This window comes from Pipra filicauda, unplaced genomic scaffold (genome assembly GCF_003945595.2).
Source record: "Pipra filicauda isolate LSUMZ 115617 unplaced genomic scaffold, ASM394559v2 scaffold36_size6622888_pilon, whole genome shotgun sequence".
NCBI classification, from domain to species: Eukaryota; Metazoa; Chordata; class Aves; order Passeriformes; family Pipridae; genus Pipra; species Pipra filicauda.
In genome coordinates, this window is record NW_024104498.1 from 4127703 (window position 1) to 4615660 (window position 487958).

Below are 487958 nucleotides of genomic sequence, written 5' to 3' on the forward strand. Positions count from 1 at the left end.
GATGGGGTGTTTCCAACCCCCTCCCCATGGCTGCCACCCCAGGACGGTGGGAGGAGGCAGTGGGGATTTCAGGGACCTCTTTCCATCTGCTGGGGCAAGGGTAGGGAAAGGTGGGGGGTGGAATTTAGCTGCTTTTTTGGCTGGCGAGGAGCAGCAGAGCATCTCGGCCACTCTCCAATCTGCTTTCAGCCCAAAGGAAGCCTGAGGCCAGGGTGAGGGGCTCTCCACCCACCCCGCAGCAGGCTGCTAATATTTTATTTAAAATATCTTTAGGAAGCGGAGGCCCGTGATGTATCGGATATATTGAGAAAATGCTAATGTGTAATAGCGTGTGTCAGGGGCCTCGTTCATCACCCCGCGCCGCCTTCTGGGGGATCCATATCTAATTAACAGTAATGAATGAGGGAGCCCACCTAATGACAGCCCGCCAGTTTGTTATGGAAATGAGGCAATCCCATTAGGCAAAACACTTAATTAAACAAACTGCTCGGAGTGTAGGCCAGTGCAGGATGGGCACAGGCCCTTTGGGGAACAAGAGAGGCCCTAGTACCCAGCCCCCCACATGCCAGGTCAGGGGCACAGAGGCTGCTGCAGCCCCTTAGAGCTGGGTCCCCATGGCCAACTCCAGCAGCAGCGGGTTGGGAAAGCTGAGGGGGACCCACTGGGGGGGGTCCCAGCTGGGGAGGAGGCAGCAGGGCAGTTCACATCCCCCTCTCATCTTTCCAGGACGTCAATGGGCACAGAGGCCAAACACAGATTTCCAATCAAACGTGTGTACTTGGCTCCTGCTCTATTGACACTGAAGCAAGAAGGGCTCAAGGTTAATTCCTTATCAATACCCTATTGTCAGCTCATTCATCACTTGGCAGGGGCTGCCCAAGCTCTCCCTGCCCCAGCCCCCAAGGGTTTGGGAGGGTGACTGAAGGAGGTCGTGCACACCTCTGCCCACCCAGCCTGTCCCTGGCTGGTGGTGCTGGGGTGGGCTTGCAGCCATGTGAGGAGGCAGAAATGAGGGGATGAGGAGTCAAGTTCAAAGGGAAGTTGATGTCAGGCAGGCAGAGCAAGCACCTGGACAGTGAGCCCCTGCCTCCCTTGCCTGAGAGCAGGAGCTGTGTGTAGGGTGAGCTGGAGAAGGGGGCTTGGCAGAGGGGGCTGCTCAGGTAGTAGCTGTGGCCCCCATTTGTGCTGTCCTGTTTCCTAACTGTCCCCTAAGTCCCCAGCCCTGTGTGCTGGGGAGTCTTGCCAGCCTTTTCAGAAGAGCAGGACTAAGCTCATCTTCCCCAGGGCTTGGGGACTACAGGGAACCCAAGGGAGTGCCACAGTCACAATATGTGGAGTTTCCAGAGCTGGGCCACGGTCTGCTAATCACAGTATCACAGAGTCACTTAAAAACCAGATAGCCTTCCCTGGGTGATGAAAAGGGAAATGGTGTGACCTGTCCTGCCAGGGCAGGAAGGGCAGTAAAGCTGTTTTTGCTGTTAGACTGTTTGTTTCAACATTCAGTTAAAACTGCAAAATAGGATCTAGTACAAATCCCAGGCAGCTCTAGGGATAGACACTGTCCTGTATTAACTCATGATCTCTCCTTATTTTTGCTGGAGTTAGTTCCTGCTGGTCTTTCTCCCTTGCCCCAAGAGCAGACTTTTCGCAGGAGACGCTCTCAGGCATGCAGAAGCGCTGGGCTGAGTCCTGTTGGGGTCTTCTTGTTGGGATCTTCTCCGCTGCCTCCCAGACTAGAAATCCCTCCACGCAGGAAAGAGGGGGCCTGCTGCCACCTCGTGGAGGCTGTTCCCACCCGGCACGGAGCTCCCACGGAGGTCGGCACAGCCGCCCTCTGCCAGCTCCTCCTCCATCACCTCCGCCGGCGATGGAGACCAGCCTCACACCTCCCTCCTTCTCCTTCTAGGAAGATGCACACGGGGTTGGGTCGTTTGGTTCCATCTCAGGCCGTTCACACTTTGCCATCACTGGCAGAGCTTCACCCATAATCCTGGAACATCCCAACACGCGCCGAGATGGGACCTCAGCCCACACACTTTTAATAGAACATCTTTGTGAGGTGTGGGCACAGGTCTGTCTTCACCCAGGGGCCTGGTTTGAATTACTTGTGCTGCAAGATGCTCCCACCTCCAAAATCTGCCCCCTGGCTGGGCTGGATCCTGTTCCTGGCCTGCCCAGTTCCCCAACACAGCCTCTCCCAGTGCCCTGGGGCACCCTGGCTGCACAGGCACCTTCCCACCCCTGTGAGCAGCAGCTGAGCACCCTCCAGCCTGGACACATGACCACTAAGTGGCTTTTTTTCTTTTTCAAAACCTTCCTGTAACATCATCACTGCCTGGGGAGAGAAGCCAGCACAGGGGAGCAAGCCAGGAGCCAGCTCTCTCACAGAAAACACCCTCAAATTGATTTTGTTGCTGAGGGAAAGTTAGTTTTGTTTTTCCACAGCAGTGGCAGCCAGCCCCTGGGCATCCTTCCCTCCCACCACTGCTGGTGTTTCACCCACACTGCTTCACAGTCTGCACAGGAGGGCTGGGCTGCAGGGAAAAAAGCTCTGGGCCACATCCCACTCCCTACCCACGAGGCAAGCCCAGGGACGCTGCATTTTTCCTCCCAAAGAAGAGATCTGCAGTACCCCTCCTCCCCACAGCTCGTGTCAGAGATTTACCTGGATTTGCCAAGATATCACAACCTTTGGGCTTTCAGTGTTGAGGCTGAAGCTCTTTAGGAGCACCGGCTGCGCCAAACCGTGACAGTTTAGCAAGGATTAAGGGTCTGAGGCTGGGTTTTTGTAAATCCAGTAGCGCTTGGATCAGTTCTCGGCCGTGTGCCTTCGGGCTCCAAGTTATTAACCTTCTGTTTCAAATAACAAGCCACAGGCATATGGAGGGCAAGAAGGTGGGGGCACACGCAGCACAGGAAAGCAGAGGACAACGTATCACACAGTGCATGTCACGCACTGCTCACAATCGGAATTAAAACTTTTGCTGGGACTCAGAAAACAAGACCCACCTGGAACGCTGGTGCTGTAAATCACTGGCTTGCCCGAGACCATCCTGCTCCCACAGAGAGGTGCGTACACAAATTACCCCCGAATTTCGGGTCACTTTTGCAGCAGTGGAAAAGGCCTGTGAGAAGGTTCCTGTTTGCAAAACCCAGGGCAGCTCTGGCTGCAGAGCTCCATCAGGCAGCACCCACTCCCTGCTTCCTGCCCTGGAAAGTGGGGGAAGTAGGGCAGAGCTGGACTGAGCTGGGGAAGTGGCAATCCCATGTGGGGAGGTGAAGGTGGGGATGGAAGGTGTAGCTGACATGTGAGGCTCTCCCCAGAGGAAGCTTTGCCACCCTGTCACACAAGGTCAGAGGGTTTACCTCCAGCTCCTGCCAGCCACGTTCTGCAACAGCCCAAGTCCTTAAACAGGAGAAGTTCAACAACACCCACAGCAATAAACAGGAACAGCAGATTCCCAGGAACAAACATATTAATTCAGAGGCGCATATTATGGAGTGTTTAACTGTTCTGTAAATACCAAACCCATAGAAACCAGCGTGAGGGCAAGTGCTAGTTAAATAGCCTTTATCACCTCTGCTCCCTAGGAGTGTTCACAGTTCCACAGTTCCACAGGGGCCTGCTTTAAAAAGGTGGAGACTGCTGATGGGCTTTCTGGGGATAGGGGACCATGCCTGGACTTTACAGGTCCAAACCCTAGGAACAAGAATTTCTCCATGAAAAGGGGAAGGCTGAAGGTTCTTACACAGTGTAGCCCTCACAGCCCATCATCACAGTGGAAGCTGAAACTGGGATCACACCTATGGAAGATAGGATCCCAAGCAACAAGGACTCCTGTGCCTGAAGACAGCTTTCACTTAAAAAAAAAAATCAAAGACAAACCAGGCCATCAGCCCCTTCTCAGTTAATCCTCACCTATTTTATACACCCCAGTCCTCCCTCTAAAACCACGCCCAACACGGGGTTATTCTGCTGTAAATGAGGGTTGCCACACTAGTCTGCCCAAAACAGCTGTGCTGGTCACCACTGGCCACTCACCCTGCGCTTCTGTGAGGTGTTACAGTTCTTGTTTTAAACTTCCAAATTTTTGTAGCGCCTCCCAGGGGACCTCCCCCTCTGTGTTTGGATCCAGAACAGCAAGTGTTTTGTAATTGTGGATGACAGCACCCCAAGGGTGGGCAAGACCAGCACTGCAGCCCACAGGCAGCAACCACCAGTAAAAACCCTCATGTCTTTCACGTGCCAACCTCTCGAGGGCAGCTCCCTGTTCAAACAGGCCCATGTCACAGCCCTCCAGAGCCTCCTCCTGGCAATTTAAAGTTGGCTAATTCTGTTCACCATGTTATTAACTTGCTGGCAATGCTGTGACATAGCATAAACATATTAGCAGGCTCTCCTCTGTCTTTATCCCCGCTTCTCCCCCAAATAAACAACAAAACCTAAAACCAAACATGGCTGAATTTCAGTGCAACAAGCCACTTTTCCACTAGGTGGAAGGAATTAATTTCTTCTACACACTGCATGGACTGCAAAGATTGATCATGTGAATAGAATAAATCATAGCTCCAAGAAACAGTTCCATTTTCCTCTGCGGTTCCACCTTTCCATTTCAGAGGTCTGGCACAGCTGTAACCCAAAAGTTTCCCTGCATATCCAGATGCACAATACAGGCTGCTCAAAGACACCCAATAACAAAGAAGCAGTTCTCCAAGAAAGCAAAACTACTCAGTGGAACACACAAACAAAACACAAGACACATTCAAAAACATTAAGTTAAACCTTTGGGTTGAAGAACACAAAAGTTACCACAAACATTTGAGCTCCCACCCAGGATCAGAGCTTTGACTGTTCTATCTCAGCTATTTAATGAAACCAGGTGACAGGCTGCTCATAATGCCCTGCACACACCTTTTCCAGATCTTACACTTGGTTTCTGGGCCTGATCTCCATCAAGGAGCACAACAACAGTTGGGATGCATTCAGTGGAGCAAAAAGTCTGCAGACTGAGGTTCTCTTTGCTCACTGGAATTAAAAGAAATGGCAGAGAGAAAAAAGAGCAAACAACAAAGACATGAAAGAGCTGTATTGTTAAATCAGTACAAGCCATAGGACATGCACATTGGACATCAGGGACAAGGAGACAACATGGAAAGCAGAGAACAAGAAGAGACAGGAAGAGACAAATAACAGTGTGAAATTCTGGTCTGTGACACCTTGGTAAAGTACATCAACATGAACCATGACTGGATTTCACCTTCAGTACTATAAATTACTCCATATCTACTTTCTGCTATAATGTGGTCGGTCCAAAGACCAGGCTGGAGGCTTCCAGACTTGTAGACAGTGGGGGGGGGAAAGAACAGAACCAAACCCAACCAAACAAGAAGTCTCTACTTTCCTCCCTTCAAAGACACAAAGGTAAAGGGGGTGACAATTTCCCTTACGAGCTGAGCAAAGCAAACAGCGAAGGTCACTGCAGCTCTAGGGAGGTGAGCCCCGCACACAGTCAGACAGGAAGGTCACGCAGAGGCTGCTGTAGTAGGTGGGGTACACCCGCATGTGGCTGACGTGGGGCGAGTCCGAGAAGTCCACGGCTTTCACGGGGACACCGAGCTGCTGCCTGGTGTCAGCCATGTGCTTCACCTCGCTGGCCTTGATGATGGCATCGGCCTGGGAGTAGAGGTACAGCTCGGGCCAGCGCGAGGGCGCCTTCAGCAGGGCGTCGTAGTGGCTCTCGTGGACGAAGCGGGTCAGGGGGTACAGCAGCACCCGCAGCACGACGGCTCCAGTGGCAAAGGTGAGCAGGAGGAAATACTTGAGCAGCACGTTCATGGAGACCAAGACAATTGACAGGGCTCGAAGGGCTCCTACCAAGTTTCTTCTGCCAGGGGTGCTGTCGAAAATGGTGCCTGCTACTCTGAGGTTCTGGAACGGCTTGTGGGTGCGGAGCGCCTCGATGATGTAACGGTACAGCATGACACCACCATTGCTGAAAACATGGAAAAGAACCGGTCTGTCTTCAACCCTGTAGTGAAAGAGTAGCTCCAGGAGTCGCCTGGCTGGGGTCTGGAGCGATTTGATGCCAAAGCTCTCAGAGAAGAATATCATCCTCCATGGAGCCGTGTAGCGAATGACAGTGCACCCCTAAGAAGAACAGAAAGAGACCCCAAACACATTTAGGCTGTGCTGTAAATTACATGATGTAGGCAAGCATCAGTACAAAGAATGCAAAAATTTGGGACAGGTTTCCAACAGAAGCCACAGGGCCAGAAGAAAGTCTTTAGAGTCAGCAGCAAGGCACTGATATGAACAGGATTACATTAATCACAACATTACATAATCATAACACTGTTATGAAAAGGTCTCTGAGGAGGCAGAAGCCTGGCTTTGCTGATGTCTGAGATCCTTTCAAATCTTGCACTAATGGCACAGCCCCTGAGGACACTGCCACCCACTTACATGAGTGTTAGTCCTCACTCAGGAGGAGAAAACCATCTCTCTGATTCACAGACCTTCAGTATCAGCCATTTTGGTAAGAATGTGGTGCACATCCAGCTCATGACATTGAAACAAATACAAGAAGGAGGAGGAATTTCGTCCTCTCCTTGGGTAGCACTTGTTTGCAGCTGTCTCTGAGACTCACCCACAGCCACCACTGACAGGATTTTTGTAAACCTTCCTGAAACGTTCCAGCTGTGCAAAAGAAGAGATCTGGCTCAGAGACTCAGAACTCCTGAGCAGCTGCCTTTACACTGAAAGCCTTGCACAGCAAACAGGATCATGGAGGATTTTCTAAATAGAACAGATGGAACCACATCTATAAATGCTTTAGATCTTTTCTGTCACCTAAGCTCACTGACATTACACACTGACAAACACAAGGTGAAGCCACCCAGACAGCCCTCTCTCCCAGAGCTCCCTAAGCAGTGCAGAAGGAAGAGGAGAATACCAAGTTCTTAAATCAAAGTCTTCTCAACCATCTTGCCATGGTTACTGTCACTACCTCTTAGGGAGCTACGAAAACCCTTTCTCTCCTTTCCCCTTTCTATGACCTTTCTGATCTTCCAAGAAGTTGTCATGCTGCCCTGAAATGTACTTCTCATCTGCTCTGCAGCATCTCTTAGTCATAGCAGCCACTTAACAATTAACTCTTCACTAGATCGAGCCAATTAATGACTCCTGCACTCCACACATCAACAACAGACTTGTTAATGTACAAACTTTACCACCTATAGCTGAAACAGATTTGGATAGATACAGGATTCCTTGTATGCTGATCAAGAAAAAAAAAAAAACTAGTGTTTCACTGGGTCCTCACACTATGAGATGGGGTCATTCCAGTAAAATACAGCATTAGAAAGGAAAATATCAAAACTTAGGGAACTGGCAGTAGGATGGACCTCCCTAGTTCAAATACCAGGAGCTCCTAGTGAGAAGCTATGACTATCACAGGATGGCTGTTTCAGAGGCAGGATAAAATTAATTTAGATTACAACATTTACATGAATCATTTTCACAGGAAGGAAGAGCCAAAGGGGCGACAGATGCCGATGTGCTCTGTCAGTGCCCAGCCTTGCCAAGCCTGTGCTGTGGCCTAACAGCAAGCAGTAAATGCAGGATATTTCCCTGCATGTTTACCTGCCTGGAAAACTAACACAGTTCACGTCATTCCTGAATAATCTCACAACTTTAAAAGCCTTAAAATACTTCAGTGATTCACAGAGCAGCTGAAAGTTTCTCCAAGGAAGTATTTTTGTCTCAGCTGCTCACAGGAAGGTGACATCAGCAGCCGTTAGATAACACTGCCTGGACTCCGGGAGATAAGGAGCTTTCAACGACAGGAGAACTCGCCACTCCCTCCCCATGACTCTGCAGATCGAGAGAGGCTTCAGAGCAACTTTACCAACACGCAGAAAAGAGGCAGTGCCACAAAAACACAGACAAGCTACTCACCTTCTGGCTGTAGATTGCGCTGTATTTGGCCAGGTATTTGTCCTGGCAGCCCGCCCAGCCCAGCAGGATCACCACAGGCTGGCGCTCTGCGTGCCCTCTCTCCGCGCTGCTTTCTGAAACTAAACACAAGTTTTAACATAACGCCCCTCCAGTCTGCCCGAGCCGGAGCTCACGGCAGACTGCCTGGCCAATGCAGTTTAAATGCAATGTGGGAGCACGCATTAGCTCGATCTGCCCGCTGGCCGCGACCGCGGCCTCGGCCCGGTGTCCCCGGGGGCCCTGCTCGGCAGGACAGCGCCGCTTCAGCCCCCGCAGCTCCCACCGCTCCCCAGTGACGCACAGCCAGCGCCGAGCAGATCCCTACGGGGAGGCGAAAGCCCTCCTCCCGGGGGCACCACGGGCTGTCGTGCCCCGCTGTTCCGCGGGGGAAAGCGAAGCGTCCTGCCCTGCCCTGCCCTCACTGCCACACACCTGCTACGGCACCCCCCCTCAGGGTCCCCCCAAGCCCGCGCCCCCCGGGGTTCCCCCAGTCCCTGCTGTCCCTGGTGTCCCGGTCCCGCTCGCCCCGCACCGCGGTCCTGGTCCTGTCCCGGTCCCGGTCCCGGCTGCAGCTCCACCACGGCCGCCTCCAGCCCGTGGGCGCCCATGGCCGCGCTCGCCGCGCCCCCGCCGCCGCTTCCGCCCTCGCCGGAAGCCCCGCCCACACCCTCTCCGCAGCCAATGGGAAGGGAAAGTGCCCGCCCCACCTCCCCGCTGGCCTTGCCCCATCCCCGCCCCCCACTTCCTTAGCAACGCGCCCTTAGCGCCGGGCCTGGCGCCCCGCCCACTGAGCGCCCATTGGGCCGCGGGCGGGACAGAAGGGCGGCGATTGGTGCGGCCGCGTGTCAGTTATTGTGCGAGGTAACCGCCCCCCGGGGATGGAGGGCAGTGAGGGGCTGCGGGGCCGGGATGGGGGGAATGGTTGGGCCTGGAGTGGGGGGGATCACACTCAGGGGGACTGGGAATAGAGTGTAGGGGCTGAGCGGCGCTGTGGGCCTGAGCTGGGCATTTGAGTCAGGAGGGGCGACGCAGGGGCTGGGCAAGGGCGTCAGGGAGCGTGTGAGGGCCCGACGTGGGGTTTGGGGTGTGAGGGAGCGCAGGGCCTGTGGTTGGGCTGGATCGGGCCTGTGGGATGGTGGGCTGGGGCGGGGAATGCTGGGGCTGCCATGGGTCAGGCGGGGCAGGGGCGGGATGGAAGCAGGGGCAGGGCAGCGGGGTGAGGCCGTGCGGGGCTGCGTTTGGGGCTGTGGCTGCATCAGCAGTGGGGCTGGGGGCCAGGACGGACAGTGAGAGAGGGGCCGGCGGGACTGTGGGGTGGTAGGGGCTGGGTACAGTGGGGTGCGCTGAGGAAGGTGCATTGTGCGTGAGGAGGGTGGTGGGGGACTTGAGGTGTGCCAGGAGAGGGTGAAACCTGCAGGGGAAACAGAAGCTCTAAGTTCTGCTTGAGGCTGGGCACAACCTCGATGTTGCAACACCAAATCACTGTCACTCTATCGTTCCACGAGTCCAAGGCGATCAGTCGCTGGCACCTCGCACTTGGACTGAGGCTGACGCAGCATCAGCCTGCCTTTTGATCTCAAACTGATGATTTAGCAGCACTCTGGATGTAAAGAACTGCTGAATTGCCAGGGCCAGTTCCTAAATCACTGGTGTTTTTCTTGGCAGGAATAAAGCCCTGCCCTGACCCAGCCTTGTTTTGATTATTAGGTCCAATGGACTGGGTGGCAGCCCAGCACTGTGGAGAGCAGAGTTTGAAGCCAACAAACAGGAGTTACGTGCTGATGCTAGCACTGACAATCGACTCAGGCAAGCCATTTAACTTCCCTGTGTCTGTATGTTCCCATATGTAAAATGATCATAATAACAATATTAATGCACATTTTCAGGGTACTTTGCAATGTTGGCTTAAAGACTACTGTGTCAGCAGATGCTGTGATTATAGCAGCCAGAGTAACCACTGTATCCTCTGAAGCCCCATGTCATCACTGTTTCAAACTCCTCTTTTTTTCCATTGATCCATAGGCAAGCCCTTTGTATCACTAAAATCCTCACGTCCAGAGGCTGGTGCTGGTATTTCTGAAGAGTGGGAGGGTTACTGCAGCTTTATAATAAAAATGGGATAGCAGTACACCACCAGCATCTTAAACATAAATACAGAAATGTTAATTTAGAATCAATTTTGGGATGTTTCAGACTGTAAAGTTCTTTTAACTAGATCTCTGTTGAGGACAGAGGAGCACTTTATGGGACTGTAAATTTCATGCAAACAGTCTCTGTGAAATACAGATTCCCCCCACACATGAGCTGTTCCCTCAATATCAATCATATGCCTTGTAAGTAATGTTTCACAAATATTCTGTAAATCACAGGAAAATGCTTGCAATAATGTGAAATATGACTTTCACTTGACTGTTTCAGCCGAGGCCCCTAACAGGCCATTCTCCTGTCAGCACTAACATTTGTTATGGCTAATAACATTTTCAATCACAACTATTTTGGGAAAATGGATTTATTTTAAACCTGCTTCCCCTCAAAGGAGGTCCTGAAAACGCCCTGCCAAGGACACAGACTCCTTACAGAGCACAGACCGTAAATTCCCAAATGAAATTTCATCTCATCCTAATTCTTAAACATTGTTCCTTAAAGACTTTGTTTGTTTGTTCGTTTGTTTTCAGGTTCTGAGATACATGTTCACCTCTTAGTCACTGTTTTCAGTCTGGCTCTGATAATAGGAATAAAAAGTTACTTTTGAGCAAGTATCTTGGGGATATTCTGGAACTGCTTTGGAATTTTGCTCCAGATTCCAGGAGAAAGGACTTAAGAATTTTGTAGCTAGGGAATTGGTTATCTTGGTGATTTGTATTACATTGAAAGAAACTCCTTGTTCTGAAATCCAAAGATTGTGTGTCGTTCTAACTTTTTTTCTCCTAAACCACACTTAAACCTAAAATGGTGCTTTTCTTGGGCAGGAAGTCCAAGAAGTGCATTAGACAAGGTGAGAACTCCTTTCTTATCCTTAGGCATGTTGATAGAGATTGGTGGAGGACAAGGCACCTGTGTCAATGCAGCTGTTTGCAACCTTATCCCTCCTTCTGTATCTGTGTGTGGACACAGATCCTGGTGTCTAATTCCTTGGGACTGGTCAGTGTCCTCCAGCCAAACACATACACAGCGCTGGGATTGCCACCTACCTGAGCAAATGGAGAACTTGATCCCTGGCATTTCACCTCCCTACAAAGTACACCTTCACATGTGTCAAGCTGGCATAGGGGTTATCTTACTGAGCCAAAAGTGTGCCAAAGAAATTTGGCAAGATGTGGGTTGCTTTATTTAACACCTGTGTGAAGGGATGGAAGGAAGTGCTGACACAGGATGTTTCTGGGGTTTCTGCCTTCTTGCCTATAGCTCTTATCATTTTAGCTTTTCTTAGATTGTTTAAAAACATGCCTGGAAAATTAGACAGGAAAAAACCTGAGCAAATGTCTGTCACATCAAAGGGTGACGAAGCACTCTTCCACTGCCAAGGCCAGGCACATATTCCTGGGGTGGATGTGGGCCCAGCCCAGATGACTGTCACTCCAGCACGTGAGTGAGGGCTGCACTGCTTTGCTAAGAGGCATTTATAGCCCCCTTGACCCTGTCACTCCCCATAAATCCATACCTATTTCTGCTCTCATTTCACCCTATTTATTCCCTGGCAGGTCAGATACAAGATGCAGTGTTCATATCATGAGGCTAGTGAGAAACCAGGGCTGGAGTAATGGGAAACATCAAAATGACTTTATTAACAGAGCAGAGAAGAGAGCTCCTGTGGTGAAACCACCTGCCCCAGAAAATAATCTCAAGTCTGTCACAGATTCATTGTGCAGCTTCAGACATACCGGGAACTCTCCTTTTGCCTCAGTTTTCCTATCTATGACATGAGTATAAGGGAAAATGAGATTAAATTAATGGTTAGTAAGAGCTTTAGTATTATTTGCCAGAGATTTTAAATGTGATTTTGATAGTAATTCCTTAGTACGGCCTTCCTCTATCTTCACAGCCCTTTTTAAACTTCTTTCTTATTTTTCTCTAGGCAGAAGAGATCCTGACTTCTGTCAAAAAGCAAGAAGCCATCAGGAAGCTCATGGTTTTCTTGCATGAATGGGATAGTGCCCACAAAGTTGCTCGAAGCTGCATCCTGGACAGTTTCATTAAAAGCAAGGCAGAACAAGAGCTGGAGCTGGAGTTCTCCCAGGGAGCCAGTTTGTTCCTGGCTCACCTAACAGCATGGCTCAGGATGGCATATCTGTTTCTTCAGACAGCTGGAGGTGCTGTGTGGTAGTGAGATGGAGAAGAGGGGCAAGTTCTCTACGAAAAATTAGTTTAAAGAATAAGCTCTGCGTGGAGACATTCATATCCAACCATGTTCTGCAGGTCTGAAAAACAACCTGGCTATCTAAAGATGAAACTGAAGGGAAAGCCATGTGACCTGTCTCTGAGGAATGTAGAATTAGTGTTTTTCTTGCACTGGGCTGAGCGTGCTGCCTCTGCCTGCCTGTGAGAGGAAGATCCCTGCTCTCTTGCAAGAGACAGTACCCAGTTCAGACCTCCATCTGCTGCAGCGAGGCAGGAGGTGATGGCTCCCAGGAGCACGGCCTGCTGGCAGAGGAAGATGGGCTCCAAGGTAGGAGATGCTTCTGGCTTTGTTCCCTCTATCCTTGAAGCCACAGATACCTTAATGAATTTCTGGAGATCGGAGGTGTCTCGATTCCCCTGGAAATACCGGGGCTGTACCACCTGAAAGAAGAGGACAAAAGGGAGTCTGTAAAGCTGCTGCCACTCACTGCAGATGCTGGTAGGGAGTATAAGGAGCTCATTTGCAAAAGCTACAGTAGGCAGCATCCATCTATATAGGAATTGTTTTAATTCAGGCAAGGATGTTCTCCCTGACCTCTGACCCCCGGGGTTCCTTGCTGCGCTGAGCCACTCCCACCCCTCCACCTGCAGATGGCAGATCACTGCAGCGCTGGTCTGGCTGGAAGGAGTTCAGAGTCTCAGCTATTGCTGAGTGCCTGCATTTCATCCCCTCTCATTTTTTAACAAGCTCACTTTCTTCACAGTCATATTGGCACAATATTGCTGCCCTGCTGGCTGCAATTCCTCCCGTTAAAACCACAAAACAGTTTCTATTCTTACCTGCAGCATTCACCTACTGCAAACTTTCCCAGAGTTCCCCTCTGGGGTGGGAGGGTTTTGCAGTTTGTATCTTGGAAAGAGCATTACAACATTTTTTTTCCCCGTTTTTTTCTCCTTGCCAGTGGAAACCAAACCCTGTTAGTTCTGTAGTTGGAGGATGTTGTCAGAGGCCATGGGGTGATACATGCTGTCACAGCTTCCTCCAAGAGAGACGAAGCAGCAGGATCAGCAGCAGGAACCTTAGCAGCTCTGTTTGGCATTCCAGCGCCAGACTCTGCTTCCGTAAACACGCGCAGAAGGGCCTTCCTTGGCCACCTAAACCAGCTGAGAATTTTGCCAGCTGGTTTTCCAGTTTATGGCATGGTTCCTGACAAGGGCAGAGAATTTTTTCCTGGCTCTTTGAGCCACACTCCAAGTGGGATGTGATACTGGGTTCTCTTGGGGTAGCAGTGAAACTGCTGAGGTGGGTGACTTATTCTCCTCCAGGCACATGAGTTGGCATCTCTTTCTCTGCAGAGGTACCAGACCTCGCCAAGTTCTTGGCCTCTTCCAACAAAGCAGAGGGTCAAGAAGACACACAGGTTCTGCTGGACTCTTCAGGCCATGGCAATCCCAAGTACCAGAACCAGGTCTGCCTTGTACCTGTGCTGCTCTGTACCTCTCCACAGGCCCAGCACGGGCTCTGCCGATGCTCAGGGTCGTGCAGGTGAGTACTGAGCCTTGTGGGGAGAAATGGGAAGTGTTTGCATCTGTGCCAATCCTTCCTGCCCAGACAGGAGCTGTGTGCGTCTCCCTGGCACTGGGGCTGCACTGAGCAGTCCCGGTGCCTGGAAGGGAACTGCCTGGAGAACTGTGTTAAGGCTGTCCCTGTCACTCTGCCCTTTCTCCCCAGGACACGGTGGGAGAGGTGCCCTGTGCCCTCGACGAGCCCGTGCTGGGCGTGCTGCGCTCTGTGCACCTGGATTAGGAAAGCAGGATCTGTGTACCCACCTTGGGCACTCTGGGGCAGGCCGTGGCTGGCCTGGGCAAGTGTGGCGGGGGTGAAGGGCGAGCTCAGGAGCTCCCGGCCACGTATCCCCAAAACCCTCCCGCCGGAGCGCGCGGCCTCATTAGTATTCATTCATTTGCATACCCAGGGTGCACCGCGCCCGGTACCGCAGCCCCGGTAAAACCTTTCGGTGCCGCCGCTCTCCGGAGCCGCTGGTCCCGGTGCGGGGCCGGGCCAGTCCCTGCCGGGTGAACGGGCCGGGGAAGCGGAGGGTGGAACCGGGGGGGTCGCGGGGTCGCCATGAGCTGTAGAGAGGCAGCTGGGACTACGTGTGTGCAGGGGGGCAATTTACGGCATACTCTGGTTTCTCTTCAGATCGTATAAATCTTTCGCCTTTTACTAAAGATTTCCGTGGAGAGGAACAAGTACGAGTGTCGAATAATTTTTTGAGGCTCCATTTCGGTGGAGCTAACCCTGTTCTGGTTAAAAATAGAAAAACAAATAGCGGTAGAGAATTGTAATAGATCTGGACTCATTTCGTAGGGTTGTAGCGCAGACAAGGACAGTTATTACCCTTTCCAGCGGTAGGAGCGGTGTCTGCCGCGGGGTCGGTTCCGCGCTGGTGCTCACCCTGACCCCGGTACTCAGTCCCTCCGCAGCACCCGTGCCCCGGCCGGGCACCCTCATCACCCCTGTCCCATTAGAACATGGGCGAGCGACCGGGGGGGCTCGGGCGGTGCAGCGCAGCGGCTGCGTGCCGGCCGTTCGGGCTCCGGGAGAAGCGGCCAGGCGGGAACCTGCCCCGCTCTCCGGGCGCTCCAGCCCCGCCCGGGCCCCCGCTCCGGCGCTGTTGGCGCGACCCGGGAGGATCCCGGAGGAGCCCAGTCGTTACCGCGACCCCCCTCCCTTCGGTCTGTGGCAGAGGCGTACGGCGGCCTCTCCCGGAGCCGGCTTTCAGCCTCTGCGCCGCGCTGCCGAGGAAACCGTGCGACCGCAGCCGGGCTCCTCCAGCATCCCCGGGCTCCTCCAGCATCCCCGTCCGCTTCCCCTCGCTGTCCCCGCCGGGCCCAGCCCGCCCCAGCAGCAGGCCTCCCCAGCACGGCGCGATCAGCATAGCCGGGGGGCAGTGCGGGCAGCGCCGGGCCGGTCCCGCCGACAGCCGCCCCTCCGAGCCGCGGCCGGGGCTGGGGCTGGCAGGGGTGTGGAAGGGGCGAGGAGCTGGGGCCGGGCTGGGGGAGGCGACGGGGGAGGGGAGGGAGGGTCGCCGTGTCCTCTGGGGCAGCGTCAGGGAGGGGGTGCATGTGCGGGAAACATGATCTATGTGCTCTGGTTTCTCTTCAGATCGTATAAATCTTTCGCCTTTTACTAAAGATTTCCGTGGAGAGGAACAAGTACGAGTGTCAAGAAATTTTTTGAGGCTCCATTTCGATGGAGCTGCCCCTATTTTGGTTAAAAACAGAGAGAGCTCATTTAAATATCTTTCACACACGCGTTCAGCGTGGTGAGAGTGATTGTCGGGTTACAAAGTTGCGATGCGGAGCCGCGGAGGAAATGATCCCTCGCGATTCGTACCGTGGGGAGAAGGGATCTGCTCCAGGACTGGGGCTGGTGCCCACGGAGCTCACCCACACCTCTCCGCCCTCGCCTCCTCCTCCTCCTCCTCTTCCTCATTAGCGCCTCCTCGTTACCGGTGATTTGCATACCCAGGGTGCCCCGCGGCCCCGCCGGTGTCCGGCGCTGCGGCCGCTGCCCCGCCCGGGCTGTCGGGGCCGCCCGGTGTGTGCGCCCCGCGGGGCCGGGCCGGGCCGGGGCTGCGGGACCGGGAGCGCCGGGCGGGCCCGTGTCACCCTGAGGTGTGGGGCGTGGGGCAGGCGGCGGCAGCGTCGGGGAGGGAGGGAGGGGTATACTCTGGTTTCTCTTCAGATCGTATAAATCTTTCGCCTTTTACTAAAGATTTCCGTGGAGAGGAACAAGTACGAGTGTCGAATAATTTTTTGAGGCTCCATTTCGGTGGAGCTATCCCTACATGTGTAAAAAATAGAGCTCTAAATGCGAAAGATATAGATAGGCGCGATGTGGGACGACCGCGCAGTGCATCCGTCACTGGGTGGTGTCATATCTGTCCATTCATGTATCTCTCACCTTGCTCAGGTCCTGGTTCGTTATTGACCCCTCCCAGGAGGAAAGCGTTTGCCTGCTGCGACGAGGCTGCCGAAGGTACAATAGCTCACCACAATAGCTCACCGCGGTCCCCAAGCACACAGCTATCTGTGACCAGGCAGGACGACCAGCAGGGTGTTTCTCTCAGGGTCCCTTATCTTCTGCAGGGCTCACCCTGGCTGCCACAAAAGTCATTGGGTGAGACACTGGAGAAAAATTTACAGGACCGTGAAAGGGACCTTCACGTAGCTTCCTTTGGGTAGGAAAGGACTGGGACATGTTCCTCCCAGAGAGGGTTCACCCCTTTTTCTGGCACTGCTCCCTGGCTGAGTACCCTGGCTGTGCCAACTCTCCAGCACAAAGCTGCTCAAGGGTGGGTGTGTTCAGGAATGGGGCAGAGTCGCTGCCTGCAGGTAGTATTGCTCAGATGCTCCCTGCTACTGACACTGGAGCTGGCTTGAAATTTTATTTACAGGGAGATGTGAAGTCTGCTCTGGCCTTGCGTGCTGTCACCTCCTATGGCTGGGCCTAGAAGCAATCTAGGTCCCACACAGGGCTGAATGGTGCTGCATTGCTCGTGGCCCCTGTATTCTCCACATACCTGTGAAACACCCTTTTTTGACATCGGCCACCCATTAGAAAACCTAGTGTCCACAACTGACTGCAGAATACTTAAGGAAAGTCAGCCCTTTATGCTAAAATCGGTTCATTCAGTATGAATTTCCCATAGTGTCCACAAGATAGTGCTGTCAGAACACTTTTCCTGCAAAAGCAGATGACAGAAAACTCTTAGTGGGTAGGGAGACATTCGTGGAGAGTCTTCCAGTCTATGCAGAAGTAACAGTGGTGGTGTTTGAATCCTGTGTTCTTTTTGGTCACACAAGAAACTTGCCAGACTTTAATAAACACTAGGAAGCTCTTGCCAATCATTAAACGGTGATTGCTAATCCATGCACAGCCAAACATTTCCTGTTTATTTTGGGACTCTTCTTCCTATCTGTTGGTGCCACTAGGGCTGGACACAGCATTTTCAATTAGGGTTGCACCAAGAGGCCCAGACTCCATTTGTTGTGTGCTTCTTCCCCCATCCAGGGTAGGGGGATGATGGCCTAGAAATCAGGTCTCTGGCTCCTGCATTAGATATACAGATTAGTAAACAGTATTAAGTCCAGGGTGGGGAGGTAGAACAAACAAGGGGCAATACTTTGTTTCTTGCACCCAGGTATCACGGAGAAGGGCTGGGTAATCCAAAAGCAGTAACACCTGAAGCAGAACAGGACCATCTTTCTTTTGTCCAGACTTAGCAGGGCATAACAGCCCTTTTACTCTGGATGTGCCATATGAGTATGATGCAGGCAGAGCCCAGATCCAAGTCAGCTTTGACCATTCAGAAACTTTCAGAGTGCTCAGCCCCACACTGCCCCCAGTACCTAAACTGCTCATCACAAAGTTCCCCAGCTGTGGAGAAGGATCGTGTTGGGGTTGAGGGATTCCTTCTTTAGCTGCTTATGACTACTGCTTGCCCACATCCCACAAAGATCTTTTGCTGTCTTTTCCAGGCCCGTCCTGAAACCTGGCACACAAAAATGGATCCAGTCCAGACTGAATAACTGGCCTCCCCTCTAGTCAGCATCCCCAGAGACATGGCAAGGATGCAGTCCAGAGAAGGTGAGTGCAGAGCTGGATGCACTGTCACTGAAATTACACCCTTAACTTTCAGAGGGAGAAGACAGCTCAAAGAGGGAATAATAGTAGAAGGCTCCCCTTGTGATCTGATGCTTGCATAGCTGCATCCAATGTTGCTGAACCTAGAGCCTACAGGCCTGTTTTGTTCTTTCCAAGACAACCCCTGGTCTGAGCTGAACAAATAGGAAAGAGCAGGCAGCAGCACATGTCTCACACCTATCTCCCCAACCTGCTCTTTCCCAGAGGACAGGGTGTATACACCCACCAGTACCCAGACTGCACACATGGGCCAGGGCCCAGCTTTGCATTTCTGCCCTTAAATACAGATTTTGGGGGGCTACTGAACATCTTTGTGTATTTTATGTGGCATAAAATGGGAAACATATGAAGAAATATAAGATAAGATCCTGTGGCTATCTTCAAAACTTACATAAGCTCCAGTGGTACAAACAAGTCTCACAGGGCCCTTCCTACTTACCTGATAAAATAGCTGAGCCACTCACTATATAGGAGGATAGGTACCCTCTAAACTAGCTTCCCCCATGTTAGGCAAGTTCTACCCAGCAAGATCTCAAAATTAAGAGACAAAACTTATTTCAAGTGATTTTTATGTAAACATTACAAGTATAAAGACTTTGGAAAAAAACTTCATCCAAGAAATCAGCCTCTCTATACAACCAGCCAGTCTTTAGGGCTGTTAGACTTTACCAAAATCAGCAAGAAATATATTTTATAGGACAGAAGATAATTAAATCCAAGAACATTTATTTATTCAACTTCTTAAAATACTAAGTTTTACAATCACATAGTCCATTTTGTTTCTAGAAAAGCAAAACTTGCAACACTTTTGCAGTGCTTCAAGCACATCTGGAAAGGTTATGTACTATACATGTGTATTTAGTTCTATTAGGGGACACCATTGTCACCAGCAAAAGGCCAGATGCCAGGCATCTCTCAGGCAGAGACTGCAGACCCTCAGGCTTCCTCCCCAAGCCTTGTAGTGAGTGCATTTTAGCACTTTGCTGAGTCCCCTGATACAGGCCATGGAGAAAAAGGCTGCCGTGTTCACTGCCCTTGGGCACACGTGACCTGCAGACACTCTACCACATTTAAAACGACTGACACAAACCACTGACAGACATGCAAGACAAGACAAGTGTGTGAAAGATTGCTTGTGAACCAGATTTTGCTGTAATGACTAAGGCCTCTGCCTTCTTATCTGCTTGCTAGCTTGCTCCTCCAGTTGCATGGCAGCCCCCAGGGCATCCAGTGTTTCTGTAAAGGAAGATAGGAGTGACAGGGTGACTGACCTGGAAGCTGAGTTTCCCAGCCCAGCTATCCCTCTCAGCAGAGCTGAGAGCTATGCAGAAGGACTGGGTGCTCAAACCCCCCCAGGTATGCTGGGGTTACTTTCAGGTCTTTGGAAAAGCATTAGTGACAGTGCTAGTCAGAGACAGGCACTCACATACCTCTAACGCTGAGGAAATTTCTTGAGCCGTCCTCTACGAAGTACTTAGCTCTGCTCACAAAGGTCTCGAGATCATAGTCGGGTTTCTCTGTGATTCCCAGGAGGTAGTCAACTTCGCTCATCATTGTCATCATTCTCTATATTTACAGGGATAACAGTGATGAGAAGTTGACTTTCTGGAAATTCAATTAGTTGCTTCACATCTGGCACTCCAGCCAACAGAGCTGAGCTTCTGCAGAGCAGGAGCAGTCAGTGCTCATTAGCAACAAGTAGAAGTTGCTAGTTGGAGAGGAAGAGGATCCAGCAGGCCAAAAAGCACTGAAACACCCCAGTTTAACCAGTTGGGCAGGAAACCAGAGGAAAAAGTTAGTGGTGAGGAAAAAGGAACACCACTGTACATTACAGCCTAGAGCCTCCCCAGCAGCACTTGGCTCAGACATGTAGAAGGCGGCCTGGGCTGGGCTTGCCACTTCCACATACCTGTCTCAGTTCTCTAAGCTGTTCTACAACCTTCTCCTCCCGTTCACTAACTTGAGTCATAGCCTCCCGATACTTGAACATGTGGGGAGAGAGATCTTCCTCCTCATCCTTGGAGAACTGAAAGAAACAGCACACGTAAGAACAGCAAGTTGTTCCCAGCTTTGAGTTCTCTTCAGCCCACTGCACACACGTACACTGTATTGAAGACCCAAGCCTTCTCCACCAGTCTCCATTTCCTCAGTCTCCATCTGATTCTGCATGTCACTACCTCCATCATGAGGGCTGAGCTCTTTCACTCTGCAACAAGAAGATTTGTCACTCAAATTCTTCTTCCAGCAGTTTCTCAGCTACAGCATCACAAAGCAGCTGCTCCAATCAGTCAGTGCTCAGCAAGAGACATTCAGCTGCACTTAAAACACTGCACATTACCACCCCCCGAACAAGCTCACGTGGGCAGATACCCCCAAAGACTATGAGAAGGAAAGCCAAGAGACATTTGCATTAAGGAAAAACTTTCCTGTCCAACCATCCACTCTGGCAGTCACACACCACTTGAGCTCGGACTGAAGCCCCTTCACAGCAGGTGGTACATACACCTTGTACACAGTCCCTCAGGTCAGAGTGTGTGCCAGTGTGCTATAGCAAATATACTGTGAAGGTTGCTCTCTTAGATTCTTAAGTACATTAGATTCATAAGTAAGTTAAGCCTGTTATTGTTGTGCTTATAGTAAATTTTATAGAATCTTTTGTTAAATTGTTTCAATTAGGCTATGGATTAAGTGTGGTTAAATCCTAAGACCTAAACCATTGGTTAAGTCCAGGGCTAAGCTTGGCAAGGGGGTCCACTCTGAACCTTGTGACTCAGCAGGAGGGTCTTCCTTATTCCTTTTTATCCTTACCATTTTCCCATCCTTATCCCTTTTTCCATTCCCCAGCCTCCACGTAGATCATTTTAGGTTGATTTTAGTCTGATTCTTCTCTGTGTGCTTTAACTGCCTACTGCCTAGTAAGTAGTAGTGAACCTTGCCAACAAACTATTGTACTTCCACTTTATTTTTAAACCTGCTTTTGCCAATACCTTTGCCAGCGATTCTTCGAGTAACCTAAACACTCATTCGTGACACACATTCTTAGCACATCCTTACAGACGGGACCCCAAGTACTACAAAAAGTAAAGGGCATGGATGTAACCATTCAGGACAGAGGAAACTCCCTACAAGAACCAGGGTAGTCCAAAGTCTACCATGAGAGTAGACTCCTCTGAGGAAAGGAGGCATTACTCATGGTTTTACACATCTCTGTTGTGTCTCACACAGCAAACACCCAGGTTAGTTTCATATGACAGCTCTAAGATAATTTGCTCCTAACAACCAGCCTCCAGGTTGCCATTACAAACAATACAAAAGAACTTGAGATTCCAAAGGTCAGAGTAAAAGCAGCCAAAACACCTTTTGCAGCAAGATTAGAATCCCCAGGTCTGAAAGGCCATTACCTGTCAGCGTATCTCAGCGTGTTTAAGGTGTACTCACACGAATTCATGCCTGGAGAAATCATTGCTATCTGCAAACAGAACAGAAACCTCAGTGACTCTCACATCTGACTTTTGTTCATGTTAATGGTTCTACAGATCTCACCACACAGCTGGGATATTTTAGGACAAAGGGTCAGAGTTGACACAGTCTGTCAAGTCCATTTTTTTTTATAGCTTCTGTTGGACATGCCAGGAGCCCTATATCAAACTTTCCACTTGCTTTGTGTACACCCACTGTGATTCACCCTCCACAGGAAGAAAAGTCCTTTGAGAGCACACCAGACTCTCCTACAGATTCACTGTATGAAAGTGTCTTCTGCAGCTCTGCTTCTATGGGAACTGGGCATAGCTCACCAATTTATTATCTCAGTCACCATGGGCAAGTTTCTGTGAAGAAACCGTATGACTTTTTTTTTTTTTTTTTTTTTTTTTGAGAGACCTGAAGCTTTCTGACTTCAAAATCTGCTCATTCTAGGAGAGTGTGCAGGTACTGGTCAAATTGCAGAACCCATAAGCAGTGTGTTTGACATGCATACTCACCATACAGGTCCTTGAGTTTGTTCCTATGAAAGAGTCTCTTAGCACCTGGGTCAGCTTGCTCTCCCGAAAAGGGGTGTGAGACTTGTTCTGCCCTAAAGCTCGGATACACTCCTAAGAAAAGATAAGTCTTGTGAATGCAGTATCGGTATCTCTCCTCAGACAGCTCTGCAGGCTATCAACCACCAGCTGCTGGTAAACCCAACAGGCTGAACAATGGTCACATCTACTGCTCTGTAGTCCTTCATAGCCTTTAAAATACACACCAGATATTTGACTGTCACAGGACAGCAGGTATGTGAAAAAAAAAATCATATGTGAAAAAAAAAAGACAACTTGAATGAGGCTGTACCAGTGTCTGGCCTGACAAGTCTGCAGTGCTTTCCTGGAAACACTCTAAATGGAAGTATACCCCATTTTCAGGTTTGCTCACATACTAAATATTTTCTTGGTTGTTCTTTTCCTGATAACCCTGGAGTTGAACAGAATCCATACATGGATTATCACTCTTTGCTCCCTGACCTATTAGCTCACCTTCAAAGCCAGCAAGCTCTTATTGATTTCTGCACCTTCCATTCGTGTCTGCCGATCAGCACTAGCTGTGTCTGCACCCCTCTCATTTCCTGCCAGATCCACCAAGGAAAATTTGCCAATCAGTTGTCCTCTTTGGCGCAGTATGATTTGGAAGCAGGCGTGTGACCGTGAAGAGCTGGCATTTGCAAAAGTCTGCCCAGACGTCCTACAGCAAAGATGGCAAACAAGCATCAGAACTGTGTCACGGGAGGCAACAGGTCCTGACAGCACTAGGCAAGACCTGCAGCCATTCAATTAAATTATTTAACCTCCCAGGTTTTATCCCACACATTAATACTTCAAGTTTGTGTGAATTATGGAGTTACTTCTGATACAAGAGCACAGGACTGCTGTGAAAAATATGAACCTGCACCCTGGTTATAGAGATGTAAGGCTATTTAAGCTGCTTGGCTCAATTCAGCCAGCCTACACTGGAATGCCTTTCTGATGCTAATGCCTCACAGGCACTTGGAGCTGGAATTCACACCTTCAGCACAGCCACTGTCATTTTCCTAATGCATCTGCCATTGTATAGTAAGCTCAGCCAAGCTTCCCACTAAACAGCATTAGCTGTTCTAGCACATTACAGTCATGGTAAATCCCTTTCTCCAGCCAAGCTGGCTTGGCACTTCACCTCTGCTGTGCAGCTGCACCTGTCCCATCACTGCAAGGCACAGATTGTCATTTCAAGTTAAACCTGCCTGTGACCTTCATTGTAATTTATTCTCTGAGAATGCTGGCAGGTTCACTGTCCCACCTGGATCCCTACTGATGGGGGAAAGGGAGGGGAGGTCGTCCTAAAGCAAGGCTAAAAAAAGAGTTCGTGACTGAATTGCCAGCCAAAACAGGATGCACAGCAGAGTGCTGAATGAGCTTTCAGGATGTGCATATCTGCACATGCAGTGCAGTACAGAAGCCAAGGAGCTCTCATTTGCCTGGTAATGTTTCCACAGCTGCTGCAACTTAACTGAAACAGGTAAGGTTTGGTAATACAGGTTTTAGCTCCCAATTGAAAACACCAGTACAAAGGCAGAGCTGCCCCAACCACAGCCTTTCCTGCCAGGATGATGTGCCAAGCCTACAGCTGTCCCTTGGCACCTGCTCTCAAGGATTCTTTAGACAAGATTCCTGAATGACATGCAGCATTTTTGTTGTCATTGGAATAAGCTCATCTGGTCTGCAGTTAAGCCAAAGCATTTTTGCAACTGTGGTTGATGCCAGCTGCTGTTACTTGATCTGACAAGCCCATAGGGAGCTAATTGTATTCCTGTAAAGTAGCTGATACTCCTAGAAAGCACAAAGGCAGCCATGTCCTCATGTGAATAGTTTCTCTCATTGGAGTTACATGAGGACATATGAATGATGAGCTCTGACTTTCCTTTATGGCAGCCAGGCTGAACCCACCCCATTATTGGGTAACCACCTTCTGGAATTCATGCAGAGGTGCCTGTTACTGGGAAAAACAAGGTTCTGTTTAAGTCTCAAAGCACCAGCACCAGACATCGTATGTTTTTTCTAGATGTGGAGATACTAGAGGACATGACCACTCTTAGGGGTTTCAAGGCACCAAACCTGCAGGCACTGCCAATCGCGATCATTCTGATGACATCCTCAGCACAGCCAACTTGTCTTTCTTGGAGACCAACAACCTGGACCTGCTGCTTGCCATCCTCCAGGACTCGAAGCTTGGCCTTCTTATTCAAGAGGTCAAACACCTATATTTCAGGCAACGAGATTGAGGCAAATCTGAACAAGGTCTCCTTGGAAGTATTTTGCAGTGTCTTTATACAAACTATAAAGAATCATCACCTTTATCATAGCCTGCCAATTCAATTCCACACACACCAAGATCAATAGAATACATAGAACTATAGAAAATAGTAAGTTTGGCTCAGCTACTTATGAAATAGTCAACCAAAGAAATCAGGTCAAGATTTAAAAATAAAGTCTTACCTTTCCATTGTATATTTCAAAGAAAGTCACATAGACCTCCAGATTCTGACTCCTGTACCTGGGCTGGCTTAGGAGGAGGAAGACATCTTGTGCTAGTGAAGAAGGGCAGAAGTTAACTAGTTTAAAACACACTCTAGTTGCTATTTGATCTACTTTCAAATATTACACAGCCATAAGGCAGTGTCTATAGCAGCTGAATGACAGTCATCCAAACAAATGCTTGTGAAAAATCAGTGCTGAGCTACCATCTGGAGAACAGATTCAGCTACATCCTTATCCAGAGACTGAAAACAGGGGAATACAGAAGTTTCTGCTGCTAATGTCACCCATAGACAGCAATCCTTACTGCTCTGGGGGAACCATTGGGATCTGCTATTGTTTTGGACAGGCCTGAAAGAGTCATGTGTTTGTGTTTCAAGGCTCCTTGCAGAAAGCCTAGGAAACATGCATTCCTGAGCATCTGCTTTGCTGCGGTTTGGAGACAATGTACCAGATTAGTTGTGCCTGTGGCTGGATTCAGTGTAACTTTTCACAATTAGGCTTCAGACTTTGAAACTCAGCTCAAAAGCAAAGACTCCTTCAGGGCCAGTCATAACTGTTTTTCAGAGATCAGCCAACAGTTGCTTCTGTTTCAGCTGCTTTGCTGCACAGACTGCTTTCACAACGTGCCTTTCCAAAGGGAAGGTAGAGGTCAGGGGTTTCGGTGCTTTCTAGGCAGTGTATCAAGGAGAGGCTTCTAAGCATGTTTTCTGAAATCATTTTGTATGTGCTAGGTTTTTTGCATCTAACGCTTACAGGAAGAAACCTGACATATACATCCTTTTGTGTAACAAGTTTTATATCAGAAATGGATGGAGTTGTGTTGCATTCAAGTCAGTTTTTTTCCAAACACCGTCCTCGGTCTGAGACACAAGCAAAGCAGAAGAATCAAAATTAAATGGTTCAGCCCAGAAAATGCCAAAGTAGAGAACACGTCATCTCCTTGCCTCAAAAACAAGTTATCTTTTGGTGAGTTAAGTGTGGATCTTAAAGGCCGGAGGGAAAATATTTTGTGAAACCAATAAAAAAATTAACCATACCTCCTGCAAACACCAGCACTTATTACTGAAAACACAAATACTTTATGTGTCTTCTACTGGGCACATTTTAAATAACCATACAAAACCAGGTCTCATCTATTTAAGAAAAACAAGCATTAATTTGATTTTTTTATCTATAGAAGAATCAACTTACAGGCAAAGGCATATATGCCCTTTGAGGCATTCTGTATTTTCCCAGAGAAGTCTCCACCCATAGTCTGTGAAGAGAAAAGGCCAGAGGTCAGGTGTGGTACCAACAAGTCAGCCTACCTGATCTCAGCCCCAAGAACAGACTAGGAAGTTACCATAGATATGCTCCAATGTCAGAAGATGATTAGAACACAGTGCAACTCAGGATAAAATTAATTTGCTGCTTCCCTATCGGTTCGGAAAAAAGATCTGGACTACACAAAGCAACAGCTGAATGCCTGTAAGGCTCTGGCTGCAGAGTCAAAGTAGTTGTTCCTCCAAGGAAAATGCATGGCCTTGACAGAGCAACCAAACAGCCTCTGGTCAGAAGAGACAAAGCCTCATTTCTTAGGACATAAGTTGAGTAACATTTTTGCTGCTACTTGCAAAATGCATCAAAATGCAAATTTAGAGCAGACAATATCTTTAATTCCTTTGACCAAGGTACCTTTAATCCCAACAACATTTTCAGTTAGTGCTGTTCTAGTGACCTACTCTACCAAGCTGTAGATGAGACGGAGTCAATTATTTAAAACACAGCTCAATCTCCAGTTTAATGTGCAACACTCCAGTCTCAAGGTAGGGCTGCTGTCCTTGAACTAGTTCTGCCCTAGGATTGGGAAGGGAAAGTAACTTCATCACCTATGATTTTAGTGCCTCACAGTTGTATTCCTGTAACAACACTCAGATGAACAGGTTTGTCTGCCCTTTCCAGGGCAATGAAGGCAGCCTGTGTTCAGACCTTTATAAGCTTCCAAATTTTCTTCTGGATTACAGGAAGAGATCTACAGCTCACTACGTAACACTAACAATAGGAGATCCTGGCCTAAAACTTGGCTTTAACACCAGAAAAACAGCAACTACCTGAGCAGCAGGTTAGCCTGGTACAATCAAGATCAACAGTTGTTTGAGGTAAAGGGATTTTGCAGAACAGGACAGCAGATTTGACTCCACTATCGTACTGTGAGGGTCCTTCCTCACAGTTCCCAGAAGAAGAATGTTAAAGACAACACAGCTGTTGAAAATTTAGAGCATGCCACCTTTGAGACAGAAAACAGCTTTCATCTCTCTTGAAACTGCAACTGGTAGACTAGAAAGAGTAGTTAGAAAGCAAATATGCTAAATTTGGCCTCTTCACAAATTAAGTGTTTATGTGCATCAAGAGGCTTATTCTTATATAATTGCTGAAGTCTTTGGAATGCCTCCAAGCTCAAAACACAGGATAGGCAGTAGCCTTTGTCTCAGATGTAGGATAACAGCCCCACTTTATAGACAAGTGTTAAGAAGCAACAGCCATTTGAGGCAAGGAATAGCCATGACTAAAACTGACATGTCAGGACATCCTAAGTCTTTAAAAAGCCAGCTATGGAGGGATTTTAGTACAAATTTTCCTTAAAAGCTCAAAGGAAACCTACAAATACGTAAAGCTACAGAAGAAAAGTTAACATCTAACAAAGTATTAGCTTTAAGAGATCCAAACGCCTTGTAACAATCCTACTCATGATCAACATCAAGGATCTTTAAAATACTTCAAAGTTAGAAAAACTGAGACCTTGGAGAAAAACTTACATGTGTCTTGCCACTGCCTGTCTGGCCATATGCAAAGCATGTCGCTTTTCCACCCTCAAAGATGGTCTCTACAAGAGGTCTAGCAGTGAATCTGGATATTTAGAAGGTAAAAAAGAAAAAAAATAAGGCAAACATTTCACATCCTGCTTCATTGTCATCAGTTTCTCTAAAAAAAAAATAAATTAAATAAAAGCAAATCCTTAGGAAATCAGCAAGACCATGCCAAAAACAAGCTTTAGACTTTTCAGTCCTTTGGCTTCCTCCAAAAAGCATTTTAATACTTATTTCAGGTAACAGTTTCTTTAAGCCAGAATGCTATCTACCCATAGCTCCCTGCTTTTATCTTAAAGCCATTCCTGATAAGCAGCAAGCATTACCTGTACACCATTTCATTAGAAGAGGTTTCATCAAATGAAAAGTCAAATCTAAATGTCTGGGTGTCAAGGTATTTGGTTAGGTCTACTTTCTGCTTTGGCTCATGCACCATCAGGACACACTTGCTCGGAACAGTAACCACATCACACTCCTTTTTTTGAAGTTCTGTTGACAGAAAAACACCATCAGTTTTAACAAGAATGAAAAATGTCAAACTGCTCCAAGATAGAGCTGCTTGGTCAGTACACTCACCTTGCCTATTGAGAGGGCGCTTCCTCACACAGACACAAATCCTATGTTCTTCTATCTAAAAGAAAAGTAAGAAAACAAATAATTATTTCCCACTTGCACTCACACCTACTTCATGTTAGAGAGATGCAATGCCCCCCTCACATCTACTTTTCTGCGTGCTGATCAGTGTTGCCTCTGCTACTGGTCAGACCCTCTCATGAAGGGATGTCAGTCTTAAAGGGCATTCAATGCAAAAGAAACACTGCAAATAATTGACCTTTATGTAGCGTTCTCCAACATATCAAGTGGAAGTGCTGCTATGCTATAGAAAGTGCCTCAAATATTCTGTAGCAGAAACAGGAGAAAGTTTAGACCCCAGTCAGCTTTTCAGAAAAGTTTGTGATATCAGTACTGCAACTATGGTCAAATTCATGCAAATTAATACTTTAATTTACCCCAGAGGTCTTTTTGACCCAGAGTTCTTTACTGATGCAATAAGTTAAGCTATTTGTGCAGCACAGCTACACATCAGGTGAGCTGGGAAGTGCATGTGCCATTGGGTGAGGCAGAAGGTAACAGGCTCCTCTCCTGTCACACAGCAATATGTACTTTTTTTTTCAATTGCTGAAGATCCTGACCAAGCCTGGGTTTTCTAGTTTTTGACCTCTACTTTTGCTCCTCCACTTTTTGACCTAGTTTAAAAATCACTTATTATATGATTTACCCATATTAACACTTTCTGTAACAGGGCAACGGTCCATTTTAAATTATGCCTATACTTACAATGGCTCTGCCATTTACAAACTCTGAAAGACATTGATGCTCACAAATCATTGTGTGATAACTGTTGAAGGGCAAGTTCTTCACTAGTGTCATATGCACAGTAAAGCAAGGCAGCTTAGCCCTAGAAGGGGAAGGCAAGTGACCTCACACATACCACCAGGTGCCTCAAGCTCACAATATGCTCAGAGGATTTCCAAGGTGCAGTGATATACCAGCTGCTCAATACCAAATTTTCAGTACAAAATGAAGTCTGTCTACAGGCTGCAGTTAGTAGCCTCAGTATTTACTTACTGGATCATCTACAGATATTGGCTGGCAGTTTAAAGTTGCTCTGAATTCCTTGATCATACGTGCAAACTCCCAGTTTGGACAGCTGCTGTCAAACTCCTGCATGGAAAAACCATGGATGTGAAGGTAATTGATCTGTTACAGCAAAAAAGCCCCAGAGCCTACTAAGCAGTCAGCTGTATGTAATTAGAAGCATTTCACAAGGTTCTGAACTTTCTGAAACTAGAATCAATCCATCCTTATGTACCTCATAAGAACAAAACCCATCCAAAATACATTTGTTTTAGTTTCAGCTACTGTGGTACACTGTCCCATAGAATTTCCCCTGACAGGTGTATTGTAGTGTACCTGCGCTCGTTTTATCCTGATTTCACTGATTTGAGCTCTTTTTTCTTCTCTCTTGCTTTTCATTTTCTCCATCTCTTTCACAATGTTAGATCTTCTCCGAACTAGATAAAATGAAAACAGTTCATTGGACTAAATTTTCATACTAGGTTTTAAAGTACAAGACAAATATTTCAGCTTTTCCAGGTTGCTGGCAGACTAACTCGTACAGGAAACAATCATCTTCAGAAGGATGGTCATGAATTTTGCAGCACTTCCTTCCCAAACGAGATCTACCTACCAGGGAAACTGCCCTGGAAGTCACACTACTACTCTACAGCAAAGGCAGCACTTCTGAGGCAATACCAGTATAACAGAATTACACATTTTTAATAAAAAAATACTCAAGATATTCAATCTTGCTGCCAAAGTCACCTTTTCAAAGCTTTAGTCTCGGAGTATACAAAGCAGCAATCACATAGTGATTCATTGCTGACTGACGAGTCAGTCTTTATCCACTGCTCCCTGGTACCTGGGCTCCCTGAAGTGCTCGTTCTAGCAGCAGGCAGATGATTCTCTGTATTTTCATTTACACTTGGCAGTGAGGCTTCTGGAACACAGCCCAGCCTGCTAGCCCTGGTTCGGCCAGCTGCAGAAAGAAGCCAGACCAAAACCAATAATTAAATCTCAAAGATCAAGAACGATTCTGCAATCTGTAAAGCCTCATGGACCACAAGCATTCTTCAACATCCAGATCAGGAGAGAGAACTAGCTAAAACCTGTGGCAAATGTGCAAGTAAACTTTTAACTTCTTTGCCAATCACCAACTTTTATTCAAAGCTGCAAATCAAGGCCTCACCAACTAGAGAAGAATTTAGTATCAAGCCTCTTATTTCAATGTTTTTGCAGAACTTAACATGCAAGGCATGCCCTCAGCTATTCATAGGGTAGCCTGGTAAAATAACTAGAATTTCATAATTCAAGGAGGCTCAAGTTTCTGCTTTACTCAACCCATATAGGTAAAACTGTGACAGGTATATTTACAGAGTGTGTTGTCAGCAGTATTAAGGCACTTCTCTTCCCACTCCAGCCCCACAAATACCACTTTATGCCATTGAGCAGATACCACATCCACCCAACATGCACAACTGCAGCTCTCTGGCTGATAAGGTACATCATTATGCACAGCATTGTTTCCAAAGTCCTTTGGAAACCCCTTCAGGTAGGAGCTCTGGGTATTTGCATAGTGGCAGACCTCTGGGTCTCTTGTTTTATCTATGAAGGAGTACAGGTTGCTCATGCCCCTGGGATTTGCAATTTGCCTAACTAAATGCACACAAAGCACCTTGTTTCACAGTGAGAGTTCACTGCGTTTTTTTCTCCACTCACCAGGAACTGACAAATATTTTCTGGCTTGCACAGAAGTGCTGGGATCTACCACCATCTCATCTTCCTGGAGGCTGCACTGAGACTCTGTGATAGCAGACATCCTGGAACGGCCACGCACAGCTTTGGAAACAGGAATCCAGGGACACTCAGACACTTGCAATTGATGGAGTGCTCACAAAGTGCAGAACAGTGAGGAATAAGGTGTGGTTAAAAGGACCTTTTCCAATAACAAAGTGCAGGACAAAGCAGTGCAGGTGGGTGAAAAGTGATCATTAAATACACCACTAGAGAAAAGCAAACAGTTTGTTCCAGGTTTGCAATTCCAATGAATTTCTCTCAGATACCACCAAGGATTCACATAAGGTTATGGCAGTTGCAGCATCTTGATACTTAGGAAGGAGGAAGTTACAAGTCAGAACTGGGAAAGCCTCTGAAGCTTCACACTTGCAGGGCACTTCACACTTGTGAATTATCTCTGTGATGGTGACAGGGCACTGGGGTGGGCAGCGTCGTGCCCACCCACCTTCAGGGCACCCACACACAGACTGTGCGTGGTGCACAGTGAACTGGGAGCCCCATAACACTGAATTCAGCTGAAAGACTCTGTATAATCACGACATAAAACCTTTGAAAAAGGTCCTTTTGTAGGCAATTCTCCATTGTCACATGCCAGGGTATTTTTTTCATTGAGACCAAGTCCACTGGAAAGCTTCCTAGGGGAAGGATTGGAACATTCCCCTCAAAAAAATATGTAAAAAACCAAAAAGCAAATCTTATATGAAAAAGAAATCACGATGTGCAAGATGGAACTCCTTTCACCTGTTATGACTAGCAATTACCAGACTTAATCACCATGATTTCAAAGGACACCAGATCTGTTTGAAACCAAGTGTTCTTTTAAAATTTGAATCAAATTCCTTAGAACCATACCCACAAAATTCAGTGCTTCTGTCTGTTAACTCTTTACCTGGAATCTTCTGCTCATCTACAGAGACATTAGGTGCGACTGCTATAATTTTAGAAACAAAAAGCATCAGTTTCATTATACTCAAGAATGGCATTTCTATTCCATTTGCTCTTGTCACACATGCCCAGACCTGTTCTCATCAGACACACAGCAGCACTGTTTCTGTAAATTCTGGTGCTCCTGGACAGGCAGATTAACTGGAGGATTTGCTGCATCTAAATGGGTCTGATTTGAGTGATTCTGGTATGTGTGGATATTCAGCATCCTCCAAAATTCCTATTGATTTGTAGGACTGAGGCAATACGTATTTCTTAATGGATTCTGAAAGCAGTGCTTCTACTTCTCTCATTTTCCGGGTCAGATGGAGGCAGACACCTCCTGATCTTCTTTAATTTGTTTAGTCTAAGAACAAGTCTGAAGCCAGTGTTAGCTTTCTAATTGGTGCAGTGCAGGGTTTGCAACAGGACAGATACTCTGACACTGGTGGGCATTAGCTAATTATAACAACAAAAATTATTTCAGGAATACTGAAAACACTGCTTCTCTCCTGTGCTCTGATCAGCATTTCAGGGACCTCCAGTAGGACAGGCAACAGGTATTTCAGATTCTATACTTCAGGAGAGCTGTGACCTTTGCAAGGACATCTTTCCATCAGTCAGTGACTGGATTAACACACCTTTGTTTTTCCAGCTGGCTATCTAGCTCCATTAACTGACCTGACTATAGACAGTCATGACTTTACTGCATCATTTTACTTGTCAGTTCACAAAATTTATGGAGTTCTCTGAATTTGAGGAAAGTCAGGATACTCTGGTACAGAACAGCTTTTTACACATTAGGCTTTTTGGACTACTCCTGCCTCTCCCATGCCAGGGGATTTATACTGTTGTCTTCTGGGACCAGCCTCCCTGTCTTGCATTGTATGCAACAGAAAAGGCCAGACAAGCCCAGATGTTTTGTTTACAGCTCAATTGTATGGAGAAGCACAAGTTTTGGCTAACTATGCACTTTAAGAGAATAATTAAATTAGTAAACATTCAACCTCAGCATCAGGTAGTGTATTACAAATAGACCTGTAAATGCTGCCACTTGCAGTTCAAAATGCCAAAAGAGTCAAGTAATAAGTTAAAAGAAGGTAGAAAACATGGGAGTTTTCTGACTCCTGACACCTCAGGAAGAACAATTCCTTAGCAATCCCACACTGACATCTCTATCTTCTCTTCTGGCTTTGCTCACCACATTGTACTGACATGCAATCTCTGAGCTGGGGCACACCAGCTGGCACTTTGGCTGCCTGCTCTGAAACGTCTCCAAGCATAAAGCTCTAGTTATTGCCTAGGGAGACCGTGTGAAGATGAGACATCAATTTGTCACCGCTATTTCTTTTGTGTCCTTTCCACTCTCCTTTTGACACCTTTAATCTTAATAACTGCCACTTCTGTTGTTTGTGGCATTTGCAAAACTCCATAAGGAACTTTAAAATCCTCTGCAGCAGTAATTGTCTAGTGGCATTTAAAGCACGGGTTAACTACAGCAATGCTGTAGAAAAGGACAACACGTCAACAAACCCCAGCTTGGAGGAACAGGACAGCAACCTGCCAGCAAAGTCACTGCCCACAGGAGTCCAAAACATTGGTATGAAGTGGTATCCTCTTTGTTAGCACTGAATGAGAAGCCTTATGATGCACTTAAGTAGAATATTATGAAATACCAGCACTGTTCCACAGGGATATAGCAGAGGAAAGAAAAAAAAAAAAACCCCACACTTGCTCACCTTCCCGTGGAGCAGGAATTTTTGAAAGGGTTGTTCTACGCTTCTGTTTCTGAAAAACAATGAATACTGTAAGCAATCAGAGTAAGCAGCAAACACCTAGCACAGCTCTACAGGGCAACATTGATACAACAAGAATTTCTGACCAAAGCCTAACTATGAGACAGAAAAGGCACGTTAGACACCTCAGACTATAAGACTGAGGGTATTATAAATAACAAGACCTATGCTGTTGATGCTATAGTACCTTAGGAGAAACTAAATTATTTTAAAGCACTTACCTGTACAGTTACATTGTCTTGCAAAGGGACATTCTCCTTCACATCAGCAGCAGGTAGTTCTGATAATTCAGGATTTACTGCTATCACATCATTAATACCAATCTACAAGAGCAAAGGAAGGGTTTTACAGAGTGAAATATTGCTGCTACCGCTCAGCACATGGTTTTTTCCTAATCCTGGCTTTCAGTACAGGCAAACAAACCTTACCCACCATCTGATAGATGTTAAGTTAAAGTTGCCTGGAAGGGCAAGACAGTAGTTCTGTTCCTATTCTGTTTGGATAGTCTGGTACATGCAAATATGCCAGTGAAATGTGCTAGTTAAGCCATTTACCCTCATCTGCCAAACACCACACACCTCTGCAGGTGCCATAGAGCACTTCTGAAGAGATGGGCAAAGCCCATTTGGTATCCACTGGTCTAATCTCTCACTGCTAATCTTAGTAAATCTCAGCAGCTCTGTGACTTCTGTGCTAGGAGAGCATTAAGTGTTTACTGTGTGATTGCACTTACTGAAATAAACGTCAAAGAGCTGCTTAGACTTTAGGAAAAGAAGGTTTCAGCATTTAATCCGTAACTTAATTCACCTGCATCTTCACTTGCTATTGCAAGCAATTGGACCTGGGGCCAATTATCACCTCCTGACTAACCCTCCCCTGAAATAATAATCCTGCCTTCACCAGGGTACCCTGGCACAGGCAGAGAAGGGGCAGGCAGCCAAGGGCAGGCTCAGCACAAATGCAGCAAGTCACTCCCCATTCCGTTTTTCAAACCTTTCCCCACTGAAGAGCTTGAAAGCACTCGTGCACAAAAAGTTCTGGTATTGCAGCAGCTATGACTGGAATTGGCCTAACGAGGTAACACAAGCACCACTCCAGGAAGTTCTTAACTAATCAATTAACTTCCAAATTACTTAAATAAAAGAAGAGTCCATAAAAAGAGAAAAAAATCAAGTAGGCTCTGTAAAGTGCAAAGAAACTACTTTTAAGCATAAGTGAAACAATCTACAAAATTTGGTTTATGTGGAAGCAGTTAGCAGCTAATTTGAAAGTGAATTAGCTCAGAAACATGTACATGGACAATATAATTTCTAAGTGTCTGTAAGCACATACACGGTGTATATTCATAAGCACATAAGAAAATCACTGGATTTTGAAGAATCTTCATAAAGATTTAATATCCTAACACGTACATGCAATTTAGCCAGAGATTACATCTGATTTTTCACATTATTTATATTTGAATGCAGCAGGCACACGCATGCCTTTGGTTTCAAAGAACGAACCAACAGCAATTTTTAAGATTTTTCACTGAACTCCAGAGTGCACATTTCCAGGGAAACCAGGAGGAAAAGTACATTTGCTCAGTGATGAGGGGAGATTTTGTTCACTGTCAGTATTTCAGCTACATCAGCCTCAAATGCCCCAACCCCATCTCATCTCACATAATATTTATTTCATATCAGTGCAGAGATTCAGGAAATCAAACCCAGCCCTCTTAACGTGGTACTTTAGCAGTGGCGCGTTTTAAGGGAAGTCGGAAAGCACAGAAAGCCAACAAACAACCCACAGAGCTGAAAAACTGGCATCTCGGGACATTCAAAACGAGCGAGAGGCCAAACACCCTCTGAAAGGCTTGGGCACCGCAGCTTTCGCGTCCCGCCTTGGCACATCAGTGTCATGGCTTTAATTACGTATAGAACGAGCACAGCACGGAGCCAGCGGTAGCAGCGTGGGACAAGCGCTGCCCACCCAGCGGGGAAAAGGGCAGAGCCGAGCTGGGCCGTGCATGAGCCCGGGCTTTCCGAGCCACATCCCGCCGGGAGCGTTGGAGCGCCCCGGGAAGGAAGGGACCGCGGGCAGCTGTCACTCACCTCCTTGCCCTTGGTGATGCCGGCCTCAGACCACTCCACCAGCACGGAGCACTGCTCCTCTTTCACCGCGCTCACCGTCGCCTTATGGATTAAACCTGGAAAAGGCCGGCGTTGAGTCCCAACCCGACCGCCCCACGCCGCCGGGAGCCCCGCGGGCGGAGGCAGCCAGGACCCCGCAAACTCCCTGCTCCCCCCCCCTCACCATTGCTCCGCTGGATGTTAACGACGAGGCCGGGGTAGACATTGCGGCACAGGCGGGAGTCCATGGCACAGGCACCGGGACAGGACCCGCGTCCCGCCCCAGCAGCGAAACACCCCCCCGGCAACCGCCGCCGGTTTAAACCCCGCGCGCCGGCGTGCCGCGGGGGCTGCCGGGAGCCGCCGCGGGACTACATCTCCCGGCAGGCCCCACCCCGCGGCACTCCGGGGATTGTCGGCCGTCGGACGCAGGGCCTGCCGGGAGATGTAGTCTCGAGGCGCCGGCAGCACTGCGGCTCCCGGGGGCGGAAGTCGGAGCGCGGCTTGGGGTGGGCGGGGGCGCCGGGGCCGCCCCAGCCACTGTCGGTCTGGAGGCGAGCATAAGAGATTCCAGCAGGTTGCGCCGATTTGGCCCTCTCTGGTCCTGATAGAGCGGTTTTCCCTCCAGTGCTCTGCTATCTTACCAGGAGGTCTGAGTTCGGTCGGGGGAAAGCTGCCAAGCTATTGGGGCAGAATATTCCTTTAGCACTCGGCCCATCTCTTCCCAGTCCCCCATCCGGGGTGGTTCGTGACTGGAGCAGGCTGCTGGGCAGTGTCCCCAGCCCCTGGGGCAAGTTTCTGGACAGAGTCCCTAGTCTCTGGCGCACATCTTGGGGAAGCTCCCCGAAAAGTCCTCACCCTGTCTGTACTGAGCGGACTGTACTGAATCAACATGGCAGAATTATCAGCAAGAATATAGTTTACCTGGCAGACAGGGTAAACCCTAAATTCTCATAAATTTCACATAGGTAAACTGAAGGGCAAGGTGAACATTCAGAGAATTACTAAGATATGTATGAGTTCTGTTTTTTACACATGAAGGGTTAGCTCCACCGAAATGGAGCCTCAAAAAATTATTCGACACTCGTACTTGTTCCTCTCCACGGAAATCTTTAGTAAAAGGCGAAAGATTTATACGATCTGAAGAGAAACCAGAGTATACCCCTCCCTCCCTCCCCGACGCTGCCGCCGCCTGCCCCACGCCCCACACCTCAGGGTGACACGGGCCCGCCCGGCGCTCCCGGTCCCGCAGCCCCGGCCCGGCCCGGCCCCGCGGGGCGCACACACCGGGCGGCCCCGACAGCCCGGGCGGGGCAGCGGCCGCAGCGCCGGACACCGGCGGGGCCGCGGGGCACCCTGGGTATGCAAATCACCGGTAACGGGGCGGGGCGGGATCAGCCTCTTCCGCCTGGGACAGATCTCAGTCCCGACAGGTCCTCGCCGTGGGGTGTAACCCGTGCTGAGCCCCCGGGAAGGGTGAAAGGGAGAAACTCGTGGGTTGAAATGTGAGTAGTTGAAATAACTAAAACGAAAAAGTATTAAATTAAAAATTCTAAGGAAAAAGGAAACAGAATTGTAGGATTGTTTGGGTTGGGAGGGACCTGAGGGATCACCTCCTGCCCATCGCTGTGCCGGGGGCAGGGACACCTGCCACTAGACTAGGCTGCTCAAAGCCTCATCCACCCTGGCCTGGAACACTTCCAGGGATGATGCAGCCACAGCTTCTCTGGGCAACCTGTGCCAGGGCCTCACCACCCTCACAGGGAAGAATTTCTTCCTAATATCTAATCTAAATCTACCATCTTTTAGTTTAAAACTATTTCCTCTTGTCCTATCACTACATGCCTTCGTAGAAAACCGTTCTCTCTCAATCCCTCTTTAAGTACTGTAAGGCCTCAGTAGTGTCTCCCTGGAGCCTTTTCCAGGCCCAACAACCCCATCTCTCTCAGCCTGGCTTCCCAGGCAATGGACTGCAGCCTTCTGAGCATCTTTGTGGCCTCCTCTGGGCTTGCTCCAACAAGTACATGTCTTTCCTGTGCTGAGGACCCCAGAGCTGGATGCAGCACTGCAGGTGGGGTCTCACCAAAGCCGATGCCCAGGATGCAGTTGGATTTCTGGGCTGCGGCTGTGCACGGTTGGCTCATGTTCAGCTTTCCATCCACAGGAACCCCCAAGCCCTTTTCTGCAGGACTGCTCTCAAGGAGTTCTCCCGTCTGGGTTCTCCAGTTCTCCTCTCTGGGATTGCCCCGACCCAGAGACAGCATCTCACACTTCAGCTTGTTGAACTTCACGAGGTTCTCGTGGGCCCAGGTTTGCCCAGGTCCCCTTGGATGGCACCCTGTCCTTCAAGCGTGTCATCCACGCTCAATGTGGAACTGATGCCTAAAGACTTTTAGGCGTTTTGTAGATTTTAATATAGCTGTATAGTTTTCTTTCACCTTAGACACTTTAGACAGTTACTAAAGTCTTTTCTCACGGTTTGTGCAACATTCCAATGAATTACTGTTTAGCAATTTTTCCAAGGAAAGATTTTTAGCAAGGACATCCTGTTTGGGACATGCACCTGGACCGGAATAATAAGATATATTTTAGTCAAAACAAGATAGAGGGCCCGGAACCCTTGGAGGGGCCTGCAACGGGGCAGTTCTGAGGGATATGGTAATTCATTAAAGTAATAAAAGAGTGAGAATTCTGTGTGGGTGGGTGCGCCTGTGCTCCATGTACCCGAAAACTTTCATTAAAGGACTGCTGTCTACCTTACCTACACTAATAATTGGAGAATTTTTTCTTCCTATTTAGACATCAGAACAAATTGACCTCAGATCTCAGGCTGCACCCATCCAGCCAATCCCAGTACTCTACCCTCTAAATCTAGAATGATATAGTGGGAGTTGGAATCTATCTGGGTAGGACACACTGCTCTGCCTCACGTAATCCTATGAATGCTCGGCTTAATCAACGCTCTTCATTTTGTTCTATTTTTAACCAGAATAGGGATAGCTCCACCGAAATGGAGCCTCAAAAAATTTTTCAGCACTCGTGCTTGTTCCTCTCCACGGAAATCTTTAGTAAAAGGCGAAAGATTTATACGATCTGAAGAGAAACCAGAGTATGCGCCTGCCTTTTCCCCTGCACATACCCACTCCCAATTGTTCCTGTTGCGGTCATGGCGACCCTTGGGGCTCGCAGGCTCGACGCCCTGCCACCCCACTCCATTTCCCTGGCCCCTCATACGGACCCAAGGCCGCGCTCGGACGCGGCGGCCCCGGGGAGCGGCGGCGGAAAGCGCCACCGGGGCCGCGGCACCGCGCGCATTGCACCTTGGGTACAGAAATAAATATGAATACCAATGAGCGATATGCTAATGAGGCTCGCGCGGCCCGCCGCACTGCCGGCCCACGGCGCATGCAAATAACTTGAATACTAATGAGCGATATGCTAATGAGGCTTCCGCCGTCCACGGCCCCGGTGCGCGGCGGCTGCTGCGCCCGCCCGGCCCCGCCGCGGGATACCGGGCGCTGGGCCCCGCCCGGAGGTGTTGGCGCGGTGACCCGCGGGGCAGCACGGACGGGCCTGCGGCAGACCGAGCCCCCGCACCGCCCGCTCCGCGCCCGGTGAGGCGCCATCGCCCGCCGCCTCCCCTCGGCGCCGCCGCGTCGCCAGGCAACGGCGCGGTGACGTCAGCGCCTCGCGAGAGCTCGCGCCGCCAAGCCTCCCCGCGAGCGCCGGCCCCGCCTCTTTGCGCCGGTGCCGCAGGATGGGTGAGTGCAGCGGGCCCGGGCCCGCCGCCATCCGCCGCCATCCGCCCCCCGCGCCGCCGCCGCCGCCCGCCGGGCCCCGCCGCGGGGCCGCGCGGGCCGCCGCCCGCCTGCCCCGCCCGCCATCGGGGGAGCCGCGGCGGCGCCGAGCCGCTGGCAGTGGGAGGGTGGCCGGGCCCAACATGGCGGCGGGTGGAGGAGGGGGGTCGGGCGGGCTCGTCCCGCCGCGCCGCGGTTCGCTGCGGAGCCCGAGCGCTGGGCTCGCTCCCGGTGCCTGCTGCGGGGCACCCCGCGGATGAGGTGGGACGGTCTTTCAGCAGGAGGGGCGGGGGTGGCCTTGTAGAACACTGGGCTGGGTGGCGGGGACTTGCGCCCTGCGGGAGGTGCCGTGCGGCGCAGAGATGGTCGCTGCTGGGGACCCAGCAGGTCGAGTTGATTTGGGGTGTCTCTCATAAGGGCTCAGCCAGCAGGTGGCACGGGGGTCCCTTCCTATAGCGGGCCTGCCACTCCCCGCTGGTAGCACGGGGTGACTGCTGTAGTGTGCCTGGCAGCTCGGGATCAGGCACTTCCCTTAGAGTGCCTGGCACATGAGGTAAGTTGGGAGGTGCTTTCCAAAGAGGACACAAAGGAGGGAATCTTGTCTGCTTTGTGCAGTTCTGCTGGAAGGGATGTGCTCAAGGCAGGTCTGAGTATCAATGATGAAGCTTCTCTAACTGCTGCATAAGGCCGAGTGCACTGTGCGGATACCAACCTTGGAGAGCTGAGGACTCAGAACTGAGGAGTGTGCCCTACTGCAGCCAGGTGTGCTCCTGCCACCCTCTGACCACGCTGCTCTCATCCAGGTATCTCCAGGGACAACTGGCATAAGCGCCGCAAGACCGGGGGCAAGAGGAAGCCCTACCACAAGAAGAGGAAGTATGAGTTGGGGCGACCTCCCGCCAACACTAAGGTGAGTGGTGTGGGGAGGGTGTTTTCAAACTCAGGTTGCTGGTCACGTGCTGTTAGAGGTTTAAATACCTCCTGTTTTGTGAGGGGTTGAGTTTCTGGTGCTGCTTCTTCAAAAGGTGGTGCTTTCCTCTGTCCAAGTGGAAACCAGAGATAGGTTTTTGTGATGAGAGGCAATTGGAGTGATGAAACTTTCACCTTAGGCAGATGCATCAGACCGTTCTGGTCGTTTTCTGTGTCTGCCGGTGCTGGGGCTTGTCATAGTTACACTGACCACATTGCCTTGGAGACTGGGAATGTTCTGGGCTCCTGTGTGAGCCGTGCAGCGTTCCAGCACCAATGGCACCCTGGTGTTTGTTCCTGGCTGCAGATTGGCCCGCGCCGGATCCACACAGTGAGGGTTCGTGGTGGGAATAAGAAGTACCGAGCCCTTCGGTTGGACGTTGGCAACTTCTCCTGGGGGTCGGAATGTAAGTACATCCTGAACCTGGTGTGTGGAAGGGAGAGCTGTGCTGGTCTTCTAAACTCCTGCGGAGCAGAGGGCTGATGGTGCAAGCATGGATTTGTGGGCTGGCGTTGAGCATCCTGGAGTTTCGCAGTGCTGGCTCTGGAGCAGCATGCATAGTGATGATAACTTTGACCTTATGTGGCCTTGGGGGACTTGGATGTCTGCTAAGTTCACAGTGATGGGAGTGTCATAGTTACACTGAGTGGCATGCTTGTGTTACCTTTTAACGGGGTAGGGGGACTAGAGGGGGGCAAAAAGCCTAAGTTCTTCATGAATGCAACTTTTGCTTATTCATGAACACGGTGACTGAACGGTAAATGATTCTGAGGCATCTTGCCATCTGCAAATTTATTTTCTGTCATTGCTTAGATATATTTGAGATGAGCTCCAGCAAGGCCTCCAGTCACAGTTTTTAATTTAGTGCCAGGCAAGCTGGGGGGCAGTGGATGGGGTGATGAGCATGAAGTGGTTTGAAGGGTACGTGTGAGATGCTGTGGGCTGTGCTCTCAGTTGTCTGATCCCTGTAGGTCTGAATTCATGCTCTTCTTTTGAAAGGCTGCACTCGCAAGACCCGAATCATCGATGTCGTGTACAACGCTTCCAACAACGAGCTGGTGCGGACAAAGACCCTGGTGAAGAACTGCATCGTGCTCATCGACAGCACCCCGTACCGGCAGTGGTACGAGGCCCACTATGCTTTGCCCCTGGGACGCAAGAAGGGCGCCAAACTGGTACGTCTGGGACTGCCGTTTTGACTCCCTGCAGAGCAGAGTCTGCCTTGCCAGAGGCATTTCTCCATCCTGAACGGACAGTGCCTGCCGGAATGGGGTTGGGTACCCGGCAGTGATGGCATTGGTTATCTGGGCTGTGCTCCCATGGGTCCCCAGGACAAGTCTGGCTCTGTTAGTGAAGCGCTCTCTGAGGCATTGCACCCCTTTGTGCACAAGGACCTGCCTGTCGATCTCTTTGTCTTCTAATGATGATACTCTTGTCCAGTTCTGCTACTGAAGGGACAGCGATGACATTTTATGGTGCTGAGGAAGACTTTGCAGGTCGGGTTCTTGTGGTGGGGAGTGATTGCTTTGGTGAGGAGCTTATGGATTACTAACTGAACTTCAGTGTGTTTTTAAGTGTCTTGAAATTATCCAGAACCATAAATTTGTTAAAGATCCAAACCCCAGACTGGTAGAAGGTACTTGGACTGCCATGTGTAGCGTTCAGGTTTAGGTTGTCTCCTTGCATTAAAAACAAAGCACTTCTCATTTGAGTGCTGTGTGGTGCAGGAGCAGGGAAAGAGCTTGTAACCTGTCTGCGTGGACTTACACCAGACCCAAGTGCTCTCATTATGTGTGCAGAGGGAAAGAGGTTCTTTTGGAGGAGAATTAATTGACCAAGGAAGCCTTTGCAGTTCCATTTGCCTGAGAGCAGCCTTCCCTGGGGTACTGTGCTCTGTTTCATCAGTGACTCTGGTTAGCAGCACGGCACTTTTTGGTCTCAAAAGTGAAACACAGCACCTGGTTCTGTGAGCGTAAAGTATTTGTACCTCAGCCAGGTATGACTTGGGAAACAGTACAGTGCTGAGAATGCAAGGGTCTCCATGTTAGTGAGAGCTACCTATGCTAGTGTGGAAGGTGCCTATTTGTTTAACTCCTTGTTTTGCTTATGGTCGTGTTTTTAGACTCCTGAAGAGGAGGAAATACTGAACAAGAAACGTTCAAAGAAGATCCAGAAAAAATATGATGAGCGAAAGAAGCATGCCAAGATAGCAAATATTCTTGAGGAGCAGTTCCAGCAAGGAAAGCTGCTTGGTGAGTCCCTGGCAGCATTAATGTGGGAGGGGCTAAGGGAGTCAGGGCACAAACAGGGTGGCAGAGCAAATCTTAATCTTGTTTTGGGATCATTTAAAGTTCTACTCACCGTGATACAAATAACTGCTGTGGGGTGTTCTCCATGTCTGCAGGAGTGTCTTCTGGGTCTTAAATGTAACTTGTTCTTTTGTCTTCTCTGGAGATACCCCACTTGTGGCAGAGGGGGGAATTCTGCTTCTGGACCTTGAATTACTGCATGTCCCAGCCAGGCTCCTGAAGTTGATTATTCCTGGTTGGCCTTTGTGAAAAAAATGGGGTCAAGACTTGCAAAATAAGCAAGTGTCTGTCAGGAAAATGCCCTGCAGGCATCTGACAGCTTTGATGTTTCAAGCTCTGGCAAATAGTTGAGTGTTCTGAAGTCTTCTGGTGATGAAACCTTTGTCCAGTTCTGCTGCTGAACCTGAGCGATGACAGTTTGGAGATCTGAGGAGGACTTCATTAGGGATCTGCAGCAGGGTGGGTTCCAGGGCACGGTACCTCAGCAGAGGGGCTGAAGCTGGCACGTAACCTGCTGACTGGTTACTGATGAGTTGCTCATGCGTGCTCTTGCAGAGGCTGTGCAGTGTCTGTTCATTGCTGTGTGCCCTGGGGAGTGAATTGCTAAACTTTAACTGCATGACTTCTCCTTGCAGCCTGCATTGCCTCCAGACCTGGACAGTGTGGCCGAGCCGATGGCTACGTGTTGGAAGGCAAGGAATTGGAGTTCTACCTGAGGAAGATCAAGGCCAGAAAAGGCAAATGAATAAAAACTGTTTATTCACAGTCAAACTGTGCTGAGAGGATGAATAAAACCAAGAGTTTACTACAGTTAAAGGTTGTGTGCTCATTTATGTGTAGAGAGGAAAGGGCTTGTGTGGCTCTGCCCGCCAGTATAAAATGTGAAAGAAGATGGATCTCTAGTAATCCCTGAGTACTTCAGTGTCTTCAGACAAAACGTGACCCTGTGTGCTGTCAACTAAAACATCTCCCTGGTTCTAGGACCAGGTGGGTGTGGAAAAGAGTTTTCAGACTTGGCTGAAATGGAGTTTGTCCAATACTGGAAAACAGTGGGCAGGAGGAAGGTGCGAGTACCCGCCCACCACTACAAGTTCTGGCTTCCTGGGAGCTCTAACTCCTTCCTCTACTTTCCCCATGGGATGTGCCCCCATCCCCTGGTTCGGGCCAGCAGCCTCTCTTGCTGTTGTGTTGTATTTCCTGCCTGGTTGTACAATTGCCTGCAGGATCCAGTATCTTTTGACCAAATTTGGCTGCACTACTCAGTTACCAGCTGGCCTTTCCTTGGCCTCCTTGGTCTCATTCCAGTGCAAGATCAATTCCTTCTAGCAGAAGGGCCAGGCTCACATCACGGTCTGTCCCTTTCGAAAGCTGGATACAAACTCCAGTGTTCTGCCCCATTGCTTGGGGTAGAATTGGAAAGCAGTGGTGAAAAAAAGCTTTTCTGGGTGTTTTGGTCAGGTGATGGCGATTCCTTGGGGCTGCTGTCCTTCAGGAAAGCCAGCACAGTGATCTCTGCAAGTAGTTGGGGAGTGCTTTGTGCAGATATTAGGGTGAAATCAGGAGCCCATCTGAGGGCTGGTCCTGTGCCGTGGGGCAGGCCAGGCTCACACACCTTGTGTCTGCCAGGTGGAGGCATCATGCTCTCCACCCCATTTCTGTATCTTTACAAAAGCCTTGGTTATCCATAGGATCACTCTGGTGAGTCAGCCTGCCTGCAGCCCCCGCCTCGTGATTTTTAGCTCTGAACTGAAGGAGGTGGTCCGTGATCACCCTGCCCCCAAGCACAGCTGTGGCGTCAGACCCAAGTCTCTAGTGCCTTAAAATGCAACTGTCCCATAAATAGCTTGGGTTTGGGGTTTTTTGAAGTTTTTTGCTGTAATGCTGTGCCCTGGCTGCTGTGTGTGACAGCAGGAGGTGCTAGTGGGCTCAGATGACCTGGGCAGTGTGGGTTCATCCTGCCCTGTCAGGGAGCTGAGGATCAGTCTGTGGGACAGATCTAGGGACAGACCAACCACACTGGGGAGTTGCACCTGTTCCCGTGGCCGCAGCAGCACGTTGTGGTGTGGTGTGTGTTGGCACCGCCTCGCAGGTTGTGTGTGTGTGCTCGTGGGCACTGTGTGCCCAGCTCGGTGCCACTGGCTGCGCTTCAGGAGTCCCTGGCAGTGGGACCTGGGCTGGGCGGGATGTTTGCACAAGCACATTCCTTCTCCATAGTAATCCAGCGTAAACTTTCCCTGCTCTCCAGCAACGCCTGCTTTCCAGAGAGGTGGAGTGGAGGCGATAAGGGCACTTGGCAGGGATGCGTCATGGCTGCTTCCTCTGAGCGTGTGTCTTCTCTCTCCTCCACAGAGTGCAAACAGCATTCAGGGTGTTTCTGGGGGACTTTGTACAGATGGAGAAACTGAGGCTCGCAGATCAAATGCCAGCTTGGTATGAGAGCAGGAGCTGTAATCCTGGCCCCTGATGAGTAGGATTATGGCTCATCAATGCACACAATGCTTACAAAGGTACTGCTGTGAGAAACAGCTGCCAAGGGCAACCGCCCATGGGAACGAAAGCGGCACTCGTGGCCCGCCGGAGGTGTGGCATGGAAACAGGATGGTGGCAGCTGGCTCCCAAGGTGGCACAGGCTGGGGAACTTCATATGGCTTGGCTGTGGGATGCGTAGCTTTTGGTCTGGCCTTGGCACAGCCCTGTGGATGGCACAGGGATTGACCTGCCTGGAAGGGGGCAAACCTGCCATGTGCTGAGCCAGGAAGGGATGGGCAGGGGCTGGGGTTAAGCACAGCTTTAGCCTGGCTAGACTTAGGAGGTGCCAAAGCCTGGGCTAAGGACCTTACCTGCTTCTACAGATAGGTGCAGGGTCTGAATTTTAAAAAGCTACTTTCTTAGGATGAGCAGCTGGCAGCATAACCCACATGAGGTCACTTGTCCTGTGTCCTGCTCCTTGCTGTTGAGTTCCATGCTCTCTTAGTTCCACGCAGTATTAACTTTGGGATATTTTCACAGGACATGGTCCAGCCCAGAAAATGACTTTGCACTTTAACACGTTCAGCAGTGACCTGGAGAGGAGGCAGGGCTTGTTTATTGGGGGAATTTGAGAGCTTTAAGGGAAGAGGGGCTTTCAGGAAAGGGAACTTTTTAACTAATATTCTTAGGGGGAAAAACACAAATCTGAGTGCAAGAATCCTACAAGGGCCGGAAACACATTCCTGGATTTTTTTCCTGGCTGTATCACCTGGTCTAATACCTCACAACCATCAATGGTGTTGGTCCTTGGACTGTGCCCTTTTTGCCCCAGAAAAATGTGTGGACCCTTTTGACAAAATCCAAATTTACCCACTTTTTGGATAAATGTAATGTAATGTCCCTGCTGTCTCACTGAGCATAGTGTACAGCACCATGAAGGCAATAAACCTGTAGAGCAGCTTGTAGATGTTGCTTTTCCAGGGGAAGAGTAGCTCAGAGAAACCTCCAAAGTGGGAGTTGGTGACTTTCAGTGTTTAGGAAATAGTCATAATGGCTCAGCCCTGCACCTCAGTGGAAGAGTCCTTATCAGGTCGGTGGCTAAACTGAGGAGAATGGGGGTCCAGCCACCATCCAGGCTGTGGGGCATGGGGACACAGACTCTCTCCCATGCCAGGCACTATGGCCCATCAGCAGGGTTGCCCTGCCTTTCCCATGCCTGCTGCAGCCACTGCCTGCTCCCTGCCTGCACCCCCCCATCCCACCAGTGCCTCTTCCTCCTAATTGACCTGGCATGGGCCTGTGCAGCTGAGCCCTCTCCATGATGGGCTGGGGCTGTTACAGGCAGGGAACAGGGAACTCCAGGTTGGTCACACCTTCCTGCCACTGGTCACAGAGATTTGGGTGGGGGCTGCAGGTACTGGAGCTGGGGCTGGGCAAGACCCAGTGGAGTGGTTTGGGTTGCTACCCTTTGCAGCCGTGGCAGCTGAATTTAGGCTTCATGAGAAGGAGGGGGAAGGACAGGGTATTGCATCACTCCCAGCAGCCTTGGGAATGGGACCCCGGGGTATGTGGGCAGAGGGGGCACCCAGGGTAGGATATTTCTGGAGCGCAAGTGAAAAATGCGGCTGTCGCTGCCCAAGTCCAAATCTGAAGCTGTGGGCTGGGCTGCAGCCCCTGGGGACAGCTGCTGGCCCTGCCTGTCCTGCCTCTGCCCCAGGGCAGCTCCTGGTTCCTCCGTGTCCCTGGGGGGACTTGGGGACAGCATGAGCCGGGGTACAGTGGTATGCCCTGGCTGTAGTACCTGGCAGGGGGTGATGGAGACATATTAAAAGCTGGCATCAGAACGCTTTCCCAGAGCCCAGGAGGAAAAAGGAAAAACTCTAGCAGGATATAAAACAGTGGGAAACATCCATGAGCAACAGGAGACATGCAGGGAAATTAGCCCATCATCATCCCCAATCCATGCTGGGGCTGGGACTGAGCTCTGCCCAGGTTCCACGGCTTGTCCCACCATGGGCTGTTGGAAGCCACACCGTGCTCCGCAGGAAACGCCACTTCCTTTGCCGGCCGGAGCGCTGCGTCCTGCCCTGCCCGGCTCCCTCCCTTCCTGCCTGGGCACCAGGCCCAGACGGCTCCAGAGCAGGCAGGCTGCTTTTGGGGCTTCCAGCCTGGAGAATATCCCCCTGGGCAGAGGGAGCAGGGCTCAAGGGTGCCTGCACCCCTCCACAGAGAAGGGCTGGAGCACCCATGAGTGAGACTTGCCAGGGGTACCTGTGCTGGGGGATGATTTACAGCACCCTCAGCCTTTGCCCTGTTCCCAGGAGCTCTACAAATCCCTGCCCTGTTCAGGAACTGCGGCATTTGTAGCAGGCTGACACCTTCCCTAGCTGGGCTGTAAATCCTGGTGCAAGGCAGAGGTTCCGCTGGTCTGCAGCCAGTGCCCAGCTCTGCTCCACCAGACTGACAAAGCAGCTCCCGGGATGCTGGGTGAGACCCACAATGGAGCATTACCCAGGGCGTGGGAGGGGAGAGGGATGGGGTATGAGTGAAACCCACCATCCTTGCACTCCCCACATCCCTATGGTTGGCTTCCCACCTTCCTAAACCATACAGACACAGACATGGAGCCACACTACTAGGAGTAAAATGATTTATTTTTTACGGAGGGCTGGATCCTACAGGGCTGGGCAGCACGTTGGGCACAGGAGGCTGCAAGGGGCTCTTTCTGGTGCCTCCTGGTGTGTGTGGGCACCTCAAACACCTCACACTCGCCTGTGCACAGTCCCTGCACACACTTGTACATAGAGCAGCACACCTGCACCGGCTGTTTCAAGTCCCCATGCCACGGTGGGATGTGGGGTGGGCAGCAGGCAGGGCCACACCAGGCTCCCTCTGCCAAGCCCAGGGCACCCCATTCATATGTGACAGCCCCTGCAGACCACATAGGCAGGGCCAGCCCCATTTCACGTCCCCAGACCCTGTTCTTTGTAGGCTGGGGAGTAAAAGCTCCATGCTAGATGCCATCTGGCTTCAGCAAGAGAGGATGGAGGCTCTTGTCAGTGGGTCTGGCACACACAGTATTGTCGCCTGCTCCCCAAAACCAGCCCCCACCTCCTCTCCATGTCCTTCCTTGGGCACTGACAACCCACATGTCTCTAGACACCACCGGCCTGAGGCAGGATCCCCAGGGCCTGAAGCACCCTCAGACCCCCTGCCCAGCTGCAGCACATGGCAAGTGAGGGGTGCAGTGGTAGCGCTGGGGAAGCGATGAGTATTTGGGGGTGCAGCTTTGCAGACAGCCACTGTAAGCCATGGCAGGACAGTTCATGCCTCTCCTGCTCTGCCAGCTTTCGCTCCTGCCCAGCCCCTGCCACCCTGCTGGTGTGTCCCAGACACAGCCCGAGTCCTGGCATCAGTGCAGGTCGATGGTCTCATACTCCAGGTTGTCCGAGTCCTCCAACTCGATGCCAGGTACCAGGTTGTAATAGTTGGTTGACTGACTCATGTAGATCTTCTCCCGGTCGGCAGAGTCCTTCAGGACTTCGCTCACACTGACAGCGTCCACCTCTGGCTCGCTGCCCCCCAGCTCCTCTGCCCTTGGTGCCGAGGTGCCCAGCTGCCCTTCATAGGCTGATACCTGGGAACTGCTGGGGGATCCCACCTGAATCTCCACCTCCTCATAGAGGTCTCTCCCACTCTCCAGTGGTTCTGCAAAGGGTTGGAGCAGGACCTGTCTCCCCAGTAGCACCTTTTTCTCAGTCTCAGCGGGAGCAGCAGGCAGCTCGTAGGGGTTGTAGTGGTGGGGCTCTGCAGACACCGGCACATTGCCCCTCTCTGCTGTGGCCCGGTGGCTCTGGGACCTGTTCTGAAGGTTGTAGTTGGTCTTTTTCTTCTGCCTGTAGAAGCACCAAGTGACGCTGGCGAGGATGAGGAGAGGGGGCAGGCAGATGAAGAGGGCAGTGAGGCCGTGTGAGCGGCACAGCTCATCCTGGGGGATGCTCTGGAGGTCCACGCCGTGGTACCGTTCCGGCGTGTGGCAGATAACATCAGCAGCCAGGCTGGGCCAACCCGCCAAGTTGGTGAGCAAAGCACAGCTGCAGTCCCAGCTGTTGTTGGAGAGTTGAAGCTGGAGCAGAGTCGGCTTCAGGAGGCTGGCAGGAAGGAAGGTCAGGGCATTGAAGCCCAGGTAGACCTCCTGGACCTGGGATGATGCTTTCAGGAAGGACCTGGGTAGATCCTGGAGCTGGTTGCTGTCCAGATAAAGAACCCTCAAATTAGGGGCATTTTCCAGAAAGCTTCCAGGGAGACTTTCCAGCAGGTTGTGACTTAAGTGCAAGATCTCCAAGGCAGGGGGGACTCCCTGTGCGTTGCTGATAGCTGTGATACCACAGTGCGAGAGGTAGAGCTCCCGCAGCCCCCGCACCCCCACCAGTGCCCCCCAGTCGAGGTGGGTGATGTTGGAGCTGGTGAAGTTGAGGCAGCAGCTCTCAGGGAGTGGAGCCTCCCGGAAAGCTTGGAAGTCCATGGGCTCTGAGCAGTTGCAGATTGGCGATGCTGGGTCGAGGGTAAGGCAGGCAGTGAGCAGGAGGCTGCCCCAGAGGGACACGATTCCCAGCCCGGTGCCTGCGGGGAGAGCAGAGGGGACGGTGACTCCTTGTGCGACCTGCCCTCCCGCTCCCCTTGCTCCAGCCCTCCCGGCGGGTGTGTGTGTGTGTGTTTGAACCCCGCTTTTCCTCCCACCTAGGAAAGGGACCCAGTCCCCGCAGATCCTCCCGGAGCCGTCTCCCAGTGCTACCACCCCTCTCCAGCCCGGGGCTGCCTCCCGCCCGACCTCCCGCTGCTCCGGCCGGGTGTCCGCGGGCAGCGAGCGACCCCCGGGGCTGTGCCCGTTCCCCTCGTGCCCTGCCCGTTCCCCCCGTGCCCCCGGTGCCCTGCCCGGCCTCACCAGCCGCCGCACGCCCCATCCTCCGGGGCCGCTCCCCGTCCCTCCGCGCTCCCGCCGGGCGCGACCGCCGGCTCCGCCTCGCCGGGGGCCGAACCCGCCGCCGCCCGCCCCGTCCCGTCCCGGGCCATGGTCTCCCTTCAGCTCCCCGTGCTCCGTCCCCTCGCTGGGGTCGCGCCAGCCGTGGACCCTCCAGCCGCACTGTGCAGCGATAGCCCCCGAAATGTGTTTGACCCAGGTTCCTTACAGCCAATCCACCCGATGCCACCCCTTCCTCTGCCCTCCCCCACCAATAAACCACAGCCCCCCCATCCCTTCATCCTTACCCTCTCCATCCCCCAGAAACAACATCCCTTCCCATCTGCCCCCTATCCACCCCTCTCTGGCCCCCTACCAGCCATGTATCCCTCCAGCCCCCTCCGTACTCCATCATCAGCCCCCAAGCTCCTGGAGAGGGGCTGGGCTGGGCTTTGCTGAGTTACTCTTAGGCCTGGCAAGCTCACTATACCAGTAAAAAAAGTGCTGGGTTGTCTCAGGCTTCTTTGGGCCACCCATGCTATCCCGAGGGGTGCTGCAATGTTTGAGAAGGCATCGGGCTTCAAGAGCTTCTTCACTTGATTCCACACCTCACTCATGGCTCAAAACTGGCACCTCAGGTGTTGCTCTCATGTGTCAGCTTGGGGATGCTCCAACCCCCAGTGTGAGAAAAGCAGCTCCCCTTGGCACAGACCGATGTATCCAGCCTGGGTCTCTCTCAGACCCACAAACCTTGGAAGAGGGTGGGTTTCTGGCAGCGGGACCTGCCCCATCCTACTGTGGGCGTTGCCTCCTGAGCAGTGGGTTTGTAGTGCTGGCACCTCACACTGTGCAGCAACTACTGCAGCTACGAGGTGTTCCTGCAGGCACCAGGTGTTCCTGCTGGGGGACAGGGATGGGATAAGATGGGATGGGATGAAGTGGGAAAGGAAGCAGGGCCAGCCAAATCCTGGCTGCTGGGGTGGGATGCAGGAAATGGCCATCTGGGGCCTTGCAGGAAGGGAGGTGCAGGCATCACACTGGCTTGAAAAGGATGAGAGTTGCCTCCTGGAGTGCCCTGAACACAGCCATACAGCCCAAAGCTGGCACCCATGGGCTGGAGCCTGCTAACATCCTACTTGGGATAAAGCCTCCCTGACCCCCCTCCTCCCCCTGCTCCAGGACAGCAGCTGAGACAAGAACCCCACTGAAGGAGATTTGAGGCTCCGTGTGCCTTCCTGGGCCAATCCTGCCTCCCAGGTGGTACCTTCCAGCACTGGCATTTTACATACTACCCCAGATTCAGGCGCTTCCTTAATGCAGATGGATTCCTTAATCAGTGTCCTTTGATATCTCCCTCCAGGCACTTTTGCCCAGATTTGCAACATCCCCTCTGCACATGCCCAAGCAACTCCTGGGGTGCATTTGCCTCTGCAGGTGCTGGTGCTGGTTCTTCTTTCTGTGGCTCACCCAAGGAACCAGCCACCCTCTCCATCCTCCTCCTTGCTGGCTGCAGCCCCGTGCTTTGCAGGAGCTGTGCTGAGGGATGGGAAAACCCTGCTCCGAGGGGGTCAGCGCTGTCACCCCAACCCTGGGGAACTTGCCTGCACTCTGGTGCTTGGCTGGTGTTGCTCTTGCAGCCCAGGTACTGTGTGCAGAGCACACAGCAGTGCCATGCAGCCACCCTGGGAAGGCAGCTCTGGTGCAGAGGAGAGTTGGCGACTCCTGGTGCTGCTGAGCATCACTGAATGCTGCGAAAGTGGGAGGACCTTGTGGGGCACCAGGTATGGAGGACAGAGATCCCACAGCCTCTCTGGGCTCCTCTGATATTTTACCACAGGGGATATTTTACCATGTGATATTTATGCACAGGGGAAAAAAAGTTTCTTAGTATCTCAGTGGAATTTCCCTGAGATAACTTGCGTCAGGTGCCTGTCCTGGTTTCGCTGAACACCTCCCGAAAGAGCCGGGATCCCTTTTCCTGTAATTCCACATCTAAATAGCTGCAGGCAGCTGGGAGTTCACACCAGAGCTTCCCTTTCTCCAAGCCCAACAGGTTAGTGATGTTAAACCACAGTTCCTCCCACTGCCCCACATCAGCAGTGGGAAAACCCCTGGCTGAGATGCTCTGCATCACTGGAGACCCAGCTGCGGATGGAGGGGGGGCTGTTCCTGGGCTCCATTCCTTTTGGAGAGGAGGTGCCTCAGCCTTGGTAGGACATGGGCTGTGGGGTCCATCCATGCCCCCCAACCCCTGCCCAAGGGCTCACTCAGAGGCAGAGGGGAGCAGAAGCAGAGATGGCAGCTCTCAGTCCTCACTGGTCCCTGCTGTACCTCTGCAGGGGACCCCGGGGCAGCCCCATGCAGGTGGTCACATCACCCTCAGGCAGGTCCCCTGGGGCCTCCCTGCACCCCTGGCTGCTTCCACCCACGTGTTGCCTTCAGATGTTGACTCAGCTCCAGCAGCCCTGAGCTGGGGCCTCAGTCGGAAAACCTGTGATGCCACCCACGCCCCAGGGAGCCCCGGGGCCCTGGTGGAAACAGGCAGCTTCCCCCAAGGGCAGCAGCATCTCTGCCTGTTCCTGGACCATGTTTGCTGACAGGTGGTGGGTTTGAACGTGCTTCACCTACAAAAGCTGGAAACCTGAGAAAAAACCAGACAGATATGGATTGTTTCCTGTCTCTCTGCAGGCCGGTCTGATCAGCTTTCCTGCAGAAAAACACAGGGAGCTAATTCCTCCCCAGTACCCTGGGGTGAAAGAGGATGTGCTTGGAAAAACGGGGCTGTTTTTCAGGGGTGCCCATGCAAAACCCTCAGCATATTCAGGAACACAGTGAGCATCAGTGGCAAGAGCCCTGAGCTGCAGTGAGGGGAAATGGAGGCAACAAAGCAAGGGACGGTCACCCTGTGTGTGGTATGAGCAGGGGAAGGGCAGCAGGATCTGCTTTTGAGGGGCTCTTGCAGTGCTGCTGCTTCAGATTCGTGGGAGCTGTATGTTTGCAGCCATCTCTGCCAGCTCCCACGCCCGTGGGGAAGGAGAAATGCCAAGAATCCTTTCATGACCTGTTTCGAGTGACACAGAGGCGTGTCCCCGTCACGGCCATTAGAGAGCAGCACCGCTCTGGCACCTTGCCCGGCCACCACTGCACACCCAGCACAGCCAGAGCCCCCAGGACAGGGTACCCAGGCACTGAGGGGCAAGGATGGTGGTCCCCAGTGGGACAGTCCTGGACTGGCCATCGTAGGCAGCTGCAGGGGACTGACCTTTCAGGGCTGTTTGAGGGGCACTGGGGCACAGCGCTGGGCTGGAGCAGGGGTAAAGTGTGGACAAGGGTCATCTACCCAAGGACAGCCTGGCCAGGGAGCTCCCCTTCATCTTCCCTGTGTCCCCACTACCCCACCTGAGGTGGGCTCTGACCCCCTCCTCCCTGGCTCCTGGCACAGAGTGAAAGGCTCTTAGGGGGTGTTTGCCTGCATCCAGGTTTGTCACAAAAGGGAGCAGGTCAGGGCCCGCAGTGAACACATGGGCTTTGAAATCCCACCCTGGCCACGGCCGTTCCACGGGGAGTAGGTGTGGGGTCCTCAGTCCCCAGGGGGTTGTGTGACACAAGCTGCTCACTCCCGTGAGGGGAAACATCCTGTGAGCAGGTAGCGTGTGCGTGTGTATATTTATAGATGTGCACGAGGAGGGGGCTCTGCGTGTCCTGGCAGAACAGGGGAAGGAGCTGAGGAGGGGGCTCTGTGTGTCTGTGGGGTCTCGGTGTGACTGTAGGGGAACCCTGAGTCAAGGTGGGGGTTGTCTGTCTGTGGGTGTCTCTGTATGTAGGAGGGAGGATGCATCTACGGGGGACACTCTGTGCTGGGGGGTGTCACTGTGTGTGTATGGAGGGGGTGTTACTGTGTGTGTGTATGAGGGGTGTCAGTGTGTGTGTGTGGGGGTGTCACTGTGTGTGGGGGGGTGTCACTGTGTATAGGGGGTGTCACCGTGTGTGTGGGGAGGGGGGTCACTGTGTGTGTACGGGAGGACCCCTGCGAGGTGGATGCAGCAGGACCCTGGCCGGGCTCCATTACCCCGGGACACGGCCTTCAAAGACGCACCAATGAATCCCTGCGGCCCGGTGCTGCGACCCCACCCCCCTCCCCGGTGCTGCGGCCCCTTTAAGGGCGGGGCGGGGCCGTCCGGGGCGGGGCTCCGCGTGTGACGTCATTGCTCCCATTGATAAAGGCGGCGGGATTCCCGGGGCGCCAGCGGCGGCGGGGCCACGTGCGCGGGGCCGGCGGAGCCCCCGGGACATCTCCTCATCCCCCGGCACCCGCCATGGAGTCCGCCGGCCTTTTCCCCCCCTTCTCCGCCGCCTGCCTCCCCGCACGGCCCGCGCCCGCCCCGGCGCCGCCGCCCCGCGCGGCCGAGACCACCCGCATCGTCACCGACCCGATCTCCGGCCGCTCCTACTGCAAGGGCCGCCTGCTGGGAAAGGTACCGGGAATGGGGGAGAGGAGGGTGAGCCGCCGCGGAGGGCACCGGCCGCCCCGGGTTGAGCTGGGCCGGGAGCCGTCGCCCCGTGCGGGCGCGGGGAGGGGCCGGGGCTGCCGCGCCTGCCCGACCCCCACCCCGGGTGGCCCGGGGATGAACGCAGCCCCCCGGCTGCCGCCCACCGCCCCCACCCTCCCCGCCTCTCGCGGCGGGCCCGCAGCAGCGCTGGAAGCACTGAATCACCCGGCCTGGCTTCGTGCCTCGCCGGCTATCGGAGCCGCATCGGTTTCGGGGCGCCCCGCGGGGTGTGCGTGGGCCGGCGGGTGCCCCGGTTCCCAGGGGCCGCGCGCGCAACTTTTCTCCTGGCTACCAGCGGCGTGTGTAGGAGGTGGGTGCCGGTTCCCAGCCCAGCCCAGGCGGGCTCGGCGGCTGAGTGTGCAGATTGCAGGGTGACATCACGGCAGGAAAAACCTGTCTCCATGGGGCTGCCTTTCGGTGGCCTCCGGTCCCCGGGCTTCCTGCCTTGCGCAGGACTTTCCAGGTTGATCCGTCATGTGGAAAGATGCAAAGTCCGGCCATAGTGGGAGGGAGGAAAAATGCCCTGGAGGTTTTACAAGAACTGGGTGAAGAAAATGCCCGGTTGAGAGCATCACAGTTCAGATCTTAGTGGGCGACGCAGCAGGAGGGAGCGTGTGACGCTTGCCGGGCTGTGCTACCAGGGAATGGGGGAGGAGGAGGCTTGCAAGCAGGCAGGGGTAAAGAGCTATCTCTCACCCATCCATTACCACGTCTTCCCTTGCAGGGCGGGTTTGCACGATGCTATGAAATGACGGACCTCTCCAGCAACAAAACCTATGCCGTGAAGGTCATTCCACACAGCCGGGTGGCGAAACCCCACCAGAGGGAGAAGGTGGGTGCCGTGGGGCTGGTGGGGTGCTGGGCGGGTGGGGGGCAGCAGGGGCCCTGTGCTCACCTGGCACTGCTGCTCTCTTTCAGATCACCAATGAGATCGAGCTGCACCGAGACTTGCACCATAAGCACATTGTCAAGTTCTCCCACTACTTTGAGGACTCAGAGAGCATCTACATCTTCCTGGAGCACTGCAGTAGGAAGGTCAGTGCTGGTGTGGCCTCCTTGTCAAAGGATCCCTTAAACAGCCATAGCTGGTTGGAGCAGGTCTTATCTGAGGTGTTTTTGTAGCACTCCCCTGCTCCTAAGCTGTGTGCTCTGTCACACCCTCTGAGCTCACCATAAGCCGTGAGATTTTGCACAGCACTGGGCACTCCATCAGCTGCCTGTCCTACTTGGACTGCCTGCTCATGCTGGGGCCACCATAAATCCAGTGGTTCCCTGGCTTTGCTGAGCAACCTCAGCCTTGTGCGGGGAGTCTGCTGAGGTCATGGCTGTGAAAGAAGGATTATTTGTGAATGTGCACCTTCTGGAAGAACTGGCTTTGACCCTGCCTGCCCCATGCCTAGTCAGCAGGGCTGCTTGTTCTCCCTGCCTGCAATCACAAGCTGCCTTCTCTCCCTCTGCAGTCCCTGGCCCATATCTGGAAGGCCCGCCATACTCTGCTGGAGCCCGAAGTGCGATATTACCTCAAACAGATCATCTCAGGCTTGAAATATCTTCACCTCAAGGGCATCCTGCACAGAGACCTTAAGCTTGGTGAGTGCTGTGGTTGGGGCACAGTGCTGTGTGGGGAGCAAGCTGTCCCTGAGGGACTTGTGGTGACGCATCACCCTTGACTTGCAGGCAACTTCTTCATCAATGAAAACATGGAGCTGAAAGTGGGGGACTTTGGGCTGGCTGCTTGCCAGGATGTCTCTGACCAGAAGAAAAAGTAAGTTTGAGATTTTCCTATTACAGAGTCCTCTGGGGCTTCACTCTTCTTTCTCTTGTGGCTTCCCGGGAGAGTGGAGGGTTGAGTGGTCCCTCCTGGCCTGGGGAGAGGAAGCCTTAGGGCACCCTTCCTGGAGTGAGGGAGCTATTCCTGCTCCAGCTGCAGGCAAGGCGAGGGGGCTGGGGGCTTTGTGGCTCCTCGAGGAGTGAGCTTGCAGCCGTCGGGGAGAACAATGTGTTGACTATTACTATTGTGCCTGCCCGGCTGCCGTGCCGGCTGCGCAGGCTGGGACACAAAGGCTCTGTTCCTCCTGGGCTCTGGGACAGCCTCTTCCCAACGGCTCCCCAGGAGCAGCTGCTCCTGAGCCCCGGGAGCTGGAGAGGAGGGAGTCTGTATGGGACTCCTTGTAGATAGAGGGGGACTCTGGGCCACAAAGAGCAAAATGGATCGGGGAGGACAGGCTGCAAGCTAAATCCCAGGGCTCGGAGTGGGGGGAGGCTGTCTGTGAGGGGATGCAGAGCATGCACTGATCTGGTGCTCTGCCCCACAGGACAATATGTGGGACCCCGAACTACCTGGCCCCAGAAGTGCTGCTGAGGCAGGGCCACGGGCCAGAGTCGGACGTGTGGTCTCTGGGCTGTGTCATGTAAGTCTGTGCTGCTGTGTGGGGAGGGGTCTGGGCACCCTGCCTGGGGTGGGGGCACAGCCAGGCTGTGGGCAGCCCGATGAGGAAGTTTTCTTGTGCTTTGCCTTGTGGCTCCACAGTGGCTGCTGCAAGGCAGGGGGAGGGGAGCGACTGGCTGGATCCTGCCTGGCCCTGCTTTGGAGCAGGTGCTGCCAGCCATCCCGGGATGCTGCGTGGGGACTGTGCAAGCAGGACCTGCACGGGGCAGGCGCGCTCGTGCCGCACTCGGCTCCAATTCAAAGCAGGCTTGACCGCACCGTGAACCTGATAAACAACGGAAAATCTCTGTGGCTGCTGCTCTGTTTGCTCAGAGAGCGATTGCTGTGCTGCCTCGGCACATCCAGCCCCTTGCCTGGCTGCTGCCTGTAAGCTTCCTGCTCCGTTTTCCCCCCCCCCCGGCAGCCACACGGGGGTGGGAGCAACAGTGGCAGACGGTAGCCTTTGCTTATCAGCCCTCTGTCCTTCCCTGAGGCTCCTTGCCTGTTGCTCTGAGCAGTTGCTAGGAGGAAGTGTGGCCGGATGTGAGCCTGGCTGTCCAGGCTGGAAGTGGTGCTCTCAGCCAGGTGTGGCCAACCAAATGCCAATAACTTCCTTGCTTTAAGTGCTGCTGAGTCACAGGCCTGGTGGGGATGTAACAGTGGCATTCATGTCCCCTCCCAGGTACACCCTGCTGTGTGGGAACCCTCCCTTCGAGACCTCTGACCTCAAGGAGACCTACAGGTGCATCAAGCAGGTGGAATACACCCTCCCTGCCTTCCTCTCCCTGCCCGCAAAGCATCTCATCGCTGGCATCCTCAGACGCAACCCCCAGGACCGCCTCACCCTTGAGGAGATTTTGGACCATGAGTTCTTCAAGGTGAGTGTGTGGGGATCTGGGTCAAGGTTCCTTTCTCCACGTGGGATGAGGCAGATGAGGCTTTTTGGGCTGTGCAGGGTGCTGTCCTTGGAGCCCAAGTCTCAGTCCTTCAAAGGATGCAGCCGCTGTCCTGCTCAAATGCCAGCCAGGGGAACTGAGGGATTTGATGTGTTCCTGCTGCCTTGTTGCTATAGCAGGGGGTTGTTTCCTGTACTGATGCCAGTCATGCTTCCAAGGCTTGACGGAAACACAAGCTGGCTGTCAGGAGGGATGTGAATGACTGCGGTCAGCCGAGGGCAGCTGCTCTGCCTGGAGCATGTGGCCTATGGAAACCAAACCTTTTCCTTGACCTCTCTGCAGGGCTACACGCCTGAGAAGCTCCCTCCCAGCAGCTGTGTGATGGCTCCAGAGCTGAGTCCCCCAAACCCTGCAAAGACTCTGTTTGCTAAAGTCACAAAGACACTCTTCGGAAAGAAGAAACCCAAGGGTGAGTTCATGCAGTTGCCAAGGAGGCTCTGGGTGACCCTTCTTCCCAGGGAGAAGTGTGTCCTGTCTCCTGCAGAGATCTGATGGGTCTCTGTGGACCCCCTGCCTGGGGACAGCACAAGCTGGGCTTGTCCAGCCCTTCTTGTGCTGGTGGCCCGGCATGGGTGTGTGCCTGGAGAGCGGATGCTGCATGGCAACCCAGGGGCAGTTCCTCCTGAAAGCCCTCTGTAGCATGAGAACTGGGAAGTGAAAGTGGGAGGCAACTGTTTGAAACCATCCTTGCCACCGTGGGCATGGGATCAGATAAGGGAGAGCTGAACTACTGGGAGGGGTGTCCCGGATGTCCCCATCCCCTATGCTCAGCAGTGTGCTCATCACTTGCTCTTCTCTTAGCCAAGAAGGGCTCTTTGGAGGACAAGGATGACATCTCCAAGCTGGTCACTGGGCTGATGAAGACCTCGATCTGTCGGCAAATGAGCTATAAAACTGTGGAAGGGAATGAGGTGAGAACATCTCCGAGGCCACGCGTGCCCCTCTTTTGGGGAGCAGGCAGGACAGTGGTAAAGCCAGGTCTCTCTGCAGGCCACTCCTGTATCCTGCCGCAGTGCCAGCTCCAGCCCCGTGGAGACAGTGGTGGAGGAGACATCTCACAAGTCTGCGTCCCCCTCCATCCGGGGAACGATGGCCAGCAGCTGTGAGGGTGAGCAACACCTGCCCCGGCCACCCCAGCCTGCCCTGGGTTTCCTGTCCTGCCTGGCTGATAGCGGGGCCGGCTGACTCAGCCTGTCATCTTCTCCCTGCAGCCTTTGAAGACTGCATCACTGCCTCTGCCATCATTGAGTCAGCCGTCCGGCTCCTGCGGACCTGCCTCTCCTCCATGCCCCCAGGTAAACTGGTTGGACTGCTCTGGGATGGCATAGGGTACTGTGCATCCTTTTCCCCCTGGGATGAAGGCATGGCTGCTATTTGGGGTACAAATAACACCTTAAATGGTGCCAAAGCCTGCTGCAAGGGTCTGCTCCCCTCTGGGGGAGGTGAAGGGGGGAGGGACTGGTTGCCTGCTCTGCTCACCTCCTCCTCTCCTCTCCACCAGCGGAGAAAAACCCGGCTTCCCTGGCCCGCCACGAGCACTTTGTCTGGGTGAGCAAGTGGGTGGATTATTCCAACAAGTATGGCTTTGGCTACCAGCTCTCCAACCGCAGCATCGGGGTCCTCTTCAACAACGGGACGCACATGACGCTTTCCCCCAACCGCAGGTGAGCAGTGGGAGTGGGGTTGGTGTCTGTCTCCGGCGAAGCCCTGTGGGTGGGAAGGGGCCATGGGGAGGCTGTGCCAGGGTGGGTTTGGTGCTGGACGTCCTCAAGGCTCACGGTGTGCTCCCTTCAGGACTGTGCATTACAACCCGACCAACAGCAAACACCTGGTGTTCTCTGTGTCCGCCATCCCCGAGCAGCTGCAGGGACAGATGACTGTCCTGCGCTACTTTGCATCCTACATGGAGCAGCATCTCATGAAGGTGGGTGCTGGGGCCCTGGGCTGGATGTTGCATCTTGGCTTGACCGCACTGCTTGGGCTGGTTGGACTCCCTCCTTGCAGGCTGTGGCCTCAGAGTTGTGTCCTGGGAGTGAGGACCCCCCTGAGAGGGTGTCCAGGTTTGGTGCTGTGTGTGCTGGTGGAAGTGCTCCTGTGTATGGGACCAGTGGCTTATGCAGACCCTTCTCTCCAAGGGAGGTGACTTGCCCAGCATAGATGACCTTGGGCAGCCGGCCCTGCTCCTCCTGCAGTGGGTGAAGACTGACCAAGCCTTGCTCATGCTCTTCAGCAATGGCACCCTCCAGGTATGTGTGGGGCACAGTGGAGAAGCCTAGACCCTTGTGAGGAAGAGGCCAGATGGTGTCTCCTGGCCTGTATTAGATCTTGTCTGCCACAGCCCAAATGCAAAATCCAGCTGTGAAACAGCTGTGGGTGCAAGATGCTTCTCCAGTGCCTGGAGATGCTGGTTGCAGCTTCCCCAGCTCCTGGGGGACATAATGCTTCAGCTGGATGCTTCTGTCTGCCCCAGTGCTGGAGCTGGCGCATTCCTGGCACGGGGCACGGAGCAGGGATGCTCCCAGGCAGGTTGGGGAGGAGGAACGGGTTGAGGCAGGAAGTGTGGCTGCCTCTTGGCTCCCGACATGCTGTGGGAAGCATGGGTTAAACCAAGCCCAACCTGTCTTCTAGGTGAATTTCTATAACGACCACACCAAGGTGATCATTAGCAAGCCTGACCACTCCTGCCTTGTCACCTACATCAACCGGGAGCGCAACTCCTACACTTACAAGCTGTGCAGTATCCAGGAGCTGGGCTGCTCTCCTGAGCTCCACCACCGCCTCAGATACATCCTCAAGCTCCTCCAAGAATGGGCTGAGGCCTAACGTGGGACCCTGGGGGACCTTCTCTGCACATAGAGGTCTCCCCCCTGCCCTCCCATGGGATGGGAGGTATGTTGTGGTGCTGGCTGCCCAACTGGGCACTCTGTATCCCGGTGTTCAGCTGGTCTCTGGACTAAGATGTGGATGTGGTTCCAGCAGCAGGTCTGGATATCCTTGCTGCTCCCTGGCTCTGGGCAGTCGTTGTCTTTCCATCTCCAGCTCCCGCTCTTGTTGTGCTGATCTTAGTGGAGTGGACTGGGGTGGTACAGGGAGGTGGTGGTGGGTGAGTGTCCTGCAGCCAGGTTTGGGGCTGGTTGTGTCTTGTTTGGGGCTAGCAACTGCCTGTGGTGGGAGCTCAGGCTGCCCTGGCCTGCCCAGGGTGATGCACCAGTTGCACGAGGACTGGCACAGCCTTGATCTCAAGCCTTGGGTGCTGTGGGGTAGAAAAAGCCCCTTTCTGGGGTGGACAAGGGGTGAAGGGTGATGCCTGCCCTGCCCGGGGCTCTGTGGGCTGGTGTGTGCCACTCCACAACTGCTACACTAAGGAGGGTGTTGTGCTGGGCCCAACTGTGTCCTGTCTGTTTCCAAATTGTGAATTGTCTGGTACAACTTGAGGTTTGATTAAAGGGGGGGATGGGATCTGAGGACTTTCCTGGAGAAGCCCTCATCTTGTTGGGACCCAGGGTAGTTTCTTATTTCAAGGCAGTCTCTGCCATGTGGGACTATTTATGTATCTTATTTATATGGAATTATTTATTTTCCTGTTGGTCTGTCTGTGTGCAGCTACCCTCTCCCTGACTCACCTCAATAAAAACTTGTTTAAGGGCAAACTGTGTCTGCCTTGTCTGAACCTGGAGTCACGAAAGGCTTCAGCATCATCCTTGCTCTAGGGCTGCTTTTGTCTGCCAGGGATAACCTTTCTTGCCACTCACTGCTGGGGGACAAGGTCAGGGATGCAGGGAGGAAGGGTGCAAGGAGTCCATGTGGTACCTCCACTGCTTTTGGGGGGCTGGCAGGAAGGGCAGAGTTAGCTCTTGCTGTTGCCAGTTGGAGACCTGGAGCTGCCTCAGCTGCTTCTTGCTGCTGCCAAACTCATTCCCAGTTCCCTCTGCACTTGGACCAACTCATCTGCCCTTCTCATTCTGCTGAGCTGCAGAAGGCAGAGGAGTTACGACTTAGGTGGTGCAGGAGTTGCCTGGGTCCTTGCACTACGACACCTTGTGTGATGGGATATGAGCTGGGCATGAAGCCAGGAAAGAGCCCTGTGAGCTTGCTTTGAAGGTGATCTGTGTAATCAATCTGCCTGGGAGCAGCTTGTGCTGTGGGAAGCAGCCTGGGCTGCTCCAACAGCCTTGGGCCATTGCCTGTTTTTTTGGGTTGTGTTTGCTGCCGCTTGGGTCTTTTTGCAAACCACAGTAGTGGGAGCTATAGTGTGGGTGTGAGCTGAGGTTGGAGTGAGCATCTCTCTCTTGCTCTACGCACATATCATGGCCAAAGATTCCAGGTATGAACCACAGACGGACAAAACCTCTTTATTTCAGCTGCTCTTTCCCTACAGCTCTACAAGACTGGGTGGAGGGAGAGGCACATGCTACTCAAAGTAGACCCCATGCACTGTGGCCACAGCAAAGAGGGAGGCATTGGAGAAGGTGGCGGAGGCAAAGCTGTCAGTGGCAGGGTCCCATAGTGCCCGGCTGGCCACCAACAGGCTCTGTTGGCCCTGCTGGCCCAGCACCACATGGCAGACCAGCTTGTAGCGGGGTGGCACTACCTCCTTAGCCCGGTGCTGCAGCAGCTCAACCACGCTCTGGGCTAATGGGGCACTGCCCTGAGGGCTGTAGACAGTGGTCCCCAGGGCACTGGCCAGGGCCCCCTCCAGCATCCGCTGCACCTGCCCCACGTTGAACTTGCAGCCTTCGTCTGGCCCCATCCTATAAGTGTTTTTGAGGCGGGTCTTGAGGATGGGCTGGAAAAGGGGGAGCCCAGAGAAGCTAACACGTCTGTGGAACATCCAAGGGCCAATGGAAGGGCGCCTGCTCCCCGGGACCACCCCGAATGAGCTGCGGCGGCTGAGGACCGAGTTGCGGCGGGAGAGCAGGAGTGGTGGTTTGCCTTCCTCGGAGCCCCGGGCTGGGGGCTGGGAGCCACGGCGTGTGGCATGGAGGGGAAAGGCTTCAGTGTTGTCTGCAGCCATCACCTGGGCTGGCAGGGCCATCTCTGGGCAAGGCTGCTCAGCCATATGGGTGGCCTGGAAAGGAGATGAGGCTCTGAGTGTCAGGGGGAGGCAGGTGTCCCATAGCCTCTCTGCCATCCCACTGCCTCTCTGCTTCACTTCTCCCTGCCCTCTGCAAATCTCACACCTCCTGGCATGTGAGTCCCTGTGGGGCAAGATGCAGAGAGGCTGGGAGGTCCATGGCAGCTGCCTTCCCATCTCCACACCTCCATGCCCATCAGATTCAGCCAGCTGGGGCTGATTCAGCACAGCCACGAACGGTCCACCCAGCCCTCTGCTTTTCCTCCTGGCACAGGTGAGCAGCTCCTTCCCCAGCTCTCCTGTCTGCATCTGATCCCACACTTACCCTTAGCCCTGCTCCTGACCTGCTGGAGTAAACCCAGGGGACTTGTCTCTGGTTGATGTTGCTGCCCAGGACCAACCTTTATCTTGCAAGTTGCCGAGAGCAGGGCCAAACCTGTTGTGCTCCTGGAACAAACCTGTTGTGCTCCTGGATCATGAAGTGTTGCTATGTGACACTGTAGCTCTCCAGGGCTGCTCTGGGGCGCGGCTTCTGTAACTCCTTGTTTCCTGGTCCCTGGACAGCCCTGTCCCACTTCGCTCCTGCCCTCTCTGCATTTTCAGCTATGCTAGTGCAGGGACAGGCATGTGCTCTCCAACTTCAGCTCTCCTTGCCAGCCCTGAAAAATGCTGGCTGGTGTTGGATGTGCAAGAAAAGACGGGGTGGAGAATAGTCACTGTAATCACCACTTTGTGCCCCAGCTATGGGATGCACTGGAGCTGAGACCTCCAACAGCTTGATTTTACCCAAAGATTTGCATCCTTCATGTGCCTATCCCCTATGGTACCAAAGGAGAATGTGTGGGTGAGTGGTCACACATTGAATTATAGAATCACAGAATGGGCTGTGTTGGAAGGGGCCTTAAAGATCATCTCGTCCCAACTTCACTGCCATGGGCAAGGATGCCACCCGCTAGACCAGGTTGCTCAGGGCCCCATCCAATCTGGCCTTGAACAGTTCCAGGGATGGGAGGGAGCCCAGCCCTGCCACGTGCCAGGGACTCTGCTGCTGTAATGTCTGGGGGCAGGTCGCTGGGGGCTCCCGACCCTGAGCAGGGTTTCTCTCCGCCAGCGGAGCCCAGCCCAGCTGGTACGCCATGGCTGCTCCATCAATGTGCCTTTGTCTGGCCCGGCTGCCGAGCTATTTGAGGAAAGTGGAGACGGCTTTTGTGTTTCTATCTCCTGTCAGAGGTATTTATAGCCTGCCGCTGACTAGTGCTGCCAAGCACATTGCCAGCTGGACCCTGCTCCCTTGGGGTACTGCTCCAGGCCCCTCTCCTGCCTCTCCCTCACACCACCTGCTGACAAAGGTGGATTCCTCCAAAGGGCAATCCCTCTGCATTCCTCTCCTTGGGCTGCTTGGGGCCAGCCAGACTTGGAAGGAAGGGAACAGGCCATCCCCTGGCATGGCACTCAGTTTGGCTTATGTAAGCAACCTGATCTAGTGGGTGGCATCCGTGCCCGTGGCAGGGGGGTTGAAACTAGATGGGTGGTCCCTTCCAATCCAAGCCTTTCTATGAGACTGGTGATGTTTTTTTCCGCCTGTGATCGATCTTGTGTCCTAAGCAGACATGAGAGCTGCAGGGCTCTGGCCATGAACATCAGAGGAGAGAAGGCTTTTGCCATTTCAGGGAGCAGATCTCCTTGCTGGGCTCCAGTGCTGGTGCTGGGGGCCCAGCCATGCTCAGCGGCTTTCCATGAAGGCTCTGCAGGTGGAGGTGATCTCTGTGCATTTAACCTGCGCCTGTGCTGCCTTTTCCAAAACCCCAGCTGCCTGCCTCCCTTCACCCCCATCTGCCCCATCCACAGGCTCCTTGTGCACCAAACCCACCGGCTGGGAGGGGCAGGTCCCCCGTGCCAGGCGTGCTAGAGCCGTACCACGAAACACAGCAGGGAATTCCACTCGGAGCAAGCCGCAGCCCTGCTCTCCCCACCCGGCAAATGCCACGCAGAGCTGCCCCGGCGGCACGGGTGGGCTCTCGCTGTCCCCTCGCTCCCCCCCGCCGCCTCCCCGGCAGCCCAGCCTCCGAGCTCCGCCGCTGCCTGCCAAGGTTTCCCTAGCAATGGGCCGTGTCATACAAACGCCACGTGTTGGCTTCCTCCCCGCGGCCTCCCCGGGCCGGCCGGGCCAGACCAGCCTCCCTCCAGCCTCCCTCCAGCTCCCAGAGCCTCCTTCCGCCGCCCTCCCTCCCTCCCTCCCTCCCCGCGGCCGCCCATGGCCGGGCCCTGCTCGGCGCGGCTGCAGGGCGACGTGTCCGCCTTCACCAGCGCCCTGCGCTCCCTGGTCAACAACCCCCAGTTCAGGTGAGGGGCCGGGGGGGCCGCCGCCGCCCCCCCAGCCACGCCGGAGCCCCCCCGCTGCCTGCTCGGTGCTGTTTTCCTGCGGCCCCGAGCGCTGCTGGGGGGTTGGGGGCCTGCGGGGCCGCTCAGGGACCCCCGGGCCAGCTGGTGGGGCCAGCACGGCCTGTGCACGCCGTGGGTGATCCCGCATGGCTTGTGCAGCCGTGTGGCAACAGGAGCCCTGGGCTGCCCGGGTATAGCCTCTTCCCCCGGGACAGTCATGGTCTGCCTGGAGGAGGGAAAGTCCCCACGTGTGCCCGGACCCCCTCTATCCCCAGCCGTGGTGCCAACAGGGTGTGGCAGTGTCCCAGCATAAATCCCATGCTGGGGCTCCTGCCCTTGCCAGGAGTGGGGGTATTCGCTGTGCTCCCCAGGGGCAGCATCCTGTGCTCAGCTCCTTTCCCACCCTGGTGCTTTACTTCCAACTTCCCCACACCCCAGGGGGCAAGTCACAGCCTGGCTGTCCCTACCACCTCCTTCCAGCGTGGAGAGCTGCTGCCCTGGCTGTCCTTTACCTGCATGGTATGTCCTGCCTGGTTGTGGTCATCTTCACCTACTTCCTGCTGAGGTCTGGCACAAATTCCAGAGCTATCTGAGGAAACCCCTATCTCTGCTGAAAGTTTTGGCCACTTCGAATAGAAATCCCAGTGAAAACTCCCCAGTCACAGCATCAGGCAGTGGGGAAGCAGCTGTCAGTGCCTGGTCATCCCCAGCCCGTGTCCTGCTGCTCACATCTTGCATCCCACACCCCTCATCCTGCATCCTGCAGCCTTCCTTCATTCTGCATCCTGTAGCCTGTAATCTGTGCTCTGCATACATCTACTTCATCCTGCATCCTTCCTCCTTCAGCCTGCGCCCTGCACCTTCGTTCTACGTCCTGCAGCCTGTCCTGCGTCCCAGACCTTGCATGCCATAATTGCAGCTTGCATCCCACATGTCATAATTGCAGCCTGCATCCTGCACCTTTCTTGGCCTACTTGGTTTATCGTGGTCTCCCTTGCACTAACAGTCATGGAGGACCTCTTGGGCTCTGGTCACATCACCCAGCATGCCCCAGCTGTGTGTCTCGTGATGGACACTTGGAATGACCCAAGGATGGTTGGCACATCCACTTCCCTGTGGGACACTCTGAGGGTTGGGCCATGGGTTTGTGCATGTCCTCACAGCAGCTAGAGTTTGGGTGGCATGTCTTCTCCTCACTGGCCTGCTGGGACAGAGGGAGGAACAAGGGGATGGATGGGCCGTGGCCACAGGTGCTCACAGGCTGGAGACTCCGTGCCCTTTGCCTGTTCCCTTTCCCCTGATCTTGCCCCCCTTTCCTGGGGCCATGGAGCTGGGGCACCTTTCTAGGGAGTTGAAGGGGACCAGGACAACAAGATGTTCCTTGTGCCCCAGTGTGTCCCACAGGCCTGGGGAGGGCCAGTGCCTGCCCCGCCGGCAGCAATGCTGGAGGCTGCACATTCCTGGAACAATGAGTCAGTTCCCATGAGTCAAGGAGGCTGATCCTGGTGACAGCCACACTTTCCTCGGCTCTGCTGTGCCAAAAGAGAAAGTCACTTTCTCTAGCTGTCTCTGTCCCTTCTCTGCCCTGCTCAGTGCTGGCACTCAGGGCTGTCTCTGCCAGTACCTGTGGCTCTCTGTGCTTTCCAGAGGAACTGTCTCACCTTGCCTGCAGCATTCAGGTGGCTGCAAGGAGCCGCCAACAAGGTCCCCTCTGTACCCCTGCTGGGACACAGCATTAAAAGCACCTGAATTAAAATTAAAGGGTGCTGCCCTGCTGGGGTGGGCACTCAGCAGGGCCCTTCATGTGTGCCCTGTCCCAGCCCAGGGCATCCCGTGCCCTTGCTTTCCAGGCACCCTGTCCCTCACGGTCCCCTCTCCCTGCAGTGATGTGACGTTTGTGGTGGGCCCGGAGCAGCAGAAGGTGTTTGCTCACCGCTGTGTGCTGGCGTGCCGCTGTCAGGCTTTCCGGGGGATGCTCGCCCAGGTGCCAGTGGGCAGCCAGGACTCCTCCAGCAGTGTCCCAGCCCAGGGCCCCTTCATCCTGGGCAACGTGCAGCCTGAGGTCTTCCTGGCTGTCATCGAGTTCCTCTACACCAACAGTGTCACCCTCAACAACCACATCGTGAGTGGGGATGGGGCTGGTGGGGACCGTGGGCATGGGAGGGACAACGGGAGGATGCAGGAGTAGGGGGTGCTTTGCAGATCTTGGTGTGCCAAAGTTGGAGGATGTTCTGCATGGTACTTTCTGGCTGGCTAGCAGTGCAATGAGTGTGTGAGGTCTCAGCCCAGCAGAGTGGGGTGGCCAGAGCACCTTGTCCCAGCCTTGGAACAGCTGGCTGTGCACAGCCTGGATGCTGGGAATGGGGACACCACAGCAGGAGACTTAAATTTGCCTGCATGTGGCAGCCTTACCCCCCATACCCCACCTGGGAGCTCCCATGGAGGCAGGAGCACACAAGCCCTTGGGTTGCTGTGCCCATTCATGGCCCTGCATGCTGATTCTCACAAGATCCCTTTTGCCTGCAGGCACTGGAGGTGCTGACCTCATCGGTGGAATATGGCTTGCAGGACCTGTGCAAGGTACGGCCCTGTTTAGAGTGGGGGTGGTGGTGTCTGAGTGTCCCCGTGCTGGGGAGCACCCCAGGATGGTCCCTGCATAGCTGGTGGCTGGAGGTGGCTCTGAGGAAAGCACTGTGGTGCATCACTCAGGTCCAATGCAGGCTCAGTCCTGCTTCTTGATCCTGGAAGGGGATCCCCCTTGAGGGGGTGCACCACTGTCCAGAAATCCCGCAGGGGAATCCTGGGAAATCATGGGGAAGACTGTGGGGTTTCACGTCTCCCACACAGCAAAGGGCAGCAGGAAAGCCCCTGTGCCGTTGCCCACGATTTCTTTCTGGTCATCTGACAGAGTGATGCAGTAAAGAAAGCCCCGACCCTTGGGAGCAGTCAGCACCCCAGCTGTGGTGCTGCCAGGGGGATGCTGCTTTGGGTGTGAAAGTTCTGGGAGGACAGCAGGGAGCAAAGAGGAGGGGTGTGAGCCGGATGAGGAGGGGGCAGGGAGCTGGAGCAGCTCGGTGTTGGGGAGGGTCAGGCTGATTCCTGAATTACAGCGGGCTGAACGCGTGACCTGCTGCCTCGGGCCAGGACTTCCCCTCCCTTCCCACCACGCTGCGGAAGGACCTCAGGAGCTTAGGAACTGCGGGCTGCTGTGTGCCAGGGTGGTGGGATGGGACCTGCCCCATCACCCTGTGGGGGCAAAGTTCCGATGTGGCACGGAGCTGTCAAACAGCTTAAGGGGTGTTGAAAAAAAGGGGGACCCAGTGCTCCAGCCACACAATTCACACCCCATCACCCAGCAAATGCATCCTCAGGGGGGATGACCTGCAGTGGGGAGAGCCATGAGGAGGGGAAAGGGGGCTGACCAAGGACAGCTGGGGAAGCCTGTGACTGTGTCCCTAGATGCAGGATGACATCATGTCCCTCCTGCCAATGACTCAGGGCCCTTCTGCCCCAGCTGACTTCTCCCTGCATGTGACATCCCCTTGGGTTTCCCAGGGACTCTCTCTGCCAGGCAGCTGAGATGGGCAGGAGTGAGGTCCCACTTGCTGGTAAATGTGCAGGTCTGGCTGCATCCAACCTGCATCACTCGTGTGGGTAATACCGGAGGAGTCCCCCAGGAGTCACAGGCAGAGCACAGCTGACAGACAGGGCTGAGTTAAAGCTGGGAACGCCTAATGCACTGCATCTGGCACCAGGATTGCCCCCTGTGACAGAACATGACTGCTGTTTGTCGACAGGGTGATGGGACCCACCTGGGGCTATCAGGTTGGCTGGGTTTGGTCAAATCAAGCTTGGTCCCTGGCTTAATCAGTGGTCGAGCTGTCTGCCCACAGCCATGCTACAAGACCTCATCCCACAGCCCACTGCTATCTTATGAAACCCGGGGGGGGGCTGGAAGTGCCTCTGCCCCATGTCCCATGTCCTGAGGACTCAGGGGATGCTGAGAGTTGCACGTGGGGATGGCAGGGTTGGGTCCCTGCTCTGCCAACCCTTTCCCTGTCTGCCTTCCAGCTCTGCGTCAAGTTCATCAAGGACACTCTGAGCGTGGAGCAGGTCTGCGAGGCTCTGCAGGTAAGAGTGACACCAGTAGTGTCAAAAAAGCTTAAAAATAACCATAAAATTTGAGGCAGGAGCAGGCCTGACCCTCCTGCTGTTGGCTGGATGGTGGGGCTACCACTGTCTCCCCAGCTTTGGCCCATAAGCTGCCCTGCCAGCTCTCAGGCACATTGTACCAGGGCTGCAAGAGACACTGGGGCCACCAGAGCCTGTCAGAGAAATGTCCTCACACTGCCCTGAGCAGGGCTGGCCAGAACTCCCCAGTGCCAGGGCCTTGCCATGATCTGCATGAAATGGGGAGTCACTGGGTTTCTGGGAGCCACTCCCAAAACCCCTGCTGAGAGTTGGGGCACCTAAAAACAGCCTTAGGGAGGTCCTAATGGCTCTGCCATGCTCCTTGGTAGGACCAAGGCTGTTCCCCAGAGAAAGGGGATTTGTTTCATCTCCCACAAGCTGAAGGGATCCTCTTGGAGTGAGGTGCCTGCCCCAGAGCACAGAGCTCCAGCCAGATGTGATGCCAGACCACCGTGGCATAAGCAGAGCTAAAACTGGCCTGGAGGAAACAAAACAAGAAACCCCAAAACCCCAGAACAAAACAAACCTGAAAAAAACAGCTCATCTTCCATCTCCACTTGCGTCAGTGCTGGTCCCCTGCTGTGGTGGAGGGGGAGGTGATGTTCACCCTGCCTGTGCTGGTCCCAAATACCCTGCACACAGGGGCTGCCACCACAGGGGGATGGGGACATGTCCTCCTGGTGCCCAGGGCAGTGCCAGCCCTGGGACAAGCATTGCTCAGTAGGGCTGGGGGAAATGAGAGCACCCCAAATTCCTGCTGCAGTGGGGGATGGCAGCTATGGGTCAGGCTGGAGCTGGCAGCAGGGCATACAGCACTTGTGGGGGGGCTTTAAGCTGACCCTGTGCCCACACAAGGAGCACTGGGGACTGGTGGTCCCACGTGCCCACAGAGTGACCTTGTGAGAGAAACACCAGGGCTTCTCCCCCACTGTGGGCTGGGTGATGTTTCTGAGCAGCAGTGGAAAATAACATCTGATGGTGGGGCCGGATGACCAAAAAAACCCTTTGTCTTGGGGCAGGCCAGAAGGTCCCCTTCCTCCCCACACCCTCACCATGATACCCACACACAGGGATGTTCACCTCACCTGGGTCCCTGAGAGTGCCCATGTCTCTGTAGGGCTTTGACAGGGGGTCCCTCCTGCCCCAGACCCCAGACTTGCAGGTGTCTGCGTTGTCCCACAGGCTGCGGTGGCCTATGGGCAGACAGACCTCCAGCAGCACTGCCTGGCCTTCATCGAGGGCTGCACCGCGGTACGGCACCAGGTGATGGGGGAGCATGGTGCAGGGTACCCCAGGGCTTGGGGGGCACCTGGCGTGGAGAACATTGTGGGACACAGCATGAGGCAAGGGAGCCGGGCCCCTAGGAATGGGGTACCTGGAGACTGGGAAAAGGAGCAAATGGTATTTGGAGAGAAGATGCTGGGTGTCAGGCAGAGGCAGGCTGGGGGTACTGGAGTGCCAGAGGATTGAGGTCTGGGTGGGGGGGAGATGCTGGGGTGCCAGGCAGGGATGGCACCAGGATGGGTCGGATGGCCCATTGCCGGGGTGGTGGTTGTGTGGGGTCACGGTTCCAGTGCCCTGTTGCTGTGCTGTGCTGGCAGGCAGTGGTGCGGACACAGGGTTTCCGTGAGCTCTCGGATGTGGTGCTGGCGCGGGTGCTGCGCAGCGACCGCCTGGCCGTGGATGAGCTGGACCTGGTGCAGGCTGTGCGGGAGTGGGCACACGTCAGCTCGGTGAGTGTAACGCAGCAGCAACCACCCAGGGGTGCCCACGCTGGGAACCCAGGCACCCTGTCCCAGGGCTGTGTGATGGACACAGGAGATGTGTCACTCCCCCCAAGCCCCTGCCTTCCCCAGTGCCCAGGGCATCACCAGCCCTATCCCTCACACACTGCTGTTGTCAGGCTGTCCTGGAGCGGCCAGTGCCTGAGGTGGCTGCTCTGCCCGTGCGGGAGCTGCGCCTGCCCTTGCTGGCACCCAGCGAACTGGTGACACTGGAGAGCCACAACCAGCGGGATCTGCTCATCCCGGTGAGCTGCTGCCAGTTCTTGGGGTATCCTGGCTCAACTCCAGGGCTGGAGGACGCTGCGGGGTGGGGTTTGGGTTTTAATGCCCCCATTCCTCTCCCCATCCCCACAGGTGGAGAGCATCGCAGCGGCCTGGCGTGCCCACGCACTGAGAAAGGGCAGTGGGGTGCCCTCCCGCCTCTGCCGGCCCCGCCGTGGCACACGGCCCCGTGACCATCACCGGCACCTCGAGCCACACACCAAGTAGGGGCTGGGCAACGAGTTTTGTCCAGCCCAGCCAGGGGCTCTGCAGCAGGGCAGGCTGTGGGGCTGGGCAGTGATGCTGCCACGGCCGAGAGCATCGATAAGGTGCTTTGTCCTATGCCGTGGCGTCAGGGCCAGGGCAGGATGCCGAGGTCATCCCAAAAAGGGATGCAGGGACTGGGGGCAGGGTAGAGCTGGGCTATGGGATGGGTACGAGGGAACGGCAGGCAGCCCATACAGTGGCCAAGGGGTGGCAGGGCTGCAGGGGTCCCTGCGGGATGGGGACACAGGATGAGCTCTCCCTTCCCCGGGGCCGTGCTGCCCTCCCCCGGCAGCAGGGCCATGGTGCAGCGGGAGAGCTCCAGCACCTGCCCGGGCAGGGACACGGTCCCCCGGGGGCTTGGGAAGGGGACAAGTAGGAAAGGCGGCACGGGCATCTCTGCACAACACCACAGGCTCCCACCCCCCAACCCCTTGCAAGCCCTGCCAGCAGGCCACACACACACATGTACTGACACAGGCTGCCAGCCCCCCATCTGCCACACACACTCTTACACACAGTGGGCGACCCCCCTTGCGCCCCACATTGCGTGTGCACACACAGCTGGGTCTGTCTCAAGCACACAAAACCCCGCTCCAGCTGTACCCGCCAGGAGAAAGGGTCGGACACAGCAGGTAATTTATATATAATATATATATTTACTCTTTAAAAATAAACCTTCAGTCCCCACTACCGCCTGTACAAACTACAAAAATAAACCTTTGCTCTCTTTGATATAAATAACTTAGATGGCGTGTTGGGGGGGGGAGGCTGCCCACCGTGCCCACGCCTGGCACGGGGACAGGGTCCCCGAGGCCACCCCTGCTCAGCGGCAGTGTCTGGGGGCTGGGGGGGCTGGGGCTGCAGGCACGGCAGACACCGCTGGAGTTAAAGTGCTGGGTAAGGGCGCGGACGGTGCCCGGGGTGGGGACGGGGACAGGGGCTGGCTGCAGGGACAGCCCCGTTGCACGGGGACATGGTGAGAAATACGGTTTCCCAGCAAGATGTGCCCGGTGGCACCGCGGGAGCCCACGTCAGCATGCACTGTCCTGTGCGTGCTCCAGCACGTGCCATCACCTGGGCAGAGCACGGGTGTGGCACGAGGGGCCGTGACCCTGGGACAGCTCAGGGGCTTGGCACAGCAAGGACCATTCCAAGGATCTCCCACTTCCAAAATCCTGCCTGTGCAGTGGGGAGCAACAGTCTCCCTTTCTCCACCATGGCACATCCATGATGTCCAACCCTTCCATGCTTGCCACTGGGGAAACTGAGGCACGGAGTAGCGCATCGGAGGGGGTGAGCTGCCCACGGAGTGGGGGCATGAACCAGGTCTGCACCCCTGGGCTCCTGCTGCCTCCAGTGGGCAGCCCTGCACTGGCAAAGGGTCTGCCCGCTCCCTGCCTGCACTCTGGGCAGCGGGGCAAGGCCGTAGGCTGAGAAATAAATCTTTTAAAATAAGCTTAAAAATATATATCTCTCTATAGATAGTTTCCCTTTGCAATAAATAAAGGTGGGGGGTGCCCGCCCCAGGCCTTGCCCGTGGCATGCCAGGGCACAGTTGGCTCTGGGACTGCCCCTTTATCAGGACGGGGGGCATCAGGGCACCCTGTTGGGGTACCCCAGCTCATGGCCTGGGATGGGTGGTCCCAGGAGGAGGTGATAGGGAGCAAGCAGTGACCCCACAGAGGGGGAGCTGGCATGGCACCAAGTCCACCTTGCCAGCAGCTCCAGAAACAGAGGGGGGAGTTAGTGCTTCCATTTCTGGGGGGCAACAAGTCCAGGGCAGGATAACCCCAAACCCTGGGTGACAGGACATGGCACCAACGGCACAGCCTCAGGTGAGGGACACGCGGGCACGGCGTGGCCTGCACACAGCTTGCATAGAAGTGCCAGCCTGCCCTACCAAGCCCTGTTGCAGGGTGCAGGGGGGCCGGTCCTCCTCGGCCGAGATCGCTCTGGCCATTAGCAGCACAACGCGGGCGACCCCGCTCTGCACCCTCCTGTGCCCACCGGGTGCTGGGGAGATGCTCTGCCCAGGAACCAGCAACCTGCAGAGAGAGAGAGAGAGAGATTTGGGGGGTCAGCTGGGTCTCTCCACACACACCTCGCACCCCCACTCTGCCGTGCATCAGTCCCAGGGTAGGGTGTCCCCACGCTCACCTAGCGCTGGGCACCTGCCCCGTGGTGTCCCATGCTCTGCATCTCAAAGGCATCGGGCACGGCGGTGCCGCTGGTACTGGGCACGCTGGGCTCGTCCAGGCAGTCCCGCTCGCTGCTGGCGAAGCCCTCAGGGCTGAAGGTGGGGTAGGAGCCAGGCAGTGTGGGGTGCAGGGCCACCGTCACCGACGCGGTGGCCGTGACGGTGGTGTAGCTGCCAGCAGGACCCTGCAGGTGGGTGCTGTAGGTGGGCAGGGCTGCAGTGGGGGCTGGCCGGGTGCCCGGCGGGCAGGGCTGTAGGTGTTCTCGGGGCAGTGTGGGGCACGGCTCCCCAAAGGGCAGGGTGGGTGCAGGCTGCGGGCCAGAAGCCTCCTTCTTCCCCTGAACCTCCAGGCTGTCCTTGTAGGGCTTCAGCACCTGGAGGGGAACATGAAGCATGAGGGTCCCCAGTCATACTGAGCATTCCTCCAGCAACGCCACCAGCACCACATGGGCACCCGTGCCCCAGCTCTATCCATGACCCTCTCCCAGGGAATGCAGGGGAGCCAGCGATGCCACGACGGGCAGAGACACTCACAGTGATGCGGGGGAAGCTGGGGTCCTTGCCAGCCTCCAGTAGGATGTGTGCTGGGGTGGGGGGCACAATGAAGGGTCCCCGGGGGTTGCCTGGCCCCACACCCTCCGTGTAGTGCTCTGTGTCCGAGGGCTCAGTGAAGGTGGCAGGCCAGGCTGGAGCACGCCGGACATACAGCCCTCCAGGGCCCAGGCATGGGGGCACCGACTCTGGTGGGGTTAGGCAGGGGCCATTATCCACTAGGGATGCCTGGGGAGAGAAGACAGTGTTGGAGGAGCCGGGGATATACAAAGATGAAAGAATGTGGAGAAATAGAGTATTGGGTTGATGCGAGGATGGGGACGCAGGTGATTCCAGGTGAAGCAGGGATGGAATCAAATGGGTCAGGGAGAGATGGGGGAAGTTGAGTGTGGGGTGAGGGAGGAATGGGGTCAGGTAGAGGCAAATTGGATATGGGTCAGAGAAAGGATGGGGTACAGGAGGGATGGTACAGAGTGATGGAAGGACTCAAGTACGAGACAAGGCTGGGACTGGAAAAGGCAAGCATGGGTATAGGGTGAAGGGGGGACAGGGTGAGGAGCAATGGGGGATGGAGAGGGGTGGGTACGGGGTTGGGGAGGGCCAAGGATAGGCAGGATGGGGGGTTTTGTACCTCAGGGGGTGGCCCAACGACAGAGAGCAGGACGGGCAGCAGCACCAGCCCGTTGAGCAGCCCCAGCAGCGTCAGGATGGTCAGCACCGCAAAGAAGTACCTGGGGGTCACAGGCAGAAGGGGTAAGCAGGCACAGGCATCATGAATCACGTCCCACCCCAAACATGGCTTTCCATGCCACATGCCCTGGCCCCGCGGTGTCTCCCCAGTCTCCATGCAAGATGGAATGGGTGTCCCCAGCAAGACACATCCTTAGCAGCTGCCACACATCCCCACCACCAGCCTGAGGAACTGCCACACTCCCTTTGCCAAAGCTTTTGGAGGGCAGCAAGTGGCTGGTTTACCCTCCTTCAGTGCTCACCTCATGATGAAGTCAAACTCAGAGCCGGCCAGCATGAGGACACCCAGGAGGGTGGAGACAGCACCATCCATCACGGGGGCAAAGGTGTGCTCCAGCGCTGCAGCCGAGCGCACATTCCTGCTCCCCACAGCTGTCAGGAAGCCCTGAGTGGGATGGGGATGTCACACAGGGCTTGTCCCTGTGTGCCACCCATGGTGTGCCACCCATTGGCATATGGCCAAGGGAGTGAGGGTGCCAGGGAGTGGGAACTGGGCTCACCAGGGCCACATGAACAGTGAACTCCACACCGATGCCCACCGAGGCGATGAGGATGACCACTGGGATGGCGCTCAGCTTGATGCCCATCAGCCCCATGATGCCAAACAGCTCCACAGCCATCATGGCCAGGATGGACACCTGAGGGGTGGTGTGGTCAGTCAGGGGTGGCTCTGACTGGCTGTCCCCTCTGCCTGGCAAGCTTGATGCTACTCCTCCATATAGGGCAGCCTCATCTCACTGACCCTTTTCCCTCTATTCGGGTTCCCTCTATATTTCTATCCCAGCCAGTCCCTATTTGGAGTGTCCCTCTGTCCCACCTACTGGGGGTGGCCCTCACCGTGCTCTGCATAAATGTCCTCAAACCCCTGCCCACTACACACGTTCCCTTCCTAAGAGGTGTCCCTAATCCCTCCATATTGGTCCCCCACTCACTGTCACCTCCATATGGGTGTGATATAACTGACCCCTCCATACAGCAGTCCCCCACCCACTGCCACCCCTATATGGGTGTCCCTTCCTCCCCAGGGTGCCCCTGGCCACCCCATCGCCCAATTCCCATGACACAGGTGCCCAGGGCCACTCAGCAGGACGGGAGAAAGGCTGGATGCCCCTGACCCCACCCATCAGGACCATCCCCATGCATCAGGGTGCGTACTCACGATGATGCCAGCTGTCCAGGGGTTGAGCAGCAGCAGGGCGCAGACGAGGAAGGTGCAGGCCAGCAGGATGCTGATGGCCAGCAGGAACCAGTGCCGCAGGCCGATGTACTGCTCCCAGAAGAGGAAGGGGTATCCGCTGGGGTAGCTCAGCACGCCGTGGCGCTGGGCGGCCTCCCGGCAGATGGCCCGCACGCTCTCAATCGCCTCCACGAAGTCGGACGTGCGACGCAGCCCACTCAGGTAGAAAGGGAACTGGGCGAACTCCAGCGGCTGGGCTGCTGGAACTGGGGAGAGAACGGGCAGTGTGAGGGTACAGGCAGTGTGGGGGTACAGGCAGCATGAGAGCACCACGGTCACACCAGTCTGAGTGCAGCCTGGGCAGCCTGATGCCTGGCTGGGTACCATGGCTCTTTGGAGTGTGTGGGGAGCAGGCTGTGGGCAAGGAGGAGGGGTTTTCCCTGCTGGCAGGATGCTTGTGGGGAAGTGGGTCACGCGGAGCAGAAGGGAAATAGAGAGGCTTCTTTGCACTGAGAAGCTCATGAGCAGGAGCAGGGGTGCATTGCTGTGTGCTAAGGGCACAGGGAGTGCACAGAGAGTGCACAGAGGGCTGCTCAGGGTGTGGAGTGCAGGGAGACATGGGTGGGGCACTGAGAAGAAGGTAGTTTATCAGATGGGATGGGGGATGTTGGGGGTTTTTCTTCAGGGCAAAAAGGTGTGGGGAGTAGGGTACTCTGCAGGAGGATGCCACAGGGAGCCCTCTGTGCTCACTCACTTCGCAGGTTCTCGCCCGTGGTGTCGTACTTGTCATGAATCCACTCAGGTGGTGGGGGGTAGAAGTTGGCCTGGGAGGCAGCAAAGCCCAGGGGGTCGTTGCTGGCCCACACCGTGAGGCAGATATAGAAGGTGTCAGGGGGGATGATGCCGTTCTCATCCACCAGCCGCCGCGTGGTCAGCTACGGGAGAGACAGGAGACGGCATGAGCTGGGCAGCAGGCACAGAGTTGTCCCCAGCCCAGTCACTCCAGCCCTGTCCCCACGCACCTGATTGAAGTTGAAGGGCTCCTTCTTGTTGCCGGTCTGGATTAGGAGTTTGTATGCCAGCGCCCCGTCCTCGGAGCCATTGCGGTAGCTGTCATGGGTGATGCGCCCGGCCTGCCAGTCCCTGTCGAAGGTGGCCTGAAGCCCTGGGAATGCAGCATGGGGACTGAGCATCCCTGGGGACACACCATCCTGCACACCACCCCATGTGACCCAGGGAACACGGTGCCAGCGGGACGGGTGCACAGAAACCCCAGGGCTCAGCTTCCAGTGCTGGGCACTTTGGGACTACCCTCCCCAGGGTGATGCACACCAGAAAAGGCATTCCCGGGTCAGCAGGGAGCACGAAGGCTGGGGAGAGGGTCGTTGGACAGGGGAGATCACGGAAAAGAGGCATGTCCCTCACCTCGCAGCCAGTCCTGGAAGTAATGGAGCCACATCTTGGGCAGGTCGCGATTTCCCTCCCGCACCACATATTTGACGGTGCTGAAGGCCTGGTGCAGGCTCAGCAGGGCAGCTTGGGCACCCGGGTAGTGGAAGCCACCCTTGGTGACAATGAACATGTTGTAGAAGGAGAAGTACTTGAACTGGGCCGAGATGAAGGCGTGTGCCTTGGTGTCCCGTGGCACAATGTCCGTCAGGTAGAGGCCGTCATGCACCATGGTGGTGCCGTAGAGGCTCAGCCCCAGCAGTGCCAGGAACAGCACCACCACTACCGCCTGCGGGGACAGGAGGGGGGTCAGGCAGGGTCCCGTGCCACCCACCCACCTTGGGTGGCACCACCAGGGCCGCCTCCACCTCACCTTGGTCCGGGTCCGCAGGAGGAGCGGGGCGTACTTCTCACGGGCAAAGTCAGCGAGGCTCCAGCGGCAGAAGGGCAGGGGGACGCACTCCCGCCTACCCTTGGCCTCATCCAGCTGCGCCAGCAGATCCCGGGTGGAGCTGGATGGGGCGAAGACCTGAGAGCCCAGGGGGTCGCTGGGGGGCAGGAGGACGGCAGGTGAGGTGCACACCTGGGAGGTGGGCGGCAGGACGGTGACGATGTGGTGGCCCGAGGGGTCGCACCGGGTGAAGGCTTGCACAGTGGTGGTGATCTGGGTGCTGGTGGCCACGCCGGGATGCCCATAAGGGGACGGGTGGCAGGCATGGTTGTCGTTGGCGTCAGCAAGCTCTTGCGGCTGAATCTGGATAACCCGTGAAGAGCAAGGGCTGTGGAGAGAGTAAAGGAGGACACAGGGAAGGATGAGATGTTTACCCATGCTTCTTGGGGGAACTGCAGGGTCAGCCCCAGTCCAGTCAGCCCAGCACCAGTACCTGTAGAAGCAGCAGAGGATGTCGAGCCGGCGTTTCTCCCGGCGGTGCAGGTCCAGGCTCAGGATAGCAGGGAACACAAACAGCACCATGGCGAAGTTGAACACCACAACCACTGCAGCCTGCAGAGGTAGTGGGAGACATACATCAGAGCAGGGTCTGGCCAGCCCTTCCCACCCCCCCAGAGATGGACTGTGGCCCTACCTGGAGGGAGAAGGCACGCAGAGCAGGGATAGGCACCAGGGCTGCCATGAAGAAGGCAATCATGTTGCTGACAGAGGTGAGGGCCACGCTGGTCCCCGTGCGCTTCAGACACTCACCCGTCCGCTCCTGCAGAGACAGAGAGAGGAGGTGATGAGAGGGGCCACGGGGAGGTGGGAGGGGCTGGAGGAGCCCCCAGGCAGCACTCGGTGCTCACCTTGAAGGGGACGTGCTGGCTGGTCTCGGTGAAGGCATGAGCCAAGAGGAACATGTCATCCACCCCAATGCCGAGGGCCAGGAAGGGCAGGACCTGCCATAAAGCAGTCGGTGTCAGCAGATGGACACGGCCACCACTCATGAGGGGACCCAGCCACCCCACAGCTCCCACGGTCCCACCGACCCTGCAGCACCTGGCTTTTCCCCCAGCACATACCTGGGTGGTGGCTGCATTGAAGGAGATGCCCAGCAGTGAGCAAAGCCCCAGGCCAGAGGCGACGGAGAGAGCCACTAGCAGGACCCCCGCCAGGCCCACGGCCCCTTGGGACTTGGAGCAGTCCCACCGCAGCATGGTGACGCAGGCATAGGCCAGCTGGAAGAGCACAGTGGGTTAGTGGGAAGGGGGGGCGACAGAGGGATGGCGGAGGACAGAGAGAAGGGACACACGCACCATGAGGAGGTAGCCCCCAGCCACCCGGATGGCGCTGACGTCAGAGAAGGACTTCATGATGTCGTTGAGCGTGGTGGTGGAGAAAGCGTGGACGCTCTGTGTGGCGTTGGGAGGGATGGAGTCCTGTGCCAACTGCCAGAAGTGCACCCCATTAGAGGAGTCAGGACCCCCCGCTCTAAGGTACACCCACCCCAGAGCCATTCAGGGTGTCAGTGCCACCACTGAGGGTCCCTAGAGACCACAAGAGAGTACTTCAAGGACCCGTGGCCACAAGAAAGCTGGGCATAGGGGGGTGCCATGCATAGGCTCATCCCTGCACAAGCCCCGTGTGGGAGCTGTTCCCAATGCCCACCTCCACAAATTTCCTCTGCCAGGCCTCCAGGATGGCTCCTGCCTTCTCCTCGCTCCAGCTGATGTCATGGATCTCGTAGTCATCCTTGAAGTGCTCATAGAGCTGCCGGGGGCTCATGAGGAGGAACATGGTCTGCAGGGCCTCGGCGCTGGGGGACAGGCACGCACCTCGCTGGGACCGGCTGCAGTGCCCCAGGATGCAGGAATGGGTCCATCCCCCACCCACGGCACCCAGCCCCACTGCAGACACCCAGGAGAGGACCCAGGCATCCTGCCCCCCTGCCTCCCCGTGCTCCAAAGTGCTGCCCTGCTCACTAGCCCCACGCAGTCACCAGCCTCCCAAACATCCCCGCAGCCCCTCCGGCAGCCAGGGCAGGTTTCCTGCACTGTGCCTGGGGGATGCCCGCACCGCAGCAGCTCTCACCGTAGCAGCTTGCCCTGGGAGTCTTTGGTTGTGCCGCCTAAAATCAGCTCCTGCTGCCAGCGCATGAACTTCCTGGAGAAGCCGTGGCAGCCCCCTGAGAGTTCAGCCGGGATGTCAGGGCTCTGCAGGTGAAGGGAGGTGTTGGGATCGTGAGGCAGGCAGGAGAGCAGTAACCCCCCCCACCCTTCCTGATTCTCATGTACTGTGACCCACCTGCTGGCTCTGCTTGTTGGGGGCACTGGGGGGGCATTGGGGGTCCCGGGGGTCCAGACAGGGCCGCTCCATGTAAGCCTGCCCAACCTCTGCCTTGTCCAGCAGCTCTTTGAAGCCTTCCAGGGATGTGAACTGCCCCAGCTCCTCCATCAGCTGCAGAGGGTCGAGGTTGCTCCACTGAATGTCGGGGCGGCCCCTGGGCAGAGAGCAGGACTGGGGTGATGTGGGATGCCAAAAATCCACATGCAGTACCACCACCACCACTGCCAACCCATCCCATGGGTCCTGGGGGTGCCCTCAAAGGCAGGGTGCGAGGATACAGAGGAGCAGCCTCAGTCCCCAGCACATCTCTTACCCCCTCCGGGGGCCGCCTGCGGCATCCCCCGTGCCCTGTGCGGCGCAGCGGGCCATGCCCTGAGTCAAGTAGCGTGCCTGATCCTGTTAGTCCGGGACAAAGCGGGGGGAGCCGGCCCTGCTGCCTGGCCCCGCTTTGTGTGAGCAGTCAGGACAATTACTGCCCGTGGGCTAACATCTTGATAGAGGGGAGCAGGCAGGCAAGAGCTCCCAGCATCCCCTACAGCCCTTCCTGCCATCTTCCCCCAAGTTGGAGAGTTTGGGGCTCAGCAGAGGTTCTGGAGGCTCAGGACACTGTTGGGAGCTGGGCGTGGACCAGGTCCTTGGAGGTCCAGCAGGACCCCATGGGACTTGGGTACCCAGGAAAAGGGTTTTTCCCATTGCCTGCAGATGCTCTGCTCCCTCCACCCCAGCCCGGGGAGCTGGGGGCCAGCTTCCAGCCTCACTCAGCTTCTTTTTTAAGACAGAAAGGACACACAAAAAAGCCAATAACCCAGCCCAGCGCTCCAAAGAGGGGAAGAAAAAGCCCCAAGCAAGTGTGGGCTCTGGGGAGAAACACAGCCTAATAATTCATGAAGGCTGGCTGGGCCAGAGCTGGCCGCTCGAGATTCCCACATACCAACCGGAGCTGCTGCTGCTTCCAAAGAGAGCCCCTTTTATCTGCTTTCGCTTGCTTCACTGAGCCAGGGCAAATCCTTTTGTCTTTCCATAGATTGCTGCTCTTTGTTCTCCCAGCTCCCGCCCCGCTCACCCCTCAGCGTTAAAAAGGGGGACGAGTCCCCATGGGCTGGCCTGGCCTGCGCTCAGCCGGGGTGCCTGCCCGGGCACCCACTCACTCAGCTGCGAGGGGAGATGAGTCCCATCGCTGCTGCGGGTGCCACCCTGCCTGCCGTGTACCCCAGCCCCAGGAGGATACTGCCCACGCTGGCAGGTGATGCCACCAGCATCCTGCTTGACACAGCCGCTCCAGTCCCACTCACTCCTGCTCCCAGCAGTTCCCCAGGCTGGGATGGGGAGAACCTGAGGTCCTGGGGGGGCCAAAACCAGCCCCCTAGTCCTGGCTGGGGATGCTGCGGCCCCTTCCCCCTCCTCCCATCCGCAGCAGCCTGAATAAGGCCACTATTTCATCTGTTTGGCAAGGGGCAGCTTTCAGAGCAACATTAGCATGAGAAAGCACGGGGCTGCGTTTGCTGACAATGCACAAGCCGCCCCAGCTCTCCCGGACAAACACACGCGTAAACAGAAGGAATGTGGGGGGGGCTCCCCCGGCACGGCCCGGGGTCCCCAGCCCCACCACCGCGGTGTGAGGAGCTGGCTGGGAGTCACCTGCCACCCACCCGGGGACTCTGCATCCTCCGTGCCCATTGGCACAGAGCTCAGGAGTGTGGGTGCCTCCTCACCACCGTCGCACCTACGAAGGGGTGTGGGGGGTGGAGCAGCCTCGAGGACCTGCCTGCGGCACAGTTACTGTCCCTGAGTCCCCATCCCCGGCTGGGGGGACAGCACGGCATGGCAGGGACAGGCCAGTTCCTGCCTGTGGGCTGCAGCCCCCCTGCTGTGGTGGTGCAGCCCTGCCCTGCCACCGAGGTCAGGCAGGCAAGAACAGGGACCCGTCCCCAGGGTGTTGACCCAGCAGGACAGCAATGTTGGTGGGACCCTCCTGGGGCTGAGCAGGACAAGCTGCAGCAGCACTGTGGCACCTTGGAGCAGACAGGGCCAAGCTACAAAGGAAGGTCAAGCGCAGCCCCCTGGCAGCACCCCCAGCTCCTGCTCTCACCCGTGGCCACCCACGCCCAGGACAGTCCCCCACACAAACTCACGGGAGATAGGCTGAGCCTCCCTGCAGCTTGGAGCCTTCCCAGAAGCAGTCCAGTGGTGTCAGGATCACGCAGGGGAACAGCTTCTCTATCATCTGTGGGAGAAGGAGATGCGAGGGGTCAGCAGGGATGGATTAGACCTCTCAATCTCCCCCAGCCCTGCTGACCTTCCTAAACCTGCGCCTTCCCACATGCAGTCACCAGTGCTTTTGCAGCACCTGCCCTGTCCCCACCACAGCCCATCCACTGCCATTCTCTGAGGGACTGATCTTCCGTGGGGGGCTCCCAGGGGGCCACGCCATGACCAGCACTTACCCTCTCTATCATGCCATTCTCAATGATGGGGACACCTGACTTGTAGCAAATCTTGTTCAAATCCCACGATCTGGAAAGGCAGAAGGAGGAGCTGAGAACAGGCAGAATCCCATAGGGGACATGGCAAGGGCTGGTGGGACGTGCAGGGCACAGGGGAGATCCCTGTCCCCCATCTGGAGCTGGACTCACTTTCCATACAGCGAGACTTGGACCTTGCTGGCTGCCAGGGCCGCCTCGAGGTGGAGCTGCAGGGCCTCCTGCGTCAGGATATTGTCCCCATCCCTCTTCGGGGTCTGGATCAACATCTGGGAGGTGTAGACAGACTCCTCGCCCAGCTTCTCCTTGGTGTAGCGCAGCTCCTGGCTCACCCGGCTGCCCGCTGTGGAGGGGACCGTGATGTGGCCTGTCAGTGCCAGGGCTAACAGAACCCCCATCCCACCAATTTGCCCTGCCCATCAGGATGCCTAGGGAATGGGATGGACAGGAGCAAGGCACTGCAACATCAGATGGTGCCACGTTGGTGTGGGGTTTCCCAACTGCTGCATCCTCTGGGTGCTCGCACCCAAGGGACCCAAACAGGGAGCACCTCAGGATACACTGGACCAGGCATCCTTCCCACCAACATGGCTGTTTTCAGCCCCAGAACAGCTGGTTGGCTTTACTTTCCCCAGAAAAACCCCACAGACAAACGGTTGGTGAAGCAAAGGGGATGCCCACCTGTGCACTGTTGTGGGTGCTGCAGATGCCCCAAACCTGCCCCTGACATAGCAAGCGAAACTGGGGACACCCCATCCCATCCCAGCTGCTCCCTGGCACTCCAAGGCAGGCAGCGTTTTGACCAGGGAATGGGTGTAGGGAGAGGCAGGCACCCCCAAGTCCCTGCCAGGTGTAGGCTGTCCCTAAAGGGGTTTGGGGACAGGGGAGGGAGATGGTGCTGGGGACATCACTCTTCCCTGCCAAGGCTCTGGGATCTGTCCCTTGATGGCAGCAGGAGAGCTCCAAGCACAGCAGGGCCAAGGTTTCCGGGAGAAGCCACCGACTTCATTTGCGGCTGCCTCGGCGTGGAAGAGGAATCCCCTCCCAGCCAGCGTGGCTGGGGCTGGGACCAAACCCTGCGTGGTCTTTCGCGTGGCTGAGCACCATCCCGGGACAGTTGTCCCCATCCCCTTTGAATGAGAGGCTCCCATCCCCCCTGGCACAGCAAAGGGGGGGATGACACAGCCTGGAGGAGGGTGGGAAGTGGTTCCTGAGGCACCCCCCAAGCACAGCACTTAGCTGCCCTGCTCCCAAGCCCCTGCCCAGGCCGGGAGGGATGCTGTGTGTAGCCCCCATCCCAGTGCCACCCACCAGGGTGCCCAGTATCGGGTGCACCCCAAGGCAGTGCTGCTGGCAGGGGCGAGGCCAGCTCCTGCCCAGCCCCAGGGAAGCAGGGGGGGTCAGGATTCATCTGCACCAGGACGCTCCCTCAGCAAGAGGCGGGGGCCCCGGCGGGCCTGGCCCCCAGCCAGCACTGAGGAGGCCGGAGCGAGACCGCAAATAAGGAGCAGAATCTTCCCTTTTAATGACTTATTATATGGGTTGGTGTTTTGGGGGTTTTTTTCCCTGCTTTTTGGGAACGGGGAGGGCAAAGCATCTTTATTGTTTCTGGCTGGGCCAGGGAGCAGCTGGTGTCCATCAGATGCCAGTTGGGATGGAGGTTGTGCCAGGGACAGGGAGGGGGGGACATGGCCCTGGCTTTTGTGTGTGTGTCAGAGGGGATAGCAGCACCCAGGGCAAGGGGACAAGGACACAGGGAGGGTGGGTGTCACAGGGGGGAAAACAGGACACCCATCCCATTCCCAGCAGGCTGGGAGGTCGGGCAGGAGGTGTGCCAAGCTGCTCTGATCTCAGCCATGCCACCCACACCGAACCCGGGCGGGAGGTGGGACACAGCGATGGGGGGGGGCCCGGCCTCGCTCCCAGGGGATGCATCCTGCTGCGCCCTGCCGGCATCTCCGCCCAGCACGGCTGCGGGAGGAGCCACACATCTGCAAGTGGGGAGGGGGGGGGAGGGCAGGGGAGCCCCCCGAAAAATTAAAGAGAGGAAAAAAAAAAAAAAAAAAAAGAGAGAGAAAATCAAAAGCCGTCCCTTGTAATTAGTGTTAATTTGGAACAGGGCACTGCAAGCCGTCAGCAAGCTTCAAAGGCCGTGAGGAAGCCTCAAATTCCAACACCCTAATTAACCAAAGAGCAACATGAAAAGACAAGGCAGCGCACACAGGGCTGCCAAGGACACTTCAAACGGGCGCGCGCCCGCCGGCCGGCCAGCCCGGGAGCGGGGCGAGATGCCCCACGCCGCACGCAGCCCCCCGGCCGGGGAGGAGGCTGGGGGGGCACCCCGATACCAACAATGAGCACGTTAATGAGGAACTGTATGTAAATTCTTCCTTTTTTTTTTTTTTTTGTTTGTTGTTGTTGTTGTTGCTGTTTGGTTTTGGATTTTTTTTTTTTTTTAATTCCAATTAACAAAGGGAGCCCTCGGCTTTTTCATGAGAAGGGCTCTCTGGTTCCAATCAGGAGTCCGGGTCCTTCTTACTAACAGCCTGCTCTGCTCCCCGGCAGGGTTTGGCTTCTCCCCCCCTGGACCCCCACATCACCCCAAAATTTCACAGTAGGGCCTGGGGGACAGTCCCTCAAAGCAGTCATGCTTTGCATGAGCATCCTCTCCGGGGTGGGCACCGCTCCTGGGTGCCACTGGCTGGGGGTTTCATGCTGGGGTGTTGCGGGGTGCAGGCTCACAGCAGTGTGGGCTGGAGGGTGGATTGGCACCCCGATGCTCACTTGCACTCCAAACACCAGGGGTGCAAGAGCAGGCTCCTGCCATGCCCAAGCAGGGAGGGTACGGGTGCCAAGGAGGGGACAGGGTCCCTGGCAGTGAGGATGGCTGCGTGTGCGGCTGCCTCCCTCTGCGGGCCGTGCCGGGGGAGCTCTCCCCATAATTACAGCATCCGCCACAAAATTATAGAGCAGGGCAGGAGCCTCCCTGCCCCCTTCCCGGCCACCCTGCCTGAGCCATCCCCCTGCCACTGCTCCCCAAACCCTCCTGGCACAGGACCCACAGCTACGGCACTACAGCCAGCTCACCCTCACCCAGTGGGACTGGCTTGTCCCCTCGGCTGCTCCAGCCAAGACAGATCCCCAGCCCCTGTGCTGCCCCCCCCGCCCAAGAAGAGGTCTGACCCCAGCTCACCCCACATCCTCCCAGGGGCTGCCAGAAGCTCCCAGACTCAACTCAGAGGGTCTGGGGTCAGATGAGCCCATGCTAGGTCCTGCTGCCTGCAGCGCAGCTGCAAAGCCCCCCAGCACAGGGCTGGTCCCCATGCAGCCCCCCCACCTGTCAATGACCACGAGGGCACATCCCACCACGCTTTCCCAGGGTAGTAGGTGGGCAAAGCCCGTGGTGCCCTGTCTCCAAGCACCCAAGGGTGGGGGGCAGCATGCTGAGCGTGCCAGGACAGCGTGTCTGAGTGGCAGTGGGAGGGCAGTGGGTCGGGGCAGGCTGCCAGCCCCACACTGAGCCCTCCCTGCCTGGCAAGGGTGAAGACAAGGGAGGGACGTGGGAGGTGCTGAGGGCCACAGAGAGGTACTGGTGTGCCCCCAGGAGGTGCATGCTGCTACAAGGGCCACTCTGTGTTCCCCCAGGGTGTGTGCAGGCTACAGTCAACAGCAGTGCCACCACACTGCAGATGGGACCCAAGCGGCTGTCACCACTGCTTGGGTGACCTGGGTGGGACAGGATGGGAGGAAGAGAGCACCCCTGGGTACACATCCTCATTTGGCCCCCAAAAATCAGGCCCTGTCCTGCCTACTGTACTGGGGCTACAGGATGTGGCAACTAACCTGGTGAGTCCCAGATGCAGCTGATGCTCAGGGGGTGCCGCAGCCCTGACCCCAGCTCCAGCTGTGCAAGGGAAGAGATGGGGGCAATAAGGGGGAGGTCCCTTGGTGAGCAGCCCCCTTTCCACAGCACAATATCCCAGTGCTAGAGTTGGAAACCACCTCTCAAGTGCACAGCTGAGCCCCTGGGAAAAGCCATCCCCATGGGGACCCCACGCTGCAGCACCCCCACTGCTACAAGGGGCACCCGCAGGGGCAAACACTGGCCTGTGAGCAATCCCTCGGCACAGAGTGAGGGCATCCCGCTGGCGGATGTGTCCACCCTGGGTGATTAGAGCCCCAGGGGCATCAGAGAGATGCCAGCACCACCCTGCAACTCAAGCACTATCCCGCATCCCGGTGGGAGGGGGTCCCGAGGCACGGCCCCAAGCATCCCTCGGCAGCAGCTTCCCGTGCTGAGCGGCGTGCAAGCCGGAGGCCACCTTCAAAGTGTTGTGGGGCGGATTAGCTGGATTAGGGAGGCAGTGAAAGGACCCATGCTGCTCTGGAGGAAGTCTCGCCCAGGGCACGCTGAAAGAGCCATTTTTACCTGTCCCGGCCGCTACCGCCGGCCTCGCCAAAAGCCCGGCGGCCCCGTCCTGTCAAAACACGTCCTCCCGGCCCCATTCACCCCACGGCTGGTCCCGGGAAGGGGGGCAGCTGGGTGGCAGATGGGTGTCCCCAGCAGCACTGAGGGATGAACAAGGGCTCAGCCCTGCCCCGGCACCTCTAACTAAACCCAGCCCCACCAAAGGGGCTCCCAGCTAAGTCAAGAGGGGCGGCAGAAGAGGGGGATGCCTTCAAAAAGCCAGCGGCTGAAAGGGCCCGTTTGGGGCCAGCTCCCCAGCCGCCGGCCCCGGCCAAACTCTTTTGTTTAACGGCAAAGCTAAATTAATGTCTTTATTACCCCAAATCGCGGGGCGGCGGTTCCCAGCGCAGGGAGGGGGGACGCCGGGAGCTCGCACCGCCCCGGCCAGCTCCGAGGGGACAGCACGACCCCCGAAAAAGAGAGAGGGGGGGGGGAAAAAAAAAGGGGGGGGGGAGAGGGATTCAGTTGGGAACTATTCACCGCTAAGACTCCTGTCAGCATTGACATAAATTTCCACTGGTGTTGGCATTTAGGCATTTGCCATTTCCATATGTATAGGGCTGCCTGTACTAATTATGCTAATCACCCCCTCTGTTGGCTGCTGTGAAAAATGGCCACATTAGGCACTCCACTGCTTGCTAATGTCACTTAATGTGTGGTTGAAACATACATTCATCCCCCTCTGAATGGTGAAATTTTTCCACATTGCTGGCTTCATTCAGGCAAGAAATGAATTTTTTGAACTCAGACCACTTTTCCAGGCCCGAGGGAGAGGCAGATAATAAAACCCTCTTCTTGGGCCCTGGCGCTGCCCCCTCCCAGCCGCCAAATAACATTTAAAAACAAAAAAAAAAAAAAAAAAGAGCCCCTTCCCTAAGTCCGTAGATATGTCCAAGTTGGAAAAAAAAAAAAAGAAAAAGAAAAAACCCACTTTCTAGGAAATAAAAAAAAAATATGTAAGTTGAAAAGCAAAGCAAAATGGATAGGGGTAGATAAGCCACAGCCATCTGTAAAGAGTCTTCCAGTCTCTTTGGGTTAATTAGCAAAATTTTCCAGCCCAGAAAAGCTGACCAAGCTGTCAAAGAAGGGAAAAGGAAGAGCAAGAGGTTTCTCACTCACCTCCCAAAGATAAATAAATAAAGGTGAACTGCCTGTACCCCACCTTCAGGCTCACCCAGAAGCCCCCCTTCCCCTCCTTCCTACCCCCCTTCCCCAAGAAGAAAGGTTCTTTCAGAGCCAGAGGGGACTTTGGAGCAAAGGGGAGAGCCAGGCAGGCAGGTTTTCAGGATAACAGGGACCTCGGCACTTCATGGCAGCAACGCCCCAGCTGCCCCTCACTCCTCCAAGCCCCCAGGGGATGGGGGCACAAGGTCCCCAAGGACACACAAACCCTGCAAACAGAAAGGACAGCAGGGTCCTGAAGGAAAAATCCCACCAGGCCAGGCAAGAGTGTCCCCAGGGACACTGGGCTGTCCCTTCCCTTTACATGAAGCAATACCTGTGTCACCACAGCCCGAGAGAAGCAGGGACCCCGTCTCCCCAGGACACCCATCTAGGGACAGAGCAGGGACGTGGCAGTCCAGGAGCCGCCCCTCAGGAGTGAGGCTGGTTCCAGCTGGATCCCGGCAGGCATCTTGTTGCCCTGGACACAGGGACAAGCTGCCATCAGAGCCCCCCATACTGTTTGCACTAGCCCCACGCAGCTCCCCAGATTCACCCGCTCCTTTATCAGCCCCTGCACAAACATTCCACCCCACAAACCCACCCGCTGGCAGCAACGAGACCACCCACCTCTCTGTGTGCCCACCCAGGAACGGCCATGGCATCCCACTCACCCACACTGCTGCTGCCCCACACCCCTCCATGGGACCCACCATGCACAGTGGGGACAGGGGTTGGGAAGAGGGGCCACACAGATGGTGGGGAGGGCGTTCAATCCCCACCCTTGGCTTCCTGTTGGGCTTTCCCACCCTCTATGCCCCTCTCTCTGCAAAGAGAGTCAGTCAGGGTCTCCTCTCCCATTTGCCCTGCCATGTGGGGAGCCCCAAGCTGCATCCTAGCCCTGTCCCGGGTGCCAGGGAGGGGATACCCTGTGCCAGGTACTACTGCAGAGGTCAAGGAAGGGCAAAAGCTACCGTCAAGGGGGTTGGGGGTGTCTCAGATTCATGCCCCAAGCTGGGAACAAGGCAGCAAATTCCCCTCACCCCCATAAAATACATCCTATTTCATCCCACCAGCACATTCGGGGTGTCCCTGACCCCTCCAGGAAAGGGACAGGGCCTTCTCCAGGGAGACTCGGCAGCTCTTTGAGAGCGCGACGGCTGTGCGGGGCGCTCGGCTGTTCCGGTTAGGAATTAACCCGGCCTTCCTTTGAACCAGCCCTCAGCGCTATAAATCAGGCAGACCCATTCACCACCCAGGGCTCTGCCTGCCCAGAGCTCACTGCCCCGGCCCCTTGGCCCTAAAGACGCCCTGGGAGAGCTGGGAACAGCTGCCAGGTGTCTAGAGGTAACTCAACACTCACTGCTAGCCGGGGTTTCAAAGCCTCCGAGTGGCTAATTGCTTCGGAGGAGCCTAATTGAACATTTCCACAGTCGAGTCCAATTTATGGGGTGACACGGCCTCCTTCCATCTCCCAAATAGGGATGCAGGTCAGGCATAACCCCAGAACACTGCAAGAACCCCCCCAGGCAGCCCCCAGAGCTAAGGACATTCCCGGAATTGGGATAGGGGACCCCATGCTTTCCTACAGTGGCCAGGGCCACAGCCCAGGCTCATACTGTCAGCATGGCCCCAATGCTGACCTCAGCCATGGGGCCAAAGCAGGGCTGTCCACCCTATTCCCGTGTTTGGGGAGGAGGGAGATGGGACAGCAGTGCCATTCCCCCATGGGAAGCAGCTCCCTTCCTTCCCCTACTCACTAGGAGCCCAGTTCCCAGAGAGCTGAGCTCAGCCTGCAGTGGGGACAGCCCAGAACAGGGTCACACTCTGCTCCTGCGGTGCTGGGACCTCAATGTGGGTGAGATGGTTGGGGTTGGAGCATCACCACTCCACATCCCTCAGCCAGGCCAGGCAGAGGCTTCATGGAACCCTAAACCACCCTGCCTCTGAGCTGGGACCTACTGAGCTAGGATGCTGGGCCCAGTGTTCCCTGCACACATACCCAATCCCTTAGACACCCCACGGCGCTGCCTTGGGGCTGAGATGGACCACGTTCCTACAAACATCAACTCACACACCCAGAGAGGGCAAGAGCTAGGGTCCCCAGCACTCTGGGGTTCCCAAAGCTTTGGAACCAAGCTGATGGGGCACCAACTTTGCCAGTCGAGGAGCAAGAACTGTGCTGCTTCAGCCTGGCACAACGGTACCAGGCTCACTGCAGAGGGACACACACACCAACCACCCTGCCACACACGTGGGAACATGAGAAAGTAGTAGCTGAGAAAATCCCAAATCAACTTCAAGTACTCTGGATCCAACCATAGCCTGGGAAACTGTGTCCTGCTCTCCAGGGGCAGCCCAGGCCCATCTGTCCCCCAGTAATGCCCAACCCCACACCAGCAGGATGGGGTGCACTGAGCAGGGCTGAGTATACTCAGGGGATGCTTTGATCTTGCCAGAAAACGCGGAAGCCGAGGCCAGCGGCGAGGTAAGGACCCAGGGATAATTATGGGGAAAGGAGGCAGCCCCACAGCTGATACACAAGACTGAAAGTGCCACTGCAAACCTTCCTTCCACATCCTGACCCATGCACGCTTGCCAAGGACCCCGCGGGACTAAAGCCACCTCAGTCACATCGTCCCTGGTGGTCGCAGGTTGTGCCAATGCCTGAGGACGCTGGGGCTGTGCCACCCAGGAGCAAGGCACGGAGGGTCTGCCCCAAGTGCACACTCCCGGGGGAAGAGCCCTCCCAGGAAGGACAAGGCGGGGCCCTGAGTAGCACTCTCAGCAGGGCACGCCATCCTCACCCAGGCAGCACAGACACAGAGCAGGGGCTGCACGCAGACCCCAGCACACCCATCGCCCGGGAAGGGGCAGGACACGCCAGGTCATGGTGTTTCACCGTGCAGTAAAGAAAAAAAAAATAAATTAAATCCAGCTCCTGACACTGAAGAAGATGAGAAGCCATGAGAAAGGGAAGGTTCCTGAGAGAGGCCCCCGGCACCCACATTACAGCCAGACCGCAGTGTGGGGGAAATCCCCCAAAAGCAGCCGCAGTCGCTCCTGGCCATACCCACGCGAGCAGGGAAGCACGGTGGGGCACAGGAAAAGCTGGGTTTCTGGGCGCTTCCAGCTGTCCCCAGGTTTGGCCCCTTCCCCATCCTGCTCTCCACCCCAGCGTGCCGCAAGTCCCATTCCCCCTAACAGGAACAACCACAGCCGCTTTCCTGGCCACAGTTTCACGAAACGCTGACTCCCTGCTACCCCAAAAGCACAATAAAAATTCGATGAGCTGGAGCCACGACCCAGAGTAAGGGAACCACGGAGGGAGTGTGTCCCTCCTTCAGCAGCCACTGCTCAGGCTCTGGCTGGACCGGGAGGTATCACTGGATTTCTCTGCTACGTGTTGCAGAGGAAAGGGGTGATGGAGACGAGATCTGGGGAGGGGGTACAAACACCCCTGGGGAGTGGGGAGCAGGTGGGAGAGCCGGGCATTCCTGGGCAAGGGTGCGTGCGTGCATCTGTGTGCAAGCAGCCAGGGAGCGCAGAGCCCTTTTTTTTTTTAAATTAAAAAAAAAAAAAAAAGAAAAAAAAAAAAAGGGGGTGGGAGAGCAAAGTTGCTTCTATTGTTGAACCAAATCCAAGAGTAGCTGAGGACCACACAGGGAGCGGGGCGTGGGGGAGGAGGCAGCGCTCCCGCACAAAGATGGCTGACACCCCTCCGCTGAGCAACATCTGCCCCTGCACAGCACCCCGCGGGGACCCCCGCCCGGGGGGCCCCCGCCGCGCCCGGCCGCGGGGACGGGGGGTGCGATTCGGGGTGCTGCCCCCCCGGGGGCCCCCCCGAAGCCGAAGGGAGGTGCAGGAAAAGCAAATCCCAGACCCGTGAAGCGGGGCTGCAGGGATCGGGGAGAGAAAATCCACGCTGGAGTTATTAATAACAAAGGAGGGGGATCAGCCGCTTCCACTCGGAAACGGGGATTTGCTCCTGCCTGACCCTGCCCGCGCCTGCGTCCCCCCCGGGCAGGGGTCCCGGGCCGGGACTGGCGGCTCCGCGGCGCCGGCTCTGCCCCGGTGCGGGGCTGCGGTCACCCCCGAGGGTTCTTCCCACCGGGAAGGGGGTGTCCACGCACCATCCCCGCCGCACGTGTCCGCACCTTCGCGCGGGGACTCCCGTCGGGACACGCGTGGGGGTCCCTTTGCAACTCAGCACCACGTACCCGCGCAAGGCACAGCCCGAGCGCCCGCGCGGACGGGACCCCGTTCGTGGGCACCCACGGCCCCGCGCTCCGCGGCCCCGCTGGCGGGACGCCCGGCGGCGGCATCCTCATCCTCCTCCTCCTCCCGCCCCGCTCCCGCGCTGTCACCTGCCTCCCGGCCGGCCCCGCACCTCCGCGCTGCGCGTGGGGGACAAAGCCGCGGCCGGGAGCCGGACCGGGACCGTTCCCACGGGCGGCCGAGCCCGCGGGGCCGCGCTTACCTTCCACCCAGAGGTGCTCGATGTCGGTCTCGATGGAGGCCACCCGTAGTCCCACGGCCAGCGCCCCGAACACCAGCAGCCCCACGAAGAGCACCTTCCCGCAGTGCCGCTGGATCCGGCAGCCCAGGGCGAAGAGCAGCGCCTGAAAGTGGGCCCGCAGCCACAGCGGAGTCCTCTGGCCCACGGCCCTGCCCTGCGGAGGGGGCGAGATCGGGTCAGCCCGGCAGAGGAGACGGGGAGCCCCTGCCCGGGCAAGGGGACCCGCGGCGGGCCGGGATGCCCGCGCCGGCCGCGCTCCGTTGGCCGCGGAGCGGGACCGCGAGAGCCGGAGCTCCCCGAGCCGGGGGACAAGGGGGTTCCCGCAGCCGCCCAGTCCTCCCCGGACTCCTCCGCGCTCCCCGAACTCCCCTCCCCGGCCCGGAGCCCCCGCGAGAGCGGGCGATGCTCGCCCCTCACTCACCTCGGGCAGCGGCTTGCGGCGGGCGGCGCGGAGCGGCGGCGGCGGCGCGGCGCGGGGGGGCTCGGCCGGCATGGCGGGGCGGCTGGCGGGGCTGGGCACCCCCCGTTATGTGGGGCCGAGCGCGGCGGCGGCCCCCATGCGCGCGGCGGGGCCGTGCCGGTGCCGGTGCCGGTGCGGATGGAGGGCTGTGTGTGCGCCGCCGGCCGCCCGCCGCGCCTCTAAAGGGGAGGCGGGGGCGGGGGGCGCCGGGGCCGCGCCGCCGCCGCCGCTCCCATTGGCCGCCGCCGCCGCGGCAGCGCCCATCGCCGCTGCTAAGCAACGGCGCGCCCGCCGCCGGCGGCCACACACCGCGCTCCCCCCCGCACCGCCCCGCACCGCACCGGCCCCGCCGCGGGGGGGAGCGCGGCGGCGGCGGCACCGGGGGCACCGTCACAGCCTGCGCCGCCCCCCCCACCTCAGCCCCGCCACCGGCGGCCCTCCACAGACACCCCCGGGGATGGGCGTCCCCCTCTAAGCGCCCCCGAGGGTAGGCAGCCACTCCACAGGTTTTCTCACAAGGATGGGCACCCCCACAAGTGCCGTCCAACTCCCACAGCTACCCTGCAAGGGTAGGCAGCCTTCTGGAGCTGGGCAAGCCCCAAGGGATGGGCATCCCTCCCAAGGGTGGCCCAAGTGGGGTGTTGCACCCATAGCCTGTCCCCGAGGATGGGCACCCCTCACAGCCACCCTCCTTTGTCCAGGCGTTCCCCCATGACTCCCTCACCCCAGTGTGGGGCAGACTTCCTCCTATAGCCACCCCAAGGGCCAGGTATCCCCTCCAGAGCCAGGCATCTTCCCAAAGCTACTTCCTCAAGGATAGGGCATCCCTCCTAAAGGAGGGATATCCCACTATGTCCACCACCCAAGGGCTTGGCAGCCTCCACATAGACATTCCACGAGATAGGCAACACCCTCCCAGAGTCTGTGCATCTCCCCTATAAGCCATTCCAAGGGATGGGTATCCCTCCTTCAAGGGCTGGATGTCCTTCCACAAAGGACCAGATATCCCCACCAATGCCTTTTCCCAAGAACAAATCACCCTCTCACCATGAGCAGGGTGTTCACCTGCCCCTGCCGGCTGCCCTCTCCAAAGGCCAGATTTTCCCCCAGGGCCATGGGGGGGGTAGGAAGACACCCCACTCTTTGGGTGTGCCCACAAGCACTGCCCCATCCCCTGCCATGGGGAGCCAAGCCCAACAATCCAGAGGTGGAAGCAGAGGGGGCACAGAAATCCCATTCACGGGGCAGAGGTTGGGCAAAAGGGCAAGGCGTAAATGCCACCGACAATTTCTGGAATTGTTTCTCTGCTCATTTCACACCCTTTTCAGGTCTTTGTTGGACAGACCTGGTGCCGCTCCCACCAGGAATAGCACCCCAAGTTGCTGCTGAAGGCATCCAGGGAAGCCAGTAAACCCATATAGAGCAGCAACCACCCCATGTGCATCCCCATCCGCACTGCCCACCTCACTCCTTTGGAGCGATGATAATGCTCACCCTGGTGTCTCCTTACTGGCCAAAAATGGGGGAAACACTGGTAAATAAACGTGGGTCAGTTCCTCCATGTCCCCTGGCCACAGCCCCCACCAGCCAGGCCTGCTGCTGCCGAGCTCTCCTGGGCCTTAGCGGAACGTAAAGGGTTTCTCCCTCGTCCAGCGATAGGCCTGTAGCATCTGGCGTGTCCCCAAATACAGAAGGGAAACGGCTATTCAGCACTTCTGCTGCCTGATTGCTATTAACAGCTCCACCATTCCCTTTCCCGGTGGACCCACACTACCGCTGGGCAGCTGCGGCTTTTTATCAACTTAATTTTTAAAAGTAAGTTGTTGTCCTCCTCTCCAGCACTGCTGGTTCCCCCTACCCACATTCTCCATCAGCTCCCTATCTGTCATCATTTGTTTCCACCTGGGGCTCTCCCACTACTGCCCTGCAGACCGGGAAATGTCATCAATGTCCTCAGAAAGCTCATAGGATGGACCACGGAGACCTGCTCAGTGTCTGACAGGACCTGGGGATGAGCTGGATTTGCCCCATCCCAGGGCAACAAGGGCTTGCCTGGGACCTGGGTTCCCGGTGCTGCAGGACCAGCTTCCACGACCACATCCTGGCTCACTCATGCTGGCACCAGGCTCCTGTGCCAAAGGAGCACCACACAGGACAGGATCACCCCTGGCACCCCCGCCTGCTCTGCACCGTGCACCCCTGTTCCTCTGCCCACCCACTGCCTCCGTGGTCCCCAGGGACCAGCTGCCCCCCAGGACCTGCTGCCCTGGCAGCATCTGGCACTGTCACGGCACGGTGACCTGCACCCCAAGCGAGAGGCTGTAGGGCTCGGCAGGAAGGCAGCCAGTTTGGGGATCCCAAGCTTTGCGGAGGGGGGTGAAATACCAGTGACAGGGCCAGATCCTGCCACGCCAACAAGGATTGAAAATCCAGCTGGAAAATGCCTGTGGGCAGGATGGGGCTCAGCCTGCCCTGACTTGACGCCACAGAGATGGGCTTTGGGTCTCCCTGCAGGGCACTTATTTCCCTTGGAGCCACTTGAAGGGGACTGGAAGCCCTGAAGGCCACTGGCTTTGGGGGAGCAGGATGGGGAGCAGGGGATCATCTCGCACACAGGGAGACTTCGTTTGCTGCTTCTTGCTGACCGGCTGTTTTATATCAAGGCGGGAGGGGGGATTTGCTGTTCTAGATGGTATTTTAATGGGCAGGCAGGCAGCTGGAGCCTGGGAGAAGCCTGCTTTACATTGTTTGGGGTTGTAACAAATAAATTCAATTAAAGGCAAATGGCTCTGCGCAGCCCCCACCCTGCGCAGTGTCTCTGTGGCACTGGTGGCTGCGGGAGCCGTGGGTGCGAGGCGGGAGCCCCACGCCGGGGCCACCCTGGGGCTCTGCCCACCCTTGCCCCTCGTCCCCGCCACAGGGAGATGCTGGGGTGAACTGGCGGGATGCGGTGGGAGCCGGGAAGCACAGGGCACCGCACCCACAGAGAACCCACAGAGAGGATGGCGTGCCCAAGGAGTCCACCCTGTCCCCACACTGCACGTCCCACCCCGTAGAGCAAAGGGGATGGGAAAATCCCCGCGGCAGGAGCCCTGCCACAGCGGGCACTCCTCAGGAAGGGCAGCCCAGGACAACGGCCTCGGTGGGCAGAGGCATCCTCTGGGCAAGCAGAGACTGGGCAGGGGCTGGGGCGTGGAACTGGGCTTTGCACGGCCACCATGCAGCCCCAGAGCCCCATGGCCGGGGGGAGAAGCAGAGGGGACTTGGCAGGGACGTGCCAGAGCCTCTGCACGTTGTAAACAGCCGCCGCCGCAGCAGCAACTCCTCTGCCGGGAGCCAGCGCCGGGCGTTAGTTGGAAACCAGATGGTGTTCTCCCAACCACCGGCACAGCCCGCTGGCCACGGCCTGGAGCCAGGCACAGGCTCTCAGGGACCCCAGAGCTGCACAGCACCCAGTGCTGAGACCGCATTGGGTTGGCCGGAGAGCTGGGGGTGCCTGGAGGGTCCCACAGAGGGACAGGCAGCGTCAATGTGTCCCCTGCCCCATTGCTTCCTCAGCCAGTACTGGGTGCTTCCCAAGGAATGCTATGTCCCAAGAGATGAAGAGAGGCAGCATCCACCAGAGGGGATTAGAGATAGGGCATTAACATCCCTTCAAACCCCCCCCCCATCTCTTGTGTGCCACACTGTACCTCAGTTTCCCTGTGCCTTTCTAACAGCAGGGAACAACCAATAGCTGGTCCCCAAGTCAGACTCCACCTCGTCCCCCTAGATAGGGATGAGATAGCAGAGGAGGGATAAAGCCCCATCTTGGAGGCCAGGGAAAGCCGAAACAGTCCCTGTCATGTCACACCTGGGGTAACTCTCCATGGAAAATGCAAACAGGATACGGACAGCGAGCCTCTATCCCAGCACAACCAGCAGGACCTGGAGGTCTGGGCTCTTCTCCACTCCCCAGCAATCTTGGGGGCAGGTGCACTGAGAGGGCACAGTGGACCCATCCCAGCCTGGGATTCTGGGGGGGTCTGCAGCAAGAAGACAAACAGCCGGGGCTGGGGAGGGGCTGGGGGGAAGGATGGCATCCCCGGTAGCCATGGCGGGGGTCCTGTGGTGTTTACAGAGCTTAAAACCAGCCTAAGCCCCGCAAGGCCACAGCGCACAATAGCGTGTGGACGTGGTGACACCGGCCGTCCCCACACCACCTTGGAAGACAGAGAGCCCTGCCACCCACCGCCAGCACCGGGATTAATTATGATAATGTAGTTCTTTCCCCCTTTGTCACCCTAATGAATGGGCCCCTTTAGGATTTTAAGGCCTTTGTTTGGTGCCTCTTTACTGTGGTATTGTAGGATGGGGACTAGCAGGTGGCAGGTCCCCAAACAGCCCCTTTTGTCTCCTTTGGGGGCTGTTTTGTGGTGGGGTTGGGGAGGGGGATGCGAGGATGCAGGAGTGGGGGTGTGCTGCACAAGAGCTCCTGGACAGAACTATAGCACTTGCCCCATGGCTGTGGGGCTGTGGCACCCCATGCTGTGCATTGTGGCACCGCAGACCACTGGCCCTGGCCATGTGCTGAGCCACCCGTGCCCTGGCCCGCTTGGTGGGCAGATGCTGGGAGCCACCGGCTGAGCCCCTGCCTTGATCTTTTACTGCCTGGGCAAATCAATTACCCAGCAGAAAAGTCCCTAAATCCCACCATAAAACCCGTTTAGCAGCCGCCGTGGTGCTCACCAGGCCCTGGGCAAACCTCACCCGCTGCCAGCAGCGATTTGCCGCAGGGAGAGTGGGTAACTGCGCTGGGGAAGGTCGGGCCACAGCCGCAGCTGCACAGCATCTCCCCGCTCCCAGGAGGCGGATGGGGGCTTCCTCAGAGTCCTGGCTGTGCTCAGGTCCTCCCCAAACCCCCAGGACTCTGTGCCCTTCTGCACCAGCCTGTCCTCCACTGCATCCCGTGAGCATGGGAGCAGCTGGGGATGTCACAGCACAGGGCATGGCGCTGGGGACCAGGGGCAGACAGATGAGGTGGCACAGAGGCACAGAGAGCAGGGACAAGGCAGGGCACGGAGACACCCAGATGGCAATGCCCTGTGCCACCGTGGGTCCATGGGCTTCGTAGCAGGATATTGGCTGTGACCAGCAATGAGCCCAGTGCCACCAGGGTGAGGATGATGGAGCCTTGCTTCCTCCCATGTAGACACATAGGAGCATCTTTAATACCATGGGGACAACGCCAGCACAGGGACCACACCAGCACAGGGCTGTGGGGCCTGGAGATGGTCGGTGTCCCACTGATTGCAGATTGGGCTGGGTGATTCTTTCAGGATGCCCAGGAGCACCGGGGACACTGGATGGCCTGCCTGGGGGCATTGCCAGGTGCCAGGCACTGGAGATCCCTCTGCTCCACTGTACCTTCCCCAAGCCACAGGGGGCCCTGACTGCCACGTCTCCCTGGCTGTGCAAGATACAAGGGCTCTATGAGGAGGGGGCAGATCCTGGCCAGGCACTGCCGGGGGGCTGCAAACTGGTGAGCAGCGGGGTGGTAAAACGGTGACAAGTAATTGGTGTCCCGGCTAGTCCTTTCATGCTGACGCCGTTTTATGGGTGAGGAAATTGCTTGTGAGTCAGGAACACAGGAGACAAATTTAGGAAGTGCTCTCTGAATGTGCCGGGGTCAGGCGCCGAGGCCGAGTGCTTGAAACCTGGGTGGCCTCGCCGCTCGCCCCGCGTCCCCCCGCCTCCCCGCCCCGGCTCCTCGGCATGGGAAAGCAGACCTTTTATCTTATCACTGCTCTTCCGCCGCCCCGGCCTCCCCCGCACGGCCCCCTCCCGGCACAGCCGCTCGCGCCGCAGACACAATGCGCGGCCAAACCCGCACCCGTGACCCTCCGGGAGCGCCTGGCACAGGGGGCTGCTCCCACCCGCCCGCCAAGGGGCTCGGGATCCTCTGCATCACCCCGCATTCCCTCGTCCCACGGCACCTTGTTGGTCGGAGGGTTGGCACAAAGAAGCACCGTCCCCCCGCTGGGGAGCCAGTCCTGGCACGAGCTGCTGCGGCACCAGGGATGTAGCGACGGGGAAATGCTGGTGGAAAGGTGTCCACGTGCCACGGGATGGCTGGTCCCCATCCCGCTGGCAAAGGCGCTGGAACAGGCAGACCCCTGTGCTGCAGTGTTGCCCCTCACATCAGCTTTACCCACGTCCCCCCGCGTGCTGGGAAGCAGATACTCCCTTTTTCACCCTTTTAACTGGGAGGAAGGGCCGCAGGTCCGCTAAGATGCACCCGAATACGGCTGCCGGCTACCTTGAGCGCGCAGCCCCCATCCCTGGCCGCGGCCGAGCGCGCCGCATCGGGCGGTTTGGATGTATTTTTCTTGATCGCTGGCCAAGCGCTCTCTCCTGCAAAGCAGCATGTTTCTCATTTTCTGTAGGTTTAACTCCAAATTAATTTGTAAGTGATCTAGGTTTCTTGTTCCCCGAAAGATACCTAATAGCGGGGGGAGAGCTCCTGCCAACCGAAACGTCTCAGCGGGGTAAAGGAAAAGCAGGAAAAAGAATCCCAGGAACTGTGACCCCTGGTGGGTATTTAACAAGGTGTCAGGGCAAGGGATTTTCGGAGCCAACTAAGTGGATGTGACACCGGCCCCGCGGGTCGGGACGGGGTGTGGGGATGCTCCCGCCGCGGCGGAGTTTGCTGCTGCCAGATCTCATCCTGATCCAGCCCTTGCGGGCAGCAGGAACAGGGAGGGATGCTCAGTTCCCTGTTTCCTGCACTGGCGGGTGCTGTGAGCCCCGGGGTGCGAGAAAAGCGGGGCGGGGGAACAGGAGATGCCTGGGGACGGGGCGAGCCATCCCCAGCACGAGCCGGTGGAGGTGCCCTCGCTGGGGGACCAAGGGAGCGTATTCATGCTGGACAAGGGCTGCGGAAGCGCTGGCGCCTGCAGGGAGGCAGGGGAGGCCCCACAGGGTGGTGGTCCCCCGGGGCCGGTGGGTGGTGGGAGGGGGCCAGCGAGCCCGCCGGGCGCCCCTGCCGCATGGGAAGCGGGCACGGTTTAATTGGGCGGGCGGCCGCTCGGCGGGGCCGGCTGCTGGCAGGCGGACACAAGATCTTTTGTCTCCGCTCTCGCTCCCGGCACCGGCTGGGGCTGGCAGGGCCCGGAGCGGTGCAGCCACTGAGAGCCGAGCTCGCCACCGGGGCAAGCAGCCAAACCCACCCCGGCTCCTCGGGCTGTCACAGGCCTTCCCTGCACGCGAGGAAGCGTCCAGGTGGCCGGCGGGGCTTCCTGGTTGATTAGGGATTAGGAAACGTGCGGCAATCTCCGGCGAAGAGCCCGGCAGCCCTCCCCGTGCCCCTTTCTTGCCAGGAGAGCTTGCAGGAATGGGCGAGATCCCTGCCTTCCCCACTGACTGGGTTCCCCAGCTGCATGGCCAGGGTCCTGGGGCAGCAGGGGTGTGAGAGCACTCTGGCACTTGCTCTCCAAGGTGGGATCTGCAAGATGGTGCCAAGGAGGGATCTGTAGTGAGCACAGCTGCTGCTTTTGAGTCCTGGCTCCTCTTGCATCCTACCTGTCCCTCAGCTCCGCTCAGGTACCTTCTGCAGAGTGGGGCCACCAGTCAGGGGCTGTACCTCTCCTTTCTTTCCCAGCACCCTCCAGGCATGGTGGCTCTCCAACCCAACAGGGAACATCCATGAGAACGGATGATGACAGGTGGCTGGGGAACAAGGGGCTGACTCCCACCATATGCATCCTTCACCTGCCTGGTCTCCCAGGGGCATTCCCAGGAGCTTCCTCTCCCAGACCTCTCTTGCCACAGGGGGAGCATGGGCTATGAAGGTTGGAAAGGACATTGTGGTGGGAGCAGGACTGATCCCCCGGTGATGGAGTAGATGGTCTGGCCACCATCCTGAGCAGACCATCCCTCCTTGCAGAACAGTCCCAGCCCCTTGTGCGGCGGAAGCAGGGCTGGGGCGGCCGGGTGCGTCAAAGCCAGCTGTGGATCAGTGGTGGCTGCGAGCAGAGCGCAGCCAAATCCCTTCTTCCCAGCATCCGGCACCAACCGCCCCCTTTGCAGAAAGGCCCAAATGGGGGAAGATGTTGCTGTTGCTCAATGACCATGTGAGGGCCCAGGTCCCGGCTCCTTCCCGGCATCGCTGGGAATGGCTGGGTGACGTGGCTGAGCGTTGCTGACCCAAAGGACAGGCACCATCATCACTGCGGTGAGGGAGCTCTCATGGGTGCATAGTCTGGACAAGTTTGGCTCCTCGAGTCTCCCAATCCATCACTGGGAGACTCACAGCTTTCCTTGCCTGGGAGCACTGCTGGGGAATCCTGGTGCTGGGGTGGAAATCAGAGGGAAGAAGGGGCTGTGGGGCTGTTACCCACTGACCATCTCAGATGTGCCTGTCACCGCCATAAGCACTGCTGGTCGGTTGTTCCTCACTGTCCCCTCCAATTCTCCCAGTGCTGGGAGGCAGCTGCATCCCGGGCCTGGGTGCAGGTGTTCGCACCAGAGACCACGGTCCTGGGGAACAGTGGTTGGTCGCTGCCACCTTCCCTGCCTGGGGCAGCCCGCATCCTGCCACGGGGTTAAACTCCCCAAGGAAAGGGAGGGAGTAAGATAGGAAAAACAATCACAAGAATTTGTTTCATGCTGCCTGGATCCCTCCCCGCACGCAGCAGTGTTTTTGGACGGCCAATTTATAATCAGCAGTGTGGAATGTTGTAAATTAAATATTTTTAAACAACTTTGCTCTCTCTCTGGTTAAACATTTCAGAGATCGCTCTTTCTTGTCTGTCTCTTGCTGGGTGGTCCCTCCATTCGCCCGTACATCTTCCTCAAACACAATTAACCATTTAGATGTTGCACAAAGGAATAGCTTATGCATACAACACCAGTCGCTCGCTGCTCCAGCGCTGGGGGAGGGAGGCAAATAAGAAGGCAGCTTCTTTTATTTTCTACTAAAAACAAAAACAAGAAAATCCCTTTTTCCTTCCCAAACTATCCCATTTTGCCTTGAATTGTAAAGGCACTGATCCAAGTTCATCAGCTGTCTTGGTCCTCAGTCCAACAATCCCCTTGCATCCCCCCTGCCCTGAAATTCAACATTAGCATTTTAAAAGCCTAAAACATACAAGTTTATTTAGACTCGAGCTCTCCCAAGCTCTTGCTTTCCATATTTATATACATATGTATTTTAACGTATATAAAATGTCTGTCTATAGGGCCTGGAAGGAAGTTCCCGTCTGCTGGCCCGTCTGGGAGGCACAGGCACGGCTGTGGACCTTGGCTCCTGGGAGACGGAGTGAAAACCGACAGGATCCAGAAATCAGCTCCCTGGTTGAGAGGGAGCAAGCCTCGGTGGGCAGGCTGCTGCAGAGGTGCTGGTGGGTGTGCTGGGTGCTGGATGCCGGTGAGGGAACCTCCCCATCCCCAAATTAAGTCTGCAGGTTGCCAGTGAGAAGGGCCCTGTGCTCTGTGCTCGCCCATGGCACCAGGAGGGGCTGGGTTGGGGCACGGTGGGCAGCCTGCAGTGTCAAGGGACCCGGCCCCAATTGCCTGCTGCAATAATCAGTCCTTTCGAACGGGTGACCAAAGGCCACAGGAATGGCTGTGTGTGATGGGAGGGCGGCACTGCAGTGTCCTGGGACTGGGTTACACCGTGCACTGTGCAACGTGTGGCTGTCACACCACTGCTGCCTGCACAGGTGATTCCCTGCGAGCCCCACGTGGGGCTTGATCACTCTGCCCCTTGTAAGACACCGGGGCAGGGACCAGAGCAGCCACTGGCCCTCACTGGGCACTTGGGCCAGTGTGGAGGCAGCAAGGTACTTCCTGAACACACTCACCTCCCCAGACCTCTGGGGTTTTATTAGGAAAATTCTGGTCTCGGGACCAGCAAAGTCCAAAGGATGGGCAGGGGCACAGTGAAAAGCACTTTCCAGTCAGCCAGAGGAAGGATGGTGGGGTGCAGAAGCCAGCAAGGAAGCCAGCAGGAGCAACAGGGCTCTGCACGATCAACCTTGGAGACCAGAGGCAGTAAAAGACTGGTGAGTCCTCGTGATCCCAGCTCCAAGAGGTTCAGAAGAGTTCTACTGCTAGGGCTGCACACACAGCCTCAGCTGGATAGGGGATGGGGGAGCCAGACCTGCACACCTGGAGCCATATGACCACTCAGGCTGGTGCTGCTCTCTCTTTCCTGCCCACAAGCCAAAAAATTGTCCTAAAAGTGAGATCAGAGCTGGGTGCAAAGGTTCTGTGTCCCTTTGAACACCACTGGGGTGGGAAGCCCACTGTCCCTGGGAATGGCTGGCTGTTTGCTTTCGCCTTGCGTGGCTCCGCTCCAAGACTGCCAGGAAGATGGGAGCCATCCGCTTCACTTTGACTGCAGAAGGGATCAGATGAGCTGCTGCTTCCTGAGAGATCCCAACAAAAGCGAACACGAACGGCCGAGGGAGGTGAGCCACAGCTCTGGGTGTCTGTAAGTGCCCAACAAATGCTCTTCCCAAATCTCTGTCTTGTAAATGGACTTGGCTGCAAACATCCTGGCAAGGACCTGGCTGCAGAGCTGCTGCTGGAGATACCCAGCTCTCATGGGAGCCAGGGTGAGGGGGCAGAGTTTCAGGTTTTCATGTCATGGTGTGCTCTGGGTGCAGGACGCATGGGAAGAAGTGTGGCCAGGTGTGCACACTCACTTGTGCTGGGCTCTGCACCACACCGACCCTGCTGCCCTTTTGGGAGCTGCTGGCAGGACACCACTCAGGGAAAACTACAGGCCAGCAGTGCTGCCGGCTGGGTACCTCGCTGGGCATCACTGCAAACCTCTGCTCTACCCCATGCAGATGCAGCACGTGACAAGCCCCTGCAAGAACCTTCTCACAGCAACCCTGGCTGTACATCTGCCAAGGAAATGCCCAGGACAAGTCTTCCTAAAAGAGCCAGCACTGACAGAGCTGGGAACGTCCATCTCTTTCAGAGAAGTGTCACCTACAAAGCACCACTTTGGTGCCAGTAGCACCGTGATGGGCACGGGTTGTAACGCTCAGCTGCCTGGGTGTGACAGAGCAGCACAGTGAGCAACTTACTCGTGTCTGAGAGGTGCCCCACTCCTCAAAGCTGGTGAGCAGCCTGCAGCAGTAACACCTTCCTGAAGGTCTGTATCCAGACACAGTCACATCAAACCTACCTGGGAACAGAACTTCATGTCTTCAGTCACCTCCTCGATTTTCTTGACGACTGTAACATCACTCAGGTTGTAAAGTTGCCTGACCCAACCCATCATCTGCTCACCTGATGATGACAGCAGTATGGAGGCCAGGTTAGATGAGGAAGGGTTAACCTCCCAGTGCCCGCCTTGGGATTCCTGAAGGTCCTATTATCCCGAACTATTTTTCATAATTACTGCCACACACGAAGACTACATCAAGAGTGAATCTTCACTTTGATAATTTGTGCTGTGAAATCTCACTTTGGGATCTACTTTTATCTCACACCAAACACCTGCAGGTCGTAAAAGGCAAAAAGGAAAAGAAAATGCCTCAAATCCCGGACAGGTTTTCAAGTGTCAGAGAACACTAAATTAATGCTAAACTCTAACCGACACAGTAAAGAGCCCCCCACCCTGTTCTTAAATTAGCTAAACAAAAGGACTGAGACTTTAACATATAATTAAGGCACAAGGAGGTAAAGCTGTAGCTGTTAAATAAGGGGATGTGGACTTTTCAGAAGTTAAGATGTATCCCGAAAACAGAGAGGGAGAAGGCTTTGTATTTAAGCAAAAGCACTGTGAGTCAAAGTCCCTGCAGACCTCTCTTGGCTTTGCCAGCCTTATGTTAAAATGCAAAGCCAGGTAATTACACTCCACTCTGCTTCTGTTTCTACACACCCAAAATGGAGCCTCGCTCCCTTGCAGCACACAGAGACAAGAACTTTCTTTAATTAACCTTTGTAAAGCCTCTGAGATCCTTGGATGAAAAAGGCTTCGTTCCTTGGGAACATGTTTGCGCACATACACAAGGCAAAACCTCCAGCAGAAAGCTGGAGCTGAACTGCAGCGCGTTTCTTCTCTCTGCAGCTTGTCACAGGCCTTGAAACTCATCCTTACCCATAGTTTCCATTCCAGTCTGGTCCTTTAGAGGAAGGATTTTGTTTATGAAACTCAGGGAATGTCTGGATTATAATCTCTCTCCTGTCAAATTAACTAGGAAATGGTAGTTCTCCTCAGGGGTCACCAGTGCCCACGAAGCACACATTTTACATTTATCACTTCGGTTAATGAAATACCAGCCCCGCCGGTTGCTGTGAGCACCTCTGGATGTCAAACTGCCAGGGGCAGATAAATGCCCTGTTCAATCCTACTACATTCTAATAAACAGCTTTTAGGTAGGAACTTGTGTCCAATTTATAAACATTAAAGAACAGCTCGTGTTTCAATTCCATCCAGGTGCTTTACAATCCTGGCACAAGCCCTGACCACAGCACTGTGCGTTTCACTTTAGCACGCACGACTCATCTCACAGACATCGGTACAGTCATCCACGGATCATCCAAGTGTGGGGAGGGCCTCTGGTCTGGGATCAGGAACAGCGGACTGACAAGCTGAAGAACCATCAAAATAAGGCAGGGAGTACCCGCTGCTTACACCCCACACCCCCTCCATCCTCCCCCAGCCCTCACATATTCGCTCTTGGGCGGGATTTCAAAGTATCAGATCAAACTCAGCCCTGATGGAAATAGGTGCCAAACTCTCTACTGCATTACAGAGGGGAAGAGGCACAGATGAAACACTTCTGTGCTGTGGGGCAGCATCACGAGAGAGAGACAGGAGGAGGAGGAGGAGGAGGCTGGCGGAGCCGCCGGGGTGCAGAGAGCAGCCCGCACTGCCGCTGTTCCCGCTGTCCGCCTGCTGCGTTGATGAGATGCACAAGCAGCATCCCGAGAAGTTTCTCCCAGGCTCGGGATGGTGGTGCAGGACTGCAGGGACGTGGTTTACACCACAGGGAGGGCGGCTAAGTCATTCTTTGGAGTGGGCACAGTCTGTGTGGTCCCCGCTCTCCCTTCTGCTGGAAAAGTACAGTGCGTTGGCCGGGCGCGCAGGAACCGATATAACCCGGCACCAACCCGCGCGCATCCCAATGAGGGGGGAGGGGCTGACGGACACACCGCTCTGTAAATACTTCTTTATTAAGACATAAATATAAAGCTGAACGGGAAAGTTGCAATGACAGGGTAAGCTGTGCCAGTACTGATCTGTACGGATGATCTTACGACGCTTGAACATCTGGTTCTGCTGCTGGCTTCCATAAAATCATCTTTAAAACCTACTTGGGTTATATCTCCATCAGCTGTTCGGTGCCCACAATGACTTCATTAACATGTTTGGCTGAAAAGAGAGAGGGAGGAAAAGAAGAGGAATTGAGTTTTGCAGCAGAGCTTCAGACCTTGCATTTTTCAAATCTGCAACTTTAAAACAAATGAGAAAAGCAGATTCTGGGGAACTCAAGCACAGATTCGCTGGACTCCAGCTTCTCTCTGACAGTATCCCACACACATGGCGAAAGCCTAAACAACTGACTAAACATCAGGAGGTTTCTCTAATGAGAGTTTTCACATGTATGTGCCACTAATAAACAAGAGAGGCCCTACGGAAGTCACAGCTGCTACTGACAGGTGTACACCTAGGCTAAGGCAAGGAACCAACACCCAACATGGAGATCTGACATAAAATTAATAAGTAACCCCCCCTGGCTCTAAAGAGCACTGTGTGCTCTCAAACTGCTTGGAGGTTGGGGAGCAGAGGGGCTGCTCAGCACTGGGGGGCCATCACCGAGGCAGTGTGACATCCTCTCAGCAATCCCAACTCAGCCCTGTCAGTTCAAAAAAAAATTTTTTTTTTTTTTTTTTAAATTTAAATCTCCCTTTTGGATGGAGCCTGTCCAAAAGTATCTGTGTGAAGCAAATTCTCTGTGCACAGTTATCATTTGTGAAGGTACTGGTGAACAGCCCCTCCTCACACTCCTTTTATTGGAGGGGCAATTTCTGCAGGGTCACTCCTTTGCCTGTTCCTAGGAGCTCTGCAGAGCCCCAGTGGGCACATTAACGTGCCAGTCCCTGCCCCAGCACTGTTAATGCACTGTACTGAAAGAGCCTTCCCTTTAAAATGCAAAAGCAGCTTGTCAGGGAAGGACTGCAAATAAGGGATATAAAGCCAAAATAATAAAAACACGCAACTGAAAGCCCAGTGCCTAAAAAACCCAAGCCTGTGGCCTCAGAGCATGACACAAAGCTGGTGTGCTCAAAGTGGGTGTCCTCAGTGTACTGTGTGGGAGGAGTGAACCTAAATTGCTCTCTGGGAGCTGGACACCTATTCAGGTGGAGCTCAGGTGGTGTGACCCATGCCCCTAGGCTCTTCATCTTACCTCCTGCACATGAGGAAAAACAATTGGCTCTGGAGCCTGGGATAAAGGGTCAAGGCCTGTGAGGTGCTGGGATACACCAATGGAGGCTGTGGTGTCTCCCACACCTTACACAGCAGTTGGGGTAGATAGCCAAGGACGATGGAAATAATGACTTGTGGTTTATTTACCCATCTAAAACTCCTCCCCTCAGGGAAGTGGATTTTGCAAGACTGCTGCAAAACAACAAACATGCCACCTTTGGCTAAATGAAGAAATTACTGGCAATCCCCAAAGTGGCCGGGCCAACATGATGCTTCTCTTGGTTTAAAATTCAAGACATAACCTTTGCACCATGCAAACCATTGCTCTAAAGGTTTGATCAAATTCTGCTCTATAAACTTCAAGGAGTTTTGGACTGTGGCAAGACAATTTCCCACTATACCCTCAACCCCACAGTCATATGGATCATATGCAGTCTCCTTAGCCTGAGAGACAGAGTGGGTGAGCTACACAACTGCCCTTTCAGAGATCCTTTGTGAAGGCAAAAATAAGGAGAGCAAGGAGCTGCTTCTCACCTTCAGCATCTGATCGAGACATGTAGCTCTGGGGTATTTAGTGACAACTGATAATTAATCCTGGAGACTCATGCTGACATCTTGGAGCTCAATCTCCAGCACTTTGGGCAGGACGAGCAGAGGTGGATGCAGCGCTCAGGAAAATGAGGGGCTGACTGTACAAATGCCAGGTGCAAGCATGATGTAGGTAGCACCACACAACCTCTCCAGCACAGCTCTGCCAATAGCCCCAAGTCCAGCCTTCAGCGCCTCTCTCCTCCCGTCCCGGACCCCACACAGCTTTGCCAAGGTACCTCAAATCCAACCTGCAGCACTTCTTTCTATAACATTCCTCATCCCCAACAGCTTTCCCAATATATCTCAAACAGGCCCTGTAGCAACTCCTGTGACTCCATTCCTGAACCTCCTCCAAGCAGACTACCTATCATGTTGATTTCTATGATGTGAATAAGACCCTGGCTACCATCCAGTGAGAGTAATTACGTTATGCCTCTGCAGATTAAACATGCCTTCATCTAGGCTTATAAAGAGCCATGTCAATTTTATGGTTCTATATATAGGTTATCTGTAGCAATACTTTTTAATAAGGAACTTCTTGCTTCACTGCAGACAGCATCCTCCATGGTCCTAAGTATGCAGAGCTGGGATGGGTCCTGTCACAGACCTTGCTGCAGAGGTGGTACCGACTATTTGCATTTTGCACTGACATGCTTGTAGCTGCCTTATGGTATCTTGTATTTTACACCTGATGAGTTCAAAATGCTTTTCAAGAGTGGGCGAGTAAGAGCATTCCTGTTTTACAGATGGGGAAACCGAGGCAGCAGTGAGTTTAGGGAGCTTAAGCAGCCAAAGCCACATGGGCAATCAGAGCACGCATTCCCTCATCTCCCATCCCTCTGCCTGTTTCATCTCCTCCTTGATCCGTGTGGCCCAGATTCCCCAAAGCAGGCACACATGGCCTGCCCGGTATGTCACTGCTACCTCAGACTCACATGAAATCACCAAACTCATTTCTTATTGTACAGGCTTAAAGGAAACACATGAATCTGCCTGTCTAAAATCCGCGAGAACGTTTTTAAGCGATAAGGGGAATGGCTTTGCTAGAAACAAAGCCCTATTCCGCACCCTGAGGGGATGCGATAGGCAGATAAGGATTCACCCTGCTTCCCTCTTTCCTTCCCAAAGCCCTCCTTGTGGAGAGAAGGGAATTCAGACTCCAGTGTGTGTGTGCCAGAGAACTGAGCTGTGGATAGTGTTTCATTATCAGACGTGGCTGCCAGTTGCCAGTGGCTCTGGCTGGTACCAGCAAGCTCAGTTCCTGCAGAAACTCTGCCTGAAACTCTGGGGGAGGAGGGAGAAGTACCTCACATGCTTCGCTGTTCAGCTCCCTTTCTCCTTCCCTAGCTCCCCATTAGGGATTTCTTACCAGGCTGCCTTTTATCTGACACTGGCAGGGTTACAGATGCATTCAGCCCACAGAGAAAGAAGAAGGATTAGAGAAAGGACTTTCAGAAAGCCTTAAGAGTTGGACTCTGCAACCTTAAATCATGTTCAACTAGATCTTCTCAGATTGGGAGCATCTGGTGCTAAGCAAATCCAGAGCTGATCAACACATTCAACCTTCCTGATTAGCACTTTGCTTTAACTTGCTGACGCAGCCCAGCCTGAAGTCAGCCTGGGTGCTTGAACCGAGTGTCCACGGAGATTTTACTGAGTGTAAATCAAAAACCTGTCACTCGTTATATATGCGTTCCTGCTTGTTTACACATACTGTACACTAGCCCCTTAAAAACATACGCACAAGGCGAGCTAGAGAGCAGAGCAGCTTTTGGTGCTTGGCTAAAAACAAATTGTAATGCAAATAAACAGAGGGGCGGAAATGACTGCACAGCCCAGCACTAACCCCACCAGCAGGCCGGGGGCCGGGGACCCAGCGCTCCCCAGCCTTCCTGGCAGGTTCCTGCCAAGCTGCTCACAGAAAGGGGATGCCAGAGCATTCCTTTAAAAGCCATGTGAAAGCATCTCCTTGTTGTTTGCTCAATTAGCCCCAGACAGATTGCTGCTGCTGCTGCTGGTGGCAACGCCGGGTTGTAAAGGAGGAGGGGAAGGAGGGGAAAGGGAGGGAAAAAAAAAAAAGAGAGGAAAAAAAAAAGGGTTAGGGCCTAGGCCCAGGACCACCACGAAGTTTCAGCCCTCAGGGGCTCCAGAAAACGTTCAGTTTACTCACTCAATTACATACACTGTTTTATAAACCCTTTAAAATAAAATAGAAAACAGTCCCTGGCACGGAATTACTGCTCTATTATACAGCAGTGATGAAAGCCACTGCTGTGTATTTGCTCTCTTTAAAGCAAGAGATAGTTTAACTTAAAAAACTAGGCGGGGGGGAGGGGTGGCTGCAGAAACGCATGCACGAAAACACGCTGTGGGTGGTTCCCACCACATTCACCCAGGACAGAAAGGATCAGAGAGTGGGAGAGAAGAGCAACTTGTCTCTGCAGTGATGGTTGGCCCTGGAAAAGCAGCCAGGTTAGGGGGGGGAGAGGAACTAAAGGGGCTTAAGGGGATGGGAAGCAGCTGAAGCTTGACTTTGGGAGGCTGGAGGGTGTTTTAAATTACATGTACAGATAAAGAAGGGAAGCAGGTGAGGGGGCTGATTTGTTTGTGTTTACAGAGCACTGGGACTTTCCAGTTAAGGCCTGCTCTCTTCCCAGCCAGGCTTTACTTACGTGATCACTGGAGACCAGGGTGACCACACTGTGGCCCCAAAGGCCAGGAGTGTCTCACAGTTTCTCCCAAGCCCCAGGCCAGCCCTGCTGCGATGCCATCAGCCCAGCCTGTGGGTCTCCAGCAGTGATGCTGCCCATGAGCTGAGTGCTCCAGCTGCTTCTAGGGTGGGATGTGCAGCTCACTCCAGGGGCACTGGGAATGGGGCTGGTGGTAGCTTCAGGCAGATCAGCTTTGGCCCACAGCTGGGGAGCCTCCAGCCCACAGAAGAGGCTGGCAGTAGAGATCTCCCTCCTGTCTTATACCCATCCCCAACAACCACCAGTGCTCAGTGCTGGTGCTCACCTGGTTCAGGTGAGGTCTAACCAGTATTAACCCCTTTGTTCTCACACCCTTCTGGGGGATAGATGTGACTTGAGAGTGTAAAGTAAAGGTAACACTGAATTCAGTGCCGGATGAGAGATGAATTTACTGTGGCTTGGAGCAGATGGATGGGGGAGTGAAGGAACTGGAAAGAGAGGTATATGGAAAAGTGATCAGTCAGGGTCTTAGAAGAAAGTTTAGTAAAGGAAAAAGAAGACCAAGAGCTGAGGATATGCCTAAGATAGAAAGCTCCTTGGGGAGGCGGATGCACTTGAAGTCCTAGTATTGGGGCAGAGCCCCAGCAAAGCGTTTAAGAAAGGGATGGATTATACTGATCAGTGTGCTCCCCTGGGATATCACCACCTCAAGCAAATGCAAGCAGGGATCTCAGAAACAACAGTCTGAAGACTGTCCACGCTTCCTGCTAAGACGGCAGAGGTGCCATATTTGCCTGCTGCACTGGACACCAGTAGAGGTCCCTTTCCTTTCTCAGCGTCCATTGGGGTGTTCTTCCTGGCTCTTTCATGTGGCTAAGCTCTAGCAGAGCACAAGTGGTTATTTTCTCTGCGTGGAGCATGTAAAAATATTTCCACAAGGTTATGAACTGCTGCCTTATGGGTAGACTTCACAACCAGCATGCTGCGAATGTGGCAGCTCGTTTAACCCACTCACTTGGGAAGCCTGAACTTCTCTGGCCGGGAATGACAGTACGCACAAGTGGGACAGTCCCCAGCGGCAGAGGGGAGGACAAAGCATTGCTGGATGGATATTCTAGGGAAGTTTCATGCCACTGCTAAGGCCAGAACTCATAAACCATTTTTATACAACTTGGAAAAGAGGCTTATTAGGATTAGTTAGAAATGTAGTCACTGCATAGTCGCTGAAACAAAAATGTCAACTATTTAAGAGATGCCTGTTTTAACTGCCAACAATATCTTTGCCATGGACACTCAGTAGTTAAACTACTTTATGGAGAAATCTTGTGGATCTCTCAGCTTTGCTATAAATTCACACCATTCCTACATCACCTCCAGCTCATTTTGCACCCCCGTGCACAGTATACATGTGTGCACTGTTTAGTCTGTGTCTGTTCTTCATGAGCTTTCATAACTCCCATCTGCACTGCAGCATGCTTTCTGATCCCGACCCTGTGTCGTGCTAAGTGTTTTCAGTTCCTGAAGACTGCACCAGGAGGTACTCAGCATCTTGCAAGAGCAGATGCTCTTGATGCAAGATGATACTTGAATGCAGCAAGAGCATCAGAAAGTCTCTCAGTCCCTTCCTGTCCCTATCCTGCTAAATCTTGGCTCGGGTGAAACCTCCTCACAAGCAGTCACCCATTCACATGTGGAGGTTTCATGAACTGTACCTGCCTTCAGAGGATGACATTAGAGAAAAATGTGCTCTTTGGCCCTCATTAAAATAAAACAATCTTACTCTGTTTCATTGAGAAGTCCTAGGACTCCAAGCTTGGAACAAGACTTGGAAAGTGATCGGAAACGGGAGCCAGTCCTCACTGGATATGTGCCTTTTTCTCTTCTTGTGAGAAACCACACAGTTTTGGCTACGCGATAAGCCTTTGGAAAAAAAGATCTCAGTTTGCACGTGTTCTCAGGAGGGCAGCTAAAAGCTCCAGAGACTGTCTGCAGTGAGCACACTTGACCACGGAAGTGCAGGAGGAAGGCAGGGCTTCCTTCATGCTGTATGGACCAGTGCAGCACTCTGCACAGAACCACTTCCCTCCTGTGCCTGGTACAAGCCTGCCCGGGCACGACCGCAGTACGGAAAGGGATGCAGTCCAGCTGAGGAGTGCCAGATGGAAAATGGAGCTGCTAGGCAAGGGGACTGGAAATAGCAGCTATGGTCATACCAGAGGAGGAGTCAGGTGGGTGTCTGGGGATAACAGAGTAAGGGAGAAAAATAGAAGTCTCCATGGGAGAAAGATGAGCGGAAAAACCAAAGAGAAGGGTAGGAATGGGATGAGCCTGGTCCTGGGACAAAGCTGTAGTGGAGAGCTGTGAAGCAGGAGTCGGGATCAGGTAGGACATGGGTGATGTAGTTGGGGCCCCATGGCTGATGCTGGGGGCAGGAGCAGTAAATCCTACAGTAACAACAGCCTTCGCCTGCCAGCACCAGGAGTGGATCTCAGGGCTGCTGGTGCCCGTGGACATCTGTGAAACCTCCTGGCAAAGAGTTTCTCTTGTTCCACTGCAGATCTATCTCCCCTTAAAGAAGAAGACCCACTACTATCAGTTCCCGTCAGCTGAAGCAGCAGAAAGCTGCACAATGAGTACAAGTTCCTGACACTGCTAATGGTCCATGCAAGGGTCAACATCATCATGTGAAATAAAACTGTTTTTTTTTTTCAATGGACTAAACCTTCCCTCCCAACATTTACAAAGAAAATGCTAAGGCTAAAATAAGAGAGGTAAAACAGGAGGAAAACCCAACCATGTTCATACTGAGGAGGTGAAAATGAGGCTGTTAACAGTTGTGAAGCATTAAAATGACAAATGCTGCAGAAAAGCCATAGAAAGGAGGGATTGTGTCTCTTGCATAGGGTACAGTAATGAAGGTTTCAGACAGAAACTGAAAAAAGGAAAATGAGGAATATGGAGACCCCCTCATATTCAGCAACATTCAGCAAGCACCACTCATTCTGGCTGTTGACTATGTCGGGGCACCAAGGAAAATGAAAATATATGGTGGAATAAAAAACAGGAACAAATTTTAGTGTGCAGCGTAAAGGAGGCAATGCTGCTACCCCAAGCTAGGATTACATCAGCGTCCTGAATGCTGGTATTTTTTCCCTTTCTGAATGTATGCTTTGTGGCAACTACAAGACTGTAATGCACTTCCTGGGTGTGCAGTGATTCAAGTTGTCCCTAGAGAATACTTGGCTCCGTAACTCCCAATGCAAATAAACCCCCCCCTGCCCCAACAACAACAGAGATGAAGCCGAGGGATAAGGTGGTGAGTTTTGTATCCATTTTGCTAGTTCCGTCCTTTGTGTGTGTATTTACTGTCTCTGCTCCTGGTGTTGCTTTCAAGAAAGGTTAGGCCACTTTACTATATATGCTCCTTCCTGGCTAACCTGTACCAGATGTACAATGTACTCCCTGCTGAATCGGCCTGAAGATTCCTTTGGGAGCTGTACTTACTGACTCTAGGGCTTATCTGACTCCATGACTGGCCCATCCCCAGCACTCCCTCTCCTTAGTCCTACTTCAATGAGTGCATGCTGCTTTTGAGCTCCTCTTTAAAAATAGGTTTATCAAAAAGGCTGCAGTATGATCCTAATAACTGCCTTCGAAACAGTGATTGAATGCTCTGAGCAATTACGGTCCTTCGGAATGCTGTCTGCCATTTCCCATCCCTTCAATAATTACTGCCTTTTCCTAAGGTACCAACATGTTTTTCAAAGTGCTACCCGGTAAGGTAGCTTTCACAAGGCCCATCTGTTAATTCTCTGTTAGCAAATTCCTAAAATTAAAGTATCAAAGAGGAAGGAAAGTGGACGCTTCCTAGGCATGGTAATAAAAGCAGTAGGAATAAAATAGTGTGGCTCTCAGGAGGCACGGCTTGCAAATCCAGAAGTTAAATAAACTGCCATACCTTGACTTTAACAGAGACACTTAAAAATACCATCTCTGGCCAGCGCTGTGACAGGGCTGAAGTCAACGCAGGACTGGGACATCACTGCTGACAGTTACCTGCTCCCTCCTGTGCCTCCAACTTTATTTTTAGTTTGAAAGTACTAGGCTGCATCTCATCTACCCCAGTAACCAGTGTTGAAGTGTTCCCTCTGTTTCGGTGTCCAGAGATTTGCCAAGCCCATTATTAAGTGATGAGGTCTCCCACCATGTCCCCAGGGAGATTATCCCACAGCCTACCAGACCACATCATTAGGAAAATGCTCTAGATGGCCAACCTAAATTGTGTTTAATTCAATCCCATTACTCCCAGCTGTACCATTTGGACCACCCTAACTATGCCCATATTACTCTGTAGAAGGAGAAGGATGAGAGCTGGTTTGAGTTACGTTTGCCTATCATTTGTGGTAGCTGTTCTCCTGCCATCCTCCTTGCATGGGACTGGAATTCATTTTGTGAGAGGTCAGTGCACCACTGGCTCAAAGAGCTCTTGTACCCCGAGCTGCCTGGGCAGTGTGGCCAGGACTCATATGGTAGAACAGGGAGCATACAGCCAGTTCTGCAGCAAAGCCAACTGTGGGATCTGCCTGGGGCTGTGCAGGATGATTCAGGGATATTTCTACCTTTGATGAATCCTGGCTGATGCTTTGGAATAAGGGACTGCTGTATTTTTATTTTTTTAATGTTTCTGGGAAGGTGTGTGCAGTTTTGCTGCACAGACTGGGGTCAGCAGCCAGCTGCTACTGCTTACATCTGCTGAAGGGTGATCAGCTTGCAAGAAAAGGTGGCTCCTACCCAAGAGAACTAGGTTTTTTCCTAACCTGGCCATGGAGGCTCGAGTTTGAAGAAGGAAAAGTTACCAAACAGAACAACACAGCCAAAGTTTTGATGAAAGGGGCAATATGGAAACAGACTTAGAGGGCCACACCAAAAGCTTGGCACAGGATACAGGAACTCTTGGGCAGGGGAAAGGAAGTCATGGCATGCTTTCACAGCAAAAAAGAGAAGACCCAGTTTACTACGGGACCAGCTGAGGTCAGAAGAGACATGTTGGGCTGGAAAGGCTCCACAGTTCAGGAAATAAGTCATGAACTTCGCAGACAGATCCCAGACCACCGAGGCAAACCTGACCCCCAGCCCAAAGAAATTCTAGAATGCTTAGGAAACTGAGGCAGGGAAATGAACTGAGGCTTTATTATTTTTTCTTGCTCAGCATAATGGTGTATTTATAATCGTCTGAATATGTCTTTGCTAACGTCAATCATACGTTTCTGAACAGTTTAACTTGAGGGCCCCCAGACTCATTAAGAAGTGGGTTTCAGCTTTGGGGAGGTGAGCAATAGACTCTACAAGAACAGGCAAATGAACCACGGGTTACAGCTCCGTTACTCTCCCTGCAAATACATCTACAGATCCTGAAAAATATTCAGACAAGGATGACGAGGACAAACAAGAAGAAAGAACAGTTTCCGTACTACAATCAACAAGAATAGGATCTGCACCCTGGAAGAGACTTCTGAAGCAGATGTGAGCAAGGTCAAAGGGTCATATTTCTGTTTGGTATGATCTACTAAAGAAATCAAACATACTCCTATTTCCTAAAATATTAGCTAAGTCTGCACCCTGTGTCCTCACAGTTCCCACTGCAGGTTAACAACCAAATGTGACCCGATTCACCTCTCCTGACGATTCATGCAGATATGTAGATGTGGCACTTAGGGACATGGTTTAGGGGTGGACTTGGCAGTGTTAGGTTTGTGGGTGGACCTGATGATCTTAAAGGACTCTTCCAATCTAAATGATTCTATGGTTCTGTGCTCAGGGGAGGACACAAATGGAGCATCATGAACAGTGCAAATCTTCAGTGACAGGGGGGCAATGAACCCCACAGGGGACACTGATTCAGACTGATGTGATGGGTAAAGCTTATGAGTAGACACAGAGCCACACAGGGCCCAAGACCACAGTGCACAGAACACTCTGTGTGTGTTACCTCCAGTATCTGAGACTTGCAACTGCAAGATCAATACTTTGTTTTCATGAGGCCTTTTTACTTTTAGTTTCAATTTAAAGGAAAATTTGTCATATGCAAAGCTGACAATAGGTTACGCTATACTACGTTAAGTGCAAACCCTGCTCTGTATCACCAATTGGGAATCCACCCACGAAGACAAAGCAAGGAAATAAATCTTGATCTGACTAAATAACTTCACATGGAGCCTGCAAAGGAACTCACTTTTGTCCTCAGTCCACACACGAGAGCAGGGATCTGCCAAACCCTAACCATAAATATTCATTAAAAAGCCTCTGCTTGGGATGCAGTCACTGAGACAGCCATTTCCTGCCCATTATCTCTTAGGGCAGGAAATCAACAGTTCCACTCAGGCGGTTACCACCGAGCCCTCACCACCAACACTTCCACTGGATGGCTGAACTTTGCCTAAATGAGGGCCACGTAGTTGTATCCTTTCTGAAGCCCCAAAATAGCACTTCATAGCAGTAAATATCTGAATACAGCTGCCCTTGTCTTTAGTATGGAGAACAGCAGCTCCTAGTTCGATGCTCCACCTTGAGCTTTTGCTTGGAGCAAGGTGAATGGGAACATACTGGCACCGTGGGCTGACAGCATGCACAGAGAAGGATGTCTGTGTGATCAGTAATTTGACTGCTTTGCTCCTGACACTGACAAAGATTTCTAGTCAAAATAATGGCTCCTTCTGCTGAGGACAACCTCAAGCTGATCCAATTGTGGTCTCTGGGAAAAGACTGTCTCAGCACCCAATCTTGTTCTTTATAACAAGAACAACAGAGCTTTGCTGCCAACTTCAGAGGATCAAGTCTCTGAACTATTCTCATGCCAAGAAGCTGTACTTTCCATGAAAAACAAATCCTGATATTATAGGACACTCCACTGCAGAACTGTCACTGTTTATTGGCACTTCATGAAGAGGCAGGAGTAAAATCTCACAGAAAAAGTTCTGAAAATGATTACAAATGCACAGTAAATACAGCTTCTGCACTTACCTTTGGTTTCCAGCCTCTGATCGCTTCCAATCAAACAGTCCTTGATGTCAGCACCCTTCTCTATAACGGCATTGTGACAAATAACACTGCCCTGAAGACAGCACCTACAACATAAACACAAACCAAGAAAGTAATTCAAATGACAAGTACAAAATGAAGGTATCCACTGAAATATCTAATGACTCTGTGACATGATCCTGTGAGTAGGTTCAGTTCTGCTCTTTTCTCAAAAACTCCATTCTTCTGCTGATCCTCACGCTCAGTTGCTGGAAAAACTTAAATGCCAGGTGTCAGAATGGGTTTGCAAAAAAGAGTTTGCCATTTTACCTCCTGTTAGAACAGCTTTCCTCTACATTTCCTCCACCGAATAAATACTTAACTGAATAAATAAAGACTTGGGACCTGGATCAAGTCCTGTATTTTCCACAGTCTGGGTAACTGCGGGGGTGGCTTCTCTGCTCAGTTTCCCAGTTAAAAAGAGGAGCAGCAGCCCAGTCCTTCTCTGCAAATTTTGCTGAGAAGTTTTAAGTGTTCCAGTTTGCCAGACACTAAGAAAGGGTGAAGAGAAGTGGCAGATCAATACTTCAGCTGGTTGGCTTTGTTCATATTACATTCAAGTACTCAAACATGATTACTCTGCAGTACTAAACCAATGAAACCCACACTAGACCTGCTCTACCTGCCCTGGATATCTTCACACTCATGTTGCCTTTGACACCACAAAGTCTAAAATGCTACACAGGATGGAACCGTAGCAAAAGTCACCTTATTCCAAAATGTATTTTAATCTGGAATAAGCAGCTTTCAGATCTGACCATCTGATTGTCCAGATAGGAAAGGAGTTCTGAGTCCCAAGTGCTGGCTTTGTAACTGCTCTGCTGAGAGATGCCTGAGAGAGTTCTGCATTGCTCTGAGTCCCTCCATCCAGTAAAATGGAACTTGTAAATCTTTACTAGTATCTGTGGTGTGTCCTGAAACGCTGTTCACTCAGCATCATAAGTAGTGTTAAATGGCATTAAATGTCATTTCTTTCAGAGCCACAGAGAAGAAAATAGCTATGATGCAAATTATTTCTTTCCTTGTCTTCACATGTGCAAAGATAGGTAGAAGTCATTGAAAGACTGGAAACACATATAAGAAGTGTCTAAAAATCCTAACTCTAACACACATCAAAACCAGCTGACTGGGAAGAAGGTATAAGCAAGATCTATAATCCCAGAGAGATGCAGGTAATCTGCTCTCCCATATTAGTGCTACTGTGAACCAAAGCATTTCATATCTGCTCCCCAGTATTTCTGCTAATATTAATTACAATATTTGTGAATATCTTTCCTATCCTCAGTCCAACAGCTGATCTCTGTCAAAACCCGAAGTTTTTAGGTTCAGTGACTTTCTGCATGGTGAGTTGCAGAGTTTAATGACCTGCAACCATTCCCCACCTTGGTCACAGGCAGCACCACTATTCACTGCACTAGTGAAACACGGCTGCAGTGCACCATCCGGTTGGCTCATGGACAGAACTGTTACCCCAGAGTCATCTAACAACACAGAGGGGTCTTGGTATCAGGTCAAAGCCCTGAGCCTCAATTCTGTACTGAATGGAGAGCTAGCCAGTTGTGATTCCTTAGGAGAAAAGAGAAACATCAATCCTCACTCCAGACTGCTGATCCCAAAATTAACTTATAGCATCTTCCTGCTTACACATCACTATTATCTAGTACACAGAATTTGTCATTAAACATATTGCAATTGTGTGGCTTATGTGAGTCTGACCAGAAACCATCTGCCCCACAAAACCAGCATGAATTCTGCAGGAGTAAAAGCAATAAAACCGGACCTCAGTCGCAGTGGTTTGCAGTTACGACCCCCCTTGAACAGACTGTCCCCTCTGAACAATTATTCTTTTAACTCACTTAAACTCCCCCTTCTCTGACCTATAAGGAGGCAATACGAGCAATTATTCTACAGGCAACCAGCTCAGGTTGCCTTGGCAAGGTTTTTACTAACATGTTAATAAGATAAAAAGCGGCAAAGATACACAGCAGACCCCTGCCTGCCTTTGCTCTCACACTGTCACGATCTGCTTCCTCTCCAATAGCCTCATGCGCCGGCACAGCCGCTCGGGCCATCGTCTTGTGCAACAGCAGTTACTGAGAGCAAGAGCAACTCAGCATTTGTAGCCAAGCTAGGAAAGGGAGCAGTGGAGGGAGGACTGCCCACCGCTGCCATCCTGACTTGGCTTTCAACAGGACTAGTGAAGGGAATGGGAGAAGTTGCTCATTTCCCACTGAAATGGCTCCCATCCAAAACGCGCACTCCGGAATACCTCCTCCTCCATTGCTTCGAGCCAGTCAGATGAAAGCTTTCCCCTGCAAACTTTTAGGTTCCCACCATCTATCACTTCTCCTGAGCATGAGAGCAGCTGTGAGTGCACTACACCTTTCAGCATTACCCTCATGCAGGAGGATATTCCCCAAAAGAGAGGGGATTTAAGCTGTCGGTGTGGAGTCCAGGCTGGAGAATACTGCATGTGTGTTCAGAGACTACTTGACGATAGTCTTTCAACTCCCAGAGAAAGAATAGCATTGTAACCAAGAAACTGCTGATGACATTAACATCAAAGATAAGGGGGGTTCCTGCCAAACCATTTGTTGGGAGGGACAGGCCAGGGAACCAAGATGAACTTGCCTGTGCCAGGTGTTCGCAAATCAACCCTACCCCAGTGCCAGGGTAAAACAAAACCCAAGAGCTCCACCACCCCAGGAGTTTCTTAAAACTTATAAACCCAACCAACTGCAGAAGTTTTAAAACCATACTCAATGCTCAGATTACCCCAATCACACAAACCAGCAGCAAATCCGGCTTTTATTGCTCAAGTGGAACAAAACTTCAAGAGATAAAAACACAATTTGTGGGTGTTCCCTTCACCCGCTGACAGATGTAACACAGCCATTTTGAAACCACTTGTAAATGCCTCTTTTTTTAAAAAAAAAAAAAGTTATAAAGTCTGCCAAGAGAAGTATTTTGTGTATTTATTTAATTTTTACTATTTTTTCAAGTTGAAGACTAAGGAATAAACTTTTATTCTCTCACAGGGTAAATATCACATCTCAGGGCGCTCTGCTGTGTAGTCTCCTTGGCTAAACTGCCACCACGGTTCCTGCCCTGCTTAACAATTAGGTGCTATTAGCCCTCAAAGGTGCTCTGACAGCGTCCAGCTTCCTCAGCTCTGGTGTGTGTGCGCATACGCGCACATTGATGTACTGCTTTATAATGCAAACCATATTTATTTTTTCCCCTGAAAATGTAGTATATTTTTAAACTTTTCAGCACGGTGAAAACGGATATCTTCTGACCTTAAAATCCAAAGAGCATGTTCAAACCCACAAGAGGAACTAATTTGGGGCATTTGATTTATGGCTGAAATTTCAATTTGAATTTGTTTTAAGTGTAATCACAAACTGAAAGTCTGGCAGCTGGGTGTTTTTCAGAAAATAAATAAAAATATTCAGTGTGCGTCTGCATTCTAGAGAGAGCATTTTACAAGCCCAGTCCTGTAGTGGGAACAGATGTAGCTCGAGCATTAATTTGTTATACAGGTACAACGTGCAAATGGGAGCATGTGAGAGAGAGTGTGCGGGTACGTCTGTGTCTGTGTGTACGCTGAGCGCCTGTATCTGTGAGACAGAGAGGCTGACTTTGGGGTGGGTTTTTTTTGAAAGTGAGAGAACAAGAGCAAAAGGAGTAGTGGCCAAGGAGGCATGGGGGGATTACAAGGATTTAGGTCTTTAAACTGCAGACCACCTAACAAGATCACTCTGAAATGCCACTAATTTCAGTTAAGGCCACAGACCTCCCTTCCTCTGCCCTCCCTCTCTCCCCCATTGTAAACAAGTAATCCCAGCAGAAAACAACAGAGAGCAAAATGTACACACATTCTGCAACATTCCAGGTCCTTCTTTATCTTTTATTTATTTTTCTAAAAGGTCAGCGTATGTATGGAGGGAGGGGGGAGGGGAAGAAAGCCAAAAAAACCTCAAGTCCATCTCTTGTGTGGGCTTGAAGGAAGCTGGGAGAAAGCAAAGTCCAAGAGCACACAATATGGAGCTTTTATAGCACAGCAATTCCTCGACTCGGCTTACTTTCCCCTCCCTCTATTTGTGGCAAAGTCACATAGCTTTAAACCAAAGGACAGGGTGGTCGATTACATCTGAAAGAAATGTAAAGAATTGAGAAAGAATTCCATCTCCTGTCGAAATTATAAATAAGGAAGTATTAGTCCCAGAGACAGGCTGATTTATGCAGCCCTGGAACTGCTGACTTTCAGCCCGAGTATCGGTCTGTAAATCAAACTCTTAAATCAAGTGTGTCAATCGCTGCAGCGCTGCGATACTTGGGAAAAGAAAGGCACCTACCACTGAAAGCAGGAAGATTGCCAGGGGACTGAGGTGCCGTACCCTTCTTCATTTTCTAAAGTGTAAATCTGAGATCAAACATCCTTTGGGGGAACGGGAAATCAAAATTCGCAGTGCTCAGCACACCGGGAGCAGGCAGCAGGAGTCCAAGACACAACCCCCTAATTACAGGCTACCCACTGATTATTTAGGACTCTGTGATTAAAGTGATGAACGCTCCTGGGAGAAAGGGGCTTAAGTAACTGAGGTCAAGACCCCAACTGCAGCTCTCGCCCTGGTTGTGCAAGCTTAGGAAGGTATGAATGTCACAGGTTTGCCTTACAGCAAATCTCCTGAAATGCCAATGGAACTTATCCAGGTCTGGTACTTTAATCCAATTGTGCCAAAACCCCGACATAATCTCTGTTGGGCAGCAAAGCAAATGAGGTGTCTAAAATGCAATGCTTAAAACTATAGACTCACGAGAAAGAAAGAGCCTGGAGCACAAAGCTGAGGACAGCCTGTTGGTACTGCTCTGCCATGCCAAGAAGTCGGGTGTCTTGCTCCTTCAGATGAGCTATGAAAAGGAGAGACTGACGCAGGAGTTAAAAGCAGTGGGTGACATGCCTCGGCAGCTACTTTGCTGACTGAGGGGTAACAGATGTGGATTCCCCTGGGAGCAACATCCCATTCTGCCCTCACCAAGAAGATAACAGCCACAACAGGCATCTTATTAACCCTGAGAGGTGGCAAAGAGACAGGTAGAGCTCTAAAACCTACCAGCAACCCCTCGAGGAATCCTCTGTTAGCTAGTGAGTCGGTAGCTGGGACTCATGATCACAGGGGTGAGGCACAAAGACCACAGAAAAACAGGGAAAAAGTAAAAACACTACTAGGGAACTTGGGAACCCCAAATGTTCCTGTCACCATCATGCTTTACACACCAATACATTTTTGCAGCAACACGCTTTTACACACAAATGAGAACTCAGGGAACTGTGAATCCCATGTTAAACACTCAAGTAAATACCAAAGACTACAATAGATGCCAGCAGTACGTGCTATAATTTATAGATACATTTCAAAGCAAGCATTCTTAAGTGAATTTGGGCTTTGATCTCCTGTTTTTCCCCTTGGGGGTAACAAAATCATTCTACCAACCCCCCTGAATTCTTCACCCGTCTCTGAGGGTGTTTTCGCTAAGGAACTTGTTTCGTGTCTCTTTTCTAGCCAAGTTCATCACTGTGGTATGGCTCCTTTACACTTCTTCCCCACACCCTAAACATTTTGCATTACAGATTGTATATACTTGCCAGCACTCGTATTTTCCAACGAAAGTTCAACTGACCTTAAAGGATTGCCTCAAACCTACCTTAATGTGTTTTATTAAGTGAAACTAAGGCTGCCGGGGGAGGTCGCCTGGAAGGTTGTGCCTCACCTCTGAAACTTCAGTTAAATCCAGCTGATCTTGGAACAAACCAGTTGGTGGCCTTTTATGTAGCTGCAAACTCGGGACTGCACACTTCAGCAAAAGTAGGCTGCGAGGAGTTTACACCAGGAAACCCCACACGCAGGAAAACTGATCTCCCTCTGGGTTCTCCTTTGCAAAGTAGAAGGGCCATGTCCTGCACGATTTTACAGACACTCTGCTGATGGCCAGGAAAAGCTACTGATGTCTATGTGAAGGAAAGAAAGCAGAAAAACATGTTCACTCTCATCTCTGGGTTTGCCTTACTTTCTCACTATCTGGCACAGTCAGATCAAGTGAGGTAACAGGCACAGTAAAAAGACACTTTCTCTTGAGTTTTTCAAGTGCAATTCTGGGTTGAGAGCTGTGCCCTTTATAAGGCATTATTGGTTAAATCAGCTTCCATATCATATGGGCTAGGTTGACACTGAAAAGGCTTTTTTAAATGTCACCCTTACAAACTGAAGCTGGCCTCTTAGATCCAAGCTGAACTTGTTCAACTCCATCGTCCCCTTAGGAATTTAAGAGACACAATTCTGGCACAACATGATAATTTCTTCCTTTTCCATTACCCAAGTGGGGGAAGATTTTAAAGAGAATCAGAGACACTCACACCCAGATTCCCACCAAAACCCAACAGCAATCAGCAGCTTGTGAAAAATCTCCACACTCTTCCATTAGACCCATGTGGCTAGCAGGAGGCACGAGCTTATTTATAGCTCTGAAGTCAGACATAACCCTGGCCACCTGAAGAAGCAGAATGAGAGGAGATATTTTAAAATGCCACTTTTCAGAGCTCATCTGTGCTTTAAGTTCAACATTTGATGTACAAGATGTTTGGAAAATTGGGAAGAGCTCCCTGCGCTATCAGGGAGACATCTGCATCTGAGATTAAAGAACAGGTGATTTATTTAAGACAGATTGATGTACCAGGAAGCTAGCCAGAAGAAAAAAATGTTTTGAGGGGCTGCTAATAATAATGTTTCAGACATTCACAAGATAACAGGTATTATATGAGAAATTTCCTAAATACATTTGGTACAGCAGAATTTTACTTTAGTTGAAAGTAACTGAAAACCAGTCCTGCAAGTAGCTCCACCACTTCCTGCTCACTAGTTTCCTACTTTGCTCTCTCTTCCTCAATTTATCTTCCTGCAAACTCTGCTGGCCAGAAGTTGTCTCTATTCACTATCTTCTATAGCATGTGCAGTGAATTAAATAGAAGAATGAAAATTATGGTTCCTGACCAGAAATGTTTAGTTTAAAGCCAAAAAGTGTGACAGAAAGGACAGAATTGATACATAATCAAGAGAAATAAGAGCCCTTTTTACAGGCAAGGACTATACATAGCTTTCTTCATGTATTCCTTGTTTATACATATCCATGATATACTTTATCCATATATTTAAGTTGAGCATGTGCTTTTTCTGAATTAGGTTCTCACTTTTCTTGTGCTTTCTGTGATATCTATTCTAAACTCATTCTTCTTTCCAGGGCTAGCATATGGCAGGGGGGCAATTGATGGCATGAGACAAAGTGTCCAGAAGACAAAACCCATCTTAAAAAATGATTCACGATACAAAATGTTTGGGAATTCCAGCATAAGCAAATCTTTATCTCCAGCTTCGCAAGCTGTGGTGCTGGAAACAACCTCATCTCCTCATTCCCTTTCACGAGGTTACATACTGTAAAATATGTTGCCTTGGCAATAGGATCATTCCTTTGTACTGCCATTGTCCAAGGGGAAAAAGACTACTTCGGCACTGAACCCCTATAAAGGCTCAATTCCATCCTGGTTTTAATTAGAACTTTCTTCAAACTGCTGACTGTTTCTACATCAGGTGCTGATTTGGCACTATTGAGGAAACAACCAATAAACTTCACAATCAATCTGCAGTTAGTAGTCAATCTAGCTCGCCTTGCTTGTTGTTTTCTTCCTTTGTACATTTTCTCATAGAAAGTAGAAATAAATTGAAGACATGTGGTAAACTAGAGTAGCCTTTAACCAGTCACACGTGGTCTCTCTCCAGTCCCCTCACTGAGTAACACTACGGCATTTGTGCCATCTACTTTCACACAGGTGGCCCAAACACCTTAAACAAAATCCAGTGCATAACTTACTCTCTTCACATGACTCAAGAAAGAAGATGCTAGTTTTGGCTGACGTAACATTTTCGGTGCCAGTTCTTCCTCAACAAATCTGGGTACTTTGGTCCTTCGTACAAATTTTTAATCCAGCCTATTCTTTCTGCCCAGGGAGTCAGAACTCCCCAAGGTTCACCGCATCTCCCTGCGGGACTCGCCCAGCTTTCCCTCTGTCCTCAACATTCACATCACCTCCCTGCAGTTTGTAACCTGAAGCTTTGGTGTCACCTCCCTTGCATTCCAAGTTCCCTGATGCTGCAACACTCTGCAGTTTGCTGCCATCATGTGCAGCCTGACCCAAATCGTATCTGCCTGTCTTTTTAACCCCTTCCCTTTCCAAAAGGTGACCTTAGCAGTGTGTCACATGGGGAATTTCAGCAGTTCTTTCTGGGTAATGTGTTTTTATGTGGTTCCAATGACATGTTGTAAGCTTCACAAAGAGTCAGGTTATTGTTCAGTGATTCCTGCCCCTCCACACAATAACCTCAGTCACATCTGCAGTCCCAATCCCTCAACTGATAGCCCACTGCATCAGGCTATCCAGCAACTGTCTGCTGCAAACTCCTTTCTGGAAGGAATTGTCTCCTTCTTCTACTGCTATTACCAGTTTGGGATGCAGCTTGAGGAGGTTAGTGGTGAAGAATCTTTTGAGACATCACATCAAAATATATCCACAGGATGGACACCAGGACAAAGACACCACTGTATAATTAAAGGGGCAACCTTGCAGAACTCCAGACAGAGAACTGTTAAGTATCAAAAACATAAATACCAGAGGAAGGAATATCTGCCCGTCAGAGCTTGCGATCTACATCCCACAAATTATACCTGTGCTAGCAAGCCCCTGTGCCACACACAGCATCTTTGACCACAGACCACTGTAAACCACTCAGGAACAGAGATGTGTCTCTATACATTACAAGTGCAAATAAGGAGACTAAAAGGAACATTGGAACAGCTTCCTGAGTTGGTCAATAGACCTCAAATTGTTCCTGATTTTCAAATGAAGACCACCATCTTCTAAGTCAACAGCTGCCGAGTTGAACACAGGAGGTACTGCCTAAAATTCTCTGGCCTGTGCCAGGCATCTGACTAGACATTTCATTTATCTTTTCCATCATCCAAACCAAATCATTCCCCATGAGTATTTTTCTGACAAAATTATAGGTGAGACAGGTTTAACTTTTTTGGTTACTCTGTGAGGATCTGGTACTTTCTAGCTGTGGAGGTGAAATCTTGATGCAAATCTTGTGCCATTTGTCCTCTCTGATAATCAGACCAGCCTATTTATGATTTCCATAAAAAAATAATTTGAAGCAGAATGCTGTCTTGTACTTCCTTGAGAAAAGAAAAACAGCAAAATACTTCATTTCAGACACTAAATCTAGCACAGAGTCCCTGGGGTACTGACTACCAGCATGTCAACAAGACCATTTCAAAGCATGCCTTACTATGGACTTGATATTTATCTGAGCTTTCCAGGCTTGCTTCTTCAACTAACCTCTAAGTAGTTCCACAGATTGTGGGTTTTTCCCTACTATAGTCCCATCTCCTGAATTTTTCTGTTCATTTTCCATGACCAAGGAAAAAGGACATACTGTGCACATAACAAAATGGCCAAGCTCTTTCCAGTAAGTGTATACACTGGGATAGTTTTACTAACAAACAAGAGATTTCGAAATATTTATATGCAGGGATGGAATAAAGGATTCAACATGTTTTTCCTGTTAATATTATTTGTAATGCTCAGAGCACTTCGGCACAAGGTCCAGTATGACCAGAGCAATTAGATGTTCTTCCTGCCAGAAGCAAGCAAACCAAGTAAAACAACAAAACTGGTAAAAATAAAGCCAATGTTTGATAAAAACCCCAACAAACCAACCACTAACTGCCAAAACAAAAGTCAGAACAGGAACCTGAAACTAAATTAATCCATTCATATCTCGGTTTCATTTCAAAATAGCCAAGTGTGCCCAAGTATACCAAATGAAACACAGTTACAGAGTCACAGAGTCATTTGGGTTGCAAGGGACCTTTAAAGCCTATGTAGTCCTCACCCCCTTAAATAAGCAGGGACCTCTTCAACTAGACCAGGTTGATCAGGGTCCCATCCAGCCTGGTCTTGAGCACTTCCAGGGGCAGCCACAACTTCTCTGGGCAACCTGCGCCAGTGCCTCACAATCCTCACAGCAAAGAATTTCTTCCTTATATCTAGTCTAAATCTACATTCTTTTACTTAAAAACCATCAGGCCTTGTCCTATTGCAACAGGGCTGAAAAGTTTGTACCCATCACTTTTATAAGCCCCCTTTAAGTACTGAGAGGTCACAATGAAGTCTCCCCAGAGCCTTCTCTTCTCCAGGCTGACCAACTCCAGCTCTCTCAGTCTGTCTTCACAGGACAGATGCTCCAGCCCTCTGATCAGTCCCTGTCTTGTGGTCCATTCAACTTGAGAAGTGTGGGAAGAGAGACTGCCAGTGAAGAATAAGGCAAAAAAGGGGCTGAGTACCTCAGCCTTTCCCTTGTCTGTTGTGACCAGTTTCCCAGCCTTGCTTATTAGAGGGGCATATCTACATCACTTTTCATTTGCAAATGGTAACCAGCTTCAGTCAGTCTGTGGGTGTTACACATTGCCCCTTTGCAATTGAGATGTAATGAAGGGACTCCTGCACAAAAGATGCATCAATCCAGGGATCCTGTTGTGCTGCTCCACCTCTGATGCAAACAGAACAAACAGAAGGGCAGTCCCAAGCCACTGCAGAGACTAAGGACACACACAGCTACTGCAGGAGCATTCAGATAGACAAAGTTTTTTCAACTGACCTATAATTTCAGCTCGATTAGTAGATTTTCTCCAACTATGTAACTCAGTGCAGTCATTTGTCACTGAGCTCTGGGGAGCCATCCAGAAGGAAACAAGAACCGTTTCCCCGCTGCAGCCTGTCACCTGGGCAGTCAGCATCTCTCAGCACTTGTGCTGCTGTATAAATTACATCCCTCCCAGCTTGGTCAAGGATGTCCATCATTCAGCACATATGTAATCTTCACTATTTTATTGTCTCATTGATGGAAGAATTAGCTGCACAGTGGGAAACACATTAAGAAAGGACTACCAATTATTTTGCCCTGTTACTAACTTCTTTAATCCCCTGTAATCTCTTCTGAGGGGGGATTGATATCTACTCAAATCACTTCACAGGAGACATATATAATGTAACAGAAGCCCTACACACCAGGGAAAACAAAAAACCCTGCTACTGATCCTCCAGAGTACCAAATGCACCAGCCATTGCCGGTGAACAGATCATAATTTGCAAACACTGTGCAATGGCACTGTCCAAGCTAACCCCAGTTCCTTGATCCATTCAGTTGGGAAGGTCATCACCACCTAGTCCATAACCTCTGTTCCTCTAATAATGAACCAACCACAGCCTAAAAACAGGAATCTGGTTTTGTTCTAAGCACCTTGTGGGTGTTTCCCACCTGCATAGCAAGATTCTATTTATCCATTTCAGAAGCTGGTATAAAATGTGGTGAGGTTATTCAAAACCTTTTTCTGGTTTGGAGGTATAATGTGTGCATCTTGAAGCTGCAGGAACTATGGCACAGGATCCCCAAATAACATAACAGGAAAACTATAAAGAGATAAACATTTTACATTGGTTTTTTTTTTGGGGGGGGAGGGAGTTGGGAGGTGGTTGTTGGTTTGGTTTTTTTGGGGTTTTTTTGGTTTTTCTATATTGACATAGTGAATTGAAGCTGCTGATCACTTTTTCAGCTGAGATGGGAAAAAAAAAAAGAATGTAAGATTCAACCCAGAGAAGCTGGAGGTGATGTAAGTGGCAAGGGTAATACCAAGGCAGTGCCACGTCTCTCTTGATAACTGAACTTAGAATGCAGAGCAATTTTTGCATTTGGTTGTTCCCAGTATCCCAACTTTCAGAAAAGATTTACCAGATCTTTCTTCTCTGATTATCTAAACATCTCTGTCTTTTCCATAATATGTGCAATGAACACTGCTGGGAATGACCTTCAGTTACCACTCACATTTGACTCAGGCACTAATATAGTAGTCCATTAGTGTGGTTGAGCTATTCAAGTAAGCATTAAAATGTATATTCTTTAAATGACACACTTTTTGTCACTTCTCAGTGCAATTCCAGAAGTTTCTAATATACAGTACCTTAGATGGTAAAACTGGCTTACTTGTAGGACATCCGCTGTGTAACAAAAAAAATTAATTAGATCTGTCACTTTATTATGCTCATTTTGACGCATATCAGCCAACACATACTGACTTTCCAATTTAAAACAAAGATGTTTTCTGAAGTTGGTGATTAGATAAAGCCTGAGCTATTTTAGGGACACTTGGGAGGAGAGGTGTTCATAAGGAGTTGTCCACTGTGGGCAGTTTAAAGCCAAACCACATACAATTTATCCACCTGTTGCAAATGGATCCATCAACACGTGTAACAATCGTTAACATTTTACCAAAAATCTATCAGATTTAACCAAAGTAATGAAAGAGTCAAAATACATAGGAAAAAAATACATACAAATCCTTCACTACAAGCAAGGCTTCTTTCAACAAAACTCAGCAGCTAGAATATTTCTGTTTCTCACTACCTGTGTATGCATGATTTCATGCTCCTCTAATCTTAAGACTTATCATGATACCATAAAAAATACTTTATCAGCTCAGTATCTGTGCAGTTCTACACAATATTGATTACAGTATGCTTTGAAATAAAGATCCAGGGTCTGTAGTCTTAATTCTGGCTGTAGAGGAATAATTACTAATTAGACTCCAGTTCATCAGTGTGCAGTAACCATAGGGCAGCTAAAGGGGGTAAACCCCTGGGACTAGCAGGTTTTTTACTCTTTGGTGGCTACACTGTTTTCAGTGAGAGTGACTGGGGATGACGTTGTTTTCTAGAAATTCACAAAAATGCTACCCCAAAAGTCAGTTTATCCCTCTTAAAAAAATAATATATCACCAACTTTACGATGCTTGTGGAACTTTGTGAAATGCTTAACATAATGACTCTGGGCTCGATTTAAGATTTAGAATACTGCTATATACCAATGCAGACAAACACAAGGTGATTTGGGACTCTTCATAAAAATAGCAGTATTTATACACCCAGCTGCCTCTGTGATTTAATGGTAAAGCTGCTGACCTCATATGCAAAACCATATCATTATGACTGTGGCATCAATTCATTAATCAAAGTGACAGAGCATCTTATGATCAAATGAGAGAGGTTCCTCCACTTTTTATGACAGCAGTGCTTGTGATACAGCTATACTGGATCCATCTGTGATTGAACTGGAAACCAGCTATTTTCTATACTCAATGGAATTCTGATTTATGATGTGCTTGAAATTACTGTGGATTTCTATTAAAGACAAACACTTTGTGGTAAGGTACCATACTTACCTGTAATTTAGTTATGTAACAGTAGTATCCTCCATAGACCCCACATCCTTTGGGGTTTTATGTTTTTCAGATATGCAACTTTCAGAGCCAACTTGGCATTTTTTAAGAGCTTGGCCTTTTTCCTGAGGCCCTAAGAAAACCTCAAGCCATGAAGGAGCAGGGAATTTATACAGGTCTGCACAGACTCAATCAGCAGTTTCCTTTCCACTGACATCCACAGGAAGCCAGCACGTATGGAAAGATGGGGGCATGCAGACATCAACAATTACAGATAGGCCACTTTTCCCACATTTGGAAATGTACAGCTCAAGGCCAACTATTTAGTCAGTGTCTTTAGTGCACAAGAAACCTCTGCTAGCTGGCAGATTTTCTCTTTGAAAAGTTTATTCATTTATTCTATTACTCAGCATAGGCAATGGTAAAGTAAAGCTGCAGGACAACAGAAAAGGGTCAAAGAAAATGACATTTTTAGGTGAAGCTGTAATGTTCAGACACAAGAAGAACATTTGTAGTTGGTAAGTGTACCACTTCAAAATATGTTTTGTGCCTCTATTTTAGGTCTACTCACAGACCCAGCCACTGAAATAAAGCTTGGAAGAACAGCACACAAGCTCATACAGACTCATACATCCACTTGACTTACCTACACATTCTGAAGATGACAGGACCTACTGTAAAAAGAAGAAATTTATGTTCCAAGACTCCAGTCCTCTCATTAATTCATTTCACTTGTGCACTACTAGACTGGTTACAGAGACTTATTTCTGACTCAGTCTTTAGAAACACACCCTCTGGTATCATCTCTTCCAGCTGAGAATTCTTTACAGGACAAAAATGACTGACTCAGGACCTATCTAGAAAAAGAAACTGCAAATTTAGGGAACCAAGGTACAAAAAGGTAACGTACCCTTCCTCAATTGTAACAGAATTCATGATGATGCAGTTTGTTATCTTAACTTTGTCCTTTATGGTACACATGCTGCCGATGATGGAGTGTTTAATGGATGTCTTCTCCCCGATTTGTGTGGATGACCCAATGATACTGTCTGATCCCACCTGGGGAAGAAAACAACAGAAACTAGCAAAAGCACAAGGATTTCTCCAATATGTGTTCTCCATACACCTTGTCTAAACAGTGTGTCTCAAGCACTCATCAACAAAGTTTACCATGCTCTACCCTGAGGGATCCTTGGCAGACGAAAGACCCAGAAATTTGGGCAGTTGGACAGTCTTCTCAAGGTCCATTAGCTTGGTCAAACTCCATTAGCAGGTCTGGCTCTGTAGGTCTCATGCAGTAAGGTAAGAACAGTCCTGCTGGTACTCACTGGTTTCACTCAGATTTGCCCAGTGAGACCTGTCAAAGGGAAGCTTGAAGCTGGTCTTCAACCAAAATGCTTTAGCGAGAAGCAAAGCTAAAATACTGACCCCTTCTGGGTTTGGTGTCCTTTGGGAGGCAAACTGCTCAACTACTAGGAACTGCCATCAGGGAACAAGAGACTGCAGTGGGGTCTTGGGAGTAAGAAAGAATTTTTACCAAACATTTTAAAAGACAGAGATTAAAAGGCAGGAACCCATGGGTGAGTCTGCAGGAGATTCTGGGCTGGATCACCTGTACTGCCTTCCACACTTCAGAACTCAGCTTCACTTCTAACGATGGAACTGAATTTTAGCAAGCAATTTTTGAAGCAAAGTGTGTGCAAATTGTATTGAAAGAGTTGAGATGGAAAAAGGGAACACTTACCATGCCTCTGTCAGTGATCTGTGCAGACCCATGAACCAGTGGCTCTTCCAGACCCAGATTAAGCAATAGCTTGGGAACCTGGATGGAAAAACCCACACCACAAGTTAACATGACAGTGCTGTACCCACACATTACATAAACAGCTCAAAGATGGTTTGGGTTTCTATTGCACTACTGCATCTGTCACAAACATTTTAATTTACAGGAAAAGGTAGGTTACTGCATTTTAAATGTCCACCAAGTGTGATTTGTTATCTTCCACTTTTGTAAAGGAGACAGGTACACACCGCCACTGCAGTGCACTGTGTGTCTCCTCTCAACTTGGCTTCCCACCTGTGGAGAAGCAGTGGATCAGCAGCAGCAGGTTGGCTCCAGCTGAACACAGTGACATCCTGCACGTTACTACAATATCCGGCATCTGCCATTGCAATTGCTGCTCAATGTGTTTTACGCTGTCCAGTAAAGCAAGGGAGGGAAGCAAGTAATACCAAATATAAATCTGTAAACTGGCTTAAAAAGATGACTATGTTAAACCCGCTCCACAAGGCAGCACACTGAGGTAGAGGCAACAAAATTGTATTTCAGGTGTTTAAGCAGAAAGAAACTGAAGTTGATCAAGTGGCTATTCCAGATGGTAGAAAGCTGCACAAGAAAAGGCTCTTGACAGGGAGAAGGCAGGTGTTAGATAAGCAGGCAAAGCAGCGATGGTAATAGAGAGAGACACAGCCCATGAGGTAGCCAAGAACAAATCTATGGAGAGCAATTCTGAACTGGCTCCTGAAAAGAAAGAGGAGCCTGCGTTGCAGGAGGATGGGATATCACTCCATCATTCCTCCTTTTGTGGGTGAAAGAGCAGCCTGAGGCATTCTGCATCTCCTGGCGTCAGGCTGGGGCCAAGGTCACACACCACAGAGGAGGTGATGACAGCCCAGATGGGGAGTTCAGGGGAGGTGGGAGCCTTGCAGCAGTGCACAGACACGGTGCTGCAGTTACTGGCAGGGGTGATGCAATGTATGATGTGTCTCGGTAGGACAGAGATGGCAGTCAAAGAAACACAGGGGACTCAGAAGGTGGCAAAGTGATGCATTAGGGCTAAGAGGTCCGTGTGCCACAGCAAACTGAACTCCTGAGAGAGAGGCAGTGTGTGCTGGGTTGCTGAGGAGCTCCCCACATGCTGTTTGGCCAGCCAGGATGTGTGCACGGACTGTCCATCTGGGAGGTCAGCTGGAGTCTCAGCACAGTGATGGTGCAACTGGGTTTGCCTAAAGGGAGGGAGCAGCACTCATTAAGTCTCTCTTTTCTTTACACAGGCACCTATTTTTACAAAACTCTTAGAAAAGTTTATCTTTGAGATCTTTATTGCTCTGTTGAATTTGGCTGAATGTTGCCAGCAATTTCCAAAGTTGCTATGAAGGAACTGCCATACAGTACAACTGTGTAAAATGACCTCCTTAGAAAGCTGGGATAACAAGGGCTGATGGCTAGGGAGTGAACCTCAACAAGCAAATCCCACAGATCTGAAGAAGATGGGATCAGATCAGAAAATACATCTCAAGATCTCAAATGAGATGATAGTTGCAGGAAATTATTTGGATATTCATAATATGACCAGCCTGTTTCCCTTCCAGCATGCAAGGATGGATAAATAGTGCTGGTTTTCACACGGTAAGAATTTTCACAATTGATGCTTCATCCAGATGAGTGAGGTGAGCTCAGATGAACTCACACATCTGAGGTATCATTTCTATTTGGCTGTTGTCCCCAGTAGACATTTTCACATCTGTAGCTCTTTACATCTTGTAGTTGGTCCTTCCCACTGGATTTGTGTTTTGTTTATTTTTTAAAAAATAAGAGTAGATTAGATCCTTCAGTCCAAGGTGCAGGCACTAGAGAAAACCATCAGCTTACCAGAACACCACAAACTCGGCCAATCCACCCAGATGATGCTGGCTGGGTGAAGGGACGTTGTCCTCACCTGACACACAGATCCAAGCAAGGAACACACACCAAAGAATACCTACAGCACAGGTTGGAAAGATTCCTGCTATCCACTGTTGATCTGTGGGAAGGGAAAGACATGAAGAAAGGCTCTTGCCCTCCTCAGTGGAAAGGTGTGTGGTGAAATAAATAAAGGATTTTACTGGTCAGAGCAAAGACCTTATTAGAATCAGTCAATGGTAGTGCAGCCTGAGGGGTAACCCAAGAAAGCTACCAGCTCAAGCATTTTACTCTGAAAAGGAAGGTTAGACTGGGGGCAGGAGTCAGAGGGAGTGCCTGGGTCAAAGCAAGGTTTAAGATGTGTTTGGATTTAATTCATCTTACAAAGAAACTATTTCCTGCTATTGAAGATAACTCCCTCCTGAACCCACCTGCCCACACACAGGCTGCAGGCATCCAGAAAACCAGCTGGAAGTGAAATGATGTGAGCAAACTGTTTCCTCACCAGAAGGGTGAGGGTTAGGATGCCATTCCTTCCTGCAGCTACTGGACTGGAGTGCTACTGCTCCATAACCCTGTCTTTTTGGACCTCAATGCTACAGGTCCTGGCTTTGCAGCAAGGGAATCAGAATCTGGTCCGTGAAGACCAAGACAAGGGTAAACAAGATACAAAAAGTCTTCCTTAATGACCAACAAAACAGGTAAAAAAAGTAGATCAAATTAATTGTGTATCTTTTATGAGGATTAGCAAACAAAATGTGGTGGCACTGAAAAAAGGTACTCCTTTCTCACAACTCCTCATTAAGGTCCATTTTACATTTTATCTCAACATAGTTTCCTTCAAAATTTTACCATCCTGAAAAAGGTAAAAATTCAAAGAAAATCCTTTACAAAGTTGAAGGCCCCAGTGTGATTTCAAAACACTAATTCTTTGTACCACCCAGGAGCAAACATATTTCCTGAACTGACCAAAACGTAGAATATTTAGGTTAAAAAAAAAACCAAAACCAACCAAAAAAACAAAAAACCAACACAAAAAAGCCCACATGGAGTCTGACTGGCTTAAGTCAATAACTTTTTACTGAAGTGGCTGCTGCCAAATGTACACGCACACTTCCCCTAGCAAGCGGTGTTCACCTTTAACCCTTTGGGCACACTTGTTCCTGCTATTCTTGGGGAAAGTTTTCTCCTTCTGACAGGCAGCAATGCTGCCTCTCTTCCTCATGTCTCCAGCCACAAAGCAAATAATTTTATTTCTGTGTTCCTCTACAGGCACCAAGGACAAAGAGCTCCAGTGTGTAAACTCACGTTGCCATGCTGCAATTCTGATTTGCATGAATTAATCCATTCATGTTATTTAAACAAAATCAGCTCAATCTGAGAGCAAATGCAAGGCAGTGACCACTTCCAGGATTACCAATACAACATTATCGCTCTCCCAGCCCCACTTCCAGAAATCCTGAGTCCTTCCTTATTGCACTCCTAGGTCTTTCAAAACTAGAGGAAGCTGTCCACTCCTGATAGCAATGAAGTTCATCACTAGCAGAGCAAAGTGAGAACTTGTACATTGCATCAGCCAGTGTAGTAAAACCCCCCCAAAAGACCTAAATCTCCACCCCACAAACATATTAAGAGCTTTTATTCAGCAGCTCATTAGGTAGTACAGCATTTCTCTAATCCTCCCCAGTGATTTTTTTATTTTATGAATTCTCAGTAGTGTGAAAGTGAAAGCTGCAACAGATGCTGCAACAGATCAACCTTTCACCTCTGTGTTTACCCAAAGTACCACTGTAGTGAAACCTTTTCATAAAATAATTCTTTCATTATGGAAATCATTAGGCAATTTAAATGTAAGGGTAGTTTAAGTCTTCCAGTAAATTGCTAATAACCTTTGTCATTATCACTGACAAACATCTACTAGGAAGAGTCCAGTCAGAACTGATCTTGCCTTTAGGAATGGAGGACATTGATTAGATAAGCTACCAAAGCTACTTCCATCCTTATTTTCCACACTTCTTGGCTCTTTGGCTGCACGTCTTGCCCCAGCCCCTCAAAAACACAGGAGTGTGTGGGGTGAAGGTTTTCTTAGCTAAATCAAAGCCATGGAGTAAATTAGTGACAGACCTGTTTCCTGGCCTCACATCCCTATCCAGCAAGCAGTAGGGCGATGTGCCTAGATAAGATGGCAGTGGTTCAATTCCCACATACTCCTCAGCTGTATCGCAGGGAGCCACTCCTGGAGGGCAAAATGTGCCATAAACTACTGCTGTATTCCCAGGAGGCAGTTCTGTATTTTCCTCACCTGTCTGTTTGCTTCAATATACAGCCCAAGAGTGTTCACTCGGTAGCACAGCCCCTCTTTCATTATATGGACGTAGCAGCGCACTTTTCCTTCGTGGAGAGTTTCAGTCATATCTCCTCTGTGATCATTCCAACACGAGTTATCTGGAGCAGGTTTCAGCAAGCTATTATCTTCCTTTATGAAACTATAAATGTCTGGAGAACACACACATGGCATGAAGTTAAGACAGGACTTAATGAAATACTTTCTGAAGAGGAATACCATTAAAATAGTGTTGGTGAAGGGAAATCTTTGCCTCACCTCATCTCAATGGCTGGATACTTAGCAATCATTAACAGATTTTATCACATGTAGTGAGTAAGTGCTTATTTTTATTCTGCAGGTGTGAATCAAGGAATCAGGGCAGATGCAATGTTTTGCCCAAGGTCACACAAGGAGACAGCGGAAATGTTAAAAATAGGTTCCAAGACCTGAGATCCTGTCCAGTTCCCAGTGCAGGGTGGTTAAGGCTTAGCCTGTTGTCCTATGCAATTTTAGGAACTCCCTCCTAAAATTACATTTTCAAAACTGCATTTATATATCCTGTACTCTGGAAGAAAAAATACAGAGCCCCTAGCTGACTTGTTTATGATTTACATCAAAATAAGGAAGGACAAAAGAATTTATAGAATGCATAATACTGTTTGAAAAAGAAATCTGCTAGAATCTTTCTTATCATGAGAAAAAAAACCCAGATCTCCAAACTAGTGTTGCAGGCTAATTCTGTACTTTACTCAATAACTCAGCTGCAGCATATGGACTTTAAAACTTTCACATACCCAAATTTTTGATACTTGTACTGACCTAGGGATGCTTGTTCTCTTTTCTTTTGGTCCTCTTCTTTGTTATCTAGTCCTTGTTGCAGTGATGTGGGAGAAGAGAACTGTTTCCTAACCAGATGTGGAATCAGTTCACTCCGGAGAGATGTGATTGTCCTGGGGAAGGAGATGCACACATGAAGTTCACGAATGCTAAAACTTCCATGGTTTTTTTTCTTTGCATAACATTATCAGACATTTTGCACATTTTTCATGAGGATAAATCAAAATGCCAGGTATTGCAAGACACTAAGACAATGTCCACTAATTACATGCTTCCTTAATGCATTAAAATATAAAGAAAGATAGAAAATAAGGAAAAAACTTCATCTTTAGAACTAATTCCCCTATACTTTAACAGAGATACCTATAATTTATTATAGCATCACACTGCAATTCATACGTGCATGCAAATGGAATGCAGAAAGTACCAACATTATAATGACAACAACTGAAATTCTCCTTATGTGGCTTAAAAAACTACATCAATTGACATAAAGAGAGAATAAAGAGTGTATAGAGGAAAAACTAAAGCAGTTCCTCTTCTTTGTGATAAAAACATGGAAATGCTCAAGGATATATGAAATATCAGATCCTTAAATTTATGATGCATACATTAATGGTATTCTTGTTCACATGAAACTTTCAGAACATTTTAAAGATTCAGTCCTTTTACCATGAGAAATCAGCACGTTTTAACTAGTTTAGGTCCTAAGACTTTGATGTTCTTTAGGTGTTCTGATGCAAAACACATCAGTGAATAGAAAGCTTCCAAAGGCTTCAGCTGGCAACACACCCATCTTCCTTGCCTACAAATTTCAACTTTTATTATACCCATTCTGGCATTCCAATACGAGGAGGGAGAGAAAACACAAGGGGTTTTAACCCAAGCTACATATGCCTTAAACAAGGACCCCGATCTCTACATTATCTTTACTCTTGCATTGACTTATACATTGCAATGAATCAAGAAAAAACTCTCCTAAATGACAAATACCAGCGTAGACGGTCTATTGTACAATGGGATTATAACCCTGTTAATTCAGTTTTGACTACGAGAAGATAATTTTATTTTTCAATAAAGTATTTGGGAAAAAAACCCAAATCAACAGCTTTTACAGTTGGAGTGCAGTCTTAAAAGAGCTTTATCGTTGTTGTTTCATTATTTTAACAATCTCCATTTAGTTACTGAATTGTGGATTATTTAAAGTAGTACTTGGGAAAATCATGCGGAAAATGAACTCAAACTTGGCATGTGTAAGAGGAAGTGTTAAACTTCAGAGGAAGGACTGGGAGAACTAATACACCGAGCTTGGCTAGAGGAACTCAACAAACAATAACCCACAAAGAAAGAGGAGTTATTTAGAATGGAAAACAGCAAAACTAGGAACTAACTAATAGGTTGCATTACAAAAGGAAAGTACTAGAATGAGTATCATGAAAATTATTTTGGTTGGCAAAATCTCCAGCGAAGGGGGACCTTACACAGTTCAAACTTTAAGAAACATCCAGTTCAAAAACCACCCAGGCTCCTGTTCAGGTCAACAATAGTGAAGCAAGCCCTAAGGACCAAAGCAGTCTTTCTCGCCTTTAACTTTGAAGGGAAGATTCATATGTGATTGCCAGCTCAGCCCTGTGAACAAATACAGTGTGTTCCTTTTTCCTGACAAACTTTTCCTTCAGTCCTCAACGGCAGGTTGTGCCACATCCTCCGTCCTGCAGTCGGATGATCAAGCCCACCCCCGGCTCCGAAATTCTGCTTTTATTTTTTATTACAGGCAAGGAAAAAGCTCTGCGTCTTCAGCCTCTCCTCCTTCTTGAAAACAAGATTATAATCACCTTCAGATAGCTGAATTTCAGGAACTAATGAAGCAAAACACTTCGTTCTTTAATCACCAAATTTCTCCCTGCTAACCACTTACAGGCGCGCTCTGCCCCGGCCGCCCCGGCCCCGCGCTCCCACACACGTGTGGCTGTGCAGATGGGCAGTTTACTAGCTCACAATGTTTGCCTGCAGCTGTGCCATTCAGCAATGATTTCCTGCTTGGGTTTTATACTTCATCCAAAACCGACAATCCTCTGTTTCCCTCAGAGGCTGGCTATGGCATTTATAAGATATATTACCTATAAAATACCCAAGTATTTGGCAGTCTTAAACAGTCTGATGCAGAGGACAACACAACACGGTAGGAAATGAAAGCAGTGGAAAGGGGGAAAGACAAAGTTTTGCCTGGTTTTTGATGGTCTAATCTTTCTTAGACAAACTCCTGAAGCTTTCCTGTAATTCTCTGAAGTGCTAGCCACATTCCTTTGCCAAAGGTGGAGCAAAGCTCTGGGTCATCCATAAGATGTGGCTCAGAAACACACCCTTCTTACTGGAAAAGGAAAAACAGGAAGGTTCGCCTTTGCTTGCTGTTTAAGCAATTTATATGCAACATTAAAGGAATTTGCCTTTGGAAAATATTAAAAATACACAGTAAGGCCCTCTGTGAGAAAAATTTGGGAATTTTTCGTAACGGATCTCGCAAATGTAGATATACGAAGTGATAGAGTGAGACTATTATCTGACTGTCAACAGTGGGGGAAACCAAACATCTGGCTGGGACTAGGAAGGAAATTTAAATCAAAGGAGGCACAGGACTGAAGACCCTCCATTAAGAGAGAAAAAAATTAGCAGAGTTTGGAAGAACCAACTGGCCTGTAATCTAAGATACAGGAGACAACAAATCAAAAAGGTTCTGGTCTAGCGTGCTAAAAATTCTTGCAATCAAATCCTGAACTTCACATACCTATATTAAAAAGAAATGAGCATAAGAGTGCATAGGGTGAAGAAAGCAACCTTTTTTATTCTCTTCAGGTTTTAAAACTTGGGTCCCCCGTTTCCTAAAGCTTGTCGTTTTCTTTAGCACCAAGATGTGGAAATGAAATACCCACTGAGATCAACATAAGGAGAAATCTTGTATAACCCGGAGAAAGAAAGTAGAGGGGTGGGTGGAAGGAGAGGAGGGCACACAAAATTTTGGCAGAAATTCAATTCTAAGCCAGCTTGGAGTAAGCATGCTCTTGACACCTCACCGCAAAATCCAGATGGTAGAGAGCATAAACATGAACCTGTTTTCGAGAAACACTTGCCAAAATAAATATGTTTTCATAAAATCTAGCCCCAGCAACAAGCCCTTTTCCATGATCTTTCATTCCCTAAACTCTGATTTTCGAAGTTCTGTTTTCACCTCAACAGAAAGCCGCGGGTTTTCAGTTAAACCACCAAAGATGGAGAGTGGCATTAAATGGCTGCTCGTAAATGAAGGGAGGGACATGCACTTTATGTGGCTTCTGCCCTCTGAGAACAAGAGGAGATGGCAGCAATTTCGAAAGGGGTTGATACTGATCACATTTTAAGCACGTAAAAAGAAGTATCTCTGGGGTGGAATCTGCCATTCACCCAGCAGGTCACAGACAGGGGGTGTTGGCAAGAGATGGTGCATAAGTGGGGGAAATGAAGACAACTGGGCTGTTGAAATTCACGGTGCAAGCGCAAGAAAAAGCTGGGAGTTCAAGAGAAGATTTTTTTAAAAGCAAAAGAACCTTCTGGAAAAGTCTATATTAAATGTACCTAAGAGCTCAGAGCACACATCAGTCACTTGGAGTCAGCTATGCAGACTGTAGACTCAGACCCAGGCATTATAAACCTAGAATATTCAAGGTTGATTTTATTTAAAACCTAAAACATTAAGGTACAAAAATGGATATTTGGACAGACAACTATAATTTTACCAAGTACTGTTATTAATAGAGAGACATAACTAAACCTTTAGAATCCCTTTACCCCTGGTCTCTGTGCACTGCTACGTATTCCCACTGTTTCTGGGATTTTTACATCTCAGAAAAGGCAGAGATAAGGCTCGTGCTAAATTAAAAGTTTTACTTGTGAAGAACATTAGGTGAAAACACGCTAGATCTTTAAGTTTCATATTTAAACACAGCTATGCAGAGGCTTTCAGTGACTTTTAACCATAAATAAACTTACAATCGTCTATGATATGGCAGAATTAAGTTTGTATCTATGTATATTATATTATATTACATTACATTATGGCCCACAGAGGGCCAACTTTTACTTGTTGCTGAAATGCAACTGCCTCTGGGATGAAGGGAAGCTTATTGAAACTTCAGCAAGAAATGAAGAACAATGTAGCCAACTGAAACATAAGAAGAGTTTTGGGGAAAAAACCTAATACTGACCACTCAAAAAAAGCAAAACGTATTCCCCAATTATGCTTCAATGGGCTGTGATTTCTGCTCTTAGACATATGTATTACTGGAGACTCTGTCTGTCATATGACACAGAAAATAATGGTTCTGACCAAACCTGGTAAAGAGAAATATTTTGTAAAGTATTTTCTAATAATAGAAGAGTCTATTTAAGTCTAAATTTAGGTGAGCTTGCACAAGTCTAGGCACCAGTAGGTGCTGTTTGGCTTGGCCCACAGCAGGAAAGGGAGCATCCACAGCTTTTACTTCCTGCAGCTAGTTCTCACCAGCTTTGGACACCCTGAACACAAGTGTCAGTTCCATTTACCGGCTGTCATTCATTTTCATTTTCCATGTTTAATGTTAAACACCATAAAATAGTATTAATGAGTATTAGCATTTTAATATCCTCCCTGTTTTATTAATCTGTGATGAAGCATGAAATCTACCACTGCTGCCAGCACCCACCTGTGAAATCTGCTGTTACCCTCCATGGAGAGTTGCAGGGGGTCCCCTGCTACCATCCTTAGCACAATCGTCTACACCTACAGGTGCAGAGTGTGTTTGTGATTCCCCACTACAAACAAGCAGATCATTAGCCCTTTTATACCTACTTTTGCCTTTATTTTATTTTATTTTTTAACAGGCAAATGTTAGCTCTTGTACAGCTATGCAAGCGTACACTGGGTTGGGTTCTGATTTTAGCTCCATGGCCTTCAACAGAGATTCTTCAGATCACATCAAAAGGAGAACATGAGGCTGTATTTCAGACTGGTGCTCATAATTAATGTTAGAAATGTATACATAAATACAACTAAACAAATCCTAAGGCAAATTACAGTTTTGGCCAGAAAGAAGTTGCATGTTTATGCAGAACAATAAAGATGTAAGAAAAAGGGAGGGAGGAAGAAAAAAAAAAAAAGAGGGTGTGTTGGAAGAAAGAGAAAAGTTAATTCTGAACCCTGTAGGTACATAGTTCATGGTTCTCATCGCTTAAAGGATAAAGCCAAATAACATTTAAAAATTCCATGTAAGCTGGGAGCTCTCTTGTTGAATCTCAACGTTATTTTCTCCTGATCCTTTGATGGAGATTAAAAATTTCCATGTGAATACAAAGAAAGAAACAACAGTTACTCTGAGATTTTTTTCCCCCCGAGCATTTAATGCTCCAAACTAGAGCAGCTAGCCACCATTCCCATCTCCTCCCCCCTCCTTAAAGAAAAAAAAGTCAACTCACTTTGAAGAAAAGACAAAACAGGGTCAGGGCAAGGGGGATTAGGGAAATGATATTTATATCATGGACCAAATTAAAATGTCAATGCAAGAGGCAGGCAAACAGCCCTTGCCACACATATACACCAGGCATGTTTCCTCAAGGAAACAGGAAAGAGATTTGAAAAGAGTTAATGCAGTTCTGAGTTAATACCACCTGCCTCAGACTCAACACCACTTAAAAGACAGTGTTTGGGTCCATTTCCCACAACGTGGTTTTAACAAGCTCGATGGAAAAAGCAATTACAGGTCTTTTCCCCTTCTTCTCACTGATTCACTACTGGAATTTCTGAGACATGCTAAGAATGTGGAGAAAGCATGGAAGGGCTACATACAAAAGGAAAAAAATCAAATGATAAATTTATAGGGTGTGTGCCACATCCCTGCAGAAGGCTAATTCTGCTCTTATATCTTGCAATAATCCTTTTGCCTTTGTTTGGTGTACCCAGGACCAATTATAATACAGGAAAACTCCAAAGCAACCAGGCAAGCTAATAAACTACCAGGCAGTTACTTGTGCCTAATTCAATAACCTGCAACACCCATCATACCATCAAACATCTGTTATATCTTGCTATGTTTTATTCGTCCTGTTCTACTCTCAAAATTTCTATCACAAAAAGAGTAAACATATTTCTACCCGCCCCTCAGTTTCACAGTAATTAATTATTTGTCAGTGTCTCTTTTTATTTTTGGAGCTAAAAGCCTACGGAGAAGACAAGGAAACTTTGAGAAATGTTCTACTAAGAGGCAATTCCACATGACTGCAAGTTGTGCTTCGTTTGTCTTTCCATGCTATTTTCTAACTACAGCGTTCAAGTCTGACAGCAACACAGTCCCAACGCTCATAAGAGCGTGTGTGACTCATTCAAAAGCCATTACACGGCAAGCCAGTAAAACTGCACAGCTTTGCTTTGCAGGCTCGAGTTTATGAATGACTTCCCAAAAACTGCAGAATCACCACCAAAACCCTGCGTTCCGGATGACGGAGGAAAAGCAGAAGACACGCAAGTGGCAGTCACAGACACGGCAACACGGAGAGGATCCAGATCAAAGTATGAAAGGGATGGTATGGATGCAAACCACATGAAAAGCTGTTCTCAAGTTCCACCAAGTCTGGATGCAGTTAAAGGAGCAGGGATCTAACTTCCACTTCTGCCAAAAAGCCCTTTGGGAAACAAGGCAGCTTTCTGAAAAATTGACCACAGAAATTAAAACTCCTCAATTACATACTCAAATCCTTTGAAAGCGTGCACACACTCAGCTCAGGTCATCTAAGTAACCTTAACTCTGCCCTCTTGCCAAACAGCCAGGAACACCCCACAGCTCCCAACTAATACGGCTTTTGCATGGGAATGCCAGCAAGTTTAGACATTTTTAGAACTTCTCTCTGACCAAAAAGTCTCTGAGGCCGTCGGAGGCCACCCAGGGTGTTTGGCAGGTTGTGCACGCTGCTGAGGAATGGATCTCATTCATTCCCAGACAGCATCCCATTCTTCTAAAACAAGCGCACCTGCAACAAACGTGATTCCTTGCCAGAACTCATCTTTCCCCATTCTCTCCCACCTCCGCCTTTGCAGCCATCTGTGTCTGAGTTACCAACTTTTTTCTCAGTGCCTTAGAAATCAGGCTCCTTTTCTGAAAGAGAAACAGAGGCATTCTGATAATATGCCTAAACAAACACGCTATACAATGCATTTGTTGACACGTCCATAAACCGATGAATTACGTAAACTTAAGGTGGGTAATTATATATTTAGATAAATTGACGAACACTTCAGACTTGTTTGTATAAGACATGTCAGAAAATACAGACATGGCTGTAGCTTCACATGGGCAACCTCTTTCACCCCACTCCACTGAGACTGCATTAAAGGCACTGTAGCTGTCCACATCACTTTGCTGTTTCTCCATGGAGGTACAGCGTTTGGGGGACTGCAATCAAATGGACCTATTCTTGGTTTGATTTAAAAACTTCTGGGAGATAAAGAGGAAGCTCTGGTGTGTAATTTAGTCCTGCTTCCACCTGTACAAGTACCATTTCTACACCCTTCTCCACAGCAGTCATTCTACCTTAACAAATTCCTATCCTCTCCATTGATTACTAATCCTTGCTTCACTTCTCCCTGTAGGACAACTCTTCTGTTCTTTTTACCATGGCATTTGCAACATGATCTTCTGCCTGTGATAAGACCAAACTTTTTTTCAGTCTTCACTTTATCCTTTCTTGAAGAGCTTTAAGAGAAAGTTTTTTGGCCAATGAATCCCATCTCCTCTTTTTCACAAGCCTGCTTTTATTCATAATGTTCTTTCCAGATGGTATTAATCCATAAAAGTTTGGTGTAAAATGGTGTGTGGGCTATAGTTCATCTCTGCATCTTTGATTTAGGGAAATGTCCCTCCTTCTCTCCATTCAGGTCTTGAACTTCTTCAAAATCAGTAACTTAGCTAGACAGCACTCGGCATTTCCCATAGACTATTTAAAATGTTATACTCCCTTTCTTATTTTTTCCCTTTAAGAAATTTGCAGTTGCTCTTCTTTGATTCAAGACTGTTCTAAGATCAGCCCTTACCTCACACTCCAGCTATTTATCACATTCAAAATGGAACTCAGAATACCACTACTGACTGAATGACAGTTTACTGACTTAAAGAAGATAGTTCTTAGCTACTCCATTCATGCATGTGTGCCCTATCATCATTGGTAGCATTTATTCTCCCTTCTATTCTAACTTCTCTATGAACTTAAAATATCATGATAATTCAATGCAATAATAAAGTCAGCAACAGTGTTACAGACATCTTTATTATTGTTCATGTTTCATTTGACTGGCTAAGGCACAATGAAATTTAACACTGAACCTACACCTAGAATACAAAAACATGAGAGACGTGGAATACTAGGAAAACAATTATTGTTTTCTCTCTTTACCAAAAGTTCAACCTGTCAGTAAAAGGGGACTCAGCATTTCAGAAGGATGAGTCAGTGATTGAGGCGGTGTGGAAGAAGAGATTTTTAGAAGCAAAACAGAGAGGGGAAGAAAGGAAAAGATTATCTTAAAAATTCTTGAAAATTGTATATTCAGATAATCTGAGTAGAAAATACAAGGGAATAATGTTTTCCACTGCAAGAGAAATTTTTGTGATATTTTAATATTGTATCCTCACAGGGAGATGTCCAGCAAGGTAAGATAGTAACTTCACCCAAAGTATTATCTTACATGCAAGTACTGCTGGGTGGAGAAAATGCACTGCACCAATAAAAGAATGCAAAAGAATACCGTCCAAGTGGTGATCATTAAAGGGGAAAAAAAAGGAGGAAAAAAGTGCACAAAGATGGGTCAAAGATTCATCATTTCTCCTTGGTTCCAAATCCACATCTTGTAAGAAGGCAAAAGTCAACTTGACTGAAGGCTACCCAAGGAAACTGAAACTGCATCAAACAGTGGAAAGAACAGTTAACAATTTTTAATGTTTATTATCAGACCAGAACAAGCCCAGCTGAGGCCACCAAGAGGGCCAGGAGCACATGACGCAGGAGGAGAAGCAGGGGGAGCTGGGTTTGTTCAGTTTGGAGAAGGGAAGGCTGCAGGGGAATCTGATTAGTTTTCCACTACCACAAGTGAAGTGATATAGAAGACAGCCTGACTTTTCCAAGAGGTGCACAGTAAAAGGGCAAGAGGCAACAAATGCAAGCTGCAACAAGGGAAATTCCAGTTGGGACATAAAGAAAACAACTTTTCAGTGAGTGGTACAGTCCTGGGACAAGGCCCAGTCTTCATCCTCAGAGACTTTCAAAACTCAACTGCAAAAAAACCCCCTGAGCAACACAAAAGTTAGACTTACTTGAGCAGGAGGTTGGACTAGAGACTGCTTGCTATACATCTCTCCCAGTATAAATATTTCTATGATCCTATAACTGAATGACCTTTTTCATGCCCTCCCTAAATTCCTTTTTTTAGGGAATCCAAAGTGTTGTAAATCAAAGTCAGAGAACAAAATTAACACATTTTAACATTTACTTCAGGAAAACATTTTCATTAGGAGCAGCTTGCACGCACAGAATGCTGTGCTGCAACCAAGTGTGCTTCCACTATCTCAGGCACGTGGCCACTATGGCATATCATGGTCTCACAGAGAGGTTTGCAATTCTTCAGGAAGTTGATCAGCTCCAGCTCAGCACATCCAAAGATATGTCTGCTCCCAGGCAGGTTGCTAACAGGAAAAGGAATAGTATTTCTTACAGAAGGCATTTGCTGAAAATTGTAATGTGTTTAAATCTAGTTAGGATCATTAGGGTTTTTTCCCCTGAGGTTTCAGGAGTGAGCTTGATTGGTACCATGGAAAGATGATAACAGTAAGGATACCCTGGAGGAGGAGGACATCAACAAATTTCAAATCTTGGCATTTCTACTGGGGAGCAGGGAAAGCTCCAACAGCTGGATATGTTTGACAAGGAAAGGAAATGGGAAAGATGAATTGCCATTTCACATTCTAATAGATTAAATACACTAAGAAAGAACTCGGGTTAGGTTAGTTGTTTCCCTTCCCCTCCTCCCCTTTTTCTTTTCCTTGTTTGGAAAGCCACAATCTATTTGCCCTGTCTTCACACAGTATACTTCCTGTAGGAGCTATTTGTTTATTTATCCGTTTTAATCACAAGGAAAGTATTCATTATAAAATCTCTCTTTACAGCAAAAGAGAAACCTTCCAGCCACACGGCTGACACATGTTAACTCGCAGGTATTCACAGAGCAGGTTCTGTTTTAAGCCATCTTTCAGGCAGCCACACAAAGACCACCAAAGCTGGGTGTTCAGCTCTGCCAGACCTCCCCCAGCCAGCAGCCCTTGCCAGGAAACACAGGTGACAGCCTGAATGATAAAAAGGCATTTAGAGGGGAAAAAGAAAAAATGCACTGGTTTAGTCTGGGCAGCACCTTAATATAAACCTGCAGGGGCCTTTGTGTACAGCATAGCACACAGTCATCCAAGCAGGAGCTCCAGAGCCAGTCACTCACACCTCCAGTTTCCAAAGATCTCACACTGCCCTGCCATTTATCGGGGAGGAGAAGGGGAGCTCCACTGCAGCTCTTTTCAGGACAACAGATCTCAGAACACAGCACTGAGACAGCAAACTTTGCTCCCCCCTCCTAGTGCTGGCCCTGTGAAGGCTTTCTGGACACAGTGGAGGGGAGCCGAGCAGAGAAGCGTGCTCTGGGATTGCAGCTGAAGCAGTTTGGAACGGCAGAGCGCTATGACCTCACACAATTTGCTCTTATTTATTTCAGCAGTTCAAAAAAAAAAGTGGTTAACTTTGTAAACAAATCATACTGACTTTGGCTATAAAGTTTACTGCAAATTTGCTCAGTTCAGAAAAGAGTTTCTCTGCTGGCAAATTCTGGCAGGCAGCTCTCCAGAACTGCGGAAGAGCCGATTTGTTTTCTTAGCTACAGCTCAGCCTCTCATGGGATGCACCCCAAGAGAAGGGCTCCCCAGGGAAAGTGGATTTCCCTGGTGGCAAGCAAGATATTAGCACTCAGCATTCCCAGGACAAGGCGCTGCAAATGCTTAGTCAGACCTTTTGAAGTGACCACAGTGCTGCTGTTTATTATTCTTGCCTTTCCAGTACCACCCATCTTCCTGCTGGCCACAGGCAGAGCTGCCCACTTCCCAGGTGACTGTACCAGGGAAACGGTGGCTTTTTCTACACCCAGCAATTCAGAAGGGCCAAATTCGGGACAAAATGCTGATTCGCAAAACACATTACTAAACACAATAAAATCTTACCTTGCTTTTAGGAGGAAGAGGGGTGGGGAAAAAAGAGGGAAGGACACCACAGAAGCACGTGAAATGTCCTAACGTATAAGAGGAAGATGTGCGTTGTCAACTTAGTTTTAGATATACCGACACAGTCTTTTGAAATGAAGTCAAAAGATCTTCTTATGTCAGAAAATGCATGTGCCACTCTGATGAACAACAGAGAACCCAGAACATCTGAGCAAACACACAGTGGCACCTGCCTTCACCAGATCTGAGACAACCAGCGTTCAGTGGTGGTGCAACTGGGGTGGTTATAGATACATTGCCCAGCATTTCCTGTTGTAAGTTTCTGCCTTCATCTGTTTGTAAACTTTGCCAAAGTGTAACTATTTTGGCAGAAATTACCTATGCCAGGTGTTTGCCTCGAGCTGATTATTTTTTGGATAGCTTCATCAAAAATGTCTCAGCTATTTCCAAGAATAAAATTATGGAAAAAACCTTTGTTTTGACCACGGTAAAATATTTCATCTGCTCTGTTGAAAAGCTCTTGCACTTCCATGCTTGTAATTTGGCACAGGGTTGTCTTTTCACTGGGGCGTTACATTTATAAACAGAAAATGTGCCCATACTACATCAAGCTAAGTCTGAAAAAACACTGTTTGCACATGCTTGGAAGAGACCTGTTTTGCAGCTAATTTTTTTTACTTCTAAAAGGTATAAGTCCTCCTATATTGGGCATGCTCCATTCTCTTTTCTGCAGGGTAACTGCAGTGTTCATGTACTGCTCCATAGAGAAACAGAATATGCTCCAGGCCAAGGTTACAGATGCTGAGCTGGATATTCTTTGAAGTTTAGAGCATCCCATCTCCCTCTGGCAGTTGACCTGAAAGTGATAAATCTATGTTGATAACAGCTACTTCGTTAGCAAGAGTCACAGTAGCCTCGCTGATTAATTCTAAAAGTGTCATATATAAAAATATATATACACATACTTAAAAGAATATCAGGGTAACAGTTTGGGTACTCAAATTAAGAAAAGCTATAAGCATGTTGCTTATACCTTTTTTAAGAACTCATGTGTGTACGTTATGACACAACCCTTAAAAACACACCTACTTTTCCTCTCTCCCCAATCTCAGTCTCTTCTTCCCCCAATGCAAAGATGGACTATGCCCTGAGGATGAATCACGGTTGTGTAATGAGGCAGAAGAATGACTGGCTCATTTGTTAGAACATGTGTGCTAAATGTACAAGGCAGAGGGTTGCGAGGGGAGAAAAGAACTGCTAAGATGTAAGGCAAATGAATGATGCCTGAAGAACTGATTTTTAAATTTTTTTTGGTGATTCCCTTCTGTCAGAGGATACTACAGATACTGCTGGATGCAGAACATAAATCTAATTTCTGCAGTTTGCAACCGATTGTGTGCTTTTGATTTTATCAGTGTCACCCTCTAACAGCTATCAGCAATGGAAAAGATTTTTTTCAACATTATGAGCTCTCTGTATAACATTAAGGATTGAAAAATGGCATACTTAAGACAAAGATGCTTCAAACTTTAGCTCTTGTGTACCCTGGTTTCCCCCTTTCAGAAGGGGAAAAACGACTGCTTTGCTAATAGGGGTGCTGGAAAGATAGTTAATGAAATGTGTGCAGGGCATTACAGTATCAGTGATGAGCACCAAGAATCCAAAAGCAAAGTATTCACCTTATCTTCAGAACAGGGTTTAAACAGTGAGTAAGGCTGGTAGCCTTCACTTGAACTATAGAAGTTACAAATAATATTGAACAGTATCTCCTTCAGCAAATATCTCAGGTAACAAATGAAGCAGTGGTCACAGAGTGGAAAAAAACCCTCAAAACAACATACTGAGTCACCTAACTGGAGACTGTACCATAACATAGGGCAAATACAAAAGCAAAAAGTTGCACGGGGAGCATCAGCTGTGGCACTTCCTAACTGCCAAGTGCTTATATTTACAAAGTTAGTATTTTGAAATGTAGCTTTTTGTATGCTCAACCTATAACTAAGGTCTGATTAGCATATTTCTGACAGGCTCTGCACTGATGAAATTCATGAAAAGTGATTTTGGGGAGGTAACTTAATAAGTAGGATCACATACTGCTTTGCTTTAGGCAGCCTTGATCTGGCTTTAGACTTTCAGTCTACCTCAATGAGGTGGAATTCTTACACATATTGCAAATGTTGTCATCTATACCTGCACAACTGACTGCGGGCACAATGCCATTCCTGCATACATATATTATAAATGCATATTACATATGCTCTCTAGCATATTCACAGGATGTATATAGCGACTTAAATTTACAAAGCAAGTTTGAAGCTTCCATGTTAAAACTTTACAGGGAAAGGGGTTGCTCTATATCTGTCTGCCCCCCTCCCGCCCTCCCCTGAATGAGTTATCTTATTTCACCAGGCTACAGCTTTAGAAAGATTGTGGAGAAGCAGAACACAAGCTACCACGCAATTTCACTTCGATCACATTTCTCCTGGTAGCAGTTTTGCCGGGATTGTTGGCAATCCAGCTGTCAGCACACAGTAAAGAAGTATCAGTGCATGTCTGTGTGACGCGCCGGGCTCACATGGCACAGGCCTAGATCCTGCCCTCGGTTACACATGAAGTTCACGGGGGAAAGGGAATAAGGACTCTGTTCTTCCATCTGCCCTGAATGCAGCAGCGAGGCAGGATTCCAACCTAGCACTCAGGAGAGTGCCAAAAAAGGGACTGGCTACTGTGCTGGCTGCCACCCCAGGGCCCCAGGGGTGTGAGGCCCGCCAGCTGTGGGGTGGAGCCGTGCCCCCAGCCAGCTACAGCCTCTGCTTCTGCCTCGCTGCTGGCTCAGCTCGTGGAACGACCGCTTTAAGAAAAGCAACACTGTGCAGTTCATCGTGCAGTGCAGGTGTTCACCTTCAACTATCCCTGCCCTGTGCTGGCAGAGCACCTCCAGCAGCACACACGGCCTGTGCTCGCCCGCCCTCCCACGCCACAAGGCGCAGCACCCATGGAATCCTCGGGCTGGCCTTACTTTGGAAAAGGAAATGCTGAGGAAACGAAAGCTCTCACCTAAATACAAGGAGATCAGATTTTTAACTGACTTCCCTCCCGTGCAGAGGTGTGATACAATTCCACAGACTCTCTACCGAGGCCAGCCTCAGCAACTCTAACTTCACTGATGCAGAAAGGAACCTGGGGAAGAACCAAAGGTCTCTGATAAAACATACCAAGGATAGGACAGCTACCACAAGCTGAAAATTCAGCCCAAACAAGAGCTGCTTCACATTAAGGTCACAGTCCCTGTTCAGACAGGATGAATACAGTTGGTAGCAGGGTATGGTCTGTGACTCCTGTGAATCTAGTGGGAACAGACCCAGAAGTCAGCAGTGTCAGGTATCCCCTGTGGATGCAGGGATGGAGACGTCCATCCGAGGGCAGAGCTCCCAGTGCTCGAACTGGCACCCCTGTGCAGAGGCTGCCAATGCACTGCAGCTGATCAACCTACCCTGGTGACACAGAAGTGTGGAAAGAATGGAAGGAGCAAATTCCAGCTGTAGGAAATAAACTGCCGTGGGCAAGAATTTCTTAGGCTGTTGCCCAAGCCACTGTGGAACCATAAGCATTTGACCTTGGTAGGTTTGGAGAGGGTAGGACCCTTGCACACTTGATTTCACTAGGATCCACTGCTGAACTGGTGGATGAATAACAGAGATTTAACTGACAAAGTGCATTTTTTCCTCCTAGGAAAGAGAAAAAAGTTTCATTCCTGAAAAATAAATTCCCCAGGTTTAAGTAACATTAGGGGCATCGTATTACTTTTGTCTGGACATACATATTTGAGGAGGTTCTAATAAACAGAACATTTCCTCTGACTTTTACTCAAAGGCACTAGCAAGCTCTGCCTTTTAAAAGTTTGATTTGCTATACTGCAATAAAACTTCAGGCAGGAGAATCTACTATTCAGGCCTTTTAAAATAGTTCATAAAAATGTATTAAAGGACTACAAACTGAGTTATAGGCTACCAAACAGTATTTTGATCTCTCCTAACATCCCTCATCATAGAATCTCACTGTTGCCAAACAAATACTGATTATTTTCCAAACAATCCCACCCAGAAGAGGAAACAAGTGCACAGAAAAATCAAGGTATCTGTCTAGTACCACAGACAGTGGCCAAGCTGATGAAAAAAACCTTGGTATCACTTCACCTTGGAGGTGAGTATTCAGCCTTTTTCCAAAACTGTCACACAACAAATACAAATACAATGCATGTATTAATCTGACTGCAATTTACTCTTACATTCTACAAACTACAGTACAAACTACATTCACCCAGGGAGAGCTTGATGGAACACTTTGCAGCTAAGCTGGGACTCACTGAAGAAGAAACAGATCCCACATAGATAACCACATGAGTTTTCATGTAATGCTTTGACCTGGAAGCAATCATAATTTTCCTCTGCAAAAGCCAGTTGTAGCATCTGAATTTTTTTACCGCTGGTCAACACCTTTTCAGCTTTTGTATGTCAAAAAAACATTTGAAAAAATGTAAATGCTTCACTGCGCCACAAACAATGAAAAAAGGTGTTCTGCCTGCCATCAAACCCCGCTGTTAAAATATTAACACAATGTAAATATTGTAATATTGAGGAAGTACACTGTGTCAGTACTTCCTGGCACTGTACAAGAGCTTCACTGTTCACTTCAGTCCCTGCTGTTAGTTTTAAACACACACAACTTAAACAAGGCATCTGAGCTTCTCCAGTCCTGGTGAGGAATTTCAGAGAGGCAAAATCTTACTGTAGGTTCTCTCTAGACTAAAAACCAAAGTATTAAAAAGAATCCTTAAACCCAAATAACTATGTAGATGTCAGTACTTCTGAGGCAGAAATGATCCACAGGGTCTTTCAAAAGTCTTGGCATATTACTGCCAAACGTGGAAAGATCACTGGGTATGCACTGTCCTCCCCTTCCTCAGAGAAGAAAAACAAGCTGCAAATGCCCACTGATGCCAGAAGTCTGAAAGCCTAAGTTATTCCTCATGGCAAAAGTCCCATTCCCCAGATTTGCCAGTTAAGCACATTACTTGCAATTGACTCCCTCAATTGACCGAATAAGCAGCATTTGTGTAATAAAGGGAATGAAGCAGATACCTGCCATTACTAAGCCAGATGTTGCTATCAGGTCTTAAGAAATGCTGCCTAGCTGCTGTAAATATCTATTTGCTATGGACATGCCACAGAAAAGCAGCACAGTCTCAAAAAATAGTGAAGACAGAGAACGACCTCGCTATAGAAAACAAACAAACAAAAAACTCCGATTGGTCATACTTGCAAAAAATCCAGTAGACTTGTTCTTTGGGGATCTGGGGGAAACTGGAAGAGTTAAGAGCAGGATTTCACTCTGCTGGCTTTGGTTAATAAAAGGTAAAATCCTGACTGACAAAGTCAAAGATCTCACCAGTTTCAAATGAAATAGCATAAAGCCTTGAAATCTGAAGTTACTACTATTACTCAGACATATCTGACAAAGACCATCCTTGTCCCACAGATCTAAATTCAAAACAGAATGAACTACCAGGGAAAAATAACTGAATGTGTGAAATGTCTAATATTCCAGAAATGTCTAATACCAGCAAAACTACATGGCTAGGATTTCAAGAAATGAGTCCTACGTATTGTATGACAAAGGAGAAGTGTAAGTGCTGCTTCATGCTACCACAGGAAACACAAGAATTCCAAAACGTCACCAGCTTTCTGAAATATGCTGAATACATGGTTTATTCCAGGTTTAAGGCATCTGCTGCTCCTGAAGCTTTCTCATCTTTCCTACATGTTTCTGTACACGAATGTGAACTAAAATAACTTGTACAATGCCTTCATGTACCAGTCAAAATATTGGATAAGCCTTATTCTTATGCATGGTTAAGAAATTGCTCTGGAGGTTAACACAGATTTTCCACTTAATTTTAACCCACAGACCCTTATTCTGGAAGAGCTCTTTCAGTCATGTATCCAGCTGCATCACAAGATTTGTATATGGTCAAGACTAACATAAATCTCCCACCCTCAATGTTTTTTCACATGTCAGTTTATCTGCTAAGAAAATGCACTATGAACACAACACTTAGCCCCTGTATCTTTCATCTTACTTAAAAGGGGAGAAAACTCTTGAGAGCTCAGTGAGCATTCAGTATATATAATAGGCATGAGAGGGCTATAAAAAGTCTAGGAACAAGACATTATTCCAAAACTGAACTACTTACTGTGAGGGGGGTTGTTCATTTGTTTGTTTTTTAAAGATAAACATGGGGGGGGTTTGCCTGTTTCATGAAATATTATAGCTAAGATCCTTCTCCACTTCCATAAATGGATGTTTGTCTTACTCTCAGTGGGTGGTCTCAGAGTTTTGACAGAGGAACATCACAAGCTAAAAACATAGGATGCTACAGAGATAGCCCACCTGCAGCGGTGGTGGATGTGAAGGGGCAGAGAGAAGGTGATTGCAAAGGCCAAAACAGACTGTGGTGGGGGAAATCAAAGGTCAGAAATGTATTCACAGGGCTAACAATGGGGGAGCCCCAGTAAAATGAGCAGCAAAAAAGCATGGATAGATTAGAAAAAGAAGGGATGCAGAAAAAAGACAAAAATGTAGCTGTTCACTTATGCTGTTACTATTTTTTAAAAATATCTGAATAAGAAACTCAGCCATAGGGCTTAGCATTCCTTTTAGTGTAGTTAAAGCATTTTGAAAACTGGTTTCTTTTACATTTCAATTTTACGTTAGTTAATTTAGGAAAAAAATCTTCCTTTAAAAGTTCTGGTATAAACCTAACATCAGTGCAAACACCTGTTACTACTTTGTGCGTTGCTTGGTTTCTTACCTGTTTTCTACCAGAAAGTCTACCACATATTTCTTCAGACAGTAGAGATGGGCATCCATCAGCCCTGTTCTGATGTGCATTCTGGGGTGCCTGGAAAAGAATAAAAAAGGGAAAATCATGGAGCTTTGCACGGCCACTTACAAGAGCTTGACTTTGCAATGAGGTCAGGGGATAGCGAAAAGTGTGCAAAGGTCTGTTCCTTTCCATCTGCTGCTGGATTGACAGAAGAGAACAGTGCAGGCTGCCATTACTGGGCTGTGTCTATAAACTTACACCTGCTGGCCCTGGGCTGATTTGCTGTGAAAGAAAACACCTCCTCCAAGGAGTCATTACTCCTGCTACATCTTCTCATGTAAGTGGAAATTGCACGTTACTGGGCAGGAAGCCAAAGTAATGGGCCCAGAGTGCTAAAAGTTACAGTGGGTAATGTCAGGGTACAATAATTCAAAGCTTCTGGCGAAGTGCCTGCCTTAATATGCAAGGCTGGGCATGTTCTGCTAGCAAACACAACAACACTACTGTATTTTCTCCAACACTTCCTGGAGGGAAATAAGGGAAGGAGATAGGGTCTGCTCACCTTTCCTACACTACACATTACAAATGACTGCCACAGTTCAATTACAAAGGATTTGCTTATCCAGCCCAGTAAGGTGGAAAAGATCAGTAAAACTCCCACTCATCGTAAGGCAAACAGGGAAGTCTTCGCTTTCAGAGCAGTGGCAGGTTAATATTTCAGAATCTCAGGAATCTCCCATAGCTTCAGTATTTTAAGAATGAAGTTTAAATCACAAAGACTCACTGATAACTTCTATTGCTTCTCTTTATGCATTCTCTGCTCTTGGATAATGGAAACCCTTTTTGGAATCTGTCTCAAAGCAGCTAGATATTTTATGCCAATATTATTTTCCATTCCACAAACCTGTGGCCTTATTTAAGAGCGTTCTGGCCTTCTGAACACTCACCACTAGTTCTGAGGACAGGAAAGCCACAAGAATATTTAGGTTGCAGATTAAAAAAGACAAACCACAACAACAGTCAGAGACTACACTGAGCTGTTCAAGACACCTGTAACTGCATTTCTGGTCAGAGGTTACTAAGGATAGATATTTCAATCCACAACTGAAACTGTCTCTGGTTCCATTTTTCCTCCTTTGATGTCTGCATTTCATAATGAAGTCTGAATGAACATATCTTACCAGTATATTCTATCCAACTTTGTTTGCTTAATCCAGAACACGCTAAAGTCAGATGCTTGTGATCATAATCACTTTTATTATTTAGTTAGCCCAGCAGAAGGATCACTCACAAATTGGGCATACATATATGTTTTTTTTTTTCAGTGTGATAGTATTGGTTTATACATATATTTATATATATAACCCAATACTACCACACTGAATATTTAGTAACACCAAAGCTGTAAGAATATCAGGTGTTCTAGTAAGCCATTTTTCAGTGTATTTCTCAATGAATGCATTGAACTACCAAAGTATTTAAGTCTTAACATTTTATGACTTAGGTGGCATTTCTCAAGCATGCCATACAATTCAAGCTAGGCATATTTTTGACTATAACAAAATTCCTCAAGTCCCATTTGCAAAGGAAAGCTCCTATAATAGTAGTACAACACTTTGCAGTGAAGTATGTAATACTAAAAAAATGATATATGCACTTTCAGTAGATTACTTCATTAACAAAACATGAGCTCACCTAGCAATGCTCCAGTACTGATGTTATCGGTGGCCCAGATGTTGCTGTGGAAGTCAGCCCAAATAGCAATGTTCCTTATGCAAAGAGGATAGGGAATCCACTAATTTTAATGAGGTCTTGCAGTTGGAAGTCAGCAGACTCCCTCCTGTTCTGCATCCTGAGAATGGTTTCCACATTTTGTGTATTTATGAGGGGGAGAAATTTCACATCTTCTCTGAGAAGGGCTCCCTTGTATTTATGTAACAAATATAATAGTTTACTGGGAAAATGAACAAATCAATGGAACAAGGCAATAAATATGTAAAAATATAGAAATGAATGCAATATGGAAAGGAAAGGGGAAAACTGGAGGAAAAACCTCCAATTCTTAACTTGAAGATGACAAACATGACAAAAGTTCCTTTAGTGCCAGAATGCCAGATTTCTCCTCTTGCTATTCAAGATCTATCACAACCCTGCTTAAACACCAGGCAGGGGAAGGCTGCAGGGGTTAGGCACCAAGCAAGGGCATAAAACAGGAACCCCCCAGTAAAAGCTGGTTCTGTTGCTGTGTCTGTGTGCAGTCTCCCCACCTGCAAACTGGAACAAGGCTATTTAGCAACACCGCGGGACACTGAGGATTTGCGGGCTGAAGTTTGTATCTGCATGCAAGTATTGTACCAAGTTTTTCTGTAGCTAAGCAACTTTGTTATAAAGTTATACAAAATCAGTGGAAGTGGACAAACAGTAGCACAGTGCTGTCCTCTAGCTCCTCCGTCACACACACAAAAAACCCCACAAAAAGCAGCCAGACAACAAGACGTACTGAAATGCCACTCTGAGTTAGCTTTCAATGTAGAATATACTAACAATAACAGAACATCATGCTGGACAAGAGGGAGGTCCCACAATGAAATCCTCTGAAATACAGACCACCTAAGTGATTTGCAACAGAATAGTCCCAGAGATTAATATTATAATCACAGCTTCAAAGGTCAAACAGGCAAGTTTGGGCACATGCATAAACAAAGCTGTGATTTCTGTAAACCAGACTCGAGGAGAGAATAGCCACACTAAACCAGACTGATAAGAGCACTCTATCATAACAAGCCACTAAAGATAATGCTAATTTTCATTGACTAGTACTTAAACCAGTTTATCTTCAGGTAAAAGCAAAGGAGCCAAATAATCTAACAGATAACAGCAAACTCCATCACCATTTCAAATGAGCATCTGGTTACTAATATCGAGAGCCACACTCCCTTCTCATGCCTCTGATCTCCCACTCCATCAGCTAATCTTTACAACATATGAAAAATGAGCCCCGTCGCAAGGAGCGGCCGATACGGAGAGAATCGAATAACAAACAATGCACGAGCTGACGCACCTCGACTTACTGCTCCGGGGGAGATAATACAGAAGGCTTTTAATTATATCATCAAAGCAAGGGAGAAGGTACTAGGAGGGGCTGGCTGCAGATGGTTAAGTGTTAATGAATGCCGGGTTGGGTGGTTTATCAAAAGAAAAAGCCTGGATATGTATCTGAGAGGGTCACCCTTGAGATGAAAGTTGTAACAGCCATTGTTGGGGCTCTTTAATGAGCGAGGAATGTCAAATGTGTACCCGCTAAGAATCATACCAATTACTAAATGAACTTTGGTTCAATCTAGCAAATGTAATCAAGCACAAGTCATTAAAATACATGGTAAAGCTCCCGTTGGTGCTGCCACTATAGTGTCTATTATTGTGTGTGCTCCCATGCAAGGGAGGGGGCTGCTCCCAGTTGTAAGCTCTGTGTGTTATGTTAAGTGATGGCAGGTTTTAGTCCTAATGATGAGGCACGGAGGGCTCCCTGGCAGAAAGTCGACAATGAGGAGCCTAGGAGAGATCTGTGGAGAAGTCAGGGAAAGATCAGCAATTAAAAGCGCAATTTCAAAGAATGCAATTTAATGTGTAAAATTAGCTTTTATTAGCACATAATTCCACAAAATCCTGACTCGGGATGAGGGTGCATAAAGGTCTGCAACAGTCCTTAGAAAGGTCTGTGCCCGTAATTCCTGACACGCCATTGTGAAATAATAAGCAGTACTAACAGGATTGATGCATGCTTCATACATGGCATTGCTTTGAAAGTGGAGCCCGGGAGCTTTTCTCTCCCTGATAACCTCCCTCAGGATTTCCTCCCTCAGGGAAATCAACCACTGATAGAGCAAACTTCCCTTGTTTAAAGGCAAAAAGTCGGACAATTGTTTCAACTGTAAACTAATTAAGAGAGATTACCACCAAGAGCTGGAGGTTCCAACCAGCCCTGTACTCCCACTGACAGTGTGATAATGCCAGGCTGGGGTCAAAATCATAAATCTGAAGGGAGCACACACAATGCTTAAAGCCAAAAAGCCTCTCTACTAAGCATGGGATATTGCCACATTAACCTCACCACCTCACAAATAAACTAGCTGAGAAAGAGAAATCCCATGGCCTCTTTCCCTTTAACTTCATACAGCTGTTGACGGAAAATATGAAGGTCTTTAAATAAGCTCAAGGACCTGAGGCTGTCCGTACTCTAACACTAATCCAAGCAATGACACAATAAAAATCCAATCATACCTGCTATAAACCTGGCTCCTGAGTTGATACCTGAATTACATCCACCATGGGCTCATGGGGTATTAGTTCATCTTCCTCCTCATCCTTCCAAAGTAAATAAATAACAGCATGCTAAGTACAAACTATGCGTTCCACACTAGTTTCTTTTCTAATTAATGGCATGTAGCTCACACAGTCCATGCAGCCAGTCTACCACATTCTTCCTATCCCTCACACTACGAACTGTATTCCTGTGTGAAGCAGCAGTGCCATCCAGTTCAAACACACGGTGCTGACCCCTGCCTGTCTGCACCGACGTGGTGCTCTCGTGTTGACACAAAGCCAGTGTACAGATCAACACGCAGAGAAGTCTCACAGCAAAAGCTGCCAGACCACCTTTAATGTCTCAAGCATTCCTGCTTTTAAAGGAAAAAAAAATAATCCCTAAATCGCATTGCTCATTTACGGGACAGCTCTTGGCTGTAAACTCACCAATAATAAAAGACCACTGTTACACTGGCTCTTCAAAAATCCCAGACACCTTATGACCTTAATTTTTTTTAAAAAATTTTTTTTTTCCAGAGTGCTCTTGGCCAAAAAGATCCCAAAGCACTTAGCCAAATGAATGTCCCCACTGTATGCCGGGCCTCCTTTGCCCACCGGTGAAATGCTGCCACCTCTGGGCTGAACAGCCACGGTGGTGGAGGTGGTGGAGGCCTGGCCGGATCCCCCCCGTGCCCGGGGCTGCCCAGTGCCCCTCACCCGCTGGCTGCAGAGGAGCAGGGGTGAATCAGAGGATGCTGCTTCTTGGGTGGAACAGCTGTTTCAGTTCTGGCTGTGGGGGATACCTCAGTGGCACAGGCTACTATGAGGTGTCTCACAAAGCGTGCCAAGGGTGGGGTGAACCTGACTTCTGTTTCCCAGCTCAGAGGCATCCCCTCACTGCTTCCCTTCCCCCAGTTTTGTAACAACCTCATTTAAAAAGACAGGAGGACAAGATGCACTTTGGTCCTCCCTTGAGGACCTGGTAAGGGAGGACAGGCCATGGCAGCTCTGGTAACTACCCACCACCCGTCCCATCCACCCTCACAGCTGCTGCAGCTAAAGAGACACTGCACCAGGAATGGGAAGTACTTTCCAAATGAAAATGTTTTATTGATCTAGTGACCTAAGTTGCTTGAAAGCCTTCCGAATAATAAATATTTTTCACTTAAAACCTTCACCACATGCCATTTTTCTTTGTTGTATTATGTTATTAATATACCCATGAGACTATAATACAAACTATGAACCTACTTCTGACAAAAACATGCTGAAAACTTTTTGGTAAAGGAACAAACTTTCATTGAAAGCCAAAGATTAAATCATTTTCCCAAGTATAAAGAGTATAGGTTAGCAGTCAGAACTCAGGATTAATATTTGCTCAAGGTCAGTAATGGTTTACAATAAGCCAGTGTGACCTCCCTGTAGAAAGAGTCGTTTTCTTGGCACCAATGCTGTGCTTTAACATTAACATCTCTCCTGACTTCGATGCTGAACAGCAAGGGTGCCAATGGCTGTGCAGCGAGCTCATCCCAGGAACTTACAAAAAATGTTTTTCTTCATCCTGCTTCAGCTTCCCTATATGAAAAAGAGAGTAAGAGTAATTCCTCACCCACCCCAAGTCCGAGGAGTGCTCCCTGAGGGGTGGACGGTCACGTCGCTGGATGCACGTGCATCCCCCTGGGAACACACCGGACACAGCTGCTGGTGAAAGCATTTCCCTAAACCTGGTTCTAAGGGTCCTCTCTACCATACTGAGTATGAAGAGCTGTAGGAAATAACACAGGGGCTGGGCTGCCCACAGCACTGCTGCCCTTCTTCTCTTTCTCCGCTGCTGGAAAAACAGAGTTCGAGCAAATATTTTATACTCTGTGGACACTTTTATACAAGATTCGAGTCTGCTAGAGTCCCCTGATTGCTACATAGAAACTGGGAAAGCAAAAGAGAGAGACCAAAATGATAATAAGCCTGGAGTTTGGTGTGAACAGAAGAGAATACACTGTGAAGGAGGGCGGGGACTGCCAGAGACATTATTAATAGGTTTTACCCTTGAGCTCTGGCAGCTACTTGTTCTATACACAGAGGAAAAGGATTAATCAAGCCTTGCACGTAAAGGTTCTTTCTATGGTCTGCCAAAATATTTAAAGCACTATATACAAAGTGTAAGCCTTATTATTATACACATTCAATGTAATCATCTTATGCTACAGTTAAGGCCAGGATGACAATAAAGTAGATTATTGTGCACTATAACCAATTCAATTCCAACACAACGGGACATGGCTTAGTCACTTAGTTCAGATCTGGTATTTGAGCTTATTTTTCTTATGCTGGACTAAACTGTGATTTAAGAGATTTAATCAAGCTTTGGAAAATGCTTTCTTTGCTAAAGAAGAAGAAAGAACTAAAAGTCTGCACCTGGCAACCGTAATCATTTCCAATTTTCAGCTCATTTTGCTTCCTACTTTGTGGAAATTCACCTTAGTAAATAATTGTTCCCTAAAATCACCAGGGCTGAAAGGATGACAACACATCAGAGGAACAAGTTTCAAGAAAACAACTGAAGCTGGAGGATTGTACAGAGGCTACTGAAGAACAGCAGCTCCTGCTGATCCCTCCTACGCCAGTTCCCAAAGGGCTAAAGCAGCAGACATATGATATATTTTCTTAAATCAAATAATTACAGTAAATGCATGGGAAACAGTGAGACTGAATACTAGGTCAAAGCTGCAGGTCACTAGCAACATACAGCAAGGCTGACACAATTTCTTCATGTCAATGGCCTACACTCAAAGGCAAACAAAACGGTGCTCGGCAGTGTGAGCCTTCCTTGACAAGGCTCCAAAGACCTTCTGCACCTTCCAGGTGAGGTGGGTCTTACTTAGAATCTTTGATCTGCAAAATTTGGGAATTTAAGACAATGGCATACCTTCGGACTACTAAAACACACAGGCAAAAAATAAATTCTCCCTCCCCCAACTGTAAATTGCAAGTAAAAGCAGAAGAAAAAAAAACAACCCAAAGCTGAAATAAGCATAAAAGTGTTTCCCTTGTACTTCACAGGGCCCAGGAGCAGAACAAACTGAAGCTGTCACACATACACTTGGGTTTCCCATTGTGAGTAGCCATCCAGGTACCTCACGAAAATCACCTACTTCTGCACCACCAGTTTATTAAAATTAAAAATCCTTCTTTAAACCTGTCACTGTGCATAGGCCATAGCTGACCACTCACTTCCCTTTTCTGGGATCTGAGAAGCAAATGGGCTCTTTATGACAGAAGGTGCATGTGAGTCCTTCTTTAGAAGATACTTCCATTCAAAACAGTTAAGTCTCACAGTACTGAAGAACAACCTGACAAGAGCCTGACAGGGTTAGAAGGAAGAAGAGGAGGAGAGAAGAAAGAAAAGAGCACTACATGTTGTTTGTCAGACAATGCAGCACCTGGCTCCCACCTACACTTAAGAGTCTAGAAAGCAAGAGGACACAAGCTTTGAATCCAAAAACGGTAAAAATTCAAGTGTAATGGTTTAAATTACTAAAATCTACCCAAATCCAGCCCATGTAAATCTGTCCCTTCAGCAGTAAATCTGGCAATGCTAATTTCCTTCACGTACTGCAAGCGAATTATACTTTGCTCCTGCTCCTCAAGGGTCTGCAGCTTCCTCAGCTGATGCTTTGACCTGTGTTTTCCTTTGATTTCCCTCAGCACCTACTGCTTCTGCCTCACTTTTGATTCACAACAAGCTTTTGCTGCTGTATCTATTCGCATCTCAACTCCACTGGAATCTGGACACTTTAGCACTTGGCACAGTAACCATGCTGAAAATATCCCAACAACTGAAAGTGTCAAATATTTAATTAGATAATGAGAACAGCTTTATCTCAGGCAGAAATTAAAGTGGGCACAAAACCTGGCTCTGCCACCACTACGGAGGGTGTGACTGGCAGGACACAGGCTGCTCCACGTCTCAGCAAGGCTGAATGGGTACATAGAAGAAAAATACATTTTAGGGGGAATTATGCTAAGGAATCAGCAGTCAGACTTCATGACTCTTGCTTCCCTATAGAAAAACAGAGGGCGGGTGTTTCCCAACTTGGTTATATGAAGTCACGGCTCCACCTGTGTATTCAGACACATCCTCAAAGATGTACTAGTCTGGATTTAGGACAACATCAACCTTGAGCCATGACATTTCAGGTCAGTGAGAGTCATCACAGCTCAGGATATCATCAGCTTTAGAGTACAGCCCAGTTCTGCAGTGAAAAAACACCCCAAGTGACAGGACCATCACACGAGAAATGCAGGTATACTAATGTTGTTTTCTAGTTTAAAAGAACATATATTATTTATCAACTAATATTTTGACGGTATCAAATAACAACTTCATTAAAAGAAAGCCTTAAAATGTAACTCTTTTTTGCAGAGTGAGAGCAGAATTAAAAATCAAAGGAGAACTGAAGTCAGATTGAAGCCACTTGCAGACATCGCTCATCTTTTCAGCTCAAAAGAACTTTATGATTAATGCTTTAATAGCTAACTGGCATTTTACAAAACACCATTAGAAAGACCATGCAATGGTAAATGTATCAGGAAAAAAAAAAAGGAAAAAAGACTAGATACAGAAGACTATCATTACCCCGAGATGACCTTAACATCGAAATTTGCATCTTTTTAAACGAGTAATTACAGTGGTTACAACCACGCTGGATTAGTTTCTGGTTAGACCAGATTACTCATGATTTAAAATTTCTAGATTTGTTAATAGCTATAACAGAAGTTGCTGCTTTGTATTACTATAAGTAACTGAGCTTAGACCTAGAATACTTTCAGGAAGATGCTAAAGCTGGAGCACTACGGCATTAAGCCCAGCTGAACAAAAACATACACTGCACTGAGGACAGAGCTGGATTTCTAAAAATCTTCCTCATCTTTCACCCATTACTAGGACCTGAATAACAGCCTAAGGTTGGGCCTCTCTTCGTACAGTAGGTAGGAGCTGCCTTTACAATAAGTAGGAGACAAAGCAAAGCAAACCAAAATAAAATTACAAACAAACAAAAAACCAAGACACGCTAGTGAAGGAAAAGCTGCCTGGATGGCTAATAATGCACTACTCATCTATGTATTTTCACAATTTAAATATTATTTTTTATAATTTCTAGCTGCAGTTACAAAGTCCAGTTTTTGGTCAAAATTAGCACGTATTTTTTTGCTATGATAAGGAGACACCAGCATATTACTTGTCTGGAGACAGTGTAGCTTCAGCAGTGAAATAAAGAGGAGAAATGTCATTAGTCTAAAATTCAGTGGTCCCCAACAGTGAAAACAGTAGTAGAGAACCATTTCCAGCACATATCACAAGCTTGTATTGAAAAGCAAGAGACGAGACAGCAACTGAACCCTCTCTTCCTTGTGCCACTTGGGGTAGTGAGTTAAACCTCACAGCCCAGAAGCAATAAACTGGCCATAGCAAGGACCAGAGTTCAGATGTTCCATCATTTACTCTTAGAAGAACTCTCTGTACAAAGATCAGAGCGGCAACAAATCCAATCCTTACCTTTTGCAAGGCTAAACTCATGGTAGGACAATTTCCTCATCTTGAAACATTTAGCCCAACAGAAAGAAAAAGCAAATGGATAGTGGATGACCTGAAGATTATCATTTACAGTTTTACATCAACCTCAAATACTATTAAAACAAAACAACTTCTATTCCCTTCTTGCTTGGAAAAGACTGGGACCATTCTGTCTGTGGTTGTGGACTGTTTCAGTATTATCCAACTGCATAAACGAAACTAGTGTCAAAATTAAGTTTTAAATGGCTTGAGGTTTATAGGAATTAAAGAAGGAAAAATTAAATTTGAAACTCTGCTTGTTTACTAGCACTAATTAAATATGCCAGATTTCTGGGCAAGCTTCCTAGCCTGTGGCTACTACGTTACTGGCTTGTAAAACAGTCAACAAGTGCACGAGTACAAAGCACAAATACAATAACAGAGATTTCGTGTACAGTCCTGCCCTTAGTTTATAAAGAAAAAAAACGTACTAGAACCAATCTGTAACTATAAAGACCTATGCTAACCCTCTAGACTATATTAGTAATATAAAAAAGGGCCAAGTCTACAATGGTTGCTTTCGCAGAGACAGTTAAAAAAAAAAAAAAGTAAATGCAGAGAGAGGTAAAAAGCAATAAGCACAACCAAAATGAACAGGAAGCCTTAAAAGACCAGTTTACTTCTAAAAATTCCATGCTTCTGGGCTCTGCTTTCAAAATAATTTGCTATTAAAAATAAAAGGGAGGTTTTGCACTGCAACAGAAGAGGTGGGTCTGATTATTCCCACCACAGAAGCCACGCTCCTCACAAATAGATTTTATTATTATAATGGAATTCACTATAAAATAGGTTTATTCTAAAGAGCTGGAATTGCACATTTAATGGGAGCATAGGCTATATTGATAAGTGTATAGTCCTTTACACTCTACACTTTTAAAACAGGTAATATCTTCGCGTTCTACATTTTAAAGAAACCGGGACAACAAGCCCACAGTCTGTGAGGAAGCTACAAACCGACCAAGAAAGAACAAACTAAAGCCAACTCAGAAAAAAGGAGCCTCTGGAGACAGAACAAAATGCAATGGTACCTGCATCACCCCCAGGTAGGGAGGGGAAGAAGAAGGAGGGACAGTAAGAGGCCACGGATTAAACACTGTTCTTTGCACATCCTTCTTTCAGGAAAAGCTCCCCATTTACTTTCTGTGGCTGAAGCAGCCGTTTCTACAAAAGCAGCAAGCAACTCTTAATGAAAAAAAACTTGAGGACAATTTGCTGCCTCGACAGCTTTAACGTGAACAGCCTTTCACAGCAATTCAAATTAACGTGTGTTCCCACTGTACAGTAGTCTTGCTCAGCTTTAAGGAAACCAGGAATTATGCATCAATAAAAATTCAGCCACGCCAAATATTCTGCTGTAAAAAGAGGCATAAACATATAACTCTCCAGTTTCCAGAATCACGTACGTGAGGCAAAGGGAAATTATATAAAAATAACTAGGTTTTTGTTTACATCTCAGATTTAGAAGAGCAATTCCAGAAACTAAACTGCTTCCACAGAGGCATTGATTTAATTAGCCTGCATAGCAAGCTTTATTTGTATTCAGCCCCCTGACGTACATTGATACAAAAGAAAAAAAATACACAGTGGATACACACAAAATAATTGCCTACATTTTTTCTATGCCAGATGCAGGTAGGAATTCTCAAACACACTTTCATGGGCTCTTCCCTACACGCAAGTGATCCTTTTATAATATACACTAACTACGTATGTTTTCAATTAAAAACATGACTGGATCGATTGGATCATATATTTTTTCAAACCGGCCAAAAACCAAACACAAACTGAAGCCACGAAGGAATTTCTGGAAGTACAAACCATAACATACAACATACAACAGTTCTACTTTTGGCAACAAGAATAATCACCTCTGATTTTGAAACAAAGCTAGAACTGACAGCAGTGCATAAATACAAGCTGTCATTCAGCAATGAAATAACTACAGTAATGAACAGTACTCAGAAATTCTAAAAAACCCCTAACTAGTCAAAATCTCAGCTTAGCAAAAAAGCACAAAATGATGAAGTAACAGCAGAACACTGGTTTCTTATTTTTTGATAACTGTTAATCTCAATTTTGGGTCTTACTATTCAAAGGGATGATGACGTGTTCCTCAGAGATGTGAACACTGGATTCTCCTCAGGACACAAACACTGGCAGGGAGGGTGACATTTTTGCTTAAGGTAACAAACGGGGCTAGTAAGAATGGGCTCTCACACTTTTTTTCCCCACTGTATTTTGATCCACATTAGTACAGACTTTGACTGCTTGTCCCTCCTCATGTTAGATTTAAAAGCCAAAACATCCCAGAGTTTTGGGAATAAATACAGCTCAGTTTGGCTTTCACCTCTTCACCATACAGTAACTTTTCAGGCACTGCCCAATGATAAAAGCATTTATCAGCTACCTATCAGCATGTAGAACGTAGGAAACAAAAGTATCCTAAGAGAACTTCAGAACACAGCAATGAAGGGACAGAGTTCTTTGCAGTAAGTTACTCAACTGAGCCTCAGCTCCACCATTTGCCATTTCTGATGTTCATGGCATTCTTGATTTACAGGTTCATTATAACTTCATTTATGCACATAACATTTATGAGGCCACTGCTTAGTAGGGCGGTATCACCTTGTTTTATTACAGTAACCCATCATTCAGAAAACGTTAACTCTTTCTGTTTATGGATAAAATTGTCATTAAAAAAGGCAAAGAACCAGATCACACAGAGCAGCCCAAATCAACCTGGAAGATGTTTTACAACAGATCACTTGCAAAAACAACTGTCATGTTTTTAAAAAGTTTAGGAGAAATGAAAGCAGTTGAGTCTTTGAAGTGATCACTTTCCAAAGGGAACTATTTTTCTACTATAAAAGTAAGCTATTGGAAGAACTACATAAGATTATACTCTTGTTTGATATTTGCATTCTGCTGGATCCTGAAAGTGCTGACCAAAGCTGTACATAGGGGTAACAAAACCACAATTCTGATCTCAGAATTTAAAAGCTGCCATCAGGTGGCCAAACTGGAAGTGGGAGCAGCAAACAAATGCAAGGATTGAAGAAACATAAACATCACTTTTTCTCCTTTACAGAGAATAATATGGACCTGACAAAGGCCAGATGAGACTACTGTTTTAATGTAGCAGAACTGGCTCCTACCAAGGAGTCCTCCTGGTACTTCCACAGCGTGCCCTGAGCCCCTGCAGGATGCACAAGCTCAGGGGCTGCTCTGCCCCATGTGTGTAAAGAACCACCTTATCTACAAATTTAATCGTGTACACTCAGGAGTAGTGGCTTGTTAATGCAAAGGAAAATATATTTAATTTTCCCCTCTGTGCCCAGTGCCTTTGTACAAAAAAACCTGGAGAATTAGTACACTGAAAGGAAATTAGAGACAGTGGAGTGGTAAGAACAGCAGTGCATAACAACGTAACACACAATAAACTACACGATAATAAATACTACAGGTGTCTGACATGCAGGAATGCAAGTGCTGAAACTGAAAATCTAGGTTCAAAAAATGATCTGTAGCTCACATTGGATGCAGTGTTACATCAGCTGCTTCCTGCAGGTCATTTTAACAAGTACTATTCTGATTCTAAAGGTGGGAAAGTCAACAGTTAATAACCCTGTTCTGAGAGCAGCATTCTACATTTATACTACTGACAAACATTCATGAGTTATGCCCTTGTGAGATAGGAAAGTAATATTGCATTCATTTTAAAAAGCAAAGAAAGTATGAGAGACAAACATTAAGTGGATTTCTCAAGGCCACAAAGCCAAGTAGAGAAGTCAGATCTCTTTGTAAATTAATTACAAGGCATTCTTAATGCAAACAGATGATAACACACCAATTCCTATTAAATTTTATCTCTTCCAGTACCAGATCACCTGTAGATCTAGATAACTCTTCCTCTGTAAACACAAAGGTTGCTTATTTTAATGGTTCTCTACAACAAACAAACAGATTAACACTTCTATTTTTTTCCAAAGACAAGAATAGATTACAAGACAACTTTTCTAAAATCATTTAAGTCAATGGTTGTCCAGGACATGATAAGTCATTTTTTACCCCAGGCAGGAGGTTATTTCCCATCACACATGAATGTCTGCAATCTGTATAACATCCCTAATATCTTACCCCTTCTTTTCAGTTGACAAATATGAAGGGCATTAAAAAAAAATGCTTAAGTCTGCTTTTTTCCAGGTTGCTTTGCTCATATAATTACGTAAATCAGAAAACATATAGAGTCCTGAGTTCTAAAGCTACACAGCCATGAGGTACATCTAAAACAAACACGTGAAAGAGGCATATTCCTTAAATATGAAATATATCCTATTTTCTCAAAGGAAAAGATATAGAAAAACACACCAGCAAGCACTAATTTGTCTCACTGATCTATCCCCCCAATAGCCAGAGGCTACTTTTAACTACACTGACTCAACATAGGAATCTGAATTGTATAAATCAATGTCTTCAATTAACATTTTGTTTAGGAAGAGTTACAGAAGAAAAACAGAGTGTAATCATTTGCTAGCACAGTGGCTCCAGAGGTCTGGGAGCGCGTGCAAGAAGAATGGAGCTGAATGTGGGAAGGGTCCATTATTCTTTCAATAGCGTCTGGTGCTGCAAAGTATGTGCTTGCATACTTTCCTACTGGAAAAGCTTAAGTCTTCAGTAGCTCCTTGGTCTGGGAAAATGGCAGGCACCCAAATGCTAACCCAGGGATCTAGGAAGGAGATCTACCTGAAGAACAATATTTTTCAAGTGGCCTTAGAAGTGAAAAAAGGCCATAAAGAGAAGTCTCATTCCCAAGGGATTTTACTCCTTCTGTCTGGCTGCTGTTTGTCAGGTGCCATTCCCCGCACACATCCCCAGCACATTCTAATGCAAGAATGGAGAGAGGGCCTCTCTGAAAATAATCACACTTGCTGAAAGACCAGCCCTGCATAAATACCTCTCACAACAGTACAAACAGAAATCAGACTTCTTGCCCGATACTTTAGTTGAAATTTATGGCACTGCTGGCCGTGATTCTGTTATTACTATTCTACCTGGCTAAGGCTCAAAGTCACAGAAGTGGGAATTTCAGAGGTATTTTCAGAAATGATGTAGCTCATTTGAGGGGAAAAAAACCCAACCAAAAAAATATACTTAGTTCTACAAATGCTGCACCAATGAACAAAGCTATATACTACCCATATATGTATACACGTATGAACACATGTACCACAGAGATGGGACAGAGCAGTTAAGGACACACATGGCCTCTGAAATTACATTTAATGCTACTCCTTGGGAATAATAAAGCAAAGGGGGGAAAAATAAAATCAAAGGGAATACTGGAAGACAGTCTCTTGTGCTTTTGCAAATATCACCAGCTGCTGGACGATTAATATGCAGAAAAACTATAAGTTGAGCTTAAACATAAATTTCCCCGATTTCTTACTGGTCTGCTTCCAACCCTCAGAGTTTAATTAAAGTCTATCTGTCAGATTTTTCTGTCTGAAGGCCTTAAATTATTCCCTTTTTAAATCTCCCTGTACTGACTGACCCAGATTTTTTAAACTCTTGAGCTTCCACTAACCTAATTATGAAGACACACACACACATATTTTTTTTAAAGGGTTAAAGAATTTCAAGATGATTGAAATATAATAAGTAATACCAACAGCTGCTGCTGGCCAATATCAGGTACATGCAAGTCACCCTTAGAATGAGTAACTGGGCAAGATATAGCATTCTGTACTGCCAGTTCACATATCAAGATCTAATAGCCACCTCCTCTTAATTCTTAACAAAGTATATATTTGGTGCCTGGGGAAGGAAAGTTCTACAAGACATCTCCAAGAGAAGTGGATACGAAGTTTTACTGCTTGTAAAAGGTATCTCTATCATAATCTTCTCTAGCTAGGGAAAAGGTGCTATAAATTTGATGAAGAAAGGAAGGATTTAAAGCCAGAGAAAATTAGGATTTCTCAAAGCAGAAACACAGAGAACATGCTGCCCTTAGGAATAGATCTCTGCTATTTACTCGATCTACTGGAAGAACTCCTGGGGAGCATGTCTTAGCAAGAGAAAGGAAAGTTTGCTATGCTCTTCATTTCCTGTGTAATTCCAGAAACTGCCAGCACAATGATGTTTGGGGAGAACCACACTACAGCTATTCAACAGGGAATTCAGCATTGTATTCTGAATGAATGGAAACATTCTGAAAGATATATATTTGCTGCAAATAAAGTAGAATGCGAACCCAGTAAGGACGTGAGGCCGTGTACACCTCCAACCAGTTAATTGTAAATTCGGACTCTTTCCATTATGACTTTTGCAATATTCTTAGCAGCATGAAACATCACAGTAAATTACCCAGGTTAGAGTTCACGGTAGCCACAAAGTAAGTGTAATAAATCAGCACTAAAAATATTATGCAACTGCAGTTCAACTGATACCAAGTGTAGCTGATTTTAATGGAGAGGCTATCTACTTTGATGTATCCCTGCAAGTTAGTGATTTGGGATCTCAGTGACTGAGACGAAGGAAAGGCTCTCCAAAATCTGGATTTCTTAGAATAAACTACATGAATGGTTCCCTGCAAAAATCCCAAGGGTATTTCCCTCCTGCCCACAGCAAAAGTCTTCTGCTAAGCACAATGATTTAAAGGATTTAAAAAATGCATCGATAACGCAGAACAGTAAGGGAACCCCAAACTCTGGCTGGGCTCATGAGCCAGGACCTCAGCCCTAAGCAGAATCAGACCTTTTAACTGAAGAGGAACAGTCACATGCCTCATTTCACCCTTACTTTGCTTTAAACTAGGCCGTTTCCTCCCCCCCATATTCCACATTGGCTGATAAATTCCCCAACGGCGGGTGTTAACTAACTCCGCATTCCAGTCTGCTCTGCGTCATGGAGTTCCACATCCCGCTGATGAGGAACACATGGTGGACATGTGGTAGGGGAGAGCCTGACAGCGCTCACACAAGCAGGGATAACTCCTCTGACCTTTGGCTTTTTTCTCTCTGTACCATCCAAACCACACAATGAGGAGTCTGTGCCCCTCTGTCACGTACTGGTCATTCTGGGATCACTGGACACAAGCTGAATCCCTAAGATTTCAACAGGCAGTTACACTGAATACACCTTTTGGCTGAAAAGCAAGCAACTGATCATTCTGTGTCTCTGCCCTAATCAAACCTTTCAGATGAACTTTTAGACCATACAGGTTACACCTGGAACAACTGGGGTAAATGTCACAAAAAACAACTGATGATGGCTATGTTTCCCCATCAACTCTGTGAAATAAGCTAACTCACAGCCTTGCTAAAAAGTACACAGTGGCAACTGTATTAAGGTATTGGCAACTGTATTAAAGTACTAAGACATCTTCTAAAACGAACAGACCATTTGTCATCTTTTCAAGACCTGAGCCTGGCTTAGAGTAACAATGAACTTCAACTTCAGTGTTGTCCAGCCTGGTGACTCATCCAGAGCACTGCATTTACCAAGTCACATGGACTTGAGGGTGTCCAAGCAATACAGTCATCCCTTCCTCCTTCGAAACCTCTGAAAAGTAAAACCAAATCACAGGCTAAGTGCTGGTCTGAGACCGCAGCAGACAGACAGACAGACAAATGACTAATGACAATCCACACAGCATACATTTACCAACGATTAGGAACCAAATGCTGAGCCTCACACTCTCTGCTTTCAGCCTTGTGTGTGCTGTAACACTGGCAAGAATCTTGCAGTAAAATGAAAGCCATTGCCAATAAGCTTTTCTATAGCTGGATTCAATAGAAGTTCTGCTAATATTCCAGATTCTAAGATTCATGAGATTCATGACCTCTTACCTGTACAAGCTGTCAAGACACAGCATGACCCTTCTTTTATAAATAGGACCTGGATATGCTGTACATTCCTTTCAACCCCCCTGCCAATGAGTGAATAAAATACCATGGCACCAGCAAAACACAATAAAATCCTGTGGAAGCAACAGTATCAAAAATCAGTAATAGCACTATGTTCTTTAAAATATAAAGTCAACATCTCACTAGCTGCTTTTATAGTATGTTCACAATTATTGTACAAGTGTAACATACATAAAAGCACCAAATTAAGTTTTCCTTATATTTGGCTACATTAATTTTAGAAATAGTAAATAATTTAAAAAATACTCCATTTCTAAGTTGAAACCTACACTCATCCTCAACATATTTACAGAAAAACCAAAGTTTAAATGCATGATAAAAAGGGCAAACCTTGTGAGAAAACAAATGCCTTTTATTTACAGCAGCTACTGTTAGTGAACTGAAAAACTTCTAAACAAAACCTAAAAGGGCATCCTGAGAACATCTACTCCTAGTTCATGGCTCAAACAACTCCTCACAGGTCAATATCTTTTTCTGAAATGTTCAGCAAAATCCTCTTTTCTGAAGAAATATGATTAAAGCTACACCAACATTTTTAAAGTGTGGTTATAATCTAAGAAGTTAGTGTGTAAAAGTCACACCCTCTTATTCAATAGACTTAGTTCCCCTGTTTTGATTCAGTCAGATCCGCTTGCTTTACTGGCTAAAATAACTTTTTACAACTTTCTAAATTCCTATTAGTACTGTGAAACCAATTCAGTTCTGGGAAGGGGAACCAGATTCTTTTCTGGCCTGTGCATCTGCAAAAGGATTATTACCTAAATCAACACATACAATTTCTCTTTTTGTGATGGAGGAGACAAAAAGAACCTCACTTATTTTCTAGATGCTGGTCAGAAAACTTTATTTTTAATTATGAAAAGAGTAGACCTGGACTAACTGCAAGAGCACACCTGGACTAACTAAGACATGAAGATCTGCACGTGGTTCAGTAAAAGCCATATTTTAGAGAAAAAAATATATATCCAACAACTTTCTATGGCATTCCTCAACATATCACTTGAATGCAAAGGAAACTTAGTTTCGAGCAGGGGAACACCATCAAAGCTAGGACATGTGTATTCACCCTGTAGACAGCTCAGACCAGCAAAGAGTTTTTGCTCCCTGGTCTGCCCTGAACTGCTCCTCAGAATTTTCCTACTGAGTTGCACTATTGCATCCCCTGCTCCCTTGCCAGTGGCACTGTTTGTGGGGACATCGCCCTAATGCACAAAGTAAAAAGAACCACGTCATTGAAGTCCTGCTGTTTAATCCATTAAAAGTAATGACACTGTTTTTGACACATGTGGCTTATGAAGTACTCAACCATTCGTCCCGCTGGGGGTAAGCTTGGGGTGGTGGCCCCCTTAACCAGCACAGCTGGATCTGGAAGAGGACATCTGACCATGATCTAGTTTAAGATGCTTCACACAGTGGAGCATCTGCCTATACCAGTGTCATTCCCAGCCTTCCTCATGGAAATAGATTTTAAAAGAAAAAAAGAACCACCACAGGAGTGGCAGAGAATTTCAGAGATGCCAATTTCCCAAGGACAGTTTTAGAGAACAGAAACACTAAGGAAGTTGCAGTGTGTTTATATATGATCTACTTATTTAAAACAAATTATCAGCAGAAAAAAAAAAAAAAGGCAATATCCCAAGGCAACAGAAAGGAAATCAAGTGTATCAAAGCTACTTCTGAACTCTCATTACCTACCCACTTGGCAGCGCTGACTTTTGAAATTATACTACACTATTCATTTTTACTCTCAAGATGCAAAGGGAAAAGGAAAAAAAAACTACCCATCCTACCCCCCTCATTTTATTAAAATATCTTAAAAACAGATCTGTATTGTTACTTCAAGGTTACTAATGTTAGTCCTGTATATATTTATAGATGAGGTACTCCTTTCTGTCTGAAGCACATGAGGTAATAAGTAGCTGGGATTGTCACGGTGATTTATTAACATATTCTCTAGGAGAAGCCCTGCACCTGCGTCTGTGCAGACAGAACACCCACGAAGGCTGAACTCACCCTTACACAGCCCACAAGATCTTAAAAGGAAATGCTCCAAATTTAGACCTGCTCCAACAGGTGTCTTTTACTGTCTCACTTTGCATGACCATAAATATCAGAGGTGGAGCAAAAAGCTCCCTGTCCATTGTAATCCTGCTTTGAAAACAAATACCTTTGCCCCCTCCCAAAGCAGAGGCAGCAGCTATGGAATTCTCATCATTTCCTCACTCCTTCATCCTGTCAAGACCCAAGTCAGAGAGATGTCACCGGCAAAACCAGGCTCCAGGGATGAGCACATAACTTTATTTTTTTTCTCTTCAAAGGGCCCTAAGCTGGCTCTGAAACTTCCCCAAACTGTATTTCTTTCATTCTAATATCTCATCTTGCAGCTATTTGCCAAAGTGAATGACATGCACAGGCTGTTCATGGCTTTTTATAAGCTCTCATTACCCAAACAGGGAACCATTTCCTTGAAAATGCTTTCCCCAGCAGCTTTAGTCTCTCTAGGCACCACCAATAAATTTGTCTTCTTGGCCCATCCTGATGCACACCAAAACGTGCCTGGATGGATGTATTTGATATTGTTTTCCATTTGTTTACTAAGGGAGGATGCTACCTGTGGGACTTGTCATCAGGGTGATTAACAGCACAGGGAAAATAAATTATAATTTTAACAGCTGAATGGAAAGCTTTGCCAGATTTGCTCTGGCAAGCAAAGGAGCAAAATCCTTTTGTGCAAAATCTCTTCTGTGGTGTAACAAGGAGAGGCAATCCCAAACCCAAAATGGCTATCCACGACTTACAAAACCACAGCACAAATCAAAACAACAAATCTGGAAAAGAAATCCTAACCAAACCGAGAAAGAGAATAACAGCTTATACCATAAGCTTAGAAATCCCATTAAAACGTTTCACTCTGTAACACTTTCATTATTACAAAATGCCTGAGTCAAGAGCAAATAAATATTTAATACTCAACAGGTACTCAGGAGAATGTATGTTTTCCCCTGTCCCTCCCCACCAGCTGCTCTTTTATGGCAGGAAAGTGAAGAGCGTGAAATCCAATGATAGGAAGAAGGCAAAGGTCAGGAAAAAGGTTTTTCTTCAAGGATTTAAATTAGCGTTCTACAGCTTTGGATGTTTTGTCAACACAACTTCCCTCCTGTGAGGAAGGGAAGCCAAAGGCCCTTTGAACCATTTCTGTATGGGATCTAGATTTTTTACCAGTAACAAGACTCCTAGCTTTAAAGAAAAGTTCATCTTCCCTCTTCCCGTTCCTTTCACCACTCCCTCCCTGTCCCTCCATCCACTCCCCTCCTTAAAAAGAGAGAGAAAAAAGAAAATAGAAAAAGGATCTGAAGAACAAAACAAGCACTGGAGGAGTTCTAGAGTTCATGTAACAAGACCACTATAACCCTTCAAAGGGACCATTAAAAGCAAAACAAACAAAAGCAACAGCCTCAAGATGTCTATTGTATTTTACAGAGGAATGAATGAGTGTACTGGAAATTCTCCCACCATCTTGCCACAAAGTCTGTTATTTCATCAAAACAAAGTCCAGAGATCAAGAAACAGCCAACACGGCAGCTGAAAGTCAGTCACTTCAAGTGATCCATGAAGAAAACGAGATTGGGCTTGCTTTTTTGTTTCCCTTTTTTTTTTCTCTCCTTACTTTACTATGATGTATTAAAAAAAGACTTCAAAGATTGTTTTAAGCGTCGCTTTTGTTTCTCTTGTTTCTCACATGAGAAAGTCAGAGCTTGAGCAGGTCTAGACAACACAGTGGTTAAAACATCCTTAGCTGCCAACACTTTGTCTTCTTAGAGCTCCCACAGTTGTTGCTTCCCTGGATTTGCCTCAATTGAAAATATTTGACACTTTCCACATACTATTTTGCTTCCCTCAGAGCTTCTCCAAGATGGCAGCTGTAAAGCACAGAGAGCACACCAGCATGCACAGTAGGCAGTTTAATATGTCAGAGGCTCACCCATGTGGATACTGTCCCAATACTTCTGCCTGATGTTTCAAAGCATCTTTTTTATTTTTTTTCCTTCTTTTTAGCACTTAGCAGATCTTTCCTCTTTGTTCTTCTAGACTATCCTGTCATCTTTGGGCTTTACTTGGAGGGTGGGTAATGCTTTACACTAGCTTTCATAGCTGTGGAAATGTAAGAAAGACAGGGGGATGCAGATTTTTATCCCATCTGTATGTCACCAACACTCCATTTACCAAATCCCAAACAGTTACGCTCAAGAAGATCTGCTGAAGACAATGTAACTGAACAGGTGCTCCCGAGGGCAAAGTTTAGCCTGCAGGATAAAGCCTGATTAATTTAGCTATAGGAATGAGAATTCTCTGGTTAGATGAACCTGTAAAATCAGAGGTCAACTAAGATCACACATGTTACAGCAATTTCTAAGTCATTATACCACAGCCACCCGCTAGTGTCAGGGGAAAGCCATAAAGACAAGCTTGTCACTAACAGTAGATATAATATTCCTCCCTAGCCCAAAATAGATCTATTAGATTTCATTTGCAAAAAACCCCCAGAATACAACAGTAATGAATTTCCTACTCTCTGCAAATCAGCTGCTGTGTATGTACACAAGGTCTGCCTGCAGCTTGGTCCCTGCCATGTCCAAGAAAAACGCAGGAAAGAGCCAGCAGAAACATGCTGGGACAGGCCCTTTCCATCACAGCAGTTAACAGGGCCCACTCTTGATCACCTCCCTTCTAGGGCAATCCTTAAACTTGGGCAGAAGAGGGGTCTTCTTTCCACGGACACAGAGCAGCTCCCTCACATCTGGTAGCGGGATGTTCAAGGAAAGATTACACTGAGCTGTGGCCTACAGCACACACCAGAGGCATTTTCACAGCAGAGATTTATCTGAGAGCAGACCCCAGATGTCCGTATCCTTGACTTAAAAGGTCCACATGGATGAATTCCCAGCTCTCAAATGGCTGCCCCACAGGTGTCTCATCTCACAGAGGTGAAAGTCTGACTGTCAGCCTGGGACAGACTACAAAGGTTGGCCTCTCAAGGAGACAGCAGAGCTTTCCACAGAGAACATCACATGTGTGCCCGAGGAAGCTAAAATCACTGTACAGAAGACTGTAAAGAACAAGAAGTCATCTTTCCTTCTCCTACTAATGGATATGAATTACGCTGTGCAGGAAGCTCGGCTGGTCTGACGTATTTAATAAATTCATCCAAGTCCCCAGTGCAGTTTAATGGCGGGTATAACATGGATTCTCTAAACTTTTTGGGCCTGCAAAGACAGCTGTGCTTTTGTGCCTCATGTGCAGAAGAGGGTCATGAAATCCTGGGAGCCCTGCATGGATACTCTGCAAATCTATCTGGGATTCAAACAACGAGACCAGCATTTCATTTATGGACGTAGGTCTAACACTTCAGGATGTCTGAATCTAAACTGTATCTGCACTACAGCAATATAGGTTTCATTTCAAGAAGAGTTACCTTTTCATGCATTCCTTTTCTTTCCCTGGAATTTTTCACAATAAAGGTGTAAGAAAAGCCTATCAATTGGTTGTAATGATGTAACAAATAATAAAATACTGTTCCCTGAATACTGCAAAAGCTGCTTTGCCTGTTCCCTTCTCATCCTACTTTAACCACCACTTCTAGTACATAGTTATTTTACCCCATTCCAAGTTCAGTTTCTATTATAAGACTCATGAGCTTACTTCTGAAGGATGGATCTTTTAATGACAAGTTCTTCATCCAAGTCAGCTTCATTAGCCATGAAGAGCAATCTTTTTCCTGTGTCATCCACTCCAATGAAGTCACGCTGCTCCACTGAAGTAGAAAATCAAATAATCATTATATAACCCCACTTTAATGCAAGCTGTAAAGACAAGCGGGACCACCAACCACCCCCAAAATATGAAATACTAGGTTTCAGACTATCCCAGCAAATCAATGAATTTAATAAATATTATGGATAACTCTTCCAACTTCTTTTCAGTCAGGGTAGCTGATAGGCATCAAGACATTCAAAACATTGGCTCTGCAAGTTTTTTGCATTCTTTTTATGAAGATGCCAACTACAGGTCCTTACATGCAACACTATCTTGAGCTGTGCTTTCCTTCCTTCTCTTTTTAAATTTTTTAAAATAAAAAACCTCTGCCACTTGAATTTACACAACAACAAAACCAAGGCAAGCAGCAAGTTCTTCAAAATCCAACTGCTTCTTCCTCGTCATAAGCCACTCCACAGTGGAATTAGGTGGTCGGGAGAGGATTATGATTTCAGTTAAGACATAAATATTTTGCAACTCATCTATTTCAGATAAATACTAATAGCAATAGCAAACTTAAATCACAAACAGACACAAAAGCACAGATTCTAAGACTTCTATCACAGATGTTTCTGGGTCAGTTAACTTGGTTTAAATATCTATTTATAAAACTGCCCAGCAAGAGAATACCTAACAGTCCCACATATTATTGTGGCAATCCCCATCTCCTGCAATCAGTGGCTGTGCATCAACAGGGACTTTGGCCCACTGAAATGTAAAGCATTTGGTTTTGAACAGTTTTCCACAACATCTGAATACAGTGGTGGCAGCTTATTCTAATTTTCACTTTGTAGTATGAACCATCACTCTGGTGGCAGCCATATATCGATTTTTACAGAGCCAAGGCTGTACAAGAAAGCCATGGTACAGTTCTAACAAAAATCTCTTTTCGCCCACTAAATACTTTTTTTGGGCCAAACTGGCAAATATTTGATCTCCTAAGTTCTAAGCCTTTAACCACACTGAAGTAACAGCATAGTCTAGAAGTAGCTAATTATCTAAGATCTTTTTCAGGCAAACTATTTTTAACCTTATTTTTCCCAATTCGGCCCCATCCCTCGTGTTTTACTTTTACTTATTCTTTTAGAGTTACCATAGCAATAACCACTATCAACCACAGTCAGACCTATGCAGCTGTCTAAAGTTCTCCTGTGGCAGTCTTTGATCCAAGTGATCAAGCACAGCCTCTTCAGAAAATCCCCCAACCCTTCTCAGAAATTAATCATACAGCAGAGAAGTACAAAAATAGGTCTGAGCATGTAACACTATGACAAATGAAGTACACTTACGATAAAGCTCACTCGCTGTAAAAACTCAGAAATAAGTCTCAAAAGCAGTGCCGATTCTCATGCTATGGAGGGCGATGAAGTTTGAGAGTAGGGGCTAATTAACCCCTAATTAGGTGGCTTCTGCCACCTAAATGGGGTCTCCTGACAGGCTAAAAACACAACAGTGACCGATTTTCTTCCATCGAGGCACCAACACTTCTCTCAAAGTTCAGGTCCTGCCTGCCCATCTCCTGGTTGTTCCTACAGTAACATAATATACTGCACTGCCATAGCAAAACCCTCTGCAACAACAAAAAGGGGAAAAAACCCGCTTGATGAGAACAGGACCAGGTACATGACTGACATCAAACCGGTTTCTCTTGCTTGTGTGGATAGATAAGAAACAAGCAGTGAAACCATGAGAACACACTGCGGGGTTTTTTTGTAGCGGATGCCAGGTCAGGTTTTCTCCTGTACACTGGCAATAACTAGCATTACTTTTCTAATTTAAAAAAGGCAAAACTTACTACTAAAATCCATTATCCAGAGATACAAGAGTGCTGTTTCAAATCCCACTGGCCTTACTTAGTGAATTAAAAATAAATGGAAGAATGAATACATAACTAGTGTACAAAATTCCTTCAAGGAAAGTATGAGAAAAATGTTAAAGCTGCAGCAACAGTAACTTTAAAAAAATCATTTAAAATATGGAAATGGAATGCAGGATGTGTTTAGCCTCCTCATGATAAATAAATGAGGATTTGACACTGATATTGCAATTTATTAATTACCTTAGAAATTAGATCCTCATCAATTTTAAGGGCTTTAGCGATCTAAAGAAATCATGACCCCACAAGAGAATGTCGAGCAATTCGGTGATGAGAAGAAATAAATTTCAGTCAGATTTTCTAAAATGCTTTTTAATCAAACACAATTAATTGACACTTGAAAAAAAAGACACCTCTGTTCAAGATTCAGTATCCCCACCCTTTCAATTAAAGGGAGAGAATTCACACGATGCAGCCTTCAAGACCACCAAGAGGTCTTCTGGCAAACACAGGGAATACCAGTGATGACATGCCTGCTGCTTTCAAGACAAGAAAAATAAGCAGGAAAGAGTCACCATCACCATCTTTTCTGCCTTTCTTTATACACAGAAAGGTTCAGACACTATTTTCCACACAATCCCTTGCAAGCCATCTTTAAGCACAGGGCTCCATTCTGGGTGTCTGAATTCCTGACATTCTCTGTTTATTTGGGTTACTGTCATTCACTAGCACTTCAGTGTTGTGTTTTTTTCTATGGCCATGCCTCTTATTGCTCAATGAAAAAAGCCAATGTGATGATTATTGTCAATATGTGATCCCCTAAATGTAAAAGCCAATGAACTTGACCCTGTAATTTGCAGCCGAGTCAAACATTTCAGGAAATCATCAGTACAAATTTACAGCACTTAACACTGCAATTAATGCTAATTTAAAAACTGTTCCTTATATCACAGTTCTTGAATGTTCAATAATATCCATTTCCTAATGCAAACATTTCAACAGTACAGTGCAAGTACATAGAAACATAGATGTGTCACGATTTAGAGAGAGAGTTAACAGTGCCACGTACTATGAAAAACTGCCTAACATACTCCACATTCGTCTCTTGTCTTCATTTCCTTATAAGCTTCACCAAGTTTTAACTGTCTGGGATGAAATTTCCAATGCCAGATGCCTGCCCTAAGAGGAACATTTGAGAAACTTCAGTGGAAACCATTCAGCTGCTTCTAAGGCTAAAGAAAAGAAGAGGGTTTAGCGTAAGCTGAAATGGTTTGGTGGTCCTTCCCTGGAAAAGCTCTGACTGGTCTTTGAAAAACTGCAGGTTCACATGCTCTACTCTTCTCTAGACTTCTATTTTTGCTGCAAAAGTTTCTGTGCACTCTCTTCTTAAGAATAGGTTGTTCCAATGCCTCAGCTCCTAGGACTGACCAAATAGCAGTGCTATCTAAAGCCTTCTGTGGTACAAGAAAAGCACACAAGCCACGAGGTTCCACAGCCACACTGTGATGACTGCTCCTGGGGAAAGAGCTTAATCTGCTGCCTTTTTTGCAACCTGTTTTTTACAAGGAAATAAAACTCGTAAGCTCACAAGGGTGAGGGGAAAGAAAAACATAAAAACAAGGATTCTGCCAGACAAGCTTGAAGGGAGAGAAAGCAGCCCCTGAAAACTAGTGGAAGAGACTGTCTGAAAGGACACTAGACCACAGAGACAGGAATTAGAAGAAAACTGTAGGCAGATAAATGAAGCAGATCAAGACGAGAAGTCAGAAGCAGAAGAGAGAGTGGAACTGGTAGTGAAAGAAAAGAGTAATATACAACAAAGAGAAGCTGGGCTCTTGACAAGGATCCTTGAAGGAGGAAACTAAGCAAAGACAACAAGAATGGAGGCTGGTGGTGGCAAGAGGTCAGTACAGGAAGAGAGAGGGAGATGAGCTAGGACAGCGTTGGCAGCAATAGGGTACATTCAGTCAAGCAGGAATGAAAGGCGGAAGGGTCTGGTGCTCTCTAAAACATACTGCCCTCCTCCAGAACCTGGAGAAGAACCTAAAACTCTTGTCTTGACACTCTCCTGCTTTTAGCTAATGACTGAAAAAGGTCTGGTAGGGTTCATGTCTCATCTGAGGCAGTTCACAGAAAACACATCACTAGTGCTGGCCATGACAGCTCAAGCAGAGTAGCTTTGGGTAGGAGACCTCAGCATCAAGCCCCACAATAAAACACCAGGGGTGGTAAAACACTTTTACATAATGGAATTTTAGTCTTTTCAAGTTTGTCTTTTACAGAATCTGAGAAACCATTCACAAATTTTAACAAGTCATGTAGGAAGAGACCTGCTAAGAAGTCAGGCACACAGACATAAAAAACAAGCAACAAAAGAATGCACATACAAAGTGATGTGTTTATATTTGCAAAGAGTCTTCAGATGATCTTGTTTATCCTCACAGACCTTCTTGCCCCACCCTGTGTGCTCAGAGCTCACTTGCTGGGCAGCTCTATGATGTTTAACCACAGACCCATTAGTTTACAGCTCCTGAATGCTCAACTCTGCGGCTGTAGCAGTGCTCTTGACAAAGTTTTATGTGCCATTAGCACTTAGATTGCCTTTTCAAAAATAAGGGGGGTTTAGAGCTGTTTGAGAGTCCAAGTACTAAATGCTTTCAGCCCTGCTAACCCTACACTTCGCTCCAGAAAAATCTTTTCATGCAGAGTCTAAGCAGCTTTCTTTTAAAACACATTTCCTCCACTTTCAGACACACACGTAGTCCAACTGTTGGCTTGCATTTCACTCCTCTCTCAAACAGTTTGAAGGTACACTTTCTTATTCGTATTCCTGTAATGCCTCTGAGCTTTAATCACAGACCAGGACCCACTAAACTGGCAATAATTGAGGCTCAGCAATTTAAAAGAAAATGAGAGGTTTGGTGTGGGAACAACTGTATGGTATTTAGTACTTTCAGCATGTAAGTAAAATGGGCATAATAGCCCTGCTCTGCCTTACAGTAGTGTTGTGAGAACAGATACATTAGAGATTACAAGGCACTAAAATATTATGGTAAGAGGGACAAGATAAGCATCTAACCAAGTCCTTGAAATCAGTGGGAGTTTTGCCTAGCAAGAGGCTTCTGGATGCGATTTCAGAAGAGTAATTCAGTACATACCACAAGAGGGGAGAATTTCTAGAAGCATTTGTTACCCACCTACTGCTGGTCCCTACAGTCAGTGGTAAAATTCCCAGCTATAATCTGGTTGATGTTTAGTGCTCTTGAAAAACCTAACGGTTTTAATGTTCGTATGTAACAAAAATTCAGGGTTTCATCCAAAACTCACTGAAGTCACCTGGAGCTTTTCCCTTAACTCTTGTGAGCTTTGGATCATAGCCTGCAAGATTACACGAGTCTAATACTTAATTCTGAGCTGGAAAAAACCAAGCCACACCCTCATCAGGAAATCTGAGGAAAACAAGGGTATCTGTACCTCTTTTCTTTCTTTTGCTCTGGGATTGGTAACTAAACATATCATACATACCAGTGGTTTCTCTATAAGTTACTAATAAATACGTATTCCTATCTACATACCTGGCTTTTTCTTCCCTTTCTGTCCTGGTACCACTTCTGTTGGTTCATGAGTTTTCTTCATCAACATGGAGAGAGTAGCATCATGTGTGCGAAAAAGATCCACAACTTTATACAAATCAACATCTGTGATCAGATCGCAGCTCAACACCAAGACATCAGTCTGTCAAAGAAGAAGAAAAACCCAAGCCCTTCAGAGATACAAATGACCACATATGGATTAGCATTTGAGGACCCAACAACAAATACACACATTAACTTCTTTCTTCCCTTTTTTTTTTTTTTTTTAACCTACAAAAAACACAAGGTCTGCCACACCCTGCCCAAAATAGCTCCTGGTTTTTACCAGTGCACTTTTCTTGAGTCCTGCTGTTACTGTTGTTTGGTTAATGCTTATCCAGCTCTGGGCCATAAAGAATATGTGACCATCTAAACTGTCCTCGTCTGCTCCTAAGGAGACAGAAGCCATGGCTTTCAAGACTGACATGAAATTCTGCAGTATTTTCAACAGCTACTTTTAGTTATATAATGATGTAGAAAAGAAACCTTTCTGAAGAAATCTTTTTTAGCTGACTTTGCATCTGGCTACAAACCACTGGAAAAGATATTTAAACGATGTTATTTTATTGGGGGACAAAAAAAAGCAAAGACTATCTAGGATGTGATTTACTCAGTAATTGCACTGCGATGGTGGGCTCAGTTTAGAAATACATTTCCTAAAACCAGCAATACCTCATATAAAAAAAAAGAAAAAAAAAAAAGAAAAAAAAAGAGGAAGTTAGGTTCTATTTAATAACATTAAATGTATTTAATTTTGATCTCAAAGGATTCTGAAGGCCCTTACCAAGTATTCAAGAGAACTGCTCACAGATCACAGAAACACTGTCACGTATTGAGCGAGACATGGCAGTTTCATTACGGTGCACACTATCAATATAATCTGGCTAAAAACTCTTACTTAGAAAAAATTTTCTGTATTTCACGTGGGTTGTGGAATATACTGCCAAAAACCTCCTAGTTCAGCAATTACTTTCATTTAAACTAATCCTAACATAATATTTGTGCAGCATGGCCTACAGAAAAGTAGCAAGTTTCCACTTTTTGTTAATGATCAACCTTCTAAATGTGTCTCAAGAAGACAGTGTTTCTTTCGTGACATTTACCATTTTCACTTTCTGTGCTACCATTTACCATGGTAAGCCTCCCTGTAAAATGTGACATGGCTGCCTAGTTTTCTCTTTTAAAAAGACAATATTTAATAAGAAGGGCACTAGAAAAATGCTTTCCCAAACCTGAGTTAATCCATGGAGGATCAGCTTTTGAAAACTATCTTGGTTTAAAGTAAACTGTTTCAGGACTGACCTCTCATTACAGAAAGGTTTATTATAGAAAAGCTTGGTTTACAGATTTTATCTAATACAAGGAGATTTCACATTGTAGTTGAGACTAACTCAGGTCTGGAATTTACATTATTTGACAGGTTCTCCTATAAATGCTAGGCAGTTTCATGTGTTTACCAATAAGGCACTGGAATTCATCATGTCACAAACTATTGGAGCTGGATTTGGCATGCTGTGCAAAAGGTCAAGCTCTTCAATTTTCATGTGATTTCTCCCTACTTTAGTGAGAAACACCTGGCTGCTTTACAGGAAGGAACAATGTGCAGGTTGAGAATTTTATACATTCAAAACCTGACTTGCATCACTCCTGTTAACATACTTTCAAAATGTGTATTTTATATTAGAGTTTTGCCCAGGAAAAGTGCTTTAATTAGCACTTCTCTAAAAAAACCAACATACACACACTGGAAAAAAACCCAACAACCTAATCCTCTAAAGCAAGTTGCCCAGCACTCTGGAGCAGCCCTGCTCCAACATTCCAGGGTGTACAAAGAAAATAAGAAAAAAATTCAGCTTGGTATGGAAGTAAATCTCCCGCTTCACAACTGTAAACTGTGAAGAAACACATATTAAATATCCTGGAAAATCCTGCAAAATTTTCAGATATTCTGTTTTTACAGGAGCACACATGAGTTACAATATTTGTAGAAAAGGCCAAAAGGTATTCAAGACCCATATAAATAGACCTGTACTTCTCAAACTCACTCTGCAGAAGGAAGAGATTGCCAGCTTCAACTCTCAATGCATTCATTCCAGTGGTGAAAATAAGAAGTAATAAAATGAGATAGACAGAGCCTCCAACAGTTTTGTCCTAAGGAACAAGTATCTCGACTTGTTAAACAAACCTTGTAATTATTTCACATCTTACTAAATGCTTTAATCTGTCACCAACGCAAAAACCCAACAAGCGTTTCATAGTTCTGACCAGGCTCCTGGGTTTTTTCTCCTCACTATAGGACAAGCCTTTTGCAAAAACTGAATGCAAGACCCCTGAGGAGCATACGGGAACAGAACCACCAAATGTCTGGTTGCCATCTGTTCTACCCATTTACTCTCCCAATATGTAAATAAACGTCAGCGAGCGCAGGGACCAGTGAAACACACGGTTGCTCTGTAAAGCCCACATTTCTGCCTCTCCTCCTGATGAGCAGAGCAGTGGCCTCAGAAGCACGCTGAGAATACACCATGAAAGGCTCTTTTGGGACTTGACAGCCTCCCCTTTGAAACACCACCCCCCTCATAAATAAAGCCCTCACTGTCTAATGGATGCACTTTTTTTTCCCAGTGTACAACTCCTGAACGAATAAACTAATGGCTGAATGAAAAAATAAACCGTCCTAGAACCTTCGCAGAAGTGTGTGTTTTTCTTTACGTTTTTGGGGTGGGTGTAGAAGAAAGAAAATAAATGGTAGAGCTTGTGGGTTTTTTACATATACACATGCCAAATAAATACAGTGCACCTTTCCCAACAAGCCACGGATACAAAGAAGAGAAGCACGCACTTACTACATGCACTCATGTGCTAACAAGGGGTATGTGAACATACTTGACTTCATGAATTATGCAAACACCTAAGTACACACACACACACATCTCTTAATGAAATACATGTAACAATGATTACATCAACCCCAAACTATTAAACAAACAGACGATAAGAATCAACATGAACTGATTAAAAAAACCCCAGCAAGCACACACCCCAAGCAGAACGACTGCAAAGGAAGAAAAACGCACGCACAAATGCACTCTCAACACCCATTACAACCCGGGGCAGGACAAGGGAAGGGGCTTAACTCAAGGAGGACCATCTCATGGATGGGGCATGAAACAAATGCTTGGAATTTCTGGCATTTTCCTGCTCTGCCAAACTTCATTCGTGCCGTTTTGTCTACTGCTTCTATGACAAAGAGGAGCCCTCGTCACAGACCGGGGGGCTCTACCCCTGAAGCTGCTGTACAGAGCAGGTGGAAATGCCATCAAGCATCATAAGTGAACAGCAAATGACTTTGGGTTTGGGAACACAGGAAAACACTGCAGTGCTACTCACATGGAGGCAGCAGCCACACAGAGCCATGAGAAAGACAAGGAGAATACGATGCTCCTTGGTAGAGTCACCTCGGGCCTCAGTAATCCCTTTTAACCTCAGATTCACAATTTACTCATTCAAATTCAAAATTTAGACTCGGTTACTGATCAGTGGAGAAAAATGGGGTCCTGTAGAGATCATCCCACCTATGATCCGAGTTTCAAGGAGATACTTCTCCATCCCTACTGACTTCATGAGTTATTGGAGTTCTGGGCTTCCAATCCAGTGATCACTCAACACAGAGAGTTCAGTCAAGTCAAGTACAGGCACATGGCACTTAAGGCCCCCAAATCTCCACTCTACCCTTCCAACACTGGCTAACAGGACTTCACCATCAAATGTTTCTGACTCGTAAAATGGTCAGATGTTATGAAATAACTGACGTAGTTGATCTGGATAAATACAACAGTGTAACATAAAACATCAAGAGATTAATACAGAATAGAGAAAACAGTGAAGAAAAAACACTGAAAACCAACATGTCAACAATTATACTAAACCAAGCACAGTATGGAAAATCTACACAAAAACAAGACTAAAAAGCAGAATGTTTCAAGAACTCAGTTCAAGACAACCGATTTAAAAATAGAAAACATGTTTTCAATGGAACTAATTCATACCACAGATCAAAAGATGGATGCAATTATATGGTGTAATATACCAGCATAAATAAAAAGCCTTGGACTTTCTCACACCCTGCATACAAAGGCAATGCTAAAAACCCTTTTATATTCAGGAATTATTGCTGGAGCCCTTATGATCAAACAGGAGATGTCAAGGTTACCACAGACAGCTGGCAGCAAATGACAAATTTTTAGTGGTGTTCACTATGCTTTTTCTATCAAGTTTAGACAAGGGCAGGACCTCATAGCCTAAACTGCTGATGGCCTTAAAAACAGCAGACTAGAAAATGAGAAAACATGTGTTGCAAGGAAGCCTCTAATATGATCGAAATCAGCCTCAAGAGAAAGAGGAAGACAAATGTCAGACTGCATTATAAGCAGAAAAGAAGCAGGACATCCACAAGCAGTAGAACCGGCTCCTAACAGAACTGAAAATGGACAAAACACTGAAGTTAAAGGCTAAAAACTTCCAGTTGCAAATTATTACAGCTGAGACTTTGACAGGAAAAGAAAGAAAATCAAGAGATTAGACTGTTCCTACACTCAGCTTAAGTTAACACATGCACAAACAGAGAACTTTGCATCACTTCCTGTGGTGTCACCATACAAAGAAGGGAGAGAGGAACAAGTTATAATTACTGCTGGAATTAAGACTGAGTTTTATACACAATAGCCTGGAACTTCACCCACATGTTGCATTAACAGTGGGTTTGTGTGTAATGCTTTTTATTATTCTAAAGAGTGGAAAGGGAAAGAACAGTTTGGCTGTGGGCAAGCATTTTGATTGCTTGTTAGCATGCTCCAGGCAAAGCCAAAGCTACCTCACAGCAATTGCATTACTCACCACTCTTCAGATCAGAAACTTACATCCAAAGCTTTAGAGAATCCCTTTTTATCTCAGTCTCCATTAAGAGCCCTCCAATTTCCACACCTGTGACCTCTTTGAAGCTCTATGGCTGTTGCTGTAACTGGAGCAGGGAACCTCATTTAGTTTTTGATGTCTGTAGGATCTTGTTAGCTACCAACTGACATGGCTGCCTTTGGCTGGGAATTCCCACTCTGCTTTTGTAATGTCCTTGATAGCAAGATTCAGAAGAAAATCATGATTTAGTACTTTGTTAGCAGACATGAAGCATTTACCCACTCTGCTCTCACCTTGCAGCAGAGCAAGTTTGCTGTAGACCAGCACCTTCATAACTCTTCTGATAAAGAACAGTTGAGGCACAGAATGTCCCTCAAACCAAAATCCAGCATCAACCTCTCCTCATTAAAAGATGGAAGAAACCTTTTTTCCTTAAAGACAGTGTGCAATGTGAAAGAGGCTTCTTAGAGGCTTCTTTTTCCCTTCTTTAAAAAAGAGAAAACAGAAAAGTCTAATGTGGGAGCCAAGGGAGTCTCTTCTAATTTCTTGGATGGCCCTGAATTCATCGGTTGAGGATATCTTAAGGCAATGTGAATGCCTTCACACACGTAACCTGTCAGCATCACTGTTTATCTTCTCAAAGAAAGTTGGAAGAAAGATGCCAGAAGCTGGGGAGGAGACTTAACCCCAGTCCCATCATATGGCTCATCCTATGCGTTGTATCAGATGGGATCATACAATGAAAACACCATTTTAGGCTATCTTTGTATCTCAAGAGCTACCATCCAAAATCAATATTTTTTAATTTACATACATATAAGCTAGGAACAGGAAAGATATTCAAGCCTGGAAGGCATCCTGTCTCCTCCCAGAAGGAAGTCTTATTACCTATGCTCAAACTGACACGTGGGGTGGAAAAGGGTAATTTACAGTTCTCAGCAACCAAACCCAGAAGTTTAGAGAGGAACACAAGTTTGTAAACTTATAAAGGATGTTTTCAAAGCAGGACATCGATATTATGACACTTACTGAACTGTGAAACTTCTAGTCTGGAACAGAAGTTTTGCAATCCACCTTGTCCTCTGGTGTCAACAAATTCAATTTTGTTCTATTTATGCAGTACTCCAAAAATAATTTTTCCAGCTTTCTCCTTCAACCACATCACCCTTCTTCACTGGTTCCACTTTCTACGAGTTGTTTACCCTCCTTTAATAGCCCATCCCTTCCACTTGTCTTGCACTTAGGAAATCTACCTCAAATCAATACAGGATGCCAGCTCTACTACCTATTTGTATCTTCTAAAGAATGTTGGCTTTAGGCTCTGCTGTCTTTTTCTCTTTTTCTATTTTAATAAAAGAAATCTGCTACCCTTACACTTGCAGAACACTGACAATTGTCAGGCTATCAGCACACTGGGGCACTGGACTGACACATTTCATGCTGTCTCACTGGGCTCTCTCATTTGCCCGAGATCAAGAGTCACCTCCCGAGTTTACATCCAGATCCTGAGTATCCCACAGAGGAGACTGCTTTTCCCATCTAAAGGCATCCAGAAAGCGTGCACCAACGGCACAAGAACTGTGCCTGCTCAGGGAAGCACCCCAGAACCCAGACCCCAAATTTGCCAGTTCATGGAGCCTGGCAAGCTAAATTCTCCCCTGGCTCAAAGCAGTGCACGAAGAGATCCCTCCTTCCCAGGCAGAAGAAATGCAGAAACAAATGGCGCTCTCCTCGTCACTCCCATTCCTGGAAGGCAGGTTTCCAGGACTACCTGGATGGCAGCACTACCAGACCTGCTGTGCAGCTGATCTTGGACTCTGCCTCATATGAGCAGAAAGGAGAACGCGGCAGTCGGGCTCCAACCTCAACAGCAGCAGCGCAGCAGGATTGCTGCCAAAGCCCAGAGCTCAAGCCCAGGCTTAACACTTAATGTAAGCAGAGCCTTAGGCAGTCAGGTGCTGTAGTCATACACACAATAATAATAAAAAGTAGTCCTGAAGGAGCTCAACCGGCTCAACTTATTGAAGGGAAAGAAGGGCTTTGCCCACAGTCTGCAATCACCTGGGCTGCAGATCTCTCAGCAACACAACAAAAAGCAGGCACGACGGGATTCAGGGGCTGAGAATCAGTGTTCAGTGTAGGAATAAAACACCAAGTGGTTTAAAAGGATGAATAAGTATAACCTGGAATAAAATATCAAAGTATGTAATAGACTATTCATACGTACTGGTAGACGAAGAAACTCTTGCTCTATTTCAGATACACTTTCACTAAGTCATCCATAAGTTTTGGGGCTAACAGCCCTAATTACTGGGTGCAAATTCCCATACAGACTAGAGGATCATAATAGTTCCTTGCAGTCTCAAGCCAAACAGCAAATGAAAACCAAAACATATACAGCATGTGTCCTCCGGAATCATTCTGCCATCCTGCAGCTAGTATCAGCACGATCTTAAATTAAAAAAAATGGTGTGAAACTCTTTCCAAGGTCAAAACAAGTCATTACACAACACCCAGTTTCAACTCTGCTTCAAAAGAAAACCCAGACTGATGTGTTCTGCAAAGCTCAGTGGCACTGTTACTGCCCGCAGCCTGCACAGGAGTGACAACCACCTGAGGGAAACCCCATTAGCTTTGTTCAAATGTTGGGGTTTTTTTCCTATAAAAACTAATCATGCTATATTAAATAAAAGCACTGTTATGAACTGTAGATTCCTATTCCATTCTCCACACAATATCCCACCTTCTCCTCCTAGCACCTCTCCAGTTTTTCCAGTGATATTTGGTCTGCAGCAACTGCTGTTGTAAGAAAAACGTTACAAAGACACCAAGACCTCCACTGCTTTTTGCAGCACTATGAGTCTACATCCAGAATTTTCACCATCTTCCCAAAGGAGCAAACAGAATTTATACTACAGAGGAATGCCTAAATTCACTTCAAGAAAATCTGAACTCACATTTGTTTTTCCCTTTTCAGCACAGAACAAAGGAAAAATGAGATAACCTATGTGGGTTTCCCACATAACGTGACAAAAATGCAAAATTTAATTCCAGGCATCCCACAAGTCCACTGATCTTCACCATGGCTTTCACCAAATTAAACGGTGACAGACAACCAGTGCTGAGCAAAGTGACACCCTTTGGGACAGCCTGTGCTGCTCACAGCACCACATTCCTGTTATCAGTGTTACACTGCTGTACCAGGCTGCAAAACCAGACACAGGGAAAAACCCTCTCCAGCACAGTCACTCCACGGGCTGACTTTTGGCATCTACTCCCTCCCACATTCCCCAGTAACTGGAACTATGTACTTAGGTTAACACACGCAACTGTGTTTGATCTAAACAATTCCATTTTCTCTTTCCAGGCACGAATACTCACTGAGGAATACCGCCTGCAAGGAGGCTACTTGTACATTTTTCTGGAATAACGTTCTTTCCTTGCTGTCCACAGCCCTTTTTTACTTTGTTTCTAGCCTGCATGATTTCTACTCCTGTATTTTCCCCATGTTTGGGTCTTAACAGATCTTCTCTCATAGGAGGTTGGGGCTTTTCCTGGCAGTTGTGGGCATTACAGCTGTCACAATGTCGTGATTTAAACACGGTAAGTTATTTACATAAGGCAGCTGTATATACTTTAAATAGGGAAAATGAAGGATGGTTTACCAAAATGAGCACTGCTATTTACTCCCCCAAAATGAAAACTAGTAGTAGCTCACAAAAACAGGAAAATATTTTTACCAGGACACTTTTAAACAAATTACTTCAGCTATATACATATGCAAAGGGCTTGCTAAGTCTGCAACTAGAATAGGCTGAATTTGTGTAATTCATCAGAAACCCCACAGGGTCTAAATGAAAACACGCACTGTAATACAGGAGATATGCTGACCATTAACTTCTACATGGGAACCAGAGGCACTGGTTAACATAAGGAGCACAGGCCTGGAGTTCCCAGGAGCATGAAAAGGATAAGGACATGCAGTGGGAGACACAACAATTAAAACTGACAGGCATCTCAGGTCTGTCAATGACTCTTCTTGCAAAACACCTCAGGTTTTTGCCTGCCTGTATGATGGAAGGCGTCCTCTTTAGCTGACAGTGTTCAGAATAGCAAATGCCCTAATAATCATTCTTGATCCAACCTTCAGAGCTAATTGCCTTATTCAAATTTCTGATGGTTTAGCCATTATCCACAGTAAACCTGGGCAGCGAAATAATTTAATTAGCTACATTCTTATAAAGCTGGGTAAGATTAAAAAAAACAAACCCAACAAAACGAGCAAACAAACAAAAACCCCCAACAACTGCTGGATTCTTTAACTCTTACCCTGCCAGGAAAAATAATCATCAGAGGAAAGTCCTGAACACATTCATCAAGCACAGAGTCAGGCAGTGCTGTATCATTCCCCACAGCAATACAGCCAGCCTGAGCACCTGCCAGTTTAGCTGCTTTCTACTAAGACAATCAGCTGTGCTTTGTGAATAGGACTTGGGCATCCAAGCTGTAATAAATTTTGTCTGGTGTCTTCAGTGCGGTAGCTTTCTATAACAGGCAGAGAGGGAAACAAGATGGTCCATATCCTGTGAGCTGCCATCTGATATATCTCCTTTTCCCACTAACGACATTGTGAAAGGCAAAATCAGAAAAACCAGCAGGACAGTAATTTTTATTTGTGTTTTAAACACTTAAATAAACAATATTTGCTGTCAGGTGTGCTCGAAAAAAATGATTAAATCCTTTTTACTATTTCAAAATAGATGAATATTTAGTTCAGTCTTGCTCATATACAGAGAGAGATCTTGCCTCTTCCAAATGATGAATTTAATTTAGTTTTTTTATTTCCACTGACAGTACAAAAAAAAAAAATAAAAATCACCCTATATTACAGGGACTTAAGTTTTTCTTTCCATGCTCACCAAACTCTGCTCAGTCGTACCAAAAGGACTCAGATTCCATCTTCCAGCCGTTACAGCAAGCTTACTTACATCATGTGTTTGGAAAGGAGATTTTTCAGCAGAGGAAGCGAAGCGCTTAGCCATGCCCGCCAAGACTCCACGGATCAGTGACCCTCAGCAGCATCCAGACCACCACCGTGACATCACACTTTCCACAACATGGCTCCCAAAGATGCACATACCAAGAGAATCTGGAGTTTCAATCTCTGTTTATTTGTTCAAAGGAAGTTGGTTTTTCTTCTTCTTCTTTTTTCTGGTAGCTTTTTAGGGTTTGTTTTGCTTTGCTTTTTAAGAGCTGTATTGCTTTCTAATCTTGCTTTTTGAAACTGGGAAAACCAGGTGGACCACCTGAGATTAAATGCTTCACACACAGGCACTCACCAGTGATAGCAGCAGAAGACAAGCTGATTAATTCACACCATATTAGTCAGGGCTTCCATTAACCCAACTGAGGGCTCATCAAGGAAGGAAAATATGAAATTGTTCCATTGCTGTTACTCTGCTGGAATGCCACATTTTAATCACTGGCTGGAGTATACTGAGCTGAGTGACACAAGGGAGAGAAATGCTTAACAGAAGATGAAAATAATACAGACTCAGTACAAATGCTTGATCCAGGCACACCCAATCCACCTCCTGCTTCAGCCCGAAACAGGGCTTCATGATTTAACCAGGTCTCTCAACCTGCTGCCTGGAGAGGCCCCAGCCTGGGAGGTGGTGCCAGACAGCAGCTGTGTGGGTCTGGTAAAATTCAGCACAGGAAACAAATATTAGAGATGCCTAAATTTCAGAGGAACTCATTTGTAAACTACAGTGACACCCCTTACCATTTATTTTTTTCACCAACAATCTACAATCCACAAAAATGGCTGCAGCAGCCTGATGGTACAAGCAGAGGGTCACAGAAACACAGTTCTCAAAGGAGTTTACTAAGTCAGAGTTTTGCCTCTTGCCATTCCAGTGATCAAATTCCTTAGTTCATTTAAAAACAAAAGTACAAAAACAAAACAGATTCTCACTCTAGGATTTTTGGCTTGATTACTCCTGGAAGACTCTCTCACAATCCTATTCTGGTCTGATTAAAACCTTTCTGTAGTTTTCAGGCTATGTTTTCTCATAGCAAATTTAAACACAATTATATTTCACTCTGAATATCTTATCTCCTTTTCTAGTGTTTGTCCCACATTTGATACATTTGAGTTCCACACCTGTTCAGTAATCCTGGCAAAAAAAACTTCTCAAGCTTTAAGAAACAGTATTAATTTCTGATCTCTACCATAAAAAATACCTGATACATTCTAGTCTTGCACTTACCTTTCTTTCCTCCATCAGAGTGGCTGCTCACCAGCTCCCTATTTCAACTACTACATTCTGAGATATTGTAATTTACTCCTGGGCTCCTATTATAAATTTCTTGTTTCTAACCCCCAAAATCATGAGTTCTGTGTTACTACCCAAAGTCTATGTGCTATAACATGATGGTTCATGAGACATATATTTTGCATACTGGTCCTGTAAATTATCCAGAGGAGGTCTACTAAACTGCAAGAGAAGACCTTTAAGAACGGTATTAGAAGTCAAATAAATGAAGACACATATCTGGACTGAAGAAGTCACAGAGGAACACACTGGAGGTAATAATCCCACTAAAAAGCCCCAAAGGATGTACCAGAAGACTTTAAAATATGACTTGAAAAAAGTGTGTCCACTGTTACAGACACCTGTTACAGAGGAAAAGCCTCCCTAAGCGAGCCAGGAGATTTCATCACATAAATTTCAAGAAACATGAAAATAAGTTCACTTTTAAAAAGGTTACTCCCCACAATAATGAAAAAATATCACCACTGAAAGGCAAGCGGCCTACAAAACAAAACTGCATCATCTCCTACCCCAGTCTGCAGCAGACAGCACTCATATCTCTTCCCTTGCTAGGAAGTGTATCAGGTATCACCACAAACTGTCAAGGCTTTTACCCATTTCCCTATTACTCAGATTCAACTCACCTGAAGGCTCCAGCCAGTGCTGCTTACCAATGAAAATCAGAAACAAGAAATACTGATAGTTATTGAGGAGAAAGCAATTCTACACGATTTTAAAGAAAAGCCACAGCTCTTACACTGACCCCCTTCCACAGTGCTCTGGGCAATTAACAAGCTTAGGATGCTAAATAAAAATAAATAAAAACACAATCATGGACGTTATTAAATTACACCTTAGCACCTGCTGTGTCCACCTGCAACACCATCCTTAGTTTACAGTGGCTTGATCAATGTACTGTTTTACTAAAAATGCCAAACTGATCACATTTAAAACCTCCTCAGTCTTGAAGCAGTATGTGTGAGGAAATTTGAAGACAAATCCAGAGCAAGATTAGTGTTTTCTCATCATCTGTGGAAGAGGTATGGAGTTAATTGTTCATGCTCAGGGCTAGATTAAGCCATCCTTACATTCAAATGGTTTGCTCTTTTGTCCCTAATGAGAGTTCACCCTTTAAAGAACCCAACTCTTAAGAAAGCAAATTATTTCTTCCCCTGTACAGATTCTCCAGGCTGCTTAGCAAAGCATGCAGAGGCAACATGCCTCCCATGCCTGTAATGGCTGAAACAGTGACCATAACAGCCTGAGTGGTGAAGCAGGAAAGATATTTAAAGAGAGCAGAATCAGAAAGTGATAGGAAAAAAAAATCTGGATGTGGAAAATGAGATTTCATGAAGGAAAGTTTGATTTACATTTCATACAAAAAGAATTTTTTACACCTATGCTAACTACTTTTTTTTCCCCCAAAACATTTCCTGACAGGTCAAGAATATTCTTTAATGCAAATAATAGTTTAAGACACAAGCAAATTGTCTCCACCAAAGCAGGAGACTAAAACATGCCCTATAGAGACAAATGAAAGCACAGATTCTGCCCTAAAGAGCTCCCAGTCTGCCTTAACTAACGTACATTGGACAAGGTAGTATTTACATATTACAGACTTAGAGATGACTTTGTCATTTAATATATAAAAATAATTTTCTGAAGTTTCAAAGTAATTATTGACAATGATTCTTGAAAAGAGACATAAATTGGGTGAGAGTTCTGCTTTAACAGATTTGGAACCTAAGGGTGCAACTGCTTGATTCATAGCTTGTTACAACCCATCAGAATTGCTTGGTTTATCATAACTGTTTATTGTCCTAGACAGATTTAGTGAAAGGGTTTTTCCACTACTTTGCAGTTTTTCAAATGCTGACAGTCATGCAGTCAAATAAATCCATGGCAGTGCCTCTTTTTGTGTCCTGTAAGTCTTGCTGGACCTGTCTCACTTCCACGTGGCAGGTGGGGCAATAACGCGAAAGGCACTGAAGTTTTCACTAAGTAAATCACTTCAGAATTACTGTATTATAATTGTATGTGTGAACAACTGAAAGAAAACTGAAGTCAGAAGGCATTTGAAATAAATAAAATCAATGTTCCTGTAATGAATTGACTCAGCTACAGGAGCAGACTGTCATCTTCCAAAATACATTAAATTCCTCTATACACCACGCTCTTGCCAAGGCCCCGTGTGGAACAGGGGAGCTTTCTTCACTCTTCAAGACCAGGGAAGATTGTCAATCCAAACCTGGAGGCACAAAGACTGGCTTATTTCTCTGTCTAAGCTAGAACATGAGGTGACAAAGACCAGTAAACACCACTATGGTGGTAAAGCTGCAGTTCAACAAGAGCATTGTTGTACCATCAACTGTGAGTCTACACAGTCTATGTTCCACCACTTCCAATCCTACAAATAAACAATAAAAGAATTAAGCCTTTACAGCTTTATTTTCATTTTCATATTTTGAAAAGCCATTCATTAGCAGTCCTGTAAAAGATGAGCAGAAAACTAGGAACTTAAAGGGCCAAAATGATAAAACTGACAGTGATATTAAAAGTATACCAAAAAACAAAGACTGGACATTAAAATGATACCCATGGAAACTGTCATAATGCACAAAGACTATAGCAGGATCCTGAAACCAACTGCATTTCAGGGTAATGATGGGATTGTCCACAGGAGAGCAATTAAAGGATCTGATCAATAGCTGTCACAAAGTTCTTAAACAAACTGTTTTCATCTCTCTGTATAAAACAAAACATTTCAGAAATATATTAATAAGCCCTATACCCACTTTTTGCTTTTTGACAACATAATTGTAAGTGCTGCACTTAGTGTAAAACATTGATGTGTCAGCTTCCAGTACTGGTACAAACCTCTTAAATGATCCCAGGTAAATACCACTTCACCTTGTTATGCCTCAGTTCTCAGTCACAGAGGTGTGAGGACAAACTGTTTAATGGTGTTTGCTATTCAGACCCCAGAACTCAATGTTTAATAAAACCAAACCAAGTAAGTCAATTAAAGAACTACTGGTAAAGAACAGGCCAGACTGACATCCAGGCCTAGGAACCCAGAATGTTAAACTTACAGGACCAAGTATTCTGTTGTTCCATTACTTCTCAAGCAGGTGCCTTTAGGAATCAAGTTTAGCATAATATTTTTATTGTATGCAAGATCCAAGAAAAGGATACATTCAGACTTGTAATGAACATAAAAACCCTAATGAAGCTGCTACCTTGTCAATCAGGTGTAGGCTGAGACAGCCAAAAATAACAGGAAGAGTTCCAATAGAGCAAAGAACATGCATCTACTATATCAACTCTTGAAGCAAAGATGTCAAAAACATTCCTGTGTGTGCGGAGTGGGAGAACAGCAAACAGAAACTTGAACAGGCTTCCTTTGCTCTCGTGAACTTCTGAACAACCAGGAAAGAGAAAGACTGGCAGAGTCAGCTGCTTGCTACTATGAATGAACAGTCAGTCTTACCTGCCCCCAAAAACACCAGCACCAAAAAGGGATAAAACAACAACACAAACTACGTTCCCTTAGTCCTTACAGGTTTTGCACGTGCCTGCTCTCATGATACTACTGAATGCAATTCTGCAAGTCTAATCTTTTGACATCTAATCTTTAAATTATAAAGCTTCATTAACCAAGGTGCAACACAACTAAAAGGCCAGAAACTGCAGGCACAGCAAGCAGCAATGCTGCACCAGTTGGAATCCCTCAGTCAAATGCTAGACAAGGCAGCAAGTCATGAGATGTTATGCTTTAGAGTGCTTTAATGCACACCTCAGAATTTGTGATCAGCAGTTCAGCTACCCTTTGACACATTTCTTACTGTGCATTTATAACCTTGGCTTTACTCCCTGTCACTTGCATTGCACACAAGCAAGTTGTCTATACTGTGCCACATTACCTCACTTTCATTGAGCATACTTGCTCTTCTGTCTGTGGGCAATTAACTCAATTTGCAACAACTAAGTTTCAGCAACCAGTTTAAAACTTCTCATCAGACTTTTCACATGGGTTGCAAAAAGCCTGCTAGCAAACTATGGCCACAAGCAGCAGTTGTTTTCACCAGGGAAACTCATTCTTCAGCGGGATCCCTCTGCCGCTACAGTGCAAACACAGCCAACATACAGCAGCTTTTCAGCTACCTCTGCTGTGGAGTTCTCTCACCTCTATCACACAGGAGAGGGTATACCGTGTAAAAGGTGTACCAGTGGTATGCATTTACTAGAGGAATGACTCCAAAATACACAGTGCAGCAATCTGCTCAAGAACGTAGTATAGACTTCTTTCAAATAAGAGACCACTTTGTCCTCTGTGCCTAAGACAAGCAAGACATGGAATAAAAAGGGCAGAAGCAGCAGCTGCTGTTCATACACAGCATCTGACTTAAGAAAACTTATGTGGTTTTCAGTGCTACCTCACATCTTCTCTAAGCCTTTTTTCTGAAAAATAACCAGAAGATCAACACTGCCGCCTGTGAAGACACAGACTATTTTCTGACTCACACGCACTCTACTTGTTGTCTCCCAGGCCCCCTAAGCAAACCTGCCTGGATTGCCAAAAGGAGGGACACCCAGACAGGCGGGTTCATTGCTGATCAGGCAATAGAACTGTAAGGTCAGGGTCCCATTTTGCAGTGCAGAGGTATTTCCTTACTGCATGCACATGTTTAAAAAACAGTGCCAAACTGCGTCATGACAGAGCACAATTCTCGTGACAGAAACATCCGGTTCAGTTAAACTGATTCTGTTGATTGTGATTTTCGGTTTATATATTCTCTTTGCCCTCGAAATTATTCTAGTCTGTGCATTAATTCCTTGTAGAATCTCTCTCGTTGTGCCACCTACACACCCGTATTTTCCAGGAAATTTCACTTTGTCTCAACTGGAGTCTTTCTCTTGGGAGTACACAGCCTGTTACACTGCAGTTGATTACCTTCAAAAAGAGCCTGAAGACAAAAAGACACCTCAGGACTTAAGCAGCTCATTGATGTTCTGTTGCAACATTTACACAAATAGTCATTTTGGCTAAGATGGCCTAAACAGACAGGGAACAAATCAGAGAGATTAAAGTGTATGACAACAACAAAAACAAAATTCCATCCAGGATCACAGCAAGAGCTCCGAGCAGCATTTCTGCCTTACATGGGAGTGTTTTAATTGTGCAGCTGGAAATTAGAATTCTATAAACTCGTGGTTTTATTCGAACAGCAGCCCTTTATCACATTTGGGCACTGTTTATCGAAGAGCTTACCATATGACCAGGCCAGCAAAAGCATAGGAAAAGCAGAAAACTGAAGCACAGCACAAATCACTGGTCCAACAACACAGGCAAGCCCGTGGCAGGGCCAAGAACTGAAGTTCCTTGGGCATCCTCACATTGCCCAAGCTGAGATAGCAATGAATGTCTGTGCAGAACTACTTCCCCAAGCACTACATGGACAACAGCTCTCACACATTGTATCAAAAAATTGTGTAAACAAATACAACCTTTTAATTACCCTGCTAGAAAGCTAACACTGACTAAGAAGCAGCCAGTGCCCAGGCTGGATCTGCTCCAGCCTTCCTAGCTGTCAATTCCAGCCATTCAGAGTCTTTGTTTGAGTTCCCCCATGAGGTGACCTTTACAAAATTCAGCTCTTCTGAAGATCAGGAAATTTGGTTATGTGCAGTATCATTACATGGGACGCTCTTAAAACACAACAACAAAAATTTATTATAAACAAATAGCTCTCAGTCAAGTTCAATAAAAGACAGCAATACCTTAATTTTCTGGTGAATATGCCTCAGGGAATCTGCTGTACCCATGTCCATGTTGTCACTGATGCACACAAAATCGAGCTTCATTTTTGTGTCCAAGTTTAACATCTTTTGGATTTCCTTCCTTGTAATCACAATGACCTCTAGGACAGAGGAAAGCGAGATGAGACCAAGCAGAAAAAAACCTAAATAATATGATCACAAACAGGACACACTATTTTATTTAGAAAGGCTGATGGAACTGTCAAAACGCTTGAGTAACATGACTGAGTTCCACACTGAACCAAAACCAAGCTCTTTTGGCAGCAGCAACTTTTGAAGAAGGAAATTAAAGTCCTAATGAATATGAAAACAATCTCTCCTGCTTTGTGTGGGTGGAGGTTGTTACTGAAAGTGACACATGCATGTGTGGCATGAATTGTTAGCAAGACAGAACAGAAACTTCTATCCTTAATGAGCAACCTCAAACCATCTGTCCTCAAACAGACCAAGGAGACCCTGCATTAATGTCACCAACACTTCAGAGCTCTGTCTTTTGCTGCCCTGATCCTGTGTAATCCTCTGTGGACAACACCACCAACCACAGCATTACAATACAATGGTTAAGCTATTTCACAGCATCAGCCTGGCAAGAGAGTGGAGTAATATGTGAGCAACAAGCTCATTCCATCTACAAAAGAAAAAGGATAAATGCATATTTGAAGGAAATCAACAGTGGCATGAAAGCATATTTTCCAAAATGAAGAATGTGAGAACAGAAGCTCTGCAAAGAAAAGATTGAGAAAACAAAATGACACGAAACCTTTTCCACCAGCCTCAAGAACGGGAAGGAAAAGCAACAGTCAAAATCCTCCAATTAAAACATCCCACCTCCCAAAAAACTCCAACACCATAACATTGTATTCCATATGGAATTTTAACAGAGCAGTATGGGAAATAATACAGCCCTCAGCCTAAGAAGTTCCTGTGGCAAGATGAAAATACATTAAAAATAAATCTTAATGTATTAATGTATCAGTCAAAACTGCACTCATCCTGAATCTATTAACAGAAGAGAAAGGAACTGTAACCACGAGAATTGTGTGGCAGTTTGTGTGGCCAGAGATATGGGAGGGCTGCTCTCCCACTCCCATACTGGATGCCAACTTGGATTCAAAACAGGCTGAAGAACCCAGAGAAAGGAATTGAAAGCACACCTTGAATTAGACGAAGAATTAACTGATGAAGAGGGAACTGGTGTCAGGTGGAAGTTTTAAGCTCACACTGTTCAGCATTAATCTGGTGAGGTGGGCAATGGTCTCCTCAATATTAGGAGAGATGAAGCACTTGCAATTAGGACAAAAGGGATGCAGTGAATCAGCCTATGGAACACCTACTTATTAACATAAGCTAATATGAGAAACTAAAGCCTTACGTAATACTTAATAAAAATTATGATCCAGGAAAAGAATTCATGCCACTGGACTATTAATGCAGAAATGTACAGCTTGGTCAGGGGGCAGGAGCAAGGGAGGAGCAGGAGGGTGGCAGCTTGCTTACTGAAGCTGAATACATTTACTGAATACAACCCTGCACATCCACGTGTTCACAGGGGAGGGATAAGCTGAAGAGCTGCCTGTGAGAAAGGTCTGACTGCAGCACAGAATCACAGAGTCACAGAATGGTTCAGGTGGGAAGGGACCACAGTGGGTCATCTGGTCCCAACTCCCTGCTCCAGCAGGGTCATCCCAGAGCACATGGCACAGGATCGTGTCCTGACTTTTTCTGAATATCTCCAGTGAAGAAGACTCCACAGCCTCTCTGGGCAGCCTGTTCCAGTGCACAGGCACCTGCACAGTAAAGAAGTTCTTCCTCACGTTCAGGTGGAACTCTCTGTGCTTCAGTTTCTGCCTGTTGCCTCTTGTCCCATTGCTTGGCACCACTGAGCAAAGCCTGGTCCATCCTCTTGTCCCTTCAGACACTGATGAGGTCCCCTCTCAATGCTGAACAGGCCCAGCTCTCTCAGCCTTTCCTCATAAGAGAGATGCTCTAGTCCCTAAATCATCTTTGTTGCTCTCTGCTGGACCTGCTCCAGGAGCTCCATGTCTCTCTTGTCCTGAGGAGCCCAGACCTGGATACAGCTCTCCAGATGCAGCCTCAGTAGGGCTGAGTAGAATAGAGGGGCAGCTACTAGTGGTCAAGAGCATCAAGTGGAAATGGTTATTTCTGAGTAAAGAGCCACACAAAGCACAGTGCTGATTACACAGAAGCTTTTAGCTACCTAAATCTCCACAGTGCAGGATAAAAGTATGATCCTATCAAAAAGAAGGAGACAGGAGGACAGGCAAAGAAAGCTGACATTCAGTGTGCAGATTTCAACAGACAACAAGCAAAGGACAAAAGTTCTTAAGAAAAAAAATAAAAGCAAAGTCTTAAGTTTTCTTGTTTTGTTCCTTCACACTGAAAGAGTAAGAGGCCAATATGGACAATCATGAGCTGATATTTACATCTTCACAGAAAAAAGAAGCAATCAGGACAAAACCCACAGTCTAGGATGAAGTACAGACTGATCACACAGCCAAAAGAGAGGAGCACAAATGGACAAGACCAATACAAACGTGAAAGCACAGAGGCATGAGAAGGTGTCAGGAAGAAGCTTTATAAGAAGCTGGGAGGGCACCACAGAAAGATGTGCTCCACCACTCAAAAGGTAAACAAATACCTAAACCCAGAAAATACTAAAGGACCTCACTAGGTACTAAGCATCACCTTAGTGCCCCTGTGGAACAAGGCCCCCAGGTGAGCAACACAAGTCTGCCCCTTCCCCCTGCCCTGTTCTGGCCAAACCCCAGAGCTTGGCTCTGTGCTGCCACACGGGCTACACGCCTCACACAGAGCAAGTAACCCTGAACTTCAGGCCAGGCTGAAACAACAAACCAGGAGCCATCCCTGGAGGGTTGACACGCTCCTCACACCGCTGTCAGTAATGACTGAGACAGAAATGTGAGAGACTCACGGTCGGCAACCCGGGGAGAGACATCAGAGCCGGGGATCAGAAAATCATTAAGGTAGAAAACACTTCTAAGATTATCAACCCAGCACCACCATCGTGTTCACCATGAAACCATGCGCCATATCCACATGGTGACTCCACCACTTCCCTGAACACCCCATTCAGATGCTTTACAACCCTTTCCCTGAAAAAAAAATTCGTAATATCCAATCTAAACGTCCCCTGATGCAACTTGAGGCCACTTCCTCTCATCCTGTCACTTGTTACCTGGGAGAAGAAACTGATGCCCACCCCACCTTCAGGCAGTGCCCGGCCCTTGGTGGGGAAGAAGAGGGGGAAAAGGGCGCTGGCACAGAGGGCAGGAAGGGACGTGACACACGGGCCAACAGCTTCAGTGCAGAGAAGCGATCTGCTACAGCCCCTGCCCGACAACCAGGGCACCTGCGACACGGCACCACAACAGCGGGGAACAGCCGGGAGCGCCGGCGGTGTCGGGGCCAGCCCTCCCGGCCCCCGCCGTGCCTCACCTTCGAAGCCGGCGCGCTCCAGGAGGTTCAGCGGGTACCAAAGCAGGGGCCGGTTTCCCACCGGGAGCAGCGGCTTCGGGATGCTGGAGGTAAGGTCCGTCATGCGGGAGCCGCCTCCCGCCGCCATCACTACGGCCTGGAACTCCATGGCGCTGCGGAGTGGCACAGAGGGCAGGGCAGGGCCTGGGCGGGACAGGGTCGGTCGGTGCCGCCGGTGCCGCGGCCGCTCCCGGCACTGACAGCGCAGCAATGGCGGCACCACCGCGCTGCGCCTGCGCAAGGACAGCCGAGGGCGTCGATCGCGGGCGAGCGCCGAGAGGATCGATCCGCCTCCTCTCCCGGCGCCGGGCAGCCGCCACCCGGCCAGGGCAGCGAGACGAGCGCCGAGGGAAGGATCCCGCGCTTGCGGAGCGCCGAGTCATGGATCCACGCGCGGGCACGGGGGCGCTCGGCGGGACAGCGCCCCCTGGCGGCAGGAGCAGGGAGTGCGGGGGAGCGGAGGAGGGGAGTTGAGGGTGTTTGGGGGCACTGGGGGGGCACTGGGGGACATTTGGAGTCTGCGTGGGGGCACTGGGGGCATTGAGGGTCTCTGTGAGGGCACTGGGGGCATAGGGGTCTGTGTGGGGGCACTGGGGGCATAGGGGGTCTGTGTGAGGCACTGGGGGCATTGTGGGGCTGTGTGAGGGCACTGGTAGCAGAGTGGGGTGCATTGGGGGCGATCTGGGGGGCATTGGGGGCAGTGTGGGGGGCAGTCAGGGCGTACTGGGGGCTGTGTGGCGCATTCGGGGCTGTCTGGGGGTGCACTGGGGGGTCAGTTCGCTGCTGTGCTCCCCATGCACACCGTGTGCGGGGCGGGGACAGGACCCACAGCTCCCCCTGAGCACACCACACTCTCCACCCCGCAGGACCCTCTGCCCGCCCAGCGCCCAGCAGGCAGTGCCATGCTGGCCCCTCCAGCTGCAGCGCTGGCCACGAGCACAGACACAAACAGGACCCGGGCCAGGACAGCAGGAGCCAGCCCTGCAGTTTTATTGAATCCAGTGTTCCCGAGGCAGGCGGCTCCCATGGCCTGGGGCACACGGGGGTCTCATTCATCCCAGGTGTCCTTGTCAGTGTCGATGGACATGCAGTTGTACACGGCGTAGCGCAGCAGCTCCTCGCACACCTTGGCCCTGGCAGGGCGGAACGCTGGGTCACAGCACGGAAAACCTCAGGCCTCCCTCCCCACACCTACGTGGACATTCCCCAGGGCAGGGTCTGGGGAGTCTGGAAGGGAACCCCAATGCCAGCCCTGTGCTGGAGAGGGGAGAGTCCCTGCCCTCAGCTCGACTCACGAGGAATAGTTGGGCAAGAAGAAGGTGCAGGAGCATGTGCAGGCCTGGGGCATCAGGTCCAACGCATCCAAGCTTGGGAGAGAAAAGAGAGTCAGACTCCAGCACAGTGCAGAGACCTCGCACCGTGTGGGGACCCCAGCAGGGCACAGGGACCCCAGCGGGGCAGGACAGACTCACCTCGACCTTTCTGGGTAGACAGTGATCTGAACTGGGAGGCGACTCCGGCCAGTGACAAACTTGAGAAAGCGGCTGAGATCCTCTGAGGGGAAGGACAGGGATCAGGCTCAGGGACAGGAATAGGACTGTCCCAGTCACTGCTCTCACAGCAGGTTCTGCCCTTGCAGAATCACCCCGAGAACAAGGGGCAAAGCTAAGGGATGGTCTCAGCATCCCAGGAAGGGCCAGGTGGGACAACCTCAGCCAGCTCCCAGGGAAGCAGCTGGTGAGCATCCTTGGTGCAAAAGGCAGTGGGATGCTATACCCTATACCCTTGCCCATCCCACTGCACATGAAGAGCGGGGAAAGGCTTGGGGCCACTCACCACTGGTGAAGTTGTTGAGTGCCTCCAGGAAGTACTGGATACGGGTGTCATCGGAGGCAAAGTCATCAAACCTGACTGCAACGAAGAATGTGCAACGTCTTCATTAGAAACTACCAGTAAAGCAAAGGAGAGGAGGAGACCCTCTGCTCCCCACTGAGCCCCTGAGAACCCCTGGCACCCTTGAGTGGGGCCAGCACCCAGTGCCGTGATGGGTGAAGAAACAGGGGTTCCAGTCTGCAGGGTGGCCATTCGCCTCTGCCCATAGCAGCTGAGGACCAGATGGACCAGAGCAGAGACCAGTGGAGTTTGCAGCTGAACCTGAAGCATCCCTATCCAGGGTTCCTCCAGCTTATTCTCCCCCAGGCCCCTCAGCACCCCTGACCAGGACGCGTGCACAGGACAAGCAGCATCAAGGGGAATCTGTGCCCTCGTGGGGGTTGGGAGCAGCTTTGGGCTGGCCCTGTGACTTACTGAACTTCCGCAGTTTGGCTGCCGTGATCTCAGGGTCCCCACAGATCCTCTTTTCCATCTGCTGCCAGGTGAGCAGGTCCAGCACAGGCTGGGGCACCACGCGGAGCAGCCCAGCGCGCATGGCTGCGATCTGAGGGGCACAGGAGGGGCTCCGTGTCACCAGGGTGGGTCTGAGCCCAGGGCAGCCACCCCGGGCACTGGGGGCAGGGACCACCAGACCCCAGAGGGGTTGCAGGGCTCATGGACATCCTGGGCATGCAACTGCCCAACTGGAGCTAGTTTTGGGGATGCATTTTCATGACATGAACCCCACAAGTACTAGGAGGGCTTGCCACAGGAGCAGGATCCCCTTGGAGCCATGCCAGCCCTGGGGGATGGTGTTACCTGCTCCTTGCTCTCCTCCAGCCGAGCCTTCTGCACCAGGCAGATGAACTCCTTGCGGTCCTCGTAGCGCACCACGGTGTTGCTGCCGTTGGGGATCAGCTCCACCACACGCTGGTCGCTCAGCACCGTTGTGTAGGTCAGCTCTCTGCCAAACATAAACTCGAAGGCTTCCCTGTCCACCCGCTCCAGCACCTCCAGCAGCTTCACCTGCAACCCAAATGGGCAGTAGCCACCACAGTGGAGCCGGAGCAGCCACAGGAGCACACGGCAATTCCCTGCCAGCCCCCAGCCCTGCTCACCAGCTCTGAGTCCACAGTGGCAAAGTCCTTGCTCCAGCTGACCTCCTCTGCTGCCAGCTGCTTCCACACCAGTGCCGGCAAAGACAGGATCTGCCAAAGGGAGCGGACACGTGCATCCTCCCCCTGCCCCTCTTTCACCCACGGGCAGTGGGTGAGATACCGTGGCCCCTACCAAGCCCCCTCACTAGCCAGGAAGGCTCTGCTGTGCTCACCAGGAACTCCTTGCTCCTCAGGGCTGCTCCCATCAGCTGCCCGATCCACTCATACTTGGGGAAGTCCTTGCAGGAGGGGTTGGGGACATACATGTCCCTGGTGTCACTGCTGCTGTTACCCTGTGGGAGAGAAACTCAGGACCCACAGACAGAGATTTGACCAGCCCAGCATGGCTTCTCCTGCAGCCTCCCCCTCCATCACTCCTCTATCTGCCTCTCCTGCCCTTTACACCCCTCCAGATCTCCACCACCCAGGTACAAGCACAGCTCCCCCAGCCAACAGCCTTGAAAGCATTAAGACAAGACTAACAGCCTAAAAATCCCCAGGCTCTGCTGGCTGCCTCCTCTGGCCTGGATAGGCAAACAGTGGGATGTCAAACCTGGTTCGAGGTGCGCACGAAGAAGGGCAGGGGCACAGGGACATCTCCTGAGCTGGGACACAGCTCCTCTGACACGTCTGACAGGCTGTCCCGAAAGCCACCACCTGCAGTGGGGGCAGAAGCTGGTCACTGCCTGACACACCAAGGCCAGACACTGAGCCACAGCATCTGCCCAGCTACTCCCCTCCCTGGGATAGGGGAAGCACTGGTGGTGTAGGGGAGATGCTGGAACCACCCCAAATGTGCAGGGCAGGGCTGCCTCTCACAGAGCAGCTGGGACAGCGTGGGCACCCACTGATCTGCACCCCAACACAGGAAAGCCCAGGAGAGAGCCCTGGGGCAGGAAAGGAGAGCTCTCACCATTGTCGATGATGCCCTCACTGATGAAATCTAACTCCCACCACTGGGTGTAGGTCAGGGGCCACCTGTGGGGAAGCAACAGCCCCATGCACATCCCTCCTCCGAGAGCACCAGCAGCACTTGGCATCCCCTCACACCCTGCTCTGGGGAGGTGACACTCCACAAATATGATGCTGAAGTCCTACCTGTAGTCCAGGGGCTGATTGTTCTTGGGAGATCTGAGGCCTTCGTACAGCTGGAAAGCAGCAGAGCGGAAAGAGGATGAGACACAGTGGGGGCAAGTGATGCTAAACTGGCAGGTACCTGGCACTGGGCATGGTGTTGCCATACCTGGGTGAAAACGGTGTTCCTGCAGCTGGGGTCCAGTGCAGGGTTGGCACGGTGCTCCCGGGCCAGGAGCCGGTTGATGGAGAGCTTTGGTATGCTGTGAGGAGCAGTGCTCTCTGAGGACTGGAGACAGTGGGCAATGAGGGCTGAACTCTGCTTGGACAGCAGCAGGAATGGCTTCATGCTCTAACAAAGGACAGGCAGGGATACTCAGAGACCTGATCCTGCCACCATGTGCCCTCTTTTCCTCTCCGCAAGCACAGCCCTTGGTGTCACACAGGATTCTCCTCCACCCCTCTGGCAATGCCCAGCATGGGAGCTCTCAGCCCTGGCCTGGTCTGTCCCCATTGGATCAAGGAGGATACACCACAGCCCCCAGAAAACCATCTGAGCTCATGAGGAGACACCAATACTGGCAACATCCCAGGGGGGCCCAGCAAATGCTCACCCTGAGTGCATTAAAGGTGCCGATGCTGTCCTCGGAGAGGGGGATCAGGTAACACAGGACACTTTCCAGGAGGTGGACAAACCTGGAGACCAGAGAGAAGCAGCATGAGGCTGTGGGAGGGTGGCATTTCACCTCCCTCCCAGCCCCAGCCCCTGGGCACTGTGCTCGCTGCACATGGGTCTCCTCCAGCCCATGGAGGGACACCAGACACCAAGGGGAACACCCAACCAGCACCCTCTGGCCAAACATTTTATTTCATTCCCCCTAGGAAAATGCTGTAAACAAGGGCAGCCCAGCACACACTGCAGCACTGCAGCTGAATCGCTGCAGAGGGTCTCCCTGTGGGGACAGTGCCAACCCCAGCCTGAGGCTGCCCTGAAGGCCAGGGCATGGTTCTTCTTGGGACTGGGCTGACTGCAGGGAGGGTGACACCCCCGTGCCGTACCTCTGAATGAGCACAGCCCGCCGGTACAGCACGTCGGGGTCCACTCCTTCCAGGAGAGGGTAGCGAACCAGCCGGGCTGGCTGGAACATGCCAGCGTTGAGGATCGAGTCCCACTCCCAGAAGGATATGATCTTAATCCCTTGCAGACGGACATTGTACCCTTGGTCTGCCAAGAAGGAACAGCGATGCTGTGTGTGCTGCTGCAGCTGTGCAGCCAGCACGGCTTGGATGCTGCAGCCTGGGGAAAGGTACCCCCAGCACCTGCAGCATCTCATATGAAGCTCATTCCTCATCTTTCTCTCCAGTGGATCCTAAAAAAGCAGCAGGTGCTGCAGGAAGAGCCGCAGGTGCCAGGACCAGCTGCAGGTTTAGGGCCAGGCTGGGCTGGCAGCCCCACTCTGGCAGCACAGGCTCACCCCGGCACTCCAGGAAGCGGATCTCCAGCACTGGCATGTGGGTTTTCATGTCCCGGAGGATGCAGACATTCTGGTAGCTGTTCCTGCACACAGCACGGAGAGGGATGGTGGAACCACAAGGCACAGACACTAGCGAGGTGGCCAGCGAGGCACAGGCCACTGTGGCTCCCCAGCCGAGGATGCGCCGCTACCCATGGTGAAAGCCCCCCCAGCCTCACCAGGGCTACAGCAGGAGGGGCCCAAGCAGAGAGAAGAGGCTGTCAGAGGCACAGAGACATTCTGGAGAAGGTGGAAGCCACATCCAAAGAGCCACTAAAGAGCACAAATTCAAAGCAGTACAGAAACACAAGCTAGCTGAGAGCATGTCACTGTTCTTGGGGGGTCCTAGCACATCTCACAAGGGCAGAACCATCCTTCAAGCAGAGCTGGTCATCCAAGGGTTTTTGAAGGAAATGGGGATTTGTGGAGATGAGCAATTCACTAAGTGTATTTTCAAAGCCTTTTTCAAGGTCCCATCAAAGTCCTACAGGCCCATGGGGAAAAACCACTGCAACTAAGCAGACAGAGGGAGGAGTTGGCTCCCACAGCTGCAAAGGACACCTTGGTGGTCTCATGGGTGCTTCTTCAAAGACAGATCTCACTGCTCAGCCAAAACAGGCAAAGGGGCAAGTTTTGGGGAAGGTGAAGGAGATCTTTACACTCCTGAGTAAACTCCTGCCTGCCTCGAGAAGGATGCTCAGAGCCAGAGTGAAGACAGGGACAGGAAGCTTCCCAGGACTTCTTGGCTACAGCATGGCAGAGATGCTCAGAGGGGTGACAGCAGTGGCATGTGTCCCCAGAGGTGAGGAGGAGGAGGAGGCAGAAAGTCACCAGGCAGAAGGAGGCACACTGCAAACCAGCTGCCACAGCATAGGTGAGGAGCAGGAGAGGAGATGAAGGCGCTCGGCTGGCACATGAAGGTGAGGGACCACCACACTTGTGGGGACAGATGTAGCCTGCACCCAGGGAGTCCCAACCCTTGGAGAAGCATTGTCACTGGCAAGTAACTCAGGACCAACCCCAGCCCTTTCCTTAGCACCTGCTCAGGATGCAGAGCCAGCTCTGGAGTTCAGCATAAGCTGAACCCAGACTGCTCCTTGCTCATTACTCACTCGTTAATTAGGACTGTTCTCAGATGCTGCAGCCTGTTCAGTGTCCCCCCATACACAGCCACCCGCCTGGGTATATAGGAGTTGCACTGCCCATCCAGCATCAGCCACAGCCTCCTAGGGATGAGAAGAGCAAGGCACAGTGTTCTCCTCCCGTCCTGAGCTGCCTGGGCACAGAGGTGCCCCCAGAATTCTCCCAGGCCTGGGGGTAAGGCTGTGTCTTCCTGGGGTGCCTCTGGCAGCAGCTGTCCCTCACTTCAACCCCAAGTCCCCAGCTGCAGCTGGGGGAAAGCTGGGTTGAGGAGGAAATGGGTGCTTTGTCCTGCACCCTGTCCATCCCTGGCACAGCTGCTGGCATGGAGGGGAACACCCCGAGGTCTCACTTGACAATGGCTCCTTTCTTCATTTTGAGCCGCAGCCAGTGCTGCCCTGGGGGCCCATTGCTCTCCCAGAAGGTGTTTGTCTGGTTGTCTGTCAGATGGGCTGCAACATACTCCTCCTGCAAGAGTGCAGCAGGGAGAGGGAGATAAGCATCCTTGGGCACACCAAGACCACCACTGAGATGGGTTCTGTGGGTCCAGAAGAGGTCAGGACCAGGCCAGCCCCTTGGTTTCTTAGGCTGCAGGTGGATGGTGGCTCCTGCACAGAGCAACTGGGCATGGCCACAGACCCCTTGCAGTGCCCCAGAGACACAGGGGGGTTTTGCTCCAGATGCCCAACTCCCGGTGGCTTTGCTAGGGCAGCAAAACCCCACCACCATCCCCTGCCCCTCACAGAGGGGACAGCCACCGCTGGCCACTCCTCCCCGCAGCTGCAGTGATGCTCATGTGTCTCATGCTGATTTTAGGCTGCAGAGGAGCCCCACTACGCACCGTCTGTGAGGAGACCTCAATGCTGCTGATGTGCTCCTTGATGCAGTCCACGTGCTGCAGCTGCTTCTCGCTGTGATCATACAGGAAGCGCCCCAGCTCCATGTCATGCTCGTAGCTCCAGCCTGGGGGCACAGACCTGCAGGGAGTCTCTGTGTTAACGGGCTGAGGAGACCAGGCTGCACCCCAAACCTGCCCACCAGCAGCGTGCAGGTGCCCCAGTTCAGATTGGCAACACTGTCTCGTGGTCACCAACTCGGGATGGTGACTGGCACCTGTCCCTGCAGCAGGCAGATGGCACAGCTGTATCTCATCACCAGCACGCCAGGGGTTTATGGCCACTCCAGCCCAGTGGGAATAGCAGCACGCGGTCGCTCCAATGCTCCACGGAGCAAAGGCCATCTTTACTTGAGCAGTGTCGAGAGGAACCACTGTAAAAGGCTTCTCATGGCACCCCCCCTCCCCAGTCCCGAGCCTGAAGCCAGTCCTAGTCCTGCAGGCATGTCCAGGCCCTGGCTGGTTGCCCCTCAGGGTGCTGCAGTCCCACTCTAGGAGATGCACTCATACCGAAACTTCTGCACGGCGGCCTCATCCTGCTCTATGAGTCTGGGCATCTCTCCAAGGTGCATGGAGTAGGTCAGGTCCACCACGTGTTCCCAGCTGGAGCAGCATCAGCAGAGGAATCATACATGGGAAAAGATGGGTCAGTGCTCAGTGTGCCCAAGCATTACTGCCTTAGCCTGGAGTGGAGGCAGCAGTGGTGGAGGACTGGGGGTGACACCCAGGGGCTGCAGGAACAGCTGTGGGAGGGATGAGAGTGCCCCTGCACCCAGGTACAGGCTGGGACAGAGCAGAGGAATCCAGCCCTGCATATGGCCTTCCATCACAAAAATCAAATTTGAGCTCTCTCATCACGGCACTACCTCCACGACATTGCTCAGCCCAAATCCGAGTGCCCTGGAACCCCTCACATCTTTATCCTGTGCAGGCGCTGCCACAAGCAAACAGGATTAGCCTGCAAGAGGGCACCCACCTGCCCACCGGTGGCTCGGTGGGGGTGTGTTTCACCAGCGCTGGAGGGAGCGAGAGGGCTGTGCTGGACATGCCCAAGGGATTTGGGATGGCAGGGTCGCGTATCCTCTGTGGGTACCGGCCACACGCGTCTCCAGCCCCCACAGCGCAGCCCAGTCCCCGCCCGGGGCGAGGGCTGAGGCCATACCTGACAGCAGGTCTGTAATCAACCCCCAGCGTCTCGTGCTGCCACTGGATCCTCTGCACGGAGTCAACCGGGACCAGCTTATCTCCTCCCTCTCCGAACCTCTGCGCCAGCACCCAGCCCTCTGCCAGGCCATGGCTGCCCGTGTACTCCTCCAGCTGCTCCTGAAGGTACATCCCGGTCTGTCAGCGCCGTGTCAGGGACAGCGGCATCCCGCGGGTGGTTCCCGGTGCCGCCGTTACCTTGCTGAGCTTGACCCAGAGCCCGGCGCCGTTGCAGTACTCCTCGCCGGTGGCGCGGAGGCAGCCGCCCTTCCGCACCTCGATGGTGGCCCGCGCCGCCCGCTTCCCGCCCCGCGCCGGCCCCGGGCTGTCCCACACGCTCAGGAGGCTGCGGGCGGCGGCGGCGGCCGCGGGGTCTTTGCAGATCTTGTACTGCACCTCCTTGGGCACGTAGCAGAGCGCGGCGGGCAGCGCCCGGGCGCGGCGGAAGCACTCGCTGCACTGCAGCAGGAACCGCAGCCGGCCCAGCACCTGGTGCGGCGCCTCCCCGCCCGCCCGCATCGCGCACCGGGCACCGGCTCCGCTGCGCCCCGGGCTGTCCCGACTGCGGCCCGGCGCTGCCCGCCCCGGAGTGACCGCGGGGGCGGTTCGCCTCCGGCGGTGCCGCCGCGCCCGTCTGTCTCCGGTGCCGCCCCGCCTCGGGCAGCCCTCGCTGCCCGGTCGCCGCCTCCTCCCCGGGCGGCTTCCGCTCCGCCCGTGTCCGCCGGCACGTCCCAGCCCGTCATCCGTCCCGGGCCGCAATCCCAGCTTTGGGGCCTCCGCTATCCCTCCTTTGCCAAGACGTGACTGTGTTACGCCCACCCCAGTCCCTCACTTCTCGGCAGGAGCTGACTCAGGTCACAGGCACCCCCTCACCCCACGGCTTAGGACTCTGCTTCCTCCCGGCTTCCAACATCTTTGTCACTGCCGGCATCCCCGCAAGCAAAGACGGGGTGTCAGGGCACAGGGCTACTTCTCCAGCCTCGATAGGGAAAAGAGGGCAGCAGGTATCCTGCTGTGGGGAGAACCAGCTCCCGGCTAGCTGGGGGACATATTCCTGCCCCAGGCAGGGGGATGTATTCCTGCCCCTGGCAGGCTGGACCCCGGTGGGGATGCTCCAGCATCAGCTGGGGAGGATGACAGGCTTCCTGACCCAGGAGCAGCTTTACCCCAGCCAGCAGTGGCATCCTGGCAGCAGGAGCAATGCTATGACACCCAGCAGTACCCAACCACCCAGAACACTGGCAGTGTGTCACCCCATGTCACACCTGCCTGTTACATACCACGGGAGGGTGGTGGCAGAGAGCAACTCAGCTCCACCCCACACTTCCTTAATTTCTTCAGGTTGGGCACTACAGGCCACATTTAGGGATCATGAAACAACCAGCCTGGCAGAGCTCAAAGGTCCCTGCACTGTTCTGGTGCTGGACTGCTTTCCTGGCAGGTCAGAGTCCGGTTCCATCCCTGGCTGCAAAGGCACGGTGCAAACTGATCCAACAGCTGTCACCCCCGCAGCGTTATCTGTTGAACAGGCGTGGCTGTGCCTCAACACAGTAATGGGCACCCGCCTTGCCAGGAGCAAAGTGCCCTGAACCACAGTGTGAGAGAAATGCAGACTTCTGCCTTGCTTCTGCCTGCAGTTACCACAGCCAGGAGGGTCCTGTGCCCTCCCTCTGCAGCCACATCACCCTGTAACTCTGGTTGCAGAGCTGCTGCAAAGGGTTGAGCCAATTAATACTCTGAGTCACTTCCATGACACCACTTTGTGTGCAAAGGGGACCACAGGGCCAGTTTCCACTTCACCTCCAGCTGCTTCTCATGACACCAGTCTCCCCTGCTGTTTAGAATCACAGAATCATTTAGGTTGGAAAAGGCCTCTAAGATCATTGAGTCTAACTGTAAACCCAGCTCTGCCATGTTCATCACTAAACCATGTCCCTGAGTGTCACATTCACTGTTTAACCCAACAGAAGGACACAGGAGCCCGAGTCAGACCACACCAATCACCAGAAAGGTCAGGAGCAATTAGTTTGTTCATTTTATTTTAGATCCTACATGAGGTAGGGACAGACAGAACCTGTCAAACTACTTACAGTTTGTCATACTCCAGGGTATTAGTGGAATAACAAGAACAGCTAGACTACATGAGCGTTATTAATCACCTGAAACTATTCTGTGACAATCCTGATGGCATCAGTTCCTCCTCCAGCTCATCCCTGCCCACTCTGTAGAGCTGCAGCTCTGGCACACAGATACTCCTCAGCAGCACAGGGGCACTGGCACCTTTCTCAGGATGGCATTGGCTTGAAAATTGATCTTCACGAACTTCAGACTGGTTGATGGGGTGAAGATGCACAGCCTCTGGTTCCTGGCGCCCAGGAGGGCTCCCTCACCCTGGCCACATCCAGAAGGAGTCAAGGGCATTGGCATTTGACTTGTGTCTTGCCAAACATGGTAGGAGACAGTTCCTACCCACACCTTTAGAGATCAGAGAAAAAATGTGACCCAGCACTGAAATAACACCTACCTTGGGCCCCTGAGATTGGCCAGAGTTGAGTCAGGCTGACCTTTTCCACAATTCACTGGGCTGTCACAGCAGAAATTCAATTTGCGACTGACTTTAAAACACCACAGATGAGAGAGGACCATGCAGAGGAGATTCAGGCCACTTCCCAGCTCCCCCTTCTCAGCTCACCTTTGCACAGCAAACTCAACAGCGTGATCTGTGGGTTATCCTGGCGTCGTCCTTCCTCAGCAGCCACGTTTGTCCAGACTCTCTGACTGTGCACAAAACGATCTCACCCGAGACCTCAGTGATGTGATCGGCTCTTCCTCCTACTAGAAGGGCTTTCACAGGTCTCCTCAGCCCGGTACAGCCAGTGCCATTTTTCTCAGTATGTTTGTAGGGGTTAAACCCAGACCATCCTGGGTGATCCCCTTTCTGCTAGGGCCAGGGTCCTGTTACTACCAAGTATTTTTTAAACAGAAATCCCTGTCACCAGCTAAATTCTTTCCCCAGAGCTCCAGTAAGCCATTGGGCAGCACTCTTCTTGGTAGCAGGAAATAAGAGGTCAGGGTACATCTCCATAATTACCTCAGTTACCCTCCATCAGCTGCAGCTGCTTCCAAGGGCAGCAGAGCCAGAGGTGCCTGCTTGCCAACAGCTGGTCATCCCAAGCAGCCCTAGCTGGATCCTAACCTGCCCATTTCTACAGGTGACGTCAGCTCACCCTTCACCAAAGACTAGGGCCTTATCCATCCTGCCCTGAGCCACTTATCAAACAACCCTACCCTGCCCAGCAATAAAGCACCAGAGAGGAATCAATTTTTATTGCTGCTTCTAGTTCTGCTCAGTAAATAATGTGACTGCCTGCTGATCTGCCTAAGAGACAAGTGGGCAAGGTTGGAAAAAGCAGGATTGATTCCACCCAAATGTCAGTCCCTTTCAGATCTAGGATGGCTCATTTCAAACCCCTGCTGCTTCAGGCTCCTTCCCCAACACTCCTGACTGAGGCCAAGCCAGCAGATCAAAGTCCTTTCACCAGCTTGCTCACGCCCATTTAAAACAGACACTCCAGGAAGGGACTCAGCCACCACCACGGAAAGGTACTGCACTGGCTTTGCTCCCGTCCATGCTGGTGGTTGGAATCAGCCACAAAGCCAGAGATATCAATTCTGAGATGAGTCTAGGACTTATAAAAAACTCCTGTGGCAGACAGGACTTCACACCCACCCAGCTGAGCATGGAAGGCCCTGCTGCAGGCAAGGACTGCCAGAAACAGCTTCCCCATTCACCCTGTGCTCCCTCCAGTCACCACGATGTGGGAGGTGGCAGCACATGCTCCCTCCTGCTCCTACATCCCTTTTAGCACAACCCCCATCAGCAGATCTGGGACTACAGCAATTTCAAAGGAAACTGGTGAAGGGAAGGACTATGTTTACAACTGGAAGTGATTTCTGGTTGACAGACTCCCTCAAAAGATGAGAAAAAGCCATGAAGCATTAAACACAGGAATAATCTTAACTCACAGCATCAGCCCCACTCCAGTGCAGCCTCAGTGACTCTGTGGCTCTTAGTGGTGGTCCAACAGACCACACAGGCTGAGGATGGAGTTGGAGGTATAAACGTGGACTAACAATTGGTAGCTCACAGTGCTAGGCAATGAGCAGCCCTGCCCAGGGCTGGGAATATCAAGGAGTATTCCCAATGGTCTTGAAGCTGTAAAGGTTTCATTGCCCACTCCTCACTCACGCACTGCATGCCCATCTGCTCAAGGAGCTCCAATTCTTGACACCCAGAGTTTCTCCACTGCCCTGGGGCAAAGGCTTTCCCTGTTCACCTGAAACATACACCTCCCTTCCCTCAGCAAAGAGCAGAGCCTGGTACTGCCATGCCTGCCTCTAATCCCTGCTGCCTGTGAGGAGAGCTTGGCCCTCCCTGCACAGCTCCATGAGAACTCAAATAGATTAGTGTTAATACTGGCTTTTAGGGGAAAATCAAGGCTCAAAGAGCCTGGGAGAACAGCTGCCAAGCCACCAGCATGCTGGATGCAGAACTGAAAGTTACGGAGGAAAAAGCAAATAGACAGTTTCCACCTCCTGTGGGGGAGCAGCTCCCCCAGCAGTCACTGCTGTGCAAGGGGTGCAAGGAACCACGGGTGGTCACAGAACTTGGATTTTGTGCGATGTAACAGCATGGGAGTCCATTCCAAAGCACCCACAGTCCTGCTGTGCAGGTCTGTCATGACACCTGGTGGCCAAAGGCACCCCTGCAGCACCTGCCACCAGCCCACCCCTTTTCTTCTGAATCCTAGATGAATGATCTCATTTCCATTAGCCTAAGGCGAGGGCAGGAACAAGGCAAGGGAATGTGGTCAAGACACACTGAGCATCTCTGAGCCTCCCCCGGTCTCAGCAGCAGCTCAGAGTTCTCTGTGCTGTGCAGCTTCATGTCCCTGTCCCACTTCTGTCTGCAGCAGAGTGCAGCCTGGGTGGAGCGAGCTTTACAGAGCTACAACAGGGACATGTGGAGAAGAAACTCACTACAAAAGCCTACCAGACCTTCCTGATGCCTGAGAGCTGGGCCAGGATTTCATTATTACAATCATATTTACACTCCAAGCTAGCTCCCACCCTGGTGAAGACCCAACCTCCATATCCACTCTGGGAGCCAGGCTTCACCTATATGTTTATTATATATACACATCCCGGAAAAACAAGGGAGCTCTTCCCACTGCATGGTTTTCTTGAATGACTGTCCATGCTGCTTGGTCAGGCTGCAACATCACTCTTCCCACGGACTCACATCTGTGTCAATGGCCACACAGTTATAGGCAGCATAGCGCAACTTCTCTTCACACACCTTGGCTCTAGGGATGGCAGAAGGGGGAAAAAAATAAAGATAAGGAGGAGTTTCCACTGCTGCATTTGCCAGCTGAGAGGACAAAATGTTCACCAGCTGCTCACAGAGAGAATCTCAACAGCCACATGGGACAGGCAGGAGACGTAAGTGTGGCCCTATGGGTCAGCACCAAGGTTAAGAAGAGAGCCCAGACACACAGTCTCCCAGACACAGGGAAGCACCAAAACTTACGTGGGATAGTTGGGCAAGAAGAGAGTGCTGGAGCAGGTGGATGACTCCGGCAAAGCATCTGTCGTCTCAGAGCTTGGGGAGATGGTGACAAACTGGTTAGAACCAGCAGGCCAGTGAGGCAGTGGAGATGAGACCACACATCCCTTTGGCATGGGATCTGTCAGCCTTGCAGCCTACAGAAGAATGGACTTACCCCATCTTGTCTGGATAGATGTAGATCCGTGCTGGAAGGCGGCTTCTGCCAGTGACAAATCTAAGGAAGCGGCTGCGATCCTCTGTGAAGGAAAAGCAAAGGTATCAGCAAACCCTAGAGGGATGTACAGCTGCTTCCAGGTATCCCCAGTGCTAGCAAGCAGTTCCTCCAGCCCAGCTGCTTGCTCTCCTTGGCTCCCAGCTGTTCCCCAGGCAGCAATGAGGGTTGGTTTCACCTTCCCAGTTCCCAGCCAGCATGCAGGAGCTGTCATGGCATGAGATGCAGGGACAGAGCAAAGCGCTCACCGTTAGTGAAGTTGTTGAGTGCTTCCCAGAAGTACTGAACACGGGTGTCCTGTGGCTCAAAGTCCTCAAACCGGGCTGGCAGAAAGGACACAGAAAGGAGTTTATTAAAGATCCCAGCTCCTTCTTTGCTAGCACAGGAAGAAACCTCTGGGTGCCCACAGGGTGTGAGCACATAGACCCAAGGTGCAAGGGGCACATGCAGACAGATCCCTGTGGATCAGCCAGATCCACATATCAGCTCCACAGGGGCTCAGATACTGGCAGCGTAGGGATGTCCCAGCCTCTACTCTGAGGCCCAGCATGGAGTCAACAGACACCTCTGCCCCCATCAGCACCCAGCTAGAGCCAGGAAGTACACAGGCCCACACTGTCACTGTAATAAAGGCTAACACCAGCCTCCCACACCTCTCCTTGTCCCAGCACAGACAGAAGACAGTCCTGTTTTCAGGAAAAGAATTTTCAGCAGAGCCCTTCACTTACTGAGTTTCTTCAGGGCATCAACTGTGACTTCAGGGTCTCCACAGACCTTTTTTTCCAGTTCCTGCCATGTAAGGAGGTCAAGAACAGCTTGGGGCACCACCTTCAGCAGCCCAGCCTGCATGGCCATGATCTGAAAAGGAGACAGGGCAGGTAAGCAGCATGTCTTGCCCATTTCTCTGACTCATGGCTGAGCCTAGGGACTCTACTGGATGTAAGCCATATGACTGCTCAGCAAATGCTCCAAGGAACCTGAAGAAGGGGACAGAATCCCAGAGAGATGCATCCCAGTTCATTCAGGAAGCCTGTATCAGAACTGGGAATAAAAACCCATATCACCCATGCTGCTACAAGCCACTCTGCTTCTGAACAACTCCCATCGGCTCCAGGACCTCACCAAAAGGGTTGGCTACCATTGCACTAGTGAGCACAGGGACACCAACCACGATGCATTTTACCAGAAGCAGACTGGTGGGGTGTCTCTGGGAACTGATGACCACCAACGCTACGGGACAGCATTACCTGCTCCTTGCTCTCCTCCAGCCGAGCCTTCTGCACCAGGCGGATGAACTCCTTGCGGTCCTCGTAGCGCACCACGGTGTTGCTGCCGTTGGGGATCAGCTCCACCACGCGCTGGTCGCTCAGCACTGTTGTGTAGGTCAGCTCGCTCCCAAATTTGAACTCAAAGGTGTCTTTGTCCATGACTTCCATCATCTCCAGGAGCTTCACCTGCCCAGGCCCCAAATAAGTGCTTGTTAGAGAGACGCCCAGTGAGCAGTGATGTGCCCACGTCCCCGTCTCCTCCCTTCCCAGACAAGTGACAGTGACACAGCATGGGATATGCTGCTGTAGAGCTGTTTAGCAGACCCTGGGCCATTGCATGCTTAAAGCAGCAGTCAGTATGGCTGCATCTCTATATTAGCATTAGATGCACCCTATAGCTAAGAGCTGCCCTTTGTTGCGTGTGTTTCTTTGACAGATCACAGGAGGAAGCAAGTACATGAGGACAGGGACACAAATCACCACACTGCCGAGTGCCACAAGGAACAGGATAAGAACTGGGAGGCTGTGCCTCTCACCAACATAGAGTCCACAGCAGGGAAGTCTTTGCTCCAGCTGACCTCCTCCCCTGTTAACTGTTTCCATACGAAGCCAGGAAGAGCCAGGACCTGAAGGAGAACAGAAATTTTGCTGAGTCTGTGTGAAAACGAGACATCCCCAAAGAAGGACATAGGGCTCAACAACACAGACACAAAGCAGCTTCCCTGCTCCCCCTGTCCACATGCAGAGTTCATCATAGCTAAGCAGAGACCAGGCACTGTCTCCCAAGCTCTCAGCAGCATCCCCCCAGACTCAGCCTCTGAGTTCTCCAAATCCCTCAGCCTCAAACCCTGCCAAACACCTTTAGTCCCAGTGTTTGACACAGAGCCTTCGCATATTCCTGTCGGACAGGCTGCAGGAGGGGGCTAACAACTCCCTTTGCAGCAGATCTCGCAGGGATGGTGTTGAAAGCTTACCAGAAACTCCTTGCCCCTCAGAGCTGCTCCCATGATCTGCCCAATCCACTCATACTTTGGGAAGTCTTTACAGGATGGGTTGGGGACATACATGTCCCTGGCTTCTCCAGTGCCGTTACCCTACAGGAGTGGGAGGCAAAACTCCAAGTCATGATCTCAGCACAGCATGAAACACCACAGACCATTCCTGCCATGCCTCTGGGCACTTCTCACAGCAGAAGTGGGCTAACCCCCCATCCTCCTTGACCATATTCCCAGTGAGAGACCAGTCAGTATCCAGGCACTTGTTAGCATATTCTAAAATGAGATGTCACAAAACAATTTACCCAACCCTTCACAACGAAAAGCTTCGGACCAGCCGAAGCAGGTATGTCCCTGGCATGCAAGGGGACAGGGACAGCACTGCATTACCAGGCCCAGAAGGGTCTGTCCCAGATATCCCGACCCATTGCACCTGGTTGGACGTGCGCACAAAGAAGGGCAAAGGCACAGGGGTCTCTGCTGAGCTGGGGCACAGCTCCTCCGACATGTCCGCCAGGCTGTCCCGAAAACCGCCACCTGCAACCCCAAGAGAAGGACGTTTTTAGAGATGTGAACTCCTCATGTGCTGACCCTGTTATGGAGGAAAGATGAGGAATCCTGGTCCAACCTGGTCCTAGGTTTAGCAGAAGGCTCCTGTCAGAGCCTTATGGGAGGCTCTGACAGAGGAAATAAGACAGGAAAATAACATCCCTGCCTGGCCTGGGGAGGACAGCCAGAAGGAGCATTGGCACTGGTAAAGCTGTTGTTAGTGACTAATGGAGGTCTGATCCCCATCCCAGCAAGCAGCATCTAGGAAATGGCTGGGAGCAGCAGGACAAGGCAACCTGCCTTCCCTCTCTCCTCCACGGGCAGTAACACTGGGAGCAAACAAGAGCCCCTACAGGAACAGTCAGCTCATCAACCCCAACTGCTCCAGAGGAGCCCCGCGCAGTCCCTACCTTGGTCGATGATGCCCTCTGCGATGAACTTGCACTCCCACCACTGGTCGTAACGCAACGGCCACCTGCAGAAAGCCAGGCATTGCCTGAGGTGCTGCTCAAAGCCAAGGAGGTGCTGGGAAAGCAGCAGGCACAGCAGAAACACCAGGAGACTACAGTGGAGCAGCCTGGGCTTAGGACAGGACAAGGTCTCAATCTCCAGAGACAGCTGCATCCTCAGTAGGGAGGTGACACCTTGGAGAACAGGCCCTCATCCCATGGCTGAACTGGCTCCTGTCCTAGCAAAACCTCTCCAGAGCACAGGACACACAAAGGCTTCCCAAATGCTCTGCTGTGACAGAGGACATAGCTCCCAGCACTGCATGATGCCCCCTCTCATCCAGACACCACTTACCTATAATCTAGAGGCTTTTCAAACTTGTCTGAGGGTTTCAGGCCTTCATATACCTGCAACAAGCAGAGAAGATCAAGGCTGGTATCCCTTCTCCAGGGGAACTGGTGCCAGGTGAAGGCAGGAAATTGGAAGAAATCTGGTTTGCCCCAAACCATTAAATACTGACTGAAGCTGATCTCTAAATGGTCTAGAAACCCTTCATTTTTGGAAAGGGAGCACAAATTACAGTGTCCCACCTCTGAGCCTCAGAGGTGCACTGAATACATTAAATTTCACAGCAGTCTGAGCTGTTTGTGCACACACAGAGCACTAAATCCTTTGGAGGTGGGCAGAAAATGAGCACAGGAAGATCAGCACTGCTGTAAAACCATGACACAGGACTGTATGCAACCGCATGACTGTTGTCACACAAGAATTCTTTGCTGCCCTTTTAGTGTAACAAGGTTGTTACCCTCTGCATTAACAACATGCCACAGAGAGCATCCAGGACAGAGTACAGATTTCAACTCAGAGATCCCAAATACCTCCTACATGTTATTCCTGGATATGGGATCATCAGCACATGTAATTAGAGAGCCTAACAGTCACATGAAGAGGCTTTGAGGGCTCTAGGTATCTCCAGCTCCAAGCTGTCCCTTCCACCCACCTTCATGCGGATCATTCTCATTCTGGGATGCCCCACTCTCCCCAGAGCAGCAGGGACCCTTCCAGGAGGGACAGTACCTGGGTGAAGACAGCGTTCTTGCAGCTGGGGTCCAGGGCAGGGTTATCTCGGTGCTCCATAGCCAGGCGTCGGTTAATGTAGAGCCGCGGCATGAAATTGGGCTTGCTGGTCTCCGAGTCCTTCAGGCACTGGGTAATGAGGGCCGTGCGCTTCTTGGACAGCAGCAGGAACTGCTTGATGTGCTGCCAACAGGTATGTACAAAACATGTCACCTACTTCCTACTGTAGACACCACACCTCCAGGTCTCTCCCTTTCCCAGGGCCACTGCCTTCCCAAACAGACAGACTCCCCTTGGCAATATCTGCTCCCCCTCTGCCTCTAAAAGATTCTGCATTCTGGCTTGAGGGAGACATCAAGCTCAGTCCTCAGTCCATCAGCTCTCATCCAATGCTCACACCCCAGTACTGCTTAGACCCTCCTTTACCCTCCCTCCCACCAGAAAATTGATCTTACTTTTCCTCCCATTTGTAATCAAAGCCAGCTCCTCTAAGCAAACAAGAATCCTCAAATGCTTTGGGTCCTATGTTGAGCTGGCCTGGAAACACACAGAATGGAGCTATCCCAGTTATGTCCAGCATATGTATTCTTGGAGAGGATGTAAGGAAAACAGACAACTGAAGGGATGAACTCAGCATTATGAGAAAGATGGAAAGCAAAAGCTTATTAAAGCCAGAAATGAGTTACTGGTAAAAGCCTTGCAGTTTGGACACAGCCAGCTCAAAGCTGCTGGCAGTAAGTGCAGGAACGGAGTGTCCTGGGCTTAGATCTTGTAAGGGAAGTGTATCCAGCTCAAGTGCCCAGTGCTGCTATGGTCCAAGTGTTTTGGAGGGTGAAATGTTCTGGTTTGATTCTTCTTGTTACCCCACAGCTACATGCTTCCACATCCGTGGTTTAGCAGGAAACTGACCTCTAAACAGTATCACTTTTCACAGCATTAATGAACTGAGCTCAGCCGGGTATTTCCCTTGAGCTGCTTTAAAGGCAACAAGCACTGGCTGCCTCCCTTGACACAGCCCAAGCCCTGCCAGAATGAGGCCCCAACAAGACATCAAGGGAACTGCTCACCTTGAGTTTGCTGAACGTGCCAACAGTGTGGTCCCAGGCTGGCACCAAGTGATGTAGGACACTGTCCAGGAGCTTGATGAACCTAAATCCCAAAAAAGGTATTGCAATGCAGGAGGAACGGGGATCTGCACAAGTCTATTTCAGACAAAGCACCCCCTGGACACAAGCAGAAAAATAATAACTCATCCAAAACAAACCCAGTGTGGTTTTTCACATCACACAGCCTTTGGTACTAAATTCCCACTCCCTGGGCACTGCAGTGAATCTTGCGCTCCCTTACAAGGGACTCTGCATATACATGCCCCCACACTGCACAGATATGCTGTGCTTGCAACACACAAGACACTGCACTTGAGCTGCAAAACTCCTCTGAAAGCTTAAGGGAGCTACCCCAGAGAGCCCACTTTGCTCTCAAATGATTCTGCTATTTTCTCCAGTGTCCAAAATGTCTGTCCCAAAGGGAGTCACACAACTTTACAGCATCCAGCCCTATGCATGCTGGAGATGGCAGCAACCCCTGCAGGCAATGCCACCCCACCTGTCTGCTCCCCTCCACCCAGTACCTTTGAATAAGCACGGCCCGGCGGTACAGCAGGTCAGGGTCAGTCCCTTCTAGGCGAGGGTAGCGCACCAAATTGGGCAGCTGGAACATGTCAGCACTGAGCCCCAAGTCCCTCTGTCGGGAGGATTTGATTTTGATGCCTCGGATACGAACGTCAATCCCATCATCTGCCAAGGAAGACCATGGATGATATGACCAAGAGGAAATAAGCCTTCCAGCATAGAAGGTCTACAGGCAAAAGCATTAGGAATGTGACCAGCTCCACCAGCTCTGGGGCTGGGCACTGAAAGCCTGAAATATCTCTGTAAAGAAGTGGGGCATTTACAGGAGAAAAAAAATTAAATAATTGAAGGCAGAGAAAGATAGGATGAAAGCCGAGAACTTCCAAAACATCAGATCTCCCTGGAGTTTCCCCCTGGTTCTTTTGCATCTCATCAGAAAAAGCCCGCAGGAACAAGAAGTACAAGTCACAGAACAAACTCTTAACGTACAGTATCATACAGGTGCATTATGGATGTGGCCACTGCAGCCAGCCCTACCTCGGCACTCCACAATCCGGATCTCGATGACAGGCAGGTGTGTTGTCATGTCCTCAAGGATGCACACATCCCCAATGTAGCTGCTGCAAACACAGCACAGATGAAGGCTGAAAGGCTGTTCTCTCACCCATCCTGCCAAAATCCACTTGGATGCTTATAAGGGAAGAGGGTTTCCATCTTTTGAAATGGGAGCCTGTGGTAGGCACCCAGACCCAGTTGCCTGTAATACAGTTGAACGCCTGAACCTGCTGGTGACACAGGTCCAGGTGACATGATTCTGATGAGTCCCACAATCAGATCGGGAGCACTGATGGCTGTGCTGTCTGCTATTGTAGGCAGAGTGAACCCACAGCTCAGAGAGCCTGGCTGGGGCCATATGACTGCTTAGGGTTGGAGTGTTCAGCACCTCCAGCCCCTGCAAGGGCCACGCTAACCTGTGTACCTCCATCCACTCACTCCTCAATGCAGACGTCGTTCAGTTTCTTCAGATTGTCCCCCTCGCCCCCATACACAGCAACCCGCTGGGGTGTGAAGTTCTCATCATTGGAATCCACTGTCAGCAGCAGCTTCCTGCAAAGGGAAGCAGGACATGAGAAGGCAACTGCATCTGAACACCCGTCGCTGCTCCCCTTCATTGCCTGGTCACACTGTTACCAAGCACATGCAGCTGGTGCTCTGATCTCCAGATAGCTGTGACAATGCCAAGACCCCTTCAAACCCAGAGGCAGAGTAAAGGCTGAGGGGCTGGGAGTGCAGGGCATATTTGGGCCATAACAGACTCAGGCAGAGAGAGGGAGTCACAGAATTTGTCCCAGTCAAAAGCCAGTGTGCAGAGCAGAGATGACTCACTTGACAATGGTGCCTTTCTTCATGTTGAGCCGCACCCAGTGCTGGCCCTGGGACCCATCACTCTCCCAGTACGTGTCAGCACGGCTGTCGGTCAGGCATGACACATTGAAGTCCTCCTGGAAGAGGGCAGTGAATGAAAGGAAGATCAGATGGGCGTGGGATTAACTTCCCTTTAGCGGTTACTTTTGTCATGAATCTTAGTGCCAGGGGGCATCACACTGGCCCGTTCCCTTTGCCTGGCTGTGGGTAGACAAGGGGAGTACAGAGTGCACAGGACACTGGGACTGGCCCTCCAAGGTGCTCTGAGGTCACACACACAGCACAAAATAACAACCCCTCCCTAAAATCAGCTTAGCAACTAATATTAGCATTGGCTTCTCAAACCACTGTCCCTCCAGGGGCACATTACACAACATGCTGCATGATGCTCTCCAGGCTTCTCTGCCACATTCTCAAACATAGCCCAGTCCAGTCCAGAGCAGCACAGCAAGCTCCGTGCTCCACAGCCCCATGGCACAGCTGGACCAATGCAGCCTTGTCCCTTTAACCCACCGTGTAGGACGAGACATCGATGCTGTCCACGTACTGCTTAACGCTGCCCAAGTTCTCATCTTCCTTCCCAATGTGGTCATACAGGAAATGCACTAGGTCTTCATCACATTCATAAGTCCAAGTTGGGGGCACAAACCTACCAGGGAAAAGGGATTACTGGGTCTGGAGAGCCAGAGGAAGCCAGGCTTATGGGTCAAAAAAGGGAGGTCTGCATCCTGCTTGCCTTGTATTGCCCTGTTTCCTGCCTTTTGCAGGCTTATCTAGGACAAGACTGTGATGAACAGAGCTGTTCCCCGCTGCCTGTCTCCCTCCCTTTCACCCCCATCTGCAGGAGACAGCTGTCTGAGCAGCCAGGGAGAGACAGCAGCCTGTCCCCCCAACAAGCAGAAGTCGAAAAACAGTTCATACCGAAGCTTCTCTACTGCAGCCTCATCCTGCTCCATGGGCCTGGGCTTTGCTCCGAGGCGCAGGGAGTATGTCAGATCCACCACCTGCTCCCATCTGAAACAACACAGAGAAGTGGAAGGAGTGAGAAAGTCCCAAGAGGAACAAGGAGTAGCTTGATGGGGAAGATTTGGGTTTAAAGCCCCACCATACTCCATCACCTCCAGCCTCAACTGTCACCCTTTCCTTTCCATCCATGTCTACTCCTTCCACACCCCGCTGGGCAGGTGACAAGGACAGTGCCCAAGCCAAACCCAGTTCACTCCACATCCGGCATCCCTCTTGCCTCATTTCCATGGAACATGTCCGAACGGGCTGGGGTTCCCCAGTTCAGAGCAGAAAGGGCCGAGGGGCAGCCCCCCGAGCCCCCAGACAGTTGGTCCCGGGTGAGCACCTCCCTGCTCCCGGGGACGCAGCGGGGCATCGCGGCGGCCCCGCACCTGATGACGGGTTTGTAGTCAACCCCGAAAAGCTGCTGCTGCCGCTGGATCCGCTCCGTGGACTCCACGGGCACCAGCCGGTCCCCGCCGTCGGCGTGTTTGCACACTAGCACCCAGCCCTCCTCTAGATCGCAGCCGCTCCGGTACTCCTCCAGCTGCTCCTGCGGGGACAGCGGGCGGTCAGGCGGGGCCGGGCCGGGCCCTCCGCGGGCCGCCGCCCCCGCGTTACCTTGCTGAGCTTGACCCAGAGCCCGGCGCCGTTGCAGTACTCCTCGCCGGTGGCGCGGAGGCAGCCGCCCTTCCGCACCTCGATGGTGGCCCGCGCCGCCCGCTTCCCGCCCCGCGCCGGCCCCGGGCTGTCCCACACGCTCAGGAGGCTGCGGGCGGCGGCGGCGGCGGCGGCCGCGGGGTCTTTGCAGATCTTGTACTGCACCTCCTTGGGCACGTAGCAGAGCGCGGCGGGCAGCGCCCGGGCGCAGCGGAAGCACTCGCTGCACTGCAGCAGGAACCGCAGCCGGCCCAGCACCTGGTGCGGCGCCTCCCCGCCCGCCCGCATCGCGCACCGGGCACCGGCCGAGCCCCTCTCCGGTTTACGGCGAACCCCGCCCGCCGACAGGCAAGATGGCGGCGCCCGTGCCACGTACGGAGGAGTGAGAAGCAGGGCAAGATGGCGGCGCACGGCGGGGCGGTGTACGGAGGGGGGCGGGGCAAGATGGCGGCGGACGGAGAGGCAGGACTACGGCAAGATGGCGGCGCCGGCGGGGCGGGCCGGGGGCGGGACCGGGCGGACCGTGCCCCGTCGGGAGGCAACGGGGAGGCTGAGGAGCGGCACAGGAGATGGAGGGTGGCGAGCGGCTGCTGTGAGTAACCGGGGCCGAGCAGGCCTGCGTCTCCTCCTAGTGTGAGGGGGACGGGGGACACGCACCGGGGTCTGCACGGGGGACGCTGGTGTGTCTCTGGGAACGGCGATCTGGCCCTGGGGATGGTGCTTTGGCGCTGGGGTCCTGCACTGGGGACACTCGTGTGACTCCGGGAATGGCGATCTGGCACTGTGGGGGCCCTGGGGATGGTGCTTTGGTGGCGGGGTCCTGTACTGGGGCCACTGGAGAGGCACTGCGGTGGCCCTGGGGTTGTGGTGCTGGCACCAGGGTCCGGCACTGAGGTCACTGGTGAGGCGCTGTGGGGGTTGATTCTGCACTGAGGAGGCTCTGCGAGTACTGGTTCTGCTGTGGTAACGAAGTTGCTGGTCCCACGGTGGAGGTTTTGGGGACTTTGTCCCCATGGGCCCCGCGGTTCTCGGGGTTCCCCTCCCCGGGGCCGGTCGGGCTCCAGCAGCCCCTCGGTGGTGACACCGCGGCGGGGAGGCTGGGGACGCGTGGCCCGGCACAGATAGGGGCCGGGGCCGCCGGTAGCAGGACTGCCCGCCCCCGCGCCCCGCTCGTCCCAAACCTCTCCAGGCGGGAGCAACTGGTGGCCCCGATAAGTTAATCTCACGGGCCCTGCGCCGGGCATCGCCTCTCCCTGGGGAGGGCCCCGCAGCCCCCAGCAGGGAAAGGCCCTGGACTGTGGTGGGGACAATTTATCACGTTTGTCACAGCTGGGCCCAAGCCCTTTCCTGCGGTCACCGGCTGGGGAGTGGGGATGAGCCGCTGGCCATGGCATCGCCTGCCCCAAAGCCCTCGTGGGTGTCAGCCTGTACCTGCTCTTTCTCCCGTAGTCCCAAGGGCTTCCCCAAGCTGAAGAACGACACGTTCCTTCGTGCGGCGCGCGGGGAGGAGACGGAGCACACCCCGGTGTGGTGCATGCGGCAGGCGGGGCGGTACCTGCCAGGTGAGCCGGTGGAGGCATGTCGGGGGCAGCGAGGGGCCCTCAGCATGCACCCGGTAACCTTTGTGCTGGTCCCCTGCAGAGTTTCGGGAGACCCGAGCAGCGCAGGATTTCTTTGCCACTTGCCGGAGCCCCAAATTGTGCTGTGAGCTGACGCTGCAGGTGAGCATTGTGTGTGTCTGCAGGTGTGCAGGTGTGTCTCCCTCTCCCTGACCAGACGTGGATTGGGAGAAGCCCTGTGTCTGGCTTCCCCAGGTGGTGCCAGTAAATTGTTCAGCACTTGGAGACCCCACTGTCTCATGTGCTTGTCCGGGTCCTCCATGGGGAGCGGTCCCAGCCCCTCGCTGACACTGCCACTTCTCCTCTGCAGCCACTCAGACGATTCCCCTTGGATGCTGCCATCATCTTCTCTGACATCTTGGTGGTGCCCCAGGTGAGAGCCATGGCCAATGTCATGGGGAGCAGCTGCTGGGACCAGGGCAGAGTTCAGGGATGCCTCATTCCTGCTTCTTCCATTCTCCCCTGTCCCCAGGCGCTGGGCATGGAGGTTGTCATGGTCCCCGGCAAGGGACCCACTTTCACAGAGCCCCTGAAAGAGGTGGAGGATCTGCTGAAACTGCGACAGAAGGTGGACGTGACCGCAGAGCTAGGTTATGTCTTCCAGGCCATCACACTGACACGACACAGCCTGGAGGGCAGGGTGCCCCTCATCGGCTTCTCAGGGGCACCGGTAAGTGATGTGGCTCCTCCGTGTGGGTTTCCTTGCTGGGCTCCTTTGTCCTGCTGGGGTAACACCAGCCATGACACCTCTGGATGTGGGTGCTACAGGGCTGTGTAAGTGGGGGACATTCAATGCAGGAGCAGCTGTGCCTCAGGTTCTGGGGTGCTCACAGGTCCTACCTTCAGCGCTGCGACTGGTGCCTCATGTCTTCTTTCATCTCCATCACCCTCCTCACTTCTCTCCTGCCCGCAGTGGACACTCATGTCCTACATGATTGAAGGTGGCGGCTCCTCTACAATGGCCAAGGCCAAGAGTTGGCTCTACCGGCACCCCGAGGCGAGCCACCAGCTGCTGCGGCTGCTGGCCGATGTCATCACTGACTACCTGGTGGGGCAGGTGGCTGCTGGAGCGCAGGTGTGTCCTGGGGCATGGGGACAGGGCCAGGCAGGAAGGCAGGGACTGGGGACAGGGAGCAGAGAGGGTTTAGCTTCTGGGAGGAGGAGAGGGACTGTGGTGTTGCTCTCCCAGCCCAATGGGAACGTAGTTGAGTTGGCATCCCTGGAGGTATTTGAAAGATGTAGTTGTGGCACCTGGGGATATGTGGTGGGTTTGGCAGTGCTGGGTTAACTATTGGACTTGGATGATTTTAAAGGTCTTTTCTGACCTAAATGACTCCATGTTCCTGGCAGGCGCTCCAGCTGTTTGAGTCCCATGCAGGGCACCTGGGCCCAGAGCAATTTCAGGACTTTGCCCTGCCGTACATCCGAGACATCGCCCAGGCTGTCAAGAGCAAGCTGAAGGAGGAGGCGCTGCCCCTGGTGCCCATGGTGAGTCGGGGCTGCCTGGATTGACCCTGGCACCTGGGGGCTGCTGGAGAGGGGTGCATCCCCTGGTACCTGCTTGCCCCAGTTTGGCCCGTGGAGAGGGGCCTGACCCATAGCAGAGGTACTGCCCATCTCCTCCCTCCCCAGATCATCTTTGCGAAGGACGCGCACTACGCGCTGCGTGACCTGGCCCATGCTGGGTATGAGGTGGTCGGTCTCGACTGGACCATCCGGCCCCAGGAAGCTCGGTAAGAGTCTGACAGAACATTCAGGTGCTCTTCTGCCCTGAGCCATCCCAGGCCCGGACATGGCTGCTCCAGAGGTGGGGGTAGTTGGGCCACCATGCTACAGCAACCAAGGGCTGCACTGAGGGGTCCTGGGTGTCTTGCGATGGGGGCTGCAGGCACCTGGCTGCCCTCAGCCTCTGCACCACATGCAACAACTCACAAGCTTCCTCCCTGCTGCAGTGCACAGACAGGGAAAGATGTCACCCTGCAAGGGAACCTGGATCCTTGTGCTCTCTACGCACCCAAGGTGAGCCATTGGCCATTTTCAGCAACCGGGGCTAGTTCCAGCCTGTATTAAAGGCCTCCCGGCTCAATTTCCCCACCTGCAGTGCTGGCTTGTGTTCCAGAAGTCCCTTAGGCTGGCTGGGAACTAGAAGGTGGGAAATACCTTGGGATGGATGGGACTGACATATCGTTTCCCACCGTGCCTACAGGAGAAGATTGGCGAGCTGGTGAAGAAGATGCTGGAGGCTTTTGGGACCCAACGCTACATCGCCAACCTGGGCCACGGCCTCTACCCTGACATGAACCCTGAACACGTGGGTGCCTTTGTGGAGGCCGTGCACGCTCATTCCCGTCACATCAACAAGCACAGCTGAGCCTGGGGCCTTGGGGATAGAACTCTGGTTTGGGCACAGTCACTCCAAGTAGTGTGTTGTCACAGGGCTTGCTCCAGGCTGGGCTGCAGCATTAAACCAGCACCTTTTCCGCAGCAGCCGTGTGGCTCTGGCTGGGGAGACAGGGAACTGGATGGCCCTGAAGGACATGAGCCATTCTGGCAGGCAGCTAGAGGGGCACGTGGGGACAGGGGGAGTCCCTGAGCCCCATCCTGTTGGTCAGAATGGGGAAACAGGGGTGCCAGCACAGTGGGGGAGCTGCCTCTCCTTGCCAGGCTGCACAGTGTCTGTGCTTGCAGGAGAGGATGTGAGCCCAGAGCATAACAGGCATCTCCTGGCTCTATGGATGCACTCAGCTCTGCTAGGGGAGGTGGGCTGCCTGAGGCTGGCAGGGTCACAGTCTGGGAGCTGGGGGTTCACAGCATGAGCAGTGCCAGAGTCTGGCTCAGCTGGCAATAGGCAACATGACATCAACCCAGGGCAGCCCCGAGGGGGTGGGAGACACAGAAGTACTCACCTGGGGGACAACCAGCACCACTACCACCCTGCCACACTGATTGGGATGGCAGCAGAGGCACCATGGCCCTTGTACCACCATCACCCTCCTCCAGCTCCGAGTCTCTTTGCGACCATCCCACCAGTCCTGGAGTTCTCCCCCATGCACACCTCCTTATCTCCCTCAGATTCTCAGAGGCAAGCTTGCCTGGGGCTCAGCAAACCCTGCAGAAAGCAACCCAGGAACCCGGAGTTATGACTCTCTGCCACCCCATCCCACACTACAGCACACTCACTGCGGTCCAGGCTGGCTACAGGATGGATCGAGATGTGGGTGTCAACACTGCTGTAGCTGGCACGGATAGGGTAGCGCCTTCAGCATGGGCAGGGACCTGCTAACACCGTGCACGTCAGGGAACTGCAGCCAGGACGCCTTGCCCCTGCTCCTTTCCCCCACAGGAGCTGGGTGCCACAGGGAGCGGCGACACTGCCTCCTCCCCGGGGCTCTGCCCCGCAAGAGTGGTGACCCCCTGACTTCAGAGAAAGGCAGGAGAGAGACAGGGGGTAACGTTCATCCCTTTTATTATTAAACATCAGATGAAGAGGTCGCACACACACATACACGCACGCACGCAAAAAAAAAAAAAAAGGGAAGGAAAAAAGAGAGAAACAGACTGGTTGAAGACCGCTATTTCGGTGGCGACAGAGACCGAGTACAATTGGTTTCCTGGCCGGAGTGCGGACACAAGTCACTTGCCAAAAAATTAAAAGTCAAACCAGACAGCAGATAACTAGCCCACGTTCTCTAACTACAAGTCACCATCCAGACCGGCCCTGGTCCCCCAGCCCTCCCAACCCGCTGGCAAAGAAATGAACCAAAACCGAAGAGCCACCGGCCCAGGGCTGGAGTCTGCCCTTGGTGCGGGGTAAGCCGGGAAGGGCTGAGCGTTGGCTGCACCACGGAGCTGGAAAGCAGAACGGTGCGGGGAGGTGACGTGGCTGCACCTGCCTCCTCCCTCCCCAGGAGCCAGGCGGCCCTGGTGCCCACCCAGGCACCTCACACCCTGCACCCGCCAGGAGACCGCTGCGTGCGAGGCGATGGGCTCACGTCCTCCAGCGCCAGCTCCACGTGTGTCCGAGCGAGCATCGCCCCGAGTCCCTTCCTTCGCTGTCCTCCAGCGCTGGGCTGCTGCTCCTCCTTCCATCCGTCCGTCCGCCTGTCCCAGGGCTGTGAGTCGAGCAGATGTTCGCCTCCCCCCACACCCTTCTTGCTGCTGACAATGCCATGGGAACCTGAGAATCGTTCGCGTGCCTCCTCCTCTTTTTGTCTGTGGTTTTGTGTAGTTTTTTTAAATAATAGTTATAATAATAATAACAATAATAATAATAATAGCAATAATAAAAATAATCGCCCCAGCCCACAACAATTTCAAGTATCCCCCAAATAAAAGACAGAATTATAAATAATTATAACTTTACAATTTAATAATTGACACATATACTATAGTATTTACAGTATCATAAATGCTTTTTTTTTTTTTTGTGTTACTTTTAGTAAGCAATCCCTGAGAACAGTTACTTTTACTTGTTTTTATTGAAGTATCTTCACAAATAGAGGAGTTTGCATGTCTCGGGCGGGTGGGAGAAGCGCTCTGCAAAGCCATCGCTTTTGGTGACGCATGAGGTTCTAGTGTCGCAGGTTTCTTTGCTCGCTTTTTTTTTCTTTCTTTTTTTTTTTTTTTTTTTTTTTTTTTTTTTTTTTGTTAAATTCCCCACGTAATTTTAAAGATTTTTTACACTTTGCAACCTTCGTATCCCTCCAGCGACCACGTCCTTCAGGAAAGAGGTATTAGATTTCCAGGTTAGCTTTTGGTATTGGCAAGGGAGGGCAGGGGGCTGAGTGAACCATCCTTTTTCCCTGTGGTTGCCTTTTGGTTTGTGCCCAAGGAATCTCTGGATCCTCTCAGTGTGTGAAATGGTTAAATCCAAGAAAGAATAACATTTAAAAAAAAAAAAAAAGAAAGAAAACAAAAAAAAAGAAACAGAAGACCAGAACAGAGCAGCCTCTGCCGATGGGGGGAAGGTGATCTCCACTTTCCTTCCTTCTTCTCTCCCGAGTCCCCATGCTGCGGGCGGACCCTGCCAGTGAGCACGGCAGGAGCCGGGGCTCACCCAAACCGTTCCCGCACCAGCAGCATCAGTTTTTTCTTGCCTTTGTAGATTTGTTTGAGATTGTCAATGAACTGGGCGAACTGTATGTGCCCGTCCTGCGCCAGGAGGAAGGTCTCCCTGGCCTTGCTGAGGAACTCGATGAACTCCCCGTAGTGCCGCGGGCTGATGTGGGTGAGCCGGGAGTGGGTGGTGTTGATGTAGGCGCTTATCGTCGCGTCCAGCAGCTGTCGCAGGGGGGCTTTGTCGGTGGACATCAGCTTCCCCGAGTTCCTGCGGCCAGGGATGCCGGCCAGCCCTGGGGCCGTCATGGTGCAGCGGCGAAGGATGTCCGAGAGCACCGTGGCACAGTGCACGCTCTTCACCACCAGCGGGATGATGGCCGCCAGCTCGTTTTTGCCCAGAGAGTGGCTCAAGGCGCAGGCCCAGAGCACATCGTTGATGGCCGGGTGCGTGTCCTGGTTGTAGGCCAGGTTGAGATGCGTCATGGCCAACGAGGCCAGTTTGAAGGCCCGGAGCGGGTAGCCCCGGTGCTCCATGTAGCGGGCAATGGTGAAGAGCTGGGTGTAGGTCATGCCGGTGGAGGCGGCGTCGATGACGATCTGGTAGGCGGTCTCGAAGGCAATGTGGTCCTTCTCGCAGAGGGTCAGGGCGGACAGGGCGCAGTTCTGGGGGTCCTTCATGGCACACTGCAGGGCCAGGGTGCGGGCGCAGCTGGCCAGCTCTTCCCGCTGTGGGTAGTCCAGGCTCAGGCGCAGGATGGTGTTGTGGGACATCACTGTGGCTGCCACGATGCTGGTGGCTTCCGTGGGAGTGAACAGGGAGTACCAGCTCTGCAGGATGCTCACCAGGGCCCTCACCCCTGCAAAAAAACACTGTGGTCACAGCACATCCCTGGAGCCTGGCTCAGTTCACAGGGCTCCTCTGAGACCTGGAGACAGGGTAAAGCCAGCCCACAGCAGTGCTGAGCTGCTGCCCCTGCCCCAACAGGGACAGGGCAGAGAGGGACAGGCAGAGGCTGCCCTGTGCTGCCATGCTGCAGGGCACAGCGAGCACTGCTGGCCTGGGCCACGTACAGGGGACCCATCCCACTCCCAAACCCAGCCACTGCTGCAGCCCCAGCCCTGCCAGCTGGTGCTCTGAGGTGCACTCAGTTACCCACGAAGAAATGGGAGACCCAGGAGAACTCAAGATACCCAGAACTACAAATGACCCTAGGATTTCCATGCCCAACCCCACCCTCACCACATGCAGGCCAAATCCCCCCAGCACAGTGAGGCACTCACCCACTTCGGTAGCACATGTCACCAGCCACCTCACCATCTCCCGCCGCCGCCAGTTGAGGGTGGACAGGGTCATCCGCATCACCTGTGAGGCAAACTTGGGGTGAGCGGCTGCCCCACAGGGCTCCAGTGAGGCCACCCAACAGAGTGGTGCTCCTCAAAACTTCCTCTGGTCCAGCTGGCTACCAGCTCCCTGGTACTGCCTCACCTCCACTCAAACCACAGCGAGCATAGGGGCTTCCCAGGGCTGAGCTCCCCTGCTCAGGACCATGCAGGGATCAATTTACTCATTCCACGGGGATACCTCATACCCTGCTTGGTGGAAGACCTTCACCAGTGTTGCTGCCACATCACGTGGGGCAGAAGGGCCACCAGCATCCCCAGCACTATCCCGTACCTGGAGCCCCAGTTCCAGCGCCACATTGAGCAGCGTTGTGTCAGAGTTGCTGTCAGCTGGCGTGGCGATCTTGAATGCATCCTGAGCCAGCTTGAAGATCAAGGAGGAGGAGTGGATGTTCTTCTGGATGGCCTCCAGCACTGTGCGTAGGCGCAGCATGTCCCCTGTGTGCAGGGAAGAATGGTCAGATGGCTCAGCCTCCCTCCACCTTGCCCTCGAGCCCCATCTCCTGCCTGCACCATGTGAACAGTCCCTTCAGCTTGCCAGCCTCTCTGGACACACAAGGATGCTGGATCTGGCCCTGCAGTCCAACAGTCCAAAATGGAGCATCCTCCCTAGGAGGTGACACATCCTACAGCATCCATCCTCACTCAAGTTCATCCTCTCATGGAGACAACAAACAACCCTGAGTGATTCCAGACATGTCCTGGAGCTTAAGCAGACATCTCCAGGCACCTGGATGTTCCACTCTGTCCTCAAGTTTGACAGCTGTACAGCTGCCTCTTCCCAGGAAAGGAGGGGTTTGGGGAGATGTCCAGTACTGAACAGCTGCAGAAAGGTCAGTCTTCATTCAGGAACATTAAAAAGAAGAACAAAAGCTGTTTGCTGCACACATACTGTCTTGCCTAGTAAGTCCTTTCCCTCTGCAGGGCAGGGCTGGGGTCACCCAGACTCACTGCACCTTGCTCCTGCATGTCCCAGATCAGGCAAGCAACTCTTGCAACCAAGGAAGGTTGAGCTACCCCCAAAGAAGGGGGTTCATGGCACAACACCCAGTGGTGCTGTGGGTCTCCTGCCATAGGAGGTCGTGGGTGCTAGAAGGATACGTGATGGCACTGGGAGATAGGGCAGGATCTTGGAAGAGGAACCCATCAAGGCACATTAATATCATGATCCTGCATCTAAGCTTGGGAAATCCCATGTGGGACACACAGGGTGGGGAGAGGGACCTTCGGGGTGTGTGCAGAGCAGAGGTGCCAGCGTGCCACATCAGGTCTCTCTGCTTTGTTCGAGCTTCATGTTTCTACTCCCAGAGTCGTAGACCGAGCAGATGACCCTCATGCAAAGACAACCAGCAGTTTTTCACAGCAGTGTGAAAAACCCAGCGCTGCACCTGGACACACGGAGACATCTCGGGTGACTCAGAGCTAAAGATATCGCCTGCCGCCCACCGCAGCCGCTCACACCGCCACCAAAATCCAAGCCTCCCTAAAACGGCTCATGGGGGCGCAGGCAAGACGGGCTGTGAGGACACAGGATCACATCAGGACGTGCTGCAGCAGAGGAACACCCGAGGAAGGGGACAGTGGGAAAAACAGATGCAATCCAACGGCTCCATGCCCCTCATCCCATTAGGCACTGGAAGGGAGAAAAAATCTAAAGGATAAGCCAGGTACCAGCTCTCCATCAGGGCACTGCAAGTCAGGGGCAGGACACCATCAGCCTCGGAAAAGCAGCCTAGAGGAGGAGGCTGGAAGGAGAGAAGAGGCTGCCAAGGCAACGAGGCTAAAACTTTCTGACAGCTCGTTTTCCTTCTGTCTCATTGGGAAAAACCTTCCTCATCAGGCTGGCAGTACCAGGACAACAGCAGGTAGTGGTAACTGCTCGGCCCACCGACCCTCATGGGACACAAGGCATCCTTGTGGGGTTGGTTTCTCATCAGAGGGATGTTTAATGAAAAGCCTGTGCTCGCCTTCATCATTGTGCCTGGCAGGAACTGAAGAGGCCTAAGGGACCAGTGAGGAGGTGTTTCACGGGCCCCCTGTGGCTGGGACCAAAGTGTCCCACCCAGCACGGCTGATCCCATCTTCAGCCCTGACAAAAGCCACTTGTGGTTTGGTGCACAGGGAGGTCTTCTCTAAAAGCCTGTGCAGGATCATTACCACACGACAGGAAGTGACAAAGCAGAGGTCAAAGGATAAGCAGCTTCAAACTGAACCATGGCATGAACCCACGACATGCCTGGCAGGGCTCACTAGCCTGGCAGCTGACCGTGCTGCAGGGCAGGCACGGTCCTGCATCACCCAAGGGCAGAACCCAGGACACGCAGCATTGTGGTTGGCATCCCTGCAGGCTTGCCTGCACCTCCTGGGAAACTCCCATTCTGCCCTGCTGGACCATGAGCCCTTTGGGACAAGAACCCCACAGACTCTGCTGGGCTGCTCCAAGGCCAGTTCACCACACTTTGCCCATAGCAGGCTGCCAGTGGGGCACCCAGCCGGTCTTTGCCAGTGCTCGAGGGAGCAGAAGCAAGAGCTCCCTCTTTTCTCCAGGAAAAACCCTTCGATGCTTTTGTGCAGCATCATCCCACTAACTCTGCCCCAGAGCTGTCCTGACACCAACCTTTGGCTGCCGTGAGCATGGTGGAGGCCAGCTCGCACTGCTGCGACTCCAGGTGCCCCAGGGTGAACCAGCGCGGGTACCTGCTGGGCACCACCGACACCAGGTGGTGGGGGTGAGTCACGTCGCCGGACGGTGCTGTGGTCTCCAGGACAGGTAACCTGAAGGGCAAACAGGAGAAGGAAACATCAGACCCCAAACCAGCCCCATCTCCACCCCCTGTCCCCGAGGTGCTGCCAGGGTGAGGCAGGGGCTGCCTGCTGGCAGCTGCCTGCAGCGACGCCTTTGAACGCATCCTGCTGCCGTGCACATGCGGGGCTCCCCAGGCTGTGTGCTCAACACATGGGCACGGGGATCAATCTCAGACCGACTTGAAAGGAGGAGAACGATCCGTGAAGTGATTTATAAACTTGCAAGGGAAAGCACAGACCTCAGAAAAAAAAAAAAAAAAAGGAAAAGAAGTAAAATCCCTCCTCCCTTCCCACTCCTTTCATGTCAGAGCAACCAGCAGAACTCCTGACTGCATCATCTGGTTCTTCTTAAGACGCTTGGTTATGATCAGAAGCAGTGGCACGTTTCCCCAGGGCCTCCGCAGCCGGGTTAGGTTACCTGCTTTTGAGGGGATAGCCAAAAGCCTGGAAAGCCCAGGGGAGAAGCAAGCCTAAGAAAGGGGAGCAGTAGTCTCATGTCACCAGCCGTGGTGACAAATACATGTTAGCTTTTAAACCCCTGAGTTGGTGCTCGTGTCACTAACTTGATGGCTTAGCTGAGGCATGTAGGAGGGAAACTGCCCTCCTAAACATGGAGAGCATCCAACTGTCTCTGCTCTCCTCACTTGCAGGCTTGAGGTAACCACGGGGCAGCAGAAGCCCAACCTTTCCAGCCCAGTCAGAGGCCCTCCACTGCTTATTAGCTCTGGTTGTCCTCCTGAGCAGCTCTTCTCAGGACAGGGGGATTTCAAACTTTCCCCCTGTGTTGGGGAGAGATGACCCATTTCACTGAGGAAATGCTGCAAGGAAATAATGCTCTGGGGCAGGACTTTTAATGATGTGAGAGGGAGAGAGCACTGGGATGCTCTAGGGTTGACACTCCTTCAAGCATTGACTTGTTTGGGAAATTCCAAAGCTTTTTCAAGACCCATCCAGGCCCTGTCAAAGCAGTGCAGTACACAGGCTGATGTCTGAAGTCTGTCATGCACCAGGAAGGGAGATAGGGCAGCTCTCAGCATCAGCTGTGTCCCCAGTCCCAGAGACAGAGGTGGGATTTAATGGAGAACAGAGTGCAACTGTGTTCTCCACCTGGCTCTGCAACATCCTGGAGCCCAGGGCAAATCATCCACCCATCTGTGCCAGGATAACAGCCCTTTTTGCAGGCAGGGAGGGCTGCAGGGTGCCCGAGGCCTGCAGACAGAAGGCAGATGACAGCTCTGTGAGTGCCTGGGACCTGCTCTGGCAGAGGATGCCTGTCACAGGGACAGGCAGGTGGTGGTCTGGGCTGGGGTAAGGGGTTGAGGTGGAGAGCTGGACCAGCAGACATTACTGGACCCATGCAAATATTACAGATGTGGCTTATAAACCAGGAATCACCTAAAGGGAGAGCAGGAAGCTTTTTGCACTGCTGCTGTGCCCAGGTGGCCCAACACACTGCACAAGATCCCACGGATGGCAAGCTCCAAGCCTGTCTCCACTCCCATCCCTGCTCTGAAGTTGCAAAGCATCCCAGCTTCCCACTGAGCCCAGGAGAGAGGCAAAAAGGGAGGCAGAGACAGAATTAAACATGCACCAACCTCATGGCCCGCAAAGCCAGCTTGTATGCCAGATCTGCATCGTGGGGCAGCAGGGCAGAGAACAGGTATTTGGCAAAGGTGTGCATGGGGACACTCTCACGGTGGATGACTTCTCCCAAGCCGCTGAAGGGACCACCTAGGCAGAAGCAGAGCCCATCAGCCATAATTAGCACAGCAGGATCTGTGGCTGGGGTTTGCACCACCCCAAAGCTCTCAGGATCTGCTGCCCTGGCACGTTACTCAAGTTAGATCCAGGGCTGCTCTTTCCTTCTCTAAAGAAACCTTTCAGGTCAAAAAGCCTCAGAAACTGAGGTGCTTAGCACCCTTCTCTGTATTGCTTCGGAGTTGGTCTTTTCCCAGGGGTGCCAGCAAATCCTTGCTTTGCCAGGCGATGGGGCAGAGCAGCCATCCTACAGGCTCTGCACCACACTCACAGAGGAAGAAGCCAGGATGGGGTCAGACAGGCGTAAACTTTGGAAAGGGCACCCCAGAGATGTTACCAACATCCAGCTAAGACACAGAAGTCAGGTAGATGAGCTGAGTCCCCACCTTCCAGAAGCAAGATGCACTGCTTCCGCAAGGTCTGCACCAGCACCGGGTCCAGCTCCAGGTCCTGCAGCCGAGCAATGATCTGCTCCTCATTGCGGCACACCTTGTCCTGGGCATAGAGACCTTCAGGCATCACTCTCTGCTGACCCATCCCCATCAGGGCCACCTCTAAGGCCAGGGACAGGTAGGACTCGCCACTGTCTTGGCTGCCGGTCACGACGGGCACATGTTGATACACCGGGGGTTTGGAGTCCCCAGCGTCTGAAAGAAGAGAGAGCAGATGCAGTGCGGTTAGAAGAGTCTTCCTAGGTAGCAGAACCATGCCAGAGAAAAACCTCTCAACTTCAGAAGCAAGACCCACACTGCCCCTCCTGCCCACCTTCAGTCACCCAGAGATGATGGATAAAAGCTCCCTGAGGGAGATATGGGCTTCACCCTCCCTTCTGCTGTCGCTGCAGGAGACCCAAGACACGTTCAACAGGGTGCACAGCTGACACTAGAGCCTTCCCATGGACCAGCACACCTCGTCCCAGCTCTGCTGAGCTGCCCTCCTGCTCTGCTCTGGCTGCAAACCCTGGGGAAACTCAGGGTCACTACCTTCCTTCTCTGCACAGCAGCTGTGCCCTGGCTGCTCCTGCCAAGGCACTGAGGGCAGACTCAAAGCCCAGGTGTCCAGAGCCCCAGACCTGCCCCAGACCTGCACCCACCTCAGCCACAGCCACCGGGAAGGGAGCCAGGAGGAGCACTTGGTACCTGAAATTTCAAGGCAGTTTTCCTCTTCTAATCTACAAGCTTCGGTCAGGGTGAGAAAGAGGCAGCCGATGGGGTTCAGAGGGTGGCCTACCCAGCCCTCCAGGTTGGTGATGGTTGTTGCTCCTCGCTGCAGCAGCTCTGCAAAAAATAGAACGGAAAGACAATAAAAGTAAGGAATTTAAAGACAAGTTCTGCACCCGGAGGGGTCTCTGAGACCACAGGCCTTTTTTTCCTCCCACAACCTGGGCATGGTAGTTCACAAGGGCAAGGAGCAGCTCAGAGCAGCCACTAGGCACAGACAACAGAGGGAGCAGGCACACACACACACAGAAAGGTGCCCCTGAGGCCACACAAACGACTGCATGCAGCAACATGCTGCGACTTGTTCTCTGTTCCAGGAGGACATGAGGGACTGCAGAATCCCAAGAGAGGGTCTATGAAGTCAGACCTGCAGCTTATGGACTAATTTGCAATGGTAGCCTGAATGTTTTGGAAATACAAGCAGAAATCTCTCTTGAAATGATAAAGAGTTCTAGAGAGTCTTAAAAGCTCCATTTTTTGGTGATGTCAAGCTGGCTGAGCTGGCAAGGACCAGGAGTTGCTGACCTTCAGCAGCACTGCAGTAACTGACTCCAGCTCCCTGCAAAAGGAGGAACACTGGGATTGCCTCCTGGTACATTTACTCAGGAAATGCAAGGTGGAGGTAGCACACACAGCCAGTTACTGCTGCTCTGCAGAGAGGCAGCTCCTCTTTAATGCAGGCAGCACTTGCCTGGGCAACCAGACACAGGCAACTGGACACAGGCAACCAGACACAGCGACTGTGGGAGCAAGAACATCCCTACTCCAGCAGCCTGAAGACAGCACGAGGGCAGCTCCATCCTTAGCATGGGCATATCAGCTCAGGCTGGCTCAAGCAAATCAGTGAAGTAATCCCATGCAGTGCTGCCCACCCTCAACCTCTGCCACTCTGAATGGGGCAGCACAACTCTCCTGGAAGTGGAGAAGACTTTCCCAACCAGCTGAGACACCCCAGGCAGACCTCATGAGACACTTCTCCCATACCTTTCTTCTGATGCTTATATATTTCCAGCTGCCTTTGCTGCTGCAGTCGCAGGGTGTTGATTATGGCAACAGTTAGTCGGAGAGCTTCTCTGGGGTAGCCGTGGGAGCGCAGGGCATCCACCCGGGCACAGGCTGTCGGGACATGTTCTGCAAGGACAAGCACAGGGGCACAGCTGAGCCGGACGAGCACAGACATTTACAGGATGGCACTGATGTGGCATCTCCTTCTCCTGATCTTCCCCACACCCCAGCTAAACTCCTGCTTCCTGTTTTGAATTCACCCCTTTCTCCCTGCTCCTGGAAGGGATGCCTACCAGGAATACTAACGGGACTCCTACCACACTCAACCCACAGCAGCCACGTCAATACCTAAATCCCCACCTCCGCAAAGCTTATCTAATGGAAGCATTTCCAACACGCCATTGCTGCAATATGACAGCTCCAGCACAGGCTGGTGCAACCCTGCCGCTCATTTCTCCTGAAATCCACACGACTTATCGTGATTTCTCTCACTGCTGTGCACCCAAACACTTCTTGGTGTCCTGACCAACACCTCCTCCTGCTCTCGAGGCACAGGTGATGACACACAGGGTGAGGCTGGGCATCCAGCCCTGCTCTGGGGACACTGGCAGATTTGGGGCGATGCTCTGAACTGCTTCCTTAACAGCTCCATGGAGCGAGCTCTGCAGACACCCCATCTCTTCTGCAGTTCTCCTACCTGGTGTTTTATTATTAGGAACAGTTGCATGGAACCCCCTCCCAGGACTCACAGTTGCTTAGGAATTCATCTGCTCCTGCTGCTTATTGCTCACCTGAAATCACAAGCAACTGTGGAGAGGATTATGACTGGGTGAGAAATTAGCAGGAGCAGATGACATGACATGCTGCATAACAAGCAGCAAAAATCCCATTTTCTTGCAAAATGTCCTACCAAGGGGAGAAAAAAATCCGGGCAAACACAGAAGACATAAAGTTATGGTAGAGGGATAATTTCTATTCCTGGGAGAGCTCCAAAAGCTCTGGAAATGCAGACAACCACCTCTACAAATGGGGTTTCCACATCCCAAAGGTCACCCACAAGGAATACGTGAGGAAGAGGCTGTCAGAACAAACACATCTGTAAAAGAGCTTCTTGTTGCTCCCTCTATTCATTTGCTAAATGGATGAAATATTCATCTTCTCGCTGAATTCATCACTGAAAATTGCTGATAAATCACACTCTTCTCCCAGAACTGAGTCCCTGAAAGGGTGCCAAGAAAGCAAAAGCGCAAAATCCAAAAATCACGACAAATACATCAGAAAAATAGCATGCACCAACCAGCTGGACTGAAGGGCTCAACAGAACCCACATTAGGCTAGGGACAGGGGAGCTGTGTCCATCACATCCCTTCTAGATAGAGCCCATGGACGCACTAACCCACCAATGCTGCCTGTGGCTGCACAGGGAAGAGACCTTCTGCCTGCAGCTGCCCAAAAGTCTTCCCAGTGTAGAAACATCCTCTCCTGCTCCAGCTAAGATGTACCAGCAGCCTTCACATGGGCCCTTCCCTGGCATTAATAGCAACTTAGTGGCTGCTGCTCCAGAAACCACCTCTCTAGACGACTTTAAATATTCTCTTTCCATTTGGCTGGGTGGTGGCAGACCCCAGCTCCCAGAGTGTACAGCAGTGCAGTGGTGGGCTTTGACCTGTTCCATGTCCATATATTCACCTCTTGGGCTGTAGGGGATGAGTCATCCCCTCTCCTGGAGGAGGTGGGGGCTTGTGTCTCCCATTTTGGGATCTGCCTCAGGGCTGACAGCCCCTCAAGCCCTTCATCTCATTGTTCTCATCCCAGACTTGGAGCTGTCGAGGATCTGCAGATCTGCCCAAGGTCACGACTTTGCAGTAAAGAACTCCTGTGGCTTGAGGTACGTGGGCTAAAAGTCTACAACACAGGAGGGTACTGGGCTTGCCTGGCCCCACATGCCTTAAGCTCACACAAGGCTTAATTGTACCACCTGCTCACTGCCTTTAAGGGAAGAGTATCAAGGTGATAGCAGGGAAAAAAACATCCTGAGTATACAGCTGTGCTCAGCAGCCAACTTTCAAGGGACTTTAAGTGTCCAGTCCCCCTGTACTGAAAACAGTGAGAACTTGCACTGGGGACAGCTAAACACTGTCAGGATGAAAGAAGACATGACAAGCTTGGTCCAAGCTGCCCAAGAGGAACCCAGACTGTAAAGACATGGGGATTGCTCTAAGAACTGTGGCTGGGCATCAAATTGCTCTGCTTGCCCCACTCCTGAGGCTAAGGGCAGGGCAGCAATTACAGTCTAGGATGCAGAAGCTTGCAAGGACCCCGGACAGCCTCGGGTGGCTCTTCTCCACTAGCAGCCCTCCCCACAGAGGCCACGTAAGGGGTGCTGGTTTGGATGCTCACCCAGCCACAGTGGCTGTCCCTGGGAGTTGAAGAGGAGGCTCTCGCCCTCCCGCTGGTAGGAGGGGGACACGTAGAAGTCACTGCTGATGATGCGCTGCAGGTGGCTGTCCTGCCAGTGGAGGTCACAGCCCTCGATCGCCCGCGTGAACACGGTCCGTCTGGGCCTGGCCAGCGAGTCTGCAAAGAGAAAAACCATCAGGGCCTTGCTGGGGCAGGGGTAGCCTGTTCCTCCTCCCAGACGTGACCTCCCTGGACAGAGCTCTGCCTTTACAATGAGAGCAAAGCCCCATTTGGTCCCACCCCAGGGGCCCACACCATTTCTGAGATGGACACGGGGCTATGGCTCCTGCACTGTGGCAGATTGCCTTTGGACACCTCTCCTGCCCACCCCATCTCTGATGGAGACTAATGTCTCCTTAGACAGCATTGCTAAGTAACTTGCTAGAATAAGTGACTTGGCCAGAGAGGTGAGAAAAGAGGCAGGGGCCACCCGTCTGTTTGCTTTCTGACCACAGTCCACTGTCACATACAAGGCTGATGCCTTGAAACATGGCAGTGCATTCCCTCCCCTGCGAAGCACAGCACGCAGGCAGCTGCCCCTGGATCAGGACTGGGCTTCCTCAGCATTACTGCCCTGCAAACACCATGAGCTCTCCTCCTCCTCTCCAACACAAAGTCCTGGCTTCACTGAACCACAGATTCTTAGATCAGCAGCACCTGAAGCCACGAAGGGAACTACAGGAGCACGTGTCATCAGTCTCTGGGTGACAGGGGTAACCATCACCTTCCAGCAACCTCCAGGGGCTGCGTGAGGGGGCGGGAAGGGAGGAGACAGCACTGTCTGAAACCCCACTGCTGCCCTGCAGTGGATGTCTGTGCTCCTCTTCAGAACTGCTCTGTAACTTCATGGGCACTTCTGAAGCTACCAAATGCTGGATGAGCATTTCACTCCATCCAGATGGATCAGACAAGTGGGTTTGTCATAAGAAAAAAACCTATCCGGAGTAATCCCGCTATCACTTCAGCCACACTGGATCATAAGGGTCAAACACAGCCCTTATGGCTGCAAAATGGGAAGCCCCAAAGGGGCTGAATGTTAGGTCCTGCAACCCACAAGACAGGCCGAGGTAAACGCATTCAAAGGTGGAAAACAAAAGGCACTGTTCAAAGCTGATCCGGGGAGGCTGGATAAACACGCTCCGGAAACGATGACAACAAGCAATTAGCCGGAATGCTGCAGGCACCCCAAGGTGGAAAGAAATTAAACAGGTGTTTCTATGTTGAGAACCAAGCCTGCTCACTTTACCAGGAAGGATTTCAGGAATCAGCTGTTCTTCTTCAGTAATAAAAGAGGCTGGCAACAATCTGCAGCAGTATTTGCATATGCACAAACATGAACCCTGGGACCCCTCCAGGATCCGTGCTGCTTTCAGTCCCCTGCTTGGAGAGGCAGGAGCACTGGGAGAAGGGGACATCCCTGGCATGTGCTTTGGAAACTCCCTGCAGGCCTAAAAAAGTGACCTGCTCAGCCCCAGTAACTTGCCCTGAATGCCGGAGTGAATCTCTGGGAGAGCTGGGAACACCAGTGTGGAGTCCTGGGGCTGGTGCAGGACATAGAGCAAGGCCAGGTTTAAATTAAGCTGCTCCCTGAGGATGAGCATAGGGAGGCACTGTGGGCAGTGGGGCGTGTGGTCCTGGCCATGGCTGGGGTGGGTTGGCAGGACAGCCACACTCCTGAGCCACTGCTGAGGGACTAATCCCACCCCGAGGAGTGAAGTTTCCTTCACTGCTGTCCCACTCTCCTCTTCCTACTCTGGCCACACATAATACACCAAAGAGTACTCTAGTGCACTAGACAGAGGCATGCTAAGAGCACTAACATTCAATTAATGTCTACTTCAAGCAAAAGAAAGGAGAAAACATGCTTAAATTTAAAGGGATCAAATGCTTTGTCAGGGGTTGAGAAAATGTCACAAGGAACAACCCCATAACTACATTGCTCGTCTGTGCTCTGCACTTGAACTGCGTTAACATTCCTGGCTAATGATTTCCCTATGACCTGAATCACAGGCCTTAAGTGAGGCTCGAGGGCTGGGAAAGAGACCCTGCATCATCTCCAGCTCCTCACTCTCACATTACAGCCAGGGCTTCTGAGCTCAGCTCTGCTCCAGTCAAGTGGTACTGGTTTTCTGTATAACCCCACACCCAAACCTGCACAGACCGTAGGGGTCTAAACTCCCCCAAAGTCGAGTTGCTTTAAAATGGTCTCTAATCTGATGCCCCAAACACAAGTGACTTCACCTAAGATGCAGCAGAGACAAATATTTCCAAGGGTATATAAAACCAGAGGCAGTAAAGAGAAACATTTTGTACTCCTATGGCTCCCAGAAACATCACCAGCAGGTGAACTGAGGTCTCTCAACTTTGAGTGAGTTTTGACCTGAACCCAAATCCTTTGGCTATCAGCTGGGTTTCCACCCCCTGCCCGGACTCACCTTGGCTGTGACCGGAGCTCTGCGTAAGCGCGTTAGTGATGTTGGGAAGCTCGTTACCGTAATTGCCATCTTCCAGGGGACAGACGTCCATCTCGCCCCACTTGCGCAGCTGCCGGAGCCAGCAGGATTTCTCTTCCAGCTTGCAGTGAGGGTTTAACACCACACACACCCACAGTGCCCCTAAACAAAGCCAAGAAGTCACGGAGGTGCCACTGCCGTACGCGCCGGGCAAAGCTCGGCGGCTGCCGTGCTCGCCGTGAGAGCCCGCAAGGTTTCATCGAGGTTCATAAACTCATTTCAGCATAATGCACAGACCCAGGAGGGGGATTTACACAGCTTTTAAATAAGAAGGAAATTAACTCTATCCCAGCTGAAACCAGGACAAAGTAAAACTCCTCCATAATGAAGCTAAATTATAATCTCATGAGATGGGGGACAGTGGGGAGGAGGGAAGGAGAGAGCGGCTGTGTATGAATTTGTGAGTGCTTCTGTCTGCCAGGACAAATCTAGTGTTTGAACTACACATCAAAGCATGCTTAAAAACACCCTGGCAAGCTGCAGAGTCTGTATCTCCAAAGACTAACCTGATTTTGATCCTACCCACGTTCCAAGCGCTTTAAAACCCGCTCTGAATGCTATTTCATCTGCCATTGTTCTTCAGGCCATTTGCATTCAACTATTTAAAAAGGAGATTTGGTGTATTTTCTTTCTTTTTTTTTTTTTTCCTCTTTTTCTTTTTTAATCCCCAGTAGCCCCCAGCCTGTAGAGGAACCAATGGCGGAACCTCGAGCTTGGCTTGATGTCTTGCAGGCAAGAGCCCTCCCAGGTGTGAGTCCTCTGGATCTCACAAGCAGAGATGCCCACCAGAAGGACACACACGCTGACACCCTCTAGGTCAACCATGGGACCTCACAGTCCTGATGTTGTCTGCTACGTGAGAGGTAAAACCAAGGACATCTGTCGTCATTAAGATCCAACTCATCCTTTCATAAAACTGACACTGGTGCTGTGAACTGAGCCTTGCCGACTCTCCTGGCTCACTCACTGCTCTGGTAAGGGCTACAGCAACCTAAATAAGTGCAAAATCATGAATACTCCTCTAGCTAATTGCATTTCTAGCCAAATTTCCCTGCGAGGCTGCCAAGATGCGGCAAGTTCCCTCCCTTGTGCCTGCCCCATGGGGTGGGATGGCTGTGGGCTGGCACAGCTGCAGTGTGAGGTGCCCCCAGGGATGCCCTCAGGCTGAGCAGCTCCTGCTGCTCCTCTCTCTGCCTATGTCAAATCCTGTCATACACATGGGACAGCTCAGCCTCCTGCAGAAACACATTCCCTTGCCTCTCCTCCATGGGGCCAGTATCAACCTGGAGCACCTTCCTTCTCCCAACCCAGCCTGGTGCTCTCCCCCACCTCTCTCCATGACTCCCAGAGCCAAGTTCCAGCCCCGAAGCGACAGCCTGTGGCAGGACAACATCACCCAACACGCCTCCACTGCACAACGAGGGGATTCCTCCACAAGCCCAAACCCCCTCCCTCGCTCGCTGCGTTTTGAGCGGCAGCTCCCCAGCTGCACAGCCCTGCCACCGAGCCAAACAGCCCCGAGCGAGGCTGCAGCTCTGACACAGGCAGCCAGAGCAGCCGGTCCCTTTGCCAGGCAACACAAGGCAAAACCAGACTGAGCAGTGATGTCCTGGCCCTGGCCCCACTCTGGCGTCTCTGCTCCTCTGCGTTACAGCTGAGCTTTGGTGGTGCTTTTGGGGTGCACCTCCTCAGACCCATCCTTTGCCAACTTGGGACTTGTGGACATGTTTAGTTAAAAACATTAGTAAGGCGTGGAGGCTGTGCACGTCTGGCTCCTCAGAGCAGTTTGGCTCGGCAGGAGAGACGTCACCGCGTCACAACGCAGACGGTGGCAGCAGCATCACATCCAGGAATGGGTATGGGAAAAGCAATCGCAGGCACTGAGGACCAGCAAATGTCGAAAGCAGCTCTTTCCTGGTCCAGCTCCATCTGCCTCTCAGCTTCGGGGCTCCCAGGAAACCCCACCAAAACCCCACTCCTTTCTGATGAACACGGGGGATTAAGATTTTTGAGCTGCAACATCAGCGATTAATTAATGTGTAAAAGAGCTACCTCCTTAGGGGCCCATCCTTCCCAGAGTCCATGTCACTCGCTCCCAGGCTCCTGCAGGCTCCACAGGGGATGCACAGACATGGCATCTTTGAAAAAATCAGGTCTCAGCTCCAGAGAATGAGTCTTCTTTAAGGCCCTGGTTGCTGCCCCTCAGCCAAGTGGTGGGTGCCTGCCCACTGCCACTCTGAGGGCACAGAACTCCCCACCTCCTCGGACGGCCATGAGATAAATCCTGCACTTGGCTCCTGGTGTTGGGCATCCCCTTCCCACCAGGGCTCCCGCCTGTTGTCATTGCCCTTCTTCGCCCACTTTGGGGCTGCTTGTGTGAAAAGCAGCCTCCGGCAATTCCAGCTCACGCCTCTGCTGGTGCACAGAGCTTGGCTGACAGGCGGTAACGAGGCTTGGTGCTCCGGCTCCACCGCCCCCAGGAATGGGATGCACCCGCTGGATTTTTGGCTCCCACAGCTCAGCTAATATGCGATCCTCGGAAGCCTCATGACTCTGCTGCCTATTTTTGGGAGCCCTCCGAGGCATCCTTTGCCTGCCAAAACGTTATGCCCCTGGGCTCTCCTGCAGAAGATGCGGTGGGGAGATGGGAGCGAGGAGGGAAGTGGGATTTGCATATGTCTCGGTCATGATAATTATCTGGGAGATAGAATAGAGTGGTTTTCTGAGCCCTATGGTCAAGTGACATCAGCTGACAGCACAAGTGACTCCTGTCCTGAGCCAAAATGCCACGCCGGGTCAGACTCCGTGTCTCTTCGTATGCTGCAGAAACCTTCATCTGAACTTTCCAATAGCAGGAGGTTAAGCGGGGAACAAAGCAGCAGATCACGATTAAGCTAAGCCTCTAAACAAAAATGCTTTTTGATGACGGGGCTGGGTGCAGGGACGGGGGGGTCAGAGCCTTCCCAGCCCAGCGGCCCTGGCTGCCGGCCCTGGAGAAGACAGGCGCTCCGATCCCGCGCCCAAGTTTCCAAACCATCAAAGAAATTCTCCCGTTTCCCACAGGGTCGCTCCCCGGCTTAATCTGCTGAAATTCCCCACTGTAAACAAGTGGCCGAGATAAATAAACCCGTCTCCAGGCAGATTAAGGTCAGGCTGCACTTCAGCTGGTTTTTCGTCTATTTTTTGTAATTAGGCTTTAATCGTAAGTACTAATGCGCCAGGGCAAATACTCCCACGCTGCTGAGCTCTCCAGCCAGCAGGTCCTTCCTTTGGCTCCCCAGCAGACGGGGCAATAGATGTTCAGTTGGCAGCACACGCACAAGCAAACGATCCCATTTTTATTTTAATTTTTTTTTTTTTTTTAAACTCCGAAATCCTGCAAAATCCTTTACATTTTCCCCAGCACAAATCCACAATCTTCTTTAAGGCTGATCTTCTTCCAATCCCACGCAAGTCTGTGATGCAGTCTTTGGTAAAATCAATGATTAATTATTAAACACGTGCCCAAAATAATTTCCAAGAGGCCCATTTTTTGCTTCCACGTGATGGAGGACTGCGGTCTGTGCCAGGGCTTCCCATGGCAGCTGGCAACAGGCCTCTCATCCCTCCCTTCAGCAGCAGTGGTAACACCAGCAGCTTTGGCATCCACAGCCCACAGGCAGTCAGACAAGGTGCCTTCACTGCCTGATATGCCCTGGCTACTGTTACCCATCCAGGGATGGTTTGGGACACCTCTCTCTGTTGCTCAAGTTTGTTACTGGTGAGCTCCACCAACTCACAGCAGCTCTGGTCCCTCCGTGCCTCCACCCTTCCTTCAGAGAGGTGCTCTGTTCCTACAGCAAACGCTGCCCAAGGCCAAATCCAAAAGGCTTCTGTAAAATAGGGGGAATAATCCCTGCTTTGAGTATAGTCCATGCCCATCCTGTCCTGGAGCCGCTTCTTGGAACATCAATGTGTCCTCTACAGGGGCTTCTCTTCACCGTGGAGATGCCCAGACCCTCCCATGTGACATGCCTATGCCAGGCGAGCTGCTTGCTCTGACGTGTGTTGGCTGGCACCACACTTCCCCTGCTGTCACGTTGATCCAGCCCTGGTAAGGCCCTGATGTTCCCCAGCCACTTTGCCATCTGCCGACGGGGACGTGCTGTCACCTCCTCCCACTGTGCCGACCAAAACTGCATGCGCCAATCTGGTCCTTGTACGGCTAAGCCGGGACGGAAACCCAACCACTCCCCCCTTGTCTGTGCAGGAAGGGAGGGAGGGCTCTCGGCTTGGATACAGGGCTGGAAATCTGGCCAAATAATCTGTAATTTTGGGCAAATTGCTTCCTGCGTCTAGGCCTGCCCACACCCCCATCCATTCACGTTTCACCAATGCGTTTGCTTTCTTCCATGCAGAAATTCTGGCTTGGTGGACTTGGCCACCTCTCCAGGATCCTTGCTTATCCAACTGTCTAGCTGCAGCATCCCAAAATCCTGGAAATATCTTCTTGGCAAGCAAGCACAGATGAGCTCTCCAGAGCTGGTGTAGTTATTTCCATGCAGGGAACTTCATACAGAAGCGAGTCATCCCATCCCTGCCCAGCCCTTGTCTGCACAGTTTGGCCAGGGTCCCCAGCCTCATGACTATATTTGCATTTGCTGGGCACTTGGTAGGAGGGTCTGTGATTTCCAGCTGCAGCTTCAGGTGCTCCAGATCCTAGACCATCCTAATACTTCTTCCAGCTCTACAAGATTCCTTTGGTCCCAGCCAGTCAGTCCTTGCCCTTGCACAGCATATCCTACCAGCAGGCTGCAGAGAAGCTCAAACTCACTCATAAAACTATGGCTCAAGTCAAACTATTCACCCAAGATCACAGATGTCCAGGACAAACCAAAACTGTTGGGTTAACTTCACCACACAACCAACCTCCCCAAGCCCACATCATCTAAATGTTTTGTTCTAATCATATTACAGTGTCAGCCAGCTGAGCCAGTGTCTAAGGTGCTTAGACAGAATTACCCAGAGCTGCATTTCCCTTACAGCCAGGCTCTGTGCCACCCATCCTGCCCCCCTCACCCCGGAAACGCACACCACAGCAGGCAGAAATCTGTTAGATGTGACGACACTTGAGAACCTGCCTTTCCCCCTCTGGATCATGGTTCCTCCAGAAACAGCACTTGCACATTCAGCTACATCCAGCCCCTAGGGCTCACCAGCCCCCTGCGTCCTCCCTTGCAAAGGCTTTGGGGCAGCACACCAAACACCAGGCAAGTATGGGACTGGCCACACGCTGCACACTCATCGTCCTTGACCCCTCTGCAGGAGAGGGGCTGGTTTAAGGTGTTGAACTGTGTGGTTTGGGCCTGATCCAGCTCTCCCACCAGGATTTCCCCAGCAGGGGATAAAGTAAGCTCCTGGCATCTCTCAGGGTCTCTTCTCCCAGAGAAGAGCCCCAAAGGGCCTCTGGAATGATGTCCATTGGCCCAGCAGCCCAGGCAGCCCTGCTGTTCTCTGCAAGGCAGTGGCCCTTACCCAGCTCATCCCAGAGCTGCCGGCACTTCTCCGTTATGCCCGTCCCCTGCTGTCTCCAGAGGGAGAGCCGAGGATCAGCCATGAACTGCTCTGTTATCAGCGTCAGCATCCTGGCACCGTTGGAGTCCCTCATGCGCAGCATCTCCCGGACCTGCAAAGGACAAAGAGAAGATCTTCGGTGAGACAAACATGATCCCTCAGAGGTGTTTAAGATACATTCACCCTGCTGGCAAGCCACAGCTCCCTCATCCTGAGGGTCCAGACTGTATATACATACATGTATATATGTGTGTGTGTGTGTGTGTGTGTGTGTGTGTGTGTGTGTGTGTGTGTGTAACGTTATACATTACAATCCTCACGTAATGGCAGTGATGAGGCTGGTTGGAGCCCAAGTGAGTAGCAGCCACAGCCAGGCTGTGAAGAGGACCAAGTGACTAAGAACATGAAAACAAAGCCCTTCTGCAAAGAAAGAGAAGAGCCCATAGGCTGCTGGCACCTTTCCATGTCTTGGTAGGCTCTGCAGGGTTGGCTTTTTCCCCACCATGCTGAAGGGGAGACGAGGGAAGGCCTCATCTTGCATAGGGATCACGGCAAGCCCATCACATGGGAGGAAGGGACCTGCCAGGACAGCAGGTGAGACAACCCAGGCCTGACCCAGAGCCTGGATTACAACCGCCTGCTCCGCGACAGGGCGAGAAGGCACTGGAGCAGAGATTCCCAGCTGTGATGGGCACCCTGCCAGGGCAGCCAGTGAGCTGCCAGCTACGTGACATGCCGAGCGGAGATGGGAGAGAGCAGCCGGCTCCTCACCTTGGCAAACATGGAGTTGAGCTGCTTCCCCGAGCCGTAGTACCCTCCCTGAGATAGGAACAGCTTCACCTGCTCTCGGACCTGCTCCTCGTCCAAGTGCCAGCAGTTCTCGTCGTCGATGCTGGCCCCAGCAGTAGGGTCAGGAGCGCCTGAGGGGACAGGGAGGGAGGAGGAAAGAGACAACTGTGTTTATCACAGAATCATAGAATCATAGAATCAGCTGGGTTGGAAGGGACCTCTGAGATCATCAAGTCCAATCCTTGATCCACTACCGCTGCGGTTGCTAGACCATGGCGCTAAGTGCCACATCCAGTCTTATCTTAAAAACCTCCAGGGACGGAGAACCCACCACTTCCCTGGGCAGCCCATTCCAATGTCTGATTACCCTCTCAGCAGATCAGCAGTCCCACCACCAAGGAGTAGACCTACGTCTGTTTTATTAGTTCAGGTGGGTGAATACCACCCTGATTCCCAGGCAGGGAGCTCAAGCTGGCAGCACCATGCTCTCCCAACACAGTGGTGGCAGCAGCCATCAGGAGGGATCCTGACCATAGGGCTAATGCTTGCCTGGCCACTCTCCCTCTGCATCCCACATGAAGTGAGGCTGAGGGAGAGCAGGGGCCTGCCTTCCTCTAAAGCCCCAGGAGTGCAGGCAATGCAGCTGCAGAGCCTGGAGCACTCCATGGCTCTAGGGATTGCCCAGGGTGCTCATTCTGCTGCTTCACATCACAGGTTTGTTAAAGCATCAGTAAAGCTCCAGTTCCTGCAAGCCCTTTCCCATGTTTGGAACAGTTTAACAAAGCTATCACTGCATATGGGCTCCAGAGCCCTGGGTTAAACACCTGGTCCTGCCCCTCATTTGTTTTAGGACAGGGGACAAGTCCCTGGGCATCCATGTACCTGCCTGGGAGAGACCCTCTGTAGGAAAGAACAAAGGATCGATAATCCTTCAAAGAGCAAACTGCGACCAGAGCAGGGCCTTTGGCAATCACATGCATGTGTTCAAAGGCTGTACTTCACCTTCCAGAGAACAAAAAAAGACAGAAAACCCACAAGTGCCTTAAACAACTTGGACCAAATTTCCCTTGCCTTGCCCCTCTCAATTCCCATTTTCTCCCCCAAAGCACTACCCTACCTCCCAATGATGGGTTCCAGGGCTCACAGGGCAGGCAGCAGCATGAGTCCAGTGAGCAGCCAGGAGCACAAAAGGGAACAGAAACTTGGCTTTTCAGCTCCCTGTTTTTGAGTCCTGCTCAGGGACTCGTCAGGGAGAGCCAATGGCAAGGAGGGACAGAGGTGGCTGGAGGATGTTCCACTCCACTTTGGTTTGCTTCTCCCATCTCATCTCCCTCTCAAGCAAGGAAGAGGGTCAGAGAGCTAAGGGATGCTGTAGCTGACATGTTCCCAATTAAATCTTAATGATGTCTTCCCTACTTGACTGGGATCTGAGTGGGTATCAGAAACCACTTTTCTACAGAGACAGCTTGGGATGCTGTGCATGCCTCAGCCCTGTGTGTTGCTGAACCAGGAGCTCAAATGCAATTCATGAAAATCATGCTCCAGAATGCTTGTTCAGCAGGGCAACTGTCTCTTCCTGGCTTGTAAGCAAAACAACACCAACCTGAGGGGTTTTACTCCTCCAGGAAAGGCTGAGAATGATCCTGACCCGGTAGGATAGTTATTTGTATTTAACATCCTTTACAAAATTACTTTAATTTCTGCTAACAGTCACTGCCTGAGAGAAGTTCCAGCAAGCTCTAGGCATGCTGAAGGGACAGGATGCTGCTGCTCCCTCTGCAGAATAATTTATAGGCGACACAACCACGTAATTGGGACGGGAGCTGAAGCAATAGAAAGGAAATCACAGCTCCTGGATGAGCACGAAGGCTTTTGCCTACAGCCCCACACATGGCCTTGATCCTCCTCCTCTGCCACCAGCGGCCAAGCCCTGCCATAAGCCACAAGGGACAACCACGCCAGGGACAGGGACAGTCCACCCTGGCCCTCTGAGCTTTTCTGTGCCTTTTCCTTCCATCCCCCAGCCTCATCTTATCTCACAGATAAAGAGCAGACAAGCCAGTGATTATCCCCTATCAGGAACCGATGACTAATCTGTCTACCATGAGCGCTTATCCGGCCCCATCCCTAGGTATCCCAGACGCTTGCACTCTTAATATCCTCCTCCCCACCCTCCTGCCCGCCACTCCTAGCTGCAGCTACCCAGAGCAGCCTCGACTGCCTTTATAGGGTCACCTGGCTGCATCTATAGGGACCAGGAGGTGCCTGGGGTGACCCATCTAAGCTCAGCTCATCCTCGGTCCCTCACCGTGGCCGCTGTGACAGATTAAGGTGGAGGAGTTCTCGAGATGCAAAGAGCGACTGCATTTTTTTGGGGTTCCCCGGCTACCCTCGGTGCTTGCTGCTCTCACGCAGCGTTAGAGACGGAAAGCCCAGGCAGCGAGGAGTGTGCAGCTAAATAAAACCTCCTCCTCCCACACAACACATTGAGCACTTCGCACGTTGGGGTTCGGGCCGCAGCCAAATTAGTAACGCGCCTCCCGCGCCTCCAAATAAAACCCAAATTTGCTTGTAAATGTATTTTGCTCTCCTACAAAATATTCGGAGGGAGGGCTGTAATAGCAGATTCCCACACGTGCAACACAACCCGGCAGATAACAGGCTGCCCAATTACGCCGGGGAGCTGGATAAACATTTAAGAGCAAACAACGGGATTTGTGCTGGGTTTAAATATTAATGGCAGGATTTGTCCACTTCCCTTTGCCAACGTTCACACCGTGGGGGCTTCGGCAGCGGTATGCCGTGACGCAGCTGATGAGTGATTCCATGTCTCAGCTCCAAAGGAGCTGGGAACGGCATGTAAAACAGCCCGGCGCCTGCATAACACATTTCTCATATAGCAGCATTCGTGCTCCAAAGAGCCCTGTTTCAGATGTGCTGGATCTTGGTCCTGCCGGATTCAGATTTAAGGAAACACCGTTGCACATCTTGAGTGGAAAGTGTTTCACCAGCCCGTTTACACTGGCTGTAGAAACAGAGATAAAAATGCAATCCATCACAGCCCAGGACTCCTCCCTTGCAGGGGGCTCGGGGTTTAACTGTTTGACAGCCAAGCGAGACTCCTCCAGGCAAATACAAAGACTGAGAAATAAGAACTGGAAAAATCCACAAATAAGAAAACAGAGTGAAGCCAGGCATGGAAAATTCAATTCCTTGCTCAGAAATTAGCTGCCTTACATGAAGAAAACAAAAGGTGCTTCTGCACTGGAACGCCACAGATTTTCAGGGCTAAGGAGGCAGTGGGATCTCGTGGGTCATGTCAAGGCACTGGCACATCCCAAACCCAAGCTCCTGAACCCAAGAAGGGTGGGTGAAGTGGAAAGCACTCCCAGAGCATCTCACCCAAAGCAGGATTGGTGACATAAAGAAAAAGGGATAATTATTATTTTTAATCAGTGCCTGGAGCTGACAAACTGATGCTAAAAGCCACCCAGGGATAAAGATGACTGCTCCAGCATCACTCTCATGGTCATCTCACCAAACTGTGCCCAGCACCTGTCAGTGGTTTGGGGCCTGGCCATGCTGGCCCCGGGGTCAGTGGTGCCCGGAGCAGGGCTGGCCATGGTGGTGGCAGTTCACAAGGGCCATCTCATGACTGCACGTGGCGGCATTGCTGAACGCCTCTGGGCTGCCTCTCCGGAGCCCAGAGAGAAAACAGACCTGAAGGAACAGCTCAGGGAGGGGGGTGGGGAGGACGTGGACAAATAAGCAAACAGCAGAAAACCAAGGAGAGAAAATAACCAGGCACCAGAAAGGAAATGAACTCTAACAAGGGATTAAAAATAGCAGTGAAGCAAGGAATTGAGCTCTGCCAAGGCTCCTGATTTGTTTTCAAGTGGAGACAGGTTGCGGGAGGGGGGGGGGTGGTCCTCCAGGGCGGCCTGAAGATTCAAACACACCTGCCAGCGATGGGGCAAGTGAATCTGGACTGGATCCCAGCATGGTGGAGCTCTGTGGTCCAGCTGGTACCAGTATGTGGTACACCCAACTTTGGAAGCTGCTTGTCAAGCACCACTAGTGTGCTCTAGAGTCATTTGGCAACCCCAGTGCCTCTGCAGGACAAGGGGGAAGAGCTTCTCTCCAGCACTCAGGTGTGTTATTTTCGCTTAAATCCACTAAATCTACATCAGCTCAGCAAACAGGAACACAAATCCCCTGGAGATCTGACCTTCTCCTCCTCCACTGCAGGAAGGCAGAATTTCAAATAGATTTACTGGTGTTGCCCTCCAGACGCCGTCTCAGGATGACCTGAAAGTTAAAGACCACCCCAGGACTCCTCAAACATCAGCCCTGGCTCGGTGTGACAGGACAAGCAGGGACTTCCTGCACATTGACCTGGCAGCCGACCTGCTGTGCACAAGGAGCAACATGGGCCAACGGGTGAAAGACAGTATTAGCCCAGGAGTTGAAGGAAGGTTCAAGGTGGTCAAGAATGCATCTGGGACAACGGGGAACGGATGAGGCAGAGGCCTCCTTATGTCTTTTGCATAAGCAGGTCTGGTTTTCCCATGCCAAGGCCTCAGGGTTTTCAAAAGTCCTCTCCTCCAAGGAAGCTCCTGAGTCCCTGCAGGACCACAGAGGCCTCTTGGTGATTCACACTGGCTTGTTCTTGGAGGGAGCTGCCCCCACACTGTGTGATAGCAGTTTTGTGGCTTTTCCCACTTCTGGCTGAGAAGAGCATTCCAAGCCCTTCGATGGCATCAGCTGAGCACCACAGTGTCACGTGCTGGCATTTCCATGGGGCAGACAGACCATCCCAGCCATGTCTCCTGGGCTGCAGGCAGCAGCACTCTCTGACATGATCAAGTGCTGCTCAAGCAGGGTGAGTTACAGAGCTGTAAACACTGGGGCTGCCAAAACCTTCCGCTCCTTACCCAAGGAAGGGCAAGAATTCATCAATGATGCATGAAAGGTACCTCTAAGCCCCAGGTCTTCTGGACTCACAGGCACTGTCCTGTCTTTAAGCTTCTAATTACAGATTTTAATGACCACTGTCTGGCCCTGCAGCGGTTTCCATCAGCCTCCTCTCCTTTGCCACAGACTGCAGAAGAATTCAGTGTTTGCTTCCAAAGCCCAGATATTCCAACCAAGTTCAAGGAACATATCTGAGACACAGCTTTCCTTTCTGTATACCCCACACTGATCCATTCTTCCTCTTAAAATAAATTCAAATCATTCCCTACAGGCATGAACCAAAATACCAGAGGAGATAAAGGCTGCCTCCCAAGTCTGCTTGGGATGGCTTGGATCCTGTGCACTGGATGTTGATGGATGTTGGATCCACGCTGTGAGAGCAGGAAAACCAGCACTGCTGTCAGGACTCATTGGTGCTTCTGAGTTCCCCCTCCTTCACTTGCTTTTGCCCCCAAAATATCCCTCTCTGTCTACAACTCCCATTTCAGCTTTTTCTCAGTGTTGCCCTCTCCAGCATCTCCTGGCCCTCTCTGTAGTACTTTACTGCACCAAAGCAATCACTGTCTCTTCCTCATCCACACCTCAGGAAGATGTGTTCGCCCCAGGTTTCACAGTGGTACAGCAAAGCTGCACCAATCCCACCTAATCCCACCAGCATGTCCCACCATGGCTAGTGGCCCCGAGCCACTTTCTCAGCTTGCATATCCCCTGAGCCAGGCTGGTGCCACAGCAAGCCAAGGCAAGCCCTGGGCTGATGCTCTCGGAGGAGGGAGGGAGCAGGGTGCCAAGGTGGCCATCACCAGATAATCCTCACTTCGCTGGAGTCCTGACTTCCAGCTCTCCAGTTGCAGATTCTGGATGTCCCCAGCATTCACCCCACTGGGAAAGGCCAAGCAGCCATGAGACACTTCTGTTGGCGCAGTGACACCCTCGCAGCCTTGCTCCATGCTGAGCAGTCACACTGCTGGGTTTTGTCCCCTTGGGGAGGGCACACTACAGCACTGAAGCTAACCCTGGTCTCCTCACTCCAGCTGCTGAGCGTGGAGGTGCCAGACGCACGAGATGCTCTCGCTGTGAGGACACTGCCCTTTGCAGCCAGGCCATGGGAGCAGAAACGTGACCCACTTCAGCAGGCGGAGGTCAAGTGGGGAGCAGAGCAGCAGGCACACCTTGGAGCTCTACTTGGACTGAATCCTTCGAGAACACGCGAGTGCCTTGGCTGCACTCCAAGACTCCATCATTACTGGATAGTTTGCATTTCCTTCTAGGAAGACAGCCGGGAAGATCGGCACGCGGTGCACAGCCTGCGGCTACAGACTCCTGCAAGGAACAAAGCTCCGATGCCCGGAGCCGAGCGTGCCAGACAATGGCCGGTAATTTTCTCTTCCATTCAGGCTCTGCAGGAGGAGAAGGAGCATCCCTGACAGCCTTATTGTACAAAACCAGACAATCCCTTTGCACAACGGGCATTTTCCAGCCAGCCTGGTGCAGAATCAGCTCCTCCATCCCATGTGCTCACCATCGACACGGAAGGAACAGCCCTTTGGGTGACCAGAAGCAGGTGGGGAAGACCCAATGCTAACATAAAGCCCAATAGACCTCTCCTCAGAAGAAATGGGTGGAGGAAGGAATAAAGGATTCCTGGAGAGGCTGTTCTTGCTCCAAGGTTAACCTCAGGTGTCCAGTGCACACACTGGGCTACTGCTTGAGTTGCAGAGGTTGGCCTGCCAGAAGCCACCTTGGCCCCAACCCCAAGGTGAACGAAGGTGTGACCACAAGGGTCTGAACTAGACACAGTCAAGAACTGTGAACACAAGCCCATAAACCTCTGTGTAAAAGACAGCTAGAAGAATTACAAATCCCAGGATCAGTGACCCACTACGAATGCATGAACCACAGCTGGAAAGGGAGAGATGGGGGACAAATTTGGATCCCCTTCAGCTGGAGACCCCAAAATCGCTCTCCCATACAAAACCCCACATGCCTGCAGCCCTTCCTCACCCTGGGCTCTAGTAGCTCTGCAATGCAGTTGACTGTGGCTGTGTTTCTGGCAAGACAAGGAGGCCAAAACTTGCAACACTGTCCAGGATCAAGAGTTGGAGCCCAGGACAGCATCACTCTGAACTTGAATGTGAGCTTTTTGGAGCCTTCCTTTTCAAAGGGGGCAAAATCTATGAGTTATAGGTCATCTTCAGATCATCTCATCATCCTAAGGCTGATCTGCATCCTCCCCCCCCCCAGATGAGATGAGGCTGCTCTCCTGCTTGCAGAGGCATTTCCTTGCTTGTAACCAGCTGGGCAGCCACAGGGGTGTCAGAGAGGTGCCACCTTCTGTGGGGTAATTCACCATGTCTCTGTTGGTTCAAAGTCGCATGCTAGAGCGCGTGAATTTGCACGAGTCTGAAGGGACCAAGAATTTTTGCTTTGTTTTTTTTAAAACCACTTGTAAAAACACGAGGCAGATATTGAACCGGAGCCAACATCTGTATCTTTGTAAGACTCTCAATCACCAGCCTTTTGCTGACTCTAGAGCAATAAATATTCAGAGTCTTAAAAGCTTTACTTCAATCTGCTTAGGAGAAAGCAGCCTCAAACAATGGCCAAGAAGGGATCTGGCCCAGCCTCAGCTTCAGCAGATCTGCTCAGGGAGGGAGTGGCCCTCACCAGATCCTTGCAGTATCACAGCTCCTCACTCTTTTGTAATGCCAAAAATTGAGGACCCCCTGCCCCCTGCAAAAGCCAGTTATTTAGAGCACAACCTCCCACATAGCAGACGTGGCCCAGCAGAGGAGACAAAGGCCACTCCCAACATAGGAGCGGGAATAGATAGAGGGAGGGGGAAAACATCTAAGATCAGAGCTGCCATCACCCCTACGGTGGAGGTGAATCCCTGGCCTCACCTCTACATGTGGATTCAACCAGTTCAGATGATATTTTAGGCTGCACATGGGGCTTTTCATCTTCAGAGCACTTAACAGGCATGTGTTAATCCCCGCAACGCCCTTCCGTGGCAGATAAATGTTTATTATCTCTGCTCTACAGCTGGTGGGACAGGCACGGTGGGGAGCAGCTCATTGTTGCAGACCCTGGGCAACCTCCTGGGCCCTTGGAAAGACACAGCAGGAGACCCCCTGGAGCCTGGGCTACTTCCTGGGCCAGTGTAGCAGGGCAGGGATGGGCACTGTCCCCTAGACTTGCAGGGGAGGAAGTCAAAAGCACTTTCCAAACACAAAGCCCCGGGACACATCTCCACTGCCTTTGTGCAGTAGGTCAGAACAGCGGCGCTCATTTATTATGGGCAAATTAACACCCATGGAGATTAAAGCTTTATCTCCCGCCGGCTCAGCCACATCTGACTTAGCAACATGCAGGGCTGGGGCTGACACTGTGTCCCTGCGTGATGGAGGAGCCACATCCCCACTGCCCCTCTCGCTCTGCAGGGTCCCAGCATCACCTCCTTCTGTGCCGGGGACTAACCATGCTGCTGTCCTCCGCCCTTGGCTTCTCTATTCTACTCTGAGCTGTGCCTTGTGCACCACCAGCCTGTCTGCTCTGCCTCTTCCTGCCTGTTGAAGCCCATGTTTGACAGACAAACACATAAAGAAGAGCAGAGGGCAGGACGGGGATGCCCTGATGATGCGGTCCCAGCGCCCACGCACTAACATCAGTGTGACACTGCCAGCTCTCTCTGTGCAGCAACGGATAAACAGCAAAATGAAGGCCACCACCATCAGCATCCAAACCACCACCCCAGCCCAAACACAGAGCGAAGCAGTGCCAGGTCACCAAGGGAGGAGGGAGGAATTACCGTGCACTTGGTTGATCTCCGAGTTGGATGACAGGATCTCATCAGCCAACTTCTGGGCGGTGGGCAGCACCTCGGTGTGGTGTGCTGTGATCAAATACTGAACAAACTTCTGGAGCTGGTCCCTGTTCATCTGGAAAAGGGTTTCTGAGATGGGAAGACGGAGTTTGACCTGGTCCGGCTTGCGGATCCTGTACAGTGAAAGCGCCACGACGTGAGCGCAGTAAAAAATGTCCTTGTTCCCGCAGCCGCACGTCACTGAGGTGATTTTGCAGCGGTCGAAGCTGATGGCCACCTTGTAGGTCATCTCTGGTTCTGTTGCAGTCGCTGGCTCTGTCACTGTCCCGCTGAGGTGGAACCCTGGAGAGGGCAAGGAGAAGAGGGAAAGGTCAGGTGAGCTTCCCTCTGACCTCAACCATCCCTGCAAACTCTGGATGGAGGCAAGGCCAGCCCAGGCTGCTTGAGCATCTCTATGCCAAGGAGCACAGCACCCAGCACACCCCATCCCAGTGGCTTACACCCAGCAACACCCAGCCCCTGTGTACAAACACACTTCTGCATCAACACACACAAGCAGCCAGACTCATTGGTGAGTTTATTTAACAGCCAAACCCTCAGGGGAAGAGCAAAGCTGCTCAGTTCCCATTTGTTTAAGTCTCTCAGACTGTTTCTCTCCTGGGAGTCATTTCCATCCACGCCTCCCTCTCGCTGAATTTGCAACTCACATGAGTGAGGGAGGGCTGTTAGAAGTTTACTTTTCTTTGATGAGGCAAACTAAATGCAAAGCAATTCCAACTTTGACCCTCAACCAGGAAGAGTGCTCCAGGGCATGGCCACAGCTCTGAGCTCTTCCACGCAGGGGAAACAAGGAGCAGTAACAGGAGCAATGCACAGCCCAAACTGTGGGCTGGGGGAAAACTGCTCCTTGAGCTCCACAAATTGCTCCACACTAATCTTATGGTGCTCCTGACAGTCCTCACCATGCTGCAAGGGGGTGCAGCACCTTTGGGCACAAAGTGTGAAAAAATGCCCCCAAAAAGTCCCAAACGCAGGTCAGGAGCATCAAATGGGCTCAGAAAGTCCTTTGGCTCCAAGGAAGGTGGATATACCAAGCAAGTGAGAGATGAAGTCAGTGATGAAAGACCATCAAATTCAATCTGAAAGGGAGCCTCAGGAAGCCCTTCTCAGGATCCAGCTGCTGAGTGGGTCCAACATGAACACTTTGCACTTGCCCAGCACCTGGAAAAGGGACATCTTTGTTCCCCCATTCATCTGTCTCATTCCTCCAAGGAGAATGAGGCTGCACCAGGAAGTTAGTTAACATGGCAAGGACCACCCGGTGCCCCTGCATCAGAACCTGGTGTGGGACCTGGCACCCCACACCGCCCATCCCAGTCCTCCTCCCTGAAGAGGATGCTCACTTTTCTCCATGCCATTGCATTATTAAGCCTGTGTATGTACAGGTCCCTGCAGAGCCTGCCATCCCCCCAGAGAAGGCAGCAGACAGCTGAGAGCCCTACAATTAGCGGCAGAAAAGGGAAAGGGGTGTGGGGGGGTGAAGATTAAAATACATTAACTGCATCAAACCCTTGTGCGTTTGCCAGCTCTTACAAAGGCTTTCGGAGACAAATTCTACCAGAGGTTTTTAATAAATGGCATCAAAACCAGCTATTCACTGCCAGTCTCTTTAAAGCCACGCCAAAAAACACATTCAAATCTGATTAAGCGTCAAGGAGGTCTGCTTTTACTTTAGTGCAAGGGAGGGGGAAAAGCAGACCTGTTCTGCTGCCATCACCCAAAACCCACCCCATGTGGCCAGCAGAGCAGGAGGGGAGGGATGGACAGCCCTGCACTACCCTCTTGCTCGCACGCTGCCAGGAGTGGAAGCGTGGCTGCGGAGGTGCTGGGCTCGGCGCCGCGGGAGCAGCATGGCAGGAGCTGACGAGCCTCCCCCTCCGCACAAGTCCATCCCCCAGCAGCCAAACTATATAAATCCCGAGGATAAACTCCAAAGTGTTTATGTTTTACCACTTCTCTGGTTTGCAATGCTTGGCAGGCGGCTCCGACTCACTGCCAGTTTCTCCCTAGTTTACTTTTTGAACAAGTTAAAAGGATTGGAAACCGCGTTCCTGAGCAAGTATGTATGTATATGCTCGTGTGTATGCCCGCAGGCACATACACACGTATATATAAAACACTCTAGGACAAATTACTGGCCATAAACACTGCCTTGAAATGCTTACTTTAGCGGGACTGTGGGCCAGCCCCCACTTGAGGCTAACTGGTGTAAGGCTGGAGGAACTCATATAACCAAGTGACCTGTTTCAGACAGGTATAAGCCTGAAAATACAGCAACTGTGGCCTGATCCAGCCCCCCAAAAGAGAAAATTTGTCCAGATACTTCCCAGGCTCTTCTCAGGCATCCCAAAAGCTGTGCTCTCCCATCTGCCCCAAGAGCCAGTCCCCACAATTCATAGCTGGGGTCTGCACATCGAACGGGACCGTCCAGTATGTCAACAACTGCCAAGTTCATCTGGCACTCGAGCCCAAAGTCAAGTGTTGGTTTAGATTTTAGCTGTGGTGGCAGCAGGTCTCTTTAAGATAAACTAGGAACTCTATACAGAACATTTGTCAAATGTTTAGTCAGAAATTAAACATGGTAGAGGGGGAGAGAGATGAGCTGGCAGGAACAGAGGCATTATTTGGGAATATTTACATTAACAGAAGGTCAGAATGGAGCTACCACACTGCACCCTATACTGTGGCCAGGTCTGCACCCCAGCACCCACAGGTGCTGAGCACACCAGCTCAGCAGTGATGAGTATCATTGTCTCAGAGATGAGTGGTAGCTAAAAGGTGGGTTATGGTGTGATTACTCCATCATCCATCGAAGCATGCACTCCTGGTCCATGCAAAACCGTGACGCTATCATCACCAAAAGGCTACAAGTCACCCTGGAAAAGGATAGTTGTCACTGTACCCTCCTCTCTGTTCATCTCGCATCCTAGAAGCAAGAAGCATCCTTGGAGCTGTTGATACCAGCACTTCAGTAGAGAGAAACACAGCCCTGGTCACAGCCATGGAGTCTGGATAGCACTGAGAGCAAAGACAGACTCTCCTCCGTGTCCTCCCCATACATTTCAGTATAAGACATTCCTACAGCCAAGTGCTTATCTAGGATTTCATCTTCTGTTCTTAACATAAACTAACTTGGTGTTTGATTTGCTGCCAGCAAAGTGACAGTGCCAAGGCTTGAAAACCAAGGAAAAGAAATAATTAAATACCATCTTGGTAACTACAGACTCATTACGTCCCACCAGTTTAGTTTTGTCCCAAGAACAACGTTATCTTCTCCCTGCCCCAGAACACCCTCTCCTACTTTTATCACAGAAGCTTCCCAGTGGGTGTCTCTTTGATCGAGGTTGCAAAAGGAGCTGAGTGTTCATAACTGCCCCAGAAAGAGCACAGAAAGGTGCCAAAAATGTTCACAGGCACACAGGGCACAATGAGTCCATCTCCTTCCTAATCCCACCCATCTGACCCATCAAATGGGGACAAAACACCAGAGCAAGGACCTTCCTTGCATTACCGCTGCAGGACATTGCACATCTGATTTACATTAAAACAGACCCAAGAATTGTCTTGTAGAAGTTTGTGAGCTCCACAATGGTGGGACTTACAAACTCATCAGCTAGGCAGCATTCTCCTCTTTGGAGCAGACAAACCCTGCAGGCTGGGAGAAGGATGGATCCACAAAACTTCCCTGGGCTCTGAAACAGCTACATAGGACCAAGCCTTTAGCACAACAGCATTAAGGCCTCAACAGAAGCATCTTTAACCAAGATGGAGAACTCTTTGATCTCTAAACCTACTCAACCAAAAGGAGCTTTTCAAACTTGTCCAGTTCTGTAATAGCAGACAGTCTTTCAGCTGGACATCTTTAACCCAGATGTCCACATGCCAACCATCAGGACAAACCACTAGCCTGTGCTGCAGCTCCAACCCACCATGAGCCCAGCTGTAAAGACCCCTCATCTTGCATCCTCCAGCAGATCACTGAAGGTAAAGCCAACATTCAAGCTGGTCATATTGAAATACCTGAAGTTTGGAGACAGGCAGATCCCCAGGTGGAAATTTAAACTCTAGAAACAAGCAAAACCCAGGCATAACCCCTTCCCTTCTTGTAACTGTGGCATCAAGAGCCCTCCAACACCTGCAAGGAAGAGGAAGGAGAGGAGGACTCTACCACAGTAGTCGGGAACCCAAGCACTCAGCTCTGCTCCCTCTGGCAGCTGCTGCTCACAGCCATCTCTCAGATTTCACACTGCAGCCCAGACAGAAGTCACAGTTGTCATATGCAAAGTTGTGCCATTCGGAAAAAATTAGCTCACTCTTCCCAGGAGTGGCAGTCGTTTGCCTTTCACGGAGTGTTAGCCAGAGTGGAAACCACCACAGAACAGCAACCACCTGCAGGACCTAACCCTGAGGATGCTGCACTGGCATTGCTGTGCAACAGGATGGGGACACGTGGATAACGTGGGGAGCACTTTTTCACATCACTGTGGTTCCTCTGTCTCCTCCACAGGCTTTTCTTGGTCTTTGTGGAAACCTCGAAGCAGGGCAAGGAATGGCTCTGCAGAGGGAAACACTCACCACATCCATGCCCTGAGCAAGAACCGCCAGTGGGATGTGGCTGGACACTGTACATGAAGAACTCACCCCACATCTGAGTGTCAAAACCTCAAGTGACCTCCTAGTACCTGAGGCTGATATTTTGGGCAGCCTCTGTGAGGAGCAACGTGATGGAAAGTCCATCCACGCAGTTTCCTGAAGGCACCAGCCACATCCCCTTGCATCCTAGCCAGAGTGTGGCTGTGGCAGACAGCAGCTTGGCTCCTCACTGCTCTTGTCCTCCATGCTCAGGTCCCAGGACTCCATCTCAAGCCAGACTAATCTCACTTCAAATCTCTGTTTGGGCAGCTATGACTTTGGGCAGGCAGGAGCTCTGCAAAACCAAATGGGAATGAATGCAGGGATATTTATGGGGCTCAGCAGATGTAGATGAGGTAAACTGAAATTCTCAGTGCAAGTTGTATACACTAGGTTAACGTGACCCAAATATATTTTTTTTTAAAATTTCCAAACCACAGCGGAAAGTTATTTTAAACTAAAGTGATTCCAAGCTCTTTAGTGATTAAACGGACTGCAGCTCCAGCTCCTAGTGGAAAAACCATTTGTTTTTCCACTGTGTGAAAGCCATAACTAGCAATGAATAATAATTGCCGTACCAAGTGTTATTTATAAGCCATTCTCAGTCACATTTCCGTGCCTCGAAACAGCAGCTTTCTAAACATGAACTTAAAATTGGTCAATATTTGTAATGTAGACAACACCCACGGGAGGAAGGTGTCGGTGCACTCGAGCGGTGGGAAGAGGAGGTTAGTAAAATCTCCCAAAGCTTTCCGGCTTCTAGATCAATTCCTCCAGCCGGCTGATGCTGACAATTGCTCAGTCCCTGACCTTGCAGTTGGAAAGGAGATGGGCTCATGAACTCATTTGCACATGACAATGCTCCAGCAAAGTGAATCATCTGCCTCCGATAGTAACGGAGAGTACGGCGCGCCCCAGCCCTCCCGGGCTCCATTCAACCACCACAGGGCTGGCCTTTTGTGCTGCCAGTGCAAGAAAGACTCTGCTGAAGATGTGTGCAATTAAACCCACTTTTCTTGTTGCTCTTTTGATTCAGCGGCTCAATGAGAGGCACCCTAGGCAGGTGTTGTCACACACAGATAAAATGTGCCTTTTCAGAGCACTGGCAGACAAAAAGAAAGAGGGTAAGGCTGAATCAACTGCCATTTCTCCCTTGCAAAACAGGGAATCCAGGCTTCCAGTGAGTCAATGAGCAGAGCTGCTATGAGTTTCCATCCTCCCTCCTCCCCAAAGCTATTCTTTTTCGTGACCACAGGCAAAGGTGCTGCTGTTGAGCAAGACCTTGGCAGGGATGAAGGAGGCAGGCGACGGCTGTCCAGGACGATGCTGTCCCAGCAGGATGCAGCCACGCTCCTGCTGAATTATTCCCCTCACAGCCCTCCTCCCTGTCCCCACCATGCTACTGTCCCTGCCTGGTCATTACCACCCTGGAAAAGCACCTCTACTTTCACAGAGCTAACAAAGACCATTAATAGCCCCCAGGAAGGAGCCATGCCTGCAGCTGAGCTGCTGCCAGAGGAGGGGAAACAAAGGGATACGGATGAGTTGGAGAGGATGTACCGTGTCTGCAAGTGTCCCTGAACATACCTACAGCCTCAGACACCAACTACCACAGGTTTACAACAAATATTCTTCTATCATCTCTCTGGGTAGGCCAGGGAAGAAGCAGGAGCTGCAGCTGTAAACAGAGGAGATGCAGTGGGGCTGTTTGTGCTGGAGGGAGCCGTAAGCTCCTCTGAGCAGCTGAGTAAGCTGGAGGGACGCTCTCTTTGCCATCTGCTCTGATCCCACAACACCTCCTGCAAATGAAGAGTCAATCCACTGGTTTCTATCCCTGTTAACCTCTAATCAGCCAAGAGGACTGGCCTCTGCCTCGCTCTTTATCCGAGCCAGCTAATGCGTGAAGCACACCGCGCTTCCCATCTGCTCCAGCATTACTAGAGTTAAAGGACAAAGCCGTTTCCCTGTCCCGAGCATTCACTTACACAGATGCCCTTGTATTAACTCAATTTCCCAGTGATTTCCATTATTACCCTTACGAGATTTCTGGTGTTTGTTTATCTAGGAGCCTGAAACGGAGGGTTTTTTCCCTCCCCCTACCCAGCTCAGGGGGTGGCTGGCCCAAGGGCATGCTCCAGACGACTAATCTCAATCTGTGACTTTACCCAAAAATATTCAAAAATGTTCTCCATTTTCCCCCAGCCTGGAGTGCTCTTTGTTGCCCTCCTAGTCCTGAAGAACCAGGTTTTTGTGCCTTTGTTGCCAGCCCCAAAGCCGAGACCACCCTTTCCAGCATCGCCTTCCACAATCTTCCGACGCCCACCTGCGAATGGTTTTTAATCTACCCAGGTGCACAACCTGTGCTCTGGAGACATATGGTTTGGGCAAAAAAAAGGAAAAAATACAACCGGTTTTAAAGCTCAGTCTGATTTCCTCTGCTGAGGTGCAGCCTTGCAAGCTGAATTCCTCTGCTAGCAGGTCAGATCCAACTGAAACCAATCCAAATGCCAGCTTTGCAGCCACATAAACAACAGGAAGGGCTTGAAGAGAGGATGAGTTCACCCCATCTTTGCTAACATGTGCTGCCCACGTAATAACTAGTGGCAAAACGCTGTCAAGTCTTTGCTCTTTACTGCTACAGTATAACTAACAGCAATCTTGAATATAAAGAGTTTTCTTAAAAGCATGAGAAATTAGGAAGATGAGGATACACAGTGGATTTTTTAGTAGAAGTGGTGAACGCACCATTTCTATGTTAAGGGAGAAAAAACAACACGTCTCTTTGACCATCCCCAAAGCACCTATGAGTTCATGAGCGGCTATATCTGAACAAGGAGCAACATGGTTACATTCCTTGTTACAGCTCAGGTGTTTGCTCAACAGATGCAGGGTTGTTTTCAAGCATGAAAGAAAATATCCACAGGGAGGAAATTCACTTTTGCTGGAGTTTCCGGGCTCGTGCGTGCCATCAGTTGAGGCTGCCACAGAGCAGACCCAGCCCTGTGCCGTCACCACCTCGGCTGCCTCAAGGAATCTGATGGGAGATGCCAAAACTCACACACGAGGCTCAGCTGGGGTCATCTCCTGACTTCAATGGAGCCACCCAGATTTCCAACAGCTGAGCTGCTAGCACATAAAAGGGTTTTAATTAGGAAATGCCTCTTATCCCTCCATGCAAGTGTCACCATGACGGGATCACTGAACTTCATCACAGTCAAAGGCAGATGGAGCAGCGCTCTTCCCTTCATCACCTTTTTTATGTGGTGATTCACAGAACTCTTAGTCCCACAAAAACATAATTCCAGCCCCTAAAACAAAGCGCTTCCCATGCCAGAGCCCTTAACCTGTTGTTCCTGGCTTAAGGGCTCCTCCTTGGGTACCCTCTGGTTGTGGAAGAAGTTGCTCCAGAGTCATGAAGATCCTTTTCTCTCAACGTATTTGCTCCCCTTCCTGACCTGCTTTTCCGAGACACAGCCTCCCTTCTGCATTGGCAGCTTTTCCAGGTCTTAGCCTGAGGCTGGGGAGCAGCTTTGGATTTTGTCTCCAAATATGCAACAATAAATTGCATTCAAAGCATATTTTGCCATTTAAAGCTGCCTCAGGAGCAGGCCATCTTCAGACCAAAACACAAAGTCAATTTACCAATATCATAAATCAAAAGCAAAACCAAGCCTGAGAACCTCCTGACTTGTCTTCTTCCCACATTTCGGCTTTGCATGGGGCAGAACCAGCAGACAGCTTAACAAGGACCAAAATCAAACCAGGGCACTGTGCAGCAACGGAGGGAAGCAGGACACCACCCTGATCCTCACTGAGACACCAGACCTTAAAATAGCAGCTCTACAATTTATAGGGAACTTATTAGTTATAATTTTCCTGGCCCTCAGAAGCCTTCCGAGGGAATGAGGCAGCCTAGATTCAATACGAAAATCTGCTCCAAATTCTTCCCCCAAAAAACGCTTTTTCCGCTAAGAATAGATCTTTCATTTTTAAGGGAGGATAAAGTCTGACTTTCTAAGTTACTGGCAATGTTGTTAAATGAACATTGTATTTACAAAGCATTTCAGTAGCATTTGTGGCAATGGTCTCAATAACAAATCCGCTGAAAAGGTCAATTAACTTCCTTCCGAGAACCTTGCTTTTAAGACAGAAAAGGGCTCTGCATTGAAATTGCTCCCCCAAAGTGGAAAAAAATTTAAGATGACACCATTTTGCCATTTCTGCTCTCCACCCCCCATTCAGGAGCTGGGCACAGACCCCAGGAGCAGGCACCAGGACAACTCCCTTTTCCTTCTGACTTTTACAGCCCTCGTTTAGAATAAACCCACCTTTTTATATATATATATATATATAATTTCACTAAGGAGACCACAGATGCACACTTTATATTGAAATATTATTATACTTAAAGAGCTCAGCTCACTTCAGTAACTTCATGAAAACTTAGTGGTTTCTTCCCCTCTCTCTGGCCCCCAAACCAACACAGCTTACATTTTGGAGCTTATTAGGGCTGCTCCATATAGGGAAATTATCTACTCACGGCAGAATAAATTATTCAGCAATTGCTATTCCAGATCAGCCTCCTCTGTTGACATTTTATTCCAGAATCATTTTTGGAAACTCTGTGAGTCTATTTCTAAAGAAAGGGACTTCAATTCCAGGACAGGGAGTCATCCAAATACCTGCTGCATACCAGCCCTTGGTGACAGCCCTGACCAGAGCCATCCCAGAAAGAGGAGGTGAGGGGTAGTGTGAAATCCGGGAAGATTGACTGCTGTATTTCAACATCCAGCAAAACTTGAAGTGGAGGAAAGCACAGAACTTGATTTCATGCAGAAAAAGTGTTTTTCCAGCTTGCTTTTAAACTCCTAAGTTGCAAAAGAGGCTGGAGGACTTTGCATCACAAGGTGTAAGATCTGCCCCACAACTCTGGGGAAAGCAAGTGATTCCTGCCCCTGGAATCTTTGCACAGAGCTGGGAAATAGTAAGGTACATGGGGACCTCCAGTAGGACTACACTTTGGAGGGGGGAACACTTTTTAGTAGAAGGGGTGAGTAGAACAGTAGAGTTGTCATGTTTTGCTTCCCACATCTCCACCGTGGCTCTGCGCTCCTCCCGCAACAGTCCCGCCCCCGCACCAGAGCCCCCCATCCCCTGCTGGCTCCTCACAGGAGAGATGCCAGTGCTTACACACGCCCCTGGAGGGTCATATGGCTTTCATCCATCATGCAGGTGAAGTGTATTGAGGGTACCTGAGAAGCACCAACTCTTGACAGCGGAGAGACCTGCAGAGCATCCAGGTGTGCTATGGCAGCTCCCAAGCCCAACTCAACCTGCTGGTGGATGAGTTTTATGCCTCTTCCACATGGACCAGGGTTTTTTTGGGTATCCTCCAGTCCCACTAAACTGTACATCACATCCAACATTCCTCAGACAGCTAAAGAGTCAGCTCCATGGAGCCCAAAGGCTATTCCTGAGCAGCTGGACTCGTTGCCATCTCCTGGGCATGGCCACTTCCCCAAGCCCCACAAATGGTTCCCTGACAGAAACACTTCCGCACAGGAAGCTCAACACACTTCAGAGGGCAACAGCAGGGCAGCACGTTCAGGCACTGTAAGGAAAATCAAAGAGGGATAAGAACAACCCAAGTGATGCAACCACATAAAAGTCCTCAGTTGCCAGTATCTCCTCTCTGGTGAGACCCTGCAGCGAAGTTCTGGGTCACGGCTGATGAGCAGTCAAATTGCCCGATTCTCCACGACCAAAACCCTCTGCAGAACAGTCAACACACTTTAAATAACACTTAAAAACCCCTTTTGATCACATTAGTCTTCACACGACCCTTCTGCAAAGTCAGGAAGGCAGCGGGAGGCCTGCAGAGCAGAAACTTCCCCAACAGCCCTCCTTGCTTGAAAGGAATGTGGTTGGGAGACAGATGCCTGACAAACATGCTCTGTTCTCCTGCATCAACAGTTTTCACCATCTTTAGCATGCAGGCATTTCAAGAAAAGCAGATTCCCCTGCAGTGATGCTGACACACTCAGCACTACCTTTTCTCCTTCTGGACACACACTGTCCCCAGCATCTCCCAGCCACACATCGCCAACCTCTGCTTTAGCAAGGAGCATGCAGCTGGAAAGCTGTCACAGGAGATCCAACATGCACAGGAAAACGCAAGCCCTCCTGCTTCTCAAGTTCAAGATGACTCCACAGCTTCACAGCCTCCAGAAACACAAAGGGCCACAAAAGCTGACACCTAGGGAGACGGGAGCCATCGCTCTGCTGGGTCGGCAGTGGTGTACAGGCTGCCTCTGCGAAACCCATGTTTCTCATTAAAACTTCACAGATTTATTTTTTTTTTCTGGAAAAACATTGTTATTCAATCCACAGCCTAGACTGCAGGCTCCTCCGTTTGCTTTTGATGCAGTGCAAACATCCAAAATGACACTGTGTAATGACAAGATCTGTCATCAGGATGGCTGGGGCTACAGTAGAAATAAAAACAAGAAACAAGGGAGCGATCCTTTCCTTCTCCCTGGAAATCATCACAATTAAAACAAAAGGAAACCTATATTGTGCAGTTAATGCTAAATATACAGGATTGAAGGGAAAGGGGAAAAGTGTGATGTGAGACATTTAGTGGCGGTTTTCTCCCATTATGCACCATAAGGCCCTTCTGGAGGTGGATGGAGAGTCTCCAGCTCCTCTAACCACAGATTTATTCCAGTAATTAGGTCCCTTTACCAAAAAAGGGAAAAGGAAAGGGAAAAGGAAAGGGAAAAGGAAAGGGAAAAGGAAAGGGAAAAGGAAAGGGAAGCAATATCCCAGACAACTAACTGCTGGCTGGCTGAAATAAAACCTGAAAGCCTCGTTTGGGTGAAATCCCACCCCTGCAGCCTCCTGCAGCTCCTGGTTAGCCCCCATCCTCTGCAGGACAAGCCAGGCACTGCTCCCTGGCAGCAGACACCGAAGGTGCCAAAGGGTTATCAGCACATTTATCTAAATTTGGAATTGGAAGCAACCAAAAACCAAAAATGCAGTGAGCTCAGCATAATGGGAATGAAACAAAGTAAAAAGCAAAACCAGATGAGTGACTACGAGTTGAGTCCTCCCTTCTCTTTGAAAAGGGAAGCCAGTAACTTGAGAGAAGGTGGTTTTACCCACAATCTCAGCAAAGGGTTTTAGGAGTCGCCCTAATTACCACATAACTCAAGTATTACACAGTACTCCCACTTAGAGACGGGAAAGCACTGTAGTGAAATCTTCCCCTGACCCTTGAAAGGCGGTCCACAGACACCACTGGAAAAGGAGGACCAGCCACACACTGTGGGTGACACATTCTGGCTTGGAGGGGTCTCTCTCCTGGTCAGATGGCAGAGTGCACCTGGGGAGCTGCAACCTGCTACCTCCCCTGCTCTGTGCTGAGCAGGAGCAGAGTCCCTCTTCACCTGTCTGGGAAAACGAGGCAGAGGAGCCCAGCAGCCAAGACAGCGGCCAGGGGACAACAGCTGGGAAGCACTGAGCAAGGATGCAAGGAAGCCATGCTCCACCCCTGTCTCCCCAAAAAGGAAACCTCCAGTTCTGCCTTCCACCCAGGCAACCTCCTTGGGCTCAACTTGGAATATCTGCAAGGTGTTGGGTAAACTCCCGTGCTTGTGCTTTCCAGAAACCACAGCCACTGACTAAATGTGGTGGTGCATCACTGTAAAATAAATTGCTGTAATGAGAGGGGTCAGGGCTGATGGTGGGAAAGATGCCCTCGTCAGGATGACACCTGAAAATGGATCCATGCAGGTGGATTCTGTACTGCCCCAATACTGGGTGCTGCTAACTCTGCTTCCACGGCTGCTTAGCAATTACCACACTTTGTTGCACCAACAGTGTGTCAGGCATTACACACCCTCACACTGTTGCAGATGAGAAACAGCCAAGAGATAACACAGAGGCCATTTTCTCCTCCAGGAGGTGCCCCCTCAACATCTGCTGGACTCCTACAAGTTCCTGCCAGGATGCAGACCTGCAGCGCACACCGTTGTACAACCACTATCAAACCATTTGCGGCGGAAAAGCCCCAGTCTGTGGAGTCACATGTGTATCACAGGCACTTCAAGAAGATGCAAGCATGATCTTGAAACCACCAACGTGCAGAAATTAAACTCGGTTTTCTTTCCAAAGCTCTTGACATTCTAAGCAGATACGATCGTTCTTGTCACGGCTCAGGACTTTTGAGTACTTGGGTTTAGTTGTTCAGTGATGTTAACATCATCCTGATGCATATGCAGCCAGATTCCACCATCATCTCCACATTCACACAGAAGGGGTATGTACAACACTTAGGGTCAGGCCACCTCCAAACCAAACACAGCATCACCTCGGGTGGGAGCCTGAAGGAAGCAGCTGTGGGTTTCTGGCATATAAAGAGGGCTGAGACCTGACCAGCACCACACATCGAATGATGATGTTGGTCTGGAAGAGCAACACTGGGATTGCCCAGTGATGCACAGGGAAGATGAGTCTGTCCAGTTGTGCTGGGTTTCAAATTTACCCAGAGCTAAAGGAGACGAGAGCCTCAAAGCTCCCAGCAAGACCAGCCTAATTCCCCCTGAGCCCTTGCTCAGAAGACCTACTTGCATAAGTTTACACCCAACACTTGTGTGCACGGGAAATGGTCATACTCTACCAGCTCTGATACCGATGCACTCGCCTCAAAGGCAAACAGTCCTTCAACAATACACGTGCCAAATTAAAATGATTCCAACCATCAGCAGCCTCTCTCTCTGAAGAGCAACTGGCATTACTTATTAATTTGCTTCCTCAAGATAAACAAGAAATTTATCAAAATCTAAAACAGACGAGGAGCATACAGGGCAGCAGAGGGACAGGGGATTGCCACTTGTCTTTAGAAAACAAATACTTCTACGCTAGATTACACTTTCCACTTGCTGTTTCCCCCAGGAGCCAGTTTCCACACTGTGTGTTTCCACTGCAGGAGATGGAAACCCCCAGACTTCTATGTTAGGCTGAGGGCTCAGTCCTCTTTGAGGGCAGGAAGCATCACATTTCGGACTTAGCAGGTGAAATGTAAATAAAAATAGACATTTTGAAATAAAGCTAAGTGCATTTTAGTGATGAGCACATGCACCTACAGGGTCTCACAGATCATGACTGTGACATCTTGCAGAGGAGGTGTATTCTTTTAAAATCAATTCAGTTCCTTGTTTAGAGAAACTGCTCTGTTAAACCTAGAGATGAGCTCAGCATGGATGGACAGATAAACACTTCCCAGGAGAGCTGAAAGCAGAGTCTCACTCCACCCAGCCAACAAGTAGGTGATACTCGTGGGTGGAACCATCAGAACAAAACTCTTCAGTACAGTTTCCTACATCATCTACAGTGAGAAGAAAGGGTTGGAAGGACAACGAGGAGCAGAGTTCCCATCATGCTCACAATGTACATTTGCAAAAGCAAAACGTCACCTGTGGATCTTCCACCCATGCAACAGCCACTCCAACAACCTTGCTTTCATACATCCCCCCTTGTTTCTGCAGTCATAAGGAAAGGATTAAGAATTGCTGTTTCCAGTCCAATAAGAGTTATCAATCACATCAGTACACGGGGCCAAAGGAGAAGCAAATTACATCCATAGCATATCCAGCATTTGTGCAGGCAGGAGTGTGTGGGAGATAAAAGGGAAAGAAAATGCACAGCAGATATTCAGGACACCTAAAATACAAGCGGCCGGTCCACAGTCATGGTTGCCTTCAGTCCTGGTGGTTTGCTAAAAATCAATCTGATTTTTAAGTGAGCAGTGCAGAGCAACAGCACTAAGGGCACCTCTGGGGCAGTCACAATCACTCCACCATACAGGATGTCTAGGATGCCACGAAGCCCTTACTCCTCAGCCTTCCCCTTAATGAAGGTGTGAAACCCCACATTAGCATCCTCACCATCTCCAACCATGTTACTGTAAAAAACACAGCTTTGAGAACTCTGTGCCACCAAGAGATATTGCTGGATTTGGGCAACGGGTATGAAATGTGTTGGGGTGAGACACCACCAGATCTTTAAGTCTGAGTAAACTAAACTAAAAAGAAATGAAAACCAAACCCACTGCAATATCAATCCCATTGCAGACTCTGTTGAGCTCAGCTAATCCCAACTGTTGTCCCCTTCTCCTACTGTTTTCTGGACCACACCAGCCATGGGGCTGCCCTGGGCACACCTTTGCAATCCTCACACCAAACACTTGGGAAACACTATCCCAGTTCAACGCCCCTGGAAGATGTGATGACTGAAGGGTCACCAGTTGACATCTCCAGGCTGCCCTGCAGCAAGTCGACAGCCAAAACAGCTCGGTGGAAGTTGGCACAACTGACAAAGTCAACATCAGGCAGTCCAGCCTCTTGTTATCCTCCGCCTTCCAGTCCATTGTTCACCCAGCTCCTCCATGCCTGGGGTGGGCTGTGGACATCACCCACTCTCCAAGGCAGATGCTGCTGAACCCAGCTACTGCCATTGAAGATACCAATTAAACTCACCTTGAAATTTTTGGCTTCCTGCATCTGTGCCGGCTGGACTGTTAAGCTGACACCTTTGCACATTCTCTTTGTCTGGAGCCAACAGATCAATCTGCCTCAAACACAGGAGATCTCTTTTTAACACTCCAAAGCTAATGAAAAAAAATCCCCTCTGGTGAAAGGAAAACACTGGATCAGAGAAGTTTTATTAGCCCTTAACCATGCAAAGTTGGGAGCTCGTCCCCTGTTTAATTCTAATACTCCAACTCTGTTAAACATTAACTGTATAAATAATCAAATACTTCACATGACAGAGCCATACTTCCAATATGGGGCATAAAACCCAGAGGGTAATGAAGGGTGTAGTCTTCTGGTCTGAAGGATTTCCAGCGCTCTCCAAAGAGCAGAACAAAGGCAGTCCCTTCCCCCTCCTCTGCCTTCAAAGCAAAAGCTTTGATTCGCTCAGCGAGACCACATCAAGCCAGAGCACAGGCATGCGAGTGGTATGTATCTCATCATTCCTCCCTGCTCCAGAGACACACGTGAAACCATCAGCCACTGTGTGGTCTCAGTCCTGTCAAACCACCTGCATCCCTTCCTAAAACACCCCAACTCTCCCTGGCCCCACTGGCTGGCAACCTCTGAGCATCCTTCTCAGCTTTGCTCCGCGTTGCTGGGGAGGTGGTGTGGCACCAACCCACCCAGTGCACATCAGTCCCAGACACAGATCCTTCCACTAAACCCTGCCATTGCTTCTCCAAGATGACTGTTCTCCTGGCAAGCAGAACCTGGATGAGACAGGAGCTCCAGCTCTCCAAAAGCCTGTGGTCTTCCACGTGGCTTGTAGAGGCCACAGACTCAATGCCATTGAAAACATCCTCGGCTTCCATTACTTAGAACAAGGATCACAACTGCCTGGCCACCTCTGAAATGAAGCTCTTGCCCTCTTTGGGTTTTGGTTTCCCTGATTGCAAAGCTGGGATAATGTCCCTTCTGGGCCTCACAGAGGTATTATAAGGAGCAGGTTGAAGTTTGGCTCCTTAGGAAATGACTGGTGCACTTACAAAATGCTGCAGAAGAAAAGATCTATAAAGGAAAAAAGCCTGTTTGAAAGAAGTTAAAAATGAAAAGCTGCATTAAAAATATATAAATCTGAAGCTGACCATTCCCCTCTTCCAAGGTCAAGCTAAGGTAATTTTTTGGCATATGTAATCATCTGATGTTCAGGACTTCCTTGGTTTAGACTGATGCTCTCACTTTCATGCTGACTGAAAAGCTTCAAGTGATGTTTGATAATCAAAGCAGCAGGAGCCAAACGGAGAAACATTTGACCCACAGCCCTGCCTAAAACTGCACTTTCAGTACTTCTGGAGCTGACTTTGGAAAATCAGTATTGGCTTTGCCAGAACCCAGGAGAGCCATTGTGCATTAATTATTGCTCTCGCTCTGCAGACAGACAGACAAAAGATAAAGACAATTGTGAGGCTTGTTCAGAACAAGGGATCCACCACCAGGTCTCAGCACAAGTATTTTCTCCTTAAAGTGTTATTCAACCACCCAGATCCTGAAGAAAGCCCTTGACTGAAGGCCCTTTACCTATACTGCACAAGAAAGCACAGACTCACCATGACCCACATGATTTTTGTCCACACGGATAAGTTTAGCTTCAGCACACAGCACCTGAGCTGTACAAAAAGTGACCTCTCCCAAGCACAGCCACCACACCAAGACCTACATTGTTCAAGAAGTCAGCAGGACTCCTCCCTGTCAGCTGCATGGCCAAGAGAAGACCCATCTCCCACACTGCACACCCAGCTGTATGGATGAGTGGAGCTGTGTATGGTCCATCACTGCCACCTGTATAAAATTTAGACTGAAATTGTACTGTGCTGGTATGGGGACCTGTTTCAGCAGCAAATTCCCCTGCTTCTCCCGGCAGGACCCTGATTTATCTCCTCCTCCTGCTGACAGGTCAGAGTGCAGATGGGCTCTGTAAGCACAGAGAAAGGCTCTTGGTTTCTAGCACATCAGCCGTGGGGTGGAGGAAACCAGGTGTTGCATTGCTGGGGAAATGCTTTTTCTGGTCAGCCCATTGTTTTCAGTTTGCCCCTCTCAGCACCCCCAAGAATGGTCACACAGCACGTATGAGAACATGAGACACCCCTCAGGGGTCCCCAAGATACCAGCACTGACTGGAGTAGCTCAGGCTTGAGCCCAGCTCTTTGCAGACACAGCCCATCTCACATGCACAGAGTTTGAGTGCACACAGAGTGAACATGAAGGGGAGAAGGGTCCCAGATCCTTGGGACTTGGCCCCTTCAAAAAGCCACATTGGGAAGAGCTTAGCATGACTTTACAGAATCCACAACCAGCTTACAGCAGTAATTCAGATGTCATTAAATTACTGGTGCAGCACCAAAGCAAGGACCTTCTGCGAGCATTGGACACGAGCCTCTCAGTCCCTCCTGGCTCCCTCACCCACGCTGACACACTTCACAGGCACACTGCCCACGCCAAGAACAAGCAGCCTGCTCCAGGGCCGATTCCTACTACACCTCCCATCCTTATTTAAAATGGGAGATAGGTGGTTTCCCCGTCATACGTGGTGCAATGCCAGACACACCGAACAGGCTTCATCTAAAACACAACCCATTGCCTTTCCAAGTCAAGGGGGAGATGTTCTCCCAGTCTGCAGACAGTAACTTCAGAAACCCTTAAAGCCAAGTGCTTGGTCCTGCTTTCCTTGAAGAAGCGAAGGCAGAGAGAGCACCACAGCTCCCTGATGGCTGCTTTTTCTGACAGCTCCTTCAGCAAGATGGAGCTGCTAACAGAGCTCTTCCATCTCTGCAGCAAAGTCTTCTAATAAGTCACACCAGACAGGGATATGGAGATGCCAGGGACATTTCTGAAGAACCACAGTCATTGATGAAAGTCACTGTTGAACAGATTTCCTATCAGAAAGGTTAAATCTAGAAGATCATTCCCCTAAACACTCATCTCAAACAGAAAGATAGGTTTTAAGGTCAAACAAAAGAAGCAAATTCACCCAAATGACCGTGTCCCAGCCTCTGGTGCCACAACTGACAAACCCAACAGAGCAGCACAGCCCTCCAGCCACTGCCTGTCCCATCCCTCTCCATTCCTGCAGTAAAAGCACAGAGAACCCAGGAAAACCAGATAAGGGCCCTTCTGAGGAGAAACAACCCCATTCCTCGTGGAGCTGATGGAAAAGCCCTGCCAGGATCATGTCCAGTGGCAAGAGAGCTCACAGAAAGGGCTCTGGGGAAACATCCATGTAAGCTTCCATTGCACCTACGCTCTCCCCAAGACATCTACCATCACTCCCCCTGGAGGCACAACACTCTGGTCACAGTCCAGGTGGAAGGTCCAAGAAGCCCCAAAGCAAGGCAGAGTCAACAGCATCACACTGCACACCTCCCAGATGCAGGAATCTGGGGTTGGAGGTACACAAGGCGGACGGGATGCCATGGTAGAGCTGCCGCCACCAACATCCTCCTACACCAGCCACCCGCTGCTCCAGCACCACCGGCAACAGGCCACCCAGACCTGGGAGGAAAAGCCAAGAACCGCAGCAGGAGAAGGGCGGATGCAGAGATGGGAGAACCAAGGGCTCTTCACCTCCCACACAGCCACAGAACCGCAGCCAGAGAGCCCCTTTTTGGACTTGCGGTCCCTCACGCTGATGGAAAATTCAAAGCTGAGTTTTACTCCTGACTTGCAAATCCTGAGGAGGAGGAGGAGGAGAAGGAATAAAAAAAAAAAGCCAGGCCATCTGCTCCAGGGCCCTGCAGCAGAGAAGAGGGCTGCACATGGTGATTCTCCAGGCAGAGCCCTGGTGCAGCTTTCAGGTTGACTTGGCCATTCGATTTCTTTAGTGCAGTTTTGGACCCAGATGTTTCATAACACACGCTATCGAGTGCGTACATGCGAGGAAACTAACTCCGATCTGAATATCCCTGAGAGCACATTGCTCTTATTAAACACACTCTGCAGAGCTATTGCTCCATGCCGCATTAGACAGCACAAGACGTTCTGGTAGACTACAAAAATTGGCCCATAAAAAATAAACACTTCTGTCTTACTAAGGGCATCTGGAAATGACCCAGAGAGCTTGTCTATTTTTCATTGGTAGCATTTTTGTAGGACAGAAGAAAGAAACTGATCGTGAATTTGGAGCAAATGTTCCTCAAATGCTTACAAGGAATCCCTGAAAACACCGGCAAGCGCACCACCCACCCAGCTCCCCACAGGCAGAGCTGGAAGACCACGATGTGGTTCCATTTCATGCAGGTTTTCCCCTACAAACTATTCTTCCTGTTGTCTCTCAGTAAATCACATCCTTGAGGAAAGAAACTTGTCTCAGACACAGGACCCACCCACTCCCACAAGCATCCAACCCCACCACAGCGCACACGTGGCAGGGAAAGACAGGCCAAAGGAGCAGGCAGGCCACCCTTTACTGTGATGCTCCTTTGAGAGAAAACTCTGGTTCTGAAAGAAAAACCCACTAACACCATTTAAAGTTAATACATTGCTACCTTTGCACTCCCCAGGGCTACAAATTTCCACCCTGTCAGCTGGACATGCGCTGGTTCAAATACAAGAAGCAGGTCGATCCTTGGCATTTAGGGGTGCAAAGCTCAAACCTCTCTTTGTCTGCCAGAGGATTGTGGTCGTTTCTGGAGCTTCAGCACATGTGCAACGGTGTCCTCCCACATTGCTGCAGGCAGCAGCATGTCTTGCCATGCTGCCACTGTAGCACACCAGCAAGTCAGGAAGCAAGAAGTCCAAGAGCTCCACTAACCTGCTCCCTCTGCTGCACAAACCAACCAGGAACACTCACATCCCATCAGTGAAAGGGTCCTGAAAGAGCAGACAGGAATTAAGCACAAAGAGACAGTATCTTCTTCAACAGCCTCTTGTCCGGAGACACGTTGCTAATGACTGGTTTCTCAGGGTTCTCCAAATTCCTCCTCCAACCTTGGAGGAGTGGAAACAGGAATGGTGGAGTCCCCCATTCCAGATCCTACCCAGGGACTGTTCTGATGACTGCCTGGCTCCTTCCTTCTCAGCAAAACACTCCAAAAATGAACCAAAACAAACTCTAGAGTCATGACACTTCTCAGGAGGCAGACTCCAGGCTCTCCAGCCAGGCCCAACTGCAGACGCCACAGAAGTGTATTTATTTTAAAGACTATTTGAGCTGGAGTTTGTGAGAGGAACGATCCTTTTTTTAGAGAACTTGTGGTTTTTGTAAAAACTGATTTTAGCAACAGTCATATGTCAGGCTCTCTTTAGAGAAACCATCTGCTGATCTCCCAAACGTGGTGCAAGCATCTCTGCAGCCCTCTGCAAGGACCAGCAGCCGGTGAAGGGCCGTGACTCCAGCTGCACAATTAGGAAATATCAGAGGGAGACAAACTGACCTGGCGTGTCCCTCTTGCACAACACCATCTCATGCTTCTCCCTGACCCTGGAAAGTCTCCCCCCTCCAGTCACTGTCCCATTTTCTGCCTTTGCCTAGAGCATCTCTGTATTCCAGTGTCCCCTGCCAGGCCCAGGCCCGCCTTCCTGCCCTGCTGTAATCAGGGACAACCTCCCCACTCCATGTCTGCTCCCCAAGGCAGCTATTAGAGGACAAGTCCCTCTGGTGCCGCTTGCCCCGGGCTAGCATGCCGGGAGTCCCTGGCTGCGGAGGGCCGGCATCCAGCCCTGCCTCCCCGGGGAGCCATGTGGGAAGGAGCTTTTTCCATTATGAAGGCACTTGGGTAATTACCAGCTGCTGGAATCAAAGAAGCCTCTGCTGAGCGCATGCAAATTCCAACTTTTCATGGGTTTGACCACGCAGAGGGATGGCAAAGACGTCTCGGAAAATGGGCACCTCCTCCCCCTTCCCCTCGCACTGAGCCTCAGTAAGCTCCAAGAAAAGCTACTTGGACTTTTTCAGCAGGGCAAGCCCGACACTTTTCTCTAAGCTTGAAACGGCAGGGCCGTCTTACACACCCTTCTTTTTCCTCCCCTAAAAATCAAACGATTCGACGTCCAACATCCAGCACTGGAAACTGAAAGCACGGACGGACGGTTAAAACCCTGACAAAATTACAAGTGAAACTGAAAACGGGGTCTTATCTCACGAACTGTTGGGCAAAGCTTCATAATAGCTGGTACCACCAACCCCACCTCCAGTAATCCCCGTCCTCGGGCAAACTGCTTCCAGACATCTGCTCGGCAGCACAACATCCCCCATCTCCGCTCGCGCCTCGCCTCTGCCGGCGCTGAAACTGAAGCAGACTGACAGCGGGATAATTTAGGGGGAAAATCACATTTTCTATATAACTTTCGTACGCGGCTATATTTAGCAGATGGAGAAACAAAGTACGTGTATTCAGTAAATATATATTTTTATAGCCGTAAAATTATGAACACATACGTATGTTCCAAGGAGATCTGAAGTCTATTTTAAGACGCTCTTCACATGCGGATCATTAAAGCCTACAATATAGTTCCTTTGCCATATTATAATAAATATGGAAAGCGAATACACACTTCTCAACTCTTGCAGGGTCACGAGAGACCTAAAGATGATCTCGTTTCTCTTCTGGTCGCCCTCTTTAGTGCTGTTTCAAAGGGAAATTGGTTTCATATGTGGGCTGACTGTACCTCACAGCATCATTTTGCCTGCAAACCTAATTTAGTGAGCTGCTGAAACACTGTAACATAGGGAAGCATCAATTCCAGACCTCCGAAACCCGTAGGGTCAATGCCTGAAACGAATTCCTCGCCTGACAGGCTGCTAGCCTTGCAAGAGCAGCAAAACTAGCATCTTGCCACCTCTTGCATTCAGGAGGCATTAATCACACTTGCATCACTCCAGCTATTGGAATTTCTGATCTGGGCTGATTAATTTCCTCCCCATGCCCATTTCAAGCTGCTCACAAGCTCTGGGATCTGCCTTTGGGGGAGGGATGATGAGCTCCTCTTCCTGCTCCCAGTACGGCCAAAGACAGGAAACAGGACAACTTTCTCCACCTTATTTCCTCAAGACTTCTGCCCCTGGGGAGTCAACAAGGTTTTAATCAGCACCTGGCACTGTATCTATCAGATATGCTAATAAGGCACCTTACCTTAACAAACACCCTCAAGAGCAGACTCATCTATCTTAATTGGTAAACGCTTCATTAATAATGCAGCTGAGGAGTCTCAGAGCTAGAAATATAAATAGCAAGTTCTGATGCAAGGGATTTTTTTTTTTTTGTTTTAGAGGCACGGATTCAGAAGGAAGGTCTCTTTGCCATGTCCTGCTGCAGACACAAGAGCCCTTTGCAGCACGCACAAAAAGCCTCTTTTCTGTCTCTGAGGGGTCCAAGTTCAGAGTATCCCTTTCTAAAGGAGAAAGGCAGGCATGCTGGAAGGCATTCCTGGGTTGGGAGGCACCCAGGAGGACGGGAACCAACACAAGCACCAACACAGAGGTCAATGTGGACATGCTACTGAGACAGTGGCTTCCAGCCCGCTGATCGATGACAGGAAAAGCACTAAAACGCCTCTTTGGTTAAGTCACAAATTCCAGTCCTATGATTAACGCTGCTCTCAGCCAGGGAGCAAAGCAAAGGCTCAAACGCCACCACCAGAAGGGACGTCTGAAGAAAAGGATCCTGTGTGTCTGAGACTGTATATTCTGCAACAAGATGACCCCAGGCCCACCATGCTAATCTCCAGCTTTCCATTTTAAGCACTTAGCCAAAACAAGGCAGGGGAGTCTCCGAAACCCAGCTCTACTCATGAATTCCAGGCATGTTGAAATAGTAGGCTTGAGTTCTCCTTTTTTGTATAAATTCATCCTGCAGACAAAAAGCCAGACTATTAGGGATTTTAAGTATACTCAGTCCAGCCGGAAACTTGATCTTACTGATCTTAATCAATTTTCTCAGGCAATGGCCATTATTTGTACATAAGACTATTTTTATTGACCTTTTTTAAAAACTCTGCGCATCAGCCCCTAAAAGACTCTGTGGGTAAGACTGGGGGGTTTAAAACGTAGAAGAAGAAATTACAGGGGTCTCTGGAATTTGGATCTAGCAATTGTTGGTAAATACCTTCCTCCTGATGGCATTTGAAGGATTTAAATAACAATGAAGTGTTAGATCAAACTCCAGCTAAACAAGTTTTTGCATAAATTTAAATATTGCAAGTAAGGGGGTTTCCGGCCACTTTTCTTGGGGAAAAACTGCCAAACCAATTTTGTTTCAGATTCAACTACCATGTCCACATCTTAATTTTATCTAAACAGCCCTTCTTTGACCCCGTCTCTGAGAGCTCACAGGTCTCCTTCTGCACTATTTATGTCATCCTTCTACAGCAAATGACTCTTCAAAACAGTCAGAGGCTTCTTTCAGAGGTTTTTAAAGCACCAGGCTTGGAGAGTAAGGCTGCTGTACCAGTCCGACTCACAGACTTTCAGTGTGACTTCAGGTCCTGTGCTCAAAGCTCCTTTGGAAATGGCTCCTTGGCACACTTGAAAACTCCTGACTGGAACAAAAAAGCAGGCCAGAGATTGCATTTCCAAGGGATCACAGTCACACCTGGACACGCTGTTTTTTCCCCAAATTCCGCTTAGTGCTTGTGGAATAGCAACACGCTACTTACTGGGTGCTTGCCAAAGGTAACTCAAGTTTTTGTACTTATTATGAGCAGCTCAGCAATACTCTTGGGACAGCAGCATCGAGGTGAGATTTTGCAGTGGGGTCTGCATGGACATGACATCCGTGTATCCCGGCACTGATTCCAGGCAGAGGGGCTTAGCGTTCCCCATCCTGGCTGGAAGCACCTCGTCCGAGACAAACCCATCCTTGTGCAGGACGCTCTGCAGCCCCAGCCCGGCAGGACATCAAGGACACTGAAAACTGATTTCTCCGTCCAGCCTGAGCTCCTGCCTCCCGCCCCACTGATTAATGGTTCTCGGCCACAGAAGCTAATAGGATCCTCTTTGAAATCCAAATAACCAGCATTAGTGACCTCAGAGCCCTGTCTGCTAACTGGACGTACAGCCTGCCTTTAATTCTCTTCATTTTCTTCATTTCCATTTTCTCTACCAAAAGCTTCCTTTCCCACAATTTTCTTTTCAAGCCCCTGCACCCCCATTCTGCTGACTGCTCCCCACCTGCCACCCCAGTGACACCCCTGTGTGCAGCTGTACAGCAACATCACCCTGCCCCAGCACATCCTCCTCCTGACCCCCCACCCGGAGAAGGGTCTGGGTTATCTGCAACCCCACAGCTCGTCTGTACCCACACAGAGCCCAGGCCAAGGAGGCACAGCAAATGCTCCCCTGGCACAGGAAACTGCTATTGAGCGTATCCCAGGGCTGGTTCTCAGCAGCCAACAATTTAAAGCTAAATTTCACCAGGCTTCCTTGCCATTCCCACATCTAGCTCAGCAAAAGCCTGTCTGTAAGGGACTAACATTTAGCCAACCAGCTCTGACTACAGTAAATCTCCTTCTTCTTTTTTTTTTTTTTTAATCCATAACCACCAGCTTTAAAGCTTTAAATCAATATCCCCTCTTGCGATCTGCATTCAGCAAGGAATTATTCACATTGAGAGCTTTAAAAATTAAGCTAAACCCTGCAGGGCCCAGGCCAAACTTATATCACAGCAAAGCTTTAAACACTGGATCAGGGACACAGCATGAGCCATGTCCTGGTCTTAGATGCAAACTAAATGTAGAAAACAAAGCCACTGTCACTGTGTTAAAAGGAAAAACCATAAACGGTCCATGCTGTGGCTTCTCCCAGGGACACAAGGACAAGGGCCCTCCTTCCATGAAGAGGGGTCAGCCCATTCCAACCAAACCTCTCGCAAAGGAAAGAAACTAATTGTCCCCGCAAAGGAAAGAGACTTATTGTCACTGTCTGAAAAAGAAAATGGCATCTGATCTATCCACCCGTCTGTGATGCCGGCCAGAGGGAGGTTTTTGAGGGATGATGCGAGGACAAAGAGGGCAGTGCCATGTGCTCCCTCCGCAGCGGTACCCACAACCACGGGAACAGCAGGTCCTCACCACTGCTCACCCACTGCTGCTCCACGCCAGACACAGCCGGCCCCAGGCTGGGCACAAAGTGCCAGACGCCGAGCTGAGAGTCCACAACATTCCTGGAGGTGCAAATTTTAAGGAGAAATCGAAGAAGAGGTGGGGGAAGAAAAACTCACAACCTAAAACAGCTCCTGTTTGTGCCCTAGAGGACCAAAAAGGCAGGAAAATATGGATTAAAGAGCAAAGACTTTCAGTGTCACTGGTAAGAGGAGCTCCCATCATTAATTTGAGGGGGTGTCTGATCTGCTCAATGACAGGACTGGGTATTACAGGGAAGACATCCTATACCCTATCTCTCCTCCCACCACTGGGACATGAGGCTGCAAGCACCTGCCTCCATACAAAGACACCTCAATCCCACCTGATGCTGTGATGGTAGCAGAGGCAGAAGGTTAGGTATAACCAATCCAGGAAACACCCAGATTTCTACCACTCCCACAGTGGTGTCTAAGTGAACAGTGAAATCTTTCCATCTTCCCTGCTTGAGGGATGGCATGAATAAGTCCATCTGCACTGAGCAGAATCCAGCATCCTTGATCCCACCTCCACTGGCCCAATGTAAGACCCAACAAGGACTGGCAAGGGTCAAGGAGTTGGAACAAGGATAAGAAATAGGTACAAAGTAATGCAAATCAGGAGGCTCTCCTGGCCCTAAACATCCTCATTGTCCTCCCACACCTTGACTTCTTACAGGCATGAACTACACAAGGGACTTGAGGCTTGAATCCAACCCCAGCGCAGAGATTACGCCTCAGGTTCAGGTCTTCAGTGCCCACACACAGCCACTTCTCCAGCTCTCAGTCATGGGGGTGACTGCCCAGGCCTTGATATTCGTAAAGTCCTTAGGAAATCCTCGGAAGGAAAGAGCAGAGAATTATTATGAAATAATAGCTTTTTATTCTGCTCCATCTGAAAGCAGCGGCTCTTTGTTCGGCTCCACGCTGCCTAAGCCAAGGGTTAAAACCTGGCTGGCTGGGCTGTAAGAAGGCCATCCTCAGTGGTGGGGGAGAGGCAGACTTCTGAGGGTCTGAAGAACAAGGTGTCTTTCTAACCTATTCGGGACTCCAGTAAGCAGCTTTAGATGTAACAATAGGGGGCTGAAAACCCTAATGCCCCAAAGCCTGGAGACAATCAGGACTGTTTAAGCACCCACAACTGACATTTCTAACACCACCTGAAATGTGTATTTTCCTTTCTGTTTCAAAGCCTTATTTTCCAATCAGATTATGTGCAGGATAAATACCCTTACACAGTGACAGCAGGCACTGCACAAGAAAATTGAGGATAATGGTAAAAGCAAAGATTTACAGATACTTATCTCAGCATCTGCAAGAAATATTGCCTTTGAACGTGGTGTTCAAACACAATGTCAATCACCAGAACCCAGAGAAACTGCAAACTTGCTTAGCTGAACTCAGGTCTAAAATAAATTAAATAAATAAAACATAACTAGGCTTTTAGAGCCCATCTCTCAAATGGGAAGCAGCAGCCACATGCACGAAATGCCAGGCTAGTCCAGGCTGACCAAGCACAATAACAGATGAGAGACCAAGAGTAATGACCCTGACACACCGGGGGAAGTCTTCTCTGAGGTCAGGGACACCCAACCATGAGGGACCCAAAGATCAGGCAAGAGACTTGACCACCACCTGCAGATACAGCAGGCATGGACACACCATGGCTGCCATGGATCACATCAATGCCAGTCATCCAGGGTGTAGGAACGGCCCCACAAGCACCCCAAGCTCACTGCAGTGACAAAACAGCACTCACATGTTCAAAACATCACGCTGCAACCCTCTGCCTTGGGGACCACGAAGCCCCAATGGTTCTGGTGTCCCCATTCCTTCCATCCTGCCCACCCAGGAAGGGGATCCCAAGCTCAGGCTGCTGTGAGCATTCCCTGACCAACACTGTCCAGGACAATGTGCCTACACACAGATTTGCCAACCAGCAGCTATTAAATGCATGCACAGGTCCTACACATTCCCACATAAATAATCCATGCAGCAAGGAGATCTCTGAAACACACTTGCCCTGCCACTGACCTAGGAGGAAAGGATGTGCAATAAGGTCCTGAAACTTTAATGAATCACCGCAAAAAGAACATAACAGTCACCAGCTTAAAAATACACTATCATTAGCAGTTTCAATGGAGAGGAGAGATGAAGGAGGAGAATGCCTCTTCAGCAGCCCAGATCTTCTTACCTCTCAAGGTCCAACACATATTGGTATCTCTGAAGATGTGGCTGGACCTTCTTTGGCTGGCTAGTCGTGCTCTGGAAGCCCAGGATCCACACTCTGATCATCAGCTCCTTCCCCTGCACTTGCTTTCAGCACTGAACATCTTTCACACCCCCAAAGTTAGCCAGACACGCAACTGATCCTCCAGATAAACAGCCCGACATCTAACAGCGCGTCTTGGGCTACAGCCACAGATCATCAACAGAAAAAGCAAAGCTGTGATGTGAAATCTTATCTGGTCGCTGCAGAAACGCGGCAGAGAAGGTCAGCTTTCCATCATTCAGCAAAGGCGTTCAGTGCCAGCACATAAACACTAAAAAATATCACTGTTGAGTTAAGACAACTTTGGGGTTTCTGCTTTGCAGCCAAATATCACTCAGCGGCCATTAAACAGATTTTTTAGCCATCAGTGGAACATTAGAAATTCCATGAATTTGAAGTTTATTAATTCCACAATACAGTTTATACTTTTTTCAGGATTTATACTCCTTGGCTACACTCTTTCAGCTATAAATAAAACCATTTGCTAAGTTGGCTGATACACCGCAGCCCATGACTGGCACATTTATGCAAGTTGGCTGAAAAACAAGATGGTTCAAGGAATCGCCAGAAACACTAAATCCAGTTATTTCAAATCCATTTTGAAACATCTAATAAATCTGCAGGGATCACTTGATATACAGAGCTGGCTAAACTCGAGTAGCTGTGCTTCTGCGCAGCATCTCTGGCGTTTATGGAGTGGCTGATGTGCACTTTACAGCTTTCTAAAATCCTTCACAGTCCATCGCAAAATATTCATGTCTTTGGATAGTCTTCGGAAAGGAAACTAGGAGAAAAAAAAATGGCAAAAGGGATCCAGCAGAACAGACTTCTAGGATCCCCTTGTGCCTTCCCACAAGATGCTGGAAATGGAAAGGAGACCTACCTCCATGAGTTCCCATCTTGATGGGATGCACCTGGCAGGAATAGGTGCAGGGGTCTTTGCACCCCAGGCATCCCAAGCAAGGGGTCAGTGAAGATGGTGTATATATAGGCTCATCCCAAGGAAAAAGAGGATCTGGAGGACGCTCTGGTCCACCAACAACCTTCAGCAAGACAGTGAGCCTGCACAGCTACCCCCAAGTCAAAAGGAGTTGGAGAGCTTTAAGCCTTTCGAGGCTGGGCCAGTGGTGACTAAATCTACACAGCTTTTGGGGTAGATGGAAATCCTGAAATCCACCCAACTTTCAGAGCTCTCTGGTTAGGGAGAGGCAAGTGATGAAAGACCTGATCACAGAATAAAAATAAAGATATCCAACTCAACATTTTTATCATAGCACTTGTAATCTGTGCCCTGGGAACTACTTGTAAACAGAAAGTAACTCTAGCCTCGGGATATGTCAACAGATCTTACCCCAGAGCACAGGGGACTGACGGCAGCTTTACTCCTCCGGTAAGATGAGCAAGCCAGAGGAGAAGGCACAAAAGACATCTCACAGGGAGAGGGCTGTGCAGGAAACCCTGAGCTAGAGGTGGGGCCTGAATACTCAACAGGAGCTTTTGCATGCTTGCTTCCTGAGCAAAACAAAACCCTGAGCAAAGCTGCTCAGACAGGTGATGATCAGCATTGTAAAAGCAAGGCAGGCCCTTCAGGAACAAACCCAAGGTGTGTGGTGCCCCCAGTCATGAGAGAGCAACTTGAGCCCTGGAGAAACCGCAAAAATTTTTAGGCAAAATCAGAGCACTAGTAGATGAGAGCCACAGTCCAGGGCTTCCCTTCCTGCCTCCCCTGCTCCAGGCAGGAATTGATTTTCTCTCAGCCACCAAAGCCATACTTCTGAGTGTTGGTTTGGGGGGCTCCAACCTCCAAAACTGACAGCTTGGGTACACTCCCCAACAGCTGCATGTTGGATTTTCCTTACCTCAAAGCATCATTACTGCCTTAAAGTCCCTCCTCTCCCTTTGTATCTCCCAAACAGAAGCAATAGATACTTGCCAGCAGCTGTGTTTCATCCATGGAAATGCCAACCATTCTGGAGCGTACAACACTTGACAAACACGAAAACCACTGGGATGTTTTTATCACTCTGCCCTGTCTGGGTGACAGGTGACAAGACTACAGGCCCCAACAGACACTGCCATGTACTCCACCTCTCTGCCATCCCCAGCCCCTTCAGCAGAACTCCACTGACCACACCAGCACCCAAGGCACAAACCAACCCCAGAGGTTTCTCCGCCTCTGCTTCTCTCACTGGCAGCCAAAAAGCAAATCATTCCCTGCTCCTCCCTGGCGCAACTGCTCAGAAATTGCTGAGTCCAACCTTACTTATCGCTGGATGTAGTGCAGTTCTGTTTTCTAATCCTCTACATCTGCATTTTGTACAGCCCATTTCTAAGGCTCTTCACATTTGCTTCACAGTTTATCGCCCTGTTCAAGCAAGATGACGCATCTTTAAACTTTCCACTCAAAAGAAGCGCTGAGGAATGAAACCATTCAAAACCAAGAAGCTGCCTCAGAAAATGGTCCCCACAGAAAACAGCCAGCAGGAGTTTTTCAAAGTCACAAACTTAATGAGACAAGGGATTATCTTTTCTGTTGGAAAGACTCCTTGTTCCTGGTATCATAACAAAATGTTGAACCATTTGATGACTTTTCTTCTTAGTTTTGCTCAAAAACTAGGACAGTGACAACTGAGCCCAGAGTGGAAAAAAAAAAAACAAAACCAAAACCATTCTGTTTCCCTACATGGAGACAGAAAAAAGCTTCCAAACACAGACCTAAGGAATGGCCTTTCTACTCTACCTCAACTCAAGAAGTCCTTGCAATTTAGATGACCCTAAAGCAATCTAGATCCTACAGGTCTACCCTGAAGTTCCCTCACTGATATATCCTCATAGTAAGATAAGGTTTACCATAGTCTCTAGAAGCAAAAATACACTTCAGAAGTTTAAGGTCCCTGTATCCAAATGAGAAGAAAATCTGGCAAAGTTGTTTGTGATGGAAAAGCCCAAGAAGAGCCTGGCAACACACAACCCAAAGAGAACAAGACCTAAGAGCAGAGACGATGCTGCTGCTGCTGCTGCCTGGCTGCCTATGGGGTTGACCCTTATGTTCTTTCCCCTCACACAAACCTCAGCTTCACACCCACCCATGGTCTCTGGGGACCCCCATCACACCAGAGAGAGCATCGGCTCAGTTCATATGGGCTTTGGGGTCTGCAGGATCTGTCCAGCACATGTGCACCAATCCAAGCAACAAGGGCATCATCAACAGACAGGCAACCATTTCATCCCATGCCTTCAAACCACCAGCCCACTCCTCCTCTTTGCCCTCAATGCTGCAGGGAGCCTCTGATCCTAACCAGCTCCCCGAGCACAGCCTTCAGCGCCTCGCAGTTCAATACGGGGGCTCTCTGTGGGGGTTTGGGCTGCATTTCAAAGGCAAAACACTGCCAGAACAGGAAAACCCTGGATAAAAAACAAATGAGCAGCTCTACTGCTCTACATCAGGTCTGCAGGAAGCCGAGGACGCCTACGGACACCCAACGGACATGATCCCCCAGCAAGGGTGCTAAGCCAGGAACCACACGGCCCAACGACCCCAAAGAGCACACACTGCCTCCCACGTTGAAGCTTTGAAGGATTATTTGCATACGAGGCCGTGTTGAATCAGGGTAGCCAGAGACAGTGTTGGGACTCCAACGAGAAGCATACATGTGGCCTCCCCTCATGGTGGAGAGGGCCTGACCAACCCGGTCAAGAGCAGCACCAGGCACTGCTGGAGCAGTATCTGCCATGGAAAGCTTTGGGCAGGACAGACAGAAGAGGGGAAAGCCAAGTTTTACTTGGCCCAGGCAGAAGGACCAGAGGTGATGTCTCAGCCTGACACAACCACTGCTGAGAGCAGAACCCAACTCCTTGCTCTACCAGGGCTGGTCTTGTAGAGTCAGTGCTATCAGATCAAACCCCTGCAGCCTCAGCTGAGCCCTGGGAAAATGCTGGGAATATCTGTCATCCCTTTGAGCTTGGTTTATCATCTGGAGAAGGCAGGACCCTCCACAGTGCAGGCAGATGCTACAATCACTCCAATTCCAGAATAAGACTTCTGACACTACACGTGAACCATTTTTCTGCAGTCTGCCCCACCAATGTTCCCATGTTCAGTGAAAAACAATCCCTTAATTAGGTTAAATTAGCTGTTTTAATTGTAAGGTTCAAGTTACACGCTGACTACCTGTGCACCCATTGCAATGGCAGGGCTGGCTGCCTCAGATTTGAATTCATCTTTTTTAGATCCAAAGAGAAAAAAAATAAAAGGTAAGCTCTAAAAACTTTTTAAAAATTGCCTTTGGTCCCCCCACCAGGTGATTTCTGACTCTCATCTGGGTTTGGCACAGAGATGCACAGCTCTGCCAGCACCTGGGCAGAAAAACAGTCCTGATCCCCCCCAGGCCAACACATCTCCTTCCCTGGGCTGCCCCCGCGCAGCACCGCGATTTATTACGGACGGCTTTGTCAACGATAACCGAACACGACACCCAGTCACCCCAATTTCGCTTGCAGCCCAGCTGTCCTGGAGAAGGGACAACCCATCCCATCGCCGGGCCAAGGCACAATCAAATATTTAAATGAACATTTCTGCTTCGGGTCAGCCTCGCCTTCCTCCTGCCGCCGGCTACCGAGTGGCAGAGCGATCTCCTTGCATTGCCGTGACAACCCGAGGATGGGTTACAGCCATGGCTGGGCTGCTGAATGGCAGCGTTGGGTACTTGACATGCTACAATAGGATACGTTTGCCTTTTTTTCAGAAACGAGAGGCTGACATTGTGAAGCGGTTAAAGCCAGACATCCAAGCGAGGCCATCACCATACACGGGCTCAAAAGGCTTTGTCTGCCCTTCTAAGAGAAATTTCATAATATGCGAGGGTGAGCAGTCAGCAAAAGGCTTGGATCGCTCGACTTATAATCATCCCTGGTCTCCTCACAACGGCCCTGAATACATCTTTGATTGGTTATGTATGAGAGGAGCCGTCCCCAGCGTGGTGCCAGACATGTGTGACACAGACCTGGGTCGGACTCCCGAGCAGGAAGAAGAATTCGATTCACAGCAACACTCAAAGGGGGGGAAATAAATAACAATAATAATAATAATAATAATAATAATAATAATAATAATAATAATAATAATAATAATAATAATAATGTAAAAATGTGGCAATTATTTAATCCTGAAGGGTTTCGAGCTATTGCTGGTTCAATAACAGCTTGCCTGGAAATTAAAGGCTAGAGCATTTGTGTTCCCCCCTCTGCAGGAGAGGCAAAAAGACAATTCCCAGGCTATGGCTCTTATCCCCCAGAGGGGCATTTCCACACAGTCCTCTGCTTCTCACCTCAAAGGCAAGGGCCACTCATTCCTAAGAGCGCCCAGCCACCTCCAGCATCCTCCCAGGACCCCAGCCCTGGCCCTCCCGGGGGTGGGAGGTGAGGAGGGGAGGGGGGCGTGGATCTGGTGCTCATCCATTGCGTAAGTGACTTTCCTGTTGTTCCAGGCAAACAAAAGCCAAGCGGCGCAGTGGGCCCTGAGAAGGGTGCCTTCCCTTTAATAAACGTGATTTCAATCCCAGTGAATATTCATACAATTACCCCAGCTCTAATTTGTATAAAATGACAGCCTGCAAACCAGGGATGATTGAAGAGGACCAAAATCATTTTGTTTGATTACAATCTCTCCTCCCTCCTCCCCCCTCCCCACCTTCATTATCTTTTATGTCTATTTAAACTCTGGACACTGCATATTCATCTCAATTCTCCCTCCATCTCTCCTTCTGTTTGTGGGCTGCTGTTGCTTTTATTTTTTTTCTCCCCCCTCCCATCTCTCTCTCTTTTCATTGTAATTTTCTTCTTGCTTCTGTTGTGCATTCAGGGATTTGAGGAGGTTTTCGGGGGGAGTGGGGGTGGACTTCATTTTATAAAAAAAAAAATAGTGTGTTGTCTGGATAGAAAATTACATTTGCATGCTCGAGGGGCCTGAGGGCTTCTCTGTGGGCTTGGCAGAGATCCTACCTCGAAGGGGGAGGGAGGTGGAAGATGCTGATTTGATTTCCTCGTCTTCCCACCCCTTCCCCCTTTCCTTTCCATATTATAAATGTCTGCCTGATTTTTCTTTTCTTTTTCTGCATGTGCAAACCACTTGAAGAACAATGGCACAGATTAGAGGCCTTCCTTAGGGCTGTTTATGAATGCAGTTGTGGAGTTCAGCAAAGCAGAAACATTACATACAGTAATTGGACATTTAATTACTAATGAAGCTAGCAACTGATTTTTTTTTCCAAGGGTCTGAAGCAATGTGACAGACCCTCCAACTGCAGGTTTAATTATGGCTGGAGATGGGCTTAATACTCCATCTTGCACTCTATTACCCTCTCAAAAGCCCTTCTGCCTTTTATTTGTAATTTTTATGCCCCTGCCCCATCCAAGAGGAGAAACATCCTGATGCTCAGGCCATCAGACAAGAGGATGCTTCTGCTGCTGCTCTCGACTGCTGCGAAGCCAAAGAAGACAGCCTTGGACAGGCTTCCTACAGAGTCAGCTCTCTTAAGAGCATGGAGGGAAGAGACGCTTTGGTGGCCAAGAACACACAGAATCGATCCCTCCTTGCATGATTATGTCCCAGTTTTGGCCCAACCTAGTTTTTGACATCTCAGCAGGCTTCAGTCCTTCTTTTTAAGAAGTAAAATACTCAGACAGTTCATCCCCACTTAGGGAGACTCTGTTTCCTCCTGGTACTTAGCTTAAGTTTTCCTTCCTCTCCTTCACCCAGTCACTGCCTTCTCCAAAGACTATGGATGGGGCAACTGGAGATGAAGTCTCCACACTGCAGAGGAGCCAGAGCAGGCTCCAAGCAGTGTGAAAGTAAGGTTTTGTCCCCAGAAAGTTTTACTCCTCTAGGGTTATAATCAGGTATCAGTACAACACTGGGCTGGTTTCAGGAGGGAGAGGTGAGCAGTTCAAGGTTTGGGGTGGGGGAATTGGACTAGGTTCACTTAGGTACCCCAAGGTCTCAGTCACACCACTGGCAGCACATCACAGAGGACCCCAAAACAACATGCCAATCTGCACTGGATCACAGCTTTCACCTCTATCTTGTCTCTGACAGAGGCTGACAACTCTTAGAGAGAGCTTCTCCCCTGCTTCTGGCAAGAAGCAGCTTCAGAACTTCCTGAGCTGGAAGCTGCATCTGGACCATCTGGTTTAACACCACTGAAATGGGGCTGGAATAGGGCTAACAAGCATGTTTGGAGCTTTTTGATCTCATCCTGCCTCACTGAGTTTCATTCATTGCAGCTCCAATTTCCTTCTTCAGGTGAAAGGAGACTAAGTGCCAAGGCAATCCCACCTCCTCGTGCGGAGTGCTAAGCTCCAGGGAATTGAACCTCCAGCTTCTGTTGATCAGAAAACCTTCTAATTGATTACAGATGAATGCTGTTCAGCAAAACTGTTGGATTTTAAGAGCACAGAGAGCACTTTCGTAAAATGTCATATGCATATTGGGATTTTTCTTTCCTGGTTTTAATGACAAAGTGTAAATGGTGGGGGGGGAAGAAAAGGCAGGAGAAAGAGTAACAGATGTGAGGAGATGAAAAATGTTCCCAAGGAATAAATCACCCATTTCTTCCTCCAGATTTCCCAGCACATCCCCATACCTCCGTAAGACTGTATGATCTCAAGATTTGTTCATGCTATCCCACTAGCACAGCTTATGGTGGAATACATCCCTTATCACTGAGGGTCTAAGCCAGTGGACAAGGCTCCTCTACCATCAACTTCAAGAAAATCATCTACATACCCCAAAGAACTGGTTTAGCATCATCTTCAGGCAGCACCAGTCTCTCCAGTGACCATTAGAGATCTTGGAGGACTATATTGAAAAAGACACAAAACTTTTGGACAGCAGACAGCAGGCAGGAGTCCTGCTCAAACAGCATGTGCTCGGGTAATAGATGCAATTTCCCCCCAGGATTTACCTTCCAAATGTGGGATTCAGCCAGCAAGCATATCAAAAGTTCACTGGCACCAGTGAGAGGCCCCACTGCTCTGCCTCCAACTTGGATCCTAGACAATTTGCCCCTGGCTGTTTTAGAAGCAGACACCACACTCCTTGGATTAGGAACAAGAGTCTGCACCAAGCCTCTTCCTAAACTTTGCCCAGTTCCTCAGCTTTGACTGAATTCAAGACTTTTTTTGCTGCATGAATACTGTTGGGTAAAAGGTCTATGGGGATACAGAAACCTGGCCCCTGTTCACCTTCCTTACACACGGAAGCAGTGAAACAAGAACTATTTCCATGTCCCTCGAGATGATTTTCAGCCTGTCCTCCACACAGAGATACAGCTAAAGGACTTGGTCATTGCTTTAATAAGTCTTTCCATATCCTCTTTCAAATCGGGCTAAACAATGAGGACCACAAAGCTGGGCAGTATAGGACATGAGAGAATCCTATCCATGGGGTCATGGGAGGATTCCCCATCCCTGGCACGGCTGGATGGGACTTTGAGCTGGTCTAGTGCAAGGTGCCCCTGCCCATGGAATGAGGGATGGAACAAGATGTTCTTTAAGGTCCCTTCCAACCCAAACCATTCTCCGATTCTGTGACTCAGAAAGGGCAAACAGCCTGTACAAGCTGACATCTCTGGCCAGATCCTGCTATCAAAAACTGGATGCAGCCAAGTAGAGGGATCTTCTGGCCTGGGCTCTGCCCTCATCTCCTGCCAGCTACCTCAGCATGTGGTGGCCACCTCATGTTTCAAAGGAATGCAAAATTTCACCCAGAGGCATCTCCAGGAACACCTCCAGCTCACCAGCAGCAGCCCCTGCCCTTTGCGAGCTCACAATTGCCAGTTCAGTGCTAGAGAAACACTGGTGGCCAGACTCATCTGCTTTCCTGTGTGTCAGAATTACACGATCCCTTGACTCATCTCACTGCTTTGGTCTTCTCAGAGATCTTGTGGCACCAAGGACATCTCCTCACAGTTACCAGGACCCAAACTTCCAATCACACTCATCTACTTCTATCAACATCAGCTGCATTTTAAACTATTCTAAAGTAATTGTGGTGAATACAAAACACAATCTAAATATAGATTATATGACAAAATGCAGCCCTGGTATGAGCTGCCTTTGACCAGCACAGCTCCATGCACCCCCTGACATAAGGAATCACACTTTGCCCAAGTGACTTGCAACTGCTGCTGTGCATCTGAGAGCCCTTAAACGGGTCTGCTTTACAGAAAAGGATGAACATCCTCCTGCTGAAGTCTGGGCCTCTTCAAGATGTCTCAAGTCAGACATTCAACACTTAATTGCTTTTGAAGACCAAAGAGCCCCTCTTCATTCTCCTCCCATGTGTTTATCTTCTGCAGAAGTCAGCTGCTGAGTTTGCAGGAGAAAGATCAAGTAACAACAAAAAGAAGTTTTAAGATGCACACCCACTGCCATTAATCATATTTGTAATATCTTCCTTCCCTCACTGCCTTAAAAATGCTCATTTCCAGACCTTGGCCAGCCTGCTCCTTTACAAACACAAGTACGGTGCCCATCAGAGAAACCGCTCCTATGGCAAAAACCTGCCATCAGGTGCAAGAAACTATTCCCTTACTTAAAACATCACTGATGCTGGGAAAAAGTGCCAGGAGAAAACCAGGAGAACATGGAGTGTCAGTCCTGTCCAAAGTAGCTCCTAGGCTGGCAGGGAAAGGAATGCAAGAGCCAACTCCAGCTCTTGGGCCATGGAAAGCATCTGTGGGAGGGGAGCTGGCTCCTCTGGCAGTGCCGGTGCTCCTAAGGGGTCCTGGTCCTGGAGCCTGAGCTCACCCTGCAAGAACTCACTGAGGTTTTTGGACAATTCACAACCAGAGAGACAAGGCAGCTGCACTTAGGAAGAGTTTCCCCTCTTTGAGGGCCAACAGACCCTTTCAAGCCACTTCAAAGAGGGCACATCTGCCCAACAGTTGTTTTTTTTCCAGCTGTCCCATCGTCCAAGAAATCCATCACCCTCCCACACATTGCCATACGCCATGCCTAGACAGAGATGTCCCAAACACCCTCCAGATCCTGCCGTAAGATCAGACTAGTTCATCAAAACCTGTTCACATCAGAACCAAGACCAGAGGGGAGCCCGATATCCCCGAGCTCTCCCACCATGTCCAAACTGGCCTCCCAGTACCCGCATACTCCCAGGGATTTTCAAGTTTTAACTCATCTTGCTCCCAGTTCCGGGGGTTCACGGTGTGGGGCAAAGCTGGGGTGGCAGCCCAAGGCTCACACAGAACGAACGAGAGCGGAAAAGCGGAACTTGGAAAACCACACCAAGATTTGCTCTCCAGCAAGACCAGAAACATCAAGCCAACGCCACAGCATTGCTCAACACGATCTGGATGGAGGCAGTGGGGCCCTGCCTGTTATTCATGGCTGAGATAGGGGTAAAAAACATACCAGGCCTCCAGGATCCCTGCTCCTCATGGGGAATGTGGCGCTTAGACCCCTATCCCAAACCACTCCTGCTTCAAACCCTGGCAAAACCCAGTTGGAAACATCTGCCCCTCACCCAGAGCCCACTGTCATGTCAGAGAAGCTGGACTCCCTTTCAGCATCTCTAACTTGATACAGCTGTTCACTTCAACTGCTAAAAGCCAGCGTAAGCTGATTTTGCAAAGAGCCCGTCTATGTAAACTGCGCCGCTCCTCCAACATAAATAGTACAATCCTGGCTTATAATTTCAGCAACTTGATGTTTTCTTGGCCAAGAGTGAGCCCAAGGAAGTGGAGATGGAAACAGCTTCAAGAAAGCATGGCCAACCACACAACACAGCCTGAAAAGGTCCCAAAGAGGACGGTGCTCATGGCCACGTGGCTGAACCAACACCCCGTCACTGCAGCTCAGCCCCACGTCCCCAGGGGCAGCAGGTAGGCAAGTGCTTTGCACTGGGACATACTGCACCCTGCAATGTGCTCCTACATGCCACGGGGTACCAAGGGAGATACACTGCAAAGCTGGCAGAGAATCAAACTAAGTGCAAAAACCACTTAAGAGTCAAAAATATCCCAAATCTAATCCTGCTCCTCATAAAGTCAGGTCCTGAAGTCTGGATTTTTAGGACAAAATGTTCTTCCTGCTATAACACCTGGGAAAGACAGATGAGGAGAGCACATTGGTGTGGAGGGTCTACATCCTCCACTACCACCATCCTAGCTTCTCTTCACTCTGTCTCTGTCCCAAGTAGCCAGGACAGCTTTGTGACTGCCAGTGGTGGTCCTGACCCCACCTGCATTAAGCTCAAGATGCTGCATGCTCCATTTCCACAGAACCCGTGTCACACATGGCATGTCCTGAAGGACACAAGGACCTGCACACTCTCAAAACCAGCAGCAAGCTCTGCCATGCTGTATGTATGCACACACAGCCGCACACTGTATGTAAAATACCCTTTACATCCATGTAGTGTCCTACTAAAGCAATGCTTCTTCTTTGTTCCCCACTGCAGAAAGCATCCTTTGAGCTAGCGAGATTTCAAAGCTCTCCACTCCTCACTGCAGCCAGAGATAAATACATTAGGATGCAAGGAATTAATAACTTAAGACAACAATTCTGAGTTTAATAGAAAATGTTCCTCCCACCCCTCGCTCTGAAGAGGAGGATGGCTGTTAAACCTGTGCAAAACTTGCATTAATTCACCAACTGTTTCCATGGCAGAAACGGGTGATGCAGTGAAGTCAGTGACTTCATTTCCTGAGGACATCAGATCTTGCTCTGTACTAAAAATAGAGGTTTGTATTTTAGGTCCGCAAAGGGATGCTGATTTTTAAGCTTCCTTGGAAATCTCTGTGAAGGCACGTACCTGAGCAGGAATCAGCAGAGCAAACCCTGTGATGGACCTGAAGGTCAGCCTTTCACCCTGACATCACTACCTACCACGATTTGCTGCTTGGAGACAAGCAAGACAGAAGTAGTTTGTGAGGAAAACCACCGCCTTGTTTCCTTCATCAACCATCAGAAAAATATGATGCCCACACTGGCTGCTCATGGGTTGATACCAAAAGCAAGGAGATGTTAATGCAGCTCAGCGAGGAGATGGGCAGAAGCCTCGGGAGATTAATCTGCCGCACATGGAAAATAACTGTCAGCAAGAGGCTGAGGAGATGACACAGACATTAAACACAAGCGAGAAATCCACAGCTTTATTTCCAGGGCAGTCGGCGGTGAGACGGTGTAGCCATTTTACACACCTGAGCTATCTCCAGCAGCCTGCTGACACTCACTTCTCTCTTCTCCCAACTGCGCAATTTGTTTTCATAGTTAATTACAAAGAGAGATCAACATCGACCTGCAGAAATCAGGCAGCACCTCAGCTATTTTTGGAACAAAAAGCACAGGACAGAAGGTGATCTCCTTTGATGGGTAGAGAAGATACCCAAAATAAATGATCTTTTATGCCTCTCCATAATTTCTTTCCCTTTTGTTTTCATTTAACATCTTTGATCGTTTTAAAACAAGACCCACTCTCATGAATTCTCTCCTAATTAAATGTTCTAATTAAAATGCACCACACTCCATAAATTCACTCTCGTTTCCAAAGCTGGGTTTTAATCTGGAGGGCAAATAACTCTGATCTCAAAGTTGAAAGGGGAAATAAAAGCAAACCACCTCACATTCAACTGATTCAACAACGTTTTAAAAAAGAAATCTACCCCAAGACCTTGAGGGTAACTAGGAACATTCGCCCCCACTTAACGTTGTCAAGATGACACTGGCAGGCGACATCATCTTTTCCTGTATCTGTACATCAGCTGGCATAATGGTCTATCCCAATACAAATATTTACTCTGATTTCTACTTATGTAAATACCTGGAAGGCAAGGTGATGTTTACGGATCACTACGATCAATTTAACCAGTGTCCTACCTGTCCTGCCTAGCACTTCTCTGGTCTCTGTGCTGTACATCCTCATACACCTGTACAATTCAGGTATCTACTTGAAAAATGAGCAGAAGGTACAATCAAGCAAAATTTTTCTTCAGTAAATCTGTAATTTCACAAAGCTCTGCCCTGAGGTTAAAAACAAAGGCTCCAACAAGAAGAAAGCCCCTGCAGCCACCAAACATGAGCTTGCCTACTACTGGGATAAATAACCCGCCTCCTCCCTAAGAGACAGGAAGGATGAGTCTAGCACTGTGTATTTTCCTCCTGGTTATTAACCAGGACACCTTAAACAACCATGCTGTATGCTGGACAGATGCTAAGTGACAAATGTGCAAAGCGAAGATCAAGTCTATTGTACATATGCTCTTCTCCCGCTTGGAACAAGAACTCTGCAAAAAACCACTTCCCTCGCTCACAGTTCACATACACGCTTCTGTTTAGTTTCCTGGAAAGAAAAAGGTCCAAGCAGGCCAATTTATGACATGAGCAGATTTGTGTGATGACATCCCAACAGCGCAAAATGGCACGGACCCACTCCTCTACCCTCAACTGGGATCCTTCCCTGTCTGCCAATACACCTCTACGTATTTTACAGCAGCTTCACATCACTCCAGGCAAAGCTTCTCCCCCTGGGGGTTTTCCATTCCAGCATCTAATTGGTTTGTCTTCTTTCCCAGTGATTTGGTCCTTGTGAGGACATCAGCCGAGGATTATAACACACAACCTCTGTCTTTGCAGAAGAACAGCATACTTTCTCACAGCCCAAAATAGCTCAGAAATTGGGTTTGTTTGGATGGGCTTCAGAAAAAAAAAATTACCTCCAACCACATCGTTTTGCAACCCAAAAAATCTTTCTCTCCCCCCTCTCCCAGAACATTACAGTCACATAACTGGTAATGGGCACTGATGGTAAGGTAGGTATATAGTGTCAAACAAGCACTACTAATTTCTCCTTCCTGCACCAATTCAACACTTCACCACAGTTTCACCAGCAAATGAAAATGGGGTTTTAGGGGAAAAAGCCTTACTTTAATCATCAATCTTCAAGATGACAGCTATACTGCAAAAATGGAATACATTCATGAAGCCCTACAGGAAAGATCAATGGTTTTAGGTTTCAGGGAGATTAGACTGTGTATTTTTAAAATTCTGCTATATGAATTTGGTTTAGACAAAAAGAGGAAAGTGGGGGAGAAGTGTAATCTATAACACTTGTTTGTTCCGAGTTTCAAAGCCATTTATTATTTTGGAGACACTTCTGCAGCACAATTCCCAAGCAACCAAGAATGTGATTTTTTACAGCAGGATTAACCATTTCAAGCAGAAAGCCAAGCTCCTGGCATCCTGAGGAGAACTGGAACAACCTGGTACCAGTATGCTTGGAAAGGAAGAGCTGATGGCTTCCACTTTGTTCCCATTACGGGCTTTGCCGAAGTGGCCATCACGAGCACTCAAAGAGGCTCTCCACACACTGCCCCAGAGAACTCAGCTCCTTCCAGCATGTAGCCCTTGGTCTCTGGCACTTGGCAATGCCAATGCCTTGGTTTCTGACCTTGGCAACACTCCACTGGCACAGATCTCTTCTAGTCATCATGGGGTGGAGTCAGGTGCATAATCCACCAGCTAAAGAAACAGGGCTGAGATTCTCCTGTAGCCCTGAGATCTTACATGCAAATATTCCCTAAAGCTGGAGAATTTGTCATCTTCTGAGCTTCTCCATCTTGAAGAACATATTGTCCCAGGGAGTCACTACTTGGTTAAAGCACAACAATTTCAGGGAAAAAAAAATATCCTGGCTGCATTTCTCATGTGCTGGATACCTCCATCCTCAGAGCCCCTTCAGGCTGCCCATGTCCTTCCCATTTTGCAAGGGGGCTATTCCCTGCACCACCCAGCTTGATCAGTCACCATGAGAAGCTAAAGAGGCAGGACCACATCATCTTCAACACTTCTATGTTTGCAGATCTCTACGTGTTTTCCCAGTGGAGATGCAACCCTACAGCATGAACATCAGCCTCCCAAAAACAGGCTGGGTTTACTGAGCCTGACTACTTCTGCAGATCCTTTAGGGTGATCCTCTAATCTTCAGGCCCTCAGACCACAGCCACTGGAACAGGGCAGAAGACACAAAGATGGTAAAGATGAAAAAGGACATGAGGGGTGGGGAGGGCATGAAATACAAATTTGGAAAAAGAAGATAAACTACAAAAATACAAATGAAGGAAGGAAGGATGCTAAATCCCTGCCACAAGAGCATCTGCAAAACATGTTTGCGTTCCTCTGACATCTCCTGCCACTCAACAGCTGACAGGCCAAGTTAAAAGGTACTGCAGAAGGTTGATGTTGGAGGCATTTGCAACTTCTTGCCTTCTAATATTCCTGCCAGGTGCAGGTTTTGTTTAAGCTAACATGCCACAGCAGGGATGCATAATTACAGACAAGTTCTCAAAAATAGCAGGAAATGAGGTTTTCACTTTGCAGTTGTACAGGCTCCCTTTCTTTGTCCAACGGCACAGAATGGAACTCCAGAGCAAAATTCACGAGGTAAAGATTGTGTGGAATGGGCTATCTCTCCCAACCTGTTTAGTCACTTGACAGGGAAGCAGCTCAGACATGGACACGGCTCTGTCAAGCAAAATTAGTCCCACCGGCACAAACATCTCAGCCCTGAAGGACAACACTACCTCCCTCAACTCTTTGGTGGCTGCAATTAATAATACACATTAGACTATCAAATGAGCATTAAATCAGAAAGGAACTCAGTTTCTACAGCACTCCAAGCCCTCATATTCCCCATGAATTTCAGCAGGGTACCCTCCCAGAGCAGCAGGATGCAGAGCTCCACTGATCCCACCAATCCATCCTTCATCATGCTGCTTGCAGGAGATTCACGGGGACAAACAGGCAAGTGGTAAGCAAATTGCCAGAATCTCTCACTTCCCAAGTCTCCTAAAATGCCAGGCAAACAGAGACATCAAAACAGATCCTCCTGCAACGCAGGGCAATGATTGAAAGAGGAAGGCTCTGTGGGGAACCTAATACCTAAAGGCAGAGAGACAGAAGGACAAACATGAAGAGTCCATTCCCAAACAGAATGAGTTACTCATAGAAATCCAGGAGATCTTTAAAACAGTGAGAAAGGAAGCCTCAGGAAAGGAAGAGGAGGACAGTTCTCTGAAGACTGAGTGTTCCCCTCCTTTTCAAGCTTCAGTGGGGCAGAGTACCTGCCCTCTGCCCACAGGCCACAGCAGCAAGAAAAGGAGCAGGGATCTGCTTTAGCCCCAGCTCTCCTAGGGAAGCCAGTCCCAGGATACTTCCCCCAGCATAGCAAGAACGTCTCCCAATGGTCAAAATGGAGAAGGGCTTATTTATTTTAGCTGCTGTGAAATGTCTGGATGCCAAAGTTGTTTAGAGAAAGGATGTTTCAGAGAGCCAGTCTGCTACTCCATTAGCAAGGGTGAAACATCAGCTCTGCTTGGCCTCTTATTAGGTTTGCTGCCCAGACACCATCTAATTGTCACTCCAGTTTACGAGCTGAAGATCTGTCTTAAGATGAGACTGGATGAATTTTTGGCAGCACATCCAGAGTAGACAGGAGGCCCAGAACTGAAGAAAACTAATTCAATCACCTTCCCTGTCTGAAGTGCCCTCCTGCCCACCGGCAACAGCGGGTCTAGAGAAATGGGATAGAGCAGCGAGGATTATTATGGGTCCGAGCAGGAGATTCAATCCCAAATATTAAAAAAGCCTGCTCACTTTGAAATAAACATACTTGTTTAAAGTGCCAGATGGACCTCACACGCTGATCTCCTTTCAAAGCAATAAAGGCTGCTTCAGCATAGTGTTCATCTGAGCCTGAGGCCAACACCACAGTGAATGGTGCTCCCTTCCCACAGCAAGTGGATTTCTTCATCTACCTAGAAACATCCCTACCACACTCCAAATCACTAATTCCTACTGAGGGATCACAAAATGAAGCAGAGATGGGTCTTTGAACCCTCATGGGCCATACAGACAGAAAAAGTCTTGCAAGATCAACCACCATGAGCCACCTCAGTTGGGATTCATCTTGTTCTGCTCTGGACTCGAGTGCTCTAACTGCTCATTCACCCTCCCTCTCCAGTCAGAGCACCCCCAAAGTGCCCATCTCCATCCTCAGCAAAGGGAACCCAGATACAGACAGTCTCCAACCAGGCCTCACCTGGAACACAGCACGGAGAGGAGCCCACCACGGACATCCCCATGCACCTCCCACCCATTCCCATCGCACTGACAGCCTGCTCTGAACTGGCACTGGGGGAACTCCTCCAAGTCATCATCACCCCACAACCCAGCAACAGGACATGACCTCCTTCCCCTAAGGAAACACACTGAACTGTGGGACCAGGTAAGGCAACACTCTAGATAAAACGACCACTTTCACTACATTTGGAAACAGCAAAGCCATCAGAGTTCAAATTTAGAAATCAAGCCAATCAGACTACTGCCTATCTGTTTTCGCTCAAATTAGACTTCTTTCTTTAAAAAAAAAAAAAAACAAAAACCTGTGACTGTACAGTGCCCCAGCACCCCCACTCCATCCCAAACTTAGCAGGCATTTTTCTATGTTACGAATTCCAAAGGCAGCTAATTAGTCAAGACTCAGCAAACTCAGGTTAAAAAAAGAAGCCGCTCCAACTCCATCAGGGAGGCAGATGGCATCGGCGTGTTTCAGACGCTGCAGGCTGCATCAGCACTTTCTCCAGCCGATGGTGTCTGAACAGGGAGGGCTGCAGACTGGAGGCAGCACAGCGGTCCCTCTGCCAATGGGCCACAAACAGGTGACTCATTGCCGCGAAGAATTCTTCCCCGGCTCCCACCATGCAGCCTGGAAAGGCACCCAGCTGATTTATTAACTTGCTAGAAGTGTTCACCTGCCATGGCTTGACCCTCATGCAGCAGTCCCAGCCTCATACAGACACAAGCAGTATTTATTGGAGTGCCCAGAGCTGAGCATTTCACCCTGCCTTTTCCCAGATCTGCTTCCCTCCTCACTCACCGGGATGCAGGAAAAGATTGGGCAATCATCAATGGTGGGAAGAAGCGAAAATGTACCATGGGAAAACCTGTGATGGATACAAGGAGCAGTGAGACCCGAGCCTAAGCAGCCCAGCTGACTCTTCAGGATAATCCCTTATGCCAGCAGGAATCCAGTCAGGTAGGTACAATTTAATTAAAATGACGTCAGCTCACACCCAGGAGTCAGAGGTCCCTCTGGACACGGTGCCCCGTGGTTCAGATATTGAGCAGAGACTAGCAGAGGTCAAACTTGCTTGGACTCCATCCATCCATGTTCCTTGCTTTCCTTTCCTCTCGGTTTTAAGTAGGTCTTCACTTCAGACACCCTTTCAATGTGTTTTTCCCGATGCCCTGAGCTCTCACCAACATCATAAGCCATCAGACTACATCAGGAGCAGCTTATTCTATTTGCAACATCTCCCGTCCCTCTCAATCCTGTCCCACGCCTTCAGGACCTTGAGGCACATCCCAGTTGAGAAGGAGCAGAGAGGGCATAGCAGCAGGGGATGTTCTACACCCACTGGGAATGCCAACAAAATCTCTCTTGGACCAGCCGTGGAAGAAAACACTACAAAGTGGAGATGGGACACTGCATCAGCCTCTGAGCCTAAGCAGGCCACAGACAACAGGAAACTTTGGTTTTTCAGATGGTCAGTTGAGCATTTGCAGGTTCTCCCGCTGCCTACAGGCACTGCTCCGAAAACCCAAACCATCTGCAGGCTCACTGCTGCCTTAGCTCAGTTACAGACTGGGGACTGCATGAAAACATCCATCAGGAGAAACCACGGCACATTCCCAAAGCATCTACCCAGAGCAATGAGGAACAGGAGATCAGTTTCAGCCAGAGCATGACCACGAAAGACCAAGTTCATCAGAACCACCATGGCCCAGATCCACGGCAGCAAATATCCTCCCTGCAGTACTCCAGTTCACTCTGCACTAGGGATGCAAAGAATCACAACACAGCGAATTCAGTGGGTAAGGATGGTCCCACTCACTTCACCAGGACGCAGGATGCATCTGCTGACATGTTCACAGCCCTCTGTGAGGTGAGGAGACCCTGAGCTGTGGGCTAAGCTACCTGATGTGCTTCCCAGTGCAGGCACAGAGCGCGACTTCCAGCTGAGAGGGCAAGGGCACCCGTGCTCAGCACGTCTGACCGGGTCCTGACTTCGCAGTGGACAAGATAAGGAGGGACCAGCTGCCCTGTGAGCAATATTAAAGCCTCTTCAAAACATCCGGCCGGTGCTCCCAGACTGATCGATCCATAGCAATCAATTTCTGCGCACCAGCGGGATTTTGCAAGTGCCTACTGCTCTCCTGAATGGGGCCATTAGCACCTACAATCTCAAACTAATAGCCACTAATGAAGACACTTTACCTGTGCTAATAGCCAGGCAGATGATAAACAGTGATTTCACTATCAAATGATTATCATGGGGTAAGCAAACCTTCACCTTGCCATGGCAGAGGAAAGAAGACATAGCAAGAGATGGTGCTGGGAGGAGTTGGCAGTTTAGAGGGATGGGGAAGGAACAGGCACCCAAAGAGACCAAGGAGAGGGGCCAGGAAAAAGGCATTTTTATTACATAAAAGTAAATTATTAACATGGGAGTCTCCAAGACAAAAGGACTAACTGAGCACAATATATTGACCTAACCCAAGAAGAAATACATTTACCCTATCTTTTAATTAAAAAACCTGAATATTTCCACTGGCACTGGAGAAGCATGGTTCATCACATCCTCACGTGTCCACAAATTTGAACAACAGGAATTTCCCCCAGTTACACCAGCTGCCTCCCCAGTGGACACTCAGATATCCGGTAGAAGATCTGGGTTTACACTGAGGCTGCTTCCCTCTGGAGAACTACCAAGGATGGGCTCCTCTCCCCTCCCGAGGCCACGCACCTGGTAAGAGTTAACTTCATGGCTGGTTCCAGCTCCTGCTTTGTGGGTTTAATAAGCCCAGAGCTGTCGCAAGGGTGTTAAACTCCCACTCCTCCAGTTCAAAGGCAGCTTTGCAGAGCTGAGCAGTCTTAAAATGCACAGCTTTTCAGAAGTGTGACCTTTTCACAAGGTTTCCAATTCAGTAAAGATTTGTTTCCTCCCTCTTCGAGCACGTAACTAATTGTAGCCATGAAACACCTCCTCCACCGGCAGCAGGCAGGCGGGCCAGGCTCCCCACCGGCCTCGAAATGTCATGACCGGTTCCCTTTGGTTACCACGATGGTGCTTCTGCAAAGGCTCAAGGGCAGGGAAAGTCACCACGCCACCGTCAGCCCTTGCACACTCCGGCTCGCACACACCAGCTCCATCCCACTGCTCTCCCCAGCACAGGGAGCAGCCAGTGCAGGTAGGGAGGGGAGCAGGATGATGGTCCTGGACCCACCACGTTCCCCTGTGCAACGTGGGGCCAGTGCTGCCCCTTGCACACAATCCCTGCCCACCCACCACAAGAATGGGAGCAGTCTCCCACTTTCAGAATGCTTTTCAAATCCCTAATTGTCCCCCCCAATAAAGTCCACACGTCTCTTTCCTACAGATAACAACCTGAGAGACGTTCCCAGCTCTCCTCAGTGTCAGACTGAGGTCCTAGCCACAGGTTTCACTTCTTTCTTCATTCTTGCTTGCCCTGGGGCTTCTCCAGGCAAAAGAAGAGTAAGAGGAGCATTTTATGGCATTTGCACCAAGAAATCCTACAGCACACCAGAGGGGAGACAATGCACACCAGGCAGATACATCAGCCTTCACCCTGCGCCCACTGCCCAGTTCATGGGCTCCTGCTCTTGTCCCTCTCCACCAAGACATTTGCAGCTCCAGTGTTTTCCACATGGCAACCCAAGAACAAAAGCTACTGGTGGGCAAACAAAGCAAAGCTTCATGTTGATAGGATGGACTGCATTACCTCCCAAAGGGACTTCTCCATCCTAAATGCCTACAAACCCGCAAGCCCCCAGAGAGCCTTGGCATGAGGCACTGCTCCTGGCTCCATCTGCAATGCCACTCCTCTCCTTCCACCCTAAAGCAAGCAAAACCCCTGTGCACACCCTGCCTATCCTCTTCTTCCTCCTCTGCTCATGCCTGGAAACCTCTTCCTGTTCCCACATGGAGAGGGAGTTCTTGGGAGCAACGGACAGTTTTCCCACATCTGAGAACAGCCTCCATGTGCTACCTCGCTATGCATGAGGCACAGAACCATCAAACTGCTCTGTCAGACAACTCCCTTTCATATGTCATTTATTTCTCTGCAAATTAGCTCAACATTGCATATTTTGCCCCTTTTTCCCTGTTAACAGTACAGGAATGGGGGATTGTGCTGTCGTCCCCTCCGAAGGCAGCAATCCAGCTCTCAAAGGCTCCCAAACCCAATGAAGACCAGACTGCAACCCCCACCAAAACCAAAAGTGTCCCACAGCTTTGTTGCTGCTATGTTACAACCAAGGATCTCATTTCGAGTTGGAGACTCCCAGAGTGTCCAAGCCATCATCACATCTACACATCACCACATCAATAAACACATGATGTGAGTTTGTTTGGATGTGGTCTGTAGAGCCATCCACACAGTCCCTACAGCTCAGGACACTTATCTTAAAATACCTGGGATTAGTAATCTAAGCAGGCAGGTCACACACTGCTTAGGGGGTAGTGCTGCAGAAACTGGCCTCAAGTCCAGGACCAGAGAAGTCCAATACCATCGAGCTGCTGAGAGTCACCAGCACGGACATGCCATAGATTTCTGAGCCAACTGACCGGACTCACTGCTGGTCCCAAAGTTTACAAACTCCTAATCCAAGGCACTGTCAACAACACAGTTGATGTTTGGAAGGAACACGTTGTTTTTATGCTGATGAAGTTTCTCCGAATACAGGTCACAACATCACGAAGACCAAGTTCAGAGTTTGGGTTACAAGCTTCCCAGAAAAACTTCGGGCCAACTAAGGGGGAGCTTCAGCCTTACTCCGGACTCCATAAACCTGCCACCCGGCTCCAAAGCGAGCTGTGACTAACCTCCATTTCAATGTTTTCCCTATCCACTGCATTTTTACCACATGGGTTTGTTTGGATGTGTTTTGTTCACGACTTGCTCTTTGGAGCAACTCCAAATCTGCCTCCCTCTTAAGTTGTGCTACAATATAGTCATTCAAACTGATTGCAAACATCAGAAGCAAGGGCTGATTTCTTTATGCGCACTAATTCTAGACTAGGTCACCAAAGTATTTTCATAGTTATGTCAGCACTGTCTAGACAAACCATTAAAAACAGGATGCAATGATCATCAGAAATGCAACGTCAAGTTCTTGCCCAGAGATACTGTGGGAGCCACGGGGAGAGAAGAAAAAGCCAAACCTGTCCCATTCACACAGGCTGGCCAGAGTTGGCTCAGCTGTCGCTTTCTGGCTTAAGTGAAACTCTACCAAAGCTCACCAGAAAAACATATATTTAACTGCAATTTAAAATAAATAGGCTGACATCAACAAGCCTGGAGAGCAGCGGGATCTTTTGAAGGGCTCTCAGTGCAGTCACAAACCCATCCAAAACTGGCTCCTCTGCACTGCTGGATGCCCACACCTCGCTACCAGCACCAGACCCTCGCTGGGAGACCAACCACCGCATCAGCATCCTCACGGCACCAGGCAGGGCACCCTGTGGCACAAGTCCCACCACACACACCAGGATTTGGCCGTGGGCACTCACACTCGCCAACCTCCACCAGGCTCCCGTGCTCACCACCGAAACCACAGCCTCCACACCCGCAGAGAGCTCCTCGCGAGCACCGTGCATCGGAACGGCAGCTTCCCGTTCCTCACCACTTCTTGGCAGGCAACTCTTCCAAACTCCAAGAACATGAGCTGTAATCTTGGCAGAAAGGGACGCGCGTATAAAAATCACCACTCTGTCAAAACAGAAAAATAATGCAGGAGCTGATCTGTGCACATTAATCCGCTGCAGTCATGAGGAGACAATTTCCCTGGAGAAAGTCATACATTAAAAGGAAAAAGGAAAAAAAAAAAGGGGGGGGGGGGGAAAGGAAAAAAGATTAATGTGACTTTGAAATATCACAAGCACCGTTTATCTTCCTCCTACCAACCACCACAGGTTTCTTGTCTTTTTTTTCCTTTTTTTTTTTTTTTTTAATACAAAGAGCCTTAAAATTCCCTGTGAATACAGCCCTTCTGCCTACGATGTGCAAACATAGGTGTATTACTGTATAGCAAAAACATAAATACAGTACCACCTGTTCCCCCAGTACACAACCTTAAAATTTTTTAATTAATTCAATTTAAAAAAACCACACCTGCTTTTCAGTGGCATAACCTTCTAATTACACTCAGAGTAGGTGCATGCTCCTCAGAGCTCCCATTTATGCTCGCAATTTGGTCACACAGGAAGTTCAGCCCTTGGTACTTCTGTGCCAGCATGGAAGCTGAAGGCAAAACATTGCTCCCCAATATCTATTGCACAGATACAGAGCTCAGGCTGTTTCATGGCCATGACCAAAAATTCAAGAACGCATTCCTTTTCTAGGGCAGGACTAAAGGATTTTTCCAGTTAAAAAAAAAATAAAAATAAATAAGGTTCAATCTATGTAACACAAAGACGACAGACATGCTTAAACCCGAGGTGAATTGCGTGAACTCAGCCTCTGGCAATCCAAATGAGTGAGCAAATGAGCTCACCATACCGTTTAGATTCTCATTTTCCTTTTACACATATCCCATAGATCATAAATACACATTAATAACTGTAACAGTCAAAGTTTACATTCGGCTGTAACATTTAGGATCAATACTCTTCAAATGACCTTTAGTAGTAATGAGCTGCCATAACACTGTCTTGAAGACATTAAATTTTTATTAGAAATATTTTATTACAAAGGTTCAAACCTGTCTCCATGCACTTGTGCACCCATGCAAATATTCTCCTACTGAATTTTTCCTGGACAAAAATAAAAAGCAGGTCTTCTAAGGTTTTTGAAAAAATGTGCAGTGTGGAGGCTTTAAATATTTCACATTTTCAGATGTGGGGGTTTTCTTTCCTTGTTGTTTTTTAATCAGAACTCATGAGCCAGGGGTTGGAAAATCAACCACTTTTCAAAGTGATAAATAGGAATTGTTCCCACGTGGGTCGAACAGGACAAGACCAAGCTCCTGATTACCATAAGCCTTCAATTCAATGGGGGTGGAGGAGGTGGGAGAAGCTGATACTCCACCCCGTGGAGGGGTGACCCAGAACAGACCTGGGTCTGGCCCTGCAGACCACTCCCAGCTCCCCAAGGAAGCCAGCCAGGGGCTCAACTCTGCTCCTGGTTCATGGGGGTCCCACTGGGGACCCACCATCAGAACAGATCCATCTCATACAGCTCCAGCCAACAGAAAAGCAAAAAACTAAAGATGGGGGAAAACAACACCAAAATGGAAAACATCTAGTCAAGATGCAGCCTCTTCTTAATTAATTCTTTTCAATGACTAGTCAAGTTCAAAGTCAGATCCTGTCCACGTTTCACTGCCTATTTAAAAAATTACAAATAATTCACAGGGTTGGGGGCTTGTAGCAATTTATTTCTTCAGCTGCAGGTCCTGGACTCAAACTAGAGAGAAATCTGATTTTAGCAGAACAATGGAACCGAGCGGATGGAGGTGAAGTCAAACAAAGGAGACAGAGGGGGGGAAAAGAAAACTATTTCTCTGCATTGTTATTAGATGCCACCTCTAAGATTTGCAAATTAAACACATTCAAGGCAGCACCGCATACTGCAGTTAATGTCTTTTGAAGAATCTGCCTTGGCTCAGCACATCACCAGGATGCTACAAGGAGCCCAGATCTGGCTGGGAGGGCAGCACGAGCATGTTCCCATATTTCATTGTAAAATCCTCAGAAGTCTTGACTCTTAAGAAATATTTCAATTTTGCCTCTCTCGTTCACACTGATCAAGAGCTTAGTCTCTAAAAAATCATTTTGTGATTTCCAAGCCGCTTTCTGAACAGCAGTGATCAAATTGGAGGGGGGCACCCCTGTAGGAGTACCAGAAAAAGGCAGAAAAGCTGACCAGTCAATATTTGCACTCCCTAACCCCGTGATTTTTAGGGAGATGCTCCGAAATGACAGCATATATCTTTCCAAGCCTACAGGGCCGATGCTTCTTTCCAGTGGCAGCACCAGGAGAGCCAGCAGCAAGCCTGCAGCATGCACCCTGCCGGCAGCACTCTCCTCCCCTCTCTCAGCAGAAGGAAAACCACATCCCCCACACCTTCCCAAACCCCTTATCTGGGTCACGGCAGTGGCAGCCCCTCACCACTGCCCCTCACCGACACCCCCCTTTCTCCCTCAGCTCTTGCCCTGGCTCATTAGGGCGGAGAAAGGCTCCAGAGCATCATCTCTGCGGGCCTGTGGAGGGCTGATCCGCGACGGGTAATTCCCACTGCTTAATGACCTGAGACCAGCCGAGGCGGAGGCAAATGGGAAAGGGAATCTTCTCATTTGTTACCCATCCCCACATCCCGATAAAAAGAATGATTACACTTTTAAGTTCGAACAATTCCCTGCAGTTGTAGCCATGTCATATCTAGATTGTCTAATTTACATGCATATTCATAATCCCTGTGTATTTAATTAAATTCTTCAATCCCTGGAGTGTCTTTCCTAAACAATAGTAATTTATCTTGCACAGATAAGGGTGCCCTCGATTTATTCCACTCTGTAGCTAACAGCATTTCCTTCTGATCAAGGCTAGGAAGCAAACTCAAACAGAGGGAATCTTTAAATATATTTAAATTGCAAGATTAGGCTGCTTCTCTTTCTTTCTCTCTCACCCTAAGTTACCCTTTAAAAGAATAAACACTTTCTCCTGAGCCCCAAGGAAAACCTTTCACCCAACCTCCCGATAACAGCTGCATGCTCCAAATGCAGAAACACTGCCCAAAACCCACAAGGAAACGAGATCTCACAGGCATCAGGAGCTACCAAGCAGCATCACTCCCATCCAGAGTGGTCCATGGGACATCCTCTGGATGCACCTTCCAGCATAGGCTACAAGCTCCTCCACTGCAGCCCACACCAAACAAGCCACACATTAAAAAGTCACAACCAGGAGGCTGAAGAGCTCTTCTTTCTAGCAAATATCTCTACACTAGGGGCTATTCCTCAATGGATAACCTTGGGAGGTTATTCTAATCCCAGAGAGAGCCAGACACGCAGCAGACACCCCAAGATGAGGCAGCCCTTCAGAGAGATGCAGCTGCCTCCAGTCCTCTAACCCTGTTCAAATATTTGCATGGGGAATTCAACTTGTCCTACAATTAGAGAAGTGCTACAATATTTAGCAAAGTCAAAACGACAAGAAGATTGTGATGAGAAAGGAAAAGAACAGAGTCTGGTGCTACAGCACGTTTTTTGATTACACATTGCTCACACTGTTAAATCCACAGCTCTTAATAGCTTTGCTCTCTCTCCCAAACCTCAGCTTGCAGATCCAGGATGGCATCGAGGTGGGGTGGAGAAGGGTTGGTCTCTCCAAAAGCCTCTTTAGCCCCACCAGTGCTGCATCACTGCTGCCTCCCAAAGCAGTGCCAGCGGTCCCTGCTGGGGAGGGCCATCCCTGTGCCCACACAGCAGGGATGCTCTGCCCCGAGGAGACTAAGGGATAATCCCAGTGCTGCAGGAGACGCAGGGCCAGGGCTGCTGTCACAAACCATCTCCTTCTGCATCTACATCACAGCCGAGGGCCAGGGCAGCCCTTTGGCTGGAGAGGCTGCTCACACCAGGAAGCATCCCTCTGCTCCAGCCCTGTTTCTTAATCTCCTCCCCAAGCATCTGCTGCTGACCACTGCCAGACACAGGGGAACCCAGCCGTTCTGTTCCCAACCCTCGAAGCCTTTAGAGATGCTGTTACTATTTATGAAAATAGGGTCAGGATCCTGCTGTCACAGCTCCTTCCTGAGCTGCAGCGTCACCCATGCTGTAGAGGCAGCTCTGGGAAAGCCCTCAGGAATGTGACCACTGGGACTAGATGATGGACAGGCTCCGAGTCCCAGCCACTAACCCAGCTCTGGAGTAAAACCAGCCTCCCGCCACCTGGCTGTCCCCGTGCCCACCTCCCTGGGCAGCCCCATCTTCTAGTTTCACACACACCGCAGACACCGGGTCCTCCTGTGGGCCACCCCCGTGGCCACCAGAGCCCTCCTTTGCTACACCACCACTCCACCACCCACACAGCAGTGTCTGGCTGACACCACAGGCCTCACCTCTACAGTTGGGTGCTTCTCCCCTCATTCAACAACAGGAGGGCAGTGGTCTCCTCCAGCACTGGAGCCAGACCTGGCACTGCCCTGAAGGGGCAGGGGCTCGTGCTGGCTGCCCCACCAGCGCTGGGCTCAGCACCCAGCAGAGCCCACAGGACAGCAAGGTGCTGTCCTCCACCCTCAACGCCGAGCCTGCCCTCCAATACATCCTGCCATTGCCAAATCCTCTTCCCCAGGAATTCATAACCGGATTCAGACATTCCCAGCCTGTTACTTATTTCAATGCTTTCAGCTCTCTGGAGTACAGGGACATCCTGTCTTAAACCTGCTGAGCCTCATGCCAAAAGGACATCTGCTTGGAAGGCAGTCCCTCTGGCTGACCTGGCCCTGGAGGGCTGCCTTCCCGTCTCAGCAAGATCCCAAACATACCCTTGCACCCACAAAGCAGAGCCAGTTCACAGCAGAGCCAGGAGCACAAAAAGCTGCTCGAGCAAACCACAGCTCCCATTCCCACTTCAGAAGCTTTGCAAGATTTTTAGACCTTGGAAACATTTTCTTCCTACGCAGAGCATTTTTAGGTTAATGGTTCATCAAACCTCACAGTCCAGGAAACCTTGGTGTGGTTGACCATTGTGTGGGTGTGGGGACGGGTGGGGAAAAAACCCTTTTGGGCACCAGGCCTTCCCACAGCACTTGCACCACAGGCTCTGGGCTGAGCTAGGAGCCACCAGAAACAAGCCAAAAATCAGGCAGGCAGGCAAGGGAAAACTTCACCACTCCCTTGTGCCTCCTTCAGATACAGGGAATGCATCATTCATGGAAAGCATCAATCTCCCATTCGGGATGTTCTCCAAAACATAGCGGCCCTACGTGAGGAGCAGCCGTGCCTGCCTGGTTGCAAAGCCCCTCTGCAAATCCCCAGAGAGGTGCTGGGTGGCACCAGCAGTGCTGGGTGACAACACTGTTGGCTGAAGGGACACTCAATGTCTAAACTCTCCACTCATCCAGGAGCAGGTCTTCACCATAACACATTAATTCCCTGCACTGACTTCATTTGGCTCTGTCCTTTTTGCCTAAGCCTCCTTATTTTACACACATTACTCAAGTGCAAAAAAAGAACGAAGTATGAGTGTTTTTAGGACAAGCCTTCAGTACCCAAAAGCTTATCTTCCTTGAAAAACCAGTGCTTTCAAGCAGAAGCCCCAAATTTGGACAATCCTCATTAAGTCATTCTTCCACATCCCTCTTTTCTACAGTGAAAGCTGAGAAGCTGAGCCATGACTAGGAACAACTAATAATTCATACTTATCCTGTCCAGTTTTTCTAAGTTTTCATGATTTTTCAGAGCCTAAGTCACAGCAAATTTTTACCACAACACAGACTGAAAAGTAACAGAGCAAAATTCCCCTCTGCCCCCTTTCCCAGCAAGTACAGCACCACGTGTAAAACATTTCAAGTTCCCCATGGGGAAGGCAGCCCAGCGTGAGCCACCAGCAAATAACCTCCAGCTTAAGCAAAGCACAAGGCATGGGGACCTTTCAAAACACGTCACTGCGCTGAATTTCAGAGATAATGGATGTTTGCTCTGTATAAGGACTGTGGTTCAAAGTGGACAGTGATGCACCTGAAGATACCCTTTCCATGCACCCACAGTAATGTGGTTGGGAGGTCACCAGAAACAATCCTTTCTCAAATAAACAGTAACTTCCAAACTGGGAAGCCACTATCTGCTCCCAGTACACCTCACCTGCATGGGAACGACGTGACCTTGCCAATCCCCTCCTTGTCCACCCCAACCCTGACGCAGCAGAGAGCAAGGATGTGTGCTGCTCTCCAGCAGCTGTTTGGTGAGATGGTTTTTCCTGGCACCACAGAGGGCTGTGGGCAGGTCTTAGCAACAAAGTGCTGTGTCTCAGCTCTGAAACCAGCAACCATTGCCTGAACGTATTCCTCAAACTCAAAAAACCTGGCTGCTATCAACCTCACTTGAGGGGGGTTAGCCAAAGAATATGAATTTTATGTAGCGGGATGGAGTCCCTGAAGTTAAAGCAGACTCAGTCAAACCCAAGAAAAGTAAGAGATGAAGAGAGCTCTAAGAAGGGGAGGCAACGTACATTTCCATGTCATCTAGGAGGTTCTGGAAGGGAACAACAGGGCTAAGCTCCACTCTGCACCATTTCAGAGGGTACAGCTTAAAAGTACTCCAAGCCCCACTGCTTGTTCTTAGTCATCCTCACAAGCACGTGCTTTGTGCCTGTTGTTGGTGAGTAATATTTTCCACAGTGGGCAGCAAAAGAGCAGAATCAGGACATCAGAAACCACACAAGTTCACTATCATGCCTTGCCACACATTGGTTGCAATTGCTCTCCATCAAAACATGCAGGAGCTTTTAAGGTCCAACCTCATCATAAGCCAAAGCGGCAGAAGGACACACTCCATCATCCCACTCATCACCTTTCTGAAAAGGTATCTGCTTAAAACAGGCACTCCTTCCTTACTCATTTTCCAGTCTCCAGAAGTCATCTCCTAACACAACAGGAGGCCTAGAAAGGTCAAACAACGCAGCAGAAGCCACCACAGGAGGAGGTGGCTGGGGACAACACAGGCTCTGGAGCCCTCTGAGTGCACTAAAAGCATCTGTCAGCGATGCCAGTCAATCTCAGAAACAGACAACCTGCTGAGACCCTCAGTTTCTCAGTCCAAGTCTTCAGAGAGTTCAGCTGACCTCAACAACTTCCCAACACACCATGACAACATTTCCAAGTGGAATTTACAGCCTGATTTTTCAACTCTCAGGCCAGATACCCCTTGTTTGAGCAAGTACATCAAATATGGCAAGTCCACAGCTTATAGATCAAATAAGGTAGAGCTAAAAGAGGGGACACTCAAGAGGAAGAAGATCTTTCCCACAGGAAAAAAGAAACAACTTTTGCCTCAAAATGTAACAGACGCAGGGGACAAATTAAAAAGGGAAACCATAAAATGCTTGCCCAGCTCCTTTTTTTAATCCTTACATCTGCTGCTATACAGTAAAGTTTCATCTACTGTGTATAATTAGATATATGTTCCATGATTTTATTCTATACAGATTTCTTTGAGAGTTATCTGTACAGTTTTTAACCCCAAAGAAGTTTTAAGTGGACCAAGAGCTGCAGTTAGAGCGTCGCCTCACTCTAAGTTCTCAGAGGTGCTGCAATGTCAACAGGTCAAAGTTGCAGCCCATGGTCTGCAGACTCATGCAAGGAAGGCAGAAAGAACATACCAGTTTATTGTTGCTTGTCTTCAGCTCCAGGAACATTTAAAGGCTACACACCATCCCCTGACTACTCTGCAGATCCCACAGTCAGGACCATCCTACACCACAGTGAGCTCAGGGCAAAGCCCAGTGGGTTTCCCAGAACGGCCCCATGCTCATCCTGGCCCAACTCCTCCTGCAAAACACAAGCCAGCCTTTTTGCTGTTTGCTAAGAGAAGATGAAGCCTGGTTGGGTTTTCTTGATCAATGGAAGTGTTATTTCCTCAGACATGGGAAACAAGACAGAGAGATAGATGGCCACCAATTCCAGTTTCAAAAATCCAGCAGGCCAAACAGATACCAGTATTGACCTTAAGAAGCTCCAAGAGCAGCAGGTCCAGGACATGAACATGACCAGATAGCCAAGAGAAAGCTGACACAAGCGGGAGAAAGGGAACGGAAGACCAGGCAAAGGGGATGCTCTCAACTTGCAATCCCTGCCCCATATTAATCATTTTGGCATAAACGAAATCCCAAACTCATTTAAGGTCACGGTACATCTCCTGGAACCCTAGAATTCACCCATATGATGCCATCACACTTGATAATTAAGCACTTAAAACGTGCACAAGGAGGGAATGAAACTGTCTCCACTTAGGAGGGAAGGACCAACAACCCCACGCTTTACTAGGGCAGGGGAAAGAGCATCGCGAACGCAAAGCACCCAAACGTACATCCCATTCCCCTTAGGACCAACGCAGCAGGCACTCCTGGGAGAAGCTGATCTGCCAGTGTCTCCCCCAGCCATGAGGAAAATCAAGGCGATAAGCAACACTAGACGTCCACCAGCCCAGCTAAGAGGATGAAGCATTTCTCTGGAAACAATCGGGTTCTCTAATAACAGGGCTGCAGCGGCGGCGTGAAAGGGAGGGAGGAGGAGCAGGCGGGGAGAAAGGGACTAGCTGGATATTTATCCCATCCTCATCTTTGTGTTATCAGTACCCCGGTATCAGCATTGTTCAAAATGGCTGCTTAGATGGTTGCCAGCAGCAACAACAGAATCGGTCCATCTGCTGGCATTCTCCTTAATCTATCTCAAACACTCGTCTTCTTTTTAAATGCACGCAGGGGAAAGAAGGGGGGGAAAAAAAGTCTGCCTTGTACAAAGAAACAGAATCCTCCTATAACAGAGCCTTTTAACTAGATTTTATGCCACCCCTGTTTCCAGGACACACAGACAAAAGTTAATTTTCCGATAAAAGAACCAGTGTAAGGTGCTTTTTTGTTATGAGATCAGAAAGCAAATGGAATTTGAATTGTCTGCAGTGGCATGTATCTGACAAAGATTAATTTAAACAGATATTGTCTCTGAAACCAAAGTCCATTGAGCGGCTTCACAGCCTATCAACCATGCGAAAGCAGCTCCTTAGCAGCACTGCTGACTCCACCACTTTCTTTAAAAATGGCTTAACCTATTTCTTGTAAGATAAAAGGTCATATATAGTTCTATTTTACAAACCCATAATAGCCAAAGCCACACCAAGGGAGGACAATCGGGAGAAAATAATAACGGGGGGGGATTTCCTCCCCCTTCACAGACAGATGCTCGACACTTGCTGGGTATTTTTCAAAGCACGCCGGTAGCGAGCGGCTGCAGCGCCACCGAAATGTTTCGACACCCTCAGAATAGAATAAAAACCCCAGGGCCTCTGCGGGTCGACGGCGCAGGATGGAGGAGCCCACCCCGGGGTGGAGGTGCTGCAACAGGGCAGCTCACTCAGGATACTTCCTGGGATATGAAGCCACAAGGATGCGGGGACAAGCACGGGGGTTCCAGCTCCCTTGGTCCCTGGGCCAAGCAGGCAGGGGCAGGCAGGAAGGGAGACCCACTGCTCCCTGGGTGCTCAGCTCACCCCCCAGGCCCTCTCTGAACACTGGGGTATTATTTCTCCTTTTAATCACAAGAAACAGATCTGTGCATGCCATCAGCAGGCTGCGCGGACGGAGACAGCTGCTCGGACTTCAATGGGACACACACATGCACACACAGAGGAGGAAAAAAAAAGCTGCCGAAATCCAAATCCTGCAATTTTTTCCCTTTTTATTTCCAGTTTATACAGAGCACCGCAGGGAAAATGCTACCAGACAGTTTCAGAGCATTTGATATAGCAACGACCCAGCTTTGGGAAAAGAACGAAGGAGACACAAAATAAAAGATGACAGCCAAAAGCACTTTTAATATAGTTTCAGTACTTTCAAGAGAAAGCTTCTGTACACAGAGCAGCCAATGAACTGTTACCAAAATAAACACAACTGGCTTTAAAAAAAATTAAAAATGTCTTTCTGATGATAAAGAAAATCAAAAGAGACGAGAACTAGTGAGTGAGACAGAAAATAAACTTATTTTTCATCCTCCAGACACACTTCTTTTAATTTGGCATCCAAAGCCATTGTAGTTCATTAATGCAAATTTTATTTATCTCGGGAACTCATTTGTTGCTCTGCCACCTCTTTGACAGGGCACTCATCTTCATCAAGGCAGCCACACAGCCAGGGCACAGCACACAGCATCTCCCGCCACCGCTGCCTTTAAAAACCTCACAGCACCAGTGACGAGGTGGGGCTGTGAGTGGTGTCCTGAGCGCTCACCCACATGCTGGTATCAGCAGAAGGAAGGAGGCCAGGGCTACTGGTCAGCATCCAGAGCAGGGCCACAGCCTGTCCTGACCTTGCCAAGGTCCCAGACACCAAGCCTCCGGCGTTCCCACGGGGAATCCCTCTGCGCCAGCAGCTGCGGGGCACGGGCACCGTCTCCAGGTGCAGAGACAGCAGCCAGGCAGATACCACAGCCGCACCCTGCTGAGCGAACCTCAATAACGATTAGCGGCCCCCGGTCACACGAGCTGGGTGGGGAAGGTGCAGGCAGCTCATTACGGGCATCAGCGACAAGCGGGGGCATCGCAAGGGGGACACAGACCCCCCTCTCCCGTTTTAACCCGGGGCCACAGCAGCAGGGCATTTGCAGATGACAAGCTGGACCAATATATCCGCATGCAACCCTTCCAAGCTGGCATCCCAGCAGATCTGCCTCCTAAGCACATTCGTGGCTTTGTTTTTAATGAGAGGGGGGAGGAAAAAAAAGGAAAAATCCCTGGCAACACGCACCTACAATGCGACAAGTAAAAGCCCAGGATTTTATTAATTTGTGCATTACTTTAAAAGCACCATTTTACAAGGACTAACCCCAATCCTGCACAAAATCCTAAGCCGTAAGCTTGAGACAAAAAAGCAAATGCTCTTAAAATGCAGCACTAGAAAATCCATTTGGAGAGAAATGTAATGGTGTCGTGAACAGGTGAATCCTCAGCATTTAATAAAACACACCCACCACACCAACCAAGTGGAATCAATTCATATTCAAACACCAGGATTAAAAAAAAAAAAAAGCTTTCAAAAAATTGAATTTTCATTTCTGGGACATTTTATTGTAAAACAATGAAGACGCCTTCCTACCCACAGCCCCCAAGAAGGGAGGATTTTTCAGGACTTGTGTCTCTGTGACATGTTACCAAGTCCTTTCCCAACTCCTGTTGCAAAGGCACAAGAGGTTGGGGGTCAAGTCCACACATCAAACCTTTGTGAAGAGCAGGCGAAAATTGAAGCAGGGCTCAGCTCTGCTCTCCTGAGTGTGCAGGAGAGCATCTCCAGGGCCTCAGCAGCTCTGTGGGCAGACAGGGAGAGCTCCCCACCACCATCCCACATCCCAGCTCCAGAAGGTAGATTTGTCTTATGGCATTTATTAGCATAGCCAAGGTTTAGTGTCTTTGAGTTCTTATCTTTTTTGAAAAACTGATTGATTTCTATTGATGCTGACGCCAGAGAAAGCCAAGGCTCAGCAGAGGCAGGAACCAGTTACCCAGAGGAGTTGCTTTCCTCCCCTCCTCTCATCCCTAGAAGACCAGGAATATGACAACCCCATGACACAACCTCTTCAGAACAGCATCAAACATACACTAGGACATATCAGAAATTCATTTTAACACCCTCAAGATAGCTATTCCACACCTCCACCTCCTCGCAAAATAAAGTCACCAGCACCAGCCACAGACAGGGAGATTGATGGAGAAACAGATTCAACCATCATATGCCTCCTGCCGAGCAAAGTCAGGAGATGACCCCAACACCCACCTCCCCAGTTCTCCTCCGCCACCCCGCCAGAAGAAACAAGCCCTGCAAAGAGATGGTGGAGCAAGCGACGGCTCCTTCCCCACCACCTCACCCGGGATGCTACACAAGGTCAGCTCCTCAGAGAGCAGCCAGGGAACACACTCAAAGCTTCACACCCTTGGGAGAAACAGCACTACTCCCACATCTCCAGAAGAAAATTCACCCGCCTCAAGCACAAAGTATCACCACGCAGCAACAAGCCTTGGCCTCGCACTGAAAATGCCCAGGCTTGGCTGCCCTGAAAGGGTGAAGAGATGCTACTGCCCCTCCCGAACCCCGCTAAGCTCCTCATCTGCATGACCTACTCCAGCCTCAGGGGTAGCAGGGGAAAACCACCATCACTACTCAACACAGAGCTGTCCATGCCACCTAAATGTAAAACCACCTAAAAATAAATGCAAGCACAAGGTTGGCCATGCCATTTATCTGAGCTAACCTCAGAAGGGAGCAGGTCTCCTGCTGGGAAAGGAGAGCAGGATGTAACTCCAAGACCACCAAGGACTCTTCACCTCCCCCACAGACCATGTTGTCCTCCAGGGTGAGGTTCCCATATATGCCAAGGAAACACATAAGCCCACAAACTCTCTCTTCCATCCTAACGCTGCCAAGATTATTTTTTTTTAATATATATATTTCCAAACAAAATTAAAAGCTGACACACCACAAGACAATTCACAGCTGCATGTGACTTTACAGAGCTATTGGATAGACAAGCTCATTTAAGTTTTCCAAAAGTCCTATCTGAGGTTAGAGGGACTAATCATAAAACATCTAACATCAAAGCAAGCGTCAAATAACAGCAAAGCACATTCCCTCGCACAAAGCTTCAAAAACAAAGCAAGCAGGCACATGTGGTTTATGTTATTGCAGTTTTAGCACAGTTAAGTATTTCCCAAAATATTCCCTCTAGATGTGAGCAAAATTAAAATCTGCTGTGAATGACGCGCGACTTGGAAGTAGAGAAAGCCAGCTTCTCACCTGGGCTAAGCTTTACAAAGCACAGGTGAGCTGAGAACAAACTCCTATTGCCTGCTCAAACCAGAAACCGGGACTCGTCCCACTCTCTCTCTGAATAACACTTCAAACCTATTTATTCTTAAAGCCAAAACTAAGAAATAAATATTTTATTTCTTGCGCTTTATTTTTCAAGTCTCTAGCCTCTTTAAGTTAGCATAATTTAATTAACCACCTAGTTAAAAAGACAGCCCAGCCTCAGAGGGTTTGTTTATAGTCTTAAAAAAAAAAGACGCAAAAGCCAATAAATAAATCTGCTTAAAATAAAAGGTTAAAATTCCAGCTGTCATCCTAGCTCTCCCTGCACTACCAGCAAGAAACTCTGGTGGTTTTCATCATCTCCTATTTCAGTTTCTGTAATACAGTCCAGAACACGCTCAAGAAATATTTCACCTATGAGGGAGCAGCAATAAACAGATCATAAGTTTTAACGCCTAATAATACTTTGTTTTAATTATATATGCTAAGGAAAAAATAATTAGAAACCTAAAGAGCTTAATGTATATTTAAAATGTTCAACAGTTTCCATCATGATAGGGCTAATGAACCTCTGCCAACCCCTTTTATGTGGGTAAAAGTATTTTAATATATATGGTAGGACAAAGTAATCTACCCATAAAGAAAAATAAAGTAAAAATTAATTAGCAAATTGGAAACATGTTGTATAACAAGCATCCCACACAAAATCTAAGAGGATACAGAAACATTAACTCCCTTAGCAGAACTCTAACACAGGACACCAGGTTTCAACCTGAAAAAAAACCTTTCACATCCCATGGTATTCCTTACAAACCTGCTCCTGCTGGATACAGCCTTAAACCCAGACCCAGGAGGAGACCAGTCTTTACACAAAACAAAAGCAACCACAATTGGCCCTAGAGAGCCCCATCAAAGTGTTTTCCCCAAAATAAACAGCTCTATAAAGCAACACACCACTGGATATAAATTTAGACTCTGTCCCGTACCACGTCACAGGGGAAGGAAACCAAATGCTCGCTTAAAAGCAAGCATTTTTAGTGGGGAAGAAAAAAAAAGGATCTTAAAACCTAAAAGTAGTTTTGAGAAAAAACCCTGAAAGTGGTTTCAACCACATTGGAACCCATTGGTATTTTTACCTCTTAAGCTCCATTTCAACAGGCATCATTACAAATATACACTGACACAAGCTGAAGATTAAAGTGTAACAAAGAGCTTCCAAATCTGAACTCCTCCAATTAAAATGCATTTATGGGTATCATTTACAGGTATCAAGTCTAGCTTAACCTCTGCCCAGGCAGAAGGCTGTTGGAAGCAGGGTTAGAAAATCCCCAGCGCCTGCATGTCCAGCACAGCCACCAGACTAGGAAACATGGGAAGGTACCCAGGACAGGCCTGCAAATCATCAGATAAAATATCCAGAATTAATTGCGGGTTTGAAAAAACCAGGCTCCCTCCAAGTGTTTACAAAGCCAGAGCATTTTAAAGCCCTGCTTCATTGTTACTCTAACAGCAAAAGTAAATTCTGCCTATGTACTTATGGCCGGACCGCATACCTTCCCATCGGGGCACAAAGGCTTATCTGTGGGTAAGGAGCACAGACCGTGGAGGTGCCTAAGTGGCTGGTTACAACACAAAGCTCGACGCTTCCTCTCATGAGTAATCGTAAAACCAATGAAAAAGGAGAATTTCCCCCCCCTAAAATTGCCAGGGACACTTGCCCACCCATCGGCATCCGTGACGACTCGAGGGCAAACCGTATTATACCACACTGGGCAGCGCAGGCGAGAAACATGAATTTGTTCTGCTGGATCACAGCTTACTGTCAAAATCCACCAAAGGTCTTTTCTCTCTCCAGAAACCCAAGAGATAATAGTGTAAAAACTTTTGTTCATAAATATTTATGCGACTGAACTTGTTAAAAATTAACCGCTGTCGTTAAAGGTTTTGTATCCTTTAGGATTCCCGGCATGCAGTGCAGTTGCATGCTTTATATTAAGCCTGGCATTTCTGCATTCCTTTCCTGCATGCTTTTGTCATTTGTCTAAAAATTAAAAGAAAAAAACCCACACACCACACACACACAAAGACGGGATCTGTACACATAATAATAAAGCAGTTTTTAAGGAGACAAAGATGCCTGTGTTCAACATCCAAGATCTTTCTTTGAGCAGGGGGAAAAAAAAAAAAATCAATTTAATGACTCCAGTGAGATCAGGGTTTAAGCCTCGTTTAAGTTTTACTAAGCATGAAGGAATTATTGGTTGATAATGTGGCATATATGTTTTTTTCAGACCTGCCAGCTTTGTAAGCACGAGGGAGCCGGAGCCTGAAGCGCTTTGTCCCCATGAGCACAACCCTCACCCCTTCATCGTCAGAAGGTCATTCCTCCTGGATTCTGTCTTTCAGTTTTTCAAAGGGATTTTTCCAACCACAGAGAAGGAATTTCACATCTGTACTACCCCTATTTTTTCACAGGTCTGAGTCAGAAACACAACTGTATAAACATCTGATCTTTATTAACAGCAAGTCTCAACTGTGCAAACCTCAGGTCATGGCGCCGGGAGCTGGGGGTGTCCGTTCAAGGGATCCTTAGAGGGGAACAGTAGTTTTGATTTAGCGCTGGAGAGCATCAAGCAAGCCAGGGCTGGGGTTTTATTTTTTTCCAAGACATATAATGGTTCCCAAGTTCCTATCTTAATTGCAAACACACGCACGCAGCCACAAAGTGTTTGTGTCTCTGGTGGCTGGAGCTCTTCCACCTCACCTTCCAGAGGCATCTGCAGGATGGATGTGGAAAGTTGGCGGAGGACATCTCAGCTATGCCTCCTGTCCGCCTCGGATAAACACGCAGCCCTTCACAGCCTTTTGTTTCATGTAAATCTTCCTCCTCCAGCTCAGGGCTGCAAGGGACTGCTGTGACACGGCTGCTCTGGAGACAAAAACTGAGGTGTCTGACCCCCCAACACCCACCCGCTGCCATCCAAAGAACAGCCACACCACAGCCGAGGCCTGAACCCCCCCGGCTCCGAAGGCAAACTCCCCTGGCGAGCATCCCGCGCGCCCCTCTCGGGCTGTAAAAACAGGAGATAAATCACCCACCGACTTTGCGGCGAGCGCTTCCAGAACGTGCTGCTTCATCTAAAAAGCTGACAGCTCGGAGGACAATGAGCACGAGCTCTGATTTCAAAGCTGGGGAGATGGTTTAGACTTGTCAGGGGATATGAAACGCCAGAGCCAGGACCGTCCTCCCTGTTTTCTGGCTCGCAGGGAGACAGATGGGATGCTGGATGCCTGCACTGGGTGTCACTTTGGGATGGGACTGCTCTGCTGTGTCCCACATGCACCTGACCCCAGCGCTCACCCAAATCCTTCACATAATTGGCTAAAAGCTCACCAGAGCCACGTTTCAAAGACAAATAAATTAAAAAACTATTTTAAAAAGAAAATTCCTTTGTACAGAACCAGTCCTGGGTTTAGGCAACCATTACCTCTGTCTCCCACTCCCACACCAGCTGCTCACTGCATACGCACCTTGGTGGGCAGGTCATTAAAACATTGCCTTCAGCAAGCTATTATTTTCCCTTCCCTCCTAATTTTAAAGTTCCTGAAGAGCTACTCCTCTCCTACTAAAAAAAATGATTTGGTTTTGAGTTTCACAGTCTTTTAAACAGAATAATTAATCATCTTAACGCAGCCCTTACAAAATATTAATTCACGCCAAAAAAAAAGGGTATAATCATATCCTCAGAGAAAAACCTTTTGTGCTTCAGGAATTTTCACTGCATGTCCTCAGAGGTGGGAGGAGAATTCTTCTGCTGCCTCCTATTCTCACATCTCAAATGGAAAATGTTTTGATAATGCTCTTCTGAATGTAAACTGTACCAAAAGGGATTTTTATTTTTTTAAGCAGCTTTTTTTTTCCCCAAAAGGAAGAAGGGCTCTTTAAATAAACACAGCCTAACTACCCATTCCTTACAACAAAAACCACCCTCCCTTCACTCATTCACGCCATACCCTGGCACAAGATGAATTTACATTTCGCATTTGCAAAACAAATTCTCCTCGCCTAATGTCATTTTAATGGGAACGCGCATTTCAATCTCTTCCAATAACAACGAGGAGCGGCTTATTTTATGTAAAACACCCCAATTTGCTTCTCTTTAAATATATGCGGATTTCAGATGGGGACAGGGACTAGAAGGACGGGGGAAGAGGAACATTTCCTCTCCTCCAGCGCACACAAAAGCCACCTGCCCATGGAGAGAAAACACGATGCCATTATTCCCACCATCATTCCCACGGCCCCTTCGACACCGAACGAGCATGAGAAGGCCGCGCGCATCCGTCCCCGACACGCGCATCGCGCCAGGTCACCGGTGGCACCCGCCGGTCCACCCAACTTGTCACCCGCCCCCGCTCCCCGCGCTCCCCCCGAGCCGACTCTGCTGGACGTGCCCCTGCAGGGGCTGGGAAGGGGAAAGCGGTGGCTGATGCCCCATTAGAGATGTTCCAAGCGGGGAAAGCCCCTGATGGAGAAGACAAAGAGGAACGCTCGGAGCTGTTGGAGAAATGCATTATGTTTATAAGCCCATCTCCCGACGGAAGGGCCGGGACCCCCGTGGGACCGCGGGTGGGGGTGGCTCAGGGGTGAGAGGGACCGCGGCTGCGGGGTTAGGGGGGACCGGCAGAGCTGCGTGCCCTCCACACAAGCCCCCGAGCGGCATTTTGGGGGAGAAAGAGGGTGGTCTTTATTTCCCCCCTCGGACTGGACGGACGGCGCCCAAGCTGCGGGCGGCTGCCGGTGACCCCCGGGCACAGGCACCGCCCCCCCCCGGGGGGGTGGTGTCACCCCCGCCTTCCCACATACCCCCCAAACCCCAAGCCAGCATCTTCCCGGAGGAGCGCACAGCGGTCCCTGCCCCCGGGGCAGGATTTTCCTGTCAAACCACAACCGCGCCAGACAAAAGGCTGAAGTGCAGGAGGGGATGGAGACGGCGGGGGGGGGCGGGGGGGGAGAGAAAGGGGGGAGGAACGACGAACACAGACGAGCCCCCGGGGGCCCCGTCCCGGCACTCACCGACTTGCAGCACGTTGTCCACCGCGCCGGTCTCCAGCAGGCGGATGCCGCGGCGGAAGGGCAGCCCCTCGCCCTGCGGCGCGGCGGGGGCGGCGGGCGGCGGCGGCCCGGCGGCGGGGCTCTCCTCGCCGGCCGGGGCGGGGGCGGCGGCGGCCGAGGGTCCCCCCGCGGCGGCGCTGGCGGGGGAGGCGGCGGCGGCGGCGCGGCCGGGCTGGAAGCTGGAGTACATGCAGATCTGCCGCTCGCTGCGGGGGAAGCTCCAGTAGACGATGCGGCGCTGGACGGGCTCGGGGATGCGCTGGAAGCGGCCCTCCACCCGCTCGAAGGCCCAGCTCCCCGCCACCCGCTTGGCCGCCGCGTCCAGCAGCGACTCGGGCTGCAGCAGGCTGCCGGTCCCGCCGCCCCCGCCGCCGCCCCCCGGCCCCGCCGCCGCCGCCGCCGGCCCCGCCGCCCCCGCCGGCCCCGCCGCCGCCGCGGGGCAGCAGCCGGGCAGCGCCGGAGCGGCCCCGCTGGCCCCCGCGCCCGGCCCCGCCGAGCCGGCCCCCGCCGCCCCGGGACGGGGGTGCACGGCCCCGGTGCCCCCCGCCGGGCAGGCCCGGGAACACAAGCGCTTGGGGCCCGGGGCGCCGGCGGGCAGCGGCGGGCGGAGCAGCTCCTCTCCCTCTCCTCCCTCCGCCATGGCTGCGACCGACTGAGCCGGGCGAGGGGAGGAGAGACGCCGAGGAGGAGGAGGAGAGGGCGGGGACCGGGGGGTGGTCCCGCCGGCCGGGAGCCGGCCCCGCCGGGGCGGGACGCTCCGCAGCCCCCCGCCCGCCCCCGCCGCCCGTCGGGGCACCGCTCCCACCGGCACCTGCCCGGCTCCGCGGGGTGGGGACGGGGTGGGGAGCGGGGACCGCCCGGTACCCTCCTGGCCGCGTATCCAAGCGGGAGGGGGGACACAAGGGACGCTGTGTCCCCCGTGTCCCCCGCGGGTGCGGGTCCCCAGAGCCCCGGAGGGTGAGGGGCTGTCGGGGCCATCCGAGCGCCGGGAGCTTGCGCTGAGTCAGCGCGACAAAAGGGCTCGGCGGGGCTGGAGGTGGCAGCGCTCCCCCGGGGCAGTCGGCGGGATCGGGACCGCTCCTGCTGCGAGCCCGGCGGTACCCGGTTCCGGCGCCCAGCCTGACCCATAAATCAACACCCATTCTCACCTGTCAATCACCTACAGCTTTACATCGAGTGGCAGAGCAAACAGTAGTGCCCTGTCCTCCAATGGGCATCAGGGTTTCCTTTTTCTTTTCAAGCCCTGTAGCGAAGATGCTCGTCCCACACATCACTGCAGCATCCTTGTGTACAGGGACCACTGGATCCTCTGGCACACGCGGCCTTTGGGGAGGGAGATGAAGAACACAGGCAGTGCTGGCTCCCAGGAGCTCTGCTGTGCTTTCAGGTGGGGTTGCACTAAAGGGACATATGAATATATTCAGCACATATTATCTGAGCCGGCACCTCAAAATCCGGGGAGCTGACTCTTCACCAGGCTCTGCTTCCAGAGGGCTGCCATGACTAAAGTCAACTTCTCTGGGCCTCTCCACCCTGCCAGGACTGGTCATTTTGCTGCTGTGTCCAGCACGACATCATCCCAGAATTTTCCCCAGAAACACATTCCTGTTTTTTTGTCCTATCTAATTTTGAGTGACAAACCTCTGAGGAAGAGCAGAGCTCACAGGTCTCAGAGTTCAGTTTTCTTGCTATTATTCTCAGTGCTTTGAGAATCCAAGACCAGTTCCTTCCTATCTGCAGTTCAGTCACATCTAGACCATTACCGGTTACTCCCTTGTTGCAGAGATCTCCTATTTATTCTTACTGACAGAGCAAGAGTACATTTCCTGGAATAACAGTGCGATGCAATTAGGGAACAGGAAATAATTATGCGCCTTTGCTATGCCACAAGATACCTCCAAGCCCAAGGTCTCCTTTGCAGGACACGGGGGGAAGGAATCAGGTCTCAGGCAGGTGGTGAGAACAGGCAGAGCTACTGCAATGAGAGATCTCCATTTTAGAGAATAAGACACATGCTAATCGATGAAGGTCAGGAAGAGGTTTTCCTTGAAGGCTGAGGTGTTCCTTGCTACTGCTGGTCTTGTTCAAAATAATGAGTGCTAACAGTGGCAGGGCCTGGCCTCGGGCAGCAGCAACACACAGATTTGTTTATATTTTTTCCAGGAATCACATCCCCATTTCTTTAACCCTGAAGGCCATTTCACTCTCTGTAAGAGTTTGTTGCGACAGGAAGCACTTGCGACAGGAGCACGTCATTTTGCGCATCACCTCCGCTCACTGTCTTGGTGGCAGGACCTGGGGGGATGAGAAGGGCTTTGACTGCCTCCCTGTCTGCAGAGAGGGACTTCTCTGGGCCATCCCAAAGCACCCTCCTGGCCCAAGGTAGAGCACACCTTCGTGGCAGAGACCAGTCCAGCAGGATCGCAGGCTCTTCCAGTCTGGGCTCTGGTGTCACAGAGTTTCTGCTGGCATCTGTGTCTCCCCGCAGCTGCCAGGTCTGCCCAGGCAGAGGGTGAGACTGCAGGGGAGCTGGGACACAGCACCCCAGTTTGTCTGGTCCCTCTGTCACCAGTCGCTGCAGAGCTCACCTAGTGACAACCTTGAGTGTCCTTACTTACGTCGTCCCCAGACAGTGCCAATAAAGAGGATTTTAGACTTCAGCCCAAGCAGGGATGTTATTCATTCCCAATGAGCTGACTTTTCATTGCATAAAACATATAATCCAGAATCAAATCAAAGCAAGGTCGGTGCAGTGGCTGGCCAGCCTATCTCGGGGGGTTAGCATGTTATTTCAAAGACAAACCAATCTATTTTTCCTCTCCCTCCTCATTCTCAACATTTGCTGCTCCCCATTCCTCCCCATCTCTCCCTGTGCCTTTCATTACTGCCTTGAATTTCGCAAGGGGGAGAGCTCTCCTCCTCCCAGAGAACATGGACAGACCTCTTCTCCCTGGGGAAGGATGCAAAATGTCAGCCTCCCGCCCAGCCCCTGATGCTGCTCATTCAGAGCCTGGAACCAGGTACATCAATAATTCACTGCACGCCTTCCTGAGCCCAGCCATTTGCTGAGCCTCTACCACCAGCAGCCCTGGTTCCTCTCCTGGTTTTGAGGCTGTTTGGTTGGGGTCTGTGACCCACCAACTCCAGCCATCCCAGCCTGACTGTTGGTATTATTCACAAAACATTGATTTTTCCTGCTGGCCTCAGAAAGCATTTTATTTTGAGTCCATGACTACAAAATTTACTGACCAAAGGGTCTGGAGCCCCCAAGATTCTACACCACAGTTAGGCTGCAATGCAATATCCTGGGGAATTCTTTCGGTGCCAGCTCAATCGGAAGTCCAGCTCTAAGTTAAAGGTGCTGTGGAGCAAGAGAACTGCTTTTGTCTTGCTAGAAACTGAATTCAAGGGCCCTGGAAAGGAGAGAGGTCAAGGATGCTGCTGAGGTGCCCTCTGGGGTTTCCTGGCACCTGTGCTTTGTCTTGTGTCAGACAAGGTAACTGATGGCTGGTGCCACATCTCAGCCCAAGGGAGTGTCACCTCCTTGGCTGTTCCCACACTTCATGTAGCTGCCCTCCTCTCTCCCCACCATGCCCAAAACCCATCCTCTGCAGAAAGACTGCCTTTCTCTGGGCATCTTCCTCTCTCTTAGATGCTCTCGTGCCTCTTTGACACTGCTTTGACTCCAAATAGTCCATGCTGTGCCCTCACTAACATGGGTGACACTGTCTGAGCCTTGCAGAGATGACAGGAGAGCTTTGCAAGACCCAGGGAGCACCAGGGAAGTCCTCTGGTGACAGATGAAGATATACAAGGGCAGCAGAAGCTTTATGGCCAACTAACAGCGGGAAAGGAGCAGGATAGCAGAATGCAGGCAGACACCAAGCTCCTGCTCCAGACAGTGACTTGGCTGCTCCAAAGCAGTCAAAGCTGGGTTTATCAGCAGCCATGGTACTCATTGGAAGTGTGACTGTTTCTACCTTTCCAATATTGCTGGTGCTGTTCAGAGCAGAGGCAGGAGGGAAAGGACACAGGGAGTAACTGCCTTAATGCAGTCAGGAGTAGAGGGATCTGTTGCCCAGGATAGTTATTCGTTAGCATCCCCATGGATCCAATGTCCAGAGGGAGACAGAGAGCACTGCTTTGTGAAATATTTGGCCTTGCAAACAAGAGGAGGAACACCTTGGTTTGGTTGCCCATAGAGTTGAGCACTATTTTTAGATTCTCCAGTGCCTAGTAAGGTCTCCAACGAAGCATAGGCTGGAGTTGGAGTTTTTGCCATCAAACCATTTGAATCCCCTGTGGATTCTCCACTGATTCATTAGCGCTGAGTTATTGCTGTGCTCCTCTTTCAGCAGGGACTCTAATAAAGTGGCTTTTCACTAGCCAGCCAGTTATTTTATGAAACTTTCTAGAACTGACAAGCTCAGAGACCTCCTTCAGGTGTGACTGCATTTGTCTGCGTACTCAGAAGAGAAAAGCAAGGACAGAAAGAATCATCTCCCTGTTCCAAGCATGGGCTGAATTCCAAGATCAGGTGCAGGATGGCTGCTCTCACCCTTACTTTGACACAGGAACAGCTCTGCTTGCCTGTATGTCCCTATATTTGGTAAGGGATGTGTAGGTTTAAAGCATGGGATGCTCAGGGTGCTTCTCAGAGAAGCTTCAGCTTCTCTGCTCTTTGTCTACTGACAAAGGGGACAGCAATACCTAAGAAAAACCACAGGCCATCATTGATCCAGGATCTAGGGTGCATGCACACAACACCATGTCTGGAGAAGGCATCTCCAGGGCATCCCATGACACATTGTCTCCGCCTGCCATGTACCACAAACACCAGGAGTTTGGATCTGGCAGGGCTGGAGGTCCAGGAGGATTTCAGAAGGAGGGTGGGGTGTGTGAGCAGGAGAGAGTTGGCAAGCCTTGCTGTGGGGACGGGGCCTGTGGGGCAGGATGCAGGTTGGGAAGCTCCTTTGTATGGTTGGAGTGGGGGTACCCAGAGGAGGAACAAAATGGTCTGGAGCAGGAGTGAGGAAGGGAGAAAAATGGAGCGAGGTCCTTGGGTATCAGGTGTCAGGATGGGGCAGGCACATATTCCCCCTTGTACCCAGACAGAGAGTTCTGGCTGTCAGGAGCTGCTGTTCCCTCTCTCCCCCACACATGACATTACATCTGTGGCTTGCCAGGACTGCCTTCCTCAGCCCCCATAAGATTAGCAAAGTGCTGAGCCTCTGCCTTGCCATAGAGATTTCTGCACCCTTCCAGCAAACGCATTTGCTGTGCAGGCCAGCAATTAAGTACAGAGGAGCTGCTGGGCGAAGACCCTCGGCTTCCAGGAGAAACAGTCACCTCCCCAGCACAGAGTCTAAAAGCACAGAGTGCTCCAGAAAGTTACTCAATCCCGCGCTGGAGAGAGATGTCCATCCTGGCCAGGCTGGCTGTCGCGGGGCTGAGCTCAGCAGAAAGGAGCCCTCTTGGCCCATCACCCCTCCTTTCAGCCACTGAAGTTCCTTCCCCTTAATTAGAGATGCTAAAATAACCAGGGAATCATTTTGCAGGCTACAAGAGTATAAATAAAAGATGGCAAAGTGAGGGGGAAACAATGCTCCTGTCAGCTTTCAGCATCGGGTCTGCCCTGGCCTTGGAGATGTGAGTGGGTTGCAGGGTCCAGCTGGGTGGGAAGTCAGAATCAGGCCAGGGCTGGAGCTCATTCCTCTGCCCTCCATCACTCCGGGTCCCACTCCCTCTCCGTGGGCAGAGATCACATGATAACCCATCTCAGCCTTTTACCCTCTGCATTTAACACAGTTTGTTAATGGTAATTAAAATGTAAGTAACTCTGGGCACGGAATGTTATTCTAGGGAAGGAGGGGAGAAACAGGTGGGAAATAACACACTGAACCAACTTCACTTTTTTCAGGGAAAAAAGAAAAGGATCCGTGATGGAGAAAAGACAACACAGACTCTGTGAGCTGAAAAACAACACAGAAAAGGCTGAAAGCTGGACAAACTCAGACTCAAGGAGAAGCTACAAAATCCTAGCGATGGAGGGTAATTAACAGTGGAACAGGGGCGTGTTGGAACCCAGGCACCGACTGCTGGCCCAGCCAGGAGAGGCTCCATGGAGCTGGAGTGGGCTGCCTGTGGCCTGTGCCACTGGATCTAGGTACATAAGGCATCTGCCATCATCCCAGGCTGCTCTCAGCAGCAGGATTTGGGAGCCAAGTATCACACCCAACTTGTCTGGAGGAGAGGCAGATGGAGAGAGACAGGGCAAATCTCCCCTCGGCAAAAAAGGAGCATCTTGCTAGCTGCTTCCCCAGCAGGAGGGCAAGAGAGGGGAGCATGAGTTTTAGCAAAGCTCCTGTGAACACAAGGACCAACACAGAACCCAGTCTCAGCCTTGGGCACCTGCTGTCTGGTGCAAATCCATGTATGGTGAGATGGGCTCAAATCCATGTGCTGGTGAGATGTGTCTCTCCCAGAGTGTACATTGGGTTTGGTCTGCTGACACTGGGCTCCTTTCAACCCCCTGATCTAAACCATAACTAACAGAAGCAGACTGTGCTGAGTGGACAAAGAAAGGTGGTGAAGCCATAAAAAGCTGTGCCATCGTGGCACAGAGAGCAGCCGTGCAGGAATGAGAGCTTTGGTATCCCATGGGGCTGGGGCTCCACCTCTGCCTCCCCTAAACCACTCTGGACCCACCAGGATGGAGAGAAAGAGCTGGGACAGGTCTCTTGTAGGTCATCAAATGGCCATGGAAAGACTTGAAGGCCTTTGGAGAAAAGATAGACGTTATAGGGGAAACAATAGGAGAGGCAAACCTGTTGAATGTAGCTTTGCTCAGAAGTCAGAGAGGTGTGTCCACCTCTGTCCCTGGGGACTGCTTTGGGGTGACCCTGCTCTCTCTCTGCCAGCAGACAAACGATGGGGCATGACAAGCAACTGGGCTTTGAAAACCCAGGGACTGGGCTCTATCCTGCTGGGGGCCTCGTGCCCATCCTGGTCCCACGAAGAGGGAGATGGGAATGAATGAGGCCAAAATCTGACACACTTCTGCAGACCCATCTTCATCAACCTCCCACACCTGAGACCATGCAGGGAACAAGAGTCACTGCTGCTGGTTCACCTCTGCTGCTGTTTCTCTGCTCTGTCCCATCTCCTCAGGCAACGCTACACCAAGCCTGGGCCTCTTCACCAGGGTCATCAGCAAGTTGGCCAAAGCCACCAATGATCTCTCCATCCCTCATTCCACAGCTCCTAACCCACAATGGAGATAGGTGTCTGCCATCCCCCAGTCACCCCGACCCCATGGAAGCCAGAGGGGCCCGGCTGGGCTGGACTTGGGGGACAGAAATGCAGCCGCCCGCATTTATTTTGCCTAACAACAGTGATCCCTCTGTATATTTTCATTCTGTTTTCCTAGGCTCAGCTGCCTCCTCAATGAAATGTTTCCAAAGCAGCCTGGCTTGGCAGCACGCCAGCCCCGGCTGCCAGATGAATGGGCGGAGGAGGAGGGACCCATTCCTCTTCTTGACACAGCATCGCTGCACAAGAGGCCTCTGTTGACATTAGGACTGGCTGTTCCCCCTCTCCCAAGAGGATCTGCCTGGCCCTCTGTAGGAGCAGCATACAGGGCCAAGGCTTCATGTGATGTGAAACTGGCATCTCTCCTCCTCCAGAGTGGTGGCACAGCCACAGACACCAGGGTACCAAGCACTACCAGGACCTGAAGTCAGCCCTAGTTTCTGGGCCTTGGACCCCCCCAGCTGAGCCAGCCCCCCTGAAAGGTGAGGATTCCTTGGGGCTCCATGACTGCTAATACCATCTCTCTCCAAGACACCGGTGACATAGAGAGCCTGTTACCTTCCCCAAAACACCTCTCCTCCACCCCATCAGGAGCAAAGCTCTCCCTCAACATCGCAGGACTGCAGACGTGACACAGAATTTGCAGAGCTCCAGGTCCCTGGTGTCTTTCAGGGGTGAGTAATGTCACAGGGGTCCCAAGCAAGCCCAAACCCTTCAGGCCTTTGGACAATAATATATGGAGTAGCATCAACTTCACCCCAAACCCTTGCCATTACTCAGTCATGTAGGACTTCACCCAAACAGTGTCGCAGCTCTTTCCCATACCTCAATTTCTCTACCCAAAGCAAAATGCCAAGCCAGGCCTTCAGGGCTGGAAATTTGCCTGCTGGGAGGTAACCAAATGGTAGCAGTTGCACTGGACTACACACCCAGCACCAGATGGGATCCCTCAGCAAGGGAATGCAAATCCTTGTATGCCCCACTCATCACCCTTCACCTCTTTGCCAGGGACACCTTTAGGAGCCAAGCAAGAAAAGGATGGGGAATTTAACACAGGTGAAGTGCTGATGAAACATCAGAAGGCAAAAGAAAGAGATACAGCCATCAGCATTCTGCCAGTCTGCGCCTCTTCCCTCTGACTGGCTCCTCTGGCATCTCCTGCTGGTGGCCAGCACCCAGGTGAGGCAAGGCAAGGACCAGAGGCTGGATGGAGCAGCACCCAGCAGCACACCACAGGGACACAGACTGCTCCTACCAGCCTTGGTGAGGAGAGGGCTCTGCCTGGATCTGGTGGAAAAGAGGCCAACCACGCATTGATAAGATGAATTAGTTGTCTCAGCAGCACCGGCAAAATGAGCGAGAGGAGCGGAGCCCGTGAGGCCCGGCCTGCTTTGTTTCAATTACAGCAGCTGCCAGAAGAAAAAGATAACCTCAATATTGATGGCAGGAGCAGCAGACAGAGGTGCCCTTGCAGGCTACTGGAAGCAGGTAGAGGAGGAAGGGGGAGGAGAGATGGAGGAGGGAGAGCAGAGTCTCAGTCAGTAGTCCATGGGAGAGCTTGGCTGGCTCCCCCAGGCTGATGAGAAAGACCCTTCTGTTCTCACTGGCCTCATCCCCATGAAGAACAGCTTCTCTTCACCCTGGTTCTTGTCCCAGTCGCTGGGCAGAGCATTCTCCAGCAGAGGCAGGCTGGAGGGGGGCAGAAATCCAGCTCAGAGCATCAGCAGTAGGACACACCCCACACATGGCACCTCATAACGCTGAGCAGAAAAACGTCTCTTTGCTCCCCACTCAGGCTGTGGGGCCTGGAAAGGAGGTGGGCAGCTCAGGGAAGGTGTTGAGTAGGGCTGTGTGGGATGATGGATGGAGCTGGAGTAAAGGGCAGATCCAGGCCTGGGGGTGGCCCACAGTGCAGGCAGGTGTGACTGCCTGCCAAGGACACAGCACCCGACTTCCTGAGGGCTGGGGAGCCCGAGGGTGTGCTCACAGCGGGGACCAGTCTGGGCACTGGGGACAAGATGCCCACCATGACTTTGGACTGCATGTGGGAACAAACAGCAGCCTGGGGCAGGCACCTCAACACCACACCTACAAGGCAGAGATGGAGGTGCCAAGCCAAACGTCCTCCTGGCAGCACAGCACTGATGCCCTGCGCTCCCATCCTGGCAGGAGGAAACCAGAAGGTTTGAAGAGGTGGAGTCTCTTCGGTCTTCAACCCCTTTACCTCCAACCAACTCCTGCCCAGGGGATGTAAATCACCACCAGCTGCTGCATCACAGGATCTCCATTCAGCCCTGTGTCCCTCCCTGTGCCCAGAGCACAGACCAGCACTGAGCAAGACCCCCACCCTCCCTGGGCCCACCAGCGGTCAGACTGAGCAGTGGTCACTTCACAGAGGTTTTATTTGTACTCTGGATATCCGCATCACCCTCCCACCTCGCTTCCCCCAGGAGAGACCCCAGGATCCTCACCCCGTCCTCCCAGGGCTGTGGGCCCTTCCATACAATCCCTGGGTCTCCAAGAGGGGACAAGGCCACCATCTTGCGGCCACCCACCACCACTGCACATACCCGTGTGCACGGTCTGAGGGGTCCCCAGGATGTGACAGCTATGGGGGTACGGGGTTTGGACCATGGGGAGCTGCGACATCCCACCACTTCTCGTACACCCCCGGGACCATGTCCTGCAGGGCACATACTGTCCCTCCCCTCGCTCCCTGGCCAGGACACCCAGGGGTGCCCCAGAAGTGTTGGGATGGGCAGAGGGTGCTGGCAGTGCTGCTTCCATCCCAGCTCTGGTCCCTCCATCCCTGCCCTGCTGCTCCATGCAGTGTCAGCCAGCAGTGACCAGGGACCTCCTGGTTTGCACAGCGGGCTTCATTGAGCATGGAAAGGCAGACAGCAGCAGAGGAAGGCTCAGAACTAAGCCCCGGGGTGGAAAATGCAGCACTGAGCAGGATCTGAGGGAGATTTCCATCCCTACCACAGTGTGGGAGTGTGACCCACATGGGGGATGCTGGAGGGAGTTGTTGTACCAGTGCTGCTGGTGATCAGCAGCCCAAAGCAAGTCCTTCCTCGCCTCTGTGAAGTGAGTTGGGGTGTTCTGCACACTACCGGGTTCTGCAAGGCTGCCCAGCCTGGCTTAGTGCTCATTCCCCTCCTTCTGCTTCTTCCCCTCGTGATGGAGATGATCATGGTCCCCATGGTGGTGGTGAGGATGGGCGGCAGGTTCGTGGTCCCCACTTGGGTTTGTGGCTCTCTCGTTGCTGACCTCATGGTGGCGATGAGGATGGAGGGGCTTGTGCTGGTGGATGGGGGTCCCTGACTCCTTCCCTTCATGTTCAGGAAGCGGGCTCGGGGTTACAGGGACCTCCATGGTACTGTTAGCCTGAGGAAAGTAACACAAGGACTGGTGTGGAATGTGAATGCCCACAGAGCCCTGCAGAAAGCCTGGGAGCACGGCTGTGAGCCGGGATGAAGGCAGAGCAGCATGTGTCATACAGAAAGCTGTGGGTCAGAGCAAAGGCTCTCCAGCCCTGGCCCAGGACACAGAGAGGACAGGAGAGGCTGGACAGGAGAGGCTGGACACAGGACACAAGCCTCTGTATCCGAATCCCTCGGCTCAAGCTGTCAGTGGTCCAGAGAAAAGGGACTTTGCATTTAATATTTCTGGATGGATTTTTCTCCTAGGAAGTGACTAATCGCCTGCTGAGCTCAGAGCTGTGTCCTTTTCTTTGCTCTGAGCTTGCCACTTCTGCATGCACTGCCTGCCCCTTTCTTACATGAGAAGAGTTCTAGTTAGCTTTCCCAGACCTGGGCTATGACCCCTTTAGTCCATTCTTTCTCAGTCTGAAAGCTCTGACCTATTTAAGTGCCCTTATTCCAGACCTTTCATCACCTTCCCTCTAAACCACTGCCAAGGGCAGCTGCCAACCCCGGAGCCTGTCCCCAGCATGGAGATAACATTGTTTCTCATGGTGTGCAGTGCCAGAGGAGAGAAGGAATCCCAGCTCCAGTGAGCATCCCTGTTCTTACCTCCTGTGTAGTGTTGGGGTAGAGGGAGCAGTTGCCGCAGAAGTCCTTGCTGTGGGTGAAGCGGATGGCCGACTCCACGTAGGGGAAGTAGAGGAAGCTGAAGGGCAGCTGGATGTGGAAAGCCAGGCGGCCGCACCTGAGAAGAGAAGCCATGGCCTGGCTCGAGATGGGGTTTTGGGTTCCCCCCAGCCCAGCCATGGAGGTAGATTTTGGAAGCCCACCAAGAGCTCTGTAACCCCCAGGAAAGCCTCAGGCGAGTCGGGGGCCACTCACCGGTCATAGACAAGGAAGTCGTCCTTGTCACCCCCCAGGACCTGCCAGACGTCGGGGTCCTCCGGCTCCGGCTGGAGGACGGGGACTCCCGGCGGGGCGTGGCGCTGCAGCTCCCCGAACATGGCGCGGGACAGCGGCGCCTTCTCGTTGACGATCATGTAGCGGATGCCGCCCATGCCCTGCCGGGCCAGCCGCTCCCGCAGGCCCCCGAGGCTGTGGGAAGGAGGCGCTGGGAAAGGGTGCCGGGGCAGGGGGCTGCTGAGACCCCCCCGAGATGGTGGAGCTGGTTTGGGGCAGGGGAGCAGGGCTCACCTCTGGGCCTGCGTCAGGCAGAAGTGTCAGCTGGCCTTCAGCAGAGCCACCACGGTCACCTGCCCTGCTGCCCCCTCCATGGGGCTCGAGCCGTTGATGCTCCATGCTGGTGCCTCCTGGCAGATCCGGCTGCTGTTGACCACCTCCTCAGAGGCCGAGGCCAGCCCCAGCCAGGTGGCCAGGGCCAGCACCAGCAGCCTCATCCCGGACTCTGGGCCCTGGCAGGGGGACACGGGGTGTTATTCTCCTCCCAGATCCACTGCAACCCCAAACTACCTCCCTGCACCCCCCACCCAGGGCAGACAAGGACTGGTGGGCAGTGTTGGACTGCTCCCAGCACAGCACTGGGAGCCAGGAAACCCTACTCTGGGCGGGGCAAGGAGAGGGAGATGAAATGGGGGATTGGGGTGACCAGCTCCCAACCAGCACAGCAGCTTTGCTGCATCTTTTGTGGGCACCCACTGCCACAGCACCCTGTTCTCCCCAGCAATGAGATACCCCCTCCACACAACAGAAGATGAAGGTGCTGCTCCTCCCATGGGCCTTGTCCACCTCCCTAATGCCACAAAACAAACCCAGCCCCAGACAGAGGTCTGTCTTTGTCCCAGAGGGGAGCAGGGATGCAGCCCCCATCATCTCGGCTACCAGTGAGGAGTCACTGGGACAGGAATGGTTTCACCTTCAGGTCACCTTGAGAATCCTTTATGCCCCATGAAGCATTTTGGGGGTACAGAGAGCCTTTAAAGCCCTTGCCTCTGAATATCTGCCTGAATTCCCTTCCTCTCACAGCCCCCTAACCATTCCCACCCCAAGATATGCCCCGTCCCTCTAGCATCCAGCAGGTTTAATGGGCAGGGGAAGGATATAGGACTGGGGGGGATGATCTGGGGAAGGAGCAGGGGGCTTCAGGGTCTGGTCAGGATGGATGTGCTCCCAATCCCCAGCCCTCTCTCCCGCGAGAACGAGTCCTCAATACCGCACTTCTCCTCGCTGCCGTCCTCCCTTGCTCCCAGTCCCAGCAGCTTTCAGCAACTTCCAGCTGGCCCTGATCTCCCTTTTATCTCCTGTCCACTCTCCCCGCCCAGGAGGGAGGAGAAGAGCCTGGCTGGAACAGGGACTGCTCCCTGGCCACCACCGCCTGCCTCGGGGGGATGGCAACAAGGAAGGCACTGTCCCCCTCCGTGCCATGTGGCTTCAGGGTCCTGCTGCCACAGCCCAGCTCGTGCCACGCTGGGGCAAAGCGGTGCCTGGTGCCGGGCTGGCACAGAGGGTGACAGGCAGTGCTGAAGGGAAAACACAGGCACAGCCACTCGAAATCACCCCATAGGCACAGGAGGGCTGGGGGCACTGCCAAGGGCACTGCTTGCACCAAAGGGCTGCAGGACTGTGGGGTAACATTGAACAGTATCATCCATGCACAAGGTCCCAGGGGAGCCACCCTGCCACCCTGCCTCTGCCACCCTGCAGCCAAAGAGATGGGCCTCACACCCCGGGGTGCTGCAGCTCCCTGCTCTGCATGGTGTCACTCTGAAGGCCGTGCTGTTCTGCTGTGTGGCCCCACAGCCATCCCCCAGGATCCGATCCCATGCCTTCTGTCTGGCCCCACACCAGTGAGGAGCCGGTGCTCCCTTGGGAAATCACAGCAACACTGGATTCCACCCCCCAACCAAACAAGAGGAGCTCACCACTCTGGCAGCACACGGACATCTCTGCAAATATTTGAGCAGTTTATTGTACCTGGGCTCTGTACAAAAACATGATAAGGCAGGGAAGGGCAGCAGCCAGAGTCAGAGAGGGGGCAGAACATGATCCCAGACACATGAAGAGAGGAGATTCGTCGGAAAACAGCCACGAGTAGCAGGGAGAGAGAGGATCGCTGCAGAGGATCGCTGCTAGGGGGACGCAGGGGCTCAGGGGTGTCTGCAAGGGCGTGGAGCTATGGGTTGGGATCGGGGAGCAGGCGGAGCTGCACAGGGTCAGCCTGGAGCAGCCCCATCTCATGCCTGACACCGGGCCTTCTGCAGAGCTCCCACCCCCACCCACCTACCTGCTGCTTCCCTAAGCCCCACTGGGCATCCCTGGCCCGTGAAGCGCCCAGCACTGAGCGCGGGCACTACGTATTCGGGTTGGATTCGGGCTGGCAGGGAATGACCCAGCACAGACACGAGCTGCATCCCAGGGACCCCCCTAGCACCACCTGGCTCCCTCCTCCCTTGGCTCACCCCGAGCCGCGGTGCCCGCGCTCGTAAACCTGGGCATCTTTTCGCCCTACAAGCACCGCCCGCCCCGCACGGGTCGATAGGAACTGCGGCACCCGCAGCGTGCGGCGTTCACCGTGGCCAGGGGTTCCCTGCCTAGGACGGGAGCCGCCGATTCCCCCCGCCGGGACAACTCCCCAGAGCTCCCACAGGCTCCCACAGGCTCCCCGGCACCGCCACCCCCGCGGCCGTGCCCGCCCCGTCGTGCCCGGGGCGTGCCGGGGAGGAGCGAACGAACCGCCCCCGGGGCCGGCCCTGCCCGGCATCCCCTTCGCCCGCAGCCTTGACCCGGGTGAGCCGCGGCCCGGGGGCGAGCGGGGCTCCCGCGGGCACGGGGGAGGGACGGGGCGGGCGGCCGGGAGCGGGGGCGGCGGGAGCGGAGCGGGAATCGTGCTGATCCCGCAGGGCGCAGCGGGAAGGAGGGCTGGAGGGAAGGAGCGCCGTCCCCTGCCCATGTGCTCGGCGGGGCCCCGGCACGGTCCCGCCTCCCTGCGCGGGCGGGGAGCCCGGCGGGTCTCAGGGGCACTGCGGGGCCCCTGCTCAGCCCTGTGCCCTGGGAGCAGGGAGGGCTCGGTGTGCACAGCCCCTTCCAGAGGCGGGTGAGAGGGGATGTTTCAGCAGGTGTGTGTGTGGCCCCCCAGCCCCCTGCACTCCTGTGCGCTCTGGCCGGGGTGGCTGGTGCATGCCAAGGGGTCAGGAAGCCTCAGTGGGATGCTCTGGAGAGGGTATGCCGATTGATTTTTTGGACAGATCTTTTTGCCTCCTTCGGTGTCGCAGGCATGTGGCGGGGTGGGGAGGGAGATCACTTTTCCTGAAGTGTCCCTCCTCTGCCCCAATAGGGCAAGGTCATTGTCCCCAGCCTGCTGCAGGAAGCGTGGTAGCTCCACGCTGTCCTTGTTGGGGAGAGAAAGGGCACATCAGCCTGTAACCCCCACATTCGTGGGACAACCTTGACAAGCACTGGGACAGCACAGAAGCCTTTTAGCTGTAACTAGTGTGTTGCTCCATGTTTACCAGTCCAACCTCCATGTTCCTGGTACAGGACATTCTCCCCCACAACCCTTGTCCCCATAATCTTGCTTACACACACAGCACACAGCACACCTCCCACACTGGGATTCCCTGCTGACCTCCCTGTGGCACTCCCAAGGGACACATGGCTCCAGAGGAGACCCACTGGGCTGCAGCCAGGGCTCAGGGGTTTTCTCCTCAGGCACCCCAGGCACAGGGCAGGGCAGCAGAGTGAAGGGGTGGGATGTCTCAGCATCCTTGGGCAGATCTTTGCAGCTGCTGCGGAAGGTGGGTGCCCTTGCACAGTGCAAATTGGCTTGTGAAACCACTTATTTAAATACACACATTTAAGGGGTGCAAGTTTACACACGTGGGCTCTGTGTAAGGTGGGGGAACAGCTTCTTCCCATGGCCAGTAAGCTCCCCCTGACCCCCTGCATCCTCCCTGCAGCCTGCCCAGCCATGGCAGCCTCGCTGAGCCGCCCCTGCTTCATCTCCCTCCACCTGCCCTACAGGCAGGGCTGGGCCCAGCACCTGGCCAATGCCTTTCGCTTCCAGCCCGTGGCCGTGCGGGAGACGCCGCGGGTCCGGCAGCTGGCCTTGCGACGGGGATCCGCCGTCTTCCTCGTCAACGAGCGCCTGGCACCAGGGTCTGCCAGCACCTCCTCCCAGGAATTCCTCTACGACGTGGACCCCCAGCCTGCCTTGGGCACAGCCTCCAACGTCTGCTTTGAGGTGGACGACGTGCTGGGGCTCTGCAAGCGGCTGCAGAGCCAGGGATGCTCCTTGCTGGTGCCCCCCACTGAGCTGAGGGATGACGGCGGTTCTGTCACCTACGGGGTGGTGAGCTCCGTCGTGGGCAACATCAGCCATACCCTTTTAGACCGATCTTGCTACCAGGGACCCTTCTTGCCTGGCTTCCAGCTCATCCAAGGAGCCCTCTCAGCCACAGGGGACGGGATTGAGATCACCCACTTTGACCACATCACATATGTCTGCCCCCGGGGCGGCGCCCGGGCAGCTCTGGACTGGTACCAGCGCTGCTTCGGCTTCCACCGCTTCCTGCTGAACCCGCAGGAGAGCCCGGCCGAGGGATACGTGCTGGGGGGGCAGGGGGTGGGCATGCTGCTCCTCGCGCTGCAGAGTGCCCAGGGCACCCCAGCACACGGCTGCAAGCTGGTCTTTGCCGAGTCCCTCTCGCGGAACGGCACCAACCAAGTCGACACGTTCCTGGAGCAGCACGGCGGGGCCGGGATCCAGCACGTCGGCCTCTGCACCACCGACATCGTCACCACGACCAGGGCTTTGCAGCAGCAGGGTGTGCGGTTCTTCACACCCCCCGCCACATATTACAGCCAAGGGGGCAAAGCAGAGGAGATCCGGGGGGCCGGGCAGGACCCCCACATGCTGGCAGAGCTTGGCATCCTTCTGGACACCACAGTGCCTGGGGACAAGGGCCGGCCGGGCACTGATGCCACAGAGAGCCCTTCTCAGGAGTATTTGATGCAGATCTTCACCCACCCCATCTTCTCTGAGGAGACCTTCTTCCTGGAGCTCATTGACCGTCGGGGAGCACCGGGCTTTGGGGAAGGCAATATACGGGCACTGTGGAAAGCTGTGCAGGTCTATATGGACCAGCAGCAGTAGTGGCAGCACTGCAATCCTCCACCCTCAGCTCCCCATCTTCTCCACTCCAACCCTGGGGGCACTGCACCACTGTAGAGATCGCAGTGGGTGCTGGTGGCATGGCCCAGGTGGGCAGGGACCAAGGGAGCACTCCAGGTCAACCCAGAGCCAACTCAGCGTGGGAGAAAGACCCTCAGGGCCAAATCCAGCAGGGGTCTGAGCATCCCCCAGGATGGAGGGTGATTTTTCTCCCTCCCTGAGTTCCCAGTGATTTATCAACCTCACACGAAGAACTTTCTGCCTCAGTTCATCTTAATTTATTGAGACTTGAGCCTGCAGCAGGGCCAAGAGCAGTGCTGGCACAGCAACCACCCCCAGCTGTAGAGGAATGAAGGGCTGCCAGAGGGGAGTGGATAAGCCTGGGGCCTTGGGCAGACTGCTCACCAATGGTTACCACCCAGAGCACGGCCAGCCCCTGTGTGGGGCGAGTGGTGGCCTCTTGCTCCTCTCAATTAAAGAATTAACTTGCAAGTACTGCTTTGAGTTCTTAATCCTCCCATTTACAATGTGCCGAGTGCCAGGCGAGGATGAGAGGGCCATTTCTGTCCCTCAAGGCAGGCTGTCCCCACCCCTGCAGTCCCTAAATTGAGGTCATTGCCCCTTGCACCCCACCAGGACTGTCCCCAGTCCCTGCCAGCCCCCAGGCTTGTGCCTTTGCAAGGGTGCATCACAGTCAGGGAAAACCTCAGCAGGACAGTGAGGAACAGCCAGAAAAAAAAAGGATAAAACCCTACAAAAAGCCCTGGGGACAGCTGTTTGGCCTATGTAGGAGCAGCCTATGGGTAGGAGCAGCACAGCCCTCAGAGACTGATGCCTGCCCTCACAAGAGGAATGCTCTAGGTGCCCTATTTGAGTCACCAGCAGTTAATGCTCAGCCAAGGGGTTCTTCAACAAAGAAATCCCTGCTGTCTCCAACCCAAATGTAGGGATCCTGCTGGCTGTCTTCACATTCCACCACAGGCTGCCCGACACCCCCAGCTTAGCACAGTGCAACAGAAACAGAAAGTCACGTAGAAAACCCCACACACTTAGGATTTATTATTAGAAAGCCTGTGGTTCAGGTTCGGTAAAAACAAGTGTATAAAAAGGACTGTTGGAGGCGGGGAAGGGTATGGCAGCAACCCCAGTCACTGGCTGGTGGATGAGGTGCAGGCAGGGGACAGGGCTGTGGGAGCAGTGTGGCCACAGCCTTCCCGCTGCCAGAGAGGAACCCCTGCTGCCGTGAGTCCATGGTGCCAGGGGCTGAATAACCCCAGGAGGGCAGGCCTGGCCCCAGCATACGTTCAGTACTGCAGTGGCCACATCCAGGCACAATTCCCACAGGGGAGCCAGTGGAAAGGACGAGTGGGAGACCGGTACAGTGCCATGTCCTGGGCTTGCAGCAGCACAGGGACACACCATCCCCTGCCATGGGCAGGACTCCCCACAGGGTGGGTCTCTGGGGGTCTCACACATGGCAGGTGCTGTCACGGGGCAGTCGGTGCCCGGAGGAAGGCGTGGAGGGAGAGCTGTGTTCCAGGGCAGGTGCTGCCTGCTCCCTGTGGTTTTGCCCCCCTCTTCCGCTTGGAGCCCTACAGGAGACAAGCAGTAGAACTAAACCAAACCCCAAGGGCCCCCACGGTCTCCAGGGATCCCCTCTGGAGAAAGGGGCCCCTGGTACTGGGGACATCCTGGGGCAGTGCCAGCCAGGCAAGTCCCCCTGCCACAGGATGCTCCTTGGCCTGATCCCAAACCCCATGGGGGCTTCAGCATGGCACACCAGAGGCTGTCCCACAGCAACAGGGAGCAGCTCCTGGGGCTTCAGGCACCCTGGAGCACTGCTCACCTTGCCAGGGCTGGTCTCCTTCCTGTGCTGCTTCTCGTGCGCTTTCAGCACCTGAAGGGAGCACAAGAGAGCCCAGAGCTGAACAGCAGCTGGGTCTTGGAGCTGAGACAGCCTGCAGAGGCTGAGGGGATGGCAGAGGCTCTCCCAGAAAGACTGACGGAAGGGAGGAGAGGCCCAGGTGCCCCCCAGTACCTTCTTCATGGCTGTGGACACAGCTGAGGCATGGAACTCCTCCTCTGTCACCCAGCGGGATGGGGAGGCAGGGTCCAGGGTCACATCCCCATCCAGGGGCAGGGAATAGACCACATACGTCTGGTGGATGTGGGAGAAGATGTGGATGACCTGTGAGGGGATGGGAAGACACATGAAACAGGCAGCTGGCCTGCAGTGAGGGGTGCACAGCTCAGCTGCCCCACAAGTGCATCGAGTCTGCCAGGGCTCTGAGGAGTGGGGCAGAGCTTGGGAGGGGTGACAGTGGGGAAGGGGGACCCTCTTCCCCTGTGCTGCATCCCTGTGGCTGAGCACAGGGGGCTTACACTGTATCCCTCTGTCTCCGGGCTCACCTCTCCAATGAACCGCAGGCCTTTGGCTGCCACGGGCTGCCCCATCCAGGCCTGGAGGTGATCAGCCAGCACCTCCCTCTCCTTCTTCTCCTGCAGATCTTGAGCCAGCTGGAGACTTGGGAACTCCCAGAGTCCAGCCAGGAGACCTGGGGAGGAGGCACGACAGAAATGTGAGACAGCAAGGGGTACATCTGGAGACACTGAGCCTCCTCATAGCCCCAAGGGCCTCCTTTCCCCACCCCAGCAGGAAGTGCATCCCCAGTGCCTCTCCCAGGCTGCTCTGTCCCTCACACAGGTGGGAAGGGGCTGCGTGGTGCCTCCATCCCCCTCCTGTCCAGCCCCATCACCTGAGCTGGGTCTCTGCACGATGAGGTACTCGGGGCCCCCACGGCAGCCCCTCCGCTCCAGCACACACGTGGCCGTTCGCATCGCCCGCGGCTGCTTCTTTGCTGCTTTCCGAGGAAAGTTGGTCACCCCCAGGCTGCTGTCCCACGGCTCCGTGGCTGGGGGGCACAGGGGACAGTCCCCAACACCTGCAAACACCAACATAATAGTTGCTGCAGGGCCCAGACCTGGAGCTACAACAGGTAGCTCCCCCCACACTCACCACAGTTCTCAACATCGGGCACTGGCGCGGGTTTTCCAAACAGCTTCTGCGAGGCAAAGGCCAGCTCCTTCTCCACCTGCAAGGAGGGACAGGAGCAGGGACAGGTTCATCCACCAGCCCACCCTGTCCCCACACATGGCAACCCCTGAGGGCCACATTTTGGGGGCATACTTACCCTGCACCGTGCTCGGCAGTGCTGCTTCACGGGGCACTCCCCACACAGCGGGGCCTTGGGCACACACACGGTCGCCCCCAGCTCCATCAGGGCTTGGTTAAAATCCCCAGGGCGGCTCCTGTCCACCAGGGCATTGGCCATGTCCCTGGACAAATGGTAGTGAGAGGCACAGGGCTCTGCAAGGAGAGCATCCCAGGACCTTTGCCTGCCCCCTGCCTGCCAGGGACGATGCTCCTATGTAGGCACAGGTAACACAGCTCCTTTCTCCACTACTCCCAGCAGCACCACCTTCCCAACAGCTCCTGTACCCCATGCCTCTCTCCCTACACAGGCTCAGCTCCCCATGGCTCCTGAGTAATCCTGTGCTTGGCCATGATCACCACAGCTCCAAACAGAGACAGAGCATTCCCCTTACCAGAGCCGGTCAATGACGGCCGGGCTGCTGGAGTCGGCACCGATGCATCGCAGGCGGCACAGCACACGGATCACATTCCCATCCACAACGCCAGTAGCCTGGGACCAAGAACTGGGGTTACCATGCTGGGATGCGCTCCAAGTAAGGCAGGGAGCTGGGGTGCTCCCAGGATGGAGAGGGACACACAAGAGGCCAACCCACAGGCCAAGCTGGGCAGTGGGTGAGATGCACCCCAAAGTGAGGGGAGAGCAAGAGCCAAGCACAGCCCTGAGGAGGAGCCCCTGGTTAGTGAGACCCAGCAGCAGGACCCTGCCACCAGTGGGGCTGGGTGGCAAAGACGGGAGACGTCCAGTGATGCCCAGCTCTCACCTGGCCATACGAGATGGATGCGATGGCTCCCGCCGTGTATCGGCCCACTCCCGGCAGCAGCTTCTGCAGGGCCTCGGCCGTCCTGGGCATGTGGCCGCCCAGCTCGGACACCACCTGGCAGAGAGGGAGCTGAGGTCCGGGAAGCAGCTGGGGTGGGTGCATGCAGGCAACTCCTTTTGCCCACAGGAAGATGGGATGCCACCCTCTGCAGCCTCGTGCCAGCAGCTCGCAGCCCCAGCAAGGCAGGGCAGGCGTGAGCCAGCACCAACCCACCACCCACAGAGGGGTTTGGAAATGCTCTCCCACCCCAGCTCCAGAGCACCTTCCTTGCTGCCTCCTGCAGACGCTTCCCTCTCGAGTAGTAGCCAAGCCCAGCCCACAGCTCATTCACCTCCTGCTCCAAGAGACACAGCACAGTGTTAATGGAGAGCTACAAGGCAGGGAGAGCACCCGGTCCCAGTGGCACTCACCTCCAGGGATGCCTGTGCCAGAGCCTGCAGTGTTGGCCATTTCTGTGGTACAGAGGGAAGGGGACAAGTCAGGGACAAGCAGAGCTGTGCTCTGCAGCTGGGGATCTGCCACAGGCAGTGGACATGTTCTCCAAAAGGGGCAGCCTGTGGGCACAGGACTCCGTGAGGAACAGTCACCTGCATCCAGCGGTTGTAGTAGTCGATCACTGTAGCCACCTGTGTCTGCTGGAGCATGATCTCGGACACCCACACTGCAGGGAGCAGGGCAGGCATCAGAGCAGAGGCCCCAGCACCACCCACACCTCGTGCCGTGGCCACGTGAGCAATGGCTACAAGCACTGCAGAGCATCCAGCTCAAGGGATCCCTTCCCACCCCTCACCTTCCCCTCACGCTGCCCCACAGGAGCTCCCCCAGGCCCAAAGTGGGCTCTCCAACCCTGCAGTGCCTTGCAGGGTGAATCAGTGGCTCTCACGGCCACTCCAGGCAGCTTGTTCCAAAGATGGCAACTGAAGCCACCCCTCACAATGCCACACACAGAGGGGCACCCCACACATGCTGGGGCACAGTCCCCGCTCCTCACCTGCGTACCCCCGTCTGTCGGCATCCGGCTCCGTCGCTGCCTGAAAGGGGAGGATCATGGTGTGAAAAACAAGGTGACACAGGACCCCACCACAAAGGGAACCTGCATGTAAAATAAAACTACTCGTGGTGTGTTTCGAATGCCACAGTGGGATTTGCAAACAAACAAAAAAAAAAATAAACTTCCCCCAAGCGCTCAGAAGTTCTGAGTTCAAGTTAATCAAGGGACATCCAAAGCAGTTTCTTCCTGGTGAATATCCCACAGCGAGAGTCACCTTCGGTGTGCAAAATCCCACGAGAGGAGCTGTCCCAGACCTGAGCCCCTCCACACAGGAAGTGATTGCAGGCAGATGTAAATCCCACAGAGGGGCCAAGCAGTTCCCAGCACCATTCAGGCAGATGCTGCTGTAAAGGAGGCTGCATCCTCAGCACCTCATCACCCCTGAGCCACTGGCTGCCAGGCTGAGCACAGAGCAGGCAGGAGCTCTAATAAAAACACCCAGCAGGCTTAAAGCAAATACAAAGCAAATGCATGGAAAACCTTTTCCATGCAGCGCTCACTGCTGCAGGGTATCACAGAGGCAGGAACAAAACAGGATTAAAAAACTAATCATGCCAGAGAAAAGAACTCCTGGTTGGAGGCTGTATTCGAGAAGTGTACCCTGCTTTAGTCTTCATACCTAGGGACTGGCTACAGACAACCCCCCAAGGAACTGCCACGACTAGCTGGGAGTGCTTCCACGAAGGTAGGGATGCACCACAAAGGGAAAGACACCACGGTCACTTCACCAAAGCTCCCTTAAGGCAGAGTGCTTCCCGATGTCCCCCCTTACCAGCGCCCTCCAAGGAAGGTCCCGCTTGCATCTGTCGTACCAGGCGAGCAGGTTCTTGCGCAGGGCCTCGACCTCCGCCAGGTCGCTGAAGTGATGCCGGGCGAGTGGTGGGGCGGGCGTTGGAGCCGGGGCCCCTGCCGGGAGAGTGGGGTCAGGGCACGAAGGGCTACGGGGCTCGACCGTAGCACAGGCGGGAGCTCGGCAGGGCCGCTGCCGGGTGGACGCGCATCGAGTGCGGGGCCTTACGAGGACCCAGGAGGCACGGGTGGCTGCCCGGGTGGCAGCAGAGAACACCCCACGCTCCCCCCAACCCTCCCGCTGCCGGGCACCTCCGCGGGGTGACGTGCGCTTCCTGCCCCGGCCCGCGCTGCTGCCGCTCCGTCGGAGCGCCCCGGCCGCTGCCGCCGCCGCCGTCCCCGCCCGGGCCCGGGTCATGGCGGGGCCGCTCCTGCCGGGGCCGCCACGTGACACCTTCCCGGGAAAACATTTCCCGCCCCCGCGCGGCCCCGCCCCCTGACCGCTCCAGCCAATCGGAGGGAGGCGCAGGGAGAGGCTCGCGCTCTCCCGCCCTCAGCGCGCGCGATCGGGGCGGGGCCTCCCGGCGCGCGGCAGCCAATCAAGGAGCCGGGGGCAAAACGGGGCGGGGCCTACCCCTGCTTCCGCCGGCCTGAGCCCCTCAATGGAGAAGGACCCCGGGGAGGTGTCCTTGCTAAACGCCCGTTTACTTAACCCCGAATTTCGGTTGAAAACGGATTTTGGGAACGGTAAAAAAGCCCCACCGGGGCCGGTAGGGGTCGCGCCGGCCGCGCGGGAGGGCGGCGCGGGGCGGGCGGGGCCCGCGGCGGACGGGCGGCGGGGCAGGCGCGGCGGCAGAGGCCCGGGCCCCGCGCGGGCGCGACCATGGCGGGCGCCGCGCGGGTGCCGGTGGTGGACGTGCAGAGCGACAACCTGGGCGAGCTGTGGCCGTCCCTGCTGCTGGCGCTGCGCTCCGCCACCTTCGTGGCCGTGGACACGGTGAGCCGGGGCGGGGGCGCCCCTGGGGTGCGGCCAGGGCCGCGGGGCCGCTGACGGGTGTCTGTGTGTGTCTCCCCGCAGGAGCTGAGCGGCCTCGGCGCCAGGAAGTCGCTGCTGAGCCCGTGAGTGCCCAGTGGGGCCGGGGTGGGGGGTAAGGGGGGGCGCGTCCCTCGGTGCCGGGGGTTCACGCTCCGCTGTCCCGCCGCAGGTGCATCGAGGAGCGGTACAAGGCCGTCTGCAGCGCCGCCAGAACGCGCTCCGTGCTGTCCCTCGGCCTCGCCTGCTTCAAGCAGCTCCCGGAGAAGGTGCGTGCGCGGGCCGTTTGCTGCTGCTCCCGCCTTCCCGGGAAGCAGCGGGGACGCGCCGGGAGTTGGGGCCCAACCCCCGCCCCGCTGAGCTGTCCCCGGACTGTTCCGGCACCCCTGTGACCTGTCCGTTCTTTGTCCGCTCTCCCGGCGCAGTCCGAGAACACGTACCTGTGCCAGATCTACAACCTGACTCTGCTCTGCATGGAGGATTACGTGGTGGAGCCCCAGTCGGTGCAGTTCCTGGTGCAGCACGGCTTCGACTTCAACAAGCAGTACTCCCAGGGGATCCCATACCACAAGGGCAACGACAAGGTACAAACCCAGCTCAGGCTGCTGGGAGGGCACTGGCTGCTCTTGCTCCTGAGTGAGGATGGGCTCACACTGCGGGCCTGAATGCAGCATTGTCCTTCTCATCTCCCTGCTGCTTCACACCCAGGCTGTCACTTGGTGCAGTTGCTTTTCCAAGTATTTGTGTCTGTGTTCAGAGCAGGCACAGGCTCTGAGGGCTCCCCAGGGTGGTGGCAGGTTGGGGTGCTGAGGCTCCCTGACTGATCCTTCCTCTTGCAGGGCAACGAGAGCCAGAGCCAGGGCGTCCGGACGCTTTTCCTGGAGCTCATCCGGGCGAGGAAGCCACTCATTCTCCATAATGGCCTGATTGACCTGGTGTTCCTGTACCAGTGCTTCTACGCCCACCTCCCCGAGAGCCTGGGCACCTTCACTGCCGACCTCTCCGAGATGTTCCCAGCAGGAATATACGACACCAAGTACGCTTCGGAGTTTGAGATGCGCTTTGTGGCGTCCTACCTGGAGTACGCCTACAAGAAGTGGTGAGCATCACTCTGGTACTTAGAGATCACAGGGGGAAGTCACTGTGTATTTGTTTTTCCAGGCAAGGGGGGCTGTGTCCTTTCATTGTCCCACTGCCTGTAGAAAGGTGCTTTTCAGGTGACCCATGCTCTGTTTCTGGTATGGGTGCTGAGTGCACAGGAGTGCATTTTTTAATACACCTTACCTCTCTGTTGGGTAGCTGCTGAAAGAGGATTTCAAACCTAGTGCCAGCAGAAGACTGACCACAGTGACCTGATCTAACTGAGAACTAATTGAGTCACTCCCTGGTTCTGGTCCAGCAGTGCCACAGGGTCACAGCAGAAACACACATCCCCTAAGAGCTCAGAGAGCAAATCAAAACAGGGCTGCCCTGCAGGGTCTGCTGGTTGTAACTCTGTTTTGTGAGGGATGCTGCAGTTAAAGAGGGGGTGCTCCCTGCACCTCCTGATGCTGACCAGCTCTGTCACACACACCTGCAGCCTGCTCTGAATCCCATCACTGCCTTCCAAGCAAGGGCTGTGCTCTTGTTCAGGACACCTGTCTGTGCTTTGCAGTCTGGCCTCACATTCTGCAGTCTCCACACAATCTAAACAAGCCCTTGGCAGTGATATACAGCTCCTGGAATCTCCAAAAAGCTCAAGTCACGCTCTGCATAGAGGAGAAACAGTATTTTTAGTGACTGTTTTATCTCAGGAAATGCCACTTTGACAGGTCTGAAAACATTCGAGATGGCTGTTCGCAAAACATGGTAGTGCTTTGTTTTGACAAGATAAAAATACTTTTTAAACTGACCTCTTAAATGTTTTAACCCACAATTCTAGTTTCATGGAGCCTTCCAGAGGTTTTGGGCCTTTAAACCACCTCCTGGGACAAAACAGAGGTCAGATTCTTTTCTCATATGATGGAAACCCTTTCCTTTTCTGCATTGCCCAGGTTCAACCTGCCTGGGTGGTGATGCCTCGTTTTGGGGTGTTTTTTCTTTGTCCATTAACAGTATGAAGAGTAACAGATATGTTGGTTCCCTTAGTACTCAAAATCAAACTACGTGGCACCTTCTCCCATAGTTTTACTAGAACCAGTTTTCCCTGTCTGTATACTGGCATAAGAAAAAACAACCTTTAAATCAGCACAGAAGCAACTACTTACTCAAGCTGCTCTCCCAGGACTGAATTTTTTTCCAGCAAGCTGTGGAGCTCAGGGGCAGGAAACTCGTGGATCTGGGACTCAGTGGAGAGCAGTGAGTTTGTGCCGGTTCCAGGCCATGGGCCCTTTGTGAGTTCTTTGCAGTAACTGTGTGCTCCTGTTTGTTCCAGCAAGAGGGAGAACTCCAAGATGAAGGACTCCAGTGGGCAGCACCTCACCGTGGAGTTCTGCAACTACCCTGCCAACATGTCCCGATACATCGACTATCGCTGCTGCTCCCTGGAAGAGGAAAGCCACAACATGGGAGAGGGAAACAAGGTGCCTGTCTGTGAGAAATTTTCGGTAAGTAACCTGAATCCCAGCTTCCTTCATGGCTCCATGGAAAGAGGCACCCCTGGCCAGAGCAGGAAGTGGTAGGGAAGCACATGGGAACTTCCCCTCGCTTGTTTCACAGCAGAAGGAACATTTTCAAGCTTCAGGTGGCTTCATGACAGACAGGGCAATAGCACACTCTGCTTGGGACGTGGGGAATTCTGCAGGCTATGTTAGATAGAAAGATTCAGAAGGAGATTCTATGGCCCTAAACAGCAGGATGGTGTGAGTTACAGTACCCATTGCTTTTGAGGGAGGGATGCAAGTTCTGTATTAGTTTGGCTTGTCCCTCAAGCAAGAAACGCCACCTCTACCCTCCCCTGTATCTTGATTAGATATTAAAAAAAATGTTACCTGTCTGCAGCTTCTGGCACTGTAGCACAGGGTGACCCACAGCACCTCCTGGTGCTGCTACAGGAGCAAACAAAGAGCCTGTCCCACCAGATTGGAACTGGCTTCAGGTGCCTCATGGAGAAAGGAGCTCTTCCTGATGTTTCGCATTCTGTCACAGAACAACACAGGCTGGGGAAATCTCTGGAATTTTCTCATCCAGCAACCAACTCAGTGTTGCTCAGGGGCTCTAACTGAGCAGTGTTCCTGATCCAGCCTCTCAAGCCCTCGGTGGAGGGGAATAATTAGCTCTGCTCCATGTTATGGTGAGCACTGCTCTTACCAGGAAGAGAGAGGCTACAGACTTCTTTCTCTCTCTCTCTCTCTCTCTCTCCTTAGGCCTATGGCTGGTGTCCAAAAGGGGTGAAGTGTCCACAGTCTCATAACATCGATCTCATCATTGATGAGGACGACAAGCTTTGGGAGAAGCGAAAGAAACGGAAGCACAGATGGAAGCATCGGAAGAACACAAAAGCATCTGCAAAGGCGTTCCTAGAGGAAAGCTCAGGGGAAAAAATAGAGCAAGCTCAGAACGGGGAGGAGGGACCACCACAGAAACAGAGCTGCTTTGAGCCTGCAGCTGCCACAGAGCTGGCAGAAATCACACCCAACGGAGAGGGCAGGCCACTGGAGGAGAACTCCATGGATGTGGAAACAGAGGTCAACTCAGACACCAGCACACAGTGGGAAGAGAATCTGGGTAGCACTAAAGGAACTGCTGCCCAGGTAGCAGTTGCCCTGAGCCATTCTGCCAAGGGCAATGCCTCTGACAGTGACCAAGTGGAGAGGAAGTCAGAGGTTCCTGCTGGGTTGGGCTCAGTCTGTCACCCAGCCATCCCCGAGACTGAAGCAGCAGGTGCTGCAGGAAAGGAAAAGGAAACCCGTGTCCCTCCTTCCCAGGGGGGCACACACCGAGCTGGCTTCGATGCGTTCATGACTGGCTATATCATGGCTTATGTCTGGATGCTCAAGCAAGGGAAAAACACAGACACTGGAGCAGGGCCCTGGTTGCCAGACTGCCATAATAAACTGTACCTCAGCGGGAAATCGGTGCCACTGCAAATTGTGAAGAGCTTGTTTTCTAAATCTTCCAAAGCCCACAGCGAGAAGATAAAGTTGGCCTGGGACAGTGCATAGAACTACAGAGCTCCTCACTAAACTGATTTTTTTTTCCCTTCAAGTTTTGAAGCCCTTTATTCCATCAAGTCCTTTATTTCATCGCCAGAAAGGGAACAAGTTTCTTGTTTCTGTTTTAACATCTGACCAATTAAATTGCTCTCAGTTGGAGTTCCCCCTGTGTTCCTTAGCAGCATGTTGGGATGTGAAGGCAGTGGCGAGGCTGAAGAAGGGGGCGGAGAAGTGCACCTTTGGTTACAGCACATCCAGCTGAGACCTCTTCTCCTACAGGAGAGAGGGGAAGGAGAAAGTTTCTCCCAGATGGACCAGCTGATTCTAGTGCAGGCTAACAGCATGCAGAACCAAGCCATAGCAGCTCATCAGCCTTCTGCCAAGGGGAGATGCAGTGAGGGTGAAAGCCAGATGTGGTCCTGAGAAACTGCACAGCTTCCTGTGCTACTGAAGCTGTTTAGGGCTAGAACAAAGCAGCCACCATGGCAAACTCCCTGCAGGCTGCTATCAAAAGCTATGGCCTCCTCTTCTGGGCACTGTAACCCAGAGCAGTAAAAATAAAATCCTTGATTCTCATTAATTTAATAGTGAAACACTTCAGTAAGATGCAGGAGAGAAATAACACTGACTCAGGATGATTCCTTGTTTATAATTCAGCACTGAGTAATAGCAAGTACAATTTCGAGCCAGGTATTGATGGCATTTGTAGCTTAAGTAAGCATTCGAGCCAGCTTTTTTAACCTAGAATTGTCCTCTTAACGACAAGACTCAGGCCTTGATTTCATTTTTATTTTGAAAGCAAGTTGGGAAAGTTTACAAAACCTGACCAAGAAAAAAATTATGAAAATATTTAACTGGATTCATCTTTGGTTACTTCTTATTGCAGTTCCAATAAAACATACACCATTTCTATAGTTCAAAAAAGTCAGAAGGTCAATCAACATAAAAACAAGACGTGCTTTCTTTACATATTCATAAATATCCGCAATATTAGAAAAGTTGTTTCGCAAAGATTTCTTTTTCTGGCAGTGTTAACTTACTATTATACACAGGCTACAAACCTCTTCCTAAGCCTTTAATTACAAGTTGAGCTATTTACAGTCTGCAAAATATTAAGACGTAAAACTCCTTCATAAATACGAAAATAGATCATCTCGCAAAGGTCTTTATACTTAATCAAATATCTGGCTGCCCCTCCTCCCGAAAAAAAAAAAAAAAAGGTTATTTGTTTTGCATAGAAATGTAGTGACATGCAATATAAACAATAGCATTAAGTGCAAACAGGAATTATTCAAGTGTCTTTAGTTGTACTGGCAAAAAATACCAATGCTCTGTTACGCATAACACATCAATGCCTCTCCAACAAGTACAAGTCTGCTGCAGCCCCTGGGCTGCGCTGCTTTTGAAGGGCAGCAGTTCACATGCCTTCTCTGGGCTGTGTTTCATCAACCTGCAACCACAACGAAAATAGCTTATAACAGACATATTTAAATGAATTCAACACAGAGAGATTTAAAGTGAATTTAAAACATCTTTGATCTCGTCACAGAGATGCGTAGCAAGAACGGCTCCCGTAGAGTCGAAATCGCGGTAAAATCCAATCACGATAAAACTCTGTCGCATCACTGTAAAACAAGGAGTTTGCTAACCACATGTTCAAATTCACGTTCATCAGTAGCTGTCAGAAAATGGCCCCCTGTCAAAAAGTAACCTCAGGTAGGCAGAAAACCTAGGAGTAGTTGCTAGGTGCAACCTAGATTCAGCTTTACGCAACCAAAGGGATGAGATGCAGTGAGTTCCAACTGCATCCAGACCCCTGGAAACACTGGGTTTCAGCAACCACTTAGCTCTTTTTAAAATTACTTCTTACTCCAGTTTCATACACATGCCTCTTCCCGTGCAGACCAAGAATCCAGGAAAGGCCTGAGCTGCTAGTCCTTGGAATTTCTCTTTCTGACTTCTCCACCTCAGTACAAAGAGCCAGAAAAGTCGACGGGCGTGCCCAATGCACGTCAGCTGGTTGTGCTTAGAGCGGACATTTAAGAAAATAAAACTTTTAGCCATGCTGCTTTGTAAGAGCTGTTCAGGGCAGGGAAACATTGTAAGAGTGGTGTAAGAGAACAGATGAGGTCACTGCAATGGGTGCCACAGAGGGCAACAGGCTTCGTGATGAGGTGTCAGCTGACAGCCAGGGCTCCACAGGGCAGCCAGAGGTGTGCGTGTGCTCTCTGATGAGGCTGCAGGCTGCTCCAGGATGCTGGGCAGCTTCCCTCAGCCTGGTGATCCAAAAGTAAACTACTCATTATTGCTTTTTTTTTTTTGTCTGAAGTCACGCACCTAAATGCACCTTGTGACAACAGAAGCTGGTGCTGATGGTTTCCCTCCCGGAAGATTACAATTGTATCAAAGATAAAAGTATTAAAAAAAAAAAAAAAAGAAAAAGCAAGCAGGCATAAGGCAGGCAACTCTGGCAATTGAGTTCTGCTGTTTCTCTGTCCTCAAAGGAAGTTACACAAAACACAGTGCCAGCTGTACAAGCTGCTCTGCACTCTGCAGACACGATACAGAATCCAGACTATTCTACAGATCAGCACCTTCAAGAGGCAGAGGGTGTGGGCCAAAAGGGGTGATCTTAGTGAGCACAGGCATTTTCTCTTTCAAACTGCCAACAGCTGCCTAATCTGAATGGACTGTGCTACATAACTCAGCAACACTGGGTTTCTCATTAAATTCATTGCAGCCACTGCAAAGGGAGAACCGCTGCTCAGGTTAACACACACTCACAAGACGGAGTCATAATTGTAACTCATGGAATAATTACCTACACCTCTGGAAGGATAAAGAACTAAGGCTTTCTCCAACCTTCCTTTGAGATGGGAGAAGAGTAGAAATAGTCTGGCTTCCATTATCCATCCTTACAAGAGAGCAGGAAGAGAGTGTAACAGGCTACCTAGATGAAATTTTGGACTCTCTGCTGCATCACCATCTGCTCAGCAGGCATGCAATGCATACCTCACTTAGGAATGATAATATAGGTTAAAAAAAAACCCCTTAAAATAAAATCCCATATTGTTGGGATGATGATAATGGAAAAGGATGTTGGACAAACCTCATCACAGAACAAGCTTTCCTCACGCATCGTGTCCCAGAGCAGGGGTCACTGATGCTGGTTCCAGCAAGCAGCATTAAAGCTCATGTTGCTGCTTCTTTCACATGTACCTGCTGGTGAAGGGAAGTAAAAAAAATAATATCAAAAAATAAAAAGATCATCCTATTTAGTGACAGGAGAAGCCAAAAAAGACAGCAGCTTCTTTCTGTAGAGGGGAAAAAAAAGTTAATTTGGGACAAGCTGATTTTCTTTAGTTTGACAATTCAAAGCCTTCCTGTGAGTCATCCTCTCTAAGAGCACTTGTGTGGCCACAACACTGCTGGCAACTTCCCCTGAGCAGGGGATCACTGTCTTCTGTCAAGCAGCTGGTTTTAAGTGAGGAGCCATCATTACTGCAGTGGAATCAGTGAGATGGGATGTTGTACCAGAGAGGGACGTGAATGTGACCCTTCTAGCTTAGTCAACTGTGATGTAGCTACTGTATTTAAAGATTCTGCAGAAACAGATCATGATGTTCATTCAGTTCTTCAGAGATAAGAGCACATCCACCCCCCCCACCAAAAGCTCAGTACAGCTGTTACTCTTAGGGGCAGCTTCTTCAGAAGCCCAGAAATCACAATGCCTGGAATATGGCTCTCTGTGCCCTGGGCAAATCTTCTCCACATTTGGGCTGAGGTACATGAAGAGCTGTATAAGGAAGAGAGCTTCCCTGCACTAATGCATTAAACATCATTACCAAATCCCAAGGGAAAATGAAACACCAGGGAACAGATTTTTCTTGTTAATTGCAAAGTATTTGTCATGTGACTCAGCCTGCAGATTGTGACCAGCATGAGGGGTTTTGTTTTTGCTGCTTTTGAATGAAGAGCTTGTTTAATGCTGCAACAGCATTCACAGCAGCTCTGGAACCAGAGAGCATTCCTATCTGCTCAACATAGCTCTGTGCCTGTTTCTAAAACAGAGGCTCCAACTCACGTGCACTGCTGCAGAATTAATGAAAAATCTGCAGTGGCTTAGAGCAGCTGGTCAGTCAGAGAAAGAGGGAAAACCTAAGGGTCATTCTTTCTACTCTACATGGAGCTTAAGGCCTTGAAATACTCCATGCTGAAAATCCAGGTCAAACTGTTTACACGGTGCCTGCTCTGGCTGCTGCCTCTTGGAAAGGCTGTGGGGCTCACATGGCCATTCTGGCTGGAGTAGTTCCCCCTCCTAAAGTAAATCAGGAACGGGAATAAGCACAGTTTGAAATAAAGTTTTATAAAATAATCAGTCTCTCCAGACACTGTCTGCAGCAATCTGTTTGACAGGCAGCTCCCATCATCTGCTGAGTCTTTTTCAAACCTGAAGCCCAGCACTTGAGAAAAACAGAGTTTAAGCAACTGGGAACAACTGTTCCCTCAAGGACATGTTCAGTTTGAGCCCTCTCTTCATATGTCACAAGGTGACTCTGTGCTGCCACTTGCTGAGATGTTGGAGGAAGTCTGAGGCAACAGGGCAGGACTGTCCCCATCCTGTTCCCTGAAGGGCCATGCCTCTCTTTTCAGCTCGTTGGAAGGACTAACACTGAACAGAGGCTTTGTGGACTCTAATAGAGTACTTTTCAGTAGATCATCTTCCACCTCCATCTCTTCAGATGGGAGACAGCCTGCAAACACTTGTGAGGAGCCACGTCCCTCAGAGTTCACTGAATTCTCAACTGGGAGCTTTTTGTAAGACAGAGGCTCAGGCTGGGCCAGCACTAATGGTTGGTTACATGCTGGAGCTCCACACGTGTTCTCAACAAGGCAAAACCCATTTTCCTCCTGGGCCACTGGCCCATCTGAACAGTCCATATCCTCTTCTTGTCCTGGTGCAAGAAGAAATTCTGGTCTGTGATGCTTGGCGTGAAAGGGGGGAATCTCTGACACGCCATATTTGCTGCTACTCAGGAGTTTTTGCCGAACCTCTGCACCAAGCTGGGCTGGGTCACACCTGCCAACGGTTGAAGACAGCCCTCCAAACAGGCCATATTCCTTGTGTGGTAATTCAGGAGAGAGTGGAAGCGATCTGCATCTCCTCCCAGGAAGCAGGGAAAATTCCTGCCAGTCTGTGCTGTATGCCTGCCGGAAGTGGGACTGGCTGGCTTTCAGGCCCCCGCCTGCCTCCGGAGAGTACAAGTCAAACACGAGGGAAATCACAGACTTGCTTGGCATGTCAAAGAATTTGATCTTCCCTCCCTTGAGGTCCTCCCGGGCACTGAAGGGATTCACTTTCCGGCCTAACCCTTTGTTTGGTGTATAGTAGGGGTCCTGCACGTTTATCTTCCTGGAAGGCTTGCGGGAGAAGATATCTGACTGGCTGCGTGACAGCCAGATATTCCGACGGGGACGGGGCGACTTGGGTGGGATCTTATCATCCAAGGAACTCAAACGTTTTACTCCTGGTCCTTTTTCAATTGATCCTGAGTAGAAAAAGAGAAACACTCTTAGCTTAGAGAAGCTCTATATAGCTGTATGTCTGCTTGCTCACAGAGCCTTCATGACAACTGTAAAGAAAAAAGCTGCATTTCTGATGTTCCAAACTATCTTCCATAAGCACGTGTCTGCTCCTTCCTTATGAGTTCCTGCAGAGACCCAAGTACACCATTCTCTTCTCCTCAGTGTATTTTAGAGCCCCTTCAAACCTCCTTGCTGCCAGTACACTGCCACAGCAGAGACGGCACAGGGTGTTAGAGAAGAACAATTTGCATGTTTCTAGATTTATTGTCCTGGCTTCCAGCAGAGGTTGCCCAAGATCTGTTGGTGATACTGGCCATAAGAGAACAAGTACAAAACTTAGTTGCCAAAGGAACTGGGACTTTTTAACCCTGACAGAAAAAGTCTGAGACCAAAATAAATGCCCATCCTGGTACCATGAAGATTTTAAATAATTCCATCGCAGCCTTCATTCATTACATTATCCAACACAAAACTAGGATACTAGGGGTAAGTGATTGTTTGACCCTGATGAATAGGAGTTTTAAAGTTGTCCATATGCATGTGTATTTGCATATACACACACATACATATATATAAATAAAGCTGTTATCACTACAACAGGTTGGGAAAACAGTAGATGCTAACTCTGACTGTTTGGAACATGCATCTGCCACTGGCTCTCAAGGTGCCTTTGAAGAGCTGTGTTAGAGCCTTAACAAATGAATATAAAGAAGTGATATCTCCTTTTGATTACCATTTCCAGAATAAGCACATATGGATTTTCACTTTCCCCTCTCAATACTGCCACAGTTTAGACTGCAGTCATTCCATGTAGGAAAGACTACACAAGTCAAAGAACAGCATGTAACACTTCTTCAAGAAGTACTTGTTTTGTACATGCACTCCAAGGGGAGAATGCCAAAAATATGAAAAAAGAAAAACCCAACACAAACCAAACAAAAAAAAACATTTTCCTTTTTAACTCACACCTCTCTTAGATGCTTTCCAGGTGTGGGAGAACCACCACATGCATTAACTCTATGTGGTTTGAAATAGAGAATAATCATTGCAATCTAAAACCATATTACAGATTGATGGCTATGTGTATGTGTTGCATATTTATATATACACACACAATGTGAGAAACTGTTTTTACTGTACTCTAAGTTCCCAGTGCCAGAAGTGTACTAACATAAGAGACACCCAAGTCAGAATATGGCCCAGGCTACCAGTTTGCTCCCCACACCAGGTGGCACCAGACAGCTTTAGAGAAAACCTTTCAAGGCCAACATTCCCAAGCAGACCTGGGATTTATCTTTTCCTGTCTTTCAGAGTATTTCTAAGTACTTTATAATACTCTTGCATCTTCTGTGCTCTTCCTCTTGAAGGAATTAAGGAAGCTTCTAAATGTTACATGTAACATACACCAAAGAAATTACGTATATGTACTAAGTAGGGCAGGGATAAATAAAAAGTTGATGGATTTTCATATACTGTTAAGCAACTTACAAAACCATTCCCAAATGAACTCTAAATTTCCCCTCAAGGCTTGTGGGCAAAACCTCATGAGGCACTTTAAGAAACAGTTAGCTGGTTTTTCCCCAAAGGACACTCTGTAGTGCAAAGTACACAGCATTGCTCCAGAATAATTTTCACGGTTCAAGTAAAATTTTTCACAAGGTGTAAATAATACCACATATAGCTGAAATCCCAGGTTTCAAAATATGAAGCATTGTACCCTCTTGCTATTAGCATGCAGCAATGTTTGTACAATACAGACACTTACCTTTTGGTTTTCTTTCACTGTTGTCAAGGTTCAAGAACTTTCTCTCTCTCTCCGAGTCCTCATTTCTCAGGCGGTTTAACATTTCCTCCAGTGTTTTGACAATATCAGCAAATGAAGGACGCAGCTTTGGATCCATCTGTGAATGGACACAAATCAAATAAGTTCATGTGGGTTTGTCCATGCTATTCTGCTCACACAGTGGACAGACAGAGGGACAATCTGAAGAAACTAAGGAAATTCAAGACTGTTTTAAGTGTGTTATCATTGCAAAGTGGCATTTCTGTCTATCATACTTCTCACATTTAATTATCAAGTTGTAAACATTATATGCAGAGGATGAATTTTAAACTGACAAGGTGGGAATCTGTCAGATTCATGGCTTGTGATGGGGCTTTGTTTGTTTTGAACAGCTTGAATACTTCAAGACTTCTTTCTGGACTCTGGTTATCAGAGAGAGGTTATGTACTAACATTACTTCAAAAGGGTTATACAGAGCAACATGGCTATGTCATTCTTTAAAAGTTTGTAATTCTTCTATCATCTCCCTGTGGCTTTAATTAAAACCCACCTAAATGGCATTGCTGAAAATGCATCTTTCTATCTGCTAATCAGCCTTACCACTTGATGTACTGGTCTGTCTTGCAAGGAAGCAAGATTGGTTATATAATTTGACCAAGTAATATATTAGAAAAAAAAAACCTCAGGTAAAATATTCCCCCTGTATCAGTTTGAATTTCTCAGTAAGTATTTAATTATTCACTCTAGCAGAAATGGAACTCTAAACAAAGACCAACACTAAAACTGAACTACAGGCCAAGAAGTTTAATTTAAGATAGTAACTTAGAAGGCATTTCATAAATTTGAACATCGACCCTGTATATATGTTACAGGTTTAACTACTGTAGGTATCAGTATCTAATTCAGCAGCTGAAAGTTAACCTCATTACAGTAATAACAAAATATTCTGCTTGACCTGATTCCTGTTTCCAGCCTTCTAAAGGCTTTTTCAGAGTGGGCAAGCCCAGACAGATCTCACCTCTACAATAGGAACAGTGGTGCTTTGTGCACAACAAACCTCCAAGACCTCCCTCGTACTGCCCTGCAGGTCCTACGAGATGGATCTTTCTGAAAAGAACTGGTATGATCAGCAATGCCAGAACACCTTCCAGCAACACAGGGTGAAGGGCTAAAAATTCACATGTACAGTAATAAAAACCAACCAAACAAATCGCACTTGAAGAGCTCAAGAGCAGCAAGAAAGTTGTTCTAATGCAGCAGCTGGAATTTCCTGGCATTGGAAAACATTTTTCTGCTTTCCCTGTTTCACTGAAAGAGTAGGGCAGGGGCAACACTGAAGCACACACTGTACTCTGACAAACTTACTAATTTGGAAAGCTTAAGGAGCTGTTGCAAGCTACAGGAAGTCAGAGGAAATAAAAGGGGCTCTCTGGCTATTTTAATTTATGCTAGGTAAGATCCAGGACAAAGGCACCAATGAAAAAGTTACTCAGAGCACCACTTGCCTCTTCCATCCCTGAGCAGCCCAGATTCTGTTCAAATGGAATAAAAGATTCTTCCTCAAGGCAGCAGTTGCCCACAGCTCAGCTCGTGATGGTAAACTTTTTGCACGATCATTTATGATTATGTTTATTAAATATTCACACAAATAGGCTTATAGTTGTTGGGGAGCCTTCCCTGAAGGTACTTATTTAAAAAATCCCACACTTTATAACAGCAAATTAAAGACATTTTAATCCACTATTCATACATTTCAGTTTTTACTGGTTTTCTTATGTGCCCTAAAACACATTTCCCAGCTGTAGAAAACCCCGGGGCTTTGCACATTAGTTTGCACATTACTTCAGCTGATCAGCTGGGCTATACAGTTTACATTTTTTTGACCTACTAAATAATAAAAATGTCCATGTCTAAGAGCAAATTATCACACCAATCACCTATTACTGAAGCATAGCATGCTTAGGAAAATAAATGTAAGAAAGCCTTATCTGTTTATCCCCTCTTTCCTTCTACTAGGTGAGTGCTAAGTGAATTCCAGCATGGCCCATGCTGAAATCAGCATATTAATGGCTTGATCACATGAAAGTAATTTACATTTCAATTCGGGGAAGGGATATTTATTACACAAGAATCAGCATTTGACAATAATCAGTAGGAGAAAATCCTTTTTCTCTGACCACACCAAATTCTTAACATGAGAATATAAGGTCACTGCCCCTTCCTTCATGAGCAATTGTTCTCCGAGTTTCTGTGCTGAGAAATTGCTTTGAATCATGTACCATTTCTGGAGTCTACAGGTGGGAGTTGATATTTCCCAAGTCAAATCCTACCTCTAGCCAAAACCTTTAGCACTCATGTAACCAAAACACTTCATAAACATGAGTCAGATGTACCAACGTCCTGGTGAAACAAGCTCTGCTGTACTAAGGTGAAACCACAGGAGTGAAGTAGCTTGTCCACAGTAAGTTCCACAAACATTTTTAGAATTAAATTATGCTATCTGGTGTCAAGAGCAGCAGCCATGCCCCCAGTCTCACCTTTATACCGTGCTCTCATGAAGCATATGCATTTGCACTAATACAAAGGAGAGAGAGCTCGGGTCAAAAATAAGCATCAAAAGCACAAAGAGATGAGACTTTTCTTACAAGCACTCACTTGGACACAGTGCTGGTACTGGTTCCAGTATGGCCTGGTTGTGAGTCCCTGGCAAAGTTTTGTGCAATAAAACTTTTAGAAGTTGCCTCAACTTAGGTTGTGCAAACTGGACAGTCTCAACTTCATCTGAATCTGGTGGCAGCTCAGGTTCTCTTATTTCATATAAACCAGCTTACTATACAATACTAGCAACTCTGTTACAGGATAACCAACAAGAGAGATCTACTTCCTTGGAATTTTCACAGTGAGGAGCCATGAAGGTATCCAGAGTAGTTTAATGCCTGCCCTTGGTTTGTTTGTCCCCTCTGTTTGGGAGGGCAGCTCAGAACCCTTTCTTCTCAGCTCAGTAGGTCTGTACACAGTAACAGCTGCATTTTGTCAGCCCAAGGGTTACCCAGTTTCAGTAGAATCCAACTGGTTAGGATCACCCTGAGCAGCCTGCAAGAAGCTGTTCAGTTCTGTTTGCTTGGCATGACAGAACACAGAATTACAAAAACACAAGATACACCTTTTGGCAAGGGGAAGGGAAGGATTATAAAAACTGTAAAAGACTTTCTGGGTTATCAGAAGGCACTGCTGTTATAGGTAGGCTCTTCAAAACTCTTCTGTAAATGCTTTAAGCTCTATCTTCAAAAGCCAGAGGCATTTAGAGAACTCTAGTTTAGGCCTCTCCCCTTCAAGTAAGATACTCACGTTACAGCAGTTGAAGGCCAGCTGGAGGAAGTCAGGAGGACAGTCTCCCACCATGTGCTGGAAGGAATCATAATCTAATCCAAAATTCTGTACAAACAAAAACACAACACAGAGATATAAGTAAGGTCTGCTATCTGGCCCAAAGCATCTTCTTTTTAGGGGAACCCTACGTGGAGTTATCAGGAATAGCCAGGAACACCATCTCAACAACCACATGCAGACAATTTTAAGAAAACTTCATGCACACTCTGAACTGCAGCATTCCCAGTGGGGATTACTGATACAGGATACCTGTAAGAGAACGGACTGACTTCAAAGCCCATCCTTCTTCCTGCATTCAACTGCAATCCATTGCAGTTGAAATGTTGCCTGTGTGGATCTGGAAACAATCTCTTATACTGCGATGTTTCACTGTGGTGACTTTCACAGTGCAAATTAACAGCCTGCTATAAAACCAGAGACTTTGCTATGATGAAAATGTATCAGTTAAAATGGTTAACTTTTCTGTGGATGGTAGACTGGTAATACAAGTTATCCAGTTCCTTAAGTGCACGCCTATAAAATGTGAAGGCCAGAGAAGCAAAAGAATTTTACTTACTGCAGTTTGAGACCTAAACAATTTCAAATTTTCAGAATCAGAGGTGGACAGACAATTTGGAAGAGCCCCCTCAGAGGGCAAAAAGCTGCCCTGCAGATGTGATTCAACCAAAAGGCAATCGAAGAAAGTAAGAAGTATCTTTGATTAGTCAATTATAGCTCAGATCCACAGTGCTTAGCAGAGTCCATGCAAAAATAAGAGTGAGCTTATTTTAGCTGCTGTTAACCCAGGTCCTGCCCCTTTCACAAGGAGGGGCTGCTTAGTGGATGCAGTGTGCCAAAAGTGCCCTGTTCTGAACCTGGCAAGAAGTCTACATGAGCTATCACTCCACAAAAGGAAGAGTTTGCATTGCAGTGCTCTCAATGTTCTGCCAGTTAGGGGCAGAAAAGAATTCCCATGAGGATCGCAGCTGCACCAAGCCTCTGGGAAAGTGTCTTCAATGGAGCTTCCTACAATAACAGCATAGAAGAACAAAAGCCTTTTACAGGCTATTTTTAAAGTAGCACCTATTCATCGTATCTTTGGCAGCAGTGCCAGAAGTTCTAAAGGCCAGGCCTTTATCATGGCAGACTCACCACCTCCCACCAGCGTTACAAATGTGACACGTACCTCTGTGCGAGGGAGATAGTCTGGATCTGCCTGTATTCTTGCTATAATCTCACACAGAATTATACCATAGGAGAACACATCTGCCTGAGAGGGGAAAAAAAAATTAATAGACACATGGTTCAGTTATGAATACTGAGTGTTCTTATCTGCCAGGGAGTCTCTCCTCACCCCAAATGGCTATCGGGGAACAACTAAACTGGCACCACAGCCTTACAACACCGAGCAACTGCATTATTAGCTAACATTTTCCACGTGAAGAAACACATGCTCACAGTAAAGCATTCTTGTTGCATAAACAGCAATGGTAACTTTAAAACTCTTTCAAGAATAAAAGAGAAAACCCACCAAACCACTCTTAATTCAGCAGTGTGCAAACAAAACAAACAAAAAAATAATCCTTCCTTGCATAAAGAATGGTGAAGTTGCATTTGATGTCCTACAGATGGGAATAATTAGCCAAAAACGTGACATGCCTATGTATCACTGTGGTTAGAAAAACGGGTTTAGAATACACATGATGAAAGCTTATCCAGAACATTAATACTGCTTTTAAGAAAAATTACAGTTTTCTCTTCTCAGGGTTCAGTACCTCTGGAGAAAACAGTGTCTTCCCAAAGCTTGAGATATCCAGTAGCACTGTACACCAGCCTCAATTCCCATGACGCTCAGCAATCACTTATCTGACTACCCCTGGAGCTGCACAGTTCCTCAGATTTCCACCCACCTGAGTTTTTCATGTAACAAAATTTAGGAAAACATGGAATACAAGTCTACAGAGCAGAAGCTTGCATCCCTCATCCCATACACATCAGCCAGGTTTACATGTCACCTTTCATGCTGATGAGGGGTAAGACCTGCTTCCTCTTTAGTCCTCCATGCCCCAGGGTTGGTGAAGAATGTGCCACCACAGACTTGGGTACTTTATTATTAATTTAGATCAATTGTAACTCTTTAAAAAGCTTTGAAATGGTAATTATTACATTAATTACTGAGGTAGCTATTGACTTCCTGCAAGTTAAAACTACTACCAATTAACAGATTATTGACTACTAGCTATAAAGAGGTACAGGATGTGGGTTTTATCAGAGAAAAGCTGCACTAGCAGGGCTGAAGTAACGGAGAGAAAATCTTGTGTAAAGAAGAGCTTGATTGAAAATACTGTTTCCAAAATCCAGTGTGATCTGATCCTCCTCTGAAAGAAACACTTCCCAATGACACAAATAGGAAAACTAGTAAATACCTCTGGAGAGCATTTTTATCTTATCAAGAAATCTTACCTTAAGAAATGCTGATTTATATATATACACATATACACACACATAATTGTACAAGTTTACATACAGGTTTTACTTCTACCCAGATTTCACTAGTGTATGGGAAGCAACTTCACCACATTTCTCTTGAGACTTGGTTAAATGAAATTGTGTTACATCAACAAACCATTATCACATTTTGGCCTGTGGGGTGTTTCAGAATGGAAATAGCATCACAGAGAAAAACCCTAAATCTAATTCTATTTCCATGTAAGATTACACACCATGAATTAAAAATATTAGCTATTCAACTCTCACTCTCCCTAAAACTGAATGACCTGAGTGCAGAAATGTCACAAGTGAAAATAGCAAGTTTTATTATTATTGAAATTCTAAATCTTGCATACAGCTACTGAAGAGAAATACCTGACAACTAACATTTATATCATGTACCTACCTTTTCATTGTAGGGTTCATCTCTGAGAACTTCTGGTGCCATCCAGAAGGGTGAACCCACCACTGGTAACTTCTCACTATATAGATATGGGATAGATAGGGGGAAGAGGGAAGAGGGGTGGAGGGAGAGAGGAAAGAACCATTAATTAAATGCTCAAGCACTGCTACTAACTTTCCCAATCAATAACTCACATTTTATTTCTAGTTTTTAAGTGCCTGGCCACTTTGGGGGAAAAAAAAAAAAGTTTATTTTAAGGTCATAGCTGTTCAATAATTTTTATTTCCAAACTCCTGGCAGATTTGGCTCCTTTATCTGTACATGTAAAGGTTTGTGGACATCAGTTTCAGGCCAGATGCTGAATTATCCATTCATCCAGCAAGACATGCAGGTATCCATCTCTACATGTATACTGATAAGCAACTCTGAATGAAGTCAGCACAGCCTGTTTACAAACTGAATTAAAACAAAACAAAAAAAAAAATCAAGATCGACCAAATGAATCCTTTAACAGGCAAAACCTAAAAGTAATCAGAATAGATCCAATTTGAAAAATCTGCAGTTTCCATATGGCTGAATACTGGGGCCTTAAGAAAGACCTCCAGCCTGTCACCCAGCTGACCTTGAGGGAATACCTATTAAAAAAATAAAGGCCTTTGAAGGCTTCAAGATATCATGGCTTGCTATCAGCAAACTGAGAACAACAAAGCTGCCTTTCAAAATGGAGGCAAGACTAGATCAAACCAAAATGGTGCCTAATGTAGCAATTCTGTTAAGTTGTTTATTTCAGTAGCTACTCAAGCTATTAACTGTCAGTTTTCAGTTTTCAGGGCATCTAAAAACTGGTTGTTAAGAACAACTTAAGGCACCTGTAGTGCCTTCCTGATTTTGTGATGGGTTCATTCGAATACCGCTGAAGCTTTCAGCACTTTACAGGGTGTCCCAGAGGAGCTACAAGATACACATTGGCTGCACTTACCAGTATTTTGGAAATTAAGACTTTGTTAAGCTTTTACATCAATATTTCACCAACATTAACACAAGCCTTTAGGCCTCCCAAGATATGGTTCTAGGATACATGCAGTCTAAAAACTGTACATAGCTGAGATCAACTTTTATTGTTCTCTTTGCAGTCAAAAGAGCTGGAAGGCTTTTATTTATTTTACTCAGATGCACACACTGGAGAAAATCTGACGGCACATTTCACAGTCAGAATAGTCTGAAATACACAAGTTAATATACAGAGAGAACAATGAAATCCTTGTCCTCGATCTCCCTAATGGAGGGATGACAAAAGGACTATTTCCAATTGTGACAATAGCTTGGGACAGTCACCTGTGCATTCCTCAAATGAGTTAAGATTATATTTTCATCCTAGAAAAAGTAAAATGGTGAACTACGGTAATTTTATAATTAATTTTACTCTTTGTTATAAACCTGGATCTTAACAACTAATCCAGACATTAAAGGGAGTACTAGAATGCCCCAGATACTATTTATGAAAATGGAAAGAAGCTAAAGTTGCTTGGAATCAACAAATGACATGTATTACAAAGTCATCCCAATCCAGAGTGTTGGACAGTATTTTTGTGGGGTTTTTTAAACCCAGAATTCCCAAGTACCTGCTTAAAAGATGAACTGAAAAGCTTGAGTAAATCATCTTCTCATTGAAACATTTTTGAAGAATAAATGTCACCACTAAACATCAAAATGGACAGTAATTAAGGCTGGAACATTCTGGCTATCCAGCCTGCAGTTCCAGAATGAAGACTGAGGATATTTTTTGCAAACTCTGTATCAGAATGCAACAACAGCCTCAGGGATCTGGCTCTGACTGGAGCTTCTGACCTGCAGTCTCACTGCAACTCTCACTCTATTTAGATTAGTTCACATACCTGTGATCAGGAATTTTCTCTGCTAAACCAAAGTCTCCCACTATTGCTGAGTATCCATTCTCATCGTGTTTTATTAAGCAGTTCTGGAAAAAGGAAAAAAAAAAATAAAACCAAACAGAAGTGTTATTGTGTGGGCATGAAACATCTATAACGTTTGTTTTATCTATTTTTAATCTGGAACACAACTACAAAATATATTTTGGAACACATTCATCTATGAGAAGCTTTTGTTTGAGAGCAACCACCCTCTTCCCCTGCCCTCCCCCTGCACAATCACATCTGTCAAACTTGAGATGCTGCGAACAGCCTTCCACTTAGTTAATAATCCACTTAAAAACTTGCTGAGAAGCAGGCAGCCACAGGCAGCACATACCCAGCTAGGTAATAACAAGAATTGAATTATTTAGCTCCCTTGTGCTCAACTACATGCAATGCACGCTGTTCACTATGACACTTTAAATTTTCTCTTTACCGTTTACCTGTACCTGACCAGAATACAAGATCAGAGCAAACTCTACATGCCTTTGTCTATTTTGCTACTGAAAAGGAACTCAGTGCTTTGCAGCAGCTTTTCATCAGAAAATATAAGATGTGACAAAGTTACATGCGCCTTTAAAGTCTCAACATTCTTTATTTTACAGTGCATTTAGAAAACACGACTTAAGGGAAAAGTCTAATAAAGAAAAGCTGTCAGTCTTTTCCTTTCAAATGTGCCCTCCAGTGTCAGGATGGAGGGCAATTTAAGGACACACACAGATAATTCTGGGCTGGCAGCAGCACATCACACAAAGAGTATTATCGATTCCTTTTTGTTATGTATTTACAACTCTGAGAAATATGCTTTGACCATTCCAACCACACCTTTCCCCTTCTCATCAAATGAATCCATAGCTGACTTCCCTGCATTTTTTGCTGTCCTGCAATAGGTAGAACAAGACAGAATTCATTCCCTTCCCACATGCCTTGTTCTCTATCTTTCTGCAGGCAGTACAATAGCAGTGACAGGCAGCAAAACCACTGCTGATTCCTACTGAGTGGTACCCTGCATTAATTAGCTAAACAGCAGGAAACACTTTCTAGCTTTATTGTGCTTGGATATACAAAAGCCCCTCGCTGACCCCGACCATTAGCTTGTCTGTGTAATGCAGCTACCAAGAAAAGTGAGTCCCTTGTCTAAAAGATCAAGTTCAGGTCATCACTGTTTATATTATTCAGAGACGACCATGGCTCAGGCCATGAAGTAAGTTTTCTTCCTGCCAATTAAAAGGTTAAGGAAGCCATTCCTGTGATCATGTAAAGAAAATGCATGCCAGCCTCTTGAAACGCATGCCAGGCTCCTGAGATGCAAAGCTTTATTTGTTTAGCATGACTCAAGTATAATAACTACAGTTAGCTTGGGGATTCATAAACATGTACCAAGTTAAATCAACTGTGCTTACCCAGAGAGCAGCAAAGCTTCTCAGTTGCGGCCTTTGTTATCTTGTATCAAAGAGCGCATTCATTCCACTCGCCTCTCTTTAAACATTTGGTCATTCTAAGTGGACTTAAAACTGAGAAGGATAAAACTTTTCTGAAAAATCTTACTCAGATGATTCAGACAAGTGGAATTTCGTTGTGTACCACACAGAAACAAGTCCATGAGGACACCAGAGATTTTGCACTGTTCAAGAAGGCTGATACTGTTTTATGCAGAAAAATTTCAGGTTGTTTTTCTGCCGCAGATTTCTCAGCAACTAAAGATGATTCTTAATTCAATGTTTTTTGAAGAAATCTCTATGATTCATAAACACTAGTTTTAAAATCTAGATTTTCTTCTTCCATTACCTTTGACTATATACATTTTGTTCATTTTTAGTAGCAAGACTGCAACACTTAATTTTACCTTCTGAGTTTTATGGATTAGCGTTATTCTCCAATAACCCCAGGTCTCCAAAATTTCAGGGAAACATTTAAAACCAGCCTATTGAAAGAACTACTTTCAACATAAATAAAAATCTGTAGAAACCTATCTACTGACCCAAGGATCTGCAATAATTTACAAGGCTGCTTTGATACCAAAGGGAGGCTTAAAATCAACATCATCCTGACAGCAAATATTCCTTCAGCTTCTTACCAGCATCTAATCACATCCCATTAGACAGCGATACGTCACCAACTGAAGATGAACAATCCCACCCCCCAACAAGCCCCAGGCAGTCCCAGCTCTCAGGTACAGCACTGAACCATTATACAAGTAGGTTATTCCCAGATAAATCATAAATTAAGCCAATGCTGCTTGACAGCTCTGAGCTCCCTCCCCGGTGAGAGGTATTTGCCTGCAGCAAAGCCAAGGCTCCCTTGCAATGCAAGCGCTTGGAGAGACCAAAGAGTGCAGACAGCCCACTGCTGTGGGGTCCACAGGTCCTGCAGGAGAGGCCACTGCACCAGGAGAAGGCACTGGGGAAAGCCCAGGGCAACACTGGGGCTACAAAGTACTGATCACTTGTTCTGCTCTGGTGGGCTGCACAATGTTCAGTGACGTGAAGAAAGAAGCTAAACTGTTCTCTCTCATTAGGGGAAGCTTGTTTTCTGTTTGCACGGGAAGAAGTGCTGAGTGTGAATTTAAATTCATTAGGATATGTACTCCAGTACAAGAGTGACTTTTTTATTCATACTGATATCAGCCACAGGTAGGTGACACGCACCATACAATAAAATCCCAGTGTCACTACAAATGCTCACTGTAGTGAAACTAAACTGATTTAATTCAACTGGGGCAAGTTTTTAAATAGCTAAGCACCAATTTCCTGGAACCCAGAAAGAGTGGAAGCCTATTCCCAGCAAAATCAGTAGTAAACCCCTTCTACATATACTAGCATGGTCAGATGTCACTTTTCCAGCCTCTACAACTTATTCAAGGCAAAGTTGTGTGGACAGTGTGCTGACATTCTCCAGCATCACCATACTCCTCCTCCACCTTAGAGATGCCTTTACACAACGCTGCATAAAACCCATAGCACAGATAATTGAGTTACCAGATTTAAGATGCAATTCATAAATGGGGGACTGAACACAGCCCACAGTAACTGGTAGCTCATGTGCACCCAATGAAAGACATCTCTAAGAATTCACATTCTACCACCGAAGTAAATCAGGATCAAAAAGAGAGAAACCTTCATTAAAGACTAAATGGTCAAAAAGAGCTTTTGAATTTAATCTAGGGGTGGTTTCTCAGCAGGAAAAGTACAATGGTACATACTGCACTGTTTCTTCTAACAAAGTGATACTTCTCAGTTTCTAAAAAGAAAAAAAAGTGTTATCAATGTGGTATGAAGAAGTTTCATTAATGGATTTTGGCACAGAAATGCAAGAGTTCAAACCCCTTGCTAGTGTAAGAACCTCTCAAGAACTGCCTACGAAATGAAATGCCAAGCAGCTTCACAACACGGGCTTTGAGAAAACACTTTTGACTTACTATTGTACTATTTGTATAAGCTGCAAGGCAATAAAATATGACAACCTTTTCAAGATTTCTCTTTGGACTCCTACAGACGGGGAAGTTCTTTCCTTTGGCAGTTCACACAGTTTAAGAGAGCACTATTTGACTTCAGTTGGGTTCTCAAGAGTGGTTTCTTTTTCCAAAACAGGAACCCCATCAGTCCTTCCTGAGGCAGTCTCTTAATAGAAGCAAGGAGCTCTGTACAGGAGCCCTAAAGAGTTAACAGAGCTGTTTATGCAGACAGATGTGAAAGAACATAAAGCCCCCTTTGTGTGTTACAGGAGCTTAACATCTGCTTTGCACAGCATAATCCTACTAAGACAAACGCAATATTCTACTCTCCCTTTTACATAAACAAAAATGAAAATAGACTCAAGAGTTTCAGAGTTAAAAATAAATTGCTTAGATGAAGAAACTCCATAGTTTTGTTTTATGGTATGACATACAAGCTAAACTCCTCAGACACTTTACTGCACTCCAGAAAATACAGAAACACTACTGAGTGTCACTTGCAACCTTCTGATGACTGTTACTGAATTGAAATACTTAAAGGCCAATTGAGATGTATCAGCTATTTTTAAAGTGTTACCCTCTAGGAAAAACACCACTGACAATTAAATGCATAATGGGAAGTTTACAGTACTAGATACACTTCTGAAACTAATATGTTTAAGGGATGGGCTCCTTTCGGTTCCCAAAGTCCCAGTAAAAGTTTATTATTGTAACTAGAAATAACCATTTGTAACAGCTAATTTTTTCAGTGGCAGCTCTCCCCTGCAGTGCAAAATATCCACACCAGAGCTTAGTGCAGCACAAAGGGGACTTTGCAATCGCAGCAGCAAATATGAGACTCATCAGACAAAGGTGCTGTTCACTGCTTGGGGTTTATTTTGTGTTAAAGAAGCAAACAGCATGCAAGGTAGGAAGTCAGGGCATGTCACTTGCAAGCCCAAAGGCAGTGAATTTATGTTACATCAGATAATCCACAGTAATTGCTTACATGCAGGATTCTGTCCCGTAGTAACTGAGACTGCTCCTCTCTCAATGGGAGAAGGCTGAGCCATTACATGCTGAGAAGTGAAAGCAGATGTTGGCAGGAATACACACGCATTCATATGTGTGTATATATCTGTATATATTTCTTCACAGATTTTTATCATCAATGGAGCTCACAATGTCCCCTAAAACTGCTCACAACCTACTACTGATTATAAAACCTTGTTTTTAATTATATATAATTCTGAAAACTAAAAGGCACTTGTTTGAGGGTTTGCCAGTTTGTTTTTAATCAAGAGTTTTGGTGGTGGGTTTTTAGGGAGGGGGTGTTCAGCTACAACAGCTCAGGTGCTTGGGAGAACAAACTTAGAATATGTGTTGCAAACAAATTTTTAAATAACAAAAATAAAAAATCCTTAAAATGTTAGCTTGTGGTATCATACCAAATTTGGCATGTTCTCAACTTGAAACATGATGAGACCTCTGTGTAAGATGCATCTTTTGCCACTGCTGCAAAGAGTAGGCTAGGACAGGCACACGCTGCATGAGGAATTTGAGTGACTAAGATGACAAGACAGAGGATGAGTCCAAGCCAGGGGCTGGCAGGGACCAAGATCAGGGTCTTAAGCAAGGCTCCTGATACAGGGGAAAAACCCCAAATACTATTACAAGGACATAAGAACTGCAATTACAGCAAACAGGTGGTGGTGGCAGGGATCAGAGCTAATCTGGAGCAGCAGAACATGGGGAGAGCTAGAAATGGCTGAACAAACTAAAGACCAGAACACAAAGATTGCTTGGATAAAGCATCAAGGGGGAGCAACAGGAAGAGGGTAAATGCAGTCAGCCAGACAAGGAGATTGATCAATAAGGTTGGTGGGCAGGAACTGGGAGTAAAAAGAAAAGAAAAAGCCTATGAACAAGGATGAAAAGCCTAACCAGAGACTGGCATTGTACACCAGAAGAAAGGATTGAGTAGTAAGAGTAGGTATGATCAGTCTTGGAAAAATGGGTAGACTCCGAGATGTTCACTTCTCACTGCCAAGGCATCTCTCCTGTCCCTCTCTCTAGTCCTCTTCCACACCAAAAACATGCAATGTGTTTTAGTAATATTAATTAACAGTAGTAGCAAATACAAATTAAAAATATTTCATGTTACTTCATGAAGCAACAAACACCTTCACCATGAATATCATGGTTTCCAACCCTAAGGTAAAGTGCATCATGTCACTTTCTTCCATTGTTTCTAAAACTGGTAGGAAGTTGCATACAAAAACTCTGGATCAAAATAATAATATTGCAAAAAAGACGGGATGTAAAACTTCCTGTAACAACTTTCCTTCTTCCCCTTATGCATACACATTAAGGTAATATCCTTAATTACACGATCACACAGTTTTCCACCTGGCATCCACGTGTTTTAGTGCACACAATGGATTCACGCTGATGGTGAATTGGGGCTGTACATAAAACACTTGGACCACTATTTTCAGGACCCTGGCCGCTCTTCCCACATAAACAGCAGGGTGACAGAAAGGCTGGGAAGAGATGAAAAAGAAAGCCTGGGCTGCAAATGAAGCTCTTCTGTCTTGTGGGTAAGACTACTGCAGTGTTGCCCCGGGATCTGGACTCTGGCCTTCCTCAGCATCACAGGAGAAGTCTGTGACAAGGAAGCTACTTTAACACAATTTTTCAGAGGGTACACAAGATTAGTAACATTCTCTGCTTCCAGGGGTCAAATCTGACTATTTTATAAGTGCTGTAATGTTTCTAACTGTCTCTAAGATCAGTGAGCATATTGCTTTGAACTTAAGCACGTAAAATGCCAAACACTCCAAACAAAAGACAAAAGTCTTAAAACACATACACAACATTCACCAGTATTCTTGCTTTTAGTCTGTCATAATAAGGCTGAGTTTACTCATCTCCCTCATCTCAGAGGTACTGTAAGAATAAGTTCACTGGTATTAGGGCAGTCACTGGTGTGAGCTGCCAAGGAAATCAACAGCGCTTCTAGAACAGGGTCTGAATGCAGTGCAAATACAGTGTAAACAAGGTGTTGAAGAAACTCACTGTGTAATAGTAAGATATTTGTTTTGAGGGGTGAGGTACAAAAAGATTGCCATATTCTTTTTGCAGGCTGGACACTTCTTCCCTGCCCTGTCCCAAACATTGCTATTTTAATTCTACATTACAACAGCCAGAATATTGAAAAACCAAGTCAGATTAAGGAAAAATTATATCACAATTCAGTGGCTTCTATTGAAACACTTTCAGTGTTTCACAGTATGATTTCTGTTTTAATGATTGCACTTTCTGTAACTAAGACTTTCAGAGTTAAAATTCATAACCAGACCTTCTTGACAATCGCTGAAAGATGAAGAAAATCCTCATGATTCCAGGATGCCAATACATACAACGAGCCCCAAATAAAGAACAATTCACAGGGTTTGCTATGGACAGGGGACAGGGAATGAGCCAATGAGGCAGGCTGTCAGAACCCATCTATGGCTTAATCTCTGCGTAAATCTTTTTATGACAAGTCAGAAGTGGGGACAGCACATTTCTTGGCTTACAAAGCGTACGAGTCGCCCTGCCCACCCCCCTACTCTCTGCAGGCTGGAAAAGGCCAGTCTGACCACTTGTACTTTCTGACAGATTCAAGCCAGGCTGTCACTACCAACCAGGGCAGATCAGCCTGATCAGCTCCAGCAGCCCAAGCACGGAGCTGCTCACGACACGGGTGAGTACCAGCTGTCTGGGCAGCACACTCTTCTCACAAGCACTGCCTCTCTCTTTGACAGAAGGGCATCGGGAAGGGCACCGGTGGGATGTCAGGGCTGACATCCCCGTGGGCTGTCGCATTAACTATAATGACCTACATCTACTCTTCTCTACCATTCTTCCCTCTGGCCTCCTGCAGTATCAATGCTGTTCTGCTACTCTCCACATGGTGCCATTAGGAAGAGAGATCACCCTGCTGTAGACTAATGGCCCAACCCACTTATTTTTCGATCTCAGATTGGCAGGGGATAGGAACTTTTTCTTTAAAATGCTATGCAAATACATAGGCACATATAACACTAAGAGTAAGACAATTCTGCTGACATAACTGACATAGTAAAATTTATGTATCACACCATCTGCTCCAGGAAGCTCCAGGAATCAGAGATTTTCCAGAAAAAAAAAGGCAGAAGTACAGGTCTAAATTAATCCAAGTAATTTTAATAGTAAAATTCATATTACAGGGACAGTTTGCTGTGGGTTATTGTCTTAAGGGTAACAGTTAAAGCACGGAGACATTATTGCACAGAAAGTCTCAGTTTCATTCTGTTCACAGTTCAGTCAAGGCCAAGAATTTTTCTAGAAAAATACTCCACTCTCTCACCCTGCAAGCTCACTGTTCTGACTTTTGCAGGTCTAAATCCTTGTCTTTGCTTTCATTTGAACACTAAAGCATCACATCAATTACTGAAGTTTACCAAAGAAAGGTATATTATAGAACAGTATTGAATCTGCCCTTGTTCAATCCAGATCAGAAGTTCTCTCCCAAGGAAAGAGTCCATCACATTTTCCTTCAGCTTGTTCACACACCAACTGTTTACTGGTAGGAATGAAGATGACCCATCCTACCACCAATACAAACCTGGTAAAAGACAAGGCATGTCCTCAAGCAGTAGCCAAAGGCCACAGTCTGAGCACTGAAAATTTTGGTGACAGGTTTTTCCTATGGTTATCTTAATTTTTTTGCTTTGGAACAAAGTGACTTCTTTACGATTCAAAAGGAGAGTAATTTGTCCAATAGATTTAAAGTATATTTCATCAATACAATAACACACTAATAAAATTCACAAGTTGTTTAAGGTGGGTGTTTAAGGCCTGGTGTTTCATCTACTTCCCTTCCCAAACAGAACAAGGAAAGTACATACATCACATAAAAAACACTTTTAAAAGTAAATTTAAAAAAACCCAAACAAACAGAAAACAACCCAAAATGCCCAAGAAATTTGAAAGTTTCTTAGCTGATGACTTAGACTTTTATCCTGACAGGTTCCAATGTGACCCGCAGAGATACTACAACTTTAGTGCTAAGAACAATCCAAATATAGCATAACTGCTAATAAATTCTTAGGGTTTGATATGTGGTTCATTTGTTTTTAAATAACCTCACTGCTTCCTGTGGCCTCCGATGAGTTTGCTGTTGCTGGGACATCACAAACCCCTCCCAGCGGGTGCACTTTCCAAACAATTGGCATTCAACAATAGATAACACTGAAGCACTGGTAGGGCAGCTCCAGAGAAGGGCATACAGTTATGTAAAGCTGGGAACAAAGGCATTCACAGGGATCCCAGGAAATGGGATTTTCATATGACTAGCTATCACAGTATGTGTTATGATAAATGCTGCAGGCACAAAGTTCTCCTTAGGCACTTTGGCTCCTTGCAGGAACTCTACTCTTAAATGTACTAAAATACCTCCTGAGCTGAAAAAGAAAGGGGAACACCAAGTTATCTTTTCAGATATCTTTATGCATCTCTTCTCTGCACACTCCAAGGTGACTGAAATGAAGCTTTCGGAGCGTATCATGTCAAAGTGATGTGACTCCAAGTATGGGCATTTTTCATAAATTTGATATTCTTCTTGGCAGAATTCAGCCCCTCTCTCTTGAAAGAACAGCCAAGGAAGTATTTTATGACTTCACTGAAATACTTCTTTCATCACCACAGTTCAACTTTTTTTCCCCACTTTGGCTAAATGCACACTCTACATCTGTTTAACACTGCACTGAGGTAATGTTAAAAAAAAAATGAAAACTGGATGGAGAACTAGTAGTCATTCGCATTTGCAAACACACTGTGTTGTGGTTTTTAAAAGCTGTTTTTAATCTTAAAAACCAGTTCCTTTTAGACTCAGATAATATTCTTCTGGATGCTTTTGACTGAAGTGCATTATGAAGTCTTCTCAAGAACTTCTGTCATATTGCAGGTCCCCAGTGAGCTTAAACCAGCTCATTAGCTCCAGACAACAGGACAGACAGGACAGCAAAGCCCTCACAACAGGCTGCAATGTATGCTAAGACCCAGTGTGAATACTGGGACAATCTGTTCACAGAGCTTAGTGCTCCTATGTCAATATTTCTTGCCGAGCTTGAATTAGCTGGCTACTTCAGCCAAATAAATTCATACAAGTTGTCACTAAAGCAATTAAAAAAACACATCTTTGTCCATTGAAAACTCTGCCACTGAAATATCATTCTGGAAGAAACTCTGAAATTTGAACATTTTAGGCAAACTCTTTTGATCTTACTGACTTTAGAAGTGAGAGAAACACTTAACACAGAATTAGTAATGAAAGGTCATTCTTCCTACAGAAGATTTGTGAAATACACAGGGAAACAAAAACAACAAGGAGATTTTAAAGTGCATTTGTCATAATCTTCTCAATTGGGTTCTTTATATGATTAACCTGTTCCAAATGTTAGGTTGCTGTGCTTAATTATCCAGGGATTTAAATACTTTACTGAACCACAATTCGGAACTAAAAAACTCTGCAGCTGCTTTCTGAGAAATCCCAAGCTGAACTCATTTAAGGAATGACCTTCCTTTAGGATAGTAATTTCTCTAGTTCCCATACAAACTATGAACATGTTCTGAGGAAAGTTTCAATTCTATAAACTGTGTTTCAATTTATTTCTCAAAATGTCTTAGGAGGAAAAAACCCCAACAATCACTTACAGTACCTCCATTAAAAAGTTCTCTTAAGTTTATAAACGGTACCTTGGATGTAAGGTCTCGGTGGAAAATGCCTTTATAGTGAAGATAACTGACCCCCATAGCAATGTCATAAGCCAGTTTCACCCTCACTGTCCAGGGCAGATGCTGGTTACTGTCTAAGAGCTGTTCCAGGTTACCACAATTGATGTACTGAAAAGACAAAGCAACATTCGTAATTAATTATTTAAACTTCATATATTGACAGGAATGTAAAATTCATAATTACACAGGTGATCTCAGCTCAGTTATGTATTAAAACTTCTTCTTTTCTTAAGGGCTTGAGAGGCACAAAGTTTGCAGATCAAGAGAGGTTGAAAATGTCTCCCTTCATCAGCTGTATCGATGCATTTATGTTAAAGATGCACGTGACAGCCACCACTGCATTAACTCTCTGGTACTTAAATAGAGCCTTCAGAAACACCTACAATACCATATCACCCTCTCATTTCCAGCTTGAGGAAAATTAGGGCAAAAAAGGATGAAGAGATGGCTCTCATATAGGATAAATCAACAAACAGCAGGCTAAGTATCCAAGTGTAGGTCATGGAGGCTGATCAAGTTCCCAGATATCAATTCCCTAAACTGAAACAGCATCAAAGAAAAATATTACAATGTGTTGCTCTAAGTTCCATTTTTTTCACTGCTGTATCTACAAGTTCTAATCAGCAATCTGATTCCCACTGTGTTCAGTACTAAATCAACCCCATCAAACGGTGGCCCTCATGAAAAGGAAAGTACATTAAGTAAAAGATAAATGCTATAAAAGACAGTGAAACAAAGCAGCACCTAAATGACACTAAGTAATATAAGCCAGGGTTAAGACATGGCAGCTCCACTGCTCAAATAATCATTACAGAAACACAGCTTATGCTTTATGTATAGACCCTTTATACCACACCAGCAGCTACATCGTGTTTAAGTAGCTTCTTGTTTCACTCCCAGCCCCAGTCCCCCACCAGCAACCAAGCAGAAAGGGTAGCTTAGCTCTCTCCAGAAGGAAAACCTGGCAGCAATGCAGTGACTTCTCTCAAGAAAATCCAAGTGAAGCAGGCAGGACAGTTTGCTCCCAAGATTGGCCCACGCATGTAACACTGTGCCAGGCTGCACCAACTTCCCTCCTCTGTGCCAGACAGATCTCCAACCCTCTCTCAAATGGCTTTGTACTTTCCCGTGTCATTCACCCCGACAATGACACATGACAGTGTGGCACCATTATCATGTTCAAACTGAAGTCTTAATTGCAGCTTTTGTTATTTCAGAAACTTGTAACTTGCTTGCATTTTGTTGGGCTTCTTTGTGTCTTGGAGCCTGGGCACAAGGCAAACATGAACCACACACAATGGAGTGTGGATGGATGATCTCCTCAGGCTGTGCTATAGCAAGGAAAGAGCACACAAAGCCAGACTCTACTGATAAGCCCAAGGGTCACAGCTCACCTCCTGAACAGTTTCTTCCTTTTGCTGAGCTCACTGGTTAATTTTGAAAACCTTTTCAGCAGATACACAAGTTCCATAAGTAACTAAGGTGGCAAAAGCATTCAGACAGAGGAGGCACGAAGCAATTTTAACTGACACAGAGCTCACTGGGAAGGGGTTCCACTGTGCATCCCTTGGGAATGGGGTTCATCCCAGCCCATGCACAGTAGAACATTTCACTGGCAGTCCAGGGCATGACCCCTCTCTCTCCAAAACAACCTGTTCCTTGTGCTAGGAGTACGTGTGCCAGGAGAGCGAAGCAGCTCTGGAACAGGTCAGTTTGAGACTATGCAATCTCCATCCTTGGAGATTTTCAAGACCAACCAGAGCTGCAGCCAACCTGGTTCAGTGTTGGAAACAATGCTGCTTTGAGCTTTTCCAGCTTTGATCTTTCTCATTGCTTTTATCTGAACCCCTAAGGGAGCTAGATGACCTTACAGGGCACTCAAGAAAAAAACATGCTCACTAAAATTAGATTTATATTTTTTTTAAGTCATAAGTTGCTACCATGCTTAAGGTAAAAATGGTGAATAAGACTTCTACAATAACTTCTAATATATTTCCAGCCTCCCTGGGAAAGTGTGAACAGCACTTCTTGTCCAGTTATGTTCACATCTGAACTATACTGACCAACCTGGAACAGAAGGCACCAAAGCTCCAAGCTGGATAACCCAGTTATAGAGTGACATTTAGCAATTATCCCAAACCATTTCACCTTTCTGACAGGGCAGTAACAGACAATAGACCACCCATACAGCACTACCATACTTAAATTCATTGGCAAGACAATGCAAGGGGGAAGGGAATCACTGGCTCAGCTTCCATTTTCTAGTCTGTGCCACACCATGACACAAATGGCTCCAGAAGTGCTAATAAACAAGCAGCCCATAAGAGTATTGACACACACTGAAATGGGACAACAGCTGGCTACTATATCGAGCATGCTCTTACTTTCCTTCTCAATACAGCAGCCTACAGATTTGATCCACTGTTGCCATATTAGCTAAGTGCATCCAATATATCTATTCTCCCAGCACTCTTCCAGTCAAATTGGCTTGCAGGGTCATTCACTCAACTGCAAGGACTCAACTCTAGCATGGGGTGGGCGAAGGCTGACACCCACAGAGGACACAAATATGGACGAGCTGCAAAAGCAGGACTCAAACCTGTCTCCAGCACATCTACAAAACTCTCTAGGCCTCCTATCCAAAACTGCCACCCAGCAAGTGCATAGACCTCATTTATTAGAGATGTGAATCTGGTTTTGGCTCTACATTCCACTGTACCTCCATGAAAGACAGGAGACTAATCATCAAGAGAGCAACCGAACTAAGACTTTCCTATAAGACACGTTTAAGACTCCAGTTGATCTCAGGTTTTAGCTGACCAGCAGGTAATATTTGCATGCAGAATCCCAAATTATCCCTAAGGCAAGCACCACACAGAGTTCAGTGCTTCCTCAGTGTCATGTAAGTAATTCAATTCTTCTGGTTATTCAGGCTGATAATGCAAACAGCCAGCCTGATGGCCTATTTTTTTCAGAGCCCTTCAACGATGCCTTTTCAGAACAGACACAGAATTATGAACATTATTTCCTAAATGCCAGGGCTACTGAAAGAAAAAAAATACTTGTTCCCAGTCTCTTACTGGCACAAACCAGCTCTTTGTGGCAAGAATATCCTGAAGGATAGTAAATGCACCTCTCCCAAAGAGAACACTGGATTTTGTTTTGTCCCTGAAACATTTCAGTGCTGGTACAGTAAGACTGCAGCACACACATCATCTCAAAGCATTATTCTACTACAACAACAACAGCCATTGCATAAGTGTACAAGCAATTGGAGCAGAGATCTGATGGGGTCGTGACAATGAAAGCAAAGGACGCTACATTTCATAGAGACCTCAGAGCTAAACGGAGCAGTGTTCAGACCTTTTCAAACTCTCCATCATCAGGTTGCAGTGAAACAGCTACCCATTATTCCTCCTGCTAGCTTTTTGTCACGTAACGGGATACCAGCAGTCAGTTTATCTGCTTGCCAGAGTCTGAAAGTAATCGCTACAGGTTGTTTATTTTTGCATTTACTACAACTCAAAGCAAACGAAATGCTGGTTTAAAAGATCCTGGCATCTCGACCCGCAGAAATATTCTTTCCAAAAAAATTCTGAGGTAGGAGTTCACAGTTTTTTTGCTAGAATGAAAGTTCTGCAAAACTCCATTTCTTATACCTCTCCCAAATCTTATGAGGAAAGAGGGCAGTAGCTTCTTTGAAGGACACATCACTCAGAAGCTCAGCCAAGCACAGATGCTTTTTGGATCAAAGAGTCTTGAAGAGGTTTCTGATGTTATAGTTTACTGCTAAGAAATGCAGAAGCAGCAGTATATAACCCTTTCCTGCACAAAGGGATAGGGAAGTTGGGGGATAGGGAAACATGTTACTTTAAACCTAAGAACAGCATAATAGGACTGTTGCCTTGCAAGACACTTGCAGTCACATTATCAGACTCAAGCACATGAAATATGGAATGGATTGAAATTCAGAGTATGACAGTACTCACACATAGCATTACATGCTTCATTTCAGGAGACTAATGATGAACTTCAGCTGTCAGATTTTAGCTTCAGAATTCAAAAGAAAAGTTTAAATACTAATATGAGAACTAGAAGCTTTTAAAGAAAAGGTACACCAAATTTACACAATTTCAGCAGTTATGGCTCAAAAACAAAGACACCAAATATTGTCAAGTCTGAGGGGGAAGACTGATGGGAATTGCAAAGAGTTTTCAATGCTATTTTGAGAAACAACACTGTTTCAATATGTAGGTCTGATATAAATAAGCCATCAGATACTGCACAGGAAAGCCAGAAAAAAAGTTGGCCTGCTATTTAGACGACTTTTAATGTCACTGCTTGCCATTCAAAAAGCAACAAGTAACTACAAGACACCCCTCTGCTGTAGCCCAAATGTTACCAAAGACAATGCATTACGTGGTTAAGAAAAGCAGGTGTGGAGAGTGCATTTAAGGTGACTGACCAAATGAGGTAAGTAAAGAGTGGGAGCTACAGGGACCCAGAACACAAACACTGAGACAGCAACGAATGAATATACTGCAGAAGCCCACTGAAGAGACAGGCAGAGAAGCAGAAGGAAAGAGAAACTAGAATTGTGGCATTAGCACCTTCAGCATGGAGAAACAGATGTCAAAGCAAAAGCCAGACCAAGAAGTTGGACTCTGAAGGGAGACTGGGAAAGCAAAATAACAGTATTGCAGATGCTGTCAACAAATGCATTCGAGAGTGTCAAAAGAGACAGAGCTTCCATATTTTTATCATTTCTAATGCTGGAAGTAAGAAGGTAACTCTCATGTCTAATAAAAGAAAGCTGAGAGCTTTTCACTTAGCTTTCTGCAGAAGTTTAAGACCAGTTTTAAACCATCCATTTCAAGGAAGACACAACCCAACCTTCAGATGTCACATGTTTAGCAGTCATCTGTCACACTCGGCACTCTCTAAGCGACTACTCTGAAGGCTTCTGGCTGCAAGACAACAAGCCAATCTACCCTTCTGTCACAACTGGCATAATTAGCTACAGTGGGAGGACTGGAAATTTTCTGATTTCCCCCAACTGTTTTCATTAGCTTCAACTGTGCAGAACTGGAAAAGAAAGACAGTATCAGGATGTTCAAAACTACAACATAAGATACTACAAGTTGATACACTGAGGTTGACTATCCGATTAAATTGACCTTTTTTTTTAAGTTTGAAGTTGGTTCATACCCCTCCACTAATTAAAAATCCCACAATTTAAAAATGTACACAACCACCTCACCTCTGAGCAGTAGCCTTCCATTGCCACTAAATATCTAACACATTGATTGAACCAAACAAAATAAGTTAAACATTGAAACAGAACAAGTTGGATATTGAATTTGGGCTGCACAAGTATACTTTGGGTCAGCAGGTCAACTAACGTTTCCAAGGAGAAAACCACATGTACTGAAAGAGAACACGCAGGTGAAGCAAACATATTTCAGAACAAAGCTCAAACTTTTTCATGAGGGATCAGAGGGGCACAAGTGGCTTGGAAAAACAGCCTGATTGAAAGGGCAGAAGCAAATCCAAAAGTCTTCATCTAAAGGCTGGTTTATTTTCCTGCTCCTCAGTTGCTGAAAACAAAGGGGAAAAACCAAGTCTTTTAACCTAAAGTTAATTTGTCTTCTGCTTTTAAACCAACACAAACAATTCAATTCTTTAATAAAAAGGATGCATTTTCTTTAAAGGACTTAACCATTACAGGATTAAAATAAAGTTAAAAAGGTGTCAGCTATTCAGAGAGGAGAGAGCAACTTGCTTCCTCAGGCAACTGCCATCGCCTGGTTACTCGTCAGAACTCAGAACCAAAAGCCAAGAAACGCAACAGATCTACCTCTGTTTCTTCTTCTGTGTCAGTTGTGGCATTGATTGATCCACTGGCTCCTCCTGCTGAAAAGGCATGTACAGGCAAGGCTTCTTTTATAAGGGCAAACAAGAATTAACATGCACTAACTCAGGAAGGAGCTGTAATGAAAACCATTTGTTGCATTCCAGACATTCAAGTGTTGGCATGGAAAAGAATATGGCAAGATTTGTCTTCCTTTAATTCTCTAATTCCAACAGCTCTTATGGTCACAGCACGCTGAATTTAGCCCTTTCCTGTCATTTCACTCAATCAAAATTTAATGTTCAACTGGTTGCCTGATGCTAGAAGCAGATTCTGGTTGGTAAGGCTTCCACCACTGAGGCACAAAGCAACAATGCACTACTGCAACCCATATGTGTGAAGTTTTACGGACGCTCACTTACTCATACTCGGGTTTGAAATATTGCAGGAAATAAGCTTATTTTGTTGGAACCGGAAAACACTCCCAGTATATCTATACAAACTGACCTTGATAACCATTTTTCCTGTGATTATATTAGTAGAAAAAAAACCCCAGAAAGCAAAAAAGGCCTAACAAAAAAATCCTGCATTTATAATCTGAAGTCACAACCATTTGGATTCGAAGTAGAGCCCAGTTTCAGTGCAGATAAGAATCTGGGATATGGCAAGCTAGCAATGGCATAAATTAGCACACAGGCACAGAAGAGAAAGTACCTTGTTGCTGACACAGGCAAGAGAAACAGCATCTCTACAATAACACTTCTGTTAAGAGCAGAAGGCTCTATCCATACTGGCAGCACTTTGAACATACTAGACACTCAGTTCTAGAAGCTGAAGTCCCTGACAAGGAGCCTCTTATTTAAATAAGGTCCTTCTCACCTTCCCCACAAAAATACCAGCAGCAGCAGCCCACAGATTATATGCCTGCAAGATCCAGATAAATAACCCATTTGCTTCATTTTTTTTGAAGTCTGTAAAACAGCCACAAGGATCTACTGAGAGCAAAAGTTATAGCACATGAACACCTCTCATAATACAAACTTTGTTTAAATTCTGCACAAGGAATACTTTTTCTGAGCTGTTTCAGAATTCTTTTCCAAGCCTCCACACTCCCACTGTGCCACAATGTCCATTTGGATTTGAAGGTGCTCAAACACTTTATTGCAATTATAGAAGGCACCAAGATCCCCTGCTAATAGCAGTGTGTAAAGGCAAAACATTAGAAGAATTTTCTTGTACAACTCAGTTTCTGAATGTTTTGGATGGCTGATAAATAAAGAGAAATGAGGAAGTGAAACTACAAAGCACTTGTTAATTCCAGAGTATGTTTCCTGGGATCCAGGGTGCAGAGGGGGGAAGGAAGAGAAAGCACGACAAACTGAATTTATTGAAAATACATTAAAAAAAAATTCCAAGGCAAAAAGTTAAATGGCCAACATCACAGTACCCATATGGACTGCATCTCCATATACAGAAGTAACAGGAAAATCTGGCCCTCGAGGCACTATTCAGTTCTCCTCCCCTCTCTCCCCACCCCACCATAATAGCTGAGAAGCTTCATCTTCTCACTCTTAACTGAGACCTATTTCTAGGATATCAGAAACCACCAATAACAGAACTGCAGAATATAAAGTTCAAAAACGTTTGTTTGTTTTTCTTTCAGCTTGAGGCAATGGCAAAGGGTCCAGAAGGCTTACAGTGAGTGTCAAAACAGAGATATTAAAATCTCCCCCCAAAAAACCCCACACAACCCACACACAGAGCATCCACCCACCTCACACATGACGGGGAAGGGAGAGAAAGAATGAGACAGTGGAACTTGCTGTTTGCAGTTCAACATTTATCTGCTTCTTATCTTACTTTCTTCTATCCCTGAGACATTCTAAAAAGGAGGAAGAGGGTTGCATCAGCGAGATACTTAGAAAGCCTTCCTCAGAACACAACATATTTAGATGCATCTACCTCAATTAAAGTAAAGACCAAAAGTTGCTTGTGCACTATTACAGGCTCTGAAGTGATAAAACAAGTCAATCATCCTCCTACAAGGGGGAGGGAAAGAATTAAAGCCAACATATAGCCTGTGTAGCCAAGGTTTAGTAAAAAATTAGAAAGAGGGGGGGAAGGGAAAAAAGGAGGTTTAACTATGAGCTGTTAAGCTCATACACAAGCATTTAAGAAAGAGTAGAATTCCAAAGCTTGCATGTCCAGAAGTTCTCACTGAAATAACTGGTTGCTCGTCCCTTCTGATCTAGCACCTGCATGCATAAATACAGACTGTGCACCTCAGGTTAACCTCCTACTTTCAAAGTCTTGGCTTCTGTCTTTACATGAGGATTTCTTTAGTGTCTTTGATTATAGTTCTTTTTACACCTGAACTTTTTTCTCTGTGAGAACCCACCCTTCTCTCCTCTCCTAACCACACAGTGCAGATGCATCTTGCAGCTCCCCGGTGCCTTCAGCACAGTGCAGGGCTCACACATCTTTCACTGCTTGTCTGCTCTTGCTTAAAGGACAGACTTTCTCTGGAGACTTGTCCCCAGTGTGTTTAACTTACCTGGTCACCACCAAGCTACACTAAGTTTTTTCCACTAACTGATCTGCCATCACTTCCCTCTCAGAGAGTGCCTGTAAGGCCAGCTTGTGTCTTCCACAAGCCAACATTTTGTCAGATTTCTGCTTCCCACAACTGAGCTTTTCGCTGCAGCTTTTTGAGAATCAATTCCATCCTTCTGTCCTCAGAACAAGTGTTGTGACCAGGTACAGCAGCATCTAACTTCCTACTAAACTGAAGGTCCCTGCATTCTGTGTGAATAATTTGGTACAACCAACTCAAAGCTACTTTTTTTTTTTTTCCAAAAAACAGCTCTGTAAAGTGTTGTTCTGGAAAGCCAGGTCTCTGATCACTGCAATCAGACAAGATGGTTACCTTTCATTTGTCAAAAAAAAAAAAAGTAAGTAGGCATCAGATGTACAAAAAATTTGGAAGATCAGCTTACTTAAATAAGATCCTTTACATGCTTTCCAAGAACCTGCCTGTTGATATTTAAGCACTCAAAACTGCAAAGTTACAAGTCAGACAGACTTGGCTGAAACTCCTGTGGAGACCTGTATCATTTTTGCTGGAGAAAGAAATAAAGGGTCAAGCACACCCCATATGCCACAACACCAGGCTACAGGAGTATGAACTGGAGATGGAATTTCAGTCAGGAACACTAAATTTCCTGCCTCCTGTCATTGAAAACCAGGCCCCCTTGTGTGACTTTAAATGGACTTTTTTGGTATGTGCAGCACATCAAGCTGTGTTTGGGACTGAAGTCTTTTTTCTTTTTAACAAATTCACTAAAATATTGGGTTCCCAAGGAAAATAATATAAACAAAGTAAAGAATACGTACTTTGTCTTGACATCTGTGAAATAACTTCACTGTCTTAGACACACTGCTTTTTTGTGTTACAAAATAATTCAAGAAGCCTTAAAGTTATGACTCAAGGTTTAAACGTGTGACATTTTCCAAATACCACCACCCCCCTCACTTTCCTACAGGCTTTTTAAACTCCGCTTACTTTGAACAGTCTAATTTACTTATTACGTGCACCATGTTCACACTTGATTTTGCATCCACTGGTGCACACAGATGAGTCAGGTTTACATCTACCTTTAATCAACCTGACTCAAATCTCACATACAAGGTACAGATGGGTACCAAAGTCTGGAATTCTTCAGCTGCTGGGACAAGATTAGTGCAAGTGTCTACAGCATTATTTCAACAAAAATGAGACACCTTTAGCTGATAAAACAGATGATGGTGCTCATATCCTTCTGACCCTCATTCAGCCTTCCTACAGTTGATAATCCAGACTGAATAAACACTGGAAACAGGATTTTAATTTTAGTTCCTTTCTCATGTACCCTTTCAAAAAGTATAGTTAGGGCAGACAGTCCTCTCCCTAAACCAATACAGCTGGTTCAGTCTAGCACTCTCCAGTTAATCAGGACATGGTTGCTTCTAGAGATACCTGGACTTCTTGACAGGATCAAAGGCACAGGAACGGGCCCCTTCAATTCTGCAAGCTGGTATGTGTCTTTCAAATGGGGATCTCAAGCTGAAGAGACATGCTGCACTCCTCTAAAGAGAATAAATCCAAAGGAAGAAGGACACTGCTTTGGAGATGAAACAATATGATGCCTTTTATAGCACAGAGAAAGATTAAGGTAGAGCTGGTTGTCAAGCCTCGATCTACATTTGCTAAGAGTGCATTCACCTACTTTTTATAAATTAAACTGAGAACCCAAGTGAACTGTCACAGCAAAACTGAAAGTGACAGTCCATATGCTGTGAAGAGTGAAAAAAATTCGACCAAATATGGTTCAAGTGTTGACAAGTATTTTTAAAATTCTATTACAAACAATCAAGAGATGAAGGGAAGTGTCTGCACTGAACCAAATTTATAAAAGCAATTATAACTGCATTTCAAAATGATCAAAGATGTACTAGGAATCATTTTGCATGCTACACAGAAACAAGAAAGCACACAGTCTGCATGTGGTCCCAGACAAAGCTAATAGAATAACTTCTGTCAGATACATACACTGATAGTACTTAATATTCAAATTTATAGATATCTCTATTTTTTAATCACAATAATTTAAGCAAAAGCTAAAAATAATACTTTGATATAAGAAATCTGGCACACATCCCAAAGCTTATCACCTTAAAGAATCAGGATCTTTACAGTTTCAAAGAGATATTGCTAGAAACTTGGTTTGACGTCTTATAAACACATTCATCCTGGAATATAAACAGAAGCTTCCTAATTTTTTGGCTCTTCTTAAGAAAAGTCCCTATTGCCAGTGCCTGATTCCTTTCAGCAAGGTAGCTGCTGCACGTGACAACAAAGGTGATACTCTGAGTTGTTCTTAACTGAGCCCTGATGTTCATGAGCAATGAAGCAGAAAAGACTCGTGTTTCTGTACATGTTTAGTTAGTTGGGTTTTTTTAATATTAACATGTGCCAGTAAGTAGACACATAGCAACATATCTTTGCATCTTGTAGGTTTACCTTATCCCTATTCCCTAGTGTAGAAAGACTCCACTTTATTTTAATACAAGATGATAGAATTAACAAGATATTTCAAAGCACCTATTAAGTTGCAACAATTTTTGTGTTAAGTCTTTTTTTTTTTTTCCTCAAGAACAGAAACATAAAGGGCCATCAGGATGATTAGAGGGATCAGAACCTCTGCCACAAGGAAAGGCTGAGAAAACTGGGATTGTTCAGCTGGAGAAGAGAAAGCTTCAGGGTGACCTAATTGCAGCCTTCCAGTACCTGAAGGGAGCCCACAAGAAACATGGAGAGGGACTTTTTACAATGCCAAGGGGTAATGTTTTTTAATAAAAAAGAGTAGGCTTAGATTAAATATTAGGAAGAAATTCTTGTAAGGGTGGTGAAGGCCTGGCACAGGTTGCCAAGAGAAGCTGTGGATGCCCCATCCCTGGAAGTGTTCGAGGCCAGGCTGGACAGGGCTCTGAGCAACCTGGTCTAGTGGAAGATGTCCCTGCCCATGGTGAGGGGGTTGGAACTGGATAATCTTTAAAGGTGCCTTTCAACCCAAACCACTCTGTGATTCTATGATATGGAACTTGCCAACTGGCCCCAGTCAGCCCTAAGTGACCCTGCTTAAGCCAGGGGTTTGGACCAGACGACCTCCAGAGGTCCCTTCCAACCTCAACCCCTCTGTGAATCTGTGACAAAGCACTAAGCAGAGAGTGAACAGCCCTAACAGACATCTCATAAACCATTCATTCCAATTTAGTGCTGGAAAACAGTGTCAGTGGAATGGAATGATTTCTCACCTGTTACATTACAGACTAGCCCAGTCTTCCTAACACCAGACTTATTTCACACTGTTTCAAACCTTCCTTCTGCTGCCATGGCCCTTGCTCTGCTCAGGTCCCACAGTGAATTCTCACAGTTATTAACAGGGAGTGAATTACTCTTCTCTTGAGGTCAAATCCCTGGGCTCCAGATGAATGATTTTCTCTTGACCCTGAGGCAAGCATATGCAAAGCCTGACTCTTAATGACTCCTGTAAAGGAAAAGCTAAACAACCCAAACAACCAAATTAACAGAGGAAATAAGGATACTACCTGCTGGCTGGACTTCCAGCCCTACAACAAAAGCAGCAAAAAAGGGCAAGCAAGTAATAGCAATAGGTGCCTCTAGTTTTATACCACATAACCATTCTCGTCATCAAAGCATACATTCCTGGAACTAAATATACGCAGTTCTAAAATCCAAATCCATACCAGGAAGGGTACAAAGTAGGCATAGTTTAGCAGAGGACTCAATGCCTCTGACATACTTTCAGTAAGGCTAAACTTACTGTTCTGGTGCTTGGGTTTTATACCTGTAAAGGCCCAGATTGCCTCTACACAGCACTGTCCAGCACTGGCACCAGCACAGCACCACTGAAAGAACCCCTTCCATAAAATGAAGCTGCAGCTCCAACGAATGCTACAAAAAACATCTGAACTATGGACAAAAAGTCCATGCAGAGCAGGCAAGTAGAGATTTACTACAGTGATAATCCACAGATCATGTTATTCATTGGCTGAGAATTAATCTGCAGAATTTTACACATACTTAGAGTTCTTACAAAGTTTAAACCGCAGTCTTTCCGCAGCATCCTACAGCCAAGAGGCACTTAAAAATGCCAGCTGTTGAAAGTCATCCAAAAGAGATCCCTTGAAGCAACTTGAAAAAAAGATTATCACGCTATGATGACAAACTAAAACACCTCTAGAGTTTTCCCACCCCTCTGCTTTTTGGCTCCTCCTTTAGAGTTTTCTTTTTTCAATACTACAGTCAGAAAGACTGCATAGAGCATCTAAGAAAGATTTCAATAAGCAAGAGGAGCTAATGAAAAGCACAAGATATTAAGGAATACAAACTGATCTGGGAGCCTTTGATCAGTATGGCTTCACTGAACACAGCAGGTAATACCTAAACCTTTCATCTTACATGTACTAAAGGACTTCCCTAATAATTCTCTAAATTGTTGGAGCTTTTTTGCTAGAAATTGGATGGGAGTATCCAACAAACAAGGAATATTTTTCTATGATGAAAATTTTCTAGGATGAAGATAAAAGTCCTTTAATTTTTTTAATTTTCTACTTAGTGCCATCTTTAACACAACTTTCATTTTCTCTTCAGTTGTCTTCCAGCTCAGGTTAATCAACTTCACACTGCAACTGTTCTTTTTTTTGAGGAACAACCGCCAGAGCCAACTTATCCAGGAACTAAATATCAGCTGGTAAACAGGTAATACTCAAACTGGGAATAATTCCTTTGCTGCACGAAATATTTGCAGAATGACAGATAATAGGAACTCCAGTGCCAAAGACACCAAGTTCTCTAGAGCTGACAGCCTGCTGTGATCACCAAAGCAGAGGTAAATATTTGCAGAGCTTTTACATGAGTAAAACTAAAGTTATTCAAACAATATGAATCATACTGGTGGAATAAAAGTAGGGATTAGCGAGTCTTACAGGAGATGAGGGAAGGAGGGAAGGAATGGTGTTCCAAAGCTTTTTAAAACTCTCCAAAGTGTGCAATCGCCATCTAGAAGGCAGCGTAGGCCTACAATTTTTGCTGTAGCATAAAATTCAGAAGAGAAGACCTAAGTGATGTCTGTCTGGTTTTCTCCATTCCAGGGTCAAAGGTTCTCCACAAAAAGTTGACTAAGAAGGGACAGAAGTAAAAAACAAAAGAGGAAAATGAAGTACTTTTAATGACAGATTCTGCTTGTGAAAGCTGTACGTCAGAAGGACCTTCTCCCTTGAAGAACTTACTTTCCATTCTTTGGAAAAGGATAATTCAGCACAATTAAAACAATGCTGAGAATTTTAAGCTTTTAATATGTTTTCATTCTAATCACTGCTATCTCCAAAAGTAAAAAAGAAAAATACTGAAAAAGGAAGGTCTGTGAAAACCCGAAACTCCACTAATTGCATTTTTAGTTTACTGAAAGGTGAGAAAGCAGAGAAGGAAAGTTTTCAGTTATCACAGAAGAACTCACTGAAAAAAACCCTCTCCCTTCAAAAGCCACAGGCATTTTCATTAAGACGAGCTTTACAAGTACAAAAGGGATACACTATGCAAGGAATTTAAAAAAAAAGTCTTTTCCAAACAGCATTCTTGTCCCAAAACAATCAAATTGCGGTTGATGGTAAAAACAGCAGTGTCAAATTCAGTAAGCTATGACAGTACAACATGTCAAAATTGTCCAATAGCAATTATCTTGTCCAAGATAAAAATTACCACGTCTGGAAGGATTTCCATAGTTAACTTTGTCCTGGGGTTTATGACACAGCTATAAAAAAATTAATTGAACTGAAAACGTGCACAAGCTCAAAGAATTATGTGGATTCTCTTAAAAAAACAAACAAACAAAACAGTCAAGATGTTTCTTACAGCAATTTTTGTCTCATACATCTGCATTAAATGTGTAGTTCATACCACAGTTCATTACTGCAGGCAGCACCACTGAGCAGGCAGGAAATATTTTAGACTTCAAGGCACTTTGAGGCACTTCTGCACACTGCAGCTGATAAAGAGAACTCAGCAACTGGGATGCTCAGGAGAAGGCAGGTGCACAGAAAGGCTGGCTCGCCCCTTACCGTTATCCTACTGTTGTCCCAATGCCACAGGACCTTAAAACCAAGGCTGCCCAGCTATGCTCAGACCCACAAAATATCTCATACCACACCATGGGATGGAATTAGAAGGGCTGACTAGGCAGAACACCAGCAAGGACAACGTTTGAAAGCCTGCAGCAGAGCACCTCAGGCAGGTCCAGCTGCTGGCTGAAATAATATTGTCCTACCCCTCCACCACTGACCAAGTGCTCCCATCACTGCAGCAGCCCTGCTCTCTGCCCCAGTGCACGTCAAATCCCACATGGAACAAATAAAGCTACACATTGTGGCAGCAGAGCATTTGCACACTTTTTTACTATCTTCCAGTATGAATTAATAGCCATAAAACTTCTGTTGCAACAATTAACTATTGTCCCTGAAGCATTGCAATTTCAAGATATCCCAATCAACACATAATAACTCTCCCTTCCTCATCTTCTATACACACAGCTGTCAGGGCTTTCATTTTTTTCAAGAAGGAATTACCAAGCTGTATGACTCGTTCTGTGCATATATATACATCTAATTATAACAAGATTTTAGCCTGACCCGTCTCCTAGAAATTCAGATAAACCTGTTTAACAGAGTTCTACAAATAATTTTAAGATCTGCAAGAAGGTATTAAGTGGCTTTTATATGCTAGACTGTAAGCTACGGTATCAGCTTTGGCATGGGCCTATAAAACCTGCAACACACACATAAATTTGTTTGTCTCTCATCCATTTTGCTCAAGCAGCTCAAGCAGCCATTCAATGGTAAATGTGTATGGGATAAGATCCTACACGATTCCTACTGAGCCGTGGCTGCTCCACACTGGCTCCCAGCTCCGTGTCCCTGAGCTCTGCTGACCTCCTGGCAGCAGCTCCAATACTGTCTCTGAATGCTCAGCAGCACCTCATGCTGACACCAGAGCTCTACTACTATCCAAGTTTCTCCAAGACTGAGGATGCTGCTCTGTGCCAGGAAATTAAGAAATGGAAGTGAAGAGAGAGTTGTCAGATTAGGAAGGTGGCTGGAAAGCACAGAGAAGCTTGAGGGAGAGGCTGAAATTAGTTTGGAGAGGCATGTGAGTACAGCAGGAAGCCCTGCAGATTCCTGTAGCTACAGAAACAAACCACCAGCTTCAGATTAGAGCTGAATGCTGAGAAACGAATACCCAGCTTCTGGTTTTACAGAAAACAAGCACAGCAAATCTGTGCCCATGAGCTCAACGTTACTGAGGCAGTCTAATGCCTGCCAGTTCATCTGAGTGATACACTTATTAAAGCATTTACTTTGCTTTCCTTAAATGTTTCTTAACTTAGTGCTTGTAGGGATTGAGGTCCTCGCCAGCCTACACTGTTCCATCAATTTAAGGATATTGAGCTACTTCAGAAGAGGCATATGCCATAGCTTCTGGCTTGAGAACTTAAATAAAAAATTGGATTATCAAAACTGATAAGACTGTGGATTCAGAACAAGGTCAAAGTCCTAGTGAAGTCTATAATTAAACAATTCCATTCTTATTTTGAAAAAAACAAACCAAAACAAACAGAAACTGCCTCTTGCTCAAGTTTCAAAAACAAAAGCCACTTGAGGAAAATTAAAACAACACAAAATGCTGCCAAAAGGGAAAATCCCAAGGCATACATAAGATCAACACCCTCCTCAAGCAAAAAACCTGCTCTGCATGATCCTCTCCTGTGTCTCATGCAAAAAAAACTCTTAACACTTTCAACTCTGCCTTCCAATAACAAAGTGCTGTATATTACTAATGTAGGCCCTTAACAGGTTTACAAAACCCTCAAGGCTCTTCTAAAACATTTGTATTTGTTGCCCTGCCTGTTAATAGCACAGGAGGGCATTATGCACAAGTCCTCTAAACGCAGTCACTGAACATTTGCCACAAGTTCTCAACTCCTTCTGTTAAATGAACATGATTTCCCATCGTGCCCTCAGACATAAGCTCTAAGTGATGCTGTATCCCTTTTACACAGGCATATCATCAACTGTACTCTCAAAACAGAAGGAGGGATAATTAAGCTCCTTACAGAACAGGTCCAGCACAGGCAGTGTAAGAGGATTCTCCCTGCAGTGACTCAGACACCTATTGACCAATGGGCCTCTGAATCAACAGTTTCATCTCCAGAGAGGTGAAACCCTGGCAGAAGTTCTGAGCGCTTGTAGTGCCAGGCCAGTATCAATTATGCTGAGCACTGGGAGCCAGGAGACCACCCTTCTGGACCACAGGCTGAAAAAAGCCACGAGACAGTGGCTGATTTGTTTATCCTCCTGGGCTATATTTGAATCGGTGATTCACCACGTCCGTCTTACTAATAACTCCTTCAGCTCATCATTTCAGCCCCCTTCTCCAACCTCCAGAAGTCTTCAGAACTCAGCTATTACTCTACACACACTTCAAGATGAAAAATGCCACTAATGCTGCCAGAAAGGACAACTAATTCCACCACTTGGAACATATACGGCTTTTAACTTTTAAAAACTCTGTAAAACCAAAGAACAACTACTGCACTGGGTAAAATTGTGTGTGTCGTCCCTACAACATCAAATTTGGTCATGGATTTTCATATTGAAGGCATTAAATCCCGTCTTGGTCCACAGAAGAAAAGCAGTGTTCACTAATTATACTTTTATAACATGTCACTAAAATTCTTCTGTTTCTCAAAACGTTGCAGCAACCTTCTTCAGTCTAAAACTTTTCCTCTTTGGTCTCAAGATGTTTCTGAAATCTCTTCTGTTATTCTGAATTAGAACTATAAAAAGTTATTCTTTGAAGTCTTTCTTAGATTTATTTGCTTGCCAAGAACTCAAAAATAGCTGAGCAAAGCAAGCAGCTACAAAGTTAGCTCTCCATGAGGAAGCATCTGTACTGTTTTCATTTTCTTGGCTTTTGGGTGGGGAGGGACATTTAAATGGCAAGCAGCTGCTGTGAAGGAGGGGAAAAAAACAAACAAACAAAAAAACCACATTGAGGAAAATCTTCCAAGTTTTAGTATTTACAAAGTGTTACGAAGCTCGATCTCTTCTGGGATACGTTTAGTGAGTGAAAGGACACAAAACCTCCCTGTTTTCATTTATCAGATGTCCAAAAGAAATCAGCAATAACGTCAGCAAAGTCTGCCAGAAGGCCTTGACCAGCCATCTTAGAAATGTTTCTTCTACTGAGCACAAGGTGTGTGTGGGGGGGAGGGAAATCAAAAAAAAACTGTCCCTCTCACATCAAAGTGCTCACACATACTGCACCTTGAAATTTCTGGAAGTGTCTTTACCTTTGCTCTCACACTAGAAATACAGACACTGTGAACTAGAGTGCATCACTCCAACAGCAGCTGGAACTAGAATTGCAGAACTGTCACCCCAGAAGGTGAAGAAATTCACTGCCCACATATGTGCATCTTTGCCTCAGAGTTGCATATGTAAGTTCCAGAAAGTGATGGTGACACATATCCTGCTAATTAGCATACAGCTATCCAGTCTCCTCATGTTACAGTAAGCAAGCACACCACACCAGGAACCTGCTTTAATTGCTAATTAATAGCACACTTGTCTTTGGGAGAGTGGGAAAGGGTTAATCTTTTAATTGAGCAGTTCTTACAAATCAGAAGCAAGCAAGCAATATTAACTTTACAAAACATGACTTTCCTTTCAATCTGTACTCAAACTAATACAAAAGGCAAAATATTTTACTGATTTTGACTCAAACAGGCAACACTATTCCTAACAAGAGAATACTACCTTTCTTATTTTTCCTGAGCAGTTTACAGAGGGATTAAACACACAACCCAGTAAAACTGGGTGGGAAGACTCACATGAACGGAAACTTCAGCTTCACATTTGATACCCAGATCTTGGCCAGGGTCCATGGGCAGTGGCATAATTCCCTTTAAGAGGACCCAGATTAAGCTGTAATCTTGATGTTATTCCAAATAAGAAAGTGGTAGGGGTTGAACACAATAATATCACCCAGCCGAAATGTCACTGACTCACCTGTGAAATGTACAGCTGGAGTATAAATAAGAGTTAAATACAATGCAATGTCACTGAAACAAATAATACTTAGGGGCAGCTCAGTGGTAATGCACGTCTCTCATTTCGAACATTGTCAGTGAAATTTTATGTTCCTACTGTGATTTTTTTTTTTCCCATCTTAATAAGTGCTTCTGAGGAGAAAAGACATACAAGGGCTGTGAGCAAAGGGGAGTTCTGAGGCCTGATTCTGCAGCCTTCCCACAGCACAGTAACTACCAAGCGATTAACTCACCAGCCCCATAAAAGAAACACTCAACAGCAGTTGCAGAATCTGGCCTGAGAACTGTTTTCATATTCAGTACTTATATCATGAAATAGTCTTACCTCAGTAAGAGCGTGCAGCTGTCCTTTATGCACACAGACACCCATAAACCTACAAGAAACAAGAAAAGAAAAGTGGTTTGGGCTTTTTTTTTTCCCCCCTCTTTTTTTTCTCTCAAGAAACTAATATAATAAAAATTTCTGGAAACACCACAAAAGGAGGAAAAAGAAAAAATTCAGCCTCACAGACACTGCATACTTCACTGTTGATTACTTAAACATCTCAGCACAAAACAAAATCATGTGTCTACATTACAATACAATTTGAATTAGCAGTTCCAAGAGAGCAGGGGAGACAGCTCAAACTCAATATGGAAAGTCACTAATTTGAGTATAAGCACAGGCCAGCATATAATGATTTTTGCAGAAAGGAACAGTCTCAGAGTTCTGTTTTAAGGAAGTTTAAGCCAAGTAATCCACTATTGGTCTGCATAAACAGAAAATTACTTCCCTTTGCATTTTGCTGTTTAAGCATAGAGATGTTTCTTCCTATCCCATTCCTAACCACTCAGGATTATGAGGGCACATACAGGCTGTACACTTCCCTGCCCCAACCCCCTCTTTCCAGCACTTGGATGGAAGCAAGTTTTGATAGTATCCAGTATACACACATTCCACAAGTGTTCCCTGCACTGCACAAGGTCCAGACTCCTGCTGTCAATAGTCATGACTGTCACCCTTGATTTTTCTGGAAAGCAACAGAATGTGCCATCTATTTAACGTATGAGAAACAACTGAAAGCTCATTTTTACCACCATCCAAGCTGAACTTAAAAATGACAAAATGCAAACTAATACTAACAGTAAACATCCCCCATGAGAAAGTTCAGTAATGCTCAAACCGTATAAACTTCAGAGCGTTCCCTGCAGACTTCAAGTGTCAGTTCTTCCCAGATTAACTAATTCTCAGTTTTACCATTCAGGTTTTGGTCTCAGTGAGCAAAAACAAATTGTCATTTCCACTTTGCAAGCAAGGGGTAGAAATGCATCATTCTATTAAATGTGATGGGCATCTCACGGGGAACAATTTAAAGGAAAAGGACCTTTTATATCCTGAAACACTTCCGAATTTAAAAACAAAAATGATGCAAGACACATGTAGTGCTAGTTCAGCTAAGCTGCTTTTGAAGAAATGAATGATCCTCAATGTTCTCCTGTCTAACAGCTGACTGGTAAATTACAAGCAGCTGAAGAAAAATTATATAGGCAAGATCCTTTGCATAAGCTGAGCTGTGGAAATCTGTTTTTATAACCAAAGAAGCAGCACAACTTGTACCAGAACATCTACTGCCTGCTCTCATCTCAAACAATATTCCCTGAATATGGAAATTTTAATTTGAGAGGCAGTGAAAAACCAATTCCTCTTGCTTCATGTAGAACAACAAGCCATGACCAGGTATTCAGGGGAAAGAGAAGAAGCTTCCTTTAGATACATCATCTACTCAAAATATTGCTATTTCTGAGTTCCCCTTCATACAGCCATGGCATATGAACCACTTTGTAAACAAGTTGACAAATTAATCCTCCTGAGGCTATGAAACCCAGAGCAGAAATCTGTTTCTTAGTGCATTCTGAAAGTCTCCAGAGCTATCAGGCATGGTGTTAATGGCTATATTCTCAAGCAAAAATGGGAAAAAAAAAACAATTCAATATATGAATTCCACTATTAGACAACTTTTCAAAGTATTTTCTCTTCTATGAAACGCACTAATTACACAACATTAACCCTCTATGGTAATATTTTCATTTAACAAAAACTGAGGCTAAGTAATTAAAAATAATAATGTTTTCATCTATTTATCACCTCTTCCTTTGTAAAGGTGTATTACACTACTTTCAAATTAAGAATTAACTGTATTTGACATAATACTAAAATACAAACGCATCTAAGAATTTATCAACATTTTGAAAAAATTAGATTTCTTGTCTCATCTTTACCGAACAGGGAAGACATCACTGTCATTTAAAGACTGGCAGAACTTAACTTTTTCTGCCAACCTGTTTAGGTCCAGGGAAGTCTCAATGGAAACATATTCATTAGCTTTATGAACCTACTCTTAAGGCAGCAAAGACACACTAACTCGAGTAATCAAGAGCAGGAGTTTAAAAGTCTTAAACACCTGGGATTTCTACTAGGAATCAGATCTACATTTCTAACTTTAAATCAGAAATTAAAAACAAAGCTCCGTATCATGATCTCATGGAAAAAAAACTGGACAAAGATACCTTTATAAACCCCACATATTTAGAAGCTATTCCCCAGGAAAAGAGAAACCAGATACACTGATAAAGACAGAATTAATGAGTTTACAAGCAACATACTGAAGCCATTTAAACTTCGTGTCACAAATCTCAGTTTTCAGACTCTGGAAAACAGATCGATAGAACAGACCTGTAGTGACCCAAATTCCTGAAAAACTTCTGCTTAGCTGCTTTATCAAGCAATAATAAGCCACTTGGTTAAGCCAAGTACTGCTACAAAACATTGTTGGAAAGGATTTTCACTATAAGATAATACACCCGGCTGCTACCGGGAAATACAACTACCAAGCAAGATTTAACATCTGATTTCAATTTCTGAGATTGCCCCAGATGAGATTCCAAGTTCTGTGGAGAGGAAGCTGACATGCTGGTCCAGCACAGCTGAGATTATTCCTGTTGGCGAGACGCTCTGTCTCCTGAGCCAAAATGTGCTTGTAGGTGAACTTCAGCAGAATGTCTTGTCAGCCAAAGGTTACACTTCCTATAAGCATTTCTAGTTGGAAGACGCTTCAATGATCCAATCATCCACAAAGCAGGAGACCATTTGCAGACTTGAGGAAGTTCATTTTCAAGGCAGTGTATCTGGCCTTATCAGGAAGCTGAAGCGCTTCCAAAATCGTAACTAGTGGTTGGAAAAGTTTTCCAGAAGCTGCAAATACGAAGCATGTTACTTGAGTCCACCCTGCTAAATCCAGTGCAGCCACACTTCCACCACAAAATGCTTTCTAACAAATGTCAGCAATCTACAGATGTTGGGAGTCTCATTTTATAAATGAGGCAATTCCCCAATCAGTCTGGAACAGCCCTCCTCCTAAACAAGAGCAAGAGAAGGTAGTCTGGATATTTCTTAGTCCTTTACAGCTGAAACTACTTTCAGTTCAGTCAGATGGCAAGGAAGAAAATTCTGGACAGAAAAGGGGAAATCGTCTCCTCTGTCTGCAACCTTTGCCTTAATTTATCAAGTAAAACTCACATCCAGATTATACACCCTCTGTGGACACCCAGACACTGAACACATGCTTCCCATTAAAACAACTTCACTGGGACACGTTCCTGTTTTGTGCATAAACCTGGGGCAGCTACACCTCAACAAAATAAATTGATGCCCTCAGAAACTTACTGCTTGTATGAGAAAATTCAGCACTTTGATAACATTAAACATAAGAAACAAACCAAACACACCAATGCAAAAGTCTCTAATATGAGCTCAGTAACAAAGAGACAAAAGGTCAGAAGACACCCTCTTATTTCATCACACTGACTGTTGGAGAAGGAAGAGGGTAAGAATATTAAGTCTGCATTAATGTTTTAGGCACCGTGATAGATTAAAAATGTATTTTAAGTTTTCTACACTGGCATTTTGATTCTGGAGAGGAGTAAGGCATTTAATCTATCATTTTCTGTAACATACTACACACAACACATATAGCCTCTCTTCTGCTGCCTTGTACACTGCATTCCTGAAATAGTCCTTTTTGATAATCACATTACACAAAGAGAAGGAAAAGTAATCTTCTTTCCTGTTAAAGCACTTTTCAATATGACAAAGGATGTTAAAAGACAAAATCCATCCTTCTGGCTATTGTAACAAAAGTCCATCACAAGTAATTTCACAGAAAAGAAGGTTTGAAAGGAGAATACTGCACACAGAAAAACCTCTGGTATTGTGTTCCCAGGGTGCTAGATTTGTCTCAAAGGAGATGAAATAAAATTCTCCTTGAAAGAAGCTCATGGAATATGCACACACTGTGTGCCTATTTGTGTGCATGCAGGCACAAGGAGGTGGGTTTAATCAATGAGTCAATCTGCCTTCATGCTCACAGCCAAACATGCAGCAATACCTCCAAGAGCTCCCACGAGAGCACTTAAGACATGAGCTGAGGCTTTCTGTGCACAGAATGGTTTAACTGAAGTCCCCGAGGTACAGATCAAATAAAGAAATACTTTTTCAGGCAAACAGTCGTGATATTAAAGACTGAAATTCTATCTCAAAATTGAAGACACCCTAATTTAAGAGACAGCACAGGAGACAGGGAATCTTTGGTAGCACAGCACTTCACTTGTGAATATGAAAAAAAACCACACTTGCATGGTATTACCAAAATGAGAAGCTATCAGGTCTCCCAGGCTGCAGCCCAAAGGCTCCCAGCCCAGGGCAAAAGGACAGAGATTTCTTGAGTCCTTCACAGCCCTATTTTCTTACTTTGATTTGGGTAAAAACTCATGACTACAGCAGCACATCAGCACTCAGGGAAGCAGCAAAACAGTAAAACACATTTACAAGCACACACCAAACCTTTCATAACTCTGGTACCAGATCTGACCCAAGCCCTGAACAGCACTGCTCTTTAAATAGGACATAAGCTAATAAGGAAGTGAAGAAATGCTCCAAACCTCTGCTCTCCCTACCCCCAGCAATTACAGTCTTGCCATGTATCACCCAACCTGTACTGAAGTGGTTCGAGTAAACATCCCATGGGACAAACCAGAAGTCCAGCTCACTTTTTCATGCATCCCCTCCCCATCTGTTTTGAGGGAAGAAGATGTGATAAGACCAGCACATCCCACACCCAAAGCAGGGAGAAGTGGAGATCAGAGGCAGAAAAGCATTTTAGTTCTCCATGTTTAGCTTGTATGCAGGAGTGAGGTGAAGACAGGAGAAGAAGTTGATGGTAGAAACAGAATAAAGCATGAACACCCTTTGTCTGCTTCTTCCCTGTCCACTCCTGAAGTGTCCCTAAGCTGGTCCCTGGGGAAAAACCAAAAAAATAAGCAGCTCTTTCATACACAGTTTGCTAAGAACACCAGACAGTGACTGAACAAAAAGTTACTCCATTATAGTTATCACATATCCTGCTTCTGGAATCATATCTGATAGTTGAAATGGGAAACAAGAGAAAGGGAGACAAACAAAACTCCTAAATCTCCTTAGTTTTTACCATCATGGCTGTGTAGCTGCAAAAGCTGGACTCATCTATTGTAAAATATCCTTAACAGACTGACAAAGAGGCTCCATTTTTGCCAAAATAAACCCTCTAAGAGAGGGCAGTTTCTCATTTTCTTGATGGAAAATACATTAAAAATTTATATATACACATATATTTGACCACTGGAATCTTTATGATCCTACCATGGGGACGGTATACTTACTGGGGACTTAGTAAGTGAAAACTAACTCTTCACTTACATCAGTCTTCTGATCAAGATGGATCTACATAGCTGGCCAGGAGCAGAATTCAAGTGCAGAAATAGTGAAATGAGTGGGGAGATTTAAAGTCAGCCTTTCATGCCATGCATAAGAAGGCATGTTGCTTTCAAAGCCTAAATACTCAGATTGGCACTTCACCAAATATTAGAAGCAGAACAACTGAAACACCTTAACCCAACTCCATCTCCTCAAGCAGTACAAAAGTGTCACGAAGGTAAAAACATGGACCTGCCTCCAGGTGATCTCTACTGAGCTAAGTCAGCAACTACTGACAAACACACTCCAGAACAGTGATCACAGTCTGGATCAAAAACCTCAAAAGGCATCTGGAACTCCAAAAAGGAAGTGATATGGGCAGCACAGAAGCAAAAGCAGGTTTAAATAGTCAGCAGTATTTATTATTCACATCAGTGCAATCAATGGGAAAAACACCAAATCTTTGCAGTAACATCACTGACAGCTTGTAAAATGTTGCTATACATTTTAGAGCACTGACAAAGGGATGAGTAAAGGATAATAATGAACCTCTCCTCCATATCACTTAGTTCATATAAACTACAAAAGTTATAGGACAAAAACATTGACTGAATTACCAATTTTAGGTACCAAAGCATCAGGACACATTCAAAAATACAACCACACACTCAGCTTAAGGAATATTTTAGTACACTAAAATAAATGCATCATTGCTAAACCTGACATTCACTTTCTAAGAGTGTGCAGTGAATTTAAACTGCACATGTTGAAGTGGGTTGAGAGAAGAAATTTGGAGGCTGTAAAGCCAGTATCTGACCAGCTTCATAATTTTACAAGCCATTTGATATCAGAGCACCTCACAGCCCTTACCCACTACAATCAAGCACTGCACAACATGATCTCAACATTTCAGCCTAAGAACCCGCTCATATCCTTACTGTCTAAAAACAGATCAGCACTAAGGAAAGTGGATTTTTTTTTACAGCATAAATTAACAGTAGGTAGTCCCAGAGCTTACAGGATATGAAGAAGTTTAGAGATGTATATTACACAAAAAGCAGAGTACACCTTCAAGGCATGTGGAAGAGATTCAGTGACTAATCAATAGAGAAGTAAATTTGATGCTAGTGACAAAACACCTTGTTCAGTAACATGGAGGAAGAACTCCAAAGGACAGAAATTAAGTGAAGAAAATAATATTTATCAGCAAGCTAAAGTAGCTCATAGCCCCTGGAGAAGTTATACATTAGAACTTCTTGGAAGAGGATGTTCCCTTTAAATACTAATACAAGCTTAAAATTTCCAAAAATAATCCCAGAAAACGTTTCAGTGGGAACATTGTTGCTGTAGAACATTTTCCTAGAGGCCTCTCAGCAATACAACTCCAGCTGCTCATCTTTGACAATGCAATGTTGTCAAACCAGCAATACAACCTCTCACTGCTTAGTACTATAAGGGCAAATTTTTCAGTAAAAGAATAAACTAAAATTAAACACTCTTTTCCTATTTGCATTTTCTGTAGCAATGTCTTTGCTCCCTGCAGCAAGGAGACTCACCTAACAGATAAGAAAAAGGCAGTGTTTTTTACCAGAGAACCAACTCTCTCAGAAGAAGCCTCAAATCAAGCAACTAATAAATCAAATGCAGTTTTTCCTTCAAAAAAACTTCTTCTATTTCTATGCAAAGATAAACTGTTCCTATTTAAGTAATTTATTTCTGATGTATTCACTCATAACTGCCTAGTTGAGCACACAGAGAGAAAGATTTCTCTATCAATCTTGGGTAATAACTGGGAGACCAAATGAAATTCCTTTTCTCCTCCAGGCATAAATCAATACATTATTGTTCTTCCTTCAGGACCATCTGTGCAACACCCCTGACTTCAAATTATTCACAGGCTCTAAGGCCAGAGGGGACCAGTATATCAGAGATATGATCTCTTAGACAACATAAAACATTTAAATTTCAGCAATTACTCAGGACTGAGCACAATAACTTTTGTTTTCAGCAACACCTCAGTAATTCCATTTAAGGGGGAGCAAAGTTACAGTAAGGTGCAACTGAACTTTTTGCCTGTCAAACTATTCCCTTCCTACTTTCCCTCACCCCAACCCAAATCAAATTCTTCATTTTGAACAGAGCTGTAGAGATAGATTTTTTTAAAAATAAGAACCAATTAACAACCCTGAAATCTAAAAAGCCAGATAGATAATAAAATTTAAATTTTAAAAAATGGGAGAACTAAAAAAAAAAAACCAAAAAAACCCAACCAAACAGAAGGAGGAATTGCTGGGAACAGAGCAGAGAAAATAGACAAAGAATTGTAATTAAGGACAGATTACTACAATACTTGAGTAAATATATTGTAATAAAACCAATACAGTTTACTATGAGTAAAAATTCTCTAAGTTCACAGGTTTTTGAGGTTTTAAGAAAAAAAACAGAAAACAGACATGAACTAATGGAATGCTCCCTACAGATATTTAAAATGCTTCCAATATGTGTCCTCATAAATACTGAAGGAAATACTATTGTTACACATCAGTTGATGAAGGATTTTAAGGACCACAAAAGTTGTTTATAAAGGATTTTAGGAATCAGCACTATGCCTGTACTATTTAACAGACAGGTGAAAAAGAGGGAATTAAGTGAAAAAGTTCACTGCATCTCCAAAGCTTTTCAGAAAGAGATGTACTGCCTGAGATCAAAACTGGATCCCAGCTGGGCAACAGCAGTTTGGGAGAACTGGTTATTTGGTGCACTGACATCACATCTTTACATTTCATAATGTTATGGCTTCAGCTAATTATGTTAATTGCTTGTCACAGCATCATAGAAGAGTAACCAAGACTAAAAAGATTCAAGAAATTACAAGATACACATTGAAACATTTTGGATTTGCATGCAGAAATCTATTGCAAAGCAAGAACTACCTTTTTCCTTTCAGAAGCAGATAAATCAGATTAGTTCAACTCTAGCTTCTTTTCTTCTGTCCCTCTTACACCACCTTGCAATACTACAATAAGAAAATGCTAAAAACTAGGAAGCAGACCTAAAAATAAGCAGCAGCTATGGCACTTTGCATTGCTGATCTGTAAGATTAGTAACCATAGGTTCTTTGAATGGTGTTAAATTTGCAATAATTTAAATTCACGGAAAGAAGCCAAATTTCCCTCTTCATATCACTTTACTGATTCATTTGAAATTTAAAATGTGAACACTTCTTTTTTCCTCTGACATATGTTACTCATCGCTGGTAAACTCCAGATACCAAAATCACGTCCGTGGGATGTTTTGGGGTTTTTTTTCCTCTCGAGTCTTTTCTTCCTCCTCCCCTTCTTTTATTAAATTAGCAACTGATCCTAACACATTCACAAAAGATATAGTATAACAAAAAAAAAAGAAAAAAAGAAAATAGGACAGCCTTACTAAAGACAACTTATCTCTATATAATTCAGAAAAAAGCCAGTGTACCTCAAGATGTTTGGATGTGAGAGTCTATTCATAAGTTGAACCTCTTTCAGCATGTTTGCTCTGTTGCTGTTCAGTGTGTTCATCTTCAAAGCCATTACCTGGTCTGAAGTTCTGTGCCTTACCTATAGGACAGAAGCAAAAAATGGTGAGGATGTGAAATGCAAGGCTGAAAACCCAGTGATGTTGTAGTACAATGTAGAGATCTTTCATGACGAATGATGATCTAGACTCCAATTTCTGCAGGTTTTATCACAGACATGACTTTCCCTAAGCACGCTACACAAATAGGAAAAGGCATTTTGCTCTTCTCTTGCAACTCACAATGACAGAAAGCTTGAGAAGTTGAAAAAAATTATCAGCTTCTTAGTACAAATGAAGGAAACCACTTATGTGTCCACAGAGAAAAAGTTTCTTCTCCAAGATCTACGAAACTCACCTTCATTCCACCCATATCCCTCTTTTTTACCCCCTGCAGTGGTTGCTGTCATTGTTCACAGAAGGGGTTATGAGAGGAACAGTTGGTTATGGCTACAGGGCAGATTGTGGAGGTATTCTAAATTTACTTCTGAACCAAGACTACGAACCAGCTCACACACTGAGTGGACAGAAAGCGTTTGTGCCAACCCCCAACCCCTGGTGCAAAGCAGAGAGAGGTTCCTGGACACGGTATTGCCTCAACCAGGGTGTCAGTATTGGCTGCAGAGTGTTGGCATGAAAAGAGGATTTCTCCAGGAACTGCAGAGAACCAGCACCCAGTTCGGAGTCACCTTCCCCGGTGTGACTGTGGCCATTTTTAACTTGATACTCTCAAACCAGCCCATCTGTCAACACACCAATGTTATGTAGATGTGTGCTACTGTGAGAAAGGAGCTGTCACCATGATGTAAGGTTGCCAATCCTTTGAATTTCCCTGCAGTTGGGCATTCCCACACACATACTGGTAGTATTCATGGAAACTGTGTCACCATTTTCTCCCTACATTGGTACCTGCAGCTCATGCACAGAAAACACGCAGTTCCCAAAATACTGAACTACCCCCATAGCAAATTGATTCATGTTTATGGAGATTAGTTTAGGAAAGTCTGTCTTGCAAGAATTTAAGAGATTCACCAGCTTTCTAATTTAAAACTGAAATTTACTTTATGATGTAGGTACACACAAACTACCTATGTTTTAAACAACTGCAGCCTGCCTGCTTTTTTTCCAGAAGACTCCGCACATCTTTTCCAGTAAGCTGTGATATGTTAATTGCTGTTTATTTAATTAATTAAATTGTTAATTAATTATGTTAATTACAGAAGGAACAGCTGAACTCATGATAAGCAGGTGCAAGAAAAAAGTAGGGTATGGTTTCAGGCTCCCTGGTAGGTCTGTGGCAGCAAGGGATACCCCTCTTTTCAAGTTTTATTTGCACACCATACCTGCAAGAACAAGGGGCATATTTTAGCCAGACATTCTCATCTACACACAAAGCACATGAATTCAGCACAGGGATGCACTGGGAGGAGAGGGTGGCACGTTTCAGGTGTCTGCCTGTTTAAACGCTTCCAAGTTGCCCCTTCCCGTCCTAGTCTGAAGTATAGGGTAGCACTGGAAACATCCCAGATAAGTGTGGAAAACAACATCGAGGGGCCGAGGGAGTAGAAAAATAACCCTCGGATGCTTTTCCTCCTGCTTCCCCCCGCCTATGTAAATGAGCTCCTCAGATGCCTCACCTACAGTCACCCAGTAATCCCAGTGCAAGAAGGATCAGAGAAAGGGGGTGGAGGATATAGAAACCAGCACTGAAAGTAGAAACCAAACAGCAAGTTCATAAGCACGGGACTCCTCCTTTCTGTGGTAATATTGGCTTTAAAAGAAAACTGGTTGAACTACAGCTTTAGTGCATTATAACAAGATAATCTAGAATCCTTCTGCACACAACCTGTCTTGCCTGTTTGGCATGCTTATTGGTTTTAAGCAGGATGATTGCATGTTAAGTGGATGAGGTTTATTGTTACTTGCCAGGTTTCTTGTGTCTATTGTGTGCTTCCATGAATTTTTAATTTTACGCAGCTTTTGCATACCCAGCCAATTTGAATAAACAAGCTAAGCTGGACAGGTCAATGTCAATATATACAGACTTCTAAAACAAATTTTAGTTATACATTAGTTTTATTAGGAGTAATGCCTTGGGTGAGGGGAAAAAAAATTTAAAAAGCTTTGATAGTCTTAAGAAAGGAAGATTTGTTCCAACAATGTAAATTTAAAGGACTATGCTAAATTTAAAAAGGACTATGCTTTGAATCTATACACAGAAGTAGCTCAATCAACACCTGAGAGAAGGGCTAGGAATCTTGGGTGTTGTGGTAGAATAATTTGAGGTTTTCAGGGAATGGAAAAGGGTTAGGAATGTTGGGTGTTATGGTAGAGTAATTTGGGGTTTTCAGGGAATGGAAAAGGATTTGAAGAAACTTTAATCCTACAGGCAGAGAGAGGCTCTCAACAGAACTTACTCAGAATGAGCTTTCCACTGACACAGAAGCTTCAAGGTCTGCCAAAAGGGAATGAACAGAGGTAGAAGGTGAGCAAGAACTCTGATGGAGTGTGGTCTTGAACAGTATTTGCCTTCTCATTAACTCTGCCAGCTACCTCTTAATTTCCTGGCCATATCTATAATTCACTCAGTTCCATACCAAAATTTTCAGTTCTTTTGCCTCAACTCTGAGATAAAAGTAGAATCTATCACAGGATCTTTTTCCTTGTTCTGACTGCTCCTTTTAAGCTAAGGAAACCTCAGAAAAGAAGGTGGGTAACTTTTTGAGGCACTGTGTCCTACATGCTCCCTGGATTTTCAGGTCTGATATGCAAGAGGAAGTGGTCAGCAACTGCTGCTCAAAGGTCTGACTGCCCACAGTACTGACTCCACATACACAGAAAACTGAGCTGCCTTTGCAGAGACAAAATTTTTCATCCTCCTTTTTAGGCTATTCTGCTGTTCTATTGTCAGACCGAACGAGATTCTGTGGTGACATCTGAGCGGGGGTTCTTTTATTTGTTTTATAAAACCGTTTTCCCCATCCTTGGAAATAGCTCAGATTTCCAGCACATAGAGCAGCATATTCTGTCCATGTAGCTGTTCTCCAAATAGCAGCCAACACTGCACTATGCTTTGTTTCACTTAAAGGGCCACTGTAAGGTAACACTAGCAATTTTGTTTGAAGTTCCATATACTGCTCTGATGTTGGAGAATGTATTCCTGCCAAATCTGACAGGACAGCAAAATTCCTAATCAAATCAAAGCAGAGGTGGGAAAAAAAAAAAGGACTCTTCCTCTCTAGCTAGCTACCCTTTAAGCAAGGAGGAGGAAGCAGATCTGGAGGCGAAAGGGCATCTTTCTCCATAGGACAATAGTCAATATTATGAATAAAATCAAATATCCGTTTATATATTATGGAGCACAATGCTAATCACTTGGAATCACGGTAAGGCTAACAGTGTTCTCTCCCCTGAAGCACTGCTGGCAAACAGTATTTCTGTGGGAAGAACAGACTGACAGCAAGGAACTGACAGGTTCTGTCTTTCGGGTCTTGGTCAAACTCTCAATCCCTGATATAGAAAGCGCTGCCACTTACACAGCCCTCTGTGCCTCCCTACCCGTCAGTGACACCCTACACAAAATTTGTGTCTATTCTGGCATCCCTTGCCAAAACCCTGCCAAACTATTTCTTTTTAATCCTCCATCTCCTTTCAGGTCACCTCTGTGCAATGAAAGCATGGAAGTGATGTTTCAACCACCTGACCGCTCCAGAAGAAAAACTAGTAAATATTTTGGCAATACTGCTGATCCAATTTAACATTTGTTTACAAGGCACTTTGCCTCAGGCATATGCCTGTATACTCAACATAAACAGGGACTCACTGATGCAATTCAAACCTTTCACTGATGCAACTTGGAGATTGCTGCAAAGCTTTTAAAGCTGTTGACATTATTATTAATTAGGGCTCCTTGGATATCAGACCAAGTAACCTTTCAGCAACGTCTGGATCCTAGTGTCTCTGCTTAGAAACATTCTGACAATCCTACAGCTGCTTTGCACATGCTTCTGACTTCTCAGTCTGCTTACCTGTGTGTGTCTCTCCATCTCCAAGGTCACAGTAACCAGATATTGCCTCCCTGTTTTATTGCTGACAGGGAGATAAACTGTCCTTTTGCACTCTGATTCTTCTAGGATCAAAGTACTTTGCACTTTGACCTGGCTATGGCTAAGCAGCATGGCCTGCCTGCTCACTCCAAACCATGTTCTGGTCCTGGACCTTATCCCTTCCTTTACAAGCAAGTGAGAAAGTCTTGGATCCAGGTAAAGAAACAGTAATGTATTTAAAAGAAATCTCATAATAGTGACTAAGCAGGGCTCACATTCCAAAGAACTAGTCACTATATAAATGCTGTATCAAGTTCACAGGAGGACTATCCTGCAAAAATTTGATAGGTTTAATTTTCAGCTTGCTGCTTAGCTATAAAGTTCTTTATTATTAAAAAAATTAAATATAATTTACATAATTATTTATTACATCATACAGATCTATTAGGGCTCTCTGAAAATCCAAACATTTACACTACTTCCACTTTCTGCTGGACTGAAGGGGAGGCATGTTTAAGCAATAGCTGAAATCTAGCCTGATTTCATCTTTCACAAGGCCTTTTTGATCTGTATTCATTGTACCTTTCCAGGTGGCCTTAGCATAAACATCTGAAGAACATTTCCTAATACTGATATTATAAATCTGCCAACACAGCTTTCAGCTTTGCCCCTAGTTTTCCACTGCATTTTCATTATTTTCCAAATCATCATTATATAGCTGGAAGTATTTTGTCACAGTTTTCTTCCAAAGCCTCATTTAATTTCTTTCCAGTTTTTCCTTACCTTCCCCTCTTCTGGCATCCAGCCTCGCTGCTTAAATACATTTACAGATATTTCCTCACACAGCCTAGTCCATAAAATCACATTGCTGCTCTAGCACACACAACAATTCTTTCTTCACTCTTTTACACACTGTGGTCTTCGTTGGCCATTTCACCTTTGCCTTTGCTGCCATGTGTCCAAAGCACCATTTCAAAAGCAGTCCCCTCTAGTCCAAATACATGACCTTCCCTGAGTTTGCTTCCCGTTTCTGAGGTCACTGTACTATGCACAAAAATGCTGCATGTACTATTTTTACTTATACTGGCTCACCAACCTTACACTCACCAGCTCAAGGATTTCCTCCACATTCAGCCTGCAGCCTTCACACTAGTGACATATACAGCAAAGGCTGAAGAGTCTTGTACTTATCTGTGCCACCTTCTATCGACCTCCCTTCTGTAACAGCCTCCATCCTCATCTGATTTGCAGGTATTTTCTCTTGTGATGACAAGAGATGAAGACATTCCCTTAGTTACCTTTCTAGGCCATTTGCACTAACTGTGCTATACAGTATAACTTCAATTGACTGAGCTGAGAAAGCTCTTGAGGCACGTGAAATGATAGAAGTAATCACTGTTAAAGAGACAAGGTTTCATCATAAGAGTCCCTGCTAAATGACAGGGAAACAGTCTTTCACAGGGAAGCAGACCAGCATTTGGCTCTGATACAAGACTTCTCTCAAAAACAGATTTGGTGCTGTGACAGGAGAGGGAATCTTAAAGAAAAAATTAGGGTAACCTGTATTTTATCCAAGTCTCACAGTCAAGCCACCAAGTCATCACACTTACAGGGACATCTATTCATGGCTCGAGGATGAATGTGTTAAAAGAATACCTAAGCTCTATGGTTGATTGAAGAAAGCTCCCTGCAGCTGAGAAGACAAACCTGTTCTTCAGCTCAGATCACAGTGTTTGTAAGTCTGGAATCTCAAATGTTTTTCTAAATATCAAGATGTACCCACTGCCAGACTCACATCTCCGTAGCAGTGACACCTATATCAAGTCCAAAAATCTCATGTCCTTAGGAAAATTTGCAGTTAGAAGCTTAAAGAAATACATTGGTCCAGATAATACTAAGCTGCTGTGTCGATGCCAGGGAGTCAGATGGGATTGTAGCTGTTTTCAGAGTAGTAATACAGAATGTCACTATACTCTGACTTCTTGCAGCAAGAGAGAGGCCTGCCAAGTGTAACAAAAGTTTGCCAAACAAAACTAGTCAGCATGTGTTACAAGAGCTTTAGCACAGGTTCAGAAGATGTACAGAAATTAGGCACAAAACAAACCCCAAAACCTTTTAAAAGCCTGACAGTAATTGTGGCTCTACTAATTTCCACTACTAAAAAGATTTGAGAGAAATACACAGAAAAAGTTGGATACTACTGTTTTCCCTTTAGTACAAAAGCTTGGCATTGGTCATCAAACAAAAGTCCTGTTTTGATAACTTTAGTAGCTTCTAGCATCACCAATTCAGGAAAGTAACAAGTTCAATTACTACAGAATATTCCATACCTACAGTCAAACAAATCCTCTGATTTTTTACCAAACTAAAGTGAATTTACAATTAGCAAGACAGCAGTACCACTGATAGTTTGTAAATCCACTTGTGTGACAAAAAACCACTCAATTTTTCTTTTGCATTTTGTTTTTCTTCATTGCCCAGTGTAATGCAGAACCAGAGCCCAAAATAGAACACCCATTTATTTTAAACAAACCATTTACTGATAGGAATCTGTGCACGTATCTCTGCCATTAACTTGATCTCAATCAAACCATAAAGGCAAAAAGAGACTACAGGCTTATTTTGAGAGAAAGCACAAATTCATCAGAGGACTATTGTTCCACAGTTTGAGATGAGAGATAATCAGGCACAACCCAGGGTGGGGAAGCTGACTGATTTTGTAGCAAGTTCAGCAGAATGTACCCCTATAAATTTCCCCTGCAATCAAGAACAAGGACCATGGACACCAGGTAAGTGTTGTTTTATCACAACCTCAGTAAATAGCTCAACCATGTAATTTATACCTGAGTCTAATATCACAGTCAGGAAAGAAAAAGAAATATTGAGTTTGAACTGGGAGCTTATTCTTAATATTCAATGTTAGCTATTCCTCAGTTCACTGAGCAACCTTGAGGATGGTACTTCCTTTCATTCATTTCCTCTCTGGCTGTATCTATAAAATGGAGATGATATTCCTATCTACCTGCCACAAAACTGGAAGACTGACATCTGCAAATGACTGTTGTAACATCCAGAGATAATACATAATCAGATACTGTATCTGTGTTCCTATTTTCCTATTTAATTTTTAATACTTATGGTTAAATATTTCCCTTGTTACTATGGGTTTACCCTGTATGAAAGATAATGGTATTTACATAATCTGCAGATGCTTTTGAAGCAGAAAACACTTAGAACTGAGTTTTCCTGACATACAATTGCACCTTCAGTCTTTTACAGTATATAAACAGTTTGGTACTGAGCATAGAGTCCCTCCACTACACCAATAATGTCATCACTGGTATTCATCAAATACATTTGTTGGCTTTGTTTTCAAAATCTGTATGGGAACCTTGACAGAAAGTTCTGTTTGAGGTAGAAATAATTTCTTTACACTTCCTTCATAAATCTTTCAAATAAACATTACTGTACATGAGTAAGGAAGTCTGTCTCACTCTCAGAACAGACCCCGTTGGCATACAATTATTGCTACTATAATCACAGTTACAGCACTAAAATTTGACCACAAACACAAATAAGAAGAGAGCAAGGAGCATGAAGGAGCCACATTTTGCTTCCTTGAAGATATTTCAGCTTTTATAAACTGATACAGTTAATAACTTTCAGCAAAAGTTCTAACTAGTTTCTTGTTATTTAAGACTCCATGAAACTGCTCTTCTTGAGAATTAGGTTCTCCTTCTTACACAAGTATCTAATTAAATATACCACACAACTTCTTATGTCTCATCATCGCCTGTAAAGGTTAGGAAGCACAAGAATTGGATTTGCAGGACTTAATTGCAGGCAGCTCATGTGTGAAGTTACAAACTGACATCAGTGAGTCAGTGTTAGACACACTGTCAGCTGTGGATTAGTTAACAAAGCCAGGCTGTCTCGGGATCGATCACTCCAGCGGATGTTTCACAGCTCTCTCCTCCCCTCAACCCCTAATCCCACAAGGCCATCAAACAGAAGGCCCCCACCTTGCAGGGCTTCTGCCCAGCACGAAGGGCCCTGGGGCCACCCCAGAGCACTTCCAGGCCGTGCCAAGTACAGGGAGAGTCAACAGCCCTGCTGGCTCCCAGACACAGGAAGCACATGGACAGGAGAAGAGGTCCCTAGAATTTGGATATGGCCTTGGCCATATCCTACTGGGAACAGGATGCTCTGGTGTCTTGCATACAGAATCCCAACAACTGCAGCAAACAGAAGCCCTAACATACAGTTGGAGTTCCTTTCTCTAATCATTACCAATGGTTATTAAGGGGTTATGAGGAAGCATTCCCCATGGATCTGAGACTGTAAACATCTCTTTTCTATTAGTGCCATCGATAATAATTTGCAGTTCTCATTTTTAGATTTCATGTAACACAGTAACATCTGTGCATGTGTGTGTATTAACATCCCAACACTCCCCAGGCACAGGCAGTGAAATCCATCACTGAAATACATTTAACTTTCCCCTGCTGCCAATACCAGTAAATATGTGTTCAGAGGGGTGTCTCAGAGGTGTCTCACAACGATTTTAAGTGATGCACTCCTGTTCTCTAGGCACAGTCATGTTAATACTGGACTTAGGCCAGCCCAGTTATTTGAAGAACAGTAAATCAGCACCTGTCTCTCAGTATCAGCTATGAATGAGCTTACACAAATGGGCATGTTTGCCAGCTGGCAAAACGCAGAAAATCCCAGAGCTGCCAACCCAGCACATCTCCACCCAGAACAGAAAACTAAACAGATCTCATTTAACTGTGCTTGAGAAATTATGATGGAAAACAAGACAAAAAGCACACAAACATTTCAGTGCCAAGGGAATCTTGCCACCTGCTTTGCCCCTGGGAAACTGCACAATGATACTCAGATTGGCACAACTTTTCCTCCTGAATAAAATCAAAGGCCCAAAGGACTCTGAACTACAGCAGTCACTGTACTAAACACAAAATCCAACCAGGGGGTTATCTCCTATTGCAAGGTCCCACTTGTTACAGTATCAGAGTGTCTGTCTTACTGTTGACAGAATTTGTGAGCATTCTCTCTAGTTGTGAGGGCAACAAAGACTTATCTCGGACATTCAAAACATATCAGTTGTTCAGCGAGGCTTAGGGAGAGGCCAAGTTTCCAAACAGGTGATAAATACATTTCAAAATGGACAATTTTACATTAAACTATGTTCCTTTTTTTGACTGAGTAAAAAAAGGAAACTTTTAGCATCAGATTTGTTTCAGCGATTTTTGTTCTGGCTTTTTAGTAAACAAACAAATCCCTCACTTTCAAGGGTAGTTCTGCCACACTTTCCAAATATTTCTTTTTTGAACAGAGGAGCTGGCTGACCCAACCAGAGAAAGCGAAATATAGTATAAGAACTTTGATTCGTTTATTTGCTTCACTCAGTATAGTTCTAGATTTTACTTGTAGTGACACCAAGTAGCACTACAGGAAGAAGTATTACAGAAATTTCTTAAAATTTTTCAACACCACTACAAAAGGCTTTCATTAAACCTGCTACCTGGTTATGGCTTTTGAGTCAATCCCAGTGTTTCCTCAGCTGGTGTTTTAGGGTGATTATAACATGTATATCTTTAGACTCCTAGCCAGAAAATAAATAAATAAATAACAGAACTTGTTTCAGACAAATGTGAACTCCATTCCACTTTGTATTTCAAAGCATTCTCAAATCTGCTGTGTAGGGGATTGTAGCCCTACAAATCAGATTGCAAATATCATTAAAATTCAGAATTGCCTAAGTAGGGGAGGAAGTATTTTGCCCCAATGGTGCAATCCATAAAGAATAGGGACATGGATGAGGTTTTTAATTCCTATATTAATGATCTGTTGGAGTAAGGCCTATTTATTACTACTTCTCCCCACAGCCCATGCCCTATAAAAGCATTTGCTAATTAAGTGACAAGGACTAGGATGACAGCAACTTGGCACCTCAGTACCAAAAAAATCATTAGCAAGAGGAAGACAACTGTCTGGTTAAGTGGTTACCATACAAATCATCTTAGCAGTTGGCAGAAGGGCTCCAAAAGGCTGATACTTAACACACCAGTATGAGACAAATCAAACTCACAAGACTTCTACTTTGACTAAGAAAGGACCAGCACCCCCAGGATTTATGCCTCATCTCAGTTCCAGAATGGTGCTTCTTCCTACTCCTGACAAGAATCAGAGTAGAAGGACAGATTAGAACCACCTCGCTGATACAGCTCTAGAGCTTGAAATGAAGTTTCAGAATTATTCTATCCTTCTTGGCCAGTTTACATAATACCCAGAGTGACTGTATTCCCAAACAATTAGTAGTTTGCTTTAACACTAAGTTCACAGAAGAGACCCTAAGCCTCAAATATCTCACTTCTGTCATCTTGAGCAAGCTGAAAGAGTTTCATCCACTAGCCAAAAGGGAAAGATTTTCAGCCTAAAAATGCGACTAAAAGTCACACATGGACAAGAAGACTTACTGTCTTTCTAACAGGCATCATATCTCACAGGGAGGGCAGGGACAACTCCAATGGCTCTGCCCCACTGAGAGAGAGGAACAGTGCCCCACACCTGGGTGAGGGAAGATATGCCCTGGTCAACTGGGTGTCACTTGTCAGTCACAAAGCATATTCCCCATGCCCACAAGATGAAATATTAGATCTGCATAACCAATACGTAGGATGATCCACTTATTCATTTCCTACTCCTTTTCCACCCTACAAGGATGACTTCTGCCACTGTGGAGATGGAGGAGGTATGAGGAAAGCATTTACAGATGATGGAAGGAAAATCTTCCAGATGCCTTCTCACTTCCCTGGTAGATTTTTACCATCCCTTTGCAAAGAGCTTCTGCCCTTCCAGCTCAAGCAGGTAAAGGGAACATCCATGCACATCGTTTTCACAGGAAATGAGAGCAACCTAATCTATTGTTGGAGGCTTTCCAGTCCAGTGTGGTTATGATGCAAACACTCCTCTCTTGCTCAATAAAACTGATTCTTCAGAGACACCTGGGAGTTGGTATCTCCCGTTGGAGTCTCTACTATCAGCTTTAAAGAAGAGGTTAAGGAGTTGTCCACAAAGAATGACAGATAAAAGTTCCTTTTGCCCTGGGACAAAAGGTTGAAGAGCAAGGTGACATGAAGCCTATTCCCACCCTATGCTTTTAACTCCACAAATCTATAAAGCAAAATAAAACACAAAGCTGTACAGTGTGGTAGGAAGGCCTAAAATAAAATGGCAAAGCTTAATGTAAGCAAAACTTGCAGAAAGCAATTATGCATACCGGGGAAGAACCAGTTTCCAGGAAAAAAGAAAAAGTGCTATTATCTCCAGTATAGTATTAATGACAAGAGAAAAACTCTTGTTACTGCATTATAAGTCTGGGGACATGATACACACACAGTGTTAACCAAACTATGGTTCCAACAATACCAAATCTCATATACAACAGTTCCTTTAAAGAAAATCCCCTACACACAGTTAGCCTTCCTATCTTCCCCTACACAAGCTTTCTGCCTAATTAGGTTATTTTATGGGGATATTAATGTCACCTCGAAGAATGGAATGTTGGCCTGACGTCTGATGACAAAGAAATGAAACTGTTAGAAAGAAAAAGCCAGAGATGTATTAAGAGTCAAATTCATGTCTTAGTTTGGTATTAACGAAAAAAGGAACTTCTTCCTGTTGTCAGTTTATGCTGAGAGTTTTGAAATAATAATAAAAGGGTATGATAGGATTAAGAAAAGCTTGCCTCCAATTGAAATGCCCAGAAATCTCCTTGATTTATACTGACAATTAACCCTTTCCTCCTTAAAAGAATTCAGCAGGGAAAGTACTGGCTTGACAGTCTTGAAGACAGATATCCCATTTATGAAGCAAACAGACACACACAGAGGAGAAAGTAAAAACCTCCTTGTAGAGCCCTGGGAGAGTGCTGAGGCCCTGTCCTGCAGGAGGAAGCTCTGTTCCAGTTCTAATCTTGGCCATTCTGCAAAGACCAGCAACAACGCACAGATTCACACTTAGACTTAAAACACTTCAACAATTCAAATATTGCAGGGCCTGTTTATCTGATAAAACCCAAGTTAATAAAGATTCCAGTCCTGGAAAGCGCTGTCTGCAAATTCTGAGACACTGGTTTCCAACACCTTCTCCAGTGGGATTTGCTGAGCATGGGCTGAAAACCAAGCAGCAGCTCCCTCACTTTGAATTAACATTCTATTGCCTTTTTTTCTGCACCTTTTCCATCTCCTTTTTGCAGTCATCCCCTCCTTTGAATCTGAACTGGCATTGCCTTCTATGTAAGCTCATTTATATAACTACTCAAATATCTCCTTCCTTCCTTCCACACATTCACAGACATTTTACTCTTATGACTAAATGCCACAGGAAAACAGAACCCTCAGTCAGTAATGAGTTGCTAGTAGAGTCAATAAGCAAATAGGAAGGACCAGCTGTAGAAACAACTCAAACTGGGAGGTTCTAGCTATAAAAGGATCACTTAAAAATAATAAATTATGGCCTGGAGACACCAAAGAAGGTTGTAGAATCTTATATAATGTAAGTATAACGTACAAGCCAAAAGTAGCTGCCAAGAACAGATCACAAATACTTATGCCTGGCTTAGCTAAGGAGACTGGAGTACTCCTTGTAACATCCCTTCCTTGCTTTACATTAATTTTAAATTTAAGTGATAAGATTAATTAAGCAAAATGCCTACTTGTTTTAAAATAGCAATATACACAGACTTCTGTAAGGCATCTGATGGTACCACAACCCACTACAACCACTAAAAGTCATAAAGTACAAAAAAACCCCAAACCTCTCACTGAGTCACCCTGGGAAAACCAGCTCAGTAACATCTCTCAGATCTACCACAGTCAAAGATGTTCCAGAGAGCCAGCCCACCAGCATGACAACGTGCCCATGAGACACAGTACCATAAATCTGCCACTATCCAGCATCATTTATGTTTTGTACGTTAGAAGTAACAGAACTACCGGTTTTATCCTGGGTACAAGTACTTGATAAAAACACTATATGTATATATATATATATATATATATATGTATATATGTGTGTCTGTGTGTGTGTTCTTCACAGTACTCCCAAGCACACCTCCACAGCAGCCCCGTTTCTCCTTTCACATTAGACAGCTGGATGCTGCTTATCTTTAAAGCACCTCGAAGACATTAAATAAATACGAGAAACAGGATCCCAGCCTCAGGTACAAGGTCCATATTTGGACAGGCACACCTTCCGTGATCAGGCAGCACTTTTGAAACTCGGAGAACATAAATTTGACCACACGAATAAAGTCTAACAACTGACTAATGAACTGAGGACCATCATTCCAGAGTACTCAAACAGAAGAGTCACGGTCTTCTATTTGACTCACAAGCACAAAGAGCAGGAACACCCTGAGGATACTGACCCTTTAGCAGCCACCACCCACCTCATTAAGTCATCCAAAAGTATGATGCCCTCTCTTTGTATCTGTACTTGAACTTGCACCCTGGCAGTGCCAGTTTCACTATGCATGGAGCCCATACATCACCAAATAGCACTGGCATATTTCCAGCATTTGCTTCTCAAGGATTTCCACGTCATATCATCACGAAGATTCATTGTATCTTGTTTTTCACATGGCTTCAATGCATCTCTCTAGACATCTTCATAAATAAGCCAAACAAATGTGATCTGAAAGGAAATACTCTGATGTAAAACCATAATCAAATGAGTAGCTTGTGGATCGCAGGTAAACTGCTAAGATTATCAAGACTGAAGGAACCCCTGGAAAAATTAAGAAATGCTTGAAGGGGGGCAACACCAAAAAAAGGTAAAATCTGCTGCACAAGTGTAAAAACAGGAAAACTGTGTAGCCAGAAGTTCTCCAGAAAGGATCTCAAGTTATAGGGGATCATAAACCAAGTGCCTAGCACATGGTGCTGTCAGTAAATATGCTGAAACGGGAGGGCTGATTTTCGTCTCAAAATATTTCTTTGGAGGCACCCATACTCAGCTGCTTAGTATTCTGGATCTAGAAGGCATTTGTTTTGCATTGTGTCTTATGCATCTTATATTCACTTTTGCCCACCCATTATTAAACAAGTATTTCATTAACTGCTCCAAACTAGATTGCTAATATTTTGACAAAATTCAGCTTTTCTAAACTAGTTTCTGTAATACCTTGTATTCAGGTGAACATGAATTTGAAGTGTTATATTTGAAGTGTTATAGTGATGGCTAACAAAATCGAAATGACAGTTGCATACTCTGTGCCGAATAACCACAAAGTTTAATTTGTTGATGAATAAAGGTGCACCAGAAATGCTAAGAGATCATTCACGGCCCATATGACCGTTAACATAAACACCTGAGCTGTAACACCCTCCTATTCCCAACTTAAGAGAAGGCAACTTCTACCCACTGCTTTAAATGGAATTTCCACAGAAAAGGATGGAGGGGAAGAAATCATGGGAAACAATTGTCAGTTACACAGCAAAACAAAAATCCCAAACCCTCAAAACTGGCCAAGCATTCTTTGCTAAATCACTTGGGTGAACCCAATGTATGATACTCACAAAACAACAGACAAATACGCTGTTGAAAACCTCTGGAGACATGAGGGGGTTTTTGAGACACCTTTGCTGATTTGAAGGGAAAACTTCATTGCACTTGGAAAGTTACCTACACAGTTAAGCCTAGAACTAGCCTGGATTTTTCCCCAAATTCAGTCATTTAGCTGGGAGCCTGCAGATCAGACTGAACTGTAACTGTGTCAAACCACGAGGCTCTCCCTCCTGGAAGCACATCAAGGTTCTTGCACGAAATCTGATCATCAGCAGAGCAGGATTAATGACAGAGGTGGTCAGGCTGATAAAGCACCAGAACAGATATCTGCTTAAATGAGCTTGGAACTGCATCTACGATAAGGTCATAATGCATCTCACCCCTTTGGGCCAACACTGGAGAGAGAATGGTCGAAACTGAGGAGAAAGAAAAGGCTTTATCACTCCTTGTCTCCCTGCAGGAGGACTTGTGGTTGTTTCTGGGAAAACAGGCACCAGATACTCAGACCACCACCACCACTGCTCCCAGAGCAATGCCACTGAGTGCAGACAGACACCACGGGTGCCTAGCTCAGCTCACTGCAGTGGGGAACAGCAGGGCAAGGTTTTTAAAGAAAGCACACAAAGATAAACTGGATATCAGGGACTTCTCTCAATCAACACAAATTCTCAAGCAGCTCTTTACCTCTGTATGCCACTACCTGACTAAAACAAGCCCTCTCTTCAAATAAGATGTTCTTAACTAATTAATTACTATGAATGTTGGAAATTTACCTTTACTTTTAGCCACTTTCCCCACACACACCCCTAAAATCTGAAATTCACACAAATAAACCAAAGTCTGCTATTTCCTAGTCACTTAGGGATGACCCAAGTCTACCATACACATCACATCACAGCAGCTTCACCAATAAAAGCTGTAAAGATGAATTCCAGTGACACACAGAACTTTAAAAATCAGTTCATTCAACATTAAGAAATGTCTGCACACAAAACCAGTTGCTACAAAATGCATTACAGAAAGTTTTCCAAAGAGAGAAATAAGAAAAGCCCCAAACAAACAAAAAAGCCCCAAACAAACAAAAAAGCCCCAAACAAACAAAAAAGCCCCAAACAAACAAAAAAGCCCCAAACAAACAAAAAAGCCCCAAACAAACAAAAAAGCCCCAAACAAACAAAAAAGCCCCAAACAAACAAAAAAGCCCCAAACAAACAAAAAAGCCCCAAACAAACAAAAAAGCCCCAAACAAACAAAAAAGCCCCAAACAAACAAAAAAGCCCCAAACAAACAAAAAAGCCCCAAACAAACAAAAAAGCCCCAAACAAACAAAAAAGCCCCAAACAAACAAAAAAGCCCCAAACAAACAAAAAAGCCCCAAACAAACAAAAAAGCCCCAAACAAACAAAAAAGCCCCAAACAAACAAAAAAGCCCCAAACAAACAAAAAAGCCCCAAACAACTACCAAGCAAGCCCTTGTTTTCAATTGTTACAGAAGCTGGCTTTATAAAGAAATGATCTGTATTGAGTCTCCTACACACCCCAAACAAAATTCTTCATGTCTACCCATTTGAAAGAACTGAAAACTTGTGTTAGTGAAAAATAAAATTTCATCTATCTAGCTAAACAGAAAAACTTCTGTGGAGTGACTTGCCTTTACACAAGAGGAGATTCATGCATGGGGATCTGAATGCCTTTGGGTATTAAAGCAACTTTAAAATAATTTTCATTTTCTAATTCAGGTATCTACAGCAATAAAACTGGATAAAAGGTTTTTTGGTTTAGCTTAAAGAAAAAACGACATGAAGTGTCATGGAATGCAAATAATATACTGTAAGATAAAGTTTTCTGGCATTTCCCTGAAAGGGAAATAACATGGAGGGTAACTTCATGTAAAGTCAGGGACTAGGACAAGGAGGCAAATTATCTTTTTCCATGCCTGAAAGCCTGGAAGTCAACTCAGTGTCCTGTTCTTCTACAATAAACCTCACCAGAACAGTCAGAGCAGCAGAAACACCACCAGCACTATAAAACAGGGGGTGCCTGTACAGTTTGACAAATTGCTTTAAAAAGACCTTATCCGTGTCCCACATTCATAGCAGCAAGTCACTGACAACATCAGATTTTCTCATTCATACCATTTACTTCAATCCCTGACTGAGTTAGAAGTGTGGCATAACAAGCAGCAAAGGAAACAGAAGAGCAGCTAATTGTATTGTAATTTCAGTGCAATAAATTCAGTGGTTTCAAATTCAGTAACCATGTATGAATCTCCCTAATCCAGTGTTGTGAGGCAAAGACTACCAAAGTACCATCCCACAAAACCAATAAACTATCTAAATTAAACACATTTACACTTACATATAGCAGAACCAATAGCTACCAGTGTTTAATACACTACATGAATGCAAAAATACGTGACAGAGGTAAAAAAAATAAACCAATTGTTTTTAGCTTTTTCTGTTTCTCCCAAATAGCTCTGTAACTCCCCAAATAAATTATAAGTGACAAAAAAACAGCTGGAAGAGCGACAGAAGAAATGTTTGGGACATGAAAGTTCTTCACTGCTCCTTCATCCTGAGTAAAGCAAATACAAAGACTAACAGTTGACTTTGGTGGAAAGCTCCTCAGCTGACACTCTCATACATTCTCCTCATCAAAACATGAAGAGAGGGGAAAAAAAAAAATAAACACACACCTTGAACACCTCAGAGAAGAAACCAGAGCCAATTTTCTCACATGTGAAGTCATCAAGACGAGTTAGTCTGGAAAAGGCACTTATCAGGGCTCTGTATGAAGAGGTACTAACTCTTCCTATCTGGGATGCAGTCCCTTCTCCAGTGCCACCGTCGAAGTCTTCGGCGCGCTCCAGGCGTGGTGGAAATCCCGCGATTGAATTCCGCTTACTTCGGTCCATTTTGAAAACAAGGGTTTATTTCACTGTGGGAGGACTTCTCACATCTTAGGTAATGTGCTGTCTTCTCTACTCTTGCTGGATCCTAAAATACAAGAAATTGAGATTACTGTTACTGTGAACATGTCTAATAAGTCCGACAGGATTCCAGCAAAGCTTGCACCAGTTTAAGGGAACAAGAAAGAAGATATCCAAGTAGGGGCACAAAAACCAAAGGGAAAAAACAAACCACCAAAACCACCACACAACATCAACAGTAAGGACAGCAATCCAATGAACTTTTCCTTTAGGTTCACAGAAACACACTATGCTCTGCCTATTCTGAGATGAATAGGTTTGCAACTCAAAATTTAACCGGTAACAAACAACTTTCATTCCCTTCCCCCCAACCCTTTCTTTTTTTTACTTAAGTTCTGGTTGCTAAAGCAAGCAACTAAGCAGGAGGAAACCCACAAAATGTAACATTTTATTCTGCTTCAGCTGCAGTTGGTGACCAATCTACTGCTATTGCAAGAAACAATTTCACTTTCGGGAGTGAACAAAAGATCCCCAATTATAAAAAAATAGATCAGCTTTTAGTTGACATAAGAAAAATTATCAGATGAAGCACCAAAACCTTTGTTTTTAAAGCCTCCACTTGTAAGTGTTCCAAGATCAATTCCTTACCAGGTAGGAATACAAGTTTATATCCACTGAAGACCTAGCCCCCGAATTTATAAAAATATCTACAATCCTGCTACAAAACTAAGGTATTCTTAGAAGAAACTGCCAGAATTCTCCCCACAAACATACTTATTAAAGCTATATTAATTTCAGTTCAACTGAAAACACAGGAAACAAGCTACATTTGCCAACTAGGAGAAAAGGAAAAAAAAAAATGGAGGGTAACCAACAATTTTGTTTTTCTTTTTAAGAGGATGATGAAGTAATCGGGATGACTCTGGAGCCCATCAAATTCAGCCTGGACTGGCAAACTTGACAGGTGGCCTACTTTTTTTTTTTCCTTTAAATCTTGAACTTAGGAGGTTATTTGTCTTTTCCAAACTTAACTGTTCATTTACAGCAATTTGGTGAGCCCCTACAGGCCTGAACAAAGTGAACAGTCACAAAGAGGACAGATTTTTTCTCTTTCTCTCCCCCCCCTCCCTTTGAAGGTGAATGAAAAACTGGAGGGAGGATAAGGAAACAATAAAATACATAAATAAATAAAGATGGACAAAATAACCACAGAGCAGGCAATTACACTTGTATTTACACAGATGTACAGAACCTGAACAATACACTAAATTTGAAAAGCATCTCAAAAACAGGCACACCAGCTGTTCTCTGAATATACAGCAGTGCTGCTACACCCATGTTTTGTAGGCAGTCTATCTTTTAGAGATGCTCTGTGCCAACGCAGCAGGCAAACACACAGTCCTTCCCTGCTTTCAGAAATCAGCTCTGTTGAACTGCCTGGAACTAACTTGAGGTCTCCCCCTCCAAAAAAAGAAGGGTGTTCATTTCAAACATCTTAACACCTCTCTAAATGGATGTCGGTGGGTATAAGAGGGTCTTACCAGGGCCTGATTATGAAAATTGAATCTCTATCAAATCCCACTTCATGGTATTCCTACAGAATTTTGAATGCAGACTCCCACATGCCTGAGCTTACTGCACTTTTGAGTACTGCCACACAGCAGGGCAGGACCCAGTTTCTGACCCTGTATTCCTGCCCCAGGAGCCCTGACGGTCTGGAAAAGGCACAGAAGCACCACCGGATGATAAAACCTGTTACGTCTCCTCGGCTGAGAAAAATAACCCAGACAACTTCCTCAGCTATAGACAAGATGCCTAGGAATTTCCAAGGCATGCTTAAATAATTCCTTTTGATTTGAAAGGGACAAACTATCATTTGGTTACTTTTCAAGGGGATAAAAAAAGAACTGTCTGTGGCTGGGGGACAGACAGAGGAAACCATGGTATTACCAATTAATTTAAGATGCAAGTACCTTTGGAGACTGACCAGAAAACCTGCTGTAATTGAAGAAACAATTTTTTAGAACTTATTTCCATCAGAGTAGCACCCACATGCACTAGACATTTTCCATGTAAGGGATCGAGTATTTGCCCCCAGAAATGCTCAACTAAAGACTGGAAGTTTAAGTTCTCAGGCAAAGCAAGATGTATGCAAAAAGAAAACAGAGAAGAATGATGTTGCCTTTACTAGAAAGAAGATACCAAGTTAGATAAGTGATATTAAATAGGAGGAAAAGCCTCACTCTCTCAAGTATCCAGATACCATTAACATAAGATAGTCTCAACATAGTTTCTCAATCTATTTAACAAACAAAAAAAATCTCCCTGGCACATACACATCCTTTTGGCTGAAATCACATGGTGAACTTTGCAAAACTCTATATAAATCCCACAGTGAAAGAAGAGATTCAAAGTACTTCACACAATATAAATACCAAAAGGTTTTGCCATCTGGATTCCCAAGTAATCCATTCCTTCATTTTTTTTCTGCTAGAGTTTGCCTTATTTCCAGAGAGCTACATGAAATTCTTGGAAATTATTAGGAGAGAGCTCCATTTGCCTATTACCCTGCCCAGGATTGCACACACGGAATTAGAGGAAAATTTCAAGTGGGTACAATTCCAAGTGGGCCTCCTGTCATTTTGGCCAATTACACTAATGATCACATTCTCAATGAAATCAGCCAAGGTTTAATTGACTGTCAAGTCAGTCTGAGGTACTTTAATTTACTACCTTGTATGGTTAATTAAAGTGCACTGAATAGAATCCAAGATTATCCTGACTGTCCTGCAACCGACTAAAAGGTTGTTGGGTGGGATTTTTTCACACTAAGGTTCAGCATAAAAACTCTTAAGCTGTTCTCCATAGGCAGTTAAAAAAATAAAAAGACACTAACCACTGTAAAAAACATTTCCCAATAAATTCTCAGCCTTCAGAACAATTTTTCTGACGTCCTTACGCAAGAAAAGTGCACCCCACTCCGCCAAGACAAAAATAATTCAGAAATACACCTCTCAGAATGTGTATCTGCCCTATTCAGGCATTTCTTATAGTACTGAAAAGCAAAATTGCAGCATGTTTTAGGCCTTGTCACGTTTTAATTTCTTGTCTGACCAAAACACACTTTGAAGGAAAAAAAAAATCCATATTAATATTATAATAAGATCGGTTTCTTTGCTGCATGAACACACTGATTTTTTTTAATGTAGAAATTACTATAAATACAGCTACTATCAGCATTAATTTGGATAATTAGAGGTCTGCCTCTTGAAACCAATGCCTAAACATGCAATTATTTAAAGATGGAAATCCCACAACATCACATCACTTTATACCCTCAGCATCAGTGTCAAACTAACAGGTAGCATATATTAGCCAGTACTTAACATTTTACACTTCACAGACATAAAAATGGCTAAGGCTCCTCAACTTTAAGCAGCATCCCTTTAATGCCTCAGGGTACAAAACAAGATCGCTCCAAAAAATACTTCAAGTCATTACTAAGCGGTTTTCTGTCCCCAGTATCTGTATAAATATGTGCATATTTGCACTCAAATGTCAAACTCCCAATTTCCTAAAAGATGGCCTTAACAACAACAACAACCATTTTTAGACACAGAAGGCTGTCGCTGGGCACTCGGCCTGGAGAGCAATAAATCTGCTGGACGCATGTTATTAATTTGAAAAGGTTTTCTGAAGAACAAGATGCCAAAGCTTTGACAAAAGTCACTTGCCAAAAGTTAACTATTTAAACTCGTAGTCTGACGTAGCTTCAACAGCCAGCACTACAAAAACACGAAGGAATTAAAGGAATTACACTGGCAAGTGTCACTGAACAAAATAACAACACGGGGGCAGGAAGACTTCACCGTAGTCCTGTGCAAACTTCAGAAGGGCTTTAAAAAACGAGAAGAACAAAATCTTCCGAAAACTGAATTGACTGTGAGCTCATCAGCCTGGAGAAAAGAAAAATAAAAACAAGGGGAAAAAAAAAGTTTGAAAATGAAACACAAGAAATCAAACCAAACAGGTGAAGAGAACCAGGCACTCAACAATTTTGTTCTCAACTGCTGTCACCTTCTTCCCCAGCAGAGGAAAAGTTCCTTGGTTTGTCCATAACTTAGCTACTTGTCCTTGGGAGAAAGACAACATCAAATATTTACAGTTGAGGGAGCTACAAGTACCAGAGCTTGCACCATTTTTGGCCCAGCTCACCCTGAACCTGCAGCCTTCTTTGACTACTTTACAGGACAAGTCTTTGGGTTCACTCTATAGTCTTAGTTACAACATCACACTCAAACAGGAAAATCCCAATACTTTCTATTTCCACTTAAGTAACATTTTGCTTTAATTTCATCTCCCCTGTTCAGGATAATTCCTAGCCCTAGCCAGTACTGTCAGAGCATAAACTTCCCATGAATTAGGGCTGGCATTCCTCAGAAGAGACCTGCATTAGCCCTACTACACCACTCCAGAAACTGGAAGTCTGCTGAACTGCATCATGGTTTTATAATGCAAACAAACCTCCACACGAGGCTGAGCTGAAACAAACAGGTCATTTATTTTGTGACTGTAGCCAAGTTTGAAACGAGTAAGAGAGACTAGCCATTAACTTACTGCAGAGCTCAGGACTCCGGGCCAAGGTTGTAGGTTCAGAAATATTTTCATCAGGCATAGGCATAAATTCTGGCATAGGCATATTTAGAAGGCAAATATAACTGAGGGGAGAATATTAAAAACTCACAAACAAACAGAAACCCACTTGATCCTTATGCCCACAGTGTAAGTGCCGACGTTTTCTAGGGTCCAATTATAATACAAAAGTAAACCCCTACAGAAGGACCTTGCAACAATCCATTCCTCCCCCAGCCTGGTTTTAGTCACTCCAATCCACAGCGCAGACAGGCTGTAGCCTAGTTACAGAGCATCCTTAGAGTTAAATAATCACTCAAGTAGATCATCTACAAGACACAGCTGCCGCTTCAAATGGATAATTTTAATATATTACGTTTGCTTAACAAAACAGAGCTCAGTAAAGACACTGAGAAGCTGCTCATGCCTTCCAGGTGTCAGCAGGCTGACATTTGCTGAGCTCTTAACAAAAACAAAAGGAATCAAAGCCTTCTAATACCGACAGGTATTGTGACATCTCAATAATCCAGGAATTTCCCCCTCAGCCTCTCTGCTCAGGTCTGACCGAGGGCTCAGCTCTCTTAGCACTGGGGGGTTCACAGGAGACGGGAAGCAATTTTCTGTTGTTCCAATGCAGCCAGGGAGACAATCCAGCACAGCAAAGGCAAGGAAAGGGAATGTTAATGCCTGAAAGAGGGATGAAGACAAAGTAAGCAGGCTGAATTTCATACCTGACTGACCTTTCTTAGACACAATCTCACATTTATGCACCATTGCACGAGGCAGTCAGTATTTGTATTTTCCAGCTAAAAGCAAACACCAGTCTGTGTTATTGGTTCCACCTTAGGGTGAAACACCCAGGACCTTGTTTACTTCAGGTACAGGCTGCACAAACAGAACAGTAACACACTCTTCACTAATTTATTTACGCATTTTTGAAGTGAGAACAGGGCTTCCCAAAGCCCTTGTTGCGAAGGTATTGCAGGCATTGAAGTCTGCAGGTATTTACAAATCAATCTGGAGCTCCCTGGGTACCATGGGAAACATGGTTTGAGAGTCACAGACCCGGAGTGTACAAGGTCAGCCTTCAAAAGCAACGTTATCTCAACTAACCCCACTCCTGGTTGCCAAAGCTGTTCCAGTTCTCCAGTGCAACCGTCAGGACAGTCATTCCAAAAAGTGGCTTAGCCACCACCAGGAATGTGTTCAACTTAACAAAAAGTGACAGGATCATATGAAAAGAGGCTTACAATCTAAGTCAGAAAGAGGGCTTGGCAACAGACAACAGATGGAGCCAGTGTGATACAGCTGCCAATTATTAGATGGACTTACTGATAAACACACAACTTCAAATGAATACGTTGGGGAACTAATAAGCAGGAAAAGGGCTTCAAAAAAAAAATTTATGAACATTGACCTTCTTTGATCTTGCCTAGTAAAGCACTTGTTTTTGTGCCAGGCTGCACGATACCAGGCTGCAAGGATACAATAAAGAGCTTTGCCATTGTGCAAATGCGTGGTTGTCTGCTGCAGGAAGAATACAGAAAGGGAACCTATGATGCAAGTGAACCACAAGCTTCATTCTTTTCTGCAGCAGACACAGAGGCAACAGTCCCCTCCTTTGGCCCTGCATTTCTTTCATGAATTTGTGAAAGCATTTGCATAAAGAATTACAATGGCAAAAGGAAACATCTAGAACTGGAGGGTATAAACAGGTTACAGGAGGCCTATATCACCAAAACAGCTCATTTGGTGCAACTCTGTCCTTCCACAGTCACAAAAATATTAAGCACTGAAGCAAGGATTGCTCTGTCCCCATCTCCTGCTCAGCTCCCACTGCCTACTGGTCATCCTAATGAAAGGGCACAAAAAAATTCCAAGCAGAAAACATAGGAGAGCACATACTTGCCACCAGGCACAGGGAACACACCTCTCTGCCTGCAGTTCAAGCTGCTCGTTTTGCATGCAAGCTTTACATGAAGACAAACCAAAATGGACAATGGAATTACTCAGCCATGTCTGCAGCTGTACACTGCAAGGATCAGAAAATGACATTTTTATTGGCATGCAACAATAATTTCCAAAAATGATGACTAAATGGAAAGGTTTATGCCTGGTCCACAGGGCATATCGGAGTTTCTCATAAAAAAATCTTATCTTAGGTTGTAAATTCCACTGCCTAATTAAGTCCATGGAACTGTAAGTCTCTTGATTTTACAGACAATAAAATATGCTGGAACTCTGATCTCTATTAAAAAAAAAAACTCAGTTGAAGCACAAAAGCTTTTCATAAACTAGCCAGAATACCAGCTGTAGCTCTTTTTAGTGGGACAAACAGTAAAGTGCAAAACTGAATAAAATTCAACTCAGTACTCTACAAACTCAATTCAGCACTCTCGACATTGCAGCTTTCGGCTACCACGGCGCCACTTATCAGAATACCCAACTGGAAAGTCCCCCGGACTCGAAGCGAATACAGTTCCCACCCCCGAAGGAACGCAACACCAGGAGTGACCAGCTGCATTTGTACAGCACCCTTCATGTGCGCACTTACACCGAACACCCCAGCTTGTCATTAACGCGTTTAATTCTTACAGGGCAGCACCTGAACAGCAAAGCCCGAGCCCAGCCTTCACACCTCCGGCAAAGCGACCATTCCCAGGGCAGCGCTCCCGTGGCCGGTGCGCGGGCAGCCCCTGTCCCCGGAGCGGGTCCCGGCTGTTCCCGCAGCCGCCTCTGCCCTCACCCTCTGCCCCGGGGCGGACGCGGCCCCTCCGCGCACCTGCTCTGCCGAACGCCCCGCTCCCCTCAGCGCGGCGCGGGTGGCGGCGGGACCCCTCGGCCGGAACGGAGCCCCTTCCCCGCAGCGGCCCCGCTCCGCCCTCACCGCCCCCGCGCCGCCTGGACCTGCCCCGCGCCGCCCCCGCGCCGCCCGTTACCTGAGCGGCGGCGGCGCCGGCACGGCCCGCGGGCGGCGCGGGCTCTCATGGCCGCATCCCCCCCATGGCCGCGGCCCCTCAGCGCCCCGGCGCGGGTCGGCCCCGCCGCTGCGGCCGGCGCGGGGGCCCCATGTGAGGCGGCAGCCCGGCTGCGGGACCCGGGGCCGCGACCGCTGGCTCCGCCCCCGCTCCGCCCCTTCGGGGCGGCCCCGCCCACCGTGCGGGGGCGGGACGCGGCCGCGAGCCGCCCCTCCCCCGCAGCCAATCGACGCCGGGTAAAGCGTGATGGACAGCGCCGCTCGACCAATGGGAAAAGGGGAGGCGGGCGGAGTGTTTCGCAGGTAGTCCACGTGAGTGCGCCTTTTCGATTGGTCGTTGTCGCTTGAGGGACAGGCGGTCTGACCAACCACAGGAGGCACAACAACTCCCGAGAGACGAGCGGGAGCCAGTGGCAGGAAAGAGAGGGGCGTTGCTAGGGGCGCCTCGCTCTCATTGGCCAGGCTCCGAGGGCGGGTTAAAAATAAGGCAATCAGCCAGTAGGAGAGCGCAGAGGGCGGTGACGGACGGGCAGGAGAGCCAATCGCCGTGTGTTTATAGCAGGGGCTGAGGCTGTCAGCGGGCCGGGCGTTCGGACCTTTCGGAGCCCTCAGACCCGCCGCCCGTCCCCCTCTCGCCCCTCACACCCGGCCGGGCAACCCCCGCCCCGCCGTGACCACAGCGGGGCTCCGAGGCGGCAACCCCGCTGTTATTACCGCTAATTAACCCCCACTGCAGTTTCCCACAGGGTTCAGCCCTTGTTCTGGTCCTGGTGTCGGTCATCACAGCACATCTCGCCCGGTCCCTCCGGTCCCTGCTTAGTGCATTCAGATACTCTGAGGGTTCGGCTGCCAAGCTGAAATAGGTATGGGATAGTTCACATACGAAATGTTATTTCTCACATTACCACTTATCCACGTGTAGGCAGCCTGTAACAGGTATAGAAAAAGATACCTTTTTTCTTTCTGGGACGCAGTGCCAAATTCCGAGCGTCCTTTCCTTTCCAAAGCACGGCAGGACTCGAACGTCTCCTTAAACCGCTGTGAAGGAGTTTTGGTTTTGTTTTACATCGGTGAGAGACTGATTTTTTCCCCTGACCTCATCTTTGGCAAAGGCTGAGCTATTTTTACTGAAACTCTTCAACAAAGTCCAGTTGCTGTACAGTCTTGGATGGAATAACCAAATCCCAAACAGTTCAAACAAGCAGAGTTGTAACTAAAAAGGGTCTTGGACCAGAACAGATCGTCTAGCCTTCCCATGCCATATTAGTAATAAATGTTCTCATTATTGTTTGCCATTAATTTTACATCTAATCTTTTCAGCATGATCCAAAACGTGCTTGAGGGAGTTGGATGTTGGAAACATTAGCACCAACTCTAATACTGAATAGAGATTTATTCTTACAGATGGATTAAAATCTCTACTCTTCGGTGTCTTAATTAAATTTAGCCTTGGAATTTCAACCAAACCTGTGAAACTTTCTCTGTATATTTAACTACAAAAAATATAATCATTTCTGCACAGGTAACAGATTAAAAGTACTTTGTGCGGGGGGGGGAAGTCTTGTTTTCTTAATTTCCTTCTGGATTTCCTTCACAGGAAATTTTCCCACACTCCCAAATGTTAAATATCAACCACATGCAAACATCTGTTCTAATGACAGCTCCACCACAGGGTTCAGCAAAGCTTTGGTAATTAAGCCATTAAAAAATTATTATTGTATCCATCATATTCTAATGAGTGACAAAGCAGATGGAACTACCCAGATCCGTGAGCGTCTTCTGCTCTCTGACACTCCAGCAGACCTGAGCTCCAGAATGCGGCTTTTCAGCAAGATTCTTTTTTTACCACTTACGTTTTTAAAGTTAAATTTCAATGCTTTACGTTTTGCTGGGATTTATCTAAGCAAGTAGAAAATATTTTACAAAGCCAGCTCTGGAACAACTCCGTGGTCCTTCACTCTGTCAGGGTGCAGTGATCCCTGTGGCCTTGTGCCCTGCTAAAAAACCCAGTGCCTCCTCCATTAATCTCCCTATTCCTTGGGTATCCCCGTCCCTGCTGGTTTGGGAGCCATTAGTTGGCTTCAAGATGACATCTGGTGGTAGCTTTTTATTACTTCTCTTTTTAGGAGCTGATCCCAGCACTAAGGCAAATGAATTGTTTCCCTTGTTCCCCATAATAAATTTTACCTCATTTCTGCTTTCCCAAAAAAAAGATATGTGTTATCCCTGCTTTTGGCCTGCAAATGCCTTACTGCTAATACCCAGGAATAAGCACTCATCCCGTGGGCTGGTGCAAAGTAACATCAATAAAATATTCCAGAGTGATTCAGTAAAGTTGAATCTCAATTGGGAACACCCACGCTGTGTTTCATGTAACACTGCACGAGGCCCTATAACGTGTGTCATCAATGAGCCCTGTTTTGAGAGGAAAATAAGATCATCTTGTGACCCCTCCCATGGCTTTATCTCAACGGCAAATCCCACGTTTTGAAAGCAGAAAAACACAGTTTTGCCGGGGTGTGTGCACACAGTCACAGCAGAACTTCGCCCCGGAAAGTCCCCGTCCCCCCTGGCAGCTGGGAGAAGCACCGGGGCAAATCTGCAGACTCCAAATGTGCAAAGAGTGGCTTTTGGAGCCTTCCTCTGTTTCCCGGAGAGAGGAAAATGAACATCCCCATCAGAAGACTCATCAAAGGGACTCATCAAAGCCAAACTCTCGCAGATGTCACTTGGTGAACGATCTCTCCCCGCATCCCAGAAGGGTCGCGCAGCCCATAAATGCCACGGGAAGCTGCGCTCACGGCGGGTTTTCCCCTCTGCCCCAGATGCCTCCAGGCTGCCCCATGCAAAGTCAGCCACCCCAAAAAGGAGCTCTGTGGCTTGTGGTTTGCTCCTCTCTGCTCTCAGACTGACTCTCTCCCCCAGACAGATCACTTTGGCTTTTTAAATGTAACCGGTTTGGCAAAAGAGCACGGGAGGGTTCACCCACGGTCGGCAATAAAAATAGACATGAGACAAGTTGGGTGAGAGCTGGCAGGAGGGGGAATTCCCTTCCTCTGGGTTTTGGAAATGCCCCGGAGGAGAGAAGTTTGGGAGATTTCTCCTTCCCAAGGAGAAAGCTGCTGTAATGTATCCAGGAAAATTTGCTTCCTCTGATCAGAGCAGGTGATTTCCCCAACACAGAGGTTCTGTGGGCTCCAAAATTAAATAAGTGCCACGCAACAGGGACTGTCTCCCTCCCCTCCCAAGGGACCAAGACAGTGGTTTGATCTCACAGTGCTGTGATGACATTGGGCATTTTAGTCATTTAACCCATTAAATTCTTTATGTAATGAAACTTGTCAAGGAAAAACATCTCTATATAGGATTGATCAAATTCTGCTCTGATTTACCCCAGTGGAGATCTGAAGTCATGGGAGACAGAGGGGAGGGTCCCAGGGGGAATACAAGGAATCTACCCTGGTCTAATGCCTACGTAGTCCCTTCTCTAGCCTCTGTCCGAGATGGACATTTAACAGAACAGCCATGAAAAATGATCCCTTTAGGCTTTCAGTCAAGCACCAAATACCCTAGATTTTGAAAAGCATCATAATGGGTTCCCCTGTGGAGGAAGGTACAACCTCCCACCTGTGCCTCTCTCAGCCAGCCTTGCAGGTGGCCTGTGCAGAACAGGGAGAGGTTTGCTCACAGGTGAGAGGGCATTTCCCACCACTCTGAGCAGGGGAAGACACAGTGGGGGCTGTGCTTGGACCCCTTGCTCCTTGTCATGTCATGCCCATGCTCCTGGCAGCGAGGAGGGCTCCACAGGGGCTGCCTGCACACTGTTCTCTGGACAAAGATGTACCTGCCTGCTGATGAAGAACTGGGTTAACAATTCTGTCTCACCCCCAGCACGTCCTTGTGCTCACAGCCATGTTGCCATGTCAGTCCAAACACAGCGCCACACACATCCACAGGGGACCTTGGCAACCATGGGAATGTCAGAGCATCTTCCACATTCCTCTTCCAGGAGACTGGGCAGAGCCCAGGCAGGAGGCTGGCACGGCACCAGACACCCTGCCTTGGCAACCAGAGAGGGCTTGTTCTGGGGCAGATGGATATGCCCAAATTGGCAGCTGCTGTGCTGGGACCGGTGCCGCAGCCTTGTGCTCCCCTGCCTGCTCATCATGACCATCTGCTGCCTTGCCTTCAATTCAGACCCTGTCCACCCTGAAACAGTGCTGTGGCATGGCTCTGGCCAAGCTCCTGGTGCTCCCATGGGCATGGAGTGGCACAGAGCTGGCTGGCTTGCTCCAGCCTGCTCTGAGATGCTCCCAGCCATGAGGCTGTGCAAGCACCGGGAGGATAAGCCAGCACCGACCCTGTGTCACTGTGCATGGGTAGCTTCATCCCTGGGGAGAGCCCCTCAGACCATGTTCCAGCCCTTGGGTCATCAGTCCCACCTCTCCTGCCCCATGCCAAGGTCCAAAAGGGTTCCTGCATTGCCTGTCCTCACTCCCCAGCTAAGCTAACTCCTCTCTGGGATGAAAGCACAGCTTTTTGTCTCCTCAGGCTGCACAGCAGCCTGTGCTCCTCTGGTTACACTCCTCACACTTGCTTGTCCTTATCTCTGCAGTTACAACAGTGCAGAGCCCTTTTGTGCACTGAAATCGGAGACCTCTGCCACCACAGAGCTCTTCAGCTTGTCCTTCCCAGCCACCCCAGGCTTAGGCACCCTCAGCGCTGCCCCTGCTTCCTCCAGCCCCTTCTGCAAGAGCTTCAAGACCTACAAGCCATCCAGATGTTACTGGATCCCTGCTTGGCTGTCTGAGAGATCACACTCTCCAACCAGCCTGTCCCCAGATACATTCAGGTCTCCCAGACCCTGAATTTTTCCTGGCTCCCTGAGCCAGTGAAGTCACAATGTCTTTTATCCCTCTCCCAGAATGGTTCTCCGACTCTGATGCTTTGCTGTCTGATCTACTTTTTTTTTTTCCAGTTTTGTTCTTCCTTTCTTCCTTCACTGGGTTACAAAGCTGTGGACAGCTCTTGGAAAGGAAGATGAGTCAGGACTGATGAGAAGGAGAAAGAAGATGAACTCCCAGCCTTGAAGTCAAGTGCACTGCCTGCGTCATTGTTATTAAAAATAGATGAACGGCAGCACTCTTCACATTGGAGGAGAGATGGAGGAGATGTAATAGCCCAGGCTGCTGAGCAAATGCTCCCTCTGTCTGCCTGCAAGTCCCTCAGTGGCATATTCTGCTCTTTGATAAATTCTCTTTTCTTGGCTCTGACTTGTGGGATTTAATTTGCCTGTCGTAAAAAAACTGGTTTAATGTTTCAGCTTTGGGAGGGAGGAATGACTCACTCAATGATTACCTGTTCTGCTCCAGTCAGTTGGCTTGCAGCTCCCTTGAGAACTGAAAATCCCTTCAAGTGCCAAGTCGTGTCCCTTTGAGAGCAGCCCCTCTCCTCATCCTGCAGGGAAGTGCTTTTGGAGGACAAGAGCAGCCATCTAGGGGTGATACGTGAGCCTGTCTACCCCAAGAGCAACCCTAATCATGCTCGCTCCTCATGAAAAAGCAGGTTTCCAAGGTGGCAGGAGGGCAAGTGGGGGTCTGCTGGGCTCTCTGCAAGGCCAGGGTGAGATGTGCACCAGCAGTGCTCCCGGTGCCCCTGGAAAAGGGCAGATGACAGAGGGGAAGCACAAGAAATTAAATGAGCCCAGAGCCCAGGTGAACCACCCACATTCCCATAGCTGCCATCCCTCTGCCCAGGGCTCCCACTGCTGCGACCATTCACCTCTGGGCTGGTGACACAGGTGACCACTCTTCAGACTGAGCAGGGCTGCAGATTATGGTGGCAGTGGGGCCAAAGCTGCCCCCCTGCTCTGCTCACTCAGGGGGACACATCCCATGTCACACCCTGGGCTGGGGGACACAGCCCAAGCACTGAGCTTACGTGTCTTTCCCAGAGTCAACATCTCCCTCCCTCCTACCTATGCCCTTACTTCTCCTCAGCTCCTTTTACTGACACTGTTTCCTGCTCACTTATTTTCTATGATCTGCTTCTTCCTATTAAATTAACATAATCAACATTATCATCTCTGGTCTGCTCCGTGATTTGGCTGCCAGCCAGAAGCAAAAGGACAGGAGCTAAATAAAGCCACTGCCAAGAGAGAGGCATGACACTGGCAGAAGTAAATGTTGTGGGGTTTGAGCATAAAACTTTCTTTTAGAAGTTATCCTAAGTCCTCGACTCTTGCTGCTACCAAGACCTGTCTGGTCTAGACTCTGCATGGGTTTGCAAGGGTGCTTTCAGTCCTACTCGAGAACAGCCCAGGGTCACTACCCCCTGAGCAAGTCAAGAGCCCCTGTTACCTACTTGGGCATGGGGGACTGCTGCCTGCCCTCCAAGGAGAGAATTTTTGCTTGTTTCGGGAGAAAGTGGCTGTGTACCTGTGGGATGTTAAAGTGCCCCTTGCTTTTGCTCCCTTCTCCAGGGTGAGATATCAGCAGTATCATCCTAATCACACTGTCACTCCAATCTATTCACTCTTCTTGCTCCCAATTGGTCCTTCCTTGCTATGGGGAGCCAAAGGTACCTTATTAGAGTGTTAATCGTTGTCCTAATGAGTGCGGAAATCAGTTAAGTAATAGCAGTGACCTGCAGGGGGGCTCATCTGCCCAGATTTATCATGCTGCTCACCAACCCCCTCCGGGGAATGCCAGCTCCCCACCCCCCTTCTCCTCTCCTTGTCCCCCAGCTGTTGAAGACACCCTTTGCAGTGTCTCTATGCCTAATTAAAGCAGGGGGACTGGTAACCTTGGCGACTGGGAGCCACCATCTCTAAGCCAGCTGAGATGGATATTGTTTCAACGTCTCCAGGGAGAGGCCCGGGGAGAGCAGAAACGTGCAGGTGTTGGATGTGCTTCTGAACTGCGCTCACCGCCAGCAGTGCCCACGTCCCCCCGAGCTCGTGCCCTCCCCAGGGATGGGTGCCCGGTCCCTCGCTGGTGCGATGTGACAGGCTCCTGGGTCGGGTGGTGCACACCGTGGCACCAAGAGCCCAAGCCCGTCTGGAGCAATGGAGGCTTTGCTCTGTTGGGCAGCCCTGCGGCCTCTACGGGGAGCAGAAGACTTTTATAACTTAACAAGTAGTTGTAAATACACTTAAAATAATTCCCCTCAGCACTGGGACATTTGTACAAGCCCAATTACTTCTGCCTTAACAGGATGCCAGAAAACGGTGCGGCTAGTTTGGTTGGCAGTAAGTAGCAAGCAGCTGGAAACACATTTCCAGTGAGGGCCTGAAATTTAATTTTACTTTTTCTTATAAAGCTGGTAAAAGACATGATCAGTTCTGTATCAGCACTCTTCCACCTGCCTCAGAAATGAGGGCAGGAGCTATGAAGGGGCCCCACGCTGAAGAAGGAAGGCAAGACCTCTTGAGAAACAGAAATATCCTTTTCCACTTTCCTTTTCTCCCCATGGTGCTGCAGACACAAGTATCTGCTGGAGAAGGGGACCCACAGCCCCACCTTTGCCAAAGCAGCCTGAGAGAAAGTCAACACAGACCATGAGTGGGGTCTTGGATGCCTCTGAGGTCCCATGTTCTTTGTACTTTATGGTTAAAGGGAGCCTTCCCAGATCAGGGGAGTCCCAAACCTTCCCATTGTTTCTGTGAGAGCTAATAGGGCAGGAGAGGAGGGCTTGCTCCAGCTGCACCCATAAGGCTGAGGTCAGAGAAGAAAAACCCCAAGGGATTTGCAAGGGGGTTTTGGTCCTTCCAGACAGCAGAATGGTGCCTGGCCTCTGCCAGCTTCGTAATCGGTTTTTTTCTTCAGAAATGCTGGCCAGAAGAGAGAACTCATAGTTCCTGAAGGATGGCTGCTGGCTCAGCACTCAGTGCCTGGATGAGGCTGGCCAGCCCCCAGGACATCGGGAGGGATGTGAGGCCAGGGGATACCCCAGAGTCTGCAGGATGCCCTGAGAAATCAGACATGGTACCTTAAGCACATGACTGAACCCTGGCCAGGGCACCATCCAGGGGTGCTCAGAACAGCTCTGCACCTGGCTGTGCCCACAGACCCAGGTACCCCAAAACTGTCCAGAGGCCCCAGGTAATGCCCCAGGTTGGATTCAGCTGCTGTCCCCATCCCTGCTTGGGGCAAAAGTGGGGGTGTTGTGGTCAACTAGGGGGTCCAGGAGCAGATTAGGGGGTGTTGAAGTCGTGGAGTGGGGTCACTAGAACCAGTCCACGAGGTTATGAGGTGGTGCAGGCCTGGACTGGGGATTCTCAGAACAGAGAAAGACAGAACCGGGAATTTCCTGCCCGAACCAGGAGTGGCCGGTCTGAGGATGCCGGGGCCGGTGTGGGACTAGAAGAAGAGGATCCTGCCCGAACCAAGGATGCCGGGGACCAAGCGGCGATGGTGGGGGCGGTGCGAACCGGAGCGGGGGTGCCGGGGACCGAACCGGGACCGGACCGGGAGTGCGCCGTCCGACACGGAGACGCAAGGTTCCAGGCCGGGCGTGCGGGGGTCAGCAGCAGCCCCCACCCCGCTCCGCCGGGGCCGGACCACGTGCCGCCCGCCCCGCCCCGGCCGCGGGCCCGCCCCGGCGCCGCCCCGGTGCCGCCGGCGGAGCCAGCGCGGATCGGCCCAGCATGGAGGGGACGCGGCGCGCCCTGCTCCGCCTCGCCGCCGCCTGCTGCCTGCTCTGCGCCCTGCCAGGTACCGGGACGGCCGCCCGAGGGGGCCGGGGCGGGGAGGCGGCCCGGGGAAACCCGCCGGGCTGGCGGCGGCGGGGAGCGCAGCGCCGGGGGCAGCCGTCGGGGCAGCGCCGGGGCCCGGGCTCCTCCGCCCGCCGGTGCGACTGCGGGAGAAGGGTCTGGGGAGCCCCCTCCGGGGACGAGAACTACCGGGGAGCAGCGCACCGGGCCCGCCCCCCGAACTCGGGCGGGATGCCCCCGAACTCGGGCGGGATGCCCCCGGCCCCGTCGCCCCGGCGGGCGCGCAGGTAAGGTGGCCGGGGATGCTCGGGGGGGTCTCGGGCGAGCCCCGCGCTCCGGGCAGCAGCGCGGCCACCGGTGCCGGTCTTGCCCATACAAGGCAGCTGCCGGCAGCGCTGCTCCCGCCGGCGGAGCCGCCCGAGCTCACCTCCCGCCCGGCGCCCGGCAGGATCCCGCGGGGATGCGCGGGCAGGGGAGGAAGGATCCTGGAGGCTCTCGCCCTCCTGCATCCAGCCCTGCGAACCTCCTGCCTCCCGCGCTGCAGCTCTCGGGTGCCTCCGAGCCGCTGCTGAGCTTCCCCCCGAGGGAACCCCGGACAAAGCCCGAGCTCTGCCGCCTCCCGCAGCACGACGGGACGGGCGCTCTGTGCCTGCGGGAAGAGGAAGCGATGCCGGTGTCCGGGATGGAGCAGGAGCTGGACCCCGGCCCCAGGCAAACTCTCCCAAGCCGTATTTCGGCTCGGCTCCACGATCAACACGTCCCCACGTGGGCAGGCACAGTCTGCAGCGTGGCGCTGACAGCCCCGTCCTCCGACACCGCCGAGCTCTGCCGCGTGGCTGAAGTGTGTGTGCCCCGAGTCGGGGGGCTGTCACCTTCGCCGTGACCCTGGCAGTGACAAAGGTTCAGTGGCATTTAGGGGCTTGCCTGGGGCTCAGGAAGTAAAACGTGTTTCCTCTTCTTTGTGGTTGAGGAAAAACCCTTGGCCGGATTCTGGTCAGATCACAGTATCGTGACTTCAGCAATGGAGACCGACAGATGACACATAGAAACTCGGTTTCCAGTAACTAATTAGGACCAGTAAAACCTTACCATAGATGCCTGTGGGGCTGAGCCCCAGCAGCAAGAGTCAGGCTGAGGTTTGTGGTGCCGGATGCAGTTTGACTTGGTTTGAGGCTGAACACAGGGAACAGCCCCAAACCAGCTCCCTTTATGTGGGCAAAGCCCTGGGTAAGGTTGTACTCCCCACGCGAGGGTGGCTGTGCTGTGATGGGGTGGGGGGGTGTGACCAGCCACTGGTAGAGGAAGGACTCAGGATTTCCACCGCTGAGAGGAGGAGGAGCTGTGGGCTGCTGCTGCTGCTGACTGTGTTGGCCCTGTCTCTCACACTCTAGCACACTGGGAAACCCCAGGGAGCCCCTCACCCCAGCTGGCTCCTAGGAGCCCTTTTGCTGCAAAGTCCAAGGCTCAAACTGCTGGAATGTACCAGAAGCTAAGGTTTTGCTGGGTTTTTCCTGGGATCTTTTCTGCTTAGTGTTCCAATCCCAGAGTCCCTTCACAGCCTCAGGAAATGGTACCTATGCAGCTGACCTGGCCCTTGTCCTCATAGCTTTTGGATCAGCTAGGTAATCCCAACCAGGGTTGAGAGAGCAAATATTCTGTGAAAATAGATAACAGCGAAGACACGCTACCAATAAAAAAATGCCAGAAGCACAACCCTTAATGAAACACCAGAGAATTCCAGCAGGACAATGATGGAGGAAAGGAATGGTTCACCCAAAGATTGGCCCCAAAGTCATCACTCCCTAGACAAATCCATCCAGAACTCTGCTTGCCTCAGCTCCATGCTCCCAGGACAGATCCCCCTTGCACCCAGTGTCCTGCTCCCACTCCCAGTCCAGGTTTGCTGCGGGGCCATGGAGCTCAGGCTGCCACATACCCTGTGCTCTGCCCACCCCGGCCTCTCAATGCAGCCTTTCTTCGCTGCCTGCGGAAATTCACTTCCTCCAGCACCACTCGCCTTTAAAATAAAACCCCGAGTAATTTTAGTCTGGGCATTTTGCTGCCTTTCCTTCCCTGAGCTGCCTCACAAGCGGAGAGGACAGCGCGGGGCCGGGAGCAGCGTGAGCACATAAAGCCCCGTCTGTCGGTGCTAAGGCCGCACACACAGGCGGGCAGTGTGTCTGCTGCAGGGTCCTACAGCCCATTTATCATGATTTTTTTCCCCTTGTTGCCCAGGGTGAGGAGGAGTGGATGGACTCATCCTCGCTCTGGCAGGATGGCTCCAGAATTGAGCTGTAGTTCGATTCTCCTTAGGGCAGCACCTCCAGCTGTGTGGGGTAAACCCTGCCCCTGCTGCCCCTGCCCATCCCCGTCGTGTAGGGCTCTCGGGTTTTTATTTCTGCACGTGCTCTTCCCCCACCCCCAGGTGCAGGATGGGTCTTGGCTTCCTGCTGCCCTTCCAAGACATGATCCTCTGGGCAGGGGCAAAGCACTCACCTCCTTCAGCTCCCTTGGCCCCATCCCTCCAGGCAGAGGGGAGCAGGGACTATCCAAAGCTTAGAGGCCCCTGCTCCTCCTTCCTTTCTACCAAAACGCTCTGGGTGGGCAGACACAGTGCTTGCTGCAGGGGTTTCCATAGGGTGCCATCCCCACCATGCTCTGTGGGGCAGCTCTCATGAGGCTCAGCAATGCTGGGATCTGGGGCCACGTGCTGAGCCCTGTAGGGCTGCCCAGGGCAGGGCCAGGGAAGTGCCAACATGACCCAAACTGCTGCTGCTCGGGGCAGGATGCCTCCTCGAAGCCTCACAGCCCATGGAACCAGCAGTCACACAGCTGGAAGGACCTGGGGCCTGCTCAGGGCTGGGCAGGTTTCCTGATGTCCAGACTTCCCATGGCTCATGCCATGCTGCACTGGAGAGCAGGCTCCCTGCTGACATGGGGCTGCTATTAAGGCAACTGGCTAATTAATTTTCTCTAATGACGTGAAAGCTTCCTTCAGTGCAGCTGTGACTCCTGAGGTAAGCAGGGCCAGGGCTGGCTGATGCCAGAGCTCCCTGCTGTTGCTGTATTATTGGGGTTATGCAGCCCTGCAAAGGGCAGGCTTCCCAGGCCGTGGGTGCTGTGCACATCCCAAGTAGCCTGTGGGCAAAGGGATCTTTATCACGGCTCGGTCCCCCACTGAGGAACAAAAACAAACAGCACGGGAGCCTCCTGGGCACCTTCCTGCCAAGCAGGATGCTCCATAGCTGCATGTGGCCAGTGGAAAATAACTGGCTGGTGTGACAGTGGTGGTAAAACAGCTTGTTCTCCCTTTTCTCTGCCACATGAATTCGGGATAAGCCCCCTCACCTCTAAATGGGGGATCAGTGATGGAGGAAACGTGTGGAAAAGAAGTTTCTTGCATCTTTCCCCACCCTGGCTGGGTGAGGAGGGTCTCATGTGGCAGGACCAGGCAGACCGTGCCACCCTGGGGTGCAGGCTGGCAATCAGGCTGGCACTGCACCCCTCCCTGGCCCAGGCTCCAGCAGTGCTGCATGCTCTGGACATGCCTGTGCTGTTTCACGGGTTTTCCAAGTACTGAAATACTTGTGCTTGGCATTTATGGTGCCATTTCCAGGGCTGCTCATCCGTGTTCTCACAATTCTTGTTCTGCTGTGCCATGCCACTTGTTGCCTGGTTGTCCCTGTCCCAAACACACTGCCATCAGTGAAGGTGGTAGCACTGCCTCCCTTTTTACTTCCCCAGGAGTTCAAGCCTGCAGCCTGGCATCCACAGATGCCCCCGGGAGGCTTCCTCCTGCCTGCCTGGGCTGGTTGGGTGCTGGGCTGTGTCTCCCCAGCACCACGCTCACTCAGCACCCTGTATCTAATCTGACCCCGTCTCGTGCTCTGCTCGTGGCCACCTGCCTATGGGGCTGGAAGGAGCTTCTCGGTCAGGAGACCTGGTTTCTATTCCCGTCTCTTACCTCAGCCCTTGCTTTGCAGCTCCTGGTTCAGCCCCCCTCCCCCCCAGTTTTCTGCCTGCACAACAGCTCGCAGAGGCTACGTGGGGTCCAGTTAATTAACTGCTGCCATGAAGAGCTTCACTGTGGGCAGGCTTCAAGGTCAGATCTGAGCCTACGCCCCACGCCCAGACTCCTCGCAGCAGACGGATCCTGTCCAGCCTCTCTCTGCAGGGATGGGGATGGGGACAGTCCAAGCATCAGCCCTGTCAGGGAGAGCGCTGGAGGGCGTGGCAAATGCAGCCCACTGGTATCCTGCCTCCATCGAGGTCCTGCCAGGTATCGAGCTGGAGCTGAGTTTGCAAAGCGCTGCCTTTCGTATTGGATCCACGTCTCTGAGCCTCTTTTCGTTGCAATGAGGGTGTTTGCTCTACAGCATCCCTGGGTGCATCTGGCACCTTCCTGAAGGGCTCCAAAAATCTCTTCTGCTGGTTGTTGTTTGGGTGTTGTGTTGTTTTTTTTTTTTCAAAGAAGACATCAGGCTTGGCTAGTATCTAATTAGCAGCTACTCCAGTTCTGCTTTTAAATTAAATGGAGAGCCTTGGTTTTAAATCCCACTATATGGGTGTTTTTGCATTTATACTCAAGCTATTTTTCCTTGAAGAGGTTGCATAATTACCGTTTGTTGGTAACCATAAAGAGGTAATAACTGACAACCAAAGATAATTTCTACGCTTAATTGAGTACTTTGCTAAGCAATAGGATGTAATTGCTTTCATACATATAGGTTACAGTTTACACTGTTACTTTTTAAACATTTTATTTTTCCATTTTACTGGTTTGTTTGCAGCTGGATCTGTTAAACTTAAATGGACATTGAATTCATTTAGTGCACCAAAATAGCATTGTAGAAGGGTTTGGGTGCCTTTTCAATGAATCAGAGCAGTGGTTTGACATGCACTCTGTAGGAAGCTGATTTAAGCAAGGTGCTGCCCTCAGACAGTGACAGCCTGCACAGGAGGATACATCCACACCAGGGAGTCCTCCTCCCACAGGAACTTTTTCTGAAGTCTTGGGTGAATCCTTTCTCATCTTTGTGCTCAGCTCTCACCTGGGTCTCTTTGCACCTTTTCCAGCAGTGTCTGCAGCCTGCATCCTGCCGCCCTGCTCCCCCTGAGCCCTATCAGCCAGCCTGCCATGGCGTTCCTTGCCTTACGTGGCTCTTCCTTCATCTCATCCTAAGAGAGATTTTAAAAACAGTGGTAAAGTCTATGGATAGGACTTGGATTTGTGTTGACCTTTGGGGAGCTCAGGCTGCTGTTTCTGGCTGAAACAGGAAGGAGGGAGCAGAGGATGCTGCTGAGACTGTGGCATGAGGGTTGTGGCCAGAGCTCATCAGTGGGCTGGTCCATCTGAGGCCCTGCTCTGTGTCACTGTTTTATTCTGAGAAACAACTAGTGGGGTGGCTGCTGTGGCAGAGGATGGAGGGCACGTCTCTGCTCTGCGTTGTTGCCCTGACACAGAAGCAATGCTCTGCTCTGTACTGGTTGTGCAAACCTTCCCTGTCCCCTCACTTGGCCCCAGCCCTGAAACTCGGGCAGGGAGCACAAGGCAGGAATGGCCCTGTCTCCTGCAGAGCTGGCTTCCTTCACTCCTCTCCGTTATGGCATATTTTTGCCATGTCTGCTCTCGAGTTGGTGGGAGCTCGGGTTGATGGCATGGAGAGCCCTCAGTGGTGTCAGGCAGTGCTGGAGAGGGGCCGAAGCCGTGGGCTGATGTTCAGAGCCCTCCCTTCCTTCAAGAAGCTGGGAGTGTTTCCCATCCTTGTCCAAGGCAGGGGCTTCTTGGCTGGCTGCATCCCTCCTCCCCTGGGGCCACCCTCTTCCTCTGCCCCTCTTGTTTCCCAGACAGAGGTCACTGCAGTCAGCACGGTCTGATGGGAGCTGCTGCTCCAAATCCACCAGCACTGCCCTAATGTGGTCTGGAATCTCTGGTTCTCACCACGCACAGGCTGAGCCTGGAGGTTAGTACAGACAGGGGGCACGAGTGGGGCTGTAGCCAGGGAACCAGCAGCCAGCTCTGCTTCAGCAGGCACTGCAGTATAACCAAAGCAGGCCCACACTTGATTCCCTGTCCGGGAAACAGAGATGCTGTCATGTCCAGAGCTCTTGCTTGGTACAGTCGTATCTGCTTTGTTACGGATCCAGGGATGAGCGTACCTTTACCAGCTGTGCTGGGTTGCTGCAACTGTCAGGCCTTGGAGGATCACTTGGAGAAAGTGAAGCATCCACACTAACTCCTTCCCTTTCCATCTGAAACAAGAAGGACACGGTTCCCTCTTGTCTCCAGGAGCTGATGAGGGTGATGCCTTAGGCAGTACAGGCACGGCTTACCTGGCGTGTGGTGCAGGAAGCAGAGCTCCAGGAGGACGCCAGAGGAACGAGCTCTGACCTGCGTCTCTATGGGTAACCAATAAACACCTAAACCCAACATTGCCCAGTGACTGGAGCAGCAGCGACAGCGCTGGAGCTGGGGATTTTCCGACCTGTTGGACACCGGAGACCCAGCGCAGACCCCAGGGGTTGGACCCTGGAGGATCGCAGCTGGTGCGGGATTTGCTGGGTCTCCCCCAGCACAGCCAGCCACAGCAGCACCCTGCTTTCCCCACTGCACCACAGGGTTTGCGCTGGAGCTGGGTGGGAATGGGTTGCCTTTTTGGGTGATGAAACTGTGGTAAATAAAGCTGTGGCATTGCAGCAACGATGTAGCAATCTTAATGCAAGGGCCTTTAGGGGGGTGTTTTTATTTTAAAACAAAACCGAGACAGAAGTCATTTGTGCTTGCAGTCTTTAACACCCACAGTTCACAAGTACCAAGTTGCTCCTATGGGAGGTTTCCCCAGGTGCTGTGCTTGGTGGCTTTGGATGTGCCCTTATTAGGAACTGACAGACGAGTGATGGGCATGTTTTTGTCTGTCTGTCCCCTGATGGGCATGTTTTGTCTGTCTGTCCGAGTGATCAGGATTTACTGACAGTCCTTTGTTTCCTTGGCCCTTGCCTTCTCTGTCTTTCCACCATCATCTCTTAATGGCTTGAGTCTTTGTGTGAGTCTGGATTAGGCTCTGCATTTTATCAGGCCCTCCTTTGTTTCTGGAGCGGGGTGCTGTGATGTGCTGGGCTGGATGACCTGCTAATCCAGGTGCCATCAACACCTGCTTTGCTCAAAGGCCTCTCAGCGACTCCCTTGCTCCTCACCTGCCAATTTTAACATCTCTTCTGCAATTCTTTACAAACGATGTTTTACACACCACAGTGCTGTGTTACACCAGGCCTGGGCCAGAGTGGCCCGTTTGCCAGGGAACCACTTCCCTGGCAGTGCTGGACACCAGACAGTTCTGTGGGAAGGAGACAGATGTGTGGCTACTTGGAGAGAAGAGCTTAGGGAAATACTACTCTTGCACACAGCGGGGTGAGGGAAGCTGCTTGTCCCCACAAACACTGCTGTCCCACAGCACCTCCTGGCAGGGCTGCCAGTTCCTGATGCTGCGGGGAGGTGCCCCGTGTGTGGAGTCCAGACTTGTCCACCTTCTCTCTGGCTTTCTATTTCTAGTCAGAAGCTGGCATGATGGTTTCGGAGTCGCTTAGGCCTTTTTGCAAGACAGCTCTCCACAAATCTTTCCCCTTCATGACCTCAGTCATGGCTTGCCACCTCCTGAGAGGCTGTTCCGGGCACAGGCCAGCTATTGAAAGCCAGGCTTGCCACTGGCTGGGCAGCTGGCCACCACCTTTCCTGTTTACCCCACGGTGACAGCACGGCTCTGTGTGTGTCTCTTGCTGCGTGGGAGCAGCAGTTGGGTGTTTACTGAGCAAGCATCCGCCAGTGCCCAGCCGGGATCCGTCAGCATTGCCCAGCTCTGGAGCTGGTGGGATCTCACCCAGCAGGCAGCGTGCTGAATAGCAGTGCTGGGTTTAGGGCTGGAAATTGTCACATGAAAAGCTGTGTATTTTGGTGCCTGATCCCAGGAAACACAGTGCTCAGCTCTTTTCCTTCCAGGTGTTACTAGTGTAAGCATATCCTGTGCCTGAGCTCTGTTCCAAAGAGCAGCTTGCCTTATTTGGAGGCACGATCTGGCCACGGACAGCTGGATCCAGGCGAGGCCAAAGGGAGCATCACTTACGCCTTTGGTCTTCATGTTTAAGTTGCCCCAGCTGGGGCTCCCCGTGAGAGCTTGTTCTCCAAAAGTGCCGAACAGGGTTGTGCATCCCTGCGGGAGCCCTCCTGGGACTGAGGCCCTGGGCCGGGGAAGCACAGCTCTGTCAGGCTGCTTTGAGGTTTGGAATTCTCCAACTGGTCAGGATACTGCAAAGGTCTCGAGAGAGGCGTATTGTGTCTTTTTTTAGGGCCTGTTAAGTGCTGTAGCTGGAGAAGAGCTCTGATAACTGTGTCTGTTCTGAAAAGCTTTTAAAAACTACTGAGATTTCCCCAAAGCAGTACAAAAGTGGGGTTTGTACCTTTCATCCTTTGCTGTAGGATGAATGTTTCTTGGTGATGGCATCTGCTTTGGATGCTTCTTCCCCATGGACAGGAGGGGCATGATGGATTTGCCTCAGTACCTTTATTTTTTTGTATAGTTGGCTCATCAGGCCTCTGTGACTTCAGTAGAAACTTGAATAGAAATCATCAAAATATTGACTCTGTGGTTTTTAAGTTGTCTGGACAGTCCATCCTGAGGTGGCTACATTTCTGTTTTCTTCCTGTTTACACCCTGAAAAACCCTCACAGGATCCGTGTTAATGAAGGGGCGGTGTAAGAGCCTTGTGGTTTTCCTCCTCCCATATGCTGTCACACTGTCTAACAGCTGTGGATCTGGGGAAATCCTTGCTTGCTGGCCCTTTCTGCTGTAGTGGGAGGCTGAGTAGCTCCCCATTTCTGTGACAATAGTTGCACTTCATGCTGGTGATGTGTTTGAAGGCGACTCTCAAAGAACACCAACAGCCCTGTTAGCTGTAGTACTCTCTTGCTGCCCATTTTACTTCTCCCTCTAGCAGTAGTTCCACACTATTACTAAAATGACTCACAATATATGCTTTACCCTTGCCAGCCACAGACTTTTTAAATATCACTTTCCTCCTCTTCATCAGGCTGAGGGAGCTAGAGGGTCTACTTCCATGTTTTCCTCGTGTATTTTTTCAGCACCACTTTTGACTCTTTCTCGATGAGCCAAGGAAGACTTATCAAAATTTCCTACAGAATCAGGTCTCAAGTGGTACTTTTAACAAACCCATATAATTGAAAAATGTTTCGTGGTTGCTCTAAGGTAGAGGGATTCGTGATGCTGACCCCACAGAACAAGAACACAGGGCTTGAGGGGGAGGAGGGTAAAGGAAGGTCACCTAGAGCAGATCTCAGGCCTCAGAAAGGCCAGGAGGACAGAGTAGCTATTGAATCCCTTTCCCGAGTGTGAATCTGTGCTGGATTTGGAGTTAAGGGGATAAAAAGGTTCTATTTCTGTCTTTCTGCTCTGTTTCTCCTCTCAGTGTGGGATCTCTGACAAACTTCTCGTTCTTAACTCTGTTCCATAGGACAGGGACAAGACACAGGAGAGACCTTGGAGACACCATCACCTTTTCCTAGCGCAGTGCTAACCTCTCATCAGCCAAGGGAAGCTTCTGACTTTGGTTCAGCAACTACTGCCATTCCTCAGACAAGCCTGGAGAAAAACTTGACTTCTGCAACACTCAATGCCACTGGGGCCCACACTACAGAGGTGGAGAATGGCTTCATCCCTACCACCCCCATGGCGGGGTCCAAGGCAGAGAGACTACAGGCTTCCACCACTGCCAGCCCTGGGGACATCACAGTTACACATCCTGAGCACCACAATATGAGCTTATCAGTCAACAGCAGCACTGAAATCCCCTCCCCTACACTGACTGCCAGCACTCTGGAAGAAAACCAGCCCAGCCATGAAGCCACAGAGCCTTTCAGCACAACTGAAGAAACGGATGAGGCCACCAGTGCAACCCCCTCACTTCCTCTGAACACTGTGCCGGGTGAGGTTTTGCCTTTACTGCCTGTGCAGAAAGTCCTGCCTCAAGGATGCTCAGCCTGGAAATATCTGAGCACTCTCCTGGAAACTGGAGAAAGGGAGAAGGGAACGAGCCATTAAGTGTAGCCAGTTCAGTGGGACTTGCAGAGGTGTTAGTTCAGCATCCTCTTTGTAAACCACGTTAATTATGTATTAATTGGGCTGGCTGCTTTGTGATGAGGACAGTGATTGTGTGCAGGGACATCCTTTATATGTCTCATCTGAAACAACATGCTTCAGCAGTGCTGCCCAGCTGTGCTCCTCCGGCACCAGGGCTGGAGGCTCAGCAGGAGCCTTCCCTGCTGCCTAAAGAATGGGGCAGCACACCCTCCCTTAGCACAAAGCATGGAGATGGGCAGGCACAAACATCAGCCCATCCATCCCTGGGCAACTGTGAGAGCCTCTACCCTGGGTCCCTCTGAGCAGCATGGGGACTGGCTATAGGGTCTACAATCCCAGTCTTGCCCACCTTGGGGCCTGCCAGGCTGTCACACCCCCCTAATGCAAGGCAGATATTGATTGGCCCCTGGTTTGCACGGTGTTCATGCGCAATCGCATCGTTTGCCCTGGCTCGTGTCACAAGTCCCAGTCCCTGGGCAGCCCCCTTTGTGCTCCCCATAAGGAGAGATGAGAGACCTTTCCCAGTGTCTTGCTCTGGGGTAACCCCCAGCTGTGTGCAGAGCTGTTTGAGCTTGTCCTCTGTCCCCAAGGACAAGCCTTGTGGGTCCAGCTGAGGTTGGCTGCTATTGCAGATTGGCACATACGAAAACCAAGAGGACTTTCTAAGCACTGTGACTTACAGTGTGGCTCAGCTGTGCCTTCTCTATCAATCCTGCTTGTTTTCCCAGGGACTGACAGTAAGCTGGTATTCCTGTAGTCCCAGCAATCTTCCTTACAGCCTTGCTTCCATCTTGCCCAGTTCCACAGAACAGTGTGCTTGCACTTATCCTTTAAATTAACTCCTTATTCCTATTTTGCAGCAACAACTAACAGCTCTCAGCTGGGGCCTTTTGATGAGCAGACCGTGGGGCCCACAGCAGCAAGGTCTGAAACCAGGCCAGGAACGAGCCCTGTGGATGCCACAGAGGAGAGCACTGTAGAGCCCAGAACCTTCTCTGCTCCCATCTCCACCGTACAGAGCATGTCCTCTGCCACCGCCTCCAGGACTGCGACGGTGAGACCTCTCATGACCAGCTCCACATCTGCCAGCACAGCTGCCATGCCCACCAGCACATCTGCACGGGTGCAGTCATCAGAGCCCAGGCATGAGAAAGCTTCTGTGTTGAATGTTGGTGATGATGAAAATTCAGGTAAATGTTCTGCTTTTGTCCCCGCTCTCACAAAACATAACAAAGGGCTGGGGCTACCTCAGATTGCCTCGTGCTTGTACTGAGCAGAACCAGAAAAGACGAAGCTTTGCTGCTCCAGCCCTTGAAGGCTCTCCTTTGGCCTCATTCCCTTGGTGTCCTTGCAGAGCAACCCAATTTGGCTGATACAACAAGGGCTGATCCCTTGGTAATCACCGTGATCTCCGTCTTCATTGTCATGGTGGGCATCCTCGGCCTGGTGGGCTTCTTGAGGTACCGCCAGCACAACAACCGCATGGAATTCCGGCGCCTGCAGGACCTGCCCATGGTGAGTCATGCCTTCAGCCCAGCCTGACATGGTCTGGCTTGCTACTGACTGCTTTGCAGTTCCCTTGCTACTATATTAGCAATGCTTTGGGTATTTGCAGCAGCAGCAGTGCTGATCACACGCTCCTGTTCCCTCTTAGGTCCCTCTCCTTCCATCCAGGGTTTGAATCAAGACAGCAAGTCTCAAGGTTGGGCACTAAAGAAGCTCTCTGCCTTCCCCTCACTCTGCAGGGGAATGCTAAGAGGTTAAATAGAGGGAGAAAGGAGAGCTCCATCCAAACTTGTCCTGAAATGACACTTTCCTAGCCTCTTCTCCTGTTTTCTGATATATTTGCTTTGTGACTGTGACAAAGCAGATTCTGTGCTTTGCTCCAAGGCGTTGTCTGTCTGTCTGTCTGTCTGTCTGCATTTGACCCTTTGGGAATGTAAAAAAAATATTAGGGTTTTATAGGATTAATTAGCTCTGGGGAAGCTGCAACTAACACACTGTGCTTTCTGGGACAGAGGAGCTAACAAGCAAGCTGATGCTGTTTCAAGAGTGGAGGTTTCAACAGCCGGGGTTCTCCACATCCCTGCAGCAGGCAGGCAGTTCCTGCACACACCTCTTCTCTCCAACTGCTGGAGCAGGAGGGAGAGTGACAGTCCAAATATCCAGGAGCTGCCCAGGGACAGCATTTAGGTGGATTGCTGGGCAGATGGCCACACTGTGACAGTGTGGAGAGAAGGCTGTGCTGCCTGCACAGCACTCTTCCAGGCTGGCACCGCATTGCCATCGTGCAGACATCTCATTAAAGCACTCTTCTCTGCTTCTAGGATGACATGATGGAGGACACCCCTCTCTCACTCTACAGCTACTAGGCAACCAGGTTGTCCTCTGCCTGGCCAGCTGAACTTCCCTGAGGAAAAGGCCTTGAGGACTTGGTCCCAGATGATCTGCCAAGGAATGAGGGGCTATGATTTGCACACAACTGAAAGATCCTTTTCAGATGGTTTTTCGTTTTAGACGTTTTAAATAGTTCAGTGTTGAAGTTTCTATGCTGCGAATCAGAGCCCAAGTCTGGCCCTTTCCTCCAGGCTCTTCTCAAAATAATTCCCTGAAGAGCTGCCTCCTCCTCTTAGTGTGGTGACCAATTAGCCAAGACAACCTTTACCATCACGTTCTGCATGGATCTTTTCTGTCCATGTTGGTGGCTGCTGGTTTCAAAGGAGGTGGGCAAGTGATCCATACAAGGGCTCTTAACACTGGTGGCGTCAGCACAGTGCTAACAAAGGAGACTGCTGTTTTCTGAGGGAGCCCAGGATGTGGAAATCAGTTCTCTTGGGCTCCCTCTTGTTCTGTATTTTTAAGGTTGTTTGTTTGGGTTTTTTTTCTTGCACTTTTTTTGTTCCTGTTTCAGCTTTAGTCCCAGGATTGGCACTGCCCATCCTGAAACACCTACCAGGAGAATAATAGACTGCTCTGCTTCCCTGTCCCTCCTGTGCTATGCAAGGTCAAAGCTCCTTTACCTTCTGATATTGGTCTTTGAGCCAGTCCGTGTCTTATCACGAGGACAGATCCTGGACGTAGGTGCCTTCCTCCCATTCCCTTTCTAGGTGTTAGGCTGATTAGATTCTGCACTTTTGCCTCAAAATGTCACTGCTTTAGACTGCATCCAAGGCTCTTGAGGCCCCTCAAGGAAACTCAGAGACCAGAGCCTCTGAGTGTAAGTCCAAGGATCTTTTGGTGCCCTCACCTTAGAAAGACCAGACTGTGTGTGACATGACAGTCCTCATGTAACTACACCTGCTCCTGTTTCCTAGCTCACTTTTCTCTGCAGGTAAATAGGAATGCCTTCTCTAGAGTGTTTGACTTTTGACTAAGCCAGTTGCTCCCTCAGGATACAGCAAGGGCTAGAGATTATCTGCCACATTGCTCTTACAAGCCTCAGTTTCTCCTCTCCTTTTAGTAGCAACATCACTGACCCCACAAAGGACAGATACCAGGCCTCACTAGCAAAAGTACCTTTTTTTTTCACAGTGCTGTTATTGCTTGTTGTAGCAGGAAGAGGGGAATTTCCCCATCAGCAGGGCCCAAATTATCTGCAAAGCCCAAAGATGGAGCATAACTGGCCTGGGTCAGATAGATGAACTGCAAGGCAGCAGTTCCTCCTCCCTGTGTTACTGCTTCCGACGTGACTGACAAATGGCTGCAGTGCAGTTTGGGTTCAGCTGTTGGCTTTGGCCTCTGTGTATTGTAAGGATGCCCGATGACATAGGGAAGAAGGGTTGGTTCTCTCCTACTGTGGCATGAGAACTAAAGGGCAGTTGTCACAACTCCAAAGCTTTTGTATCCAGCATTGTCTGCACAGAGCCATCTCCCTAGCTACAGACTTGTTTCCCCTGCCGGAGGGCAGGGTGCTACTGGTTTTCGGCACAAAGTTGGCAAGTTAGTCGTGGAAAATAGAACTCCATCCTGGCTGGAACTGGTGCAGGCTGGCATAGCTGGAAAGTGTCTCTGCACACAATCCAAAGGGCAGGGGCTGGTTGTTCTGGTTTCCCACGCATCGCTGTCCAGGGGAAAGGGGTGAGGAAGAAAACTCGCCCGACACCAAAGTGCGACTTTCTTTGTAAAATATGTTGATAGTGGATTTTTTTTTCTGCAATAAAGTTACAAATGCCAAAGCTGTCTCAGTCCTCATATTTTCATTGCAAACATCTAACTGAAAAGCTTTTATAGAACATAGTGAATCCTGTCATAGGTTCAACAGCAGCAGTCCGGGGCAGGAAGACTCACAAGGCTGATGCTAGAAAATGCCAGACAGCTATGAACTGTAGCTCTGAGCATTCAGAAGGACACCACCCCCTGCCTGTGTTCCTTCTTGTCAGGGTCATTCCCTGTCTGGGTTGACTGAGATTAATTTCTATACAGTTAAATCAGATGAAATCTGTCCTAGAGAACCGCACTAGACCAAATAATGTAACCTACACCTCTAGACTCCCTTCCTTTGCCTCTGACTGAAGATATTCTCCTCCGTTGTCAACTATAACCCCAAACCTTATTTACAGAAATATCCTGAAAGCCAGCCTAATCCAAACCTAAGTAGCATCATCTGTCATGCTTCTTTCTATAGTACAGCAGACAAAGCAATTTGAAAGGCCTGTACTTCTCTTTGTTTAGCTTTATAGCTGTTTTGAACTCTTCCCTTCAGAGCTCAGACCCACAGGGAGGGAGGCACTCAAAAGCATAGCTTTTGCTAAAGACCTGGTAGGAGCCTCTCCTGAGCTAATAGTCTCTCCTAGCTGTCAGAATACTTTGGCAAAATCAGGCAGCTCATGTCATATAGACTGCATTACACAATTTTCTATTGCAAAAACAAAAGGTGGCGAGTGAAACTACTTGGTCATTGGGCTTACGCTCTTTTTTAAAGAGTTCCCACAACAAATCTAGAAAAGCAAATCCCTGGGAGATCTAGTGCAAGGGGAGAGCAAAGATTTCATAGCCTAGCAAACTGCTTGCTGAGTAATCTGAAGACATGGGGGTGAACTTTAAACCCTGCAGAGATTTCAGTCCTGACTCAACATAAAACCACACAAAACAGAATAAGTAACAGAACAAACATGCCACAACTAAGCCAGACTTCTCAGGTCTAAAGTCAGCATTATTCTGGTGCTTTACGTTGGAGTTTCTAGTGTTCTGCCTTTTTACCACCAACCCCCCTCAGAGCTGATTCTTTCTCTGCAGAACTAACTGCTGAGCTGCCTTGTTGGAGAGGTTGCACAGTGCAGGTCTGTGTTAGCTGGAGAGGCAGCAGCAGGACAAGCTTGTGCAGGCAGCCACCCTTGGAAATGAAGCTTTCTGCCTTCACCCATCCAAGCTCTGACCTCCCAGCCAGGTGATTCAGTCTCTGAGGTGGCCAGGTTTGGAGATGGACCACAGGCTGCTTGTGTGGGCTTCATCTTTCCAGTGCAGCAAAGCAAACTGACAGAACCAGAAATCAACTGTTGCCAGTTTCTGCATTTCCCCTTGAACACAGCTCTCGCTTTTGATGAGGTTTAGTTTTAATGCCTCCTGGGTTAAGGCAGTTAAGGCTAATTAATATTATTAATTAGCAAGGGACCAAGAATCAATCAAATCACTTAGGTTTAAAGCTAAATAGAAGGGAAAGAAGCCCAGGGAAAAGAAAAGCAGAGTTTGAGACCCACCTGCCACCTCTGCCCTCCCCTCCTCCTCTCTCCAGACTCATGTTTTGAAGGGAAAGGGATTTGAGCAGCTGAAAAGTGACAGTGCTAGAGCTACTGTGCCAAGGGCAGGGCTACCTGTGTTACGTGCCAGTTCTCTGCCCACTCAGTTGTCCTTCATGGCTCAGTGCCTGTATTTTAGGTTTAGACACCGTGTATTTAACCATCATGTCACCCTGCAAGTCTGTAAACAAGGCTAAAGACACTGTTCAGAGACAGAGCAACTGCCTCGAGGAGCACTGGAGTGGACAAGGCAGTGTGTGGGTCTCACAAGACCCACAGTCCCATAAGGATTTCCCACGGATAACAGTCCCCTGTCCTTGTTACCACTTAAATCAGAATGAAAAAGGCATTCCACTGATCCACGGAGCAGAGGTGCAGGAGCAAGCCAGGAAGGAAGAGCAGTAAATTTTCAGTAATGAAGGCTACGAAATTATGCAGAACCTGGGAAGCTTTTCGTAGCTGGTGCTCTTCTCATCCCAGGGGAGAACAGACATGCCTACTGTCATTTCCCAGACACCTAGGAAGGAAACAGCAGGCTGCACAAGTCCACACTATTTATACTTAAATTTCTACTACTACATTCAAAGTGATATAAATGTGGATTTGTCATGGGGGGAGAGTTTTTCTACGTGAACCTCCTGAGCCTCTGCCAGGGATGTTCCCATCTACTTGCTACCTCTGCTTCACTTCGTAGCAGAAGTGAAACAGGAATCTTCTTTCCAATATTCCCTTCCATCCCCCACAAGGCAAAAAAGTCTTGCACTTCCTGTCCATAAAAAAACCAAATCTGTAGTCCTCCTGATACATACCTAAGCTGGAAGACCATGACTGCAAATATAAAAGTCTCCACCAGTATTAGGCTCCCAAAATTGTTTGTGGTTTGGCTTGTTCAACCCCCCAGAACTGAAGCATAACAAAGGACTTCAAACTTCCCCATCCAATCACACTTCAGTGAAGACTCTTCCTCACTTTAATGCTACAGGGGACATTTTTCCTCACAGATCTGAGAAAAATGAACCTTCACCCAAAGCACAACTTCAAAACAGTCTCAGAAGATAAAGCACTTAGACCTGCTCAGATAGGACTTTCTAATTGTGCCTGGTGATACAGTGCTCGTGAATTAGATCCCCCACCATAGCTGATTCTGCAACATCAGTAAACTTTTATAAGAAATCTTTTAACTATTTCAGGAAAGAAGCGTAGATAGGGTGTTAGACAGTGTCAAACTTGATAGATTTGTGCATTTTAAAGACAAAGGGATCGATTTGTTCATCTGCTTGGCAGCCTGCACAGTTTTCCTTGTGCTTGTTCCCACTTCCTGTCTAATAAATATACTTGAAAGACATACTCAACACAGGTCTGCCTCACGTGCCCCAGCCATTTAACAATGGTTAGCCTCAGTTCCTCTGCAATATTTTTTTCTGTTGAATGACCCATCATCCAAATTACCCCCTGAACCACAAAACCAGCTTGATCTTGATCAGGCTGACAGTGGTCACAGCTGGAAGAAAATAAGTATGTGTTTGTTCCTACTGTTCAGCCCTCTCTCTGTTTACAGGTAGACCGGACTCCCCACCCACAGTTCAAATAAAGAGCTAAGTAGGTTCCCTTATGGTAACTAAGTAAGATACCTTCTGGTATCCTCCCAGTCATAAAACAGGTCTCCCTGTGATGAACTGCCCAGAATTAATATATCCCTGCAGCAGAAGCCTTTTGCTAGTGCTCTTTGAACTACAATGGAACATCTGTTGACAATCTCCCGCAGGGTAACTTCTCCCCTCCCCTATTTTAATCCTCTGTCTCCTTCAGAAGTACACATCAGTTGCCACAGGATGACTCTCACAAGCATTAGAGTGTTTCCTTTCACACTGGTCTATCTTGGAGCTGTAGGAAGAGGGATGACCTGTCAGCCCTGTTCAGTGTTTTCTTTAAAATTTGCTGTTATGTCCAAACTCCTGCAAGTTTTGATGCTAAATTGCAGGTTCTGCTTGGAACAAGACAAGGTTCATGGGTTCTGAAACATGCCTTTCAGACAGATTTAGACACTCATTTGATTCTGACTGAGAAGGGTTTCGCTGGGGACAACTGCAAAATTAGCACAGGTTTCCTTTGTGCTAATCCTGGCTATGCCTTCTGACAACACCAGCAAATCAAGACACGGACATGATCGTTGTTTCAGTTTTCCTTCTGATAATCTTGGGGGCAGGATGAGAAATTCTGCCTACTTTTTAAAAAGGATCTCAGTATTTGTAGGTGGAAGGCTATGTTTTTGGTGGAAGGAACTGTGTACAGTACTATTTGTGGCTGTCTAGCAGAAAGGGAACCTGTTTTCTCAAAGGCCTTAGAGAAGCACTGGGAAAAGAGCTCCCTTTATTTTACAGAGTCTAATCTGGTGGCCCACACTGAGAGACAGGGAATTGGTCACTCACATCCTGCTCAGTCTATTTCATGGATGCTCCAAGTCACTTTGCAGCTCACTTTCAGTGGGATCTAAGCCACTCGAGCAGGCTTTTACACCCTTCCCGTGATCTGCCAAGGGCTGCTCACACATTCAGATCCGCTCCAAGAAGCGGAGTTGAACTCTGGGAAGCCACAGTCCATGCAACTGAATGAGATGGAGTTCACAGGAGCAGCCTCTGCCACTGTGTCCTGTCTTGATCTGTGCTCAAGCCTCCGCTTGATGAGTCCTGCTGCTACTCTCAGTGTCACCAGACTCTGCTTTTAAAACCAGTCCTAACTGAGCTCTGCTGGACTCTCCTCACAGCATCCCTGACTCTGTGCCACATCCCAAAGTCCTTTGTATTGACTGAGAAGCAGGGAGCAAAGGGAATGCCTCAGAGCTATCTCCTGCACTATCCCACCTGCTAAACTACAAAGCCTCCAGCATCAAATAGTCTGTTGTCCTCTTTCCCCACAGTCTTAAGGCTTTCTGAAGTCAGTGTCATTCATTGATCTCTTCCCTTCTCCTCCACCAGACAGCAGTTCTAAAATTAGGTTATCTCAGAGCCAAATGGAATAAAAAAAATTCAAACCACATTAGGAAATTTCACAAGGCCCTTTTTTTTGTCACTGTGGCACTCTATTCTCATAAAACAAACCAGCAGCCTCCCCTTTATGGTCCTCATGGAACTTTCTGTTCAAATAACAAAATTTCTCAGCCTGTTTTGTGCCACACAAGAGGAAGCAATTTACCAGCACTTGTCAAGTCAGCTGCTCCATAATGGGTCTTGTCAGACAGGGTAAATCTATGGTGAGTCTATATCTGTTCTGTTCTTGCTGTACATAGTTTCCCTAAAAGGCACAATCTAAGCCCAGCTACACATCCCAGAGCTTTAGCTAGCTAACAGTTTAAACAATATCCACCATAACCCAAAACTTACAGTATATTTGGGGGGAAAAAAAACCAACCAAACAAAAAAAGAACAAACCATTTGAAGGCATTAGTTGAGACAACATACTAAATTCTCTCACTTTGTTCAGGTCCACCAAGTGAGAGCTCAGAAGATGTGAGAGGGCTGAAACAAAGGACCACAGCCAGGAATTCTCTGACTCCCATTGCAGCCAGGCACCACAGCATGTCTCCCTGTGCAAGCCAGATGGCAACTGCAAAAGCTGATTGACACATCACAAATCAGGCCCTGCATCAGTGGTGTCCCCCTGTCACCTGAGGTGGAAGAACAGAACACACAGCACGGTGCTGTGGGGGTATAAGGTGTAGGTCTAAGCAAGGGGGCAGCCAACAGTTCAGGACTCAGGTAGAGTGTGGGACAGGGCAGGTCTGTGAATGATTCATCAAAATGGCTGCGTCCCTTCCTTGAGCTGCCTTCCTTGGGTCAGCCCCACACCTCACAGCTTCCAGGTCTGGGAAATCCAGATAACAAACAAGTCAAGAAGAAGAGTTTGCTCACCTCGGGAAGACAATATCCTTTCCACCTTTTAGTTGTTCCTGACAGTAAAGAGTGCATCTTTTAGTTAATATTAAAGGTCAGGCAGCTAGCTCTAGTTCAGGCAGGCTGTCAGGTCACTGCTGAGATCATCCACTCCACCCATTTCTAGTCACTTCTCCAGCACTGCTTTCCTCCAGCTCAAAACACAGCATTGGAGATATTTGTGCATTCTACACCAAAAGACCAAAGAATTAGCCTTCCCCAGACTTCTTACCCCATATGCCAAACCTAAGAACAAACAGCAGCCTCTGTCTAGCCCCTCCAGCACTGCTGGTTCAGTGTGGTCTGCAATCTGTGTCAAACTCTATTAAAAAACATCCTGATTTATCTCCTACTGAAACAGAAATACCAACAAGCATCCACGCAAGCTACATTAAGTTCAAATAAAAATAGGTGCCCATGTAAGTGAATCATGGTTCCAAGTATGGCAGCAAGCTGCCAGCACAGCTGCCGGGTGCCTCTACTGTAATATTGGCCAGGGCTTCTGATGCTACTAGGACATAAATATTTACTCCTAATAACTGCAGGTAATACTATAGCAACAGGTAACTAGCTGCTTATTGTTAAATGAGGGGGTTTGCTTGAGCATTTGGTCAGTAAGGCTCTATTGATGTGCCTCAGAATAAATGTTAGAGAAAAAACTTAACCCCTTGATGGGAATTGCAGGCTCATTAGACATTGCCCGAACAGCAACCTGACATGTCAGGACTGCATCTATAAAGCAGTTAATTGTAGCAGGTTTGCTAGTAAAGCCTGAATCAGCAGGATTAGTAAATTGGAAAAACAGAACACAGGGCAGTTTAACATGCCTTACAGCCTCCATTCACAAGAATCTTAAGCATCTTACTCAAGTAGGGCATGAATTTTTTTCTTTTAAAGGAACATTAGCCCTTTGTTCCTGATTTCTTTTAATGCTAAGTGTTAATGCAAACACAAAGTTGTTTTATATCCCAAAAGCAAGGCATAAATCCAAAAGGATAAAGAGGCTGAGAAAGGAACTTTCTTTAAGTAAGCAATTTTCACCTTCTCACTGGCTGTGTGTCAGCACCAAAACAAAAACAGAGCCACATTAAAAAATGGTATCTTGGCACTGTCAGAGGAAGTGATAAGTATCATAATTGGCCCTCACATGCAGCTTTTCATTACCCTGACACTGCACGGAGAGGGAGGATGAAAGAGCAGACAGGCACACACATGTTACCTCTGTCCTGGCATAGCAATGCTGCTCTCAGAGCAAAGTTTTAACTCTGGCCCAAGTGCTAGGCCACTGCTCCAGACTGGACTGCCTTCCTGCCTTTAGGTGCCTAATACTCAGTAAAATTGGGCACAGCAAGTGCCTCTCATCAGCATCACCTCTGGAATGCCCTGAAGAGTAAAGCTCTGTCACCCACATTGCTGTGGAAAACCCTGCCAGGTTCTTTAGATCCTGAGGGTGCAGGATTCAGCCACACTTACCTTCAGGCACCTTGATCTCTGCGGCCCTGGAAAGCTCATCGGAGGTGAAGCCTCTGAGGTGGAAACCTCACCCAAAGATGGAGAAAACCACTCTGCCTCTCTCAGCAAGTTCTTGCTTCTTTCTAAAAGAAATTAGGCAAACAGCAGATTAGGCCAAAAGTTCAAGGATGGACTTGCTGAGCCTAAACCTCCACTGTCTGCCTTTTGTGACACCTGCTACCTCATGAAGAAACTGCTGCTATTCCAATTTAATAGCATTTTCTTATTCTTGCATAGGTATGGGCAGTGGCACAAGGCAGCAGAAAACAGGTCCATGACAGGAAAGCAAACACGTTGGCAAAGATGTTCAGGGACTGTATTTCACCCGTCTTTGACACCAACAGCTCCAACCAGCTCCACATTATGGAGGTTTAAAACACAAAGAATCAGCCACCTCATTTCTGCTCAAAGCCACAGCCACAATGCAAAACCCTTCCCATGCAGAGGTCAGCTCGTGTTGTAAAGGCACAACAGGACACCTGACCTAACCAAAGAGAGGCTGGAATACCATGTCCCAGAGTGTTAATAAAATTGGAGTAACTGGGAAATTGTTCCTATGATCTCTGTCTTTCTTTGCAGGTGCCATGGATGGCACTTTCTTCCAGAACAGACTTTTCACTTGATTCTTCAGGTCAGAGACTGTAGATCTGCTAGAAGGATAACACTGACAGTCCCTTAAGCTTAGCAATGCCTACTGGAACAGTTACTGGGGGTGGGGATGGGGTGGGAACTACTTTGATGGGACTTCCAACAAAATCATACCTAGAAGCAGCTCTGCTGAGCAATTCAGCTGTGTTTTCAGAGATGAACAGTCTGGCAGCAGAATCTCTGCCTCCCCACTTAGCCCTGTTCATATTGTTCTCTCATTGTGAGCACAATTGTGCCAGCACAATTTTTTTTCCTGCAGCAGCACTGTGAAACACACCACTTCAGGGGAAAAAAAAACAAACAACAAAAACCCCAAACAATGACGCACTTGTTAGAACCAGCTCGGCTCCCTGATCGGATTTACAGTACAGCCAACAACTGCAGTGGCAGAAATTCAGGAGGCAATGTGCTGTGAGGCCAGGGCAGGATAAAGCAGAGGGCTTGGAACATTTTAAGCTGATGTTGACAGAACAGACAACATATCCGAGCTTAACAACAGGTGGGAGAGTGACATAATAAGGGAAGGCATTAGGCTTTTATAGAAAGAAATAGGGAATTGATATTTAATTACAGGAGAACTGCAATGAAGTTCCATTATTGAAAACATCTCACCAATTTGATACAATATTTTTTAATCAAAGAAAAGCTAATAATAGAGCTACATTGACCTCCAGACTCAGTGTTAATCGGTGCTTCCCCGCTGATAAAAGCAGACATTTATATGCTAATGGTCAAGGGCTAGAAAGATCAGAAAAATAAACAAGGAATTAAGATGTCCTTTAACTCCATTTCAGTTAACAAATTGCCATGAGTCTTCAAACCATTTGTGAGAGTCTCAGGTTCCAACATAATGTGGAGCAAAAGTTCTTTAAAAGGGACAGAAAAAGGTTTCAAGAGCTGTGGATGGAAAACAGAAGGAAAATCCCTTCTGTTATAACCAGTACAGTGTTGTGTTTTGGTGATATTTATTTAATGTTGTGGAGAACACTGAGAACTAATGATTCTTTTTGTATAAATGCTTCATGATGACACCCAACCACGCTGTAGCCCATCATCATTAGCCTGAGGGAGATGAATGAGAGTGTTGTGTTTTTCCTAATAATAAAAAAAACCAAACCACAAAACCATACCTGGGACACAGACACCTCACGGAGACATGGCTGCCTTCCCCCAGGGAAGAGATACATATTCTCTGGATGCTGTTTTCCTGTAGCACAAAGCTGTTTGGGGAAGCAAATGCTGGCAACAGTGACATGAATCCTCTGCTAGACCTGTGATAGTTCTGACATCTGGCAGCTGTCTGAGGACAGCTGGGGTTGGACAGAGGATACAATTAAACGGAGTCAAAAACATCTAAGGATCCTCGGTGAGGAAGCTGAGCTGTCACTCATTTCTCTCCAGGCAGCAGGCCAGAACCCTTGGGTAGGAGTGGGGGGAGAGCAAGGGCCAAGCTGGGGGGGTTTGAGGCACAAACGAAGCTAGTTCCCACCAGCCAAGCACAGTGAGAAAGGAAAAAGAGGGATGAAAGAATTAGAGTAAGCTCTTATTCTATAGAGTAAGCTCTATAAGGCAATTCAAAGAGCACCTCTTCTTGGAGGCACTGATTATTATGTCCAGTCATCACAGCAAAATGCAAGTACTGTCCAACTAGCAATGAGGGAGAGCATGTGGAGCCCTGACAGAGGGCTTGGGTAGAAGACAGCAATACTCCTGATGAAACAAGGCAGATGAGATGGCTCAGGGAAGTCATGAGCTAACTCAGACCCTGCCAGCTCAGCGCCAAGGACAGCTGGGAAGGGAACAGCAGGTACCCATTGTCAATGCCAACATGGAATGAGCTGGAGATGCTAACCCTCAGGATACAAATGTCTCGGTAACAGAGGCTGCCACTTAGAATCATAGAATATTCTGAGCTGGAAGGGACCCACAGGGATCATCGAGTCCAACTCCTGGCTTTGCACAGGACAACCCCAAAATCCCCCATGTGTCTGAAAGCATTGTCCAAACGAACCTCGTCAGGTTTGGTGCTGTGACCCTTTCCCTGGGTAGCCTGCTCACCCCCTTCAGGAGCTGCCTCAGAAGGACTAAACACCTTTCCTGCACTTTGCCAGAGGTCATTTCCAGGAGAGGGCAGACTTTTAAGTCATACCTGCTTCAAGCTTTGCCAGTTCAGGATTTAAACAGACGACCTCACCTCACAAAGCTGGCAAATCTCCTACCTTCTGCATCAGTAAAGCCACAGCCATACTACCCGTGCTCCACAAGACAAATACTCTATCCACAGGCAGGTACCAAGGAGACAGCTGGCAAAAGAGAACGGCAAGATGAGAGATCAGTCCCCAGCGTCTCTGAGCTTGCCAGTCCACCGCCTGTGAAAGCAATCTGCCACAGGAGCTGTCCTGCAGAGCTCTGAGCAGCCACCAGCCAGCAGCACCCTCCTGTGACACACTCCTGCAGCTCCCAGGCAGCTGCCTTGTCCCTGCTCTCATGTAACACGCACACAGGGCTGGGCATCCCCCGAATTCCCTGAAGGTCTGTCCCCTCTACCTGACGTGGCCAAGCCTCTGCTGGGTGCTCCACGCTTCCATCCTGAGTTTGTGTAAACTCTAAGGTTGTTCTTTGGAAGGCTGTGCTTTGTGGCTGCTCAGCAGATCTAGCACCTGAGAAAGAGAGGACAACCCCTTCCAAGCATTTTCCAGAGGTAACCTCTGATCCAGCACATTAAACCTTACAGGAAAATCTCAGGACAACAGAGAAAAAGTAGGGAGCTGGACGGAGATCTTTCTGCCCTCCCACCCCAAAGGGCATGGATACAATAAGGAAAAGCTCTTGGGGTTCTAGAAGATATAAGGGGACTCCACAAAGCAAGAAATTCGCATTTCTGAAGGGATTCTGTCGCTAAGGACTTGCAGATTTGGCGTCCTGGCACTTCAGTAAACTCAAGACTTCAGGCTGGATGGAGAGCGTTGCACAAGAACTGTAAAAGATTATGTTAAGCTGCTATACCGATTAGGGTAAGGAGATCCAAACTCGAGCCTTGGTCTCAATGTGGTAAATGCATTGGTAGGAACAGGGAAGCTGCAAGGAACACAGGCTTTCGCATGGAGAAGGAGAAAGGATTGCGAGCACAGCCGCCTCGCTAACTATTTTAGTGAGCAGTACCCACCCACAAGGGCAGGCGGGACTCTCCAACAGCGTGTGGGGACACAAAAATATGCACAACCCCGGGCGGGGAAAACGTGCCCTGAGCAGAGGGAACCGCCCTCAGCCCGCGCTGTCTGGGATGGCCGAGCATGCTGGGACATGGAGTCCCCGCCGGGCGGGCCAATGCTGGGGGAGAGGGCGTCGCGCACTACAACTCCCAGTGTGCATTGCGCGGCGCCTCGTCTCCCTGGAGACGAGGCGGGAGGGCGCGCGTTGGGGGGGGGGTCCCGTCCCGGCGGAACTACCGCTCCCGTGGTGCCCCGCGCGGCATGGAGCGGCGCGTGGCGGAGCGGCTGCGGGGCGCGCTCGGCCCGCTCGGCCTCGAGCCGCACGCGTTCAAGGTAATGACGTCACCGCGGCGGCACCGTGACGTCACTGAGGCGGCGTCACTGCTCCCGGGGCCTGAGGGAGAGCGGGGCCGGCCGGGGGGTGGGTCACGGGGGGGCGGTGACCCCGGGAGGTCGGGGCGCCCTTCGGCCGACCCGGTGCTGGGGGTGCCCCGGGAGCCGCTGCTGCCGGCGCGGGAGGCGCGGTCAGGCCGCCCGGTGCCGCAGGGCGCGGTGACTGCCGTGCCCCGGCCCCGCGCGGTGCGCAGGGCCCTGCGGCGGGTCCCTGACCGGCGGGCACCGGAGAGTTGCGCAATGAGGCATCGGGGCAGAGTCCTACGGGCAGGTTTAAATTTTAATCTGAGCGTAGAAGCGCCTGTACACTGAAGGGCTGAGCACCTCATCCGCTCGTAAATGGGCTGCGGACACTGCTGTCCATGGAAGGGGCCTCTCCCCACTGCCACTGCCCCCTGTGTCCAGCTGCTCCTCCTCAGGGGCAGTCTGCAAAAAATCGATCTGCAATAAATCAATCTGCAATAAATCAATCTTCAATATCACATACAGATTAATCTGCAATATCCAGTAAGAATCGATCCGCAATAAATGTAGCCCTTCCCATGGGGAGTGTTGTTGTATTTGCCACCCGAAGTGTTTGCTTGTCCTGCTGTATTGTTCACATAAGAAGTAAAAGGGAGTGAGGTGCTGAGAGAGGTGGCGTCTCCAGAATTTGGAGAATTTAATGCTGCTTTCCCAAAGCACAGCAGCAGAATTAGGGGTGGAACCCAGATAAAAAGACTGTCGCCGCCAGAGGGAAACCTTTTAGCCCTGCAGCTTGCTCTAGATTTCACTGTGACAGAGCCAGCCCTGGTGCACTGATTGACACTGGGAAAACAGCAAACCTTAGATTCACATCTCTCTAATTTCTTATGACAATTCAATTCAGCGTCCTAAACAAGAGGCACAAAACTGATTAAACCTTGGGTTGACAGAAGGATGCATCTTTAGAGTAAACTTAGTTTTCACTCTGTGTTTCCAGATGGGCAGGTCTGGCTGCCACTGTCACCTGTAAAGTCACTTTCAGATTTATTTCACTGATATTTAGAGTAATCAGTGCATTGCATGTTCAGGCTTAATGTTACTTTACTGGGCATCTCTCTGAATGTTAGACCTGACCTTTATGGCCCCCTGGGAGAACGGGAGTTGTCATAACCTGTAAAGAGACTGATGTTACTGTGCAGGGCATCAGTAGTGGGGTGCATGGGGTTTTGGCCATTCCACCTGACAGTTGCAGGTCTGAGCCCTGTCCTGGTCATGCTTCCCGCTGCCCTGGCTTGATCCCTCATTTCTAGACTTTGTAACACATCCAGCCCTGGAAACAAATATCAAAATGTGGCTGTGTCACTCCACGGGGTGGAGCTGAGGGTTTTGGGGGGGGGGGTCTAGCACTGCCGGGAGGTTCACATCCTTCATTTCCACACAAGTGTTTCCCGCTGAAGAAATAAAACATGCAGCTTATCATATGAGCAAAACAGAAGTACCAGTTTCTTTCTGGCCCATGATAAGAAAAAACAAACTGTAAAAGCTTTATCTAAACCAAACCATCTGATTTGCATTGGCAAGACCTGATTGCTCATACTTCCCTCTAGGTTTCTGAGCAGAGCTGGATAAAGGGCAGACTGGAGCTGAATGCAGTGCCTGGTTCTTATCTCACACACAGCTCACAGCACAGCTTCCAGAAACTCTGAATCCTGGGGTGCAAATCAACTGAGTTTGAAAAGAAGGCCCTGAGCTGGCTGCCTTATCTGGGTTGCAAATGAAGGGGGGGCTACACTTCCACTTTTTTACATTCCTGCATGTTCCACTAGAGTGGTGTCCCTGTTCTAATGGAAATTTGTGTTTCTTTGCCCAAAGGTTGGATGGTACAATGCTGTTGTCCAGCCAGCCTTTCATCTCCCCTACCCAGAAGACACACTGGCCTTCGTGATCCTCAGCACGCCTTCAATGTTTGACAAGGCCCTTAAACCTTTTGTGAAGAAAGAACGATCGAAAATAATCAGGGATCCCGTGGATCAGTGTATTTCCTATCATTTATCACGTGTGAAGGAGGTAAGAAGCCGAAATACCAATTCCTTTTACTTTTATGGCATAAAACCAAGTGGGTTCAGCAGCAGACAGAGCCTTGCAGGTCCCTGCCTGTGCTCTTTGGAAGGGTGAAGTGTGATTCATGAAGGTAATAAGAGCATCAGCAGCCTGGTGACCTGCATATTCTGTCTCTGCCATCACAGCCTGCAGCTGTGCAGGGACCTTCACAGCCTGGGCTGATGTTTTCCAATTTTCCCAGAAATTCCCTGACCAGAGGGTGGATGTCATGTTTGATTATGAGATCCTGCCGAGCCGAAAGCCCAAGTTCTTGGCACAGACAGCTGCCCACGTTGCTGGAGCTGCATATTACTACCAAAGGAAGGATGTGAAGCATGATCCATGGGGGAAAAAGGTGAGGCGAAAACACAGCCTGGGAAGAACCACTAAACTGCAATCACTGAATTGTGCAACTGTTGTTTACTCACTAGTTACTAGTTCTCCTTGAAGGAAATTACAAAGTCCAGATCACATAAAGGTGCATAAAGTATTTCATGTGGGAATTGGAAGCTTCCAAGATCCTTCAGGGTGGTGGGGAAATGCGTACACGGAGAGAAATATCTTGATGTCTTAAACCTACGCAGAAGAATAAATTGCAGTGCAAAGGCAAACCTGTTGCTTGGAGCATTATAAGTGGGGAAAAAATACACTCTGGTTAACCTCTGTGTTAGATTTTCAGAAATGAACCTCTCCCCCCGTTACAGAGTGGGGTGTGTGGGCACAGGAAAATGGGAGTGAAAAGTGATGCTTTGAGCCATATGTTCAGGAAAGAGCTTTCCTTTCTGCTCTGTACAGCACTCCAGCAGAGGGCTGCCAGTGTGAGAAGTTGCATTGAAGCTTGATGCTTTGAAGTTTAACCTTTACTAGAGACAAAGTGAGACATCCTAGATATTTCTTTTTTTTTTCTTCCAGAAGATCTATGGCGTGTGTATCCATCCCAAGTATGGCGGTTGGTTTGCTATCCGGGGTCTCCTCCTGTTCCCAGACATTCAGGTGCTGTTCCTGGAGCAGCCTGCCCCTGTTGACTGTGTGAGCACAGAGGAGAAAAGGATTGAGTTGCTGGAGCAGTTCAATTTTCACTGGCAGGACGGGCGCTACAGGGACATCATTGAGGTGAAGGAAAGGTATTCAGAGGAGCAAAGAGTCTACTTTGCCACCCCTCCAGCGGAGAGATTCCGACTGCTGGGGCTGACACAGGAAGCCCAGAGAATCGAATTTCAGTGAGTAACTGGCTGCAGGGAGGGGCAGAGGGCAGCAAAGTGTAACTCATCAGCGCCGACCTTTCCCTGGTGCCGAGGAGGAGAATGGTGTGCGTATAAAGAGATGGCAAATCCGAGCAGCGTGGGCAGCGCCTCTGTCCAAACATCAGCTTCCCAGAGAGAGGGAGCACTGCTCCATAGCAGTGCTGGGGGAAGGTGGGAGCAGTGCCTTCCGTGCTGCTGCTGATGGGGTGTGTCTTTTGGGGAGTCCATCTTTTTGGTAAGATACCGATTGGCCTTTGGTTGGGAATAGTTCATACACCCTGGCACCTGGAAAACCCATGCTGCTCACTAGAGAAGTCATTTTTGTTCTCAAGAATTCTCTTTCCAAGTGTCTTTGTAAGTGTAAAAAAAGTTCAGCCATAGTACTCCAAAACTTCTTTGTGTCTGAACTCAGGGCAAATACTTTTGTAGATGTACCCAGCATTTTATTATCCTATGTCACAACTCTCCTTGGGGAATAGATGTTCGGTGTTTTCAGTCTTTTCTTCCTCAGAAAGAAAATCTGCCCTGTATTCCTTCACTAGGAATGAAGCTGGCTTAATTTAATTAAGAAGTCTTTAAATGTCTCCTTTCCTTACCATCCAAAAGAAAACTCCCCAGGGATTGTTTCAGTGAGTTGTGTGGTCTGTACATGGAACAGGAGTGAGGAGAACAGAGCCAACGGCATCTGCTTCCTTCAGGGCGGTTAGGGAAGGGAAAGGGGCAGTACAAAGGTGCTGTTTCCTCTTCACCCAGAGCTTCTCAGAACACCATGACATCCTTAGGTCCATTTTAAACATCTGCCCATTTATAGAGCAGCTGACTGAAACACTTGGAAAGATGCTGAGTAATCTCTGTGGGAGTGGAGGTTTTACTCCTGTCAGGGTAACTGACTGAAAAGGACAACTCTCATGACCTTTTCTGAGGTAGATGACATTTGTATTTAAAGCACTTTTCAGTGCCAGCACACACCACACCCCCCCAGAGTTACTGCCATAGTTTGCTGGTGTGCTTTCTGCGTGAGGGAGATTGTAAACCTGCACACACTTAAAAACCATCACATGAAGCCTTGTCACACACACAGGCAAACAAGCAGAGAAAAAGGAAAATATTAATGGCGTTCACATTACTTATATTGCTGGATAAAACATCTTCAGGCAGAAACATAGCATTCATTGGTGACTTTGTCCTCTTAGGTTTGTTCAGAAGTTACGATGGCGCTGGGAACCGGGAATTAATTTATCTTGGAGCGATTTGAGGCTCAGGCCTTGTTAAAATAATATAATACATTAAAATAGTATTTTATTTTTATGACTCCAGTGCAATGCTGCAAGTCACTAAGCACTTTTTTCCTTTCAATGGTATCAACATGATGCAAAAAAATACTCACTTTGCAGAACTGAGCCCTTTCTTTTTATGTTGTGATTCTTCCTACCTTTTGGAGACTCAAACATGAAGGTTGCCCTCACAACAAGTCCCTGCTTGGTACAGTTTTTCTTAGTCTGTGCACTAACTCAGCGTAATCCAAATTCAGTATAACAGGTTTGTTTCCCTGTAAAGAGTAATGGGCTTGTGATCACTGGGTTTGTTCAATGCATTTGCTGTTACAAAAAAGTCTTTGTTGCTTTCCATGCTTTGTTCACGTCTGACTAAGGCAGACACCTGACTTACTGTGTGATAGAGGTATTGTGATCTTTAATTTAAGTAAAATAATGAAATTTGTTTAAATTCTGTTCTTTTGTTATAGAATTACTTCTGGTTGAAATTTGTTTGACCTTTCAGAACTTTCCAACTGAACTGTAATTTAACAGGGGCTTGAGCTAATGGCTCATATTAATAACAAACACAAAATACTGATTATCTCAGAAGGATAAAAATAGAATGGAATAAGATCTATCTTTTCACATTACGATTTAAAGTAAAATAGTTTGAGTTTTTGCATTGATTTCTTAAAAATATTTAATATTTTGTCTTAGTTAATTTATTAAACAGATTACCACAGTCACTGCATTTCAATTTTTGTAATTTATTTCTCTTCACATGGTATTTTGGTTAATAAAATATACAGAGTTGTGAGTAACCCTCAGTACTGAGTATTTTTATTTAAACAATGGATTTTTTAACTTGTGGAGAGCTCAAGATGTTCAAGCAAGGATTGATCATTTTGATTTTAACGTCCTAAAAATAGTGAGCTACCTAAGACACAAAATCCAGTATCTGAAAACTGAAGAAAAATTTAGTTATCCTAGCAGAAGTTAATAAACTATTATCACAGGCTCATCTGGGATATGAAAAAATAAAACACACAGCACATTATGAGTAAGTCTAATAAAGTTTTATCTCTCCCAGGTCATTGCAGCAAGAGCAGTTAACAGCAAGCACCTAACAGTGCACTTCTCATTTCTTCCTCTGTTCTTACAGCAACAAAAGTTCAAGATGTCCGGCGATACACAACCGAGGGACTTTTCCCTCAGGAACAATAAAGTGATACCTCTAAGTACTGGAATTCTTATTTGTGAATAAGAATTAGTGAATACTGAGTCACAGTGAGGGAAATCTTGTGTTCCTTGTGGTTCTGGGAATGCAGCTGTATCAGGCTGGACTGAGTACAAATGTTCGGTGACATCCATTCCTACCGCAGTAATTTCGGAGTGACCTGGAGTGGGTGTCACTGTCTTTTCCTTAGTCAGGTAACTGAGATCCACAGCTGCCAGTGAGCAGTTTTCTTTCCTTGCTGCTGGGAGTATAATGGTCTTTGTCTTAATAAAATTGAACTTTGAGAACCTGTTTGGCTTATCTCTTGGGGCAAGACCAGGCACGGTGAGGAACGGATCATCCTCGGATCCCGAGGCATTGGGAAGGCATTCTGATTTTCAGCAGTTGTGAATGTCAAACAAGTAATTGCAAATACTTGGATGGATTTACTAGTTCAAGTATCACACTTTACATTTTTGGACAACCAGGTTTTTTTCTCTAAATCCGAACCTTTAAACATTTATTAAAGACTCTTTTTTTCTTTTTTTTTCCTCAGCATGACCAGTAGGGTGAGTATTGAAGAGCTGAACAGTAAAAATAAAATAAATTAAAACCTACTTGAATTTAAATTCAGTTTTAGCAGCAAGATATTCAGCATATTTCAAGCTAATAAAATATTCTATGGAGAATTAACAATTTGTAATGTTTTCATGCACATAACATACATTGTTATTCACCTTCAGTTACATTTTCTCTTTTTTTACTTCATTAACCTTAAAATAACTGAGATTTTTTAATGAAAATTAAAGATGTGACAGAAAATACCAATTAAATACAAAGCACAGTCTAATCTGGTGACGAGCAGTCGTGAGTGTTAGTGCTCAGAAAAACACCTGGGAAAACACTGCTGGGTTTTTTTGGTACCAGTTAATTCAGTCACATCTCAGTGGTGCAGGAATAAGCACTCAAGTTTCTTTGTGGTATGAAGTGGAGTGTGGCAAACTTAATTCCTGATACTGACTTATTTTCTTCTCCTGGAAAAAGAGTGGCTTGTAACAATCCTGTCTTCCTCTAAACTGTGGAAAACTGGAGATGGTTTGCTGTATTAATCAGTGTTGGTGTGTCAGGCTCGGGAGAGCAGTGCACTCTTCTGGTTTGTTGTTTTGGTGGGGGTTTTAAAGTTTGGCTTGGTTTGGGGGTTTTGGTATGTTGTTTTGGGTTTTTTTTTTAGAGCTAGATTGCCCTCCTCTGGATCAGAAGCATAATTGTGCTCATTCAGTGTATTCAGTATTCATGACGTTTTATTAATTCGTGACCAAAATTGGTGTAGCTACTATTTAACATGGGGTACGTTTCTGAAAAGGCACAGAGACTTGAATTTGACTTAAAAAAACCCACCTGAGTAAAGACTTACACATTTCTAAAAACAAGGAGTGGCAGCTCCTGATCAGCACCACCGTGATTATCATCACTCTTTGTTCGGCCCCATGCAAAAAGTATATTTAATGAATTAGCTTTGAATACTGATTTAAGCAGCAGCAGTTCAAAGTTCTTCCTCTGAGGGGAATTAGTTTTGCCGTTGATTGCAGCAGAGAAACAGCTGTACCTCTGCAACCTTAACTTTCACACATTCACCTACCAAAGCAGACAAATGTATTCATGAAACTTTTTTTTTTTTTTTGCTGTTAAGTTGGCTTCCTATCCTAGCACGTATCCTGTGACAGATCATCCACCACGTTTGCTTCAGAAAACAGAGAACTTCCCTTCTGGGTTTTCAAGGGGGAAACAGAAAGCACCAAGGAACACAAATGTGCCTTTCTTTTCTCTCTGCGACTGAAAAAGCAGATGGATGTTCACATTCCTGAGGAAACACGCTGGGAAACTTTAAAAAAAAAAAAGTGTTATCATAGAATGAACAATAAGATATATTTAGTGGAATGTTTAAAATTTCTCCAGCAATATGCCAAAATCTGCAAAACATGATTATATATATACACAAATATTTAAAATGTCTACTATCGTTCAGTAATATTGCATCTATAATACATTTCCCATTTTATGTTATTTTTGTTGATGTTTGTACATAACTCAGTGAGCAAGAGATTTTATTTTTAATAATTGCATATGTTTAATTTCCCCAAAACGCTTAGAAAGGTGTCTGAAAATCATACACCTTTACACTAAGTTGTTTGGGTTTTTTTTCCTCATGTAAAACAAAGCGTGGGATAGGAAAATTCCTGTAAGTAAATTAAAGACAGGGAAGGGTGGGAGGATTTTTCTGGGTTTCTTAAATTTATGCAGAATCATTAGTTTTTCTATGAATGCATAAACCCTCTTAATCCTTCTAAGGGATTTAGCTGATCTTAGGTTTTAATTTCCTGTCATAACCCTTTCTCCAGTGTTGTTCTGACTAGTCTTCCTGAATTATTCACTGTTCCTTCAGTCTTCCAAACTGTAAAAACTACCTTATTTTTGTGAATTTGATGAAATACGTTAATTTTAAATTATATTGTTTTATTAAGTGTAGGTTAAAGACTTCTTTTCTCTCTAGACAAAGGATATTAATCTCATTTGTCAGTGCAAACACGTCAAAAATCTGTTGCTGTAGAATATGGAACATAAACCTACTGGGCTGTTTCAGAGGACAGTGCAGCCTTAATGGTTTCATGTATATTCATATATATATAGTCATATATCTGTGCTGAAATGGTATCTTGCACAGAAGCATTCTAAATTCAGACACGTGTCCCATAATGATTTAAGCTTCAGGTGAAAGAGCCAAATTTCACAGTGAAGCCCAGGGCTTTCATCACAAGGTGTGGTGAGAGTTGCTTCCCACGGGCACAGCTCCCGTTCGGGAGCACTGCAAACAACCCACAGCCTGTTCTCCTGCAGCCACCCAAGTGTGTGCAGCACAGAGGAGTTGGTGATGCAGAGCTGTTTGATTTGCACAGGCTTTGGCCTGTACAACTGTTCTGTGGTACCATTCTCCTAAATTCTGTGAGGTGCTGAAATTATACCAGTGTTACAGGTGAAGACACTGACCACTGGCCTGATACAAACACACGTGGCCACCCACAGTAAAATCAGGTTCTGACCATACACTGAAGGCAAACTCCTAATATATTTACAATAAAAAAACCCCCAGCTATTTCTTTGATTTTCTAGTTCCTTTTTCTTTTTGCATATACCATTAATTTGTATTAAAATAAGAGACAGTGACATCTTTAACACACTTTCTGAATTAACTGACCAAGTGTGCTGCATCCCTACTGGTACCTTTGTTTTCACACCACTCCTCTGCACTTACCTCATTTCACCCTTTGCAAATTAGAGCCAAGACATTTCTGGTTTAAGTCCTCTATGCTTTATCTGTCCAGCAATATACATTAGAATATATATTTACATACTGTCATTTAATACTGAACAGCAGACCCATTGAAAATTTGAGAGGATATACAATTTTTGAACTATTAATATGATAAACTTCATTATTTTAATGTAATCTTTACGTGACTGTTGTTTTGATATATAATATTACTAAAAGGTACGGTCATAGGGCTTTTGCAAATATGCTTTCTTAACCAAAGTGCATCATTTTGCAACACCTGTGAGATGTAAACTACTTGCTTTTGTTCTTTGCACTGTATTGATTTGTTGGACAACCCAACAGAGGCCTGATAAAAAGGCTGCAGCACTCGTTAAGAAAATACTACTTTTAAAAATTAGTAACTTATTAGACTGTTTTTCAAAACCAGTGAGAAAGTTGTTTTGTAACAAAGTGCTAATTCTTTAAACATTAATAAGCAATTTTTTTTCTTATAAGCATCTAAATATGCAACTGTTAATTTTGAAATAACATACTCATAGAAGTTGCACAAAATCTAGTAAAGGTTAGGTTCTGTCAAACATCAAATGTCACATTCTGTGTATTCCATGATAAACATACAATATATAGAATTTAAGTCTGATGCACAGTTTTGTATTACACATACCAAAAAAATCCTGTTGCTCTTACACAAATGCTATTGTCTGAAAACTTAATTATAAATATGTCACAAAAATGAGGGAGTAAATATTGTTAATTTTAAATAATAGGTGAAGAAGCTCCTAGAAGCTTCCAGTATTTCCAATGGAGCCAATGCCAGGTGGCTCCAAGTTGGACCTGCTGCTGGGCAAGGCTGAGCCCATCAGTGACAGTGGGAGAGCCTCTGGAATAACAGAGTTAAGAGGGGGAAAAATGTGCAACAACCTGCAGCTGGAGAGAGGAGTGAGAATATGTGAGAGAAACAGCTGTGCAGATACCAAGGTCAGTGAAGAAAGAAGGGGAGAAGGTGCTCCAGGTTCAGAGTTTAAGCAAAGAAATAAACTTAGACTCTTCTGGATTTGAAGAAGTTTTGTATATTACCCACTTTTTGGTGTTATACTCTTGGAAACGTAAGTGACGTAAACATTAAAATGACAATATGGCAAACTTTTCCACAAATGTGTCACATTGCTGAAGAATAAAAAGAAAAAATAATTAAGTGAATTCCCAGCTAATAATTTGGTGCAAACATGTAATACAGTTCCTAACCCACAGGTATTTTGTTTCTTGGCCATTTCAAATTTCCACAGTCTCACCACTCACCTGTGACTGTGATGTTTAAGTACATACAGTTCGTAGCCACTCAGTGTAGCAGCCCCAGGTGGGCAGCAGCAAAGCAATTAATTATAACCAAAATGCTTTTCTCAGTCAGGGAATTGTTTTTCTAAACTAACAGCTTCTTAAGTAGCCACCGAGATGAACCCCTTTTCCAAGACAAGAAAGTTAAACACGTGAACGCAGCTATTGCTACTGAGACATCTAAAAGGTGGGTTGTTGGATGGGATTAGGGCTTGCTCAGAGCAGGAGTGACACAGCTCTGCTGAGGGCTGACATTTTCCTGTCAGGGCTCGAGACCCCACATGACCAGCAGGCAGAGGGAATTCTGGTGTACTGAAGGAAATGTCTTCCATCAGAGGGGCGGGATGAATAAATGAAGACAATGTTTCTATGGGACACCCCTACACTTGTCTCAGGGCAGCTCTGACCTCCCCTCCTGGCAGCAGCCACCGTGGGACACCTCAGCCCGTGGGATAAGGAGGCTGCAGAGGTCAGGGCTCCACCGCCCTCAGATCCTCATCTTCCCCCCAGGGCACATACAGTCTCCTCTTTTGGGAGAGAGCTCCAAGGCCAGAACGTGAGAAAACCCCTTTATCCTCCATGACAAGGGGTAGGTGACAGAGCAGCTACAAAGCCTGTTCCTTCCAAACACATTCTCTTACCTATGAACAGTGAATACACTTTAAAGATTTGAGAAAATCCATTTGTGTCGTGGTGAGGGGCTGAACTCGGTCATCAACGTGCTGGCCCTCGGCCTGGGCACAGAACAGGCTCCTTTGCCACAGTCATGAGTCAGCAGGACCTCACAGAGGTTTTGGGCCCCTCATGACAAGACACTGAGGTGCTGGAGCATGTCCAGGGAAGGGCAACAGGACTGGGGAAGGGTCTGGAGCACAAGGAGCAGCTGAGGGTGTTTAGCCTGAAGGAGGCTCAGGGGGGACCTTATCGCTCTGTACAACCACCCGAAAGGAAGCTGTGGCCAGCTGGGGTTTGTTCTCTTCTCCCAAGTAACCAGCAACAGGATGAGAGAAAATGGCCTCAAATTGCACCAGGGTAGGTTTGGATTAGGTATTAAGGACAAATTTCTTCACTGAAAGGGTGGATGGGCATTGAAACAAGCTGCCCAGGGAAGTGATGGAATCATCATCCATGGAAGTATTAAAAACAAATGTGTGGATGTGGCACTTGGGGATAAAGTTTAGTGGTCAGCAGGGCTTTGCTACAGTAACACCTGGATTTGATGATTTTAGAGGTCTTTTCCAACATAAATGGTTCTATGATGCAATGGCCCAGAGCAATCAAGTGTAATTTTACTTCTGAATAAGAGCAACAGTCACTTCAGTCACATGACCAGGTTAAAGAATCCCCCATTCCACAGAACTAAAGCACATGAATCCTGTACCCTTCAAATAACTGCTGTTACCAATTTTACATTTCAAGACTAAAATAGCTAGACACAACTAAGGTAAGTTTTACATTAGCTTAGCCCTAGCTCTACTCCTTTTCATTTGCTAGAAAAGAGCATTTGATAGGTAACTTCATGCTCAGCCACACTGATTTATATTAATTTTACTCTGAACACATAAATGCTCCTGTTACTTATCAATGCCCCCTGGGGATGTTGGCCTCATTTGTTATCTCGAGAATTTGGACTGTTTTAAATATTAATTAAAAAAAAAAAGATCCAGGTAAACATCACTTTCACATATCTTCAGTGAAGATTTATGGCACATAAACAAGACCTTGGTTAGCTATTTTAGTTATTGAAGCATTTGGTGTTAAGGCTTCTGCAGTGCACTTTTTCCAGCTGTACTACACAAGTTTACTTCTCAAGGCGTGCAACTTTCACTTCTGAGTCATGTAAGTAGCCCTGGGCCTTAACTTTGCTATTGCTCACTTTAAGCAGAACAGAACTTGTTTACTACTTGAGGAGCTGAAGGTAGATGCAAGGTCTTGGCCTTTAACAGTTTAATCTTTACAGGTACATCAAGATCACAAGGCTCTAACTCACTCGCATTGTTAGGCAATAGCTCATTACCGAAATTCTCAGCTCTGACTTTATCACAAGCCACCTTTTAACTATGAAGCTACACATCATACACAGCTTCAGTTGAACTTAGAGCCACAGTCAGGTGCTTTGAGTTTTACATAATGATTGGGACTACAGAGATTAAAGAAAAGGCTGGGCACACCTGAGTACCCTTTTGATCTAAATCACATGACTACAAGCTAATGGATAACTGGCATATTATCACCCCCATGACACGTAGTAGGAAAGATTAGGGATGAATGTTGTATTTCCAAGGAAGTTTGCTTTCCGGAAAGCCCAGTCTTCCACTCCTGTACTGACAGCATTCCAACTGAA

General features: G+C 48.8%; 21 protein-coding genes, 1 long non-coding RNA gene and 10 other non-coding genes across 41 annotated transcripts; 18 read left to right on the plus strand and 14 right to left on the minus strand.

The window, feature by feature from the left end:
• Nucleotides 1–4585: 4585 nt before the first annotated feature.
• Nucleotides 4586–8612, minus strand: TMEM53 (transmembrane protein 53). The gene is made up of 3 exons (XM_027747246.2): nt 8529–8612; nt 7958–8076; nt 4586–6148 (listed from the first exon to the last, which is right to left on the minus strand). Exons 1-3 carry the CDS (start codon nt 8602–8604, stop codon nt 5486–5488), a joined length of 858 nt encoding a protein of 285 aa, XP_027603047.1. The 5' UTR covers nt 8605–8612; the 3' UTR covers nt 4586–5485.
• Nucleotides 8613–9708: 1096 nt separating this feature from the next.
• Nucleotides 9709–14634, plus strand: ARMH1 (armadillo like helical domain containing 1). Its single transcript, XM_039384725.1, has 5 exons — nt 9709–9828; nt 12072–12240; nt 12513–12662; nt 13691–13880; nt 14067–14634. The coding sequence occupies exons 1-5, from the start codon at nt 9709–9711 to the stop codon at nt 14341–14343; spliced, it is 906 nt and encodes a 301-aa protein (XP_039240659.1). The 3' UTR covers nt 14344–14634.
• Nucleotides 14518–14632, plus strand: LOC114001821. Its single transcript, XR_003545656.1, has one exon. It is a non-coding gene; the product is annotated as a U5 spliceosomal RNA (small nuclear RNA).
• Nucleotides 14635–15483: 849 nt separating the features above from the next.
• LOC114001823 lies at nt 15484–15598 on the plus strand. The gene has a single exon (XR_003545658.1). It is a non-coding gene; the product is annotated as a U5 spliceosomal RNA (small nuclear RNA).
• A 467-nt stretch (nt 15599–16065) lies between these two features.
• On the plus strand, nt 16066–16180 carry LOC114001820. Its single transcript, XR_003545655.1, has one exon. It is a non-coding gene; the product is annotated as a U5 spliceosomal RNA (small nuclear RNA).
• Nucleotides 16181–16410: 230 nt separating this feature from the next.
• Nucleotides 16411–32785, plus strand: LOC114001765. Its single transcript, XR_005564831.1, has 3 exons — nt 16411–16520; nt 17882–17990; nt 30781–32785. It is a non-coding gene; the product is annotated as an uncharacterized LOC114001765 (long non-coding RNA).
• Nucleotides 18753–35979, minus strand: KIF2C (kinesin family member 2C). Of its 2 annotated transcripts, XM_027747220.2 has the most exons (22): nt 35871–35979; nt 35669–35763; nt 33797–33898; nt 33519–33567; nt 31745–31786; nt 30778–30897; nt 29921–30037; nt 29413–29513; nt 29068–29163; nt 28015–28069; nt 27765–27927; nt 27388–27478; nt 25784–25847; nt 24551–24642; nt 24170–24312; nt 22559–22763; nt 22028–22138; nt 21449–21516; nt 20151–20253; nt 19957–20073; nt 19478–19613; nt 18753–19283 (listed from the first exon to the last, which is right to left on the minus strand). In XM_027747220.2, the coding sequence occupies exons 1-22, from the start codon at nt 35932–35934 to the stop codon at nt 19207–19209; spliced, it is 2211 nt and encodes a 736-aa protein (XP_027603021.2). In that variant the 5' UTR covers nt 35935–35979; the 3' UTR covers nt 18753–19206. The 2 variants fall into 2 exon arrangements, with proteins under 2 accessions (XP_027603021.2, XP_027603023.2); XM_027747222.2 differs by lacking the exon at nt 31745–31786.
• A 752-nt stretch (nt 35980–36731) lies between these two features.
• Nucleotides 36732–36846, minus strand: LOC114001814. The gene has a single exon (XR_003545649.1). It is a non-coding gene; the product is annotated as a U5 spliceosomal RNA (small nuclear RNA).
• Nucleotides 36847–38684: 1838 nt separating this feature from the next.
• Nucleotides 38685–38799, minus strand: LOC114001822. The gene has a single exon (XR_003545657.1). It is a non-coding gene; the product is annotated as a U5 spliceosomal RNA (small nuclear RNA).
• Nucleotides 38800–39358: 559 nt separating this feature from the next.
• RPS8 (ribosomal protein S8) lies at nt 39359–43578 on the plus strand. Its single transcript, XM_027747152.2, has 6 exons — nt 39359–39447; nt 40287–40393; nt 40760–40859; nt 41453–41628; nt 42576–42705; nt 43398–43578. Exons 1-6 carry the CDS (start codon nt 39444–39446, stop codon nt 43505–43507), a joined length of 627 nt encoding a protein of 208 aa, XP_027602953.1. The 5' UTR covers nt 39359–39443; the 3' UTR covers nt 43508–43578.
• LOC114001815 lies at nt 40131–40215 on the plus strand. Its single transcript, XR_003545650.1, has one exon. It is a non-coding gene; the product is annotated as a small nucleolar RNA SNORD55/SNORD39 (small nucleolar RNA).
• On the plus strand, nt 40565–40668 carry LOC114001818. Its single transcript, XR_003545653.1, has one exon. It is a non-coding gene; the product is annotated as a small nucleolar RNA SNORD46 (small nucleolar RNA).
• LOC114001817 lies at nt 41868–41940 on the plus strand. The gene has a single exon (XR_003545652.1). It is a non-coding gene; the product is annotated as a small nucleolar RNA SNORD38 (small nucleolar RNA).
• Nucleotides 43126–43197, plus strand: LOC114001816. The gene has a single exon (XR_003545651.1). It is a non-coding gene; the product is annotated as a small nucleolar RNA SNORD38 (small nucleolar RNA).
• Nucleotides 43579–44012: 434 nt separating the features above from the next.
• LOC114001819 lies at nt 44013–44142 on the plus strand. Its single transcript, XR_003545654.1, has one exon. It is a non-coding gene; the product is annotated as a small nucleolar RNA SNORA35 (small nucleolar RNA).
• Nucleotides 44143–47867: 3725 nt separating this feature from the next.
• LOC114001771 (SLIT and NTRK-like protein 6) lies at nt 47868–50222 on the minus strand. The gene is made up of 2 exons (XM_027747231.2): nt 50177–50222; nt 47868–49854 (listed from the first exon to the last, which is right to left on the minus strand). Exons 1-2 carry the CDS (start codon nt 50193–50195, stop codon nt 48644–48646), a joined length of 1230 nt encoding a protein of 409 aa, XP_027603032.1. The 5' UTR covers nt 50196–50222; the 3' UTR covers nt 47868–48643.
• A 4201-nt stretch (nt 50223–54423) lies between these two features.
• Nucleotides 54424–61775, plus strand: PLK3 (polo like kinase 3). Its single transcript, XM_027747283.2, has 15 exons — nt 54424–54666; nt 55466–55573; nt 55660–55776; nt 56202–56331; nt 56419–56506; nt 57057–57152; nt 57852–58047; nt 58408–58534; nt 58927–59036; nt 59116–59233; nt 59337–59420; nt 59627–59789; nt 59920–60049; nt 60261–60371; nt 60754–61775. Exons 1-15 carry the CDS (start codon nt 54508–54510, stop codon nt 60946–60948), a joined length of 1932 nt encoding a protein of 643 aa, XP_027603084.1. The 5' UTR covers nt 54424–54507; the 3' UTR covers nt 60949–61775.
• Nucleotides 61776–62536: 761 nt separating this feature from the next.
• DYNLT4 (dynein light chain Tctex-type 4) lies at nt 62537–63570 on the minus strand. Its single transcript, XM_027747259.2, has 2 exons — nt 63525–63570; nt 62537–63193 (listed from the first exon to the last, which is right to left on the minus strand). The coding sequence occupies exon 2, from the start codon at nt 63182–63184 to the stop codon at nt 62537–62539; it is 648 nt and encodes a 215-aa protein (XP_027603060.1). The 5' UTR covers nt 63185–63193; nt 63525–63570.
• Nucleotides 63571–64350: 780 nt separating this feature from the next.
• Nucleotides 64351–72822, plus strand: BTBD19 (BTB domain containing 19). The gene is made up of 9 exons (XM_027747264.2): nt 64351–64495; nt 65398–65542; nt 67466–67703; nt 68108–68161; nt 69653–69712; nt 70955–71023; nt 71374–71505; nt 71676–71801; nt 71911–72822. Exons 1-9 carry the CDS (start codon nt 64351–64353, stop codon nt 72043–72045), a joined length of 1104 nt encoding a protein of 367 aa, XP_027603065.2. The 3' UTR covers nt 72046–72822.
• PTCH2 (patched 2) lies at nt 72718–94178 on the minus strand. Its single transcript, XM_039384696.1, has 24 exons — nt 94038–94178; nt 93578–93770; nt 83622–83811; nt 83433–83502; nt 83121–83212; nt 80947–81142; nt 80734–80855; nt 80311–80458; nt 79959–80090; nt 79725–79880; nt 79509–79601; nt 79295–79420; nt 79094–79212; nt 78583–78988; nt 78186–78498; nt 77783–77925; nt 77515–77695; nt 76743–77026; nt 76084–76221; nt 75826–75968; nt 75465–75564; nt 74816–75061; nt 74242–74655; nt 72718–74129 (listed from the first exon to the last, which is right to left on the minus strand). The coding sequence occupies exons 1-23, from the start codon at nt 94107–94109 to the stop codon at nt 74242–74244; spliced, it is 4077 nt and encodes a 1358-aa protein (XP_039240630.1). The 5' UTR covers nt 94110–94178; the 3' UTR covers nt 72718–74129.
• Nucleotides 94179–107226: 13048 nt separating this feature from the next.
• Nucleotides 107227–207151, minus strand: EIF2B3 (eukaryotic translation initiation factor 2B subunit gamma). Its single transcript, XM_027747242.2, has 11 exons — nt 206923–207151; nt 203407–203546; nt 186338–186497; nt 180833–180944; nt 157274–157363; nt 139079–139209; nt 138236–138429; nt 133996–134073; nt 133162–133310; nt 118809–118912; nt 107227–107451 (listed from the first exon to the last, which is right to left on the minus strand). The coding sequence occupies exons 1-11, from the start codon at nt 207068–207070 to the stop codon at nt 107399–107401; spliced, it is 1359 nt and encodes a 452-aa protein (XP_027603043.1). The 5' UTR covers nt 207071–207151; the 3' UTR covers nt 107227–107398.
• A 764-nt stretch (nt 207152–207915) lies between these two features.
• LOC114001797 (E3 ubiquitin-protein ligase HECTD3-like) lies at nt 207916–216479 on the minus strand. Its single transcript, XM_027747270.2, has 21 exons — nt 216015–216479; nt 215776–215936; nt 215124–215216; nt 214560–214695; nt 214071–214186; nt 213691–213804; nt 212540–212622; nt 212124–212289; nt 211679–211760; nt 211234–211416; nt 211089–211138; nt 210904–210968; nt 210544–210647; nt 210164–210283; nt 209952–210041; nt 209653–209859; nt 209269–209398; nt 208798–208872; nt 208434–208515; nt 208257–208328; nt 207916–208094 (listed from the first exon to the last, which is right to left on the minus strand). The coding sequence occupies exons 1-21, from the start codon at nt 216333–216335 to the stop codon at nt 208010–208012; spliced, it is 2535 nt and encodes an 844-aa protein (XP_027603071.2). The 5' UTR covers nt 216336–216479; the 3' UTR covers nt 207916–208009.
• A 1358-nt stretch (nt 216480–217837) lies between these two features.
• On the minus strand, nt 217838–232198 carry LOC114001812 (E3 ubiquitin-protein ligase HECTD3). 2 transcript variants are annotated; one of them, XM_039384730.1, is made up of 21 exons: nt 232148–232198; nt 230449–230609; nt 229973–230065; nt 229565–229700; nt 229013–229128; nt 228620–228733; nt 228164–228246; nt 227626–227791; nt 227063–227144; nt 225996–226178; nt 225273–225325; nt 224879–224943; nt 224353–224456; nt 223899–224018; nt 223461–223550; nt 222904–223110; nt 222385–222514; nt 221905–221979; nt 221600–221681; nt 221407–221478; nt 217838–221182 (listed from the first exon to the last, which is right to left on the minus strand). In XM_039384730.1, the coding sequence occupies exons 3-21, from the start codon at nt 230005–230007 to the stop codon at nt 221098–221100; spliced, it is 1998 nt and encodes a 665-aa protein (XP_039240664.1). In that variant the 5' UTR covers nt 230008–230065; nt 230449–230609; nt 232148–232198; the 3' UTR covers nt 217838–221097. The 2 variants fall into 2 exon arrangements, with proteins under 2 accessions (XP_039240664.1, XP_027603115.1); XM_027747314.2 differs by lacking the exon at nt 232148–232198 and adding an exon at nt 230678–231213.
• On the plus strand, nt 231025–234819 carry UROD (uroporphyrinogen decarboxylase). The gene is made up of 10 exons (XM_027747315.2): nt 231025–231308; nt 232166–232278; nt 232358–232437; nt 232646–232708; nt 232808–233005; nt 233249–233410; nt 233686–233823; nt 233968–234068; nt 234288–234354; nt 234542–234819. Exons 1-10 carry the CDS (start codon nt 231286–231288, stop codon nt 234704–234706), a joined length of 1110 nt encoding a protein of 369 aa, XP_027603116.1. The 5' UTR covers nt 231025–231285; the 3' UTR covers nt 234707–234819.
• A 965-nt stretch (nt 234820–235784) lies between these two features.
• ZSWIM5 (zinc finger SWIM-type containing 5) lies at nt 235785–334740 on the minus strand. Its single transcript, XM_027747312.2, has 14 exons — nt 334047–334740; nt 265680–266036; nt 256880–257028; nt 256070–256220; nt 250478–250657; nt 247983–248159; nt 245562–245708; nt 244497–244634; nt 243744–244004; nt 243195–243330; nt 241412–241569; nt 239069–239232; nt 238675–238756; nt 235785–238250 (listed from the first exon to the last, which is right to left on the minus strand). The coding sequence occupies exons 1-14, from the start codon at nt 334723–334725 to the stop codon at nt 237388–237390; spliced, it is 3642 nt and encodes a 1213-aa protein (XP_027603113.1). The 5' UTR covers nt 334726–334740; the 3' UTR covers nt 235785–237387.
• A 9040-nt stretch (nt 334741–343780) lies between these two features.
• LOC114001803 (selenoprotein Pb-like) lies at nt 343781–347010 on the minus strand. Its single transcript, XM_027747277.2, has 5 exons — nt 346992–347010; nt 346016–346233; nt 345704–345916; nt 345431–345566; nt 343781–344783 (listed from the first exon to the last, which is right to left on the minus strand). Exons 2-5 carry the CDS (start codon nt 346216–346218, stop codon nt 344538–344540), a joined length of 798 nt encoding a protein of 265 aa, XP_027603078.1. The 5' UTR covers nt 346219–346233; nt 346992–347010; the 3' UTR covers nt 343781–344537.
• Nucleotides 347011–348530: 1520 nt separating this feature from the next.
• On the plus strand, nt 348531–351440 carry HPDL (4-hydroxyphenylpyruvate dioxygenase like). Its single transcript, XM_027747258.2, has 2 exons — nt 348531–348565; nt 349735–351440. The coding sequence occupies exon 2, from the start codon at nt 349746–349748 to the stop codon at nt 350928–350930; it is 1185 nt and encodes a 394-aa protein (XP_027603059.1). The 5' UTR covers nt 348531–348565; nt 349735–349745; the 3' UTR covers nt 350931–351440.
• Nucleotides 351441–351975: 535 nt separating this feature from the next.
• MUTYH (mutY DNA glycosylase) lies at nt 351976–357256 on the minus strand. Of its 2 annotated transcripts, none has more exons than XM_027747256.2 (15): nt 357136–357256; nt 356807–356940; nt 355975–356014; nt 355571–355644; nt 355394–355435; nt 355246–355317; nt 354924–355037; nt 354555–354652; nt 354140–354284; nt 353968–354040; nt 353705–353890; nt 353358–353503; nt 352987–353136; nt 352795–352845; nt 351976–352540 (listed from the first exon to the last, which is right to left on the minus strand). In XM_027747256.2, the coding sequence occupies exons 1-15, from the start codon at nt 357239–357241 to the stop codon at nt 352436–352438; spliced, it is 1536 nt and encodes a 511-aa protein (XP_027603057.2). In that variant the 5' UTR covers nt 357242–357256; the 3' UTR covers nt 351976–352435. The 2 variants fall into 2 exon arrangements, with proteins under 2 accessions (XP_027603057.2, XP_039240641.1); XM_039384707.1 differs by having other exon boundaries at nt 353965–354040.
• Nucleotides 357257–357665: 409 nt separating this feature from the next.
• On the plus strand, nt 357666–362152 carry TOE1 (target of EGR1, exonuclease). The gene is made up of 7 exons (XM_027747100.2): nt 357666–357820; nt 357902–357942; nt 358029–358125; nt 358282–358440; nt 358696–358955; nt 360270–360441; nt 361201–362152. Exons 1-7 carry the CDS (start codon nt 357707–357709, stop codon nt 361996–361998), a joined length of 1641 nt encoding a protein of 546 aa, XP_027602901.1. The 5' UTR covers nt 357666–357706; the 3' UTR covers nt 361999–362152.
• A 4182-nt stretch (nt 362153–366334) lies between these two features.
• On the minus strand, nt 366335–472878 carry TESK2 (testis associated actin remodelling kinase 2). 4 transcript variants are annotated; one of them, XM_039384705.1, is made up of 12 exons: nt 472694–472878; nt 470877–470998; nt 433036–433336; nt 415624–415745; nt 406708–406756; nt 387768–387914; nt 377516–377598; nt 375624–375699; nt 373914–373997; nt 372707–372793; nt 369341–369476; nt 366335–367538 (listed from the first exon to the last, which is right to left on the minus strand). In XM_039384705.1, exons 3-12 carry the CDS (start codon nt 433252–433254, stop codon nt 366526–366528), a joined length of 2016 nt encoding a protein of 671 aa, XP_039240639.1. In that variant the 5' UTR covers nt 433255–433336; nt 470877–470998; nt 472694–472878; the 3' UTR covers nt 366335–366525. The 4 variants fall into 4 exon arrangements, with proteins under 4 accessions (XP_039240639.1, XP_027602898.1, XP_027602895.1 ...); XM_027747097.2 differs by lacking the exons at nt 470877–470998; nt 472694–472878 and adding an exon at nt 440841–441020; XM_027747094.2 differs by lacking the exons at nt 470877–470998; nt 472694–472878 and adding an exon at nt 440684–440789.
• On the plus strand, nt 449520–463914 carry LOC114001717 (flocculation protein FLO11-like). Of its 2 annotated transcripts, none has more exons than XM_027747103.2 (5): nt 449520–449592; nt 459114–459584; nt 460600–460929; nt 461094–461254; nt 462067–463914. In XM_027747103.2, the coding sequence occupies exons 1-5, from the start codon at nt 449526–449528 to the stop codon at nt 462109–462111; spliced, it is 1074 nt and encodes a 357-aa protein (XP_027602904.1). In that variant the 5' UTR covers nt 449520–449525; the 3' UTR covers nt 462112–463914. The 2 variants fall into 2 exon arrangements, with proteins under 2 accessions (XP_027602904.1, XP_039240643.1); XM_039384709.1 differs by lacking the exon at nt 462067–463914 and adding an exon at nt 461394–461756.
• A 2143-nt stretch (nt 472879–475021) lies between the features above and the next one.
• On the plus strand, nt 475022–480559 carry MMACHC (metabolism of cobalamin associated C). 3 transcript variants are annotated; one of them, XM_027747132.2, is made up of 4 exons: nt 475022–475108; nt 477005–477199; nt 477435–477587; nt 478145–480559. In XM_027747132.2, the coding sequence occupies exons 1-4, from the start codon at nt 475037–475039 to the stop codon at nt 478454–478456; spliced, it is 732 nt and encodes a 243-aa protein (XP_027602933.1). In that variant the 5' UTR covers nt 475022–475036; the 3' UTR covers nt 478457–480559. The 3 variants fall into 3 exon arrangements, with proteins under 3 accessions (XP_027602933.1, XP_027602934.1, XP_027602935.1); XM_027747133.2 differs by having other exon boundaries at nt 475037–475108; nt 478148–480559; XM_027747134.2 differs by lacking the exon at nt 475022–475108 and adding an exon at nt 475276–475675.
• Nucleotides 480560–487958: the final 7399 nt, after the last annotated feature.

Bases quoted from the DNA above. Each gene is read 5' to 3' on its own strand.
- ZSWIM5 (XM_027747312.2), bottom strand. From the start codon at position 334,725: ATGGCGGAGGGAGGAGAGGGAGAGGAGCTGCTCCGCCCGCCGCTGCCC. The intron at 266,037-334,046 runs GTGAGTGCCGGG...TGCCCTCTCCAG, and splicing joins GGACAACGTGCTGCAAGTCG to GGTTCCACCTCAGCGGGACA. The intron at 257,029-265,679 runs GTAATTCCTCCC...CTGTCCCCTCAG, and splicing joins GGAGATCAACCAAGTGCACG to GCGCTCCTGACCCTACTGCT.
- ARMH1 (XM_039384725.1), top strand. From the start codon at position 9,709: ATGGACTGGGTGGCAGCCCAGCACTGTGGAGAGCAGAGTTTGAAGCCA. The intron at 12,241-12,512 runs GTTTGTTCCTGG...TTGCACTGGGCT, and splicing joins GGAGTTCTCCCAGGGAGCCA to GAGCGTGCTGCCTCTGCCTG. The intron at 12,663-13,690 runs GTAGGAGATGCT...CTTTCTCTGCAG, and splicing joins AGAGGAAGATGGGCTCCAAG to AGGTACCAGACCTCGCCAAG.
- DYNLT4 (XM_027747259.2), bottom strand. From the start codon at position 63,184: ATGGCTGAGCAGCCTTGCCCAGAGATGGCCCTGCCAGCCCAGGTGATG.
- EIF2B3 (XM_027747242.2), bottom strand. From the start codon at position 207,070: ATGGAGTTCCAGGCCGTAGTGATGGCGGCGGGAGGCGGCTCCCGCATG. The intron at 203,547-206,922 runs GTGAGGCACGGC...CCTCTGTCCTAG, and splicing joins GGAGCGCGCCGGCTTCGAAG to AGGTCATTGTGATTACAAGG. The intron at 133,311-133,995 runs GTAAGTGTTCCC...TTTCTTCCCCAG, and splicing joins AGATCACTGACAGAGGCATG to GTGGGATCAGACAGTATCAT.
- MUTYH (XM_039384707.1), bottom strand. From the start codon at position 357,241: ATGACCCGGGCCCGGGCGGGGACGGCGGCGGCGGCAGCGGCCGGGGCG. The intron at 355,645-355,974 runs GTGAGGAGCGGG...TGCTCCCTGCAG, and splicing joins CGACAGACGGGGGTACGCAG to TGTGGGTGTCCGAGATCATG. The intron at 352,846-352,986 runs GTACTGGGGGGC...TGCTCCCTTCAG, and splicing joins TGTCCACAGCCATGAAGAAG to GTGCTGAAAGCGCACGAGAA.
- TESK2 (XM_039384705.1), bottom strand. From the start codon at position 433,254: ATGGACCGAAGTAAGCGGAATTCAATCGCGGGATTTCCACCACGCCTG. The intron at 369,477-372,706 runs GTGAGTATCTTA...GTCCATTCACAG, and splicing joins TGGCCTTCAACTGCTGTAAC to ATGGATCCAAAGCTGCGTCC. The intron at 367,539-369,340 runs GTAAGTGTCTGT...TTTTCTACTCAG, and splicing joins CAGTGAAAGAAAACCAAAAG to GATCAATTGAAAAAGGACCA.
- UROD (XM_027747315.2), top strand. From the start codon at position 231,286: ATGGAGGGTGGCGAGCGGCTGCT. The intron at 232,279-232,357 runs GTGAGCCGGTGG...GGTCCCCTGCAG, and splicing joins GGCGGGGCGGTACCTGCCAG to AGTTTCGGGAGACCCGAGCA. The intron at 233,006-233,248 runs GTAAGTGATGTG...TCCTGCCCGCAG, and splicing joins TCGGCTTCTCAGGGGCACCG to TGGACACTCATGTCCTACAT.
- TOE1 (XM_027747100.2), top strand. From the start codon at position 357,707: ATGGCGGGCGCCGCGCGGGTGCCGGTGGTGGACGTGCAGAGCGACAAC. The intron at 358,126-358,281 runs GTGCGTGCGCGG...CTCCCGGCGCAG, and splicing joins TCAAGCAGCTCCCGGAGAAG to TCCGAGAACACGTACCTGTG. The intron at 360,442-361,200 runs GTAAGTAACCTG...CTCTCTCCTTAG, and splicing joins CTGTCTGTGAGAAATTTTCG to GCCTATGGCTGGTGTCCAAA.
- PTCH2 (XM_039384696.1), bottom strand. From the start codon at position 94,109: ATGCCGGCCGAGCCCCCCCGCGCCGCGCCGCCGCCGCCGCTCCGCGCC. The intron at 79,421-79,508 runs GTGAGCACCGAG...CTGTCTCTGCAG, and splicing joins GCCAGCACGTCCCCTTCAAG to GAGCGGACGGGTGAGTGTCT. The intron at 75,565-75,825 runs GTGAGCACTGAA...TGTGACCCCCAG, and splicing joins GAGTTTGACTTCATCATGAG to GTACTTCTTTGCGGTGCTGA.
- KIF2C (XM_027747220.2), bottom strand. From the start codon at position 35,934: ATGGACTCCCGCCTGTGCCGCAATGTCTACCCCGGCCTCGTCGTTAAC. The intron at 27,928-28,014 runs GTGAGTGTACTG...TTCTGTCAACAG, and splicing joins GCGCCCTCTCAATAGGCAAG to AACTTCAAAAAAAGGAGTGT. The intron at 24,313-24,550 runs GTAAGACTTTAT...CCTGAAATATAG, and splicing joins TTGAAATATACAATGGAAAG to GTGTTTGACCTCTTGAATAA.
- BTBD19 (XM_027747264.2), top strand. From the start codon at position 64,351: ATGTGCCTTTGTCTGGCCCGGCTGCCGAGCTATTTGAGGAAAGTGGAG. The intron at 64,496-65,397 runs GTACTGCTCCAG...GCCTCCCTCCAG, and splicing joins CTGGACCCTGCTCCCTTGGG to CTCCCAGAGCCTCCTTCCGC. The intron at 71,506-71,675 runs GTGAGTGTAACG...TGCTGTTGTCAG, and splicing joins AGTGGGCACACGTCAGCTCG to GCTGTCCTGGAGCGGCCAGT.
- LOC114001717 (XM_027747103.2), top strand. From the start codon at position 449,526: ATGGAGGGGACGCGGCGCGCCCTGCTCCGCCTCGCCGCCGCCTGCTGC. The intron at 449,593-459,113 runs GTACCGGGACGG...TCTGTTCCATAG, and splicing joins CCTGCTCTGCGCCCTGCCAG to GACAGGGACAAGACACAGGA. The intron at 461,255-462,066 runs GTGAGTCATGCC...CTCTGCTTCTAG, and splicing joins GCCTGCAGGACCTGCCCATG to GATGACATGATGGAGGACAC.
- TMEM53 (XM_027747246.2), bottom strand. From the start codon at position 8,604: ATGGGCGCCCACGGGCTGGAGGCGGCCGTGGTGGAGCTGCAGCCGGGA. The intron at 8,077-8,528 runs GTGCGGGGCGAG...ACTTGTGTTTAG, and splicing joins GGGACAGGACCAGGACCGCG to TTTCAGAAAGCAGCGCGGAG. The intron at 6,149-7,957 runs GTGAGTAGCTTG...TGTTCTTCTTAG, and splicing joins GCGCAATCTACAGCCAGAAG to GGGTGCACTGTCATTCGCTA.
- RPS8 (XM_027747152.2), top strand. The intron at 40,394-40,759 runs GTGAGTGGTGTG...TCCTGGCTGCAG, and splicing joins GACCTCCCGCCAACACTAAG to ATTGGCCCGCGCCGGATCCA. The intron at 41,629-42,575 runs GTACGTCTGGGA...TCGTGTTTTTAG, and splicing joins GCAAGAAGGGCGCCAAACTG to ACTCCTGAAGAGGAGGAAAT.
- LOC114001812 (XM_027747314.2), bottom strand. From the start codon at position 231,004: ATGCGGGCGGGCGGGGAGGCGCCGCACCAGGTGCTGGGCCGGCTGCGG. The intron at 227,145-227,625 runs GTACTGGGTGGA...TTTGGGATTTAG, and splicing joins CGGGCCGTGCTTATTCAAAG to GTTCATCAAGCTCCTGGACA. The intron at 224,019-224,352 runs GTGCAATGGGTC...CCACTCCTGTAG, and splicing joins TTGTGCGCACGTCCAACCAG to GGTAACGGCACTGGAGAAGC.
- PLK3 (XM_027747283.2), top strand. From the start codon at position 54,508: ATGGAGTCCGCCGGCCTTTTCCCCCCCTTCTCCGCCGCCTGCCTCCCC. The intron at 55,574-55,659 runs GTGGGTGCCGTG...GCTCTCTTTCAG, and splicing joins AACCCCACCAGAGGGAGAAG to ATCACCAATGAGATCGAGCT. The intron at 59,037-59,115 runs GTGAGAACATCT...GTCTCTCTGCAG, and splicing joins AAACTGTGGAAGGGAATGAG to GCCACTCCTGTATCCTGCCG.
- LOC114001797 (XM_027747270.2), bottom strand. From the start codon at position 216,335: ATGCGGGCGGGCGGGGAGGCGCCGCACCAGGTGCTGGGCCGGCTGCGG. The intron at 214,696-215,123 runs GTATGAGTGCAT...GACTCCCTGCAG, and splicing joins GCCGCCGTGCAGAAGTTTCG to GTCTGTGCCCCCAGGCTGGA. The intron at 210,284-210,543 runs GTTTGACATCCC...TCTCTCCCACAG, and splicing joins TCGTGCGCACCTCGAACCAG to GGTAACAGCAGCAGTGACAC.
- HPDL (XM_027747258.2), top strand. From the start codon at position 349,746: ATGGCAGCCTCGCTGAGCCGCCCCTGCTTCATCTCCCTCCACCTGCCC.
- MMACHC (XM_027747132.2), top strand. From the start codon at position 475,037: ATGGAGCGGCGCGTGGCGGAGCGGCTGCGGGGCGCGCTCGGCCCGCTC. The intron at 475,109-477,004 runs GTAATGACGTCA...CTTTGCCCAAAG, and splicing joins TCGAGCCGCACGCGTTCAAG to GTTGGATGGTACAATGCTGT. The intron at 477,588-478,144 runs GTGAGGCGAAAA...TTTTTCTTCCAG, and splicing joins ATGATCCATGGGGGAAAAAG to AAGATCTATGGCGTGTGTAT.